This window comes from Podarcis melisellensis (assembly GCF_964234715.1).
Source record: "Podarcis melisellensis genome assembly, chromosome: 3".
Classification (NCBI taxonomy): domain Eukaryota; kingdom Metazoa; phylum Chordata; class Lepidosauria; order Squamata; family Lacertidae; genus Podarcis; species Podarcis melisellensis.
The window spans coordinates 6,502,704-7,038,850 of NC_138530.1; the positions used below are offsets into that span (position 1 = coordinate 6,502,704).

Here is a 536,147-nt window from a genome sequence, read left to right on the forward strand (position 1 = left end):
GATACAGATAGGTAGCCGTGTTGGTCTGCCATAGTCAAAACAAAACAAAATTCCTTCCAGTAGCACCTTAAAGACCAACTAAGTTAGTTCTTGGTATGAGCTTTCGTGTGAATTAAGAACCCTCTACAATCCACGTATCCCACTGAATATGCAAGAAAACTATGCAACACTTTCTCTGTGTATCTGAAGAAGTGTGCATGCACACGAAAGCTCATACCAAGAACTAACTTAGTTGGTCTTTAAGGTGCTACTGGAAGGAATTTTTTTTTTTTATAAATCAGAGTAGCTGATACTATTCTCAGGACATACTAACCCAATTCTTAGTAATACAAAGTATGATTCAAGCTGCAGTTCTAGGTTCTGCATCTAGTGACCAAACTGAGCCTTCTGATGTGTATTTTTCTCCATGAGGCTTAGTTATATCAGAATTGAGTACACACTTCCAGAGTTATAGCTAAATACATTAATTCTGGCAAATGACCCACCATAGTCACAAGAAAGCCATAAAAATTGGTGTCCTGGACTTTTTAAACTGGTCTACGCGAGCGGGTGGCACTGTGGTCTCAACCACAGAGCCTAGGGCTTGCCGATCGGAGGGTCGGCGGTTCGAATCCCTGCGACGGGGTGAGCTCCCGTTGCTCGGTCCCAGCTCCTGCCAACCTAGCAGTTCGAAGGCAATTCAAAGTGCAAGTAGATAAATAGGTATTGCTCTGGTGGAAAGGTATATACACACACACACATGCACGCGCACACACACACACACACTAAAACATTAAATATTATAAAAACTTCAGACAACTTGGGTGCTGGATAACTCCACACCCTCCAACATTTCTCCAATGAAAATAGGGACGTCCTAAGGAAAAGTGGGATATTCCAGGATCAAATCAGAAACTAGGACGGCTTCTTTAAATCAGGAATATCCTTGGAAAATAGGGACACTGGGGTAGGACTAGATGTTATTTCGAACCCTTCAAGCTCTACAATTCTACACATCTTCTGAAGGTGAGGAACCTGACTTTAGGGCCATCAATGATAGATTTCATTGTTTCTTTGTTGCAGACAAACCACCGACAACACCCCAGTGCAGTAGACTGGGAGGGTTCTGCCAAGTGGGACTCAATGAACCCTGTCCGTCTGGTAAAACTCTTCCGGTTAACTGTGGCATCAATGCAAAATGCTGTGCCCCCGAGTGACACCAGTGAGCAGCCCACGTCCGTGTGTGTGAACGTCCAATGGTTACGACAATTCTTCTGGATCTTTGCTTGTGGAAGTGGGCCTGATCAGTTCATTTGTGAAAGCAGGCAATGAAATAAATATCAGTCTGCTCAGATGAATAAACACAAAATAATTTCGCAAAGTTGAAACTGAAAGGTTTTTTTTTGTGTGTGATTTTTTTTAAAAGTCTACTGCGAAATATGATCCACCTCCAATGAAAGAACATCTTATCTGCTGAAAATCCCTCTTGACTGAAGTAGTCTCAGGAACAGAAAATTGTAGCCAGTGCTTTTCATGCACACAGGTTATGGGAACATGGGTGGGACAGGCTGAACTCAACCCAGACTGAAAGCATGACTGAATTGAAGCTGATTTTTAAGGAGCCATTGCCTTGTGGGTGGCCACAAATAATTGAGGGTGGCATTTAGTGCTATTGAAGTTAATGGACGTGGCTGCATTAGGTTTATTTCTTTCTTTCCATGGGTCTACTCTGAGTAGGACTCAGAATTTTTTTTTGAGGGGTGGGAATTTCTGTGAATGAGAGAAGGGACTCAGTGAGTGGAGGGGTGGGGAGGAACTGAAGAACCTGCCTAGTGATCAAGATCCCAGGTTCAATCATCATCTGGATCTTTCATTCTTTTAAACTTTCATTCATACACATTAATTCATAACTGTCAGGGACTGGGCAGAGGAGGAATGGTGGAGACGGCCTCCTCAGCTTGACCCTTCCAGGGAGGAGAAAGTGGAAGATAGTTTAGATTTACAACAGGGTCTTGAGGGATGTGCTGGTCCCGGGGGGAAGGTACCGTTATCGTAGTCCGAGTTCACAAGACGAGAGGCGAGGTCTGAAACAGGGTGCCGGGCGGGGAACAGGAACGCTGGAAGGTCAGAAGCAGGAGGCCGGGCAGGGAACAGGAACGCTGGAAGGTCAGAAGCAGGAGGCCGGGCAGGGAACAGGAACACTGGAAGGTCTGAGGCCAACAACGACGTTGCTTCCGCAACCTGGGACCGGGCTGACTGACCTTTATCTTCTTCTAAGGCCAGGGGCGGTCCCGGCCCCCAGGAGCCCCGCCTCCCCTGGCCTTAAGGCGAGCACTCCTCCTGGGAGCAACCAGTTCCCATCGCCTCTCTGCCCTAAGCCTCTGCAGTTCAGGAGAGGCCGAAGGGTTACTGGGCCCCGGAGGAGGCTCACCTGTAGACACTGAGTCCTCAAGCACCTCTGGGGCCAGAATGGTTTCACCTGGTGCCTGACACAGGTGCAGGCTCCTCAGAATCTAGGCCTTGCCCCAGTTCAGCCGGCCCTGGAGGCGGGGACTCCTGTGCAGGCTGGGATTCCTCTGGTTCAGCCTCTGAATCGGAATCCCAGGCCATCACAGGGAGGTCACAGCTCAGAGGCAGATGGGGGGGGGGGATTTGGAAATAATGGGAGATGAGGAGGAGGAAGCACTAGGAGGCGCAACAGCTGATGGACATAGTGTCTTTAGAAAGCATTCCAGACCTCCCCCTCCCAGAACCTGGCAAGCCTTGAAAGTAGGAGAGCAAAGAGCTCAAAGACAGATGGCGCTTAGCAGTGATGAATGAGGAAGTGGGAGAGACAGGGGAGGAGGGTGGAGATTCACTCGGGACAACACCATTATCCAAGATGCTGGGTTCTATAGTCTCTCTCTGTAATTACTGAATTATAAAAGGACAGTAAGAAACATTTCCTGGCAACCAGCTGGGAGTTGCTGGCAGCAGCCTGACAATAACAAGACAACGTATAATCACAGATGCCAATCAAAATAAAATACAAGTAGAAAAAATATCTAGTATGATGGCCTGGGATTTGGGCTCAGACGCTGAACCTGAGGGATCCCAGCCTGCACAGGATTCTCCGCCTCCAGAACCACCTGAGCCGGGGCTGGGGCATGATCCTGAAGGGTCCTCACCTGTGCTGGATCCTCAGGTGCAGGCACCAGCTGAGTCTGCTCTGGCCCCTGAGGTGATGGAGGACCCATTGCCTGCAGGTGCTCCACTCTCAGCCTCGTCAGAGGAAGCTGAGGCTGCCTCTGGGTCCGGTAACCCTCCAGCCTCTCCTGAGCTGCAGAGGCTCAGGGCAGAGAGACGGAGGGAACTAGGTTCCTGCAGTCACCAGAGGATCTGGGCCACCCTATGCCTCGGGGCAGATAAAAGCCAGCCAGCCCCAGTCCCAAGTTGTGGGAGCAACATTGTTGGTTCCTAGTTTCTGCCTGAACCCTGTCCTGCTTTCCTCCCTGAGCTCCTGAACAGCCCTGGCTCCCTGCTTGCAAGCCTGTTCCTGACTTCACCCAACTCCCTGCCCTGCACCCAGCTTCAGCTTCTACGGACTGCCTCCACATTGCACCTTTGACCACGACTGCTGGACTTGGACCTCACCTCTCGGGTAACCCATGGGACCAGCACATCTAGAATTAAACACTAGGACCACATTTCCATATGAATTCCAAACACAAATAATAATAATAATATCGAAAGGTTCCAAGTAACAAAAATGGCTTTATACTCTCCTAGGCCTTCTTACTTCAGTACCTTCTAAAAAGACTTCATTTCTTGGCAAAGGCATTTCCATGTCTGCCCTCTCTTCTCACCATGTACGGCCCAGATTTTAGTTATTCATTCCCTCATGGTTGTTGTTCTCGTTTCTTCCCTGGATTTTGGAAGAGGATTCTGGCAGCAGTTAAGAGGTGTTGATGCTTCAATATGTTTCTGTATATGCTGGTAGCCGCCCAGAGTGGCTGTGGCAACCCAGTAAGGTGAGTGGGGTCCAAATAACGAAATTATTATCATTATTATTTTTATCATTATGATGTAACGGAACAATGGAGCAAAACAGGTTTGCCTGTGTCCCAACTTCACTGAAATTCCTGCTATTGTGCTCAGGATTCAAGAAAATGTGTAATGGGAAATCAAGTTGGTGAAAGATGGAACCCTACAGTGCCATCTGGTGTCCCAGTGTTATATTGCATTTAGAACTAATGTAGCTGAGTCCAGAGGAAGTTTTAGGGCAGTGTGACTGGTTCCCACACACAGGTCGCCAAGCCAAGGGGCATCTTCCCACCTCCCATCCAAAGCCTTTCAGGGGGTTGGAGTAGATGACCGACTCTACAATGCTATGATTCTAAGTGCTTGCTTTGGGTAAGCAGGGCACCAGGCATTGGGAAGGAGGCGTGAGGGCTCTGGCAGGGTCCTATGGCTCTCCCATCTCCTTCCTACATCTGGGACAGTGTGAATAAGTCATATTTCTAAAAGTCACAACAGTCTCCGCCGGGTCGTCTACACTGAAAGGCAGCAGTTCTTCAGGGTTTCCATCCAGGGAAATAGCTGGGATTGAACCTGAGACCTTCTGCATTTGCAGCAGATGCTCCCCCACTGAGCTTGAACTGCTCTCTTACTTGCAACAACGGGGAAGAGGATGAAGATCAGAGCAAAGCTCAGGTAGAGGAACTTCAGGGCTGGAGTTTCCTCTGAGAGCTCTCCCAAAGGGAAGGTGCTCTAAGGCAGAAGGAAGTGGAGTTTGGATGGAAAAAGGAGGTTCTCTTTACTTATAGTGTTGTTGTGCCAAAATAAATTGCCTATGCAATTTATTCATCTTGGAGAGCTTCCTAAGTTTTACCTGAACAAGGCTTTCTCATGCTGTTTTCTTTCCATATCAATTAATAGATTTCCTGTCATCTCACAAAAGCTGCTGCCAAATTCACAGCACCTGGATAAAAAGGAAGTGGGATTTTGGGTAAGAGCTTGACTGTAATGCAGTTTGATGCAACCTCTTTTGGTTGGACTGTTCAGTTCAACTGCAATTGCAAAGACCAGAACAAAGTTCAGGTAAGGGAACCTCATGCCTAAAATTTTCTCCCAGATCTCTGCTGAAGGGAAAGTGTTCTAAGGCAGAAGTCTTCTTTGGATGAAACAAGAAGGTTATCTTTACTTTCAGTGTTGCAGAGCCAAAGAAATGTTGAAACATACAATTGACATCCTATCAGAAGGTGGGATAACTTCTGTAATTCTGGGTTGTCCAGGTTGAATCATGACTGCTGATGGGTATGCTGTCTCCCTGTGACCCTCTGATCATTGTTGGACTACAATTCCCATCATACATGAATTGCATTTCCTACAATCCCTGATTTATTCTGTGTGGGTGGAACCCAAGGAAGATGGTGATTAAATTATAAGGAGCATTGGGAGGAGGTGAGCCCACTCATGGGAGCCACTGACACTATCTCCCCATCACACACACACACACACACACACACACACACACACACACACACTTTCCTCAGTTCATTTCACCACCCCCAAAATGGCTTCCTACCATAGTTTCTCCTTCCCTCTGCTAATTTCTTTCTCAATGACCTATGGGCACCCACAAGGCAGTGGCTCCTTAATAATCAGCTCCATTTAGGTCAGGGCTCCAGTCTGGGTTGAGATCAGCCTATCCCACCCATGTTCACATAAGCAACTTGGCAACGAAACCCAAGCTCTGCCTGGGTGCATGAAAAGCAATGGCTGCAGTTATCTGCTCCTGGGACTCGGGGATGAGGACTCCTGTCAAGAGGGATCTTGGGCAGATATGATGCACCTCCACTGGAGTTGGGTCATATTAAGCCATAGATGCTTTTTTAAAAAATAAATAAATAAATACAATTTCTCAATTGAAGTTTAATATGTGTTTAATTAGATCAGTGTTTCCCAACCGGTGTTCCGCGGCACACTAGTGTGCCGCCAGGCGTTGCCTGGTGTGCCGTGGGAGGGAGGCGGGCGAGTCGGGCGGCGAGAGGCGGGGCGGCGGCGGCGAGGAGAGGCCGCCCAGCGCGGGGCTCTCGCCGTCTGCCTGCCTGGCTGCCTGCCTGACGCGCAAACCCCCGGCGCAGGCGCCCCGCTTGTTGACACGGGAGGGGAGGGGGGAGAGGAAACGCTGCTGGTGCCGCTGCTCCTCCTCAGCCCGCCCTGCCTATATTTGCACCAATCCCCGTCCACTAAAGCATTTGCGCCTCCCAATGGGAAGCCTTGCCGGGCGGCGGGCGCTGCTGCCTGAGAGTTCTGAAGCCACGCCCACTTTCCCAGAGACTGGCAGTTCTGAGGGATCCAGGGCAGGGCCGGTGCGCGCGCGCGCGCTTCTTGCTGCCCGGGCGCTTGCTCTAATCCCGCCTTCCCTGGGAGGGAGGTGTTGGTTTCTGCTTTCTTCTCTGTGCAGCGAAGTGCTTGTCACGAGACAGGTTGTTTACATTCCACAGAGTCTGTACTCTTGGAGGTTTTCCCACGGGAACGGGAGACTGGATATGACGTACACTGGTTTCCTGTTTTTCACTGTTCTTTGCAGTTTCAGTTTGAGATTCTCTCCGTGCCTTAGAGGAGAGATGACGCTTTCTCTGCTCCGGCAGAGGGAAAATGTTTTTCTGTAACTTACCAGCTTTGAACTGTAAATAAAGTAGTATAGAGCATGTTGGCTCATACTTCTCATCATTCCGCTGTGCACTGGATACTGCTTATCCCCAACAGGAGGGACGGCGGTGACAGCGAGCGTCCGGGGCGGGGCGCGCGCTGGCTCTCCCTAGCGGCCCCCGTGCCTGGTGTTCTATCAGTGCGCCTCCTCTCTCTTTCCCCACCCATCCTCCACGTGCTGCGCTCTAACCCGGAGTTAGAAGCGAATTAGAACACGCCCCCCGTGTGTGGTGTGTTTTTTTTGCTGCTCCTCTTTTTTTAGGGCTTTTTGGCGGCTTTTGGGACGGCGTCGAGGGGTGGCGCCCACGCTCCTTGTGCGCCCGCCCCGGAGGCTCGCACGCGCGGTAGTGCTAGAGTAGGAGAGAGGTGGGCATGGCGGCTGTTTTGGAGCTGTTGCTGCAGGACGAAGTGGCAGCCAGCGCTGTCGTGCGGTGGCTGAAGGCGAGCCAGAGCCCCTGCGCCATGGAGGTAAAACGCACAGCGCCGCCCTTGCTTCACCCAGCCCTCGGTTCGAGCGGGAAGTATCCGGGAAAACGGAGTTGATGCTGGCCTTCAAAACTCTGCGCTCCAAAAGGGAGGCGGGAGGGGAAAAAAACAGGTCGACCACTTGAGGTTTCCTCCTCTGGCGGGATGCTAAGTGGGAAGCTGCAGCCTTCAGGCCTGCGCTATGTGAACTCCTGAAGGGCTCTTGCGGTAGCTTTTCGGGAGCCCAGGTGTATATATGTGCCCCCCTGAGGGAGCCCTTCACTGAACCTGAGAACCCTGCTGTGGAGTTGGTGGGACTGAGTTGCTGTGCGCCCTTACGAATCCTTCCCAAATGCAGCTTTAATGATTCAGAAACAAGACCTACAGAATTCGTTGGAAGTTACTATTTTTTTATTTTTTTTTACATAAGTAAAAAGTGACCTTTCCCCATCTGGCATGGTGGTGTGCCTCGAGATTTTTTTCATGAAACTAGTGTGCCTTTGCCCAAAAAAGGTTGGGAAACACTGTCCTAAGGTACAATTTGCAGTTTGGAGGGTCTGACAAAATCCTGCCAATAATTGACAGAAAGAGGTCAACATCATCAATTTTACATAGAATGGTTGAGTTTGGAGGGACTTTACTTACTTACTTACTTATTTGTTTGCTTGCTGCATTTTTATCTCTTTGGCAAAAGCAAAACAAAAACAAATTTTCTGAGGCTTAAAGGTCACCTGCCTTGACTTCCGGTTGGTCGGCTGGTTATGGCAGTCAGGAGCTCTTTCGGCTGAAAGAGCTTCTGCGCTTTGAAGTTGGGGAGACGGCGAGAGCGTCCCCAGAAAAAACCTTAGATTGGGCATTCTGAGGACCTGGTGTTCTGGCGGGTGCCTTTCGCAACTCCCCTGCTCCCCGGTAAGCTCGTAAGAGCCCCGAGAGTCAGCGGGGTTGGAGGCGCGGCACAGTGGAACGGAACGGAAGTTTTTAAATCCTGCAAGCAATTCTGGTAGAAAAGGGGGTATTTGTTTATTTGTTATCACTTTGGGAAGCTAGGAAATACCATCTGGACCTCCCCATTTGGCAGCGGACCACCAGAGTGGGAGGACTAGTCCCCTTTGGGACGTCACAATGGAAGAGGAAACATTCAATCTCCGTTTCCTGTGCTGCCTGTCTACATTCTGAATTGGCTAAAAAGTGTTCCCCTTCCTCAGAATAAGGGGGAGAATTGGAAAATTTTCTGCTTGCCATTTTTTCTTTGGCATTCAGCTAGTTTGGAAGATTAAGGAAGCTGCCTCTGGGCTGGCTGTTGTGGGATTGGTGGAGGGAACTTGTATTTCTCCTTTATTGTGCCAGGTTGTGAGACTGACCTTGACATTCATAAGCTATTATGAGTTCAGAAAGGCTGAGATGTGGCTCCAAAGCTCCACAATTTGAGGAGTTGGTGAGGTCAATGTTAACTGACATTAAAGAAGGTTTAGATCACAATACAGCAAGCATAGACAATTTGGGGGAAAGATTGAACATTTTAGTACTGACTTGAAAGACATGGAAAAGGAAATAACCACACATGACACAAGGTTGGCACAGCTGGAGACTGTTAGAGTGCCAGACTTGGAATAGTTGCAGTATGAAAATGCTAATTCGATCACCTTCCTTCAGTTGAAAGAGAAAGAATCGTATTTGAGATTGAGGGGGGTCCCCTTTCTGGAAGAAGAAAAACTCAGAGAATCTCTGATAGGATTTTTTGTGGAATGTTGGGACTTGAAAAAATAGGAAGTGGAAACTTGGGTAGAGAAAGCGTACAGATTTGGGCCTAAAAAGGAGACTAAAATAACTTATGATTGCCTAGTGGTCTTTAAGACTAAGGAGCAAAGAGACATTATCTTGGGACATCACTATAAAAAAGGCCTCAAAATCCAGGATAGAGCGGTGGTGCTCTTTAAAGAGATCCCATGTCAACATGGAAGAATGCAAAAAATAAAGACTGTTGGAGAAAAGGACAGATTTCTGCAAAAGCACTCGGAAGAACTTGGACTACAAAGCTCACAGCTGCTGGGGGCAGAGGCAGCTTCCCCCTAATTAGACAGCATGGCATTGGGAATTTATTCATGGAATGTAAATGGTTTGAATTCACCCCCCAAAAGGAGACCAATTTATCTTATTTTGGAAAAACAGAATTTGGATATAATTTGTTTACAGGAAACTCACAATACAAGACTACATAGAAAAATACTGATAAATAAAAGATTGGGCCAAGAATTTATTTCTTCAGATAAAGTAAAAAAAAAAGAGGAGTGGTTTTCTATATTAAAGAAAAATGGAATCCAAAATTGGCATTTAAAGATGAGGAAGGAAGACACATAGCAGTTGAAATTACAGCACAAGGTGAAAAATATTTGTTATTAGGAATCTACGCACCTAATGATGGCAAAGTGGAATTCTTTAAGAACTTGGAAAAAAGTCTTTTGGAATATATGGATTACAAATTAATACTGATGGGGGACTTGAATGGAGTTGCATCTACTTTGATGGACAGGACTCAGAGATCAAAGGTATTGAATTCTGGCAGACTACCTAAGGCTTTCTTTGACCTAACTGACAGATTTGATTTGTCAGACATATGAAGAACCAGAAATCTAATGGAAAAAGTTTTCACTTTTTCCCCCAGATACAAACCAAGTATTTTCAATAATAGACTACATATGGATATCCAGAGACTTGGTTCCTAAACTAACAAAAACGGAAATTTGCCCTAAAACTTGCTTGGATCATAATGCAGTTTTTATGGACTTAAAAATGTTTGTACAGGGTTCCTTCAGATGGAGAATGAATGACGACTTGTTGAAGTACGTCAATTGTTCATAAGGCCCAAAAAACCCTAAAGGACTATTTTGAACTTAATATGATCCAAGGAACGGAAACACGGCTTATTTGGGAGGCCAGGAAAGCAGTAATGAGAGGGTTTCTGATACAACAAAATTCAACTAGGAGAAAGTCACAGAATGAGAGAAAAGATAAAATTATGAAACAACTAAAAGACAAAGAGAAGAAGCTCAGAGGAAACCCAAAGAATTTGCAGATTCAAAAAGAAATTAAGGTCTTGCAGGTTCAATATTCACAGTTAGTAAAGCAAAGTACTATCACAAATATTGTAACAGAAGAAAAATCTGTAGAGAACCCTGCAGACATAAGAAAATGTTTTTACAAATATAAACAACTGTATAAAAAGGACAAAGAGGATTTGGTAAAAATTCAGCAATTTATAAAGACTAATGGTTTGCAGCTGATTCTGGAAGATAAAAAAGATCCTACTAAAAGGTTTGATTACAAGACAGGAAGTGGAACAGGCAATAAACTCAATGCAACTTGGCAAGGCACCAGGACCTGATGGTCTATCAGCGAAATATTACAAGACACTGAAAGATTGGCTTATTCAACCCCTGGTAGAAGTATCTAATTTGATTTTACGAGGGGGCAAAGCTCCTGAAACCTGGAAGGAAGCTTATATCACTCTGATTCCTAAACAGGGTCAAGATAGATCCAATGTTAAAACCTATAGACCAATCTTCCTACTCAATGTGAATTATAAAATTTTGGCAAATATAATGACTAACAGGCTAAAGAAGCTTTTATCTAGGTATATCCACAAGGACAAGGCAGGATTTTTGCCTGGAAGACATATGAAAGACAATATTAGAAATGTGGTGGATATCCTGGAAAAGCTGCAAGCGAGAAATAATTGTAAAACAATGTTAATGGTTATTGATGCAGAGAAGGCCTTTGACAATGTATCTTGGAGTTTTATGTTATATAATTTTGAGAGTATGAGGGTGGGCCAAGATTTTTTAAATGGTATTAAAGCGATCTATCAGGAACAAAAAGCTAAAATTACTGAACCGAGGTGCAGGAAGAAAATTTGAATTTTACTTCATTATTTGTGGATTTTACCCTTCATTTGTGGATACCTCTTTACCTCTTTATTTGTGGATTTACAAAAATATTGAGAAATCCCGGTAATCGGGCTGCCAGACTACTAGAACTGCTAGGCTGTTTGAACTGTTACATTGGACTGTTACATTGAACTGTTACATTGAAACTCGCACTTCTTAGAGACATTGTAATTACTTAAGGATTGGCTCTGCAAAGATTAAAGGACTTAGAAGGTTTTTGGGAGTTTGATGCTGTTTGACACTGTTACCAACTTTTAAGGGACTTTGAGTAATTTGGAAAAAATTGCATGAACAGTAACTTTCTTTCTCTCAAGATATATCCAGTGTCCCTCTAGTGGAATATTGAAACTTTGCAACTACTGGGGGGTTTTTCCATCTATGGACTTGTGGATTCCCATGGGAATTGCTAACCGTGAGACTGACCTTGACGCATAGACAGTGGTGGGATGAGTGGGAAGACAAGATCAGCCAAAGCCAAAACACAACAATCTACTATAATTTCACAGCTGCGCAGATCATCTGTTCCTATTGTTTCTGTGGCACAAGAGGAAGACTTAGAGCAAGTTAGGCCTGAAGGAATGGCCACAGGAAGAGATACCTCAGTGCTAGATTAAATCCTCGGAAAATTGGATGACCTGTGTAAGCAAGTGACTGAACAATCATCTAAAATAGACCAAAACACAGCTAGTGTTAAAACCTTGACTCAACAAGTTAGTTTAAATGCACAAGCTATTGGGAAATTGTTGGAAGCTACTACAGAAAACCGTAAAATAGCTGAGGAAGCCAAACAGAAAGTAGAGGCCGTTCAAGAGGAAATAAAACCTATGCGCAAACAGATTGGTGAACATCAGGCATATCTGTCTATGGTAGAACTAAAAAGTAAGGAAAATAACTTGAGACTGAGGTCAGCTCCAGAACTTGAAAAGGGAGATTTAACTGAATACTTGACAAAGGAATTTGCAGAATTTTGGTCTTTGGAAGAAGATGAAGATTTTAAAATTGTAAGTGCATTCAGACTTGGAAAAGGAGGGAGGAAGGTTAAGTCTAGAGACTGCCTGATCTCCCTCAGAACGAAGGCAGAAAGAGATAAGATACTGAGTGCACATTTTCAAAAGACCCTGAAAATTCAGGATTATAAAGTGGAAATCTACAAGGACATTCCGAAATACTTATTGGAACTTAGATCTAACTACGGAGATTTGGTGACATTACTGAGAAGCAACAGAATCATCTTTAGATGGGAGTTTCCCCAGGGACTATCTTTTACGTTTAGGGGGAAGAAAGTTAAAATCAAAACAGCTGAAGATAAGGAAATTTTTTTGAGTCACTACGGAGAAGACCTTCAGAAAGGGGTTGAAGGTGAATTAGGAGCCTTAGGACCTGGACCACTAAGTTCTGTACCTACACCTTTGGGTTCTGATGAGCCTGAGAAAGTGATACCACCACCAAAGGGAGAACAGAATTATCTCAACATGTCTCTGCAACTACTAAGCTGGAACATCCATGGTTTTAATTCCCCGGAGAAATGGAGGAAGATTTTTCATTTATTAAAAAAGGAACAATTAGACTTAATTTGCCTACAAGAAAAACATGTGATTAGGCTTCATAGGAAAGTCTTAATCAATAAGAGACTGGGTCAAGAATTTATTTCATCTGACAGAGTGAAGAAGAGAGGAGTTGTTATCTACACAAAAGAAAGCCTATCACCAAAATTCCTTTTTAAAGATGAGCATGGAAGAATTTTGGCAATTGAAATTCAAGTACAAGGAGAAAATTTTTTGATTTTGGGAATTTACGCACCAAACGAGGGGAAGTCGGAATTTTACAAGAAGTTGCATGAGACAATGCTGTATCATATGGACTATAATAACATCATTATGATGGGGGACATGAATGGGGTGGTATCTACGAACATGGATAAAGCACAAAGTCAAAGCATAACAAAAGAAGGCAGGCTACCAAAAACCTTTTTTGAACTAACTGACAACATGGATCTGATTGACATCTGGAGAACAAAAAACCCCCTAGGAAGAGAAGGGACATTCTTCTCTGAAGCCAAAATGACATGGACAAGAATTGACCAAATATGGATAACTAGAGGACTGGCACCTAAGACTAGAAAGGTGGAAATCTGCCCAAAAACCTGCTCCGACCATAATGCTGTAAAGATGGAAATGAGATTAACCTCAACTGGTTCCTTCAGATGGAAGATGAATGACACCTTATTAAGAGATCAAGAGACTGTTAAGAAGGCCCAAAAAAACCCTGCGGGACTACTTTGAAGTAAATTTGAAAACACAGTGGAAAAAAGAATAATCTGGGACGCAAGTAAAGCAGTTATGAGGGGGTTTCTGATTCAGCAGAATGCAATAAAAAAGAGAACCCAAAATGAGAAAAAAGACAGAATTTTGGAAAAAATAAAAGAAGGAGAGAGAAAACTAAGATCGAAACCAAAGTCACAGGAGATTCTGAGAGAAATTATATCAAGTACAATATATGAAATTGGTAAATCAGGAAGTCGAATGGAAAATAAAACGAATGAGGCAAAAAACTTTTGAATCGGCTAATAAATGAGGAAAACTGCTGGCATGGCAGTTGAAAAAAAGACAGAAGTTCAATACGGTTACCAATCTTGAGATTGAAGGGAGAAACATCCAGAATCCTGTGGAGATTAGAAAATGCTTCCAGAGATACTTCAAACAACTTTATACCCAGGGGCCGCAGAAAGAGATTGATATAGACCAATTTTTAAGAACTAATGGATTACAAAAATTATCTCAAGAAAACAAGACAATATTGAACCATAAGATAACGGAACAGGAGATTGAAGGTGCCATTCAGAACATGCAATTGGGCAAGTCTCCAGGGCTGGACGGGTTAACCTCCAAGTATTACAAGACTTTGAAAGACTATTTAATTCAACCATTAAAGGAGGTGTGCAACAAGATTATGGAGGGGAAGAAAGCACCGGAGTCATGGAAAGAAGCTTTCATCACACTTATACCAAAATCTGACACAACTTAAGAACTACCGTCCCATTTCCCTTTTAAATGTGGATTACAAAATTTTTGAAGATATCTTAGCTAACAGATTAAAAAGAGTGTTAAATGAAGTGATACACAAAGATCAGACAGGCTTCCTCCCAGGTAGACACTTGTCTGACAATACAAGGAACATTATTGATATTTTGGAGTTACTGCAAATGAACACTAATACAAAAGCAGCTTTGATTTTTATTGATGCGGAGAAGGCCTTTGACAATATCTCTTGGAATTTTATGAAGAAAAATCTTAAGGGAATGGGAGTGGGACAGGGGTTTGAAAATGGCATAGATGCAATCTATTCAGAACAAAAGGCAAAACTGATAGTTAATAATGTGGTGTCAGAAGAGTTTAAAATTGAAAAAGGAACACGACAGGGTTGCCCTATCTCTCTATTGCTATTTATCTCGGTCCTGGAGGTGCTCTTGAACATGATTAGGAAGGACCAGTTGATCAAAGGAATTCAGGTCGGAGCTAAACAATATAAACTCAAGGCCTTTGCAGATAATCTGGTTTTGACATTACAGGAGCCAGAATCTAGTACGAAAAGAGTTTTAGAACTGATTCAGGAATTTGGTCAGGTGGCAGGATTTAAATTAAATAAGCAAAAAACTAAGGTTTTGGAGAAAAATTTGACAATAATGGAAAAAGAAAGGTTTCAGAAGGAGACAGATTTAAATGTGGTGAAGAAAGTGAAATACCTAGGGATAAATATGACAGCTAAAAATCTGAATTTATTTAAAGATAATTATGAAAAATGTTGGTCAGAGGTTAAAAAAGATTTAGAAATCTGGTCAAAATTGAAGCTCTCCTTGTTGGGTCGAATTGCTGCTATAAAGATGTATGTATTTCCAAAAATGTTGTTTTTGTTTCAAACTTTGCAGATTGTGGACAGGGTGGACTGTTTCAAGAGGTGGCAGAGAGACATTTCTAAGTTTGTCTGGCAGGGCAAAAAGCCCAGAATAAAATTTAAAATATTGACTGATGCTAAAGAAAGAGGGGGGTTTGCCCTGCCAGACATGAAACTATATTATGAATCAGCAGCATTCTGCTGGATGAAAGACTGGCTACTTCTTGAAAACACTGACATTTTGGATTTGGAAGGGTTTAACAATGTGTTTGGGTGGCATGCATATTTGTGGTACGACAAGGCTAAAGCTCACAAAGCATTCAAGAACCATATTGTCAGGAAAGCAGTATTTAATGTCTGGACAAGATACAAAGATTTATTAGAAAATAAGACCCCAAGGTGGTTGTCACCTATGGAAGCTAAGGCTCTGAAAAGACTCAATATGGAGGCCAAGTTGCCGAAATATTGGGAGATATTAGAACAAAACGGAGACACATGGAGATTGCAGAGTTTTGAGAAACTAAAAGATAAAGTGCAAGATTGGCTACATTATTATCAAATTTGAGAGGTTTTTAATATGGATAAAAAAATAGGTTTCCAGGTGGAAAAATCGAAATTAGAAACAGAATTGCTAGAACCTAAAACTAAGGTACTTTCAAGAATGTATAACCTGCTGTTAAAATGGAATACTCAGGATGAAACGGTCAAATCAGCTATGATTAAATGGGCGCAAGACATTGGTCATAATATTATGTTTGCTGACTGGGAATGGTTATGGACCACCGGTGTGAAATTCACGGCATGTAATGCCTTAAAAGAAAATATTATGAAAATGATATATAGGTGGTACATGACTCCAGTCAAGCTTGCAAAAGTATATCATTTGCCTGCTAATAAATGTTGGAAATGTAAGGAAACTGAGGGAACATTCTTTCACCTTTGGTGGACATGCCCAAAGGTCAAGGCTTTCTGGGAAATGATCTATAATGAATTGAAAATGTATTTAAATATACCTTCCCTAAGAAACCAGAGGCCTTCCTCCTGGGCATTGTCGGCCAAATGGTGCCAAAGAAGGATAGAACTTTCTTTATGTACGCAACAACAGCAGCAAGAATACTTATCGCAAAGTACTGGAAGACATAAGATTTGCCCACTCTGGAAGAATGGCAGATGCAAGTGATAGACTACATGTAACTGGCAGAAATGACTGGCAGAATCCGAGACCTGGGAGAAGAGCAATTGGAAGAGGATTGGAAGAAATTTAACGACTACCTGCAAAAACATTGCAAAATGTTTGAATATTAAAATGATGCAGGATATAAAGACAATATGGCATTAGTAGCATAGTTGAAAGGAATATGTAAAAATGTTTTATGAGAAATAAGGGTGGAAAAATTAGAATAACATTATGTCAAGCTTAAACAAAATGTTTTAAGGGGAAAAATTGGAGACATAATAGTTGAAAGGTATAATACAGAATAAGATTTGAAAAAGGGTAAGGCACTGCTGAATATGATTGTGTAAAAAGGGAACACAGAAAAGGGAGATGTGAGTAAGTCAGGAAGGAAGGATATGAAAATAATAAGTAAGAAATTGGATTTACAGGCTTTTGTTAGGTCTTTTTTCTCTTCTATTTTTTATGTTTCGTATTGCATTTTTCTGTTTTTATTTGATTGTGATAATGTTTTTTCCTTCCTTTCTTTCTTTTTTGGTTTTGATGGTGAAGTTTGTTCTATTGTTCAAAATTGCAATAAACATCTTTTTTTAAAAAAAGGAACAAAAAGCTAAAATTATTGTAAATAATGTGGTTTCAGAGGGAATTAGAATTGAGAAGGGAACCAGGCAAGGGTGCCCACTTTCCCCTCTGCTGTTTATTTCAGTTCTAGAGGTCTTGCTAAGTATGATTAGAAAGGATGAACCAATTAAAGGTATTACAGTAGGATCCAAACAATATAAATTAAAAGCCTTTGCGGATGATCCAGTATTGACATTACAAGACCCAGACTCCAGTGCAGTTAAAGCACTGGAGCTGATACAAGAGTTTGGACAGGTAGCAGAATTTAAACTAAACAAAAGCAAAACCAAAGTACAGTGGTACCTTGGGTTACAGACGCTTCAGGTTACATACGCTTCAGGTTACAGACTCCGCTAACCCGGAAATATTGCATCGGGTTAATAACTTTGCTTCAGGATAAGAACAGAAATCATGCTCTGGCGGCACGGCAGCAGCAGGAGGCCCCATTAGCTAAAGTGGTGCTTCAGGTTAAGAACAGTTTCAGGTTAAGAACAGTTAAGAACATATGAACATCCACGGTATTAAAATTCCCTGTGGACAGATGAAAACCTTGAGGCTCTAATGCTTAAAAGAAGATGCAGAACCTAGAAGTGCTGCATCAAAACTGAATCCAACCTTTTACTTAAAGAAATAGAGTTAATATTATATGAGTATATTATCAGCTACTCTGATCCATAAACTCATTGGTAACTATTTCCTTTAGCACATGCAAAGCCCTGCTTCTGCTTCCTCAAGTGAAGATATAGAGTATAGATCAGGAAATCAGGATTTTAAAGGAGCAAGCATTCACAAGTAAGAGGGAACACCAACTCAATGGATATGACTTACTTCCCCAGAGTCCTTCGAAGGATCTAAAGTCCAGAGGTTTGTCTGTGCAAAAGATAGAGAAGTAAATTGTCATTATTTGAGAGGACTTCCTGTGCAAAAAGAAACATTAATTTGATGTCTACTTTGTTTTGAGCATTGGAATGGCACTTTCAAGTATGAGAGCCTGAGGTCCTGGACTGGGAAATGGGAGACCAGCCTTCAAATCATCAGGAAGCTCCTTGGGTGGCCTTCGGCCAGTCACTCACTCTCAGCCTGGTCTACCTTGCAGGGCTGATGTGAGGATTAAATTAGAAGCCATCTTGAGCTCCATGGAGAAAAAGGTGGGATATATATGTCATTCATAAATAAATTTCCAAAGCCTTCTGTAACAGCAAGTCAGTATTATTATTTCCCATGATACTGATGGGGAGATCGAGGCTGAGAGTGAAAGCCTGGTTTACCCGAGGCCAGCTGGTGAGCTCATGGTGGAGTTTTACAGATCTGGATTGTCAGGCATGGGAAGTCCTGATCTGACTGATCAACATAATCAATTTTTCATATAATGGTTGATTTGAGAGGCATCTTGTTTTTTTATATATATATTTACTGCATTTTGATCTCTTTTGCAAAACAAAAGAACTCAATGGATATCACTTACGAATACAGCAGGGGTCACTGCTGCTACAGAAGCCCCATGGGATTATTCCATATGGACATTCCACAGATGCTGGGAATTGGCAATATCTGTCATATAAGTCACAGTCAAGTTGCAATGTGTAAAAGAGAAGGGAAATAAAAAAAAAAATTAATTGGGCAAAGGGGTTGCCAACTACTTTTTTCCCTAACCAGAACCCTGCATATTTAATGGGATGGCCTACTTTTACAGGCTTCTGCTGTCAGTATTTTCACTCTCCTGTTGCTGGATGTGTGATTGTTACATCACATGTCTGTGTTTACATTCCATGCTTGGAAAGTGTGGGAACGGATGCCAGACCTGTCTCTTCCGTGGGATTGTATTTTTGTATTTGCTCTCTCTCTCTTGGAGAAGGTGTGAGAGGACAGCATGATTGGTTTGTCCTGTATATATTGCTTAATAAATTACTTAGATGCCACACCTCACAGCCTCAGCTTCCAGCTATACTCTGCTGCTTGAGTGTGGACATATCTTTGGGTATGTGTCTCTGCTGCATACCGGGACTGATGAGTTATGACCGTTCCATGCTGCATTCTGGAGAGACGATGCCTGGAGAGGTTGCTCAGATCTGGGGGCTATGTGTGTCACCCCCCCTGGCGCTTCTGACAATGCTCATGGGCCCAGAGGCTCTGCGTATCAGAGGACTGTCTCATTGATTGATGAGGTATGTGGCTCTGAGTTCAGCAAGCTCTGTTTGCCAGAGTCTCATGGCAAGCCCTGCTTCCTCCAGTGAAGATGTAGAGTATAGATCAGGAAATCAGGAATATAAAGCACTCACAAGTAAGTGGGACCATCAACTCAATGGATATGACTTACTTCCCTAGAGTCCTTCTGCAGATTTGGATTGTCAGACATGGGAAGTCCTGATTTGACTGATCAACATAATCAATTTTTCATAGAACGGTTGATTTGAGAGGCATCTTGCTTATATATATATTTATTTACTGCAGTTTTATCTCTTTTGCAAAACAAAACAACTCAATGGATATCACTTACTACTACAGCAGATTCCATTGTCGCCACAGGAGCCCCATGGGATTTTCCCATAAATACAGTTTGTAGTTGCTGGGAATTGGCAAGATCCTCCAAACATTTCACAGAAAGTTGCCCTGTGTAAAAGAGAAGGGAAATAAATTCTTTAGAGGGGGCAAAGGGGTTTCCAACCACTTTTTCCCAGTCTAGAACCATGCGTATTTAATGGGATGACTAAGTTTTACAGGCTTCTGCTGCCTCACAATCAGCAAGGGTCAGATCAGTCCTCCTTCGCTAAAAAAACTCCAGCTGATTCCTGAACCTTGTAAGGGAGCAGACACTCAGCTGCACCCAGCCAATTGGGTGGCGTATAAATCATAAAATTATGATGATGGTTATTACTGCTCCTGGGATCTTTTCAGCATTGCTGACAAGCCTAAATCTTGCAGTTGCTAATGGAAGGGGAGAAAAATGAGCAGACCCACATAACTGGCCACTGAGTCAGCCTTCATTTCATTCTACTGAAGGTTCCCCTTTGCTTTTGACATCTGCTAATCAGAATTACAGCTGTTCTGAGCTTCAGAAATACCTTGCCATTTGTGCCCTCTCTGAGAATGGTATTTTCTGGAATCTCCCCAGTAGTGTTGCCAATGTGTCTTGCTCAGCTCACACCCAAATTTTCTGGCTATAGTCTTTCTCAGCTATCAGCCAGGTGAGGAGGGGGTAAGGCCCACTCATTCGGCCAGGGGAAACAATCTCTTCATTGGCTATGAAACTTGCTGGGTTAGGTCCATAATGGAATCCTTCATCAGATTTTTACTCTTCTTAGATCCAGGACCTCTGGAATTAGAAAGGACTTGGGGATCATGCACACTAACTCTTCTAAACTCACAGCAATATAAATGACCACCATGGAACCTGCCTTGTGGCTCAGTCAGTATCCTCAACATTTCTGCTTTTGCAAAAGCCATGTATTCAATTTCCATTTCAATAATAAATATATTGTTAAATACTTTCCTCCTCCACCACCCCTTTTTAAGCAGCCAGATAGGAGAGGGAGCAGCCAATTCATACTGTTGTTCCACCTACAGCAGTTTCTCAGGGTCTCCGGCAGGGGAAATACCTGGGACTGAACCTGAGACCTTCTGCATTTCCAGCTGATGCTCCCTTCCTGTGCCCTCTTACCTGCAACAACGTGGAAGAGGATGAAGACCAGAGCAAAGCTCAGGTAGAGGAACCTCATGGCTGCAGTTTCCTGTGAGATCTCTGCCAAAGGGAAGGCACTCTAAGGCAGAAGGCAGTGGAGTTTGGATGGAACAAGGAGGTTCTCTCTACTTATAGTGTTGCAGCACCATATCCTGTAACTGTCAGCATAGCATCTGAACCCTCCAGGCCCCTTTCTCTTAAATCATCCTAGGCCATTTATTTATCTTGCACATTATCCTAAGATTTACCCATACAATCACCTTTCTCATATATTGACAATCTGTCCTGTGCTCCAGGCTACAAACAGGTATTTCATGCAACTCTCAGCATCCAAACTCTTCTCTCTTAACTCATCCTATGCAATTTATTCATCTTGGAGAACTTCCTAATATTTACCTGCAGAACAGCCTTTCTCCTGCTGTTTTCTTTCCATATCAGTTAACAGATTTCAGTTACCACTGTACCTACAAAGAAAGAATCTTTTCCATTGGCTTTTCTTCTGGTCTGCAGTTTTGGATTCATTTTTGCTTAATATGCTTGTTTCTGTGAGGCTTGTAATTTTATGTGCTCCTCCACTAATTTGTGCACCGCCCAAAAAACCACACACACCATACAAATTAGTGGTTTTGTTCCATCATTCATAATAAAGAAACACAAACAAGAACAACAGATGTAAAATAAAAATACAGAAATGACAAAGGGGCCCAAGTAAGTACAGTGGTACCTGGGTTTACATACGCTTCAGGTTACATAAGCTTCAGGTTACAGACTCTGCTCACCCAGAAATAGTACCTCAGGTTAAGAACTTTGCTTCAGGATGAGAACAGAAATCGTGCTCCTGCGGCGCGGCAGCAGCAGGAGGCCCCATTAGCTAAAGTGGTGCTTCAGGTTAAGAACAGTTTCAGGTTAAGAATGGACCTCCGGAACGATTTAAGTACTTAACCCGAGGTACCACTGTATTCTCTTAGTTAGTCAACAAAATCAGAAGATATGACAAGACACCTGTTAGTAGAAACCTTATTTATTATTAAATTATTAAATGGTTTTTTTCATTTATACCCTGTTTTTCAGGGGGGAAAGGCTCACCAAGTGGCGTATGTGCAATCTCTTTTTTAAAAAATGGCGCACAAGGAGGAAAGAACAGGGAGGGAAGAGGGAAACAAAAGGCAACTCAGGCATTTTCAGTTGAATGTGGGGGAACCATTTGAAGCATCTGTTGTGTTGAGCTATTTCAATTGCTTTTGCTTGATTTGCACATTGCAAAAAGCTGAAAGTCATTAAATATTGAGAGTAAACCTGATTTGCAATGGGGTTTGAATAATGTCGACTGCAACAGTTTAATTAACACTAGAAGCATATATACTTGATGTACTTCCAGGCATTGTACATAAGCCACTCTGGACGTTTTTGGCTGAAAAGCAGAGTACAACTGATCAAACAAATTTAAACAATGTTTCTACTAACCAGTTTCTCCTCACATTTTTGGAGTGTTTTTTTAAAATAGAATTGTTGTTCTTGTTTATATCTTTGGGACGATGGGATGAAGTCATTAATTTATGTGGTTGTTTGGGGGAGAATGGAGTCATAAAATGTATATAAAACTACATGCAACACAAAAACAAGCATGTTAAGCAAAATGCTTCTTGTCTAGGAATTGGTAAGGAGATCTGGTTTTCATTTTCATCTTCCTTTCCTGTCCTTTTCCGCTTGTGTGCCATGTTTTGTTTTGGTTTTTAAATTGTATGTAAACTACTCTGGGGGCCTTTTGACTGAAAAGCAGAGTTGTTGTTGTTGTTTAGTCGTTTAGTCGTGTCCGACTCTTTGTGACCCCATGGACCAGAGCACGCCAGGCACTTCTGTCTTCCACTGCCTCCCGCAGTTTGGTCAAACTCATGCTGGTAGCTTTGAGAACACTATCCAACCATCTCGTCCTCTGTCGTCCCCTTCTCCTTGTACCCTCAATCTGTCCCAACATCAGGGTCTTTTCCAGGGAATCTTCTCTTCCCATGAGGTGGCCAAAGTACTGGAGCCTCAGCTTCAGGATCCGTCCTTCCAGTGAGCACTCCGGGCTGATTTCCTTAAGAATGGAGAGGTTTGATCTTCTTGCAGCCCATGGGACTCTCAAGAGTCTCCTCCAGCACCAGAATTCAAAAGCATCAATTCTTCAGCGATCGGCCTTCTTTATGGTCCAGCTTTCACTTCCATACATCACTACTGGGAAAACCATAGCTTTTACTATACGGACATTTGTTGTCAAGGTGATGTCTCTACTTTTTAAGATGCTGTTTAGGTTTGTTGTTGCTTTTCTCCCAAGAAGAAGGTGTCTTTTAATTCTGTGACTGCTGTCACCATCTGCAGTGATCATGGAGCCCAAGAAAGTAAAAGCTCTCACTGCCTCCATTTCTTCCCCTTCTATTTGCCAGGAGGTGATGGGACTAGTGGCCATGATCTTCGTTTTTTTGATGTTGAGCTTCAGACCATATTTTGCGCTCTCCTCTTTCACCCTAAATAAAAGGTTATTTAATTCCTCCTCACTTTCTGCCATCAAGGTTGTGTCATCTGCATATCTGAGGTTGTTGATATTTCTTCTGACAATCTTAATTCTGGCTATGGATTCATCTAGCCCAGCCTTCTGCATATAAGTTAAATAAGCAGGGAGACAATATACAGCCTTGTCGTGCTCCTTTCCCAATTTTGAACTAATCAGTTTTTCCATATCCAGTTCTAACTGTAGCTTCTTGTCCCACATAGAGGTTTCTCAGGAGACAGATGAGGTGATCAGGCACTCCCATTTCTTTAAGAACTTGCCATAGTTTGCTGTGGTCGACACAGTCAAAGGCTTTTGCATAGTCAATGAAGCAGAAGTAGATGTCTTTTTGGAACTCTCTAGCTTTCTCCATAATCCAGTGCATGTTTGCAATTTGGTCTCTGGTTACTCTGCCTCTTCTAAATCTAGCTTGCACTTCTGGGAGTTCTTGGTCCACATACTGCTTGAGCCTTCCTTGCAGAAATTTAAGCATAACATTGCTAGCGTGTGGAAAAGCAGAGTACAACTGATCAAAAGAATTTAAACAATGTTTCTACTAACAGGTTTCTCCTCTCATCTTCTGGGTGTTGTTCTTGTTTGCGCTTATAACTTATGAATGATGGGATAAAGTAATTAATTTATGTGGGTATGGGGGGAAGCATATAATGGGGGCAATGTACATAAAACTATATGCATCACAATAGCAAGCATGTTAAGCAAACTGCAACCAAAAAGGTACAGACCAGGAGAAAAGCACACTGAAAAGTTTATTTCTTGGTAGGTATGGCAACTGCAGTCAAACTGAACAGTCCAACCCAAAGAGGTTGCATCAAACTGCATTACAGCCGAGCTCTTACCCAAAATTCCACTTCCTTTCTATCCAGGCTCCGTGAAGCTGGCAACAGCTTTTGTGAGATGACAGGAAAACTGTTAACTGATATGGAAAGAAAACAGCAGGAGAAAGGCTGTTCTGCAGGTAAATATTAGGAAGTTCTCCAAGATGAATAAATTGCATAGGATGCATTAAGAGAGAAGAGTTTGGATGCTGAGAGTTGCACGAAATACTTGTTTGTAGCCTGGAGCACAGGACAGATTGTCAATATATGAGAAAGGTGATTGTGTGGGTAAATCATAGGATGATGTGCAAGATAAATAAACAGCATAGGATGATTTAAGAGAAAGGGGCCTGGAGGGTTCAGATGCTATGCTGACAGTTACCGAATTTGGTACTGCAACACTATAAGTAGAGAGAACCTCCTTGTTCCATCCAAACTCCACTTCCTTCTGCCTTAGAGTGCCTTCCCTTTGGCAGAGATCTCACAGGAAACTGCTGCCATGAGGTTCCTCTACCTGAGCTTTACTCTGGTCTTCATCCTCTTCCACGTTGTTGCAGGTAAGAGGGCACAGGAAGGGAGCATCTGCTGGAAATGCAGAAGGTCTCAGGTTCAGTCCCAGGTATTTCCCCTGCCGGAGACCCTGAGAAACTGCTGTAGGTGGAACAACAGTATGAATTGGCTGCTCCCTATCCTATCTGGCTGCTTAAAAAGGGGTGGAGGAGGACGAAAGTATTTAACAATATATTTAATATTGCAATTGAATACATGGCTTTTGCAAAAGCAGAAATGTTCAGGATACAGACTGAGCCACAAGGCAGGTTCCATGGTGGTCATTTATATTGCTGAGAGTTTAGAAGATTTAGTGTGCATGATCCCCAAGTCCTTTCTAATTCCAGAGGTCCTGGATCTATGAAGAGTAAAAATCTGATGAAGGATTCCATTGTGGACGTAGCCCAGCAACTTTCTTTGTTAAAGAATGCCCACAGTTGCCACCTCAGGACCCCATCAGTATACCCAATGAAGAGATTGTTTCCCCTGGCCAAATGGGTGGGCCTTACCCCCTCCTCACCTGGCTGGTAGCTGAGAATGACTATAGCCAGCACATTTGGGTGTGAGCTGAGCAAAACACATTGGCAACACTACTGGGAAGATTACAGAAAAAACCATTCTCAGAGAGGGCGCAAATGGCAAGGTATTTCTGAAGCTCAGAACATCAGTAATTCTGATTGGCAGATGTTGAAAGCAAAGGGGGAACCTTCAGTAGAATGGATTGATGGATGACTTACTGGCCGGTTATGTGGGTCTGTGGGTGCATTATTTGCTTCCCCCCCTCACCTTCCATTAGCAACCTGTAAAATTTAGGTTTGGCAGCCATGCTGAAAAGATCCCAGGAGCAATAATCATCATCATAATGTTATGATTTATACACCACCCAAGTGGCTGGGTGCAGCTGAATGCCAGCACCCTTACAAGGTTCAGGAATCAGCTGGAGTGTTTGCAGAGAAGGAGGACCGATATGACCCTTGCTAATGTTGGCCAATGAAAAAGTAGTTAGCAGGTTGAGAGGCAGCAGAAGCCTGTAAAAGTTGGTCATCCCATTAAATACGCAGGGTTCTAGTTTGGAAAAAAAGTAGTTGGCAACCCCTTTGCCCCCTTGAAACGAATTTATTTCCCTTCTCTTTTACACAGAGCAATTTATATGTGAACTAGCAGGAGGAACTTGCCATTATTCAGCAACTGCAAAATGTGCCAATGGAGAAATTAAGGGGGTCTCCTGTGGCAGCAACGGAATCTGCTGCAGGGGTAAGAGATATCCACTGAGTTGTTTTGTTTTTGCAAAAGAGATAAATATGTAGTAAAGAAATATATATAAAAGGGTAAAGGTAAAGGACCCCTGGCAGTTAAGTCTAGTCGCAAACAACTCTGGGGTTGGGTGCTCAGCTAGCTTTACTGACCGAGGGAGCCCTCGTCTGTCTGCAGACAATTTTTCCAGGTCATGTGGCCAGCATGACTAAATGGATTTGCCATTCTGGCAAAACCAGAGTAGCGCACAGAAACGCTGTTTACCTTTCTGCTGCAGTAGTAGTACCTATTTATCAACTTGCACTTTGACATGCTTTTGAACTGCTAGGTTGGCAGAAGCTGGGACCGAGCAAAGGGAGCTCACCCCATCATGGGGATTCGAACCGCGACCTTCCGATCGGCAAGCCCAAGAGGCTCAGTGGTTTACCCCTCAGCACCACCCGCAACCCCATATATAAAGAAGACCTCCCCCCAAATCAACCATTCTATGTAAAATTGATGATGTCAGTCAAATTAGGACTTCCCATGCCTGACAATCCAAATCTGTAAAACTCCACCATGAGCTCACCAGCTGGCCTCGGGTAAACCAGGCTTTCACTCTCAGCCTCGATCTCCCCATCGGAATTATGGGACATAATAATACTGACTTGCTGGTACAGAAGGCTTTGAATATTTATTTACTCATTGCATTTATATCCCACCCTTTTCTCCATGGAGCTCAAGGTGCCTTCCTAATTTAATCCTCACAACAACCCGGAGAGGCCCAAGGAGACACTGTGAGCCTCATGATGAGGCTGGATTCGAAGGCTGGTCTCCCATTTCCTGGTCCAGGACCTCAGGCTCTCATACTTGGAAGTGCTATTCCAATGCTCAAAACAAAACATCAGTCAAATGAATGTTTATGTTTTGCACAAGAAGTCCTTCCAAATAATGACAATTTAATTCCCTCTCTTTTGCACAGCTGAAATTCCATTTTGTACATTCTCGGGAGGATTTTGCCAGGCCCCATTCACTAAGAAATGTACCTTTGGAGAGATTACAAACATCCCCTGTGGTCCTAATGAACGCTGCTGCAGGAGTAAGTGATACCCATGAGTTGGTCCCACTCACGTGTGAATTTTTGCTCATTTTTAATCCCAATTTCCTGATCTACACTCTACATCTTCACTGGAGGAAGCAGAAGCAGGGCTTTGTTTGTGCTAAAGGGAATAGTGGTCAATCACTTTATAAATCAGGACATATTAACCCTATTTTTAGATGTCTAAATTTGGATTCAGTGCTGATGCAGCACTTCTAGGTTCTGCATCTTCTTTTAAGCTTTAGAGCCTCAAGCTTTTCCTCTGTGCAAAGGGAATTTTGATAGCACAGATGTTCGTATGGGTGCAAACTGTGCAGGCTGCACTTCCCATGGGCAGTAAAAACTGGTGGCTCTTATCTAACTTTCCAAAATCTTAAGAGAACCCTCAGTAAATGAGGATGAGCCAGCCGTCTGCTGGTGCTGAAAGAATGCATATGTGATTTGGCAACAAAGAGTCCCACTTCATTCTGCACTCACCAGACCTCAGCTGAAGTATCAAAATACATCACAATATCCAGCATTAGAACCGGAGCTAGAAACCTCATGGTCCCTAAGGACCTGAACCAGAAGGGGAATTCTTGAATGCCAACAATGGTGATAGTTACGGGTAGGTAGCTGTGTTGGTCTGCCGTAGTCAAAACAAAACGAAAAAATTCCTTCCAGTAGCACCTTAGAGACCAAGTAAGTTTGTTATTGGTATGAGCTTTCGTGTGCATGCACACTTCTTCAGATACACACAATGGTGATAGTTCATACTGCCTCTTAGAAATACTGGAGAAATTGAGAAGCAACTGCAATCTGAGGCTGGAGATGAGAAATAATTTAATAGATCTATGCTAGCCTGTGATGGAATCCTCAAAGTCAGTGGCTGCCAGTGGCCCATCCTGACATCCAGGATGGGCCAGGAGATGTCAGCATTGATCTTGCAAATTCCACTGAGAACTCTTCTGCGGCTGGGCCTGCATGTCCTCTTCCCTTCTGCTACAGAGTCCTGCATTGCAGGGTGGGCTTAAATGTTCCATTGAGTCCTTCCAACACTACAATTCTATGATGCTCCCTCATCTCCTGAAGGTGAGCAATCCGACTCCAGGCTCATGAAAGTGCCATCAATTACAGATTTCCTTCTTTCTTTTATTCAGGACAATAATCAACGCAAGAGGAAAAGGGGGGCTCTGCCAGGAGGAACTCACCAAACGCTGCCCATCTGGTCTAACTCTTCCTGCTTACTGTGGCTTCAATGCACAGTGCTGTGCCCTTGAGTGACATCAGTGAGCAGCCTACATCCATAGGTATGAAAGCCTGATTGCTACGCTGATTCTTCCGGATCTTTGCTTGTGGAAGTGGGCCTGATCAATCCATTTGTGAAAGCAGTTCAGATGATCATCTAATTAAACACATATTAACCTGCAAATCTAAAATTGTATTTTTTTCATTTTTAAAAAATGCATTTATCACTAAATATGACTCTCCTCCGGTGGAAGTGCATCATATCTGCCCAAGATCCCTCTTCACTGAAATTCTCATCCCCGAGTCCCAGGAGGAGATAACTGCAGCCAATGCTTTTCATGCATGCAGGCAGAGCTTGGGTTTCGCTGCCCAGTTGTTTATGTGAACCTGGGTGGGATAGGCTGAACTCAACCCAGACTGGAGCCATGACCTAACTGGAGCTGATTATTAAGGAGCCACTGCCTTGTGGGTGCCCATAGGTCACTGGGAGTGGTATTTAATCCTGCTGAATACACATCAGGTTTATTGATTTCTATGGGTGTACTCTTAGTGGGACATAGGAACACATACCCATGCCACTTTCAATTTGTATGTTTAGACATTTCTCTCCCAACTTTCCCCAAGGAACTCAAGGCGATGTACATTGTTTTCTCCCATGAGCCCATGTCTCCCAGGTCTTAGACCAATACCGCGCTGGTGACGTTGCCCTTAGTTCCTTAGTCACCACTACCTAAGAGGCCCTCTGTCTGCTTCCCTGTAACCTGGCCTCTTCCAATGAAGGAACCGCCAGAAGGTTATTGGAAAAACGCCAGCCCGGGAGCAGTGCCAGCATCCCAGGCACCCGGGGCCTTTCTCTGGAGGTCACTCTCTGGCTGGAATCCCCCTCAGTCCAGAGAAACCATTGATAAGCGACCCCTCCTTCCTGAGAGGAGCACGCTAGCAATCTTCTGGCAATCCAACACAGAAGAAAGAGGACAGTCCGTAGTCTAACTGCTACGACCTCTGTCCAGTATATCTGAAGGAACGTCTCCTCCCCCATCGTTCTGCCCGGACACTGAGGTCCAGCTCCGAGGGCCTTCTGGCGGTTCCCTCACTGCAAGAGGGCAAGTTACAGGGAACCAGGCAGAGGGCCTTCTCGGTAGTGGCGCCCGCCCTGTGGAACGCCCTCCCATCAGATGTCAAAGCGATAAACATCTACCTGACATTCAGAAGACATCTGAAGGGAGCCCTGTTCAGGGAAGTTTTTAATATGTGACATTTTAGTGTATCTTTCATCTTTGTTGGAAGCCACCCAGAGTGGCTGGGGAAACCCAGACAGATGGGCGGGGTACAAATAAATTATTATTATTATTATTATTATTATTATTATTATTATTATTATTATTACTACTACTTTATTAAGACTGTACAAAATCATCAAAGTCAGCAGTGGAAAGGAGGAAAATGTTAGGAAAAATGTTAGGTTGGGGCAGGGGGCTCTGAAATGGATTGAGGAAAGAGTATCTTTTGGGGAGGGGAAAGAGACAGACAGAAATATATTTACATACCTTTATTTCTGTCTTTGCAGCAGTACAGAGAAAACATGTCTGCACTCTCTAAACACCAACAAAGAGAGAGATTAAGACTCCACCCATGTACTTCCAGTACAGGTCGGATGACACACTGAGCTAACATCCGGTGCTCAGTACAGTGAATGGACTGCCCCCTTTTCCATGGTACAGCCACAAACATCAACATCCTGTTTGGCTTTCCAGCCACCTGCTGCTCGCTGCATTGCTCCTTTTTCGTAACAAGCTGATGGTGAGGCAGGTCAGGCTGCCCCCCCCGGACCCATTAGCCATGCTTCCTCTGCCTGATACTGCCCCCACTGGAGGAGGAGGAGACAATGACAGTGAGTTGGAGAGGGGAAGCCTGAGCTCATTTGCCCGGGAGTATGGCACTGAAAGACGCACGTCCCAAGTTTAATTGGCAGAATGTTGGAGGGTCTGAGATTTTGTTATCTAACAATCCATCCATGTTCCCTGTGCTCATGTTTGGTTGTCTGCCTGAAATTCCAGTAAAATGGGCAAGCCTCCACTGTGTCATAGCTTAGAAACACTGAACAGAACAGAAACCTGGATTCCAGAAACAACTGAGCTAACCGTTTGCCAAATTTTCTTCCGGATCTTCTGTTATGGCTGCTGGTGCACAGAGATATCGGAGGACAGCCAATGCTAGCCCTGCTCAATATATTCTATAAATTGGGCAAAGTCGGTATTGCTTCATATAAGTAACAGTGACTTTATTTAAAACAAAAAAAATCCTTCCAGTAGCACCTTAAAGACCAACTAAGTCAGTTCTTGGTATGAGCTTTCGTGTGCATGCACACTTCTTCGAAGAAGTATCTGAAGAAGTGTGCATGCACACGAAAGCTCATACCAAGAACTGACTTAGTTGGTCTTTAAGGTGCTACTGGAAGGAATTTTTTTGTTTTGACTATGGCAGACCAACACGGCTACCTATCTGTAACAGTGACTTTATTTATTCAGCTAAGAACTATCAGTTCCATATTTGCAGAGAGTCAATTAGATATTTAGGTATAATCATACCAATGGATATTACCGAATTAGTAGCATGTAATTTAAACAAAGTAATCGATGACAACACCATTATTGGCCCCAACAACATCACACATACCATCTCGGGACTATTTAATTGCTCATCGTCTAACATTGTGTATGCCATCAAATGCCAAAAGTGTCCTTCAGCTCTCTATATTGGACAAACAGGCCAGACCTTATGCCAAAGAATAAACGGACATAAATCAGACATCAGGAATCACAAGACAGAGAAACCAGTAGGAGAACACTTCAATCTCCCAGGACATTCTATACAAGATCTCAAAGTAGCTGTTTTACTACAAAGGAATTTCAGAAATAGACTGGAAAGAGAAGCTGCTGAATTGCAACTTATTACCAAACTTAAAACCATGGAGAGACCTGGTCTGAACAAAGACCTTGGATTCTTATCTCATTATACATGACAAAGCCATTTTTCACCTTCTCACCCCTGGCTTTTTCCTGTAAGACCTATTGCAGTCGTTAAGAGTCGTCAACAGGCTCATCACAGCTATCTGCCAATCACCCAATCACCCACTTCTGAGTAATACCCCTCCCCACCTTCTCACTATATAGAAGGGTCTGGAAACTTCTGTTTCAGTGTAACTGAAGAAGTGTGCATGCACACGAAAGCTCATACCAAGAACTAACTTAGTTGGTCTTTAAGGTGCTACTGGAAGGAATTTTTTTTGTTTTGACTATGGCAGACCAACACGGCTACCTATCTGTAACTTACTAAAAATGTAATTATGAATTAAAAAATGAGGATTTGGCATTCAAAAAGGATATTGACCAGAGGGACAGAGGAGGGCTGTCAGATGATCAAGGCTCTGGAGACCAAAAGTCGCTCCTGGTGACTCATTAGATGACCTTGTTGAGGACTGGAATAACTGGCTCTTGGCAGCCATCGATGAGATCACACCTAAGCGCCCTCTGCGACCCTGTCGAAACCAGGCCACTTGGTTTACTGAGCAGCTCCGGAAAATGAAGTGGGATCTAATCCGGCTAGAGCGAGCATGGCGATGGACTCGTGACAGAGCTTTAAGATCACCTTATAGGACGCTTATGAAAGCCTAGGAGATGGCTATGAAAGCTGCTAAGAAATCTTACTTTGCAGCTTCCATTGCATCCGCTAGCTCTCACCCGGCACAACTTTTTAGAATAATTGGGTCCATAACGTCCTTAGGAGGACAATCAAATTTAAGCACAAATTCGACCCACAGCTGTGAGGCATTCGCGAGCTTTTTTGCAGAGAAAGTCCTGTTGCTCCGCTGTGACCTCGCTGCCAATATAGATACAGTGACTGAACTGGAGGCCCCTTGACTGACTTCAGGTCCAGTGTTGGACCATTTCGATCGTATACTTCCTGCTGATGTGGATAGATTCCTCCAAGTTGGTAGGCCCACCACCTGCTTCCTTGATCCGTGCCCATCTTGGCTGATTAGGGCGCGTCTAGATGTCTCGCGGTCCCCCCGGTTGAAATTATCAATTTATCCCTTGCCACGGGGACATTCCCAGGGGAACAGAAGGAAGCAGTGGTGTGTCCGCTCTTAAAGAAAACTTCACTAGATCCTTTAGACCTATCCAATTACTGCCCAGTTTCAAACCTTCCATATCTGGGTAGGGTAATTGGGAGAGCGGTTGCTGAACAGCTTGGTAGGTTTCTGGAGGAAACATCGGCTTTAGATCCATTTCAGTCCGGTTTCCATCCTGGTTTTGGGACCAAGACAGCTCTGGTTGCCCTAACAGATGATCTCCGTAGACAACTGGATCGAGGCGGGTCAGGACTGCTGATCCTTTTAGATTTGCCAGCAGCCTTTGACATGGTTGATCATGATCTTCTGGACCACCGCGTCACCAACGTGGGGATACAGGGCATAGCCCGTAAATGGCTGTGCTCTTTTAACTCTGGTTGGGGACAGAGGGTGGCACTAGGGAGGGAAATGTAGTCATGCCACTCCTTGGTGTGTGGAGTGCCGCAGGGCGCAATCCTCTCCCCGATGCTTTTTAACATCTTTAGGCGCCCCCTTGCCCAGATTGTCTGGAACTTTGGGCTGGGCTGTCACCAATATGCTGATGACACTCAGCTCTATCTGCTGATGGATGGCCACACCGACTTGGCCCCAAACACACTGACCAGATGTTTGGAAACTGTGGCTGGATGGTTTCGTGGGAGCTCATTGAAACTAAATGCTTTGAAGACAGAGGTCCTATGGCTGGGTCGAGGTGGCATGGGGATGAGGGACCAACTCCCTTCTCTTGCGGAGGCCCAATTAGTGCCATTGCCTTCTGTTAAGAGTTTGGGTGTAATCCGTGACGCCTCCCTTTCCATGGAGGCGCAGGTTACAGCAACAGCCAAGGCGACATTTTTCCACCTTCGCCGCATCAAGCAGTTGGTGCCTTACCTTTCCCGCCCCACCCTGGCTGCAGTGATCCATGCAACGGTCACCTCCAGGCTTGACTACTGTAATTCGCTCTACACGGGGTTGCCCTTGAAGCTGTCCCAGACACTCCAGCGGGTGCAGAATGCTGCAGTGAGGCTCCTCATGGGGTCTCTGCCATGAGAGCATATTCACACAGTGCTTTTCCAGCAGCACTGGCTCCTGGTGGAGTACAGGGTCAGATTTAAGGTGCTGGTTTTGACCTTTAAAGCACTTCACAGCCTAGGACCCTCGTACCTACGGCACCGCCTCTCCTGGTATGCCCCACGGAGAGCCTCAAGGTCCATAAATAGCAACACCCTAGTGGTCCCGGGCCCTAAGGAAGTTAGATTAGCTTCAACCAGAGCCAGGGCCTTTTCAACTCTGGCTCCGGCCTCATGGAACACTCCGCCTCATGAGACCAGGGCCCTGCAGGATCTGTTTTCTTTCTGCAGGGCCTGTAAGACAGAGTTGTTCCGCCTGGCCTTTGGCTCGGAGCCAGTTTGATTCCCTCCCCCTCTTTCTTTTTTCTTTTCCTTTCTCCTCCTGTGATGAGGCTACATTTTAATATCTTAATGTTCCATTATTTTAATGTTGTATTTTAATTTTGTTTTTAAGTTGCATTCATTCAACTTGTTTTTATTATTGCTTGTTAGCCGCCCTGAGCCCGGCCTTGGCTGGGGAGGGCGGGGTATAAATAAAAATTATTATTATTATTATTATTATTTGGAAGACAGCTGAAGGAGTTGGGTATGTTGAGCCTGCAAATGAGGAGACTGAGAGGAGATATGATAGCCATCTCAAGGGCTGTCACATGGAAGAGGGAGCAAGCTTGTTTTCTCCTGCCTTGGAGGGTAGGACTCTAACCAATCGGTTCAAGATACAAGAAAAGGGATTCTAACTAGATATATGGGGGAAAATTAATGAAAGTAAGATCTTAACTCAAGGTACTATTTCTGGGTTAGCGGAGTCTATAACCTGAAGCGTATGTAACCTGAAGTGTATGTGACCCCAGGTACCACTGTAGATACTTGGGCTTCTTTCTCATTTCTGCATTTTTAATTTTATTTTACATCTGTTGTTCTTGTTTGTGTTTCTTTATTATGAATGATGGAACAAAACCACTAATTTGTATGGTGTGTGTTTTTTTGGGGGGTCATAAAATAGGGGAGGAGCACATAAAAATGCAAGCATCACAGAAACAAGCATATTAAGCAAAAATGAATCCAAAACTGCAGACCAGAAGGAAAGAAAATGGAAAAGTTTCTTTCTTTGTAGGTACAGTGGTACTTTGGTTCCAAAATACCTTTGTACTGAAACAACTTGGAACCCAAACGATGCAAACCTGGAAGTAAGTGTTCCGGATGGTGAACCTTTTTCAGAAGCCAAAGGTGCTCCGTTTTGAGTGTTATACTTCCGTTTTGACTGCAACACTTCCGTTTTGAGTCCAACACTTCTGTTTTAATGGTTATGCTTCCGATTTGAGTGCTGCACTTCTGTTTTGAGTGTTACGCTGAGGTCTGTCTGTTTTTGATATTTATTTTGTGTCTTTGTTTTTGCGGCTCTTTTTGTTTTGTTTTTGTGACTGTGTGTAACCCAGTTCAGCTATTGATTGTGTGACAGCAGTACAGTGTTTATTGCTTTCATTTTATGGATCAATGGTCTCGTTAGATAGTAAAATTCACGTTAAATTGCTGTTTTAGGGCTTGTTTTTAGAAGTTTGGAATGGATTAAACCATTACTTCCATTACTTGCATTACTTTCTATGGGAATGTGCTCCTTGGTTTTCGAATGCTTTGGTTTTGGAATGGACGTCTGGAACAAACTGAGTATGAGAACCAAAGTACCACTGTATTGCAATTGCGCTAAATTGCAAATCTCCTAAACAACATTCTGCTTCCTTTCCATCCAGGCGCCGTGAACGTGGCAGCTGATTCTATGAGATGACGGGAAATCTGTTAATTGATATGGAATGGGGAAAACCGCACCCGAAGTACAGCACACGTTGTGATTGTTTGAGAAAGGATGTTCTTCAGGTAAATCCTAGGAAGTTCTCCAAGATGAACAAATTGCCGATGATGAGTTAAGAAAAAAGAGGCCTGGATGGTTCAAATGCTGACAATTGCAGGAAATACCTGCTTGCAGCACTTCCCACTCAGATGCACAAATGTGTGTTTCAGCATCTTTTTGGAACGACAACACTATAAGTAAAGAGAACCTCCTTGTTCCATCCAAACTCCACTTCCTTCTGCCTTAGAGTGCCTTCCCTTTGGCAGAGATCTCAGAAGAAACTGCAGCCATGAGGTTCCTTTACCTGAGCTTTACTCTGGTCTTCATCATCTTCCACGTTGTTGCAGGTAAGAGGGCACAGGGAGGGAGCATCTGCTGAAAATGCAGAAGGTCTCAGGTTGAGTCCCAGGTATTTCCCCATCCAGAAACCCTGAAGAACTGTTGTGTGTCAGTGTAGACCATTCTCTCTTATGTGTAGTATAATTCTTTATTATTTTCCCCAAAACATATTCACAATGATATTCCTATCAAATAGTCACATTGTTTCATAAATTGACTTCCCACCCCCACAGAGAGCCCTGTGTAGTGTAGTGGATAAGAGCAGTGGACTCGTAATCTGGTGAACCGGGTTCGCTTCCCCACTCCTCCACATGCAGCTGCTGGGTGACATTGGGCTAGTCACACTTCTCTGAAATCTCTCAGCCCCACTCACCTCATAGAGTGTTTGTTGTGGGGGAGGAAGGGAAAGGAGAATGTTAGCCGCTTTGAGACACCTTCGGGTAGTGATAGAGCGGGTATGAAATCCAAACTCCTCCTCCTCCACTTCTTCAATGCTTCTACTCAAACATTTTCTACTGCATTATATCTTTATCTATTACAAAAAAAATCTGTACTAAAGTTATTTTATTATTTTTCCTCCACGGCTTTTATCCTGCCCACAATTTCATCTGACTACAATTTCTTTTTTAAGTCCACAAAAGGCCTCCATTCTTCCATTCATCACTGTGATCTCTTAATTTCTGTGCATATGATATTCTAGCTACTGTACATAAATAGTTTCAGGCTTTTGGGGAATAGCCCATTTCTACATTTTCTTCATTTCATTATATATTGTTTTCCCAAAACCTTTAGCTTTTTTGCATGTCCACCACATATAGAAGAATGAGCCATCTATTTGCTTACATTTCCAACATTTACTTCACACATTTTTATACATCTTGCCCAGTTTATTTGGCATTCAATAAGACCTGTACCTCATTTTAAAATGATTTTCTATAAGTGTATAAGGAGCAGTAAATTTCATTTCCTTTTCCCCATTACTTCTTTTCCAAGATTGATGCAGATGGTAGATCATTTTGGTCAAACTTCTTCATATTCTATAAATTGGGCAAAGTCAGAGTTACTTCCTGGAAGTAAAGGTGCCTTTATTGATTCAGCTAAGAATTATCAGTTCCATATTTGCAGAGAATCAATTAGATATTTAGGTATAATCATACCAAAGGATATTACCCAATTAGCAGTATGTAATATAAACAAAGTACCTCCACCTAAACATTAGGAAGAACTTCCTGACAGTAAGAGCTGTTCGACAGTGGAATTTGCTGCCAAGGAGTGTGGTGGATTCTCCTTCTTTGGAGGTCTTTAAGCAGAGGCTTGACAACCATATGTCAGGAGTGCTCTGATGGTGTTTCCTGCTTGGCAGGGGGTTGGACTCGATGGCCCTTGTGGTCTCTTCCAACTCTATGATTCTATGATTCATGTCAGCAGCACTGGGTGGCTTAGAAACAGTCCTAGGCTTAATGCCTGAAGCGTGACTCATCTCCTTCCTCTAAGGAATCTGTGTATGTGCAGAGGCAGGTATAAAGGCAAGGCTTCATTCAGCAGCATTCACAGGTATTCATCAGTGCTCTGATGGTGTTTCCTGCTTGGCAGGGAGTTGGACTCAATGGCCCTTGTGGTCTCTTCCAACTCTATGATTCTATGACCTAATGAGGTTTCTTTATATAGTGATAGAATTATAGAATCAGAGAATTGCAAGGGACCCTGAGGATCATCTACTCCAGCCCCCTGGAATGCAGGAATCTCAACTAAAGCACCCCTGACAGATGGCCACCCAACCTCTGCTTAATAACCTCCAAGGAAGGAGCGTCCACAACCTCCTGAGGGAGACCGTTCCACTGTTGAACAGATCTTACTTTCATTAATCCCCCCCCCCCCATATATCTAGTCAGAATCCCTTTTCTTGTATCTTGAACTGATTGGTTAGAGTCCTACCCTCCAAGGCAGGAGAAAACAAGCTTGCTCCCTCTTCCATGTGGCAGCCCTTGAGATGGCTATCATATCGCCTCTCAGTCTCCTCATTGGCAGGCTCAACATACCTAGCTCCTTCAGCCATCTTCCACATAAGGTTCGGTCTCCAGAGCCTTGACCATTGGACAGCCCTCCTCTGCTCTTCTGGTCAAATTGATAATTACATTTTTAGTAAGGATATTCTTGGAGTTGCATAACCCCTTAATTTCCTAATTAAGGAATTCCTTTTCTGGGAATATTTACTACATATATGAACTGGAATTCTACTCGCACTATAGATTATTCTGGGAATAATGTTCGTTTAAGAGTATTAACCCTTCTGCACAAGGGCAGGTTAAATGACTCCCATCTATTAATATATAAAGAAAACTCATTGATTACTTTGGTTAAATTACATGCTACTAATTCGGTGATATACATTGGTATGATTATACCTAAATATCTAATTGACTCTCTGCAAATATGGAACTGATAGTTCTTAGCTAAATAAATAAAGTCACTGTTACTTATATGAAGCGAAACAGACTTTGCCCAATTTATAGTATACCTTGAGCAGGGCTAGCATTGGCTGTCCTCCGATGTCTCTGTGCACCAGCAGCCATAACAAAAGATCCGGAAGTAAATTTGGCAAACAGCTAGTTCAGCTGTTTCTGGAATCCAGGTTTCTGTTCTGTTCAGTGTTTCTAAGCTAAGACACAGCAGAGGCTTGCCCATTTTACTGGAATTTCGGGCAGACAACCAAACATTAGCACAGGGAACATGGATGGATTGTTAGATAACAAAATCTCTGACCCTCCTACATTCTGCCAATTAAACTTGGGACTTGCGTCTTTCAGTGCCATACTCCCGGGTAAATGAGCTGGGGCTTCCCCTCTTCAGCCCCCTGTTGTTGTTGTCTCCTCCTCCTCCAGTGGGGGCAGCATTGGGCAGAGGAAGCATGGCTAATGGGTCCGGGGGGGGGGGGGACACAGCCTGACCTGCATCACCAGCAGCTCCCCTCCTCCTCTGCTTCCATGGAGTAAAGCGCAGCTGCCTTATTTTCCCCAAAGACATTTGTCTTTGGGTGCTGAGCTCTCACAAGAACCAGCTGACTGGCGAAGGAGCTCAGCATAAAAAACGGGACATACAATCAGAAACTGGCTTAGCTTCTGTAATTCCGGGATGTCCAGTTGAATCAGGGCTGTTGATGGATAAGCAATCTTGTCTTGAGATCAGGCATAGCAGACCTGTGACCCTCCGATTGTTGTTGGACTACACTTCCCATCATCCATAAACTGCAATTCCCACAAGCCCTGGTATATTCTGAGTGGGTTGAAGACAAAGGGAGAGGGGGAGGAAATTATAAGCAGCATGAGGATGAGCTGAGCCCACTCAAGGTAGCCACCGACACTACCTCCCTGCCCCCCCAAAGGTGTTACGATATGAAGGCAACGCAGCTGTAAACTGGTAGCTTGAAATCATCACATGATGTGGCTAGCTGTGGGAAAGAATCTTCCTGGACGTTCAAAGGCTTCAAGAGTTTGTGTTCTGAGTGTAATATGAGACCTTCCTGTTGTGTATGTGTGGGAAGTCTTTGTCACTTGCTTGCTGAAGTCTGAACTGATCGGACATGTTTTCTGTAGTGCTGCAAATTCAGAAATAAAGAGATGTAAAAGGATTTCTGACTATCTCCTTTCCCTGCTAGGGAAGCAAGGAGGGAGGGGGTGTGCATTTTCCACGCTGGGAAATGTCCTCTATTGAGATCTATCCTGGACTTGCAGGGATTGCAGCCAGGGCAGATCACCGGTAAGCAAGCCGGGAGTCTGGGAGAGTTGCCAGCCTCTCCCTAAGAGGCTTGTTTTCCAACAAAAGGCACCCTTTCCTCAGTCCATTTCAGTGCCCCCTGCCCCAACCTAGTTTCCTAACATTGTTTCTCCTTTCCACTGCTGTTTTCTTTCTTCTCCCTGGAGTCTTCCAAACCAGTCAATAATCCCATTGTGGAAATATACCTGAAGAAGCATCTCTACCCTCATCATTCAGCCCCGACACGGAGGTCCAGCCCCAAGGACCTTCTGGCAGTTCCTTCATTGGGAGAGGCGAGGTAACAGGGAAGCAGGCAGAGGGCCTTTTAGGTAGTGGTGACTAAGGAACTAAGGGCAACGGCACCAGCGTGGTATTGGTCTAAGACCTGAGAGACATGGGATCATGGGAGAAAATGATGTACATCGCCTTGAGTTCTTTGGGGAACGTTGGGAGAGAAATGTCTAAACAAACAAATTGAAAGTGGCATGGATCTGTGTTCCTATGTGTTGAACTTTAGATATCCTTTTCTGCTTGAATTTTATTTTAATTGGCATCTGCAATTACACTTGGCTATGTTATGAATTAATGTGTGTAAATTAAAGTTGAAAAGAAAGACCCAGATCAATGATTGAATCTGGGATCTTGATCACTAGGCAGCAATAGTCCTTCCCGACTCTTCAGTCCCACCTCCCCCTGGCACCTCCCTGAGTTCCTTCTTTCATTCTCTTTTATATATATATCTTTATGCGCCCCCTCGCGCAGCTTGTCCGGAGATTTGGGCTGGGTTGCCATCAGTATGCCGATGACACCCAACTCTATCTGTTGATGGACAGCCATCCTGACTCGGCCCCAGATACACTGACCAGATGTTTGGAAGCTGTGGCTGGATGGTTACGTGGGAGCCGGTTGAAGTTAAATCCCTCGAAGACAGAGGTCCTCTGGCTGGGACGGAGCGATATGGGATTGAGGGGGCAACTCCCATCTCTTGTGGGGGTGCAATTAGTGCCAGCACCGTCCGTTAAGAGTTTGGGTGTAATCTTCGATACCTTCCTCTCTATGGAGGCGCAGATTGCAGCTATAACAAAGGTGGCATTTTTTCATCTCTGCCAAGCTAAGCAGTTGGCTCCTTACCTCTCTCGCCCTGACCTAGCCACTGTGATCCACGCGACGGTCACCTCCAGACTGGATTATTGTAACTCGCTCTACGTGGGGCTGCCCTTGAGACTGACCCAGAAACTCCAGCGGGTGCAGAATGCCGCGGCGAGACTCCTTATGGGGTCTTCGCTGCGAGATCATATTCATCCAGTACTATACCAGCTGCACTGGCTCCCGGTGGAGTACAGGATCAGGTTTAAGGTGCTGGCTTTAACCTTTAAAGCCCTATACGGCCTGGGACCCTCGTACCTACAGGACCGCCTCTCATGGTATGTCCCACAGAGAAATTTACGGTCTGCAAATAAAAACATCCTAAAGATCCCAGGCCACAGAGAGGTTAGGCTGGCCTCAACTAGAGCCAGGGCTTTCTCGGCCGCGGCTCCAATCTGGTGGAACGCTCTGTCACAAGAGACTAGGGCCCTGCGGGACCTGACATCTTTCCGCAGGGCCTGCAAGACAGAGCTGTTCCACCAGGCCTTTGGTCAGGGTGCAGCCTGACCCCCTCCTCTGGCAACCTGCACAGAATTTTGCTTGATGGTTGCCATTAATTTGATTTTAATTTGATTTCAATTAATTTTATAATGAATGCTTTTAGAATGTTGAACTATTTTGATTGTTGTTAGCCGCCCTGAGCCCAGCTTCGGCTGGGGAGGGCGGGATATAAATAATTTTTTTTATTATTATTATGAATATATATATATATATATATATATATATATATATATATATATATATATATATATATTTGCTTTCGTAGATTTTCACGGGTACAGGAATGCAGGTTTTGGTGTCCTCGGGTGTCTTCCCGTGTAAAAGTTGGGGTGTCTAGGCACCCCAACTAGACACCCCAACTTTTACACGGGAAGACACCCGAGGACACCAAAACCTGCATATATATATATATATATATATATATATATATATATATATATATATATATATATATATTCTCTTTATTAGTTTCCATTAACCAAACAAACACAAACAACAGCTAAACAAAGACACACACAACAACAACAACAACAACAAAAGACATCATACAAATAGTTGACTTCCCTCCCCCTCTGCTTTGGATTATATAACAAAAGATTTTTTTCCGCAGTTTCAATTTACGACATCTACGCGTCGAAGGGTTATATTAAACCTACTGTGAATTTTAAATTTCTTACATCTGCTTCAATATATGTTATAAATTTGTTCCATTCCTTAATAAACTTTGTCTCTTTCTGGTCTCTAATTTTTTGTGTCATTTTTGCCAATTCTATGTATCCGAATAATTTACTTTGCCACTCTTTAACTGTTGGGCTATTTGTTGTCTTCCAATTTTGTGCTATCAGTATTCTAGGAGCTGCTGTTGCATATTGAAATAATATCTGATCCTCTTTCTTAATTTCTCCTCCAATCATCCCCAAAAGAAAAGCTTCTGGTTTTTTAACGAAGGTGTATTTAAATATTTTTTTTAGTTCATTATAGATAAGTTCCCAAAACTTTTTAATTTTTTCACAAGTCCACCACATATGGTAGAAATTGCCTTCCTTAATTTTGCATTTCCAGCATGCATGATCTCCAGTCTTATAGATTTTTTTCCTAATTTTACAGGTGTGATGTACCAACAGTCATATTCCAAATTATATCTCAAATCTATCGCCCATTTTATCATAACTTCTTTTATCTCCTCGTCTTTAGTATCCCATTCTAACAACTGATTATACACTTTAGATAAGAGTTTGGATTTCCCTTCTAATATTTCTACTTGAAATCTAGATTTTTTTTTCATTCATCCCTATCTTTTTATCTTCATTCCACAGAGCATTAATTTGATGAAATTGTAGCCAGCCTGTTAGTTTATTTCCTAAGTCTTCATATGTTTTGATTTTCCATCCTTTTTCTGTTCTAACCAGTAGATCTTCATATGTCCATCTTTCACCTTCGAAATTTATTTTTTTTAATTGTTAAAATATCGATTGGTGATAACCACCTTCAAGGAATCTCCTTCAAGGAATCTTTTGTTTCTCTCCCATACCTCAAGCAGTGGTCCTCTGATAATGTGGTTGGAGAATCCTCTATATACTCTTTCCTTATTGTGCCACAAGTATGCATGCCATCCGAATCTGATGTTAAAGCCCTCTAAATCCAATAAATCTGTGTTCTTTATAACAATCCACTCCTTAATCCAACAAAGGCACGAGGCTTCATAGTATAATTTCAGGTTTGGCATCACAAATCCTCCTCTATCTCTTCGCTCCGTGAGTAATTTAAATTTAATTCTTGGTCGTTTCCCCTGCCAAATAAATTTTGATAATTTTTTTTGCCAATCCTTAAATATTGTGGTTCCCCTAATCACCGGAATATTTTGAAATAAAAACAACAATTTTGGAAGTATGTTCATCTTAATTGCTGCCATTCTTCCTGACCATGATAATTTTATCCTGTTCCAGGTATCCAAGTCGTTTTTGATTTCTTTCCAGGTGTTTGTGCAATTATCCTCCATTAAATTTATATTTTTCGTAGTTAACCATATTCCCAAGTATTTTACCTTTTTTTACAACTTTAATTCTGCACTGTGATTCTAAATAGTTTTTTAAATCTTCCCCCATGTTCTTGGTCATCATTTTGGTTTTTATTCTGTTTAGCTTAAAGCCCGATACCTTTCCAAATTCTTCTAATAGTTCTATTACCCTACCAACACTTTTTTGTGGTTCTTCTACTGATAATATCAAATCATCGGCATACGCTTTCAGTTTATATTCTTTTGTCCCAATTTTAATTCCACATATCTCTGGTGTTAATCTTATCTTATTGGCAATTATTTCTAAGACCAATATGAACAAAATAGGTGACAGAGGGCAGCCTTGTCTCGTACCCTTCGAGATCTCAAATGATTCAGTTAAATCATTATTAATAATCAATTTAGCTCTTTGGCTCGAGTAGATCACTTTTATTCCCTCCAAAAATGTGCCCTCTATCCCTACTGTTTCCATACATTTTAATAAAAATTGCCAGGATACATTGTCAAAAGCTTTTCCGGCGTCAACAAAAATTAGTACCGCGGGGATTTCATTCTTGCATTCCAGATATTCAGTAATATTTATTATATGCCTTATGTTATCTTTTAATTTGCTTGTGGGGTAGAAATCCAACTTGCTCCATATGGATAAAATTTGTTAAGCATTTCTTGAGACGGTTCGCCATTACTTCTGCAAAGATTTTATAATTATTATTTAATAATTATATTGGTCTATAGTTTTTCATATTCAGTCTATCTGTATCTGGCTTAGATATCAATGTCATGTATGCTTCTTTCCAGGAGTCTGGTATCTTTCCTCCTCTTAAAATATTATTTGTTACTTCACACAACACCGGAGCTAAAAATTCCTCTAGGACTTTATAATACTTAGCGGATAATCCGTCAGGCCCTGGGGCTTTCCCCAATTTCATCTTCTTTATCGCCTCTTGGATATCATCTATTTTTATGAGTTTATTTAATTGGGTTTTCTCCTCTTCTGTTAAACATTTCATTCTGTTTTCTTCTAAGTATTTTCCTATTTCTATTATATCTTCTTCTTCTCTTTTATATATTTCTTCATAAAATTTAAGAAAACTTTTCTTTATTTCCTTGGGGTCTTCCAATAATTGCTCTTCTATTTTTATTTTGTTAATCACGTTTTGTTTTTTGTTTTTTTGTAATTGCCAATAATTTTCCCGTTTTATTTGCTGATTCAAATTTTTTTTTGCTTCAATGACTTGATTCTCCATTCTACTTCTAGGTTTATTAGGATTGAATATTGTGTTTGTAACATTTTATATGTTTGTTTAATCTGTTCCTCACTTAGGTTTATTATTAATTTTTTTTCACATTCTCTTAATTGGGTAAGTATTCCTTCTTTTTTTTGTTCTCTTAACTTTTTCCTATAGCTGTTCTGATTGATTAGGAAGCCTCTTAATACTGCCTTGCTGGCATCCCAAACTATGTCAATATTTGTTTCTTTGATTATGTTTAAGTACTTCCCAACTCTTCAGTCCCACCTTCTCCCTGGCACCTTCCTGAGTTCCTTCTTTCATTCTCAAAATTCCAGAAAACACCTACTCAGAGTACACCCATAGAAATCAATAAACCTGATGTGCATTCAGCAGCATTAAATACCACTCTCAGCGATCTATGGGAACCCACAAGGCAGTGGATCCTGAATAACCACCTCCAGATAGGTCATGGCTCCAGTCTGGGTTGAGTTCAGCCTATCCCACCAGTGTTCACATAACCAACTGGGCAGCAAAGCTCAAGTTCTGCCAGGGTGCATGAAAAGCATTGGCTGCACTTATCTCCTCCTGGGACCCGGGGATGAGAACTTCAGTCAAGAGGGCTCTTGGGCAGATATGATGCACTTCCACTGGAGGTGGGTCATATTTAGTCATAAATGCTTTTTTAAAAAAATGAAAAAAATACAATTTTATTTATTTTTTTATTTTAAAAGATATTTATTAAGATTTTATAAACAGGAAATTACAGAATAAAAAAGAGAAAAAATAAAAATAGAAAAAATACAAAAATACAAATGAAAAATACAAAATACATAAAAAATAAATGATAAGTAGAAAAACACAATTAAAAACAAATCAATCTTTTCATATCTCAAGGTTCATTTACTTATTTTCCTGACCTCCTCACGCCTCCCTTTTTTGTATTCCAGTTTACATGATAATTCAGCAAATCCTTACCCTCATTGTTTTTATCTTAATTTTATATCATAACATGTTGAACTTCATATTTCATCTAATTATCAATCCATTTTTACAAATTCTTTTAACTTTGTTTCTAAGGCCATCTCATTTCAATCCTTCATCATTTTAACATTCATAAATTTTACAGTGTTTCTGCAGATAGTCTTTAAATTTCTTTCAATCTTCTTCCACCAACTCTTCTCCCTGGTCTCGGATTCTGCCAGTCATTTCCGCCAATTCCATATAGTCTATCACTTTCATCTGCCATTCTTCCAAGGTGGGTAAATCTTGTGTCTTCCAATACTTTGCGATGAGTATTCTTGCTGCTGTTGTAGCATACATAAAGAAAGTTCTATCCTTCTTTGGCACCAATTGGCCGACCATGCCCAGGAGAAAGGCGTCTGGTTTCTTCAGAAAGGTATATTTAAATACCTTTTTCATTTCATTATATATCATTTCCCAGAAAGCCTTAATCTTTGGGCACGTCCACCAAAGGTGAAAGAATGTACCTTCATTTTCTTTACACTTCCAACACTTATTATCGGGCAAATGGTATATTTTTGCAAGCTTGACTGGTGTCATGTACCACCTGTATATCATTTTCATAATATTCTCTCTTTTAAGGCATTACATGCCGTGAATTTCATACCTGTTGTCCACAACTGTTCCCAGTCAGCAAACATTATATTATGTCCAACATCTTGTGCCCATTTAATCATAGCAGATTTGACCGTTTCATCCTGAGTATTCCATTTCAACAGCAAGTTATACATTCTTGATAATATCTTAGTTTTGGGATCTAACAGTTCTGTTTCCAATTTTGATTTTTCCACTTGGAAACCAATTTTTTTTGTCCAAGTTATAGGCCTCCCTTATTTGATAATAATGAAGACAATCTCGCACTTTATCTTTTAGTTTCTCAAAACTCTGCAGTTTCAGTTTGTCACCCTCCTGTTCCAAAATCTCCCAATATTTTGGCCATTTGGCCTCCATATCAAGCTTTTTCTGAGCCTTCGCTTCCATCGGTGATAACCACCTTGGGGTTTTATTTTTTTTTTAAAATAGTTTTTATTAATTTTCACACAAAAAAACAAAAAACAAACACAACTCAATAGACAAACACATACAAATAAAACATGACTTCCCCATACCTCCCCTTCACTGCATCCTTGTTTTGCAATTTTTTAGCAACCCTTCAGTCATTTTTCATATTTAATTTTCTTTAAAATTTCATAACTTAAACATTAACAGCTGTAATTCTCTGTTTCAAGTAAGTCTTTATATCTTATCCAGACATTAAACAGTGCCCTTCTGACAATATGGTTTTTAAATGCTTTATGAGCTTTAACCTTGTCATACCACAGATATGAATGTCACCCAAAAACGTTATTAAAACCTTCTAGGTCCAAAATGTCTGTGTTCTCAAGAAGCAAGAAGTCTGTGTTCTCAAGAAGAAGAAAAATACAATTTTAGATTTGCAGGTAAATATGTGTTTAATTAGATGATCATCAGAATAAACTGATCTTTGTTTCATTGTTTGCTTCACAAATGGATTGATCAGGACCATTTCCACAAGCAAAGATCCAGATGAATCAGCATTGTAATCAGGCTTTCATACCTATGGATGTGGGCTGCTCACTGATGTCACTCAAGGGCACAGCATTGTGCATTGAAGCCACAGTAAGCCGGAAGAGTTAGGCCAGATGGGCAGCGTTTGGTGATTCCCTTCTGGCAGAACCCTCCATTTCATCACTCACCGATGAATATCCTGAATAAAAGAAAGAAGGAAATCTGTAATCGATTGCACTTTCAGGAGCCTGAGTCAGATTGCTCACCTTCAGGAGATGAGAGAGGTTCATAGAATTGTAGTGTTGGAAGGACTCAATGGAACATTTAAGCCCACCCTGCAATTCAGGAATCTGTAGCAGAAGGGAAGAGGACATGCAGGCCCAGCCGCAGAAGAGCTCTCAGTGGAATTTGCAAGATCAATGCCGACATCTCCTGGCCCATCCTGGACGTCAGGATGGGCCACTGGCAGCCACTGACTTTGAGGACTCCATCACAGGCTAGCATAGATCTATTAAATTATTTCTCATCTCCAGCCTCCGATTGCAGTTGCTTTTCAATTCATTTCTCCAGTATTTCTAAGAGGCAGAATGAACGATCACTATTGTGTGCATCTGTAGAAGTGTGCATGCACACGAAAGCTCATACCAAGAACAAACTTACCGTAGTTGGTCTCTAAGGTGCTACTGGAAGGAATTTATTTATTTTGTTTTGACTATGGCAGACCAACCCAGCTACCTACCGGTAACTATCACCATTGCTGGCATTCAAGAACTCCTTCCCTGGTTCAGGTCTTTAGGGACCATGAGGTTTCTATCTCCGGTTCTACTGGATATTGTGATGTATTTTTTTACTTTAGGTGAGGTCTGGAAAGTGCAGAATAAAATGGGACTCTTTGTAGCCGAATCACATATGTGTTCTTGCTGCAGCAGCAGACTGCTGGCTCATCCTTATTTACTGAGGGTTGTCTTAACATTTTGGAAAGTTAGATCACAGCCGCCAGTTTTTACTGCCCATGGGAAGTGCAGCTTGCACAGTTTGGACCCATACGAACATCTGTGGTATTAAAATTCCCTGTGCACAGAGGAAAACCTTGAGGCTCTAATGCTTAAAAGAAGTTGCAGAACCTAGAAGTGCTGCATCAAAACTGAATCCAAATTTTTACTTCTAAAAATAGAATTAATTTGCGCTGAGCGTATTATCAGCTACTCTGATCCATATACTGATCAGTGATTATTTTCTTTAGCACAAGCAAAGCCCTACTTTCTCCCTTGAAGTTGTAGAGTGTAGATCAGGAAAACAGGATGAAAAATTAGCAAACATTTGAACAAGTGAGTCCACAAAGTCATGGGTATCACTTACTTATACAGCAGCGTGCATTAGGACCACAGGAGACATTTATAATCTCTTCAAAGGTACAGTTCGCAGTCCTTGGGCCTTGGCAAAATCCTCCAAGGAGTAAACACAGTGCAGGTTCATCTGTACAAATGAGAGGGAAGTAGATTTTCATCATTTGAGAGAACTCCTTGTGCAATACAGAAACGTTAATTTGACGGGCTATTTTTTTTTTTTTTTAGCATTGGAAGTATGAGAGCCTGAGGTCCTGGGCTAGAAAATGGGAGATCAGCCTTCAAATCCAGACTCATCATGAGACTCCCTGGGTGGCCTTGGGCCAGTCACTCACTCTTAGCTTAATCTGCCTTGCAGGGTTGTTGTGAGGATTAAATTAAGAAGAACCATAGAAGCCACTTTGAGCTCCATTGAGAAGAACCTGTGATATAAATACAATGAAAAAATATCCAAAGCCCTTCTGTAACAGCAAGTCAGTATTCTTATGTCCCATAATGCTGATGGGGAGATTGAGGCTGAGAGTGAAAGTGTGGTTATCCATAGGCCAGCTGATGAGCTCATGGTGGATTCTCACAGACTTGGACTGTCAGGCATGGGAAATCCTGATTTGACTGATGCCCCGGTCAACATTATTTTTGTACTTCAGGTGAGTTCTGGTGAGTGCAGAATGAAGTGGGAATCTTACTGCCAAATCATACTTTTGTTCCTTCAGCAGCAGCAGACTGCTGGCTCATCCTCACCTACTCAGCACTTTCTTAACATTTTGGAGAGTTAGATCAGAGCCGCCAGTTTTTACTGCCCATGGGAAGTGCAGCTTGCACAGTTTGCACCCATACGAACATCTGTGGCATCAAAATTCCCTGTGCACAGATGAAAACCTTGAGGCTCTAATGCTTAAAAGAAGATGCAGAACCTAGAAGGGCTGCATCAAAACTGAATGCATCTTTTTTACTTCTAAAAATAGAATTACTATGCCCTGAGCATATTATCAGCTGCTCTGATCCATACACTGATCAGTGATTATTTCCTTTAGCACAAGCAAAGCCCTGTTTCTCCAGTGAAAATATACAGTGTAGATCAGGAAAACAGGATTAAAAATTAGCAAACATTTGCACCACTGAGACCACCAAGTCATGGGTACTGTGATGGGACGATGAGCTGCTTGTGCGTAAAATGCAAGTCCCTCAGAGTTTGATCAGGTTTTCAAACCTCTGCCTGTGACGGAGCCCCTCCAGCATGGCTGCGTCAATCACTAGTAGAATCCGAAAGTGGCTGCTTTCGGAAACGTTTCCAACATAAAAGCTCCTTAACGGAAACACGTCGTCTGGCCTCTCGGCGTGACAGTTTCCGTCGAGGTGTGGGTGTCCCTATAGGAGGTCCTGAGACCTCCCCACTGGTTTCGCTTGAAGCGTCTCTGAGCCATCCCTCCGACTCACTTTCCCTTGGAGTTCTTGCTCGCCCTCTACTGGTTCCCTCTTCCGCTGCTACTGCTCTCTCAACCTCAGGGAGCCTTTGCACCTGCGGCGCTTTAGATGTCAGTTCCCTGACATCCACCTCCCCTCCAGGGCCCCCTTCACCCCCTCCCGTCTCCTCTCCTACTGGCGGTGAGGAGGTAAAACCCCTGAAAGAACCTCCCTCATCTTCCGACGTCGCGAACACTTCCTTCCACTTGTTGCTGTTCCTACTCTCTAGGTACTCTTCGTCATCAGAGTCCACTCCATCTTCCAACTCCGACTCCGCGAACCCTTCCATTTCCTCTTCCTCATCGGTGGTGCCGAAATACTCCCTCCTAAACCTTGCTATAGGCTGAGGTTTCCTCGGGAACCTTTGGTGGAACGTTTCTGTTAAAACCTCGTCATTGACTTCCTCTGCACTTACCCAGGTGTTTTCTGACTCCGGTTCCCCTTCCCACGCCACCAAATACTCCACCTGATTACCCTTCCACCTGGAATCGAGGATTTCCGCTACATGGTTGCGGTGTTCCCTCTCTTCCAAGGCTGGTCCCCTGACGTGCTCCCCTTCACGTCCCCCCCTGTATGGTGACAGTAACGACCTGTGGAACACTGGGTGCAATTTCATGTGGTTGGGTAATCGGAGTTTGAAAGCTACCGGGTTGACCTGCTGAATCACCTCAAAGGGTCCCAATCTTCTGGGCCTCAGTTTCTTACAACCCCCTTTGAACGGCAACCCTTGGGTTGACAACCACACTTGATCCCCCACCCTTATGGTTTCACCTTCCCTTCTGTTCTTGTCTGCCTGCTTCTTATATTGTGCCTTGGCCCTTTCTAAGTTGAGCTGGAGCTGCTGATGGATGGCTTCCATCTCTTCTACAAAATGTTCAGCCGCTGGAACGCTCCATCTCTCCCCTCCTTCCCCTGGAAATGCCCTGGGGTGACACCCGTAATTAGCCAAAAAGGGACTCATCCCTGTGGACACATTCTCCGCATTATTGTAGGCAAATTCTGCCAACGCCAACTTTTCGACCCAATCGTTCTCTCTGTCATTGACATAACACCTAAGATATTGTTGAAGAATGCCATTTGCCCTTTCCGCCTGCCCGTTGGTTTCAGGGTGCCGGGCAGTTGAAAAATTAACTTCCACGTGTAGCAAGCTCATGAGCTTCCTCCAGAACCTGGAAGTAAATTGTTTGCCTCGATCTGAGATCACCCTCGAGGGAGCCCCGTGCAACCTAAAGATATGTTCCACAAACAACTTCGCCGTTTCTTCCGCTGTGACTGCATGTGAGCATGCTACAAAATGGCACATCTTAGTTAACAGGTCTACTACTACCATGATGGCTGTTTTCCCCTTGGACCTTGGCAGATCCGTCATAAAATCTATTGATATCGCTTCCCAAGGCCGTTCTGGTGTGGGTAAAGGTTCTAATAACCCTGCCGGCGCCCTTCTTTCCCCTTTGGCTCGCTGACATTGGTCACACCCTCTTACATACTCCCTTACATCTTCCCTCACCTTAGGCCACCAAAATTCCCTGGTAACCAACCACATGGTTTTGTGTTGCCCAAAATGTCCCGCCGTGGGGCTATCATGCAACTGCTTGAGTACTCTCCCCCTCAATTCACCTTCGGGTATATACAGTGCCCCTTTGTAATACAATGCCCCATTTCTTTCCTCAAAACCTCCGGGGCTCTCGCCCTCCCCCCTGAGACCTCTGAGCTTATCCTGGGCATATTCATCATTTTCCGTTTCCTCCACCAGTTCCCGTTGCCCCACCAGCGCCGCCCCACACACCCAGCGGTCCTCCGGGATGACATGTCTCTCTTCGATCACCTCCTCCCCTTCCCAATATTCTGGTTTGCGTGAGAGCGCATCTGCCCTGACGTTTTCTGGGCCTGGCACATAACAAATCTCAAAGTTAAATTTGGAGAATTCCTGTGCCCATCTCACTTGTCGTTGGTTGAGCACTCGAGCTGTTCTCCAATACTCTAAATTTTTGTGGTCGGTGCACACTTGCACCTTGTGTTGTGCCCCAATTAATAAATGTCTCCACCTCCGGAATGCTTCGTGAATGGCAAGTCGTTCCCTGTCATACACCGTGTAATTCCTCTCGGACTTATTCAGTTTCCGCGAGAAGAATGCACACGGTCTCCACTCCGACGCACTCCTCCCCGGTTGAAGAAGGACCGCCCCTATAGCCCGGTCGGATGCATCTGTTTCCACTCTCATGGGTTTTTGTAAATCCACATGCAGAAGTTGTTCTTCCGAGGCGAAAGCCCTTTTCAGTTCTTCAAAGGCTCGATCCGCCTCCACCGTCCAAACAAATTTCTTCTTGCTGCTGAGGCAGTCGGTGATGGGCGCCGTCAAGTGGGCAAAGTTCTTGATGAACTTCCGATAAAAGTTCCCAAACCCCAAGAATCTTTGCACGTCCTTCTTGGTCTTCGGTGTCTTCCATTCCAGTACCGCTTGAACCTTGCCTGGATCCATGGCCAATCCCTTGTCTGACAAGCAGTACCCCAGGAATTCCACCTCCTTGGTATGAAACTGGCACTTCTCCAGTTTCACCCACAGCTGGTTGGCTTGCAGCCTGCCCAACACTTCTCGAACGTCCCTCACATGCTGTTCCTCATCTTCCGAATACACCAACACGTCGTCTAAAAAGGCCACACAGTTCTTGTAGAGCAAAGGTCCCAGAACGTGGTTTATAAAAGCTTGAAAACAGGCGGAGCCCCCTTGTAGACCGAAGGGCATAACGAGGTATTCAAAGGCTCCCAAAGGGGTAAACATGGTGGTCTTCCATTCATCTCCCTTCCTTATGCGTATCAGATTGTACGCCCCCCGCAGGTCCAGTTTTGTAAAAATCTTTCCCTTCCTTACTCTGGTCAAAATGTCGTCAATTCGGGGCATAGGGAAAGCCAGGGGCTCCGACACTGCATTGAGGGCCCTGAAGTCACACACCAGTCTCGGTTTGTCTGTGTTCTTTTTGTCCACAAAAAACACTGGGCTGCCCCCCACCGCTCGGGACTCTCTGATGAAACCTCGCTTCAAGTTTTTGTCAATGAACTCCCTCAGCTCCTGCATCTCCCTGTCTGACATGGCGTACAGCTTGCCTACTGGGAGTTGGGCCCCTGGGAGTAGGTTGATTTGACAGTCAAAGGGTCTATGCGGTGGCAGTTTGTCTGCTTCCCTTTCGCTGAATACGTTGCTCAGATCTGCGTATTGCGGGGGCACCTTCCCTTTGCCCATCACTTCCATCCCCGCTAGGGTGACTCTGTCTCCTCCCGAGACCTTCCCCTCCTTGCAGTGTTCTAGGCAATGCGCTGACCCAAAGGAGACCACCCTCTGATGCCAGCCCACTAGCGGATCGTGTAGCGCCAGCCAGCTCATCCCCAAAATGATGGGCGCTCCTCCCAGGATGGCCACATTAAACGCTATCTGTTCGGTGTGCCTTGCCACTCTCATTATCATCGGGACAGTCTGTTGGCTAACTTCTCCCCCCAACAGCTCTCTGCCGTCAATCGTAGTCACCTGCAAGGGGTTACTTAAAGGGATGGTCTGTATCTGGTGCTCAGCTGCAAACTCCTTACTCATGAAATTACAGGAGCTGCCTGAATCCAAAAGCGCCTTGACCTTTAGTGGGTGTCCGTTTGGCAGTTCTAGTAACACCTCTATCACTAAAGCAGGTCTGGGAGGTTCTGGCATGGGCACTTTCATTGCTCTTTGGCCTGGCTGCTGTGCCCCGACGGTGGCAGCCAGGCGTTGGCTTTTACTTGCTCCTTGCTTTCCTCTTCCTTTCCCCCAACAGCTCCTGCCATCCCTTGCCATTCCTTTCTTTGTGGGCAGACTCTGGCAAAGTGCCCTGGCTGTTGGCAGAGATAACATCTCTTGGCGCTCTTTCCCTCCTTCTTCCGCCCTTCACTGGGATTTGAAACTGCGCGCGCCCGCGCTGTTCCAACTTCCATCGGCTCTGCCGGCGGGAAAGATGGCTCTGGAATGTCTGGAATGCGGAACTCCCTCCAACGGTCTCCTTTCCCTTCCCGCCTTTCCAAAGCCCTCGCCTCCTGGCGCGCTCCTATGGCCAGCGCAGATTTGGTTAATTGGTCCATAGACTCCGCCCTGGGCCCCCGGGAAAGCTCATCTTTGACGGTTGAAGAAAGCCCCTCTTCGAAAAGCATTTGGATGGGCTCCGCCGATAGGTCCCACCCCAATTTATGAATCAGCATAGTAAATTCAGTCCAGTACTCACGGACAGATCTGCTTCCTTGCTGGCAAGCCATTAACTGCCTTCGCACCACCCCCTGCTCAATATCGCTGGAAAACATCAGGTCCATGGCACGAAAAAACTTCCTCGTGTCCTTTAAGATCTCATTATTCGCTGCCATCAGGGGTCTAACCCAATCTTTCGCCCCGGATTCGAGATGGCCAATCACATACGCCACTCGCGATTCCTCGTCGGGGAAGTCATCAAACTGCAAGTTTAGAGCGTATTGCATCTCTGTTCTAAAGGCATGATAGTTCCTGGGATCCCCCCCGAATTTCTGCACCAATCCTGGTACCTTTCTGGCGAGCGGGGTGGTTTTCTCCTTTCCCTTTTCTGCATCCTGAGCCCTCCTCTCCTCAAGCCTCGCCGTTTGCAGCGCCAACTGGATCTCCAACGCTCTGTACCTTTCTTCCAGGCTTGGACCCCCTCCAGCTGCTCCTGCACCCCCGGTTCCGGCTGGGTTGCTCATGATGCTTCTCTCTGCACAAGCTGGCTTTCGGTGTCTTTCGGATTGCTGTGATGGGACGATGAGCTGCTTGTGCGTAAAATGCAAGTCCCTCAGAGTTTGATCAGGTTTTCAAACCTCTGCCTGTGACGGAGCCCCTCCAGCATGGCTGCGTCAATCACTAGTAGAATCCGAAAGTGGCTGCTTTCGGAAACGTTTCCAACATAAAAGCTCCTTAACGGAAACACGTCGTCTGGCCTCTCGGCGTGACAGTTTCCGTCGAGGTGTGGGTGTCCCTATAGGAGGTCCTGAGACCTCCCCACTGGTTTCGCTTGAAGCGTCTCTGAGCCATCCCTCCGACTCACTTTCCCTTGGAGTTCTTGCTCGCCCTCTACTGGTTCCCTCTTCCGCTGCTACTGCTCTCTCAACCTCAGGGAGCCTTTGCACCTGCGGCGCTTTAGATGTCAGTTCCCTGACAGGTACCACTTACTTCTACAGCAGCGTGCATTAGGACCACAGGAGACGTTTGTAATCTCTCTGGCAAAATCCTCTCGAGAGTCTACAGAATGGAGTTTCATCTGTGCAAAAGAGAGGGAATTTAATTGTCATTATTTGTAAGGACTTCTTGTGCAAAACATAAACATTCATTTGACTGATGTTTTGTTTTGAGCATTGGAAGAGCACTTCCAAGTATGAGAGCCTGAGGTCCTGGACCAGGAAATGGGAGACCAGCCTTCAAATCCAGCCTCATCATGAGGCTCACAGAGTGGCCTTGGGCCTCTCAGCGTCGTCGTGAGGATTAAATTAGGAAGAACCACAGAAGGCACCTTGAGCTCCATGGATAAAAGGGTGGGATATAAATGCAATGAGTAAATAAATATTCAAAGCCTTCTGTACCAGCAAGTCAGTATTATTATGTCCCATAATTCCGATGGGGAGATCGAGGCTGAGAGTGAAAGCCTGGTTTACCCGAGGCCAGCTGGTGAGCTCATGGTGGAGTTTTACAGATTTGGATTGTCAGGCATGGGAAGTCCTGATTTGACTGACATCATCAATTTCACATAGAATGGTTGATTTGCGGGTGTGTGTGTGTGTCCTGTTTATATATGGGGATGCGGATCGTGCTGCAGTGTAAACCGCTGAGCCTCTTGGGCTTGCTGATCATGGTTTGAATCCCCACGATGGGGTGAGCTCCCTTTGCTCGGTCCCAGCTTCTGCCAACCTAGCAGTTCAAAAGCATGTCAAAGTGCAAGTTGATAAATAGGTACTGCTGCAGCGGGAAGGTAAGCAACGTTTCTGTGCACTACTCTGTTTTGCCAGAAGCGGCTTAGTTATGCTGACCACATGACCTGGAAAGACTGTCTGCAGACATACGGGGGCTCCCTCAGTCAGTAAAGTGAGAGGAGCGCAGCAACCCCAGAGTTGTTCTCGACTGGACTTAAATGTCAGGGGTCCTTTACCTTTACATTTTTATATATATTTATTTACTGCATATTTATCTGTTTTGCGAAAACAAAACAAGTCAATGGATATCACTTACCCCTGCAGCAGGTTCCGTTGCTGCCACAGGAAACCCCTGTAATTTCTCCATTGGCACAGTTTGTAGTTGCTGGGAATTGGCAAGTACCTCCAAATAGTAAACAGAAAACTTGGCCTGTTAAAAAGAGAAGACAAGTAAAAAAAAAATTTATGGGGCAAAGGGGTCAAAGGGTTTGCCAACTACTTTTTTTCCTAACCAGAACCCGGCGTATTTAATGGGATGACCAACTTTTACAGGCTTCTGCTGCCTCTCAACCTGCTAACTACTGTTTCATTGGCCAACATTAGCAAGGGTCAGATTGGTCCTCCTTCTCTGCAAACACTCCAGCTGATTCCTGAACCTTGTAAGGGTTCTGGCACTTAGCTGCACCCAACCACTTGGGTGGCACATAAATCATAACATTATGATGATGATTATTGCTCCTGGGATCTTTTCAGAACAGCTGCCAAACCTAAATTTTACAGGTTGCTAATGGAAGGGGAGAAAAATGAGCAAACAAAGCACCCACAGACCCACATAACTGGCGACTGAGTAAGCCTTCATTCCATTCTACTGAAGGTTCCCCTTTGCTTTCAACATCTGTGTTCAACAGGGCATATTAACTCTGCATTTCAACATTCCTTTCAACATCAAAATTACAGCTGTTCTAAGCTTCAGAAATACCTTGCCATTTGTTCCCTCACTGAGAATGATATTTTCTGTAATCTCCCCAGTAGTGTTGCCATTGTGTCTTCCTCAGCTCACACCCAACTGTGCTGCCTATAGAATTTCTCGGTTACCAGCCAGGTTTGAAGGGACTAGGGCCCACCCATTTGCCCAGGGGGCACAATCTCTTCATTGGCTGTACTAATGGGATCCTGAGGTGGCAACTGTGGGCATTCTTTAACAAAGAAACTTGCTGGGTTAGGTCTACAGTGGAATCCTTCATCAGATTATTACTCTTCCTATATCCAGGCCCTCTGGAATTACAAAGGACTTGGGGATCATGGACACTAACTTTTCCAAATTCACAGCAATATAAATGACCACCATGGAACCTGCCTTGTGGCTCAGTCAGCATCCTGAACATTTCTGCTTTTCCAAAAGTCATGTATTCAAATTCAACTTCATTATTAAATAGGTTTTTAAATACTTTCCTCCCCACCCCTTTTTAAGCAGCTGGATAGGATAGGAAGCTGCCAAGTCGGACTGTTGTTCCATCAAACTCATAGCTGTCTACACTGACAGGCAGCAGTTCTTTAGCGTTGCTGACCAGGAAAATACCTGGGACTCAACCTGAGACCTTCTGCGTTTGCAGCAGATGCTCCCCCACCTGAGCTTCAGCTGCTCTCTTACCTTCAACAACGTGGAAGAGGATGAAAACCAGAGCAAAGCTCAGGTAAAGGAACCTCATGGCTGCAGTTTCTTCTGAGATCTCTACCAAAGGGAAGGCACTCTAAGGCAGAAGGAAGAGGAGTTTGGATGGAACAAGGAGGTTCTCTCTACTTATAGTGTTGCTGTAATAATAATAATAATAATAATAATAATAATAATAATAATAATAATAATTTATTTATTATTTATACTCCGCCCATCTGGCTGGGCTTCCGCAGCCACTCTGGGTGGCTTCCAAGAAATATTAAAATATTGCAATGCATCAAACATTAAAAGCTTCCCTAAAAGCTGTGCCAAAAAGCTGCTGAAAAACACATTTGTGTGCCTGAGTGCGAGATGCTGCAAACTGGTATTTCCTGTACCTGTCAGCACCTGAACCCTCCAGGCCCCTTTTCTCTTAACCCATCATATGCAATTTATTCATCTTGCAGACCAGCCCACCCAAGATTTACCTGCAGAACAACCTTTCTCCTGCTTTTATCTTTCCATATCAATGAACAGATTTCCCATCATCTCACTAAAGCTGCTCCCAACTTCACGGCGCCTGAACAGAAAGGAAATGGAATTTTGGGTAACAGCTTGGCCCTAGTGCACGTTGATGCAACCTCTTTGGGTTGGACTGTTCATAGAATCATAGAATCATAGAGTTGGAAGAGACCACAAGGGCCATCGAGTCCAACCCCCTGCCATGCAGGAAACACCATCAGAGCACTCCTGACATATAGTTGTCAAGCCTCTGCTTAAAGACCTCCAAAGAAGGAGACTCCACCACACTCCTTGGCAGCAAATTCCACTGTCGAACAGCTCTTACTGTCAGGAAGTTCTTCCTAATGTTTAGGTGGAATCTTCTTTCTTGTAGTTTGGATCCATTGCTCCGTGTCCGCTTCTCTGGAGCAGCAGAAAACAACCTTTCTCCCTCCTCTATGTGACATCCTTTTATATATTTGAACATGGCTATCATACCACCCCTTAACCTCCTCTTCTCCAGGCTAAACATGCCCAGCTCCCTTAGCCGTCACTCATAAGGCATCATTTCCAGGCCTTTGACCATTTTGGTTGCCCTCCTCTGGACACGTTCTAGTTTGTCAGTGTCCTTCTTGAACTGTGGTGCCCAGAACTGGACACAGTACTCCAGGTGAGGTCTGACCAGAGCAGAATACAGTGGCACTATTACTTCCCTTGATGCTATACTCCTATTGATGCAGCCCAGAATTGCATTGGCTTTTTTAGCTGCCGCGTCACACTGTTGGCTCATGTCAAGTTTGTGGTCAACCAAGACTCCTAGATCCTTTTCACATGTACTGCTCTCAAGCCAGGTGTCACTCATCTTGTATTTGTGCCTCTCATTTTTTTTGCCCAAGTGCAATACTTTACATTTCTCCAGAGCCAGTGTGGTGTAGTGGTTAAGATAGGTAGTCTCGTAATCTGAGGAACCGGGTTCGCGCCTCCGCTCCTCCACATGCAGCTGCTGGGTGACCTTGGGCTGGTCACACTTCTTTGAAGTCTCTCAGCCCCACTCACCTCACAGAATGTTTGTTGTGGGGGAGGAAGGGAAAGGAGAATGTTAGCCGCTTTGAGACCCCTGAAGGGGAGTGAAGGGCGGGATATCAAATCCAAAGTCTTCTTCTTCTTCTTCTGTTAAAATTCATCTTGTTTGTTTTTGCCCAGTTCTCTAATCTGTCAAGGTCGTTTTGAAGTGTGATCCTGTCCTCTGGGGTGTTAGCCACCCCTCCCAATTTGGTGTCATTTGCAAATTTGATCAGGATGCCCTTGAGTCCATCATCCAAGTCGTTGATGAAGATGTCGAATAACACCGGGCCCAAGACAGAACCCTGTGGCACCCCACTAGTCACCCTTCTCCAGGATGAAGAGGAACCATTGATGAGCACCCTTTGGGTTCGGTCAGTCAGCCAGTTACAAATCCACTGAGTGGTAGCATAGTCAAGACCGCATTTTACCAGCTTCTTTACAAGAATATCATGGGGCACCTTGTCAAATGCCTTGCTGAAATCAAGGTAGGCTACATCCACTGCATTCCCTTCATCTACCAGGGTTGTAATTCTGTCAAAAAACGAGATCAGGTTAGTCTGACATGACTTATTTTTCAGAAATCCATGCTGACTATTGGTGATTTCAGCATTCCTTTCTAGGTGCTCACAGACTGTGTGCTTAATGATCTGCTCCAGAATCTTCCCTGGTATTGAAGTCAGACTGACTGGGCGGTAATTATTTGGGTCCTCTCTTTTCCCCTTTTTGAAAATAGGGACAACATTTGCCCTCCTCCAGTCTGCCGGGACTTCGCCTGTTCTCCAGGAATTCTCAAAGATGACTGCCAGTGGTTCTGAGATCGCATCTGCCAGTTCTTTTAATACTCAGTTCATCTGGCCCTGGAGACTTGAATACATCTAAACTAGCCAAGTATTCTTGTACTATCTCCTTAGTTATTCTGGGCTGTGTTTCTTCTGCTGAATCACTTGCTCCAAATTCTTCAGGTCGGGCATTGTTTTCTTTATCGGAGAAGACTGAGGCAAAGAAGGCATTGAGGAGTTTGATATCTGAGGAAAACAAAGAAAGCAATACAATAATTTGGAACTGTGCGTGAAAAAATAGTAGAAATAATAATACAATGAGTCTAATCGGAAGCCATTAATAAGCCTCCCTGCTTATTTAACTTATATGCAGAATTCATCATGCGAAAGGCTGGGCTAGATGAATCCCAAACTGGAATTAAATTTGCCGGAAGAAATATTAACAACCTCAGATATGCAGATGACGCAACCTTGATGGCAGAAAGTGAGGAGGAATTAAAGAACCTTTTAACGAGGGTGAAAGAGGAGAGCGCAAAATATGGTCTGAAGCTCAACATCAAAAAAACGAAGATCATGTTGGAATATATATCGATCCTCCCTGATCGATAGGGCCGCGATCTCAGACAGCTTTACGATCCCAATCAATCACTTACAGCGGTCCGGCACACTTCTTCAAAGCTGCGCCACTGTTGCTCCCTTCAGGTCACGGCTTAGCAGAGTTGAACAGCGGTGTAAAGCAGTCCTTTTCTCCATGCAAGCATACACAGACAGGTTCGTCTATTTACAGCTCTTTATTAAAACATTACAGCATCAAAGTCCGGGGCTTCTTTCAGCCATGTCTCTCTCACAGATACACAGAGAGAAGTGAAAGTACAGGGAAAAACTCCTCCTCCTTAGCTTCTAAAAGCTTCTGTCTCCTCCTTAGCTTCTAACAGCTGACGTCGGAATGTGACGCACACTCAGAACAACTTAACCAGTTAAGTTCTGAACACTCACAGATCATGGCCACTGGTCCCATCACCTCCTGGCAAATAGAAGGGGAAGAAATGGAGATAGTGAGAGATTTTACTTTCTTGGGCTCCATTATCACTGCAGATGGTGACAGCAGTCACAAAATTAAAAGACACCTGCTCCTTGGGAGAAAGGCGATGACAAACTTAGACAGTATCTTAAAAAGCAGAGATATCACCTTGCCAACAAAGGTCCGTATGGTTAAAGCCATGGTTTTCCCAGTAGTAATGTATGGAAGTGAGAGTTGGACCACAAAGAAGGCTGATCGCCGAATAATTGATGCTTTTGAATTCTGGTGCTGGAGGAGACTCTTGAGAGTCCCATGGACTGCAAGATCAAACCTCTCCATTCTGAACGAAATTAGCCCTGAGTGCTCACTGGAAGGACAGATCATGAAGCTGAGGCTCCAATACTTTGACCACCTAATGAGAAGAGAAGACTTCCTGGAAAAGACCCTGATGTTGGGAAAGATTGAGGGCGCAAGGAGAAGGGGACGACAGAGGACGAGATGGTTGGACAGTGTTCTCGAAGCTACAAACATGAGTCTGACCAAACTGCGGGAGACAGTGGAAGACAGAAGTGCCTGGCGTGCCCTGGTCCATGGGGTCACGAAGAGTCAGACACGACTAAACGACTAAACAACAACAATGAACTGATGTAGTAACTACTGTGGTAGTTTTTTTACTTTGTTATTGTTGAATTCTAAATAAAGTATTATTATTCTAAATAAAGTATTATTATTCTAAATAAAGTATTATTTTTTTAAAAGGAACCTGCTGTAGGAGTAAGTGGTTTCATTGAGTTGGTCTGACTCATGTGTGAATGTTTGTTTATTTTTAATCCTGATTGCCTGATCTACTCTCTGAATTTTCACTGAAGGAAGCAGAAGCAGGGCTTTGCTAGTGCTAAAGGATATACTGTGTGGCCAGACGGAGACTCTACAACCCCCGGTGACCCCCTGGAGGAATAATGAATCATGACAAGCTGTTATGGCATTAAAATTGGCCACAACTTTATTAAACTGTCGGATGTAGGGAGACCTTGGCTCAGGCATTGGGTGTTTATCCTTCCCACTCTGGAGTCCTTGGTGAGGTGGTTTGATGAAAGCTTCTTGAAAGTCGAAGTACACTATGTCAGCTGGGTCTGCATCTACACTAACCTGTTTAGCGTTATTCCCCCCTATTAGAATGATATCAGATATGTTCTAATAGGCAGTAATGGCACCCACCTGAGAGGTGCCAGAACTGAGCTCCGGTGAAGTGAAATAAAGCCCTGGGAGGGAGGTACCATTTTCTGGTTCGCCTTAGGCACCAAAATGTCTTGCAGACAGCAATCTGGATACGAGAAACCTTCTAGACAGTGCATGAGTTATGGTTCTGGTCAGGTACTTGACTGAGGAGGAATGGTGGAGACCACATCCAACCTTCTCCTGAACCTTCCCGAGAAGAGGAGGACATCATAGATTTACAGCATTGGTTTTGCAGAGGGTCCCAGCTCAGAGATAGAAGAGGGGCAAAGCTGGGAAATAATGAGAGAAGCAGAGCAGGAACAGCTGGCTGACCTGTTATCACTGGAAAGAATTCCAGATCCCATTCTCTCAGAACATGGCGAGCAATGAAAGTAGGAGAGCAGAGAATCCAGAGGCAATTGTCCCCAAGCAGACACCGTGAGGGAACTGAGGCTGTTGACGACTGAGAAGGGAAGGGGGGAGGAGATTACTTGGAGCAATGCCATTATCAAGGAGATGGCATTTCTATATCTATATTGAATAAAAGACCTTGGTAGGAGTTTCTTGTCTTTCCATTACTGGCAGCCTGCCGTGAGGGAGAGGGATCAGATTCCCTGAAGCCTGACGGTTCTTCACTTCTGTTCTCTGGATAGCTACAATGCCAGTATAGGGTTTTTCTAATGTTCATACATCATAGGGTTGCCATATGTTCTCTTGGGCGGGGGGCAACATGACCACCCCCTGGGGGAGAATTTATATTTTAAAGGAAATGTCCAGGTGTTTTTGTTCATTGGCTTTTGGGGGGTTTATTTTGGCTTGGGCTAGGCTTTGGGTGGCTTGGACTTGAGCAGCTTGGGCTCTGCAAGCCATGGCTGCTGCCAGCCCAAGTTGGGGGAAAGAGGCATGTGGGTAACCCTAATCCATGAAATACCCTGGATAGCTGAAAAACCAATGACAAACCCTTTTCTGCGTATCAGAGTTTTTCAGTCGAATGGCCCAAATGATATCCAAATGTCAATCTTGCTTGAGTGAAAATAAATAGCCATGTTTCATTTTGCAAACCTCTGGAATCATCAGTGTACAGTGGTACCTCTGGTTACGAACATAATTCGTTCCGGAGGTCCATTCTTAACCTGAAACCGTTCTTAAGCTGAGGTACCACGTTAGCTAATGGGGCCTTCTGCTGTTGCCACCAGCGCATGATTTCTGTTCTCATCCTGGGGCAAAATTCTTAACCCAAGGCACTACTTCCAGGTTAGCGGAGTCTGTAACCTGAAGTGTTTGTAATCCGAGGTGTTTGTAACCCGAGGTACCACTGTATAGTTCTGAGACACAATTGTTCTTATGCATCTTCTTTTAGGATGTACTCCAGACCACCTAGGAAGCCCATGATGGAGATGAGAAGTAAACTCTTGTGACGTAGGTAAGCTGCCACACGACACAATTCCTTGGGAAATCCTGCAAAAACCTCATTGCAAGGAATGGAAGGTCTTGGTTATTTTGCTGAGATTTGCTCAGAAAATGGTCAGGACTTCCTTTTCTCTCTGCAATTGCCTGTCATGGTATCCGGTTCCTGCTGCCTAAGATGGACAACTCACTTTGGAATCATAGAATTATAGACATGGAAGGGACCCCAATGGTCATCTAGTCCAACCCCCTGCAAAGCAGGAATCACAACTAAAGAATCCCGGAAGAATAAGAAATCAAGAAAACATTTTATATATATATAAAAGAATGGAAATGGTTTACTGAATGTTTACAGATAAATTATAAACAGATAAAAGCATTGGCAGGATTACTGTAAAAGCCTGCAGTTTTATAAGAGTATAAGGAGTGCTTTTTTTCTATAAAAAAATGTTTAGGGGTACTTTCATTTTCCTACTCATATTGAAATACTGCCCCTCAATGAGGCCAAACGTAGATTCACAAAATGTTTAGGTGTATGCATACGCCTGTGTACCGCCAGAAAAAAAGCACTGGGTATATATTTAAAGAAGATGAAATAAATGAACAAATTTAGTTAATTTGGATATGCAGAAGATATTTAAAATAATTTAAGGAACCGCAGAAAGATTGGCCTACAGGTAAATCCCGGAATTAGCCAATCATGTGGGACCCATGGTGTAAATAATGTATATAAAGCAGACATTCTGGGGGAACTTCCATTCCTCCTCACCAATATGAGCTGAATAAAGAGCATGAAATCCACTCTTGACTCCGAGTATATTTCATTAACCTCTTTTATGAAGAAAGGGTTAGACTGCGAGGATGTTCTTGGCTTAGGAGGAAAGGATGACCAGAATAAGGACTTGATCGAGCAGCCTTTGACAGCTTGGTGTCCCCCAGATGTTTTGTAAAGCAATGATTGTGGAGCATTAGGGATTTCCTTCCATTCAGAGCCTTGGAACTGAGGGTCAGATTTGGCAAGATTTCAGTGATGGTGAAATCTTCTTATGGATGATGGAATAAAATCACTATTTAGTTTTTCTTAAAAAAACTGCATAATGGAGAAGGTGTACATAAAACCTTGTGCATCACCAAAACAAGCATATTAAGCAAAATGCATCTAAAAATGTGCAGATCAGGAGAAAAGCACACTGAAAAGTTTCTTTCTTGGTAGGTATTGTGATTGCAGTCGAACTGAACAGTCCAAGCACAAGAGTTTGCGTCAAACTGCATTACAGCAAAGCTCTTAACTCACATTCCACTTTCCATTTACGTAGGTGCTGTGAAGATGTAATCATGAGATTACAGGAAATCTGTTAATTGTTATGGAAATAAAACAGCATGGCCTGGAGCGCAGGACAGATTGTGAACATATGAGAAAGGTGGTTCTGCGGGTAAATAAATATAAAGATAAATAAATGCTCTAGGATGAGTTAAGAGACAAGGCCTGGAGGGTTCAGATGCTGACAGTTGCTGGAAATACCTGTTTGCAGCTTTCCCCAAAGGTATGTTTCAACATCTCTTTGGCACGGCAGCACTATAAGTAGAGAGAACCTCCTTCTTCCATCCAAACTCCGCTTCCTTCTGCCTTAGAGTGCCTTCCCTTTGGCAGAGATCCCAGAGGAAACTGCAGCCATGAGATTCCTCTACCTGAGGAACTAACCACTTCATCAGCCTGGGTCTCATTCTTGAAAATGTTGTTCCAATGCTCAAAACAAAATGTTATCAGACCAATTAATGTCCTTTTTTTTCTTTTTTCTTTTTTGCACAAGAAGTCTTTTCAAATAATGACAATTTGAAGAAATGGGACAATATTGCCAGGTGCCACTAACTGTGAAATGTCCCTATGGATATATTCCAGCCAACTGTGGCTTGAATGGAAACTGCTGCAACAGTCAGTGAAGTCCAATGAGTTGGTCGTGCTAACGAGGGGGGATATTTAATCCTGCTTTTTCATCCTGATTTCCTGATCTACGTTCTAGATCTTCACCGGAGGAAGCAGTAGCAAGGGTTTGCTGTGCTAAAGGAAGCAGTGACCAATCAAAATAGCTGATATTCTCAGGGCATACTAACCCTATTCTTAGTAGTACAAAGTATGATTCAGTTCTCAAGCTGCACTTCTAGGTTCTGCATCTTGGGACCAAACTGAGCCTTCGGGTGTGTATTTTTCTCTAGGAGGCTTAGTTTTGTCAGAACAGAGTACAGTGGTACCTCGGGTTACAAACGCTTCAGGTTACGTGTTTTCAGGTTGGGGACCATGAGAAACCCAGAAGTACTGGAAAGGGTTATTTCCAGGTGTTGCTGCTCATGCAGAAGCACTAAATCATGCTTTGCACATGTGCAGAACCACCAAATTGCATCACGTGCATGTGCAGATGTGGCGCTGCAGGTTATGAACGCTGCGGGTTGTGGACGTGCCTCTGTCATGGATTACGTCCGCAACCTGAGGTTTCACTGTACATACTTCCAGGAGTGTGTCAGGAGCCAGGCCATGTGACTGGTAGGGTTTTGCAGGACTGGGGCTTTCCTAAGTTTGTTCTGGAGAGGCAAGGCGTGGCCGCACAGGTGAGGCCGATTGGTAACTCAAAGCACCTGGTGGCAAGAGCTGGGAAGGCATATAAGGTCAGCATTTCCCTTTAGCTCTTTGCCACAGCAATACGCTTCTTGCCTTTGACTTCTTGACTCCTTGCTTCCTGATCCTTGGCTTTTTGACTCTTTGCTTCCTGATCCTCGGACCCTCAGCTTCGTGACTCCTTGCTTCCTGATCCTCGGACCCTTGGCTCCTTAACTCCTGGTTTCCTGACCCTTGGACTCTTGGCTTCCTGACTCCTGGCTTCTGGACTCTCGCTCCTGCTCCCACCCTGCCATCTCACCCCAGTCCCGACACCCTCATCCTGGACTTCGACTGCCTGTAAACTGGCCCAAGACACCTGATGCTAAATACATTAATTCTGGTAAATGAGCTACCATAGCCACTAGAGGGTCATGAAAATTGGTGTCCTGGGCTTTTAAACTGGTCTACCCATGTACTATCTGAAACCAAAAGGGCACATTGCCTGCCAGAATTCTTTTCACCTCTACTACCCCAATAGAGAGGTCTTCTGGGACTAGGCCTGCACGCCTTCTTCCCTGTCTGCTACAGATTCTTGCATTTCAAGGTAGCATACCCTCCAACATTTCCCCAATGAAAATAGGGATGTCCCATTCCATCATGATAATTTAACTCTGTATACTCCACACATCTTATTGGGTAGCTTCCAAAATATATATAAACACATAATAAAACATTAAATATTATAAAAACTTCAGACAGCTCGGGTGTTGGAATAATTCCATACCTTCCAACATTTCTCCAATGAAAATAGAGACATCCTAAGGAAAAGTGGGATATTCTGGGATCAAATCAGAAACCAGGATGGCTTCTCTAAATCAGTGGTATCCCTGGAAAATAGAGACACTGGGGTGGACTAGATGTTATTTTGAGCCCTTCAAACTCTACAGTTCTATACATCTTCTGAAGGTGAGGAATCTGACTTTAGGGCCATCAATGATAGATCTCCTTGTTTCTTTGATGCAGATAAACCACCGACAATGCCCGAGTGTGATAAACTGGGAGGGTTCTGCCAAGAGGAACTCAGCAACCCTTGTCCGTCTGGTCGGAATCTTCCGAGTTACTGTGGCATCAATGCACAATGCTGTGCCCTTGAGGGATACCTGTGAGCAGCCCACCTCCATGTTGTGAATGTCTGATGATCTTTGCTTGTGAAAGTGGAGCAAATCTGCCCATGTGTCAAAGGAGACAATGAAATAAATATCAGTCTGGTCAGATGAATGAACACAAAATAATTTCGCAAAGTTGAAATTGAATGTGCAGTTTTTTTCTTTTCTTTTTAAAAAGCTCCTACTGCTAAATACTAGTGGGCTTGCTGATCAGAAGGTTGGCGGTTCGAATCCCCACAACGGGATGAGCTCCCGTTGCTTGGTCCCAGCTCCTGCCCACCTAGCAGTTTGAAAGCACGCAGTGCAAGTAGATAAATAGGTACCGCTCCGGTGGGAAGGTAAATGGCGTTTCCGTGCGCTGCTCTGGTTCACCAGAAGCGGCTTAGTAATGCTGGCCACATGACCTGGAAGCTGTATGCCAGCTCCCTCAGCCAGTAAAGCGAGATGAGCGCCACAACCCCACAGTCATCAACAACTGGACCTCATGTGGTCAGGGGTCCCTTTACCTTTACCTTACTGCTAAATATGACCCAACTCCAATGAAAAGAACATCTTATCTGCTGAAAATCCCTCATCAAGTAGTCTCAGGAGCAGATAATTGCAGCCAATGCTTTTCATGCACACAGGGACAGGCTGAACTCAACCCAGACTGAAAGCATGACTGAATTGAAGCTGATTTTTAAGGAGCCATTGCCTTGTGGGTGGCCACAAATAATTGAGGGTGGCATTTAGTGCTATTGAAGTTAATGGTCAGTGGTTGCATTAGGTTTATTTCTTTCCATGGGTCTACTCTGAGTAGGACTCAGAATTTTTTTTGAGGGGTGGGAATTACTGTGAATGAGAGAAGGAACTCAGAGAGGTTCCAGGGAGTGGGGGTTGGGAGGAACCGAAGAACCCGGAAGGGCTATAGCTGCTAGTGATCAAGATCCCAGTTCATGTTGGAATTCTGCCTGGGTCAGAGGAATGTGCCACAACGTAGGCACCGGCAGATATTCCTTGTCGACCTCCCCGCTGCTACTCCCGGCAGATAAGCAGGCGAGGTCTCGGCGATCCTTCCCAGATGTGTGAGAAGAACACACTGTTTCTTCTCTCTCCCCTTTGGTAACCCCAAGGGGGGGGGAAAGAAGCAGACAGAAATCTATTTACATTCTTTATTTCTGTCTCTTTCATCAGTACAGAGAAAACATGTCTGCACTCAACAGCAGTAAGAATAAACTCCACCCATGTACTTCCAGTACGGGTCACAAGACACACACACTGAGCTAACATCCGGTGCTCAGTACAGAATGGACTGCCCCTATGTTCCCATGGCAACAGTCACAAACGTCCTGTCTGGCTTTCCAGCCACAAGCAGCTGACTTAGCTGCTATAGCCTTTGCTTGCTGCTGCATTGGTGCTTTATGGTAACAGTTCAATCATCATCTGGATCCTTCATTCTTTTCAACTTTCTTTCAAATTAACGCATAACTGTCAGGGACTGGGCAGAGGAGGAGTGGTGGAGACGGCCTCCCCAGCTTGACCCTTCCAGGGAGGTGGAAGTGGAAGACAGTTTAGATTTACAACAGGGTCTTGAGGGAGGTCACAGCTCAGAGGCAGATGGGGGGGGGGATTGGGAAATAATGGGAGATGAGGAGGAGGAAGCACTGGGGGGGGCCTCAAAGACAGAGGGTGCGTAGCAGCCCCTGTAGAAGTGATGAATGAGGACATGGGAGAGACGGGGGTACAGGGTCGAGATTCACTCGGGACAACGCCATTATCTAAGAGGCTGGGTTCTGTAGCCTCTCTCTGTAATGACAGAATTATAAAAGGAAGGTAAGGAACATTTCCTTGTGTTTGTACGTTCCTGGCAACCGGCTGGGAGTTGCTGGCAGCAGCCTGACAATAACAAGACAAAGTATAATCACAGATGCCAATCAAAATAAAATACAAGTAGATAAATATATATAGTGTGATGGCCTGGGATTCGGACTTGGATGCTGAACCTGAGGGATCCCAGCCTGCACAGGATTCCCCGCCTCCAGAAGCAGCTGAGCCGAGGCTGGGGCATGAGCCTGAAGGGTCTTCACCTGTGCTGGATCCTTAGGTGCAGGCATCAGCTGAGTCTGCTCTGGCTCCTGAGGTGATGGAGGCCCCATTGCCTGCAGGTGCTCCACTCTCAGCCCCGTCAGAGGAAGCTGAGGCTGCCTCTGGGTCCGGTAACCCTCCAGCCTCCAGCTGCAGAGGCTCAGGGCAGAGAGACGGAGAGAACTAAGTTCCCGCAGGAGGAGTGCTCGTCTCCAGGCCAGAAGAGGTGAGTCACCAGAGGATCAGGGCCACCCTATGCCTCGGGGCAGATAAAAGTCAGCCAGCCCCAGTCCCAAGTTGCAGGAGCAACATTGTTGGTTCCTAGTTCCTGCCTGAACCCTGTCCTGCTTTCCTGCCTGAGCTCCTGACCAGCCCTGGCTCCCTGCTTGCAAGCCTGTTCCCGACTTCACCCAACTCCCTGCCCTGCACCTAGCTTCAGCTTCTACGGACTGCCTCCACATTGCACCTTTGGTTTTTTTAAAAAAGATATTTATTAAAGTTTTACAAAGAGAAAAAAGTTACAAGATAAAAACAAAGAGAAAAGAAGAATACAAAAAATACAAAAATACATAGGGGAAAAAAGCAAAATACAGAAAGAATAAATAAAAAACAGTTAAAAACAAATCAATCTTCTCATATCTTAAATTTCATTTACCTATTTCCCTGACCTCCTCACACCTCCCTTTTTTGTATTCCAGTTCACATGGTTAATTCAGCAAATCCTTGCCCTCTTTGTTTTTATCTTAATTTCTATCTCTTAACGTATTATAACTTTATATTTTCATCCGTTATCAATCCATTTTTACATATTCTTTTTAACCTTGTTGCTAAGGCCGCTTCATTTTAATCAGACATCATTTTAACATTCATTAATTTTACAATGTTTCTGCAAATAGTCTTTGAATTTCTTCCAGTCTTCTTCCACCGACTCTTCTCCCTGGTCTCGGATTCTACCAGTCATTTCCGCCAATTCCATATAGTCTATCACTTTCATCTGCCATTCTTCCAGGGTGGGTAGATCTTGTGTCTTCCAATACTTTGCGATGAGTATTCTTGCTGCTGTTGTGGCGTAAAGAAAGTTCTATCCTTCTTTGGCACCAATTGGCCGACCATGCCCAGGAGAAAGGCCTCTGGTTTCTTCAGGAAGGTATATTTAAATACCTTTTTCATTTCATTATAGATCATCTCCCAGAAAGCCTTAATCCTTGGGCACGTCCACCAAAGGTGAAAGAATGTACCTTCATGCTCTTTACATTTCCAGCACTTATTATCAGGCAAATGATAAATTTTTGCAAGCTTGACTGGTGTCATGTACCACCTGTAAATCATTTTCATAATATTCTCTCTTAAGGCATTACATGCCGTAAACTTCATACCTGTGGTCCACAACTGTTCCCAGTCAGCAAACATAATGTTATGACCAATATCTTGAGCCCACTTGATCATAGCTGATTTAACCGTTTCATCCTGAGTATTCCATTTCAACAGCAAGTTATACATCCTTGATAATATCTTAGTCTTGGGATCTAACAGTTCTGTTTCCAATTTTGATTTTTCCACCTGGAAGCCAATTTTTCTGTCCAAATTGTAAGCCTCCCTTATTTGATAATAATGAAGCCAGTCTCACACTTTATCTTTTAATTTCTCAAAACTCTGCAATTTCAATTTGTCCCCTTCCTGTTCTAGAATCTCCCAATATTTTGGCCATTTGGCCTCCATATTGAGCTTTTTCTGAGCCTTTGCTTCCATTGGTGATAACCACCTTGGGGTTTTGTTTTCAAGTAAGTCTTTATATCTTATCCAGACATTAAACAATGCTTTCCTGACAATATGATTTTTAAATGCTTTATGTGCTTTAACCTTGTCATACCACATATATGCATGCCACCCAAAGACGTTATTAAAACCTTCTAAATCCAAAATGTCTGTGTTCTCAAGAAGCAGCCATTCTTTCAGCCAGCAAAATGCTGCTGATTCATAATAGAGTTTAAGATCTGGCAGGGCAAATCCACCTCTTTCCTTTACATCAGTTAATATTTTAAATTTTATTCTGGGCTTCTTGCCCTGCCAGATAAATCTAGAAATATCTTTCTGCCACTTCTTGAAACAATCCATTTTGTCCAGAATTTGCAACGATTGAAACAAAAATAACATTCTTGGCAATACATTCATCTTTATAACAGCATTTTGACCAAGCAAGGAAAGCTTCAGGTTTGACCACACATTGCACCTTTGACCACGACTGGACTTGGACCTCACCTCTTGGGTAACCCATGGGACCAGCACATCTAGAATTAAACACTAGGACCACATTTCCATATGAATTCCAAACACAAATACCCTAGTAATAATAATAATAATAATAATAATAATAATAATGATGATGAAGAAGAAAGGTTCCAAGTAACAAAAATGGCTTTATACTCTCCTATGCCTTCTTACTTCAGTACCTTCTAAAAAGACTTCCTTTCTTGGCAAAGGCATTTCCTTGTTGTCTGCCCTCTCTAATTCTCACCATGTATGGCGCAGATTTTAGTTATTCATTCCCTCATGGTTGCTGTTCTCATTTCTTCCCTGGATTTTGGAAGAGGGTTCTGGCAGCAGTTAAGAGGTGTTGATGCTTCAATATGTTTCTGTATATGCTGGAAGCCGCCCAGAGTGGCTGTGGCAACCCAGTAAGGTGAGTGGGATCCAAATAACGAAATTATTATCATTATTATTTTTTGTTAGGATATTTCCGTTCCTCCTTAAAAAGGGAACAGGCTGTTGTGTGTCACATGCCTGTTTACTTCCTGCTCACTGGGAGTTTCCGTTTTGTACATAGCTTTTGTTCTGGCTGTTTTCTTCGACATGGATGCAAGGTAGTCATGTTTTTCCTTTGTTCTGACCAACGTTGAATATAGCTGTAAATATGCTCTCCTGGGTGAACCTTCCGTTGTGGAAACTCTGCGAAAAGGGCGTGCATGAGTCTTGGAATGCGTCTGAGGCTCATGTCGCTAATTTACTGATGCTGTTTCCACGGGAGACCGGAAGATTGTCTGGAGACGACGGGGAGTCCTGATGCCTCTGTCTCCCTGGCAGTATCCCAACATTTTAATCATTATGACGTAATGGAACAATAAAGCAAAACAGGTTTTTCTGTGTCCCAACTTCTCCGAAATTCCTGCTATTGTGCTCAGGTCCTTCTTGCAGGCAGAGGCTGGATCAAAGCACATCGAAAAAGGTTTCAGGAAAATTTGTTGTAAGCCGCATAATGAGGAATCAAGTTGGTGAAAGATGGAACCCTACAGCGCCATCTGGTGTCCCAGTGTTATATTGCATTTAAAACTAATGTAGCTGAGTCCAGAGGAAGATTTAGGGCAGTGTGACCTGTTCCCACACACAGGTCGCCAAGCCAAGGGGCATCTTCCCACCTCCTACCCAAAGCCTTTCAGGGGGTTGGAGTAGATGACCGACTCTACAATGCTATGATTCTAAGTGCTTGCTTTGGGTAAGCAGGGCACCAGGCATTGGGAAGGAGGCGTGAGGGCTCTGGCAGGGTCCTATGGCTCTCCCATGTTCTTCCTACATCTGGGACAGTGCTAACTAGGCTTTGGGAAGGAGGTGGGAAGACTCTAGGGGAGGCTCAGTTTGTAAATGTGTGAATAAGTCATATTTCTAAAAGTCACAACAGTCTCCACCGGGTCGTCTACACTGAAAGGCAGCAGTTGAATGGTTACTTTAAACGTAAAGGTTCATCATTGTTCCACCCAATGTGTATGTCTTTAAGGGGCAAGAGCAAGGGCCAGAGCAAGATAACGAAACCCAGCTTTACAGCTGTGAAACATAGCAGGTGCTGCTGAGTTGTATTGATTAAGGCGTGTCAGCATTTGGGTGTAGTATATAAGGAGCAGCACCAAGTTCTCCCATTACCCTGGGGGATGGGTTGGTGGTTGGGTCTGGTTTGTTGTTAATGTATTTATTGTATAAGGAGTTTTTTGTTTTTGTAATTAAAACCTTGTTTAAGTTATTTTTGAGTCCTTTTCTTTTTAATGCATGGTCTCCCCAGCAAGCTCTCTGCAGCGCTACCATACTGCAAAAAGCCAACATCTTTGGTTATGGGCCCAGCTGCTGAGTGGATGACTGCATATTTTTGGACTCTGACAAAGGTTTGAAAACTCCTTCTCCTGTTAGTGTAGTTTTGTGGGTCTGGAAGATTTCCAGAATGGTTGACCAGGTTCCTGAAGCTGAGAAGGCTCTGGTCTTCCCACAGCTAACAGATGAGAACTATAGTTTATGGTCTTTTTGGGTGGAGGCGCTTTTGACCTCTAGAGAAGTATGGACCTATGTAACTGATGACCCTCCTGACCCTGTTTGGTTGGATTGTTCAGTTCAACTGCAATTGCAAAGACCAGAACAAAGTTCAGGTAAGGGAACCTCATGCCTAAAATTTTCTCCGAGATCTCTGCTGAAGGGAAAGTGCACTAAGGCAGAAGTCTTCTTTGGATGAAACAATAAGGTTCTCTTTGCTTACAGTGCTGCGGAGCCAAAGAGATGTTGAAACATACATTTGACATCCAATCAGAAGGTGGGATAACTTCTGTAATTCTGGGATGTCCAGGTCAAATCACAACTGCTGGTGGATATGCAGTCTCCCTGTGACCCTCTGATCATTGTTGGACTATAATTCCCATCATACATGAATTGCAATTCCTACAATCCCTGATTTATTCTGTGTGGGTTGAACCCAAAGGAAGATGGTGATTAAATTATAAGCAGCATTGGGATGAGGTGAGCCCATTCATGGGAGCCACTGACACTATCTCGCTATCACACCCACACCCACAAACCCACACCCTTTCCTCAGTTCATTTCACTGTCCCCAAAATGGTTTCCTACCATAGTTTCTCCTTCCCACTGCTAATTTCTTTCTCAATGACCTATGGGCACCCACAAAGCAGTGGCTCCTTAATAATCAACTCCATTTAGGTCAGGGCTCCAGTCTGGGTTGAGTTCAGCCAATCCCACCCGTGTTCACATAACCAACTTGGCAACGAAACCCAAGTTCTGCCTGGGTGCATGGAAAGCAATGGCTGCAGTTATCTGCTCCTGGGACTCGGGGATGAGGACTCCTGTCAAGAGGGATCTTGGGCAGATATGATGCACTTCCACTGGAGTTGGGTCATATTAAGCCATAGATGCTTTTTTAAAAAAATAAATACAATTTCTCAATTGCAGTTTAATATGCGTTTAATTAGATGATCATATGAACAGACTGATCTTTATTTCATTGTCTGCTTTCACAAATCGATTGATCAGGCCCACTTCCACAAGCAAAGATCCAGAAGAATCAGCGTAGCAATTAGGCTTTCACACCTATGGATGTGGGCTGCTCACTGATGTCATTGAAGGGAACAGCATCGTGCACTGAAGACACAGTAAGCTGGAAGAGTTAGACCAGATGGGCAGCGTTTGGTGATTCCCTTCTGGCAGAACCCTCCATTTCACCACACACTGATGAATACCCTGAATGAAAGAAAGAAGGAAATCTGTAATCGATCGCACTTTCATGAGCTTGGAGTCAGATTGCTCACCTTCAGGAGATGACGGAGGATCGTAGGATTATTGTGTTAGAAAGACTCAAAGGAACATTTAAGGAATCCGTAGCAGAAAGGAAGAGGACATGCAGGCTCAGCCCCAGAAGAGCTCTCAGAGGAGCATCAGTGCTGACATCCTCTGACCCATCCTGGATGTCAGGATGGGACACTGGCAGCCGCTGACTTTGAGGACTCCACCACACAAAGACCCAGGGAAGAAGAAGAAGAGTTTGGATTTGATACCCCGCCTTTCACTCCCTTTAAGGAGTCTCAAAGTGGCTAACATTCTCCTTTCCCTTCCTCCCCCACAACAAACACTCTGTGAGGTGAGTGGGAGAGACTTCAAAGAAGTGTGACTAGCCCAAGGTCACCCAGCAGCTGCACGTGGAGGAGCGGAGACGCGAACCTGGTTCCCCAGATTACGAGACTACCGCTCTTAACCACTACACCACACTGGCTCTCTCAGGAGACATGAGGATCCCCTACTCCATTGCTGTAGGAGGTGATGGCAAAGGCTGGACCCTCAAAGTGACACAGCATCTTGCAGGAAAGGTGGTCTAACTATTATTTTATCTTTTATTCTGATATTTATATTGCACCTTCTCCTGGACAGAAAGATGGTCACTGATTTAGATGGACAGGCATGGAGAGGAAAGTTCTGATTTGACTGAAGTTCTGGTCAACATCATTTTTTGATAGAATGGTCACATTTAGAGGGACCTTATTTATTTATCTGCTGTATTTTTATCTCCCCCCCCAAATATATAGCATTTCACTGGGACTTACAGATAGCATTTTTTAAAAGAAGGGAAAACAGCCCCTGATCTTAGACTTATAATCAAAAAAGGCAAGAAACAAAAATCTCTTTTCAATTTTTCTCCTTATACTTCTGTGCTTTTATCTTCTGTGTTTATCTTTTGAACTACCCTGGGATATTTTGATAAAGAGTGGTATATAAGTCAAATAAATAATATAATTAAAATAGTTTTATATGAATAGTTTTATATGAAGTGATTAGAGATATTTGTGCCCCAGTCTCCTTTGGGAAGAAGAGCAGAATAAAGTTCAGTGAATGTACAGCTGGATGGAGAGCCAAAAGTGACCTGGAGATCAACTGGTCCCACCCTTGCTCAATGCAAGATCTTCAATGACAAGATCCCTCACAGATTGTCCCTCAAAACCTGCTTCTTTGTTACCCCCCCCTTTGTTTCCAGTCCTGCCCTCTGGAAAAATGTCCCATTGCAGCCTGGCAAATATTAACCTTCTCTTCTCCAGGTTGAACATGCTGAGCTCCTCCAATATTCCCCAAAAGTAACAGCTTTCAAATCTTGTACCCTTCTGGTCACCAACCTTGGAAAACACTTGAATCAGTCGTTTACCCTCTTAAAACCTGGGTTCAGAACCAGGCACAATCTAGAATAAATCTATTAAATTGTTTCTTGTCTCCAGCCTCAGATTGCAGTTGCTTTTCAATTCATTTCTCAAAAATTTCTAAAATGCAGCATTAAAAGGTAAAGGTAAAGGAAATCCAACAGTTAAGGCTCATCTCGCTTTACTGGCCGAGGGAACCGATGTTTGTCTGTAGACAGTTTTTCCGGGTCATGTACAGCATGAGTGAGCTGCTTCTGGCGAAACGAGAGCAGCGCACGGAAACAGCATTTACCTTCCTGCCGGAGTGGTATCTATTTATCTACTTGCACTCTGATGTCCTTTTGAAATGCTAGGTTGGCAAGAGCTGGGACGAGCAACGGAAGCTCACCCCATCGCAGGGATACGAACCTCCGACCTTCTGATCTGCAAGCCCTAGGCTCAGTGGTTTAGACCACAGCGCCACCTGCATCCCTAAAAGCCAGCATTAGCTACCAATTTTGTTGGTATTCTGTATTTTGTAGTTAGAGCCATCAGTTTTTACTGCCCATGGGAAGTGCAGCCTGCACAGTTTGCATCCATATGAACACCTGTGCACAGAGGCAAATCTTGAGGCTCTAATGCTTAAAAGAAGATGCAGAACCTAGAAGTGTTGCATCAGCACTGAATCCAAATTTAGACATCTAAAAATAGGGTTAATATGTCCTGATTTATAATGTGATTGACCACTATTCCCTTTAGCACAAACAAAGCCCTGCTTCTGCTTCCTGTAGATGTAGAGTGTAGATCAGGAAATCAGGATTAAAAATTTACACGTGAGTGTAACCACAAACTCATGGATATCTCTTACTCTTACAGTAGCATGCATCACTGTTACAGACCAGTGGAATCTCTAAGGTACAATTTGTAGTTTGGGGGGTCTGACAAAATCCTGCCAATAATTGACAGAAAGAGGTCAACATCATCAATTTTACATAGAATGGTTGAGTTTGGAGTTTGGAGGGACTTACTTACTTACTTATTTGTTTGCTTGCTGCATTTTTATCTCTTTGGCAAAAGCAAAACAAAAAACTTCGCAAGGCACCAGGACCTGATGGTCTATCAGCGAAATATTACAAGACACTGAAAGATTGGCTTATTCAACCCCTGGTAGAAGTATCTAATTTGATTTTATGAGGGGGCAAAGCCTTTGAAACCTGGAAGGAAGCTTATATCCGTCTGATTCCTAAACAGGGTCAAGATAGATCCAATGTTAAAACCTATAGACCAATCTCCCTACTCAATGTGGATTATAAAATTTTGGCAAATATAATGGTTAACAGGCTAAAGAATTACCAACGGCGGAAAATTGGCAGATGAAGATGATGGATTTTTCAGAGCTAGCCGACCTAACTAGAAGAGTCTGCGACCAGAAGGAGGAGGAGTATCAGGAAGAATGGACAAAATTTTGTGACTATTTAACTAAATTTGTTAAGTTAAATTAACAGGAAATAGCTTGCAGGTAACAGATTGGCTTAGGAATTAATATACTAAGTTAAGTGATGTTGAACGTGTTTAATTTCGAATTGAAAAGATATAAGGAGTTTAACAGACTAAGTCAAGTTAACAGACTAAGTCAAGGAAAGCCATTAAAAGGATATGCATGGAAATTCAACCAAGGGGAAGTGAGGAAGTCACTTAACAATGTTATTAAGTGTAATTTTAATAGGGTTATGATTTATGTTTGTTTGTTTGTTTGTCTGTTTATAATTTTATGAAAATTAATTTTTAAAAATTAAAAAAATAAAAATAAAATTCACCTGTCTTGGGAGACACTCAAGCCAATCGTTTGGCTTCTAAAAACCTGGGTTCAGAATTGGCCACAGACAAGAATGGATCTATTAAATTATTTCTCATCTGCAGCCTAGGATTGCAGTTGCTTTTTAAATAGCTATTCATTTCCCAAATATTTCTAAAATGTAGCAATAACTTTCACCATGTTTGGCTTTCTAGTATTCTCCATGATGATGGCACCCCTGGTTCAAGTCCTTGTGGACTATGCGGTTTCTAGCTCTGGTTATTATGATGTATTTTTGTACTTCAGGTGAGGTCTGAAAAGTGCAGATTGAAACTTTCCTTGTTGGGCCGAATCGCTGCTATAAAGATGAATGTACTGCCAAAGATGCTATTTCTGTTCCAGACTTTACAGATTGTGGATAAAGTGGAGTGTTTCGGGAGGTGGCAAAGAGATATCTCCAAATTTGTCTGGCAGGGCAAAAAGCCCAGAATTAAGTTTAAAATATTAACTGATGCTAAAGAAAGAGGGGGGTTTGCCCTGCCAGACTTAAGGTTGTATTATGAATCAGCAGCTTTCTGCTGGTTGAAAGATTGGCTGCTTCTTGAAAACACTGATGTTTTAGATTTGGAAGGATTTAACGATTTCGGATGGCATGCATATTTGTGGTACGACAAGGTTAAAATTCATAAGGCTTTCAAGAACCATATTGTTAGGAAAGCAGTGTTTAACGTCTGGACAAAATATAAAGACTTACTAGAAAACAAGACCCCAAGGTGGTTGTCACCTATGGAAGCTAAGGCTCTGAAAAGACCCAATATGGAGGCCAAATGGCCGAAATATTGGGAAATACTAGAAAAAGACGGAGATAATTGGAGGCTGCAGAGTTTGGAGAAACTAAAAGATAAAGTGCGAGATTGGCTACATTATGCTCAGATTAAAGAGGTTTTTAAATTGGATAAAAAGATAGGATTCCAGGTGGAAAAATCGAAGTTGGAAACAGAACTGTTAGAACCTAAGACTAAGGTACTCTCAAGAATGTACAACTTGCTGTTAAAATGGAATACACAAGATGAAACGGTTAAATCAGCTATGATAAAATGGGCACAGGACATTGGGTATAATATCATGTTTGCTGACTGGGAAAGGTTATGGACCACCGGTATGAAATTCACAGCATGTAATGCCTTGAAAGAAAATATTATGAAAATGATATATAGGTGGTACATGACCCCAGTCAAGCTTGCAAAAATATATCATCTGTCTGACAATAAATGTTGGAAATGTAAAGAAACTGAAGGAACGTTCTTTCACCTCTGGTGGACTTGCCCTAGGGTTAAGGCTTTCTGGGAAATGATATATAATGAGTTGAAAAAGGTATTTAAGTATACCTTCCCTAAGAAACCAGAGGCCTTCCTTCTGGGCATTGTTGGCCAGAGGGTGTTAAAGAAGGACCAAACATTCTTTATGTATGCAACAACAGCAGCAAGGATACTTGTCGCCAAACACTGGGAAACCCAAGATTTGCCCACGCTGGAAGAATGGCAGATGCAACTGATAGACTATATGGAACTAGCAGAAATGACTGGCAGAATCCGAGACCTGGGAGAGGAAGCAGTGGAAGAGGACTGGAAGAAATTTAAGGACTATTTACAAAAACATTGCAAATTGTATGAGTGTTAAGAAGGATGCGAGATTGAAAATAACATGGCACCATTAAGTTAGTTGAAAAGAATATGAGAACAAGTGAAATTTAAGAGAAAGATAAATTTTGGATAAATATTATGTCTAATTCAAGTACCTAAGAACTAGATAAAAGTATTTAAAGTTAGGGACACAATATTGGAAATTTACAAAATAAGAATTGAAACAAGGTGATAAATTGCTGGTTAAAGTTTTATAAATTAGGAACGCAGGAACGAGAGATGTGAGGAAGTCCAAAAAGCGAAGAAAATATGGTTACCATCTAGTTGACTTTGTTGTGGTATGCTTTTTGTATAAGATGAAAACTGTATTTCTTTTTCTTTTCTTGTTTTTTTCTGTTTTCTTTTTTATTGTATTAATAAAATCTTTAATAAATATTTGAAAAGTGCAGAATGAAATGGGACTCTTTGTTGCCAAGTGACATTTGCGTTCTTTCACCAGCAGCAGACGGCGGGCTAATCCTCACTTACGGAGTGTTGTCTTAAAATTTTGTACAGCTAGATCAGAGCCGCCAGTTTTTACTGCCCATGGGACGTGCAGCCTGCAGTTTGCATCCATATGAACATCCGCGGTCTCAAAATTCCCTGTGGACAGATGAAAGCCTTGAGGCTCTAATGCTTTTAAAAAATGCAGAACCTAGTAGTGCTGCATCAAGACTTCCGGGTTAGCGCCATCAGCAATGGCGGAGTTCCTCTGATTGAGAGGAACCCGCTCTGCGAAAATCGGGTCTTGCTGCTGCGGCAAAGGTGGAGACCCATTAAAAATCCCAGGCGGAGGAAGCCTGGGAACATGGGATTTGGCTGACACCAGGAGCGCCTCCCCTACTGGCAGGGAAACCCTTTTTCGGGGATCCGAAGCGACGTGAGGTGAGCGGCGCGGTGTTTTGAATCGACCACTACTTTTACGGAGTGAAGCCGCACAGCCGTTGCCGGAGAGCGCTGACCTTTTCCTGTGGACAATTGGACTCTAAACAAGTCCCCGTGAGTAGAACGGAAAATTGGATTAAGAAACATTTTAATTTGGCACTGAAGCGGGAAGGTTCTAAACAGGAAGTCCACCTTCCGCTTTTGTAAATAGACTGAAGCAAAATCGTGCAAGCTAAAGTCTGGAAAGTTGTATATAAAGGTCTAAATTTCCTTCAGTTTTAACCACCAAAACCCCTCTTGGAAGCAGGCTTGATTGTTCAAGCCTGCAGGAGAGAGAGTAAAGAAAGATAAATTTTCACTGTCTCAAACCTGGGAACGGGGTGTCAGAGATAGAAATTTCTAGGGAAGTTCATTGACTGTGAATGGAACGTCTTTTGACAGATAGTTAAAGAAGAGAAACAAATTGATTCCAATGTTGCCTTTTGCATTTAAAAGAAACAAAAAGTTTGAAAAATGAAAGTAATTTTCTTTTGTTGGACCTGCTCCTGTAGAGGGAGCTTGTTAAATTGTTGCTGGAGTCGATCTGGGTATTTCACAGCTGTGGAGATTAGGATAGTGGGACCAGACTCTGACCTTGAATAAAAATGTGTTCAGAAGAAGTTTTGGTGCTTGCTTTTTGCAAGACGAGCGCTTTGTTGGAACAGATGCATGAGAAGATGGATTTGATGACTGTTGCAGTTGAAAACTTTGCACAAACAGTGAATATTTACATAGAAACCACTCAGGAACCAAACCAGGAACCTGTTTTGACAGGGCAAGTGCAAATGAAGAAGACAATGGAGGAGGTTGCTGCTGAACCTCAAGTAACACAAATGGAGAGACCCGAGGTCCTGCAGGAGCATAAGTCGCTGTTTTTGAAGATTGAATCTGGAGTGGGCCAGGGGGGGTCTGGAGTTGTGGGGGCTCTTAATTTTGGAGGGACTTTGAAACATGCTTTTAAATATTTTCTGAACTACACTGCTGACTGTGGGGAATGGGACTGGGGAATGGGCTGATCTGTTGAGGGGAGATGGAGATATTTTTGGGTTGGAGTTTCCCCGAGACCTACTCCTCAATGAGAAAGGAAAGAAACTAAGAAAGAGATCAAGAAAAAACAAGACAAAGTGCAGTTATAAACAAGAAGAAGATCTGCAGAAGGGACATGGAAAAGACTTAAGAGCCTCGGACATAAGATTACCAGGTTGATGGACTAGATGGAATAGACAGTAAGGGCTGACATAACCCGAGACCAGGAAGATGAGACGTTGGATGAAGATTGGAAGAAAGCTTTTAAAAATTTATTTTGGGAATTAGGGTAAAATTAATGAGTATTAGGAAAAATGTTGGAATGAAACTATTTGGCTTTAGTAGAAATGATATAAGGAGTTATGTATAAACAAGTATTAAGTTTTAAGGTATTCTATGGTAAAATAAGGTTAAAATAAATTAAGGTAAATTGAACGACAGAATATAGTGAAAGAAGGAAAGGATTTGCTGAGTTAATTAATAGGTTAGACTGTTAAGATAAATTATCCAATAAAAATTGAGAAAGATGGAAAGAATTTGCTGAAACAAATAACTAAACTAGAATATAAAAAGGGAGGTGTGAGGAGGTCGATGAAACAGGTAAATGAAAGATAAAGATATGGAATATTGGATGTGTTTTTTATTGTTATTGTATTTTTATTTTCTTTTTTATCTACTTTTTATTTTTTATATTTTATTTTATATTTTATGTAATGTATGTTTTGTTAATCTTTTGTTGTTTTCTCCTTTTCTTCCTTCTGTAATTTTTAAACTTTTAATAAATATCATTTTAAAAAAATATAGTAGTGTTGCATCAAAACTGAATCCAACCTTTTACTTAAAGAAACAGAGTTAATATTATATGAGTATATTATCAGCTACTCTGATCCATAAACTCATTGGTAACTATTTTCTTTAGCACATGCAAAGCCCTGCTTCTGCTTCCTCCAGTGAAGATGTAGAGTGTAGATCAGGAAATCAGGATTTTAAAGGAGCAAGCATTCACAAGTAAGAGGGAAACCAACTCAATGGATATGACTTACTTCCTCAAGATTCTTTTGATGGGTGCATCGTCCAGATGGTTGTCTGTGCAAAAGATAGAGAAGTAAATTGTCATTATTTGAGAGGACTTCCTGTGCAAAAAGAAACATTAATTTGATGTCTGTTTTGTTTTGAGCATTGGAATGGCACTTTCAAGTATGAGAGCTGAGGTCCTGGACTGGGAAATGGGTGAAGAGCCTTCAAATCAGCAGGAAGCTCCTTGGGTGGCCTTGGTCCAGTCACTCACTCTCAGCCTGGTCTACCTTGCAGGGTTGATGTGAGGATTAAATTAGAAGCCATCTTGAGCTCCATGGAGAAAAAGGTGGGATATATATTCTATTCATAAATAAATTTCCAAAGCCTTCTGTAACAGCAAATCAGTATTATTATTTCCCATGATACCGATGGGGAGATCAAGGCTGAAAGTGAGAGTGTGGCTTACCCGAGGCCAGCTGGTGAGCTCGTGGTAGAGTTTTACAGATTTGGATTGTCAGGCATGGGAAATCCTGTTTTGACTGATGCTCTGGTCAACATAACCATTTTTTCATAGATTGGTTGATTTGGGAGAGATCTTGTTTATATATATATTTATTTACTGCAGTTTTATCTCTTTTGCAAAACAAAAGAACTCAATGGATATCACTTACCCCTGCAGCAGATTCCATTGTTGCCACAGGAGGCCCATGAGATTTTCCCATAAGTACAGTTTGTAGTTGCTGGGAATTGGCAAGATCCTCCAAATATTTCACAGAAAAGTTGCCCTGTGTGAAAGAGAAGGGAAATAAATTCTTTAAAGGGGGCAAAGGGGTTTCCAACCACTTTTTCCCAGTCTAGAACCATGCATATTTAATGGGATGACCAACTTTTACAGGCTTCTGCTGCCTCACAATCAGCAAGGGTCAGATCAGTCCTCCTTCGCTAAAAAAACTCCAGCTGATTCCTGAACCTTGTAAGGGTTCTGACACTGAACTGCACCCAGCCAATTGGGTGGCGTATACATCATAAAATTATGATGATGATTATTACTGCTCCTGGGATCTTTTCTGCACAGCCGACAAGCCTATATCTTGCAGGTTGTTAATGCAAGGAGTGGAAAATGAGCGGATAATGCACCCACAGAACCACATAACTGGCAACTATGTCAGACTTCATTTCATTATACTGAAGGTCCCCCTTTGCTTCCAACATCTGCTAATCAGAATTACAGCTGTTCTGAGCTTCAGAAATAGATTGTCATTTGTGCCCTCTCTGAGAATGGTATTTTCTGGAATTTCCCCAGTAGGGTTGCCAATGTCTCTTGCTCAGCTCACACCCAAATGTGCTGGCTATAGTCTTTCTCAGCTACCAGCCAGGTGAGGAGGGGGTAAGGCCCACCCATTTGGCCAGGGGAAACAATCTCTTCATTGGCTATGAAACTTGCTGGGTTAGGTCCATAATGGAATCCTTCATCAGATTTTTACTCTGTCTAGATCCAGGACCTCTGGAATTGGAAAGAACTTGGGGATCATGCACACTAACTCTTCTAAACTCACAGCAATATAAATGACCACCATGGAACCTGCCTTGTGGCTCAGTCAGTATCCTCAACATTTCTGCTTTTGCAAAAGCCATGTATTCAATTTCAATTTCAATATTAAATATATTGTTAAATACTTTCGTCCTCCACCACCCCTTTTTAAGCAGCCAGTTAGAATAGGGAGCAGCCAATTCATACTGTTGTTCCACCTACAGCAGTTTCTCAGGGTCTCCGGGAGGGGAAATACCTGGGACTGAACCTGAGACCTTCTGCATTTGAGCTTAGGGTGGAGTTTTACAGATTTGGATTGTCAGGCATGGGAAGTCCTGATTTGACTGATGCTCTGGTCAACATCATCAATGTTACATAGAATGGTTGATTTGGGGGGCATCTTACCAGTCGCCACGGGCTTGCCATCCGGAAGGTCGTCGTTCGAATCCCGATGGGTTGAGTTCCCGTGGCTCGGTCCCAGCTCCTGCCCACCTAGCAGTTTGAAAGCATGTCAAAGATCAAGTTTATAAATAGGTACTGCTGCAGCAGGAAGGTAAATGGCGTTTCCGTGCGCTGCTCTGGTTTTGCCAGAAGCAGCTTAGTCATGCTGGCCACACAGTGGCATAGCGTGGGTTGTCAGCACCCGGGGCAAGGCAAGTAATTTGCGCCCCCTAACCCGTGGATTTGCGCCCCCTAACCCGTGGATTTGCGCCCCCTAACCCGTGGATTTGCACCCCCTAACCCTAACCCCCAGATGTTGCGGCCGGCCCCCCCTGCACCCCCCACGCTACGCCACTGGTTGCATTCATGCCACCTTGAGATTTGTTTGATTATTGTTCTCATTTGACACCATTTATAACTTATTTTTGGCCCGTCTTACTGATATTTGGGTAGAATAATAAACTGTTTCATGTTTATGTCCCTGTGCATCTGATTAAGAATGAACACAAATGGCCTTGCAAAATGCAGGCTATAAGAACCAGAAGACAAGCTTTATTTCAGACAGCAAATATGACTCAGGCACCCAACAGACCCCTCCAGATCAGGAAAGCTGCATTTCGTGGAGTGGTGGTGATGTCGGGAGCAGAGGCATAGGGGGGGAGCAGAATCCTTTATTTGCTCACTATTTCCTTGTGGTGCTGTGGCTTAAACCACAGGGCCTAGGACTTGCCGATCAGAAGGTCAGTGGTTCGAATCCCCACAACAGGGTGAGCTCCCGTTGCTCGGTCCCTGCTCCTGCCAACCTAGCAGTTTGAAAGCACGTCAAGTGCAAGTAGATAAATAGGTAAATAGGCGGGAAGGTAAACGGCGTTTCCATGCGTTGCTCTTAGCAGCTTAGTCATGGCGGCCACATGACCCGGAAGCTGTACGCCGGCTCCCTCGGCCAATAAAGCGAGATGAGCGCCGCAACCCCAGAGTTGGCCACGACTGGACCTAATGGTCAGGGGTCCCTTTACCTTTTTATTTCCTTGCTGCAAATTGTTCCTGCTGGAATTGGCATTCTGATACACAGAGGTGTAAAATCCAAAATGGCAGGTCCCCAATTGACAGGAGACATGACTGACCAGAAAGTGAGCTGCTCTGCGACCCAAGAGGAAGCACAAGGAGATCCATTCATTTATAATTACAGAATTTATATTTATATCCTCCAATTGGACATGGGCTGTAGCTCAGTGCTAGTGCATCTAATGTACGCATTTTAGTGTCTTCCAAAACAGCTCCCACACAGAACACCTGAGGGTCATCCAGCCCTGATGGGGCCAGGCTCAGGTTCTTAGGCAAGGTCGCCCATCAGCATTTCCTTGGGTTTCGCCCCACCTCATTCATAGCCTTCATTGTTGTAAAGGCTTTTATTCTAATCCTCTCTTTACGCCTAAGGGAGACTCCTTGCCCTGCTTCCCTGGTTCTTATTGACTCTTGATTTGTTTCCTGAGGGTCGCGAGACTTGCGTCTGTCACTCTCCAGCCGGGACACTCCTCTGCAATTGTGGGATCACCTTGTGCCACTGACATATATTCTAGGATCGCAGTGTTGGCTATCCAGACAATCTGGAACCTCGTGGCTTTGTTTTAGCGAGAGGAGGAAGGCCGCCTTCTGCGAGGGACAACACCCCCCCCCTTTATAATCTAATTCAGTTAAAGCAGAAGGAGCCTTTGCCAGTTCTCCCATCGCGGGAGGGAGGCAGATTATCCCCCCCCCTTCTCAGGTGGGCTGTTGATTGATTGGAAATATTGCTCCCTCGCCCCCTTTGAGGGTTTCAAAGTCCATTAAAGGGCGGCTTACAGGCATCGGGCCATTAAAAACGGAGAGCGGAGGGTGGGCTAGGAGCCTTGGATTTTTATAGTACTAAAATCAGCCTCGCCCTTTGGGCATTGGGGAGGCTTCGCCTGCAGTCTCCAGATTCGGGCCCCTTTGAAGGAGCGGCCAAGCTCTTCGCTGCTATACCCGCCCTAGACATAGGTTTCAAAAATCGAATATTGGGAAGGGGACGAAGCCGGGAAGAGACTTTCTTTCTCCACTTTGCTTTGGGTTGGGCAAGCGCCATCTCCCCTCCAGAAGGAAGCGGGGAGCCCGGGCGACTCTTGCCCCACCCGGCTGCCCGTTGGCTCTCTCTCGCAGTCCCGGCGGGCAGGCGGGCGCTCTGCACATGCTCGCGGAGCCTCTTTCTCAGCTGCGTGGGGCTTCCTTCCCTGGATCTGGTTTTCATTGGAGGAGTGAGGCCGCGGCGCCCTCAAGCATGTGCAGAGGGCCGCGGAGAGCACGGGCGGCCTTTCCCCTGCGCGACTCCGCCTCCGCCCGGGGTGGCTCCCCGTCCTGGGTCCCTCCCCCGATGGCCGGGAGGAGGCGGGCAGGCGCGCTCGGCCGTGCCTGGCTCGGAGGACCAGCCTCCCTCGACGGGGCGCTCGCGGGGAGGAAGGAGCGCGGCGCCGGCGCTGTCGCCGAGTGGACTGCCGGCCGGGATCGCCCAGGGGGAATCGGCGCTCTGCACGTGCTCCGGGGCCGGCTGGCCGCTGCGGGGAAACTTCACGCACCGCTTTCTGAAGTACGGGCGACGCAGCCTCCGCGAAGGGCTCAGCGCCGTCGGAAGAGCCCTGCGTGGCCCGAAGCTTGCTGCACTGTCCCTCCCCCAGATAGTCCCTCCCTCGCGCTCTCTCCGCTCCTCACAGTGGGCGGCGACCTGGCAGCTCGGATTCGCACAGCCAGCACTGTGAGAGAGAGTGTGTGAACCAGGTAGGGGCAGAGAGCTGCGAGTGCGCCCCCCAAAATGTTGCGCCCGGTGCGGCTGGCACCCCCTGCACCCCCCACGCTACGCCACTGTGGCCACATGACCTGGAAAAACTGTCTGCAGACAGAAGAGGGCTCCCTCAGCCAGTAAAGCAAGCTGAACACCCAACCCCAGAGTTGTTCACGACTGGACCCACATAACTGGTGACTGAGTCAGCCTTCATTCCATTGTACTGAAGGTTCCCCCTTTGCTTTCAACATCTGCCAATCAGAATTACAGCTGTTCTGAACTTCAGAAATACCTTGCCATTTGTGAGAATTTCTGAGAATGGTTTTTTCTGGATTCTCCCCAGTAGTGTTGCCAATGTGTTTTGCTCAGCTCACACCCAAATGTGCTGGCTATAGTCATTCTCAGCTACCAGCCAGGTGAGAAGAGGGTAAGGCCCACCCATTTGCCCAGTGGGCACCATCTCTTCATTGGGTATACTGATGGGGTCCTGAGGTGGCAACTGTGGGCATTCTTTAACAAAGAAACTTGCTGGGCTAAGTCCACAATGGAATCCTTCATCAGATATTTACTCTTCATAGATCCAGGACCTCTGGAATTAGAAAGGACTTGGGGATCATGGACACTAAATCTTCTAAACTCTCAGCAATATAAATGACCACCATGGAACCTGCCTTCTTGCTCATTCTGCATCCTGAACATTGCTGCTTTGCAAAAGCCATGTATTCAATTTCAATTTCAATATTAAATATATTGTTAAATACTTTCCTCCTCCTCCACCCCTTTTTAAGCAGCCAGATAGGAGAGGGAGCAGCCAATTCATACTGTTGTTCCACCTACAGCAGTTTCTCAGGGTCTCCGGCAGGGGAAATACCTGGGACTGAACCTGAGACCTTCTGCATTTCCAGCAGATGCTCCCTCCCTGTGCCCTCTTACCTGCAACAACGTGGAAGAGGATGAAGACCAGAGCAAAGCTCAGGTAGAGGAACCTCATGGCAGCAGTTTCCTGTGAGATCTCTGCCAAAGGGAAGACACTCTAAGGCAGAAGGAAGTGGAGTTTGGATGGAACAAGGAGGTTCTCTCTACTTATAGTGTTGCACTGCCAAATCCGGTAACTGTCAGCATAGCATCTGAACCCTCCAGGCCCCTTTCTCTTAAATCATCCTAGGCCATTTATTTATCTTGCACATCATCCTAAGATTTACCCACACAATCACCTTTCTCATATATTGACAATCTGTCCTGTGCTCCAGGCTACAAACAGGTATTTCATGCAACTCTCAGCATCCAAACTCTTCTCTCTTAACTCATCCTATGCAATTTATTCATCTTGGAGAACTTCCTAATATTTACCTGCAGAACAGCCTTTCTCCTGCTGTTTTCTTTCCATATCAGTTAACAGATTTCCTGTCATCTCACAAAAGCTGTTGCCAGCTTCACGGAGCCTGGATAGAAAGGAAGTGGAATTTCGGGTAAGAGCTCGGCTGTAATGCAGTTTGATACAACTTCTTTGGGTTGGACTGTTCAGTTCGACTGCAGTTGCCATACCATTATAGGCTTCCCACACAAACACCCACAAAAATCAGTGACTTCATCCCATCATTCATAAGTTTATAAACACAAGCAAGAACAAGAAATATAAGAATTAACAAAAACAAAGAAACCACCAAGAAGATTAAGGAGATAACTGTTAGCAGAAACATTGTTTAAATTGTTTTGATCAGCTGTATTCTGCTTTTCAGTCAAAAGGTTCCCTGAGTGGCTTATGTACAATTTAAAAAACAAGAAGCCAAAAATGGCACACAAGCAGAAAAGGACAGGAAGGGAAGAGGAAAACAAAAACCTGAACTCCTTACCAATTTCTCGACAATCATGGCCAGCTGACCCAGTTCAGAGCCAGGAGGTGCCTCAGTTAGCTTGACCTTCAGAAAAAGCAGATGCCATGAGCTCTACTTACTATCTCTCCCCAAGAGGCAGTCTGGTGGAGTGGTCCGTTAGGAGGTCCATCTTTCCTGCACTGCTTGCATCTCTCCTGGGCGTCTGTGCACTTTCCTTCCTTGGAGGTTTATAAGCAGAGGTTGGATGGTCATCTGTCATGGATGCTTCAGCTGAAATTCCTGCATTGCAGAGGTTGGAGTAGATGAGCCTTCGAGTCTCTTCATGAGAAATGTGGCTTTTTCAGATGGTTTTTTCAGAATAAATAATGCTTTTAATTAGTGCTTTTTTCTTCATTCTGATTTTCTGATCTACACTCTACATCTTCACTGGAGTAAGCAGAAGAAGGGCTTTGCTCCTGCTAAAGGAAATAGCGATCAATCACTTTATATATCAGAGTGGCTGATAATACACTCAGAGCATATTTACCTGAGTTAAAGAGATCTGAATGTACCGTATTTTTCGCCCTATAGGACGCACTTTCCCCCCTCAATGAATGAAGGGGAAATCTGGGTGTGTCCTATGGGGCGAATGCAGGCTTTTGCTGAAGATTGGAGTGCAAGAGCGGTCGGTGCGCACTGACCCCTCTCGCTCTGCAGGCTTCAGGAAGACATCCGCAGCCTAGGCAGCCCTGCAGGAGTTCCCGCAGGGCTGTCTAGGCTGCGGATACCAGCGTGCTTCCCGGAGCGCTCTGCTTTCAGTGCGCCCGGCGCTTAGGGAACACAGCCGCAGCCTAGGCAACCCTGTGGGAGTTCCCGCAGGGCTGTCTAGGCTGCGCATAGCAGGCTGCTTCCAGCAGCGCCGGGCGCACTGAAGCAGAGTGCCCCTCGCGCCAGGCAGACATCCGCAGCGTAGGGAGCCCTGCAGGAGTTCCCCGCAGGGCTCCCCACGGTGCAGATAGCAGCCTGCCACCCGGCACGTAAGGCACCCTGAAGCAGAGCGCCCCGCGTGCCGGGCAGACATTGGCCAGCCCCACAAGCTTGGGGGACAGCAGGGAGGCACAGCGCCGCCATCCCGCTGTTCCTTGACCTGGTTCGGTTTCCCCAACCTGGTTTTTTTGGGGAAATAAAGGGGGGAAAATTCCCTTCAGCGCCCACTACCCAAGCCTGGTTTCCTAACATTGTTTCTCTTTTCCATTACTGATTTCTTTCTCCTCCCTGGAGTCTTCCTAAACAGTCAATGATCCCATTGTGGATGTATGCCTGAACGAGCATCTCTACCCCCCATCATTCAGCCCAGACATAGAGGTCCAGCTTCAAGGACCTTCTTGTGTTTCCTTCATCGGGAGAGGCAAGGTTACAGGGAAGCAGGCAGAGGGCCTTTTAGGTAGTGGTGACTAAGGAACAAAGGGCATCAGCGTGGTATTGGTGCCCTTCGTTCCTTAGTCACCATTGGGACACATGGGCTCATGAAAGAAATTGATGCACATCCTGTTGAGTACCTTGGAGGAAGGCTGAGAGAGAATTGTCTAAACAAATAAATAAAAGTGGCATGGATATGTGTTCCTATGTGTTGAACTTTAGATATCCTTTTCTGCTCGTATTTTATTTAACTTCACATCTGCAATTATACTTGGCTATGTTATGAATTAATATATGAAAAGAATGAAAGACCCACATCAAGATTGTACCTGAGATCTTGATCATTAGGCAACCATAGCCCTCCTGACTCTTCATTTTCTTCCCTACACCCCATCCCACACTCCCTGGTGAAGGAATGGGTTTCCCAAACCCCAAAACTGACTGTGCAGGCAGTTTTTAAACTGCACCAAAATCCCCATTTCTCCTTAGCTAAAATGCATAAACTTTAGCTGTTGAGCAAATGCAAAACAATAACACAGCTCTCTCCCTTATCAGTTTGACGGCAAGGCTGGCCTTGACTTTACCAGTAGAACAGACCACAAATGACGCAGAGACCCAAGTCTGGGACTAATGCCAGAGCATGTTCTCGGAAGTAGTGACCTCTTGCTCCAAGATAGGAGTAGGAACAGGAATATCCTTTTATGGTCAGAAGTACAGGAAGGAAGATCCCTTTATGGTTGAGAGTACCAGAGCAGGAACATATGTGATGTCAACCTGTGTACGTACGCTGACGTGGTTGGGCTCCTAGGGGAGGAGTGAGAGGGTGCCTGGAGGATATATAAACTGCATGAAACCTGTCATTTCTTTGTACTTGCTGTGGACTCACCACGCAGGTGCCTCTGCTATCCGGAGAGCAGAATAAACTCTTTCTTTGAACCAACCTCGGTGTCATTTTGACTTCCTTCCTCCTGTCCCGGAGCAACGCAGACCCAAACGGTGAACTCCAATAAGGCTACACTAGCACCTCCCTAAGTTCCTTCTCTAATTCAGAGATTCCTGAAACTCCCCCTTCAGAAAATTCTTAGTCCTTTTCAGAGTACACCCATGGAAACCAATAAACCTGATGTGCATTCAGCAGCATTAAATACCACTCTCAATGACCTATTGGCACCTACAAAGAAATAACTCCTTAAAAATCAGCTCCAGTTTGGTTATGGCTCCAGTCTTGGTTGAGTTCAGCCTATCCCACCCGTGTTCACATAACCAACTTGGCAGTGAAACCCAAGCTCTGCCTGGGTGCTTGAAAAGCAATGACTGCAGTTATCTGCTCCTGGGACCCGAGGATAAGAACTTCAGTCAAGAGGGATCTCGGGCAGATATGATACGCTTCCACTGGAGGTGGGTCATATTTAGTCAGAGATGCTTTTTTAAAAAATGAAAAAATACAATTTTGCAATTGCAGTTTAGTTTGCATTTAATTAGATGATCTTTATTTCATTGTCTGCTTTCACAAATTGATTGATCAGGCCCACTTCCACAAGCAAAGAACTATAAGAATCAGCGTAGCAATCAGGCTTTCACACCTATGGGTGTGGGTTGTTCACTGATGTCATTGAAGGGAACAGCATTGTGCGTTGAAGCCACAGTAAGCCGGAAGAGTTAGACCAGATGGGCAGCGTTTGGTGATTCCCTTCTGGCAGGACCCTCCATTTCATCACACACTGATGATTATACTGAATAAAAGAAAGAAGGAAATCTGTAATCGATCGCACTTTTATGAGCTTGGAGTCAGGTTGCTCACCTTCAGGAGATGAGGGAGGATAATAAAACTAGTGTTGGAAGGACTCAATGGAACATTTAAGGAATCTGTAGCAGAAAGGAAGAGGACATGCAGGCTCACCCCAGAAGAGCTCTCAGAGGAATTTGAAAGATCAATGCCAACATCCCCTGGCCCATCCTGGATGTCAGGATGGGCCACTGACAGTCACTGACTTTGAGGACTCCACCACACAAAGACCCAGGGAGACCTGAGGATCCCCCTACTCCGTTGCTGTAGGAGGTAATGGCAAAGGTTGGACCCTCAAAGTGACACAGCATCTTGCAGGAAAGATGGTCCTAACTATTATTTTATCTTTTATTCTGATATTTATATTGCACCTTCTCCTGGACAGGAAGATGGTCACTGATTTAGATGGACAGGCATGGAGAGGAAAGTTCTGATTTGACTGAAGTTCTAGTCAACATCATTTTTTGATAGAATGGTCACTTTTAGAGGGACCTTATTTATTTATCTGCTGTATTTTTATCTTTCCCCCCAAAAATATAGCATTTCACTGGGACTTACAGATAGCATTTTTTAAAAGAAGGGAAAACAGCCCCTGATCTTAGACTTATAATCAAAAAAGGCAAGAAACAAAAATCTCTTTTCAATTTTTCTCCTTATACTTCCCTGCTTTTATCTTCTGTGTTTATCTTTTGAACTACCCTGGGATATTTTGATAAAGAGTGGTATATAAGTCAAATAAATAATATAATTAAAATAGTTTTATATGAATAGTTTTATATGAAGTGATTAGAGATATTTGTGCCCCAGTCTCCTTTGGGAAGAAGAGCAGGATAAAGTTCAGTGAATGTACAGCTGGATGGAGAGCCAAAAGTGACCTGGAGATCAACTGGTCAGAGAGATGGCCACTGATTTAGATGGACAGGCATGGAGAGGAAAGTTCTGGTCAACATCATGTAATGGTCACATTTAGAGGGGCCTTATTTATTTATCTGCTGTATTTTTATCTCTTTTTCCAAACATAAAAGAAAAAAATAAAGTAATAGTTCACTGGGACTTACAGATTGCAGTTGCTTTTCATTTCATTTCTCAAAAAATTCTAAAAGGCAGCATTAAAAGGTAAAGGTAAGTTAAGTCCGGCAGTTAAGTCCAGTCGCGAAGAAATCTGAGGGTGCAGGGCTCATCTCCCTTTACTGGCCAAGGGAACCGACGTTTGTCCGTAAACAGTTTTTCTGGGTCATGCGGCCAGCATGACTAAGCTGCTTCTGGCAAAACGAGAGCAGTGCACGGAAACACCATTTACCTTCCTGCCGGAGTGGTACCTACTTATCTACTTGCACTCTGATGTGCTTTTGAAATGCTAGGTTGGCAAGAGCTGGGACTGAGCAACGGAAGCTCACCCCATCGCAGGGATTCAAACCTCCGACCTTCCAATCTGCATGCCCTAGGCTCAGTGGTTGAGACCACAGCGCCACCTGCGTCCCTAAAAGGCAGCATTAGCTACGAATTTTGTTGGTATTCTGTATTTTGTAGTTAGAGCTACCAGTTTTTATTGCCCATGGGAAGTGCAGCCTGCAAAGTTGGCATCCATATGAACACCTGTGGTATCAAAATTCCCTGTGGATAGATGAAAACCTTGAGGCTCTAATGCTTAAAAGAAGATGCAGAACCTAGAAGTGCTGCATCAGAACTGAATCCAACTTTGTTCTTCTAAATATAGAGTTAATATGCCCTGAGTGTATTAACAGCTATTTGGATTCATAAGCTGATCGGTGACAATTTCCATTAGCACAAGAAAAGCCCTGCTTCTGCTTCCTGTAGATGTAGAGTGTAGATCAGGAAATCAGGATAAAAAATTCACACCTGAGTGTAACCACAAACTCAGGGATATCTCTTACTCTTACAGCAGCATTCATCACTGTTACAGACCAGTGGAATCTCTCCTAAGGTACAATTTGTAGTTTGGGGGGTCTGACAAAATCCTGCCAATAATTGACAGATAGAGGTCAACATCATCAATTTTACATAGAATGGTTGAGTTTGGAGTTTGGAGGGACTTACTTACTTACTTACTTACTTATTTGTTTGCTTGCTGCATTTTTATCTCTTTGGCAAAAACAAAACAAAAAACTTGGCAAGACACCGGAACCTGATGGTCTATTAGCGAAATATTTCAAGACACTGAAAGATTGGCTTATTCAACCCCTGGTAGAAGTATCTAATTTGATTTTACGAGGGGGCAAAGCTCCTGAAACCTGGAAGGAAGCTTATATCCGTCTGATTCCTAAACAGGGTCAAGATAGATGCAATGTTAAAACCTATAGACCAATCTCCCTACTCAATGTGGATTATAAAATTTTGGCAAATATAATGGCTAACAGGCTAAAGAAGGTTTTATCTAGGTATATCCACAAGGACCAGGCAGGATTTCTGCCTGGAAGACATATGAAAGACAATATTAGAAATGTGGTGGATATCCTGGAAAAGCTGGAAGCAAGAAAGAGTTGTAAAGCAATGTTAATGGTTATTGATGCAGAGAAGGCCTTTGACAATGTATCTTGGAGTTTTCTGAGAGTATGAGAGTATGTGGGTGGGCCAAGATTTTTAAATGGTATTAAAGCGATTTTTAAAATGGTATCAGGAACAAAAAGCTAAAATTATTGTAAATAATGTGGTTTCGGAGGAAATTAGAATTGAGAAGGGAACCAAGCAAGGGTGCCCACTTTCCCCTCTGCTGTTTATTTCAGTTCTAGAGGTCTTGCTAAGTATTATTAGAAAGGATGAACAAATTAAAGGTATTACAGTAGGATCCAAACAATATAAATTAAAAGCCTTTGCGGAGGATCTAGTATTGACAATACAAGACCCAGACTCCAGTGCAGTTAAAGCACTGGAGCTGATACAAGAGTTTGGACAGGTAGAAGGATTTAAACTAAACAAAACCAAAACCAAAGTATTAGAGAAAAATCTGGATAATGATGAAAGAAAATCACTGCAAGAAAAGACTGGCCTAGATATTGTGAAAAAGGCTAAATACTTGGGGGTGAATCTTTCTGGGAAAAATCTGAATTTATATAAAGACAACTACGAGAAATTATGGAATGAAATTGAGAGAGATTTGGAGATATGGTCAAATTTAAAATTGTCACTAATAGGCCGGATTTCAGTGATTAAAATGAATGTGCTGCCAAAGATGCTTTTTTTGTTCCAAGCCCTCCCAGTTATAGACAATGTAAAATGTTTTAAAGAATGGCAGACAGCTTCATCTAGATTTATCTGGCAGGGGGAAAAAACCTAGAATTAAATTGTTTGTTTATAATTTTGTGGAAATTAATTTTAAAAAATGAAAATCATAAAAATAAAATTCACCTGTCTTGGGAGACACTCAAGCCAGTCGTTTGCCTTCTAAAAACCTGGGTTACAGAATTGGCCACAGCCAAGAATGGATCTATTAAATTATTTCGCATCTGCAGCCTAGGATTGCAGTTGCTTTTTAAATAGCTATTCATTTCCCAAATATTTCTAAAATGCAGCAATAACTTTCACCATGTTTGGCTTTCTATTATTCTCCATGATGATGGCACCCCTGGTTCAAGTCCTTGTGGACCATGCGGTTTCTAGCTCTGGTTTTGCTGGTTATTATGATGTACCGTATTTTTCGCTCTATAACACGCACCTGACCATAACACACACATCGTTTTTAGAGGAGGAAAACAAGGGGGGGGGAATTCTGAATGAAACAGTGGTTGTATCATTTTTGTGCCTCATGCTGTGGCCACAGACATGTGATCTGATGGTGAGTTTGGTGTAGCCCAATGCAAAAATCCTGAGAATCCCTGTGGATCTGTGCTTTGTAACCACGTTTTTGCACCATTGTGGCCCCAGGCAACAGTGGGTGCGTGATTTTTTTGGTGCAGGCTGTAGCCATGGACATGCTATGTGATCTGATGGTGAATTTCGGGTGACCCAATGCAAAGATCCTGAGAATCCATGTGGATCCATGCTTTGTAACCACGTTTTTGCATCATTGCAGCCCCAGGCAACAGTGGGTGCGTGATTTTTTTGGTGCAGGCTGTAGCCATGGACATGCTATGTGATCTGATGGTGAATTTCGGGTGACCCAATGCAAAGATCCTGAGGATCCATGTGGACCCGTGCTTTGTAACCACGTTTTAAGTGGGGAGGGAAGGAAAAACAAGGGACAAGGAGCACGAGAGGGGTGTGCAGAGAAGCAGCTGGCTAAGAATGCAGGAGAGGGGTTTAACAGGAGGGAGGGAAGGAAGGCAAAAGTTTTTCCCCACCCACCCACCCAAGCCAGCCCCCCCTCTATCTCTCCCACCTGCATGTTTTCCGGCTGCCTGCGAGTCCCTAAAATACTTCCCTGGATGCAGCAGCACCGGAGCACGGAGAGGAATTAGAAGGAAGGACGGGATCCTTTCCTTTCCCCTCTGCTTACCTGGAGGGGAGGGGATTTGCCTGCTCTTTGTTCCTTTTGAGCAAACAGCAACCGAAACAGAAGGGGGTGGGCAGTAAGACCCTGAGGCAGAATGCAGGAAAGCAACAGCTTCCTCTCTCACTGAGCTCCCTCCTCCTGACCTGCGATTGGATTTTTGCCTGATTTTTGCCTCTGCGCTCAGGCCAGTCGGCTCCAGGGACCACACTTTCGCTCAATAACACGCACAGAAATTTCCCCTTACTTTTTAGAAGAAAAAATCTGCATGTTATAGAGAGAAAAGTATGGTATTTTTGTACTTCAGGTGAGGCCTGAAAAGTGCAGAATGAAATGGGACTCTTTGTTGCCAAGTGCCAAGTGACATTTGCGTTCTTTCACCAGCAGAAGACGGCTGGCTAATCCCCACTTATGGAGGGTTGTCTTAAAATTTTGTACAGCTAGATCAGAGCCGCCAGTTTTTACTGCCCATGGGACGTGCAGCCTGCAGTTTGCATCCATATGAACATCCGCGGTCTCAAAATTCCCTGTGGACAGATGAAAACCTCGAGGCTCTAATGCTTAAAAGAAGATGCAGAACCTAGAAGTGCTGCATCAAAACTGAATCCAACCTTTTACTTAAAGAAATAGAGTTAATATTATATGAGTATATTATCAGCTACTCTGATCCATAAACTATTTTCTTTAGCACATGCAAAGCCCTACTTCTGCTTCCTCCAGTGAAGATGTAGAGTACAGATCAGGAAATCAGGATTTTAAAGGAGCAAGCATTCACAAGTAAGTGGGAACACCAACTCAATGGATATGACTTACTTCCCAAGACTACTCCCAACAATCCATACTCCGGAAGTTTGTCTGTGCAAAAGATAGAGAAGTAAATTGTCATTCTTTAAGAGGACTTCCTGTGCAAAAAAATGATATTAATTTGATGTCTGTTTTGTTTTGAGCATTGGAATGGCACTTTCAAGTATGAGAGCCTGAGGTCCTGGACTGGGAAATGGGTGAAGAGCCTTCAAATCATCAGGAAGCTCCTTGGGTGGCCTTGGTCCAGTCACTCACTCTCAGCCTGGTCTACCTTGCAGGATTGATGTGAGGATTAAATTAGAAGCCATCTTGAGCTCCATGGAGAAAAAGGTGGGATATATATGCCATTCATAAATAAATTTCCAAAGCCTTCTGTAACAGCAAATCAGTATTATTATTTCCCATGATACCGATGGGGAGATCAAGGCTGAAAGTGAGAGTGTGGCTTGCCTGAGGCCAGCTGGTGAGCTCGTGGTAGAGTTTTACAGATTTGGATTGCCAGGCATGGGAAATCCTGATATGACTGATGCTCTGGTCAACATAACCATTTTTTCATAGATTGGTTGATTTGGGAGAGATCTTGTTTATATATATATTTATTTACTGCATTTTTATCTCTTTTGCAAAACAAAACAACGTGGAAGAGGATGAAGACCAGAGCAAAGCTCAGGTAGAGGAACCTCATGGCTGCAGTTTCCTGTGAGATCTCTGCCAAAGGGAAGACACTCTGAGGCAGAAGGAAGTGGAGTTTGGATGGAACAAGGAGGTTCTCTCTACTTATAGTGTTGCAGTACCAAATCCGGTAACTGTCAGCATAGCATCTGAACCCTCCAGGCCCCTTTCTCTTAAATGATCCTAAGCCATTTATTTATCTTGCACATCATCCTAAGATTTACCCACACAATCACCTTTCTCATATATTGACAATCTGTCCTGTGCTCCAGGCTACAAACAAGTATTTCGTGCAACTCTCAGCATCCAAACTCTTCTCTCTTAACTCATCCTATGCAATTTATTCATCTTGGAGAACTTCCTAATATTTACCTGCAGAACAGCCTTTCTCCTGCTGTTTTCTTTCCATATCAGTTAACAGATTTCCTGTCATCCCACAAAAGCTGTTGCCAGCTTCACAGAGCCTGGATAGAAAGGAAGTGGAATTTTGGGTAAGAGCTTGGCTGTAATGCAGTTTGATGGAACCTCTTTGGGTTGGACTGTTTAGTTCGACTCCAGTTGCCATACCTACCAAGAAAGAAACTTTTCAGTGTGCTTTTCTCCTGGTCTGTACCTTTTTGGATGCGTTTTGCTTAACATGCTTGTTTTTGTGATTCATGTAATTTTATATCCATTGCCCCATTATAGGCCATGAGCCCTACTTCCTATCTCTTCCCAAGAGACAATCTCGTGGAGTGGTCCATAAGGAGGTCCATCTTTCCTGCACTGCTTGCATCTCCCCTGGGAGCCTGTGCACTTTCCTTCCTTGGAGGTTTATAAGGAGAGGTTGGATGCTCATCTGTCATGGATGCTTTAGCTGAGATTCCTGCATTGCAGGAAGTTTGACTAAATGAGCCTTGGAGTCTCTTTGTGAAAAATATATGTTGCTTTTTCAGATTGCTTTTCCAGAATAAATAATGCTTTTAATTATTGCTTTTTTTGTAAAGGTCATCAGGCCATAAGGATGCAACAATTAGGGATTTTTTTATCTAGGGACCTTTTAATATAGTTTGTATTTGGGGGTTATTTATAGGGTGCTTTTTCTTTAGCAGCTTCTGGCTTAAGAACTCTTTTTAAAAAAATAATATTTATTAACAATATAAACACTACAGAAGAAAAAGAAATTAAACAATACAATACAATACAAAAACAAAAACACTACATAACACTAAGACATTAAACTAACAAAACAAAAACAATTTAAAACACATCCAATAATTTCAATATCTTATCTTTCATTCACTTGTTTCAACAACCTCTTCACACCTCCCTTTTTGTGTTCCACTTCAGTTAACTGTTTCAGCAATTCCTTTCCATCTTCCTCTGTTTTCTGTCCTGTAATTATCTTAACATATTCTAACCTTATTTTTTCCCTTTAATACATTAATAATCGATTTGTACTTAGTTCCTTATAACGTTTCTACGAAAGCCATATAACTTCATTCCAACATTTTTCTAACATTCATTGATTTTACTGTATTTCTGTAAATAGTCTTTAAATTTTTTTCAGTCTTTTTCCACCGACTCTTCTCCCTGGTCTCAGATTCTGCCAGTCATTTCCGCCATTTCCATATAGTCCATCAACTTCATCTGCCATTCTTCCCGGGTGGGTAAATCTTGTGTCTTCCAATACTTCGCGATGAGTATTCTTGCTGCTGTTGTTGCATACATAAAAAAAGTTCTGTCCTTCTTTGGCACCAGTTGGCCGACCATACCCAGGAGAAAGGCCTTTGGTTTCTTCAGGAAGGTATATTTAAATATCTTTTTCATTTCATTATAGATCATCTCCCAGAATGTCTTAATCCTTGGGCATGTCCACCAAAGGTGAAAGAATGTACCTTCAGTCTCATTACATTTCCAACACTTATTATCGGGCAAATGGTATATTTTTGCAAGCTTGACTGGTGTCATGTACCACCTGTAAATCATTTTCCTTACATTCTTGACAAGTTCTTAATTTTTGAATCTAACAATTCTGTTTCCAATTTTTATTTTTCCACCTGGAAACCCACTTTTTTGTCCAAATTGTATGCCTCCATTATTTGGTAATAATGGAGCCAATCTCGCACCTTATTTTTCAATTTTTCAAAGCTCTGCAGTTTTATTCTGTCTCCATCTTGTTCCAGAATTTCCCAAGCTTCTGGCTTAAGAACTCTAGCAAGAAGAACAGATGTTTGCATGCTTCAATAAGTTTGTGCTTGGAACCTAGACATGAAACCTGCTTTCACCTGTGGATAAAAACAACTTGTGGTTAAAAGTGCTTGTGAGGGAGTCTGACAAACAGGGAAATTTTAGGATTGTAATCAGGCGGTCGTGAAATCTGTGACCTCTGCGCACAGAGGAGGGGCTTGCACTCGGACAAGGAATATATACATGTGTTCTGTTGAAATGAGGTGTGCCTGCTTTGGTCACCCATCTTGCAAGTATTTTTTTTTTTGTGATCACTAAAATAAATTTATGCTGCTTCATCGAGTTTGCTCAGAATTAATTTCAAGGGTCCCAACTGGGACCTGTGTTTTTATATCTCACCCCTTCCAACTCTGCAATTCTATCATTCTATGATTCTACGAAGATTTTTCCCAGGGGCAGTGCCCAATCTGTGATTAAATACATGTGAAAACAGTAGTGATGCCCTTAGGCTGAGGGAACTGCTCCTGTTGTTGAGGAGCAGGGGAAGAAGTTTCATTTTTCTGTCATTTATATCTCACCTTTTCCTCCATGGTGACTTTCTTACCTTCCTTATTCAATTTTCACAACAACCCTGTGAGGTAGGTAAGGCTGAGAGTGAGTGATTGGCCCAAGGTCACCCAGTAAGCTTCATGGCTAAGGTGGGAGTGGAAGGCTGGTCTCCCAAGTCCTAGTTGGACCCTCAAAGCACGACATCAGCCTGCCTCTCATACTTGAAAACGCTATTCCAATGCTCCAAATGAAACGTCCGTCAAATTCATGGTTTTGCTTTGCACAAGAGGCCATCTCAAATAATGGCAATTTACTCCCCTCTCTTTTGCACAGGGGATCGTCATTTCTGCGGGGAAAGTGGCAGGATTTTGCGAGTTCCCCTAAAGTGCAAGCTGTACCTATGGATATTTGCCATGGACCTCTGTTGTGGTAATAAATTCAGCTGTCCAGGTAAGTGATATCCATTGAGTTGGTGGTCCCACTAAGGTGGGAATGTTTGTTCATTCTTGATTCTGATTTCCTGATCTACACTCTGATCTTCACCGGAAGAAGCAGAAACAGGGTTTTGCTTGTGCTAAAGGAAATAGCGACCAATCACTTTATATATCAGATTAGCTGATAATACACTATGGGCATGTTAACTCTGTTTGTAGAAGTACAAAGTTGGATTCAGTTCCAATGCAGCATTTCTAGCTTCTGCATCTTCTTTTAAGCGTTAGAGCCTGAAGGTTTTCATCTGTCCACAGGGAATTGTTCATATGATGCGAACTGTGCAGACTGCACTTGCTATGGGGCAGTAAAAATTGGCGTCTCTGATCTAACTCTACAAAGAGATCAAAATATAGTAGTTAAATAAGGTGCCTCTAAACTTGACCAAAGCTTCAGTTAAATCGGGATTTCCCATGCCTATCCATCTAAATCAGTGTCTCCTGTGCTTTCAACTACAACAAGGTCCATCAAAACTGGGGGGCAAGGGAAGATGGGTGGCAGGTTGCACTCTGAGGAACACAACTCTACAGTTGCTCTGTCAAGGAACCGGCTGAACTGGAGGTTTTATACTGTAGCAGCAACAATCTAATAGGTGTCCATGTTTTTCAGAATGTTGAGAATGAAAGTAAGAATTCAGGGAAGCCCGGCTCCATCACGCACCTCCTGGCCCTAAACTGGGCCAGCTGGCCATGATTGTCTAGAAACTGGTAAGGAGTTCTGAAAAACGCCCCTATAGAAAATTATTAGTCCTTCTCAAAGTACACCCATGGAAATCAATAAACCAGATGTGCATTCAGCAGCATTAAATACCACTCTCAATGACCAATGGGCAACCACAAGGTAGTGGCTCCTGAATAATCATTTCCAGTAAGGTCATGGCTCCAGTCTGAGTTGAGTTCAGCCTATCCCACCCGTGTTCACAGCACCAACTTCACAGTGAAACCCAAGCTCTGCCTGGCTGCATGAAAAGCAATGACTGCAGTTATCTGCTCCTGGGACTCGGGGATGAGAACTTCAGTCAAGAGGGATCTTGGGCAGATATGATGTGCTTCCACTGGAGGAGGGCCATATTTAGTCATAGGTGCTTTTTTAAAAAATGAAAAAATACAATTTCGCAATTGCAGTTTGATTTGCTTTTAATTAGATGATCTTTATTTCATTGCCTGCTTTCACAAATGGATTGATCAGAACCACTTCCACAAGCAAAGATCCAGAAGAATCAGCGTAGCCATCAAGCGTTCACACTTTTGGATGTGGGCTGCTCACTGATGTCACTCAAGGGCACATCATTGTGCATTGAAGCCACAGTAAGCCGGAAGAGTTAGGCCAGATGGGCAGCATTTGGTGATTCCCTTCTGGCAGAACCCTCCATTTCATCACTCACCGATGTATCCTGAATAAAAGAAAGAAGGAAATCTGTAATCGGTTGCACTTTCATGAGCCTGGAGTCAGATTGCTCACCTTCAGGAGATAAGATTTATAGTGCTGGAAAGACTCAAAGGAACATTTAAGGCCACCCTGCAATGCTGGAATCTGTAGCAGAAAGGAAGAGGACATGCAGGCCCAGCCCCAGAAGAGCTCTCAGAGGAATTTGCAAGATCAGTGCCAACATCCCTTGGCCCATGATGGATGTCAGGATGGGCCACTGGGAACCGCTGACTCTGAGGACTCCACCACACAAAAACACAGGGAGACTTGCGGACCCCCCACTCCGTTGCTGTAGGAGGTGATGGCAAAGGCTGGACCCTTAAATGGATGTAGCATTTGGAGGTAAAAGGAACTAATCATACTAAAATGTGGGTTATTAGCAGAAAGTTCAGTGAATGAACAGCTGGATGGAGATCCCAATGTGATCTGGAGATAAACTAGTCCAACCCTTACTCAATGCAGGATCTTCAATGACAAGATCCCTGACAGATTGTTCCCTCAAACCTGCTTCTCCGTCATTTCCACCCCTTTGGTTCTAGTCCTGTCCTCTGAAAAAATGTCCCCATCTCAGCCTGGCAAATGTTTGGAAGCTGCAATCATGTCTCTCCTCCAAATTAACCTTCTCTTCTCCAGGCTAAACATGCTGAGCTCCTCCAATGTTCCACATAAGAAATAGCTTTCAAATCTTGTACCTTTCTGGTCACCAGCCTTGGAAGACACTCTAATTGGTCATTTTCCAGCCTCAGATTGCAGTTATTTTCCAACTCATTTCTCCAGTATTTCTAAAAGGCAGCATCACCATTGTTGGCATTCTAGATTTTGTTGGTATTCTAAATTTTTTAGAGTTTGATCAGAGCCGCCAGTTTTTACTGCCCATGGGAAGTGTAGCCTGCACAGTTTGCACCCATATGGACATCTGCGGTATCAAAATTCCCTGTGGACAGATGGAAACCTTGAGGCTCTAATGCTTAAAAGAAGATGCAGAACCTAGAAGTGCTGCATCAAAACTGAATCCAACTTTGTGCTTCTAAATATAGAGTTAATATGCCCTGTGCGTATTATCAGCTACTCTGATCCATAAACTGATCAGTGACTATTTCCTTTAGCACAAGCAAAGCCCTGCTTCCTCCAGTGAAGATGCAGAGTGTAGATCAGGAAATCGGGATTGAAAATGAGCGAACATTCACACATGAGTGGGACCAACTCATGGATATCACTTACTCCAACAGCAGCGTGCATTAGGGCCACAGGAGACCAATGAAATCTCTACAAAGGGACACTCCGAAGTGATTGGGAAGTGGCAAAATCCTCCCGTTTCTCTACACAATGGAGGTTCCTCTGAGCAAAGGAGAGGGAAGAAAATTGTCATTATTTCAGTGGACTTCCTGTGCAAAAAACATTAATTTATGAACGTTTTCTTTTGAGCATTTGAACAGCACTTTCACATTTGAGAGCCTGAGGTCCTGGACTAGGAAATGGGATACCAACCTCCAAATCCCCCCTCATTCTGAGGCTCCCTGGGTGGCCTTTGGCCAATCACTGACTCTCAGCCTAATCTGCCTCGCAGGGATGTTGTGAGGATTAAAATAGGATAAACTATAGAAGCCATGGAGGAAAAGGTGGGAAATAAATGCAATAAATATTCAAAGCAAAGCAAAGCATTCAAAATATTCAAAGCAAAGCAATAAATATTCAAAGCAAGTCAGTATTATTATGTCCCATAATACTGATGGAGAGATCGAGTCTGAGACTGAAAGCGTGGTTTGCCCAAGGCCAGCTGGGGAGCTCAAGGTGGAATCTCACTTGTTTACAATGTCAGGCATGGGAAGTCCTGATTTGACTGATGCTCCGGTCAAGATTATTAATTTTACACAAATTGGTCGAGTAATTAAGTAATTACTTACTTACTTATTTAATTAATTACTGCATTTTTATCTCTTTTACAAAAACAAATTTTCAGAGGCTTACATCTCACCTGCCTTGGGAGATACTCGGGCCTTTTATTTGCCTTCTTAAAACCTGCCTTCAAAATTGGCCACAGACAAGAACAGATTTCTTAAATTATTTCTCATCTGCAGCCTCAGATTTCAGTTGCTTTTTATTTACGGTAGCTCTTCCTTTCTCAAATATTTCTAAAATACGGCAATTACAGTCACCTTGTTTGCCCTCCTAGTATTACTCGGTGATGGTGGCACCCCTGTTTCAGGTCCTTTGGGACCTTGAGGTTTCTAGCTCCTGTTCTGCTGGATTTTATGGTGTATTTATTATTATTGTTATCAATTGAATTTATATACAGCGCTATACCCAGAGGACTCAGGGCGTTTATTGTACTTCAGGTGAGGTCTGGAAAGTGCAGAAAGAAGTGAGATTCCTTGTTGCCAAATCACATTTGCGTTCATTCAGCAGCAGCAGACTGCTGGCTCATCTTCACTTACTGAGCACTGTCTTAAAATGTGGTAGAGTTAGATCAGAACTGCCAGTTTTCATGCCCATGGGAAGTGCAGCCTGCACAGTTTGCATCCATATGAACAATTCCCTGTGGACGAATGAAAACCTTGAGGCTCTAATGCTTAAAAGAAGATTCAGAACCTAGAAGTGCTGCATCAGAATGGAATCTACCGTATTTTTCACTCTATAGGACGCACCAGATAATAAGCTGCACCTAGTTTGGGGGAGAGGAAACAAGGAGAATAAAAAATTCTGAATCCCAGAAGCCAGAACAGCAAGAGGGATCTGGCTTCTGGGATAGTCGCTTGCTGTTCTGGCTTCTGGGATAGCCGCTGAAGCCTTTCCTGGGCAGCGGGATGAAGGCTCCCCCTGCCCGGAAGAGGCTGCACGCAGGTAAGCTGCCCTCTGTACCTTCCCCCATCTCCCACAAGAACCGCACACTCCTTAAAGGGAGTGCGGTTCTTGGGGGCTTTCCTGGGAGGTGGGGGAAGGGACAGAGTTGCACGCTTTGTCCCTTCCCCCACTTCCCCCAGGAGCCGCGTGAAGCCTCCGCAGGACAGCGGTGAGCCTTCATCCCCGTGTCCTGCGGAGGCTTCTGGGACAGCCCACAAAGCCTCCGGAGGGCAGCAGGACGAAGGCACCCCCCTGCCTTGCGGAGGCTTTGCGCAAAAGCCAGAAGAGCGGATGCTTCGCGCAGAAGCCAGATCAGCGAGACGGAGCGCTGCGCAGCACTCCGTCTCACTGTTCTAGCTTCTGGGACAGCCCTTGAAGCCTCCAGAGGGCAGTGGTGTGCCTTCAACCCGCTGTCCTGTGGAGGCTTTGCACAGCTAAGCCAGAAGCTAGAACAGCGAGAGGGAGCGCTGCGCAGTCCTCCCTCTGCCTGTTCTGGCTTAGCTGCGCAGCCTGCATTCGCTCCATAAGACACACACACATTTTCCCTTACTTTTTAGGAGGGGAAAAGTGTGTCTTATAGTGAGAAAAATACGGTAACTTTTTACTTCTAAATATAGAGTTCATATGCCCTGAGTATATTATTGGTTACTCTGATCCGTGACTATTTCCTTTAGTACAAGCAAAGCCCTGCTTCTACTTCCTCCTGTGAAGATGTAGAGTGTAGATCAGGGAATCAGGATTGAAAATGAGTGAACATTCGCACGTGAGTGGGACCACTTACCACTGCAGCAGCGTGCATCATCACTACAGTAGCCATCTTGAATATCTCCAAAGGCACAGATCTCTGTTTTGGGGGTCTGGCAAAATCCTCCCGCCAGTCGACACGGCAAAGGAATCCCTGTGCGAAAGAGCGGGGAGTAAATTGCCATTATTTGAGAGGACTTCTTGTGCAAAACTGAAACATTAATTTGATGTCTGTTTTGTTTTGAACAGTTGAGTAGCACTTTCAAGTATGAGAGCCTGGGGTCCTAGACTAGGAAGTAGGAGACCAGCCATCAAATCCCCCCTCATCGTGAGGCTCACTGGGTGGCCTTTGGCGAGTCACTCACTCTTGGCTTAATAGGGTTAATATGTCCTGATTTGGGACGCAGGTGGCGCTGTGGGTTAAAGCCTCAGCGCCTAGGACTTGCCGATTGAAAGGTCGGCGGTTCGAATCCCTGCGGCGGGGTGCGCTCCCGCTGCTCGGTCCCAGCGCCTGCCAACCTAGCAGTTCGAAAGCACCTCCGGGTGCAAGTAGATAAATAGGGACCGCTTACCAGCGGGAAGGTAAACGGCGTTTCCGTGTGCGGCTCTGGCTCGCCAGAGCAGCGATGTCACGCTGGCCACGTGACCCGGAAGTGTCTCCGGACAGCGCTGGCCCCTGGCCTCTTAAGTGAGATGGGCGCACAACCCCAGAGTCTGTCAAGACTGGCCCGTACGGGCAGGGGTACCTTTACCTTTACCTTTATGTCCTGATTTATAAAGTGATTGACCACTATTTCCTTTAGCACAAACAAAGCCCTGCTTCTGTTTCCTCCAGTGAAGAATGCAGAGTGTAGATCAGGAAATCAGGATTAAAAATGAGCAAACTTTTGCACAAGTGGGATCACCAAGTCATGGGTATCACTTACTCCTACAGCAGCGCGCATTAGGGCCACAGGAGATGTTTGTAATCTCTCCAAAGGTACAGTCCTCAATCATCGGGGCCTGGCAAAATCCTCCCGAGAGTCTACACAATGGAGGTTCAGCTGTGCAAAAGAGAGGGAATTAAATTGTCATTATCTGAAAGGACTTCTTGTGCAAAACATAAACATTCATTTGACTGATGTTTTGTTTTGAGCATTGGAATAGCACTTCCAAGTATGAGAGCCTGAGGTCCTGGACCAGGAAATGGGAGACCAGCCTTCAAATCCAGCCTCATCATGAGGCTCACAGTGTCTCCTTGGGCCTCTCAGGATTGTCGTGAGGATTAAATTAGGAAGAACCACAGAAGGCATCTTGAGCTCCATGGAGAAAAAGGTGGGATATAAATGCAATGAATGAATGAATGAATGAATGAATGAATATCCAAAGCCTTCTGTAACAGCAAATAAGTATTGTTATGTCCCATAATGCCAATGGGGAGACCGAGGCTGAGAGTGAGAGTGTGCCTTGCTGGAGGCCAGCTGGTGAGCTCATGGTGGAGTTTCCGTCTCTTAGCTACTGTGCTTCAGCATCATATGTCTCTTCAGAGTTTGCTTAACAAGTTCTCACATGCAGAAGCACACACACAAGTGCGTGATAGAGAAGGAAAACTTCATCAGAGCCCCAATCTCTCTCTGCGCTCTGATTTTCACTGCCTTGATAATGTTTACATGTTAGCAATATTGACAAAAGCGGGTGAGAGGCTTGCAATCCATCAGCCTCACTGTTTCTAGATGAGGGTATTGCAGTTGCTTTTTTAAATAGTTATTCATTTCTCAAAGATTTCTAAAATGCAGCAATAACAATCAACATGTTTGCCTTCCTAGTATTCATTGGTGATGGTTGCACCCCTGGTTCAGGTCCTGGTTCTGATCCAGAAACTGATCCGTGACTATTTTCTTTAGTACAAGAAAAGCCCTGCTTCTGCTTCCTCCTGTGAAGATGTAGAGTGTAGATCAGGAAATCCGGATTAAAAATGAGCAAACATTTATATGTGAGTGGGACCAACTCAATGGATATCACTTACGCCTGCAGCAGGTTCCGTTGCTGCCACAGGGGACCCCTGTAAGTTCTCCATAGGTACAGTTTTCTGGTAATTGGCAAGTTCCTCCAAATCGTTCACACAGCAAATCTTGCCCTGTGTAAAAGAGAAGGGAAATAAATTCGTTTAAAGGGGGCAAAAGTGTTGCCAACTACTTTTTTTCCAAACTAGAACCCTGCGTATTTAATGGGATGACCAACTTTCACAGGCTTCTGCTGCCTCTCAACGTGCTAACTACTTTTTCATTGGCCAACATTAGCAAGGGTCAGATCGGTCCTCCTTCTCTGCAAACACTCCAGCTGATTCCTGAACCTTGTAAGGGTGCTGACACTGAACTGCACCCAGCCACTTGGGTGGTGTATAAATCATAAAATTATGGTGATTATTATTACTGCTCCTGGAATCTTTTCAGCACAGCTGCCACCAAAATTTTACAGTTTCCCCTTTGCTTTCAATATGTGCAAATCAGAATTACTGCTGTTCTGAGCTTCAGAAATAGATTGCCATTTGTGCCCTCTCTGAGAATGATATTTTCTGGAATCTCCCCAGTAGTGTTTCCAATGTGTCTTGCTCAGCTCACACCCAAATGTGCCGGCTATAGTCTTTCTCGGCTACCAGCAAGGTGAGGAGGGGGTATGGCCCACCCATTTGCCCAGTGGGCACCATCTCTTCATTGGCCATACACATGGTGTCCTGAGGTGGCAGCTGTGGGCATTCTTTAACAAAGAAACTTGCTGGGCTAAGTCCATAATGGAATCCTTCATCAGATTTTCACTCTTCATAGATCCAGGACCTCTGGAATTAGGAAGGACTTGGGGATTATGGACACTAACTTTCCAAACTTTTCCAAGCAATATAAATGACCACCATGGAACTTTCCTGGTTGCTAAGGCTGCATCCTGAACATTGCTGCTTTTCCAAAAGTCATGTATTCAAATTCAATTTCATTATTAAATAGGTTTTTAAATGCTTTCCTCCCCACCCCTTTTTAAGCAGCTGGATAGGATAGGAAGCTGCCAAGTCAGACTGTTGTTCCATCAAGCTCATAGCTGTCTACACTGACAGGCAGAAAGTCTTAAGTGTTTCCGACCAGGGAAATACCTGGGACTCAACTTGAGAACTTCTGTGTTTGCAGCAGATGCTCCCCCACCTGAGCTCCCACCTCCTCAACAACCCCTTTTTAAGCAGCCAGATGAGATAGTCTATAGTCAAATGAAATTGTGGTCAGGAAAAAAGCAAAGGTGGAAAAATGCTAAAATAAGTGTAATATAGAAACTTGTGTATATGTTTGAAAAAATAATAATAAAGAATTATACTACACAAAAGAGAGAATGGTCTACACTGACACACAACAGTTCTTCAGGGTTTCCATCCGGGGAAATACCTGGGATTGAACATGAGACCTTCTGTATTTGGAGCAGATGCTCCCCCATCTGAGCTTGAGCTGCTCTCTTACCTGTAACAACATGGAAGAGGATGAAGACCAGAGCAAAGCTGAAGTAAAGGAACCTCATGGCTGCAGTTTCCTCTGAGATCTCTACCAAAGGGAAGGCACTCTAAGGCAGAAGGAAGTCGAGTTTGGATGGAACAAGGTGGTTCTCTCTACTTATAGCGTTGCCGTGCCAAAAAAGATGCTGAAACACACATTTGTGCATCTGAGTGGGAAATGCTGCAAGCAGGTATTTCTTGCAGCTGTCAGCATCTGAACCATCCAGGCCATTTTTTCTTAACTCGTCCAAGGCAATTTATTCATCTTGCAGACCATCCCAAGATTTATCTGCAGAACAATCTTTCTCATCCTGTTCTCTTTCCGTATCAATTAACAGATTTCCCGTCATCTCACAAAAGCTGCTCCCAACTTCATAGCTTACATACAATTTAAAAAACAAAACAAAACATGGCACACAAGTGGAAAAGGACAAGAAAGGAAGGCAAAAACGAAAACCAGATCTCCTTACCAATTTCTAGACAATAAGCATTTTGCTTAGCATGCTTGTTTTTGTGTTGCATGTAGTTTTATGTACATTTTATGACCCCATTCTCCCCAAGCAACCACATAAATTAATGACTTGATCCCATCATTCCAAAAATATAAACAAGAAGAACAACAAATCTAAAAAAAACCCAGCACTCCAAAAATGTGTGGAGAAACCTGTTAGTAGAAACATTTTTAAAATTGTTTTGATCAGTTTTACTCTGCTTTTTAAGCCAAAAGGCTCCCAGACTGGCTTATGTACAAAAACCAAACATGGCACACAAGCGGAAAAGGACAGGAAGGGAAGAGAAGAGGAAAACAAAAACATTAACTCCTTACCAGTTTCTAGACAATCATGGCCCACTGGTCCAGTTCAGGGCCAGGAGGTGCCTGATTCAGCTTCGACTCCAGCAAAAGCAGATGCCTTGAGCCCTGCTTCCTATCTCTCCCCAAGAGGCAGTCTGCTGGAGCGGTCCATTAGGAGCTCCATCTTTCCTGCACTCCTTGCATCAAAGGATCATCTAGGATGGTTGCTGCAGAACTGCATGGCTCTTTTCTTTTGAATGGTGTGTGGAGCAGTGGGTTTTAGGGACTGGAAGATGTGGCAGGATTTCTCTCTTGCACTGGCTGTCTAGGGTTGTTGCAAATGGAGAGGCTGCAATACTCACCTAGAGCAGTGTTTCCCAAACTTTTTTGGGCAACGGCACACCTGTTTACTGAAAAAAAATCTCACGGCACACCACCATTAAAGCCCCGCCCCGTGACGTCAGCGCGCAGCGTCACGCCGGGAGGGACGCACGAAAGTGAAAGTTTTTTCCCTCCCCCTTGCCGGGGAACCTCCAAGCTTTGGGGGTGGGAGGAGGCAGCAGAGCGAGGGACTGAGGGACGGCGGCAACTGAGGCGGCGGCGGCTGTTGTGGTGGTGGCGGCGATAGCGGGCGGAGGAGGGGGCGGCGGCGGGGCTTGAGGAGCCGTCGCCGGGAGTTGCTGCTGCTGTTGTTGCTGCTGCTGCCCGGACATGCCGGCCTCCTCCTCCTCCGCTGTCTCGCGCTCCTCCCTTTTGCACGCGCTGCCCCGCCGCTCGGCACCACCACCGCGGAGCCGCCCCCGGCTCGACGCGGATCCTCGCCGCCGCCGCCTCTCACCGCCCGACTCGCCCGCCTCCCTCCCACGGCACACCAGCCAATGTCTGACGGCACAGTAGTGTGCCGCGGAACACCGGTTGGGAAACACTGACCTAGAGGACAGATTTAAGCACCTGGAGCAGTTTAATGACAAACCTGGATCTGGCTCAAGATCAGGGAGACCCACAAACCAATGACCAGGAGGGAGAAAGTTTCAAGGTTGACCCTTTCAAGCTGCCATGCTCTGTCAGTCCTGAAATGTGAAGATGCTTGAGGTTGGTTTCTGAGCTCCAAAGCAGGCTCTCTCTTCCCATCAGATACACTCACCTTTCCCCTGCCACCTTTCACTTGCAGTAGACCACAAGGTGAGCAACAGATTCTGCCCCCATTGCCCTTTACCCTCTACATCAGTGGTTCTCAAAGGATGTGTTGTGTCACACTGGTGTGTCAGGAAAGGATGGCATGTGTGGCCAGCAGATTCAAGGACAATCAAAGAAACATTTAGACATTTCAGTGTAGTATAGTATCAAAAAGGCTCCTTTGCAGGTTCGTATGCAGCTTCTTTGTTTCATATTTTTGGGGTGTTCCATGATCCTATTATAAAGTAGTTATGTTTTGTGTTATAAATCAAGCACTCCAAGGAGTCGTTTGCTTTCCTATGTATTTCTTATCAATAAAATAAATTCAGTGTGGCGTAAGCCAACTTTTATTCTGGAAATGGCCTGGAATAGAGGAGACTTAGAGGAGATGTGATAGCATTCTTCAAATATCTCAAGGGCTGTCACATGGAAGAGGGAAGAAGCTTGTTTTCTCCTGCCTTGGAGGTCAGGACTCTAACCAATTGATTCAAGTTACAAGAAAGGAGATTCTGGATAAACATATGGAAAAACCATCTGACAGGGCCAGGGCTGTCTATACCGGGGGGTGCAAGGGGTGCAGGGCTGAAGCCGCCTAAGCTCTTAACTATCTACCTGTTACAAAATAAGAAATAATTTTGATCAAGCTAGACAAACAAAATACATGTATACCTAGGTATTATCAAAATGTATACCTACTGTTTCACTAAAGTACTTTTGACTTTGTGCTCAAAGCCGCGTCGTGCCAACAGCAGCACTTGTCATTCACAATGGCGCGTTTTAATTTCATCACTTCCAGTTCAAATTTGTTTAGAGAAATCGTTTAAAAAATAATGTTTATTGTCGTTAATTGTCGGCATTTTCGTTGACTAACTACTTCGTACTGGCGTTTTCCAGCACGTGATTTTAATTTTCCATTTCCGCAAAAATGTGCCTAGAGCACATGCTATGAATTTCACAAGCTGCATCCCCCCAATTAACGGTGAATGTTAAGCAAGAAACACATTTTATGACAAATGCTAAGCGAGAAACGCTGGGCAAGTCCGTGGGCCAGGAGGTTGTAGGCAGGCAAAGGGCGGCGGCGGGGCGTGGTCGGCCTCATTCAATGCCGCAGAGGTTAATTTGGGGGCTAAACTAAATTTGGGGGTGCTGGGTGAATCTTTGCACCCCGGTGGCGCATATGCGAAAGATGGCTCTGGTAAGAGCTGTTCAACTGTAGACTTTTCGTCCTTGAAGATTTTGAAGCACAGTTTGGATGGCCATCTGTCATGGATGCTTTAGCTGAGATTCCTGCATTGCAGGGATTGGAGAAAGTGAACCATGAGGTCCCTTCCAACTCTATCATTCTATGATACTAAGACGACTTGTTCCCCCTGAATAATGTGATCTGCGATTAAATACATGTGGAAATATGAGTGCTGCTTTTCAGCTGAGGGACCTGATCCTGTTGTTGAGGAGCAGGGGAAGCAGTGCCATTTTTCTGGAAAGGAGCAGATGAGGTTCCTTCCTCCACCAGGAATAGCTCTTGCTGGGATACAGCAGATGACGTGGCTTTCCTGCTGGGAAGGTGCAGCCAAGATGTCCTTTTCTCAGGAACTCTTCCTGATTTTAAGCAAGAGGAGATGCCATTGCAATCTGTTTTAGCACCTGCTGTTCTTGTACTGAAAGAGTCACAAGGCCTGGAAGTACATCAAGTATATATGCTTCTAGTCTTAATTAAACTGTTGCAGTCGACATTATTCAAACCCCATTGCAAATCAGGTTTACTCTCAAGATTTAAGGACTTTCAGCTGTTTGCAATGTGCAAATCAAGCAAAAGCAATTGAAACAGCTCAACACAACAGATGCTTCAAATGGTTTCCCCCCATTCAACTGAAAATGCCTGAGTTGCCTTTTGTTTCCCTCTTCCCTCCCTGTTCTTTCCTCCTTGTGTGCCATTTCTTTAAAAAAAGAGATTACAAATACACCACTTGGTGAGCCTTTCCCCCTGAAAAACAGGGTATAAATTATATAAATAATTTAATAATAAATAAGGTTTCTACTAACAGGTGTCTTGTCGCATCTTTTGATTTTGCTGACTAACTAAGAGAATACAGTGGTATCTCAGGTTAAGTACTTAAATCGTTCCGGAGGTCCGTTCTTAACCTGAAACTCTTCTTAACCTGAAGCACCACTTTAGCTAATGGGGCCTCCTGCTGCCGCTGCGCCACCGGAGCACGATTTCTGTTCTTATCCTGAAGCAAAGTTCTTAACCTGAGGTACTATTTCTGGGTTTGCGGAGTCTGTAACCTGAAGCTTATGTAACCTGAAGTGTATGTAACCCCAGGTACCACTGTAGATACTTGGGCCCCTTTCTCATTTCTGCATTTTTATTTTTATTTTACATCTGTTGTTCTTGTTTGTGTTTCTTTATTGTGAATGATGGAACAAAACCATTAATTTAAATTTTTTGTGGGGGGAATCACAAAATACGGGAGGAGCACATAAAAATACAAGCATCACAGAAACAAGCATATTAAGCAAAAAGGAATCCAAAACTGCAGACCAGAAGAAAAGCAAATGGAAAAGTTTTTTTCTTTGTAGGTACAGTGGTACCTTGGTTCCAAAATGCCTTTGTACTCAAACAACTTGGAACCCAAGTGCCTTGGTTTTGGAACGCTTTGGTTTTGGAATGGACTTCCTGAACAAATTAAGTTTGAGAACCAAAGTACCACTGTACTGCAATTGTGGTTGCATCAGACTGCATTAAAGCAAATCTCCTAAACAACATTCTGCTTCCTTTCCATCCAGGCACCATGAATGTGGCAGCTGATTCTGTGAGATGACGGGAAATCTGTTAATTGATATGGAATGGGAAAAACCACACCCGAAGTACAGCACACGTTGTGATTGTTTGAGAAAGGATGTTCTTCAGGTAAATCCTAGGAAGTTCTCCAAGATGAATAAATTGCCAAGGATGAGTTAAGAAAAAATGGGCCTGGATAGTTCAAATACTGACAATTGCAGGAAATACCTGTTTGCAGCATTTCCCACTCAGATGCACATATGTGTGTTTCAGCATCTTTTTGGCACTTACTCTATAAGTAAAGAGAACCTCCTTGCTTCATCCAACTGTTGGGATACTGCCAGGGAGACAAAGGCCATCACTGCCTCCACGTCGACTCCGGATGTCCATTGATCTCCCGTAGATACAGTATCAATCAATTAGTGACATGAGCTCCAGATATAGCTTGCCACATTCCAGAGCTGATGCACACTTTATCAGCAGAGTTCGCACAGCAGGAGATGCACGCAGGAGAGCATATTCACAAGTTTATTCAGCGTTGGTCAGAACAAAGAAAAAAACACGACTGCCTGCTTCAATGTCTCTGGCACAGAGGCATCATGATTAATGAGCTGCCGAGATAAGAAGTCTTTGAAGGCATAAAGGCTCAAGGCTCAAGTCAATAGCTGAGATGGATCTTTTACAATCCTCAGACGCTGCTCCGTGTTCACCAAAGCTAAATGGCCACAACTATCAGACCTGGGCAAGGTACTGTGAGGGCCAGATGAGAAAGCTTGGAGTGTGGAATACCATTTCTGAGGACCCCCCAGCCCCTATGACAGATGAATGGAGGGCACAGGATTCAAGAGCCATGGTGATAATTTTGCTCTCAGTAGCTCCTGAAGAGTTAATCACCCTGGCTGGCAAGGCCAGTGCCCGTGAGATGTGGGACGGGCTTAGAGCCTGTAATCTCTGACAAGAAGCTGGGTCTGTGTTGCTTTATTTCAGAAAGCTGCACAGGAAGCGTTTGGAGCCAGGGGAAGACCTTAGAGCCCACATTTTACATTTGCAGCATCTCAGACAGGAATTGACTCAGAGAGGTTTCAATATGCCTGAGTCACTGTTTGCAATTCTCATCCTGGACTCCCTTGCCATGGCAAGTTCAGATGGCGACCCTCCCTGCACAGGACCTCACTGCTACAAAGGTCTTGGTGACTTTGCAAAATGAATATGATAGGAGAAATGCAGCTGAGTCGGCTTGTGCGTTTCAGGGGCAGCAATGTGGGACAGCATTCCAGCCTCCAGGGGGAGCCAAAGCGTTGGCAGCTGTGAAGTGCTGGAACTGTGGGACCCAAGGTCACACTCAGAAGTTTTGTCCAAAGACTCGAAATAAACAAAGGAATAAGCCAGCAGATGGCCAGAGGTGGGGGGGGGGTGGAAAGCCAAGGCTTTGTTTGCTGGCACTGCTTCTCCAAAAGCCGAAGGCAAGTTTGATGGCCAGGAGCAGGGGGGCAAGCAGCAAAAGCCCACGCCGGTGGAAAACAAGGTTTTGCTTGCTGGAAAAGCTGCTCCAAAGGCCAAGGCCAGATTTATTGTAGATTCTGGATGCACCCGCCATTTGGCAAAAGATAAGCATCTGTTTATCTCCTTCACACCTCAAGACGGAGAGATCCACCAGGCAGATGGAATGATGTTGCGAATCGCAGGAGAAGGGACTGTGAGAATGGCAAGTCTGCACACAACCATCAAAGATGTACTTTATGTTCCAGGTGCTGCAGACAATTTTCTCAGTGTCCCACAGCTGACTGGGCGTGGCTTTGAGATTTCCTTCAAGAGGAGCGTCTGTGTCATCAGGAAAGGCAAAGAGGACATTTTGCATGCAAAGTTTATGGGTGGCTTATTCTGTATAACTTATGATGACAATGGTGTTGCTGTGTCTAATGTTGATTCTTGTTGTGTTCCACAAACTAACAAAGTTCTTCATGCAGGATGCATTCATGAAGCACATCAAAGATTTTGTGACATGTCTTGGAAGGCGCTGGCCAAGATGCCTGAGTTGGTTCAGGGTTTGAACATCAAACCCTGTAAGTTTCACATGAAATGTGTATCTTGTGCAGAGAACAAGGTGAAGGTTGCTCCAAAAGGCAAGGAGTCCAGCAGGCAGGCTTCCAAACCCTACCAGCTAGTTCACTCAGACCTGGTTGGTCCACTTACGCCCTGTTTGGGTGGAGCAAGGTACTTCATGGTTCTAATTGATTCTTTTCCCTGGTACATTCATGTGTTTATGCTTGAGCAGAAATCGCAAGCATTTCCTAGATTCAAGGCATTCTGTGCTTGGCTGGAGAATGTTCACAGTAGATGTATTGGCTGTCTCTTTACCGATCGAGGCGGGGAATTCACTTCTCAGCAGTTTGAAGCTTTCCTGACTGAGAAGGGAATCCAGCATGACTTGTCAACGCCTAGATCGCCATGGATGAATGGACTTGCAGAGCGAGCAAATCAGACTTTGCTTCAAGGCCTGAAAACCTTGTTGCATGATGCCAATCTCCCTGAGAAGTTTTGGGGGGAGGCTCTGTCCACGTTTGTTTACACTTATAATCACAGATTGTCATCACATATTGGTTGTACTCCCTATGAGAAGATGTTTGGTAAGAAATCTTACGTCAAACACATGAGAATCTTTGGTTCTGACATGTGGGTACACACCCCACAAAGCAACAAGCTTGGGAAGCGTGGGCACATGGTTTGTTAATGGATTCTAAGTCCATTAAGTTCACAAAGAGTATTGAGTACAATCCTAAGTGGGGGGGAAATGTGGAAATTTTCCAAAGTTACCCAGAGGAGGATGTAGGTGATGTGAAAAAGCAGATGGTGTTGAGGCAGAAGAGGAAGCTGAGGATGAGGATGATGATGATGATCAGAGTTCGGATTCCAGTTCAGTGGGCGGCGCTGCTGCTGGTGTCAGTGACAGTGATGACACAGCAGACTACAAGAGCGCAAAGGCCTCAGTCAGACCATCTGATGCGTCTGACAATGAACTGGAAGAACCACTGTTCACCATTGGTCACTTTTCTCCTAAGAAGGAGGAGGTGAGTCCAGAAGACTTGCGTCTAGTACGCAGATCTGAAAGAGCGACGAAGGGCAAACCTCCAAAGAGATTTGCTGATGAGTTTGCTAAGACAGCAACTGCTGTTCTTAGTGGCTCAGAGAAGGTGTGGGAACCTTCAAGCTTCAAAGAGGTTCAGGAGTTAACCTCTAAAGATGCTGAGCCTTGGCTTAATGCCATGAAGGCTGAAGTTCATTCCTTGAATAGGAACCAAACTGCTGTTCTTAGTGGCTCAGAGAAGGTGTGGGAACCTTCAAGCTTCAAAGAGGTTCAGGAGTTAACCTCTAAAGATGCTGAGCCTTGGCTTAATGCCATGAAGGCTGAAGTTCATTCCTTGAATAGGAACCAGGAATGAGACTAGTTGGCAGCAAATGGGTCTTCAAGGCCAAGACAGACCAGAATGGCAAGGTTGTCAGACACAAAGCCAGATTGGTTGCCAGAGGTTTTTCACAGGTACCAGGACAGGATTACCACGAGACCTACTCACCCACCGTCAAATATGAGAGCATTCGGCTAATGCTCAAGATTGCTGCAGAGGAGAAACTGCATGTTTCCCATCATGACATTAATACAGCTTTTTTGTACTGGGTTTTGGGGGAGGAGCTGTTTATGCTTCCACCTGATGGAATGCAGATACAGAAGGGAATGGTCTGTAAACTGCAGAAATCCTTATATGGTCTCAAGCAGAGTGCAAGGTGTTGGAACAAAAAACTCACTGAGACATTGCTTTCTCTAGGTTTTCATCATGGCAAAGCTGATCCATGTGTGTTTGTCAAGGAGGAGGGGCAAAACAAACTGTATTGTTTATGTTTTGTTGATGATCTTCTGATGTTTTGGAAGAATCAGGCTTTGTACCAAAGCACCCTAGCTCAGCTGAAGGAGCACTTTGACATGAAGGATCTTGGTGAGGTATCCAACTATCTTTCTCTGCAGGTGGAGAGGGACCAAGCAGGTAATTTTCTGGTACACCAAGCACAGAAAATTGCTGATGTATTAACCAGGTTGAATTTGGTTGATGCAAACCCAGCAGACACACCGATGGTGACAGGTTATCAGGTAGATAGTACCGCTGAAGCGTTTTCTGACACTACGCTGAACAGCTGCATTCTAGGCAAGTTTAATTTCATTGCTAGATGCTCAAGACCTGACATAGCTGTATGCACTAACCTGCTTAGCAGACATGCTAACAATCCTACTGTTCAGGATTGGAAAGCTCTGAAGCGCATAGCCCGCTATTTGAAAGGGACTTTGCACTACAAGCTGAGGTTCACCAGTCAGAAGACTGGAGGTCTTGAAATCTTTGAGGGATGCTAGTTTTGGAAGTGACACCACAGATGTTACAAGCACTTCTGGAGTATGCCACATGTACAACCACTGTCTGTTTGACTGGTTGTGCAAGAAGCAGGTGACAGTAAGCCTAAGTTCCTGTGAAGCAGAACTCAATGCTCTGTCATTTTCACTCATGGATTGTGAATGGTTGATGCAACTGTTTAAGGACATCAGAGTTTCTGTGAAATGTCCTATACAAGTGTATCAAGACAATAGATCCTGTTTGGCTTTGCTGAACTCAGAGAGTTGCAAGCAAAGAACCAAGTACTTGCAGATTAAGCTACATCGTGCAAGAGAGTGTATTCAGAAAGGACTCATTCAGGTGTCCTACATGCCAGGAAATGAAATTCCTGCTGATCTGTTGTCTAAGGTTGTTAACAGAGAACAACTTAAGGTTTATGTACAGAGGTTGCAATTGGGTTGAACCACAGGTACTACAGGTTACACGGAAAGGGGGAGGATGTTAGGATATTTCCATTCCACCTTAAAAGGGAGCAGGATGTTTGTGGGTCACAGCCTGCGTATTTCCTGTTCACAGGATGTTTCTGTTGTGTCTTTGCTTTCATTTCTCTGTCTGTGCCTGAGACATTGAAGCAGGCAGTCATGTTTTCTTTGTTCTGACCAACGCTGAATAAAGTTGTAAATAATGCTCTCCTGCGAATTCTGCTGATAGAGCGTACATCAGCTCTGGAATGTGGCAAGCTATTTCCGACAGCTCGTGTCGCTAATTGAATGATACTGCGTGTCTACGGGAGATCGATGGATCGTCCGGAATCGACGTGGGGCCTTGATGGCCGAGGTCTCCCTGGCAGTATCCCAACACCAAATTCCTTCTGCCTTAGAGTGCCATCCCTTTGGCAGAGATCTCAGAAGAAACTGCAGCCATGAGGTTCCTTTACCTGAGCTTTGCTCTGGTCTTCATCCTCTTCCACGTTGTTGCAGGTAAGAGAGCAGCTCAAGCTCAGTGGGGGAGCATCTGCTGCTAATGCAGAAGGTCTCAGGTTGAGTCCCAGGTATTTCCCTGGTCGGAAACACTTAAGACCTTCTGCCTGTCAGTGTAGACAGCTATGAGTTTGATGGAGCAACAGTCCGACTTGGCAGCTTCCTATCCTATCCAGCTGCTTAAAAAGGGGTGGGGAGGAAAGTATTTAAAACCTATTTAATAATGAAATTGAATTTAAATACATGACTTTTGCAAAAAGCAGCAATGTTCAGGATGCAGCCTTAGCGGCCAGGAAAGTTCCATGATGGTCATTTATATTGCTTGGAAAAGTTTGGAAAGTTAGTTCCCATGATCCCCAAGTCCTTCCTAATTCCAGAGGTCCTGGATCTATGAAAAGTAAAAATCTGATGAAGGATTCCATTGTGGACCTAGCCCAGCAAGTTTCTTTGTTAAAGAATGCCCACAGTTGCCACCTCAGGACCCCATGAGTATAGCCAATGAAGAGATGGTGCCCACTGGGCAAATGGGTGCGCCTTACCCCCTCCTCATCTGGCTGGTAGTCAGGAAAGACAATAGCCAGCACAGTTGGGTGTGAGCTGAGCAAGACACATTGGCAACACTAGTGGGGAGATTCCAGAAAATACCATTCTCAGAGAGGGCGCAAATGGCAAGGGATTTCTGAAGCTCAGAGCAGCTGTATTTCTGATTAGCAGATGTTGAAAACAAAGGGGAAACTTCAGTAGAATGGAATCAAGTCTGACTCAGTCGCCAGTTATGTGGGTCTGTGGGTGCATTATCTGCTATTTTTTCTCGCCAGGGGGAGTTGTATGTGAACTATTAGGAGGAACTTGTCAATTCCCAGCAAATAAAAAATGTGCCATTGGAGAAATTCCTGAGGTCTTCTGTGGCAGGAACGAAACCTGCTGCTGGGGTAAGTGATATCCATTGAGTTGTTTTCTTTTCGTAAAAGAGATAAATATGCAGTAAATAAATATATATGAAAAGGTAAAGGTAAAGGACCACTGACAGTTAATTCCAGTCACGAACAACTCTGGGATTGGGCGCTCAGCTCACTTTACTGGTCGAGGGAGCACTCGTCTGTCTGCAGACAGTATTTCCAGGTCATGTGGCAAGCATGACTAAGCCGATTCTGGCAAAACCAGAGCAGTGCACAGAAACACTGTTTACCTTCCTGCTGCAGCAGTACCTATTTATCTACTTGCACTTTGACATGCTTTTGAACTGCTAGGTTGGCAGAAGCTGGGACCGAGCAAAGGGAGCTCACCCCATCATGGGGATTTGAACCGCGACCTTCCGATCAGCAAGCCCAAGAAGCTCATGGTTTACACCACAGCATGACCCGCATCCCCATATATAAACAAGATCCCTCCCAAATCAAGCATTCTATGTAAAATTGATGATGTCAGTCAAATCAGGAATTCCCATGCCTGACAAACCAAATCTGTAAAACTCCACCATGAGCTCTCCAGCTGGCCTCAGGTAAACCAGGCTTTCACACTCAGCCTCAATCTCCCCATCGGTATCATGGGATATACTAATACTGACTTGCTGTTACAGAAGGCTTTGAATATTTATTTACTCATTGGAGCTCAAGGTGCCTTCTGTGGTTTTTCCTAATGTAATCCTCATAACAACCCTGCGAGGCCTAAGGCCACTCTGTGAGCCTCATGATGAGGCTCGATTTGAAGGCTGGTCTCCCATTTCCTGGTCCAGGACCTCAGGCTCTTTGAAGTCCTTTCAAATAATGACAATTTAATTCCCTCTCTTTTGCACAGCTCCATTGTGTAGAGCCCGGCTAGGATTTTGCCAGTCCCCAATCACAGAGAACTGTACCTTTGGAGAGGTTCCAAACGTTTCCTGTGGTCCTAATGAACGCTGCTGTAATTGTAAGTGATACCCATGACTTGGTGGTCCCACTCGTGCAAATGTTTGCTCATTTTTAATCCTGTTTTCCTGATCTACACTCTACATCTTCACTGGAGAAATCAGGGCTTTGCTTGTGCTAAAGGAAAGAATCACTGATCAGTTTCTGTATCAGAGTAGCTGATAATAGGCTCAAGGCATATTAATTCTATTTTAGAATTAAAAAGTTGGATTCAGTTTTGATGCAGCACTTCTAGGTTCTGCATCTTCTTTTAAGCATTAGAGCCTCAAGGTTTTCATCTGTGCACAGGGAATTCTGATGCCACAGATGTTCATATGGGTGCAAACTGTGCAGGGTGCACTTCCCATGGGCAATAAAAACTGGTGGCTCTGATCTAACTTTCCAAAATGTTAAGACAACCCTCAGTAAATGAGGATGAGCCAGCAGTCTGCTGCTGCTGAAAGAACGCATATGTGATTTGGCAACAAAGAGTCCCACTTCATTCTGCACTCACCAGACCTCAGCTGAAGTACCAAAATACACCACAATTTCCAGTAGAACCAGAGCTAGAAACCTTCAGATCCACACAATGAAACCTTCAGATCCACACAATGGTGATACAGTGGAACCTCGGGTTAAGAACTGCAACCAGAGGCTGGAGATGAGAAATAATTTAATAGATCTATGCTAGCCTGTGATGAAGTCCTCAAAGTCAGTGGCTGCCAGTGGCCCATCCTGACATCCAGGATGGGCCAGGAGATGTCGGCATTGATCTTGCAAATTCCTCTGAGAGCTCTTCTGGGGCTGGGCCTGCATGTCCTCTTCCTTTCTGCTACAGATTCCTTAAATGTTCCATTGAGTCCTTCCAACACTACAATTCTATGATCCTCCCTCATCTCCTGAAGGTGAGCAATCTGACTCCAGGCTCCTGAAAATGCAATCGATTACAGATTTCCTTCTTTCTTTTATTCAGGACAAAAATCAATGTAAGAGGAAATAGGGGGTTCTGCCAGGAGGAACTCACCAAACACTGCCCATCTGGTCTAACTCTTCCTGCTTACTGTGGCTTCAATGTACAATGATGTGCCCTTGAGTGACATCAGTGAGCAGCCCACATCCATCAGTGTTAACGCCTGATGGCTACGCTGATTCTTCTGGATCTTTGCTTGTGGAAGTGGGTCTGATCAATCCATTTGTGAAAGCAGGCAATGAAATAAAGATCAGTCTGTTCAGATGATCATCTAATTAAACGCATATTAACCTGCAAATCTAAAATTGTATTTTTTCCCCCATTTTTAAAAAATGCATTTATCACTAAATATGACCCTCCTGCGGTGGAAGTGCATCATATCTGTCCAAGATCCCTCTTCACTGAATTTCTCATCCCCGAGTCCCAGGAGGAGATATCTACTTTGAATGCTTTTCATGCACCCAGGCAGAGCTTGGGTTTTGCTGCCCAGATGGTTATGTGAACATGGGTGGGATAGGCTGAACTCAACCCAGACTGGAGCCATGACCTAACTAGAGCTGATTATTAAGGAGCCACTGCCTTGTGGGTGCCCATAGGTCACTGAGAGTGGTATTTAATGCTGCTGAATACACATCCGGTTTATTGATTTCTATGGGTGTACTCTTAGCAGGACTCGGAATTTTCTGAAGGGGTGTTTTCTGGAATTTTGAGAATGAAAGAAGGAACTCAGGGAAGGTGCCAGGGAGGAGGTGGGACTGAAGAGTCGGGAAGAGCTATTGCTGCCTAGTGATCAAGATCCCAGATTCAATCATTGATCTATTTCTTTTCAACTTTAATTTACATACATTAATTCACAACATAGGTAAAGGTAAAGGTACCCCTGCCCGTACGGGCCAGTCTTGACAGACTCTGGGGTTGTGCGCCCATCTCACTTAAGAGGCCAGGGGCCAGCGCTGTCCGGAGACACTTCCGGGTCACATGGCCAGTGTGACATCGCTGCTCTGGCGAGCCAGAGCTGCACACGGAAACGCCGTTTACCTTCCCGCTGGTAAGCGGTCCCTATTTATCTACTTGCACCCGGAGGTGCTTTCGAACTGCTAGGTTGGCAGGCGCTGGGACCGAGCAGCAGGAGCGCACCCCGCAGCAGGGATTCGAACCACCGACCTTTCGATCAGCAAGTCCTAGGCGCTGAGGCTTTAACCCACAGCGCCACCTGTGTCCCCTGAATTCACAACATAGCCAAGTATATTTGCAGATGCCAATTAAAATAAAATACAAGCAGAAAAGGATATCTGAAGTTCAACACATAGGAACACATATCCATGCCACTTTCAATTTGTTTGTTTAGACATTTCTCTCCCAAGTCCTCAAGGAACTCAAGGCGATGTACATCATTTTCTCCCATGAGCCCATGTCTCCCAGGTCTTAGACGAATACCACGCTGGTGCCGTTGCCCTTAGTTCCTTAGTCACCACTACCTAAAAGGCCCTCTGCCTGCTTCCCTGTAACCTCGCCTCTCCCAATGAAGGAAATGCCAGAAGGTCCTTTGAGTTGGACCTCCGTTTCCAGGCCGAATGATGAGGGTAGATATGCTCCTTCAGGTATACTTCCACAATGGGATCATTGACTGGTTAGGAAGACTCCAGGAAGGAGATAGAAATCAGCAGTGGAAAGGAGAAACAATGTTAGGATGTAGCACCCTGCTTGTGGTTAACGCTTAGCTGGAATGAAATATTCAACGCAGCAACAGAGAAATTAAAATAATAATTTATTTGTCAGACAAATAAATGAGAGGCTCAGTGGTATATGGTTACCAAGCTCTGGCCTGCCTCCTGCCATTATGGCCAGCACTTATATTCCCTTAATCCAGCCCCCTTTGCTCCTCCTGGGGCTGCCTCTGTTCAATCAGCCTGGTTGGATTTCCTATTGGCTGATTGCTATAACTAATCACAAAAAGATACACCCATTTCCTTCTATCCTTATAAGGGAGACAAAGAGCTATATATTTGACATATAAGTAATAATATATCTTACATGGAATCTTAATTACCAGCTCACCTCTTGCCCTATTGCCTTCTAAAACAAATGGTTAATCTTACATTTTTATCTTCAAGGATCTTGAGTTAATCATCATTGAAAGATCTCCTTCATTTGAGGGTCTTTTAAACAAATGCCTGACAACTATATATCAGAAGTGTTCGATGGCGTCTCCTGTCTGGCAAGGGGGGCTAGGCTCATTTGCCCCTCTGGTCTCCTATTGCAATATGACTCTATGAATCTAGCATTTCTTAAATCCTTTGCATAATTACATTTAAGCCAATATATTTAAGCTATTATATTTCATACATTATCATAGGTAGCCTTTTAAAAGAATAAAGCTTCTCAAAGTAAAAAGGAAGGAACTCAGTAAAAAACAGCTTTTAAAAAGAAACCTCTTCTGTGTACACCCCTCCTTTCACCCCTCTTTCCAGCCTAAAAATAAAGTAAAAAGAAGCTTCTTCTCCAGCCAAGTCAGTTGTCTTTTTCACTGCTCTTGGCCTTTCAACCTTAGGAAGAAGATATGGCTCATTTTACTGGGAGGCACATTGGTATTATTTTACTATTTACCCATTCTTAATTGTGTTTTTTCAGCCTTGGGGCAGCATATGTAATTTCCCATCAATGGGGCCCTCTTGTCTTAGGAGAAAACCTCTTGCCAAGGTTTTTTCTGCCTGGCATGAAACCTTTGAAAATCTAAGCCCATTTAATTTAGGAACCTGATCAAGATATAAGCCAATATAAGTCTTGATTAAAAATGCAGTCTATATTCAGATGCCACATTCCCCCCTTTCAAGCTCAAGGACCTTGCTTACCAAGCGTCCTTGATAGCTTGATCTTCATCATATTCCTGAGGTAAAGCTCTGTATAGGGCCATGATATGAGGTAGAGTTTCATTCGAAATCATCTTGCTAATTGTACTTCTAAAACATGAGATGATACATGGCACCATACATAAAACCATTATTACTACCGTCAAGAAAAACAAGCAAGACAATAATATCCCTTTGAGTCCCGCAACATTAGGTAACCAATTGGTGAGCCATCCCATATCCCATCCTTCCCATGTTTATACTTGGACATGTGCTATATTCTCCATCTTTGTAGCCAACACACGGATTGCCTCACCATTATCAGAAATGTTAAAGCAACAGGCATTCCCTGTCAAGTTCAAGACTCCACATAGGCCTCCCTGCCTGGCAAGTACATAATCCATTCCCATTTTCAGCTGCATAATGGCGGCTCTACTTTCATCCAACTGTTGTGCAATAAGTCTCAAACTCTGGGCCGTTGCATTGGTTACAAGTTCCACTACTGCTTGCAATCGAATTATTCTGTTTAGTTTATAAATAGGATCCCGTGCCCCTTGTATGAGCTCACCAGGATTCCAGGAGGCAGGATCATAATAGGCTATAATGCGCTCTGGTGGCCAATCATCAGTACCGCTCCAACTTTGGGTACTTCCTCCTGCTATACGAGAAATATCAGCATTCCTTCGTGTTCGCTTAGCTGAACTAGTGGGCATAATCCACATTGGTGGTAATACCCATCCCAGGAAACAAGTCCCACTCCATTTGGAAGGGAGTTTCTTGTATGCCCATTCTCCACATATCCACCACAACCATCGGGTCTGAGGTTTTTGGTACGTGGAGTACAGAAGGCGAAAATATCAAAAGAGGTAGAGAGTTCACAGTGCAGTATGTTAGATTGCCTTTTTCTGTCACAGTTATGTTCCACACCACTTTCCATGCATAAATAAAAGGAGGTGCACAGGGCAAGGTATTCCGAGTTCGATACGTAGTACCGTTTGCCCAGGTTTGACTATTCTTAATATAATCCCAAGTATAGTGGCAATGAGAAGAGCCTATCATGGTAGGGTCAGCTGCATCTGATGATTTATGCACACAGATTTCCCCTTGCACAGGTATAACTCGTATTGGTTTAGTTGAGTTCCAACCGGGGAAATTCTGTACTTCTGTTTGGTGTGGCATTTCGCTTACCATACCAATGGCACTTAATGGTATTGGTAATAAGGGCATACCTCCCTCTGAATCATCTGGCCCAAGAGAGCAAACAAGGCAATTAGTCCTATTTGCAACATTGGCTATCATCTCAGCTAAGCCTACCCACATATTGTGGTCATGGCGGAATCCATATTTAGCAAATTTGGTCAGATTCATGGACCCTTCCCCTTCCCAAGGGATCAGGATTAATAATAAAATCATGTTGATGTCTAGCATATGCATTCCTTCCACAAAAGATTACCTTATTGTGATAGCAAATAATTATTAGTCCCAATATAATTCCCCCAGTGACAGAAATGGGGAACCACCAAGACCGAAACATATATCCCGAGGATCCCCAATGAGTAATATCACTTATAATTGTTCCACAAGGGGGCAGTCAATCAATTGTATAAGAGAATCTTCCCGTTCACAATTGCTGGTTTAGACGCTCCTCAAGCTTCAGGCGTGCGCAGGTCAGCCAGCTTCCAGGTTGTGGCTGCAGCAGGCCGGTCGTCAAATGTTGCCCGTGACCTAACCCGCTCCCGGTAGGGCTAGATACAGGGGTTTTTGGAGAGAGTCAGTTTTAAAGGATTAGAGGGGTCACCTTTGCATGTCCAACTGCCTTCAGACTTCTTTAAACGAGAGTGATGAATCCAGGGGGTCACCTCAGCTACCTTCACCGCTGTTAGAATAGAGAGCAGGACGGTGTAAGGTCCACGCCACTTAGGTGCAAGTGGATCACGTTTCCACTCTTTCACCCATATGCTATGCCAGTCTGGAGCTGATGAATCGGCTTGGCAATGCTGCACGGCGTGTGCTTGAGGGCCCACCTGTTAAGATAAAAAAAACAAACAAACACGGGAGAGAGACAAAAACACGGGAGAGATTGCACTTGTCCCTGTGTCACATGGTCTCCTATTTGTTTGAGGTCAGTTGGAATATCCTGAACAAAGGAGGGCGGCCTCCCATACAGGAGCTCAAAAGGTGACAACTTAAGTCTTTTTGTGGGTGCGCACCGAACACGAAACAGTGTTATGGGTCAGCAAGCACATGGGGATATTAAAGCAGCCTGTGCTTTTCCTTTGCAGGCTTGGCACAGCCCGGCCTGGTCCCTGGGGTGCAGGGCCGTAAGAGATGGAGGCAGGCTGGGCCCTCTCCCTCCTGGGTGAAGCACCTGCCGGAAGCCTCGTGGCAATCATCCCCCCCCCCGGGGGCACACGCAACAGACACTGGGGCCAACGGAGCGTGGTGGGTTAGGGTGGCAAATGCCTCTCTGAGCTCCGCAGAAAAGCTGAACTTGCACCAGAGCCGCCTCTGACCCACATAATGGGCTATTGCCAGCTTGTATTTTAGGGAGCTGGTTTCTTGTTTTCAGCCTTGCAGCAGCAGTACCCGACTGCACACACTTAATGTGATCTCACAACAATCCTAGGAGGTAGGCCATGGTTATTCCCATTGTAGAAGAGAGGAGAAACGGAGTGATATAATGCCAGCAGTAGTATAAATATGTCCCCATACATGCACCATACAAATAAAGAGTGGACACATAGTCCTACAGATACAACCGGCCCTTTGAGGGTGACCAAACTGTTGATGCGGCCCCCGATGAATTTGAGTTTGACACCCCTGCTTTAGACATATTAGTGGGCTTCTGGCATGCCCTGCAGATGCCTTGCACAAGCGTCTGGCGGTAGGTAGTAAGCCTGGCCAGGTGAATTGCATTGTTTGGATCCCAATTAGGATCTTCCAAGGGAAAGTTGTCCTGGAGATGATGGTCAATATTATAAATATTTCCCACTCTGGCCTGCTCACGCAAATATATCTGTGCCTTTTCAATTATGTCTCTCCTTTCCTCAGTGGTGAAAAGAGTATTCAGGAGCTGGCGACAATCTGTCCAAATAGGACTATTACTATTGAGGTCACCAAGTCCATCATAGCCTGAGGTTTTTCTGCGAAAGATGGGGTGTTTTCCAATTCATCAGATCTGTAGTTGTGAATGGAATACATTGCAGGGTCGAAGTTCGAGGTGGCCGTGGTCCAGGTTGCCCATTAACCAGCACAGGCTCCTCAAGTGCATCAAATACTCTTCTAAGAGGGGCTACTATGTGACCTTTTTCTTCACTTTGCTCTAGGGGCCTCAAATCATAGGGGATGGTATTTGTCCCAAGGCGTTCTTTTAGCAGCTTTATACGCCTGGCTGTATTGCTTGCTGACCGATTAAGGTCTCCCTGTAACTTCTGTAATAATTCTCTAGGACTTGGATGTACAGGGGTTTGGGGTAGGCAATCAGTTGTTCCACTAAAAGAGACTGTAGATGGAGTTCTACTGGGACTCACAGGTGGAATAACCACTTCTGCTTGGGCTTCATTATAGGACTCCAATGCCTCCTGAAGATATTTATCATAATCTATCAAGGAATCAAGCTCTGTGACTCCACCCCCATTATTCATTCCAGTTTCTTGCCTTGGGGTTACAACTGGTGGAGTGTTTGGATTAGGCTCCCTTCGTTGTGGAGCATAGGGTGGAGGTGGAAGCACCTCTTCCTCTGGTCCCTCAAAATGGGTTTGAGTTTATTTGGCAAGATTCCTTTCCTAGCTTCGGCTTTTACAGCCAATAATTTGCATCGTTGGACTTTGCATTCCCTTATCCATGGAGGATTTTTTTTTTTTTTTTTTAATGTGCTCAGCCAGGAATCTATATATGAAAATTGTTCTGGGCACCCTCCAGTTTCTTTGGTGATGTTAGACCAAAGTTTGCTTACTAAATTTATATCAAAGGTTCCCTGGGATGGCCATCCAGTACTTTGTTTTGGCTACCCTAATTCACATAACGTTCTCAAGCGCTCTGGCGTCATTTTGACTCCATATGCCCCTGAGAAGGCTTTCTTAAAATTATTTAACATACATTCAAGAGGTGTATTTCCCCCTTTGAACCCCCAACTCCCATTGTATGGCCCTGTGAAGTATCCACTCAGTCACTCACACACACGCCTTACTGGGAAACGAAGTAGTACTCACTCCACACTTAGGTCAGCTACACATTGTACTTTCTCACACATGCAATGCACTAGATACTTCAACCACACTCTACCTCCCAATCTTCCCTTTGCCCTACACCAGATCACCATCTGATGTACCCAGCCACCTAGCGTACTCAGTTCCCCTTTACTGAGACGCAGAAGTTTGATCAGGACTTCTCTTCCTCCCAATTAATTGGAGGGCCAAAACCCCTTAGTGCACTTACCCTTAGCTGGTTGCCTGTTTATTTCTCTGGTCCCCCCCGGTCCGTCGCCGTCAGTGGGCAGGGTATCAGACAGACGAGACTTCTGCGTTCCCCCTGGAAAAATTTACCAGTGCGCGCTGGGAAGCAGTTTAGAGATCCTCTCTCTTGTACCCTGTCCAATAGGGCGAAGGGGCTGCGTTCCAGCAGACCACTTATCCGAGTCGCAGGCACCATAAAATGTAGCACCCTGCTTGTGGTTAACGCTTAGCTGGAATGAAATATTCAACGCAGCAACAGAGAAATTAAAATAATAATTTATTTGTCAGACAAATAAATGAGAGGCTCAGTGGTATATGGTTACCAAGCTCTGGCCTGCCTCCTGCCATTATGGCCAGCACTTATATTCCCTTAATCCAGCCCCCTTTGCTCCTCCTGGGGCTGCCTCTGTTCAATCAGCCTGGTTGGATTTCCTATTGGCTGATTGCTATAACTAATCACAAAAAGATACACCCATTTCCTTCTATCCTTATAAGGGAGACAAAGAGCTATATATTTGACATATAAGTAATAATATATCTTACATGGAATCTTAATTACCAGCTCACCTCTTGCCCTATTGCCTTCTAAAACAAATGGTTAATCTTACATTTTTATCTTCAAGGATCTTGAGTTAATCATCATTGAAAGATCTCCTTCATTTGAGGGTCTTTTAAACAAATGCCTGACAACTATATATCAGAAGTGTTCGATGGCGTCTCCTGTCTGGCAAGGGGGGCTAGGCTCATTTGCCCCTCTGGTCTCCTATTGCAATATGACTCTATGAATCTAGCATTTCTTAAATCCTTTGCATAATTACATTTAAGCCAATATATTTAAGCTATTATATTTCATACATTATCATAGGTAGCCTTTTAAAAGAATAAAGCTTCTCAAAGTAAAAAGGAAGGAACTCAGTAAAAAACAGCTTTTAAAAAGAAACCTCTTCTGTGTACACCCCTCCTTTCACCCCTCTTTCCAGCCTAAAAATAAAGTAAAAAGAAGCTTCTTCTCCAGCCAAGTCAGTTGTCTTTTTCACTGCTCTTGGCCTTTCAACCTTAGGAAGAAGATATGGCTCATTTTACTGGGAGGCACATTGGTATTATTTTACTATTTACCCATTCTTAATTGTGTTTTTTCAGCCTTGGGGCAGCATATGTAATTTCCCATCAATGGGGCCCTCTTGTCTTAGGAGAAAACCTCTTGCCAAGGTTTTTTCTGCCTGGCATGAAACCTTTGAAAATCTAAGCCCATTTAATTTAGGAACCTGATCAAGATATAAGCCAATATAAGTCTTGATTAAAAATGCAGTCTATATTCAGATGCCACAAGGAAACCAGGTTGGGGCAGGGGGCGCTGAAATGGACTGAGGAAAGGGTCTTGGGGGGGGGGAGGTAGTGTCAGTGGCTACCATGAGTGGGCTCAGCTCATACTCATGCAGCTTATAATTTCCTCCCCCTTTCCCTTTGGCTTCAACCCATGCAGAATAAACCAGGGCTTGTGGGAATTGCAGTTCATGGATGATGGGAATTGTAGTCCAGCAACAATCGGAGGGTCACAAATCCACTATGCCTAATGTCAAGTCAAGATTGCTTATTCATCAACAGTCCTGATTCAACTGGGACATCCCGGAATTTCAGAAGCTATCCCAGTTTCTGATTGGATGTCCCAGTTTTTGTCCTGAGCTCCCTCGCCAGTCAGCTGGCTCTTGTGAGAGCTCAGCACCCAAATACAAATGTCTTTGGGGTGGGGGGGGGGAGGCAGCTGTGCTTTAGTCCATGGAAGAGGAGGAGGAGGGGAGCTGCTGGTGATGCAGGTCAGGCTGCCCCCCCCGGACCCAGTTGCCATGCTTCCTCTGCCCAATGCTCCCTCCACTGGAGGAAGAGGAGACAACAACAACAGGGGGCGGAAGAGGGGAAGCCCCAGCTCATTTGCCTGAGTATGGCACTGTAAGACGCACACCCCAAGTTTAATTGGCAGATTATCTAACAATCCATCCATGTTCCCTGTGCTAATGTTTGGTTGTCTGCCCAAAATTTCAGTAAAATGGGCAAGCCTCCAATGTGTCATAGCTTAGAAACACTGAACAGAACAGAAACCTGGATTCCAGAAACGACTGAAGCAACCGTTTGCCAAATTTACTTCCGGATCTTCTGTTATGGTTCCTGGTGCACAGAGATATCGGAGGACAGCCAATGCTAGCCCTGCTCAAGATATTCTATAAATTGGGCAAAGTTGGTATTGCTTCATATAAGTAACAGTGACTTTATTTATTCAGCTAAGAACTATCAGTTCCATATTTGCAGAGTGTCAATTAGATATTTAGGTATAATCATACCAATGGATATTACCAAATTAGTAGCATGTAATTTAAACAAAGTAATCAATGAGATTTCTTTATATATTAATAGATGAGAGTCATTTAACCTGCCCTTATGCGGAAGGGTTAATACTCTCAAAGGAACATTATTCCCAGAATAATCTATAGTGGGAGTAGAACTCCAGGTCATATATGTAGTAAATATATCCAGAAAAGGAATTCCTTAATTAGGAAATGTCTGTGGGGTTTTGAAACTCCAAGAATATTCTTACTAAAAATCAATTATTAATTAAAAAATTAGGATTTGACATTTAAGAAGAATATTGACCAGAGGAGCAGAGGAGGGCTGTCTAATGATCAAGGCTCTGAAAACCAAGCCTTATGTAGAAGACGGCTGAAGGAGTTGGGTATGTTGAGCCTGCAAATGAGGAGACTGAGAGGCGATATGATAGCCATCTCAAGGGCTGTCACATGGAAGAGCTAGCAAGCTTGTTTTCTCCTGCCTTGGAGGATAGGACTCTAACCAATTGGTTCAAGTTACAAGAAAAGGATTCTGACTAGATATATGTGTTAGACACAAAGTAAATATCAAAAACAGACAGACCTGAATGTGACACTCAAAATGGAACTGCAGCACTCAATTCAGAAGCATAACACTCAAAATGGAGACCTTTGGCTTCTGAAAAATGTTCACAAACTGGAACACTTACTTCTGGGTTTGCAGTGTTTGGGTTCCAAGTTGTCTGAGTACAAAGGTACCACTGTACCTACAAAGAAGTGAAGAGAAGAGAGCAGCTCAAGCTCAGGTAGGAGAGCATCTGCTGCAAATGCAGAAGTTCTCAGGTTGAGTCCCAGGTATTTCCCCATCCAGAAACCCTGTTGTGTGTCAGTGTAGACAATTCTCTCTTATGTGTAGTATAATTCTTTATTATTTCCCCCCAAACGTATTCACAATGATATTCCTATCAAATAGTCACACTGTTTCATAAATTGCTTTCCCACCCCCACTTCTGCAATGTTTCTACTCAAACGTTTTCTACTGCATTGTATCTTTATCTACTACAAAAAAAAAATATTTTATCATTTGTCCTCCATGGCTTTTATCCTGCCCACAATTTCATCTGACTACAGTTTCTTTTTTAAGTCCACAAAAGGCCTCCATTCTTCCATTCATCATTGTGATCTCTTAATTTCTGTGCTTATGGTATTCTAGCTAGTGTACATAAATAGTTTAGTCCTTGCCTTTGGAAGCTTTGTCCCTTAGATATTTAGGTATAATCTTACCAAAGGATATTACCCAATTAGCAGTATGTAATATCAACAAAGTACCTAATGAGGTTTCTTTTTTTTATAAAAAAAATTATTAAGATTTTTACATTACAAAATAGAAAAAGAAAAAAAAAGTACAAAATAAAAGTTGTTAAAAACAATCAATCTTTTCATCACATTATTTTTCATTTACTTGTTTCTTGGACCTCCTCGGACCTCCCTTTTTTGTATTCCAATTCAATTTATTAGCTCAGCAGTTCCTTTCCCTCTTTATTCTACCCAGATCTTTAATCTTAAATTATTATAACCTTGAATTTTTACTTATAAAAAACAATTTTTTCATATTCCTTTATACCATTACAGCTAGAAACCACTTAATTTCTATCCAACATCATTCTAAGATTCATTCATTTTACAATGTCTCTGTAGACAGTCTTTAAATTTCTTCCAGTCTTCTTCCACTGACTCTTCTCCCTGATCTCGGATCCTGCCAGTCATTTCCACCAATTCCATGTAATCCATCACCTTCATCTGCCATTCTTCCAGAATGGGTAAATCTTGTGTCTTCCAATATTTTGCAAAAAGTATTCTTGCTGCTGTTGTAGCGTACATAAAGAAAGTTCTATCCTTCTTTAACGCCGATTGGTCAACTATGCACAGGAGAAAGGCCTCTGGTTTCTTCAAGAAGGTATATTTAAATACCTTTTTCAATTCATTATATATAGTCTCCCAGAAAGCCTTAATCCTTGGGCACGTCCACCAAAAGTGAAAGAATGTACCTTCAGTTTCTTTACATTTCCAACATTTATTATCGGGCAAGTGGTAGATTTTTGCTAGCTTGACTGGGGTCATGTACCACCTATATATCATTTTCATTTAATGAGGTTTCTTTATATAGTGATAGAATTATAGAATCAGAGAATTGGAAGGGACCCCGAGGGTCATCTACTCCACCCCCTGCAATGCAGGAATCTCAGCTAAAGCATCCCTGACAGATGGCCACCCAACCTCTGCTTAATAACCTCCAGCGAAGGAGCGTCCACAACCTCCTGAGGGAGACCATTCCACTGTTGAGCAGATCTTACTTTCATTAATTCCCCCCTCCCCATATATCTAGTCAGAATCCCTTTTCTTGTGACTTGAACCGAATGGTTAGAGTCCTACCCTCCAAGGCAGGAGAAAACAAGCTTGCTCCCTCTTCCATGTCACAGCCCTTGAGATGGCGATCATATCGCTTCTCAGTCTCCTCATTAGCAGGCTCAACATATGTTGGGAAAGAAACATTCTGCACAGAAACAGTAAAGATGTTTGTACCTTTAAGAAGAGTTTCTGTAAGTCTGGGCTGATTGGATACAGCTGACCATGACTACAAAAGGAGAAAAGCTGCAGTTTGAACTCTGCCTGCAGATAAAAACACCCAGAAGCTTTGCTGTTTGTTGTTTTGAAAGAAAATCTTTATTTGGTTTGGTTTTACACCTGTCTCATGGAGTCAGTCTCTGTCATCTGCCCCCAGTGGAAAATCCCCCTCTAACAACATACCCAACTCCTTCAGCCGTCTTCCACATAAGGCCTGGTCTCCAGAGCCTTGATCATTTGACAGCCCTCCTCTGCTCCTCTGGTCAATATCCTTCTTGAATGCCAAATCCTCATTTTTTTTATTAATAATTGCATTTTTAGCAAGGATATTCTTGGAGTTGCAGAACCCCATAGACATTTCCTAATTAAGAAATTCCTTTTCTGGAAATATTTACCAGTTATATGACCTGGGATTCTACTCCCACTATAGATTATTCTGGGAATAATGTTCGTTTGAGAGTATTAACCCTTCTGCACAAGGGCAGGTTAAATGACTCCCCTCTATTAATATGAAAAGAAAACTCCTGGATTACTTTGTTTGAATTACATGCTACTAATTCGGTAATATCCATTGGTATGATTATACCTAAATATCTAATTGGCCCTGTGCAAATATGGATCTGATAGTTCTTAGCTGAATAAATAAAGTCACTGTTAATTATATGAAGCAATATCAACTTTACCCAATTTGTAGAATATCTTGAGTAGGGCTAGCATTGGCTGTCCTCCAATGTCTCTGTGCACCAGGAACCATAACAGAAGATCCGGAAATAAATTTGGCAAACGGTTGGTTCAGCCGTTTCTGGAATCCAGCTTTCTGTTCTGTTCAGTTGAAATCTACTCGGAGTCGAGTGTGGATTTCATGCTCTTTATTCAGCTCATAGTAGTGAGGAATGAAAGTTTCCCCAAAATCTCTGCTTTATGTACATTATTTAAACAATGGGCCACCCATGAATGGCTAATTCTGGGATTCTCCTGTAGGCCAATCAGGTTGTGGATTCACTTCCACCTGGAGCTGGATTGGGTGGCTTCTGTGGACCAATCATACTGCTGCATTGTTTTAGGACCAATCACACTGCTGCATTCTGAATCCTATTGTTCTAGGACCAATCAGACTGCTACCTTTTGGATCCTATTCAACTCAGTACATAACATCAGTGTTTCTAAACTATGACAAACCCGAGGCTTGCCCAGTTTACTGGAATTTCTACCAGACAACCAAGCCTTAGCACAGGGAACATGGATGGATTGTTAGATAACAAAATCTCAGACCCTCCAACATTCTGCTAGTTAAACTTGGGATGTGCTTCTTTGAGTGGCATACTCCCAGGGAAATGAGCTGGGGCTTCCCATCTTCAGCCCCCTGTTGTTGTGGTCTCCTCCTCCTCCAGTGGGGGCAGCATTGGGCAGAGGTAGCATGGCTAATGGGTCCAGTGGGGGCAGCCTGACCTGCATCACCAGAGGCTCCCCTCCTCCTCTGCTTCCACGGACTAGAGTGCAGCTGCCTTTTTTTTTTTTGCCAAAGACATTTGTCTTTGGGTGCTGAGTTCTCAGAAGAGCCAGCTGACTGGCGAGGGAGCTCAGCACAAAAACCGGGATGTCCAATCAGAAACATGGATAGCTTCTGTAATTCCAGGATGTCCCAGTTGAATCAGAACTGTTGATGGATAAGCAATCTTGACTTGACATTAGGCATAGTGGACCTGTGACCCTCCAATTGTTGCTGGACTACAATTCCCATCATACATGAACTGCAATTCCCTCAAGCCCTGGTTTATTCTGTGTGGGTTGAAGCCAAAGGGAGGGGGGGGGAATTATAAGCACATGAGGATGAGCTAAGTCCACTCAAGGTAGCCACTGACACTACCTCCCCGCCCCCCAAATACCCCCTCCTCAGTACATTTCAGCGCCCGCTGCCCCAACCTGGTTTCCTAACATAAACAGGAGAGGCGATGTTACAGGGAAGCAGGCAGAGGGCCTTTTAGGTAGTGGTGACTAAGGAACTAAGGGCACAAGCGTGGTATTGCTCAAAACCTGGGAGACATGGGCTCATGGGAGAAAATGATGTACATTGCCTTGAATTCTTTGGGGAAAGGTGGGATAGAAATGTCTAAACAAATAAATTGAAAGTGGCATGGATATGTGTTCCTATGTGTTGAACTTTAAATTTTCTTTTCTGCTTCTATTTTATTTTATACTTGGCTATGTTATGAATTAATGTATGTAAATTAAAGTTGAAAAGAAAGACCCAGATCAATGATTGAATCTGGGATCTTGATCACTAGGCAGCAATCGCCCTTCCCGACTCTTCAATCCCACCTCCTCCCTGGCACCTCCCTGAGTTCCTTTTTTCATTATCAAAATTCCAGAAAACACCCCTTCAGAAAATTCTGAGTCCCACTAATACACCCATAGAAATCAATAAACCTGATGTGCATTCAGCAGGATTAAATACCACTCTCAGTGACCTATGTGCACCCACAAGGCAGTGGATCCTGAATAATCAGCTCCATTTAGGTCATGGCTCCAGTCTGGGTTGAGTTCAGCCTATTCCACCCGTGTTCACAATAACCAACTGGATGAGAAACCCAAGCTCTGCCTGGGTGCATGAAAAGCAATGGCTGCAGTTGTCTCCTCCTGGGGCTCGGGGATGAGAGCTTCAGTCAAGAGGGCTCTTGGGCAGATATGATGCACTTCCACAGGAGGAGGGTCATATTTAGTCATAGATGCTTTTTTAAAAAATGAAAAAAAATACAATTTTGAATTTGCAGGTTAATATATGTTTAATTAGATGATATCTGAACAGACTGATCTTTGTTTCATTTCTTGCTTCACAAATGGATTGATCAGGCCCACTTCCACAAGCAAAGATCCAGAAGAATCGGCGTAGCCATCAGACATTCTCAACCATGGATGTGGACTGCTCACTGATGTCACTCAAGGGCACAGCACTGTGCATTGTAGCCACAGTAAGCAGGAAGAGTTAGACCAGGAGGGCAGCGTTTGGTGAGTTCCTCCTGGCAGAACCCCCCTTTTCCTCTTGCGTTGATTATTGTCCTGAATAAAAGAAAGAAGGAAATCTGTAATTGATTGCACTTTCAGGAGCCTGGAGTCAGATTGCTCACCTTCAGGAGATAAGATTTATAGTGCTGGAAAGACTCAAAGGAACATTTAAGGCCACCCTGCAATTCAGGAATATGTGGCAGAAAGGAAGAGGACATGCAGGCCCAGCCCCAGAAGAGCTCTCAGAGGAGCATCATTGCTGACATCCCCTGACCCATCCTGGATGTCAGGATGGACCACTGGCAGCCACTGACTCTGAGGACTCTACCACACAAAGACCCAGGAAGACCTGAGGATCCCACACTCCATTGATGTAGGAGGTGATGACAAAGGCTGAAACCTCAAATTGACACTGCATTTTGCAGGAAAGGTGGTGCTAACTATTATTTTATCTTTTAGTCTGATATTTATATTGCACCTTTCTTCCAAGGAGCTCCATGGCACATATAATTCTCTCAGCTCCATTTTATCTTCACAACCAGCCTGTTAAGTAGATTAGGTTGAGAAGCAGTGACTGGCCCAAGATGAGCTTCTTGGCCAAGTGGGGACTAGAACCCTGATCTGCCAGGTCCTCCTCCAGCACTCTAACTCCCACACCACATTGTTTTTCTATTCGGCTGCTGCTGCTACAACATAACCCCCCAATTCAGCTTGTTCCTTGATGGAGCAGCTTTAGAGCTGTATTCCTCAGAGGGCAGCCTGCACTTTGTCTCCTCTTGCCCCAATTTTGCCTAGCCTTGCCATAGCACAGAACCCAACAGACACCTTGTCATGGACAGAAATATGGTCAGTGATTTAGATGGACAGGCATGGAGAAGAAAGTCTTAATTTGACTGAAGCTCTGGTCAATTACATGATTTTTTGACAGAATGGGTGTATTTAGAGGGACCTTAAGCGGGTCCTTATTTATCTACTGTAAGAGGGACGTTATTTATCTATTGTATTTTGATCTCTTTTGCAAAAAATAAACAACAAAAACAAAGTAACAGTTCAGATAGCAATTTGTAAAAACGAAGAGAAAACAGCCCCTGATCTGAAATTTATAATCAGAAAAGGCATGCAACAAAAATTGCTTTTCATTTTTTTTCTCCTTATAGATCTGTGCTTTTATCTTTTGTGTTTATCTCGTGAATTACCCTGGGATTTTTTGATGAAGGGTGGTATATAAGTCAAATAAATAATATAATTAAAAATAGTTTAATATGAATATTTCTATATGAAGTGATTAGAGATATCTGTTCCCAAGTCTCCTTTGGGAAGAAGAGCAGGATAAAAATTGAAGTAATAAATAAACCTTCCTAAATGGAAATTAGTTTGTGTGTTTTTTTAGAAAAGAAAAGAAGATTTGGAGAAGAAACTAATCCTACTAAAATGTGATTTATTAGCAGAAAGTTCAGTGAGTGAACAGCTGGATGGAGAGCCAAAAATGACCTGGAGATCAGTTAGTCCAACCCTTGTTCATTGCAGGATCTTCAATAACAGGATCTCTCACAGATTGTCCCTCAAAACTTGCTTCTCTGTCATTTCCACCCCTTTGGTTATACTCCTGCCCTCTGGAACAACTTTTACATGGCAGCCGTGCAAATATTAGAGGCTGCAATCATGTCTCTCCCTCAAATTAACCTTCTCTTCTCCAGGCTAAACATGCTGAGCTCCTACAATGTTCTTCAAAACAAACAGCTTTCAAATCTTGTACCCTTCCAGTCACTTGACTTAGGAGACAGTCAAATCAGTCATTTTCCTTTTTAAAACATGGGTTCAGAACTGGCCACAGGCTAGAATAGATCTATTAAATTATTTCTCATCTCCAGCCTCAGATTGCAGTTGCTTTTCAATTCATTTCTCCAGTATTTCTAAAAGGCAGAATTAACAATTGTTTTGACTACGGCAGAGCAACACAGCTACCTACCTGTAACTATCACCATTGTTGGCATTCAAGAATTCCCCCCCTGGTTCAAGTCCTTGTGGACCATGCGGTTTCTAGCTCCGGTTCTACTGGATATTGTGATGTATTTTTGTACTTCAGGTGAGGTCTGGTGAGTGCAGAATGAAGTGGGACTCTTTGTTGTCAAATTACATATGTGTTCTTTCAGCAGCAGCAGATGGCCGGTTCATCCTCATTTACTGAGTGTTGTCTTAACATTTTGGAAACTTAGATAAGAGCTGCCATTTTGTACTGCCCATGGGAAGTGCAGCCTGCACAGTTTGCACCCATACGAACATCTGTGCTATCAAAATTCCCTGTGCACAGAGGAAAACCTTGAGGCTCTAATGCTTAAAAGAAGATGCAGAACCTAGAAGTGCTGCATCAGCACTGAATCCAAATTTAGACATCTAAAAATAGGGTTAATATGTCCTGATTTATAAAGTGATTGACCACTATTCCCTTTAGCACAAACAAAGCCCTGCTTCTGCTTCCGCCAGTGAAGATGCAGAGTGTAGATCGGGAAATCAGGATTGAAAATGAACGAACGTTCACAAGTGAGTGGGACCACTAACTCATGGGTATCACTTACTCCTACAGCAGCGTGCATTAGGGCCACAGGAGACCAATGTATTCTCTCCAAAGGGACAGTTCACAGTCCTTGGGGCCTGGCAAAATCCTCCCAACAGCATACACAGTGCAGGTTCATCTGGCAAACAAGAGGGAAGTAGATTTTCATCATTTGAGAGAACTCTTAGTGCAATACAGAAACGTTAATTTGACGGACGTTTTGTTTTGAGCCTTGGAATAGCACTTCAAAATAAATTGTCATTATTTGAAAGGACTTCTTGTGCAAAACATAAACATTCATTTGACTGATGTTATGTTTTGAGCATTGGAAGAGCACTTCCAAGTTTGAGAGCCTGAGGTCCTGGACCAGGAAATGGGAGACCAGCCTTCAAACCCAGCCTCATCATGAGGCTCACAGAGTGGCCTTGGGCCTCTCAGCGTCGTCGTGAGGATTAAATTAGGAAGAACCACAGAAGGCATCTTGAGCTCCATGGAGAAAAAGGTGGGATATAAATGCAATGAATGAATGAATGAATGAATGAACAGCAAATCAGTATTGTTATGTGCCATAATGTTGATGGGGAGATTGAGGCTGAGAGTGAAAGTGTGGTTATCCATAGGCCAGCTGGTGAGTTCATGGTGGAGTCTCACAGACTTGGATTGTCCAGCATGGGAAGTCCTGATTTGACTGATGCTCCAGTCAACATTATTTTTGTACTTCAGCTGAGGTCTGGTGAGTGCAGAATGAAGTGGGAATCTTTGTTGCCAAATCATATTTGTGTTCCTTCAGCAGTAGCAGACTGCTGGCTCATCCTCACTTACTCAGCACTGTCTTAACATTTTGGAGAGTTAGAAGAAGAAGAAGAGTTTGGATTTGATACCCCGCCTTTCACTCCCTTTTTAAAGAGTCTCAAAGCAGCTAACATTCTCCTTTCCCTTCCTCCGCCACAACAAACACTCAGTGAGGTGAGTGGGGCTGAGAAGTGTGACTAGCCCAAGGTACGGAGGAGCGGACCCAGTTCCCCAGATTAAGAGACTCTTAACCACTACACCACACTGGCTCTCAGATCAGACTTAGATCACTTAGATCAAAGCCGCCATTTTTTACTGCTCGTGGGAAGAGCAGCTTGCACAGTTTGCCCCCATATGAACATCTGCGGCATCAAAATTCCCTGTGCACAGATGAAAACCTTGAGGCTCTCATGTTTAAAAGAACTTGCAGAACCTAGAAGTGCTGCATCAAAACTGAATCCAACTTTTTACTTCTAAAAATAGAATTAATTTGCACTGAGCGTATTATCAGCTACTCTGATCCAGAAACAGTTCAGTGATTATTTCCTTTAGCACAAGCAAAGCCCTTCTTCTGTTTCCTCCATTGAAGAATGCAGAGTGTAGATCAGGAAATCAGGATTAAAAATGATCAAACGTTTGCACAAGTGGGACCACCAAGTCATGGATATAACTTACTCCTACAGCAGCGCGCATTAGGACCACAGGGGATGTTTGCAATCTCTCCAAAGGCACAGTTCGCAGTCCTTGGGGCCTGGCAAAATCCTCCCGAGAGTCTACACAGTGCAGGTTCATCTGTACAAAAGAGAGGGAAGTAGATTTTCATCATTTGAGAGAAGTCCTTGTGCAAAACAGAAACATTTTGTTTTGAGCATTGGAATAGCACTTTCAAGTATGAGAGCCTGAGGTCCTGGACTAGGAAATGGGAGACCAGCCTTCAAATCCAGCCTCATCATGAGGCTCACAGTGTCTCCTTGGGCCAGTCACTCACTTTTAACCTGATCTGCCTCGCAGGGTTATTGTGAGGATTAAATTAAGAAGAACCATAGAAGCCACTTTGAGCTTCATTGAGAAGAACCTGGGATATAAATGCAATGAAAAAATATTCAAAGCCCTTCTGTAACAGCAAGTCAGTATTCTTATGTCCCATAATGCTGATGGGGAGATTGAGGCTGAGAGTGAAAGTGTGGTTATCCATAGGCCAGCTGGTGAGCTCATGGTGGAGTCTCACAGACTTGGAATGTCCAGCATGGGAAGTCCTGATTTGACTGATGCCCCAGTCAACATTATTTTTGTACTTCAGGTGAGTTTTGTTGAGTGCAGAATGAAGTGGGAATCTTTGTTGCCAAATCATATTTCTGTTCCTTCAGCAGCAGCAGACTGCTGGCTCATCCTCACTTAATCAGCGCTGTCTTAAGATTTTGGAGAGTTGTGTGTCGAGGTCCCCAGGTCCACCCCAATAACTCACACATCACACAGAATTTTTGTTTAAGGTTTTTGGCAAAATTTTGGCCACAAATTTATTAAGTTGCAAATTTGTGAGTGGTTGCTTAGTCATTGGTTGCGACTATCTGCCCCCACCATGGGGGACAGACTGACATTCCGCACGATGCGAAAGTCAGAATGGGGGAATACACTTGGGTGTTACGCGGAGCAGGGAACCTGCCCTCACCCCAAATGCAACCAGGAGCTCATTGCTATGGCCCAAGCCCCCTTGACAGAGTGGACAAGCAATAGTTAGCCCCCAATTCCTTTAACGGAATCCCTTGCAGCAGCAGCATTAGAGGGGCAGGCACAGCCAATCCATGCCCCTCAACCAACCAAACCATAAACCAATGTCTAACCGCAACCTTACAAGTTGTGACGATTTGCTACGCAGTAGGCAAATACCAAATGGCCCCAGCCAATCAGCCAGATGGACAAAATTCCTACCAGGCCCCCGCTCCAAAGCAGAAGACCCCATGACAGGCATAGCAAGGTCAAAGCGAACAACCCTATTCTAGGGAGGGAGGGACGGGCAATCCGCTGCACGGGCGAAAAGAGGAAGCCCTAGCCCCGTGCAAGGAGTTTTAGCATTTCTGGCTGTCAATCAATAAATGGCAACATTAATTTCTTCCCAACAACAAGGGAAGCCCCAATCGCATCAGTGGCCAACGATCAGTTAGCCCGCCCCCAACTTTGGAGTGTCCTGGCGGCCCCCACCACAATACGTGCTCTCCATGAAGGAGAACACGCTTTAGAAGAAGAAGAAGAAGAAGAAGAAGAAGAAGAAGAAGAAGAAGAAGAAGAAGAAGAAGAAGAGGAGGAGGAGTTTGGATTTGATATCCCGCCTTTCACTCCCTTTTTAAGGAGTCTCAAAGCGGCTAACATTCTCCTTTCCCTTCCTCCCCCACAACAAACACTCTGTGAGGTGAGTGGGGCTGAGAGACTGCATGTGGAAGAGCGGAGACACCAACCCGGTTCCCCAGATTATGAGACTACCGCTCTTAACCACTACACCACACTGGCTCTCAGATCAGACACTTAGATCAGAGCCGCCATTTTTTACTGCCTGTGGGAAGAGCAGCCTGCACAGTTTACCCCCATATGAACATCTGTGATATCAAAATTCCCTGTGCACAGATGAAAACCTTGAGGCTCTAATGCTTAAAAGAAGTTGCAGAACCTAGAAGTGCTGCATCAAAACTGAATCCAAATTTTTACTTCTAAAAATAGAATTAATTTGCGCTGAGCGTATTATCAGCTACTCTGATCCAGAAACAGTTCAGTGATTATTTCCTTAAGCACAAGGAAAGCCCTGCTTTGTCCAGTGAAGATGCAGAGTGTAGATCAGGAAATCAGGATTAAAAATGAGCAAACGTTTACACAAGTAGGACCACCAAGTCATGGATATAACTTACTCCTACAGCAGCGTGCGTTAGGGCCACAGGAGATGTTTGCAATCTCTCCAAAGGTACAGTTCGCAGTGATTGGGCCCTGGCAAAATCCTCCCAGGAATCTACACAATGGAGGTTCATCTGTGCAAAAGAGAGGGAATTAAATTGTCATTATTAGAAAGGACTTCTTGTGCAAAACAGAAACATTCATTGGACGGACGTTTTGTTTTGAGCATTAGAAGAGGACTTCCAAGTATGAGAGCCTGAGGTCCTGGACCAGGAAATGGGGGGCCAGCCTTCAAATCCAGCCTCATCATGAGGCTCACAGAGTGGCCTTGGGCCAGTCACTCACTTTTAGCCTGATCTGCCTCGCAGGGTTGTAGTGAGGATTAAATTAGGAAGAACCACAGAAGGCACCTTGAGCTCCATTGGGGAAAAGGTGGGACATAAATGCAATGAATGAATGAATGAATGAATAATAAAAAATATATATTCAGAGCCTTCTGTAACAGCAAGTCAGTATTATTATGTCCCTTAATACTGTTGGGGAGATCAAGGCTGAGACTGAAAGCGTGGTTTACCCGAGGCCAGCTGGGGAGCTCATGGTGGAATCTCACTGGTCTACATTGTCAGGCATGGGAAGTCCTGATTTGATTTCAAAGTGCAAGTAGATAAATAGGTACCGCTCTGGCGGGAAGGTAAACGGCGTTTCCGTGCACTGCTCAGATTTCACCAGAAGCGGCTTAGTCTTCCTGGCCGCATGACCTGGAAAAACTGTCTGTGGACAAATGAGGGCTCCCTCGGCCAGTAAAGCGAGTTGAGCGCCGCAACCCCTGAGTCATTCACGACTGGACTTAAATGTCAGGGGTCCTTTACCTTTACCTTTTTCTTTATATAAATATTTATTTACTGCATTTTAATATATTTTGCAAAAAAAACAAAAACAAAAAAACACCACCACAACTCAGTGGATATCACTTACTCCTGCAGCAGGTTCCATTGTTGCGACAGGAGACCCCTGTAATTGCTCCATAGGTGCAGTTTGTAGTTCCTGGGAATTGGCAAGTTCCTCCTGACAGTTCACATCCAAGTTGCCCTGTGTAAAAGAGAAAGGAAATAAATTTGTTTAAAGGGGGCAAAGGTGTTACAACCACTTTTTTCCCCAAACCAGAACCCGGCGTATTTAATGGGATGACCAACTTTTACAGGCTTCTGCTGCCTCTCAACCTGCTAACTACTTTTTCATTGGCCAACATTAGCAAGGGTCAGATTGGTCCTCCTTCTCTGCAAACACTCCAGCTGATTCCTGAACTTTGTAAGGGGGCTGGCATTCAGCTGCACCCAGCCACTTGGGTGGTGTATAAATCATAAAATTATGATGATGATGCTGATTACTGCTCCTGGGATCTTTTCAGCACGGCTGCCAAACCTAAATTTTACAGGTTGCTAATGGAAGGCGAGATAATGCACCCACAGACCCACATAACTGGCCTCTAAGTCAGCCTTCCTTCCATTCTACTGAAGGTTCCCCTTTGCTTTCAACATCTGCCATTCAGAATTACTGCTGTTCTGAGCTTCAGAAATCCCTTGCCATTTGCACCCTCTCTGAGAATGGTATTTTCTGCAATCTCCCCACTAGTGTTGCTAATGTGTCTAACTCAGCTCACACCCAACGGTGCCGGCTATAGTCTTTCTCGGCTACCAGCAAGCTGAGGAGGGGGTAAGGCCCACGCATTTGCCCAGTGGGCACCATCTCTTCATTGGCTATACTCATGGGGTCCTGAGGTGGCAACTGTGGGCATTCTTTAACAAAGAAACTTGCTGGGTTAGGTCTACAATGGAATCCTTCATCAGATTTTTACTCTTCATAGATACAGGACCTCTGGAATTAGGAAGGACTTGGGGATCATGGACACTAACTTTCCAAACTTTTCCAAGCAATATAAATGACCACCATGGAACTTTCCTGGTTGCTAAGGCTGCATCCTGAACGTTGCTGCTTTTGCAAAAGTCATGTATTCAAATTCAATTTCATTATTAAATAGGTTTTTAAATACTTTCCTCCCCACCCCTTTTTAAGCAGCTGGATAGGATAGGAAGCTGCCAGGTCAGACTGTTGTTCCATCAAACTCATAGCTGTCTACACTGACAGGCAGAAGGTCTTAAGTGTTTCCGACCAGGGAAATACCTGGGACTCAACCTGAGAATTTCTGCATTTGCAGCAGATACTCCCTCCCTGTGCCCTCTTACCTGCAACAACGTGGAAGAAGATGAAGACCAGAGTAAAGCTCAGGTAGAGGAACCTCATGGCTGCAGTTTCTTCTGAGCTCTCTGCCAAAGGGAAGGCACTCTAAGGCAGAAGGAAGAGGAGTTTGGATGGAACAAGGAGGTTTTCTTTATTTATAGTGTTGTTGTTCCAAAAAGATGCTGAAACACACATTTGAGCATCTGAGTGGGAAATGCTGCAAGCAGGTATTTCCTGCAGCTGTCAGCATCTGAACCGTCATTCTAACTCATCCTAGGCAATTTATTCATCTTGCAGACCATCCCAAGATTTATCTGCAGAACAATCTTTCTCATCCTGTTCTCTTTCTGTATCAATTAACAGATTTCCCGTCATCTCACAAAAGCTGCTCCCAACTTCATGGCGCCTGGATAGAAAGGAAATGGCATTTCGGGTAACAGCTTGGCCATAGTGCGGGTTGATGCAACCTCTTTTGGTTGGACTGTTCAGTTCGACTGCAGTTGCCATACCTACCAAGAAAGAAACTTTGGCTTATGTACAATTTAAAAACCAAAACAACTTAAAAAACCAAACATAGCACACAAGTGGAAAAGGACAGGAAGGGAAGAGGAAAACAAAAACCAGAACTCCTTGCCAATTTCTAGACAATCACTGGAGCAGTTTAATGACAAGCCTGGATCTGGCTCAGGATCAGGGAGACCCACAAACCAATGACTGGAAGGGAGTAAGATTCAGGGTTGACCCTTTCAAGCGCTTGCACTCTGTCAGGCCTGAAATGTGAAGATCCTTGAGGTTGGTTTCTGAGCTCCAAAGCAGGTTATCTCTTCCCATCAGATACACTCACCTTTCCCCAGCCATCTTTCACTTGCAGTAGATCACAAGGTGAGCAACAGATTCTGCCCCCATTGCCCTTTACCCTCTACATCAGTGGTTTTCAAAGGATGTGTTGTGTCACACGGTGTGTCAGGAAAGGATGGCATGTGTGGCCGGCAGATTCAAGGATAATCAAAGAAACATTTAGACATTTCAGTGTAGTATAGTATCAAAAAAGACTCCTTCGCAGGTTCTTATGCAGCTTCTTTGTTTCATATTTTTGGGGTGTTCCATCATCCTATTATAAAGTAGTTGCGTGTTGAGTCCACCAGGCCACCCCCCCACCAATAATTGCACACATCACACATCAATTTTGTTTATGGTTTTTTGGCATCAATTTTGGCCACAACTTTATTTGAATACAATAATTGTGAGTGGTTGCTTAGGCATTGGTTATGACTATCTGTCCATGCCCAGGGACAGAGCTGACTTCCGGATTCCAGCGGAAGCCAGCATGGGAAACAAGTGTTGGGTGAGAGAGTGAGGCTGGGCCCCAAACCATCACTTCTCACCCTCATGTTCCGTTGGGGCTTGCACGGCCCAGGTCCGATTCCAGGGACAAGGACGAAAGAATGGCAAGCCCCTGGCTTCCTTTAACGGAATTCCCTTTTTCCACAGCACCATTGGAGGGGTAGGCACTTACCCCTCTTCCAACCAATTTTTAACCAATGCCTAACCGCCATGGAGCACCAAGCTCACCGCCAAACCACTCACAAACCCAGCCAAGACCTCAGCTTAGCCACCACCGCATCCAGCCAAGCCTTATTTCCTAAGGCTGAAAGGTGCACCCCATCCTCCCTAAAAAGGGGTTCATTCCGAAAAAGAATCTCAGGGTGGGAAATAACATCACCACCCAACTCCAAGATCTTCCTTGACACCGCTGCATTTATGCGCTTCCTGGCCCTTTCGGTGGCAGCCGGGCAACGACTTCCCCTCCAAACCCGTCGTTGCAAAAACCTTGACCAAAACAGCTTTGCTGTCGGCAGCAACGCCCGCAGCACCCCCAGGTCATTTAAAATTGCCTCACGTAACGACAGACAGTCCATGGAAACCAGCTCGTTCTCGCCCAATTGTACCACCACAGCCGTGGGCGGCCCCTCCAGGCACAGCTGCCTCCGGATCAGTGGCAGGAATTCTGACCAGCGCATACCCCGCCTGGACAGCCAGGACAAGTGGACATGTGGAGGGAGGCCGAGGCCCGCTCCCATTCCGGACTGTCGTGCGGCAATGCCAGCCCAGTGCACGATACTGTGTCCCACCATCCAGATGCGGACCGATGCTAAACCTGAGATAAATAAGCAAACAAAATGTCAGCATAACACGTCGCTAACGGACATAACCTTTAAACGCATCAGATTTCCAATGACCCATATCCTTGATTCTGCCAGCAGACAGACCCCAGTGTGCTGCAGTCGTGGCAGCCCCGATCCTGAAGGAGTGAGGGGCAAAACCATCGGCAGATTCCCCACAGGCCATGATCGCCTTACGCATCACCATTGCCAACTGGTGCCTCGATAAGGGCAACCCGTTTTCATGTTTCAACAAAGGGCCATCCCCAGCAGGGCGAACAGACAGGAACCTCCTAACGTCCTTTACTGGGCAAGGGCCTGCTTCCTTTGAGGCAGGGAGACGAATGAGTGCTCCCCTGCCTCTCTGATCCGTTTTTGAGTTCCTAATTGTGAGTCTCAGCTCCGTAGAGAATAGCTCTACATCCTGGAAGAGCAGGCCCCTAGATCTACCATCCTTGTGAACCTCGAGCACCAGTTCACCCACCCGTAAGGCACCAAAAAAGGCAATGGAGAAAGCCGCTGAAAAAAGGCGAGCCTCATATTTGGACCAACAAATATAACGCAGCACTTTGCGCATCCTGCTCAGTAGATCAAATGAGATGGGGCATCGGGACGCTGGACGGGGAGGACACATCTTACTCCAACCTTCCAGGGCCTTGCGCACGACGAATTTCGCGCAAGGATCCTTGTCAAAATACGATTTACAGAAAAAGGCAATAGCCGCTGCTTGCATCCTAATTGTCCTGGCTGCACGTCCCAACTGGAATAAGTGCGCCAAGTATTTCAACACCTGAGAGGTGGATGGTGTGCCCCTCCTTTCATTACTAGTTGGAAATTGTGAGAAGCTACAAAAATCAGCCCAGGCTTTAGAATAAGACCGGAGAGTAGAAGGGGAAATAGATGCAGCTACTCCCTGGAAAACTAATTGCTGCCAAGGTTCCAGAGATGATCCGGGAAATATTCCGGACGTTCCTGAGCCTCTGGAACTAGAAGTCTGAACCGCTCCATCTGAAAACGGGACAGAGCATCAGCAATTTCGTTAGACACCCCAGGGATGAAGCGCGCAGAAAACACTATATTAAAACGCAAACAGTGCAAAACAAAAACCCGCAAGAGGGCCGACACCCTGGGCGAGCGTGACGACAGCTTAGCCAACACGTTCACCACCGCCTGGTTGTCAGTCCAGAAGCAAACACGACGGTCTCTGAAATCATCGACCCACAAATGTACCGCTACTGCAATGGGAAAAAACTCAAGAAAAGTTAGATCCCGCGTAATGGCTTCTCCTTGCCAGGCAGGTGGCCAACGCTTGGCACACCATCTGCCATTCCAATACAGACCAAAGCCCAGGGAACCCGCAGCATCGGAGTGGACCTGAAATTTATTATGCAGATTCAATGTGTCTTGCCATAGGGATACACCATTGAAATCTTCCAGGAAGTCAAGCCAGATTAACATATCGGCCTTGACATCACTGGAGAGGCGAACCCGATGATGTGGGGCCTTTAGTCCCGCGGTGAGCCGAGCCAATCGCGAACAAAAGGGGCGCCCCGGTGCTACCACCCTGCAGGCAAAATTCAAGTGACCCAATAAAGACTGGAGTTGCCTTAGAGACACCTTCTTCAAAGGCAACAATTCCCCTATCACCTTCTTCAAAGCAACCAGCTTATCCTCTGGCAAGCTGGAAGTTTGAGAAACAGTATCCAACAGGATGCCCAGGTAAGTAAGTTGAGTAGAAGGACCTTCTGTTTTACCCACCGCGAGCGGCACGCCCAATTCCTGCGTGAGCTCAGCAAAGGCCTGCAACAACACCGCGCAGTTGCCGGTATCGTGCGCTGAGGCCAATAAAAAATCATCGAGATAATGAGTGACCCCACCCAATCCAGTCTTCTGTTTAAGGGCCCACTCCAAAAAGGTACTAAAAGCTTCAAAAGCGGCACACGCAATTGAACAACCCATAGGCATGGCTTTGTCAAAGTAATAGTTTCCTTCAAACTGGAAACCCAGGAGCCAGAAATCCTCCGGATGAATTGGCAGCAAGCGAAATGCCGGCTCAACATCGCATTTCGCCAATAAAGCAGCCTTGCCAAACTTCCGAATCATCTTGATCGCATGATCAAGAGACGCGTACCTTACAGAGCAAAGCTCCTGAGGAATAACGTCATTGACAGACGTGCCTACAGGATGTGACAAATTATGGATCAAGCGATATTCGCCAGGGGCCTTTTTTGGCACTATACCCAATGGAGATATGTGCAGATTAGGAAATGGGGGTGTACCAAAAGGACCAGCCATGCGATGCATGGCAACCTCCTTTTTGATCTTTTTCCTAGCAATTTCAGGGAGCTCATAAATTGACTTTTGATTGATAGGATTCCGTGCCACGGGAGGCATGGCTACCGGAATCCTAAAACCTGTAGAAAAACCATCAATAAGGTAACGTGCCGCAATCCTATCAGGGTAAGATTGCAGCCAAACTTGGAGGGCCGACGATCGTACAGGGGTGTGAGCCAAGGAGGTCAACACGTTATTTCCCTGTCCCAGAAGTTGAAGGAAGGGGAGCTGACTTGGGGGGTTGCTGAGCACCCCCCCTTGCCCCACGAAAGGGCCGCCTCCCACCAAAACAAGCGGAAGCCGCATGCGTACCACTGCATTTCTCGCACAAGTGGGCAAATCTGCACGTTGCACGCTGGCAGGAGCCCCTGTTAAAATCCCAGCATACAAAGCGCCGACCCGCGCCAAAAGCAGAATTCCTTGGCTTTTGCTGTTCCGTCACCTTTTTGTCAATTAGTGGAGCCACATAAGTGGTCCAGACATCAAGATCCTTGCGGTCCCAGCGAGCCGAAGGAATCTTGGCGGCGCGGCGCCTGAAATTCTCATCGTATTTGATCGCCGCTTTCCCACCAGCTTTGGTAAATGCAGAGCGAACGATAGAAAGATAAACGATCAAATGAAGGGATCTCCTTGGGTAAGCGGCAGAGACTATGCCAGCGAAGACTTGGAAGCAATCGAGCCAATGCTCGAACGTCCTATCCGCGTTGGAAGCCCCAGGTAGCTTTTTGAATGAAGAACCCACCTTCTCTTGCTCCTCCGAAGGTGGGAGCAACTTGAATATGTCTACAAAGCGACCATTTAGAATCCTGTTCCGTAATTTAGCTGACAAATGTGAGCCAGGGATGATGTCCCTGGCGGAGTTGGTTGAGACTTTAACGTCAGGAACCAGGACGCCATCTTTACAATCCTGCACTGCACCGTATTTTGCCCGATGCATGTTTGCCCTTCGCTCCCAAGCCCACCTGGGAAGACCCGAAGCCGATTCGCCAAAACCCCAATAGAGTTCCATAGCGTTACCCTCGCCATCGGAATCAGAGGATGACGTACCAGAGTAAGAGGAAGATGAGTCATCCTTCCTCCGCTTAGCATGCCTCCTGGAAGATCTCTTGTGGCGCCGCTTTCCCCCCGAGGACTTCCTGGCGGGCACTGGAAGGCTGTCTTCAATCGAAGACTCAGAATCAGGATTCAGCAGGGGTGTAGCTGGAATGGACTGCGAAGACACAACACGTGAGATATCGGAACCCGATGCCACCTCGGCAGGAAGCTGAGTAGTCGCTCGTCTGCGAGGTGGAGCCACCGAAGGGACACTTCGAACTGAAGCCCTCCTGGAGGAGCGGGCAGACCTGCGAGGCCGACCCCGTGCTGCAGGTAAACCAGAGGACTGGGCCTGCTGTGGGTCCAAAATCAAGCCCCCCAGAGGGGACCCTTCTCTCCCGCTTTCACTAGATGATGGAGAAACTGGAGGTGACGCCATCACGGGAGAAGGTCGCTTCCTAGAAGCAGACGGCTGCGTGGAACAATGTTGAAGGAAACCATCCATTTCAGTTGGGAAGCGAGACAGGGCGGCAGGGTCACCGGCCATACTTGCCACCAAGGATTGAACCCGCCCTACCGGCTGAACCGGCGTGGGTGAGCAGAGCGCCTGGGATGGACCTCTAATAGGTCGCTTCGAAGAAGTAGCTGCACCCGGGCGGGCGGCGGCTTTCTTTGGAGCCATACCTGCTAGTTGAAAAATAAAATAAAATTAATCAACTCCACCAAATCTGTGCAATGAAAACGGCCAACAATTAAATGAGTGTGGCACGTAGCCTTGCTTGTTCAAATTTAAAGGGAAGAAATCAAATTAAGGTAACTGAAAACAGAGGTATAGAATAAAATTAAATAAATAAGTAATTGATAAAAGGTTAAATCAAAATATAATCGAATATAAACAACAAATTTGTAATAGTAAAGAAAACGAATTAATAAACAAGAAAAGATGAACTAGCCCTAAGGTTGACCACTTTGAACAACAGTGCTGAATAGCATGCACCTACACAGGCCAGCCAGCAGGGGGCCTCTCAATTGAGCAGAATAATGGCAAGGAACCAACAATGAAGGAGGCGCAGTACCAGATTAGCCAGCGGGGGAGCCAAAGCGCCGCTCAGGCGCGATACCAATAATGACCACAAGAGGGAGCAATAGGCCACAATCAGGCCCTCCGGGCCTAATCTAAATTGGAAGCCTCCGCCTAGTACTCGGCACCACTTTTCCCCCACCACGTGGTACGGCTAGGCCGGGAGGCCGGAGGCCCGCGTAGGCCGCTGCGCGCTGCTCGGAGGCGCGCAGCAAAGATAAGCGGCAAGGCCCGCAGCAGCCAGGCAACGGGGGCAGCGCAGGCCGCGTCCACGCCAAAACTAGAGCCCCGAGCTCCGGAGGAAGGGACGGCGGCAGCTGCGCCCTCGCCAAGGCCGCGGCCCAGCGATCGCGCCAACGGCGCCCCTCGACGACGCCCCGGCTCGGCAGCCGCCCCCAGCACGTCCCCGCCGAGGCCGCGACCGGGCGGGCGCCCCAACGGCGGCCCCCACGCAGCCGCGATCCGGCGGCCCGCGCCGGGCACCAGCCGGGAGGGGGAAGGCCAGGTAGGCCAACGCGGGACGCCGGGCGAAAAGGAAGGGGGGCGGAGGCGGCGCGCGGCCGCGACGCTAAACTGGACCAGCGAGGCCTCGCCGCCGCCTGGAGGGGAAGGGCTGCGGACTGCTTGCCAGACAAATTAAAGCGAAAGGGCCAACCGGGTAAACCGGGGAGGTAGACACCTCCCGGGGCCGGGAGGGGGGAACCCCCCTCAGCCCAACCTTTCGCGCCCCAAAGAAAAGGAGGGTAAGGGAAATAAAGATAGGATCTTTTCTTTAATGAATGGTAATCAAAACCGGGGGAGAGCAGGCAAAAAAAAAGGAGAGGAGAGAAAGGAAGGTAAAATGAGGGGTAAAAGTCTACAAGGATATACAACCGTCTCAGATGCGACTGCTTCTTGATCCGGTAAGAAAGCCAAGAGGACGCTCCAGTAATGGCGACCTGTATTTAACGGCTCAAACCCCACCCCCAAATTGGCTACATCCAAAACTTCCCAGAAACACAATTAACCATTTAAAGCCTGGTCATCCAAATTGCACAGTCATACCAGGGTGGCCTGCATTCCCCAACCGCAACACGTGCTCTCAATTAGGGAGAACACGCTTTGTGCTTTGTGTTATAAATCAAGCGCTGTGAGGAGTTGTTTGCTTTCCAATGTATTTCTTATCAATAAAATAAATTCAGTGTGGCATGAGCAACTTTTATTCTGTTTGGCCTGGAATAGAGGAGACTGAGAGGAGATGTGATAGCCATCTTCAAATATCTCAAGGGCTGTCACATGGAAGAGGGAAGAAGCTTGTTTTCTCCTGCCTTGGAGGGCAGGACTCTAACCAATTGATTCAAGTTACAAGAAAGGAGATTCTGGATAAACATATGGAAAAACCATCTGACAGGGCCAGGGCTGTCTATACCGGGGGGTGCAAGGGGTACAGGGCTGAAGCCGCCTAAGCTCTTAACTATCTACCTGTTACAAAATAAGAAATAATTTTGATCAAGCTAGACAAACAAAATACATGTATACCTAGGTATTATCAAAATGTATACCTACTGTTTCACTAAAGTACTTTTGACTTTGTGCTCAAAGATGCAGCAGCACTTGTCATTCACAACGGCGCGTTTTAATTTCATCACTTCCAGTTCAAATTCGTTTACAGAAATTGTTTGAAAAGCAATGCTTATTTCCGCTAGTTGTCGGCATTTTCTTTAACTAATTTGTACTGGCATTTTCCAGCATGCGATTTAAATTTTCCATTTCTGCAAAAACGTGCCTAGAGCACATGCTATGAATTCCACGAGCTGCATTCTTCCCCATTTAACGATGAATGCTAAGCGAGAAGCACTGCGGGCGGGCACTGGGCGAGGAGGTTGTGGCAGGCAAAGGGCAGTGGCGGGGCGTGGTTGGCCTTGTTCAATGGCGCAGAGGTTAATTTGGGGGCTAAACTAAATTTGGGGGTGCTGGGTGGATCTTTGCACCCCGGTGGGACATATGCTAAAGACGGCCCTGGAAAGAGCTGTTCAAGAGCGGACTTTTCTTCCTTCTGTCATGGATGCTTTAGCTGAGATTCCTGCATTGCAGGGGTTGGTGAAGATTAACCATGAGGTCCCTTCCAGCTCTGCAATTCTATCATTCTATGATACTAAGACAACTTTTTCCCACTGAATAATGCAATCTGTAATTAAATGCATGTGGAAACTGCTGCTTTCAGCTGAGGGACCTGATCCTGTTGTTGAGGAGCAGGGGAAGCAGTACCATTTTTCTGGGAAGGAGCAGATGAGGTTCTTCCTCCACCAGGAATAGCTCTTGCTGGGATACAGCAGATGATGTGGCTTTCCTGGTGGGAAGGTGCAGCCAAGGTGTCCTTTTCCAGGAACCTTTTCCAGATGTTAAGCAGGGGGAGATGCCATTGTATCTGTTTTAGCACCTGCTGCTCTTGTAATGAAAGAGTCACAATGCCTGGAAGTACATCAAGTATATATGCTTCTAGTATTAATTAAACTGTTGCAGTCGACATTATTCAAACCCCATTGCAAATCAGGTTTACTCTCAAGATTTAAGGACTTTCAGCTGTTTGCAATGCGCAAATCAAGCAAAAGCAATTGAAATAGCTCAACACAACAGATGCTTCAAATGCTTCCCCCACATTCAACTGAAAACGCCTGAGTTGCCTTTTGTTTCCCTCTTCCCTCCCTGTTCTTTCCTCCTTGTGTGCCATTTTTTTTTAAAAAGAGATTGCGCATACACCACTTGGGAAGCCTTCCCCCCCTGAAAAACAGGGTATAAATGAAAAAAACTATTTAATAATAAATAAGGTTTCTACTAACAGGTGTCTTGTCGAATCTTCTGATTTTGTTGACTAACTAAGAAAATACAGTGGTACCTCAGGTTAAGTACTTAAATCGTTCCGGAGGTCCGTTCTTAACCTGAAACTGTTCTTAACCTGAAGCACCACTTTAGCTACTGGGGCCTCCTGCTGCCGCCGCGCCGCCAAAGCACAATTTCTGTTCTCATCCTGAAGCAAAGTTCTTAACCTGAGGTACTATTTCTGGGTTTGCGGAGTCTGTAACCTGAAGCTTATGTAACCTGAAGTGTATGTAACCCCAGGTACCACTGTAGATACTTGGGCCCCTTTCTCATTTCTGCATTTTTATTTTTATTTTACATGTGATGTTATTGTTTGTGTTTATTTATTGTGAATGATGGAACAAAACCACTAATTTGTATGGGGTTTTTTTTTGGGGGGGGAATCACAAAATAGGGGAGGAGCACATAAAAATACAAGCATCACAGAAGCAAGCATATTAAGCAAAAATGAATCCAAAACTGCAGACCAGAAGAAAAGCAAATGGCAAAGTTTCTTTCTTTGCAGGTACAGTGGTACCTTGGTTCCAAAATGCCTTTGTACTCAAACAACTTGGAACCCAAACGCTGCAAACCTGGAAGTAAGGGGTTCGGTTTGCGAACCTTTTTTCAGAAGCCAAAGGTGCTTCTTTTTGAGTGTTATACTTCCGTTTTGACTGCCACACTTCCGTTTTGAGTGCAACACTTCTGTTTTGATGGTTATGCTTCCGATTTGAGTGCCGCACTTCCGTTTGGAGTGTTACGCTGAGGTCTGGCTGTTTTTGCTATTTATTTTGTGTCTTAGTTTTTGCGGCTCTTTATGTTTTGTTTTTGTGACTGTGTGTAACCAAGTTCAGCTACTGATTGACTGATTGTGTGACTGCAGTAGATTGTTTATTGCTTTCATTTTATGGATCAACGGTCGCTTTAGATGGTAAAATTCACGTTAAATTGCTGTTTTAGGGGTTGTTTTTAGAAGTTTGGAATGGATTAAACCATTTTGCATTACTTTCTATGGAAAAGCGCGCCTTGGTTTTGTAATGGACTTCCGGAACGAATTAAGTTTGAGAACCAAAGTACCACTGTACTGCAATTGCGCTTGCATCAGACTTCATTAAAGCAAACCTCCTCAACAACACTCCGCTTCCTTTCCATCCAGGTGCCGTGAACGTGGCAGCTGATTCTGTGAGATGACAGGAAATCTGTTACTTGATATAGAATCGGAAAAACCACACCCAAAGTACAGCACACGTTGTGATTATTTGAGAAATGATGTTCTTCAGGTAAATCCTAGGAAGTTCTCCAAGATGAATAAATGCTGACAATTGCAGGAAATACCTGTTTGCAGCATTTCCCACTCAGATGCACATATGTGTTTTCAGCATATTTTTGGCACGGCAACAGTCTAAGGAAAGAGAACCTCCTTGCTTCATCAAACTTCCTTCTGCCTTAGAGTGCCTTCCCTTTGGCAGAGATCTCAGAGGAAACTCCAGCCATTAGGTTCCTTTACCTGAGCTTTGCTCTGGTTTTCATCCACTTTTACGTTGTTGCAGCTAAGAGAGCAGCTCCAGCTCAGATGGGGGAGCATCTGCTGCAAATGCAGAAGTTCTCAGGTTGAATGCCAGGTATTTCCCCATCCAGAAACCCTGAAGAACTGTTGTGTGTCCGTGTAGACCATTCTCTCTTATGTGTCTTTTAATTCTTTATTATTTCCCCCCAAACATTTTCACAATGATATTCCTATCAAATAGTTTCTACGCAAACCTTTTCTACTGCATTATATCTTTATCTATTACAAAAAGTTTCTGTACTAAAGTTATTTTATCATTTTTGCTCCACGGCTTTTATCCTGCCCACAATTTCATCAGACTACAGTTTCCTTTTTTAAATCCACAGGGGCCTCCATTCTTTAGAAACATTCATCATTGTGATCTCTCAATTTCTGTGCATATGATATTCTAGCTACTGTACATAAATACTTTCAGGCTTTTTGGGAATAGCCCATTTCAACATTTTCTTCATTTCATTATATATTGTTTCCCCAAAACCCATGGAAAGACAGCCTTATTGCATTAATTCCAAAACAGGGAACGGACAATCTACTTACTTAATTAATCTACTACTTACTTAAGTAAGGAGGACTTGACCTGGCATGTGTAACAGAGATTTGGTTGGATGAAGCAGATGGGCCTGTCCTTGCCGCTGCTTGTCCACCAGGTTTCTCTTACGCACAGCAACCCAGGTCATGTGGGCCCGGAGGGGGGGTTGCAGTGATTTTTAGGAAGTCATTAGTTTGCACCAGGCGTCCTATTGGGAAGACCCAGTTTTCCGAGTGCATGTTCTGAAGTTGGGCAATAGGGGCAGTACAGGATTCCTTTTGGTGTACCGACCTCCCCGCTGCACCAAGGATTCCCTGCCCGAGCTGCTTCAGGTCATGGTGGATGTTCTCCTGGAGACACCTAGCTTGGTCGTCCTAGGGGATTTTAACATCCATGCCGACATGACCTTACAAGGGGCCGCTCGGGACTTCGTGGAAAGCATGGCCTCCATGGGGCTGTCCCTGAATAAGTCTGGCCCAACCCATAGCCGCGGACATGCCTTGGACCTGGTGTTTACCTCTATGGATGTTGGTGATCTGACACTAAGTAAAAGCGAAACGAAAGAAGTGCCATGGTCAGATCACTTCCTGGTGCAACTGGACTTCTCTGTCACCCTTCCCCTCAGCAGGGAGGTGGGACCAATTCGGATGGTCCACCCCCGCCACTTAATGGATCCAAATGGTTTCCAGAGAGTGGTAGGGGATGCTTTATCCCATGTTGATGGCCTTTCAGCTGATTCCCTGGTGGCCCGCTGGAATGTGGAGTTAACCAGGGCTATTGACTGTTTGGCTCCGAAGCGCCCTCTCCGATTGCATGGAGCCCGAACAGCCCTGTGGTTTTCCATGGATGTGAGGGCAATGAAACAATCGTTGAGACGGCTAGAGCGCCGGTGGCGGATAACTCATTCCGAATCTGACCGGACACAGGTTAGAGCTCAACGTCGAGCCTACCAAGTGGCGATAGCGACGGTGAAGAAGAACTTCTTCACCGCCTCTATTGCATCTGCAGAAAACAGCAGCAGGAGACTTTTTAAGGTGGTTCACAATTTAGCGGAACCACCTGTAACATCGGGGCCCAGTACGGGCCACATGTTCTCCTGCAATGATTTTGCAAAGTTTTTTTGCAGATAAAATCGCTCAGATTCGGGAAGAAGTAGACTCCACCGTGGGAGAGTGCTAGAGTTTTGTCTAGTCAAGTTGAGTGGGATCAATTCCAATCTGTTACCTCCGAGGATGTGGACAGGCTGCTTGGACGAGTGAAACCAACCACCTGTCTCCTGGATCCTTGCCCATCCTGGCTTATAAAAGCTAGCTGGGAAGGACTGGGCGATGGACTTCGTGGGGTGGTGAATGCTTCCCTCCGTGAGGGAGCCTTCCCAGACCTGCTGAAAGAGGCGGTTATTAAACCGCTTCTTAAAAAACCATCTTTAGATGCGGCCACGATGGCCAACTATCGTCCAGTCTCAAATCTTCCATTCTTGGGCAAGGTGATTGAGCGAGCGGTTGCTGAACAACTCCAGGAACGCCTAGAAGAAGTGGACCATATGGATCCCTTCCAGTCGGGATTCAGGCCTCATCATGGGACTGAAACTGCCTTGGTCGCACTGGTTGATGATCTCCGGCGGGCTAGGGACAAAGGTGAGAGCTGTTTCCTAGTTCTCCTAGATCTCTCAGCGGCGTTTGATACCATCGACCATAACATCCTTCTGGACCGTCTTGAGGGGCTGGGAGCTGGGGGCACTGTCATACAGTGGTTCCGCTCCTTCCTCCTGGGCCGTGTTCAGAAAGTGGTGGTGTTCAGACCCCTGGGCTCTCACTTGTGGGGTGCCTCAGGGTTCTGTCCTCTCCCCCATGCTTTTCAACATTTACATGCAGCCACTGGGAGAGATCATCAGGAGGTTTGGGCTGGGTGTTCATCAGTAGGCGGATGATACCCAGCTCTACCTTTCTTTTAAATCAGAACCAGTGAAGGTGGTGAAGGTCCTGTGTGAGTGTCTGGAGGCGGTTGGAGAATGGATGGTGGCTAACAGATTGAGGTTGAATCCTGACAAGACAGAAGTACTGTTTTGGGGGGACAGGAGGCGGGCAGGTGTGGAGAATTCCCTGGTTCTGAATGGGGTAACTGTGCCCCTGAAGGACCAGGTGTGCAGCCGGGGAGTCATTTTGGACTCACAGCTGTCCATGGAGGCACAGGTCAAATCTGTGTCCAGGGCAGCTGTTTATCAGCTCCATCTGGTACGTAGGCTGAAACCCTATCTGCCTGCGGACTGTCTCGCCAGAGTGGTGCATGCTGTGGTTATCTCCCGCTTGGACTACTGCAATGCACTCTACGTGGGGCTACCTTTGAAGGTGACTCGGAACTACAACTAATCCAGAATGCGGCAGCTAGACTGGTGACTGGGGGCGGCCACCGAGACCATATAACACCGGTCTTGAAAGACCTACATTGGCTCCCAGTACGTTTCCGAGCACAAATCAAAGTGTTGGTGCTGACCTTTAAAGCCCTAAATTGCCTCGGTCCAGTATACATGAAGGAGCATCTCCAACCCCATCGTTCTCCCCGGACACTGAGGTCCAGGGCCGAGGGCCTTCTGGGGGTTCCCTCATTGCGAGAAGCAAAGCTACAGGGAACCAGGCAGAGGGCCTTCTCGGTAGTGGCGCCCGCCTTGTGGAACGCCCTTCCAGCAGATGTCAAAGCGATAAACATTCTGACATTCAGAAGACATCTTAAGGCAGCCCTGTTCAGGGAAGTTTTTAATATGTGATATTTTACTGTATTTTTGGTTTCTATGGAAGCCACACAGAGTGGCTGGGGAGTCCCAGCCAGATGGGCGGGGTATAAATAATAAATTATTATTATTATTATTACTACTTATTAACAACTATAGGCCTATCACACTCCTAAACATTGATTATAAATTATATGCAAATATTTTAGCCAAAAGATCAAAAAAAGTCTTCCAGATGATTATACACAATGACCAAGTTGGCTTTTTGCCCGGCAGGCACATTTATAGCAACACTAGAAACATTATAAACTTATGAGAGTATTTAGACTTAAGAATAGAAAAGAAGGCAGTTTTAATGGCCATAGATGCTGAATAAGCTTTCGATAGGGTCTCCTGGAAATTTATGAAAGGTCTATTATACCGTATTGATTTTGGTATGCAGTATATAAAAGGGTTCCTGCCAACCTAGCAGTTCGAAAGCACACAGTGCAAGTAGATAAATAGGTACCGCTCCAGCGGGAAGGTAAACGGCGTTTCCATGTGCTGCTCTGGTTCGCCAGAAGTGGCTTAGTCATACGGGCCACATGACCCAGAAGCTGTATGCCAGCTCCCTCGGCCAGTAAAGCGAGATAAGCGCCGCAATCCCAGAATCAGTCATGACTGGACCTAATGGTCAGGGGTCCCTTTATCTTAATATAAAAGCGATTGAAGCAATATATTCAAAACAAAAAGCTAAAATTAGAATAAATGGAAATTTATCACAGGAGTGTGAAATCAGTAAGGGGGTCAGACAAGGTTGCCCACTACCCCCTTAATTTTTATATTAACTTTGGAAGTTTTATGTAAACGAATTAGGGAGGAAAAAGAAATAAAAGGGATTGTGCTGGGAAATAGAAGTTACAAAATGAGGGCATTTCCTGACGATCTAATTATAACTACGGAGCAACCAAAACAGAGTTTAACAAAGGTGTTGGAAATAATATATGGCTACGGTAAAGTTGCAGGGTTCAAACTGAATTTAAGCAAAACAAAACTATTATTTAAAAATTTGTCACCAGATGAAAAAGCAGAATTAGAAAAAAATAATACAAATTAAAATCCACCCCAAAATCAAGTATTTAGGATCATGGATAACACCAAAGAATATTAACTTGTATGAAGATAATTGTATTAATTGTTGGAAAGATATCAAAAGACAGTTGGAGACATGGACAAGCTTAAATTTATCATTCCTGGGCTGTATTTCCGTAATTAAAATGATAGTCTTACCGAAGCTACTCTTTTTATTCCAGATGATTCCAATTATAGGAAAGACCAACAGTATTGACAAGTGGCAAAAAGAAATTTCCAAATTTTTGTGGAAGGGTAAAAGACCAAGAGTAAAGCATAAGATATTAATAGATACTGTAGAAAGAGGTGGCTTCGGGTTACCGGATTTGAAGCTATATTACGAAGCCTCATGTCTTCTCTGGTTGAAAGATTGGTGTTTACTGAAAAATTGGGATATTTTAGATCTAGAAGGCCACGACACCCGTTTTGGATAGCATGGCTATCTTAATTATGGGGAAATAAAGGTGCACCGGAGTTTTTCAAATCATATAATAAGAAATGCTTTATATAAGGTGTGGGAAAAATACAAAATATATTTGGAACAGAAAACCCCATCAGGCATCAGGCAGCCTCATCAGGCAGGCCTCCATCGTCGTCTCTGGACGATCTCCAGACTTCCATCGGAACAGCATCAGTCAATTAGCTACACGAGCCTCAGACACATTCCAGGACTTGTGCATGCCCTTTTCGCAGAGTTTCCACAACGGAAGATTCACCCAGGAAAGCATATTTACAGCTTTATTCAGCGTTGGTCAGAACAAAGGAAAAACATGACTGCTTCCTTCGATGTCAAGGAAACAGCCAGAAACAAAAGCTATATACAAAATGGAAACTCCCTGTGAGCAGGAAGTACGCAGGCATGTGACACACAACAGCCTGCTTCCTTTTTAAGGTGGAACGGAAATATCCTAACATCGAGGAATGAAAGTTCCCCCCAAATATCGTCTTTGGGTGCTGAGCTCTCACAAGAGCCAGATGACTGTCGAGGGAGCTCAGCACAAAAACCGGGACATCCAATCAGAAACTGGGATAGCTTCTGTAATTCCAGGATGTCCCAGTTGAATCAGAACTGTTGATGAATAAGCAATCTTGACTTGACATTAGGCATAGTGGATCTGTGATCCTCCGATTGTTGTTGGACTACAATTCCCATCATCCATGAACTGCTATTCCCTTAAGCCCTGATATATTCTGCATGGGTTGAAGCCAAAGGGAGAGGGGGAAGAAATTATAAGCTGCATGAGTATGAGCTGAGCCCACTCATGGTAGCCACCGACACTACCTCCCTGCCCCCCCCAAGCTACCCTTTCCTCAGTCCATTTCAGCGCCCCCTGCCCCAACCTGGTTTCCTAACATTGTTTCTCCTTTCCACTGCTGATTTCTTTCTCCTCCCTGGAGTCTTCCTAACCAGTCAATGATCCCATTGTGGAAGTATACCTGAAGGAGCATCTCTACCCTCCTCATCATTCAGCCCGGACACGGAGGTCCAGCTCCGAGGACCTTCTGGCATTTCCTTCATTGGGAGAGGAGAGGTTACAGGGAAGCAGGCAGAGGGCCTTTTAGGTAGTGGTGACTATGGAACTAAGGGCAACAGCACCAGCGTGGTATGGGTCTAAGACCTGGGAGACATGGGCTCATGGGAGAAAACGATGTACATCACCTTGAGTTCCTTGGGGAAAGTTTGGAGAGAAATGTCTAAACAAACAAACTGAAAGTGGCATGGATCTGTGTTCTTTGTGTTGAACTTTAGATATCCTTTTCTGCTTGTATTTTATTTTAATCGGCATCTGCAATTATACTTGGCTATGTTATGAATTAATGTATGAAAAGAAAGAGCCAGATCAATGACTGAATCTGGGATCTTGATCACTAGGCAGCAATAGCCTTTCCGACTCTTCAGTCCCACCTCCTCCCTGGCACCTCCCTGAGTTCCTTCTTTGATTCTCAAAATCCCAGAAAACACCCCTTCAGAAAATTCCGAGTCCTACTCAGCGTACACCCATAGAAATCAATAAACCTGATGTGCATTCAGCAGCATTAAATACTATTCTCAGTGACCTATGGGCACCCACAAGGCAGTGGCTCCTGAATAATCAGCTCCAGTTACGTCATGGCTCCAGTCTGGGTTGAGTTCAGCCTATCCTACCCGTGTTCACATAAACAACTGGGCAATGAAACCCAAGCTCTGCCTGGGTGCATGAAAAGCATTGGCTGCAGTTATCTCCTCCTGGGACTCAGGGATGAGAACTTCAGTCAAGAGGAATCTTGGGCAGATATGATGCGCTTCCTCTGGAGGTGGGTCATATTTAGTCATAAATGCTTTTTTAAAAAAATGAAAAAATACAATTTTAGATTTGCAGGTTAATATGCGTTTAATTAGATGATCATCTGAACAGACTGATCTTTATTTCATTGCCTCCTTTCACAAATGGATTGATCAGGACCACTTCCACAAGCAAAGATCCAGAAGAATCAGCGTAGCAATCAGACATTCTCAACCATGGATGTGGGCTGCTCACTGATGTCACTCAAGGGCACAGCACTGTGCATTGAAGCCACAGTAAGCAGGAAGAGTAAGACCAGATGGGCAGCGTTTGGTGAGTTCCTCCTGGCAGAACCCCCCTTTTCCTCTTACATTGATTATTGTCCTGAATAAAAGAAAGAAGGAAATCTCTATTCGATTGCACTTTCAGGAGCCTGGAGTCAGAGTGCTCACCTTCAGGAGATGAGGGGGGGGGGTCAAAGAATTATAGTGTTGGAAGGACTCAATGGAACATTCAAGCCCACCCTTCAATGCAGGAATCTGTAGCAGAAAGGAAGAGGACATGCAGGCCCAGCCCCAAAGGAGATGTCAGTGGAATTTGCAAGATCAATGCCGACATCCCATGGCCCATCCTGGATGTCAGGATGGGCTACTGGCAGCTGCTGTCTTTGAGGACTCCATCTCAGGCTAGCATAGATCTATTAAATTATTTCTCATCTCCAGCCTCAGATTGCAGTTGCTTTTCAATTCATTTCTCCAGTATTTCTAAGAGGCAGTATGAACTATCACCATTGTGTGTATCTGAAGAAGTGTGCATGCACATGAAAGCTCATGCCAATAACAAACTTAGTTGGTCTCTAAGGTGCTACTGAAAGGAATTTTTTCGTTTTGTTGTGACTACGGCAGAGCAACACAGCTACCTACCTGTAACTATCACCATTGTTGGCATTCAAGAATTCCTCCCCTGGTTCAGGTCCTTAGCGACCATGAGGTTCCTAGCTCTGGTTCTACTGGATATTGTGATGTATTTTGGTACTTCAGCTGAGGTCTGGTGAGTACAGAATGAAGTGGGACTCTTTGTTGCCAAATCACATATGTGTTCTTTCAGCAGCAGCAGATGGCCGGTTCATCCTCATTTACTGAGTGTTGTCTTAACATTTTGGAAACTTAGATAATAGCCGCCATTTTTTTACTGCCCATGGGAAGTGCACCCTGCACAGTTTGCACCCATACGAAATATCTGTGGTATCAAAATTCCCTGTGCACAGATGAAAACCTTGAGGCTCTAATGCTTAAAAGAAGATGCAGAACCTAGAAGTGCTGCATCAAAACTGAATCCAAATGTAGACATATAAAAATAGGGTTAATATGTCCTGATTTATAAAGTGATTGACCACTATTCCCTTTAGCACAAACAAAGCCCTGCTTCTGCTTCCTCCAGTGAAGATGCAGAGTGTAGATCAGGAAAACAGGATTAAAAATGAGCAAACATTCACATGTGAGTGGGACCAACTCATGGGTATCACTTACTCCTACAGCAGCGTGCATTAGGACCACAGGGGACCCTTGTAATCTCTCCAGAGGGACAGTTCACAGTCCTTGGGGCCTGGCAAAATCCTCCCATGAGTGTACACAATGGAGGTTCATCTGTGCAAAAGAGAGGGAAGTTGATCTTCATCATTTGAGAGAACATCTTGTGCAAAACAGAAACGTTAATTTGACGGGCGTTTTGTTTTGAGCATTGGAATAGCACTTTCAAGTATGAGAGCCTAAAGTCCTGGACCAGGAAATGGGAGACCAGCCTTCAAATCCAGCCTCATCATGAGACTCCCTGGGTGGCCTTGGGCCAGTCACTCACTTTTAGCCTGATCTGCCTAGCAGGGTTGTTGTGAGGATTAAATTAGGAAGAACCACATAAGGGACCTTGAGCTCCATGGGGGGAAAGGTGGGACATAAATGGAACAAACAAACAAATATTCAAAGCCCTTCTGTAACAGCAAGTCAGTATTACTATGTCCCGTAATTCCGATGGGGAGATCGAGGCTGAGAGTGAAAGTGTGGTTATCCATAGGCCAGCTGGTGAGCTCATGGTGGAGTCTCACAGACTTGGACTGTCAGGCATGGGAAATCCTGATTTAACTGATGCTCTGGTCAACATTATTTTGTATTTCAGGTGAGTTCTGGTGAGTGCAGAATGAAGTGGGAATCTTTGTTGCTTAAAAGAAGATGCAGAACCTAGAAGTGCTGCATCAAGACTGAATCCAACTTTTTACTTCTAAAAATAGAATTAATATGCCCTGAGCGTATTATCAGCTACTCTGATCCACAAACTGTTCAGTGATTATTTCCTTTAGCAAAAATATAGCCCTACTTCCTCCAGTGAAGATGTAGAGTGTAGATCAGGAAATCATAGAATAGAATCATAGAATCATAGAGTTGGAAGAGACCACAAGGGCCATCGAGTCCAACCCCCTGCCAAGCAGGAAATACCATCAGAGCACTCCTGACATATGGTTGTCAAGCCTCTGCTTAAAGACCTCCAAAGAAGGAGACTCCACCACACTCCTTGGCAGCAAATTCCACTGTTGAAATCAGGATTAAAAATGAGCAAACATTCACATGTGAGTGGGACCAATCATGGGTATCACTTACTCCTACAGCAGCGTGCATTAGGGCCACAGGAGACGTTTGTAATCTCTCCAAAAGTACACGTTGCAGTCCTTGAGGCCTGGCAAAATCCTCCCAAGAATGTACACAATGAAGGTTCATCTGTGCAAAAGAGAGGGAAGTGGATTTTCATTATTTGAGAGAACTCCTTGTGCAAAACATAAACATTCATTTGACTGATGTTTTGTTTTGAGCATTGGCAGAGCACTTCCAAGTATGAGAGCCTGAGGTCCTGGATTAGGAAATAGGAGACCAGCCTTCAAATCCAGCCTCATCATGAGGCTCACAGAGTGGCCTTGGGCCTCTCAGGGTCTTCGTGAGGATTAAATTAGGAAGAACCACAGAAGGCACCTTGAGCTCCATTGGAGAAAAAGGTGGGGTATAAATGCAATGAGTTAATAAATATTCAAAGCCTTCTGTAACAGCAAGTCAGATTATTATGTCCCATAATACTGATGGAGAGATCGAGGCTCAGAGTGAAAGCGTGGTTTGTTAAAAAGCCGGTCAACATCATCAATCTTACATAGTATGGTCGAGTTTGGAGTGACCTCTTTCATTCATTCATTCATTCATTCATTTCCTGCGTCTTTTTCTATGAAATGATTTCTCATCTCCATCCTCAGATTGCAGTTGCTGGAGATGAGAAAACTATTTATTTCTCAAAGATTTCTAAAATACAGCAATTTCTATCACCATCTTTGCCTTCCTAGTATTCCTTGGTGATGGATGCACCCCTGGTTCAGGTCCTTTGGGACTATAAGGTTTCTAGCTCCTATTCTACTGTATTTTATGGTGTATTCTTCCACTTCAGGTGAGGTCTGGTGAGGATTAAGCGGTACTCTTTGTGGCCAAATCACACTTGCGTTCTTTCAGCAGCAGCAGACAACTGACTCATCTTCACTTACTGAGCACTATCTTAAAATTTTGGAGAGTTAGATCAGAACTGCCAGTTTTCATGCCCATAGCAAGTGCAGCCTGCACAGTTTGCATCCATATGAACACTGGTGGTATCAAAATTCCCTGTGGAAAGATGAAAACCTTGAAGCCCTAATGCTTAAAAGAAGATGCAGAACCTAGAAGTGCTGCATCAAAACTGAATCCAAATTTAGACATCTAAAAATAGGGTTAATATGTCCTGATTTATAAAGTGATTGACCACTATTCCCTTTAGCACAAGAAAAGCCCTGCTTCTGCTTCCTCCAGTGAAGATGCAGAGTGTAGATTGGGAAATCAGGATTGAAAATGAACGAACGTTCACAAGTGAGTGGGACCACCAAGTCATGGGTATCACTTACTCCTACAGCAGCGTGCATTAGGGCCACAGAAGAGCATTGTATTCTCTCCAAAGGGACAGTTCGCAGTCCTTGGGGCCTGGCAATATCCTCCGAAGACTCTACAGAATGGAGGTAAATCTGTGCAAAAGAGAGGGGAGTAAATTGTCATTATTTGAGAGGACTTCTTGTACAAAACAGAAACATTAATTTCATGGACATTTTGTTTTGAGCATTGGAAGAGCACATTCAAGGTAGTAGCCTGAGTTCCTAGACTAGGAAATGGGAGACCAGCCTTCAAATCCAGCCTCATCATGTGGCTCCCAGGGTGGTCTTGGGCCAGTCACTCACTCTGAGCCTAATCTGCCTCGCAGGGATGTTGTGAGGATTAAATTAGGAAGAGCCATAGAAGCCACCTTGACCTCCGTGGATATAAATGCAATGAGTAAATAGAGTGGTGCCCCGCAAGACGAATGCCTCGCAAAACGAAAAACGTGCAAGACGGAAGAGTTTGTCGGGTTTTGCGTCGCTTCGCTAGACGAATTTCCCTATGGGCTTGCTTCGCAAGGCGAAACGTCTTGCGAGTTCTTGTGAGTTTTTTCCTTTTTCTTAAAGCCGCTAAGCCGCTAATAGCCGTGCTTCGCAAGACGAAAAAACCGCAAGACGAAGAGACTCGCGGAATGGATTAATTTCGTCTTGCGAGGCACCACTGTAAATAAATATTGAAAGCCTTCTGTAACAGCACGTCAGTATTATTATATCCCATAATACCGATGGGGAGATCGAGGCTGAGAGTGAAAGCCTGGTTAACCCAAGGCCAGCTGGTGAGCTTAGGGTGGAGTTTTACAGATTTGGATTGTCAGGCATGGGAAGTCCTGATTTGACTGATGCTCTGGTCAACATCATCAATGTTACATAGAATGGTTGATTTGGGGGGCATCTTACCGGACAACATGGGCTTGCCATCCGGAAGGTCATCGTTCGAATCCCCACGATGGGTTGAGTTCCCGTTGCTCGGTCCCAGCTCCTGCCCACCTAGCAGTTCGAAAGCATGTCAAAGTACAAGTTTATAAATAGGTACTGCTGCAGCAGGAAGGTAAATGGCGTTTCCGTGTGCTGCTCTGGTTTTGCCAGAAGCAGCTTAGTCATGCTGGCCACATGACCTGGGAAAACTGTCTGCAGACAGAAGAGGGCTCCCTCAGCCAGTAAAGCGAGCTGAACACACAACCCCAGAGTTGTTCACGACTGGACCCACATAACTGGTGACTGAGTCAGCCTTCATTCCATTCTACTGAAGGTTCCCCCTTTGCTTTCAACACCTGCCAATCAGAATTACAGCTGTTCTGAACTTCAGAAATACCTTGCCATTTGTGAGAATTTCTGAGAATGGTTTTTTCTGTAATCTCCCCAGTAGTGTTGCCAGTGTGTTTTTCTCAGCTACCAGCCAGGTGAGAAGAGGGTAAGGCCCACCCATTTGCCCAGTGGGCACCATCTCTTCATTGGCTATACTGATGGGGTCCTGAAGTGGCAACTGTGGGCATTCTTTAACAAAGAAACTTGCTGGGGTAGGTCCATAATGGAATCCTTCATCAGATATTTACTCTTCAGAGATCCAGGACCTCTGAAATTAGAAAGAACTTGGGGATCATGCACACTAAATCTTCTAAACTCTCAGCAATATAAATGACCACCATGGAACCTGCCTTGTGGCTCATTCAGCATCCTGAACGTTCGGCTTTTGCAAAAGCCATGTATTCAATTTCAATTTCAATATTAAATATATTGTTAAATACTTTCCTCCTCCACCACCCCTTTTTAAGCAGCCAGATAGGAGAGGGAGCAGCCAATTCATACTGTTGTTCCACCTACAGCAGTTTCTCAGGGTCTCCGGCAGGGGAAATACCTGGGACTGAACCTGAGACCTTCTGCATTTCCAGCAGATGCTCCCTTCCTGTGCCCTCTTACCTGCAACAACGTGGAAGAGGATGAAGACCAGAGTAAAGCTCAGGTAGAGGAACCTCATGGCTGCAGTTATTTCTGAGCTCTCTCCCAAAGGGAAGGCACTCTAAGGCAGAAGGAAGTGGAGTTTGGATGGAACAAGGAGGTTCTCTCTACTTATAGTGTTGCCGTGCCAAAAAGATGCTGAAACACACATTTGTGCATCTGAGTGGGAAATGCTGCAAGCAGGTATTTCCTGCAGCTGTCAGCATCTGAACCATTTTTTCTTAACTCATCCTAGGCAATTTATTCATCTTGCAGACCATTCCAAGATTTATCTGCAGAACAGTCTTTCTCATCCTGTTCTCTTTCCATATCAATTTAAAGATTTCCCTTCATCTCACAAAAGCTGCTCCCAACTTCATGGTGCCTGGATAGAAAGGAAGTGGAATTTTGGGTAACAGCTTGGGCATAGTGCAGTTTGATGCAACCTCTTTTGGTTGGGCTGTTCAGTTCAACTGCAGTTTCCATACCTTCCAAGAAAGAAACGTTTCAGTGTGCTTTCCTCCTCCTGTACACATTTAGATATTTCAGTGTAGTATAGCATCAAAATCAGAAAAGAGAAAGGCTCCTTTGCGTTGATGAGATGAGAGCTTGTTTGTCACAAATTGGACTTCATATAAGTGAGATTACCTAGCAAAAGCAAGCTCAGGCCTCTCATTGAGTTTCTATACATATTTAAGGTACATATGGTAAAGGCTCTTTCATAATTCTATGTTGGACCTAATTCAGGTTCTTATGCAGCTGCATTGTTTTATATTTTGGGGGGGTTCCATGATCATATTATAAAGTAGTTGTGTTCTCATGGCGGTGGCAGCAGGAGGCCCCATTAGCTAAATTGGTACCTCAGGTTAAGAACGGTTTCAGGTTAAGAACGGACCTCCGGAACAAATTAAGTATATAACCAGAGTTACCATTGTATCTCGAATGGCCTAGTAGCTGAACAAATTGGCTCCCGAAAACTGCAAACCTGGAATAATAATAATTTCCAATGTATTTCTGATCAATAAAATAAATTCAATGTGGCATGAGCAAATTTTTATTCTGTTCAGCTTGGAAAAGAGGGGAGTGAGAGGAGATAGCTCATTTTCTCCTGCTCTGGAACGTAGGACTCAAAGCAATTGATTCAAGTTACAAGGAAGGAGATTCCAACTAAAAATATGGAAAAACTATTTGACATTAAGAGCTGTTCAACTGTGGAACAATCTCCCTCAGCAGCCTGTTTACTGGCATTTTTATTTTTTAAAAACCCCACCATACAGTTTTTACATTTCTTATCATCACCTATATTTTGACTCTCTCAAGTCATTGAGTTCCCTCCATCCCTCCAACCTGACTTTCTAACTTCAGTTTGTAGTTTCACCCGCATTTCTAATTTCCCCTATCTACAGCAGTACCTCAGGCTACTGGTTACATACACTTCAGGTTACATACGCTTCAGGTTACAGACTCCGCTAACCCAGAAATAGTTCCTCAGGTTAAGAACTTTGCTTCAGGATGAGAACAGAAGTCATTAGTTTGCACCAGGCGTCCTATTGGGAAGGCCCAGTTTTCCGAGTGCATGTTCTGGAAGTTGGGCAATAGGAGCAGTACAGGATTCCTTTTGGTGTACCGACCTCCCCGCTGCACCAAGGATTCCCTTCCCGAGCTGCTTCAGGTCGTGGCGGATGTTCTCCTGGAGACACCTAGCTTGGTCATCCTAGGGGATTTTAACATCCATGCCGAAATGACCTTACAAGGGGCCGCTCGGGACTTCGTGGAAAGCATGGCCTCCATGGGGCTGTCCCTGAATAAGTATGGCCCAACCCATAGCCGTGGACATGCCTTGGACCTGGTGTTTACCTCTATGGATGTTGGTGATCTGACACTAAGTAAAAGCGAAACGAAAGAAGTGCCATGGTCAGATCACTTCCTGGTGCAACTGGACTTCTCTGCGACCCATCCCCACTGCAGGGAGATGGGACCAATTCGGATGGTCCACCCCCGCCACTTAATGGATCCAAATGGTTTCCAGAGAGAGGTAGGTGATGCTTTATCCCATGTTGATGGCCTTTCAGCGGATTCCCTGGTGGCCCGCTGGAATGTGGAGTTAATCAAGGCTATTGACTGTTTGGCTCCGAAGCGCCCTCTCCGATTGCATGGAGCCCGGACAGCCCCATGGTTTTCCACGGATCTGAGGGCAATGAAACAATCGTTGAGACGGCTAGAGCACCGGTGGCGGATAACTCCTTCCGAATCTGACCGGTCACAGGTTAGAGCCCAACGTCGAGCCTACCAAATGGTGATAGCGACGGCGAAGAAGAATTTCTTCACCGCCTCTATTGCATCTGCAGAAAACAGCAGCAGGAGACTTTTTCAGGTGGTTCACAATTTAGCGGAACCACCTGCAACATCGGGGCCCAGTACAGGCCACATGTTCTCCTGCAATGATTTTGCAAAGTTTTTTGCAGATAAAATCACTCAGATTCGGGAAGAAGTAGACTCCACCGTGGGAGCAGGGCCGGGGTGGGAGAGTGCTAGAGTTTTGTCTAGTCAAGTTGAGTGGGATCAATTCCAATCTGTTACCTCCGAGGATGTGGACAGGCTGCTTGGGCGAGTGAAACCAATCACCTGTCTCCTGGATCCTTGCCCATCCTGGCTTATAAAAGCTAGCCGGGAAGGACTGGGCGATGGGCTTCGTGGGGTGGTGAATGTTTCCCTCCGTGAGGGAACCTTCCCAGACCCGCTGAAAGAGGCGGTTATTAAATCGCTTCTTAAAAAACCATATTTAGATGCGGCCACGATGGCCAACTATCGTCCAGTATCAAATCTTCCATTCTTGGGCAAGGTGATTGAGCGAGTGGTTGCTGAACAACTCCAGGCACGCCTGGAAGAAGCGGACCATTTGGATCCCTTCCAGTCGGGATTCAGGCCTCATCATGGGACTGAAACTGCCTTGGTCGCACTGGTTGATGATCTCTGGCGGGCTAGGGACAAAGGTGAGAGCTGTTTCCTAGTTCTGCTGGTCTCTCAGCGGCGTTTGATACCATTGACCATAATATCCTTCTGGACCATCTTGAGGGGCTGGGAGCTGGGGGCACTGTCATACAGTGGCTCCGCTCCTTCCTCCTGGGCCGTGTTCAGAAAGTGGGGGGCGGGATGAGTGTTCAGACCCCTGGGCTCTCACTTGTGGGGTGCCTCAGGGTTCTGTCCTCTCCCTGATGCTTTTCAACATTTACATGCAGCCGCTGGGAGAGATCATCAGGAGGTTTGGGCTGGGTGTTCATCAGTATGCGGATGATACCCAGCTCTACCTTTCTTTTAAATCAGAACCAGTGAAGGCGGTGAAGGTACTGTGTGAGTGTCTGGAGGCGGTTGGAGGATGGATGGTGGCTAACAGATTGAGGTTGAATCCTGACAAGACAGAAGTACTGTTTTGGGGGGACAGGAGGCGGGCAGGTGTGGAGGATTCCGTGGTCCTGAATGGGGTAACTGTGCCCCTGAAGGACCAGGTGCGCAGCCTGGGAGTCATTTTGGACTCACAGCTATCCATGGAGGCACAGGTCAAATCTGTGTCTAGGGCAGCTGTTTAGCAGCTCCATCTGGTACGTAGGCTGAGACCCTATCTGCCTGCGGACTGTCTCGCCAGAGTGGTGCATGCTCTGGTTATCTCCCACTTGGACTACTGCAATGCACTCTACGTGGGGCTACCTTTGAAGGTGACTCGGAAACTACAACTAATCTAGAATGCGGCAGCTAGACTGGTGACTGGGGGCGGCCGCCGAGACCATATAACACCGGTCTTGAAAGACCTACATTGGCTCCCAGTACAATTCCGAGCACAAATCGAAGTGTTGGTGCTGACCTTTAAAGCCCTAAACGGCCTCGGTCCAGTATACCTGAAGGAGCGTCTCCACCCCCATCGTTCTGCCCGGACGCTGAGGTCCAGCGCCGAGGGCCTTCTGGGGGTTCCCTCATTGCGAGAAGCAAAGCTACAGGGAACCAGGCAGAGGGCCTTCTCGGTAGTGGTGCCCGCCCTGTGGAACACCCTTCCAGCAGATGTCAAAGCGATAAACAACTACCTGACATTCAGAAGACATCTTAAGGCAGCCCTGTTCAGGGAAGTTTTTAATGTGTGATATTTTACTGTATTTTTGGTTTCTATGGAAGCCGCCCAGAGTGGCTGGGGAGGCCCAGCCAGATGGGTGGGGTATAAATAAATTATTATTATTATTATTATTATTATTATTATTATTATTATTATTATTATCATTACTACTTATTAACAACTATAGGCCTATCACACTCCTAAATAATGATTATAAATTATATGCAAATATTTTTTTAAATAAAATAATTTTTATTAACTGGCCAATCACATCAAATTAAATCACATCACATAAATTCCAAATTACAAAGCCAACTTTTTAAATTTTGTTGGTGGAACCCATACTTCAAGATCCAAAGGGGGATTCAGATCATCTTCCTATTACTGCGTTAATGTCCAAATCAGTCCCAATCAGTCCAGACAAAGTTCATAATTCTATCCAGTCTTATCTTGGTGTTTCCACATCATATCTTGTTCATATAATTTCTCTTTTTCCTTTACGAACTCTTCTGTTAGTCTCCTTAAGCCGATAAGCAAGTATAATAATCCTGTGTGGATTTCCTGTTACTCCACTAAGTCCAGATGGTTTCCATATATCTCCTTCGTAGATAACATCGCTCTTTCCATCATAAATTTGGCATTTGTTGCTCTTAAGTCCCACCGAGGAGTTGATCCACGATATGTAAACAACTCTATTTCTCTCTTTCTCCTCCCAGACCCAAGAGCTCCAACAATGCCTCCCAAAATGGCGACGGCATTTTTAACTGCGTCATTCCAAAACTCTTAGCTTTCAAGCTTCATCTTGAAACATTGCTTTGGTTCGAAAGTTTATCTCCACACAGCCTTAAATCCACAGCTTAGGTCCTTAATTTCTGACTCATTAGGGGAGGGGATTCTTGTTAAATCACATAAAAAAAGGGAAGGCAGGTTTTTTCCCCCCTCCCCCCTCAATCATTTGTCGTACCGTATCTTGACGTATCTTCTCATATTTTATTCTTGTCTTGTTATCAGAGATCTCTTCTGTCAGCAGTCTTTACTCCCCCTTTTTCCTTAAAGCATGTGCAATTTATCTCGTCCAAATTGTTTCTTTTGAAGATTCTTGCGACTAGCGGCACGAATCAGGGACAGCGTCCAGGAGTGCCGGAATCCCACAGGAGTGCTTTGTGCCTAGTGTCCCCACCCCCACAAATTCGGGGGTGGTATAGGGCACAGCAGGCAAGGGCCGTCCCCCTGGGGGGGGTTAAGGAGGCTAATTACCCCCATCATAGCCTCCAAATTACCTCGTGTGGGTCGGAGAGATATTATTGTCAGCCATCTTCCGATGCGCCACCTAGTGGTATATGCAAATATTTTAGCCAAAAGATCAAAAAAAGTCTTCCAGATGATTATACACAATGACCAAGCTGGCTTTTTGCCCGGCAGGCACATTTATAGCAACACTAGAAACATTATAAACTTATTAGAGTATTTAGACTTAAGAATAGAAAAGAAGGCAGTCTTCATGGCCATAGATGCTGAAAAAGCTTTCGATAGGGTCTCCTGGAAATTTATGAAAGGTCTATTATACCATATGGATTTTGGCATGCAGTATATAAAAGGGCTCCTGCCAACCTAGCAGTTCGAAAGCACACAGTGCAAATAGATAAATAGATAAATAGATACCGCTCCAGCGGGAAGGTAAACAGCGTTTCCATGTGCTGCTCTGGTTCGCCAGAAGCGGCTTAGTCATGCTGGCCACATGACCCAGAAGCTGTACGCCGGCTCCCTCTGCCAGTAAAGCAAGATGAGCGCTGCAACCCTAGAGTCAGTCATGACTGGAGCTAATGGTCAGGGGTCCTTTTATCTTTATATAAAAGCGATTGAAGCAATATATTCAAAACAAAAAGCTAAAATTATAATAAATGGAAATTGATCACAGGAGTGTGAAATCAGTAAAGGGGTCAGACAAGGTTGCCCACTACCCCCCTTAATTTTTATATTAACTTTGGAAGTTTTATGCAAAGGAATTAGGGAGGAAAAAGAAATAAAAGGGATTGTGCTGGGAAACAGAAGTTACAAAATGAGGGCATTTGCTGACGATCTAATTATAAGTATGGAGCAACCAAAACAGAGTTTAACAAAGGCGTTGGAAATAATATATGGCTACGGTAAAGTTGCAGGGTTCAAACTGAATTTAAACAAAACAAAACTATTAGTTAAAAAATTTTCACCAGATGAAAAAGCAGAATTAGAATAAATAATACAAATTAAAATCCACCCCAAAATCAAGTATTTAGGATTATGGATAACACCAAAGAATATTAACTTGTATGAAGATAATTGTATTAATTGTTGGAAAGATATCAAAAGACAGTTGGAGACATGGACAAGCTTAAATTTATCATTCCTGGGCTGTATTTCCGTAATTAAAATGATAGTCTTACCGAAGCTACTCTTTTTATTCCAAATGATTCCAATTATAAGAAAGACCAACAGTATTGACAAGTGGCAAAAAGAAATTTCCAAATTTTTGTGGAAGGGTAAAAGACCAAGAGTAAAGCATAAGATATTAATAGATACTGTAGAAAGAGGTGGCTTCGGGTTACCGGATTTGAAGCTATATTACGAAGCCTCATGTCTTCTCTGGTTGAAAGATTGGTGTTTACTGAAAAATTGGGATATTTTAGATCTAGAAGGCCACGACACCCGTTTTGGATGGCATGGCTATCTTAATTATGGGAAAATAAAGGTGCACCGGAGTTTTTCAAATCATATAATAAGAAATGCTTTATATAAGGTGTGGGAAAAATACGAAAGATATTTGGAACAGAAAACCCCAAGATGGAACTCTCGATTAGAAGCAATCACTATTAACAAAAAAAAATATCAAAGAGAACTGGATAACGTATAACACAATATTAAGGGAGGAGGAGGGTCAATTAATATTGATAAGTTATGAGAAAATAAAAGATCACTTTTCTAGTTGGCTAGATTACTTCCAGGTGAATGAAATGTTCAGACAGGATAAGCAGAAAAGGTTTTGAAAAAGAGCCTTCAAATTTGAAAGAGAATTACTGAATAGTAAAACTAAAATAATCGCAAAAATGTATAGACTTCTTTTAGACTACAAAGTAATGGATGAGGAGGTTAAGGCTTCAATGATAAATTGGGCCCAAGATGTGGGCCGTCCAATTATGCTAAAAGATTGGGAAAACTTATGGAAGGTAAATTTGAAATTTACAGCCAGCTATAATATAAGAGAGAACATGATGAAAATGGCTGATAGGTGGTACCTCGCTCCTTCCAGATTATCAAGAATGTATAAAAATTTGGTGAATGCTTGTTGGAGATGTGGAGGAAATAACAGTGACATGATCCACATGTGGTGGACGTGTGAAAAGATCAATATTTTTTTTGGGGGGGGAAATATACGATGAATTAAAAAAGATGATGGGGATAACTTTTACTAAAAAAACTGGAGGCATTTCTATTAAGTATTATAGATAAAGAGATCCCAAAAAAAATCTAAGAGAGGTATTCTTGTATGCAACCACAGCGGCTTGTATACTTGTGGCCAAGGGATGGAAAGATCACGAGGCTCCAAAAATAACAGATTGGCAAATCAAATTACAGGAATTGGTGGAGATGGCTCAATTGACTAGTAAACTCAGAGGAAACTCAAAGCAAAAATTTGCAAAAAAAAATGGGATGGTTATAGAAGTTATGTTCAAAAATACAATAATAGTTTTGACTCCGTGCTAGCATTCGAGTGATAAAGGAACTAATAAGGAGGTGAATAACAATTAAGGATTTATTATGTTTTTAGAATGTATTAGAGAAATTATATAGAAAGGTTTATTGTTTTGTGTACATTCAAATGTAAGATAAAATATATGCAAAGGGACTTGACAGGAAGTCAAACTTGAAGAAAAGATTTTGGAAGATAAAAAGGGAAAAAATATTTACTTTCATTATTATCATTTTCTGTGCGGGTGTGGGTGTCTGCACATATGTGTGTTGTTGTATGCAATGTTTGGGAGGAAATAAGACGGTAAATAACAAATAACAAACTAAATATTGCTGTATGTAATTTTTATTTCTTAATTATATTTAGTGGTAGTATGGCTGTATTGTTTTTTTGTAACATAAAATCATTCAATAAAAATTATTTTTTAAAAAACAACCTTTAGCTTTTTTGCACGTCCACCACGTTAAGAAGAATGAGCCATCTATTTGCTTACATTTCCAGCATTTACTTGACACATTTTTATACATCTTGGCCAGTTTATTGGGCATTCAATACCACCTGCACCTCATTTTAAAATGATTTTCTATAAGTGTAAAAGGAGGAGTAAATTTCATTTCCTTTTCCCATGACTTCTTTTCCAAGATTGATGCAAGTGATAGATCACTTTGGACAAACTTCTTGATATTGTATAAATTGGGCAAAGTCGGAATTGCTTCCTGGAAGTAAAGGTAACTTTATTGATTCAGCTAAGAATTATCAGTTCCATATTTGCAGAGAATATGGAACTGATAGATATTTAGATATTTAGGTATAACCATACCAAAGGATATCACCCAACTAGCCGTATGTAATATAAACAAAGTACCTAATGAGGCTTCTTTATATAGTGATAGAATTATAGAATCAGAGAATTGCAAGGGACCCTGAGGGTCATCTACTCCATCCCCCTGCAATGTAGGAATCTCAGCTAAAGCATCCCTGACAGATGGCCACTCAACCTCTGCTTAATAACCTCCAGCGAAGGAGCGTCCACAACCTCCTGAGGGAGACCGTTCCACTGTTGAGCAGATCTAACTTTCATTAATTCCCGCCCCCCATATATCTAGTCAGAATCCCTTTTCTTGTATCTTGAACCGATTGGTTAGAGTCCTACCCTCCAAGGCAGGAGAAAACAAGCTTGCTCTCTCTTCCATGTGGCAGCCCTTGAGATGGCGATCATATCGCCTCTCAGTCTCCTCATTTGCAGGCTCAACATACGCAGCTCCTTCAGCCATCTTTCACATAAGGCTCGGTCTCCAGAGCCTTGATCATTTGTCAGCCCTTCTCTGCTCCTCTGGTCAATATCCTTCTTGAATGCCAAATCCCCAGTTTTTAATTGATAATTGCATTTTTAGTAAGGATATTCTAACAGAATATCTGGAAGTAAATTTGGCTGGTTGGTTCAGCTGTTTCTGGAATCCAGGTTTCTGTTCTGTTCAGTTGAAATATACTGAGAGTCGAGTGTGGATTTCATGCTCTTTATTCAGCTAGTAGTGAGTGTTGGGATACTGCCAGGGAGTCAGGGGCATCAGGCAGCCTCATCAGGCAGGCCTCCATCGTCGTCTCTGGACGATCTCCAGACTTCCATCGGAACAGCATCAGTCAATTAGCTACACGAGCCTCAGACACATTCCAGGACTTGTGCATGCCCTTTTCGCAGAGTTTTCACAACGGAAGATTCACCCAGGAAAGCATATTTACAGCTTTATTCAGCGTTGGTCAGAACAAAGGGAAAACATGACTGCTTGCTTCGATGTCGAGGAAACAGCCAGAAACAAAAGCTATATACAAAATGGAAACTCCCTGTGAGCAGGAAGTACGCAGGCATGTGACACACAACAGCCTGCTTCCTTTTTAAGGTGGAACGGAAATATCCTAACATCGAGGAATAAAAGTTCCCCCCAAATATCGTCTTTGGGTGCTGAGCTCTCACAAGAGCCAGATGACTGTCGAGGGAGCTCAGCACAAAAACCGGGACATCCAATCAGAAACTGGGATAGCTTCTGTAATTCTGGGATGTCCCAATTGAATCAGAACTGTTGATGAATAAGCAATCTTGACTTGACATTAGGCATAGTGGATCTGTGACCCTCCGATTGTTGTTGGACTACAATTCCCATCATCCATGAACTGCTATTCCCTTAAACCCTGGTATATTCTGCATGGGTTGAAGCCAAAGGGAGAGGGGGAAGAAATTATAAGCTGCATGAGTATGAGCTGAGCCCACTCATGGTAGCCACCGACACTACCTCCCTGCCCCCCCCCAAGCTACCCTTTCCTCAGTCCATTTCAGCGCCCCCTGCCCCAACCTGGTTTCCTAACATTGTTTCTCCTTTCCACTGCTGATTTCTTTCTCCTCCCTGGAGTCTTCCTAACCAGTCAATGATCCCATTGTGGAAGTATACCTGAAGGAGGATCTCTACCCTCCTCATCATTCAGCCCAGACACGGAGGTCCAGCTCCGAGGACCTTCTGGCGTTTCCTTCATTGGGAGAGGAGAGGTTACAGGGAAGCAGGCAGAGGGCCTTTTAGGTAGTGGTGACTATGGAACTAAGGGCAACGGCACCAGCGTGGTATTGGTCTAAGACCTGGGAGACATGGGCACATGGGAGAAAATGATGTACATCACCTTGAGTTCCTTGGGGAAAGTTGGGAGAGAAATGTCTACACAAACAAATTGAAAGTGGCATGGATCTGTGTTCCTATGTGTTGAACTTTAGATATCCTTTTCTGCTTGTATTTTATTTTACTTGGCATCTGCAATTATACTTGGCTATGTTATGAATTAATGTATGTAAATTAAAGTTGAAAAGAAAGACCCAGATCAATGATTGAATCTGGGATCTTGATCACTAGGCAGCAATAGCCCTTCCTGGTTCTTCAGTTCCTCCACACCCTGGAACCTCTCTGAGTCTTTTCTCTCATTCACAGAAATTCCCACCCCTCAAAAAAATTTCCTGAGTCCTACTCAGAGTAGACCCAATCTCACCTCCTCCCTGGCACCTCCCTGAGTTCCTTCTTTCATTCTCAAAATCCCAGAAAACACCCCTTCAGATAATTCCGAGTCTTACTCAGCTTACACCCATAGAAATCAATAAACCTGATGTGCATTCAGCAGCATTAAATACCACTCCCAGTGACTTATGGGCACCCACAAGGCAGTGGCTCCTTAATAATCAGCTCCATTTAGGTCATGGCTCTGCCTGAGTGCATGAAAAGCAATGGCTGTAGTTATCTCCTCCTGGGATTCGGGGATCAGAACTTCAGTCAAGAGAGATCTTGGGCAGATATGATGCGCTTCCACCAGAGGAGGGTCATATTTAGTGATAAATGCATTTTTTTAAAAATGAAAAAATACAATTTTAGATTTGCAGGTTAATATGCGTTTAATTAGATGATCATCTGAACAGACTGATTTTTATTTCATTGCCTGCTTTCACAAATGGATTGATCAGGCCCACTTCCACAAGCAAAGATCCAGAAGAATCAGCGTAGCCATCAGACGTTAACACTTTTGGATGTGGGCTGCTCACTGATGTCACTCAAGGGCACATCATTTTGCATTGAAGCCACAGTAAGCCGGAAGAGTTAGACTAGATGGGCAGCGTTTGGTGAGTTCCTCCTGGCAGAACCCCCCATTTCCTCTTACATTGATTATTGTCCTAAATAAAAGAAAGAAGGAAATCTCTAATTGATTGCACTTTCATGAGCCTGGAGTCGGATTGCTCACCTTCAGGAGATGAGGGAGGATCATAGAATTGTAGTGTTGGAAGGACTCAATGGAACATTTAAGGAATCTGTAGCAGAAAGGAAGAGGACATGCAGGCCCAGCCCCAGAAGAGCTCTCAGAGGAATTTGCAAGATCAATGCCAACATCCCCTGGCCCATCCTGGATGTCAGGATGCCACTGGCAGCCACTGACATTGAGGACTCCCTCACAGGCTAGCATAGATCTATTAAATTATTTCTCATCTCCAGCCTCAGATTGTAGTTGCTTCTCAATTAATTTCTCCAGTATGTCAAAGAGGCAGTATGAACTATCTCCATTGTGTGTATCTGAAGAAGTGTGCATGCACACGAAAGCTCATATCAATAACAAACTTAGTTGGTCTCTAAGGTGTTACTGAAAGGATTTTTTTCGTTTTGTTTTGACTACGGCAGAGCAACACAGCTACCTACCCGTAACTATCACCATTGTTGGCATTCAAGAATTCCTCCCCTGATTCAGGTAATAAGGGAGTATGAGGTTTCTAGCTCCGGTTCTACTGCTGGATATTATGATGTATTTTGGTACTTCAGCTGAGGTCTGGTGAGTGCAGAATGAAGTGGGACTCTTTGTTGCCAAATCACATATGTGTTCTTTCAGCAGCAACAGACGGCTGGTTCATCCTCATTTACTGAGTGTTGTCTTAACATTTTGGAAACTTAGATAATAGCCGCCATTTTTTTACTGCCCATGGGAAGTGCACCCTGCACAGTTTGCACCCATACGAAATATCTGTGGTATCAAAATTCCCTGTGGACAGATGAAAACCTTGAGGCTCTAATGCTTAAAAGAAGATTCAGAACCTAGAAGTGCTGCATCAAAACTGAATCCAAATTTAGACATATAAAAATAGGGTTAATATGTCCTGATTCATAAAGTGATTGACCACTATTCCCTTTAGCACAAACAAAGCCCTGCTTCTGCTTCCGCCAGTGAAGATGCAGAGTGTAGATCAGGAAATCGGGATTAAAAATGAGCAAACATTCACAGGTGAGTGGGACCAGCTCATGGGTATCACTTACTCCTACAGCAGCGTGCATTACGGCCACAGGGGACCAATGAAATCTCTCCAAAGGGACACTCTGCAGTGATTGGGCCCTGGCAAAATCCTCCCAAGTATCTACACAATGAAGGTTCATCTGTGGAAAAGAGAAGGAAGTAGATTTTCATCATTTGAGAGAACATCTTGTGCAAAACAGAAACGTTAATTTGACGGGCGTTTTGTTTTGAGCATTGGAATAGCACTTTCAAGTATGAAAGCCTGAGGTCCTGAAGATGCAGAACCTAGAAGTGCTGCATCAAGACTGAATCCAACTTTTTACTTCTAAAAATAAAAATATAGCCCTGCTTCCTCCAGTGAAGATGTAGAGTGTAGATCAGGAAATCAGGATGAAAAATGAGCAAACATTCACATGTGAGTGGGACCAGTCATGGGTATCACTTACTCCTACAGCAGCGTGCATTAGGGCCACAGGAGATGTTTGTAATCTCTCCAAAAGTACAGTTCGCAGTCCAGGAGGCCTGGCAAAATCCTTCCATGAATGTACACAATGTAGGTTCATCTGTGCAAAAGAGAGGGAAGTCGATTTTCATTATTTGAGAGAACTCCTTGTGCAAAACATAAACATTCATTTGACTGATGTTTTGTTTTGAGTATTGGAAGAGCACTTCCAAGTATGAGAGCCTGAGGTCCTGGACCAGGAAATGGGAGACCAGCCTTCAAGTCCAGCCTCATCATGAGGCTCACAGAGTGGCCTTTGGCCTCTCAGGGTTGTTGTGAGGATTAAATTAGGAAGAACCACAGAAGGCACCTTGAGCTCCATGGAGAAAAAGGTGGGATATAAATGCAATGACTTAATAAATATTCAAAGCCTTCTGTAACAGCAAGTCAGTATTATTATGTCCCATAATATTGATGGAGAGATCGAGGCTCAGAGTGAAAGTGTGGTTTGCTAAAAAGCCGGTCAACATCATCAATTTTACATAGTATGGTCGAGTTTGGAGGGACCTCATTCATTCATTCATTTCCTGCGTCTTTTTCTCTATTGTAAAAACATAACAAAAACAAGTTTTCAGAGGCTTAAATTTCAACTGCCTTGGGAGACACTCAAATCAGTAGTTTGCCTTCTTAAAATCTGGGTTCAGAACTGCCCACAGACAAGAATGGATCTATGAAATGATTTCTCATCTCCATCCTCAGATTGCAGTTGCTGGAGATGAGAAAACTATTTATTTCTCAAAGATTTCTAAAATACAGCAATTTCTATCACCATCTTTGCCTTCCTAGTATTCCTTGGTGATGGATGCACCCCTGGTTCAGGTCCTTTGGGACCATAAGGTTTCTAGCTCCTATTCTACTGTATTTTATGGTGTATTCTTCCACTTCAGGTGAGGTCTGGTGAGGATTAAGCAGTACTCTTTGTGGCCAAATCACACCTGTGTTCTTTCAGCAGCAGCAGACAACTGACTCATCTTCACTTACTGAGCACTATCTTAAAATTTTGGAGAGTTAGATCAGAACTGCCAGTTTTCATGCCCATAGCAAGTGCAGAATGCACAGTTTGCATCCATATGAACACTGGCGGTATCAAAATTCCCTGTGGACAGATGAAAACCTTGAAGCCCTAATGCTTAAAAGAAGATGCAGAACCTAGAAGTGCTGCATCAAAACTGAATCCAAATTTAGACATCTAAAAATAGGGTTAATATGTCCTGATTTATAAAGTGATTGACCACTATTCCCTTTAGCACAAGAAAAGCCCTGCTTCTGCTTCCTCCAGTGAAGATGCAGAGTGTAGATTGGGAAATCAGGATTGAAAATGAACGAACGTTCACAAGTGAGTGGGACCACCAACTCATGGGTATCACTTACTCCTACAGCAGCGTGCATTAGGGCCACAGGAGAGCAATGTATTCTCTCCAAAGGGACAGTTCACAGACCTTGGGGCCTGGCAATATCCTCCGAAGACTCTACAGAATGGAGGTAAATCTGTGCAAAAGAGAGGGGAGTAAATTGTCATTATTTGAGAGGACTTCTTGTACAAAACAGAAACATTAATTTCATGGACATTTTGTTTTGAGCATTGGAAGAGCACATTCAAGGTAGAAGCCTGAGTTCCTAGACTAGGAAATGGGAGACCAGCCTTCAAATCTAGCCTCATCATGTGGCTCCCAGGGTGGTCTTGGGCCAGTCACTCACTCTGAGCCTAATCTGCCTCGCAGGGATGTTGTGAGGATTAAATTAGGAAGAGCCATAGAAGCCAGCTTGACCTCCGTGGATATAAATGCAATGAGTAAATAAATAAATATTGAAAGCCTACTGTAACAGCAAGTCAGTATTATTATGTCCCATAATACTGATGGGGAGATCAAGGCTGAGAGTGAAAGCGTGCTTAACCCAAGGCCAGCTGGTGACCTCATGGTGTTTTACAGATTTGGATTGTCAGGCATGGGAAGTCCTGATTTAACTGATGCTCTGGTCAACATCATCAATGTTCCATAGAATTGTTGATTTGGGGGGCATCTTACCGGTCCTCATGGGCTTGCCGTCCGTAAGGTCGTCATGATGGGTTGAGTTCCCGTTGCTCGGTCCCAGCTCCTGCCCACCTAGCAGTTTGAGAGCATGTCAAAGTACAAGTTTATAAATAGGTACTGCTGCAGCAGGAAGGTAAATGGCATTTCCGTGCGCTGCTCTGGTTTTGCCAGAAGCAGCTTAGTCATGCTGGCCACATGACCTGGAAAAACTGTCTGCAGACAGAAGAGGGCAGATAATGAAAAAGAAAAAATAGCAGATAATGCGCCCACAGACCCACATAACTGGTGACTGAGTCAGCCTTCATTCCATTCTACTTCATTCCATTCTTTCCTTTCAACATCTGCCAATCAGAATTACAGCTGTTCTGAGCTTCAGAAATACCTTGCCATTTGTGCCCTCTCTGAGAATGGTATTATCTGCAATCTCTCCAGTAGTGTTGCCAATGTGTCTGCAAGCAGGTATTTCCTGCAGCTGTCAGCATCTGAACCATCCAGGCCATTTTTTCTTAACTCATCCTAGGCAATTTATTCATCTTGCAGACCATTCCAAGATTTATCTGCAGAACAATCTTTCTCATCCTGTTCTCTTTCCATATCAATTAACAGATTTCCCTTCATCTCACAAAAGCTGCTCCCAACTTCATGGTGCCTGGATAGAAAGGAAGTGGAATTTTGGGTAACAGCTTGGGCATAGTGCAGTTTGATGCAACCTCTTTTGGTTGGGCTGTTCAGTTCGACTGCAGTTTCCATACCTTCCAAGAAAGAAACCTTTCAGTGTTCTTTCCAACTCCTGTGCACCTTTTTGGATGCATTTTGCTTAACATGATTGTTTTTGTTATGTGTGTTGTTTTATATCCATTGCCCCCATTATATGCTTCTCCCCACTATGTTTTCTCCAGCCAAAAGGCTTCCAGAGTGGCTTATGCACAATTTAAAAACCAAGAAACTAAATATGGAACACAAGCAAAAAAGGACAGGAAGGGAAGAGGAAAACAAAAACCAGAACTCCTTACAGTTTTCCAAACAATCATGGCCCGCTGGCCCAGTTCAGGGCCAGGAGGTGCCTGATTCAGCTTGGACTCCAGCAAAAGCAGATGCATTGAACCCTACTTCCTGTCTCTCCCCAAGAGGCAGTCTGGTGGAGCGGTCCATTAGGAGCTCCATCTTTCCTGCACTGCTTGCATCAAAGGATCATCTAGGATGGTTGCTGCAGAACTGCATGGCTCTTTTCTTTTGAATGGTGTGTGGAGCAGTGGGTTTTAGGGACTGGAAGATGTGGCAGGATTTTTCTCTTGCACTGGCTGTCTAGGGTTGTTGCAAATGGAGAGGCTGCAATACTCACCTAGAGGACAGGTTTAAGCACCTGGAGCAGTTTAACGACAAGCCTGGATTCCTGTTTGATCTAGATCCTTGAGGGTGCGTTGGACCAATAATCTGGCTCTGGATCAGGGAGGCCCAAAAACCAATGACCAGGAGGGAGTAAGATTCAGGTTTGACCCTTTCAAGTTCTTGCACTCTGTAAGGCCTGAACTGTAGAAATGTGTGAGGCTGGTTTCTGAGCTCAAAAGCAGGCTCTCTCTTCCCATCAGATACACTCACCTTTCCCCTGCCACCTTTCACTTGCAGTAGATCACAAGGTGAGCAATAGATTCTGCCCCCCTTTGCCATTTAACATCTATATCAGTGGTTCTCAAAGGAATGGTGTGTCAGGAAAGAATGGGTTGTGTGGCTGTGAGATTCAAGTACAGGGAAAGAAACATTTAGATATTTCAGTGTAGTATAGCATCAAAATCAGAAAAGAGAAAGGCTCCTTTGCGTTGATGAGATGAGAGCTTGTTTGTCACAAATTGGACTTCATATAAGTGAGATTACCGAGCAAAAGCAAGCTCAGGCCTCTCATTGAGTTTCTATACATACTTAAGGTACATATGGTAAAGGCTCTTTAATAATTCTATGTTGGACCTGATTCAGGTTCTTATGCAGCTGCATTGTTTTATATTTTGAGGGGTTCCATGATCATATTATAAAGTAGTTGTCTTCTGTTATAAATCAAGCGCTGCGAGGAGTTGTTTGTTTGTGCAGGGCACTCTTTAGCGAAACAGCAGTGTTGAGATGATAGGAAATCTCTGGCAAAGGCATTGGAACCTAGGAAAATGCATCACAGGCTGAGACTGAGACTGAGGAGCCCATAGCGGTCAAGGGTTCGGAAGCTGAACGCCTGCAGTTCTTTGAAGAGGGCGATTGTGACGATGATGACACTAAGGATCTTGATGTTATAATGGTGAAAAGGTGGAATGTGTTCAGCTTGGAGCCACAGTGGTACCTCGGGTTACAAACACCTCACGTTACAAACGCTTCGGGTTACAGACTCTGCTAACCAGGAAATAGTACCTTGGGTTAAGAACTTTACCTCAGGATGAGAACAGAAATTTCATGGCGGTGGCAGCAGGAGGCCCCATTAGCTAAATTGGTACCTCAGGTTAAGAATGGTTTCAGGTTAAGAACGGACCTCCGGAACAAATTAAGTATATAACCAGAGGTACCACTTTATCTTGAATGGTCTAGTAGCCGAACAAATTGGCTCCCGAAAACTGCAAACCTGGAATAATAATAATTTCCAATGTATTTCTGATCAATAAAATAAATTCAATGTGGCATGAGCAAATTTTTATTCTGTTCAGCTTGGAAAAGAGGAGAGTGAGAGGAGATAGCTCATTTTCTCCTGCTCTGGAATGTAGGACTCAAAGCAATTGATTCAAGTTACAAGGAAGGAGATTCCAACTAAAAATATGGAAAAACTATTTGACATTAAGAGCTGTTCAACTGTGGAACAATCTCCCTCAGCAGCCTGTGGACTTGGAGGTTTTTATTTTTATGTATAATATTTACTGGCATTTTTATTTTTTAAAAACCCCACCATACAGTTTTTACATTTCTTATCATCACCTATATTTTGACTCTCTCAAGTCATTGAGTTCCCTCCATCCCTCCAACCTGACTTTCTAACTTCAGTTTGTAGTTTCACCCGCATTTCTCATTTCCCCTATCTACAGCAGCACCTCAGGCTACTGGTTACATACGCTTCAGGTTACATAGGCTTCAGGTTACAGACTCCGCTAACCCAGAAATAGTACCTCGGGTTAAGAACTTTGCTTCAGGATGAGAACAGAAATCATCCTCCGGCAGCACGGTGGCAGCGGGAGTCCCCATTAGCTAAAGTGCTTCAGGTTAAGAACAGTTTCAGGTTAAGTACGGACCTCTGGAACGAATTAAGTACTTAACCCGAGGTACCACTGTACCTTTCTTTTTATTTTCATAACCTTTTAATTCTAAATATTCTTTCCCTTTTGACTAGGTAAAGGTAAAGGTACCCCTGCCCGTACGGGCCAGTCTTGCCAGACTCTGGGGTTGTGCGCCCATCTCACTTAAGAGGCCAGGGGCCAGCGCTGTCCGAAGACACTTCCGGGTCACGTGGCCAGCGTGACATCGCTGCTCTGGCGAGCCAGAGCTGCACACGGAAACGCCGTTTACCTTCCCGCTAGAAAGCGGTCCCTATTTATCTACTTGCACCCGAGGGTGCTTTCGAACTGCTAGGTTGGCAGGCGCTGGGACCGAGCAACGGGAGCGCACCCCGCCACGGGGATTCGAACCGCCGACCTTTCAAACCTTTAAATCAGTCCTGTTAGTGTTGTTAAATGATTACAATGTTCTTTCAAATACATAATAAAATTGCTCCAGTCTTTTTCAAACTGTTGGTCTCGCTGGTCTCGAACCTTCCCTGAGAATTGACTTGGAGGTTTTTAAGCAGAGGTTGCATGTCCACCTATCATGGATGCTTTGGCCGAGATTCCTGCATTGCAGGGGCTGGTTTGGATGACTTGGGGTCCCTTCCAAATCTGCAATTCTATCATTCTATGATTCTAAGAAGACTTGTTCCCAGCATCTAACTGAATAATGTGATCTGTGATTCAATACATGTGAAAACAGTAGTGTTGCCCTTCAGCTGAGGGACCTGATCCTGTTGTTGAGGAGCAGGGGAAGCAGTGTCATTTTTCTGGGAAGGAGCAGATGAGGTTCCTTCCTTCACCAGGAATAGCTCTTGCTGGGAAGGAAGAGGTGTGGTGTGTTTCTGCTGAAGGACTTGTTATTGCTGGGATACAGTAGATGACGTGTCTTTCCACACAGGCACTTGTTGACTTGAAAAAGGTTATCCTGCAGGTAAATCTTGGGATGGTGTCCAAGACAAATAAATGGCCTAGGATGAGTTAAGAGAAAAGGAGCCTGGACGGTTCAGATGCTGACAGTTGCAGGAAATACCTGTTTGCAGCATTTCCCCCTCAGGCACGCAAATGTGTGTTTCAGCATCGTTTCGGCATGGCAACACTCTAAGTAAAGAGAACCTCCTACCTCTTTCCTTCATCCAACTTCGTTCTGCCTTAGAGTGCCTTCCCTTTGGCAAAGATCTCAGGAGAAACTGCAGCCATGAGGTTCCTTTTCCTGAGCTTTGCTCTGGTCTTCATCCTCTTCCACGTTGTTGCAGGTAAGAGGGAAGCTCAAACTTGGCGGGGGGACGGGACACCTGTAGTGCATGCAGAAGGTCTCAGGTTCAATCTCTCTGCCAGAAATCTGGGAAACTGCTTCACAGCTCAGACCAATCCATCTATTTTGGTTTCTCTCACTCCAGCATTGAGATCAATCCACCACATTCTGGCACCAGTTTGTGATATTTTTGGAGGGAAAGTCCTTGTGAATATCAGGGGAGGACACAAATGGAAAATTATTTCTGAGGTTTAGAACAGCTGTAATTCTGACTGACAGGTTTTGAAACCTTCAGAAAAATGGAATGAAGGCTGACATAGAGGCCAACTATCTGGGTCTTTGAGTACTTTATCTGCTAATTTTTCTCCCCTTCCATTAAAGGTAAAGGTGAGGTCTAGTCGCAGATGACTCTGGGGTTGCGGCACTCATCCTGCTTTACTGGCCGAGGGAGCCGGCGTACAGCTTCCGGGCCATGTTGCCAGCATGACTAAGCCACTTCTGGTGAACCAGAGCAGTGCACAGAAACACCATTTACCATATTTTTCGCACTATAGGATGCACCGGACCATAGTAGGGGGAGAACAGGAAAAACATAATTCTCCCTCTCTCTGTTTAGTGCCCCTTCAGCGAAGCTGCAGGAGGAATGGTGCCCCTTCCATTTCTCCTTCCGCTTTGCTGAAGTGCCAGTGCATAGCTCTCCCTCTCTGCTGAAGCCAGAAGAGTCTTGATCTCCCGGCTTCAGCAAAAGGAACCCGAAGCCTTTGGAGCGCATCACAAGGTCCCGCTGCACCCCAAAGGCTTCAGGGATAGCCACCTGCTGGGCTTGCATGTCCTATTCCTTTTTTGCTCCATTGTTCCATTACATCATAATGATAAAAAATAATAACAATAATAATTTCGTTATTTGGACCCCACTCACCTTACTGGGTTGCCACAGCCATTCTGGGTGGCTTCCAGCATATACAGAAACTTATTGAAGCAGCAACACCTCTTAACTGATGCCAGAACCCTCTTCCAAAATCCGGGGAAGAAATGAGAACAACAACCATGAGGGAATGAATAACTAAAATCTGGGCCATACATGGTGAGAATAAGAGAGGGCAGACAACAAGGAAATGCCTTTGCCAAGAAATGAAGTCTTCTTAGAAGTTACTGAAGTAAGAAGGCATAGGAGAGTATAAAGCTATTCTTGTTACTCAGAACCTTTCGATTTATTATTATTATTATTATTATTATTATTATTATTATTATTATTTGTGTTTGGAATTTGTATGGAAATGTGGTCCTAGTGTTTAATTCTAGATATCTTTTTCTACTTGTATTTTATTTTGATTGGCATCTGTGATTATACGTTGTTTTGTTATTGTCAGGCTGTTGCCAGCAACCCCCAGCCACTTGCCAGGAAATGTTTCTTACCGTCCTTTTATAATTCAGTCATTACAGAGAGAGACTATAGAACCCAGCCTCTTGGATAATGGCGTTGTCCCGAGTGAATCTTCACCCTCTACCCCTGTCTCTCCCATGTCCTCATTCATCACTTCTACAGGTGCTGCTACCTGCCCTCTGTCTTTGAGCTCTTTGCTCTCAGACTTTCAAGGCTCAACAGGTTCTGGGAAATGGAGGGTCTGGAATGCTTTCTAAAAACACTAGGTCCATCAGCTGTTGCCACCCCCCCCCAGTGCTTCCTCCTCCTCATCTCCCATAATTTCCCAATCCCCCCCATCTGCCTCTGAGCTGTGACCTCCCTCAAGCCCCTGTTGTAAATCTAAACAGTCTTTCACTTCCTCCTCCCTGGAAGGGTCAAGTTGGGGTGGCGAGCTCCACCATTCCTCCTCTGCCCAGTCCATGACAGTTATAAATTAATGTGTATGAATGAAAGTTGAAAAGAATGAAAGACCCAGATGATGATTGACCTGAGATCTTGATCACTAGGCAGCAATAGCCCTTCCTGGTTCTTCAGTTCCTCCACACCCTGGAACCTCTCTGAGTCTCTTCTCTCATTCACAGAAATTCCCACCCCTCAAAAAAATTTCCTGAGTCCTACTCAGAGTAGACCCATGGAAATAAATAAACCTAATGCAGCCATGTCCATTAACTTCAATAGGAAATCAAATCCATCTTTATTACGGTCCTGAGACCCAACAAATTGTTACAAAGCAATGCACAATTCATACAGCCTACCTCCAGGTCAAACAAGCATTTTGTTCAAAAGATAGGGATCATTGGTTCCTGCAACCACCAATAAAAACTTTGCCACTGCTAATGTTCTAGTGTTTGTCCGGTCTTCCAATAGAAACCTGACATAGTGAGCCTCTTGTTTTCCCGGGAAAGGTACCAACAAGGGTAGTATCAGTTCAGCCCTGGCTTGCTCATATTTTGCACAGTGCAACAAAATATGTTTTATGGAATCAATGTCTTAAGCACACGAGCAAAGTCTGTCCTGGTAGGGAACTCCTCTCAACCTGCCATCCAACACTGCAGAAGGAAAGACGTTTCATCTGGCTTTGGTGAAAGGCCTTCGATAATTTGCTACTGTCAAGTTTTTAATGTAAGATGTTAACTGAAAGACATGCTGTCAGGGGTTCAGGAGCAGAGGCACAGGGGAAAGAGAAAGCGGAGAGCGAAGGGGAACAATCCGAGGGCAGCGTAGGTGAGGATGACAGTGGGGCAAGAGATTCCATGAGCCTGTCCAGTGATTCGGAAGATTCCCAGAAGGGGGCACCGATACCCAGAGCAAGGGGGGTCCCGGGAGGGACGCACCAGAAGCAAGGGGCCAGCGGTGACTCCCAAAGCAGCAGCTGGAGATCGGGACCAGTTTCCCCACCAGAGCGTAGCAGGGGGGAAGAGTCCCATGTGTCAGGACCGGCTTCCCCTCCAGGGGAAAGAGAAGATGAGTCAGGGCTGACCACGCCCCTATCGCTGAGTGAGGGAATAGAGGGGAAGTCAGATCCAGCTAGCCCCCCCCGAAGGGGGAAGCAGTGACAGGAGCAGTGTAACGGTCAGGAGGAAGGTTGCCGGCTGGGCGCGCGCCAAGTTCAAATGCACAGGTGCGCGGGACAGCCGGGAGCACGGATTGGGAGCCAGGTCCTAAAGCACGCCAGAGGCAGGGGGAAGAATCCGGGGACTCTTCAGCATCAGAAGAGTCCAGAAAGGGCAACACCCCAGCGGGCAGACGGACCCAGAGGAGAAAGGAGCAAAGGAGGAGGTGGAGCAAGGCTAGGGTCTTGAACTGGTGTCTGGGGGGAGGAGATTCAGACGGAACTTCAGCGGTCTAGGGTTGAGACGTAGAGCTGCGCGCCGCGGCTTTGGAATCGAAACTGAACCTTAATAAAGACTTTTGTATATAACAAGAACTGGCGTTGGTCCTCTGTGAGCTGGGACCTTGGGCAGCTCTGACACATGCCCATATTGTACTCCTACTGCCAGCGGACTACAGACCGTGTGTGATCGAGATCTCAAGTCACTGTGTGCATTATCCCATAATCTTTGCTTTAACGTCTTTAGGGTGCCTTCATAACCCAGGAAATACAGTTGGGGGATGGGTGACAGACCAATAGAGGTGTCTTTTCTAGCCATGATCAATAGCACTAAATGCCACCCTCAATTATTTGTGGTCACCCACAAGGCAATGGCTCCTTAAAAATCAGCTTCAATTCTGTCATGCTTTCAGTCTGGGTTGAGTTCAGCCTGTCCCACCCATGTTCCAATAACCTGTGTGCATGAAAAGCACTGGCTACAATTTTCTGTTCCTGAGACTACTTCAGTAAAGAGGGATTTTCAGCAGATAAGATGTTCTTTCATTGGAGTTGGGTCATATTTAGCAGAAGGCGCTTTTGAAAAAGAAAAATACACATTCAATTTCAACATTGTGAAATTATTTTGTGTTTATTCATCTGAGCAAACTGATATTTATTTCATTGTCTGCTTTCACACATGGGCAGATTTGCATCACTTCCACAAGCAAAGATCCCGAAGAACTGGCATAGCCATCAGACGTTCACAACCATGGAGGTGGGCTGCTCACAGGTATCCCTCAAGGGCACAGCATTGTGTATTGACGCCACAATAACTCGGAAGATTCCGACCAGATGGACAGGGTTTGCTGAGATCCTCTTGGCAGAACCTTCCCTGTTTATCACACTCAGGCATTGTTGGTGGTTTATCCGCATCAAAGAAACAAGGAGATCTATCGTTGATGGCCCTAAAGTCAGGTTCCTCACCTTCAGAAGATGTGTAGAATTGTAGAGCTTGAAGGGCTCAAAATAACATCTAGTTCACCCCAGTGTCTCTATTTTCCAGGGATATCACTGATTTAGAGAAGCCATCCTGGTTTCTGATTTGATCCCAGAATATCCCACTTTTCCTTAGGATGTCTCTATTTTCATCGGAGAAATGTTGGGGGGTATGGAATTATTCCAACACCCAAGCTGTCTGAAGTTTTTATAATATTTAATGTTTTATAATGTATTTATACATATTTTGGAAGCTGCCAAGAGTGTTGGGCAACCCAATAAGATGTGTGGGGTATACATGGTTAAATTATCATTATGGAATGGGCCGTCCCTATTTTCATTGGAGAAATGTTGGAGGGTATGCTACCCTGAAATGCAGGAACCTGTAGCAGACAGGGAAGAAAATGAGCAGGCCTAGTCCCAGAAGTTCTCTCTAGTGGGGTAGCGGAGCTGAAAAGAATGCTGGCAGGCAATGTGACCTTTCGGTTTCAGATATTTTTCATAGCCGCCTAGTGGCTATGGTGGGTCATTTGCCAGAATTAATGTATTTAACATTAGCTCTGGAAGTGTGTTCAAATCCTCACTCCCAGGGTGGCCTTCGGCCAGTCACTCACTCTCAGCCTGATCTACCTGTTATGTACAGAATTGAATAGGATCCAAAATGCAGCAGTCTAATTAGTCCTAGAACAATAGGATTCAGAATACGGCTGTCTGATTGGTCTGCAGGAGCCACCCAATCCAGCTCCAGGTGGAAGTGAATCCACAACCTGATTGGCCTACAGGAGAATCCTGGAATTAGCCAATCACGTGGGGCCCATTGTGTAAATAATGTATATAAAGCAGACGTTTTTGGGGAACTTCCATTCCTCACTACTATGAGCTGAATAAAGAGCATGAAATCCACACTCAACTCCGAGTATATTTCACTAGCGACAAAGGTGGGATACCACTGAGCTGACCACCACACACAGCACAAAACTTTTTTTCCAGATTTGATAAATTGAACAAAGGTTATTGAGCTTTTTTTTACTCTGGAGTTGTTGAACTTTTTTTACTCCGGAGTTGTTGAACTTTTATTGGGGATGGAATAAATTGATCAGCTGGGTTAGGCCCCTGAAACGGACTTTGGACATGCCTGGGTTATACTCATTGGGTTTTAGGTGCCAAATATGGTGGCCATTTTCTCACAAAGAAGCTTGTCTGGCTAGTTCAACAGTGAAATCCTCCATTATATTTTTACCCTTGTTGAATCCAGGATTTAGAAGGGACTTGGGCATCATGCACACTAACCCCTCCAAACTCACAACAATATATCTGTATCTGAAGAAGTGTGCATGCACACAAAAGCTTATACCCAGAACAAACTTAGATGGTCTCTAAGGTGCTATTTCAACTGTGTCAGACCAACACGGCTACCTGCCTGAACAATATAAATGACCACGATGGAACCTGGAGTGTGCCTCAGTCTGTGGCCTGAACGTTGATGCTTTCGCAAAAGTCAATTATTCAAGTTCAGTTTTATTATGATACACTTTTCTTCTTCTCTATTTTGGCAGCCAGATAGGATACATAGCTCTGTTATACCCAGTCACAGTAGTTCAGAATTGTCTACACAGAGAGGCAGCAGATCTCCAGGGTTTCTGGCAGGGGGGAAACCCAGCACTTTGCAGAAACACCTGCAGTTGAACCTGAGACCTTCTGCATTTGCAGCAGATTCTCCCTCACCTGTGCTTGAACTGCTCTCTTACCTGCAAAAACGTGGAAGAGGATGAAGACCAGAGCAAAGCTCAGGTAAAGGAACCTCATGGCTAGATTTGTCTCTCAGATCTCTGCCCAAGGGAAGACGCTCCAAAGCAGAAGGACCTCAAGTTTGGATGGAACAAGGAGGTTCTCTTTACTTATATCATTCCTGTGCCAAAGAGATGTTGAAACAAACATTTGTCCTCTGGGTGGGGAAAGCTGCAAACAGGTTTTTCCAGTAACTCAGCATCTGAACCCTCCAGACCCTTTTCTCTTAACTCATCCTAAACTATTTATTTCTCTTCCTAAGATTTACCCGCAGAGCCACCTTTCTCATATGTTCACAATCTGTCCTGTGCTCCAGGCCCTGCTGTTTTATTTCCATAACAATTAGCAGATTTCCTGTAATCTCAACTTCACAACACCTAAATGGAAAGGAAGTGAAATAGTTTTGTGGTAATGCAGTTTGATGCAACCTCTTGTGGTTGGACTGCAATTGCAAGGAGAAGGGGACGACAGAGGACGAGATGGTGGGACAGTGTTCTCGAAGCTACCAGCATGAGTTTGATCAAACTGTGGGAGGCAGTGGAAGACAGGAGTGACTGGTGTGCTCTGGTCCATGGAGTCATGAAGAGGTGGACACAACTAAATGACTAAACGACAACAAACAAGGCTGGCAATGCTCAATGGCAAAGGTTTTCCTTTGCTTGTTCTGCAAAGGCTCTTCATCCCCTCCCTCTGTGAACTTAAGAGCATAGGAAGTGCTTTGCTGGATCAAGCCAAGGGCCCATCCAGCTGTATTGTTTTTAACACTTGATTGGAAGCCGCCCAGAGTGGCTGGGGAAACTCATCCAGATGGGCGGGGTATAAATAAATTATTCTTATTCTTATTCTTATTCTTATTCTTATTCTTATTCTTATTCTTATTCTTATTCTTATTCTTATTCTTATTCTTCTGTGCATTTGGCCAGCCAGACCCACAAGCAGGATACATGTACAGGAGCCCTCTCCCCTCCTGCAACTTCCAGTAATGGGGATTGAGAAGCATCGCTGTCTCCAGCTGTGAAGGCAGAGCAAAGCCATCGTGGCTGCTAGCCATTGGTAGTCCTCCTCCACCCTCTTTTAAAGCCATCCCAGCTGGTGGCCATCACTGGCAGGGAGTTCCACAGTTTAACCATGAGCTGTGGAGTATGTCTTTTCATTTCCCTGTCCTGAAATTTCCAGCATTCATTGGATGTCCACAAGTTCTAGCCTTATGAGCGAGATGGACTAACTTCCCTTTATCCACCTTCTCCACAGATAGAGGGTCCTCGTTGACCCACAAAGCAATCCCATCACAGCTCGTCCTGCCCCGTCCCAATTCTTCCCCTCATCTAGAGAACTACGACCCAGGACGCAAAGACACACTCACATGCTTTGATATCACACACCCACACAATTCCACTGCACTTTTCTGCTTGTGTGGTGGCACCTTGGTTAAAAATAGTGCCTGGTATGCTCTGGTCCATGGTGTCACAAAGAGTCGGACACGACTAAACAACTAAACAACAACAATGTACTAAGCTTGGATCCTAGAACAATAGGCAAGTAGGATCCTAGAATGCAACAACTGATTGGCTTGCAGCAGCAGCCCAATCAGACCCCAGGAGGACGTTAATCAGCCTATCAGGCTGGTAGGATCCTAGAATGCAACAACTGATTGGCCTGCAGTAGCAGCCCAATCAGGCTCCAGGAGGGAAGCAGAATCAGACAGGACTCATTGTGTAAATAATGTACAGTGGTACCTCAGGATGCGAATGGGATCCATTCCACAGCCCCGTTCGCATCCTGAACAGAATGTAAGATGCAACAGCGCGTCTGCGTGTGCACGGGTCGCATCTCGCCACTTCCACGCATGTGTGTGATGTCATTTTGGCCATCTGCGCATACGCAAGCAGCGAAACCCGTTACTTCCAGGTTGCCACAGGGCACAACCTGAAAGCGCTCAACCTGAAGCGTATTTATCCCGAGGTATGACTGTAGGTTATGCCGGAGGTTTTGGGGGAAATCCAATCACTGTTTTACAAGTTGCAATAAAGAGCATGAAATCACCGCAGGACTCTGAGTATATTTCAGTTTGCAGGTGTGAGGTGTGTCACTTCATGACTTCCCCTTGCTGTGAGTCTGGAAGATGACAGTTTATAGAGATAGAACAAACAAACACTTTTAGGTACTCTGTCAGGATTTCCCTCCTCCCGTTGCTGGTTATGTGTCTGTTATGTCACATGTCCATGTTTACTTTCCTAGGCTTGGAAAGTGTGGGAACGGAAGTTGGCCTTATCTCTTCTGCTCTGCTGCGTTTTGTTCTTTTTCTTGTTCTGTTCTCTCTCAGAGCTAGAGTGAGAGGACACCATGAACGTTTGTCCTGAAATTCTGCTTAGAATGAGCACACCAATCTCCACTTCGTTTCTGCTGATCTCTGCTGAGTGTGTGTGCACATAGGCATCTGCTATGTGTCCCTGGAGCGCTCCGGGACTGATGATTTGTGGACGTCCCAGAGCTGCGCAACACCAGGAAGATGCCCGGAGAGGTTTGTCTCATCCCAGGGGCTGCGGGGGCCCCCAGAGGCGTATTCTGACAGTCTGTACCTCATTTAAAGCCTTTAAAAACATATAATTCATAATGAGAGAAGATAGAAATTAATATATGTAGACTCAGCTACATTAGTTTTTGTGGGGTTTTTTAAAGTGTTTTAAATGCATTGTAACACTGTGACACCAGATGGCACTGTAGAGTTCCGTCTTTTGTCAATGTGATTTCTTCCTGGTGCTTCCTCCTTCTCCTCCTCTCCCATTATTTCCCAACTCCGCCCCCCCCCCCCCGCCTCTGAGTTGTGACCTCCCTCAAGACCCTGTTGTAAATCTAAACTGTCTTCCACTTCCTTCTCCCTGGAAGGGTCAAGCTGGGGTGGATGAATGTATTACCTAGAATGTTGTTTTTGTTTCAAACATTGCAAATTGTGGACAAGATGGACTGTTTCAAGAAGTGGCAGAAAGACATTTCCAAATTTGTCTGGCAGGGCAAGAAACCCAAAATAAAATTTAAGATTTTAACTGATGCAAAGGAAAGGGGGGGGGGGAATTTGCCCTGCCAGACTTTAAACTTTACTATGAATCAGGAGCTTTCGGCTGGTTGGAAGACGGACTGCTTCTTGAGAACACAGACATTTTGGACTTAGAAGGTTTTAACAATATTTTTGGGTGGCATGCATATTTGTGGTATGACAAGGTTAAAGCTCACAAAGTTTTTAAAAATCATATTGTCAGGAAAGCATTATATAATGTCTGGATTAAATATAAAGATTTGCTAGAAAATAAAACTCCAAGGTGGTTGTCGCCAATGGAGGCAAACACTGTGAAAAGGCTCAATATGGAGTCCAAATGGCCGAAATATTGGGAAATTTTGGAACAAGAAGGGGACAAACTGAAATTACAGAGTTTTGAGAAATTAAAAGATAAAGTGCGAGACTGGCTTCACTATTATCAAATAATGGAGGTTTACAAGTTGGATAGGAAAATTGGTTTCCAGGTGGAAAAATCAAAATTGGAAACAGAACTGTTAGAACCCAATACTAAGAATTTGTCAAAAATGTATAACTTGCTGTTGAAATGGAATACGCAGGATGAAACGGTGAAATCAGCCATGATTAAGTGGGCACAAGATATTGGTCATAACATTATGTTTGCTGACTGGGAAAAGTTGTGGACCACCGGTATAAAATTTACGACATGTAATGCCCTAAGAGATAATATTATGAAAATGATTTATAGGTGGTACATGACCCCAGTCAAGCTTGCAAAAATCTACCACTTACCTATAATAAGTGTTGGAAATGTAAAGAGACTGAAGGTACATTCTTTCACCTCTGGTGGACATGCCCAAAGATTAAGGCTTTCTGGGAAATGATATATAATAAAATGAAAAAGGTATTTAAATATACCTTCCTGAAGAAACCAGAGGCCTTTCTCCTGGGTATGGTCGGTCAATTGGTGCCAAAGAAGGATAGAACATTCTTTATGTATGCTACAACAGCAGCAAGAATACTCATCGCAAAGTATTGGAAGACACAAGATCTACCCACCTTAGAAGAATGGCAGATGAAGGTGATAGACTATATGGGACTGGCAGAAATGACTGGCAGAATCCGAGACCAGGGAAGAGAGACAGCAGAAGAAGATTGGAAGAAATTTAAGGACTATCTTAAGAAATATTGCAAAATTAATGAATGTTAGAATGACGTTGGTTTAGAAAGTATGTGGTTTTCAGCTATAATGAATATGTAATAAAGAAAAAGAGAGACTAAAAATGGAAAATAAGGGAAAGGATTTGCTGAATTAATACATTAGAAATTGGAATACAGAAAGGGGAGGTATGAGGAAGTCAGGGAAATAAGTTACAAGAAAATATGGGATTGAAATTATACCTTTTTTTGGTTGTTTGTATTATTGTGTTGTTTTGTCTTGTTATTATAAAATTTTTGAAACTTTAATAAAAATCTTTTTTTAAAAAAAGTAAGAAACATTCCTTTGGGGAAAGCTGCAAACAGGTATTTCCAGCAACTGTCAGCATCTGAATCCTCCAGGCCCTTGTCTCTTAACTCATTGTAGAACATTTATTTATCTTTATATTTATTTACCCGCAGAACCACCTTTCTCCTATATTCACAATCTGTCCTGTGCTCCAGGCTCTGCTGTTTTATTTCCATAACAATTAACATGAATTTATTTCCATAACAATTAACATGTAATCTCATGAAAGCTGCTGCCAACTTCACAGCACCTAAATGGAAAGGAAGTGGAATGTCCCTTAAGAGCTTTGCTGAAATGCAGTTTGAAGCAACCTCTTTTGTTTGTTTTTTAAAAAAATGATATTTATTAAGAGTTTAGAGATTACAGAAAGGAGAAAAAGAAAACAAACAGCAAAAAATTAACAACGTATACATTACAATATATAAGAAATAAATAGGGGGGGAAAGAAAAATAGAAAGAAAAATACAGCAATAACAATAAAAAAATAAAACACACATCCAATATTCCATCTCTTTAGCTTTCATTTACTTGTTTCATCGACCTCCTCACACCTTCCTTTTTGTTTTCTAGTTTAATTATTTGTTTCAGCAAATTCTTTCCATCTTTCTCAATTTTTATTGGAAAAACCCTCCTCCCACCGCAAGCCCCGGGAACAGAGGAGAAGCGCTGCGCACCTTCCCCTCTGTTCCCGGACCTGTCCTGAAGGCTTGCAGTGGGAGGAGGGCTTTCCTCCCCACCGCCAACATTCAGAATGCTGTTCTGAATGTTGGCGGTGGGGAGGAAAAACCCTCCTCCCACCGCAAGCCCCGGGAACAGAGGAGAAGCCCTTCGCGCCTTGTCCTCTGTTCCCGGACGTCCCACCAAGCCTTAGGACAGGTCCGGGAACAGAGGAGAAGGCGCGCTGCGCTTCCCCGCTGTCCCCGGAGATTTCCCTATGGGCTTTCGTCTTGCGAAGCAAGCCCATAGGGAAATTCGTCTTGCGAAGCCGCTAAAAAATCGGAAAACCCTTTCGTCTTGCGGGTTTTTCGTTTAGCGAGGCATTCGTCTTGCGGGGCACCACTGTATTCACTGTTTGTCCAAAATTTTGAACTGCAACAGTCATCAAATCCATCTTCTCATGCATCTGCTCCAACAAAGTGCTTGTCTTGCAAAAAGCAAGCACCAAAACTTCTTCTGAACACATTTTTATTCAAGGTCAGAGTCTGGTCCCACTATCCTAATCTCCACAGCTGTGAAATCCCCAGATCGACTCCAGCAACAATTTAACAAGCTCCCTCTAGAGGAGACAATTTCCATTTGTATCCATCTTTTGATAGCAGGTCCAACAAAAGAAAATTACTTTCATTTTTCAAACTTTTTGTTTCTTTTAAATGCAAAAGGCAACATTGGAATCAATTTGTTTCTCTTCTTTAACTATCTGTCAAAAGACGTTCCATTCACAGTCAATGAACTTCCCCAGAAATGTATTTTTTTTTAAAAAAATAGATATTTATTGAAGTTTCAAAAATTATATAAAAACAAAACAAAACAACAATACATACATACAAAAAAAAATTACAACAGCAGCAAGGATACTCATCACCAAATGCTGGAAAACTCAAGATTTGCCCACACTGGAAGAATGGCAGATGCAACTGATAGACTATATGGAACTGGCGGAGATGACTGGCAGAATCCGAGACCTGGGAGAAGAACTGGTGGAGGAGGACTGGAAGAAATTTAAGGACTATTTACAAAAATATTGTAAATTGTATGAATGTTAAGAAAGATGTAAGATTAGTAAAAGTATGGCTTCAACAAATTAGTTATAAAGAATACAAACTAAAATGTAATTGGAAGAAGAAAAGATAAATTTTGGATAAATAATATTTTATAATTAAGCTTCAATAAGAGTGATTTTAAATTCCAAAATTTGAGATATTAATATTGGAAAATTATATTATATGAATTGAACCAAGTTAATAATTTGCTGGTAAAATTTATGAGTTTAGAATGCAGGAACAAGAGTTGTGAGGAAGTCCAAGGATGAGAATGAAATGTGGATATTGGAAAATATTATGTTATTATGTATGTTTTTTATTGTTAAACAAAAACTTAATAATATTATTTTTAAAAAAATGAAGTTTCAAAAATTATATAAAAACAAAACAAAACAACAATACATACAAAACACACAAAAAACAAGTATAGTTTCAATCCCTTATTTTCTTATAACTTACTTCCCCGACTTCCTCATACCTCCCCTTTCTGTATTCCAATTTCTAATTGTTAATTCAGCAAATCCTCTCCCTTATTTTTCATTTAGTTTTTAACCTTTCTTTTCTTTTCACTCAACCATTACAGCTGGGAATCACAAAATTTTTAGTGGTGGAAATGACAGAGAAGCAGGTTTTGAGGGACTATCTATGAGGGATCTTGTCATTGAAGATCTTGCATTGAGCAAGGGTGGGACTAGTTGATCTCCAGGTCACTTTTGACTCTCCATCCAACTGTTCATTCACTGAACTTGATGCTAATAACTCACATTTTAGTATGATTATTTCCTTCTCCTCCAAATCTTATTCCCCCCCTATAAAACAAACTAAACAAATTTTTATTTACGAAGGTTTATTTATTACTTCAATTTTTATCCTGTTCTTCTTCCCAAAGGAAACTGGTGGATCACAAATATTACTTCATCTAAGCACTTCATATAGAACCATTCAAATTAAACTATTTTTAGTATGCTATTTATTTGAAAATAATTTTTTGTTCCATGCCTTTTTTGATTATAAGTCAGGCGCTGTTTCCTCTTCCTGTTTCAAAATTGCTATATGTAAGTCCTGGTGAACCATTACTTTGTTTTTCTTTTTTTTCTTTTTGGCAAAAGAAATAAAAAAACAGTAGATAAATAAATAACGTCTCTCTGAACATGACCATTCTATCAAAAATATGATGCTATTGACCAGAGCTTCAGTCAAATCAGGACTTTCCTCTCCATGCCTGTCCATCTAAATCAGTGACCATCTTTCTGTCCAGGAGAAGGTGTGTGGGGGGGGGGCTCTGTGCTATGGCAAGGCCAGGCAAAACTGGGGCAAAAGGAGACAGGGTGCAGGCTGCCCTCAGAACGGGCTGAAGTGGATGCTTTATTTTGTAGCAGCAGCAGCAGCAGCAGCAGCCTAATAGGAAACAGTGTGGTGTGGTGGTTAGAGTGCTGGAGGAGGACCTGGCAGATCAGGGTTCTAGCCCCCACTTGGCTGTGAAGCTCACCTTTGGCCAGTCACTGCCTCTCAGCCTAAACTATCTCACAGGGTGGGTGTAAAGATAAAATGGAGCCGAGAGAATTATCTCCGCCACATGGAGCTCCTTGGAAGAAAGGTGCAATATAAATATCAGCATAAAAGATAAAATAATAGTTAGCACCACCTTTCCTGCAAGATTCTGTGTCACTTTGAGGGTCCAGCCTTTTCCATCACCTCCTACATCAATGGAGTAGGGGATCCTCAGGTCTCCCTGGGTCTTTGTGCGGTGGAGTCCTCAGAGTCAGTGACTCTCATCCTGACATCCAGGATTGGCCAGGGGGTGTTGCCATTGATCTTGCAAATTCCTCTGAGAGGTCTTCTGGGGCTGGACCTGCATGTCCTCTTCCTTTCTGCTACAGATTCCTTAAATGTTCCATTGAGTCCTTCCAGCACTACAATTTTATGATCCTCCCTCATCTCCTGAAGGTGAGCAATCTGACTCCAGGCTCATGAAAGTGCAATCGATTACAGATTTCCTTCTTTCTTTTATTCAGGATAATCATCAGTGTGTGAGGAAATGGAGGGTTCTGCCAGAAGGGAATCACCAAATGCTGCCCGTCTGGTCTAAATCTTCCAGTTTACTGTGGCTTCAATGCGCAATGCTGTGCCCTTGAGTGACATCAGTGAGCAGCCCACATCCATAGGTGTGAAAGCCTGATTGCTACGCTGATTCTTCTGGATCTTTGCTTGTGGAAGTGGTCCTGATCAATCCATTTGTGAAAGCAGGCAATGAAATAAAGTTCATCTAATTAAACGCAAATTAAACTGCAATTGCGAAATTGTATTTTTTCATTTTTTAAAAAAGCATCTCTGACTAAATATGACCCACCTCCAGTGGAAGCGTATCATATCTGCCCAAGATCCCTCTTCACTGAAGTTCTTATCCTCGGGTCCCAGGAGCAGATAACTGCAGGCATTGCTTTTCATGCACCCAGGCAGAACTTGGGTTTCACTGCCAAGTTGGTGCTGTGAACACAGGTGGGATAGGCTGAACTCAACCAAGACTGGAGTCATGACCTAACTGGAGCTGATTTTTAAGGAGTTATTTCCTTGTAGGTGCCAATAGGTCATTGAGAGTGGTATTTAATGCTGCTGAATGCACCCCAGTTTCATTGATTTTCATGGGTGTACTCTGAGAAGGACTAAGAATTTTCTGAAGGGGGAGTTTCAGGAATCTCTGAATTAGAGAAGGAACTTAGGGAGGTGCCAGGGAGTGTGAGATGGGAGGTAGGGAAGAAAATGAAGAGTCAGGAGGGCTATGGTTGCCTAATGATCAAGATCTCAGGTTCAATCTTGATCTGGGTCTTTTGTTCTTTTCATCTTTAATTAACATACATAGCCAATTATAATTGCAGATGCGAAGTAATATAAAATATGAGCAGAAAAGGATATCTAAAGTTCAACACATAGGAACACATATCCAGACCACTTTTAATTTATTTGTTTAGACAATTCTCTCCCAATTTTCCCCCAAGGAACTCAACGGGATGTGTATCAATTTCTCTCATGAGCCTATGTGTCCCAATGGTGACTAAGGAACTAAGGGGCACCAATACCAGGCTGATGCCCTTCGTTCCTTAGTCACCACTACCTAAAAGGCCCTCTGCCTGCTTCCCTGTAACCTCCCCTCTCCCAATGAAGGAAATGCCAGAAGTTCCTTGGAGCTGGACCTCCGTGTCTGGGCTGAATGATGGGGGGGGGGGTAGAGATTCTTCTTCAGGTATACATCCAGGGAGGAGAAATAAATCAGAAGTGGAAAGGATGGTAGGAAAACCATGGTAGGAAACCAGGTTGGGGTAGCGGGCAGTGAAATGGACTGAGGAAATTAGTGTCCTTTTTCTAAGGCGGGAGGTAGTGTCAGTGGCTACCATGAGTGGGCTCAGCTCATCCTCATGCTGCTAATAATTACCTCTCCCTCTCTCTTTGGCTTCAACCCACACAGAATAAACCAGGGCATGTGGGAATGGCAGTTTATACTGCTGGGAATTGTAGTCCAACAACAATCGAAGGGTAAGTAGTCCGCTATGCCTGAGGTCAAAACGACTAGAAACGGAGATTGCGTATCCATCAACAGTCTTGATTCAATTGGGACATCCCAGGTTACAGAAGCTATCCTAGCTTCTGATTGGATGTCCCATTTTTGATGCTCAGCTCCTTTGAAAGTTCAGCACCCAGATGAATGTCTTTGGTTGAAAAAAGGTGGCTGTGCTGGAGCCCATGGAGATGGAGGAGGGGGAGCTGCTGGTGATGCAGGTCAGGTTGCCCCCACTGGACCCATTAGCCATGCTTCCTCTGCCCAATGCTGCCTCCACTGGAGGAGGAGGAGACAATGACAGTGAGTTGGAGAGGGGAAGCCTGAGCTCATTTGCCCGGGAGTATGGCACTGAAAGACGCACGTCCCAAGTTTAATTGGCCGAATGTTGGAGGGTCTGAGATTTTGTTATCTAACAATCCATCCATGTCCCCTGTGTTAATGTTTGGTTGTCTGAGGATATTCCTGCAAGAAATTACGGAAACTGGGCTTCCCCCCAGTTTTGCCTGGCCTTACCATAGCCCAGAGTTCAGGAGACACCTTCTCCTGGACAGCAACATGGTCACTGATTTTGATGGACAGGCATGGAAAGTCCTTATTTGACTGAAGCTGTGGTCAACATCATCATTTTGGGGTCAGGTTTAGAGGGACCTTCTTTATTTATCTATTACATTCAGATCTCCTTAATTCAGGTAAATATGCTCTGAGTGTATTATCAGCTACTCTGATATATAAAGTGATTGATCACTATTTCCTTTAGCAGGAGCAAAGTCCTTCTTCTGCTTACTCCAGTGAAGATGTACAGTGTAGATCAGGAAATCAGAATGAAGAAAAAAGCAATAATTAAAAGCATTATTTAGTCTGGGAAAGCAATCAGAAAATGCAACATTTCTCATGAAGAGACTCGAAGGCTCATCTACTGAAACCTCTGCAATCCAGGAATCTCAGCTAAAGCATCCATGACAGATGACCATCCAACCTCTGCTTATAAACCTCCAAGGAAGGTGAAATATACTCAGAGTCGCAAAGTGATTTCATGCTCGTTATTCAGCTCATAGTGGTGAGGAGGAATGAATGAAAGTCCCCTCAAAGTATCTGCTTTATATACATTATTTACACAATGGGCTGCACATGATTGGCTAATTCCGGAATTCTACTGTAAGCCAATCAGGTTGTGGATTCACTTCAATCTGCAGCATGATTGGGTGGTTCCTGCCAACCAATCATACTGCTGCATTGTTCTAGGACCAATCAGACTGCTGCCTTTTGGATCCTATTGTTCTAGGACCAATCAGAGTGCTGCAGTTTGGATCCTATTTGACTCAGTACATAACAGAAGGAGTCGGAAAGGGGAAGCCTGAGCTTCCCCAGGGGGGATGCAAGCAGTGCAGGAAAGATGGAGCTCCTAATGGACCACTCCACCAGACTGCCTCTTGGGGAGAGATAGGAAGTAGGGCTCATGGCATCTGCTTTTGCTGGAGGCCAACCTGAATTAGGCACCTCCTGGCCCGGAACTGGGTCAGCTGGCCATGATTGTCTACAAATTGGTAAGCAGTTCAGGTTTTAGTTTTCCTCTTCCCTTCCTGTGCCATGTTTGGTTTTTTGTTTTTTTAAATTGTACATAAGCCACTCTGGGAACCTTTTGGCTGAAAAGCAGAGTAGAACTGATCAAAACAATTTAAACAATTTTTCTGCTAACAGTTGTCTCCTTATATCTTCTTGGTGTTTTCTTTCTTTTTGTTAATTCTTACATTTCTTGTTCTTGCTTGTGTTTATAACTTATGAATGAGGGGATGAAGTCATTGATTTATGTGGGTGTTTGTGTGGGAAGCCTATAATGGCAGCAATGGACATAAAACTACACGAAACACAAAAACAAGCCTGTTAAGCAAAATGCATCCCAAAAGGTGCAGGCCAGGAGAAAAGCTCACTGAAAAGTTTCTTTCTTGGTAGGTATGGCTACTGCAGTCAAACTGAACAGTCCAACCCGAAGAGGTTGTATCAAACTGCATTACAGCCGAGCTTTTCCTGAAATTCCACTTCCTTTCTATCCAGGCTCCGTGAAGTTGGCAACAGCTCTTATGAGATGACAGGAAATCTCTTAACTGATATGGAAAGAAAGGAGGAGAAAGGCTGTTCTGCAGGTAAATATTAGGAAGTCCTCCAAGATGAATAAATTGCATAGGATGAGTTAAGAGAGAAGAGTTTGGATGCTGAGAGTTGCACGAAATTCCTGTTTGTAGCCTGGAGCACAGGACAGATTGTCAATATATGAGAAAGGTGATGGTGTGGGTAAATCTTAGGCTGATGTGCAAGATAAATAAATGGCTTAGGATGATTTAAGAGAAAGGGGCCTGGAGGGTTCAGGTGCTATGCTGACAGTTACCGGATTTGGTACTGCAACACTATAAGTAGAGAGAACCTCCTTGTTCCATCCAAACTCCACTTCCTTCTGCCTTAGAGTGCCTTCCCTTTGGCAGAGATCTCAGAAGAAACTGCTGTCATGAGATTCCTCTACCTGAGCTTTACTCTGGTCTTCATCCTCTTCCATGTTGTTGCAGGTAAGAGGGCACAGGAAGGGAGCATCTGCTGGAAATGCAGAAGGTCGCAGGTTCAGTCCCAGGTATTTCCCCTGCCGGAGACCCTGAGAAACTGCTGTAGGCGGAACAACAGTATGAATTGGCTGCTCCCTCTCCTATCTGGCTGCTTAAAAAGGGGTGGAGGAGGAGGAAAGTATTTAACAATATATTTAATATTGAAATTGAATACATGGCTTTTGCAAAAGCAGAAATGTTCAGGATACTGACTGAGCCACAAGGCAGGTTCCATGGTGGTCATTTATATTGCTGTGAGTTTAGAAGAGTTAGCGTGCATGATCCCCAAGTCCTTTCTAATTCCAGAGGTCCTGGATCTAGGAAGAGTAGAAATCTGATGAAGGATTCCATTATGGACCTAACCCAGCAAGTTTCATAGCCAATGAAGAGATTGTTTCCCCTGGCCAAATGGGTGGGCCTTACCCCCTCCTCACCTGGCTGATAGCTGAGAAAGACTATAGCCAGAAAATTTGGGTGTGAGCTGAGCAAGACACATTGGCAACACTACTGGGGAGATTCCAGAAAATACCATTCTCAGAGAGGGCACAAATGACAATCTATTTCTGAAGCTCAGAACAGCTGTAATTCTGATTAGCAGATGTTGAAAGCATAGGGGAACCTTCAGTAGAATGGAATGAAAACTGACATAGTTGCCAGTTATGTGTTTCTGTGGGTGCATTATCTGCTAATTCTTCTCTCCTTGCATTAACAACCTGCAAGATATAGGCTTTTCAGCTGTGCAGAAAAAATCCCAGGAGCAGTAATAATCATCATCATAATTTTATGATTTATACGCCTCCCAAGTGGCTGGGTGCAGCTGAGTGTCCGCACCCTTACAAGGTTCAGGAATCAGCTCGTTCATCTTTTGTATGCCACTCCAACAATAACTTATACATTTTCGATAAATTTTTGCCTTTATTATCAAACAACTCCATCTCCGACTTGGATTTTTCAGAAGCAAAACCATTTCTCTTATCGATTTTATACAATTCATTAATCTGGAGATAATGTAACCAATCTAACTTATCTTTAATTTGATCAAATGGTTTTAATTTATATCCTTCTTCATCTTCCAACAGTAAATCAGAATATCTCAACCATTTGGTGTCCATATTTAACTTTTTCTGGGCCTTTGCCTCCATTGGTGAAAGCCATCTGGGTGTCTTTCTTTCTAAAAGATCTTTATATTTTATCCAAACATTATACAATGATTTCCTAATTACCTAATTTTTGAAGGCACTATGGGCCTTTACCTTATCATACCCTAGATATGCATGCCAACCAAACACATTGTCAAAACCCTCCAAATCTAATAGATCTGTATCTTCCAGTTGCATCCACTCTTTAATCCAGCAGAATGCTGCTGCTTCAAAATAAATTTTTAAATCTGGCAGGGAAAATCCCCCTCTTTCTTTAGAGTCCGTAAGGAATTTATATTTAATTCTAGGTTTTCTTCCCCTGCCAGATATATCTAGATAAAGCTTTCTGCCATTCTTTAAAACATTTTACATTGTCTATAACTGGGAGGGCTTGGAACAAAAAAAGCATCTTTGGCAGCACATTCATCTTAATCACTGAAATCCGGCCCATTAGTGACAATTTTAAATTTGACCTTATCTCCAAATCTCTCTTAATTTCATTCCATAATTTCTCGTAGTTGTCTTTATTCAGATTTTCCCCAGACAGATTCACCCCCAAGTATTTAACTTTTTTCACAATATCTAGGCCCGTCTTTTCTTGTAGTGATTTTCTTTCATCATTATCCAGATTTTTCTCTAATGCTTTGGTTTTGCTTTTGTTTAGTTTAAATCCTGCTACCTGTCCAAACTCTTGTATCAGCTCCAGTGCTTTAACTGCACTGGAGTCTGGGTCTTGTAATGTCAATACTAGATCATCCACAAAGGCTTTTAATTTATATTGTTTGGATCCTACTGTAATACCTTTAATTTGTTCATCCTTTCTAATCATACTTAGCAAGACCTCTAGAACCGAAATAAACAGCAGAGGGGAAAGTGGGCACCCTTGCCTGGTTCCCTTCTCAATTCTAATTTCCTCTGAAACCACATTATTTACAATAATTTTAGCTTTTGTTCCTGATAGATTGCTTTAATTCCATTTAAAAAATCTTGGCCCACCCCCATACTCTCAAAATTATATAGCATAAAACTCCAAGATACATTGTCAAAGGCGTTCTCTGCATCAATAAACATTAACATTCCTTTACAACTCTTTCTTGCTTCCAGCTTTTCCAGGATATCCACCACATTTCTAATATTGTCTTTCATTTGTCTTCCAGGCAGAAATCCTGCCTGGTCCTTGTGGATATACTTAGATAAAACCTTCTTTAGCCTGTTAGCCATTATATTTGCCAAAATTTTATAATCCACATTGAGTAGGGAGATTGGTCTATAGGTTTTAACATTGGATCTATCTTGACCCTGTTTAGGAATCAGAGTGATATAAGTTTCCTTCCAGGTTTCAGGTGCTTTGCCCCCTCGTAAAATCAAATTAGATACTTCTACCAGGGGTTGAATAAGCCAATCTTTCAGTGTCTTGTAATATTTCACTGATTGACCATCAGGTCTTGCCAAGTTGCATTGAGTTTATTGCCTGTTCCATTTCCTGCCTTGTAACTGAACCTTTTAGTAGGATCTTTTTATCTTCCAGTATCTGCTGCAAACCATTAGTCTTTATAAATTGCTCAATTTTTACCAAAACAAAAAAAATTCCTTCCAGTAGCACCTTAAAGACCAACTAAGTTAGTTCTTGGTATGAGCTTTCGTGTGCATGCACACTTCTTCAGATACTGAAGAAGTGCACACGGATTATCAGTAGTTGCCTGAGTATTCTCTCTCTTTCTCTCTCTCTCTCTCTCTCTCTCTCTCTCTCTCTCTCTCTCTCTCTCTCTGATTTATTGCAATAATGTCCCTGAAAAAGAGGAGACTGAGATCTGATGCTAGTACAGGTAAAGGTAAAGGGACTCCTGACCATTAGGTCCAGTCGTGGCGGACTCTGGGGTTGCGGTGCTCATCTCCCTTTATTGGCCGAGGGAGCTGGCGTACAGCTTCCGGGTCATGTGGCCAGCATGACTAAGCCTCTTCTGGCGAACCAGAGCAGCGCACGGAAACGCCGTTTACCTTCCCACCGGAGAGGTACCTATTTATCTACTTGCACTTTGATGTGCTTTTGAACTGCTAGGTTGGCAGGAGAGATCTGATGCTAGCCACCTTCAAATATCTCAAAAGTTGTCACAGACAACAAGATGGAGCAAGTTTGTTTTCTGCTGCTCCAAAGGATAGCATCTGAACTAATGAATTCAAATAAGAAGAAAGGAGATAGTGCCAGTGCCTTCCATTAAGAGTTTGGGTGTAATCCTTGATGCCTCCCTTTCCATGCAGGCACAGGTTACAGCAACAGCCAAGGCAACATTTTTCCATCTTCACCGCATTAAGCAGGTGGTCCCTTACCTTTCCCACTCTGATCTGGCCATAGTGATCCATGCTACGGTCACCTCCAGGCTTGACTACTGAAATTTGCTCTAAGCGAGGCTGCCCTTGAAACTGTCCCACAAACTCCAGCGGGTGCAGAATGCTGCAGCGAGGCTCCTCACAGGGTCCCTGCCATGGGAGGATATTCACCCAGTGCTTTACCAGTTGCACTGGCTCCCAGTGGAGTATAGGGTCAAGTTCAAGGTGCTGGTCTTGACCTTTAAAGCCTTTTGTGGCTTTGGGCCCTCATTTTTACGGGACCGCCTCTCATGGTGAAGCCTTATTTACCTAGGGATCCATCAGCCACGCCATCCCCGGACCTTGGAGGGAACAAAAGTACCAGGAAAGCAAAATCTTCTTTGGAGAAAAAGTTTATTGAAATCTGTGCACAGAGACAGTCTGTGCGCAGAGACAGTCAGCAGGATAGTTCCTGTAAATAACTGGCTGTAAAAGCAATGTACTTCAGCAGACTTTTCTTATACTTTTCTGAACATTCTCCCCCTCCCATACCTTCCCCAGACTTCCCCAATCAGCTGGCAAATGTTCAACTTATTCCCTTATATGGCACATCTATTTTGCTTGCTAAACATACGTGTCTTTCTGCTGGCTAAGCACTCCCCCTCCCCTTCTGCTTGTACGTGTCTCTTTGCTAAAGCAGGAAATGCAAGGCAGGAAATGGGCTCTCTACCTGCCAGACGGACCTAGCCAACAGCCACTGACCACAAATGCAGAAGTAAGCTTGACGAAAAACTCACTATGTGCCGATAATATTGTGACCAACTCTTCTTAAGTATAGAGCTTAGGTGCAGATTTCTTAGATACAAGGTACAGAGAATATTGAGAGAAACCCTTCTCATCCCCTGCATGTATGCCTTGTATTTCTAAAACATTTCTAAAACAGGTAGCACAAAACAGGAAACAGCTCCCAGTCTGCAGAGCTGAAAACAGGAAGCAGCTTCTGGCCTACAGAGCTGATGCATTTGCGGTTTCCGCTAGCTGCCTAACCACAACTGCAGCTTTTTAGCTTCTTTGCCTTATAATATTCTATTTAACCCTTCCTTCTCCCTTCAATGGTATGCCCCACAGAGGACCTTAAGGTCCATGAATAATCATAGTTTAGAGGTCCTGGGCCCTAAGGAAGTCAGACTATCCTCCACCAGGGCCAGGGCCTTTTCAGTGATGGCCCAGCCTGGTGGAATGCTCTGTCCCATGAGACTAGGGCGCTTCAGGATTTAACTTCTTTCCGTCGGGCCTGTAAGACAGAGCTATTCCCCCTGGCCTATAATTTGAATTCAGCCTGATCTTTTATTTCCCTTCTCTTCCCTCCCTCTACCCTTTCATGAAGAATACATGCTCTGAGACCCCACAGCTAATTCTCCCCCTGGCTTTCTTGCTGGCCCAAGTAGGACTAACTCAGCCAGCTAGCCCTGGTGACTATCTAATGCTTATTAGAGGGATTTCCCCCAAATTGATTTCTGAATTTTGAATTTTATTTTTATTCAAGTTTTTATAATGTATTTTATGCTGCTTTTACAATTAAGTGTTTTAAATTTGTTGTTGTTATTATTATTATTATTATTATTATTTATTATTATTAACAACACCATTTTCTCTTTCCAGTTGATGGCTTCAGTGATTCGTCCCTGACAGCAGAAGACGAAGGGATGAAGGGGGCAAACAAGAGAGAAGGCGAAGGGACCAATGATTCTCTCAGGAGATTAGTGGAAAGCATCAATGCCATCATTCAAAGAAAAGGGCGAATAAATCACATTATCCGCAGCAGTGCTCCTCTCCACCAATTAATCCAAGAATCAAATGCTTCCCTGAAAAACAGGGGGAAAAGCAGGCCCCGTTCAACATAGAAGGCCTAGATGCTTCTCTCCACCAATTGATTAGTGCTGAGCTCCACCGAATAATCGATGCCCTCAATGCCCCCTAAAGAGAGAAGGCCAAATACGTGTTAATTTCCTGAAAATAGAAAACCAAAGCAATTGTGTTTCAACCGAGAGGTAATGAATAGATGATATAGAAAGAAAGTGGGATCGCATGTGTTCTTGTTGCAGGAAACCATGTTCCGGGAATTTGAAAGAAAATGGATCGTGTCTTCAGGCTTGTATTGCTGCAAAATATAACGAGATTTCTTTCTTCTCAAAATAAATCTAATTGGAAATGATACATGTATATTAAATGTCTATGTCTGATGTTTGGGTATTGACTCGTATACATACTCTGCAAATGTGCTCCTGAAATTGGCTTTAGAATGATTTGCATTCCCCCCCTTTTTTTTGCACTACTCTTCTAGGTGTTTGGATAAAATTCACAAGCTACATGAGAACCATACGTATATTTATGCACATGTAAGTTCCCCTGTATTGAAAGGGGTTTACTGCTTCTTAAATGCATTTTGGATAAAAATTGCTGCAACAAGACTTTCCCCCCACTTTGCATTTGATGGGGAACTTTGTCCAACCACTGAATTGGACATTTACTGTATCTCTTTTAATGCTTGTGTGCTATTTTTAAGAGATGGATGCAGCCATCCACACTGTAAGCCATCACACATAACAAAGATGTCAAGTGGTGGTCCCTGGGACTCTTAAATGTAATGCCACAGATTAAGCAGGCTTGAAGAAACCACCTGCTGCTAGGATGTGACGTCAAACCTGTTTTTTATAGAGATCTGCCTGCGGAGAAAAAATATATAAGGATTATCTTCCAATAGAAGCAGGTTGCATTTTAGGGGTCAGTATCTTTACTGACGTGGGATGCGGGTGGCGCTGTGGCTTAAACCACAGAGCCTAGGACTTGCCGATCGGAAGGTCAGTGGTTCGAATCCCCAAGATGGGGTGAGCTCCTGTTGCTCGGTCTCTGCTCCTGCCAACCTAGCAGTTGGAACGCATGTCAAAGTGCAAGTAGATCAATAGGTACCTCTCCAACCGGAAGGTAAACGGCATTTCCGTGCGCTGGTCTCGTTCGCCAGAAGCGGCTTAGTCATGCTGGCCACGTGACCTGGAAGCTGTACTCCAGCTCCCTTGGCCAATAAAGCGAAATGAGCACCGCAACCCCAGAGTCAGTCACAACTGGTCCTAATGGTCAGGGGTCCCCGTACCTTTATCTTTTCTCACAAGGTTGTTCAGAATGCTGCTCTTCCTCCTTTCTTGCTTGCTCTTCTGTCTTTAGCTACACTGCATTTTGCCTTCAGACCAAGGGGAACTGGGGCTCTTCGTTACACTGAGAGCTTAATCTTGCACTCATCAAAACATGTTTAAAATGGTTTGAATAGGGGGAATGTTCCTGAAAATGCCTTGCTCCCTTTGCCCCACTTCCATGCATTCAAATATGTGTCTGAGCCAGATTTTTTTCGTGTCAGGTATCCACACTGATGCTTGGGTTGGGGGGGGGGGACAGAAAGAAATGACACGTACCCTGAGGAATGGGTCATAAGAAGAGTCCCAAAGCCCTCCAAATTATGTAATGCCTATTGTGTAAAACTTGAAGGGGATAAATTAATCAACTCTTGTTTTCCAACATAAATGACACCTCAATTTTAATCAATTGCATCTCTCCAGTAGAGGCCATATTGATATCAACTCAAGGGCTAGGGATACAATCTCTGCAACCTGGGTGGAACGACTGACCTCACTGAATTGAATCAGTACCATAACTGCCTTTCAGTGTCCACATGTGTAAGCATGCCAAGGAGGCTCATAATCCATCACTAGTCAGTTTTAAGGAAGTGATGGAGTTAAGGAAGTGGTTAGGTCATCAGTTCCATTCCTTTTCAAGCAGGTTGGCTCAGCTGAATGCTCCCCACTGCAATGATTGCAATGACCCATTATCCCTATGTCTCAAATGCCTCATAAGCAACGGTCAACACAGAGAAGCTCAAACCAATCTCCCATCCAACAGGGAGGGCACTGGCATTCTCATCCTTATGCACCTGAGTCAAAAGGAGCATCCGGTCACAAGCTGGCAAATAAAGAAACTTTTGAATGTGAGCCAAGCTCTGCTCCCATTCATGGTGGCAGCTTCCTATTTTACGTGAAATTCATAAAATACAACATACACATTTTATTACCCAGTCACAGCCCCTATAACTATGAAGGTTACATTGCTCTACAATTAAATTATAGTCCTCTATCCAGCCTGGCTGGGGTGTGGCATGGTGGGGCCCCATCATCATCACCCAGTAGTATACAATCGAAGCTAATGGCCATCACCACATCTTCTAGTAATATTTGTATTTTAGTTATACGTCATATATGAAAATGTTGTCTTCTTACTTGCAGAAAACAAACAAACAAACAAAAAACTGTTACCTTTCCAAAGTAAATACAAAAACTAAGCTAGTGGTTTTGAGAGGCGAGAGGTTCCATAAGACTAACAGATGCTTCTTTCTCAGTCGTCAGAATTTTATTTGGGGTCTCTGCGGAGAATCAGAACTTACAGGGTTAAACAGTTCTGAGTGACGTCTCACATTCTGAGGCGTGGTTATGTTCACATACGGGAATTTTCCTTTGTGTGTGTTCTCTTTCGGTTTTGACTGAGAGGCGAAGAGTATGTCTGCTTGTTCGCCGGGCTAAATTTACGATGTTATTCTACGCAATAAAAGACTGTTGGAGATAAGCGAAAAGCTTGCAGTCTGATTTATTACCCACACACGGCAACAGTGTTTCACCGCTGCGTGAACTCTGCTGGGACTAAGCTAAGAGAGCTGAAGGTGTTTTCTATCGGCACAGAAGCACAATATTAAGGGGAAACGTGACAGACGCCATCTTAATTCCACAGGTTATGGAAGTCAGCCAAGCCTTTGAAGCTGTTGCTGCGTTGTGCCTGGGGGGGGGGGGAGCCAGCTGAGCTGAGCTGGAACCAGTTGGAGTTTTGCCTAACGTTTTGAGGCAGAGAGAAGCTCGCTGGGAGGATCTGATCTGCAGAACTGGGTGCCGGAGCAGCTGCTGTTACGTGAGTACGCTGAGCCCCGGGGGAGAAGATGGCAGACGGCCAGGAGTCATACTCCGTCCCTTTTGAAAAATTAAATGGCAAAAATTGGGAGGAGTGGAGCAGGAAGCTGAAGGCCTGGCTGGTAGCCAAGGGTCTGTGGGGGGCAGTCCAAGAGCTCCCACAGCAAGCTGCAGCCGGAGCAGCAGCACCATGCCTCACAGAGGAGGAACCAGAAAGCCCTGGGAGCTATAGTGCTCAGTTTGGAGGGTTCACAGCTGCCTTTGGTAGAGGGGCTGGAGCCTGCTCATGAGGCCTACCAGGCACAGAGAGAGTGCACCACAGGACCACAGCTGGGGCAAAAATCCACACTACCAGACGCTTGTTTGAGATAAAGCTGCGTCCTGGTGATAACATCAGACAGCATGTCACTGAGATGCTCTCTGTTTTCAACAAGCTGAGACTGTTGCAAGTCAACTTTTCTGAGGAACTGAAGGTTTATATTTTGCTCAGCTCTTTGGACAAAAGTTATGACAATTTGTGTCTAACTTTGGAATCGATGAATCCTGCAGATCTTACGCTCCAGTGTGTGACTGGACGCTTGTGTGACGAACAGGAACGCTGTCTCAGACATAAGGAGATAAGGACTGCTTGATCCAACGTCATATAACCTCCCAGCAAACTGGAGGCCCCTTGACTGTCCTCGGGTCCAGTATTGGACCACTTTGACCGGATATCCCCAGCCGATGTGGACAGACTCCTCCGAGCTGGAAAGCCCACCTCTCGACCCGTGCCCGTCCTGGCTGATTAGAGTGTGTCCAGGCGAGGTGCGGGCCCCCCTGGGGGATATCATCAATTTGTTCCTTGGCACTGGGACATTCCCAGGGGAACTGAAGGAGGCAGTGGTGCACCCGCTTTTAAAGAAAACATCATTAGATCCCTTAGATCTATCCAATTACCGCCCGGTTTCGAATCTTCCATTCCTGGGTAAGGTGATTGAGAGAGCGGTTGCTGAACAGCTTGGTAGGTTTCTGGATGAAACATCAGCTCTGGATCCATTCCAGTCCGGCTTCAGTGCTGGTCATGGGACCGAGACGACTCTGGTCGCCCTAGCAGATGATCTCCGCAGGCAGCTGGATCGAGGCGGGTCAGGGCTGCTGATTCTTCTAGACCTGTCAGCAGCCTTCGACATGGTCGATCACAAACTCCTGGACCACCGCCTTGCCGACGTGGGGATCCAGGGCACAGTCCTTCAATGGCTGTGCTCATTTCTCTCTGGTCGGGGACAGAGGGTGGCGCTTGGGGGAGAATTGTCATCCCGCCACTCCTTGGTGTGTGCAGTGCCCCAGGGTGCGATACTCTCCCCAATGCTTTTTAACATCTTTATGCGCCCCCTCGCCCAGCTTGTCCGGAGTTGTTCCCGGACCTGTCCTGAAGGCTTGCAGTGGGAGGAGGGCTTTCCTCCCCACCGCCAACATTCAGAATGCTGTTCTGAATGTTGGCGGTGGGGAGGAAAAACCCTCCTCCCACCGCAAGCCCCGGGAACAGAGGAGAAGCCCTTCGCGCCTTGTCCTCTGTTCCTGGACGTCCCACCAAGCCTTAGGACAGGTCCGGGAACAGAGGAGAAGGCGCGCTGCGCTTCCCCGCTGTCCCCGGAGATTTCCCTATGGGCTTTCGTCTTGCGAAGCAAGCCCATAGGGAAATTCGTCTTGCGAAGCCGCTAAAAAATCGGAAAACCCTTTCGTCTTGCGGGTTTTTCGTTTAGCGAGGCATTCGTCTTGCGGGGCACCACTGTATTCACTGTTTGTCCAAAATTTTGAACTGCAACAGTCATCAAATCCATCTTCTCATGCATCTGCTCCAACAAAGTGCTTGTCTTGCAAAAAGCAAGCACCAAAACTTCTTCTGAACACATTTTTATTCAAGGTCAGAGTCTGGTCCCACTATCCTAATCTCCACAGCTGTGAAATCCCCAGATCGACTCCAGCAACAATTTAACAAGCTCCCTCTAGAGGAGACAATTTCCATTTGTATCCATCTTTTGATAGCAGGTCCAACAAAAGAAAATTACTTTCATTTTTCAAACTTTTTGTTTCTTTTAAATGCAAAAGGCAACATTGGAATCAATTTGTTTCTCTTCTTTAACTATCTGTCAAAAGACGTTCCATTCACAGTCAATGAACTTCCCCAGAAATGTATTTTTTTTAAAAAAAATAGATATTTATTGAAGTTTCAAAAATTATATAAAAACAAAACAAAACAACAATACATACATACAAAAAAAAATTACAACAGCAGCAAGGATACTCATCACCAAATGCTGGAAAACTCAAGATTTGCCCACACTGGAAGAATGGCAGATGCAACTGATAGACTATATGGAACTGGCGGAGATGACTGGCAGAATCCGAGACCTGGGAGAAGAACTGGTGGAGGAGGACTGGAAGAAATTTAAGGACTATTTACAAAAATATTGTAAATTGTATGAATGTTAAGAAAGATGTAAGATTAGTAAAAGTATGGCTTCAACAAATTAGTTATAAAGAATACAAACTAAAATGTAATTGGAAGAAGAAAAGATAAATTTTGGATAAATAATATTTTATAATTAAGCTTCAATAAGAGTGATTTTAAATTCCAAAATTTGAGATATTAATATTGGAAAATTATATTATATGAATTGAACCAAGTTAATAATTTGCTGGTAAAATTTATGAGTTTAGAATGCAGGAACAAGAGTTGTGAGGAAGTCCAAGGATGAGAATGAAATGTGGATATTGGAAAATATTATGTTATTATGTATGTTTTTTATTGTTAAACAAAAACTTAATAATATTATTTTTAAAAAAATGAAGTTTCAAAAATTATATAAAAACAAAACAAAACAACAATACATACAAAACACACAAAAAACAAGTATAGTTTCAATCCCTTATTTTCTTATAACTTACTTCCCCGACTTCCTCATACCTCCCCTTTCTGTATTCCAATTTCTAATTGTTAATTCAGCAAATCCTCTCCCTTATTTTTCATTTAGTTTTTAACCTTTCTTTTCTTTTCACTCAACCATTACAGCTGGGAATCACAAAATTTTTAGTGGTGGAAATGACAGAGAAGCAGGTTTTGAGGGACTATCTATGAGGGATCTTGTCATTGAAGATCTTGCATTGAGCAAGGGTGGGACTAGTTGATCTCCAGGTCACTTTTGACTCTCCATCCAACTGTTCATTCACTGAACTTGATGCTAATAACTCACATTTTAGTATGATTATTTCCTTCTCCTCCAAATCTTATTCCCCCCCTATAAAACAAACTAAACAAATTTTTATTTACGAAGGTTTATTTATTACTTCAATTTTTATCCTGTTCTTCTTCCCAAAGGAAACTGGTGGATCACAAATATTACTTCATCTAAGCACTTCATATAGAACCATTCAAATTAAACTATTTTTAGTATGCTATTTATTTGAAAATAATTTTTTGTTCCATGCCTTTTTTGATTATAAGTCAGGCGCTGTTTCCTCTTCCTGTTTCAAAATTGCTATATGTAAGTCCTGGTGAACCATTACTTTGTTTTTCTTTTTTTTCTTTTTGGCAAAAGAAATAAAAAAACAGTAGATAAATAAATAACGTCTCTCTGAACATGACCATTCTATCAAAAATATGATGCTATTGACCAGAGCTTCAGTCAAATCAGGACTTTCCTCTCCATGCCTGTCCATCTAAATCAGTGACCATCTTTCTGTCCAGGAGAAGGTGTGGGGGGGGCTCTGTGCTATGGCAAGGCCAGGCAAAACTGGGGCAAAAGGAGACAGGGTGCAGGCTGCCCTCAGAACGGGCTGAAGTGGATGCTTTATTTTGTAGCAGCAGCAGCAGCAGCAGCAGCCTAATAGGAAACAGTGTGGTGTGGTGGTTAGAGTGCTGGAGGAGGACCTGGCAGATCAGGGTTCTAGCCCCCACTTGGCTGTGAAGCTCACCTTTGGCCAGTCACTGCCTCTCAGCCTAAACTATCTCACAGGGTGGGTGTAAAGATAAAATGGAGCCGAGAGAATTATCTCCGCCACATGGAGCTCCTTGGAAGAAAGGTGCAATATAAATATCAGCATAAAAGATAAAATAATAGTTAGCACCACCTTTCCTGCAAGATTCTGTGTCACTTTGAGGGTCCAGCCTTTTCCATCACCTCCTACATCAATGGAGTAGGGGATCCTCAGGTCTCCCTGGGTCTTTGTGCGGTGGAGTCCTCAGAGTCAGTGACTCTCATCCTGACATCCAGGATTGGCCAGGGGGTGTTGCCATTGATCTTGCAAATTCCTCTGAGAGGTCTTCTGGGGCTGGACCTGCATGTCCTCTTCCTTTCTGCTACAGATTCCTTAAATGTTCCATTGAGTCCTTCCAGCACTACAATTTTATGATCCTCCCTCATCTCCTGAAGGTGAGCAATCTGACTCCAGGCTCATGAAAGTGCAATCGATTACAGATTTCCTTCTTTCTTTTATTCAGGATAATCATCAGTGTGTGAGGAAATGGAGGGTTCTGCCAGAAGGGAATCACCAAATGCTGCCTGTCTGGTCTAAATCTTCCAGTTTACTGTGGCTTCAATGCGCAATGCTGTGCCCTTGAGTGACATCAGTGAGCAGCCCACATCCATAGGTGTGAAAGCCTGATTGCTACGCTGATTCTTCTGGATCTTTGCTTGTGGAAGTGGTCCTGATCAATCCATTTGTGAAAGCAGGCAATGAAATAAAGTTCATCTAATTAAACGCAAATTAAACTGCAATTGCGAAATTGTATTTTTTCATTTTTTAAAAAAGCATCTCTGACTAAATATGACCCACCTCCAGTGGAAGCGTATCATATCTGCCCAAGATCCCTCTTCACTGAAGTTCTTATCCTCGGGTCCCAGGAGCAGATAACTGCAGGCATTGCTTTTCATGCACCCAGGCAGAACTTGGGTTTCACTGCCAAGTTGGTGCTGTGAACACAGGTGGGATAGGCTGAACTCAACCAAGACTGGAGTCATGACCTAACTGGAGCTGATTTTTAAGGAGTTATTTCCTTGTAGGTGCCAATAGGTCATTGAGAGTGGTATTTAATGCTGCTGAATGCACCCCAGTTTCATTGATTTTCATGGGTGTACTCTGAGAAGGACTAAGAATTTTCTGAAGGGGGAGTTTCAGGAATCTCTGAATTAGAGAAGGAACTTAGGGAGGTGCCAGGGAGTGTGAGATGGGAGGTAGGGAAGAAAATGAAGAGTCAGGAGGGCTATGGTTGCCTAATGATCAAGATCTCAGGTTCAATCTTGATCTGGGTCTTTTGTTCTTTTCATCTTTAATTAACATACATAGCCAATTATAATTGCAGATGCGAAGTAATATAAAATATGAGCAGAAAAGGATATCTAAAGTTCAACACATAGGAACACATATCCAGACCACTTTTAATTTATTTGTTTAGACAATTCTCTCCCAATTTTCCCCCAAGGAACTCAACGGGATGTGTATCAATTTCTCTCATGAGCCTATGTGTCCCAATGGTGACTAAGGAACTAAGGGGCACCAATACCAGGCTGATGCCCTTCGTTCCTTAGTCACCACTACCTAAAAGGCCCTCTGCCTGCTTCCCTGTAACCTCCCCTCTCCCAATGAAGGAAATGCCAGAAGTTCCTTGGAGCTGGACCTCCGTGTCTGGGCTGAATGATGGGGGGGGGGGGTAGAGATTCTTCTTCAGGTATACATCCAGGGAGGAGAAATAAATCAGAAGTGGAAAGGATGGTAGGAAAACCATGGTAGGAAACCAGGTTGGGGTAGCGGGCAGTGAAATGGACTGAGGAAATTAGTGTCCTTTTTCTAAGGCGGGAGGTAGTGTCAGTGGCTACCATGAGTGGGCTCAGCTCATCCTCATGCTGCTAATAATTACCTCTCCCTCTCTCTTTGGCTTCAACCCACACAGAATAAACCAGGGCATGTGGGAATGGCAGTTTATACTGCTGGGAATTGTAGTCCAACAACAATCGAAGGGTAAGTAGTCCGCTATGCCTGAGGTCAAAACGACTAGAAACGGAGATTGCGTATCCATCAACAGTCTTGATTCAATTGGGACATCCCAGGTTACAGAAGCTATCCTAGCTTCTGATTGGATGTCCCATTTTTGATGCTCAGCTCCTTTGAAAGTTCAGCACCCAGATGAATGTCTTTGGTTGAAAAAAGGTGGCTGTGCTGGAGCCCATGGAGATGGAGGAGGGGGAGCTGCTGGTGATGCAGGTCAGGTTGCCCCCACTGGACCCATTAGCCATGCTTCCTCTGCCCAATGCTGCCTCCACTGGAGGAGGAGGAGACAATGACAGTGAGTTGGAGAGGGGAAGCCTGAGCTCATTTGCCCGGGAGTATGGCACTGAAAGACGCACGTCCCAAGTTTAATTGGCCGAATGTTGGAGGGTCTGAGATTTTGTTATCTAACAATCCATCCATGTCCCCTGTGTTAATGTTTGGTTGTCTGAGGATATTCCTGCAAGAAATTACGGAAACTGGGCTTCCCCCCAGTTTTGCCTGGCCTTACCATAGCCCAGAGTTCAGGAGACACCTTCTCCTGGACAGCAACATGGTCACTGATTTTGATGGACAGGCATGGAAAGTCCTTATTTGACTGAAGCTGTGGTCAACATCATCATTTTGGGGTCAGGTTTAGAGGGACCTTCTTTATTTATCTATTACATTCAGATCTCCTTAATTCAGGTAAATATGCTCTGAGTGTATTATCAGCTACTCTGATATATAAAGTGATTGATCACTATTTCCTTTAGCAGGAGCAAAGTCCTTCTTCTGCTTACTCCAGTGAAGATGTACAGTGTAGATCAGGAAATCAGAATGAAGAAAAAAGCAATAATTAAAAGCATTATTTAGTCTGGGAAAGCAATCAGAAAATGCAACATTTCTCATGAAGAGACTCGAAGGCTCATCTACTGAAACCTCTGCAATCCAGGAATCTCAGCTAAAGCATCCATGACAGATGACCATCCAACCTCTGCTTATAAACCTCCAAGGAAGGTGAAATATACTCAGAGTCGCAAAGTGATTTCATGCTCGTTATTCAGCTCATAGTGGTGAGGAGGAATGAATGAAAGTCCCCTCAAAGTATCTGCTTTATATACATTATTTACACAATGGGCTGCACATGATTGGCTAATTCCGGAATTCTACTGTAAGCCAATCAGGTTGTGGATTCACTTCAATCTGCAGCATGATTGGGTGGTTCCTGCCAACCAATCATACTGCTGCATTGTTCTAGGACCAATCAGACTGCTGCCTTTTGGATCCTATTGTTCTAGGACCAATCAGAGTGCTGCAGTTTGGATCCTATTTGACTCAGTACATAACAGAAGGAGTCGGAAAGGGGAAGCCTGAGCTTCCCCAGGGGGGATGCAAGCAGTGCAGGAAAGATGGAGCTCCTAATGGACGACTCCACCAGACTGCCTCTTGGGGAGAGATAGGAAGTAGGGCTCATGGCATCTGCTTTTGCTGGAGGCCAACCTGAATTAGGCACCTCCTGGCCCGGAACTGGGTCAGCTGGCCATGATTGTCTACAAATTGGTAAGCAGTTCAGGTTTTAGTTTTCCTCTTCCCTTCCTGTGCCATGTTTGGTTTTTTGTTTTTTTAAATTGTACATAAGCCACTCTGGGAACCTTTTGGCTGAAAAGCAGAGTAGAACTGATCAAAACAATTTAAACAATTTTTCTGCTAACAGTTGTCTCCTTATATCTTCTTGGTGTTTTCTTTCTTTTTGTTAATTCTTACATTTCTTGTTCTTGCTTGTGTTTATAACTTATGAATGAGGGGATGAAGTCATTGATTTATGTGGGTGTTTGTGTGGGAAGCCTATAATGGCAGCAATGGACATAAAACTACACGAAACACAAAAACAAGCCTGTTAAGCAAAATGCATCCCAAAAGGTGCAGGCCAGGAGAAAAGCTCACTGAAAAGTTTCTTTCTTGGTAGGTATGGCTACTGCAGTCAAACTGAACAGTCCAACCCGAAGAGGTTGTATCAAACTGCATTACAGCCGAGCTTTTCCTGAAATTCCACTTCCTTTCTATCCAGGCTCCGTGAAGTTGGCAACAGCTCTTATGAGATGACAGGAAATCTCTTAACTGATATGGAAAGAAAGGAGGAGAAAGGCTGTTCTGCAGGTAAATATTAGGAAGTCCTCCAAGATGAATAAATTGCATAGGATGAGTTAAGAGAGAAGAGTTTGGATGCTGAGAGTTGCACGAAATTCCTGTTTGTAGCCTGGAGCACAGGACAGATTGTCAATATATGAGAAAGGTGATGGTGTGGGTAAATCTTAGGCTGATGTGCAAGATAAATAAATGGCTTAGGATGATTTAAGAGAAAGGGGCCTGGAGGGTTCAGGTGCTATGCTGACAGTTACCGGATTTGGTACTGCAACACTATAAGTAGAGAGAACCTCCTTGTTCCATCCAAACTCCACTTCCTTCTGCCTTAGAGTGCCTTCCCTTTGGCAGAGATCTCAGAAGAAACTGCTGTCATGAGATTCCTCTACCTGAGCTTTACTCTGGTCTTCATCCTCTTCCATGTTGTTGCAGGTAAGAGGGCACAGGAAGGGAGCATCTGCTGGAAATGCAGAAGGTCGCAGGTTCAGTCCCAGGTATTTCCCCTGCCGGAGACCCTGAGAAACTGCTGTAGGTGGAACAACAGTATGAATTGGCTGCTCCCTCTCCTATCTGGCTGCTTAAAAAGGGGTGGAGGAGGAGGAAAGTATTTAACAATATATTTAATATTGAAATTGAATACATGGCTTTTGCAAAAGCAGAAATGTTCAGGATACTGACTGAGCCACAAGGCAGGTTCCATGGTGGTCATTTATATTGCTGTGAGTTTAGAAGAGTTAGCGTGCATGATCCCCAAGTCCTTTCTAATTCCAGAGGTCCTGGATCTAGGAAGAGTAGAAATCTGATGAAGGATTCCATTATGGACCTAACCCAGCAAGTTTCATAGCCAATGAAGAGATTGTTTCCCCTGGCCAAATGGGTGGGCCTTACCCCCTCCTCACCTGGCTGATAGCTGAGAAAGACTATAGCCAGAAAATTTGGGTGTGAGCTGAGCAAGACACATTGGCAACACTACTGGGGAGATTCCAGAAAATACCATTCTCAGAGAGGGCACAAATGACAATCTATTTCTGAAGCTCAGAACAGCTGTAATTCTGATTAGCAGATGTTGAAAGCATAGGGGAACCTTCAGTAGAATGGAATGAAAACTGACATAGTTGCCAGTTATGTGTTTCTGTGGGTGCATTATCTGCTAATTCTTCTCTCCTTGCATTAACAACCTGCAAGATATAGGCTTTTCAGCTGTGCAGAAAAAATCCCAGGAGCAGTAATAATCATCATCATAATTTTATGATTTATACGCCTCCCAAGTGGCTGGGTGCAGCTGAGTGTCCGCACCCTTACAAGGTTCAGGAATCAGCTCGTTCATCTTTTGTATGCCACTCCAACAATAACTTATACATTTTCGATAAATTTTTGCCTTTATTATCAAACAACTCCATCTCCGACTTGGATTTTTCAGAAGCAAAACCATTTCTCTTATCGATTTTATACAATTCATTAATCTGGAGATAATGTAACCAATCTAACTTATCTTTAATTTGATCAAATGGTTTTAATTTATATCCTTCTTCATCTTCCAACAGTAAATCAGAATATCTCAACCATTTGGTGTCCATATTTAACTTTTTCTGGGCCTTTGCCTCCATTGGTGAAAGCCATCTGGGTGTCTTTCTTTCTAAAAGATCTTTATATTTTATCCAAACATTATACAATGATTTCCTAATTACCTAATTTTTGAAGGCACTATGGGCCTTTACCTTATCATACCCTAGATATGCATGCCAACCAAACACATTGTCAAAACCCTCCAAATCTAATAGATCTGTATCTTCCAGTTGCATCCACTCTTTAATCCAGCAGAATGCTGCTGCTTCAAAATAAATTTTTAAATCTGGCAGGGAAAATCCCCCTCTTTCTTTAGAGTCCGTAAGGAATTTATATTTAATTCTAGGTTTTCTTCCCCTGCCAGATATATCTAGATAAAGCTTTCTGCCATTCTTTAAAACATTTTACATTGTCTATAACTGGGAGGGCTTGGAACAAAAAAAGCATCTTTGGCAGCACATTCATCTTAATCACTGAAATCCGGCCCATTAGTGACAATTTTAAATTTGACCTTATCTCCAAATCTCTCTTAATTTCATTCCATAATTTCTCGTAGTTGTCTTTATTCAGATTTTCCCCAGACAGATTCACCCCCAAGTATTTAACTTTTTTCACAATATCTAGGCCCGTCTTTTCTTGTAGTGATTTTCTTTCATCATTATCCAGATTTTTCTCTAATGCTTTGGTTTTGCTTTTGTTTAGTTTAAATCCTGCTACCTGTCCAAACTCTTGTATCAGCTCCAGTGCTTTAACTGCACTGGAGTCTGGGTCTTGTAATGTCAATACTAGATCATCCACAAAGGCTTTTAATTTATATTGTTTGGATCCTACTGTAATACCTTTAATTTGTTCATCCTTTCTAATCATACTTAGCAAGACCTCTAGAACCGAAATAAACAGCAGAGGGGAAAGTGGGCACCCTTGCCTGGTTCCCTTCTCAATTCTAATTTCCTCTGAAACCACATTATTTACAATAATTTTAGCTTTTGTTCCTGATAGATTGCTTTAATTCCATTTAAAAAATCTTGGCCCACCCCCATACTCTCAAAATTATATAGCATAAAACTCCAAGATACATTGTCAAAGGCGTTCTCTGCATCAATAAACATTAACATTCCTTTACAACTCTTTCTTGCTTCCAGCTTTTCCAGGATATCCACCACATTTCTAATATTGTCTTTCATTTGTCTTCCAGGCAGAAATCCTGCCTGGTCCTTGTGGATATACTTAGATAAAACCTTCTTTAGCCTGTTAGCCATTATATTTGCCAAAATTTTATAATCCACATTGAGTAGGGAGATTGGTCTATAGGTTTTAACATTGGATCTATCTTGACCCTGTTTAGGAATCAGAGTGATATAAGTTTCCTTCCAGGTTTCAGGTGCTTTGCCCCCTCGTAAAATCAAATTAGATACTTCTACCAGGGGTTGAATAAGCCAATCTTTCAGTGTCTTGTAATATTTCACTGATTGACCATCAGGTCTTGCCAAGTTGCATTGAGTTTATTGCCTGTTCCATTTCCTGCCTTGTAACTGAACCTTTTAGTAGGATCTTTTTATCTTCCAGTATCTGCTGCAAACCATTAGTCTTTATAAATTGCTCAATTTTTACCAAAACAAAAAAAATTCCTTCCAGTAGCACCTTAAAGACCAACTAAGTTAGTTCTTGGTATGAGCTTTCGTGTGCATGCACACCTCTTCAGATACTGAAGAAGTGCACACGGATTATCAGTAGTTGCCTGAGTATTCTCTCTCTTCTCTCTCTCTCTCTCTCTCTCTCTCTCTCTCTCTCTCTCTCTCTCTCTCTCTCTCTCTCTCTCTCTCTGATTTATTGCAATAATGTCCCTGAAAAAGAGGAGACTGAGATCTGATGCTAGTACAGGTAAAGGTAAAGGGACTCCTGACCATTAGGTCCAGTCGTGGCGGACTCTGGGGTTGCGGTGCTCATCTCCCTTTATTGGCCGAGGGAGCTGGCGTACAGCTTCCGGGTCATGTGGCCAGCATGACTAAGCCTCTTCTGGCGAACCAGAGCAGCGCACGGAAACGCCGTTTACCTTCCCACCGGAGAGGTACCTATTTATCTACTTGCACTTTGATGTGCTTTTGAACTGCTAGGTTGGCAGGAGAGATCTGATGCTAGCCACCTTCAAATATCTCAAAAGTTGTCACAGACAACAAGATGGAGCAAGTTTGTTTTCTGCTGCTCCAAAGGATAGCATCTGAACTAATGAATTCAAATAAGAAGAAAGGAGATAGTGCCAGTGCCTTCCATTAAGAGTTTGGGTGTAATCCTTGATGCCTCCCTTTCCATGCAGGCACAGGTTACAGCAACAGCCAAGGCAACATTTTTCCATCTTCACCGCATTAAGCAGGTGGTCCCTTACCTTTCCCGCTCTGATCTGGCCATAGTGATCCATGCTACGGTCACCTCCAGGCTTGACTACTGAAATTTGCTCTAAGCGAGGCTGCCCTTGAAACTGTCCCACAAACTCCAGCGGGTGCAGAATGCTGCAGCGAGGCTCCTCACAGGGTCCCTGCCATGGGAGGATATTCACCCAGTGCTTTACCAGTTGCACTGGCTCCCAGTGGAGTATAGGGTCAAGTTCAAGGTGCTGGTCTTGACCTTTAAAGCCTTTTGTGGCTTTGGGCCCTCATTTTTACGGGACCGCCTCTCATGGTGAAGCCTTATTTACCTAGGGATCCATCAGCCACGCCATCCCCGGACCTTGGAGGGAACAAAAGTACCAGGAAAGCAAAATCTTCTTTGGAGAAAAAGTTTATTGAAATCTGTGCACAGAGACAGTCTGTGCGCAGAGACAGTCAGCAGGATAGTTCCTGTAAATAACTGGCTGTAAAAGCAATGTACTTCAGCAGACTTTTCTTATACTTTTCTGAACATTCTCCCCCTCCCATACCTTCCCCAGACTTCCCCAATCAGCTGGCAAATGTTCAACTTATTCCCTTATATGGCACATCTATTTTGCTTGCTAAACATACGTGTCTTTCTGCTGGCTAAGCACTCCCCCTCCCCTTCTGCTTGTACGTGTCTCTTTGCTAAAGCAGGAAATGCAAGGCAGGAAATGGGCTCTCTACCTGCCAGACGGACCTAGCCAACAGCCACTGACCACAAATGCAGAAGTAAGCTTGACGAAAAACTCACTATGTGCCGATAATATTGTGACCAACTCTTCTTAAGTATAGAGCTTAGGTGCAGATTTCTTAGATACAAGGTACAGAGAATATTGAGAGAAACCCTTCTCATCCCCTGCATGTATGCCTTGTATTTCTAAAACATTTCTAAAACAGGTAGCACAAAACAGGAAACAGCTCCCAGTCTGCAGAGCTGAAAACAGGAAGCAGCTTCTGGCCTACAGAGCTGATGCATTTGCGGTTTCCGCTAGCTGCCTAACCACAACTGCAGCTTTTTAGCTTCTTTGCCTTATAATATTCTATTTAACCCTTCCTTCTCCCTTCAATGGTATGCCCCACAGAGGACCTTAAGGTCCATGAATAATCATAGTTTAGAGGTCCTGGGCCCTAAGGAAGTCAGACTATCCTCCACCAGGGCCAGGGCCTTTTCAGTGATGGCCCAGCCTGGTGGAATGCTCTGTCCCATGAGACTAGGGCGCTTCAGGATTTAACTTCTTTCCGTCGGGCCTGTAAGACAGAGCTATTCCCCCTGGCCTATAATTTGAATTCAGCCTGATCTTTTATTTCCCTTCTCTTCCCTCCCTCTACCCTTTCATGAAGAATACATGCTCTGAGACCCCACAGCTAATTCTCCCCCTGGCTTTCTTGCTGGCCCAAGTAGGACTAACTCAGCCAGCTAGCCCTGGTGACTATCTAATGCTTATTAGAGGGATTTCCCCCAAATTGATTTCTGAATTTTGAATTTTATTTTTATTCAAGTTTTTATAATGTATTTTATGCTGCTTTTACAATTAAGTGTTTTAAATTTGTTGTTGTTATTATTATTATTATTATTATTATTTATTATTATTAACAACACCATTTTCTCTTTCCAGTTGATGGCTTCAGTGATTCGTCCCTGACAGCAGAAGACGAAGGGATGAAGGGGGCAAACAAGAGAGAAGGCGAAGGGACCAATGATTCTCTCAGGAGATTAGTGGAAAGCATCAATGCCATCATTCAAAGAAAAGGGCGAATAAATCACATTATCCGCAGCAGTGCTCCTCTCCACCAATTAATCCAAGAATCAAATGCTTCCCTGAAAAACAGGGGGAAAAGCAGGCCCCGTTCAACATAGAAGGCCTAGATGCTTCTCTCCACCAATTGATTAGTGCTGAGCTCCACCGAATAATCGATGCCCTCAATGCCCCCTAAAGAGAGAAGGCCAAATACGTGTTAATTTCCTGAAAATAGAAAACCAAAGCAATTGTGTTTCAACCGAGAGGTAATGAATAGATGATATAGAAAGAAAGTGGGATCGCATGTGTTCTTGTTGCAGGAAACCATGTTCCGGGAATTTGAAAGAAAATGGATCGTGTCTTCAGGCTTGTATTGCTGCAAAATATAACGAGATTTCTTTCTTCTCAAAATAAATCTAATTGGAAATGATACATGTATATTAAATGTCTATGTCTGATGTTTGGGTATTGACTCGTATACATACTCTGCAAATGTGCTCCTGAAATTGGCTTTAGAATGATTTGCATTCCCCCCCTTTTTTTTGCACTACTCTTCTAGGTGTTTGGATAAAATTCACAAGCTACATGAGAACCATACGTATATTTATGCACATGTAAGTTCCCCTGTATTGAAAGGGGTTTACTGCTTCTTAAATGCATTTTGGATAAAAATTGCTGCAACAAGACTTTCCCCCCACTTTGCATTTGATGGGGAACTTTGTCCAACCACTGAATTGGACATTTACTGTATCTCTTTTAATGCTTGTGTGCTATTTTTAAGAGATGGATGCAGCCATCCACACTGTAAGCCATCACACATAACAAAGATGTCAAGTGGTGGTCCCTGGGACTCTTAAATGTAATGCCACAGATTAAGCAGGCTTGAAGAAACCACCTGCTGCTAGGATGTGACGTCAAACCTGTTTTTTATAGAGATCTGCCTGCGGAGAAAAAATATATAAGGATTATCTTCCAATAGAAGCAGGTTGCATTTTAGGGGTCAGTATCTTTACTGACGTGGGATGCGGGTGGCGCTGTGGCTTAAACCACAGAGCCTAGGACTTGCCGATCGGAAGGTCAGTGGTTCGAATCCCCAAGATGGGGTGAGCTCCTGTTGCTCGGTCTCTGCTCCTGCCAACCTAGCAGTTGGAACGCATGTCAAAGTGCAAGTAGATCAATAGGTACCTCTCCAACCGGAAGGTAAACGGCGTTTCCGTGCGCTGGTCTCGTTCGCCAGAAGCGGCTTAGTCATGCTGGCCACGTGACCTGGAAGCTGTACTCCAGCTCCCTTGGCCAATAAAGCGAAATGAGCACCGCAACCCCAGAGTCAGTCACAACTGGTCCTAATGGTCAGGGGTCCCCGTACCTTTATCTTTTCTCACAAGGTTGTTCAGAATGCTGCTCTTCCTCCTTTCTTGCTTGCTCTTCTGTCTTTAGCTACACTGCATTTTGCCTTCAGACCAAGGGGAACTGGGGCTCTTCGTTACACTGAGAGCTTAATCTTGCACTCATCAAAACATGTTTAAAATGGTTTGAATAGGGGGAATGTTCCTGAAAATGCCTTGCTCCCTTTGCCCCACTTCCATGCATTCAAATATGTGTCTGAGCCAGATTTTTTTCGTGTCAGGTATCCACACTGATGCTTGGGTTGGGGGGGGGGGACAGAAAGAAATGACACGTACCCTGAGGAATGGGTCATAAGAAGAGTCCCAAAGCCCTCCAAATTATGTAATGCCTATTGTGTAAAACTTGAAGGGGATAAATTAATCAACTCTTGTTTTCCAACATAAATGACACCTCAATTTTAATCAATTGCATCTCTCCAGTAGAGGCCATATTGATATCAACTCAAGGGCTAGGGATACAATCTCTGCAACCTGGGTGGAACGACTGACCTCACTGAATTGAATCAGTACCATAACTGCCTTTCAGTGTCCACATGTGTAAGCATGCCAAGGAGGCTCATAATCCATCACTAGTCAGTTTTAAGGAAGTGATGGAGTTAAGGAAGTGGTTAGGTCATCAGTTCCATTCCTTTTCAAGCAGGTTGGCTCAGCTGAATGCTCCCCACTGCAATGATTGCAATGACCCATTATCCCTATGTCTCAAATGTCTCATAAGCAACGGTCAACACAGAGAAGCTCAAACCAATCTCCCATCCAACAGGGAGGGCACTGGCATTCTCATCCTTATGCACCTGAGTCAAAAGGAGCATCCGGTCACAAGCTGGCAAATAAAGAAACTTTTGAATGTGAGCCAAGCTCTGCTCCCATTCATGGTGGCAGCTTCCTATTTTACGTGAAATTCATAAAATACAACATACACATTTTATTACCCAGTCACAGCCCCTATAACTATGAAGGTTACATTGCTCTACAATTAAATTATAGTCCTCTATCCAGCCTGGCTGGGGTGTGGCATGGTGGGGCCCCATCATCATCACCCAGTAGTATACAATCGAAGCTAATGGCCATCACCACATCTTCTAGTAATATTTGTATTTTAGTTATACGTCATATATGAAAATGTTGTCTTCTTACTTGCAGAAAACAAACAAACAAACAAAAAACTGTTACCTTTCCAAAGTAAATACAAAAACTAAGCTAGTGGTTTTGAGAGGCGAGAGGTTCCATAAGACTAACAGATGCTTCTTTCTCAGTCGTCAGAATTTTATTTGGGGTCTCTGCGGAGAATCAGAACTTACAGGGTTAAACAGTTCTGAGTGACGTCTCACATTCTGAGGCGTGGTTATGTTCACATACGGGAATTTTCCTTTGTGTGTGTTCTCTTTCGGTTTTGACTGAGAGGCGAAGAGTATGTCTGCTTGTTCGCCGGGCTAAATTTACGATGTTATTCTACGCAATAAAAGACTGTTGGAGATAAGCGAAAAGCTTGCAGTCTGATTTATTACCCACACACGGCAACAGTGTTTCACCGCTGCGTGAACTCTGCTGGGACTAAGCTAAGAGAGCTGAAGGTGTTTTCTATCGGCACAGAAGCACAATATTAAGGGGAAACGTGACAGACGCCATCTTAATTCCACAGGTTATGGAAGTCAGCCAAGCCTTTGAAGCTGTTGCTGCGTTGTGCCTGGGGGGGGGGGGAGCCAGCTGAGCTGAGCTGGAACCAGTTGGAGTTTTGCCTAACGTTTTGAGGCAGAGAGAAGCTCGCTGGGAGGATCTGATCTGCAGAACTGGGTGCCGGAGCAGCTGCTGTTACGTGAGTACGCTGAGCCCCGGGGGAGAAGATGGCAGACGGCCAGGAGTCATACTCCGTCCCTTTTGAAAAATTAAATGGCAAAAATTGGGAGGAGTGGAGCAGGAAGCTGAAGGCCTGGCTGGTAGCCAAGGGTCTGTGGGGGGCAGTCCAAGAGCTCCCACAGCAAGCTGCAGCCGGAGCAGCAGCACCATGCCTCACAGAGGAGGAACCAGAAAGCCCTGGGAGCTATAGTGCTCAGTTTGGAGGGCTCACAGCTGCCTTTGGTAGAGGGGCTGGAGCCTGCTCATGAGGCCTACCAGGCACAGAGAGAGTGCACCACAGGACCACAGCTGGGGCAAAAATCCACACTACCAGACGCTTGTTTGAGATAAAGCTGCGTCCTGGTGATAACATCAGACAGCATGTCACTGAGATGCTCTCTGTTTTCAACAAGCTGAGACTGTTGCAAGTCAACTTTTCTGAGGAACTGAAGGTTTATATTTTGCTCAGCTCTTTGGACAAAAGTTATGACAATTTGTGTCTAACTTTGGAATCGATGAATCCTGCAGATCTTACGCTCCAGTGTGTGACTGGACGCTTGTGTGACGAACAGGAACGCTGTCTCAGACATAAGGAGATAAGGACTGCTTGATCCAACGTCATATAACCTCCCAGCAAACTGGAGGCCCCTTGACTGTCCTCGGGTCCAGTATTGGACCACTTTGACCGGATATCCCCAGCCGATGTGGACAGACTCCTCCGAGCTGGAAAGCCCACCTCTCGACCCGTGCCCGTCCTGGCTGATTAGAGTGTGTCCAGGCGAGGTGCGGGCCCCCCTGGGGGATATCATCAATTTGTTCCTTGGCACTGGGACATTCCCAGGGGAACTGAAGGAGGCAGTGGTGCACCCGCTTTTAAAGAAAACATCATTAGATCCCTTAGATCTATCCAATTACCGCCCGGTTTCGAATCTTCCATTCCTGGGTAAGGTGATTGAGAGAGCGGTTGCTGAACAGCTTGGTAGGTTTCTGGATGAAACATCAGCTCTGGATCCATTCCAGTCCGGCTTCAGTGCTGGTCATGGGACCGAGACGACTCTGGTCGCCCTAGCAGATGATCTCCGCAGGCAGCTGGATCGAGGCGGGTCAGGGCTGCTGATTCTTCTAGACCTGTCAGCAGCCTTCGACATGGTCGATCACAAACTCCTGGACCACCGCCTTGCCGACGTGGGGATCCAGGGCACAGTCCTTCAATGGCTGTGCTCATTTCTCTCTGGTCGGGGACAGAGGGTGGCGCTTGGGGGAGAATTGTCATCCCGCCACTCCTTGGTGTGTGCAGTGCCCCAGGGTGCGATACTCTCCCCAATGCTTTTTAACATCTTTATGCGCCCCCTCGCCCAGCTTGTCCGGAGTTGTTCCCGGACCTGTCCTGAAGGCTTGCAGTGGGAGGAGGGCTTTCCTCCCCACCGCCAACATTCAGAATGCTGTTCTGAATGTTGGCGGTGGGGAGGAAAAACCCTCCTCCCACCGCAAGCCCCGGGAACAGAGGAGAAGCCCTTCGCGCCTTGTCCTCTGTTCCTGGACGTCCCACCAAGCCTTAGGACAGGTCCGGGAACAGAGGAGAAGGCGCGCTGCGCTTCCCCGCTGTCCCCGGAGATTTCCCTATGGGCTTTCGTCTTGCGAAGCAAGCCCATAGGGAAATTCGTCTTGCGAAGCCGCTAAAAAATCGGAAAACCCTTTCGTCTTGCGGGTTTTTCGTTTAGCGAGGCATTCGTCTTGCGGGGCACCACTGTATTCACTGTTTGTCCAAAATTTTGAACTGCAACAGTCATCAAATCCATCTTCTCATGCATCTGCTCCAACAAAGTGCTTGTCTTGCAAAAAGCAAGCACCAAAACTTCTTCTGAACACATTTTTATTCAAGGTCAGAGTCTGGTCCCACTATCCTAATCTCCACAGCTGTGAAATCCCCAGATCGACTCCAGCAACAATTTAACAAGCTCCCTCTAGAGGAGACAATTTCCATTTGTATCCATCTTTTGATAGCAGGTCCAACAAAAGAAAATTACTTTCATTTTTCAAACTTTTTGTTTCTTTTAAATGCAAAAGGCAACATTGGAATCAATTTGTTTCTCTTCTTTAACTATCTGTCAAAAGACGTTCCATTCACAGTCAATGAACTTCCCCAGAAATGTATTTTTTTTTAAAAAAATAGATATTTATTGAAGTTTCAAAAATTATATAAAAACAAAACAAAACAACAATACATACATACAAAAAAAAATTACAACAGCAGCAAGGATACTCATCACCAAATGCTGGAAAACTCAAGATTTGCCCACACTGGAAGAATGGCAGATGCAACTGATAGACTATATGGAACTGGCGGAGATGACTGGCAGAATCCGAGACCTGGGAGAAGAACTGGTGGAGGAGGACTGGAAGAAATTTAAGGACTATTTACAAAAATATTGTAAATTGTATGAATGTTAAGAAAGATGTAAGATTAGTAAAAGTATGGCTTCAACAAATTAGTTATAAAGAATACAAACTAAAATGTAATTGGAAGAAGAAAAGATAAATTTTGGATAAATAATATTTTATAATTAAGCTTCAATAAGAGTGATTTTAAATTCCAAAATTTGAGATATTAATATTGGAAAATTATATTATATGAATTGAACCAAGTTAATAATTTGCTGGTAAAATTTATGAGTTTAGAATGCAGGAACAAGAGTTGTGAGGAAGTCCAAGGATGAGAATGAAATGTGGATATTGGAAAATATTATGTTATTATGTATGTTTTTTATTGTTAAACAAAAACTTAATAATATTATTTTTAAAAAAATGAAGTTTCAAAAATTATATAAAAACAAAACAAAACAACAATACATACAAAACACACAAAAAACAAGTATAGTTTCAATCCCTTATTTTCTTATAACTTACTTCCCCGACTTCCTCATACCTCCCCTTTCTGTATTCCAATTTCTAATTGTTAATTCAGCAAATCCTCTCCCTTATTTTTCATTTAGTTTTTAACCTTTCTTTTCTTTTCACTCAACCATTACAGCTGGGAATCACAAAATTTTTAGTGGTGGAAATGACAGAGAAGCAGGTTTTGAGGGACTATCTATGAGGGATCTTGTCATTGAAGATCTTGCATTGAGCAAGGGTGGGACTAGTTGATCTCCAGGTCACTTTTGACTCTCCATCCAACTGTTCATTCACTGAACTTGATGCTAATAACTCACATTTTAGTATGATTATTTCCTTCTCCTCCAAATCTTATTCCCCCCCTATAAAACAAACTAAACAAATTTTTATTTACGAAGGTTTATTTATTACTTCAATTTTTATCCTGTTCTTCTTCCCAAAGGAAACTGGTGGATCACAAATATTACTTCATCTAAGCACTTCATATAGAACCATTCAAATTAAACTATTTTTAGTATGCTATTTATTTGAAAATAATTTTTTGTTCCATGCCTTTTTTGATTATAAGTCAGGCGCTGTTTCCTCTTCCTGTTTCAAAATTGCTATATGTAAGTCCTGGTGAACCATTACTTTGTTTTTCTTTTTTTTCTTTTTGGCAAAAGAAATAAAAAAACAGTAGATAAATAAATAACGTCTCTCTGAACATGACCATTCTATCAAAAATATGATGCTATTGACCAGAGCTTCAGTCAAATCAGGACTTTCCTCTCCATGCCTGTCCATCTAAATCAGTGACCATCTTTCTGTCCAGGAGAAGGTGTGGGGGGGGCTCTGTGCTATGGCAAGGCCAGGCAAAACTGGGGCAAAAGGAGACAGGGTGCAGGCTGCCCTCAGAACGGGCTGAAGTGGATGCTTTATTTTGTAGCAGCAGCAGCAGCAGCAGCAGCCTAATAGGAAACAGTGTGGTGTGGTGGTTAGAGTGCTGGAGGAGGACCTGGCAGATCAGGGTTCTAGCCCCCACTTGGCTGTGAAGCTCACCTTTGGCCAGTCACTGCCTCTCAGCCTAAACTATCTCACAGGGTGGGTGTAAAGATAAAATGGAGCCGAGAGAATTATCTCCGCCACATGGAGCTCCTTGGAAGAAAGGTGCAATATAAATATCAGCATAAAAGATAAAATAATAGTTAGCACCACCTTTCCTGCAAGATTCTGTGTCACTTTGAGGGTCCAGCCTTTTCCATCACCTCCTACATCAATGGAGTAGGGGATCCTCAGGTCTCCCTGGGTCTTTGTGCGGTGGAGTCCTCAGAGTCAGTGACTCTCATCCTGACATCCAGGATTGGCCAGGGGGTGTTGCCATTGATCTTGCAAATTCCTCTGAGAGGTCTTCTGGGGCTGGACCTGCATGTCCTCTTCCTTTCTGCTACAGATTCCTTAAATGTTCCATTGAGTCCTTCCAGCACTACAATTTTATGATCCTCCCTCATCTCCTGAAGGTGAGCAATCTGACTCCAGGCTCATGAAAGTGCAATCGATTACAGATTTCCTTCTTTCTTTTATTCAGGATAATCATCAGTGTGTGAGGAAATGGAGGGTTCTGCCAGAAGGGAATCACCAAATGCTGCCCGTCTGGTCTAAATCTTCCAGTTTACTGTGGCTTCAATGCGCAATGCTGTGCCCTTGAGTGACATCAGTGAGCAGCCCACATCCATAGGTGTGAAAGCCTGATTGCTACGCTGATTCTTCTGGATCTTTGCTTGTGGAAGTGGTCCTGATCAATCCATTTGTGAAAGCAGGCAATGAAATAAAGTTCATCTAATTAAACGCAAATTAAACTGCAATTGCGAAATTGTATTTTTTCATTTTTTAAAAAAGCATCTCTGACTAAATATGACCCACCTCCAGTGGAAGCGTATCATATCTGCCCAAGATCCCTCTTCACTGAAGTTCTTATCCTCGGGTCCCAGGAGCAGATAACTGCAGGCATTGCTTTTCATGCACCCAGGCAGAACTTGGGTTTCACTGCCAAGTTGGTGCTGTGAACACAGGTGGGATAGGCTGAACTCAACCAAGACTGGAGTCATGACCTAACTGGAGCTGATTTTTAAGGAGTTATTTCCTTGTAGGTGCCAATAGGTCATTGAGAGTGGTATTTAATGCTGCTGAATGCACCCCAGTTTCATTGATTTTCATGGGTGTACTCTGAGAAGGACTAAGAATTTTCTGAAGGGGGAGTTTCAGGAATCTCTGAATTAGAGAAGGAACTTAGGGAGGTGCCAGGGAGTGTGAGATGGGAGGTAGGGAAGAAAATGAAGAGTCAGGAGGGCTATGGTTGCCTAATGATCAAGATCTCAGGTTCAATCTTGATCTGGGTCTTTTGTTCTTTTCATCTTTAATTAACATACATAGCCAATTATAATTGCAGATGCGAAGTAATATAAAATATGAGCAGAAAAGGATATCTAAAGTTCAACACATAGGAACACATATCCAGACCACTTTTAATTTATTTGTTTAGACAATTCTCTCCCAATTTTCCCCCAAGGAACTCAACGGGATGTGTATCAATTTCTCTCATGAGCCTATGTGTCCCAATGGTGACTAAGGAACTAAGGGGCACCAATACCAGGCTGATGCCCTTCGTTCCTTAGTCACCACTACCTAAAAGGCCCTCTGCCTGCTTCCCTGTAACCTCCCCTCTCCCAATGAAGGAAATGCCAGAAGTTCCTTGGAGCTGGACCTCCGTGTCTGGGCTGAATGATGGGGGGGGGGGTAGAGATTCTTCTTCAGGTATACATCCAGGGAGGAGAAATAAATCAGAAGTGGAAAGGATGGTAGGAAAACCATGGTAGGAAACCAGGTTGGGGTAGCGGGCAGTGAAATGGACTGAGGAAATTAGTGTCCTTTTTCTAAGGCGGGAGGTAGTGTCAGTGGCTACCATGAGTGGGCTCAGCTCATCCTCATGCTGCTAATAATTACCTCTCCCTCTCTCTTTGGCTTCAACCCACACAGAATAAACCAGGGCATGTGGGAATGGCAGTTTATACTGCTGGGAATTGTAGTCCAACAACAATCGAAGGGTAAGTAGTCCGCTATGCCTGAGGTCAAAACGACTAGAAACGGAGATTGCGTATCCATCAACAGTCTTGATTCAATTGGGACATCCCAGGTTACAGAAGCTATCCTAGCTTCTGATTGGATGTCCCATTTTTGATGCTCAGCTCCTTTGAAAGTTCAGCACCCAGATGAATGTCTTTGGTTGAAAAAAGGTGGCTGTGCTGGAGCCCATGGAGATGGAGGAGGGGGAGCTGCTGGTGATGCAGGTCAGGTTGCCCCCACTGGACCCATTAGCCATGCTTCCTCTGCCCAATGCTGCCTCCACTGGAGGAGGAGGAGACAATGACAGTGAGTTGGAGAGGGGAAGCCTGAGCTCATTTGCCCGGGAGTATGGCACTGAAAGACGCACGTCCCAAGTTTAATTGGCCGAATGTTGGAGGGTCTGAGATTTTGTTATCTAACAATCCATCCATGTCCCCTGTGTTAATGTTTGGTTGTCTGAGGATATTCCTGCAAGAAATTACGGAAACTGGGCTTCCCCCCAGTTTTGCCTGGCCTTACCATAGCCCAGAGTTCAGGAGACACCTTCTCCTGGACAGCAACATGGTCACTGATTTTGATGGACAGGCATGGAAAGTCCTTATTTGACTGAAGCTGTGGTCAACATCATCATTTTGGGGTCAGGTTTAGAGGGACCTTCTTTATTTATCTATTACATTCAGATCTCCTTAATTCAGGTAAATATGCTCTGAGTGTATTATCAGCTACTCTGATATATAAAGTGATTGATCACTATTTCCTTTAGCAGGAGCAAAGTCCTTCTTCTGCTTACTCCAGTGAAGATGTACAGTGTAGATCAGGAAATCAGAATGAAGAAAAAAGCAATAATTAAAAGCATTATTTAGTCTGGGAAAGCAATCAGAAAATGCAACATTTCTCATGAAGAGACTCGAAGGCTCATCTACTGAAACCTCTGCAATCCAGGAATCTCAGCTAAAGCATCCATGACAGATGACCATCCAACCTCTGCTTATAAACCTCCAAGGAAGGTGAAATATACTCAGAGTCGCAAAGTGATTTCATGCTCGTTATTCAGCTCATAGTGGTGAGGAGGAATGAATGAAAGTCCCCTCAAAGTATCTGCTTTATATACATTATTTACACAATGGGCTGCACATGATTGGCTAATTCCGGAATTCTACTGTAAGCCAATCAGGTTGTGGATTCACTTCAATCTGCAGCATGATTGGGTGGTTCCTGCCAACCAATCATACTGCTGCATTGTTCTAGGACCAATCAGACTGCTGCCTTTTGGATCCTATTGTTCTAGGACCAATCAGAGTGCTGCAGTTTGGATCCTATTTGACTCAGTACATAACAGAAGGAGTCGGAAAGGGGAAGCCTGAGCTTCCCCAGGGGGGATGCAAGCAGTGCAGGAAAGATGGAGCTCCTAATGGACCACTCCACCAGACTGCCTCTTGGGGAGAGATAGGAAGTAGGGCTCATGGCATCTGCTTTTGCTGGAGGCCAACCTGAATTAGGCACCTCCTGGCCCGGAACTGGGTCAGCTGGCCATGATTGTCTACAAATTGGTAAGCAGTTCAGGTTTTAGTTTTCCTCTTCCCTTCCTGTGCCATGTTTGGTTTTTTGTTTTTTTAAATTGTACATAAGCCACTCTGGGAACCTTTTGGCTGAAAAGCAGAGTAGAACTGATCAAAACAATTTAAACAATTTTTCTGCTAACAGTTGTCTCCTTATATCTTCTTGGTGTTTTCTTTCTTTTTGTTAATTCTTACATTTCTTGTTCTTGCTTGTGTTTATAACTTATGAATGAGGGGATGAAGTCATTGATTTATGTGGGTGTTTGTGTGGGAAGCCTATAATGGCAGCAATGGACATAAAACTAGACGAAACACAAAAACAAGCCTGTTAAGCAAAATGCATCCCAAAAGGTGCAGGCCAGGAGAAAAGCTCACTGAAAAGTTTCTTTCTTGGTAGGTATGGCTACTGCAGTCAAACTGAACAGTCCAACCCGAAGAGGTTGTATCAAACTGCATTACAGCCGAGCTTTTCCTGAAATTCCACTTCCTTTCTATCCAGGCTCCGTGAAGTTGGCAACAGCTCTTATGAGATGACAGGAAATCTCTTAACTGATATGGAAAGAAAACAGGAGGAGAAAGGCTGTTCTGCAGGTAAATATTAGGAAGTCCTCCAAGATGAATAAATTGCATAGGATGAGTTAAGAGAGAAGAGTTTGGATGCTGAGAGTTGCACGAAATTCCTGTTTGTAGCCTGGAGCACAGGACAGATTGTCAATATATGAGAAAGGTGATGGTGTGGGTAAATCTTAGGCTGATGTGCAAGATAAATAAATGGCTTAGGATGATTTAAGAGAAAGGGGCCTGGAGGGTTCAGGTGCTATGCTGACAGTTACCGGATTTGGTACTGCAACACTATAAGTAGAGAGAACCTCCTTGTTCCATCCAAACTCCACTTCCTTCTGCCTTAGAGTGCCTTCCCTTTGGCAGAGATCTCAGAAGAAACTGCTGTCATGAGATTCCTCTACCTGAGCTTTACTCTGGTCTTCATCCTCTTCCATGTTGTTGCAGGTAAGAGGGCACAGGAAGGGAGCATCTGCTGGAAATGCAGAAGGTCGCAGGTTCAGTCCCAGGTATTTCCCCTGCCGGAGACCCTGAGAAACTGCTGTAGGTGGAACAACAGTATGAATTGGCTGCTCCCTCTCCTATCTGGCTGCTTAAAAAGGGGTGGAGGAGGAGGAAAGTATTTAACAATATATTTAATATTGAAATTGAAATTGAATACATGGCTTTTGCAAAAGCAGAAATGTTCAGGATACTGACTGAGCCACAAGGCAGGTTCCATGGTGGTCATTTATATTGCTGTGAGTTTAGAAGAGTTAGCGTGCATGATCCCCAAGTCCTTTCTAATTCCAGAGGTCCTGGATCTAGGAAGAGTAGAAATCTGATGAAGGATTCCATTATGGACCTAACCCAGCAAGTTTCATAGCCAATGAAGAGATTGTTTCCCCTGGCCAAATGGGTGGGCCTTACCCCCTCCTCACCTGGCTGATAGCTGAGAAAGACTATAGCCAGAAAATTTGGGTGTGAGCTGAGCAAGACACATTGGCAACACTACTGGGGAGATTCCAGAAAATACCATTCTCAGAGAGGGCACAAATGACAATCTATTTCTGAAGTTCAGAACAGCTGTAATTCTGATTAGCAGATGTTGAAAGCATAGGGGAACCTTCAGTAGAATGGAATGAAAACTGACATAGTTGCCAGTTATGTGTTTCTGTGGGTGCATTATCTGCTAATTCTTCTCTCCTTGCATTAACAACCTGCAAGATATAGGCTTTTCAGCTGTGCAGAAAAAATCCCAGGAGCAGTAATAATCATCATCATAATTTTATGATTTATACGCCTCCCAAGTGGCTGGGTGCAGCTGAGTGTCCGCACCCTTACAAGGTTCAGGAATCAGCTCGTTCATCTTTTGTGTGCCACTCCAACAATAACTTATACATTTTCGATAAATTTTTGCCTTTATTATCAAACAACTCCATCTCCGACTTGGATTTTTCAGAAGCAAAACCATTTCTCTTATCGATTTTATACAATTCATTAATCTGGAGATAATGTAACCAATCTAACTTATCTTTAATTTGATCAAATGGTTTTAATTTATATCCTTCTTCATCTTCCAACAGTAAATCAGAATATCTCAACCATTTGGTGTCCATATTTAACTTTTTCTGGGCCTTTGCCTCCATTGGTGAAAGCCATCTGGGTGTCTTTCTTTCTAAAAGATCTTTATATTTTATCCAAACATTATACAATGATTTCCTAATTACCTAATTTTTGAAGGCACTATGGGCCTTTACCTTATCATACCCTAGATATGCATGCCAACCAAACACATTGTCAAAACCCTCCAAATCTAATAGATCTGTATCTTCCAGTTGCATCCACTCTTTAATCCAGCAGAATGCTGCTGCTTCAAAATAAATTTTTAAATCTGGCAGGGGAAATCCCCCTCTTTCTTTAGAGTCCGTAAGGAATTTATATTTAATTCTAGGTTTTCTTCCCCTGCCAGATATATCTAGATAAAGCTTTCTGCCATTCTTTAAAACATTTTACATTGTCTATAACTGGGAGGGCTTGGAACAAAAAAAGCATCTTTGGCAGCACATTCATCTTAATCACTGAAATCCGGCCCATTAGTGACAATTTTAAATTTGACCTTATCTCCAAATCTCTCTTAATTTCATTCCATAATTTCTCGTAGTTGTCTTTATTCAGATTTTCCCCAGACAGATTCACCCCCAAGTATTTAACTTTTTTCACAATATCTAGGCCTGTCTTTTCTTGTAGTGATTTTCTTTCATCATTATCCAGATTTTTCTCTAATGCTTTGGTTTTGCTTTTGTTTAGTTTAAATCCTGCTACCTGTCCAAACTCTTGTATCAGCTCCAGTGCTTTAACTGCACTGGAGTCTGGGTCTTGTAATGTCAATACTAGATCATCCACAAAGGCTTTTAATTTATATTGTTTGGATCCTACTGTAATACCTTTAATTTGTTCATCCTTTCTAATCATACTTAGCAAGACCTCTAGAACTGAAATAAACAGCAGAGGGGAAAGTGGGCACCCTTGCCTGGTTCCCTTCTCAATTCTAATTTCCTCTGAAACCACATTATTTCCAATAATTTTAGCTTTTGTTCCTGATAGATTGCTTTAATTCCATTTAAAAAATCTTGGCCCACCCCCATACTCTCAAAATTATATAGCATAAAACTCCAAGATACATTGTCAAAGGCGTTCTCTGCATCAATAAACATTAACATTCCTTTACAACTCTTTCTTGCTTCCAGCTTTTCCAGGATATCCACCACATTTCTAATATTGTCTTTCATTTGTCTTCCAGGCAGAAATCCTGCCTGGTCCTTGTGGATATACTTAGATAAAACCTTCTTTAGCCTGTTAGCCATTATATTTGCCAAAATTTTATAATCCACATTGAGTAGGGAGATTGGTCTATAGGTTTTAACATTGGATCTATCTTGACCCTGTTTAGGAATCAGAGTGATATAAGTTTCCTTCCAGGTTTCAGGTGCTTTGCCCCCTCGTAAAATCAAATTAGATACTTCTACCGGGGGTTGAATAAGCCAATCTTTCAGTGTCTTGTAATATTTCACTGATTGACCATCAGGTCTTGCCAAGTTGCATTGAGTTTATTGCCTGTTCCATTTCCTGCCTTGTAACTGAACCTTTTAGTAGGATCTTTTTATCTTCCAGTATCTGCTGCAAACCATTAGTCTTTATAAATTGCTCAATTTTTACCAAAACAAAAAAAATTCCTTCCAGTAGCACCTTAAAGACCAACTAAGTTAGTTCTTGGTATGAGCTTTCGTGTGCATGCACACTTCTTCAGATACTGAAGAAGTGCACACGGATTATCAGTAGTTGCCTGAGTATTCTCTCTCTCTCTCTCTCTCTCTCTCTCTCTCTCTCTCTCTCTCTCTGATTTATTGCAATAATGTCCCTGAAAAAGAGGAGACTGAGATCTGATGCTAGTACAGGTAAAGGTAAAGGGACTCCTGACCATTAGGTCCAGTCGTGGCGGACTCTGGGGTTGCGGTGCTCATCTCCCTTTATTGGCCGAGGGAGCTGGCGTACAGCTTCCGGGTCATGTGGCCAGCATGACTAAGCCTCTTTTGGCGAACCAGAGCAGCGCACGGAAACGCCGTTTACCTTCCCACCGGAGAGGTACCTATTTATCTACTTGCACTTTGATGTGCTTTTGAACTGCTAGGTTGGCAGGAGAGATCTGATGCTAGCCACCTTCAAATATCTCAAAAGTTGTCACAGACAACAAGATGGAGCAAGTTTGTTTTCTGCTGCTCCAAAGGATAGCATCTGAACTAATGAATTCAAATAAGAAGAAAGGAGATAGTGCCAGTGCCTTCCATTAAGAGTTTGGGTGTAATCCTTGATGCCTCCCTTTCCATGCAGGCACAGGTTACAGCAACAGCCAAGGCAACATTTTTCCATCTTCACCGCATTAAGCAGGTGGTCCCTTACCTTTCCCACTCTGATCTGGCCATAGTGATCCATGCTACGGTCACCTCCAGGCTTGACTACTGAAATTTGCTCTAAGCGAGGCTGCCCTTGAAACTGTCCCACAAACTCCAGCGGGTGCAGAATGCTGCAGCGAGGCTCCTCACAGGGTCCCTGCCATGGGAGGATATTCACCCAGTGCTTTACCAGTTGCACTGGCTCCCAGTGGAGTATAGGGTCAAGTTCAAGGTGCTGGTCTTGACCTTTAAAGCCCTTTGTGGCTTTGGGCCCTCATTTTTACGGGACCGCCTCTCATGGTATGCCCCACAGAGGACCTTAAGGTCCATGAATAATCATAGTTTAGAGGTCCTGGGCCCTAAGGAAGTCAGACTATCCTCCACCAGGGCCAGGGCCTTTTCCGTGATGGCCCAGCCTGGTGGAATGCTCTGTCCCATGAGACTAGGGCGCTTCAGGATTTAACTTCTTTCCGTCGGGCCTGTAAGACAGAGCTATTCCCCCTGGCCTATAATTTGAATTCAGCCTGATCTTTTATTTCCCTTCTGTTCCCTCCCTCTACCCTTTCATGAAGAATACATGCTCTGAGACCCCACAGCTAATTCTCCCCCTGGCTTTCTTGCTGGCCCAAGTAGGACTAACTCAGCCAGCTAGCCCTGGTGACTATCTAATGCTTATTAGAGGGATTTCCCCCAAATTGATTTCTGAACTTTGAATTTTATTTTTATTCAAGTTTTTATAATGTATTTTATGCTGCTTTTACAATTAAGTGTTTTAAATTTGTTGTTATTATTATTATTATTATTATTATTATTATTTATTATTATTAACAACACCATTTTCTCTTTCCAGTTGATGGCTTCAGTGATTCGTCCCTGACAGCAGAAGACGAAGGGATGAAGGGGGCAAACAAGAGAGAAGGCGAAGGGACCAATGATTCTCTCAGGAGATTAGTGGAAAGCATCAATGCCATCATTCAAAGAAAAGGGCGAATAAATCACATTATCCGCAGCAGTGCTCCTCTCCACCAATTAATCCAAGAATCAAATGCTTCCCTGAAAAACAGGGGGAAAAGCAGGCCCCGTTCAACATAGAAGGCCTAGATGCTTCTCTCCACCAATTGATTAGTGCTGAGCTCCACCGAATAATCGATGCCCTCAATGCCCCCTAAAGAGAGAAGGCCAAATACGTGTTAATTTCCTGAAAATAGAAAACCAAAGCAATTGTGTTTCAACCGAGAGGTAATGAATAGATGATATAGAAAGAAAGTGGGATCGCATGTGTTCTTGTTGCAGGAAACCATGTTCCGGGAATTTGAAAGAAAATGGATCGTGTCTTCAGGCTTGTATTGCTGCAAAATATAACGAGATTTCTTTCTTCTCAAAATAAATCTAATTGGAAATGATACATGTATATTAAATGTCTATGTCTGATGTTTGGGTATTGACTCGTATACATACTCTGCAAATGTGCTCCTGAAATTGGCTTTAGAATGATTTGCATTCCCCCCCTTTTTTTTGCACTACTCTTCTAGGTGTTTGGATAAAATTCACAAGCTACATGAGAACCATACGTATATTTATGCACATGTAAGTTCCCCTGTATTGAAAGGGGTTTACTGCTTCTTAAATGCATTTTGGATAAAAATTGCTGCAACAAGACTTTCCCCCCACTTTGCATTTGATGGGGAACTTTGTCCAACCACTGAATTGGACATTTACTGTATCTCTTTTAATGCTTGTGTGCTATTTTTAAGAGATGGATGCAGCCATCCACACTGTAAGCCATCACACATAACAAAGATGTCAAGTGGTGGTCCCTGGGACTCTTAAATGTAATGCCACAGATTAAGCAGGCTTGAAGAAACCACCTGCTGCTAGGATGTGACGTCAAACCTGTTTTTTATAGAGATCTGCCTGCGGAGAAAAAATATATAAGGATTATCTTCCAATAGAAGCAGGTTGCATTTTAGGGGTCAGTATCTTTACTGACGTGGGATGCGGGTGGCGCTGTGGCTTAAACCACAGAGCCTAGGACTTGCCGATCGGAAGGTCAGTGGTTCGAATCCCCAAGATGGGGTGAGCTCCTGTTGCTCGGTCTCTGCTCCTGCCAACCTAGCAGTTGGAACGCATGTCAAAGTGCAAGTAGATCAATAGGTACCTCTCCAACCGGAAGGTAAACGGCGTTTCCGTGCGCTGGTCTCGTTCGCCAGAAGCGGCTTAGTCATGCTGGCCACGTGACCTGGAAGCTGTACTCCAGCTCCCTTGGCCAATAAAGCGAAATGAGCACCGCAACCCCAGAGTCAGTCACAACTGGTCCTAATGGTCAGGGGTCCCCGTACCTTTATCTTTTCTCACAAGGTTGTTCAGAATGCTGCTCTTCCTCCTTTCTTGCTTGCTCTTCTGTCTTTAGCTACACTGCATTTTGCCTTCAGACCAAGGGGAACTGGGGCTCTTCGTTACACTGAGAGCTTAATCTTGCACTCATCAAAACATGTTTAAAATGGTTTGAATAGGGGGAATGTTCCTGAAAATGCCTTGCTCCCTTTGCCCCACTTCCATGCATTCAAATATGTGTCTGAGCCAGATTTTTTTCGTGTCAGGTATCCACACTGATGCTTGGGTTGGGGGGGGGGGACAGAAAGAAATGACACGTACCCTGAGGAATGGGTCATAAGAAGAGTCCCAAAGCCCTCCAAATTATGTAATGCCTATTGTGTAAAACTTGAAGGGGATAAATTAATCAACTCTTGTTTTCCAACATAAATGACACCTCAATTTTAATCAATTGCATCTCTCCAGTAGAGGCCATATTGATATCAACTCAAGGGCTAGGGATACAATCTCTGCAACCTGGGTGGAACGACTGACCTCACTGAATTGAATCAGTACCATAACTGCCTTTCAGTGTCCACATGTGTAAGCATGCCAAGGAGGCTCATAATCCATCACTAGTCAGTTTTAAGGAAGTGATGGAGTTAAGGAAGTGGTTAGGTCATCAGTTCCATTCCTTTTCAAGCAGGTTGGCTCAGCTGAATGCTCCCCACTGCAATGATTGCAATGACCCATTATCCCTATGTCTCAAATGTCTCATAAGCAACGGTCAACACAGAGAAGCTCAAACCAATCTCCCATCCAACAGGGAGGGCACTGGCATTCTCATCCTTATGCACCTGAGTCAAAAGGAGCATCCGGTCACAAGCTGGCAAATAAAGAAACTTTTGAATGTGAGCCAAGCTCTGCTCCCATTCATGGTGGCAGCTTCCTATTTTACGTGAAATTCATAAAATACAACATACACATTTTATTACCCAGTCACAGCCCCTATAACTATGAAGGTTACATTGCTCTACAATTAAATTATAGTCCTCTATCCAGCCTGGCTGGGGTGTGGCATGGTGGGGCCCCATCATCATCACCCAGTAGTATACAATCGAAGCTAATGGCCATCACCACATCTTCTAGTAATATTTGTATTTTAGTTATACGTCATATATGAAAATGTTGTCTTCTTACTTGCAGAAAACAAACAAACAAACAAAAAACTGTTACCTTTCCAAAGTAAATACAAAAACTAAGCTAGTGGTTTTGAGAGGCGAGAGGTTCCATAAGACTAACAGATGCTTCTTTCTCAGTCGTCAGAATTTTATTTGGGGTCTCTGCGGAGAATCAGAACTTACAGGGTTAAACAGTTCTGAGTGACGTCTCACATTCTGAGGCGTGGTTATGTTCACATACGGGAATTTTCCTTTGTGTGTGTTCTCTTTCGGTTTTGACTGAGAGGCGAAGAGTATGTCTGCTTGTTCGCCGGGCTAAATTTACGATGTTATTCTACGCAATAAAAGACTGTTGGAGATAAGCGAAAAGCTTGCAGTCTGATTTATTACCCACACACGGCAACAGTGTTTCACCGCTGCGTGAACTCTGCTGGGACTAAGCTAAGAGAGCTGAAGGTGTTTTCTATCGGCACAGAAGCACAATATTAAGGGGAAACGTGACAGACGCCATCTTAATTCCACAGGTTATGGAAGTCAGCCAAGCCTTTGAAGCTGTTGCTGCGTTGTGCCTGGGGGGGGGGGGAGCCAGCTGAGCTGAGCTGGAACCAGTTGGAGTTTTGCCTAACGTTTTGAGGCAGAGAGAAGCTCGCTGGGAGGATCTGATCTGCAGAACTGGGTGCCGGAGCAGCTGCTGTTACGTGAGTACGCTGAGCCCCGGGGGAGAAGATGGCAGACGGCCAGGAGTCATACTCCGTCCCTTTTGAAAAATTAAATGGCAAAAATTGGGAGGAGTGGAGCAGGAAGCTGAAGGCCTGGCTGGTAGCCAAGGGTCTGTGGGGGGCAGTCCAAGAGCTCCCACAGCAAGCTGCAGCCGGAGCAGCAGCACCATGCCTCACAGAGGAGGAACCAGAAAGCCCTGGGAGCTATAGTGCTCAGTTTGGAGGGCTCACAGCTGCCTTTGGTAGAGGGGCTGGAGCCTGCTCATGAGGCCTACCAGGCACAGAGAGAGTGCACCACAGGACCACAGCTGGGGCAAAAATCCACACTACCAGACGCTTGTTTGAGATAAAGCTGCGTCCTGGTGATAACATCAGACAGCATGTCACTGAGATGCTCTCTGTTTTCAACAAGCTGAGACTGTTGCAAGTCAACTTTTCTGAGGAACTGAAGGTTTATATTTTGCTCAGCTCTTTGGACAAAAGTTATGACAATTTGTGTCTAACTTTGGAATCGATGAATCCTGCAGATCTTACGCTCCAGTGTGTGACTGGACGCTTGTGTGACGAACAGGAACGCTGTCTCAGACATAAGGAGATAAGGACTGCTTGATCCAACGTCATATAACCTCCCAGCAAACTGGAGGCCCCTTGACTGTCCTCGGGTCCAGTATTGGACCACTTTGACCGGATATCCCCAGCCGATGTGGACAGACTCCTCCGAGCTGGAAAGCCCACCTCTCGACCCGTGCCCGTCCTGGCTGATTAGAGTGTGTCCAGGCGAGGTGCGGGCCCCCCTGGGGGATATCATCAATTTGTTCCTTGGCACTGGGACATTCCCAGGGGAACTGAAGGAGGCAGTGGTGCACCCGCTTTTAAAGAAAACATCATTAGATCCCTTAGATCTATCCAATTACCGCCCGGTTTCGAATCTTCCATTCCTGGGTAAGGTGATTGAGAGAGCGGTTGCTGAACAGCTTGGTAGGTTTCTGGATGAAACATCAGCTCTGGATCCATTCCAGTCCGGCTTCAGTGCTGGTCATGGGACCGAGACGACTCTGGTCGCCCTAGCAGATGATCTCCGCAGGCAGCTGGATCGAGGCGGGTCAGGGCTGCTGATTCTTCTAGACCTGTCAGCAGCCTTCGACATGGTCGATCACAAACTCCTGGACCACCGCCTTGCCGACGTGGGGATCCAGGGCACAGTCCTTCAATGGCTGTGCTCATTTCTCTCTGGTCGGGGACAGAGGGTGGCGCTTGGGGGAGAATTGTCATCCCGCCACTCCTTGGTGTGTGCAGTGCCCCAGGGTGCGATACTCTCCCCAATGCTTTTTAACATCTTTATGCGCCCCCTCGCCCAGCTTGTCCGGAGTTGTTCCCGGACCTGTCCTGAAGGCTTGCAGTGGGAGGAGGGCTTTCCTCCCCACCGCCAACATTCAGAATGCTGTTCTGAATGTTGGCGGTGGGGAGGAAAAACCCTCCTCCCACCGCAAGCCCCGGGAACAGAGGAGAAGCCCTTCGCGCCTTGTCCTCTGTTCCTGGACGTCCCACCAAGCCTTAGGACAGGTCCGGGAACAGAGGAGAAGGCGCGCTGCGCTTCCCCGCTGTCCCCGGAGATTTCCCTATGGGCTTTCGTCTTGCGAAGCAAGCCCATAGGGAAATTCGTCTTGCGAAGCCGCTAAAAAATCGGAAAACCCTTTCGTCTTGCGGGTTTTTCGTTTAGCGAGGCATTCGTCTTGCGGGGCACCACTGTATTCACTGTTTGTCCAAAATTTTGAACTGCAACAGTCATCAAATCCATCTTCTCATGCATCTGCTCCAACAAAGTGCTTGTCTTGCAAAAAGCAAGCACCAAAACTTCTTCTGAACACATTTTTATTCAAGGTCAGAGTCTGGTCCCACTATCCTAATCTCCACAGCTGTGAAATCCCCAGATCGACTCCAGCAACAATTTAACAAGCTCCCTCTAGAGGAGACAATTTCCATTTGTATCCATCTTTTGATAGCAGGTCCAACAAAAGAAAATTACTTTCATTTTTCAAACTTTTTGTTTCTTTTAAATGCAAAAGGCAACATTGGAATCAATTTGTTTCTCTTCTTTAACTATCTGTCAAAAGACGTTCCATTCACAGTCAATGAACTTCCCCAGAAATGTATTTTTTTTTAAAAAAATAGATATTTATTGAAGTTTCAAAAATTATATAAAAACAAAACAAAACAACAATACATACATACAAAAAAAAATTACAACAGCAGCAAGGATACTCATCACCAAATGCTGGAAAACTCAAGATTTGCCCACACTGGAAGAATGGCAGATGCAACTGATAGACTATATGGAACTGGCGGAGATGACTGGCAGAATCCGAGACCTGGGAGAAGAACTGGTGGAGGAGGACTGGAAGAAATTTAAGGACTATTTACAAAAATATTGTAAATTGTATGAATGTTAAGAAAGATGTAAGATTAGTAAAAGTATGGCTTCAACAAATTAGTTATAAAGAATACAAACTAAAATGTAATTGGAAGAAGAAAAGATAAATTTTGGATAAATAATATTTTATAATTAAGCTTCAATAAGAGTGATTTTAAATTCCAAAATTTGAGATATTAATATTGGAAAATTATATTATATGAATTGAACCAAGTTAATAATTTGCTGGTAAAATTTATGAGTTTAGAATGCAGGAACAAGAGTTGTGAGGAAGTCCAAGGATGAGAATGAAATGTGGATATTGGAAAATATTATGTTATTATGTATGTTTTTTATTGTTAAACAAAAACTTAATAATATTATTTTTAAAAAAATGAAGTTTCAAAAATTATATAAAAACAAAACAAAACAACAATACATACAAAACACACAAAAAACAAGTATAGTTTCAATCCCTTATTTTCTTATAACTTACTTCCCCGACTTCCTCATACCTCCCCTTTCTGTATTCCAATTTCTAATTGTTAATTCAGCAAATCCTCTCCCTTATTTTTCATTTAGTTTTTAACCTTTCTTTTCTTTTCACTCAACCATTACAGCTGGGAATCACAAAATTTTTAGTGGTGGAAATGACAGAGAAGCAGGTTTTGAGGGACTATCTATGAGGGATCTTGTCATTGAAGATCTTGCATTGAGCAAGGGTGGGACTAGTTGATCTCCAGGTCACTTTTGACTCTCCATCCAACTGTTCATTCACTGAACTTGATGCTAATAACTCACATTTTAGTATGATTATTTCCTTCTCCTCCAAATCTTATTCCCCCCCTATAAAACAAACTAAACAAATTTTTATTTACGAAGGTTTATTTATTACTTCAATTTTTATCCTGTTCTTCTTCCCAAAGGAAACTGGTGGATCACAAATATTACTTCATCTAAGCACTTCATATAGAACCATTCAAATTAAACTATTTTTAGTATGCTATTTATTTGAAAATAATTTTTTGTTCCATGCCTTTTTTGATTATAAGTCAGGCGCTGTTTCCTCTTCCTGTTTCAAAATTGCTATATGTAAGTCCTGGTGAACCATTACTTTGTTTTTCTTTTTTTTCTTTTTGGCAAAAGAAATAAAAAAACAGTAGATAAATAAATAACGTCTCTCTGAACATGACCATTCTATCAAAAATATGATGCTATTGACCAGAGCTTCAGTCAAATCAGGACTTTCCTCTCCATGCCTGTCCATCTAAATCAGTGACCATCTTTCTGTCCAGGAGAAGGTGTGGGGGGGGCTCTGTGCTATGGCAAGGCCAGGCAAAACTGGGGCAAAAGGAGACAGGGTGCAGGCTGCCCTCAGAACGGGCTGAAGTGGATGCTTTATTTTGTAGCAGCAGCAGCAGCAGCAGCAGCCTAATAGGAAACAGTGTGGTGTGGTGGTTAGAGTGCTGGAGGAGGACCTGGCAGATCAGGGTTCTAGCCCCCACTTGGCTGTGAAGCTCACCTTTGGCCAGTCACTGCCTCTCAGCCTAAACTATCTCACAGGGTGGGTGTAAAGATAAAATGGAGCCGAGAGAATTATCTCCGCCACATGGAGCTCCTTGGAAGAAAGGTGCAATATAAATATCAGCATAAAAGATAAAATAATAGTTAGCACCACCTTTCCTGCAAGATTCTGTGTCACTTTGAGGGTCCAGCCTTTTCCATCACCTCCTACATCAATGGAGTAGGGGATCCTCAGGTCTCCCTGGGTCTTTGTGCGGTGGAGTCCTCAGAGTCAGTGACTCTCATCCTGACATCCAGGATTGGCCAGGGGGTGTTGCCATTGATCTTGCAAATTCCTCTGAGAGGTCTTCTGGGGCTGGACCTGCATGTCCTCTTCCTTTCTGCTACAGATTCCTTAAATGTTCCATTGAGTCCTTCCAGCACTACAATTTTATGATCCTCCCTCATCTCCTGAAGGTGAGCAATCTGACTCCAGGCTCATGAAAGTGCAATCGATTACAGATTTCCTTCTTTCTTTTATTCAGGATAATCATCAGTGTGTGAGGAAATGGAGGGTTCTGCCAGAAGGGAATCACCAAATGCTGCCCGTCTGGTCTAAATCTTCCAGTTTACTGTGGCTTCAATGCGCAATGCTGTGCCCTTGAGTGACATCAGTGAGCAGCCCACATCCATAGGTGTGAAAGCCTGATTGCTACGCTGATTCTTCTGGATCTTTGCTTGTGGAAGTGGTCCTGATCAATCCATTTGTGAAAGCAGGCAATGAAATAAAGTTCATCTAATTAAACGCAAATTAAACTGCAATTGCGAAATTGTATTTTTTCATTTTTTAAAAAAGCATCTCTGACTAAATATGACCCACCTCCAGTGGAAGCGTATCATATCTGCCCAAGATCCCTCTTCACTGAAGTTCTTATCCTCGGGTCCCAGGAGCAGATAACTGCAGGCATTGCTTTTCATGCACCCAGGCAGAACTTGGGTTTCACTGCCAAGTTGGTGCTGTGAACACAGGTGGGATAGGCTGAACTCAACCAAGACTGGAGTCATGACCTAACTGGAGCTGATTTTTAAGGAGTTATTTCCTTGTAGGTGCCAATAGGTCATTGAGAGTGGTATTTAATGCTGCTGAATGCACCCCAGTTTCATTGATTTTCATGGGTGTACTCTGAGAAGGACTAAGAATTTTCTGAAGGGGGAGTTTCAGGAATCTCTGAATTAGAGAAGGAACTTAGGGAGGTGCCAGGGAGTGTGAGATGGGAGGTAGGGAAGAAAATGAAGAGTCAGGAGGGCTATGGTTGCCTAATGATCAAGATCTCAGGTTCAATCTTGATCTGGGTCTTTTGTTCTTTTCATCTTTAATTAACATACATAGCCAATTATAATTGCAGATGCGAAGTAATATAAAATATGAGCAGAAAAGGATATCTAAAGTTCAACACATAGGAACACATATCCAGACCACTTTTAATTTATTTGTTTAGACAATTCTCTCCCAATTTTCCCCCAAGGAACTCAACGGGATGTGTATCAATTTCTCTCATGAGCCTATGTGTCCCAATGGTGACTAAGGAACTAAGGGGCACCAATACCAGGCTGATGCCCTTCGTTCCTTAGTCACCACTACCTAAAAGGCCCTCTGCCTGCTTCCCTGTAACCTCCCCTCTCCCAATGAAGGAAATGCCAGAAGTTCCTTGGAGCTGGACCTCCGTGTCTGGGCTGAATGATGGGGGGGGGGGTAGAGATTCTTCTTCAGGTATACATCCAGGGAGGAGAAATAAATCAGAAGTGGAAAGGATGGTAGGAAAACCATGGTAGGAAACCAGGTTGGGGTAGCGGGCAGTGAAATGGACTGAGGAAATTAGTGTCCTTTTTCTAAGGCGGGAGGTAGTGTCAGTGGCTACCATGAGTGGGCTCAGCTCATCCTCATGCTGCTAATAATTACCTCTCCCTCTCTCTTTGGCTTCAACCCACACAGAATAAACCAGGGCATGTGGGAATGGCAGTTTATACTGCTGGGAATTGTAGTCCAACAACAATCGAAGGGTAAGTAGTCCGCTATGCCTGAGGTCAAAACGACTAGAAACGGAGATTGCGTATCCATCAACAGTCTTGATTCAATTGGGACATCCCAGGTTACAGAAGCTATCCTAGCTTCTGATTGGATGTCCCATTTTTGATGCTCAGCTCCTTTGAAAGTTCAGCACCCAGATGAATGTCTTTGGTTGAAAAAAGGTGGCTGTGCTGGAGCCCATGGAGATGGAGGAGGGGGAGCTGCTGGTGATGCAGGTCAGGTTGCCCCCACTGGACCCATTAGCCATGCTTCCTCTGCCCAATGCTGCCTCCACTGGAGGAGGAGGAGACAATGACAGTGAGTTGGAGAGGGGAAGCCTGAGCTCATTTGCCCGGGAGTATGGCACTGAAAGACGCACGTCCCAAGTTTAATTGGCCGAATGTTGGAGGGTCTGAGATTTTGTTATCTAACAATCCATCCATGTCCCCTGTGTTAATGTTTGGTTGTCTGAGGATATTCCTGCAAGAAATTACGGAAACTGGGCTTCCCCCCAGTTTTGCCTGGCCTTACCATAGCCCAGAGTTCAGGAGACACCTTCTCCTGGACAGCAACATGGTCACTGATTTTGATGGACAGGCATGGAAAGTCCTTATTTGACTGAAGCTGTGGTCAACATCATCATTTTGGGGTCAGGTTTAGAGGGACCTTCTTTATTTATCTATTACATTCAGATCTCCTTAATTCAGGTAAATATGCTCTGAGTGTATTATCAGCTACTCTGATATATAAAGTGATTGATCACTATTTCCTTTAGCAGGAGCAAAGTCCTTCTTCTGCTTACTCCAGTGAAGATGTACAGTGTAGATCAGGAAATCAGAATGAAGAAAAAAGCAATAATTAAAAGCATTATTTAGTCTGGGAAAGCAATCAGAAAATGCAACATTTCTCATGAAGAGACTCGAAGGCTCATCTACTGAAACCTCTGCAATCCAGGAATCTCAGCTAAAGCATCCATGACAGATGACCATCCAACCTCTGCTTATAAACCTCCAAGGAAGGTGAAATATACTCAGAGTCGCAAAGTGATTTCATGCTCGTTATTCAGCTCATAGTGGTGAGGAGGAATGAATGAAAGTCCCCTCAAAGTATCTGCTTTATATACATTATTTACACAATGGGCTGCACATGATTGGCTAATTCCGGAATTCTACTGTAAGCCAATCAGGTTGTGGATTCACTTCAATCTGCAGCATGATTGGGTGGTTCCTGCCAACCAATCATACTGCTGCATTGTTCTAGGACCAATCAGACTGCTGCCTTTTGGATCCTATTGTTCTAGGACCAATCAGAGTGCTGCAGTTTGGATCCTATTTGACTCAGTACATAACAGAAGGAGTCGGAAAGGGGAAGCCTGAGCTTCCCCAGGGGGGATGCAAGCAGTGCAGGAAAGATGGAGCTCCTAATGGACCACTCCACCAGACTGCCTCTTGGGGAGAGATAGGAAGTAGGGCTCATGGCATCTGCTTTTGCTGGAGGCCAACCTGAATTAGGCACCTCCTGGCCCGGAACTGGGTCAGCTGGCCATGATTGTCTACAAATTGGTAAGCAGTTCAGGTTTTAGTTTTCCTCTTCCCTTCCTGTGCCATGTTTGGTTTTTTGTTTTTTTAAATTGTACATAAGCCACTCTGGGAACCTTTTGGCTGAAAAGCAGAGTAGAACTGATCAAAACAATTTAAACAATTTTTCTGCTAACAGTTGTCTCCTTATATCTTCTTGGTGTTTTCTTTCTTTTTGTTAATTCTTACATTTCTTGTTCTTGCTTGTGTTTATAACTTATGAATGAGGGGATGAAGTCATTGATTTATGTGGGTGTTTGTGTGGGAAGCCTATAATGGCAGCAATGGACATAAAACTACACGAAACACAAAAACAAGCCTGTTAAGCAAAATGCATCCCAAAAGGTGCAGGCCAGGAGAAAAGCTCACTGAAAAGTTTCTTTCTTGGTAGGTATGGCTACTGCAGTCAAACTGAACAGTCCAACCCGAAGAGGTTGTATCAAACTGCATTACAGCCGAGCTTTTCCTGAAATTCCACTTCCTTTCTATCCAGGCTCCGTGAAGTTGGCAACAGCTCTTATGAGATGACAGGAAATCTCTTAACTGATATGGAAAGAAAGGAGGAGAAAGGCTGTTCTGCAGGTAAATATTAGGAAGTCCTCCAAGATGAATAAATTGCATAGGATGAGTTAAGAGAGAAGAGTTTGGATGCTGAGAGTTGCACGAAATTCCTGTTTGTAGCCTGGAGCACAGGACAGATTGTCAATATATGAGAAAGGTGATGGTGTGGGTAAATCTTAGGCTGATGTGCAAGATAAATAAATGGCTTAGGATGATTTAAGAGAAAGGGGCCTGGAGGGTTCAGGTGCTATGCTGACAGTTACCGGATTTGGTACTGCAACACTATAAGTAGAGAGAACCTCCTTGTTCCATCCAAACTCCACTTCCTTCTGCCTTAGAGTGCCTTCCCTTTGGCAGAGATCTCAGAAGAAACTGCTGTCATGAGATTCCTCTACCTGAGCTTTACTCTGGTCTTCATCCTCTTCCATGTTGTTGCAGGTAAGAGGGCACAGGAAGGGAGCATCTGCTGGAAATGCAGAAGGTCGCAGGTTCAGTCCCAGGTATTTCCCCTGCCGGAGACCCTGAGAAACTGCTGTAGGTGGAACAACAGTATGAATTGGCTGCTCCCTCTCCTATCTGGCTGCTTAAAAAGGGGTGGAGGAGGAGGAAAGTATTTAACAATATATTTAATATTGAAATTGAATACATGGCTTTTGCAAAAGCAGAAATGTTCAGGATACTGACTGAGCCACAAGGCAGGTTCCATGGTGGTCATTTATATTGCTGTGAGTTTAGAAGAGTTAGCGTGCATGATCCCCAAGTCCTTTCTAATTCCAGAGGTCCTGGATCTAGGAAGAGTAGAAATCTGATGAAGGATTCCATTATGGACCTAACCCAGCAAGTTTCATAGCCAATGAAGAGATTGTTTCCCCTGGCCAAATGGGTGGGCCTTACCCCCTCCTCACCTGGCTGATAGCTGAGAAAGACTATAGCCAGAAAATTTGGGTGTGAGCTGAGCAAGACACATTGGCAACACTACTGGGGAGATTCCAGAAAATACCATTCTCAGAGAGGGCACAAATGACAATCTATTTCTGAAGCTCAGAACAGCTGTAATTCTGATTAGCAGATGTTGAAAGCATAGGGGAACCTTCAGTAGAATGGAATGAAAACTGACATAGTTGCCAGTTATGTGTTTCTGTGGGTGCATTATCTGCTAATTCTTCTCTCCTTGCATTAACAACCTGCAAGATATAGGCTTTTCAGCTGTGCAGAAAAAATCCCAGGAGCAGTAATAATCATCATCATAATTTTATGATTTATACGCCTCCCAAGTGGCTGGGTGCAGCTGAGTGTCCGCACCCTTACAAGGTTCAGGAATCAGCTCGTTCATCTTTTGTATGCCACTCCAACAATAACTTATACATTTTCGATAAATTTTTGCCTTTATTATCAAACAACTCCATCTCCGACTTGGATTTTTCAGAAGCAAAACCATTTCTCTTATCGATTTTATACAATTCATTAATCTGGAGATAATGTAACCAATCTAACTTATCTTTAATTTGATCAAATGGTTTTAATTTATATCCTTCTTCATCTTCCAACAGTAAATCAGAATATCTCAACCATTTGGTGTCCATATTTAACTTTTTCTGGGCCTTTGCCTCCATTGGTGAAAGCCATCTGGGTGTCTTTCTTTCTAAAAGATCTTTATATTTTATCCAAACATTATACAATGATTTCCTAATTACCTAATTTTTGAAGGCACTATGGGCCTTTACCTTATCATACCCTAGATATGCATGCCAACCAAACACATTGTCAAAACCCTCCAAATCTAATAGATCTGTATCTTCCAGTTGCATCCACTCTTTAATCCAGCAGAATGCTGCTGCTTCAAAATAAATTTTTAAATCTGGCAGGGAAAATCCCCCTCTTTCTTTAGAGTCCGTAAGGAATTTATATTTAATTCTAGGTTTTCTTCCCCTGCCAGATATATCTAGATAAAGCTTTCTGCCATTCTTTAAAACATTTTACATTGTCTATAACTGGGAGGGCTTGGAACAAAAAAAGCATCTTTGGCAGCACATTCATCTTAATCACTGAAATCCGGCCCATTAGTGACAATTTTAAATTTGACCTTATCTCCAAATCTCTCTTAATTTCATTCCATAATTTCTCGTAGTTGTCTTTATTCAGATTTTCCCCAGACAGATTCACCCCCAAGTATTTAACTTTTTTCACAATATCTAGGCCCGTCTTTTCTTGTAGTGATTTTCTTTCATCATTATCCAGATTTTTCTCTAATGCTTTGGTTTTGCTTTTGTTTAGTTTAAATCCTGCTACCTGTCCAAACTCTTGTATCAGCTCCAGTGCTTTAACTGCACTGGAGTCTGGGTCTTGTAATGTCAATACTAGATCATCCACAAAGGCTTTTAATTTATATTGTTTGGATCCTACTGTAATACCTTTAATTTGTTCATCCTTTCTAATCATACTTAGCAAGACCTCTAGAACCGAAATAAACAGCAGAGGGGAAAGTGGGCACCCTTGCCTGGTTCCCTTCTCAATTCTAATTTCCTCTGAAACCACATTATTTACAATAATTTTAGCTTTTGTTCCTGATAGATTGCTTTAATTCCATTTAAAAAATCTTGGCCCACCCCCATACTCTCAAAATTATATAGCATAAAACTCCAAGATACATTGTCAAAGGCGTTCTCTGCATCAATAAACATTAACATTCCTTTACAACTCTTTCTTGCTTCCAGCTTTTCCAGGATATCCACCACATTTCTAATATTGTCTTTCATTTGTCTTCCAGGCAGAAATCCTGCCTGGTCCTTGTGGATATACTTAGATAAAACCTTCTTTAGCCTGTTAGCCATTATATTTGCCAAAATTTTATAATCCACATTGAGTAGGGAGATTGGTCTATAGGTTTTAACATTGGATCTATCTTGACCCTGTTTAGGAATCAGAGTGATATAAGTTTCCTTCCAGGTTTCAGGTGCTTTGCCCCCTCGTAAAATCAAATTAGATACTTCTACCAGGGGTTGAATAATCCAATCTTTCAGTGTCTTGTAATATTTCACTGATTGACCATCAGGTCTTGCCAAGTTGCATTGAGTTTATTGCCTGTTCCATTTCCTGCCTTGTAACTGAACCTTTTAGTAGGATCTTTTTATCTTCCAGTATCTGCTGCAAACCATTAGTCTTTATAAATTGCTCAATTTTTACCAAAACAAAAAAAATTCCTTCCAGTAGCACCTTAAAGACCAACTAAGTTAGTTCTTGGTATGAGCTTTCGTGTGCATGCACACTTCTTCAGATACTGAAGAAGTGCACACGGATTATCAGTAGTTGCCTGAGTATTCTCTCTCTTTCTCTCTCTCTCTCTCTCTCTCTCTCTCTCTCTCTCTCTCTCTCTCTCTCTCTCTCTCTCTCTCTCTGATTTATTGCAATAATGTCCCTGAAAAAGAGGAGACTGAGATCTGATGCTAGTACAGGTAAAGGTAAAGGGACTCCTGACCATTAGGTCCAGTCGTGGCGGACTCTGGGGTTGCGGTGCTCATCTCCCTTTATTGGCCGAGGGAGCTGGCGTACAGCTTCCGGGTCATGTGGCCAGCATGACTAAGCCTCTTCTGGCGAACCAGAGCAGCGCACGGAAACGCCGTTTACCTTCCCACCGGAGAGGTACCTATTTATCTACTTGCACTTTGATGTGCTTTTGAACTGCTAGGTTGGCAGGAGAGATCTGATGCTAGCCACCTTCAAATATCTCAAAAGTTGTCACAGACAACAAGATGGAGCAAGTTTGTTTTCTGCTGCTCCAAAGGATAGCATCTGAACTAATGAATTCAAATAAGAAGAAAGGAGATAGTGCCAGTGCCTTCCATTAAGAGTTTGGGTGTAATCCTTGATGCCTCCCTTTCCATGCAGGCACAGGTTACAGCAACAGCCAAGGCAACATTTTTCCATCTTCACCGCATTAAGCAGGTGGTCCCTTACCTTTCCCACTCTGATCTGGCCATAGTGATCCATGCTACGGTCACCTCCAGGCTTGACTACTGAAATTTGCTCTAAGCGAGGCTGCCCTTGAAACTGTCCCACAAACTCCAGCGGGTGCAGAATGCTGCAGCGAGGCTCCTCACAGGGTCCCTGCCATGGGAGGATATTCACCCAGTGCTTTACCAGTTGCACTGGCTCCCAGTGGAGTATAGGGTCAAGTTCAAGGTGCTGGTCTTGACCTTTAAAGCCTTTTGTGGCTTTGGGCCCTCATTTTTACGGGACCGCCTCTCATGGTGAAGCCTTATTTACCTAGGGATCCATCAGCCACGCCATCCCCGGACCTTGGAGGGAACAAAAGTACCAGGAAAGCAAAATCTTCTTTGGAGAAAAAGTTTATTGAAATCTGTGCACAGAGACAGTCTGTGCGCAGAGACAGTCAGCAGGATAGTTCCTGTAAATAACTGGCTGTAAAAGCAATGTACTTCAGCAGACTTTTCTTATACTTTTCTGAACATTCTCCCCCTCCCATACCTTCCCCAGACTTCCCCAATCAGCTGGCAAATGTTCAACTTATTCCCTTATATGGCACATCTATTTTGCTTGCTAAACATACGTGCCTTTCTGCTGGCTAAGCACTCCCCCTCCCCTTCTGCTTGTACGTGTCTCTTTGCTAAAGCAGGAAATGCAAGGCAGGAAATGGGCTCTCTACCTGCCAGACGGACCTAGCCAACAGCCACTGACCACAAATGCAGAAGTAAGCTTGACGAAAAACTCACTATGTGCCGATAATATTGTGACCAACTCTTCTTAAGTATAGAGCTTAGGTGCAGATTTCTTAGATACAAGGTACAGAGAATATTGAGAGAAACCCTTCTCATCCCCTGCATGTATGCCTTGTATTTCTAAAACATTTCTAAAACAGGTAGCACAAAACAGGAAACAGCTCCCAGTCTGCAGAGCTGAAAACAGGAAGCAGCTTCTGGCCTACAGAGCTGATGCATTTGCGGTTTCCGCTAGCTGCCTAACCACAACTGCAGCTTTTTAGCTTCTTTGCCTTATAATATTCTATTTAACCCTTCCTTCTCCCTTCAATGGTATGCCCCACAGAGGACCTTAAGGTCCATGAATAATCATAGTTTAGAGGTCCTGGGCCCTAAGGAAGTCAGACTATCCTCCACCAGGGCCAGGGCCTTTTCAGTGATGGCCCAGCCTGGTGGAATGCTCTGTCCCATGAGACTAGGGCGCTTCAGGATTTAACTTCTTTCCGTCGGGCCTGTAAGACAGAGCTATTCCCCCTGGCCTATAATTTGAATTCAGCCTGATCTTTTATTTCCCTTCTCTTCCCTCCCTCTACCCTTTCATGAAGAATACATGCTCTGAGACCCCACAGCTAATTCTCCCCCTGGCTTTCTTGCTGGCCCAAGTAGGACTAACTCAGCCAGCTAGCCCTGGTGACTATCTAATGCTTATTAGAGGGATTTTCCCCAAATTGATTTCTGAATTTTGAATTTTATTTTTATTCAAGTTTTTATAATGTATTTTATGCTGCTTTTACAATTAAGTGTTTTAAATTTGTTGTTATTATTATTATTATTATTATTATTATTTATTATTATTAACAACACCATTTTCTCTTTCCAGTTGATGGCTTCAGTGATTCGTCCCTGACAGCAGAAGACGAAGGGATGAAGGGGGCAAACAAGAGAGAAGGCGAAGGGACCAATGATTCTCTCAGGAGATTAGTGGAAAGCATCAATGCCATCATTCAAAGAAAAGGGCGAATAAATCACATTATCCGCAGCAGTGCTCCTCTCCACCAATTAATCCAAGAATCAAATGCTTCCCTGAAAAACAGGGGGGAAAGCAGGCCCCGTTCAACATAGAAGGCCTAGATGCTTCTCTCCACCAATTGATTAGTGCTGAGCTCCACCGAATAATCGATGCCCTCAATGCCCCCTAAAGAGAGAAGGCCAAATACGTGTTAATTTCCTGAAAATAGAAAACCAAAGCAATTGTGTTTCAACCGAGAGGTAATGAATAGATGATATAGAAAGAAAGTGGGATCGCATGTGTTCTTGTTGCAGGAAACCATGTTCCGGGAATTTGAAAGAAAATGGATCGTGTCTTCAGGCTTGTATTGCTGCAAAATATAACGAGATTTCTTTCTTCTCAAAATAAATCTAATTGGAAATGATACATGTATATTAAATGTCTATGTCTGATGTTTGGGTATTGACTCGTATACATACTCTGCAAATGTGCTCCTGAAATTGGCTTTAGAATGATTTGCATTCCCCCCCTTTTTTTTGCACTACTCTTCTAGGTGTTTGGATAAAATTCACAAGCTACATGAGAACCATACGTATATTTATGCACATGTAAGTTCCCCTGTATTGAAAGGGGTTTACTGCTTCTTAAATGCATTTTGGATAAAAATTGCTGCAACAAGACTTTCCCCCCACTTTGCATTTGATGGGGAACTTTGTCCAACCACTGAATTGGACATTTACTGTATCTCTTTTAATGCTTGTGTGCTATTTTTAAGAGATGGATGCAGCCATCCACACTGTCAGCCATCACACATAACAAAGATGTCAAGTGGTGGTCCCTGGGACTCTTAAATGTAATGCCACAGATTAAGCAGGCTTGAAGAAACCACCTGCTGCTAGGATGTGACGTCAAACCTGTTTTTTATAGAGATCTGCCTGCGGAGAAAAAATATATAAGGATTATCTTCCAATAGAAGCAGGTTGCATTTTAGGGGTCAGTATCTTTACTGACGTGGGATGCGGGTGGCGCTGTGGCTTAAACCACAGAGCCTAGGACTTGCCGATCGGAAGGTCAGTGGTTCGAATCCCCAAGATGGGGTGAGCTCCTGTTGCTCGGTCTCTGCTCCTGCCAACCTAGCAGTTGGAACGCATGTCAAAGTGCAAGTAGATCAATAGGTACCTCTCCAACCGGAAGGTAAACGGCGTTTCCGTGCGCTGGTCTCGTTCGCCAGAAGCGGCTTAGTCATGCTGGCCACGTGACCTGGAAGCTGTACTCCAGCTCCCTTGGCCAATAAAGCGAAATGAGCACCGCAACCCCAGAGTCAGTCACAACTGGTCCTAATGGTCAGGGGTCCCCGTACCTTTATCTTTTCTCACAAGGTTGTTCAGAATGCTGCTCTTCCTCCTTTCTTGCTTGCTCTTCTGTCTTTAGCTACACTGCATTTTGCCTTCAGACCAAGGGGAACTGGGGCTCTTCGTTACACTGAGAGCTTAATCTTGCACTCATCAAAACATGTTTAAAATGGTTTGAATAGGGGGAATGTTCCTGAAAATGCCTTGCTCCCTTTGCCCCACTTCCATGCATTCAAATATGTGTCTGAGCCAGATTTTTTTCGTGTCAGGTATCCACACTGATGCTTGGGTTGGGGGGGGGGGACAGAAAGAAATGACACGTACCCTGAGGAATGGGTCATAAGAAGAGTCCCAAAGCCCTCCAAATTATGTAATGCCTATTGTGTAAAACTTGAAGGGGATAAATTAATCAACTCTTGTTTTCCAACATAAATGACACCTCAATTTTAATCAATTGCATCTCTCCAGTAGAGGCCATATTGATATCAACTCAAGGGCTAGGGATACAATCTCTGCAACCTGGGTGGAACGACTGACCTCACTGAATTGAATCAGTACCATAACTGCCTTTCAGTGTCCACATGTGTAAGCATGCCAAGGAGGCTCATAATCCATCACTAGTCAGTTTTAAGGAAGTGATGGAGTTAAGGAAGTGGTTAGGTCATCAGTTCCATTCCTTTTCAAGCAGGTTGGCTCAGCTGAATGCTCCCCACTGCAATGATTGCAATGACCCATTATCCCTATGTCTCAAATGTCTCATAAGCAACGGTCAACACAGAGAAGCTCAAACCAATCTCCCATCCAACAGGGAGGGCACTGGCATTCTCATCCTTATGCACCTGAGTCAAAAGGAGCATCCGGTCACAAGCTGGCAAATAAAGAAACTTTTGAATGTGAGCCAAGCTCTGCTCCCATTCATGGTGGCAGCTTCCTATTTTACGTGAAATTCATAAAATACAACATACACATTTTATTACCCAGTCACAGCCCCTATAACTATGAAGGTTACATTGCTCTACAATTAAATTATAGTCCTCTATCCAGCCTGGCTGGGGTGTGGCATGGTGGGGCCCCATCATCATCACCCAGTAGTATACAATCGAAGCTAATGGCCATCACCACATCTTCTAGTAATATTTGTATTTTAGTTATACGTCATATATGAAAATGTTGTCTTCTTACTTGCAGAAAACAAACAAACAAACAAAAAACTGTTACCTTTCCAAATAAATACAAAAACTAAGCTAGTGGTTTTGAGAGGCGAGAGGTTCCATAAGACTAACAGATGCTTCTTTCTCAGTCGTCAGAATTTTATTTGGGGTCTCTGCGGAGAATCAGAACTTACAGGGTTAAACAGTTCTGAGTGACGTCTCACATTCTGAGGCGTGGTTATGTTCACATACGGGAATTTTCCTTTGTGTGTGTTCTCTTTCGGTTTTGACTGAGAGGCGAAGAGTATGTCTGCTTGTTCGCCGGGCTAAATTTACGATGTTATTCTACGCAATAAAAGACTGTTGGAGATAAGCGAAAAGCTTGCAGTCTGATTTATTACCCACACACGGCAACAGTGTTTCACTGCTGCGTGAACTCTGCTGGGACTAAGCTAAGAGAGCTGAAGGTGTTTTCTATCGGCACAGAAGCACAATATTAAGGGGAAACGTGACAGACGCCATCTTAATTCCACAGGTTATGGAAGTCAGCCAAGCCTTTGAAGCTGTTGCTGCGTTGTGCCTGGGGGGGGGGGGGAGCCAGCTGAGCTGAGCTGGAACCAGTTGGAGTTTTGCCTAACGTTTTGAGGCAGAGAGAAGCTCGCTGGGAGGATCTGATCTGCAGAACTGGGTGCCGGAGCAGCTGCTGTTACGTGAGTACGCTGAGCCCCGGGGGAGAAGATGGCAGACGGCCAGGAGTCATACTCCGTCCCTTTTGAAAAATTAAATGGCAAAAATTGGGAGGAGTGGAGCAGGAAGCTGAAGGCCTGGCTGGTAGCCAAGGGTCTGTGGGGGGCAGTCCAAGAGCTCCCACAGCAAGCTGCAGCCGGAGCAGCAGCACCATGCCTCACAGAGGAGGAACCAGAAAGCCCTGGGAGCTATAGTGCTCAGTTTGGAGGGCTCACAGCTGCCTTTGGTAGAGGGGCTGGAGCCTGCTCATGAGGCCTACCAGGCACAGAGAGAGTGCACCACAGGACCACAGCTGGGGCAAAAATCCACACTACCAGACGCTTGTTTGAGATAAAGCTGCGTCCTGGTGATAACATCAGACAGCATGTCACTGAGATGCTCTCTGTTTTCAACAAGCTGAGACTGTTGCAAGTCAACTTTTCTGAGGAACTGAAGGTTTATATTTTGCTCAGCTCTTTGGACAAAAGTTATGACAATTTGTGTCTAACTTTGGAATCGATGAATCCTGCAGATCTTACGCTCCAGTGTGTGACTGGACGCTTGTGTGACGAACAGGAACGCTGTCTCAGACATAAGGAGATAAGGACTGCTTGATCCAACGTCATATAACCTCCCAGCAAACTGGAGGCCCCTTGACTGTCCTCGGGTCCAGTATTGGACCACTTTGACCGGATATCCCCAGCCGATGTGGACAGACTCCTCCGAGCTGGAAAGCCCACCTCTCGACCCGTGCCCGTCCTGGCTGATTAGAGTGTGTCCAGGCGAGGTGCGGGCCCCCCTGGGGGATATCATCAATTTGTTCCTTGGCACTGGGACATTCCCAGGGGAACTGAAGGAGGCAGTGGTGCACCCGCTTTTAAAGAAAACATCATTAGATCCCTTAGATCTATCCAATTACCGCCCGGTTTCGAATCTTCCATTCCTGGGTAAGGTGATTGAGAGAGCGGTTGCTGAACAGCTTGGTAGGTTTCTGGATGAAACATCAGCTCTGGATCCATTCCAGTCCGGCTTCAGTGCTGGTCATGGGACCGAGACGACTCTGGTCGCCCTAGCAGATGATCTCCGCAGGCAGCTGGATCGAGGCGGGTCAGGGCTGCTGATTCTTCTAGACCTGTCAGCAGCCTTCGACATGGTCGATCACAAACTCCTGGACCACCGCCTTGCCGACGTGGGGATCCAGGGCACAGTCCTTCAATGGCTGTGCTCATTTCTCTCTGGTCGGGGACAGAGGGTGGCGCTTGGGGGAGAATTGTCATCCCGCCACTCCTTGGTGTGTGCAGTGCCCCAGGGTGCGATACTCTCCCCAATGCTTTTTAACATCTTTATGCGCCCCCTCGCCCAGCTTGTCCGGAGTTGTTCCCGGACCTGTCCTGAAGGCTTGCAGTGGGAGGAGGGCTTTCCTCCCCACCGCCAACATTCAGAATGCTGTTCTGAATGTTGGCGGTGGGGAGGAAAAACCCTCCTCCCACCGCAAGCCCCGGGAACAGAGGAGAAGCCCTTCGCGCCTTGTCCTCTGTTCCCGGACGTCCCACCAAGCCTTAGGACAGGTCCGGGAACAGAGGAGAAGGCGCGCTGCGCTTCCCCGCTGTCCCCGGAGATTTCCCTATGGGCTTTCGTCTTGCGAAGCAAGCCCATAGGGAAATTCGTCTTGCGAAGCCGCTAAAAAATCGGAAAACCCTTTCGTCTTGCGGGTTTTTCGTTTAGCGAGGCATTCGTCTTGCGGGGCACCACTGTATTCACTGTTTGTCCAAAATTTTGAACTGCAACAGTCATCAAATCCATCTTCTCATGCATCTGCTCCAACAAAGTGCTTGTCTTGCAAAAAGCAAGCACCAAAACTTCTTCTGAACACATTTTTATTCAAGGTCAGAGTCTGGTCCCACTATCCTAATCTCCACAGCTGTGAAATCCCCAGATCGACTCCAGCAACAATTTAACAAGCTCCCTCTAGAGGAGACAATTTCCATTTGTATCCATCTTTTGATAGCAGGTCCAACAAAAGAAAATTACTTTCATTTTTCAAACTTTTTGTTTCTTTTAAATGCAAAAGGCAACATTGGAATCAATTTGTTTCTCTTCTTTAACTATCTGTCAAAAGACGTTCCATTCACAGTCAATGAACTTCCCCAGAAATGTATTTTTTTTAAAAAAAATAGATATTTATTGAAGTTTCAAAAATTATATAAAAACAAAACAAAACAACAATACATACATACAAAAAAAAATTACAACAGCAGCAAGGATACTCATCACCAAATGCTGGAAAACTCAAGATTTGCCCACACTGGAAGAATGGCAGATGCAACTGATAGACTATATGGAACTGGCGGAGATGACTGGCAGAATCCGAGACCTGGGAGAAGAACTGGTGGAGGAGGACTGGAAGAAATTTAAGGACTATTTACAAAAATATTGTAAATTGTATGAATGTTAAGAAAGATGTAAGATTAGTAAAAGTATGGCTTCAACAAATTAGTTATAAAGAATACAAACTAAAATGTAATTGGAAGAAGAAAAGATAAATTTTGGATAAATAATATTTTATAATTAAGCTTCAATAAGAGTGATTTTAAATTCCAAAATTTGAGATATTAATATTGGAAAATTATATTATATGAATTGAACCAAGTTAATAATTTGCTGGTAAAATTTATGAGTTTAGAATGCAGGAACAAGAGTTGTGAGGAAGTCCAAGGATGAGAATGAAATGTGGATATTGGAAAATATTATGTTATTATGTATGTTTTTTATTGTTAAACAAAAACTTAATAATATTATTTTTAAAAAAATGAAGTTTCAAAAATTATATAAAAACAAAACAAAACAACAATACATACAAAACACACAAAAAACAAGTATAGTTTCAATCCCTTATTTTCTTATAACTTACTTCCCCGACTTCCTCATACCTCCCCTTTCTGTATTCCAATTTCTAATTGTTAATTCAGCAAATCCTCTCCCTTATTTTTCATTTAGTTTTTAACCTTTCTTTTCTTTTCACTCAACCATTACAGCTGGGAATCACAAAATTTTTAGTGGTGGAAATGACAGAGAAGCAGGTTTTGAGGGACTATCTATGAGGGATCTTGTCATTGAAGATCTTGCATTGAGCAAGGGTGGGACTAGTTGATCTCCAGGTCACTTTTGACTCTCCATCCAACTGTTCATTCACTGAACTTGATGCTAATAACTCACATTTTAGTATGATTATTTCCTTCTCCTCCAAATCTTATTCCCCCCCTATAAAACAAACTAAACAAATTTTTATTTACGAAGGTTTATTTATTACTTCAATTTTTATCCTGTTCTTCTTCCCAAAGGAAACTGGTGGATCACAAATATTACTTCATCTAAGCACTTCATATAGAACCATTCAAATTAAACTATTTTTAGTATGCTATTTATTTGAAAATAATTTTTTGTTCCATGCCTTTTTTGATTATAAGTCAGGCGCTGTTTCCTCTTCCTGTTTCAAAATTGCTATATGTAAGTCCTGGTGAACCATTACTTTGTTTTTCTTTTTTTTCTTTTTGGCAAAAGAAATAAAAAAACAGTAGATAAATAAATAACGTCTCTCTGAACATGACCATTCTATCAAAAATATGATGCTATTGACCAGAGCTTCAGTCAAATCAGGACTTTCCTCTCCATGCCTGTCCATCTAAATCAGTGACCATCTTTCTGTCCAGGAGAAGGTGTGGGGGGGGGCTCTGTGCTATGGCAAGGCCAGGCAAAACTGGGGCAAAAGGAGACAGGGTGCAGGCTGCCCTCAGAACGGGCTGAAGTGGATGCTTTATTTTGTAGCAGCAGCAGCAGCAGCAGCAGCCTAATAGGAAACAGTGTGGTGTGGTGGTTAGAGTGCTGGAGGAGGACCTGGCAGATCAGGGTTCTAGCCCCCACTTGGCTGTGAAGCTCACCTTTGGCCAGTCACTGCCTCTCAGCCTAAACTATCTCACAGGGTGGGTGTAAAGATAAAATGGAGCCGAGAGAATTATCTCCGCCACATGGAGCTCCTTGGAAGAAAGGTGCAATATAAATATCAGCATAAAAGATAAAATAATAGTTAGCACCACCTTTCCTGCAAGATTCTGTGTCACTTTGAGGGTCCAGCCTTTTCCATCACCTCCTACATCAATGGAGTAGGGGATCCTCAGGTCTCCCTGGGTCTTTGTGCGGTGGAGTCCTCAGAGTCAGTGACTCTCATCCTGACATCCAGGATTGGCCAGGGGGTGTTGCCATTGATCTTGCAAATTCCTCTGAGAGGTCTTCTGGGGCTGGACCTGCATGTCCTCTTCCTTTCTGCTACAGATTCCTTAAATGTTCCATTGAGTCCTTCCAGCACTACAATTTTATGATCCTCCCTCATCTCCTGAAGGTGAGCAATCTGACTCCAGGCTCATGAAAGTGCAATCGATTACAGATTTCCTTCTTTCTTTTATTCAGGATAATCATCAGTGTGTGAGGAAATGGAGGGTTCTGCCAGAAGGGAATCACCAAATGCTGCCCGTCTGGTCTAAATCTTCCAGTTTACTGTGGCTTCAATGCGCAATGCTGTGCCCTTGAGTGACATCAGTGAGCAGCCCACATCCATAGGTGTGAAAGCCTGATTGCTACGCTGATTCTTCTGGATCTTTGCTTGTGGAAGTGGTCCTGATCAATCCATTTGTGAAAGCAGGCAATGAAATAAAGTTCATCTAATTAAACGCAAATTAAACTGCAATTGCGAAATTGTATTTTTTCATTTTTTAAAAAAGCATCTCTGACTAAATATGACCCACCTCCAGTGGAAGCGTATCATATCTGCCCAAGATCCCTCTTCACTGAAGTTCTTATCCTCGGGTCCCAGGAGCAGATAACTGCAGGCATTGCTTTTCATGCACCCAGGCAGAACTTGGGTTTCACTGCCAAGTTGGTGCTGTGAACACAGGTGGGATAGGCTGAACTCAACCAAGACTGGAGTCATGACCTAACTGGAGCTGATTTTTAAGGAGTTATTTCCTTGTAGGTGCCAATAGGTCATTGAGAGTGGTATTTAATGCTGCTGAATGCACCCCAGTTTCATTGATTTTCATGGGTGTACTCTGAGAAGGACTAAGAATTTTCTGAAGGGGGAGTTTCAGGAATCTCTGAATTAGAGAAGGAACTTAGGGAGGTGCCAGGGAGTGTGAGATGGGAGGTAGGGAAGAAAATGAAGAGTCAGGAGGGCTATGGTTGCCTAATGATCAAGATCTCAGGTTCAATCTTGATCTGGGTCTTTTGTTCTTTTCATCTTTAATTAACATACATAGCCAATTATAATTGCAGATGCGAAGTAATATAAAATATGAGCAGAAAAGGATATCTAAAGTTCAACACATAGGAACACATATCCAGACCACTTTTAATTTATTTGTTTAGACAATTCTCTCCCAATTTTCCCCCAAGGAACTCAACGGGATGTGTATCAATTTCTCTCATGAGCCTATGTGTCCCAATGGTGACTAAGGAACTAAGGGGCACCAATACCAGGCTGATGCCCTTCGTTCCTTAGTCACCACTACCTAAAAGGCCCTCTGCCTGCTTCCCTGTAACCTCCCCTCTCCCAATGAAGGAAATGCCAGAAGTTCCTTGGAGCTGGACCTCCGTGTCTGGGCTGAATGATGGGGGGGGGGGTAGAGATTCTTCTTCAGGTATACATCCAGGGAGGAGAAATAAATCAGAAGTGGAAAGGATGGTAGGAAAACCATGGTAGGAAACCAGGTTGGGGTAGCGGGCAGTGAAATGGACTGAGGAAATTAGTGTCCTTTTTCTAAGGCGGGAGGTAGTGTCAGTGGCTACCATGAGTGGGCTCAGCTCATCCTCATGCTGCTAATAATTACCTCTCCCTCTCTCTTTGGCTTCAACCCACACAGAATAAACCAGGGCATGTGGGAATGGCAGTTTATACTGCTGGGAATTGTAGTCCAACAACAATCGAAGGGTAAGTAGTCCGCTATGCCTGAGGTCAAAACGACTAGAAACGGAGATTGCGTATCCATCAACAGTCTTGATTCAATTGGGACATCCCAGGTTACAGAAGCTATCCTAGCTTCTGATTGGATGTCCCATTTTTGATGCTCAGCTCCTTTGAAAGTTCAGCACCCAGATGAATGTCTTTGGTTGAAAAAAGGTGGCTGTGCTGGAGCCCATGGAGATGGAGGAGGGGGAGCTGCTGGTGATGCAGGTCAGGTTGCCCCCACTGGACCCATTAGCCATGCTTCCTCTGCCCAATGCTGCCTCCACTGGAGGAGGAGGAGACAATGACAGTGAGTTGGAGAGGGGAAGCCTGAGCTCATTTGCCCGGGAGTATGGCACTGAAAGACGCACGTCCCAAGTTTAATTGGCCGAATGTTGGAGGGTCTGAGATTTTGTTATCTAACAATCCATCCATGTCCCCTGTGTTAATGTTTGGTTGTCTGAGGATATTCCTGCAAGAAATTACGGAAACTGGGCTTCCCCCCAGTTTTGCCTGGCCTTACCATAGCCCAGAGTTCAGGAGACACCTTCTCCTGGACAGCAACATGGTCACTGATTTTGATGGACAGGCATGGAAAGTCCTTATTTGACTGAAGCTGTGGTCAACATCATCATTTTGGGGTCAGGTTTAGAGGGACCTTCTTTATTTATCTATTACATTCAGATCTCCTTAATTCAGGTAAATATGCTCTGAGTGTATTATCAGCTACTCTGATATATAAAGTGATTGATCACTATTTCCTTTAGCAGGAGCAAAGTCCTTCTTCTGCTTACTCCAGTGAAGATGTACAGTGTAGATCAGGAAATCAGAATGAAGAAAAAAGCAATAATTAAAAGCATTATTTAGTCTGGGAAAGCAATCAGAAAATGCAACATTTCTCATGAAGAGACTCGAAGGCTCATCTACTGAAACCTCTGCAATCCAGGAATCTCAGCTAAAGCATCCATGACAGATGACCATCCAACCTCTGCTTATAAACCTCCAAGGAAGGTGAAATATACTCAGAGTCGCAAAGTGATTTCATGCTCGTTATTCAGCTCATAGTGGTGAGGAGGAATGAATGAAAGTCCCCTCAAAGTATCTGCTTTATATACATTATTTACACAATGGGCTGCACATGATTGGCTAATTCCGGAATTCTACTGTAAGCCAATCAGGTTGTGGATTCACTTCAATCTGCAGCATGATTGGGTGGTTCCTGCCAACCAATCATACTGCTGCATTGTTCTAGGACCAATCAGACTGCTGCCTTTTGGATCCTATTGTTCTAGGACCAATCAGAGTGCTGCAGTTTGGATCCTATTTGACTCAGTACATAACAGAAGGAGTCGGAAAGGGGAAGCCTGAGCTTCCCCAGGGGGGATGCAAGCAGTGCAGGAAAGATGGAGCTCCTAATGGACCACTCCACCAGACTGCCTCTTGGGGAGAGATAGGAAGTAGGGCTCATGGCATCTGCTTTTGCTGGAGGCCAACCTGAATTAGGCACCTCCTGGCCCGGAACTGGGTCAGCTGGCCATGATTGTCTACAAATTGGTAAGCAGTTCAGGTTTTAGTTTTCCTCTTCCCTTCCTGTGCCATGTTTGGTTTTTTGTTTTTTTAAATTGTACATAAGCCACTCTGGGAACCTTTTGGCTGAAAAGCAGAGTAGAACTGATCAAAACAATTTAAACAATTTTTCTGCTAACAGTTGTCTCCTTATATCTTCTTGGTGTTTTCTTTCTTTTTGTTAATTCTTACATTTCTTGTTCTTGCTTGTGTTTATAACTTATGAATGAGGGGATGAAGTCATTGATTTATGTGGGTGTTTGTGTGGGAAGCCTATAATGGCAGCAATGGACATAAAACTACACGAAACACAAAAACAAGCCTGTTAAGCAAAATGCATCCCAAAAGGTGCAGGCCAGGAGAAAAGCTCACTGAAAAGTTTCTTTCTTGGTAGGTATGGCTACTGCAGTCAAACTGAACAGTCCAACCCGAAGAGGTTGTATCAAACTGCATTACAGCCGAGCTTTTCCTGAAATTCCACTTCCTTTCTATCCAGGCTCCGTGAAGTTGGCAACAGCTCTTATGAGATGACAGGAAATCTCTTAACTGATATGGAAAGAAAACAGGAGGAGAAAGGCTGTTCTGCAGGTAAATATTAGGAAGTCCTCCAAGATGAATAAATTGCATAGGATGAGTTAAGAGAGAAGAGTTTGGATGCTGAGAGTTGCACGAAATTCCTGTTTGTAGCCTGGAGCACAGGACAGATTGTCAATATATGAGAAAGGTGATGGTGTGGGTAAATCTTAGGCTGATGTGCAAGATAAATAAATGGCTTAGGATGATTTAAGAGAAAGGGGCCTGGAGGGTTCAGGTGCTATGCTGACAGTTACCGGATTTGGTACTGCAACACTATAAGTAGAGAGAACCTCCTTGTTCCATCCAAACTCCACTTCCTTCTGCCTTAGAGTGCCTTCCCTTTGGCAGAGATCTCAGAAGAAACTGCTGTCATGAGATTCCTCTACCTGAGCTTTACTCTGGTCTTCATCCTCTTCCATGTTGTTGCAGGTAAGAGGGCACAGGAAGGGAGCATCTGCTGGAAATGCAGAAGGTCGCAGGTTCAGTCCCAGGTATTTCCCCTGCCGGAGACCCTGAGAAACTGCTGTAGGTGGAACAACAGTATGAATTGGCTGCTCCCTCTCCTATCTGGCTGCTTAAAAAGGGGTGGAGGAGGAGGAAAGTATTTAACAATATATTTAATATTGAAATTGAATACATGGCTTTTGCAAAAGCAGAAATGTTCAGGATACTGACTGAGCCACAAGGCAGGTTCCATGGTGGTCATTTATATTGCTGTGAGTTTAGAAGAGTTAGCGTGCATGATCCCCAAGTCCTTTCTAATTCCAGAGGTCCTGGATCTAGGAAGAGTAGAAATCTGATGAAGGATTCCATTATGGACCTAACCCAGCAAGTTTCATAGCCAATGAAGAGATTGTTTCCCCTGGCCAAATGGGTGGGCCTTACCCCCTCCTCACCTGGCTGATAGCTGAGAAAGACTATAGCCAGAAAATTTGGGTGTGAGCTGAGCAAGACACATTGGCAACACTACTGGGGAGATTCCAGAAAATACCATTCTCAGAGAGGGCACAAATGACAATCTATTTCTGAAGCTCAGAACAGCTGTAATTCTGATTAGCAGATGTTGAAAGCATAGGGGAACCTTCAGTAGAATGGAATGAAAACTGACATAGTTGCCAGTTATGTGTTTCTGTGGGTGCATTATCTGCTAATTCTTCTCTCCTTGCATTAACAACCTGCAAGATATAGGCTTTTCAGCTGTGCAGAAAAAATCCCAGGAGCAGTAATAATCATCATCATAATTTTATGATTTATACGCCTCCCAAGTGGCTGGGTGCAGCTGAGTGTCCGCACCCTTACAAGGTTCAGGAATCAGCTCGTTCATCTTTTGTATGCCACTCCAACAATAACTTATACATTTTCGATAAATTTTTGCCTTTATTATCAAACAACTCCATCTCCGACTTGGATTTTTCAGAAGCAAAACCATTTCTCTTATCGATTTTATACAATTCATTAATCTGGAGATAATGTAACCAATCTAACTTATCTTTAATTTGATCAAATGGTTTTAATTTATATCCTTCTTCATCTTCCAACAGTAAATCAGAATATCTCAACCATTTGGTGTCCATATTTAACTTTTTCTGGGCCTTTGCCTCCATTGGTGAAAGCCATCTGGGTGTCTTTCTTTCTAAAAGATCTTTATATTTTATCCAAACATTATACAATGATTTCCTAATTACCTAATTTTTGAAGGCACTATGGGCCTTTACCTTATCATACCCTAGATATGCATGCCAACCAAACACATTGTCAAAACCCTCCAAATCTAATAGATCTGTATCTTCCAGTTGCATCCACTCTTTAATCCAGCAGAATGCTGCTGCTTCAAAATAAATTTTTAAATCTGGCAGGGAAAATCCCCCTCTTTCTTTAGAGTCCGTAAGGAATTTATATTTAATTCTAGGTTTTCTTCCCCTGCCAGATATATCTAGATAAAGCTTTCTGCCATTCTTTAAAACATTTTACATTGTCTATAACTGGGAGGGCTTGGAACAAAAAAAGCATCTTTGGCAGCACATTCATCTTAATCACTGAAATCCGGCCCATTAGTGACAATTTTAAATTTGACCTTATCTCCAAATCTCTCTTAATTTCATTCCATAATTTCTCGTAGTTGTCTTTATTCAGATTTTCCCCAGACAGATTCACCCCCAAGTATTTAACTTTTTTCACAATATCTAGGCCCGTCTTTTCTTGTAGTGATTTTCTTTCATCATTATCCAGATTTTTCTCTAATGCTTTGGTTTTGCTTTTGTTTAGTTTAAATCCTGCTACCTGTCCAAACTCTTGTATCAGCTCCAGTGCTTTAACTGCACTGGAGTCTGGGTCTTGTAATGTCAATACTAGATCATCCACAAAGGCTTTTAATTTATATTGTTTGGATCCTACTGTAATACCTTTAATTTGTTCATCCTTTCTAATCATACTTAGCAAGACCTCTAGAACCGAAATAAACAGCAGAGGGGAAAGTGGGCACCCTTGCCTGGTTCCCTTCTCAATTCTAATTTCCTCTGAAACCACATTATTTACAATAATTTTAGCTTTTGTTCCTGATAGATTGCTTTAATTCCATTTAAAAAATCTTGGCCCACCCCCATACTCTCAAAATTATATAGCATAAAACTCCAAGATACATTGTCAAAGGCGTTCTCTGCATCAATAAACATTAACATTCCTTTACAACTCTTTCTTGCTTCCAGCTTTTCCAGGATATCCACCACATTTCTAATATTGTCTTTCATTTGTCTTCCAGGCAGAAATCCTGCCTGGTCCTTGTGGATATACTTAGATAAAACCTTCTTTAGCCTGTTAGCCATTATATTTGCCAAAATTTTATAATCCACATTGAGTAGGGAGATTGGTCTATAGGTTTTAACATTGGATCTATCTTGACCCTGTTTAGGAATCAGAGTGATATAAGTTTCCTTCCAGGTTTCAGGTGCTTTGCCCCCTCGTAAAATCAAATTAGATACTTCTACCAGGGGTTGAATAAGCCAATCTTTCAGTGTCTTGTAATATTTCACTGATTGACCATCAGGTCTTGCCAAGTTGCATTGAGTTTATTGCCTGTTCCATTTCCTGCCTTGTAACTGAACCTTTTAGTAGGATCTTTTTATCTTCCAGTATCTGCTGCAAACCATTAGTCTTTATAAATTGCTCAATTTTTACCAAAACAAAAAAAATTCCTTCCAGTAGCACCTTAAAGACCAACTAAGTTAGTTCTTGGTATGAGCTTTCGTGTGCATGCACACCTCTTCAGATACTGAAGAAGTGCACACGGATTATCAGTAGTTGCCTGAGTATTCTCTCTCTTCTCTCTCTCTCTCTCTCTCTCTCTCTCTCTCTCTCTCTCTCTCTCTCTCTCTCTCTCTGATTTATTGCAATAATGTCCCTGAAAAAGAGGAGACTGAGATCTGATGCTAGTACAGGTAAAGGTAAAGGGACTCCTGACCATTAGGTCCAGTCGTGGCGGACTCTGGGGTTGCGGTGCTCATCTCCCTTTATTGGCCGAGGGAGCTGGCGTACAGCTTCCGGGTCATGTGGCCAGCATGACTAAGCCTCTTCTGGCGAACCAGAGCAGCGCACGGAAACGCCGTTTACCTTCCCACCGGAGAGGTACCTATTTATCTACTTGCACTTTGATGTGCTTTTGAACTGCTAGGTTGGCAGGAGAGATCTGATGCTAGCCACCTTCAAATATCTCAAAAGTTGTCACAGACAACAAGATGGAGCAAGTTTGTTTTCTGCTGCTCCAAAGGATAGCATCTGAACTAATGAATTCAAATAAGAAGAAAGGAGATAGTGCCAGTGCCTTCCATTAAGAGTTTGGGTGTAATCCTTGATGCCTCCCTTTCCATGCAGGCACAGGTTACAGCAACAGCCAAGGCAACATTTTTCCATCTTCACCGCATTAAGCAGGTGGTCCCTTACCTTTCCCACTCTGATCTGGCCATAGTGATCCATGCTACGGTCACCTCCAGGCTTGACTACTGAAATTTGCTCTAAGCGAGGCTGCCCTTGAAACTGTCCCACAAACTCCAGCGGGTGCAGAATGCTGCAGCGAGGCTCCTCACAGGGTCCCTGCCATGGGAGGATATTCACCCAGTGCTTTACCAGTTGCACTGGCTCCCAGTGGAGTATAGGGTCAAGTTCAAGGTGCTGGTCTTGACCTTTAAAGCCTTTTGTGGCTTTGGGCCCTCATTTTTACGGGACCGCCTCTCATGGTGAAGCCTTATTTACCTAGGGATCCATCAGCCACGCCATCCCCGGACCTTGGAGGGAACAAAAGTACCAGGAAAGCAAAATCTTCTTTGGAGAAAAAGTTTATTGAAATCTGTGCACAGAGACAGTCTGTGCGCAGAGACAGTCAGCAGGATAGTTCCTGTAAATAACTGGCTGTAAAAGCAATGTACTTCAGCAGACTTTTCTTATACTTTTCTGAACATTCTCCCCCTCCCATACCTTCCCCAGACTTCCCCAATCAGCTGGCAAATGTTCAACTTATTCCCTTATATGGCACATCTATTTTGCTTGCTAAACATACGTGTCTTTCTGCTGGCTAAGCACTCCCCCTCCCCTTCTGCTTGTACGTGTCTCTTTGCTAAAGCAGGAAATGCAAGGCAGGAAATGGGCTCTCTACCTGCCAGACGGACCTAGCCAACAGCCACTGACCACAAATGCAGAAGTAAGCTTGACGAAAAACTCACTATGTGCCGATAATATTGTGACCAACTCTTCTTAAGTATAGAGCTTAGGTGCAGATTTCTTAGATACAAGGTACAGAGAATATTGAGAGAAACCCTTCTCATCCCCTGCATGTATGCCTTGTATTTCTAAAACATTTCTAAAACAGGTAGCACAAAACAGGAAACAGCTCCCAGTCTGCAGAGCTGAAAACAGGAAGCAGCTTCTGGCCTACAGAGCTGATGCATTTGCGGTTTCCGCTAGCTGCCTAACCACAACTGCAGCTTTTTAGCTTCTTTGCCTTATAATATTCTATTTAACCCTTCCTTCTCCCTTCAATGGTATGCCCCACAGAGGACCTTAAGGTCCATGAATAATCATAGTTTAGAGGTCCTGGGCCCTAAGGAAGTCAGACTATCCTCCACCAGGGCCAGGGCCTTTTCAGTGATGGCCCAGCCTGGTGGAATGCTCTGTCCCATGAGACTAGGGCGCTTCAGGATTTAACTTCTTTCCGTCGGGCCTGTAAGACAGAGCTATTCCCCCTGGCCTATAATTTGAATTCAGCCTGATCTTTTATTTCCCTTCTCTTCCCTCCCTCTAACCTTTCATGAAGAATACATGCTCTGAGACCCCACAGCTAATTCTCCCCCTGGCTTTCTTGCTGGCCCAAGTAGGACTAACTCAGCCAGCTAGCCCTGGTGACTATCTAATGCTTATTAGAGGGATTTTCCCCAAATTGATTTCTGAATTTTGAATTTTATTTTTATTCAAGTTTTTATAATGTATTTTATGCTGCTTTTACAATTAAGTGTTTTAAATTTGTTGTTATTATTATTATTATTATTTATTATTATTAACAACACCATTTTCTCTTTCCAGTTGATGGCTTCAGTGATTCGTCCCTGACAGCAGAAGACGAAGGGATGAAGGGGGCAAACAAGAGAGAAGGCGAAGGGACCAATGATTCTCTCAGGAGATTAGTGGAAAGCATCAATGCCATCATTCAAAGAAAAGGGCGAATAAATCACATTATCCGCAGCAGTGCTCCTCTCCACCAATTAATCCAAGAATCAAATGCTTCCCTGAAAAACAGGGGGAAAAGCAGGCCCCGTTCAACATAGAAGGCCTAGATGCTTCTCTCCACCAATTGATTAGTGCTGAGCTCCACCGAATAATCGATGCCCTCAATGCCCCCTAAAGAGAGAAGGCCAAATACGTGTTAATTTCCTGAAAATAGAAAACCAAAGCAATTGTGTTTCAACCGAGAGGTAATGAATAGATGATATAGAAAGAAAGTGGGATCGCATGTGTTCTTGTTGCAGGAAACCATGTTCCGGGAATTTGAAAGAAAATGGATCGTGTCTTCAGGCTTGTATTGCTGCAAAATATAACGAGATTTCTTTCTTCTCAAAATAAATCTAATTGGAAATGATACATGTATATTAAATGTCTATGTCTGATGTTTGGGTATTGACTCGTATACATACTCTGCAAATGTGCTCCTGAAATTGGCTTTAGAATGATTTGCATTCCCCCCCTTTTTTTTGCACTACTCTTCTAGGTGTTTGGATAAAATTCACAAGCTACATGAGAACCATACGTATATTTATGCACATGTAAGTTCCCCTGTATTGAAAGGGGTTTACTGCTTCTTAAATGCATTTTGGATAAAAATTGCTGCAACAAGACTTTCCCCCCACTTTGCATTTGATGGGGAACTTTGTCCAACCACTGAATTGGACATTTACTGTATCTCTTTTAATGCTTGTGTGCTATTTTTAAGAGATGGATGCAGCCATCCACACTGTAAGCCATCACACATAACAAAGATGTCAAGTGGTGGTCCCTGGGACTCTTAAATGTAATGCCACAGATTAAGCAGGCTTGAAGAAACCACCTGCTGCTAGGATGTGACGTCAAACCTGTTTTTTATAGAGATCTGCCTGCGGAGAAAAAATATATAAGGATTATCTTCCAATAGAAGCAGGTTGCATTTTAGGGGTCAGTATCTTTACTGACGTGGGATGCGGGTGGCGCTGTGGCTTAAACCACAGAGCCTAGGACTTGCCGATCGGAAGGTCAGTGGTTCGAATCCCCAAGATGGGGTGAGCTCCTGTTGCTCGGTCTCTGCTCCTGCCAACCTAGCAGTTGGAACGCATGTCAAAGTGCAAGTAGATCAATAGGTACCTCTCCAACCGGAAGGTAAACGGCGTTTCCGTGCGCTGGTCTCGTTCGCCAGAAGCGGCTTAGTCATGCTGGCCACGTGACCTGGAAGCTGTACTCCAGCTCCCTTGGCCAATAAAGCGAAATGAGCACCGCAACCCCAGAGTCAGTCACAACTGGTCCTAATGGTCAGGGGTCCCCGTACCTTTATCTTTTCTCACAAGGTTGTTCAGAATGCTGCTCTTCCTCCTTTCTTGCTTGCTCTTCTGTCTTTAGCTACACTGCATTTTGCCTTCAGACCAAGGGGAACTGGGGCTCTTCGTTACACTGAGAGCTTAATCTTGCACTCATCAAAACATGTTTAAAATGGTTTGAATAGGGGGAATGTTCCTGAAAATGCCTTGCTCCCTTTGCCCCACTTCCATGCATTCAAATATGTGTCTGAGCCAGATTTTTTTCGTGTCAGGTATCCACACTGATGCTTGGGTTGGGGGGGGGGGACAGAAAGAAACGACACGTATCCTGAGGAATGGGTCATAAGAAGAGTCCCAAAGCCCTCCAAATTATGTAATGCCTATTGTGTAAAACTTGAAGGGGATAAATTAATCAACTCTTGTTTTCCAACATAAATGACACCTCAATTTTAATCAATTGCATCTCTCCAGTAGAGGCCATCTTGATATCAACTCAAGGGCTAGGGATACAATCTCTGCAACCTGGGTGGAACGACTGACCTCACTGAATTGAATCAGTACCATAACTGCCTTTCAGTGTCCACATGTGTAAGCATGCCAAGGAGGCTCATAATCCATCACTAGTCAGTTTTAAGGAAGTGATGGAGTTAAGGAAGTGGTTAGGTCATCAGTTCCATTCCTTTTCAAGCAGGTTGGCTCAGCTGAATGCTCCCCACTGCAATGATTGCAATGACCCATTATCCCTATGTCTCAAATGTCTCATAAGCAACGGTCAACACAGAGAAGCTCAAACCAATCTCCCATCCAACAGGGAGGGCACTGGCATTCTCATCCTTATGCACCTGAGTCAAAAGGAGCATCCGGTCACAAGCTGGCAAATAAAGAAACTTTTGAATGTGAGCCAAGCTCTGCTCCCATTCATGGTGGCAGCTTCCTATTTTACGTGAAATTCATAAAATACAACATACACATTTTATTACCCAGTCACAGCCCCTATAACTATGAAGGTTACATTGCTCTACAATTAAATTATAGTCCTCTATCCAGCCTGGCTGGGGTGTGGCATGGTGGGGCCCCATCATCATCACCCAGTAGTATACAATCGAAGCTAATGGCCATCACCACATCTTCTAGTAATATTTGTATTTTAGTTATACGTCATATATGAAAATGTTGTCTTCTTACTTGCAGAAAACAAACAAACAAACAAAAAACTGTTACCTTTCCAAAGTAAATACAAAAACTAAGCTAGTGGTTTTGAGAGGCGAGAGGTTCCATAAGACTAACAGATGCTTCTTTCTCAGTCGTCAGAATTTTATTTGGGGTCTCTGCGGAGAATCAGAACTTACAGGGTTAAACAGTTCTGAGTGACGTCTCACATTCTGAGGCGTGGTTATGTTCACATACGGGAATTTTCCTTTGTGTGTGTTCTCTTTCGGTTTTGACTGAGAGGCGAAGAGTATGTCTGCTTGTTCGCCGGGCTAAATTTACGATGTTATTCTACGCAATAAAAGACTGTTGGAGATAAGCGAAAAGCTTGCAGTCTGATTTATTACCCACACACGGCAACAGTGTTTCACCGCTGCGTGAACTCTGCTGGGACTAAGCTAAGAGAGCTGAAGGTGTTTTCTATCGGCACAGAAGCACAATATTAAGGGGAAACGTGACAGAAGCCATCTTAATTCCACAGGTTATGGAAGTCAGCCAAGCCTTTGAAGCTGTTGCTGCGTTGTGCCTGGGGGGGGGGGGGAGCCAGCTGAGCTGAGCTGGAACCAGTTGGAGTTTTGCCTAACGTTTTGAGGCAGAGAGAAGCTCGCTGGGAGGATCTGATCTGCAGAACTGGGTGCCGGAGCAGCTGCTGTTACGTGAGTACGCTGAGCCCCGGGGGAGAAGATGGCAGACGGCCAGGAGTCATACTCCGTCCCTTTTGAAAAATTAAATGGCAAAAATTGGGAGGAGTGGAGCAGGAAGCTGAAGGCCTGGCTGGTAGCCAAGGGTCTGTGGGGGGCAGTCCAAGAGCTCCCACAGCAAGCTGCAGCCGGAGCAGCAGCACCATGCCTCACAGAGGAGGAACCAGAAAGCCCTGGGAGCTATAGTGCTCAGTTTGGAGGGCTCACAGCTGCCTTTGGTAGAGGGGCTGGAGCCTGCTCATGAGGCCTACCAGGCACAGAGAGAGTGCACCACAGGACCACAGCTGGGGCAAAAATCCACACTACCAGACGCTTGTTTGAGATAAAGCTGCGTCCTGGTGATAACATCAGACAGCATGTCACTGAGATGCTCTCTGTTTTCAACAAGCTGAGACTGTTGCAAGTCAACTTTTCTGAGGAACTGAAGGTTTATATTTTGCTCAGCTCTTTGGACAAAAGTTATGACAATTTGTGTCTAACTTTGGAATCGATGAATCCTGCAGATCTTACGCTCCAGTGTGTGACTGGACGCTTGTGTGACGAACAGGAACGCTGTCTCAGACATAAGGAGATAAGGACTGCTTGATCCAACGTCATATAACCTCCCAGCAAACTGGAGGCCCCTTGACTGTCCTCGGGTCCAGTATTGGACCACTTTGACCGGATATCCCCAGCCGATGTGGACAGACTCCTCCGAGCTGGAAAGCCCACCTCTCGACCCGTGCCCGTCCTGGCTGATTAGAGTGTGTCCAGGCGAGGTGCGGGCCCCCCTGGGGGATATCATCAATTTGTTCCTTGGCACTGGGACATTCCCAGGGGAACTGAAGGAGGCAGTGGTGCACCCGCTTTTAAAGAAAACATCATTAGATCCCTTAGATCTATCCAATTACCGCCCGGTTTCGAATCTTCCATTCCTGGGTAAGGTGATTGAGAGAGCGGTTGCTGAACAGCTTGGTAGGTTTCTGGATGAAACATCAGCTCTGGATCCATTCCAGTCCGGCTTCAGTGCTGGTCATGGGACCGAGACGACTCTGGTCGCCCTAGCAGATGATCTCCGCAGGCAGCTGGATCGAGGCGGGTCAGGGCTGCTGATTCTTCTAGACCTGTCAGCAGCCTTCGACATGGTCGATCACAAACTCCTGGACCACCGCCTTGCCGACGTGGGGATCCAGGGCACAGTCCTTCAATGGCTGTGCTCATTTCTCTCTGGTCGGGGACAGAGGGTGGCGCTTGGGGGAGAATTGTCATCCCGCCACTCCTTGGTGTGTGCAGTGCCCCAGGGTGCGATACTCTCCCCAATGCTTTTTAACATCTTTATGCGCCCCCTCGCCCAGCTTGTCCGGAGTTGTTCCCGGACCTGTCCTGAAGGCTTGCAGTGGGAGGAGGGCTTTCCTCCCCACCGCCAACATTCAGAATGCTGTTCTGAATGTTGGCGGTGGGGAGGAAAAACCCTCCTCCCACCGCAAGCCCCGGGAACAGAGGAGAAGCCCTTCGCGCCTTGTCCTCTGTTCCTGGACGTCCCACCAAGCCTTAGGACAGGTCCGGGAACAGAGGAGAAGGCGCGCTGCGCTTCCCCGCTGTCCCCGGAGATTTCCCTATGGGCTTTCGTCTTGCGAAGCAAGCCCATAGGGAAATTCGTCTTGCGAAGCCGCTAAAAAATCGGAAAACCCTTTCGTCTTGCGGGTTTTTCGTTTAGCGAGGCATTCGTCTTGCGGGGCACCACTGTATTCACTGTTTGTCCAAAATTTTGAACTGCAACAGTCATCAAATCCATCTTCTCATGCATCTGCTCCAACAAAGTGCTTGTCTTGCAAAAAGCAAGCACCAAAACTTCTTCTGAACACATTTTTATTCAAGGTCAGAGTCTGGTCCCACTATCCTAATCTCCACAGCTGTGAAATCCCCAGATCGACTCCAGCAACAATTTAACAAGCTCCCTCTAGAGGAGACAATTTCCATTTGTATCCATCTTTTGATAGCAGGTCCAACAAAAGAAAATTACTTTCATTTTTCAAACTTTTTGTTTCTTTTAAATGCAAAAGGCAACATTGGAATCAATTTGTTTCTCTTCTTTAACTATCTGTCAAAAGACGTTCCATTCACAGTCAATGAACTTCCCCAGAAATGTATTTTTTTTTAAAAAAATAGATATTTATTGAAGTTTCAAAAATTATATAAAAACAAAACAAAACAACAATACATACATACAAAAAAAAATTACAACAGCAGCAAGGATACTCATCACCAAATGCTGGAAAACTCAAGATTTGCCCACACTGGAAGAATGGCAGATGCAACTGATAGACTATATGGAACTGGCGGAGATGACTGGCAGAATCCGAGACCTGGGAGAAGAACTGGTGGAGGAGGACTGGAAGAAATTTAAGGACTATTTACAAAAATATTGTAAATTGTATGAATGTTAAGAAAGATGTAAGATTAGTAAAAGTATGGCTTCAACAAATTAGTTATAAAGAATACAAACTAAAATGTAATTGGAAGAAGAAAAGATAAATTTTGGATAAATAATATTTTATAATTAAGCTTCAATAAGAGTGATTTTAAATTCCAAAATTTGAGATATTAATATTGGAAAATTATATTATATGAATTGAACCAAGTTAATAATTTGCTGGTAAAATTTATGAGTTTAGAATGCAGGAACAAGAGTTGTGAGGAAGTCCAAGGATGAGAATGAAATGTGGATATTGGAAAATATTATGTTATTATGTATGTTTTTTATTGTTAAACAAAAACTTAATAATATTATTTTTAAAAAAATGAAGTTTCAAAAATTATATAAAAACAAAACAAAACAACAATACATACAAAACACACAAAAAACAAGTATAGTTTCAATCCCTTATTTTCTTATAACTTACTTCCCCGACTTCCTCATACCTCCCCTTTCTGTATTCCAATTTCTAATTGTTAATTCAGCAAATCCTCTCCCTTATTTTTCATTTAGTTTTTAACCTTTCTTTTCTTTTCACTCAACCATTACAGCTGGGAATCACAAAATTTTTAGTGGTGGAAATGACAGAGAAGCAGGTTTTGAGGGACTATCTATGAGGGATCTTGTCATTGAAGATCTTGCATTGAGCAAGGGTGGGACTAGTTGATCTCCAGGTCACTTTTGACTCTCCATCCAACTGTTCATTCACTGAACTTGATGCTAATAACTCACATTTTAGTATGATTATTTCCTTCTCCTCCAAATCTTATTCCCCCCCTATAAAACAAACTAAACAAATTTTTATTTACGAAGGTTTATTTATTACTTCAATTTTTATCCTGTTCTTCTTCCCAAAGGAAACTGGTGGATCACAAATATTACTTCATCTAAGCACTTCATATAGAACCATTCAAATTAAACTATTTTTAGTATGCTATTTATTTGAAAATAATTTTTTGTTCCATGCCTTTTTTGATTATAAGTCAGGCGCTGTTTCCTCTTCCTGTTTCAAAATTGCTATATGTAAGTCCTGGTGAACCATTACTTTGTTTTTCTTTTTTTTCTTTTTGGCAAAAGAAATAAAAAAACAGTAGATAAATAAATAACGTCTCTCTGAACATGACCATTCTATCAAAAATATGATGCTATTGACCAGAGCTTCAGTCAAATCAGGACTTTCCTCTCCATGCCTGTCCATCTAAATCAGTGACCATCTTTCTGTCCAGGAGAAGGTGTGGGGGGGGCTCTGTGCTATGGCAAGGCCAGGCAAAACTGGGGCAAAAGGAGACAGGGTGCAGGCTGCCCTCAGAACGGGCTGAAGTGGATGCTTTATTTTGTAGCAGCAGCAGCAGCAGCAGCAGCCTAATAGGAAACAGTGTGGTGTGGTGGTTAGAGTGCTGGAGGAGGACCTGGCAGATCAGGGTTCTAGCCCCCACTTGGCTGTGAAGCTCACCTTTGGCCAGTCACTGCCTCTCAGCCTAAACTATCTCACAGGGTGGGTGTAAAGATAAAATGGAGCCGAGAGAATTATCTCCGCCACATGGAGCTCCTTGGAAGAAAGGTGCAATATAAATATCAGCATAAAAGATAAAATAATAGTTAGCACCACCTTTCCTGCAAGATTCTGTGTCACTTTGAGGGTCCAGCCTTTTCCATCACCTCCTACATCAATGGAGTAGGGGATCCTCAGGTCTCCCTGGGTCTTTGTGCGGTGGAGTCCTCAGAGTCAGTGACTCTCATCCTGACATCCAGGATTGGCCAGGGGGTGTTGCCATTGATCTTGCAAATTCCTCTGAGAGGTCTTCTGGGGCTGGACCTGCATGTCCTCTTCCTTTCTGCTACAGATTCCTTAAATGTTCCATTGAGTCCTTCCAGCACTACAATTTTATGATCCTCCCTCATCTCCTGAAGGTGAGCAATCTGACTCCAGGCTCATGAAAGTGCAATCGATTACAGATTTCCTTCTTTCTTTTATTCAGGATAATCATCAGTGTGTGAGGAAATGGAGGGTTCTGCCAGAAGGGAATCACCAAATGCTGCCCGTCTGGTCTAAATCTTCCAGTTTACTGTGGCTTCAATGCGCAATGCTGTGCCCTTGAGTGACATCAGTGAGCAGCCCACATCCATAGGTGTGAAAGCCTGATTGCTACGCTGATTCTTCTGGATCTTTGCTTGTGGAAGTGGTCCTGATCAATCCATTTGTGAAAGCAGGCAATGAAATAAAGTTCATCTAATTAAACGCAAATTAAACTGCAATTGCGAAATTGTATTTTTTCATTTTTTAAAAAAGCATCTCTGACTAAATATGACCCACCTCCAGTGGAAGCGTATCATATCTGCCCAAGATCCCTCTTCACTGAAGTTCTTATCCTCGGGTCCCAGGAGCAGATAACTGCAGGCATTGCTTTTCATGCACCCAGGCAGAACTTGGGTTTCACTGCCAAGTTGGTGCTGTGAACACAGGTGGGATAGGCTGAACTCAACCAAGACTGGAGTCATGACCTAACTGGAGCTGATTTTTAAGGAGTTATTTCCTTGTAGGTGCCAATAGGTCATTGAGAGTGGTATTTAATGCTGCTGAATGCACCCCAGTTTCATTGATTTTCATGGGTGTACTCTGAGAAGGACTAAGAATTTTCTGAAGGGGGAGTTTCAGGAATCTCTGAATTAGAGAAGGAACTTAGGGAGGTGCCAGGGAGTGTGAGATGGGAGGTAGGGAAGAAAATGAAGAGTCAGGAGGGCTATGGTTGCCTAATGATCAAGATCTCAGGTTCAATCTTGATCTGGGTCTTTTGTTCTTTTCATCTTTAATTAACATACATAGCCAATTATAATTGCAGATGCGAAGTAATATAAAATATGAGCAGAAAAGGATATCTAAAGTTCAACACATAGGAACACATATCCAGACCACTTTTAATTTATTTGTTTAGACAATTCTCTCCCAATTTTCCCCCAAGGAACTCAACGGGATGTGTATCAATTTCTCTCATGAGCCTATGTGTCCCAATGGTGACTAAGGAACTAAGGGGCACCAATACCAGGCTGATGCCCTTCGTTCCTTAGTCACCACTACCTAAAAGGCCCTCTGCCTGCTTCCCTGTAACCTCCCCTCTCCCAATGAAGGAAATGCCAGAAGTTCCTTGGAGCTGGACCTCCGTGTCTGGGCTGAATGATGGGGGGGGGGGTAGAGATTCTTCTTCAGGTATACATCCAGGGAGGAGAAATAAATCAGAAGTGGAAAGGATGGTAGGAAAACCATGGTAGGAAACCAGGTTGGGGTAGCGGGCAGTGAAATGGACTGAGGAAATTAGTGTCCTTTTTCTAAGGCGGGAGGTAGTGTCAGTGGCTACCATGAGTGGGCTCAGCTCATCCTCATGCTGCTAATAATTACCTCTCCCTCTCTCTTTGGCTTCAACCCACACAGAATAAACCAGGGCATGTGGGAATGGCAGTTTATACTGCTGGGAATTGTAGTCCAACAACAATCGAAGGGTAAGTAGTCCGCTATGCCTGAGGTCAAAACGACTAGAAACGGAGATTGCGTATCCATCAACAGTCTTGATTCAATTGGGACATCCCAGGTTACAGAAGCTATCCTAGCTTCTGATTGGATGTCCCATTTTTGATGCTCAGCTCCTTTGAAAGTTCAGCACCCAGATGAATGTCTTTGGTTGAAAAAAGGTGGCTGTGCTGGAGCCCATGGAGATGGAGGAGGGGGAGCTGCTGGTGATGCAGGTCAGGTTGCCCCCACTGGACCCATTAGCCATGCTTCCTCTGCCCAATGCTGCCTCCACTGGAGGAGGAGGAGACAATGACAGTGAGTTGGAGAGGGGAAGCCTGAGCTCATTTGCCCGGGAGTATGGCACTGAAAGACGCACGTCCCAAGTTTAATTGGCCGAATGTTGGAGGGTCTGAGATTTTGTTATCTAACAATCCATCCATGTCCCCTGTGTTAATGTTTGGTTGTCTGAGGATATTCCTGCAAGAAATTACGGAAACTGGGCTTCCCCCCAGTTTTGCCTGGCCTTACCATAGCCCAGAGTTCAGGAGACACCTTCTCCTGGACAGCAACATGGTCACTGATTTTGATGGACAGGCATGGAAAGTCCTTATTTGACTGAAGCTGTGGTCAACATCATCATTTTGGGGTCAGGTTTAGAGGGACCTTCTTTATTTATCTATTACATTCAGATCTCCTTAATTCAGGTAAATATGCTCTGAGTGTATTATCAGCTACTCTGATATATAAAGTGATTGATCACTATTTCCTTTAGCAGGAGCAAAGTCCTTCTTCTGCTTACTCCAGTGAAGATGTACAGTGTAGATCAGGAAATCAGAATGAAGAAAAAAGCAATAATTAAAAGCATTATTTAGTCTGGGAAAGCAATCAGAAAATGCAACATTTCTCATGAAGAGACTCGAAGGCTCATCTACTGAAACCTCTGCAATCCAGGAATCTCAGCTAAAGCATCCATGACAGATGACCATCCAACCTCTGCTTATAAACCTCCAAGGAAGGTGAAATATACTCAGAGTCGCAAAGTGATTTCATGCTCGTTATTCAGCTCATAGTGGTGAGGAGGAATGAATGAAAGTCCCCTCAAAGTATCTGCTTTATATACATTATTTACACAATGGGCTGCACATGATTGGCTAATTCCGGAATTCTACTGTAAGCCAATCAGGTTGTGGATTCACTTCAATCTGCAGCATGATTGGGTGGTTCCTGCCAACCAATCATACTGCTGCATTGTTCTAGGACCAATCAGACTGCTGCCTTTTGGATCCTATTGTTCTAGGACCAATCAGAGTGCTGCAGTTTGGATCCTATTTGACTCAGTACATAACAGAAGGAGTCGGAAAGGGGAAGCCTGAGCTTCCCCAGGGGGGATGCAAGCAGTGCAGGAAAGATGGAGCTCCTAATGGACCACTCCACCAGACTGCCTCTTGGGGAGAGATAGGAAGTAGGGCTCATGGCATCTGCTTTTGCTGGAGGCCAACCTGAATTAGGCACCTCCTGGCCCGGAACTGGGTCAGCTGGCCATGATTGTCTACAAATTGGTAAGCAGTTCAGGTTTTAGTTTTCCTCTTCCCTTCCTGTGCCATGTTTGGTTTTTTGTTTTTTTAAATTGTACATAAGCCACTCTGGGAACCTTTTGGCTGAAAAGCAGAGTAGAACTGATCAAAACAATTTAAACAATTTTTCTGCTAACAGTTGTCTCCTTATATCTTCTTGGTGTTTTCTTTCTTTTTGTTAATTCTTACATTTCTTGTTCTTGCTTGTGTTTATAACTTATGAATGAGGGGATGAAGTCATTGATTTATGTGGGTGTTTGTGTGGGAAGCCTATAATGGCAGCAATGGACATAAAACTACACGAAACACAAAAACAAGCCTGTTAAGCAAAATGCATCCCAAAAGGTGCAGGCCAGGAGAAAAGCTCACTGAAAAGTTTCTTTCTTGGTAGGTATGGCTACTGCAGTCAAACTGAACAGTCCAACCCGAAGAGGTTGTATCAAACTGCATTACAGCCGAGCTTTTCCTGAAATTCCACTTCCTTTCTATCCAGGCTCCGTGAAGTTGGCAACAGCTCTTATGAGATGACAGGAAATCTCTTAACTGATATGGAAAGAAAGGAGGAGAAAGGCTGTTCTGCAGGTAAATATTAGGAAGTCCTCCAAGATGAATAAATTGCATAGGATGAGTTAAGAGAGAAGAGTTTGGATGCTGAGAGTTGCACGAAATTCCTGTTTGTAGCCTGGAGCACAGGACAGATTGTCAATATATGAGAAAGGTGATGGTGTGGGTAAATCTTAGGCTGATGTGCAAGATAAATAAATGGCTTAGGATGATTTAAGAGAAAGGGGCCTGGAGGGTTCAGGTGCTATGCTGACAGTTACCGGATTTGGTACTGCAACACTATAAGTAGAGAGAACCTCCTTGTTCCATCCAAACTCCACTTCCTTCTGCCTTAGAGTGCCTTCCCTTTGGCAGAGATCTCAGAAGAAACTGCTGTCATGAGATTCCTCTACCTGAGCTTTACTCTGGTCTTCATCCTCTTCCATGTTGTTGCAGGTAAGAGGGCACAGGAAGGGAGCATCTGCTGGAAATGCAGAAGGTCGCAGGTTCAGTCCCAGGTATTTCCCCTGCCGGAGACCCTGAGAAACTGCTGTAGGTGGAACAACAGTATGAATTGGCTGCTCCCTCTCCTATCTGGCTGCTTAAAAAGGGGTGGAGGAGGAGGAAAGTATTTAACAATATATTTAATATTGAAATTGAATACATGGCTTTTGCAAAAGCAGAAATGTTCAGGATACTGACTGAGCCACAAGGCAGGTTCCATGGTGGTCATTTATATTGCTGTGAGTTTAGAAGAGTTAGCGTGCATGATCCCCAAGTCCTTTCTAATTCCAGAGGTCCTGGATCTAGGAAGAGTAGAAATCTGATGAAGGATTCCATTATGGACCTAACCCAGCAAGTTTCATAGCCAATGAAGAGATTGTTTCCCCTGGCCAAATGGGTGGGCCTTACCCCCTCCTCACCTGGCTGATAGCTGAGAAAGACTATAGCCAGAAAATTTGGGTGTGAGCTGAGCAAGACACATTGGCAACACTACTGGGGAGATTCCAGAAAATACCATTCTCAGAGAGGGCACAAATGACAATCTATTTCTGAAGCTCAGAACAGCTGTAATTCTGATTAGCAGATGTTGAAAGCATAGGGGAACCTTCAGTAGAATGGAATGAAAACTGACATAGTTGCCAGTTATGTGTTTCTGTGGGTGCATTATCTGCTAATTCTTCTCTCCTTGCATTAACAACCTGCAAGATATAGGCTTTTCAGCTGTGCAGAAAAAATCCCAGGAGCAGTAATAATCATCATCATAATTTTATGATTTATACGCCTCCCAAGTGGCTGGGTGCAGCTGAGTGTCCGCACCCTTACAAGGTTCAGGAATCAGCTCGTTCATCTTTTGTATGCCACTCCAACAATAACTTATACATTTTCGATAAATTTTTGCCTTTATTATCAAACAACTCCATCTCCGACTTGGATTTTTCAGAAGCAAAACCATTTCTCTTATCGATTTTATACAATTCATTAATCTGGAGATAATGTAACCAATCTAACTTATCTTTAATTTGATCAAATGGTTTTAATTTATATCCTTCTTCATCTTCCAACAGTAAATCAGAATATCTCAACCATTTGGTGTCCATATTTAACTTTTTCTGGGCCTTTGCCTCCATTGGTGAAAGCCATCTGGGTGTCTTTCTTTCTAAAAGATCTTTATATTTTATCCAAACATTATACAATGATTTCCTAATTACCTAATTTTTGAAGGCACTATGGGCCTTTACCTTATCATACCCTAGATATGCATGCCAACCAAACACATTGTCAAAACCCTCCAAATCTAATAGATCTGTATCTTCCAGTTGCATCCACTCTTTAATCCAGCAGAATGCTGCTGCTTCAAAATAAATTTTTAAATCTGGCAGGGAAAATCCCCCTCTTTCTTTAGAGTCCGTAAGGAATTTATATTTAATTCTAGGTTTTCTTCCCCTGCCAGATATATCTAGATAAAGCTTTCTGCCATTCTTTAAAACATTTTACATTGTCTATAACTGGGAGGGCTTGGAACAAAAAAAGCATCTTTGGCAGCACATTCATCTTAATCACTGAAATCCGGCCCATTAGTGACAATTTTAAATTTGACCTTATCTCCAAATCTCTCTTAATTTCATTCCATAATTTCTCGTAGTTGTCTTTATTCAGATTTTCCCCAGACAGATTCACCCCCAAGTATTTAACTTTTTTCACAATATCTAGGCCCGTCTTTTCTTGTAGTGATTTTCTTTCATCATTATCCAGATTTTTCTCTAATGCTTTGGTTTTGCTTTTGTTTAGTTTAAATCCTGCTACCTGTCCAAACTCTTGTATCAGCTCCAGTGCTTTAACTGCACTGGAGTCTGGGTCTTGTAATGTCAATACTAGATCATCCACAAAGGCTTTTAATTTATATTGTTTGGATCCTACTGTAATACCTTTAATTTGTTCATCCTTTCTAATCATACTTAGCAAGACCTCTAGAACCGAAATAAACAGCAGAGGGGAAAGTGGGCACCCTTGCCTGGTTCCCTTCTCAATTCTAATTTCCTCTGAAACCACATTATTTACAATAATTTTAGCTTTTGTTCCTGATAGATTGCTTTAATTCCATTTAAAAAATCTTGGCCCACCCCCATACTCTCAAAATTATATAGCATAAAACTCCAAGATACATTGTCAAAGGCGTTCTCTGCATCAATAAACATTAACATTCCTTTACAACTCTTTCTTGCTTCCAGCTTTTCCAGGATATCCACCACATTTCTAATATTGTCTTTCATTTGTCTTCCAGGCAGAAATCCTGCCTGGTCCTTGTGGATATACTTAGATAAAACCTTCTTTAGCCTGTTAGCCATTATATTTGCCAAAATTTTATAATCCACATTGAGTAGGGAGATTGGTCTATAGGTTTTAACATTGGATCTATCTTGACCCTGTTTAGGAATCAGAGTGATATAAGTTTCCTTCCAGGTTTCAGGTGCTTTGCCCCCTCGTAAAATCAAATTAGATACTTCTACCAGGGGTTGAATAAGCCAATCTTTCAGTGTCTTGTAATATTTCACTGATTGACCATCAGGTCTTGCCAAGTTGCATTGAGTTTATTGCCTGTTCCATTTCCTGCCTTGTAACTGAACCTTTTAGTAGGATCTTTTTATCTTCCAGTATCTGCTGCAAACCATTAGTCTTTATAAATTGCTCAATTTTTACCAAAACAAAAAAAATTCCTTCCAGTAGCACCTTAAAGACCAACTAAGTTAGTTCTTGGTATGAGCTTTCGTGTGCATGCACACTTCTTCAGATACTGAAGAAGTGCACACGGATTATCAGTAGTTGCCTGAGTATTCTCTCTCTTTCTCTCTCTCTCTCTCTCTCTCTCTCTCTCTCTCTCTCTCTCTCTCTCTCTCTCTCTCTGATTTATTGCAATAATGTCCCTGAAAAAGAGGAGACTGAGATCTGATGCTAGTACAGGTAAAGGTAAAGGGACTCCTGACCATTAGGTCCAGTCGTGGCGGACTCTGGGGTTGCGGTGCTCATCTCCCTTTATTGGCCGAGGGAGCTGGCGTACAGCTTCCGGGTCATGTGGCCAGCATGACTAAGCCTCTTCTGGCGAACCAGAGCAGCGCACGGAAACGCCGTTTACCTTCCCACCGGAGAGGTACCTATTTATCTACTTGCACTTTGATGTGCTTTTGAACTGCTAGGTTGGCAGGAGAGATCTGATGCTAGCCACCTTCAAATATCTCAAAAGTTGTCACAGACAACAAGATGGAGCAAGTTTGTTTTCTGCTGCTCCAAAGGATAGCATCTGAACTAATGAATTCAAATAAGAAGAAAGGAGATAGTGCCAGTGCCTTCCATTAAGAGTTTGGGTGTAATCCTTGATGCCTCCCTTTCCATGCAGGCACAGGTTACAGCAACAGCCAAGGCAACATTTTTCCATCTTCACCGCATTAAGCAGGTGGTCCCTTACCTTTCCCACTCTGATCTGGCCATAGTGATCCATGCTACGGTCACCTCCAGGCTTGACTACTGAAATTTGCTCTAAGCGAGGCTGCCCTTGAAACTGTCCCACAAACTCCAGCGGGTGCAGAATGCTGCAGCGAGGCTCCTCACAGGGTCCCTGCCATGGGAGGATATTCACCCAGTGCTTTACCAGTTGCACTGGCTCCCAGTGGAGTATAGGGTCAAGTTCAAGGTGCTGGTCTTGACCTTTAAAGCCTTTTGTGGCTTTGGGCCCTCATTTTTACGGGACCGCCTCTCATGGTGAAGCCTTATTTACCTAGGGATCCATCAGCCACGCCATCCCCGGACCTTGGAGGGAACAAAAGTACCAGGAAAGCAAAATCTTCTTTGGAGAAAAAGTTTATTGAAATCTGTGCACAGAGACAGTCTGTGCGCAGAGACAGTCAGCAGGATAGTTCCTGTAAATAACTGGCTGTAAAAGCAATGTACTTCAGCAGACTTTTCTTATACTTTTCTGAACATTCTCCCCCTCCCATACCTTCCCCAGACTTCCCCAATCAGCTGGCAAATGTTCAACTTATTCCCTTATATGGCACATCTATTTTGCTTGCTAAACATACGTGTCTTTCTGCTGGCTAAGCACTCCCCCTCCCCTTCTGCTTGTACGTGTCTCTTTGCTAAAGCAGGAAATGCAAGGCAGGAAATGGGCTCTCTACCTGCCAGACGGACCTAGCCAACAGCCACTGACCACAAATGCAGAAGTAAGCTTGACGAAAAACTCACTATGTGCCGATAATATTGTGACCAACTCTTCTTAAGTATAGAGCTTAGGTGCAGATTTCTTAGATACAAGGTACAGAGAATATTGAGAGAAACCCTTCTCATCCCCTGCATGTATGCCTTGTATTTCTAAAACATTTCTAAAACAGGTAGCACAAAACAGGAAACAGCTCCCAGTCTGCAGAGCTGAAAACAGGAAGCAGCTTCTGGCCTACAGAGCTGATGCATTTGCGGTTTCCGCTAGCTGCCTAACCACAACTGCAGCTTTTTAGCTTCTTTGCCTTATAATATTCTATTTAACCCTTCCTTCTCCCTTCAATGGTATGCCCCACAGAGGACCTTAAGGTCCATGAATAATCATAGTTTAGAGGTCCTGGGCCCTAAGGAAGTCAGACTATCCTCCACCAGGGCCAGGGCCTTTTCAGTGATGGCCCAGCCTGGTGGAATGCTCTGTCCCATGAGACTAGGGCGCTTCAGGATTTAACTTCTTTCCGTCGGGCCTGTAAGACAGAGCTATTCCCCCTGGCCTATAATTTGAATTCAGCCTGATCTTTTATTTCCCTTCTCTTCCCTCCCTCTAACCTTTCATGAAGAATACATGCTCTGAGACCCCACAGCTAATTCTCCCCCTTGGCTTTCTTGCTGGCCCAAGTAGGACTAACTCAGCCAGCTAGCCCTGGTGACTATCTAATGCTTATTAGAGGGATTTTCCCCAAATTGATTTCTGAACTTTGAATTTTATTTTTATTCAAGTTTTTATAATGTATTTTATGCTGCTTTTACAATTAAGTGTTTTAAATTTGTTGTTATTATTATTATTATTATTTATTATTATTAACAACACCATTTTCTCTTTCCAGTTGATGGCTTCAGTGATTCGTCCCTGACAGCAGAAGACGAAGGGATGAAGGGGGCAAACAAGAGAGAAGGCGAAGGGACCAATGATTCTCTCAGGAGATTAGTGGAAAGCATCAATGCCATCATTCAAAGAAAAGGGCGAATAAATCACATTATCCGCAGCAGTGCTCCTCTCCACCAATTAATCCAAGAATCAAATGCTTCCCTGAAAAACAGGGGGAAAAGCAGGCCCCGTTCAACATAGAAGGCCTAGATGCTTCTCTCCACCAATTGATTAGTGCTGAGCTCCACCGAATAATCGATGCCCTCAATGCCCCCTAAAGAGAGAAGGCCAAATACGTGTTAATTTCCTGAAAATAGAAAACCAAAGCAATTGTGTTTCAACCGAGAGGTAATGAATAGATGATATAGAAAGAAAGTGGGATCGCATGTGTTCTTGTTGCAGGAAACCATGTTCCGGGAATTTGAAAGAAAATGGATCGTGTCTTCAGGCTTGTATTGCTGCAAAATATAACGAGATTTCTTTCTTCTCAAAATAAATCTAATTGGAAATGATACATGTATATTAAATGTCTATGTCTGATGTTTGGGTATTGACTCGTATACATACTCTGCAAATGTGCTCCTGAAATTGGCTTTAGAATGATTTGCATTCCCCCCCTTTTTTTTGCACTACTCTTCTAGGTGTTTGGATAAAATTCACAAGCTACATGAGAACCATACGTATATTTATGCACATGTAAGTTCCCCTGTATTGAAAGGGGTTTACTGCTTCTTAAATGCATTTTGGATAAAAATTGCTGCAACAAGACTTTCCCCCCACTTTGCATTTGATGGGGAACTTTGTCCAACCACTGAATTGGACATTTACTGTATCTCTTTTAATGCTTGTGTGCTATTTTTAAGAGATGGATGCAGCCATCCACACTGTAAGCCATCACACATAACAAAGATGTCAAGTGGTGGTCCCTGGGACTCTTAAATGTAATGCCACAGATTAAGCAGGCTTGAAGAAACCACCTGCTGCTAGGATGTGACGTCAAACCTGTTTTTTATAGAGATCTGCCTGCGGAGAAAAAATATATAAGGATTATCTTCCAATAGAAGCAGGTTGCATTTTAGGGGTCAGTATCTTTACTGACGTGGGATGCGGGTGGCGCTGTGGCTTAAACCACAGAGCCTAGGACTTGCCGATCGGAAGGTCAGTGGTTCGAATCCCCAAGATGGGGTGAGCTCCTGTTGCTCGGTCTCTGCTCCTGCCAACCTAGCAGTTGGAACGCATGTCAAAGTGCAAGTAGATCAATAGGTACCTCTCCAACCGGAAGGTAAACGGCGTTTCCGTGCGCTGGTCTCGTTCGCCAGAAGCGGCTTAGTCATGCTGGCCACGTGACCTGGAAGCTGTACTCCAGCTCCCTTGGCCAATAAAGCGAAATGAGCACCGCAACCCCAGAGTCAGTCACAACTGGTCCTAATGGTCAGGGGTCCCCGTACCTTTATCTTTTCTCACAAGGTTGTTCAGAATGCTGCTCTTCCTCCTTTCTTGCTTGCTCTTCTGTCTTTAGCTACACTGCATTTTGCCTTCAGACCAAGGGGAACTGGGGCTCTTCGTTACACTGAGAGCTTAATCTTGCACTCATCAAAACATGTTTAAAATGGTTTGAATAGGGGGAATGTTCCTGAAAATGCCTTGCTCCCTTTGCCCCACTTCCATGCATTCAAATATGTGTCTGAGCCAGATTTTTTTCGTGTCAGGTATCCACACTGATGCTTGGGTTGGGGGGGGGGGACAGAAAGAAACGACACGTATCCTGAGGAATGGGTCATAAGAAGAGTCCCAAAGCCCTCCAAATTATGTAATGCCTATTGTGTAAAACTTGAAGGGGATAAATTAATCAACTCTTGTTTTCCAACATAAATGACACCTCAATTTTAATCAATTGCATCTCTCCAGTAGAGGCCATATTGATATCAACTCAAGGGCTAGGGATACAATCTCTGCAACCTGGGTGGAACGACTGACCTCACTGAATTGAATCAGTACCATAACTGCCTTTCAGTGTCCACATGTGTAAGCATGCCAAGGAGGCTCATAATCCATCACTAGTCAGTTTTAAGGAAGTGATGGAGTTAAGGAAGTGGTTAGGTCATCAGTTCCATTCCTTTTCAAGCAGGTTGGCTCAGCTGAATGCTCCCCACTGCAATGATTGCAATGACCCATTATCCCTATGTCTCAAATGTCTCATAAGCAACGGTCAACACAGAGAAGCTCAAACCAATCTCCCATCCAACAGGGAGGGCACTGGCATTCTCATCCTTATGCACCTGAGTCAAAAGGAGCATCCGGTCACAAGCTGGCAAATAAAGAAACTTTTGAATGTGAGCCAAGCTCTGCTCCCATTCATGGTGGCAGCTTCCTATTTTACGTGAAATTCATAAAATACAACATACACATTTTATTACCCAGTCACAGCCCCTATAACTATGAAGGTTACATTGCTCTACAATTAAATTATAGTCCTCTATCCAGCCTGGCTGGGGTGTGGCATGGTGGGGCCCCATCATCATCACCCAGTAGTATACAATCGAAGCTAATGGCCATCACCACATCTTCTAGTAATATTTGTATTTTAGTTATACGTCATATATGAAAATGTTGTCTTCTTACTTGCAGAAAACAAACAAACAAACAAAAAACTGTTACCTTTCCAAAGTAAATACAAAAACTAAGCTAGTGGTTTTGAGAGGCGAGAGGTTCCATAAGACTAACAGATGCTTCTTTCTCAGTCGTCAGAATTTTATTTGGGGTCTCTGCGGAGAATCAGAACTTACAGGGTTAAACAGTTCTGAGTGACGTCTCACATTCTGAGGCGTGGTTATGTTCACATACGGGAATTTTCCTTTGTGTGTGTTCTCTTTCGGTTTTGACTGAGAGGCGAAGAGTATGTCTGCTTGTTCGCCGGGCTAAATTTACGATGTTATTCTACACAATAAAAGACTGTTGGAGATAAGCGAAAAGCTTGCAGTCTGATTTATTACCCACACACGGCAACAGTGTTTCACCGCTGCGTGAACTCTGCTGGGACTAAGCTAAGAGAGCTGAAGGTGTTTTCTATCGGCACAGAAGCACAATATTAAGGGGAAACGTGACAGACGCCATCTTAATTCCACAGGTTATGGAAGTCAGCCAAGCCTTTGAAGCTGTTGCTGCGTTGTGCCTGGGGGGGGGGGGAGCCAGCTGAGCTGAGCTGGAACCAGTTGGAGTTTTGCCTAACGTTTTGAGGCAGAGAGAAGCTCGCTGGGAGGATCTGATCTGCAGAACTGGGTGCCGGAGCAGCTGCTGTTACGTGAGTACGCTGAGCCCCGGGGGAGAAGATGGCAGACGGCCAGGAGTCATACTCCGTCCCTTTTGAAAAATTAAATGGCAAAAATTGGGAGGAGTGGAGCAGGAAGCTGAAGGCCTGGCTGGTAGCCAAGGGTCTGTGGGGGGCAGTCCAAGAGCTCCCACAGCAAGCTGCAGCCGGAGCAGCAGCACCATGCCTCACAGAGGAGGAACCAGAAAGCCCTGGGAGCTATAGTGCTCAGTTTGGAGGGCTCACAGCTGCCTTTGGTAGAGGGGCTGGAGCCTGCTCATGAGGCCTACCAGGCACAGAGAGAGTGCACCACAGGACCACAGCTGGGGCAAAAATCCACACTACCAGACGCTTGTTTGAGATAAAGCTGCGTCCTGGTGATAACATCAGACAGCATGTCACTGAGATGCTCTCTGTTTTCAACAAGCTGAGACTGTTGCAAGTCAACTTTTCTGAGGAACTGAAGGTTTATATTTTGCTCAGCTCTTTGGACAAAAGTTATGACAATTTGTGTCTAACTTTGGAATCGATGAATCCTGCAGATCTTACGCTCCAGTGTGTGACTGGACGCTTGTGTGACGAACAGGAACGCTGTCTCAGACATAAGGAGATAAGGACTGCTTGATCCAACGTCATATAACCTCCCAGCAAACTGGAGGCCCCTTGACTGTCCTCGGGTCCAGCATTGGACCACTTTGACCGGATATCCCCAGCCGATGTGGACAGACTCCTCCGAGCTGGAAAGCCCACCTCTCGACCCGTGCCCGTCCTGGCTGATTAGAGTGTGTCCAGGCGAGGTGCGGGCCCCCCTGGGGGATATCATCAATTTGTTCCTTGGCACTGGGACATTCCCAGGGGAACTGAAGGAGGCAGTGGTGCACCCGCTTTTAAAGAAAACATCATTAGATCCCTTAGATCTATCCAATTACCGCCCGGTTTCGAATCTTCCATTCCTGGGTAAGGTGATTGAGAGAGCGGTTGCTGAACAGCTTGGTAGGTTTCTGGATGAAACATCAGCTCTGGATCCATTCCAGTCCGGCTTCAGTGCTGGTCATGGGACCGAGACGACTCTGGTCGCCCTAGCAGATGATCTCCGCAGGCAGCTGGATCGAGGCGGGTCAGGGCTGCTGATTCTTCTAGACCTGTCAGCAGCCTTCGACATGGTCGATCACAAACTCCTGGACCACCGCCTTGCCGACGTGGGGATCCAGGGCACAGTCCTTCAATGGCTGTGCTCATTTCTCTCTGGTCGGGGACAGAGGGTGGCGCTTGGGGGAGAATTGTCATCCCGCCACTCCTTGGTGTGTGCAGTGCCCCAGGGTGCGATACTCTCCCCAATGCTTTTTAACATCTTTATGCGCCCCCTCGCCCAGCTTGTCCGGAGTTGTTCCCGGACCTGTCCTGAAGGCTTGCAGTGGGAGGAGGGCTTTCCTCCCCACCGCCAACATTCAGAATGCTGTTCTGAATGTTGGCGGTGGGGAGGAAAAACCCTCCTCCCACCGCAAGCCCCGGGAACAGAGGAGAAGCCCTTCGCGCCTTGTCCTCTGTTCCTGGACGTCCCACCAAGCCTTAGGACAGGTCCAGGAACAGAGGAGAAGGCGCGCTGCGCTTCCCCGCTGTCCCCGGAGATTTCCCTATGGGCTTTCGTCTTGCGAAGCAAGCCCATAGGGAAATTCGTCTTGCGAAGCCGCTAAAAAATCGGAAAACCCTTTCGTCTTGCGGGTTTTTCGTTTAGCGAGGCATTCGTCTTGCGGGGCACCACTGTATTCACTGTTTGTCCAAAATTTTGAACTGCAACAGTCATCAAATCCATCTTCTCATGCATCTGCTCCAACAAAGTGCTTGTCTTGCAAAAAGCAAGCACCAAAACTTCTTCTGAACACATTTTTATTCAAGGTCAGAGTCTGGTCCCACTATCCTAATCTCCACAGCTGTGAAATCCCCAGATCGACTCCAGCAACAATTTAACAAGCTCCCTCTAGAGGAGACAATTTCCATTTGTATCCATCTTTTGATAGCAGGTCCAACAAAAGAAAATTACTTTCATTTTTCAAACTTTTTGTTTCTTTTAAATGCAAAAGGCAACATTGGAATCAATTTGTTTCTCTTCTTTAACTATCTGTCAAAAGACGTTCCATTCACAGTCAATGAACTTCCCCAGAAATGTATTTTTTTAAAAAAAAATAGATATTTATTGAAGTTTCAAAAATTATATAAAAACAAAACAAAACAACAATACATACATACAAAAAAAAATTACAACAGCAGCAAGGATACTCATCACCAAATGCTGGAAAACTCAAGATTTGCCCACACTGGAAGAATGGCAGATGCAACTGATAGACTATATGGAACTGGCGGAGATGACTGGCAGAATCCGAGACCTGGGAGAAGAACTGGTGGAGGAGGACTGGAAGAAATTTAAGGACTATTTACAAAAATATTGTAAATTGTATGAATGTTAAGAAAGATGTAAGATTAGTAAAAGTATGGCTTCAACAAATTAGTTATAAAGAATACAAACTAAAATGTAATTGGAAGAAGAAAAGATAAATTTTGGATAAATAATATTTTATAATTAAGCTTCAATAAGAGTGATTTTAAATTCCAAAATTTGAGATATTAATATTGGAAAATTATATTATATGAATTGAACCAAGTTAATAATTTGCTGGTAAAATTTATGAGTTTAGAATGCAGGAACAAGAGTTGTGAGGAAGTCCAAGGATGAGAATGAAATGTGGATATTGGAAAATATTATGTTATTATGTATGTTTTTTATTGTTAAACAAAAACTTAATAATATTATTTTTAAAAAAATGAAGTTTCAAAAATTATATAAAAACAAAACAAAACAACAATACATACAAAACACACAAAAAACAAGTATAGTTTCAATCCCTTATTTTCTTATAACTTACTTCCCCGACTTCCTCATACCTCCCCTTTCTGTATTCCAATTTCTAATTGTTAATTCAGCAAATCCTCTCCCTTATTTTTCATTTAGTTTTTAACCTTTCTTTTCTTTTCACTCAACCATTACAGCTGGGAATCACAAAATTTTTAGTGGTGGAAATGACAGAGAAGCAGGTTTTGAGGGACTATCTATGAGGGATCTTGTCATTGAAGATCTTGCATTGAGCAAGGGTGGGACTAGTTGATCTCCAGGTCACTTTTGACTCTCCATCCAACTGTTCATTCACTGAACTTGATGCTAATAACTCACATTTTAGTATGATTATTTCCTTCTCCTCCAAATCTTATTCCCCCCCTATAAAACAAACTAAACAAATTTTTATTTACGAAGGTTTATTTATTACTTCAATTTTTATCCTGTTCTTCTTCCCAAAGGAAACTGGTGGATCACAAATATTACTTCATCTAAGCACTTCATATAGAACCATTCAAATTAAACTATTTTTAGTATGCTATTTATTTGAAAATAATTTTTTGTTCCATGCCTTTTTTGATTATAAGTCAGGCGCTGTTTCCTCTTCCTGTTTCAAAATTGCTATATGTAAGTCCTGGTGAACCATTACTTTGTTTTTCTTTTTTTTCTTTTTGGCAAAAGAAATAAAAAAACAGTAGATAAATAAATAACGTCTCTCTGAACATGACCATTCTATCAAAAATATGATGCTATTGACCAGAGCTTCAGTCAAATCAGGACTTTCCTCTCCATGCCTGTCCATCTAAATCAGTGACCATCTTTCTGTCCAGGAGAAGGTGTGGGGGGGGCTCTGTGCTATGGCAAGGCCAGGCAAAACTGGGGCAAAAGGAGACAGGGTGCAGGCTGCCCTCAGAACGGGCTGAAGTGGATGCTTTATTTTGTAGCAGCAGCAGCAGCAGCAGCAGCCTAATAGGAAACAGTGTGGTGTGGTGGTTAGAGTGCTGGAGGAGGACCTGGCAGATCAGGGTTCTAGCCCCCACTTGGCTGTGAAGCTCACCTTTGGCCAGTCACTGCCTCTCAGCCTAAACTATCTCACAGGGTGGGTGTAAAGATAAAATGGAGCCGAGAGAATTATCTCCGCCACATGGAGCTCCTTGGAAGAAAGGTGCAATATAAATATCAGCATAAAAGATAAAATAATAGTTAGCACCACCTTTCCTGCAAGATTCTGTGTCACTTTGAGGGTCCAGCCTTTTCCATCACCTCCTACATCAATGGAGTAGGGGATCCTCAGGTCTCCCTGGGTCTTTGTGCGGTGGAGTCCTCAGAGTCAGTGACTCTCATCCTGACATCCAGGATTGGCCAGGGGGTGTTGCCATTGATCTTGCAAATTCCTCTGAGAGGTCTTCTGGGGCTGGACCTGCATGTCCTCTTCCTTTCTGCTACAGATTCCTTAAATGTTCCATTGAGTCCTTCCAGCACTACAATTTTATGATCCTCCCTCATCTCCTGAAGGTGAGCAATCTGACTCCAGGCTCATGAAAGTGCAATCGATTACAGATTTCCTTCTTTCTTTTATTCAGGATAATCATCAGTGTGTGAGGAAATGGAGGGTTCTGCCAGAAGGGAATCACCAAATGCTGCCCGTCTGGTCTAAATCTTCCAGTTTACTGTGGCTTCAATGCGCAATGCTGTGCCCTTGAGTGACATCAGTGAGCAGCCCACATCCATAGGTGTGAAAGCCTGATTGCTACGCTGATTCTTCTGGATCTTTGCTTGTGGAAGTGGTCCTGATCAATCCATTTGTGAAAGCAGGCAATGAAATAAAGTTCATCTAATTAAACGCAAATTAAACTGCAATTGCGAAATTGTATTTTTTCATTTTTTAAAAAAGCATCTCTGACTAAATATGACCCACCTCCAGTGGAAGCGTATCATATCTGCCCAAGATCCCTCTTCACTGAAGTTCTTATCCTCGGGTCCCAGGAGCAGATAACTGCAGGCATTGCTTTTCATGCACCCAGGCAGAACTTGGGTTTCACTGCCAAGTTGGTGCTGTGAACACAGGTGGGATAGGCTGAACTCAACCAAGACTGGAGTCATGACCTAACTGGAGCTGATTTTTAAGGAGTTATTTCCTTGTAGGTGCCAATAGGTCATTGAGAGTGGTATTTAATGCTGCTGAATGCACCCCAGTTTCATTGATTTTCATGGGTGTACTCTGAGAAGGACTAAGAATTTTCTGAAGGGGGAGTTTCAGGAATCTCTGAATTAGAGAAGGAACTTAGGGAGGTGCCAGGGAGTGTGAGATGGGAGGTAGGGAAGAAAATGAAGAGTCAGGAGGGCTATGGTTGCCTAATGATCAAGATCTCAGGTTCAATCTTGATCTGGGTCTTTTGTTCTTTTCATCTTTAATTAACATACATAGCCAATTATAATTGCAGATGCGAAGTAATATAAAATATGAGCAGAAAAGGATATCTAAAGTTCAACACATAGGAACACATATCCAGACCACTTTTAATTTATTTGTTTAGACAATTCTCTCCCAATTTTCCCCCAAGGAACTCAACGGGATGTGTATCAATTTCTCTCATGAGCCTATGTGTCCCAATGGTGACTAAGGAACTAAGGGGCACCAATACCAGGCTGATGCCCTTCGTTCCTTAGTCACCACTACCTAAAAGGCCCTCTGCCTGCTTCCCTGTAACCTCCCCTCTCCCAATGAAGGAAATGCCAGAAGTTCCTTGGAGCTGGACCTCCGTGTCTGGGCTGAATGATGGGGGGGGGGGTAGAGATTCTTCTTCAGGTATACATCCAGGGAGGAGAAATAAATCAGAAGTGGAAAGGATGGTAGGAAAACCATGGTAGGAAACCAGGTTGGGGTAGCGGGCAGTGAAATGGACTGAGGAAATTAGTGTCCTTTTTCTAAGGCGGGAGGTAGTGTCAGTGGCTACCATGAGTGGGCTCAGCTCATCCTCATGCTGCTAATAATTACCTCTCCCTCTCTCTTTGGCTTCAACCCACACAGAATAAACCAGGGCATGTGGGAATGGCAGTTTATACTGCTGGGAATTGTAGTCCAACAACAATCGAAGGGTAAGTAGTCCGCTATGCCTGAGGTCAAAACGACTAGAAACGGAGATTGCGTATCCATCAACAGTCTTGATTCAATTGGGACATCCCAGGTTACAGAAGCTATCCTAGCTTCTGATTGGATGTCCCATTTTTGATGCTCAGCTCCTTTGAAAGTTCAGCACCCAGATGAATGTCTTTGGTTGAAAAAAGGTGGCTGTGCTGGAGCCCATGGAGATGGAGGAGGGGGAGCTGCTGGTGATGCAGGTCAGGTTGCCCCCACTGGACCCATTAGCCATGCTTCCTCTGCCCAATGCTGCCTCCACTGGAGGAGGAGGAGACAATGACAGTGAGTTGGAGAGGGGAAGCCTGAGCTCATTTGCCCGGGAGTATGGCACTGAAAGACGCACGTCCCAAGTTTAATTGGCCGAATGTTGGAGGGTCTGAGATTTTGTTATCTAACAATCCATCCATGTCCCCTGTGTTAATGTTTGGTTGTCTGAGGATATTCCTGCAAGAAATTACGGAAACTGGGCTTCCCCCCAGTTTTGCCTGGCCTTACCATAGCCCAGAGTTCAGGAGACACCTTCTCCTGGACAGCAACATGGTCACTGATTTTGATGGACAGGCATGGAAAGTCCTTATTTGACTGAAGCTGTGGTCAACATCATCATTTTGGGGTCAGGTTTAGAGGGACCTTCTTTATTTATCTATTACATTCAGATCTCCTTAATTCAGGTAAATATGCTCTGAGTGTATTATCAGCTACTCTGATATATAAAGTGATTGATCACTATTTCCTTTAGCAGGAGCAAAGTCCTTCTTCTGCTTACTCCAGTGAAGATGTACAGTGTAGATCAGGAAATCAGAATGAAGAAAAAAGCAATAATTAAAAGCATTATTTAGTCTGGGAAAGCAATCAGAAAATGCAACATTTCTCATGAAGAGACTCGAAGGCTCATCTACTGAAACCTCTGCAATCCAGGAATCTCAGCTAAAGATCCATGACAGATGACCATCCAACCTCTGCTTATAAACCTCCAAGGAAGGTGAAATATACTCAGAGTCGCAAAGTGATTTCATGCTCGTTATTCAGCTCATAGTGGTGAGGAGGAATGAATGAAAGTCCCCTCAAAGTATCTGCTTTATATACATTATTTACACAATGGGCTGCACATGATTGGCTAATTCCGGAATTCTACTGTAAGCCAATCAGGTTGTGGATTCACTTCAATCTGCAGCATGATTGGGTGGTTCCTGCCAACCAATCATACTGCTGCATTGTTCTAGGACCAATCAGACTGCTGCCTTTTGGATCCTATTGTTCTAGGACCAATCAGAGTGCTGCAGTTTGGATCCTATTTGACTCAGTACATAACAGAAGGAGTCGGAAAGGGGAAGCCTGAGCTTCCCCAGGGGGGATGCAAGCAGTGCAGGAAAGATGGAGCTCCTAATGGACCACTCCACCAGACTGCCTCTTGGGGAGAGATAGGAAGTAGGGCTCATGGCATCTGCTTTTGCTGGAGGCCAACCTGAATTAGGCACCTCCTGGCCCGGAACTGGGTCAGCTGGCCATGATTGTCTACAAATTGGTAAGCAGTTCAGGTTTTAGTTTTCCTCTTCCCTTCCTGTGCCATGTTTGGTTTTTTGTTTTTTTAAATTGTACATAAGCCACTCTGGGAACCTTTTGGCTGAAAAGCAGAGTAGAACTGATCAAAACAATTTAAACAATTTTTCTGCTAACAGTTGTCTCCTTATATCTTCTTGGTGTTTTCTTTCTTTTTGTTAATTCTTACATTTCTTGTTCTTGCTTGTGTTTATAACTTATGAATGAGGGGATGAAGTCATTGATTTATGTGGGTGTTTGTGTGGGAAGCCTATAATGGCAGCAATGGACATAAAACTACACGAAACACAAAAACAAGCCTGTTAAGCAAAATGCATCCCAAAAGGTGCAGGCCAGGAGAAAAGCTCACTGAAAAGTTTCTTTCTTGGTAGGTATGGCTACTGCAGTCAAACTGAACAGTCCAACCCGAAGAGGTTGTATCAAACTGCATTACAGCCGAGCTTTTCCTGAAATTCCACTTCCTTTCTATCCAGGCTCCGTGAAGTTGGCAACAGCTCTTATGAGATGACAGGAAATCTCTTAACTGATATGGAAAGAAAACAGGAGGAGAAAGGCTGTTCTGCAGGTAAATATTAGGAAGTCCTCCAAGATGAATAAATTGCATAGGATGAGTTAAGAGAGAAGAGTTTGGATGCTGAGAGTTGCACGAAATTCCTGTTTGTAGCCTGGAGCACAGGACAGATTGTCAATATATGAGAAAGGTGATGGTGTGGGTAAATCTTAGGCTGATGTGCAAGATAAATAAATGGCTTAGGATGATTTAAGAGAAAGGGGCCTGGAGGGTTCAGGTGCTATGCTGACAGTTACCGGATTTGGTACTGCAACACTATAAGTAGAGAGAACCTCCTTGTTCCATCCAAACTCCACTTCCTTCTGCCTTAGAGTGCCTTCCCTTTGGCAGAGATCTCAGAAGAAACTGCTGTCATGAGATTCCTCTACCTGAGCTTTACTCTGGTCTTCATCCTCTTCCATGTTGTTGCAGGTAAGAGGGCACAGGAAGGGAGCATCTGCTGGAAATGCAGAAGGTCGCAGGTTCAGTCCCAGGTATTTCCCCTGCCGGAGACCCTGAGAAACTGCTGTAGGTGGAACAACAGTATGAATTGGCTGCTCCCTCTCCTATCTGGCTGCTTAAAAAGGGGTGGAGGAGGAGGAAAGTATTTAACAATATATTTAATATTGAAATTGAATACATGGCTTTTGCAAAAGCAGAAATGTTCAGGATACTGACTGAGCCACAAGGCAGGTTCCATGGTGGTCATTTATATTGCTGTGAGTTTAGAAGAGTTAGCGTGCATGATCCCCAAGTCCTTTCTAATTCCAGAGGTCCTGGATCTAGGAAGAGTAGAAATCTGATGAAGGATTCCATTATGGACCTAACCCAGCAAGTTTCATAGCCAATGAAGAGATTGTTTCCCCTGGCCAAATGGGTGGGCCTTACCCCCTCCTCACCTGGCTGATAGCTGAGAAAGACTATAGCCAGAAAATTTGGGTGTGAGCTGAGCAAGACACATTGGCAACACTACTGGGGAGATTCCAGAAAATACCATTCTCAGAGAGGGCACAAATGACAATCTATTTCTGAAGCTCAGAACAGCTGTAATTCTGATTAGCAGATGTTGAAAGCATAGGGGAACCTTCAGTAGAATGGAATGAAAACTGACATAGTTGCCAGTTATGTGTTTCTGTGGGTGCATTATCTGCTAATTCTTCTCTCCTTGCATTAACAACCTGCAAGATATAGGCTTTTCAGCTGTGCAGAAAAAATCCCAGGAGCAGTAATAATCATCATCATAATTTTATGATTTATACGCCTCCCAAGTGGCTGGGTGCAGCTGAGTGTCCGCACCCTTACAAGGTTCAGGAATCAGCTCGTTCATCTTTTGTATGCCACTCCAACAATAACTTATACATTTTCGATAAATTTTTGCCTTTATTATCAAACAACTCCATCTCCGACTTGGATTTTTCAGAAGCAAAACCATTTCTCTTATCGATTTTATACAATTCATTAATCTGGAGATAATGTAACCAATCTAACTTATCTTTAATTTGATCAAATGGTTTTAATTTATATCCTTCTTCATCTTCCAACAGTAAATCAGAATATCTCAACCATTTGGTGTCCATATTTAACTTTTTCTGGGCCTTTGCCTCCATTGGTGAAAGCCATCTGGGTGTCTTTCTTTCTAAAAGATCTTTATATTTTATCCAAACATTATACAATGATTTCCTAATTACCTAATTTTTGAAGGCACTATGGGCCTTTACCTTATCATACCCTAGATATGCATGCCAACCAAACACATTGTCAAAACCCTCCAAATCTAATAGATCTGTATCTTCCAGTTGCATCCACTCTTTAATCCAGCAGAATGCTGCTGCTTCAAAATAAATTTTTAAATCTGGCAGGGAAAATCCCCCTCTTTCTTTAGAGTCCGTAAGGAATTTATATTTAATTCTAGGTTTTCTTCCCCTGCCAGATATATCTAGATAAAGCTTTCTGCCATTCTTTAAAACATTTTACATTGTCTATAACTGGGAGGGCTTGGAACAAAAAAAGCATCTTTGGCAGCACATTCATCTTAATCACTGAAATCCGGCCCATTAGTGACAATTTTAAATTTGACCTTATCTCCAAATCTCTCTTAATTTCATTCCATAATTTCTCGTAGTTGTCTTTATTCAGATTTTCCCCAGACAGATTCACCCCCAAGTATTTAACTTTTTTCACAATATCTAGGCCCGTCTTTTCTTGTAGTGATTTTCTTTCATCATTATCCAGATTTTTCTCTAATGCTTTGGTTTTGCTTTTGTTTAGTTTAAATCCTGCTACCTGTCCAAACTCTTGTATCAGCTCCAGTGCTTTAACTGCACTGGAGTCTGGGTCTTGTAATGTCAATACTAGATCATCCACAAAGGCTTTTAATTTATATTGTTTGGATCCTACTGTAATACCTTTAATTTGTTCATCCTTTCTAATCATACTTAGCAAGACCTCTAGAACCGAAATAAACAGCAGAGGGGAAAGTGGGCACCCTTGCCTGGTTCCCTTCTCAATTCTAATTTCCTCTGAAACCACATTATTTACAATAATTTTAGCTTTTGTTCCTGATAGATTGCTTTAATTCCATTTAAAAAATCTTGGCCCACCCCCATACTCTCAAAATTATATAGCATAAAACTCCAAGATACATTGTCAAAGGCGTTCTCTGCATCAATAAACATTAACATTCCTTTACAACTCTTTCTTGCTTCCAGCTTTTCCAGGATATCCACCACATTTCTAATATTGTCTTTCATTTGTCTTCCAGGCAGAAATCCTGCCTGGTCCTTGTGGATATACTTAGATAAAACCTTCTTTAGCCTGTTAGCCATTATATTTGCCAAAATTTTATAATCCACATTGAGTAGGGAGATTGGTCTATAGGTTTTAACATTGGATCTATCTTGACCCTGTTTAGGAATCAGAGTGATATAAGTTTCCTTCCAGGTTTCAGGTGCTTTGCCCCCTCGTAAAATCAAATTAGATACTTCTACCAGGGGTTGAATAAGCCAATCTTTCAGTGTCTTGTAATATTTCACTGATTGACCATCAGGTCTTGCCAAGTTGCATTGAGTTTATTGCCTGTTCCATTTCCTGCCTTGTAACTGAACCTTTTAGTAGGATCTTTTTATCTTCCAGTATCTGCTGCAAACCATTAGTCTTTATAAATTGCTCAATTTTTACCAAAACAAAAAAAATTCCTTCCAGTAGCACCTTAAAGACCAACTAAGTTAGTTCTTGGTATGAGCTTTCGTGTGCATGCACACCTCTTCAGATACTGAAGAAGTGCACACGGATTATCAGTAGTTGCCTGAGTATTCTCTCTCTTCTCTCTCTCTCTCTCTCTCTCTCTCTCTCTCTCTCTCTCTCTCTCTCTCTCTCTCTCTCTGATTTATTGCAATAATGTCCCTGAAAAAGAGGAGACTGAGATCTGATGCTAGTACAGGTAAAGGTAAAGGGACTCCTGACCATTAGGTCCAGTCGTGGCGGACTCTGGGGTTGCGGTGCTCATCTCCCTTTATTGGCCGAGGGAGCTGGCGTACAGCTTCCGGGTCATGTGGCCAGCATGACTAAGCCTCTTCTGGCGAACCAGAGCAGCGCACGGAAACGCCGTTTACCTTCCCACCGGAGAGGTACCTATTTATCTACTTGCACTTTGATGTGCTTTTGAACTGCTAGGTTGGCAGGAGAGATCTGATGCTAGCCACCTTCAAATATCTCAAAAGTTGTCACAGACAACAAGATGGAGCAAGTTTGTTTTCTGCTGCTCCAAAGGATAGCATCTGAACTAATGAATTCAAATAAGAAGAAAGGAGATAGTGCCAGTGCCTTCCATTAAGAGTTTGGGTGTAATCCTTGATGCCTCCCTTTCCATGCAGGCACAGGTTACAGCAACAGCCAAGGCAACATTTTTCCATCTTCACCGCATTAAGCAGGTGGTCCCTTACCTTTCCCACTCTGATCTGGCCATAGTGATCCATGCTACGGTCACCTCCAGGCTTGACTACTGAAATTTGCTCTAAGCGAGGCTGCCCTTGAAACTGTCCCACAAACTCCAGCGGGTGCAGAATGCTGCAGCGAGGCTCCTCACAGGGTCCCTGCCATGGGAGGATATTCACCCAGTGCTTTACCAGTTGCACTGGCTCCCAGTGGAGTATAGGGTCAAGTTCAAGGTGCTGGTCTTGACCTTTAAAGCCTTTTGTGGCTTTGGGCCCTCATTTTTACGGGACCGCCTCTCATGGTGAAGCCTTATTTACCTAGGGATCCATCAGCCACGCCATCCCCGGACCTTGGAGGGAACAAAAGTACCAGGAAAGCAAAATCTTCTTTGGAGAAAAAGTTTATTGAAATCTGTGCACAGAGACAGTCTGTGCGCAGAGACAGTCAGCAGGATAGTTCCTGTAAATAACTGGCTGTAAAAGCAATGTACTTCAGCAGACTTTTCTTATACTTTTCTGAACATTCTCCCCCTCCCATACCTTCCCCAGACTTCCCCAATCAGCTGGCAAATGTTCAACTTATTCCCTTATATGGCACATCTATTTTGCTTGCTAAACATACGTGTCTTTCTGCTGGCTAAGCACTCCCCCTCCCCTTCTGCTTGTACGTGTCTCTTTGCTAAAGCAGGAAATGCAAGGCAGGAAATGGGCTCTCTACCTGCCAGACGGACCTAGCCAACAGCCACTGACCACAAATGCAGAAGTAAGCTTGACGAAAAACTCACTATGTGCCGATAATATTGTGACCAACTCTTCTTAAGTATAGAGCTTAGGTGCAGATTTCTTAGATACAAGGTACAGAGAATATTGAGAGAAACCCTTCTCATCCCCTGCATGTATGCCTTGTATTTCTAAAACATTTCTAAAACAGGTAGCACAAAACAGGAAACAGCTCCCAGTCTGCAGAGCTGAAAACAGGAAGCAGCTTCTGGCCTACAGAGCTGATGCATTTGCGGTTTCCGCTAGCTGCCTAACCACAACTGCAGCTTTTTAGCTTCTTTGCCTTATAATATTCTATTTAACCCTTCCTTCTCCCTTCAATGGTATGCCCCACAGAGGACCTTAAGGTCCATGAATAATCATAGTTTAGAGGTCCTGGGCCCTAAGGAAGTCAGACTATCCTCCACCAGGGCCAGGGCCTTTTCAGTGATGGCCCAGCCTGGTGGAATGCTCTGTCCCATGAGACTAGGGCGCTTCAGGATTTAACTTCTTTCCGTCGGGCCTGTAAGACAGAGCTATTCCCCCTGGCCTATAATTTGAATTCAGCCTGATCTTTTATTTCCCTTCTCTTCCCTCCCTCTACCCTTTCATGAAGAATACATGCTCTGAGACCCCACAGCTAATTCTCCCCCTTGGCTTTCTTGCTGGCCCAAGTAGGACTAACTCAGCCAGCTAGCCCTGGTGACTATCTAATGCTTATTAGAGGGATTTTCCCCAAATTGATTTCTGAATTTTGAATTTTATTTTTATTCAAGTTTTTATAATGTATTTTATGCTGCTTTTACAATTAAGTGTTTTAAATTTGTTGTTATTATTATTATTATTATTATTTATTATTATTAACAACAACACCATTTTCTCTTTCCAGTTGATGGCTTCAGTGATTCGTCCCTGACAGCAGAAGACGAAGGGATGAAGGGGGCAAACAAGAGAGAAGGCGAAGGGACCAATGATTCTCTCAGGAGATTAGTGGAAAGCATCAATGCCATCATTCAAAGAAAAGGGCGAATAAATCACATTATCCGCAGCAGTGCTCCTCTCCACCAATTAATCCAAGAATCAAATGCTTCCCTGAAAAACAGGGGGAAAAGCAGGCCCCGTTCAACATAGAAGGCCTAGATGCTTCTCTCCACCAATTGATTAGTGCTGAGCTCCACCGAATAATCGATGCCCTCAATGCCCCCTAAAGAGAGAAGGCCAAATACGTGTTAATTTCCTGAAAATAGAAAACCAAAGCAATTGTGTTTCAACCGAGAGGTAATGAATAGATGATATAGAAAGAAAGTGGGATCGCATGTGTTCTTGTTGCAGGAAACCATGTTCCGGGAATTTGAAAGAAAATGGATCGTGTCTTCAGGCTTGTATTGCTGCAAAATATAACGAGATTTCTTTCTTCTCAAAATAAATCTAATTGGAAATGATACATGTATATTAAATGTCTATGTCTGATGTTTGGGTATTGACTCGTATACATACTCTGCAAATGTGCTCCTGAAATTGGCTTTAGAATGATTTGCATTCCCCCCCTTTTTTTTGCACTACTCTTCTAGGTGTTTGGATAAAATTCACAAGCTACATGAGAACCATACTGTCAGGGTTTCTGGGAGAGAGGAGGAGATGACAGAGGAGACGGAGAGCGAGTGGGAGGAGGGGCAGAAGGATGAGGAAGAAGATGACGGAATTCTGAGGGAATCCACGAGTCTGAGCAGCGAGTCAGAGGATTCTCAAAAGGGGGTTACCTTAATCAAGCAAAGGGGAGGAGAAGGGAGAAGCGGAGAGGAGCCCAGTGGAAGACAGAGGAAGCAAGAGACGTCTCAGCCGGAACGGAGTAAAGGGGGTGGAGTCGTCAGCCTCTCGGAGGGAGCAGGATTAGGAGAGAACAGAGAGAGGGGGTTGGAGCAGGGTGTTCAGCCGGAAAGGGTGGAGAGCAGAACAGGGGGTGGTGTAGCGGTCGAAAGAAAGGTCAGCAGCAACGTACGCGCGCCAAGTTCAAACGTAGAGGCGCGCGGAAGTGGAGAGAGCTCAGGGGAGGAGCCCGGCCCTAAAGCCAGAAAGAGGGGGGAAGAGGCGGCAGAGGATTCAGCCTCAGGCGAGTCACGGAGAGAGGGAACCCAGGGGAGCAGGAAGACCCTGCGGAAAAGAAAGGAGAGGAAGAGGTGGTCTAGAGCCAGGCTATTAAGTTGGTGCGGAAGAGGGGAGGAGTCAGAGGGGACTTCAGCGGTCTAACGTGGCAGACGTACGGCCACAATGCTGAACTGTATGAGAAGCAGAAATCTACAATAAACTTTTCCTGTAAATAAGCTGCAACGGAGTGAGGTCTCTTGTGAGCTGGGACCCATCCTGGGTGGCCGTGACAGTAAGTCCCCTCTGCCAAAGCAAAAATTTTTTTTTGCGAAGCTCACGAACGGGAGCAGCCATGAGCGCTGAGGAGCAGCTGGTTGCATTGCGGAATCAGGTTACCGCTCTCACATCGGCAGTCATTGCTTCGCAGAAGAAGAATGACGACTTGGAGAAGACGTGCCAGGATTTGCAGGCAAGATGGGAGCGCGCGGACAAGGCGGGGGCCCCAGGATCCAGAGCGGAGGGCATTGCGCTTGGACGGAGGGGGGGTGCCCTAGTTCCGCATTTTAATGGCAACTTGCAAGACTATCCCAATTTCAGAGCGGACGTTGTATATGCACTGCACTTACTCCGTCACGATTTTAAAGATGAGGAGGAGAAAGTGGGGTTCATTGTTTCGCACCTGCATGGGGAGGCCAGGGCTTGGCTCCGCAATTTGTGGCGCGAAGATGGACCAGCCCGTCGCGATTCAACTGCGTTCATCAAAGCGATGGATTCTTGTTTTCAATCCTCTGTGGATGTGGACATTGCGCGCCGTCAAATGCACGGGCTGAGGCAGGGGAAAGCGACTGTGCGCCAATACCACTCTAAATTTTTTGCGTTGCTCACCGCCTTAGATTGGCCAAAGGACAGTAAACCGGTCAGAGATCTTTTTTGGGAGGGATTGAGCCCCCCCATCAAGGATGAGATCGCTAGGGGGGACAGACCCCAGACCCTAGAAGACGTGGTGCACCGGGCTTTAGCTATTGGAATTCGACATGAGGGGCGTCCGTGGCACGAGGAGGACGGGCCCCAAGCGCGTGCGCAAGCAAGGACTCTCCCTTTTGTGCACAGGGACTTCAGCCGTGCGCACCCCTCGCCAATGGGGAAGGACAGCGAGGAGCCAATGGAGATTGGTGGTGCTAGGGCTCAGAAGCCATCCCAGAGCCCTGTCCCTGGTGCAGCCAAAGCGAAGCCTCCTAGAGGAACCAGGAAGTGTTACATCTGTGACAGTGCGCACCATATGGCGAAAGAGTGCCCCCAGAGGCTCCAGAAGCACACTGCAGCGCTGGCAACTGTAACAGCAGAGGTGCAACCAGGGGAGCAGCTTCAGGGAAACGACAGTGCCTGGCTGGAAGCAGAGCTACTGGGGCTCAGCCAGGCGGATCTGTAGACAAGCCCCCAGCATCACTGCAGAGCGTGGACCCTTTGCCTCCCAAACCGGCAGTTCTGCTCACAGCGACACTCCAGTTGCCTGATGGGAGACTCCTCGAGGTTCCAATAACGATCGATTCGGGAAGCAACGCCGACTTCATGGGACTGCAGTTCGTTAAGCAGCACAACATGGCGCTCCTGCCTGCAACGACGCCTCTGAACGTGGTCACGGTGGACGGCAGGAGGTTGCTGGGGGGGCAAGTGGTGCAGCAAACCCCTCCCATGATGATGCAGATTGGCAACCATCGAGAGCTTATTAGTTTCAATGTCACCCACTTATCGGACACACCCATCGTGTTAGGCATGAGTTGGCTGGAGAGGCACAGTCCCGCGGTTGCGTGGTACCAGAGGCAGATCAACTTTTGTTCGTCGTATTGTGCTCAGCATTGCTTTCAGACCGATCAGGGAGGAGAAGCTGAGCAGCCGTTGCATCTGGGTATGGTGCAAACAGTGCCTCACAAGTACCAGGAATTCTTGGAGGTTTTCTGTGAGAAGGAAGCTGACAAGTTGCCGCCTCACAGACCTTACGACTGCGCGATTGATTTAGTGCCAGGGGCGCAACTGCCTGCTGCCAAGCTGTACTCCATGTCGGAGGACGAAATGCAAGAGCTTCGGGAGTTCATAGACCATAACCTCAAGCGGGGTTTCATCCAGGAATCTAAAGCAGCGGGAGGCAGCCCTGTTTTCTTTGTGAAGAAGAAAGACACGCCCCAAAAAAGGCTTATAGTGGATTACAGGTTCATCAACAGCTTGACTAAGCCCAAAGCTTTCCCCATGCCCAAGATTGACGACCTTTTAGCGACCGTCAGGAGGGGCAAGATTTTCACCAAGCTGGACCTACGTGGAGCTTACAATCTCATCCGCATCCGGAAAGGAGATGAGTGGAAGACCGCCATGTTCACCCCTCTGGGCACATACGAATACAGAGTCATGCCTTTCGGCCTCCAAAATGGCAGCCACGTTTTTCAAGCATTTATGCACCACGTGCTAGCAGGTCTCCTCTACAAGAAGTGTGTCTGCTTTCTCGACGATATCCTGATTTTCTCGGAATCGCCGGAGGATCACGATAAGGACGTGAGAGAGGTCCTGCAGAGGCTGAAGGAACACAGGCTGTACGCCAAGTTGGAAAAGTGCCAGTTTGATGTCAGAGAGGTTGATTTCCTTGGCTACAAGTTGTCCGACGAGGGACTGGCCATGGACAGGGCTAAGGTTCAAGCGCTGTTGGACTGGAAAAGCCCTCGAAATCGGAAAGAGGTCCAGAGGTTCATCGGCTTTGCCAATTTTTACCGCAAGTTTATTAAAGGTTTTGCAAACGCGACGGCGGCGATCACTGACACCCTCAGTTCCAAGAAGAAGAAGTTCGTCTGGACCGAACAAGCGGAGCGGTCCTTCCGGACGCTTAAGGGTCTTTTCGCCTCCGAAGAGCAGCTGCTCCACGTGAATCCCGGCAAACCCATGCGGGTAGAGACCGATGCGTCAGATAGAGCGGTTGGGGCCGTTCTTTTGCAAGAGGATTCACAAGGCAACTGGCGACCGGGTGCGTTCTACTCCCGGAAGCTCAGCAAGACGGAGCGCAATTATACCATATGGGACAGGGAGTTGTTGGCCATTCATGCAGCTTTCAAAGCGTGGCGACACTTCTTAATAGGAGCCAAGCACACGGTGCAGGTCCGCACGGATCACAAGAACTTAGAGTATTGGCGGACGGCTAAGTTGCAGACCCAGCGACACATGCGCTGGGCGGAGTTCTTTGCGGACTTCGACTTCAAAATAGAATACATCCCAGGAGACTCCAATGTTATTGCAGACGCGCTGTCCCGAAAGCCGCAATACTTGGAGGAAGCAGCTCCAATCGCAGCAAAGCACATTTTCGCACCGCAGGCGTGGACGTGCGCTACCATCGCAGTCGACCTGGACGCGGTGCGACGCGCGTTGCAAAGGGATCAGTTTGCACAGTCTAAGATGGAGGAGCTACGCGGAGGGTCGCGACGCAACGATGAGTTTCAATTGCATGATGGACTTTTGACTCGTAAGGGTGCCCTTTACGTGCCCACCGACGATCTTCGAGCCAAGGTTCTGCAACAGTTGCATGACGCCCCTAGTGCAGGCCATTTCGGCAAAGAGAAGACGATGGAGTTGGTGGCTAGAGACTTTTGGTGGCCCCAGATGAGAGGAGAGGTGGCGGACTACGTCGCCAGGTGTGATATCTGCCAGAGGTCCAAACCAGTGCACCAGAAGCAGGCGGGATTGCTAGAACCGCTGGAGACACCGCAGCAACCGTGGGAGAGGGTAGCGTTGGACTTTGTTACAGACCTGCCCAGCTCCAGAGGTAAGACGGCGGTGTTAGTGGTGGTGGACTTGTTCACCAAGATGGCGCACTTCATCCCTTGTGCCAAGGTGGCGACGGCAGAACAGACCGCAAAGCTCTTCATCGATCACGTCTTCAGAGTGCATGGACTTCCGCAGTCCGTCTTGTCCGACAGGGGGCGCCAGTTTGTTTCCACTTTCTGGCGAAAGCTTCTGGGCATCTTGCACGTCAAAATCAACCTGACATCGGCGAGGCATCCACAAACCAACGGTCAAGCGGAGAGGGTCAACGCGATCATGCAGCAGTACCTGCGGTGCTACGCCAACCAGCGACCTGCGGCGTGGGTGGACTATCTACCGATGGCTGAATTCGCCTACAACAACACGAAACACGCATCCACCGGGGTGACGCCTTTCTTCGCGAACAATGGCCGTCATCCCAGAACCTTCCCGAGATTTGCGGCACCAGGAGGGGGGGGGCCTCAAGATGCCGACCAGTTTGCAGCGGAGTTGCAAGAGGTACACGAGGAGCTGCGGAGACATTTGGAGCTGGCAAAACAGGCGTATAAGGTGCAGGCCGATAAGCACAGGAGGGCGGGAGAGGACATCCAGGTTGGGGACTGGGTGTGGTTAGCAGCCCACGCGATGCCGGCCAGGTCATTGGCCAAGAAGAAGTTAGGACACAGGCAGCTAGGGCCATATCAAGTTGAGGCTAAGATCAATCCGGTGGCTTTTCGTCTAGCCCTTCCGGAAGGTTCCAGGGTGCACCCGGTCTTTCATAGGTCGGTGCTCACTCCCTACAAAACCCCACACAGGTTTCAAGAGTCAGGAGCACCCCCAGAGCCACGTAGGAGGGCGCCTGAGAGGGGGGAATCGCCAAGACCAGAACCTCTTAACGAGGTCACAGAGATACTGGACTCGAGATGGGGGGAGGAGGGAGTTGAATATTTTCTCGCCAGGGAGGGCACACCAGCCGCTGCTAATAGTTGGGTGCCAGGCTACGAGTTAGACGAACCCCTTTTGAAAGACGAGTTCCATGCACTTTTCCCACATAGACCCATGCCAGCTGAGTACTTTGATGACTGGCTTTTCACCCCCACATTGTCAGATAGCACGTTCAGGGGTTTCTCTTCCCCCGAGGAAAGAACACCAGAATCAAGCCCGCCCAGGGGATCGTGCTCGGGGGTGGACACGGAAACCCCTTATTGGTGGGAGGAGCAGCCAGAGGAGGAATGGCGTAAGAGGTGGCTGATAGGTCCTTGGCGGGCAGCACCGGAGGAAGTAGCGATGGAAGCAGAGACTGAGAAGCATTTGGGGGAAGAACCCGACTTCGAATACACATACACAGAACTGCCAGCAGAGAACATTGACGTAGACGACCTGTATCCTGAGCCTACCCCCGAAGAGCCGCAGTTTCCACAACCGGTCCCCGGCGAGCGGGAGGGGGGAAGGGGGGGCTTCGAGGGGGGGATGGATGTCAGGGTTTCTGGGAGAGAGGAGGAGATGACAGAGGAGACGGAGAGCGAGTGGGAGGAGGGGCAGAAGGATGAGGAAGAAGATGACGGAATTCTGAGGGAATCCACGAGTCTGAGCAGCGAGTCAGAGGATTCTCAAAAGGGGGTTACCTTAATCAAGCAAAGGGGAGGAGAAGGGAGAAGCGGAGAGGAGCCCAGTGGAAGACAGAGGAAGCAAGAGACGTCTCAGCCGGAACGGAGTAAAGGGGGTGGAGTCGTCAGCCTCTCGGAGGGAGCAGGATTAGGAGAGAACAGAGAGAGGGGGTTGGAGCAGGGTGTTCAGCCGGAAAGGGTGGAGAGCAGAACAGGGGGTGGTGTAGCGGTCGAAAGAAAGGTCAGCAGCAACGTACGCGCGCCAAGTTCAAACGTAGAGGCGCGCGGAAGTGGAGAGAGCTCAGGGGAGGAGCCCGGCCCTAAAGCCAGAAAGAGGGGGGAAGAGGCGGCAGAGGATTCAGCCTCAGGCGAGTCACGGAGAGAGGGAACCCAGGGGAGCAGGAAGACCCTGCGGAAAAGAAAGGAGAGGAAGAGGTGGTCTAGAGCCAGGCTATTAAGTTGGTGCGGAAGAGGGGAGGAGTCAGAGGGGACTTCAGCGGTCTAACGTGGCAGACGTACGGCCACAATGCTGAACTGTATGAGAAGCAGAAATCTACAATAAACTTTTCCTGTAAATAAGCTGCAACGGAGTGAGGTCTCTTGTGAGCTGGGACCCATCCTGGGTGGCCGTGACACATACGTATATTTATGCACATGTAAGTTCCCCTGTATTGAAAGGGGTTTACTGCTTCTTAAATGCATTTTGGATAAAAATTGCTGCAACAAGACTTTCCCCCCACTTTGCATTTGATGGGGAACTTTGTCCAACCACTGAATTGGACATTTACTGTATCTCTTTTAATGCTTGTGTGCTATTTTTAAGAGATGGATGCAGCCATCCACACTGTAAGCCATCACACATAACAAAGATGTCAAGTGGTGGTCCCTGGGACTCTTAAATGTAATGCCACAGATTAAGCAGGCTTGAAGAAACCACCTGCTGCTAGGATGTGACGTCAAACCTGTTTTTTATAGAGATCTGCCTGCGGAGAAAAAATATATAAGGATTATCTTCCAATAGAAGCAGGTTGCATTTTAGGGGTCAGTATCTTTACTGACGTGGGATGCGGGTGGCGCTGTGGCTTAAACCACAGAGCCTAGGACTTGCCGATCGGAAGGTCAGTGGTTCGAATCCCCAAGATGGGGTGAGCTCCTGTTGCTCGGTCTCTGCTCCTGCCAACCTAGCAGTTGGAACGCATGTCAAAGTGCAAGTAGATCAATAGGTACCTCTCCAACCGGAAGGTAAACGGCGTTTCCGTGCGCTGGTCTCGTTCGCCAGAAGCGGCTTAGTCATGCTGGCCACGTGACCTGGAAGCTGTACTCCAGCTCCCTTGGCCAATAAAGCGAAATGAGCACCGCAACCCCAGAGTCAGTCACAACTGGTCCTAATGGTCAGGGGTCCCCGTACCTTTATCTTTTCTCACAAGGTTGTTCAGAATGCTGCTCTTCCTCCTTTCTTGCTTGCTCTTCTGTCTTTAGCTACACTGCATTTTGCCTTCAGACCAAGGGGAACTGGGGCTCTTCGTTACACTGAGAGCTTAATCTTGCACTCATCAAAACATGTTTAAAATGGTTTGAATAGGGGGAATGTTCCTGAAAATGCCTTGCTCCCTTTGCCCCACTTCCATGCATTCAAATATGTGTCTGAGCCAGATTTTTTTCGTGTCAGGTATCCACACTGATGCTTGGGTTGGGGGGGGGACAGAAAGAAATGACACGTACCCTGAGGAATGGGTCATAAGAAGAGTCCCAAAGCCCTCCAAATTATGTAATGCCTATTGTGTAAAACTTGAAGGGGATAAATTAATCAACTCTTGTTTTCCAACATAAATGACACCTCAATTTTAATCAATTGCATCTCTCCAGTAGAGGCCATATTGATATCAACTCAAGGGCTAGGGATACAATCTCTGCAACCTGGGTGGAACGACTGACCTCACTGAATTGAATCAGTACCATAACTGCCTTTCAGTGTCCACATGTGTAAGCATGCCAAGGAGGCTCATAATCCATCACTAGTCAGTTTTAAGGAAGTGATGGAGTTAAGGAAGTGGTTAGGTCATCAGTTCCATTCCTTTTCAAGCAGGTTGGCTCAGCTGAATGCTCCCCACTGCAATGATTGCAATGACCCATTATCCCTATGTCTCAAATGTCTCATAAGCAACGGTCAACACAGAGAAGCTCAAACCAATCTCCCATCCAACAGGGAGGGCACTGGCATTCTCATCCTTATGCACCTGAGTCAAAAGGAGCATCCGGTCACAAGCTGGCAAATAAAGAAACTTTTGAATGTGAGCCAAGCTCTGCTCCCATTCATGGTGGCAGCTTCCTATTTTACGTGAAATTCATAAAATACAACATACACATTTTATTACCCAGTCACAGCCCCTATAACTATGAAGGTTACATTGCTCTACAATTAAATTATAGTCCTCTATCCAGCCTGGCTGGGGTGTGGCATGGTGGGGCCCCATCATCATCACCCAGTAGTATACAATCGAAGCTAATGGCCATCACCACATCTTCTAGTAATATTTGTATTTTAGTTATACGTCATATATGAAAATGTTGTCTTCTTACTTGCAGAAAACAAACAAACAAACAAAAAACTGTTACCTTTCCAAAGTAAATACAAAAACTAAGCTAGTGGTTTTGAGAGGCGAGAGGTTCCATAAGACTAACAGATGCTTCTTTCTCAGTCGTCAGAATTTTATTTGGGGTCTCTGCGGAGAATCAGAACTTACAGGGTTAAACAGTTCTGAGTGACGTCTCACATTCTGAGGCGTGGTTATGTTCACATACGGGAATTTTCCTTTGTGTGTGTTCTCTTTCGGTTTTGACTGAGAGGCGAAGAGTATGTCTGCTTGTTCGCCGGGCTAAATTTACGATGTTATTCTACACAATAAAAGACTGTTGGAGATAAGCGAAAAGCTTGCAGTCTGATTTATTACCCACACACGGCAACAGTGTTTCACCGCTGCGTGAACTCTGCTGGGACTAAGCTAAGAGAGCTGAAGGTGTTTTCTATCGGCACAGAAGCACAATATTAAGGGGAAACGTGACAGACGCCATCTTAATTCCACAGGTTATGGAAGTCAGCCAAGCCTTTGAAGCTGTTGCTGCGTTGTGCCTGGGGGGGGGGGGAGCCAGCTGAGCTGAGCTGGAACCAGTTGGAGTTTTGCCTAACGTTTTGAGGCAGAGAGAAGCTCGCTGGGAGGATCTGATCTGCAGAACTGGGTGCCGGAGCAGCTGCTGTTACGTGAGTACGCTGAGCCCCGGGGGAGAAGATGGCAGACGGCCAGGAGTCATACTCCGTCCCTTTTGAAAAATTAAATGGCAAAAATTGGGAGGAGTGGAGCAGGAAGCTGAAGGCCTGGCTGGTAGCCAAGGGTCTGTGGGGGGCAGTCCAAGAGCTCCCACAGCAAGCTGCAGCCGGAGCAGCAGCACCATGCCTCACAGAGGAGGAACCAGAAAGCCCTGGGAGCTATAGTGCTCAGTTTGGAGGGCTCACAGCTGCCTTTGGTAGAGGGGCTGGAGCCTGCTCATGAGGCCTACCAGGCACAGAGAGAGTGCACCACAGGACCACAGCTGGGGCAAAAATCCACACTACCAGACGATTGTTTGAGATAAAGCTGCGTCCTGGTGATAACATCAGACAGCATGTCACTGAGATGCTCTCTGTTTTCAACAAGCTGAGACTGTTGCAAGTCAACTTTTCTGAGGAACTGAAGGTTTATATTTTGCTCAGCTCTTTGGACAAAAGTTATGACAATTTGTGTCTAACTTTGGAATCGATGAATCCTGCAGATCTTACGCTCCAGTGTGTGACTGGACGCTTGTGTGACGAACAGGAACGCTGTCTCAGACATAAGGAGATAAGGACTGCTTGATCCAACGTCATATAACCTCCCAGCAAACTGGAGGCCCCTTGACTGTCCTCGGGTCCAGTATTGGACCACTTTGACCGGATATCCCCAGCCGATGTGGACAGACTCCTCCGAGCTGGAAAGCCCACCTCTCGACCCGTGCCCGTCCTGGCTGATTAGAGTGTGTCCAGGCGAGGTGCGGGCCCCCCTGGGGGATATCATCAATTTGTTCCTTGGCACTGGGACATTCCCAGGGGAACTGAAGGAGGCAGTGGTGCACCCGCTTTTAAAGAAAACATCATTAGATCCCTTAGATCTATCCAATTACCGCCCGGTTTCGAATCTTCCATTCCTGGGTAAGGTGATTGAGAGAGCGGTTGCTGAACAGCTTGGTAGGTTTCTGGATGAAACATCAGCTCTGGATCCATTCCAGTCCGGCTTCAGTGCTGGTCATGGGACCGAGACGACTCTGGTCGCCCTAGCAGATGATCTCCGCAGGCAGCTGGATCGAGGCGGGTCAGGGCTGCTGATTCTTCTAGACCTGTCAGCAGCCTTCGACATGGTCGATCACAAACTCCTGGACCACCGCCTTGCCGACGTGGGGATCCAGGGCACAGTCCTTCAATGGCTGTGCTCATTTCTCTCTGGTCGGGGACAGAGGGTGGCGCTTGGGGGAGAATTGTCATCCCGCCACTCCTTGGTGTGTGCAGTGCCCCAGGGTGCGATACTCTCCCCAATGCTTTTTAACATCTTTATGCGCCCCCTCGCCCAGCTTGTCCGGAGTTGTTCCCGGACCTGTCCTGAAGGCTTGCAGTGGGAGGAGGGCTTTCCTCCCCACCGCCAACATTCAGAATGCTGTTCTGAATGTTGGCGGTGGGGAGGAAAAACCCTCCTCCCACCGCAAGCCCCGGGAACAGAGGAGAAGCCCTTCGCGCCTTGTCCTCTGTTCCTGGACGTCCCACCAAGCCTTAGGACAGGTCCGGGAACAGAGGAGAAGGCGCGCTGCGCTTCCCCGCTGTCCCCGGAGATTTCCCTATGGGCTTTCGTCTTGCGAAGCAAGCCCATAGGGAAATTCGTCTTGCGAAGCCGCTAAAAAATCGGAAAACCCTTTCGTCTTGCGGGTTTTTCGTTTAGCGAGGCATTCGTCTTGCGGGGCACCACTGTATTCACTGTTTGTCCAAAATTTTGAACTGCAACAGTCATCAAATCCATCTTCTCATGCATCTGCTCCAACAAAGTGCTTGTCTTGCAAAAAGCAAGCACCAAAACTTCTTCTGAACACATTTTTATTCAAGGTCAGAGTCTGGTCCCACTATCCTAATCTCCACAGCTGTGAAATCCCCAGATCGACTCCAGCAACAATTTAACAAGCTCCCTCTAGAGGAGACAATTTCCATTTGTATCCATCTTTTGATAGCAGGTCCAACAAAAGAAAATTACTTTCATTTTTCAAACTTTTTGTTTCTTTTAAATGCAAAAGGCAACATTGGAATCAATTTGTTTCTCTTCTTTAACTATCTGTCAAAAGACGTTCCATTCACAGTCAATGAACTTCCCCAGAAATGTATTTTTTTTTAAAAAAATAGATATTTATTGAAGTTTCAAAAATTATATAAAAACAAAACAAAACAACAATACATACATACAAAAAAAAATTACAACAGCAGCAAGGATACTCATCACCAAATGCTGGAAAACTCAAGATTTGCCCACACTGGAAGAATGGCAGATGCAACTGATAGACTATATGGAACTGGCGGAGATGACTGGCAGAATCCGAGACCTGGGAGAAGAACTGGTGGAGGAGGACTGGAAGAAATTTAAGGACTATTTACAAAAATATTGTAAATTGTATGAATGTTAAGAAAGATGTAAGATTAGTAAAAGTATGGCTTCAACAAATTAGTTATAAAGAATACAAACTAAAATGTAATTGGAAGAAGAAAAGATAAATTTTGGATAAATAATATTTTATAATTAAGCTTCAATAAGAGTGATTTTAAATTCCAAAATTTGAGATATTAATATTGGAAAATTATATTATATGAATTGAACCAAGTTAATAATTTGCTGGTAAAATTTATGAGTTTAGAATGCAGGAACAAGAGTTGTGAGGAAGTCCAAGGATGAGAATGAAATGTGGATATTGGAAAATATTATGTTATTATGTATGTTTTTTATTGTTAAACAAAAACTTAATAATATTATTTTTAAAAAAATGAAGTTTCAAAAATTATATAAAAACAAAACAAAACAACAATACATACAAAACACACAAAAAACAAGTATAGTTTCAATCCCTTATTTTCTTATAACTTACTTCCCCGACTTCCTCATACCTCCCCTTTCTGTATTCCAATTTCTAATTGTTAATTCAGCAAATCCTCTCCCTTATTTTTCATTTAGTTTTTAACCTTTCTTTTCTTTTCACTCAACCATTACAGCTGGGAATCACAAAATTTTTAGTGGTGGAAATGACAGAGAAGCAGGTTTTGAGGGACTATCTATGAGGGATCTTGTCATTGAAGATCTTGCATTGAGCAAGGGTGGGACTAGTTGATCTCCAGGTCACTTTTGACTCTCCATCCAACTGTTCATTCACTGAACTTGATGCTAATAACTCACATTTTAGTATGATTATTTCCTTCTCCTCCAAATCTTATTCCCCCCCTATAAAACAAACTAAACAAATTTTTATTTACGAAGGTTTATTTATTACTTCAATTTTTATCCTGTTCTTCTTCCCAAAGGAAACTGGTGGATCACAAATATTACTTCATCTAAGCACTTCATATAGAACCATTCAAATTAAACTATTTTTAGTATGCTATTTATTTGAAAATAATTTTTTGTTCCATGCCTTTTTTGATTATAAGTCAGGCGCTGTTTCCTCTTCCTGTTTCAAAATTGCTATATGTAAGTCCTGGTGAACCATTACTTTGTTTTTCTTTTTTTTCTTTTTGGCAAAAGAAATAAAAAAACAGTAGATAAATAAATAACGTCTCTCTGAACATGACCATTCTATCAAAAATATGATGCTATTGACCAGAGCTTCAGTCAAATCAGGACTTTCCTCTCCATGCCTGTCCATCTAAATCAGTGACCATCTTTCTGTCCAGGAGAAGGTGTGGGGGGGGCTCTGTGCTATGGCAAGGCCAGGCAAAACTGGGGCAAAAGGAGACAGGGTGCAGGCTGCCCTCAGAACGGGCTGAAGTGGATGCTTTATTTTGTAGCAGCAGCAGCAGCAGCAGCAGCCTAATAGGAAACAGTGTGGTGTGGTGGTTAGAGTGCTGGAGGAGGACCTGGCAGATCAGGGTTCTAGCCCCCACTTGGCTGTGAAGCTCACCTTTGGCCAGTCACTGCCTCTCAGCCTAAACTATCTCACAGGGTGGGTGTAAAGATAAAATGGAGCCGAGAGAATTATCTCCGCCACATGGAGCTCCTTGGAAGAAAGGTGCAATATAAATATCAGCATAAAAGATAAAATAATAGTTAGCACCACCTTTCCTGCAAGATTCTGTGTCACTTTGAGGGTCCAGCCTTTTCCATCACCTCCTACATCAATGGAGTAGGGGATCCTCAGGTCTCCCTGGGTCTTTGTGCGGTGGAGTCCTCAGAGTCAGTGACTCTCATCCTGACATCCAGGATTGGCCAGGGGGTGTTGCCATTGATCTTGCAAATTCCTCTGAGAGGTCTTCTGGGGCTGGACCTGCATGTCCTCTTCCTTTCTGCTACAGATTCCTTAAATGTTCCATTGAGTCCTTCCAGCACTACAATTTTATGATCCTCCCTCATCTCCTGAAGGTGAGCAATCTGACTCCAGGCTCATGAAAGTGCAATCGATTACAGATTTCCTTCTTTCTTTTATTCAGGATAATCATCAGTGTGTGAGGAAATGGAGGGTTCTGCCAGAAGGGAATCACCAAATGCTGCCCGTCTGGTCTAAATCTTCCAGTTTACTGTGGCTTCAATGCGCAATGCTGTGCCCTTGAGTGACATCAGTGAGCAGCCCACATCCATAGGTGTGAAAGCCTGATTGCTACGCTGATTCTTCTGGATCTTTGCTTGTGGAAGTGGTCCTGATCAATCCATTTGTGAAAGCAGGCAATGAAATAAAGTTCATCTAATTAAACGCAAATTAAACTGCAATTGCGAAATTGTATTTTTTCATTTTTTAAAAAAGCATCTCTGACTAAATATGACCCACCTCCAGTGGAAGCGTATCATATCTGCCCAAGATCCCTCTTCACTGAAGTTCTTATCCTCGGGTCCCAGGAGCAGATAACTGCAGGCATTGCTTTTCATGCACCCAGGCAGAACTTGGGTTTCACTGCCAAGTTGGTGCTGTGAACACAGGTGGGATAGGCTGAACTCAACCAAGACTGGAGTCATGACCTAACTGGAGCTGATTTTTAAGGAGTTATTTCCTTGTAGGTGCCAATAGGTCATTGAGAGTGGTATTTAATGCTGCTGAATGCACCCCAGTTTCATTGATTTTCATGGGTGTACTCTGAGAAGGACTAAGAATTTTCTGAAGGGGGAGTTTCAGGAATCTCTGAATTAGAGAAGGAACTTAGGGAGGTGCCAGGGAGTGTGAGATGGGAGGTAGGGAAGAAAATGAAGAGTCAGGAGGGCTATGGTTGCCTAATGATCAAGATCTCAGGTTCAATCTTGATCTGGGTCTTTTGTTCTTTTCATCTTTAATTAACATACATAGCCAATTATAATTGCAGATGCGAAGTAATATAAAATATGAGCAGAAAAGGATATCTAAAGTTCAACACATAGGAACACATATCCAGACCACTTTTAATTTATTTGTTTAGACAATTCTCTCCCAATTTTCCCCCAAGGAACTCAACGGGATGTGTATCAATTTCTCTCATGAGCCTATGTGTCCCAATGGTGACTAAGGAACTAAGGGGCACCAATACCAGGCTGATGCCCTTCGTTCCTTAGTCACCACTACCTAAAAGGCCCTCTGCCTGCTTCCCTGTAACCTCCCCTCTCCCAATGAAGGAAATGCCAGAAGTTCCTTGGAGCTGGACCTCCGTGTCTGGGCTGAATGATGGGGGGGGGGGTAGAGATTCTTCTTCAGGTATACATCCAGGGAGGAGAAATAAATCAGAAGTGGAAAGGATGGTAGGAAAACCATGGTAGGAAACCAGGTTGGGGTAGCGGGCAGTGAAATGGACTGAGGAAATTAGTGTCCTTTTTCTAAGGCGGGAGGTAGTGTCAGTGGCTACCATGAGTGGGCTCAGCTCATCCTCATGCTGCTAATAATTACCTCTCCCTCTCTCTTTGGCTTCAACCCACACAGAATAAACCAGGGCATGTGGGAATGGCAGTTTATACTGCTGGGAATTGTAGTCCAACAACAATCGAAGGGTAAGTAGTCCGCTATGCCTGAGGTCAAAACGACTAGAAACGGAGATTGCGTATCCATCAACAGTCTTGATTCAATTGGGACATCCCAGGTTACAGAAGCTATCCTAGCTTCTGATTGGATGTCCCATTTTTGATGCTCAGCTCCTTTGAAAGTTCAGCACCCAGATGAATGTCTTTGGTTGAAAAAAGGTGGCTGTGCTGGAGCCCATGGAGATGGAGGAGGGGGAGCTGCTGGTGATGCAGGTCAGGTTGCCCCCACTGGACCCATTAGCCATGCTTCCTCTGCCCAATGCTGCCTCCACTGGAGGAGGAGGAGACAATGACAGTGAGTTGGAGAGGGGAAGCCTGAGCTCATTTGCCCGGGAGTATGGCACTGAAAGACGCACGTCCCAAGTTTAATTGGCCGAATGTTGGAGGGTCTGAGATTTTGTTATCTAACAATCCATCCATGTCCCCTGTGTTAATGTTTGGTTGTCTGAGGATATTCCTGCAAGAAATTACGGAAACTGGGCTTCCCCCCAGTTTTGCCTGGCCTTACCATAGCCCAGAGTTCAGGAGACACCTTCTCCTGGACAGCAACATGGTCACTGATTTTGATGGACAGGCATGGAAAGTCCTTATTTGACTGAAGCTGTGGTCAACATCATCATTTTGGGGTCAGGTTTAGAGGGACCTTCTTTATTTATCTATTACATTCAGATCTCCTTAATTCAGGTAAATATGCTCTGAGTGTATTATCAGCTACTCTGATATATAAAGTGATTGATCACTATTTCCTTTAGCAGGAGCAAAGTCCTTCTTCTGCTTACTCCAGTGAAGATGTACAGTGTAGATCAGGAAATCAGAATGAAGAAAAAAGCAATAATTAAAAGCATTATTTAGTCTGGGAAAGCAATCAGAAAATGCAACATTTCTCATGAAGAGACTCGAAGGCTCATCTACTGAAACCTCTGCAATCCAGGAATCTCAGCTAAAGCATCCATGACAGATGACCATCCAACCTCTGCTTATAAACCTCCAAGGAAGGTGAAATATACTCAGAGTCGCAAAGTGATTTCATGCTCGTTATTCAGCTCATAGTGGTGAGGAGGAATGAATGAAAGTCCCCTCAAAGTATCTGCTTTATATACATTATTTACACAATGGGCTGCACATGATTGGCTAATTCCGGAATTCTACTGTAAGCCAATCAGGTTGTGGATTCACTTCAATCTGCAGCATGATTGGGTGGTTCCTGCCAACCAATCATACTGCTGCATTGTTCTAGGACCAATCAGACTGCTGCCTTTTGGATCCTATTGTTCTAGGACCAATCAGAGTGCTGCAGTTTGGATCCTATTTGACTCAGTACATAACAGAAGGAGTCGGAAAGGGGAAGCCTGAGCTTCCCCAGGGGGGATGCAAGCAGTGCAGGAAAGATGGAGCTCCTAATGGACCACTCCACCAGACTGCCTCTTGGGGAGAGATAGGAAGTAGGGCTCATGGCATCTGCTTTTGCTGGAGGCCAACCTGAATTAGGCACCTCCTGGCCCGGAACTGGGTCAGCTGGCCATGATTGTCTACAAATTGGTAAGCAGTTCAGGTTTTAGTTTTCCTCTTCCCTTCCTGTGCCATGTTTGGTTTTTTGTTTTTTTAAATTGTACATAAGCCACTCTGGGAACCTTTTGGCTGAAAAGCAGAGTAGAACTGATCAAAACAATTTAAACAATTTTTCTGCTAACAGTTGTCTCCTTATATCTTCTTGGTGTTTTCTTTCTTTTTGTTAATTCTTACATTTCTTGTTCTTGCTTGTGTTTATAACTTATGAATGAGGGGATGAAGTCATTGATTTATGTGGGTGTTTGTGTGGGAAGCCTATAATGGCAGCAATGGACATAAAACTACACGAAACACAAAAACAAGCCTGTTAAGCAAAATGCATCCCAAAAGGTGCAGGCCAGGAGAAAAGCTCACTGAAAAGTTTCTTTCTTGGTAGGTATGGCTACTGCAGTCAAACTGAACAGTCCAACCCGAAGAGGTTGTATCAAACTGCATTACAGCCGAGCTTTTCCTGAAATTCCACTTCCTTTCTATCCAGGCTCCGTGAAGTTGGCAACAGCTCTTATGAGATGACAGGAAATCTCTTAACTGATATGGAAAGAAAGGAGGAGAAAGGCTGTTCTGCAGGTAAATATTAGGAAGTCCTCCAAGATGAATAAATTGCATAGGATGAGTTAAGAGAGAAGAGTTTGGATGCTGAGAGTTGCACGAAATTCCTGTTTGTAGCCTGGAGCACAGGACAGATTGTCAATATATGAGAAAGGTGATGGTGTGGGTAAATCTTAGGCTGATGTGCAAGATAAATAAATGGCTTAGGATGATTTAAGAGAAAGGGGCCTGGAGGGTTCAGGTGCTATGCTGACAGTTACCGGATTTGGTACTGCAACACTATAAGTAGAGAGAACCTCCTTGTTCCATCCAAACTCCACTTCCTTCTGCCTTAGAGTGCCTTCCCTTTGGCAGAGATCTCAGAAGAAACTGCTGTCATGAGATTCCTCTACCTGAGCTTTACTCTGGTCTTCATCCTCTTCCATGTTGTTGCAGGTAAGAGGGCACAGGAAGGGAGCATCTGCTGGAAATGCAGAAGGTCGCAGGTTCAGTCCCAGGTATTTCCCCTGCCGGAGACCCTGAGAAACTGCTGTAGGTGGAACAACAGTATGAATTGGCTGCTCCCTCTCCTATCTGGCTGCTTAAAAAGGGGTGGAGGAGGAGGAAAGTATTTAACAATATATTTAATATTGAAATTGAATACATGGCTTTTGCAAAAGCAGAAATGTTCAGGATACTGACTGAGCCACAAGGCAGGTTCCATGGTGGTCATTTATATTGCTGTGAGTTTAGAAGAGTTAGCGTGCATGATCCCCAAGTCCTTTCTAATTCCAGAGGTCCTGGATCTAGGAAGAGTAGAAATCTGATGAAGGATTCCATTATGGACCTAACCCAGCAAGTTTCATAGCCAATGAAGAGATTGTTTCCCCTGGCCAAATGGGTGGGCCTTACCCCCTCCTCACCTGGCTGATAGCTGAGAAAGACTATAGCCAGAAAATTTGGGTGTGAGCTGAGCAAGACACATTGGCAACACTACTGGGGAGATTCCAGAAAATACCATTCTCAGAGAGGGCACAAATGACAATCTATTTCTGAAGCTCAGAACAGCTGTAATTCTGATTAGCAGATGTTGAAAGCATAGGGGAACCTTCAGTAGAATGGAATGAAAACTGACATAGTTGCCAGTTATGTGTTTCTGTGGGTGCATTATCTGCTAATTCTTCTCTCCTTGCATTAACAACCTGCAAGATATAGGCTTTTCAGCTGTGCAGAAAAAATCCCAGGAGCAGTAATAATCATCATCATAATTTTATGATTTATACGCCTCCCAAGTGGCTGGGTGCAGCTGAGTGTCCGCACCCTTACAAGGTTCAGGAATCAGCTCGTTCATCTTTTGTATGCCACTCCAACAATAACTTATACATTTTCGATAAATTTTTGCCTTTATTATCAAACAACTCCATCTCCGACTTGGATTTTTCAGAAGCAAAACCATTTCTCTTATCGATTTTATACAATTCATTAATCTGGAGATAATGTAACCAATCTAACTTATCTTTAATTTGATCAAATGGTTTTAATTTATATCCTTCTTCATCTTCCAACAGTAAATCAGAATATCTCAACCATTTGGTGTCCATATTTAACTTTTTCTGGGCCTTTGCCTCCATTGGTGAAAGCCATCTGGGTGTCTTTCTTTCTAAAAGATCTTTATATTTTATCCAAACATTATACAATGATTTCCTAATTACCTAATTTTTGAAGGCACTATGGGCCTTTACCTTATCATACCCTAGATATGCATGCCAACCAAACACATTGTCAAAACCCTCCAAATCTAATAGATCTGTATCTTCCAGTTGCATCCACTCTTTAATCCAGCAGAATGCTGCTGCTTCAAAATAAATTTTTAAATCTGGCAGGGAAAATCCCCCTCTTTCTTTAGAGTCCGTAAGGAATTTATATTTAATTCTAGGTTTTCTTCCCCTGCCAGATATATCTAGATAAAGCTTTCTGCCATTCTTTAAAACATTTTACATTGTCTATAACTGGGAGGGCTTGGAACAAAAAAAGCATCTTTGGCAGCACATTCATCTTAATCACTGAAATCCGGCCCATTAGTGACAATTTTAAATTTGACCTTATCTCCAAATCTCTCTTAATTTCATTCCATAATTTCTCGTAGTTGTCTTTATTCAGATTTTCCCCAGACAGATTCACCCCCAAGTATTTAACTTTTTTCACAATATCTAGGCCCGTCTTTTCTTGTAGTGATTTTCTTTCATCATTATCCAGATTTTTCTCTAATGCTTTGGTTTTGCTTTTGTTTAGTTTAAATCCTGCTACCTGTCCAAACTCTTGTATCAGCTCCAGTGCTTTAACTGCACTGGAGTCTGGGTCTTGTAATGTCAATACTAGATCATCCACAAAGGCTTTTAATTTATATTGTTTGGATCCTACTGTAATACCTTTAATTTGTTCATCCTTTCTAATCATACTTAGCAAGACCTCTAGAACCGAAATAAACAGCAGAGGGGAAAGTGGGCACCCTTGCCTGGTTCCCTTCTCAATTCTAATTTCCTCTGAAACCACATTATTTACAATAATTTTAGCTTTTGTTCCTGATAGATTGCTTTAATTCCATTTAAAAAATCTTGGCCCACCCCCATACTCTCAAAATTATATAGCATAAAACTCCAAGATACATTGTCAAAGGCGTTCTCTGCATCAATAAACATTAACATTCCTTTACAACTCTTTCTTGCTTCCAGCTTTTCCAGGATATCCACCACATTTCTAATATTGTCTTTCATTTGTCTTCCAGGCAGAAATCCTGCCTGGTCCTTGTGGATATACTTAGATAAAACCTTCTTTAGCCTGTTAGCCATTATATTTGCCAAAATTTTATAATCCACATTGAGTAGGGAGATTGGTCTATAGGTTTTAACATTGGATCTATCTTGACCCTGTTTAGGAATCAGAGTGATATAAGTTTCCTTCCAGGTTTCAGGTGCTTTGCCCCCTCGTAAAATCAAATTAGATACTTCTACCAGGGGTTGAATAAGCCAATCTTTCAGTGTCTTGTAATATTTCACTGATTGACCATCAGGTCTTGCCAAGTTGCATTGAGTTTATTGCCTGTTCCATTTCCTGCCTTGTAACTGAACCTTTTAGTAGGATCTTTTTATCTTCCAGTATCTGCTGCAAACCATTAGTCTTTATAAATTGCTCAATTTTTACCAAAACAAAAAAAATTCCTTCCAGTAGCACCTTAAAGACCAACTAAGTTAGTTCTTGGTATGAGCTTTCGTGTGCATGCACACTTCTTCAGATACTGAAGAAGTGCACACGGATTATCAGTAGTTGCCTGAGTATTCTCTCTCTTTCTCTCTCTCTCTCTCTCTCTCTCTCTCTCTCTCTCTCTCTCTCTCTCTCTCTCTCTGATTTATTGCAATAATGTCCCTGAAAAAGAGGAGACTGAGATCTGATGCTAGTACAGGTAAAGGTAAAGGGACTCCTGACCATTAGGTCCAGTCGTGGCGGACTCTGGGGTTGCGGTGCTCATCTCCCTTTATTGGCCGAGGGAGCTGGCGTACAGCTTCCGGGTCATGTGGCCAGCATGACTAAGCCTCTTCTGGCGAACCAGAGCAGCGCACGGAAACGCCGTTTACCTTCCCACCGGAGAGGTACCTATTTATCTACTTGCACTTTGATGTGCTTTTGAACTGCTAGGTTGGCAGGAGAGATCTGATGCTAGCCACCTTCAAATATCTCAAAAGTTGTCACAGACAACAAGATGGAGCAAGTTTGTTTTCTGCTGCTCCAAAGGATAGCATCTGAACTAATGAATTCAAATAAGAAGAAAGGAGATAGTGCCAGTGCCTTCCATTAAGAGTTTGGGTGTAATCCTTGATGCCTCCCTTTCCATGCAGGCACAGGTTACAGCAACAGCCAAGGCAACATTTTTCCATCTTCACCGCATTAAGCAGGTGGTCCCTTACCTTTCCCGCTCTGATCTGGCCATAGTGATCCATGCTACGGTCACCTCCAGGCTTGACTACTGAAATTTGCTCTAAGCGAGGCTGCCCTTGAAACTGTCCCACAAACTCCAGCGGGTGCAGAATGCTGCAGCGAGGCTCCTCACAGGGTCCCTGCCATGGGAGGATATTCACCCAGTGCTTTACCAGTTGCACTGGCTCCCAGTGGAGTATAGGGTCAAGTTCAAGGTGCTGGTCTTGACCTTTAAAGCCTTTTGTGGCTTTGGGCCCTCATTTTTACGGGACCGCCTCTCATGGTGAAGCCTTATTTACCTAGGGATCCATCAGCCACGCCATCCCCGGACCTTGGAGGGAACAAAAGTACCAGGAAAGCAAAATCTTCTTTGGAGAAAAAGTTTATTGAAATCTGTGCACAGAGACAGTCTGTGCGCAGAGACAGTCAGCAGGATAGTTCCTGTAAATAACTGGCTGTAAAAGCAATGTACTTCAGCAGACTTTTCTTATACTTTTCTGAACATTCTCCCCCTCCCATACCTTCCCCAGACTTCCCCAATCAGCTGGCAAATGTTCAACTTATTCCCTTATATGGCACATCTATTTTGCTTGCTAAACATACGTGTCTTTCTGCTGGCTAAGCACTCCCCCTCCCCTTCTGCTTGTACGTGTCTCTTTGCTAAAGCAGGAAATGCAAGGCAGGAAATGGGCTCTCTACCTGCCAGACGGACCTAGCCAACAGCCACTGACCACAAATGCAGAAGTAAGCTTGACGAAAAACTCACTATGTGCCGATAATATTGTGACCAACTCTTCTTAAGTATAGAGCTTAGGTGCAGATTTCTTAGATACAAGGTACAGAGAATATTGAGAGAAACCCTTCTCATCCCCTGCATGTATGCCTTGTATTTCTAAAACATTTCTAAAACAGGTAGCACAAAACAGGAAACAGCTCCCAGTCTGCAGAGCTGAAAACAGGAAGCAGCTTCTGGCCTACAGAGCTGATGCATTTGCGGTTTCCGCTAGCTGCCTAACCACAACTGCAGCTTTTTAGCTTCTTTGCCTTATAATATTCTATTTAACCCTTCCTTCTCCCTTCAATGGTATGCCCCACAGAGGACCTTAAGGTCCATGAATAATCATAGTTTAGAGGTCCTGGGCCCTAAGGAAGTCAGACTATCCTCCACCAGGGCCAGGGCCTTTTCAGTGATGGCCCAGCCTGGTGGAATGCTCTGTCCCATGAGACTAGGGCGCTTCAGGATTTAACTTCTTTCCGTCGGGCCTGTAAGACAGAGCTATTCCCCCTGGCCTATAATTTGAATTCAGCCTGATCTTTTATTTCCCTTCTCTTCCCTCCCTCTAACCTTTCATGAAGAATACATGCTCTGAGACCCCACAGCTAATTCTCCCCCTTGGCTTTCTTGCTGGCCCAAGTAGGACTAACTCAGCCAGCTAGCCCTGGTGACTATCTAATGCTTATTAGAGGGATTTCCCCCAAATTGATTTCTGAATTTTGAATTTTATTTTTATTCAAGTTTTTATAATGTATTTTATGCTGCTTTTACCATTAAGTGTTTTAAATTTGTTGTGGAGCAGGAAGCTGAAGGCCTGGCTGGTAGCCAAGGGTCTGTGGGGGGCAGTCCAAGAGCTCCCACAGCAAGCTGCAGCCGGAGCAGCAGCACCATGCCTCACAGAGGAGGAACCAGAAAGCCCTGGGAGCTATAGTGCTCAGTTTGGAGGGCTCACAGCTGCCTTTGGTAGAGGGGCTGGAGCCTGCTCATGAGGCCTACCAGGCACAGAGAGAGTGCACCACAGGACCACAGCTGGGGCAAAAATCCACACTACCAGACGCTTGTTTGAGATAAAGCTGCGTCCTGGTGATAACATCAGACAGCATGTCACTGAGATGCTCTCTGTTTTCAACAAGCTGAGACTGTTGCAAGTCAACTTTTCTGAGGAACTGAAGGTTTATATTTTGCTCAGCTCTTTGGACAAAAGTTATGACAATTTGTGTCTAACTTTGGAATCGATGAATCCTGCAGATCTTACGCTCCAGTGTGTGACTGGACGCTTGTGTGACGAACAGGAACGCTGTCTCAGACATAAGGAGATAAGGACTGCTTGATCCAACGTCATATAACCTCCCAGCAAACTGGAGGCCCCTTGACTGTCCTCGGGTCCAGTATTGGACCACTTTGACCGGATATCCCCAGCCGATGTGGACAGACTCCTCCGAGCTGGAAAGCCCACCTCTCGACCCGTGCCCGTCCTGGCTGATTAGAGTGTGTCCAGGCGAGGTGTGGGCCCCCCTGGGGGATATCATCAATTTGTTCCTTGGCACTGGGACATTCCCAGGGGAACTGAAGGAGGCAGTGGTGCACCCGCTTTTAAAGAAAACATCATTAGATCCCTTAGATCTATCCAATTACCGCCCGGTTTCGAATCTTCCATTCCTGGGTAAGGTGATTGAGAGAGCGGTTGCTGAACAGCTTGGTAGGTTTCTGGATGAAACATCAGCTCTGGATCCATTCCAGTCCGGCTTCAGTGCTGGTCATGGGACCGAGACGACTCTGGTCGCCCTAGCAGATGATCTCCGCAGGCAGCTGGATCGAGGCGGGTCAGGGCTGCTGATTCTTCTAGACCTGTCAGCAGCCTTCGACATGGTCGATCACAAACTCCTGGACCACCGCCTTGCCGACGTGGGGATCCAGGGCACAGTCCTTCAATGGCTGTGCTCATTTCTCTCTGGTCGGGGACAGAGGGTGGCGCTTGGGGGAGAATTGTCATCCCGCCACTCCTTGGTGTGTGCAGTGCCCCAGGGTGCGATACTCTCCCCAATGCTTTTTAACATCTTTATGCGCCCCCTCGCCCAGCTTGTCCGGAGTTGTTCCCGGACCTGTCCTGAAGGCTTGCAGTGGGAGGAGGGCTTTCCTCCCCACCGCCAACATTCAGAATGCTGTTCTGAATGTTGGCGGTGGGGAGGAAAAACCCTCCTCCCACCGCAAGCCCCGGGAACAGAGGAGAAGCCCTTCGCGCCTTGTCCTCTGTTCCTGGACGTCCCACCAAGCCTTAGGACAGGTCCAGGAACAGAGGAGAAGGCGCGCTGCGCTTCCCCGCTGTCCCCGGAGATTTCCCTATGGGCTTTCGTCTTGCGAAGCAAGCCCATAGGGAAATTCGTCTTGCGAAGCCGCTAAAAAATCGGAAAACCCTTTCGTCTTGCGGGTTTTTCGTTTAGCGAGGCATTCGTCTTGCGGGGCACCACTGTATTCACTGTTTGTCCAAAATTTTGAACTGCAACAGTCATCAAATCCATCTTCTCATGCATCTGCTCCAACAAAGTGCTTGTCTTGCAAAAAGCAAGCACCAAAACTTCTTCTGAACACATTTTTATTCAAGGTCAGAGTCTGGTCCCACTATCCTAATCTCCACAGCTGTGAAATCCCCAGATCGACTCCAGCAACAATTTAACAAGCTCCCTCTAGAGGAGACAATTTCCATTTGTATCCATCTTTTGATAGCAGGTCCAACAAAAGAAAATTACTTTCATTTTTCAAACTTTTTGTTTCTTTTAAATGCAAAAGGCAACATTGGAATCAATTTGTTTCTCTTCTTTAACTATCTGTCAAAAGACGTTCCATTCACAGTCAATGAACTTCCCCAGAAATGTATTTTTTTTTAAAAAAATAGATATTTATTGAAGTTTCAAAAATTATATAAAAACAAAACAAAACAACAATACATACATACAAAAAAAAATTACAACAGCAGCAAGGATACTCATCACCAAATGCTGGAAAACTCAAGATTTGCCCACACTGGAAGAATGGCAGATGCAACTGATAGACTATATGGAACTGGCGGAGATGACTGGCAGAATCCGAGACCTGGGAGAAGAACTGGTGGAGGAGGACTGGAAGAAATTTAAGGACTATTTACAAAAATATTGTAAATTGTATGAATGTTAAGAAAGATGTAAGATTAGTAAAAGTATGGCTTCAACAAATTAGTTATAAAGAATACAAACTAAAATGTAATTGGAAGAAGAAAAGATAAATTTTGGATAAATAATATTTTATAATTAAGCTTCAATAAGAGTGATTTTAAATTCCAAAATTTGAGATATTAATATTGGAAAATTATATTATATGAATTGAACCAAGTTAATAATTTGCTGGTAAAATTTATGAGTTTAGAATGCAGGAACAAGAGTTGTGAGGAAGTCCAAGGATGAGAATGAAATGTGGATATTGGAAAATATTATGTTATTATGTATGTTTTTTATTGTTAAACAAAAACTTAATAATATTATTTTTAAAAAAATGAAGTTTCAAAAATTATATAAAAACAAAACAAAACAACAATACATACAAAACACACAAAAAACAAGTATAGTTTCAATCCCTTATTTTCTTATAACTTACTTCCCCGACTTCCTCATACCTCCCCTTTCTGTATTCCAATTTCTAATTGTTAATTCAGCAAATCCTCTCCCTTATTTTTCATTTAGTTTTTAACCTTTCTTTTCTTTTCACTCAACCATTACAGCTGGGAATCACAAAATTTTTAGTGGTGGAAATGACAGAGAAGCAGGTTTTGAGGGACTATCTATGAGGGATCTTGTCATTGAAGATCTTGCATTGAGCAAGGGTGGGACTAGTTGATCTCCAGGTCACTTTTGACTCTCCATCCAACTGTTCATTCACTGAACTTGATGCTAATAACTCACATTTTAGTATGATTATTTCCTTCTCCTCCAAATCTTATTCCCCCCCTATAAAACAAACTAAACAAATTTTTATTTACGAAGGTTTATTTATTACTTCAATTTTTATCCTGTTCTTCTTCCCAAAGGAAACTGGTGGATCACAAATATTACTTCATCTAAGCACTTCATATAGAACCATTCAAATTAAACTATTTTTAGTATGCTATTTATTTGAAAATAATTTTTTGTTCCATGCCTTTTTTGATTATAAGTCAGGCGCTGTTTCCTCTTCCTGTTTCAAAATTGCTATATGTAAGTCCTGGTGAACCATTACTTTGTTTTTCTTTTTTTTCTTTTTGGCAAAAGAAATAAAAAAACAGTAGATAAATAAATAACGTCTCTCTGAACATGACCATTCTATCAAAAATATGATGCTATTGACCAGAGCTTCAGTCAAATCAGGACTTTCCTCTCCATGCCTGTCCATCTAAATCAGTGACCATCTTTCTGTCCAGGAGAAGGTGTGGGGGGGGGCTCTGTGCTATGGCAAGGCCAGGCAAAACTGGGGCAAAAGGAGACAGGGTGCAGGCTGCCCTCAGAACGGGCTGAAGTGGATGCTTTATTTTGTAGCAGCAGCAGCAGCAGCAGCAGCCTAATAGGAAACAGTGTGGTGTGGTGGTTAGAGTGCTGGAGGAGGACCTGGCAGATCAGGGTTCTAGCCCCCACTTGGCTGTGAAGCTCACCTTTGGCCAGTCACTGCCTCTCAGCCTAAACTATCTCACAGGGTGGGTGTAAAGATAAAATGGAGCCGAGAGAATTATCTCCGCCACATGGAGCTCCTTGGAAGAAAGGTGCAATATAAATATCAGCATAAAAGATAAAATAATAGTTAGCACCACCTTTCCTGCAAGATTCTGTGTCACTTTGAGGGTCCAGCCTTTTCCATCACCTCCTACATCAATGGAGTAGGGGATCCTCAGGTCTCCCTGGGTCTTTGTGCGGTGGAGTCCTCAGAGTCAGTGACTCTCATCCTGACATCCAGGATTGGCCAGGGGGTGTTGCCATTGATCTTGCAAATTCCTCTGAGAGGTCTTCTGGGGCTGGACCTGCATGTCCTCTTCCTTTCTGCTACAGATTCCTTAAATGTTCCATTGAGTCCTTCCAGCACTACAATTTTATGATCCTCCCTCATCTCCTGAAGGTGAGCAATCTGACTCCAGGCTCATGAAAGTGCAATCGATTACAGATTTCCTTCTTTCTTTTATTCAGGATAATCATCAGTGTGTGAGGAAATGGAGGGTTCTGCCAGAAGGGAATCACCAAATGCTGCCCGTCTGGTCTAAATCTTCCAGTTTACTGTGGCTTCAATGCGCAATGCTGTGCCCTTGAGTGACATCAGTGAGCAGCCCACATCCATAGGTGTGAAAGCCTGATTGCTACGCTGATTCTTCTGGATCTTTGCTTGTGGAAGTGGTCCTGATCAATCCATTTGTGAAAGCAGGCAATGAAATAAAGTTCATCTAATTAAACGCAAATTAAACTGCAATTGCGAAATTGTATTTTTTCATTTTTTAAAAAAGCATCTCTGACTAAATATGACCCACCTCCAGTGGAAGCGTATCATATCTGCCCAAGATCCCTCTTCACTGAAGTTCTTATCCTCGGGTCCCAGGAGCAGATAACTGCAGGCATTGCTTTTCATGCACCCAGGCAGAACTTGGGTTTCACTGCCAAGTTGGTGCTGTGAACACAGGTGGGATAGGCTGAACTCAACCAAGACTGGAGTCATGACCTAACTGGAGCTGATTTTTAAGGAGTTATTTCCTTGTAGGTGCCAATAGGTCATTGAGAGTGGTATTTAATGCTGCTGAATGCACCCCAGTTTCATTGATTTTCATGGGTGTACTCTGAGAAGGACTAAGAATTTTCTGAAGGGGGAGTTTCAGGAATCTCTGAATTAGAGAAGGAACTTAGGGAGGTGCCAGGGAGTGTGAGATGGGAGGTAGGGAAGAAAATGAAGAGTCAGGAGGGCTATGGTTGCCTAATGATCAAGATCTCAGGTTCAATCTTGATCTGGGTCTTTTGTTCTTTTCATCTTTAATTAACATACATAGCCAATTATAATTGCAGATGCGAAGTAATATAAAATATGAGCAGAAAAGGATATCTAAAGTTCAACACATAGGAACACATATCCAGACCACTTTTAATTTATTTGTTTAGACAATTCTCTCCCAATTTTCCCCCAAGGAACTCAACGGGATGTGTATCAATTTCTCTCATGAGCCTATGTGTCCCAATGGTGACTAAGGAACTAAGGGGCACCAATACCAGGCTGATGCCCTTCGTTCCTTAGTCACCACTACCTAAAAGGCCCTCTGCCTGCTTCCCTGTAACCTCCCCTCTCCCAATGAAGGAAATGCCAGAAGTTCCTTGGAGCTGGACCTCCGTGTCTGGGCTGAATGATGGGGGGGGGGGTAGAGATTCTTCTTCAGGTATACATCCAGGGAGGAGAAATAAATCAGAAGTGGAAAGGATGGTAGGAAAACCATGGTAGGAAACCAGGTTGGGGTAGCGGGCAGTGAAATGGACTGAGGAAATTAGTGTCCTTTTTCTAAGGCGGGAGGTAGTGTCAGTGGCTACCATGAGTGGGCTCAGCTCATCCTCATGCTGCTAATAATTACCTCTCCCTCTCTCTTTGGCTTCAACCCACACAGAATAAACCAGGGCATGTGGGAATGGCAGTTTATACTGCTGGGAATTGTAGTCCAACAACAATCGAAGGGTAAGTAGTCCGCTATGCCTGAGGTCAAAACGACTAGAAACGGAGATTGCGTATCCATCAACAGTCTTGATTCAATTGGGACATCCCAGGTTACAGAAGCTATCCTAGCTTCTGATTGGATGTCCCATTTTTGATGCTCAGCTCCTTTGAAAGTTCAGCACCCAGATGAATGTCTTTGGTTGAAAAAAGGTGGCTGTGCTGGAGCCCATGGAGATGGAGGAGGGGGAGCTGCTGGTGATGCAGGTCAGGTTGCCCCCACTGGACCCATTAGCCATGCTTCCTCTGCCCAATGCTGCCTCCACTGGAGGAGGAGGAGACAATGACAGTGAGTTGGAGAGGGGAAGCCTGAGCTCATTTGCCCGGGAGTATGGCACTGAAAGACGCACGTCCCAAGTTTAATTGGCCGAATGTTGGAGGGTCTGAGATTTTGTTATCTAACAATCCATCCATGTCCCCTGTGTTAATGTTTGGTTGTCTGAGGATATTCCTGCAAGAAATTACGGAAACTGGGCTTCCCCCCAGTTTTGCCTGGCCTTACCATAGCCCAGAGTTCAGGAGACACCTTCTCCTGGACAGCAACATGGTCACTGATTTTGATGGACAGGCATGGAAAGTCCTTATTTGACTGAAGCTGTGGTCAACATCATCATTTTGGGGTCAGGTTTAGAGGGACCTTCTTTATTTATCTATTACATTCAGATCTCCTTAATTCAGGTAAATATGCTCTGAGTGTATTATCAGCTACTCTGATATATAAAGTGATTGATCACTATTTCCTTTAGCAGGAGCAAAGTCCTTCTTCTGCTTACTCCAGTGAAGATGTACAGTGTAGATCAGGAAATCAGAATGAAGAAAAAAGCAATAATTAAAAGCATTATTTAGTCTGGGAAAGCAATCAGAAAATGCAACATTTCTCATGAAGAGACTCGAAGGCTCATCTACTGAAACCTCTGCAATCCAGGAATCTCAGCTAAAGCATCCATGACAGATGACCATCCAACCTCTGCTTATAAACCTCCAAGGAAGGTGAAATATACTCAGAGTCGCAAAGTGATTTCATGCTCGTTATTCAGCTCATAGTGGTGAGGAGGAATGAATGAAAGTCCCCTCAAAGTATCTGCTTTATATACATTATTTACACAATGGGCTGCACATGATTGGCTAATTCCGGAATTCTACTGTAAGCCAATCAGGTTGTGGATTCACTTCAATCTGCAGCATGATTGGGTGGTTCCTGCCAACCAATCATACTGCTGCATTGTTCTAGGACCAATCAGACTGCTGCCTTTTGGATCCTATTGTTCTAGGACCAATCAGAGTGCTGCAGTTTGGATCCTATTTGACTCAGTACATAACAGAAGGAGTCGGAAAGGGGAAGCCTGAGCTTCCCCAGGGGGGATGCAAGCAGTGCAGGAAAGATGGAGCTCCTAATGGACCACTCCACCAGACTGCCTCTTGGGGAGAGATAGGAAGTAGGGCTCATGGCATCTGCTTTTGCTGGAGGCCAACCTGAATTAGGCACCTCCTGGCCCGGAACTGGGTCAGCTGGCCATGATTGTCTACAAATTGGTAAGCAGTTCAGGTTTTAGTTTTCCTCTTCCCTTCCTGTGCCATGTTTGGTTTTTTGTTTTTTTAAATTGTACATAAGCCACTCTGGGAACCTTTTGGCTGAAAAGCAGAGTAGAACTGATCAAAACAATTTAAACAATTTTTCTGCTAACAGTTGTCTCCTTATATCTTCTTGGTGTTTTCTTTCTTTTTGTTAATTCTTACATTTCTTGTTCTTGCTTGTGTTTATAACTTATGAATGAGGGGATGAAGTCATTGATTTATGTGGGTGTTTGTGTGGGAAGCCTATAATGGCAGCAATGGACATAAAACTACACGAAACACAAAAACAAGCCTGTTAAGCAAAATGCATCCCAAAAGGTGCAGGCCAGGAGAAAAGCTCACTGAAAAGTTTCTTTCTTGGTAGGTATGGCTACTGCAGTCAAACTGAACAGTCCAACCCGAAGAGGTTGTATCAAACTGCATTACAGCCGAGCTTTTCCTGAAATTCCACTTCCTTTCTATCCAGGCTCCGTGAAGTTGGCAACAGCTCTTATGAGATGACAGGAAATCTCTTAACTGATATGGAAAGAAAACAGGAGGAGAAAGGCTGTTCTGCAGGTAAATATTAGGAAGTCCTCCAAGATGAATAAATTGCATAGGATGAGTTAAGAGAGAAGAGTTTGGATGCTGAGAGTTGCACGAAATTCCTGTTTGTAGCCTGGAGCACAGGACAGATTGTCAATATATGAGAAAGGTGATGGTGTGGGTAAATCTTAGGCTGATGTGCAAGATAAATAAATGGCTTAGGATGATTTAAGAGAAAGGGGCCTGGAGGGTTCAGGTGCTATGCTGACAGTTACCGGATTTGGTACTGCAACACTATAAGTAGAGAGAACCTCCTTGTTCCATCCAAACTCCACTTCCTTCTGCCTTAGAGTGCCTTCCCTTTGGCAGAGATCTCAGAAGAAACTGCTGTCATGAGATTCCTCTACCTGAGCTTTACTCTGGTCTTCATCCTCTTCCATGTTGTTGCAGGTAAGAGGGCACAGGAAGGGAGCATCTGCTGGAAATGCAGAAGGTCGCAGGTTCAGTCCCAGGTATTTCCCCTGCCGGAGACCCTGAGAAACTGCTGTAGGTGGAACAACAGTATGAATTGGCTGCTCCCTCTCCTATCTGGCTGCTTAAAAAGGGGTGGAGGAGGAGGAAAGTATTTAACAATATATTTAATATTGAAATTGAATACATGGCTTTTGCAAAAGCAGAAATGTTCAGGATACTGACTGAGCCACAAGGCAGGTTCCATGGTGGTCATTTATATTGCTGTGAGTTTAGAAGAGTTAGCGTGCATGATCCCCAAGTCCTTTCTAATTCCAGAGGTCCTGGATCTAGGAAGAGTAGAAATCTGATGAAGGATTCCATTATGGACCTAACCCAGCAAGTTTCATAGCCAATGAAGAGATTGTTTCCCCTGGCCAAATGGGTGGGCCTTACCCCCTCCTCACCTGGCTGATAGCTGAGAAAGACTATAGCCAGAAAATTTGGGTGTGAGCTGAGCAAGACACATTGGCAACACTACTGGGGAGATTCCAGAAAATACCATTCTCAGAGAGGGCACAAATGACAATCTATTTCTGAAGCTCAGAACAGCTGTAATTCTGATTAGCAGATGTTGAAAGCATAGGGGAACCTTCAGTAGAATGGAATGAAAACTGACATAGTTGCCAGTTATGTGTTTCTGTGGGTGCATTATCTGCTAATTCTTCTCTCCTTGCATTAACAACCTGCAAGATATAGGCTTTTCAGCTGTGCAGAAAAAATCCCAGGAGCAGTAATAATCATCATCATAATTTTATGATTTATACGCCTCCCAAGTGGCTGGGTGCAGCTGAGTGTCCGCACCCTTACAAGGTTCAGGAATCAGCTCGTTCATCTTTTGTATGCCACTCCAACAATAACTTATACATTTTCGATAAATTTTTGCCTTTATTATCAAACAACTCCATCTCCGACTTGGATTTTTCAGAAGCAAAACCATTTCTCTTATCGATTTTATACAATTCATTAATCTGGAGATAATGTAACCAATCTAACTTATCTTTAATTTGATCAAATGGTTTTAATTTATATCCTTCTTCATCTTCCAACAGTAAATCAGAATATCTCAACCATTTGGTGTCCATATTTAACTTTTTCTGGGCCTTTGCCTCCATTGGTGAAAGCCATCTGGGTGTCTTTCTTTCTAAAAGATCTTTATATTTTATCCAAACATTATACAATGATTTCCTAATTACCTAATTTTTGAAGGCACTATGGGCCTTTACCTTATCATACCCTAGATATGCATGCCAACCAAACACATTGTCAAAACCCTCCAAATCTAATAGATCTGTATCTTCCAGTTGCATCCACTCTTTAATCCAGCAGAATGCTGCTGCTTCAAAATAAATTTTTAAATCTGGCAGGGAAAATCCCCCTCTTTCTTTAGAGTCCGTAAGGAATTTATATTTAATTCTAGGTTTTCTTCCCCTGCCAGATATATCTAGATAAAGCTTTCTGCCATTCTTTAAAACATTTTACATTGTCTATAACTGGGAGGGCTTGGAACAAAAAAAGCATCTTTGGCAGCACATTCATCTTAATCACTGAAATCCGGCCCATTAGTGACAATTTTAAATTTGACCTTATCTCCAAATCTCTCTTAATTTCATTCCATAATTTCTCGTAGTTGTCTTTATTCAGATTTTCCCCAGACAGATTCACCCCCAAGTATTTAACTTTTTTCACAATATCTAGGCCCGTCTTTTCTTGTAGTGATTTTCTTTCATCATTATCCAGATTTTTCTCTAATGCTTTGGTTTTGCTTTTGTTTAGTTTAAATCCTGCTACCTGTCCAAACTCTTGTATCAGCTCCAGTGCTTTAACTGCACTGGAGTCTGGGTCTTGTAATGTCAATACTAGATCATCCACAAAGGCTTTTAATTTATATTGTTTGGATCCTACTGTAATACCTTTAATTTGTTCATCCTTTCTAATCATACTTAGCAAGACCTCTAGAACCGAAATAAACAGCAGAGGGGAAAGTGGGCACCCTTGCCTGGTTCCCTTCTCAATTCTAATTTCCTCTGAAACCACATTATTTACAATAATTTTAGCTTTTGTTCCTGATAGATTGCTTTAATTCCATTTAAAAAATCTTGGCCCACCCCCATACTCTCAAAATTATATAGCATAAAACTCCAAGATACATTGTCAAAGGCGTTCTCTGCATCAATAAACATTAACATTCCTTTACAACTCTTTCTTGCTTCCAGCTTTTCCAGGATATCCACCACATTTCTAATATTGTCTTTCATTTGTCTTCCAGGCAGAAATCCTGCCTGGTCCTTGTGGATATACTTAGATAAAACCTTCTTTAGCCTGTTAGCCATTATATTTGCCAAAATTTTATAATCCACATTGAGTAGGGAGATTGGTCTATAGGTTTTAACATTGGATCTATCTTGACCCTGTTTAGGAATCAGAGTGATATAAGTTTCCTTCCAGGTTTCAGGTGCTTTGCCCCCTCGTAAAATCAAATTAGATACTTCTACCAGGGGTTGAATAAGCCAATCTTTCAGTGTCTTGTAATATTTCACTGATTGACCATCAGGTCTTGCCAAGTTGCATTGAGTTTATTGCCTGTTCCATTTCCTGCCTTGTAACTGAACCTTTTAGTAGGATCTTTTTATCTTCCAGTATCTGCTGCAAACCATTAGTCTTTATAAATTGCTCAATTTTTACCAAAACAAAAAAAATTCCTTCCAGTAGCACCTTAAAGACCAACTAAGTTAGTTCTTGGTATGAGCTTTCGTGTGCATGCACACCTCTTCAGATACTGAAGAAGTGCACACGGATTATCAGTAGTTGCCTGAGTATTCTCTCTCTTTCTCTCTCTCTCTCTCTCTCTCTCTCTCTCTCTCTCTCTCTCTCTCTCTCTCTCTGATTTATTGCAATAATGTCCCTGAAAAAGAGGAGACTGAGATCTGATGCTAGTACAGGTAAAGGTAAAGGGACTCCTGACCATTAGGTCCAGTCGTGGCGGACTCTGGGGTTGCGGTGCTCATCTCCCTTTATTGGCCGAGGGAGCTGGCGTACAGCTTCCGGGTCATGTGGCCAGCATGACTAAGCCTCTTCTGGCGAACCAGAGCAGCGCACGGAAACGCCGTTTACCTTCCCACCGGAGAGGTACCTATTTATCTACTTGCACTTTGATGTGCTTTTGAACTGCTAGGTTGGCAGGAGAGATCTGATGCTAGCCACCTTCAAATATCTCAAAAGTTGTCACAGACAACAAGATGGAGCAAGTTTGTTTTCTGCTGCTCCAAAGGATAGCATCTGAACTAATGAATTCAAATAAGAAGAAAGGAGATAGTGCCAGTGCCTTCCATTAAGAGTTTGGGTGTAATCCTTGATGCCTCCCTTTCCATGCAGGCACAGGTTACAGCAACAGCCAAGGCAACATTTTTCCATCTTCACCGCATTAAGCAGGTGGTCCCTTACCTTTCCCACTCTGATCTGGCCATAGTGATCCATGCTACGGTCACCTCCAGGCTTGACTACTGAAATTTGCTCTAAGCGAGGCTGCCCTTGAAACTGTCCCACAAACTCCAGCGGGTGCAGAATGCTGCAGCGAGGCTCCTCACAGGGTCCCTGCCATGGGAGGATATTCACCCAGTGCTTTACCAGTTGCACTGGCTCCCAGTGGAGTATAGGGTCAAGTTCAAGGTGCTGGTCTTGACCTTTAAAGCCTTTTGTGGCTTTGGGCCCTCATTTTTACGGGACCGCCTCTCATGGTGAAGCCTTATTTACCTAGGGATCCATCAGCCACGCCATCCCCGGACCTTGGAGGGAACAAAAGTACCAGGAAAGCAAAATCTTCTTTGGAGAAAAAGTTTATTGAAATCTGTGCACAGAGACAGTCTGTGCGCAGAGACAGTCAGCAGGATAGTTCCTGTAAATAACTGGCTGTAAAAGCAATGTACTTCAGCAGACTTTTCTTATACTTTTCTGAACATTCTCCCCCTCCCATACCTTCCCCAGACTTCCCCAATCAGCTGGCAAATGTTCAACTTATTCCCTTATATGGCACATCTATTTTGCTTGCTAAACATACGTGTCTTTCTGCTGGCTAAGCACTCCCCCTCCCCTTCTGCTTGTACGTGTCTCTTTGCTAAAGCAGGAAATGCAAGGCAGGAAATGGGCTCTCTACCTGCCAGACGGACCTAGCCAACAGCCACTGACCACAAATGCAGAAGTAAGCTTGACGAAAAACTCACTATGTGCCGATAATATTGTGACCAACTCTTCTTAAGTATAGAGCTTAGGTGCAGATTTCTTAGATACAAGGTACAGAGAATATTGAGAGAAACCCTTCTCATCCCCTGCATGTATGCCTTGTATTTCTAAAACATTTCTAAAACAGGTAGCACAAAACAGGAAACAGCTCCCAGTCTGCAGAGCTGAAAACAGGAAGCAGCTTCTGGCCTACAGAGCTGATGCATTTGCGGTTTCCGCTAGCTGCCTAACCACAACTGCAGCTTTTTAGCTTCTTTGCCTTATAATATTCTATTTAACCCTTCCTTCTCCCTTCAATGGTATGCCCCACAGAGGACCTTAAGGTCCATGAATAATCATAGTTTAGAGGTCCTGGGCCCTAAGGAAGTCAGACTATCCTCCACCAGGGCCAGGGCCTTTTCAGTGATGGCCCAGCCTGGTGGAATGCTCTGTCCCATGAGACTAGGGCGCTTCAGGATTTAACTTCTTTCCGTCGGGCCTGTAAGACAGAGCTATTCCCCCTGGCCTATAATTTGAATTCAGCCTGATCTTTTATTTCCCTTCTCTTCCCTCCCTCTAACCTTTCATGAAGAATACATGCTCTGAGACCCCACAGCTAATTCTCCCCCTGGCTTTCTTGCTGGCCCAAGTAGGACTAACTCAGCCAGCTAGCCCTGGTGACTATCTAATGCTTATTAGAGGGATTTTCCCCAAATTGATTTCTGAATTTTGAATTTTATTTTTATTCAAGTTTTTATAATGTATTTTATGCTGCTTTTACAATTAAGTGTTTTAAATTTGTTGTTATTATTATTATTATTATTATTATTATTATTATTTATTATTATTAACAACACCATTTTCTCTTTCCAGTTGATGGCTTCAGTGATTCGTCCCTGACAGCAGAAGACGAAGGGATGAAGGGGGCAAACAAGAGAGAAGGCGAAGGGACCAATGATTCTCTCAGGAGATTAGTGGAAAGCATCAATGCCATCATTCAAAGAAAAGGGCGAATAAATCACATTATCCGCAGCAGTGCTCCTCTCCACCAATTAATCCAAGAATCAAATGCTTCCCTGAAAAACAGGGGGAAAAGCAGGCCCCGTTCAACATAGAAGGCCTAGATGCTTCTCTCCACCAATTGATTAGTGCTGAGCTCCACCGAATAATCGATGCCCTCAATGCCCCCTAAAGAGAGAAGGCCAAATACGTGTTAATTTCCTGAAAATAGAAAACCAAAGCAATTGTGTTTCAACCGAGAGGTAATGAATAGATGATATAGAAAGAAAGTGGGATCGCATGTGTTCTTGTTGCAGGAAACCATGTTCCGGGAATTTGAAAGAAAATGGATCGTGTCTTCAGGCTTGTATTGCTGCAAAATATAACGAGATTTCTTTCTTCTCAAAATAAATCTAATTGGAAATGATACATGTATATTAAATGTCTATGTCTGATGTTTGGGTATTGACTCGTATACATACTCTGCAAATGTGCTCCTGAAATTGGCTTTAGAATGATTTGCATTCCCCCCCTTTTTTTTGCACTACTCTTCTAGGTGTTTGGATAAAATTCACAAGCTACATGAGAACCATACGTATATTTATGCACATGTAAGTTCCCCTGTATTGAAAGGGGTTTACTGCTTCTTAAATGCATTTTGGATAAAAATTGCTGCAACAAGACTTTCCCCCCACTTTGCATTTGATGGGGAACTTTGTCCAACCACTGAATTGGACATTTACTGTATCTCTTTTAATGCTTGTGTGCTATTTTTAAGAGATGGATGCAGCCATCCACACTGTAAGCCATCACACATAACAAAGATGTCAAGTGGTGGTCCCTGGGACTCTTAAATGTAATGCCACAGATTAAGCAGGCTTGAAGAAACCACCTGCTGCTAGGATGTGACGTCAAACCTGTTTTTTATAGAGATCTGCCTGCGGAGAAAAAATATATAAGGATTATCTTCCAATAGAAGCAGGTTGCATTTTAGGGGTCAGTATCTTTACTGACGTGGGATGCGGGTGGCGCTGTGGCTTAAACCACAGAGCCTAGGACTTGCCGATCGGAAGGTCAGTGGTTCGAATCCCCAAGATGGGGTGAGCTCCTGTTGCTCGGTCTCTGCTCCTGCCAACCTAGCAGTTGGAACGCATGTCAAAGTGCAAGTAGATCAATAGGTACCTCTCCAACCGGAAGGTAAACGGCGTTTCCGTGCGCTGGTCTCGTTCGCCAGAAGCGGCTTAGTCATGCTGGCCACGTGACCTGGAAGCTGTACTCCAGCTCCCTTGGCCAATAAAGCGAAATGAGCACCGCAACCCCAGAGTCAGTCACAACTGGTCCTAATGGTCAGGGGTCCCCGTACCTTTATCTTTTCTCACAAGGTTGTTCAGAATGCTGCTCTTCCTCCTTTCTTGCTTGCTCTTCTGTCTTTAGCTACACTGCATTTTGCCTTCAGACCAAGGGGAACTGGGGCTCTTCGTTACACTGAGAGCTTAATCTTGCACTCATCAAAACATGTTTAAAATGGTTTGAATAGGGGGAATGTTCCTGAAAATGCCTTGCTCCCTTTGCCCCACTTCCATGCATTCAAATATGTGTCTGAGCCAGATTTTTTTCGTGTCAGGTATCCACACTGATGCTTGGGTTGGGGGGGGGGGACAGAAAGAAATGACACGTACCCTGAGGAATGGGTCATAAGAAGAGTCCCAAAGCCCTCCAAATTATGTAATGCCTATTGTGTAAAACTTGAAGGGGATAAATTAATCAACTCTTGTTTTCCAACATAAATGACACCTCAATTTTAATCAATTGCATCTCTCCAGTAGAGGCCATATTGATATCAACTCAAGGGCTAGGGATACAATCTCTGCAACCTGGGTGGAACGACTGACCTCACTGAATTGAATCAGTACCATAACTGCCTTTCAGTGTCCACATGTGTAAGCATGCCAAGGAGGCTCATAATCCATCACTAGTCAGTTTTAAGGAAGTGATGGAGTTAAGGAAGTGGTTAGGTCATCAGTTCCATTCCTTTTCAAGCAGGTTGGCTCAGCTGAATGCTCCCCACTGCAATGATTGCAATGACCCATTATCCCTATGTCTCAAATGTCTCATAAGCAACGGTCAACACAGAGAAGCTCAAACCAATCTCCCATCCAACAGGGAGGGCACTGGCATTCTCATCCTTATGCACCTGAGTCAAAAGGAGCATCCGGTCACAAGCTGGCAAATAAAGAAACTTTTGAATGTGAGCCAAGCTCTGCTCCCATTCATGGTGGCAGCTTCCTATTTTACGTGAAATTCATAAAATACAACATACACATTTTATTACCCAGTCACAGCCCCTATAACTATGAAGGTTACATTGCTCTACAATTAAATTATAGTCCTCTATCCAGCCTGGCTGGGGTGTGGCATGGTGGGGCCCCATCATCATCACCCAGTAGTATACAATCGAAGCTAATGGCCATCACCACATCTTCTAGTAATATTTGTATTTTAGTTATACGTCATATATGAAAATGTTGTCTTCTTACTTGCAGAAAACAAACAAACAAACAAAAAACTGTTACCTTTCCAAAGTAAATACAAAAACTAAGCTAGTGGTTTTGAGAGGCGAGAGGTTCCATAAGACTAACAGATGCTTCTTTCTCAGTCGTCAGAATTTTATTTGGGGTCTCTGCGGAGAATCAGAACTTACAGGGTTAAACAGTTCTGAGTGACGTCTCACATTCTGAGGCGTGGTTATGTTCACATACGGGAATTTTCCTTTGTGTGTGTTCTCTTTCGGTTTTGACTGAGAGGCGAAGAGTATGTCTGCTTGTTCGCCGGGCTAAATTTACGATGTTATTCTACGCAATAAAAGACTGTTGGAGATAAGCGAAAAGCTTGCAGTCTGATTTATTACCCACACACGGCAACAGTGTTTCACCGCTGCGTGAACTCTGCTGGGACTAAGCTAAGAGAGCTGAAGGTGTTTTCTATCGGCACAGAAGCACAATATTAAGGGGAAACGTGACAGACGCCATCTTAATTCCACAGGTTATGGAAGTCAGCCAAGCCTTTGAAGCTGTTGCTGCGTTGTGCCTGGGGGGGGGGGGAGCCAGCTGAGCTGAGCTGGAACCAGTTGGAGTTTTGCCTAACGTTTTGAGGCAGAGAGAAGCTCGCTGGGAGGATCTGATCTGCAGAACTGGGTGCCGGAGCAGCTGCTGTTACGTGAGTACGCTGAGCCCCGGGGGAGAAGATGGCAGACGGCCAGGAGTCATACTCCGTCCCTTTTGAAAAATTAAATGGCAAAAATTGGGAGGAGTGGAGCAGGAAGCTGAAGGCCTGGCTGGTAGCCAAGGGTCTGTGGGGGGCAGTCCAAGAGCTCCCACAGCAAGCTGCAGCCGGAGCAGCAGCACCATGCCTCACAGAGGAGGAACCAGAAAGCCCTGGGAGCTATAGTGCTCAGTTTGGAGGGCTCACAGCTGCCTTTGGTAGAGGGGCTGGAGCCTGCTCATGAGGCCTACCAGGCACAGAGAGAGTGCACCACAGGACCACAGCTGGGGCAAAAATCCACACTACCAGACGCTTGTTTGAGATAAAGCTGCGTCCTGGTGATAACATCAGACAGCATGTCACTGAGATGCTCTCTGTTTTCAACAAGCTGAGACTGTTGCAAGTCAACTTTTCTGAGGAACTGAAGGTTTATATTTTGCTCAGCTCTTTGGACAAAAGTTATGACAATTTGTGTCTAACTTTGGAATCGATGAATCCTGCAGATCTTACGCTCCAGTGTGTGACTGGACGCTTGTGTGACGAACAGGAACGCTGTCTCAGACATAAGGAGATAAGGACTGCTTGATCCAACGTCATATAACCTCCCAGCAAACTGGAGGCCCCTTGACTGTCCTCGGGTCCAGTATTGGACCACTTTGACCGGATATCCCCAGCCGATGTGGACAGACTCCTCCGAGCTGGAAAGCCCACCTCTCGACCCGTGCCCGTCCTGGCTGATTAGAGTGTGTCCAGGCGAGGTGCGGGCCCCCCTGGGGGATATCATCAATTTGTTCCTTGGCACTGGGACATTCCCAGGGGAACTGAAGGAGGCAGTGGTGCACCCGCTTTTAAAGAAAACATCATTAGATCCCTTAGATCTATCCAATTACCGCCCGGTTTCGAATCTTCCATTCCTGGGTAAGGTGATTGAGAGAGCGGTTGCTGAACAGCTTGGTAGGTTTCTGGATGAAACATCAGCTCTGGATCCATTCCAGTCCGGCTTCAGTGCTGGTCATGGGACCGAGACGACTCTGGTCGCCCTAGCAGATGATCTCCGCAGGCAGCTGGATCGAGGCGGGTCAGGGCTGCTGATTCTTCTAGACCTGTCAGCAGCCTTCGACATGGTCGATCACAAACTCCTGGACCACCGCCTTGCCGACGTGGGGATCCAGGGCACAGTCCTTCAATGGCTGTGCTCATTTCTCTCTGGTCGGGGACAGAGGGTGGCGCTTGGGGGAGAATTGTCATCCCGCCACTCCTTGGTGTGTGCAGTGCCCCAGGGTGCGATACTCTCCCCAATGCTTTTTAACATCTTTATGCGCCCCCTCGCCCAGCTTGTCCGGAGTTGTTCCCGGACCTGTCCTGAAGGCTTGCAGTGGGAGGAGGGCTTTCCTCCCCACCGCCAACATTCAGAATGCTGTTCTGAATGTTGGCGGTGGGGAGGAAAAACCCTCCTCCCACCGCAAGCCCCGGGAACAGAGGAGAAGCCCTTCGCGCCTTGTCCTCTGTTCCCGGACGTCCCACCAAGCCTTAGGACAGGTCCGGGAACAGAGGAGAAGGCGCGCTGCGCTTCCCCGCTGTCCCCGGAGATTTCCCTATGGGCTTTCGTCTTGCGAAGCAAGCCCATAGGGAAATTCGTCTTGCGAAGCCGCTAAAAAATCGGAAAACCCTTTCGTCTTGCGGGTTTTTCGTTTAGCGAGGCATTCGTCTTGCGGGGCACCACTGTATTCACTGTTTGTCCAAAATTTTGAACTGCAACAGTCATCAAATCCATCTTCTCATGCATCTGCTCCAACAAAGTGCTTGTCTTGCAAAAAGCAAGCACCAAAACTTCTTCTGAACACATTTTTATTCAAGGTCAGAGTCTGGTCCCACTATCCTAATCTCCACAGCTGTGAAATCCCCAGATCGACTCCAGCAACAATTTAACAAGCTCCCTCTAGAGGAGACAATTTCCATTTGTATCCATCTTTTGATAGCAGGTCCAACAAAAGAAAATTACTTTCATTTTTCAAACTTTTTGTTTCTTTTAAATGCAAAAGGCAACATTGGAATCAATTTGTTTCTCTTCTTTAACTATCTGTCAAAAGACGTTCCATTCACAGTCAATGAACTTCCCCAGAAATGTATTTTTTTTAAAAAAAATAGATATTTATTGAAGTTTCAAAAATTATATAAAAACAAAACAAAACAACAATACATACATACAAAAAAAAATTACAACAGCAGCAAGGATACTCATCACCAAATGCTGGAAAACTCAAGATTTGCCCACACTGGAAGAATGGCAGATGCAACTGATAGACTATATGGAACTGGCGGAGATGACTGGCAGAATCCGAGACCTGGGAGAAGAACTGGTGGAGGAGGACTGGAAGAAATTTAAGGACTATTTACAAAAATATTGTAAATTGTATGAATGTTAAGAAAGATGTAAGATTAGTAAAAGTATGGCTTCAACAAATTAGTTATAAAGAATACAAACTAAAATGTAATTGGAAGAAGAAAAGATAAATTTTGGATAAATAATATTTTATAATTAAGCTTCAATAAGAGTGATTTTAAATTCCAAAATTTGAGATATTAATATTGGAAAATTATATTATATGAATTGAACCAAGTTAATAATTTGCTGGTAAAATTTATGAGTTTAGAATGCAGGAACAAGAGTTGTGAGGAAGTCCAAGGATGAGAATGAAATGTGGATATTGGAAAATATTATGTTATTATGTATGTTTTTTATTGTTAAACAAAAACTTAATAATATTATTTTTAAAAAAATGAAGTTTCAAAAATTATATAAAAACAAAACAAAACAACAATACATACAAAACACACAAAAAACAAGTATAGTTTCAATCCCTTATTTTCTTATAACTTACTTCCCCGACTTCCTCATACCTCCCCTTTCTGTATTCCAATTTCTAATTGTTAATTCAGCAAATCCTCTCCCTTATTTTTCATTTAGTTTTTAACCTTTCTTTTCTTTTCACTCAACCATTACAGCTGGGAATCACAAAATTTTTAGTGGTGGAAATGACAGAGAAGCAGGTTTTGAGGGACTATCTATGAGGGATCTTGTCATTGAAGATCTTGCATTGAGCAAGGGTGGGACTAGTTGATCTCCAGGTCACTTTTGACTCTCCATCCAACTGTTCATTCACTGAACTTGATGCTAATAACTCACATTTTAGTATGATTATTTCCTTCTCCTCCAAATCTTATTCCCCCCCTATAAAACAAACTAAACAAATTTTTATTTACGAAGGTTTATTTATTACTTCAATTTTTATCCTGTTCTTCTTCCCAAAGGAAACTGGTGGATCACAAATATTACTTCATCTAAGCACTTCATATAGAACCATTCAAATTAAACTATTTTTAGTATGCTATTTATTTGAAAATAATTTTTTGTTCCATGCCTTTTTTGATTATAAGTCAGGCGCTGTTTCCTCTTCCTGTTTCAAAATTGCTATATGTAAGTCCTGGTGAACCATTACTTTGTTTTTCTTTTTTTTCTTTTTGGCAAAAGAAATAAAAAAACAGTAGATAAATAAATAACGTCTCTCTGAACATGACCATTCTATCAAAAATATGATGCTATTGACCAGAGCTTCAGTCAAATCAGGACTTTCCTCTCCATGCCTGTCCATCTAAATCAGTGACCATCTTTCTGTCCAGGAGAAGGTGTGGGGGGGGCTCTGTGCTATGGCAAGGCCAGGCAAAACTGGGGCAAAAGGAGACAGGGTGCAGGCTGCCCTCAGAACGGGCTGAAGTGGATGCTTTATTTTGTAGCAGCAGCAGCAGCAGCAGCAGCCTAATAGGAAACAGTGTGGTGTGGTGGTTAGAGTGCTGGAGGAGGACCTGGCAGATCAGGGTTCTAGCCCCCACTTGGCTGTGAAGCTCACCTTTGGCCAGTCACTGCCTCTCAGCCTAAACTATCTCACAGGGTGGGTGTAAAGATAAAATGGAGCCGAGAGAATTATCTCCGCCACATGGAGCTCCTTGGAAGAAAGGTGCAATATAAATATCAGCATAAAAGATAAAATAATAGTTAGCACCACCTTTCCTGCAAGATTCTGTGTCACTTTGAGGGCCCAGCCTTTTCCATCACCTCCTACATCAATGGAGTAGGGGATCCTCAGGTCTCCCTGGGTCTTTGTGCGGTGGAGTCCTCAGAGTCAGTGACTCTCATCCTGACATCCAGGATTGGCCAGGGGGTGTTGCCATTGATCTTGCAAATTCCTCTGAGAGGTCTTCTGGGGCTGGACCTGCATGTCCTCTTCCTTTCTGCTACAGATTCCTTAAATGTTCCATTGAGTCCTTCCAGCACTACAATTTTATGATCCTCCCTCATCTCCTGAAGGTGAGCAATCTGACTCCAGGCTCATGAAAGTGCAATCGATTACAGATTTCCTTCTTTCTTTTATTCAGGATAATCATCAGTGTGTGAGGAAATGGAGGGTTCTGCCAGAAGGGAATCACCAAATGCTGCCCGTCTGGTCTAAATCTTCCAGTTTACTGTGGCTTCAATGCGCAATGCTGTGCCCTTGAGTGACATCAGTGAGCAGCCCACATCCATAGGTGTGAAAGCCTGATTGCTACGCTGATTCTTCTGGATCTTTGCTTGTGGAAGTGGTCCTGATCAATCCATTTGTGAAAGCAGGCAATGAAATAAAGTTCATCTAATTAAACGCAAATTAAACTGCAATTGCGAAATTGTATTTTTTCATTTTTTAAAAAAGCATCTCTGACTAAATATGACCCACCTCCAGTGGAAGCGTATCATATCTGCCCAAGATCCCTCTTCACTGAAGTTCTTATCCTCGGGTCCCAGGAGCAGATAACTGCAGGCATTGCTTTTCATGCACCCAGGCAGAACTTGGGTTTCACTGCCAAGTTGGTGCTGTGAACACAGGTGGGATAGGCTGAACTCAACCAAGACTGGAGTCATGACCTAACTGGAGCTGATTTTTAAGGAGTTATTTCCTTGTAGGTGCCAATAGGTCATTGAGAGTGGTATTTAATGCTGCTGAATGCACCCCAGTTTCATTGATTTTCATGGGTGTACTCTGAGAAGGACTAAGAATTTTCTGAAGGGGGAGTTTCAGGAATCTCTGAATTAGAGAAGGAACTTAGGGAGGTGCCAGGGAGTGTGAGATGGGAGGTAGGGAAGAAAATGAAGAGTCAGGAGGGCTATGGTTGCCTAATGATCAAGATCTCAGGTTCAATCTTGATCTGGGTCTTTTGTTCTTTTCATCTTTAATTAACATACATAGCCAATTATAATTGCAGATGCGAAGTAATATAAAATATGAGCAGAAAAGGATATCTAAAGTTCAACACATAGGAACACATATCCAGACCACTTTTAATTTATTTGTTTAGACAATTCTCTCCCAATTTTCCCCCAAGGAACTCAACGGGATGTGTATCAATTTCTCTCATGAGCCTATGTGTCCCAATGGTGACTAAGGAACTAAGGGGCACCAATACCAGGCTGATGCCCTTCGTTCCTTAGTCACCACTACCTAAAAGGCCCTCTGCCTGCTTCCCTGTAACCTCCCCTCTCCCAATGAAGGAAATGCCAGAAGTTCCTTGGAGCTGGACCTCCGTGTCTGGGCTGAATGATGGGGGGGGGGGTAGAGATTCTTCTTCAGGTATACATCCAGGGAGGAGAAATAAATCAGAAGTGGAAAGGATGGTAGGAAAACCATGGTAGGAAACCAGGTTGGGGTAGCGGGCAGTGAAATGGACTGAGGAAATTAGTGTCCTTTTTCTAAGGCGGGAGGTAGTGTCAGTGGCTACCATGAGTGGGCTCAGCTCATCCTCATGCTGCTAATAATTACCTCTCCCTCTCTCTTTGGCTTCAACCCACACAGAATAAACCAGGGCATGTGGGAATGGCAGTTTATACTGCTGGGAATTGTAGTCCAACAACAATCGAAGGGTAAGTAGTCCGCTATGCCTGAGGTCAAAACGACTAGAAACGGAGATTGCGTATCCATCAACAGTCTTGATTCAATTGGGACATCCCAGGTTACAGAAGCTATCCTAGCTTCTGATTGGATGTCCCATTTTTGATGCTCAGCTCCTTTGAAAGTTCAGCACCCAGATGAATGTCTTTGGTTGAAAAAAGGTGGCTGTGCTGGAGCCCATGGAGATGGAGGAGGGGGAGCTGCTGGTGATGCAGGTCAGGTTGCCCCCACTGGACCCATTAGCCATGCTTCCTCTGCCCAATGCTGCCTCCACTGGAGGAGGAGGAGACAATGACAGTGAGTTGGAGAGGGGAAGCCTGAGCTCATTTGCCCGGGAGTATGGCACTGAAAGACGCACGTCCCAAGTTTAATTGGCCGAATGTTGGAGGGTCTGAGATTTTGTTATCTAACAATCCATCCATGTCCCCTGTGTTAATGTTTGGTTGTCTGAGGATATTCCTGCAAGAAATTACGGAAACTGGGCTTCCCCCCAGTTTTGCCTGGCCTTACCATAGCCCAGAGTTCAGGAGACACCTTCTCCTGGACAGCAACATGGTCACTGATTTTGATGGACAGGCATGGAAAGTCCTTATTTGACTGAAGCTGTGGTCAACATCATCATTTTGGGGTCAGGTTTAGAGGGACCTTCTTTATTTATCTATTACATTCAGATCTCCTTAATTCAGGTAAATATGCTCTGAGTGTATTATCAGCTACTCTGATATATAAAGTGATTGATCACTATTTCCTTTAGCAGGAGCAAAGTCCTTCTTCTGCTTACTCCAGTGAAGATGTACAGTGTAGATCAGGAAATCAGAATGAAGAAAAAAGCAATAATTAAAAGCATTATTTAGTCTGGGAAAGCAATCAGAAAATGCAACATTTCTCATGAAGAGACTCGAAGGCTCATCTACTGAAACCTCTGCAATCCAGGAATCTCAGCTAAAGCATCCATGACAGATGACCATCCAACCTCTGCTTATAAACCTCCAAGGAAGGTGAAATATACTCAGAGTCGCAAAGTGATTTCATGCTCGTTATTCAGCTCATAGTGGTGAGGAGGAATGAATGAAAGTCCCCTCAAAGTATCTGCTTTATATACATTATTTACACAATGGGCTGCACATGATTGGCTAATTCCGGAATTCTACTGTAAGCCAATCAGGTTGTGGATTCACTTCAATCTGCAGCATGATTGGGTGGTTCCTGCCAACCAATCATACTGCTGCATTGTTCTAGGACCAATCAGACTGCTGCCTTTTGGATCCTATTGTTCTAGGACCAATCAGAGTGCTGCAGTTTGGATCCTATTTGACTCAGTACATAACAGAAGGAGTCGGAAAGGGGAAGCCTGAGCTTCCCCAGGGGGGATGCAAGCAGTGCAGGAAAGATGGAGCTCCTAATGGACCACTCCACCAGACTGCCTCTTGGGGAGAGATAGGAAGTAGGGCTCATGGCATCTGCTTTTGCTGGAGGCCAACCTGAATTAGGCACCTCCTGGCCCGGAACTGGGTCAGCTGGCCATGATTGTCTACAAATTGGTAAGCAGTTCAGGTTTTAGTTTTCCTCTTCCCTTCCTGTGCCATGTTTGGTTTTTTGTTTTTTTAAATTGTACATAAGCCACTCTGGGAACCTTTTGGCTGAAAAGCAGAGTAGAACTGATCAAAACAATTTAAACAATTTTTCTGCTAACAGTTGTCTCCTTATATCTTCTTGGTGTTTTCTTTCTTTTTGTTAATTCTTACATTTCTTGTTCTTGCTTGTGTTTATAACTTATGAATGAGGGGATGAAGTCATTGATTTATGTGGGTGTTTGTGTGGGAAGCCTATAATGGCAGCAATGGACATAAAACTACACGAAACACAAAAACAAGCCTGTTAAGCAAAATGCATCCCAAAAGGTGCAGGCCAGGAGAAAAGCTCACTGAAAAGTTTCTTTCTTGGTAGGTATGGCTACTGCAGTCAAACTGAACAGTCCAACCCGAAGAGGTTGTATCAAACTGCATTACAGCCGAGCTTTTCCTGAAATTCCACTTCCTTTCTATCCAGGCTCCGTGAAGTTGGCAACAGCTCTTATGAGATGACAGGAAATCTCTTAACTGATATGGAAAGAAAACAGGAGGAGAAAGGCTGTTCTGCAGGTAAATATTAGGAAGTCCTCCAAGATGAATAAATTGCATAGGATGAGTTAAGAGAGAAGAGTTTGGATGCTGAGAGTTGCACGAAATTCCTGTTTGTAGCCTGGAGCACAGGACAGATTGTCAATATATGAGAAAGGTGATGGTGTGGGTAAATCTTAGGCTGATGTGCAAGATAAATAAATGGCTTAGGATGATTTAAGAGAAAGGGGCCTGGAGGGTTCAGGTGCTATGCTGACAGTTACCGGATTTGGTACTGCAACACTATAAGTAGAGAGAACCTCCTTGTTCCATCCAAACTCCACTTCCTTCTGCCTTAGAGTGCCTTCCCTTTGGCAGAGATCTCAGAAGAAACTGCTGTCATGAGATTCCTCTACCTGAGCTTTACTCTGGTCTTCATCCTCTTCCATGTTGTTGCAGGTAAGAGGGCACAGGAAGGGAGCATCTGCTGGAAATGCAGAAGGTCGCAGGTTCAGTCCCAGGTATTTCCCCTGCCGGAGACCCTGAGAAACTGCTGTAGGTGGAACAACAGTATGAATTGGCTGCTCCCTCTCCTATCTGGCTGCTTAAAAAGGGGTGGAGGAGGAGGAAAGTATTTAACAATATATTTAATATTGAAATTGAATACATGGCTTTTGCAAAAGCAGAAATGTTCAGGATACTGACTGAGCCACAAGGCAGGTTCCATGGTGGTCATTTATATTGCTGTGAGTTTAGAAGAGTTAGCGTGCATGATCCCCAAGTCCTTTCTAATTCCAGAGGTCCTGGATCTAGGAAGAGTAGAAATCTGATGAAGGATTCCATTATGGACCTAACCCAGCAAGTTTCATAGCCAATGAAGAGATTGTTTCCCCTGGCCAAATGGGTGGGCCTTACCCCCTCCTCACCTGGCTGATAGCTGAGAAAGACTATAGCCAGAAAATTTGGGTGTGAGCTGAGCAAGACACATTGGCAACACTACTGGGGAGATTCCAGAAAATACCATTCTCAGAGAGGGCACAAATGACAATCTATTTCTGAAGCTCAGAACAGCTGTAATTCTGATTAGCAGATGTTGAAAGCATAGGGGAACCTTCAGTAGAATGGAATGAAAACTGACATAGTTGCCAGTTATGTGTTTCTGTGGGTGCATTATCTGCTAATTCTTCTCTCCTTGCATTAACAACCTGCAAGATATAGGCTTTTCAGCTGTGCAGAAAAAATCCCAGGAGCAGTAATAATCATCATCATAATTTTATGATTTATACGCCTCCCAAGTGGCTGGGTGCAGCTGAGTGTCCGCACCCTTACAAGGTTCAGGAATCAGCTCGTTCATCTTTTGTATGCCACTCCAACAATAACTTATACATTTTCGATAAATTTTTGCCTTTATTATCAAACAACTCCATCTCCGACTTGGATTTTTCAGAAGCAAAACCATTTCTCTTATCGATTTTATACAATTCATTAATCTGGAGATAATGTAACCAATCTAACTTATCTTTAATTTGATCAAATGGTTTTAATTTATATCCTTCTTCATCTTCCAACAGTAAATCAGAATATCTCAACCATTTGGTGTCCATATTTAACTTTTTCTGGGCCTTTGCCTCCATTGGTGAAAGCCATCTGGGTGTCTTTCTTTCTAAAAGATCTTTATATTTTATCCAAACATTATACAATGATTTCCTAATTACCTAATTTTTGAAGGCACTATGGGCCTTTACCTTATCATACCCTAGATATGCATGCCAACCAAACACATTGTCAAAACCCTCCAAATCTAATAGATCTGTATCTTCCAGTTGCATCCACTCTTTAATCCAGCAGAATGCTGCTGCTTCAAAATAAATTTTTAAATCTGGCAGGGAAAATCCCCCTCTTTCTTTAGAGTCCGTAAGGAATTTATATTTAATTCTAGGTTTTCTTCCCCTGCCAGATATATCTAGATAAAGCTTTCTGCCATTCTTTAAAACATTTTACATTGTCTATAACTGGGAGGGCTTGGAACAAAAAAAGCATCTTTGGCAGCACATTCATCTTAATCACTGAAATCCGGCCCATTAGTGACAATTTTAAATTTGACCTTATCTCCAAATCTCTCTTAATTTCATTCCATAATTTCTCGTAGTTGTCTTTATTCAGATTTTCCCCAGACAGATTCACCCCCAAGTATTTAACTTTTTTCACAATATCTAGGCCCGTCTTTTCTTGTAGTGATTTTCTTTCATCATTATCCAGATTTTTCTCTAATGCTTTGGTTTTGCTTTTGTTTAGTTTAAATCCTGCTACCTGTCCAAACTCTTGTATCAGCTCCAGTGCTTTAACTGCACTGGAGTCTGGGTCTTGTAATGTCAATACTAGATCATCCACAAAGGCTTTTAATTTATATTGTTTGGATCCTACTGTAATACCTTTAATTTGTTCATCCTTTCTAATCATACTTAGCAAGACCTCTAGAACCGAAATAAACAGCAGAGGGGAAAGTGGGCACCCTTGCCTGGTTCCCTTCTCAATTCTAATTTCCTCTGAAACCACATTATTTACAATAATTTTAGCTTTTGTTCCTGATAGATTGCTTTAATTCCATTTAAAAAATCTTGGCCCACCCCCATACTCTCAAAATTATATAGCATAAAACTCCAAGATACATTGTCAAAGGCGTTCTCTGCATCAATAAACATTAACATTCCTTTACAACTCTTTCTTGCTTCCAGCTTTTCCAGGATATCCACCACATTTCTAATATTGTCTTTCATTTGTCTTCCAGGCAGAAATCCTGCCTGGTCCTTGTGGATATACTTAGATAAAACCTTCTTTAGCCTGTTAGCCATTATATTTGCCAAAATTTTATAATCCACATTGAGTAGGGAGATTGGTCTATAGGTTTTAACATTGGATCTATCTTGACCCTGTTTAGGAATCAGAGTGATATAAGTTTCCTTCCAGGTTTCAGGTGCTTTGCCCCCTCGTAAAATCAAATTAGATACTTCTACCAGGGGTTGAATAAGCCAATCTTTCAGTGTCTTGTAATATTTCACTGATTGACCATCAGGTCTTGCCAAGTTGCATTGAGTTTATTGCCTGTTCCATTTCCTGCCTTGTAACTGAACCTTTTAGTAGGATCTTTTTATCTTCCAGTATCTGCTGCAAACCATTAGTCTTTATAAATTGCTCAATTTTTACCAAAACAAAAAAAATTCCTTCCAGTAGCACCTTAAAGACCAACTAAGTTAGTTCTTGGTATGAGCTTTCGTGTGCATGCACACTTCTTCAGATACTGAAGAAGTGCACACGGATTATCAGTAGTTGCCTGAGTATTCTCTCTCTTCTCTCTCTCTCTCTCTCTCTCTCTCTCTCTCTCTCTCTCTCTCTCTCTCTCTCTGATTTATTGCAATAATGTCCCTGAAAAAGAGGAGACTGAGATCTGATGCTAGTACAGGTAAAGGTAAAGGGACTCCTGACCATTAGGTCCAGTCGTGGCGGACTCTGGGGTTGCGGTGCTCATCTCCCTTTATTGGCCGAGGGAGCTGGCGTACAGCTTCCGGGTCATGTGGCCAGCATGACTAAGCCTCTTCTGGCGAACCAGAGCAGCGCACGGAAACGCCGTTTACCTTCCCACCGGAGAGGTACCTATTTATCTACTTGCACTTTGATGTGCTTTTGAACTGCTAGGTTGGCAGGAGAGATCTGATGCTAGCCACCTTCAAATATCTCAAAAGTTGTCACAGACAACAAGATGGAGCAAGTTTGTTTTCTGCTGCTCCAAAGGATAGCATCTGAACTAATGAATTCAAATAAGAAGAAAGGAGATAGTGCCAGTGCCTTCCATTAAGAGTTTGGGTGTAATCCTTGATGCCTCCCTTTCCATGCAGGCACAGGTTACAGCAACAGCCAAGGCAACATTTTTCCATCTTCACCGCATTAAGCAGGTGGTCCCTTACCTTTCCCACTCTGATCTGGCCATAGTGATCCATGCTACGGTCACCTCCAGGCTTGACTACTGAAATTTGCTCTAAGCGAGGCTGCCCTTGAAACTGTCCCACAAACTCCAGCGGGTGCAGAATGCTGCAGCGAGGCTCCTCACAGGGTCCCTGCCATGGGAGGATATTCACCCAGTGCTTTACCAGTTGCACTGGCTCCCAGTGGAGTATAGGGTCAAGTTCAAGGTGCTGGTCTTGACCTTTAAAGCCTTTTGTGGCTTTGGGCCCTCATTTTTACGGGACCGCCTCTCATGGTGAAGCCTTATTTACCTAGGGATCCATCAGCCACGCCATCCCCGGACCTTGGAGGGAACAAAAGTACCAGGAAAGCAAAATCTTCTTTGGAGAAAAAGTTTATTGAAATCTGTGCACAGAGACAGTCTGTGCGCAGAGACAGTCAGCAGGATAGTTCCTGTAAATAACTGGCTGTAAAAGCAATGTACTTCAGCAGACTTTTCTTATACTTTTCTGAACATTCTCCCCCTCCCATACCTTCCCCAGACTTCCCCAATCAGCTGGCAAATGTTCAACTTATTCCCTTATATGGCACATCTATTTTGCTTGCTAAACATACGTGTCTTTCTGCTGGCTAAGCACTCCCCCTCCCCTTCTGCTTGTACGTGTCTCTTTGCTAAAGCAGGAAATGCAAGGCAGGAAATGGGCTCTCTACCTGCCAGACGGACCTAGCCAACAGCCACTGACCACAAATGCAGAAGTAAGCTTGACGAAAAACTCACTATGTGCCGATAATATTGTGACCAACTCTTCTTAAGTATAGAGCTTAGGTGCAGATTTCTTAGATACAAGGTACAGAGAATATTGAGAGAAACCCTTCTCATCCCCTGCATGTATGCCTTGTATTTCTAAAACATTTCTAAAACAGGTAGCACAAAACAGGAAACAGCTCCCAGTCTGCAGAGCTGAAAACAGGAAGCAGCTTCTGGCCTACAGAGCTGATGCATTTGCGGTTTCCGCTAGCTGCCTAACCACAACTGCAGCTTTTTAGCTTCTTTGCCTTATAATATTCTATTTAACCCTTCCTTCTCCCTTCAATGGTATGCCCCACAGAGGACCTTAAGGTCCATGAATAATCATAGTTTAGAGGTCCTGGGCCCTAAGGAAGTCAGACTATCCTCCACCAGGGCCAGGGCCTTTTCAGTGATGGCCCAGCCTGGTGGAATGCTCTGTCCCATGAGACTAGGGCGCTTCAGGATTTAACTTCTTTCCGTCGGGCCTGTAAGACAGAGCTATTCCCCCTGGCCTATAATTTGAATTCAGCCTGATCTTTTATTTCCCTTCTCTTCCCTCCCTCTAACCTTTCATGAAGAATACATGCTCTGAGACCCCACAGCTAATTCTCCCCCTGGCTTTCTTGCTGGCCCAAGTAGGACTAACTCAGCCAGCTAGCCCTGGTGACTCTCTAATGCTTATTAGAGGGATTTCCCCCAAATTGATTTCTGAATTTTGAATTTTATTTTTATTCAAGTTTTTATAATGTATTTTATGCTGCTTTTACCATTAAGTGTTTTAAATTTGTTGTTAGCCGCCCTGAGCCCGGTTTTCTGAACTGGGAAGGGCGGGATATACATAAATTATTATTATTATTATTATTATTATTATTATTATTATTATTATTTATTATTATTAACAACACCATTTTCTCTTTCCAGTTGATGGCTTCAGTGATTCGTCCCTGACAGCAGAAGACGAAGGGATGAAGGGGGCAAACAAGAGAGAAGGCGAAGGGACCAATGATTCTCTCAGGAGATTAGTGGAAAGCATCAATGCCATCATTCAAAGAAAAGGGCGAATAAATCACATTATCCGCAGCAGTGCTCCTCTCCACCAATTAATCCAAGAATCAAATGCTTCCCTGAAAAACAGGGGGAAAAGCAGGCCCCGTTCAACATAGAAGGCCTAGATGCTTCTCTCCACCAATTGATTAGTGCTGAGCTCCACCGAATAATCGATGCCCTCAATGCCCCCTAAAGAGAGAAGGCCAAATACGTGTTAATTTCCTGAAAATAGAAAACCAAAGCAATTGTGTTTCAACCGAGAGGTAATGAATAGATGATATAGAAAGAAAGTGGGATCGCATGTGTTCTTGTTGCAGGAAACCATGTTCCGGGAATTTGAAAGAAAATGGATCGTGTCTTCAGGCTTGTATTGCTGCAAAATATAACGAGATTTCTTTCTTCTCAAAATAAATCTAATTGGAAATGATACATGTATATTAAATGTCTATGTCTGATGTTTGGGTATTGACTCGTATACATACTCTGCAAATGTGCTCCTGAAATTGGCTTTAGAATGATTTGCATTCCCCCCCTTTTTTTTGCACTACTCTTCTAGGTGTTTGGATAAAATTCACAAGCTACATGAGAACCATACGTATATTTATGCACATGTAAGTTCCCCTGTATTGAAAGGGGTTTACTGCTTCTTAAATGCATTTTGGATAAAAATTGCTGCAACAAGACTTTCCCCCCACTTTGCATTTGATGGGGAACTTTGTCCAACCACTGAATTGGACATTTACTGTATCTCTTTTAATGCTTGTGTGCTATTTTTAAGAGATGGATGCAGCCATCCACACTGTAAGCCATCACACATAACAAAGATGTCAAGTGGTGGTCCCTGGGACTCTTAAATGTAATGCCACAGATTAAGCAGGCTTGAAGAAACCACCTGCTGCTAGGATGTGACGTCAAACCTGTTTTTTATAGAGATCTGCCTGCGGAGAAAAAATATATAAGGATTATCTTCCAATAGAAGCAGGTTGCATTTTAGGGGTCAGTATCTTTACTGACGTGGGATGCGGGTGGCGCTGTGGCTTAAACCACAGAGCCTAGGACTTGCCGATCGGAAGGTCAGTGGTTCGAATCCCCAAGATGGGGTGAGCTCCTGTTGCTCGGTCTCTGCTCCTGCCAACCTAGCAGTTGGAACGCATGTCAAAGTGCAAGTAGATCAATAGGTACCTCTCCAACCGGAAGGTAAACGGCGTTTCCGTGCGCTGGTCTCGTTCGCCAGAAGCGGCTTAGTCATGCTGGCCACGTGACCTGGAAGCTGTACTCCAGCTCCCTTGGCCAATAAAGCGAAATGAGCACCGCAACCCCAGAGTCAGTCACAACTGGTCCTAATGGTCAGGGGTCCCCGTACCTTTATCTTTTCTCACAAGGTTGTTCAGAATGCTGCTCTTCCTCCTTTCTTGCTTGCTCTTCTGTCTTTAGCTACACTGCATTTTGCCTTCAGACCAAGGGGAACTGGGGCTCTTCGTTACACTGAGAGCTTAATCTTGCACTCATCAAAACATGTTTAAAATGGTTTGAATAGGGGGAATGTTCCTGAAAATGCCTTGCTCCCTTTGCCCCACTTCCATGCATTCAAATATGTGTCTGAGCCAGATTTTTTTCGTGTCAGGTATCCACACTGATGCTTGGGTTGGGGGGGGGGACAGAAAGAAATGACACGTACCCTGAGGAATGGGTCATAAGAAGAGTCCCAAAGCCCTCCAAATTATGTAATGCCTATTGTGTAAAACTTGAAGGGGATAAATTAATCAACTCTTGTTTTCCAACATAAATGACACCTCAATTTTAATCAATTGCATCTCTCCAGTAGAGGCCATATTGATATCAACTCAAGGGCTAGGGATACAATCTCTGCAACCTGGGTGGAACGACTGACCTCACTGAATTGAATCAGTACCATAACTGCCTTTCAGTGTCCACATGTGTAAGCATGCCAAGGAGGCTCATAATCCATCACTAGTCAGTTTTAAGGAAGTGATGGAGTTAAGGAAGTGGTTAGGTCATCAGTTCCATTCCTTTTCAAGCAGGTTGGCTCAGCTGAATGCTCCCCACTGCAATGATTGCAATGACCCATTATCCCTATGTCTCAAATGTCTCATAAGCAACGGTCAACACAGAGAAGCTCAAACCAATCTCCCATCCAACAGGGAGGGCACTGGCATTCTCATCCTTATGCACCTGAGTCAAAAGGAGCATCCGGTCACAAGCTGGCAAATAAAGAAACTTTTGAATGTGAGCCAAGCTCTGCTCCCATTCATGGTGGCAGCTTCCTATTTTACGTGAAATTCATAAAATACAACATACACATTTTATTACCCAGTCACAGCCCCTATAACTATGAAGGTTACATTGCTCTACAATTAAATTATAGTCCTCTATCCAGCCTGGCTGGGGTGTGGCATGGTGGGGCCCCATCATCATCACCCAGTAGTATACAATCGAAGCTAATGGCCATCACCACATCTTCTAGTAATATTTGTATTTTAGTTATACGTCATATATGAAAATGTTGTCTTCTTACTTGCAGAAAACAAACAAACAAACAAAAAACTGTTACCTTTCCAAAGTAAATACAAAAACTAAGCTAGTGGTTTTGAGAGGCGAGAGGTTCCATAAGACTAACAGATGCTTCTTTCTCAGTCGTCAGAATTTTATTTGGGGTCTCTGCGGAGAATCAGAACTTACAGGGTTAAACAGTTCTGAGTGACGTCTCACATTCTGAGGCGTGGTTATGTTCACATACGGGAATTTTCCTTTGTGTGTGTTCTCTTTCGGTTTTGACTGAGAGGCGAAGAGTATGTCTGCTTGTTCGCCGGGCTAAATTTACGATGTTATTCTACGCAATAAAAGACTGTTGGAGATAAGCGAAAAGCTTGCAGTCTGATTTATTACCCACACACGGCAACAGTGTTTCACCGCTGCGTGAACTCTGCTGGGACTAAGCTAAGAGAGCTGAAGGTGTTTTCTATCGGCACAGAAGCACAATATTAAGGGGAAACGTGACAGACGCCATCTTAATTCCACAGGTTATGGAAGTCAGCCAAGCCTTTGAAGCTGTTGCTGCGTTGTGCCTGGGGGGGGGGGGAGCCAGCTGAGCTGAGCTGGAACCAGTTGGAGTTTTGCCTAACGTTTTGAGGCAGAGAGAAGCTCGCTGGGAGGATCTGATCTGCAGAACTGGGTGCCGGAGCAGCTGCTGTTACGTGAGTACGCTGAGCCCCGGGGGAGAAGATGGCAGACGGCCAGGAGTCATACTCCGTCCCTTTTGAAAAATTAAATGGCAAAAATTGGGAGGAGTGGAGCAGGAAGCTGAAGGCCTGGCTGGTAGCCAAGGGTCTGTGGGGGGCAGTCCAAGAGCTCCCACAGCAAGCTGCAGCCGGAGCAGCAGCACCATGCCTCACAGAGGAGGAACCAGAAAGCCCTGGGAGCTATAGTGCTCAGTTTGGAGGGCTCACAGCTGCCTTTGGTAGAGGGGCTGGAGCCTGCTCATGAGGCCTACCAGGCACAGAGAGAGTGCACCACAGGACCACAGCTGGGGCAAAAATCCACACTACCAGACGCTTGTTTGAGATAAAGCTGCGTCCTGGTGATAACATCAGACAGCATGTCACTGAGATGCTCTCTGTTTTCAACAAGCTGAGACTGTTGCAAGTCAACTTTTCTGAGGAACTGAAGGTTTATATTTTGCTCAGCTCTTTGGACAAAAGTTATGACAATTTGTGTCTAACTTTGGAATCGATGAATCCTGCAGATCTTACGCTCCAGTGTGTGACTGGACGCTTGTGTGACGAACAGGAACGCTGTCTCAGACATAAGGAGATAAGGACTGCTTGATCCAACGTCATATAACCTCCCAGCAAACTGGAGGCCCCTTGACTGTCCTCGGGTCCAGTATTGGACCACTTTGACCGGATATCCCCAGCCGATGTGGACAGACTCCTCCGAGCTGGAAAGCCCACCTCTCGACCCGTGCCCGTCCTGGCTGATTAGAGTGTGTCCAGGCGAGGTGCGGGCCCCCCTGGGGGATATCATCAATTTGTTCCTTGGCACTGGGACATTCCCAGGGGAACTGAAGGAGGCAGTGGTGCACCCGCTTTTAAAGAAAACATCATTAGATCCCTTAGATCTATCCAATTACCGCCCGGTTTCGAATCTTCCATTCCTGGGTAAGGTGATTGAGAGAGCGGTTGCTGAACAGCTTGGTAGGTTTCTGGATGAAACATCAGCTCTGGATCCATTCCAGTCCGGCTTCAGTGCTGGTCATGGGACCGAGACGACTCTGGTCGCCCTAGCAGATGATCTCCGCAGGCAGCTGGATCGAGGCGGGTCAGGGCTGCTGATTCTTCTAGACCTGTCAGCAGCCTTCGACATGGTCGATCACAAACTCCTGGACCACCGCCTTGCCGACGTGGGGATCCAGGGCACAGTCCTTCAATGGCTGTGCTCATTTCTCTCTGGTCGGGGACAGAGGGTGGCGCTTGGGGGAGAATTGTCATCCCGCCACTCCTTGGTGTGTGCAGTGCCCCAGGGTGCGATACTCTCCCCAATGCTTTTTAACATCTTTATGCGCCCCCTCGCCCAGCTTGTCCGGAGTTGTTCCCGGACCTGTCCTGAAGGCTTGCAGTGGGAGGAGGGCTTTCCTCCCCACCGCCAACATTCAGAATGCTGTTCTGAATGTTGGCGGTGGGGAGGAAAAACCCTCCTCCCACCGCAAGCCCCGGGAACAGAGGAGAAGCCCTTCGCGCCTTGTCCTCTGTTCCCGGACGTCCCACCAAGCCTTAGGACAGGTCCGGGAACAGAGGAGAAGGCGCGCTGCGCTTCCCCGCTGTCCCCGGAGATTTCCCTATGGGCTTTCGTCTTGCGAAGCAAGCCCATAGGGAAATTCGTCTTGCGAAGCCGCTAAAAAATCGGAAAACCCTTTCGTCTTGCGGGTTTTTCGTTTAGCGAGGCATTCGTCTTGCGGGGCACCACTGTATTCACTGTTTGTCCAAAATTTTGAACTGCAACAGTCATCAAATCCATCTTCTCATGCATCTGCTCCAACAAAGTGCTTGTCTTGCAAAAAGCAAGCACCAAAACTTCTTCTGAACACATTTTTATTCAAGGTCAGAGTCTGGTCCCACTATCCTAATCTCCACAGCTGTGAAATCCCCAGATCGACTCCAGCAACAATTTAACAAGCTCCCTCTAGAGGAGACAATTTCCATTTGTATCCATCTTTTGATAGCAGGTCCAACAAAAGAAAATTACTTTCATTTTTCAAACTTTTTGTTTCTTTTAAATGCAAAAGGCAACATTGGAATCAATTTGTTTCTCTTCTTTAACTATCTGTCAAAAGACGTTCCATTCACAGTCAATGAACTTCCCCAGAAATGTATTTTTTTTTAAAAAAATAGATATTTATTGAAGTTTCAAAAATTATATAAAAACAAAACAAAACAACAATACATACATACAAAAAAAAATTACAACAGCAGCAAGGATACTCATCACCAAATGCTGGAAAACTCAAGATTTGCCCACACTGGAAGAATGGCAGATGCAACTGATAGACTATATGGAACTGGCGGAGATGACTGGCAGAATCCGAGACCTGGGAGAAGAACTGGTGGAGGAGGACTGGAAGAAATTTAAGGACTATTTACAAAAATATTGTAAATTGTATGAATGTTAAGAAAGATGTAAGATTAGTAAAAGTATGGCTTCAACAAATTAGTTATAAAGAATACAAACTAAAATGTAATTGGAAGAAGAAAAGATAAATTTTGGATAAATAATATTTTATAATTAAGCTTCAATAAGAGTGATTTTAAATTCCAAAATTTGAGATATTAATATTGGAAAATTATATTATATGAATTGAACCAAGTTAATAATTTGCTGGTAAAATTTATGAGTTTAGAATGCAGGAACAAGAGTTGTGAGGAAGTCCAAGGATGAGAATGAAATGTGGATATTGGAAAATATTATGTTATTATGTATGTTTTTTATTGTTAAACAAAAACTTAATAATATTATTTTTAAAAAAATGAAGTTTCAAAAATTATATAAAAACAAAACAAAACAACAATACATACAAAACACACAAAAAACAAGTATAGTTTCAATCCCTTATTTTCTTATAACTTACTTCCCCGACTTCCTCATACCTCCCCTTTCTGTATTCCAATTTCTAATTGTTAATTCAGCAAATCCTCTCCCTTATTTTTCATTTAGTTTTTAACCTTTCTTTTCTTTTCACTCAACCATTACAGCTGGGAATCACAAAATTTTTAGTGGTGGAAATGACAGAGAAGCAGGTTTTGAGGGACTATCTATGAGGGATCTTGTCATTGAAGATCTTGCATTGAGCAAGGGTGGGACTAGTTGATCTCCAGGTCACTTTTGACTCTCCATCCAACTGTTCATTCACTGAACTTGATGCTAATAACTCACATTTTAGTATGATTATTTCCTTCTCCTCCAAATCTTATTCCCCCCCTATAAAACAAACTAAACAAATTTTTATTTACGAAGGTTTATTTATTACTTCAATTTTTATCCTGTTCTTCTTCCCAAAGGAAACTGGTGGATCACAAATATTACTTCATCTAAGCACTTCATATAGAACCATTCAAATTAAACTATTTTTAGTATGCTATTTATTTGAAAATAATTTTTTGTTCCATGCCTTTTTTGATTATAAGTCAGGCGCTGTTTCCTCTTCCTGTTTCAAAATTGCTATATGTAAGTCCTGGTGAACCATTACTTTGTTTTTCTTTTTTTTCTTTTTGGCAAAAGAAATAAAAAAACAGTAGATAAATAAATAACGTCTCTCTGAACATGACCATTCTATCAAAAATATGATGCTATTGACCAGAGCTTCAGTCAAATCAGGACTTTCCTCTCCATGCCTGTCCATCTAAATCAGTGACCATCTTTCTGTCCAGGAGAAGGTGTGGGGGGGGCTCTGTGCTATGGCAAGGCCAGGCAAAACTGGGGCAAAAGGAGACAGGGTGCAGGCTGCCCTCAGAACGGGCTGAAGTGGATGCTTTATTTTGTAGCAGCAGCAGCAGCAGCAGCAGCCTAATAGGAAACAGTGTGGTGTGGTGGTTAGAGTGCTGGAGGAGGACCTGGCAGATCAGGGTTCTAGCCCCCACTTGGCTGTGAAGCTCACCTTTGGCCAGTCACTGCCTCTCAGCCTAAACTATCTCACAGGGTGGGTGTAAAGATAAAATGGAGCCGAGAGAATTATCTCCGCCACATGGAGCTCCTTGGAAGAAAGGTGCAATATAAATATCAGCATAAAAGATAAAATAATAGTTAGCACCACCTTTCCTGCAAGATTCTGTGTCACTTTGAGGGCCCAGCCTTTTCCATCACCTCCTACATCAATGGAGTAGGGGATCCTCAGGTCTCCCTGGGTCTTTGTGCGGTGGAGTCCTCAGAGTCAGTGACTCTCATCCTGACATCCAGGATTGGCCAGGGGGTGTTGCCATTGATCTTGCAAATTCCTCTGAGAGGTCTTCTGGGGCTGGACCTGCATGTCCTCTTCCTTTCTGCTACAGATTCCTTAAATGTTCCATTGAGTCCTTCCAGCACTACAATTTTATGATCCTCCCTCATCTCCTGAAGGTGAGCAATCTGACTCCAGGCTCATGAAAGTGCAATCGATTACAGATTTCCTTCTTTCTTTTATTCAGGATAATCATCAGTGTGTGAGGAAATGGAGGGTTCTGCCAGAAGGGAATCACCAAATGCTGCCCGTCTGGTCTAAATCTTCCAGTTTACTGTGGCTTCAATGCGCAATGCTGTGCCCTTGAGTGACATCAGTGAGCAGCCCACATCCATAGGTGTGAAAGCCTGATTGCTACGCTGATTCTTCTGGATCTTTGCTTGTGGAAGTGGTCCTGATCAATCCATTTGTGAAAGCAGGCAATGAAATAAAGTTCATCTAATTAAACGCAAATTAAACTGCAATTGCGAAATTGTATTTTTTCATTTTTTAAAAAAGCATCTCTGACTAAATATGACCCACCTCCAGTGGAAGCGTATCATATCTGCCCAAGATCCCTCTTCACTGAAGTTCTTATCCTCGGGTCCCAGGAGCAGATAACTGCAGGCATTGCTTTTCATGCACCCAGGCAGAACTTGGGTTTCACTGCCAAGTTGGTGCTGTGAACACAGGTGGGATAGGCTGAACTCAACCAAGACTGGAGTCATGACCTAACTGGAGCTGATTTTTAAGGAGTTATTTCCTTGTAGGTGCCAATAGGTCATTGAGAGTGGTATTTAATGCTGCTGAATGCACCCCAGTTTCATTGATTTTCATGGGTGTACTCTGAGAAGGACTAAGAATTTTCTGAAGGGGGAGTTTCAGGAATCTCTGAATTAGAGAAGGAACTTAGGGAGGTGCCAGGGAGTGTGAGATGGGAGGTAGGGAAGAAAATGAAGAGTCAGGAGGGCTATGGTTGCCTAATGATCAAGATCTCAGGTTCAATCTTGATCTGGGTCTTTTGTTCTTTTCATCTTTAATTAACATACATAGCCAATTATAATTGCAGATGCGAAGTAATATAAAATATGAGCAGAAAAGGATATCTAAAGTTCAACACATAGGAACACATATCCAGACCACTTTTAATTTATTTGTTTAGACAATTCTCTCCCAATTTTCCCCCAAGGAACTCAACGGGATGTGTATCAATTTCTCTCATGAGCCTATGTGTCCCAATGGTGACTAAGGAACTAAGGGGCACCAATACCAGGCTGATGCCCTTCGTTCCTTAGTCACCACTACCTAAAAGGCCCTCTGCCTGCTTCCCTGTAACCTCCCCTCTCCCAATGAAGGAAATGCCAGAAGTTCCTTGGAGCTGGACCTCCGTGTCTGGGCTGAATGATGGGGGGGGGGGGTAGAGATTCTTCTTCAGGTATACATCCAGGGAGGAGAAATAAATCAGAAGTGGAAAGGATGGTAGGAAAACCATGGTAGGAAACCAGGTTGGGGTAGCGGGCAGTGAAATGGACTGAGGAAATTAGTGTCCTTTTTCTAAGGCGGGAGGTAGTGTCAGTGGCTACCATGAGTGGGCTCAGCTCATCCTCATGCTGCTAATAATTACCTCTCCCTCTCTCTTTGGCTTCAACCCACACAGAATAAACCAGGGCATGTGGGAATGGCAGTTTATACTGCTGGGAATTGTAGTCCAACAACAATCGAAGGGTAAGTAGTCCGCTATGCCTGAGGTCAAAACGACTAGAAACGGAGATTGCGTATCCATCAACAGTCTTGATTCAATTGGGACATCCCAGGTTACAGAAGCTATCCTAGCTTCTGATTGGATGTCCCATTTTTGATGCTCAGCTCCTTTGAAAGTTCAGCACCCAGATGAATGTCTTTGGTTGAAAAAAGGTGGCTGTGCTGGAGCCCATGGAGATGGAGGAGGGGGAGCTGCTGGTGATGCAGGTCAGGTTGCCCCCACTGGACCCATTAGCCATGCTTCCTCTGCCCAATGCTGCCTCCACTGGAGGAGGAGGAGACAATGACAGTGAGTTGGAGAGGGGAAGCCTGAGCTCATTTGCCCGGGAGTATGGCACTGAAAGACGCACGTCCCAAGTTTAATTGGCCGAATGTTGGAGGGTCTGAGATTTTGTTATCTAACAATCCATCCATGTCCCCTGTGTTAATGTTTGGTTGTCTGAGGATATTCCTGCAAGAAATTACGGAAACTGGGCTTCCCCCCAGTTTTGCCTGGCCTTACCATAGCCCAGAGTTCAGGAGACACCTTCTCCTGGACAGCAACATGGTCACTGATTTTGATGGACAGGCATGGAAAGTCCTTATTTGACTGAAGCTGTGGTCAACATCATCATTTTGGGGTCAGGTTTAGAGGGACCTTCTTTATTTATCTATTACATTCAGATCTCCTTAATTCAGGTAAATATGCTCTGAGTGTATTATCAGCTACTCTGATATATAAAGTGATTGATCACTATTTCCTTTAGCAGGAGCAAAGTCCTTCTTCTGCTTACTCCAGTGAAGATGTACAGTGTAGATCAGGAAATCAGAATGAAGAAAAAAGCAATAATTAAAAGCATTATTTAGTCTGGGAAAGCAATCAGAAAATGCAACATTTCTCATGAAGAGACTCGAAGGCTCATCTACTGAAACCTCTGCAATCCAGGAATCTCAGCTAAAGCATCCATGACAGATGACCATCCAACCTCTGCTTATAAACCTCCAAGGAAGGTGAAATATACTCAGAGTCGCAAAGTGATTTCATGCTCGTTATTCAGCTCATAGTGGTGAGGAGGAATGAATGAAAGTCCCCTCAAAGTATCTGCTTTATATACATTATTTACACAATGGGCTGCACATGATTGGCTAATTCCGGAATTCTACTGTAAGCCAATCAGGTTGTGGATTCACTTCAATCTGCAGCATGATTGGGTGGTTCCTGCCAACCAATCATACTGCTGCATTGTTCTAGGACCAATCAGACTGCTGCCTTTTGGATCCTATTGTTCTAGGACCAATCAGAGTGCTGCAGTTTGGATCCTATTTGACTCAGTACATAACAGAAGGAGTCGGAAAGGGGAAGCCTGAGCTTCCCCAGGGGGGATGCAAGCAGTGCAGGAAAGATGGAGCTCCTAATGGACCACTCCACCAGACTGCCTCTTGGGGAGAGATAGGAAGTAGGGCTCATGGCATCTGCTTTTGCTGGAGGCCAACCTGAATTAGGCACCTCCTGGCCCGGAACTGGGTCAGCTGGCCATGATTGTCTACAAATTGGTAAGCAGTTCAGGTTTTAGTTTTCCTCTTCCCTTCCTGTGCCATGTTTGGTTTTTTGTTTTTTTAAATTGTACATAAGCCACTCTGGGAACCTTTTGGCTGAAAAGCAGAGTAGAACTGATCAAAACAATTTAAACAATTTTTCTGCTAACAGTTGTCTCCTTATATCTTCTTGGTGTTTTCTTTCTTTTTGTTAATTCTTACATTTCTTGTTCTTGCTTGTGTTTATAACTTATGAATGAGGGGATGAAGTCATTGATTTATGTGGGTGTTTGTGTGGGAAGCCTATAATGGCAGCAATGGACATAAAACTACACGAAACACAAAAACAAGCCTGTTAAGCAAAATGCATCCCAAAAGGTGCAGGCCAGGAGAAAAGCTCACTGAAAAGTTTCTTTCTTGGTAGGTATGGCTACTGCAGTCAAACTGAACAGTCCAACCCGAAGAGGTTGTATCAAACTGCATTACAGCCGAGCTTTTCCTGAAATTCCACTTCCTTTCTATCCAGGCTCCGTGAAGTTGGCAACAGCTCTTATGAGATGACAGGAAATCTCTTAACTGATATGGAAAGAAAACAGGAGGAGAAAGGCTGTTCTGCAGGTAAATATTAGGAAGTCCTCCAAGATGAATAAATTGCATAGGATGAGTTAAGAGAGAAGAGTTTGGATGCTGAGAGTTGCACGAAATTCCTGTTTGTAGCCTGGAGCACAGGACAGATTGTCAATATATGAGAAAGGTGATGGTGTGGGTAAATCTTAGGCTGATGTGCAAGATAAATAAATGGCTTAGGATGATTTAAGAGAAAGGGGCCTGGAGGGTTCAGGTGCTATGCTGACAGTTACCGGATTTGGTACTGCAACACTATAAGTAGAGAGAACCTCCTTGTTCCATCCAAACTCCACTTCCTTCTGCCTTAGAGTGCCTTCCCTTTGGCAGAGATCTCAGAAGAAACTGCTGTCATGAGATTCCTCTACCTGAGCTTTACTCTGGTCTTCATCCTCTTCCATGTTGTTGCAGGTAAGAGGGCACAGGAAGGGAGCATCTGCTGGAAATGCAGAAGGTCGCAGGTTCAGTCCCAGGTATTTCCCCTGCCGGAGACCCTGAGAAACTGCTGTAGGTGGAACAACAGTATGAATTGGCTGCTCCCTCTCCTATCTGGCTGCTTAAAAAGGGGTGGAGGAGGAGGAAAGTATTTAACAATATATTTAATATTGAAATTGAATACATGGCTTTTGCAAAAGCAGAAATGTTCAGGATACTGACTGAGCCACAAGGCAGGTTCCATGGTGGTCATTTATATTGCTGTGAGTTTAGAAGAGTTAGCGTGCATGATCCCCAAGTCCTTTCTAATTCCAGAGGTCCTGGATCTAGGAAGAGTAGAAATCTGATGAAGGATTCCATTATGGACCTAACCCAGCAAGTTTCATAGCCAATGAAGAGATTGTTTCCCCTGGCCAAATGGGTGGGCCTTACCCCCTCCTCACCTGGCTGATAGCTGAGAAAGACTATAGCCAGAAAATTTGGGTGTGAGCTGAGCAAGACACATTGGCAACACTACTGGGGAGATTCCAGAAAATACCATTCTCAGAGAGGGCACAAATGACAATCTATTTCTGAAGCTCAGAACAGCTGTAATTCTGATTAGCAGATGTTGAAAGCATAGGGGAACCTTCAGTAGAATGGAATGAAAACTGACATAGTTGCCAGTTATGTGTTTCTGTGGGTGCATTATCTGCTAATTCTTCTCTCCTTGCATTAACAACCTGCAAGATATAGGCTTTTCAGCTGTGCAGAAAAAATCCCAGGAGCAGTAATAATCATCATCATAATTTTATGATTTATACGCCTCCCAAGTGGCTGGGTGCAGCTGAGTGTCCGCACCCTTACAAGGTTCAGGAATCAGCTCGTTCATCTTTTGTATGCCACTCCAACAATAACTTATACATTTTCGATAAATTTTTGCCTTTATTATCAAACAACTCCATCTCCGACTTGGATTTTTCAGAAGCAAAACCATTTCTCTTATCGATTTTATACAATTCATTAATCTGGAGATAATGTAACCAATCTAACTTATCTTTAATTTGATCAAATGGTTTTAATTTATATCCTTCTTCATCTTCCAACAGTAAATCAGAATATCTCAACCATTTGGTGTCCATATTTAACTTTTTCTGGGCCTTTGCCTCCATTGGTGAAAGCCATCTGGGTGTCTTTCTTTCTAAAAGATCTTTATATTTTATCCAAACATTATACAATGATTTCCTAATTACCTAATTTTTGAAGGCACTATGGGCCTTTACCTTATCATACCCTAGATATGCATGCCAACCAAACACATTGTCAAAACCCTCCAAATCTAATAGATCTGTATCTTCCAGTTGCATCCACTCTTTAATCCAGCAGAATGCTGCTGCTTCAAAATAAATTTTTAAATCTGGCAGGGAAAATCCCCCTCTTTCTTTAGAGTCCGTAAGGAATTTATATTTAATTCTAGGTTTTCTTCCCCTGCCAGATATATCTAGATAAAGCTTTCTGCCATTCTTTAAAACATTTTACATTGTCTATAACTGGGAGGGCTTGGAACAAAAAAAGCATCTTTGGCAGCACATTCATCTTAATCACTGAAATCCGGCCCATTAGTGACAATTTTAAATTTGACCTTATCTCCAAATCTCTCTTAATTTCATTCCATAATTTCTCGTAGTTGTCTTTATTCAGATTTTCCCCAGACAGATTCACCCCCAAGTATTTAACTTTTTTCACAATATCTAGGCCCGTCTTTTCTTGTAGTGATTTTCTTTCATCATTATCCAGATTTTTCTCTAATGCTTTGGTTTTGCTTTTGTTTAGTTTAAATCCTGCTACCTGTCCAAACTCTTGTATCAGCTCCAGTGCTTTAACTGCACTGGAGTCTGGGTCTTGTAATGTCAATACTAGATCATCCACAAAGGCTTTTAATTTATATTGTTTGGATCCTACTGTAATACCTTTAATTTGTTCATCCTTTCTAATCATACTTAGCAAGACCTCTAGAACCGAAATAAACAGCAGAGGGGAAAGTGGGCACCCTTGCCTGGTTCCCTTCTCAATTCTAATTTCCTCTGAAACCACATTATTTACAATAATTTTAGCTTTTGTTCCTGATAGATTGCTTTAATTCCATTTAAAAAATCTTGGCCCACCCCCATACTCTCAAAATTATATAGCATAAAACTCCAAGATACATTGTCAAAGGCGTTCTCTGCATCAATAAACATTAACATTCCTTTACAACTCTTTCTTGCTTCCAGCTTTTCCAGGATATCCACCACATTTCTAATATTGTCTTTCATTTGTCTTCCAGGCAGAAATCCTGCCTGGTCCTTGTGGATATACTTAGATAAAACCTTCTTTAGCCTGTTAGCCATTATATTTGCCAAAATTTTATAATCCACATTGAGTAGGGAGATTGGTCTATAGGTTTTAACATTGGATCTATCTTGACCCTGTTTAGGAATCAGAGTGATATAAGTTTCCTTCCAGGTTTCAGGTGCTTTGCCCCCTCGTAAAATCAAATTAGATACTTCTACCAGGGGTTGAATAAGCCAATCTTTCAGTGTCTTGTAATATTTCACTGATTGACCATCAGGTCTTGCCAAGTTGCATTGAGTTTATTGCCTGTTCCATTTCCTGCCTTGTAACTGAACCTTTTAGTAGGATCTTTTTATCTTCCAGTATCTGCTGCAAACCATTAGTCTTTATAAATTGCTCAATTTTTACCAAAACAAAAAAAATTCCTTCCAGTAGCACCTTAAAGACCAACTAAGTTAGTTCTTGGTATGAGCTTTCGTGTGCATGCACACCTCTTCAGATACTGAAGAAGTGCACACGGATTATCAGTAGTTGCCTGAGTATTCTCTCTCTTTCTCTCTCTCTCTCTCTCTCTCTCTCTCTCTCTCTCTCTCTCTCTCTCTCTCTCTCTCTGATTTATTGCAATAATGTCCCTGAAAAAGAGGAGACTGAGATCTGATGCTAGTACAGGTAAAGGTAAAGGGACTCCTGACCATTAGGTCCAGTCGTGGCGGACTCTGGGGTTGCGGTGCTCATCTCCCTTTATTGGCCGAGGGAGCTGGCGTACAGCTTCCGGGTCATGTGGCCAGCATGACTAAGCCTCTTCTGGCGAACCAGAGCAGCGCACGGAAACGCCGTTTACCTTCCCACCGGAGAGGTACCTATTTATCTACTTGCACTTTGATGTGCTTTTGAACTGCTAGGTTGGCAGGAGAGATCTGATGCTAGCCACCTTCAAATATCTCAAAAGTTGTCACAGACAACAAGATGGAGCAAGTTTGTTTTCTGCTGCTCCAAAGGATAGCATCTGAACTAATGAATTCAAATAAGAAGAAAGGAGATAGTGCCAGTGCCTTCCATTAAGAGTTTGGGTGTAATCCTTGATGCCTCCCTTTCCATGCAGGCACAGGTTACAGCAACAGCCAAGGCAACATTTTTCCATCTTCACCGCATTAAGCAGGTGGTCCCTTACCTTTCCCACTCTGATCTGGCCATAGTGATCCATGCTACGGTCACCTCCAGGCTTGACTACTGAAATTTGCTCTAAGCGAGGCTGCCCTTGAAACTGTCCCACAAACTCCAGCGGGTGCAGAATGCTGCAGCGAGGCTCCTCACAGGGTCCCTGCCATGGGAGGATATTCACCCAGTGCTTTACCAGTTGCACTGGCTCCCAGTGGAGTATAGGGTCAAGTTCAAGGTGCTGGTCTTGACCTTTAAAGCCTTTTGTGGCTTTGGGCCCTCATTTTTACGGGACCGCCTCTCATGGTGAAGCCTTATTTACCTAGGGATCCATCAGCCACGCCATCCCCGGACCTTGGAGGGAACAAAAGTACCAGGAAAGCAAAATCTTCTTTGGAGAAAAAGTTTATTGAAATCTGTGCACAGAGACAGTCTGTGCGCAGAGACAGTCAGCAGGATAGTTCCTGTAAATAACTGGCTGTAAAAGCAATGTACTTCAGCAGACTTTTCTTATACTTTTCTGAACATTCTCCCCCTCCCATACCTTCCCCAGACTTCCCCAATCAGCTGGCAAATGTTCAACTTATTCCCTTATATGGCACATCTATTTTGCTTGCTAAACATACGTGTCTTTCTGCTGGCTAAGCACTCCCCCTCCCCTTCTGCTTGTACGTGTCTCTTTGCTAAAGCAGGAAATGCAAGGCAGGAAATGGGCTCTCTACCTGCCAGACGGACCTAGCCAACAGCCACTGACCACAAATGCAGAAGTAAGCTTGACGAAAAACTCACTATGTGCCGATAATATTGTGACCAACTCTTCTTAAGTATAGAGCTTAGGTGCAGATTTCTTAGATACAAGGTACAGAGAATATTGAGAGAAACCCTTCTCATCCCCTGCATGTATGCCTTGTATTTCTAAAACATTTCTAAAACAGGTAGCACAAAACAGGAAACAGCTCCCAGTCTGCAGAGCTGAAAACAGGAAGCAGCTTCTGGCCTACAGAGCTGATGCATTTGCGGTTTCCGCTAGCTGCCTAACCACAACTGCAGCTTTTTAGCTTCTTTGCCTTATAATATTCTATTTAACCCTTCCTTCTCCCTTCAATGGTATGCCCCACAGAGGACCTTAAGGTCCATGAATAATCATAGTTTAGAGGTCCTGGGCCCTAAGGAAGTCAGACTATCCTCCACCAGGGCCAGGGCCTTTTCAGTGATGGCCCAGCCTGGTGGAATGCTCTGTCCCATGAGACTAGGGCGCTTCAGGATTTAACTTCTTTCCGTCGGGCCTGTAAGACAGAGCTATTCCCCCTGGCCTATAATTTGAATTCAGCCTGATCTTTTATTTCCCTTCTCTTCCCTCCCTCTAACCTTTCATGAAGAATACATGCTCTGAGACCCCACAGCTAATTCTCCCCCTGGCTTTCTTGCTGGCCCAAGTAGGACTAACTCAGCCAGCTAGCCCTGGTGACTCTCTAATGCTTATTAGAGGGATTTCCCCCAAATTGATTTCTGAATTTTGAATTTTATTTTTATTCAAGTTTTTATAATGTATTTTATGCTGCTTTTACCATTAAGTGTTTTAAATTTGTTGTTAGCCGCCCTGAGCCCGGTTTTCTGAACTGGGAAGGGCGGGATATACATAAATTATTATTATTATTATTATTATTATTATTATTATTATTATTATTTATTATTATTAACAACACCATTTTCTCTTTCCAGTTGATGGCTTCAGTGATTCGTCCCTGACAGCAGAAGACGAAGGGATGAAGGGGGCAAACAAGAGAGAAGGCGAAGGGACCAATGATTCTCTCAGGAGATTAGTGGAAAGCATCAATGCCATCATTCAAAGAAAAGGGCGAATAAATCACATTATCCGCAGCAGTGCTCCTCTCCACCAATTAATCCAAGAATCAAATGCTTCCCTGAAAAACAGGGGGAAAAGCAGGCCCCGTTCAACATAGAAGGCCTAGATGCTTCTCTCCACCAATTGATTAGTGCTGAGCTCCACCGAATAATCGATGCCCTCAATGCCCCCTAAAGAGAGAAGGCCAAATACGTGTTAATTTCCTGAAAATAGAAAACCAAAGCAATTGTGTTTCAACCGAGAGGTAATGAATAGATGATATAGAAAGAAAGTGGGATCGCATGTGTTCTTGTTGCAGGAAACCATGTTCCGGGAATTTGAAAGAAAATGGATCGTGTCTTCAGGCTTGTATTGCTGCAAAATATAACGAGATTTCTTTCTTCTCAAAATAAATCTAATTGGAAATGATACATGTATATTAAATGTCTATGTCTGATGTTTGGGTATTGACTCGTATACATACTCTGCAAATGTGCTCCTGAAATTGGCTTTAGAATGATTTGCATTCCCCCCCTTTTTTTTGCACTACTCTTCTAGGTGTTTGGATAAAATTCACAAGCTACATGAGAACCATACGTATATTTATGCACATGTAAGTTCCCCTGTATTGAAAGGGGTTTACTGCTTCTTAAATGCATTTTGGATAAAAATTGCTGCAACAAGACTTTCCCCCCACTTTGCATTTGATGGGGAACTTTGTCCAACCACTGAATTGGACATTTACTGTATCTCTTTTAATGCTTGTGTGCTATTTTTAAGAGATGGATGCAGCCATCCACACTGTAAGCCATCACACATAACAAAGATGTCAAGTGGTGGTCCCTGGGACTCTTAAATGTAATGCCACAGATTAAGCAGGCTTGAAGAAACCACCTGCTGCTAGGATGTGACGTCAAACCTGTTTTTTATAGAGATCTGCCTGCGGAGAAAAAATATATAAGGATTATCTTCCAATAGAAGCAGGTTGCATTTTAGGGGTCAGTATCTTTACTGACGTGGGATGCGGGTGGCGCTGTGGCTTAAACCACAGAGCCTAGGACTTGCCGATCGGAAGGTCAGTGGTTCGAATCCCCAAGATGGGGTGAGCTCCTGTTGCTCGGTCTCTGCTCCTGCCAACCTAGCAGTTGGAACGCATGTCAAAGTGCAAGTAGATCAATAGGTACCTCTCCAACCGGAAGGTAAACGGCGTTTCCGTGCGCTGGTCTCGTTCGCCAGAAGCGGCTTAGTCATGCTGGCCACGTGACCTGGAAGCTGTACTCCAGCTCCCTTGGCCAATAAAGCGAAATGAGCACCGCAACCCCAGAGTCAGTCACAACTGGTCCTAATGGTCAGGGGTCCCCGTACCTTTATCTTTTCTCACAAGGTTGTTCAGAATGCTGCTCTTCCTCCTTTCTTGCTTGCTCTTCTGTCTTTAGCTACACTGCATTTTGCCTTCAGACCAAGGGGAACTGGGGCTCTTCGTTACACTGAGAGCTTAATCTTGCACTCATCAAAACATGTTTAAAATGGTTTGAATAGGGGGAATGTTCCTGAAAATGCCTTGCTCCCTTTGCCCCACTTCCATGCATTCAAATATGTGTCTGAGCCAGATTTTTTTCGTGTCAGGTATCCACACTGATGCTTGGGTTGGGGGGGGGGGACAGAAAGAAACGACACGTATCCTGAGGAATGGGTCATAAGAAGAGTCCCAAAGCCCTCCAAATTATGTAATGCCTATTGTGTAAAACTTGAAGGGGATAAATTAATCAACTCTTGTTTTCCAACATAAATGACACCTCAATTTTAATCAATTGCATCTCTCCAGTAGAGGCCATCTTGATATCAACTCAAGGGCTAGGGATACAATCTCTGCAACCTGGGTGGAACGACTGACCTCACTGAATTGAATCAGTACCATAACTGCCTTTCAGTGTCCACATGTGTAAGCATGCCAAGGAGGCTCATAATCCATCACTAGTCAGTTTTAAGGAAGTGATGGAGTTAAGGAAGTGGTTAGGTCATCAGTTCCATTCCTTTTCAAGCAGGTTGGCTCAGCTGAATGCTCCCCACTGCAATGATTGCAATGACCCATTATCCCTATGTCTCAAATGTCTCATAAGCAACGGTCAACACAGAGAAGCTCAAACCAATCTCCCATCCAACAGGGAGGGCACTGGCATTCTCATCCTTATGCACCTGAGTCAAAAGGAGCATCCGGTCACAAGCTGGCAAATAAAGAAACTTTTGAATGTGAGCCAAGCTCTGCTCCCATTCATGGTGGCAGCTTCCTATTTTACGTGAAATTCATAAAATACAACATACACATTTTATTACCCAGTCACAGCCCCTATAACTATGAAGGTTACATTGCTCTACAATTAAATTATAGTCCTCTATCCAGCCTGGCTGGGGTGTGGCATGGTGGGGCCCCATCATCATCACCCAGTAGTATACAATCGAAGCTAATGGCCATCACCACATCTTCTAGTAATATTTGTATTTTAGTTATACGTCATATATGAAAATGTTGTCTTCTTACTTGCAGAAAACAAACAAACAAACAAAAAACTGTTACCTTTCCAAAGTAAATACAAAAACTAAGCTAGTGGTTTTGAGAGGCGAGAGGTTCCATAAGACTAACAGATGCTTCTTTCTCAGTCGTCAGAATTTTATTTGGGGTCTCTGCGGAGAATCAGAACTTACAGGGTTAAACAGTTCTGAGTGACGTCTCACATTCTGAGGCGTGGTTATGTTCACATACGGGAATTTTCCTTTGTGTGTGTTCTCTTTCGGTTTTGACTGAGAGGCGAAGAGTATGTCTGCTTGTTCGCCGGGCTAAATTTACGATGTTATTCTACGCAATAAAAGACTGTTGGAGATAAGCGAAAAGCTTGCAGTCTGATTTATTACCCACACACGGCAACAGTGTTTCACCGCTGCGTGAACTCTGCTGGGACTAAGCTAAGAGAGCTGAAGGTGTTTTCTATCGGCACAGAAGCACAATATTAAGGGGAAACGTGACAGACGCCATCTTAATTCCACAGGTTATGGAAGTCAGCCAAGCCTTTGAAGCTGTTGCTGCGTTGTGCCTGGGGGGGGGGGGGGAGCCAGCTGAGCTGAGCTGGAACCAGTTGGAGTTTTGCCTAACGTTTTGAGGCAGAGAGAAGCTCGCTGGGAGGATCTGATCTGCAGAACTGGGTGCCGGAGCAGCTGCTGTTACGTGAGTACGCTGAGCCCCGGGGGAGAAGATGGCAGACGGCCAGGAGTCATACTCCGTCCCTTTTGAAAAATTAAATGGCAAAAATTGGGAGGAGTGGAGCAGGAAGCTGAAGGCCTGGCTGGTAGCCAAGGGTCTGTGGGGGGCAGTCCAAGAGCTCCCACAGCAAGCTGCAGCCGGAGCAGCAGCACCATGCCTCACAGAGGAGGAACCAGAAAGCCCTGGGAGCTATAGTGCTCAGTTTGGAGGGCTCACAGCTGCCTTTGGTAGAGGGGCTGGAGCCTGCTCATGAGGCCTACCAGGCACAGAGAGAGTGCACCACAGGACCACAGCTGGGGCAAAAATCCACACTACCAGACGCTTGTTTGAGATAAAGCTGCGTCCTGGTGATAACATCAGACAGCATGTCACTGAGATGCTCTCTGTTTTCAACAAGCTGAGACTGTTGCAAGTCAACTTTTCTGAGGAACTGAAGGTTTATATTTTGCTCAGCTCTTTGGACAAAAGTTATGACAATTTGTGTCTAACTTTGGAATCGATGAATCCTGCAGATCTTACGCTCCAGTGTGTGACTGGACGCTTGTGTGACGAACAGGAACGCTGTCTCAGACATAAGGAGATAAGGACTGCTTGATCCAACGTCATATAACCTCCCAGCAAACTGGAGGCCCCTTGACTGTCCTCGGGTCCAGTATTGGACCACTTTGACCGGATATCCCCAGCCGATGTGGACAGACTCCTCCGAGCTGGAAAGCCCACCTCTCGACCCGTGCCCGTCCTGGCTGATTAGAGTGTGTCCAGGCGAGGTGCGGGCCCCCCTGGGGGATATCATCAATTTGTTCCTTGGCACTGGGACATTCCCAGGGGAACTGAAGGAGGCAGTGGTGCACCCGCTTTTAAAGAAAACATCATTAGATCCCTTAGATCTATCCAATTACCGCCCGGTTTCGAATCTTCCATTCCTGGGTAAGGTGATTGAGAGAGCGGTTGCTGAACAGCTTGGTAGGTTTCTGGATGAAACATCAGCTCTGGATCCATTCCAGTCCGGCTTCAGTGCTGGTCATGGGACCGAGACGACTCTGGTCGCCCTAGCAGATGATCTCCGCAGGCAGCTGGATCGAGGCGGGTCAGGGCTGCTGATTCTTCTAGACCTGTCAGCAGCCTTCGACATGGTCGATCACAAACTCCTGGACCACCGCCTTGCCGACGTGGGGATCCAGGGCACAGTCCTTCAATGGCTGTGCTCATTTCTCTCTGGTCGGGGACAGAGGGTGGCGCTTGGGGGAGAATTGTCATCCCGCCACTCCTTGGTGTGTGCAGTGCCCCAGGGTGCGATACTCTCCCCAATGCTTTTTAACATCTTTATGCGCCCCCTCGCCCAGCTTGTCCGGAGTTGTTCCCGGACCTGTCCTGAAGGCTTGCAGTGGGAGGAGGGCTTTCCTCCCCACCGCCAACATTCAGAATGCTGTTCTGAATGTTGGCGGTGGGGAGGAAAAACCCTCCTCCCACCGCAAGCCCCGGGAACAGAGGAGAAGCCCTTCGCGCCTTGTCCTCTGTTCCTGGACGTCCCACCAAGCCTTAGGACAGGTCCGGGAACAGAGGAGAAGGCGCGCTGCGCTTCCCCGCTGTCCCCGGAGATTTCCCTATGGGCTTTCGTCTTGCGAAGCAAGCCCATAGGGAAATTCGTCTTGCGAAGCCGCTAAAAAATCGGAAAACCCTTTCGTCTTGCGGGTTTTTCGTTTAGCGAGGCATTCGTCTTGCGGGGCACCACTGTATTCACTGTTTGTCCAAAATTTTGAACTGCAACAGTCATCAAATCCATCTTCTCATGCATCTGCTCCAACAAAGTGCTTGTCTTGCAAAAAGCAAGCACCAAAACTTCTTCTGAACACATTTTTATTCAAGGTCAGAGTCTGGTCCCACTATCCTAATCTCCACAGCTGTGAAATCCCCAGATCGACTCCAGCAACAATTTAACAAGCTCCCTCTAGAGGAGACAATTTCCATTTGTATCCATCTTTTGATAGCAGGTCCAACAAAAGAAAATTACTTTCATTTTTCAAACTTTTTGTTTCTTTTAAATGCAAAAGGCAACATTGGAATCAATTTGTTTCTCTTCTTTAACTATCTGTCAAAAGACGTTCCATTCACAGTCAATGAACTTCCCCAGAAATGTATTTTTTTTTAAAAAAATAGATATTTATTGAAGTTTCAAAAATTATATAAAAACAAAACAAAACAACAATACATACATACAAAAAAAAATTACAACAGCAGCAAGGATACTCATCACCAAATGCTGGAAAACTCAAGATTTGCCCACACTGGAAGAATGGCAGATGCAACTGATAGACTATATGGAACTGGCGGAGATGACTGGCAGAATCCGAGACCTGGGAGAAGAACTGGTGGAGGAGGACTGGAAGAAATTTAAGGACTATTTACAAAAATATTGTAAATTGTATGAATGTTAAGAAAGATGTAAGATTAGTAAAAGTATGGCTTCAACAAATTAGTTATAAAGAATACAAACTAAAATGTAATTGGAAGAAGAAAAGATAAATTTTGGATAAATAATATTTTATAATTAAGCTTCAATAAGAGTGATTTTAAATTCCAAAATTTGAGATATTAATATTGGAAAATTATATTATATGAATTGAACCAAGTTAATAATTTGCTGGTAAAATTTATGAGTTTAGAATGCAGGAACAAGAGTTGTGAGGAAGTCCAAGGATGAGAATGAAATGTGGATATTGGAAAATATTATGTTATTATGTATGTTTTTTATTGTTAAACAAAAACTTAATAATATTATTTTTAAAAAAATGAAGTTTCAAAAATTATATAAAAACAAAACAAAACAACAATACATACAAAACACACAAAAAACAAGTATAGTTTCAATCCCTTATTTTCTTATAACTTACTTCCCCGACTTCCTCATACCTCCCCTTTCTGTATTCCAATTTCTAATTGTTAATTCAGCAAATCCTCTCCCTTATTTTTCATTTAGTTTTTAACCTTTCTTTTCTTTTCACTCAACCATTACAGCTGGGAATCACAAAATTTTTAGTGGTGGAAATGACAGAGAAGCAGGTTTTGAGGGACTATCTATGAGGGATCTTGTCATTGAAGATCTTGCATTGAGCAAGGGTGGGACTAGTTGATCTCCAGGTCACTTTTGACTCTCCATCCAACTGTTCATTCACTGAACTTGATGCTAATAACTCACATTTTAGTATGATTATTTCCTTCTCCTCCAAATCTTATTCCCCCCCTATAAAACAAACTAAACAAATTTTTATTTACGAAGGTTTATTTATTACTTCAATTTTTATCCTGTTCTTCTTCCCAAAGGAAACTGGTGGATCACAAATATTACTTCATCTAAGCACTTCATATAGAACCATTCAAATTAAACTATTTTTAGTATGCTATTTATTTGAAAATAATTTTTTGTTCCATGCCTTTTTTGATTATAAGTCAGGCGCTGTTTCCTCTTCCTGTTTCAAAATTGCTATATGTAAGTCCTGGTGAACCATTACTTTGTTTTTCTTTTTTTTCTTTTTGGCAAAAGAAATAAAAAAACAGTAGATAAATAAATAACGTCTCTCTGAACATGACCATTCTATCAAAAATATGATGCTATTGACCAGAGCTTCAGTCAAATCAGGACTTTCCTCTCCATGCCTGTCCATCTAAATCAGTGACCATCTTTCTGTCCAGGAGAAGGTGTGGGGGGGGCTCTGTGCTATGGCAAGGCCAGGCAAAACTGGGGCAAAAGGAGACAGGGTGCAGGCTGCCCTCAGAACGGGCTGAAGTGGATGCTTTATTTTGTAGCAGCAGCAGCAGCAGCAGCAGCCTAATAGGAAACAGTGTGGTGTGGTGGTTAGAGTGCTGGAGGAGGACCTGGCAGATCAGGGTTCTAGCCCCCACTTGGCTGTGAAGCTCACCTTTGGCCAGTCACTGCCTCTCAGCCTAAACTATCTCACAGGGTGGGTGTAAAGATAAAATGGAGCCGAGAGAATTATCTCCGCCACATGGAGCTCCTTGGAAGAAAGGTGCAATATAAATATCAGCATAAAAGATAAAATAATAGTTAGCACCACCTTTCCTGCAAGATTCTGTGTCACTTTGAGGGTCCAGCCTTTTCCATCACCTCCTACATCAATGGAGTAGGGGATCCTCAGGTCTCCCTGGGTCTTTGTGCGGTGGAGTCCTCAGAGTCAGTGACTCTCATCCTGACATCCAGGATTGGCCAGGGGGTGTTGCCATTGATCTTGCAAATTCCTCTGAGAGGTCTTCTGGGGCTGGACCTGCATGTCCTCTTCCTTTCTGCTACAGATTCCTTAAATGTTCCATTGAGTCCTTCCAGCACTACAATTTTATGATCCTCCCTCATCTCCTGAAGGTGAGCAATCTGACTCCAGGCTCATGAAAGTGCAATCGATTACAGATTTCCTTCTTTCTTTTATTCAGGATAATCATCAGTGTGTGAGGAAATGGAGGGTTCTGCCAGAAGGGAATCACCAAATGCTGCCCGTCTGGTCTAAATCTTCCAGTTTACTGTGGCTTCAATGCGCAATGCTGTGCCCTTGAGTGACATCAGTGAGCAGCCCACATCCATAGGTGTGAAAGCCTGATTGCTACGCTGATTCTTCTGGATCTTTGCTTGTGGAAGTGGTCCTGATCAATCCATTTGTGAAAGCAGGCAATGAAATAAAGTTCATCTAATTAAACGCAAATTAAACTGCAATTGCGAAATTGTATTTTTTCATTTTTTAAAAAAGCATCTCTGACTAAATATGACCCACCTCCAGTGGAAGCGTATCATATCTGCCCAAGATCCCTCTTCACTGAAGTTCTTATCCTCGGGTCCCAGGAGCAGATAACTGCAGGCATTGCTTTTCATGCACCCAGGCAGAACTTGGGTTTCACTGCCAAGTTGGTGCTGTGAACACAGGTGGGATAGGCTGAACTCAACCAAGACTGGAGTCATGACCTAACTGGAGCTGATTTTTAAGGAGTTATTTCCTTGTAGGTGCCAATAGGTCATTGAGAGTGGTATTTAATGCTGCTGAATGCACCCCAGTTTCATTGATTTTCATGGGTGTACTCTGAGAAGGACTAAGAATTTTCTGAAGGGGGAGTTTCAGGAATCTCTGAATTAGAGAAGGAACTTAGGGAGGTGCCAGGGAGTGTGAGATGGGAGGTAGGGAAGAAAATGAAGAGTCAGGAGGGCTATGGTTGCCTAATGATCAAGATCTCAGGTTCAATCTTGATCTGGGTCTTTTGTTCTTTTCATCTTTAATTAACATACATAGCCAATTATAATTGCAGATGCGAAGTAATATAAAATATGAGCAGAAAAGGATATCTAAAGTTCAACACATAGGAACACATATCCAGACCACTTTTAATTTATTTGTTTAGACAATTCTCTCCCAATTTTCCCCCAAGGAACTCAACGGGATGTGTATCAATTTCTCTCATGAGCCTATGTGTCCCAATGGTGACTAAGGAACTAAGGGGCACCAATACCAGGCTGATGCCCTTCGTTCCTTAGTCACCACTACCTAAAAGGCCCTCTGCCTGCTTCCCTGTAACCTCCCCTCTCCCAATGAAGGAAATGCCAGAAGTTCCTTGGAGCTGGACCTCCGTGTCTGGGCTGAATGATGGGGGGGGGGTAGAGATTCTTCTTCAGGTATACATCCAGGGAGGAGAAATAAATCAGAAGTGGAAAGGATGGTAGGAAAACCATGGTAGGAAACCAGGTTGGGGTAGCGGGCAGTGAAATGGACTGAGGAAATTAGTGTCCTTTTTCTAAGGCGGGAGGTAGTGTCAGTGGCTACCATGAGTGGGCTCAGCTCATCCTCATGCTGCTAATAATTACCTCTCTCTCTCTCTTTGGCTTCAACCCACACAGAATAAACCAGGGCATGTGGGAATGGCAGTTTATACTGCTGGGAATTGTAGTCCAACAACAATCGAAGGGTAAGTAGTCCGCTATGCCTGAGGTCAAAACGACTAGAAACGGAGATTGCGTATCCATCAACAGTCTTGATTCAATTGGGACATCCCAGGTTACAGAAGCTATCCTAGCTTCTGATTGGATGTCCCATTTTTGATGCTCAGCTCCTTTGAAAGTTCAGCACCCAGATGAATGTCTTTGGTTGAAAAAAGGTGGCTGTGCTGGAGCCCATGGAGATGGAGGAGGGGGAGCTGCTGGTGATGCAGGTCAGGTTGCCCCCACTGGACCCATTAGCCATGCTTCCTCTGCCCAATGCTGCCTCCACTGGAGGAGGAGGAGACAATGACAGTGAGTTGGAGAGGGGAAGCCTGAGCTCATTTGCCCGGGAGTATGGCACTGAAAGACGCACGTCCCAAGTTTAATTGGCCGAATGTTGGAGGGTCTGAGATTTTGTTATCTAACAATCCATCCATGTCCCCTGTGTTAATGTTTGGTTGTCTGAGGATATTCCTGCAAGAAATTACGGAAACTGGGCTTCCCCCCAGTTTTGCCTGGCCTTACCATAGCCCAGAGTTCAGGAGACACCTTCTCCTGGACAGCAACATGGTCACTGATTTTGATGGACAGGCATGGAAAGTCCTTATTTGACTGAAGCTGTGGTCAACATCATCATTTTGGGGTCAGGTTTAGAGGGACCTTCTTTATTTATCTATTACATTCAGATCTCCTTAATTCAGGTAAATATGCTCTGAGTGTATTATCAGCTACTCTGATATATAAAGTGATTGATCACTATTTCCTTTAGCAGGAGCAAAGTCCTTCTTCTGCTTACTCCAGTGAAGATGTACAGTGTAGATCAGGAAATCAGAATGAAGAAAAAAGCAATAATTAAAAGCATTATTTAGTCTGGGAAAGCAATCAGAAAATGCAACATTTCTCATGAAGAGACTCGAAGGCTCATCTACTGAAACCTCTGCAATCCAGGAATCTCAGCTAAAGCATCCATGACAGATGACCATCCAACCTCTGCTTATAAACCTCCAAGGAAGGTGAAATATACTCAGAGTCGCAAAGTGATTTCATGCTCTTTATTCAGCTCATAGTGGTGAGGAGGAATGAATGAAAGTCCCCTCAAAGTATCTGCTTTATATACATTATTTACACAATGGGCTGCACATGATTGGCTAATTCCGGAATTCTACTGTAAGCCAATCAGGTTGTGGATTCACTTCAATCTGCAGCATGATTGGGTGGTTCCTGCCAACCAATCATACTGCTGCATTGTTCTAGGACCAATCAGACTGCTGCCTTTTGGATCCTATTGTTCTAGGACCAATCAGAGTGCTGCAGTTTGGATCCTATTTGACTCAGTACATAACAGAAGGAGTCGGAAAGGGGAAGCCTGAGCTTCCCCAGGGGGGATGCAAGCAGTGCAGGAAAGATGGAGCTCCTAATGGACCACTCCACCAGACTGCCTCTTGGGGAGAGATAGGAAGTAGGGCTCATGGCATCTGCTTTTGCTGGAGGCCAACCTGAATTAGGCACCTCCTGGCCCGGAACTGGGTCAGCTGGCCATGATTGTCTACAAATTGGTAAGCAGTTCAGGTTTTAGTTTTCCTCTTCCCTTCCTGTGCCATGTTTGGTTTTTTGTTTTTTTAAATTGTACATAAGCCACTCTGGGAACCTTTTGGCTGAAAAGCAGAGTAGAACTGATCAAAACAATTTAAACAATTTTTCTGCTAACAGTTGTCTCCTTATATCTTCTTGGTGTTTTCTTTCTTTTTGTTAATTCTTACATTTCTTGTTCTTGCTTGTGTTTATAACTTATGAATGAGGGGATGAAGTCATTGATTTATGTGGGTGTTTGTGTGGGAAGCCTATAATGGCAGCAATGGACATAAAACTAGACGAAACACAAAAACAAGCCTGTTAAGCAAAATGCATCCCAAAAGGTGCAGGCCAGGAGAAAAGCTCACTGAAAAGTTTCTTTCTTGGTAGGTATGGCTACTGCAGTCAAACTGAACAGTCCAACCCGAAGAGGTTGTATCAAACTGCATTACAGCCGAGCTTTTCCTGAAATTCCACTTCCTTTCTATCCAGGCTCCGTGAAGTTGGCAACAGCTCTTATGAGATGACAGGAAATCTCTTAACTGATATGGAAAGAAAACAGGAGGAGAAAGGCTGTTCTGCAGGTAAATATTAGGAAGTCCTCCAAGATGAATAAATTGCATAGGATGAGTTAAGAGAGAAGAGTTTGGATGCTGAGAGTTGCACGAAATTCCTGTTTGTAGCCTGGAGCACAGGACAGATTGTCAATATATGAGAAAGGTGATGGTGTGGGTAAATCTTAGGCTGATGTGCAAGATAAATAAATGGCTTAGGATGATTTAAGAGAAAGGGGCCTGGAGGGTTCAGGTGCTATGCTGACAGTTACCGGATTTGGTACTGCAACACTATAAGTAGAGAGAACCTCCTTGTTCCATCCAAACTCCACTTCCTTCTGCCTTAGAGTGCCTTCCCTTTGGCAGAGATCTCAGAAGAAACTGCTGTCATGAGATTCCTCTACCTGAGCTTTACTCTGGTCTTCATCCTCTTCCATGTTGTTGCAGGTAAGAGGGCACAGGAAGGGAGCATCTGCTGGAAATGCAGAAGGTCGCAGGTTCAGTCCCAGGTATTTCCCCTGCCGGAGACCCTGAGAAACTGCTGTAGGTGGAACAACAGTATGAATTGGCTGCTCCCTCTCCTATCTGGCTGCTTAAAAAGGGGTGGAGGAGGAGGAAAGTATTTAACAATATATTTAATATTGAAATTGAAATTGAATACATGGCTTTTGCAAAAGCAGAAATGTTCAGGATACTGACTGAGCCACAAGGCAGGTTCCATGGTGGTCATTTATATTGCTGTGAGTTTAGAAGAGTTAGCGTGCATGATCCCCAAGTCCTTTCTAATTCCAGAGGTCCTGGATCTAGGAAGAGTAGAAATCTGATGAAGGATTCCATTATGGACCTAACCCAGCAAGTTTCATAGCCAATGAAGAGATTGTTTCCCCTGGCCAAATGGGTGGGCCTTACCCCCTCCTCACCTGGCTGATAGCTGAGAAAGACTATAGCCAGAAAATTTGGGTGTGAGCTGAGCAAGACACATTGGCAACACTACTGGGGAGATTCCAGAAAATACCATTCTCAGAGAGGGCACAAATGACAATCTATTTCTGAAGTTCAGAACAGCTGTAATTCTGATTAGCAGATGTTGAAAGCATAGGGGAACCTTCAGTAGAATGGAATGAAAACTGACATAGTTGCCAGTTATGTGTTTCTGTGGGTGCATTATCTGCTAATTCTTCTCTCCTTGCATTAACAACCTGCAAGATATAGGCTTTTCAGCTGTGCAGAAAAAATCCCAGGAGCAGTAATAATCATCATCATAATTTTATGATTTATACGCCTCCCAAGTGGCTGGGTGCAGCTGAGTGTCCGCACCCTTACAAGGTTCAGGAATCAGCTCGTTCATCTTTTGTGTGCCACTCCAACAATAACTTATACATTTTCGATAAATTTTTGCCTTTATTATCAAACAACTCCATCTCCGACTTGGATTTTTCAGAAGCAAAACCATTTCTCTTATCGATTTTATACAATTCATTAATCTGGAGATAATGTAACCAATCTAACTTATCTTTAATTTGATCAAATGGTTTTAATTTATATCCTTCTTCATCTTCCAACAGTAAATCAGAATATCTCAACCATTTGGTGTCCATATTTAACTTTTTCTGGGCCTTTGCCTCCATTGGTGAAAGCCATCTGGGTGTCTTTCTTTCTAAAAGATCTTTATATTTTATCCAAACATTATACAATGATTTCCTAATTACCTAATTTTTGAAGGCACTATGGGCCTTTACCTTATCATACCCTAGATATGCATGCCAACCAAACACATTGTCAAAACCCTCCAAATCTAATAGATCTGTATCTTCCAGTTGCATCCACTCTTTAATCCAGCAGAATGCTGCTGCTTCAAAATAAATTTTTAAATCTGGCAGGGGAAATCCCCCTCTTTCTTTAGAGTCCGTAAGGAATTTATATTTAATTCTAGGTTTTCTTCCCCTGCCAGATATATCTAGATAAAGCTTTCTGCCATTCTTTAAAACATTTTACATTGTCTATAACTGGGAGGGCTTGGAACAAAAAAAGCATCTTTGGCAGCACATTCATCTTAATCACTGAAATCCGGCCCATTAGTGACAATTTTAAATTTGACCTTATCTCCAAATCTCTCTTAATTTCATTCCATAATTTCTCGTAGTTGTCTTTATTCAGATTTTCCCCAGACAGATTCACCCCCAAGTATTTAACTTTTTTCACAATATCTAGGCCTGTCTTTTCTTGTAGTGATTTTCTTTCATCATTATCCAGATTTTTCTCTAATGCTTTGGTTTTGCTTTTGTTTAGTTTAAATCCTGCTACCTGTCCAAACTCTTGTATCAGCTCCAGTGCTTTAACTGCACTGGAGTCTGGGTCTTGTAATGTCAATACTAGATCATCCACAAAGGCTTTTAATTTATATTGTTTGGATCCTACTGTAATACCTTTAATTTGTTCATCCTTTCTAATCATACTTAGCAAGACCTCTAGAACTGAAATAAACAGCAGAGGGGAAAGTGGGCACCCTTGCCTGGTTCCCTTCTCAATTCTAATTTCCTCTGAAACCACATTATTTCCAATAATTTTAGCTTTTGTTCCTGATAGATTGCTTTAATTCCATTTAAAAAATCTTGGCCCACCCCCATACTCTCAAAATTATATAGCATAAAACTCCAAGATACATTGTCAAAGGCGTTCTCTGCATCAATAAACATTAACATTCCTTTACAACTCTTTCTTGCTTCCAGCTTTTCCAGGATATCCACCACATTTCTAATATTGTCTTTCATTTGTCTTCCAGGCAGAAATCCTGCCTGGTCCTTGTGGATATACTTAGATAAAACCTTCTTTAGCCTGTTAGCCATTATATTTGCCAAAATTTTATAATCCACATTGAGTAGGGAGATTGGTCTATAGGTTTTAACATTGGATCTATCTTGACCCTGTTTAGGAATCAGAGTGATATAAGTTTCCTTCCAGGTTTCAGGTGCTTTGCCCCCTCGTAAAATCAAATTAGATACTTCTACCAGGGGTTGAATAAGCCAATCTTTCAGTGTCTTGTAATATTTCACTGATTGACCATCAGGTCTTGCCAAGTTGCATTGAGTTTATTGCCTGTTCCATTTCCTGCCTTGTAACTGAACCTTTTAGTAGGATCTTTTTATCTTCCAGTATCTGCTGCAAACCATTAGTCTTTATAAATTGCTCAATTTTTACCAAAACAAAAAAAATTCCTTCCAGTAGCACCTTAAAGACCAACTAAGTTAGTTCTTGGTATGAGCTTTCGTGTGCATGCACACTTCTTCAGATACTGAAGAAGTGCACACGGATTATCAGTAGTTGCCTGAGTATTCTCTCTCTCTCTCTCTCTCTCTCTCTCTCTCTCTCTCTCTGATTTATTGCAATAATGTCCCTGAAAAAGAGGAGACTGAGATCTGATGCTAGTACAGGTAAAGGTAAAGGGACTCCTGACCATTAGGTCCAGTCGTGGCGGACTCTGGGGTTGCGGTGCTCATCTCCCTTTATTGGCCGAGGGAGCTGGCGTACAGCTTCCGGGTCATGTGGCCAGCATGACTAAGCCTCTTTTGGCGAACCAGAGCAGCGCACGGAAACGCCGTTTACCTTCCCACCGGAGAGGTACCTATTTATCTACTTGCACTTTGATGTGCTTTTGAACTGCTAGGTTGGCAGGAGAGATCTGATGCTAGCCACCTTCAAATATCTCAAAAGTTGTCACAGACAACAAGATGGAGCAAGTTTGTTTTCTGCTGCTCCAAAGGATAGCATCTGAACTAATGAATTCAAATAAGAAGAAAGGAGATAGTGCCAGTGCCTTCCATTAAGAGTTTGGGTGTAATCCTTGATGCCTCCCTTTCCATGCAGGCACAGGTTACAGCAACAGCCAAGGCAACATTTTTCCATCTTCACCGCATTAAGCAGGTGGTCCCTTACCTTTCCCACTCTGATCTGGCCATAGTGATCCATGCTACGGTCACCTCCAGGCTTGACTACTGAAATTTGCTCTAAGCGAGGCTGCCCTTGAAACTGTCCCACAAACTCCAGCGGGTGCAGAATGCTGCAGCGAGGCTCCTCACAGGGTCCCTGCCATGGGAGGATATTCACCCAGTGCTTTACCAGTTGCACTGGCTCCCAGTGGAGTATAGGGTCAAGTTCAAGGTGCTGGTCTTGACCTTTAAAGCCCTTTGTGGCTTTGGGCCCTCATTTTTACGGGACCGCCTCTCATGGTATGCCCCACAGAGGACCTTAAGGTCCATGAATAATCATAGTTTAGAGGTCCTGGGCCCTAAGGAAGTCAGACTATCCTCCACCAGGGCCAGGGCCTTTTCCGTGATGGCCCAGCCTGGTGGAATGCTCTGTCCCATGAGACTAGGGCGCTTCAGGATTTAACTTCTTTCCGTCGGGCCTGTAAGACAGAGCTATTCCCCCTGGCCTATAATTTGAATTCAGCCTGATCTTTTATTTCCCTTCTGTTCCCTCCCTCTACCCTTTCATGAAGAATACATGCTCTGAGACCCCACAGCTAATTCTCCCCCTGGCTTTCTTGCTGGCCCAAGTAGGACTAACTCAGCCAGCTAGCCCTGGTGACTATCTAATGCTTATTAGAGGGATTTCCCCCAAATTGATTTCTGAACTTTGAATTTTATTTTTATTCAAGTTTTTATAATGTATTTTATGCTGCTTTTACAATTAAGTGTTTTAAATTTGTTGTTATTATTATTATTATTATTATTATTATTATTTATTATTATTAACAACAACACCATTTTCTCTTTCCAGTTGATGGCTTCAGTGATTCGTCCCTGACAGCAGAAGACGAAGGGATGAAGGGGGCAAACAAGAGAGAAGGCGAAGGGACCAATGATTCTCTCAGGAGATTAGTGGAAAGCATCAATGCCATCATTCAAAGAAAAGGGCGAATAAATCACATTATCCGCAGCAGTGCTCCTCTCCACCAATTAATCCAAGAATCAAATGCTTCCCTGAAAAACAGGGGGAAAAGCAGGCCCCGTTCAACATAGAAGGCCTAGATGCTTCTCTCCACCAATTGATTAGTGCTGAGCTCCACCGAATAATCGATGCCCTCAATGCCCCCTAAAGAGAGAGGGCCAAATACGTGTTAATTTCCTGAAAATAGAAAACCAAAGCAATTGTGTTTCAACCGAGAGGTAATGAATAGATGATATAGAAAGAAAGTGGGATCGCATGTGTTCTTGTTGCAGGAAACCATGTTCCGGGAATTTGAAAGAAAATGGATCGTGTCTTCAGGCTTGTATTGCTGCAAAATATAACGAGATTTCTTTCTTCTCAAAATAAATCTAATTGGAAATGATACATGTATATTAAATGTCTATGTCTGATGTTTGGGTATTGACTCGTATACATACTCTGCAAATGTGCTCCTGAAATTGGCTTTAGAATGATTTGCATTCCCCCCCTTTTTTTTGCACTACTCTTCTAGGTGTTTGGATAAAATTCACAAGCTACATGAGAACCATACGTATATTTATGCACATGTAAGTTCCCCTGTATTGAAAGGGGTTTACTGCTTCTTAAATGCATTTTGGATAAAAATTGCTGCAACAAGACTTTCCCCCCACTTTGCATTTGATGGGGAACTTTGTCCAACCACTGAATTGGACATTTACTGTATCTCTTTTAATGCTTGTGTGCTATTTTTAAGAGATGGATGCAGCCATCCACACTGTAAGCCATCACACATAACAAAGATGTCAAGTGGTGGTCCCTGGGACTCTTAAATGTAATGCCACAGATTAAGCAGGCTTGAAGAAACCACCTGCTGCTAGGATGTGACGTCAAACCTGTTTTTTATAGAGATCTGCCTGCGGAGAAAAAATATATAAGGATTATCTTCCAATAGAAGCAGGTTGCATTTTAGGGGTCAGTATCTTTACTGACGTGGGATGCGGGTGGCGCTGTGGCTTAAACCACAGAGCCTAGGACTTGCCGATCGGAAGGTCAGTGGTTCGAATCCCCAAGATGGGGTGAGCTCCTGTTGCTCGGTCTCTGCTCCTGCCAACCTAGCAGTTGGAACGCATGTCAAAGTGCAAGTAGATCAATAGGTACCTCTCCAACCGGAAGGTAAACGGCGTTTCCGTGCGCTGGTCTCGTTCGCCAGAAGCGGCTTAGTCATGCTGGCCACGTGACCTGGAAGCTGTACTCCAGCTCCCTTGGCCAATAAAGCGAAATGAGCACCGCAACCCCAGAGTCAGTCACAACTGGTCCTAATGGTCAGGGGTCCCCGTACCTTTATCTTTTCTCACAAGGTTGTTCAGAATGCTGCTCTTCCTCCTTTCTTGCTTGCTCTTCTGTCTTTAGCTACACTGCATTTTGCCTTCAGACCAAGGGGAACTGGGGCTCTTCGTTACACTGAGAGCTTAATCTTGCACTCATCAAAACATGTTTAAAATGGTTTGAATAGGGGGAATGTTCCTGAAAATGCCTTGCTCCCTTTGCCCCACTTCCATGCATTCAAATATGTGTCTGAGCCAGATTTTTTTCGTGTCAGGTATCCACACTGATGCTTGGGTTGGGGGGGGGGGGGACAGAAAGAAATGACACGTACCCTGAGGAATGGGTCATAAGAAGAGTCCCAAAGCCCTCCAAATTATGTAATGCCTATTGTGTAAAACTTGAAGGGGATAAATTAATCAACTCTTGTTTTCCAACATAAATGACACCTCAATTTTAATCAATTGCATCTCTCCAGTAGAGGCCATATTGATATCAACTCAAGGGCTAGGGATACAATCTCTGCAACCTGGGTGGAACGACTGACCTCACTGAATTGAATCAGTACCATAACTGCCTTTCAGTGTCCACATGTGTAAGCATGCCAAGGAGGCTCATAATCCATCACTAGTCAGTTTTAAGGAAGTGATGGAGTTAAGGAAGTGGTTAGGTCATCAGTTCCATTCCTTTTCAAGCAGGTTGGCTCAGCTGAATGCTCCCCACTGCAATGATTGCAATGACCCATTATCCCTATGTCTCAAATGTCTCATAAGCAACGGTCAACACAGAGAAGCTCAAACCAATCTCCCATCCAACAGGGAGGGCACTGGCATTCTCATCCTTATGCACCTGAGTCAAAAGGAGCATCCGGTCACAAGCTGGCAAATAAAGAAACTTTTGAATGTGAGCCAAGCTCTGCTCCCATTCATGGTGGCAGCTTCCTATTTTACGTGAAATTCATAAAATACAACATACACATTTTATTACCCAGTCACAGCCCCTATAACTATGAAGGTTACATTGCTCTACAATTAAATTATAGTCCTCTATCCAGCCTGGCTGGGGTGTGGCATGGTGGGGCCCCATCATCATCACCCAGTAGTATACAATCGAAGCTAATGGCCATCACCACATCTTCTAGTAATATTTGTATTTTAGTTATACGTCATATATGAAAATGTTGTCTTCTTACTTGCAGAAAACAAACAAACAAACAAAAAACTGTTACCTTTCCAAAGTAAATACAAAAACTAAGCTAGTGGTTTTGAGAGGCGAGAGGTTCCATAAGACTAACAGATGCTTCTTTCTCAGTCGTCAGAATTTTATTTGGGGTCTCTGCGGAGAATCAGAACTTACAGGGTTAAACAGTTCTGAGTGACGTCTCACATTCTGAGGCGTGGTTATGTTCACATACGGGAATTTTCCTTTGTGTGTGTTCTCTTTCGGTTTTGACTGAGAGGCGAAGAGTATGTCTGCTTGTTCGCCGGGCTAAATTTACGATGTTATTCTACGCAATAAAAGACTGTTGGAGATAAGCGAAAAGCTTGCAGTCTGATTTATTACCCACACACGGCAACAGTGTTTCACCGCTGCGTGAACTCTGCTGGGACTAAGCTAAGAGAGCTGAAGGTGTTTTCTATCGGCACAGAAGCACAATATTAAGGGGAAACGTGACAGACGCCATCTTAATTCCACAGGTTATGGAAGTCAGCCAAGCCTTTGAAGCTGTTGCTGCGTTGTGCCTGGGGGGGGGGGGAGCCAGCTGAGCTGAGCTGGAACCAGTTGGAGTTTTGCCTAACGTTTTGAGGCAGAGAGAAGCTCGCTGGGAGGATCTGATCTGCAGAACTGGGTGCCGGAGCAGCTGCTGTTACGTGAGTACGCTGAGCCCCGGGGGAGAAGATGGCAGACGGCCAGGAGTCATACTCCGTCCCTTTTGAAAAATTAAATGGCAAAAATTGGGAGGAGTGGAGCAGGAAGCTGAAGGCCTGGCTGGTAGCCAAGGGTCTGTGGGGGGCAGTCCAAGAGCTCCCACAGCAAGCTGCAGCCGGAGCAGCAGCACCATGCCTCACAGAGGAGGAACCAGAAAGCCCTGGGAGCTATAGTGCTCAGTTTGGAGGGCTCACAGCTGCCTTTGGTAGAGGGGCTGGAGCCTGCTCATGAGGCCTACCAGGCACAGAGAGAGTGCACCACAGGACCACAGCTGGGGCAAAAATCCACACTACCAGACGCTTGTTTGAGATAAAGCTGCGTCCTGGTGATAACATCAGACAGCATGTCACTGAGATGCTCTCTGTTTTCAACAAGCTGAGACTGTTGCAAGTCAACTTTTCTGAGGAACTGAAGGTTTATATTTTGCTCAGCTCTTTGGACAAAAGTTATGACAATTTGTGTCTAACTTTGGAATCGATGAATCCTGCAGATCTTACGCTCCAGTGTGTGACTGGACGCTTGTGTGACGAACAGGAACGCTGTCTCAGACATAAGGAGATAAGGACTGCTTGATCCAACGTCATATAACCTCCCAGCAAACTGGAGGCCCCTTGACTGTCCTCGGGTCCAGTATTGGACCACTTTGACCGGATATCCCCAGCCGATGTGGACAGACTCCTCCGAGCTGGAAAGCCCACCTCTCGACCCGTGCCCGTCCTGGCTGATTAGAGTGTGTCCAGGCGAGGTGCGGGCCCCCCTGGGGGATATCATCAATTTGTTCCTTGGCACTGGGACATTCCCAGGGGAACTGAAGGAGGCAGTGGTGCACCCGCTTTTAAAGAAAACATCATTAGATCCCTTAGATCTATCCAATTACCGCCCGGTTTCGAATCTTCCATTCCTGGGTAAGGTGATTGAGAGAGCGGTTGCTGAACAGCTTGGTAGGTTTCTGGATGAAACATCAGCTCTGGATCCATTCCAGTCCGGCTTCAGTGCTGGTCATGGGACCGAGACGACTCTGGTCGCCCTAGCAGATGATCTCCGCAGGCAGCTGGATCGAGGCGGGTCAGGGCTGCTGATTCTTCTAGACCTGTCAGCAGCCTTCGACATGGTCGATCACAAACTCCTGGACCACCGCCTTGCCGACGTGGGGATCCAGGGCACAGTCCTTCAATGGCTGTGCTCATTTCTCTCTGGTCGGGGACAGAGGGTGGCGCTTGGGGGAGAATTGTCATCCCGCCACTCCTTGGTGTGTGCAGTGCCCCAGGGTGCGATACTCTCCCCAATGCTTTTTAACATCTTTATGCGCCCCCTCGCCCAGCTTGTCCGGAGTTGTTCCCGGACCTGTCCTGAAGGCTTGCAGTGGGAGGAGGGCTTTCCTCCCCACCGCCAACATTCAGAATGCTGTTCTGAATGTTGGCGGTGGGGAGGAAAAACCCTCCTCCCACCGCAAGCCCCGGGAACAGAGGAGAAGCCCTTCGCGCCTTGTCCTCTGTTCCTGGACGTCCCACCAAGCCTTAGGACAGGTCCGGGAACAGAGGAGAAGGCGCGCTGCGCTTCCCCGCTGTCCCCGGAGATTTCCCTATGGGCTTTCGTCTTGCGAAGCAAGCCCATAGGGAAATTCGTCTTGCGAAGCCGCTAAAAAATCGGAAAACCCTTTCGTCTTGCGGGTTTTTCGTTTAGCGAGGCATTCGTCTTGCGGGGCACCACTGTATTCACTGTTTGTCCAAAATTTTGAACTGCAACAGTCATCAAATCCATCTTCTCATGCATCTGCTCCAACAAAGTGCTTGTCTTGCAAAAAGCAAGCACCAAAACTTCTTCTGAACACATTTTTATTCAAGGTCAGAGTCTGGTCCCACTATCCTAATCTCCACAGCTGTGAAATCCCCAGATCGACTCCAGCAACAATTTAACAAGCTCCCTCTAGAGGAGACAATTTCCATTTGTATCCATCTTTTGATAGCAGGTCCAACAAAAGAAAATTACTTTCATTTTTCAAACTTTTTGTTTCTTTTAAATGCAAAAGGCAACATTGGAATCAATTTGTTTCTCTTCTTTAACTATCTGTCAAAAGACGTTCCATTCACAGTCAATGAACTTCCCCAGAAATGTATTTTTTTTAAAAAAAATAGATATTTATTGAAGTTTCAAAAATTATATAAAAACAAAACAAAACAACAATACATACATACAAAAAAAAATTACAACAGCAGCAAGGATACTCATCACCAAATGCTGGAAAACTCAAGATTTGCCCACACTGGAAGAATGGCAGGTGCAACTGATAGACTATATGGAACTGGCGGAGATGACTGGCAGAATCCGAGACCTGGGAGAAGAACTGGTGGAGGAGGACTGGAAGAAATTTAAGGACTATTTACAAAAATATTGTAAATTGTATGAATGTTAAGAAAGATGTAAGATTAGTAAAAGTATGGCTTCAACAAATTAGTTATAAAGAATACAAACTAAAATGTAATTGGAAGAAGAAAAGATAAATTTTGGATAAATAATATTTTATAATTAAGCTTCAATAAGAGTGATTTTAAATTCCAAAATTTGAGATATTAATATTGGAAAATTATATTATATGAATTGAACCAAGTTAATAATTTGCTGGTAAAATTTATGAGTTTAGAATGCAGGAACAAGAGTTGTGAGGAAGTCCAAGGATGAGAATGAAATGTGGATATTGGAAAATATTATGTTATTATGTATGTTTTTTATTGTTAAACAAAAACTTAATAATATTATTTTTAAAAAAATGAAGTTTCAAAAATTATATAAAAACAAAACAAAACAACAATACATACAAAACACACAAAAAACAAGTATAGTTTCAATCCCTTATTTTCTTATAACTTACTTCCCCGACTTCCTCATACCTCCCCTTTCTGTATTCCAATTTCTAATTGTTAATTCAGCAAATCCTCTCCCTTATTTTTCATTTAGTTTTTAACCTTTCTTTTCTTTTCACTCAACCATTACAGCTGGGAATCACAAAATTTTTAGTGGTGGAAATGACAGAGAAGCAGGTTTTGAGGGACTATCTATGAGGGATCTTGTCATTGAAGATCTTGCATTGAGCAAGGGTGGGACTAGTTGATCTCCAGGTCACTTTTGACTCTCCATCCAACTGTTCATTCACTGAACTTGATGCTAATAACTCACATTTTAGTATGATTATTTCCTTCTCCTCCAAATCTTATTCCCCCCCTATAAAACAAACTAAACAAATTTTTATTTACGAAGGTTTATTTATTACTTCAATTTTTATCCTGTTCTTCTTCCCAAAGGAAACTGGTGGATCACAAATATTACTTCATCTAAGCACTTCATATAGAACCATTCAAATTAAACTATTTTTAGTATGCTATTTATTTGAAAATAATTTTTTGTTCCATGCCTTTTTTGATTATAAGTCAGGCGCTGTTTCCTCTTCCTGTTTCAAAATTGCTATATGTAAGTCCTGGTGAACCATTACTTTGTTTTTCTTTTTTTTCTTTTTGGCAAAAGAAATAAAAAAACAGTAGATAAATAAATAACGTCTCTCTGAACATGACCATTCTATCAAAAATATGATGCTATTGACCAGAGCTTCAGTCAAATCAGGACTTTCCTCTCCATGCCTGTCCATCTAAATCAGTGACCATCTTTCTGTCCAGGAGAAGGTGTGGGGGGGGGCTCTGTGCTATGGCAAGGCCAGGCAAAACTGGGGCAAAAGGAGACAGGGTGCAGGCTGCCCTCAGAACGGGCTGAAGTGGATGCTTTATTTTGTAGCAGCAGCAGCAGCAGCAGCAGCCTAATAGGAAACAGTGTGGTGTGGTGGTTAGAGTGCTGGAGGAGGACCTGGCAGATCAGGGTTCTAGCCCCCACTTGGCTGTGAAGCTCACCTTTGGCCAGTCACTGCCTCTCAGCCTAAACTATCTCACAGGGTGGGTGTAAAGATAAAATGGAGCCGAGAGAATTATCTCCGCCACATGGAGCTCCTTGGAAGAAAGGTGCAATATAAATATCAGCATAAAAGATAAAATAATAGTTAGCACCACCTTTCCTGCAAGATTCTGTGTCACTTTGAGGGTCCAGCCTTTTCCATCACCTCCTACATCAATGGAGTAGGGGATCCTCAGGTCTCCCTGGGTCTTTGTGCGGTGGAGTCCTCAGAGTCAGTGACTCTCATCCTGACATCCAGGATTGGCCAGGGGGTGTTGCCATTGATCTTGCAAATTCCTCTGAGAGGTCTTCTGGGGCTGGACCTGCATGTCCTCTTCCTTTCTGCTACAGATTCCTTAAATGTTCCATTGAGTCCTTCCAGCACTACAATTTTATGATCCTCCCTCATCTCCTGAAGGTGAGCAATCTGACTCCAGGCTCATGAAAGTGCAATCGATTACAGATTTCCTTCTTTCTTTTATTCAGGATAATCATCAGTGTGTGAGGAAATGGAGGGTTCTGCCAGAAGGGAATCACCAAATGCTGCCCGTCTGGTCTAAATCTTCCAGTTTACTGTGGCTTCAATGCGCAATGCTGTGCCCTTGAGTGACATCAGTGAGCAGCCCACATCCATAGGTGTGAAAGCCTGATTGCTACGCTGATTCTTCTGGATCTTTGCTTGTGGAAGTGGTCCTGATCAATCCATTTGTGAAAGCAGGCAATGAAATAAAGTTCATCTAATTAAACGCAAATTAAACTGCAATTGCGAAATTGTATTTTTTCATTTTTTAAAAAAGCATCTCTGACTAAATATGACCCACCTCCAGTGGAAGCGTATCATATCTGCCCAAGATCCCTCTTCACTGAAGTTCTTATCCTCGGGTCCCAGGAGCAGATAACTGCAGGCATTGCTTTTCATGCACCCAGGCAGAACTTGGGTTTCACTGCCAAGTTGGTGCTGTGAACACAGGTGGGATAGGCTGAACTCAACCAAGACTGGAGTCATGACCTAACTGGAGCTGATTTTTAAGGAGTTATTTCCTTGTAGGTGCCAATAGGTCATTGAGAGTGGTATTTAATGCTGCTGAATGCACCCCAGTTTCATTGATTTTCATGGGTGTACTCTGAGAAGGACTAAGAATTTTCTGAAGGGGGAGTTTCAGGAATCTCTGAATTAGAGAAGGAACTTAGGGAGGTGCCAGGGAGTGTGAGATGGGAGGTAGGGAAGAAAATGAAGAGTCAGGAGGGCTATGGTTGCCTAATGATCAAGATCTCAGGTTCAATCTTGATCTGGGTCTTTTGTTCTTTTCATCTTTAATTAACATACATAGCCAATTATAATTGCAGATGCGAAGTAATATAAAATATGAGCAGAAAAGGATATCTAAAGTTCAACACATAGGAACACATATCCAGACCACTTTTAATTTATTTGTTTAGACAATTCTCTCCCAATTTTCCCCCAAGGAACTCAACGGGATGTGTATCAATTTCTCTCATGAGCCTATGTGTCCCAATGGTGACTAAGGAACTAAGGGGCACCAATACCAGGCTGATGCCCTTCGTTCCTTAGTCACCACTACCTAAAAGGCCCTCTGCCTGCTTCCCTGTAACCTCCCCTCTCCCAATGAAGGAAATGCCAGAAGTTCCTTGGAGCTGGACCTCCGTGTCTGGGCTGAATGATGGGGGGGGGGGTAGAGATTCTTCTTCAGGTATACATCCAGGGAGGAGAAATAAATCAGAAGTGGAAAGGATGGTAGGAAAACCATGGTAGGAAACCAGGTTGGGGTAGCGGGCAGTGAAATGGACTGAGGAAATTAGTGTCCTTTTTCTAAGGCGGGAGGTAGTGTCAGTGGCTACCATGAGTGGGCTCAGCTCATCCTCATGCTGCTAATAATTACCTCTCCCTCTCTCTTTGGCTTCAACCCACACAGAATAAACCAGGGCATGTGGGAATGGCAGTTTATACTGCTGGGAATTGTAGTCCAACAACAATCGAAGGGTAAGTAGTCCGCTATGCCTGAGGTCAAAACGACTAGAAACGGAGATTGCGTATCCATCAACAGTCTTGATTCAATTGGGACATCCCAGGTTACAGAAGCTATCCTAGCTTCTGATTGGATGTCCCATTTTTGATGCTCAGCTCCTTTGAAAGTTCAGCACCCAGATGAATGTCTTTGGTTGAAAAAAGGTGGCTGTGCTGGAGCCCATGGAGATGGAGGAGGGGGAGCTGCTGGTGATGCAGGTCAGGTTGCCCCCACTGGACCCATTAGCCATGCTTCCTCTGCCCAATGCTGCCTCCACTGGAGGAGGAGGAGACAATGACAGTGAGTTGGAGAGGGGAAGCCTGAGCTCATTTGCCCGGGAGTATGGCACTGAAAGACGCACGTCCCAAGTTTAATTGGCCGAATGTTGGAGGGTCTGAGATTTTGTTATCTAACAATCCATCCATGTCCCCTGTGTTAATGTTTGGTTGTCTGAGGATATTCCTGCAAGAAATTACGGAAACTGGGCTTCCCCCCAGTTTTGCCTGGCCTTACCATAGCCCAGAGTTCAGGAGACACCTTCTCCTGGACAGCAACATGGTCACTGATTTTGATGGACAGGCATGGAAAGTCCTTATTTGACTGAAGCTGTGGTCAACATCATCATTTTGGGGTCAGGTTTAGAGGGACCTTCTTTATTTATCTATTACATTCAGATCTCCTTAATTCAGGTAAATATGCTCTGAGTGTATTATCAGCTACTCTGATATATAAAGTGATTGATCACTATTTCCTTTAGCAGGAGCAAAGTCCTTCTTCTGCTTACTCCAGTGAAGATGTACAGTGTAGATCAGGAAATCAGAATGAAGAAAAAAGCAATAATTAAAAGCATTATTTAGTCTGGGAAAGCAATCAGAAAATGCAACATTTCTCATGAAGAGACTCGAAGGCTCATCTACTGAAACCTCTGCAATCCAGGAATCTCAGCTAAAGCATCCATGACAGATGACCATCCAACCTCTGCTTATAAACCTCCAAGGAAGGTGAAATATACTCAGAGTCGCAAAGTGATTTCATGCTCGTTATTCAGCTCATAGTGGTGAGGAGGAATGAATGAAAGTCCCCTCAAAGTATCTGCTTTATATACATTATTTACACAATGGGCTGCACATGATTGGCTAATTCCGGAATTCTACTGTAAGCCAATCAGGTTGTGGATTCACTTCAATCTGCAGCATGATTGGGTGGTTCCTGCCAACCAATCATACTGCTGCATTGTTCTAGGACCAATCAGACTGCTGCCTTTTGGATCCTATTGTTCTAGGACCAATCAGAGTGCTGCAGTTTGGATCCTATTTGACTCAGTACATAACAGAAGGAGTCGGAAAGGGGAAGCCTGAGCTTCCCCAGGGGGGATGCAAGCAGTGCAGGAAAGATGGAGCTCCTAATGGACCACTCCACCAGACTGCCTCTTGGGGAGAGATAGGAAGTAGGGCTCATGGCATCTGCTTTTGCTGGAGGCCAACCTGAATTAGGCACCTCCTGGCCCGGAACTGGGTCAGCTGGCCATGATTGTCTACAAATTGGTAAGCAGTTCAGGTTTTAGTTTTCCTCTTCCCTTCCTGTGCCATGTTTGGTTTTTTGTTTTTTTAAATTGTACATAAGCCACTCTGGGAACCTTTTGGCTGAAAAGCAGAGTAGAACTGATCAAAACAATTTAAACAATTTTTCTGCTAACAGTTGTCTCCTTATATCTTCTTGGTGTTTTCTTTCTTTTTGTTAATTCTTACATTTCTTGTTCTTGCTTGTGTTTATAACTTATGAATGAGGGGATGAAGTCATTGATTTATGTGGGTGTTTGTGTGGGAAGCCTATAATGGCAGCAATGGACATAAAACTAGACGAAACACAAAAACAAGCCTGTTAAGCAAAATGCATCCCAAAAGGTGCAGGCCAGGAGAAAAGCTCACTGAAAAGTTTCTTTCTTGGTAGGTATGGCTACTGCAGTCAAACTGAACAGTCCAACCCAAAGAGGTTGTATCAAACTGCATTACAGCCGAGCTTTTCCTGAAATTCCACTTCCTTTCTATCCAGGCTCCGTGAAGTTGGCAACAGCTCTTATGAGATGACAGGAAATCTCTTAACTGATATGGAAAGAAAGGAGGAGAAAGGCTGTTCTGCAGGTAAATATTAGGAAGTCCTCCAAGATGAATAAATTGCATAGGATGAGTTAAGAGAGAAGAGTTTGGATGCTGAGAGTTGCACGAAATTCCTGTTTGTAGCCTGGAGCACAGGACAGATTGTCAATATATGAGAAAGGTGATGGTGTGGGTAAATCTTAGGCTGATGTGCAAGATAAATAAATGGCTTAGGATGATTTAAGAGAAAGGGGCCTGGAGGGTTCAGGTGCTATGCTGACAGTTACCGGATTTGGTACTGCAACACTATAAGTAGAGAGAACCTCCTTGTTCCATCCAAACTCCACTTCCTTCTGCCTTAGAGTGCCTTCCCTTTGGCAGAGATCTCAGAAGAAACTGCTGTCATGAGATTCCTCTACCTGAGCTTTACTCTGGTCTTCATCCTCTTCCATGTTGTTGCAGGTAAGAGGGCACAGGAAGGGAGCATCTGCTGGAAATGCAGAAGGTCGCAGGTTCAGTCCCAGGTATTTCCCCTGCCGGAGACCCTGAGAAACTGCTGTAGGTGGAACAACAGTATGAATTGGCTGCTCCCTCTCCTATCTGGCTGCTTAAAAAGGGGTGGAGGAGGAGGAAAGTATTTAACAATATATTTAATATTGAAATTGAATACATGGCTTTTGCAAAAGCAGAAATGTTCAGGATACTGACTGAGCCACAAGGCAGGTTCCATGGTGGTCATTTATATTGCTGTGAGTTTAGAAGAGTTAGCGTGCATGATCCCCAAGTCCTTTCTAATTCCAGAGGTCCTGGATCTAGGAAGAGTAGAAATCTGATGAAGGATTCCATTATGGACCTAACCCAGCAAGTTTCATAGCCAATGAAGAGATTGTTTCCCCTGGCCAAATGGGTGGGCCTTACCCCCTCCTCACCTGGCTGATAGCTGAGAAAGACTATAGCCAGAAAATTTGGGTGTGAGCTGAGCAAGACACATTGGCAACACTACTGGGGAGATTCCAGAAAATACCATTCTCAGAGAGGGCACAAATGACAATCTATTTCTGAAGCTCAGAACAGCTGTAATTCTGATTAGCAGATGTTGAAAGCATAGGGGAACCTTCAGTAGAATGGAATGAAAACTGACATAGTTGCCAGTTATGTGTTTCTGTGGGTGCATTATCTGCTAATTCTTCTCTCCTTGCATTAACAACCTGCAAGATATAGGCTTTTCAGCTGTGCAGAAAAAATCCCAGGAGCAGTAATAATCATCATCATAATTTTATGATTTATACGCCTCCCAAGTGGCTGGGTGCAGCTGAGTGTCCGCACCCTTACAAGGTTCAGGAATCAGCTCGTTCATCTTTTGTATGCCACTCCAACAATAACTTATACATTTTCGATAAATTTTTGCCTTTATTATCAAACAACTCCATCTCCGACTTGGATTTTTCAGAAGCAAAACCATTTCTCTTATCGATTTTATACAATTCATTAATCTGGAGATAATGTAACCAATCTAACTTATCTTTAATTTGATCAAATGGTTTTAATTTATATCCTTCTTCATCTTCCAACAGTAAATCAGAATATCTCAACCATTTGGTGTCCATATTTAACTTTTTCTGGGCCTTTGCCTCCATTGGTGAAAGCCATCTGGGTGTCTTTCTTTCTAAAAGATCTTTATATTTTATCCAAACATTATACAATGATTTCCTAATTACCTAATTTTTGAAGGCACTATGGGCCTTTACCTTATCATACCCTAGATATGCATGCCAACCAAACACATTGTCAAAACCCTCCAAATCTAATAGATCTGTATCTTCCAGTTGCATCCACTCTTTAATCCAGCAGAATGCTGCTGCTTCAAAATAAATTTTTAAATCTGGCAGGGAAAATCCCCCTCTTTCTTTAGAGTCCGTAAGGAATTTCTATTTAATTCTAGGTTTTCTTCCCCTGCCAGATATATCTAGATAAAGCTTTCTGCCATTCTTTAAAACATTTTACATTGTCTATAACTGGGAGGGCTTGGAACAAAAAAAGCATCTTTGGCAGCACATTCATCTTAATCACTGAAATCCGGCCCATTAGTGACAATTTTAAATTTGACCTTATCTCCAAATCTCTCTTAATTTCATTCCATAATTTCTCGTAGTTGTCTTTATTCAGATTTTCCCCAGACAGATTCACCCCCAAGTATTTAACTTTTTTCACAATATCTAGGCCCGTCTTTTCTTGTAGTGATTTTCTTTCATCATTATCCAGATTTTTCTCTAATGCTTTGGTTTTGCTTTTGTTTAGTTTAAATCCTGCTACCTGTCCAAACTCTTGTATCAGCTCCAGTGCTTTAACTGCACTGGAGTCTGGGTCTTGTAATGTCAATACTAGATCATCCACAAAGGCTTTTAATTTATATTGTTTGGATCCTACTGTAATACCTTTAATTTGTTCATCCTTTCTAATCATACTTAGCAAGACCTCTAGAACCGAAATAAACAGCAGAGGGGAAAGTGGGCACCCTTGCCTGGTTCCCTTCTCAATTCTAATTTCCTCTGAAACCACATTATTTACAATAATTTTAGCTTTTGTTCCTGATAGATTGCTTTAATTCCATTTAAAAAATCTTGGCCCACCCCCATACTCTCAAAATTATATAGCATAAAACTCCAAGATACATTGTCAAAGGCGTTCTCTGCATCAATAAACATTAACATTCCTTTACAACTCTTTCTTGCTTCCAGCTTTTCCAGGATATCCACCACATTTCTAATATTGTCTTTCATTTGTCTTCCAGGCAGAAATCCTGCCTGGTCCTTGTGGATATACTTAGATAAAACCTTCTTTAGCCTGTTAGCCATTATATTTGCCAAAATTTTATAATCCACATTGAGTAGGGAGATTGGTCTATAGGTTTTAACATTGGATCTATCTTGACCCTGTTTAGGAATCAGAGTGATATAAGTTTCCTTCCAGGTTTCAGGTGCTTTGCCCCCTCGTAAAATCAAATTAGATACTTCTACCAGGGGTTGAATAAGCCAATCTTTCAGTGTCTTGTAATATTTCACTGATTGACCATCAGGTCTTGCCAAGTTGCATTGAGTTTATTGCCTGTTCCATTTCCTGCCTTGTAACTGAACCTTTTAGTAGGATCTTTTTATCTTCCAGTATCTGCTGCAAACCATTAGTCTTTATAAATTGCTCAATTTTTACCAAAACAAAAAAAATTCCTTCCAGTAGCACCTTAAAGACCAACTAAGTTAGTTCTTGGTATGAGCTTTCGTGTGCATGCACACTTCTTCAGATACTGAAGAAGTGCACACGGATTATCAGTAGTTGCCTGAGTATTCTCTCTCTTTCTCTCTCTCTCTCTCTCTCTCTCTCTCTCTCTCTCTCTCTCTCTCTCTCTCTCTGATTTATTGCAATAATGTCCCTGAAAAAGAGGAGACTGAGATCTGATGCTAGTACAGGTAAAGGTAAAGGGACTCCTGACCATTAGGTCCAGTCGTGGCGGACTCTGGGGTTGCGGTGCTCATCTCCCTTTATTGGCCGAGGGAGCTGGTGTACAGCTTCCGGGTCATGTGGCCAGCATGACTAAGCCTCTTCTGGCGAACCAGAGCAGCGCACGGAAACGCCGTTTACCTTCCCACCGGAGAGGTACCTATTTATCTACTTGCACTTTGATGTGCTTTTGAACTGCTAGGTTGGCAGGAGAGATCTGATGCTAGCCACCTTCAAATATCTCAAAAGTTGTCACAGACAACAAGATGGAGCAAGTTTGTTTTCTGCTGCTCCAAAGGATAGCATCTGAACTAATGAATTCAAATAAGAAGAAAGGAGATAGTGCCAGTGCCTTCCATTAAGAGTTTGGGTGTAATCCTTGATGCCTCCCTTTCCATGCAGGCACAGGTTACAGCAACAGCCAAGGCAACATTTTTCCATCTTCACCGCATTAAGCAGGTGGTCCCTTACCTTTCCCACTCTGATCTGGCCATAGTGATCCATGCTACGGTCACCTCCAGGCTTGACTACTGAAATTTGCTCTAAGCGAGGCTGCCCTTGAAACTGTCCCACAAACTCCAGCGGGTGCAGAATGCTGCAGCGAGGCTCCTCACAGGGTCCCTGCCATGGGAGGATATTCACCCAGTGCTTTACCAGTTGCACTGGCTCCCAGTGGAGTATAGGGTCAAGTTCAAGGTGCTGGTCTTGACCTTTAAAGCCTTTTGTGGCTTTGGGCCCTCATTTTTACGGGACCGCCTCTCATGGTGAAGCCTTATTTACCTAGGGATCCATCAGCCACGCCATCCCCGGACCTTGGAGGGAACAAAAGTACCAGGAAAGCAAAATCTTCTTTGGAGAAAAAGTTTATTGAAATCTGTGCACAGAGACAGTCTGTGCGCAGAGACAGTCAGCAGGATAGTTCCTGTAAATAACTGGCTGTAAAAGCAATGTACTTCAGCAGACTTTTCTTATACTTTTCTGAACATTCTCCCCCTCCCATACCTTCCCCAGACTTCCCCAATCAGCTGGCAAATGTTCAACTTATTCCCTTATATGGCACATCTATTTTGCTTGCTAAACATACGTGTCTTTCTGCTGGCTAAGCACTCCCCCTCCCCTTCTGCTTGTACGTGTCTCTTTGCTAAAGCAGGAAATGCAAGGCAGGAAATGGGCTCTCTACCTGCCAGACGGACCTAGCCAACAGCCACTGACCACAAATGCAGAAGTAAGCTTGACGAAAAACTCACTATGTGCCGATAATATTGTGACCAACTCTTCTTAAGTATAGAGCTTAGGTGCAGATTTCTTAGATACAAGGTACAGAGAATATTGAGAGAAACCCTTCTCATCCCCTGCATGTATGCCTTGTATTTCTAAAACATTTCTAAAACAGGTAGCACAAAACAGGAAACAGCTCCCAGTCTGCAGAGCTGAAAACAGGAAGCAGCTTCTGGCCTACAGAGCTGATGCATTTGCGGTTTCCGCTAGCTGCCTAACCACAACTGCAGCTTTTTAGCTTCTTTGCCTTATAATATTCTATTTAACCCTTCCTTCTCCCTTCAATGGTATGCCCCACAGAGGACCTTAAGGTCCATGAATAATCATAGTTTAGAGGTCCTGGGCCCTAAGGAAGTCAGACTATCCTCCACCAGGGCCAGGGCCTTTTCAGTGATGGCCCAGCCTGGTGGAATGCTCTGTCCCATGAGACTAGGGCGCTTCAGGATTTAACTTCTTTCCGTCGGGCCTGTAAGACAGAGCTATTCCCCCTGGCCTATAATTTGAATTCAGCCTGATCTTTTATTTCCCTTCTCTTCCCTCCCTCTACCCTTTCATGAAGAATACATGCTCTGAGACCCCACAGCTAATTCTCCCCCTGGCTTTCTTGCTGGCCCAAGTAGGACTAACTCAGCCAGCTAGCCCTGGTGACTATCTAATGCTTATTAGAGGGATTTCCCCCAAATTGATTTCTGAATTTTGAATTTTATTTTTATTCAAGTTTTTATAATGTATTTTATGCTGCTTTTACCATTAAGTGTTTTAAATTTGTTGTTAGCCGCCCTGAGCCCGGTTTTCTGAACTGGGAAGGGCGGGATATACATAAATTATTATTATTATTATTATTATTATTATTATTATTATTATTATTATTTATTATTATTAACAACACCATTTTCTCTTTCCAGTTGATGGCTTCAGTGATTCGTCCCTGACAGCAGAAGACGAAGGGATGAAGGGGGCAAACAAGAGAGAAGGCGAAGGGACCAATGATTCTCTCAGGAGATTAGTGGAAAGCATCAATGCCATCATTCAAAGAAAAGGGCGAATAAATCACATTATCCGCAGCAGTGCTCCTCTCCACCAATTAATCCAAGAATCAAATGCTTCCCTGAAAAACAGGGGGAAAAGCAGGCCCCGTTCAACATAGAAGGCCTAGATGCTTCTCTCCACCAATTGATTAGTGCTGAGCTCCACCGAATAATCGATGCCCTCAATGCCCCCTAAAGAGAGAAGGCCAAATACGTGTTAATTTCCTGAAAATAGAAAACCAAAGCAATTGTGTTTCAACCGAGAGGTAATGAATAGATGATATAGAAAGAAAGTGGGATCGCATGTGTTCTTGTTGCAGGAAACCATGTTCCGGGAATTTGAAAGAAAATGGATCGTGTCTTCAGGCTTGTATTGCTGCAAAATATAACGAGATTTCTTTCTTCTCAAAATAAATCTAATTGGAAATGATACATGTATATTAAATGTCTATGTCTGATGTTTGGGTATTGACTCGTATACATACTCTGCAAATGTGCTCCTGAAATTGGCTTTAGAATGATTTGCATTCCCCCCCTTTTTTTTGCACTACTCTTCTAGGTGTTTGGATAAAATTCACAAGCTACATGAGAACCATACGTATATTTATGCACATGTAAGTTCCCCTGTATTGAAAGGGGTTTACTGCTTCTTAAATGCATTTTGGATAAAAATTGCTGCAACAAGACTTTCCCCCCACTTTGCATTTGATGGGGAACTTTGTCCAACCACTGAATTGGACATTTACTGTATCTCTTTTAATGCTTGTGTGCTATTTTTAAGAGATGGATGCAGCCATCCACACTGTAAGCCATCACACATAACAAAGATGTCAAGTGGTGGTCCCTGGGACTCTTAAATGTAATGCCACAGATTAAGCAGGCTTGAAGAAACCACCTGCTGCTAGGATGTGACGTCAAACCTGTTTTTTATAGAGATCTGCCTGCGGAGAAAAAATATATAAGGATTATCTTCCAATAGAAGCAGGTTGCATTTTAGGGGTCAGTATCTTTACTGACGTGGGATGCGGGTGGCGCTGTGGCTTAAACCACAGAGCCTAGGACTTGCCGATCGGAAGGTCAGTGGTTCGAATCCCCAAGATGGGGTGAGCTCCTGTTGCTCGGTCTCTGCTCCTGCCAACCTAGCAGTTGGAACGCATGTCAAAGTGCAAGTAGATCAATAGGTACCTCTCCAACCGGAAGGTAAACGGCGTTTCCGTGCGCTGGTCTCGTTCGCCAGAAGCGGCTTAGTCATGCTGGCCACGTGACCTGGAAGCTGTACTCCAGCTCCCTTGGCCAATAAAGCGAAATGAGCACCGCAACCCCAGAGTCAGTCACAACTGGTCCTAATGGTCAGGGGTCCCCGTACCTTTATCTTTTCTCACAAGGTTGTTCAGAATGCTGCTCTTCCTCCTTTCTTGCTTGCTCTTCTGTCTTTAGCTACACTGCATTTTGCCTTCAGACCAAGGGGAACTGGGGCTCTTCGTTACACTGAGAGCTTAATCTTGCACTCATCAAAACATGTTTAAAATGGTTTGAATAGGGGGAATGTTCCTGAAAATGCCTTGCTCCCTTTGCCCCACTTCCATGCATTCAAATATGTGTCTGAGCCAGATTTTTTTCGTGTCAGGTATCCACACTGATGCTTGGGTTGGGGGGGGGGGACAGAAAGAAATGACACGTACCCTGAGGAATGGGTCATAAGAAGAGTCCCAAAGCCCTCCAAATTATGTAATGCCTATTGTGTAAAACTTGAAGGGGATAAATTAATCAACTCTTGTTTTCCAACATAAATGACACCTCAATTTTAATCAATTGCATCTCTCCAGTAGAGGCCATATTGATATCAACTCAAGGGCTAGGGATACAATCTCTGCAACCTGGGTGGAACGACTGACCTCACTGAATTGAATCAGTACCATAACTGCCTTTCAGTGTCCACATGTGTAAGCATGCCAAGGAGGCTCATAATCCATCACTAGTCAGTTTTAAGGAAGTGATGGAGTTAAGGAAGTGGTTAGGTCATCAGTTCCATTCCTTTTCAAGCAGGTTGGCTCAGCTGAATGCTCCCCACTGCAATGATTGCAATGACCCATTATCCCTATGTCTCAAATGTCTCATAAGCAACGGTCAACACAGAGAAGCTCAAACCAATCTCCCATCCAACAGGGAGGGCACTGGCATTCTCATCCTTATGCACCTGAGTCAAAAGGAGCATCCGGTCACAAGCTGGCAAATAAAGAAACTTTTGAATGTGAGCCAAGCTCTGCTCCCATTCATGGTGGCAGCTTCCTATTTTACGTGAAATTCATAAAATACAACATACACATTTTATTACCCAGTCACAGCCCCTATAACTATGAAGGTTACATTGCTCTACAATTAAATTATAGTCCTCTATCCAGCCTGGCTGGGGTGTGGCATGGTGGGGCCCCATCATCATCACCCAGTAGTATACAATCGAAGCTAATGGCCATCACCACATCTTCTAGTAATATTTGTATTTTAGTTATACGTCATATATGAAAATGTTGTCTTCTTACTTGCAGAAAACAAACAAACAAACAAAAAACTGTTACCTTTCCAAAGTAAATACAAAAACTAAGCTAGTGGTTTTGAGAGGCGAGAGGTTCCATAAGACTAACAGATGCTTCTTTCTCAGTCGTCAGAATTTTATTTGGGGTCTCTGCGGAGAATCAGAACTTACAGGGTTAAACAGTTCTGAGTGACGTCTCACATTCTGAGGCGTGGTTATGTTCACATACGGGAATTTTCCTTTGTGTGTGTTCTCTTTCGGTTTTGACTGAGAGGCGAAGAGTATGTCTGCTTGTTCGCCGGGCTAAATTTACGATGTTATTCTACGCAATAAAAGACTGTTGGAGATAAGCGAAAAGCTTGCAGTCTGATTTATTACCCACACACGGCAACAGTGTTTCACCGCTGCGTGAACTCTGCTGGGACTAAGCTAAGAGAGCTGAAGGTGTTTTCTATCGGCACAGAAGCACAATATTAAGGGGAAACGTGACAGACGCCATCTTAATTCCACAGGTTATGGAAGTCAGCCAAGCCTTTGAAGCTGTTGCTGCGTTGTGCCTGGGGGGGGGGGGAGCCAGCTGAGCTGAGCTGGAACCAGTTGGAGTTTTGCCTAACGTTTTGAGGCAGAGAGAAGCTCGCTGGGAGGATCTGATCTGCAGAACTGGGTGCCGGAGCAGCTGCTGTTACGTGAGTACGCTGAGCCCCGGGGGAGAAGATGGCAGACGGCCAGGAGTCATACTCCGTCCCTTTTGAAAAATTAAATGGCAAAAATTGGGAGGAGTGGAGCAGGAAGCTGAAGGCCTGGCTGGTAGCCAAGGGTCTGTGGGGGGCAGTCCAAGAGCTCCCACAGCAAGCTGCAGCCGGAGCAGCAGCACCATGCCTCACAGAGGAGGAACCAGAAAGCCCTGGGAGCTATAGTGCTCAGTTTGGAGGGCTCACAGCTGCCTTTGGTAGAGGGGCTGGAGCCTGCTCATGAGGCCTACCAGGCACAGAGAGAGTGCACCACAGGACCACAGCTGGGGCAAAAATCCACACTACCAGACGCTTGTTTGAGATAAAGCTGCGTCCTGGTGATAACATCAGACAGCATGTCACTGAGATGCTCTCTGTTTTCAACAAGCTGAGACTGTTGCAAGTCAACTTTTCTGAGGAACTGAAGGTTTATATTTTGCTCAGCTCTTTGGACAAAAGTTATGACAATTTGTGTCTAACTTTGGAATCGATGAATCCTGCAGATCTTACGCTCCAGTGTGTGACTGGACGCTTGTGTGACGAACAGGAACGCTGTCTCAGACATAAGGAGATAAGGACTGCTTGATCCAACGTCATATAACCTCCCAGCAAACTGGAGGCCCCTTGACTGTCCTCGGGTCCAGTATTGGACCACTTTGACCGGATATCCCCAGCCGATGTGGACAGACTCCTCCGAGCTGGAAAGCCCACCTCTCGACCCGTGCCCGTCCTGGCTGATTAGAGTGTGTCCAGGCGAGGTGCGGGCCCCCCTGGGGGATATCATCAATTTGTTCCTTGGCACTGGGACATTCCCAGGGGAACTGAAGGAGGCAGTGGTGCACCCGCTTTTAAAGAAAACATCATTAGATCCCTTAGATCTATCCAATTACCGCCCGGTTTCGAATCTTCCATTCCTGGGTAAGGTGATTGAGAGAGCGGTTGCTGAACAGCTTGGTAGGTTTCTGGATGAAACATCAGCTCTGGATCCATTCCAGTCCGGCTTCAGTGCTGGTCATGGGACCGAGACGACTCTGGTCGCCCTAGCAGATGATCTCCGCAGGCAGCTGGATCGAGGCGGGTCAGGGCTGCTGATTCTTCTAGACCTGTCAGCAGCCTTCGACATGGTCGATCACAAACTCCTGGACCACCGCCTTGCCGACGTGGGGATCCAGGGCACAGTCCTTCAATGGCTGTGCTCATTTCTCTCTGGTCGGGGACAGAGGGTGGCGCTTGGGGGAGAATTGTCATCCCGCCACTCCTTGGTGTGTGCAGTGCCCCAGGGTGCGATACTCTCCCCAATGCTTTTTAACATCTTTATGCGCCCCCTCGCCCAGCTTGTCCGGAGTTGTTCCCGGACCTGTCCTGAAGGCTTGCAGTGGGAGGAGGGCTTTCCTCCCCACCGCCAACATTCAGAATGCTGTTCTGAATGTTGGCGGTGGGGAGGAAAAACCCTCCTCCCACCGCAAGCCCCGGGAACAGAGGAGAAGCCCTTCGCGCCTTGTCCTCTGTTCCTGGACGTCCCACCAAGCCTTAGGACAGGTCCGGGAACAGAGGAGAAGGCGCGCTGCGCTTCCCCGCTGTCCCCGGAGATTTCCCTATGGGCTTTCGTCTTGCGAAGCAAGCCCATAGGGAAATTCGTCTTGCGAAGCCGCTAAAAAATCGGAAAACCCTTTCGTCTTGCGGGTTTTTCGTTTAGCGAGGCATTCGTCTTGCGGGGCACCACTGTATTCACTGTTTGTCCAAAATTTTGAACTGCAACAGTCATCAAATCCATCTTCTCATGCATCTGCTCCAACAAAGTGCTTGTCTTGCAAAAAGCAAGCACCAAAACTTCTTCTGAACACATTTTTATTCAAGGTCAGAGTCTGGTCCCACTATCCTAATCTCCACAGCTGTGAAATCCCCAGATCGACTCCAGCAACAATTTAACAAGCTCCCTCTAGAGGAGACAATTTCCATTTGTATCCATCTTTTGATAGCAGGTCCAACAAAAGAAAATTACTTTCATTTTTCAAACTTTTTGTTTCTTTTAAATGCAAAAGGCAACATTGGAATCAATTTGTTTCTCTTCTTTAACTATCTGTCAAAAGACGTTCCATTCACAGTCAATGAACTTCCCCAGAAATGTATTTTTTTTTAAAAAAATAGATATTTATTGAAGTTTCAAAAATTATATAAAAACAAAACAAAACAACAATACATACATACAAAAAAAAATTACAACAGCAGCAAGGATACTCATCACCAAATGCTGGAAAACTCAAGATTTGCCCACACTGGAAGAATGGCAGATGCAACTGATAGACTATATGGAACTGGCGGAGATGACTGGCAGAATCCGAGACCTGGGAGAAGAACTGGTGGAGGAGGACTGGAAGAAATTTAAGGACTATTTACAAAAATATTGTAAATTGTATGAATGTTAAGAAAGATGTAAGATTAGTAAAAGTATGGCTTCAACAAATTAGTTATAAAGAATACAAACTAAAATGTAATTGGAAGAAGAAAAGATAAATTTTGGATAAATAATATTTTATAATTAAGCTTCAATAAGAGTGATTTTAAATTCCAAAATTTGAGATATTAATATTGGAAAATTATATTATATGAATTGAACCAAGTTAATAATTTGCTGGTAAAATTTATGAGTTTAGAATGCAGGAACAAGAGTTGTGAGGAAGTCCAAGGATGAGAATGAAATGTGGATATTGGAAAATATTATGTTATTATGTATGTTTTTTATTGTTAAACAAAAACTTAATAATATTATTTTTAAAAAAATGAAGTTTCAAAAATTATATAAAAACAAAACAAAACAACAATACATACAAAACACACAAAAAACAAGTATAGTTTCAATCCCTTATTTTCTTATAACTTACTTCCCCGACTTCCTCATACCTCCCCTTTCTGTATTCCAATTTCTAATTGTTAATTCAGCAAATCCTCTCCCTTATTTTTCATTTAGTTTTTAACCTTTCTTTTCTTTTCACTCAACCATTACAGCTGGGAATCACAAAATTTTTAGTGGTGGAAATGACAGAGAAGCAGGTTTTGAGGGACTATCTATGAGGGATCTTGTCATTGAAGATCTTGCATTGAGCAAGGGTGGGACTAGTTGATCTCCAGGTCACTTTTGACTCTCCATCCAACTGTTCATTCACTGAACTTGATGCTAATAACTCACATTTTAGTATGATTATTTCCTTCTCCTCCAAATCTTATTCCCCCCCTATAAAACAAACTAAACAAATTTTTATTTACGAAGGTTTATTTATTACTTCAATTTTTATCCTGTTCTTCTTCCCAAAGGAAACTGGTGGATCACAAATATTACTTCATCTAAGCACTTCATATAGAACCATTCAAATTAAACTATTTTTAGTATGCTATTTATTTGAAAATAATTTTTTGTTCCATGCCTTTTTTGATTATAAGTCAGGCGCTGTTTCCTCTTCCTGTTTCAAAATTGCTATATGTAAGTCCTGGTGAACCATTACTTTGTTTTTCTTTTTTTTCTTTTTGGCAAAAGAAATAAAAAAACAGTAGATAAATAAATAACGTCTCTCTGAACATGACCATTCTATCAAAAATATGATGCTATTGACCAGAGCTTCAGTCAAATCAGGACTTTCCTCTCCATGCCTGTCCATCTAAATCAGTGACCATCTTTCTGTCCAGGAGAAGGTGTGGGGGGGGCTCTGTGCTATGGCAAGGCCAGGCAAAACTGGGGCAAAAGGAGACAGGGTGCAGGCTGCCCTCAGAACGGGCTGAAGTGGATGCTTTATTTTGTAGCAGCAGCAGCAGCAGCAGCAGCCTAATAGGAAACAGTGTGGTGTGGTGGTTAGAGTGCTGGAGGAGGACCTGGCAGATCAGGGTTCTAGCCCCCACTTGGCTGTGAAGCTCACCTTTGGCCAGTCACTGCCTCTCAGCCTAAACTATCTCACAGGGTGGGTGTAAAGATAAAATGGAGCCGAGAGAATTATCTCCGCCACATGGAGCTCCTTGGAAGAAAGGTGCAATATAAATATCAGCATAAAAGATAAAATAATAGTTAGCACCACCTTTCCTGCAAGATTCTGTGTCACTTTGAGGGTCCAGCCTTTTCCATCACCTCCTACATCAATGGAGTAGGGGATCCTCAGGTCTCCCTGGGTCTTTGTGCGGTGGAGTCCTCAGAGTCAGTGACTCTCATCCTGACATCCAGGATTGGCCAGGGGGTGTTGCCATTGATCTTGCAAATTCCTCTGAGAGGTCTTCTGGGGCTGGACCTGCATGTCCTCTTCCTTTCTGCTACAGATTCCTTAAATGTTCCATTGAGTCCTTCCAGCACTACAATTTTATGATCCTCCCTCATCTCCTGAAGGTGAGCAATCTGACTCCAGGCTCATGAAAGTGCAATCGATTACAGATTTCCTTCTTTCTTTTATTCAGGATAATCATCAGTGTGTGAGGAAATGGAGGGTTCTGCCAGAAGGGAATCACCAAATGCTGCCCGTCTGGTCTAAATCTTCCAGTTTACTGTGGCTTCAATGCGCAATGCTGTGCCCTTGAGTGACATCAGTGAGCAGCCCACATCCATAGGTGTGAAAGCCTGATTGCTACGCTGATTCTTCTGGATCTTTGCTTGTGGAAGTGGTCCTGATCAATCCATTTGTGAAAGCAGGCAATGAAATAAAGTTCATCTAATTAAACGCAAATTAAACTGCAATTGCGAAATTGTATTTTTTCATTTTTTAAAAAAGCATCTCTGACTAAATATGACCCACCTCCAGTGGAAGCGTATCATATCTGCCCAAGATCCCTCTTCACTGAAGTTCTTATCCTCGGGTCCCAGGAGCAGATAACTGCAGGCATTGCTTTTCATGCACCCAGGCAGAACTTGGGTTTCACTGCCAAGTTGGTGCTGTGAACACAGGTGGGATAGGCTGAACTCAACCAAGACTGGAGTCATGACCTAACTGGAGCTGATTTTTAAGGAGTTATTTCCTTGTAGGTGCCAATAGGTCATTGAGAGTGGTATTTAATGCTGCTGAATGCACCCCAGTTTCATTGATTTTCATGGGTGTACTCTGAGAAGGACTAAGAATTTTCTGAAGGGGGAGTTTCAGGAATCTCTGAATTAGAGAAGGAACTTAGGGAGGTGCCAGGGAGTGTGAGATGGGAGGTAGGGAAGAAAATGAAGAGTCAGGAGGGCTATGGTTGCCTAATGATCAAGATCTCAGGTTCAATCTTGATCTGGGTCTTTTGTTCTTTTCATCTTTAATTAACATACATAGCCAATTATAATTGCAGATGCGAAGTAATATAAAATATGAGCAGAAAAGGATATCTAAAGTTCAACACATAGGAACACATATCCAGACCACTTTTAATTTATTTGTTTAGACAATTCTCTCCCAATTTTCCCCCAAGGAACTCAACGGGATGTGTATCAATTTCTCTCATGAGCCTATGTGTCCCAATGGTGACTAAGGAACTAAGGGGCACCAATACCAGGCTGATGCCCTTCGTTCCTTAGTCACCACTACCTAAAAGGCCCTCTGCCTGCTTCCCTGTAACCTCCCCTCTCCCAATGAAGGAAATGCCAGAAGTTCCTTGGAGCTGGACCTCCGTGTCTGGGCTGAATGATGGGGGGGGGGGTAGAGATTCTTCTTCAGGTATACATCCAGGGAGGAGAAATAAATCAGAAGTGGAAAGGATGGTAGGAAAACCATGGTAGGAAACCAGGTTGGGGTAGCGGGCAGTGAAATGGACTGAGGAAATTAGTGTCCTTTTTCTAAGGCGGGAGGTAGTGTCAGTGGCTACCATGAGTGGGCTCAGCTCATCCTCATGCTGCTAATAATTACCTCTCCCTCTCTCTTTGGCTTCAACCCACACAGAATAAACCAGGGCATGTGGGAATGGCAGTTTATACTGCTGGGAATTGTAGTCCAACAACAATCGAAGGGTAAGTAGTCCGCTATGCCTGAGGTCAAAACGACTAGAAACGGAGATTGCGTATCCATCAACAGTCTTGATTCAATTGGGACATCCCAGGTTACAGAAGCTATCCTAGCTTCTGATTGGATGTCCCATTTTTGATGCTCAGCTCCTTTGAAAGTTCAGCACCCAGATGAATGTCTTTGGTTGAAAAAAGGTGGCTGTGCTGGAGCCCATGGAGATGGAGGAGGGGGAGCTGCTGGTGATGCAGGTCAGGTTGCCCCCACTGGACCCATTAGCCATGCTTCCTCTGCCCAATGCTGCCTCCACTGGAGGAGGAGGAGACAATGACAGTGAGTTGGAGAGGGGAAGCCTGAGCTCATTTGCCCGGGAGTATGGCACTGAAAGACGCACGTCCCAAGTTTAATTGGCCGAATGTTGGAGGGTCTGAGATTTTGTTATCTAACAATCCATCCATGTCCCCTGTGTTAATGTTTGGTTGTCTGAGGATATTCCTGCAAGAAATTACGGAAACTGGGCTTCCCCCCAGTTTTGCCTGGCCTTACCATAGCCCAGAGTTCAGGAGACACCTTCTCCTGGACAGCAACATGGTCACTGATTTTGATGGACAGGCATGGAAAGTCCTTATTTGACTGAAGCTGTGGTCAACATCATCATTTTGGGGTCAGGTTTAGAGGGACCTTCTTTATTTATCTATTACATTCAGATCTCCTTAATTCAGGTAAATATGCTCTGAGTGTATTATCAGCTACTCTGATATATAAAGTGATTGATCACTATTTCCTTTAGCAGGAGCAAAGTCCTTCTTCTGCTTACTCCAGTGAAGATGTACAGTGTAGATCAGGAAATCAGAATGAAGAAAAAAGCAATAATTAAAAGCATTATTTAGTCTGGGAAAGCAATCAGAAAATGCAACATTTCTCATGAAGAGACTCGAAGGCTCATCTACTGAAACCTCTGCAATCCAGGAATCTCAGCTAAAGCATCCATGACAGATGACCATCCAACCTCTGCTTATAAACCTCCAAGGAAGGTGAAATATACTCAGAGTCGCAAAGTGATTTCATGCTCGTTATTCAGCTCATAGTGGTGAGGAGGAATGAATGAAAGTCCCCTCAAAGTATCTGCTTTATATACATTATTTACACAATGGGCTGCACATGATTGGCTAATTCCGGAATTCTACTGTAAGCCAATCAGGTTGTGGATTCACTTCAATCTGCAGCATGATTGGGTGGTTCCTGCCAACCAATCATACTGCTGCATTGTTCTAGGACCAATCAGACTGCTGCCTTTTGGATCCTATTGTTCTAGGACCAATCAGAGTGCTGCAGTTTGGATCCTATTTGACTCAGTACATAACAGAAGGAGTCGGAAAGGGGAAGCCTGAGCTTCCCCAGGGGGGATGCAAGCAGTGCAGGAAAGATGGAGCTCCTAATGGACCACTCCACCAGACTGCCTCTTGGGGAGAGATAGGAAGTAGGGCTCATGGCATCTGCTTTTGCTGGAGGCCAACCTGAATTAGGCACCTCCTGGCCCGGAACTGGGTCAGCTGGCCATGATTGTCTACAAATTGGTAAGCAGTTCAGGTTTTAGTTTTCCTCTTCCCTTCCTGTGCCATGTTTGGTTTTTTGTTTTTTTAAATTGTACATAAGCCACTCTGGGAACCTTTTGGCTGAAAAGCAGAGTAGAACTGATCAAAACAATTTAAACAATTTTTCTGCTAACAGTTGTCTCCTTATATCTTCTTGGTGTTTTCTTTCTTTTTGTTAATTCTTACATTTCTTGTTCTTGCTTGTGTTTATAACTTATGAATGAGGGGATGAAGTCATTGATTTATGTGGGTGTTTGTGTGGGAAGCCTATAATGGCAGCAATGGACATAAAACTACACGAAACACAAAAACAAGCCTGTTAAGCAAAATGCATCCCAAAAGGTGCAGGCCAGGAGAAAAGCTCACTGAAAAGTTTCTTTCTTGGTAGGTATGGCTACTGCAGTCAAACTGAACAGTCCAACCCGAAGAGGTTGTATCAAACTGCATTACAGCCGAGCTTTTCCTGAAATTCCACTTCCTTTCTATCCAGGCTCCGTGAAGTTGGCAACAGCTCTTATGAGATGACAGGAAATCTCTTAACTGATATGGAAAGAAAACAGGAGGAGAAAGGCTGTTCTGCAGGTAAATATTAGGAAGTCCTCCAAGATGAATAAATTGCATAGGATGAGTTAAGAGAGAAGAGTTTGGATGCTGAGAGTTGCACGAAATTCCTGTTTGTAGCCTGGAGCACAGGACAGATTGTCAATATATGAGAAAGGTGATGGTGTGGGTAAATCTTAGGCTGATGTGCAAGATAAATAAATGGCTTAGGATGATTTAAGAGAAAGGGGCCTGGAGGGTTCAGGTGCTATGCTGACAGTTACCGGATTTGGTACTGCAACACTATAAGTAGAGAGAACCTCCTTGTTCCATCCAAACTCCACTTCCTTCTGCCTTAGAGTGCCTTCCCTTTGGCAGAGATCTCAGAAGAAACTGCTGTCATGAGATTCCTCTACCTGAGCTTTACTCTGGTCTTCATCCTCTTCCATGTTGTTGCAGGTAAGAGGGCACAGGAAGGGAGCATCTGCTGGAAATGCAGAAGGTCGCAGGTTCAGTCCCAGGTATTTCCCCTGCCGGAGACCCTGAGAAACTGCTGTAGGTGGAACAACAGTATGAATTGGCTGCTCCCTCTCCTATCTGGCTGCTTAAAAAGGGGTGGAGGAGGAGGAAAGTATTTAACAATATATTTAATATTGAAATTGAATACATGGCTTTTGCAAAAGCAGAAATGTTCAGGATACTGACTGAGCCACAAGGCAGGTTCCATGGTGGTCATTTATATTGCTGTGAGTTTAGAAGAGTTAGCGTGCATGATCCCCAAGTCCTTTCTAATTCCAGAGGTCCTGGATCTAGGAAGAGTAGAAATCTGATGAAGGATTCCATTATGGACCTAACCCAGCAAGTTTCATAGCCAATGAAGAGATTGTTTCCCCTGGCCAAATGGGTGGGCCTTACCCCCTCCTCACCTGGCTGATAGCTGAGAAAGACTATAGCCAGAAAATTTGGGTGTGAGCTGAGCAAGACACATTGGCAACACTACTGGGGAGATTCCAGAAAATACCATTCTCAGAGAGGGCACAAATGACAATCTATTTCTGAAGCTCAGAACAGCTGTAATTCTGATTAGCAGATGTTGAAAGCATAGGGGAACCTTCAGTAGAATGGAATGAAAACTGACATAGTTGCCAGTTATGTGTTTCTGTGGGTGCATTATCTGCTAATTCTTCTCTCCTTGCATTAACAACCTGCAAGATATAGGCTTTTCAGCTGTGCAGAAAAAATCCCAGGAGCAGTAATAATCATCATCATAATTTTATGATTTATACGCCTCCCAAGTGCCTGGGTGCAGCTGAGTGTCCGCACCCTTACAAGGTTCAGGAATCAGCTCGTTCATCTTTTGTATGCCACTCCAACAATAACTTATACATTTTCGATAAATTTTTGCCTTTATTATCAAACAACTCCATCTCCGACTTGGATTTTTCAGAAGCAAAACCATTTCTCTTATCGATTTTATACAATTCATTAATCTGGAGATAATGTAACCAATCTAACTTATCTTTAATTTGATCAAATGGTTTTAATTTATATCCTTCTTCATCTTCCAACAGTAAATCAGAATATCTCAACCATTTGGTGTCCATATTTAACTTTTTCTGGGCCTTTGCCTCCATTGGTGAAAGCCATCTGGGTGTCTTTCTTTCTAAAAGATCTTTATATTTTATCCAAACATTATACAATGATTTCCTAATTACCTAATTTTTGAAGGCACTATGGGCCTTTACCTTATCATACCCTAGATATGCATGCCAACCAAACACATTGTCAAAACCCTCCAAATCTAATAGATCTGTATCTTCCAGTTGCATCCACTCTTTAATCCAGCAGAATGCTGCTGCTTCAAAATAAATTTTTAAATCTGGCAGGGAAAATCCCCCTCTTTCTTTAGAGTCCGTAAGGAATTTCTATTTAATTCTAGGTTTTCTTCCCCTGCCAGATATATCTAGATAAAGCTTTCTGCCATTCTTTAAAACATTTTACATTGTCTATAACTGGGAGGGCTTGGAACAAAAAAAGCATCTTTGGCAGCACATTCATCTTAATCACTGAAATCCGGCCCATTAGTGACAATTTTAAATTTGACCTTATCTCCAAATCTCTCTTAATTTCATTCCATAATTTCTCGTAGTTGTCTTTATTCAGATTTTCCCCAGACAGATTCACCCCCAAGTATTTAACTTTTTTCACAATATCTAGGCCCGTCTTTTCTTGTAGTGATTTTCTTTCATCATTATCCAGATTTTTCTCTAATGCTTTGGTTTTGCTTTTGTTTAGTTTAAATCCTGCTACCTGTCCAAACTCTTGTATCAGCTCCAGTGCTTTAACTGCACTGGAGTCTGGGTCTTGTAATGTCAATACTAGATCATCCACAAAGGCTTTTAATTTATATTGTTTGGATCCTACTGTAATACCTTTAATTTGTTCATCCTTTCTAATCATACTTAGCAAGACCTCTAGAACCGAAATAAACAGCAGAGGGGAAAGTGGGCACCCTTGCCTGGTTCCCTTCTCAATTCTAATTTCCTCTGAAACCACATTATTTACAATAATTTTAGCTTTTGTTCCTGATAGATTGCTTTAATTCCATTTAAAAAATCTTGGCCCACCCCCATACTCTCAAAATTATATAGCATAAAACTCCAAGATACATTGTCAAAGGCGTTCTCTGCATCAATAAACATTAACATTCCTTTACAACTCTTTCTTGCTTCCAGCTTTTCCAGGATATCCACCACATTTCTAATATTGTCTTTCATTTGTCTTCCAGGCAGAAATCCTGCCTGGTCCTTGTGGATATACTTAGATAAATTCTTCTTTAGCCTGTTAGCCATTATATTTGCCAAAATTTTATAATCCACATTGAGTAGGGAGATTGGTCTATAGGTTTTAACATTGGATCTATCTTGACCCTGTTTAGGAATCAGAGTGATATAAGTTTCCTTCCAGGTTTCAGGTGCTTTGCCCCCTCGTAAAATCAAATTAGATACTTCTACCAGGGGTTGAATAAGCCAATCTTTCAGTGTCTTGTAATATTTCACTGATTGACCATCAGGTCTTGCCAAGTTGCATTGAGTTTATTGCCTGTTCCATTTCCTGCCTTGTAACTGAACCTTTTAGTAGGATCTTTTTATCTTCCAGTATCTGCTGCAAACCATTAGTCTTTATAAATTGCTCAATTTTTACCAAAACAAAAAAAATTCCTTCCAGTAGCACCTTAAAGACCAACTAAGTTAGTTCTTGGTATGAGCTTTCGTGTGCATGCACACTTCTTCAGATACTGAAGAAGTGCACACGGATTATCAGTAGTTGCCTGAGTATTCTCTCTCTTTCTCTCTCTCTCTCTCTCTCTCTCTCTCTCTCTCTCTCTCTCTCTCTCTCTCTCTCTCTCTCTCTCTCTGATTTATTGCAATAATGTCCCTGAAAAAGAGGAGACTGAGATCTGATGCTAGTACAGGTAAAGGTAAAGGGACTCCTGACCATTAGGTCCAGTCGTGGCGGACTCTGGGGTTGCGGTGCTCATCTCCCTTTATTGGCCGAGGGAGCTGGCGTACAGCTTCCGGGTCATGTGGCCAGCATGACTAAGCCTCTTCTGGCGAACCAGAGCAGCGCACGGAAACGCCGTTTACCTTCCCACCGGAGAGGTACCTATTTATCTACTTGCACTTTGATGTGCTTTTGAACTGCTAGGTTGGCAGGAGAGATCTGATGCTAGCCACCTTCAAATATCTCAAAAGTTGTCACAGACAACAAGATGGAGCAAGTTTGTTTTCTGCTGCTCCAAAGGATAGCATCTGAACTAATGAATTCAAATAAGAAGAAAGGAGATAGTGCCAGTGCCTTCCATTAAGAGTTTGGGTGTAATCCTTGATGCCTCCCTTTCCATGCAGGCACAGGTTACAGCAACAGCCAAGGCAACATTTTTCCATCTTCACCGCATTAAGCAGGTGGTCCCTTACCTTTCCCACTCTGATCTGGCCATAGTGATCCATGCTACGGTCACCTCCAGGCTTGACTACTGAAATTTGCTCTAAGCGAGGCTGCCCTTGAAACTGTCCCACAAACTCCAGCGGGTGCAGAATGCTGCAGCGAGGCTCCTCACAGGGTCCCTGCCATGGGAGGATATTCACCCAGTGCTTTACCAGTTGCACTGGCTCCCAGTGGAGTATAGGGTCAAGTTCAAGGTGCTGGTCTTGACCTTTAAAGCCTTTTGTGGCTTTGGGCCCTCATTTTTACGGGACCGCCTCTCATGGTGAAGCCTTATTTACCTAGGGATCCATCAGCCACGCCATCCCCGGACCTTGGAGGGAACAAAAGTACCAGGAAAGCAAAATCTTCTTTGGAGAAAAAGTTTATTGAAATCTGTGCACAGAGACAGTCTGTGCGCAGAGACAGTCAGCAGGATAGTTCCTGTAAATAACTGGCTGTAAAAGCAATGTACTTCAGCAGACTTTTCTTATACTTTTCTGAACATTCTCCCCCTCCCATACCTTCCCCAGACTTCCCCAATCAGCTGGCAAATGTTCAACTTATTCCCTTATATGGCACATCTATTTTGCTTGCTAAACATACGTGTCTTTCTGCTGGCTAAGCACTCCCCCTCCCCTTCTGCTTGTACGTGTCTCTTTGCTAAAGCAGGAAATGCAAGGCAGGAAATGGGCTCTCTACCTGCCAGACGGACCTAGCCAACAGCCACTGACCACAAATGCAGAAGTAAGCTTGACGAAAAACTCACTATGTGCCGATAATATTGTGACCAACTCTTCTTAAGTATAGAGCTTAGGTGCAGATTTCTTAGATACAAGGTACAGAGAATATTGAGAGAAACCCTTCTCATCCCCTGCATGTATGCCTTGTATTTCTAAAACATTTCTAAAACAGGTAGCACAAAACAGGAAACAGCTCCCAGTCTGCAGAGCTGAAAACAGGAAGCAGCTTCTGGCCTACAGAGCTGATGCATTTGCGGTTTCCGCTAGCTGCCTAACCACAACTGCAGCTTTTTAGCTTCTTTGCCTTATAATATTCTATTTAACCCTTCCTTCTCCCTTCAATGGTATGCCCCACAGAGGACCTTAAGGTCCATGAATAATCATAGTTTAGAGGTCCTGGGCCCTAAGGAAGTCAGACTATCCTCCACCAGGGCCAGGGCCTTTTCAGTGATGGCCCAGCCTGGTGGAATGCTCTGTCCCATGAGACTAGGGCGCTTCAGGATTTAACTTCTTTCCGTCGGGCCTGTAAGACAGAGCTATTCCCCCTGGCCTATAATTTGAATTCAGCCTGATCTTTTATTTCCCTTCTCTTCCCTCCCTCTAACCTTTCATGAAGAATACATGCTCTGAGACCCCACAGCTAATTCTCCCCCTTGGCTTTCTTGCTGGCCCAAGTAGGACTAACTCAGCCAGCTAGCCCTGGTGACTATCTAATGCTTATTAGAGGGATTTTCCCCAAATTGATTTCTGAATTTTGAATTTTATTTTTATTCAAGTTTTTATAATGTATTTTATGCTGCTTTTACAATTAAGTGTTTTAAATTTGTTGTTATTATTATTATTATTATTATTATTTATTATTATTAACAACACCATTTTCTCTTTCCAGTTGATGGCTTCAGTGATTCGTCCCTGACAGCAGAAGACGAAGGGATGAAGGGGGCAAACAAGAGAGAAGGCGAAGGGACCAATGATTCTCTCAGGAGATTAGTGGAAAGCATCAATGCCATCATTCAAAGAAAAGGGCGAATAAATCACATTATCCGCAGCAGTGCTCCTCTCCACCAATTAATCCAAGAATCAAATGCTTCCCTGAAAAACAGGGGGAAAAGCAGGCCCCGTTCAACATAGAAGGCCTAGATGCTTCTCTCCACCAATTGATTAGTGCTGAGCTCCACCGAATAATCGATGCCCTCAATGCCCCCTAAAGAGAGAAGGCCAAATACGTGTTAATTTCCTGAAAATAGAAAACCAAAGCAATTGTGTTTCAACCGAGAGGTAATGAATAGATGATATAGAAAGAAAGTGGGATCGCATGTGTTCTTGTTGCAGGAAACCATGTTCCGGGAATTTGAAAGAAAATGGATCGTGTCTTCAGGCTTGTATTGCTGCAAAATATAACGAGATTTCTTTCTTCTCAAAATAAATCTAATTGGAAATGATACATGTATATTAAATGTCTATGTCTGATGTTTGGGTATTGACTCGTATACATACTCTGCAAATGTGCTCCTGAAATTGGCTTTAGAATGATTTGCATTCCCCCCCTTTTTTTTGCACTACTCTTCTAGGTGTTTGGATAAAATTCACAAGCTACATGAGAACCATACGTATATTTATGCACATGTAAGTTCCCCTGTATTGAAAGGGGTTTACTGCTTCTTAAATGCATTTTGGATAAAAATTGCTGCAACAAGACTTTCCCCCCACTTTGCATTTGATGGGGAACTTTGTCCAACCACTGAATTGGACATTTACTGTATCTCTTTTAATGCTTGTGTGCTATTTTTAAGAGATGGATGCAGCCATCCACACTGTAAGCCATCACACATAACAAAGATGTCAAGTGGTGGTCCCTGGGACTCTTAAATGTAATGCCACAGATTAAGCAGGCTTGAAGAAACCACCTGCTGCTAGGATGTGACGTCAAACCTGTTTTTTATAGAGATCTGCCTGCGGAGAAAAAATATATAAGGATTATCTTCCAATAGAAGCAGGTTGCATTTTAGGGGTCAGTATCTTTACTGACGTGGGATGCGGGTGGCGCTGTGGCTTAAACCACAGAGCCTAGGACTTGCCGATCGGAAGGTCAGTGGTTCGAATCCCCAAGATGGGGTGAGCTCCTGTTGCTCGGTCTCTGCTCCTGCCAACCTAGCAGTTGGAACGCATGTCAAAGTGCAAGTAGATCAATAGGTACCTCTCCAACCGGAAGGTAAACGGCGTTTCCGTGCGCTGGTCTCGTTCGCCAGAAGCGGCTTAGTCATGCTGGCCACGTGACCTGGAAGCTGTACTCCAGCTCCCTTGGCCAATAAAGCGAAATGAGCACCGCAACCCCAGAGTCAGTCACAACTGGTCCTAATGGTCAGGGGTCCCCGTACCTTTATCTTTTCTCACAAGGTTGTTCAGAATGCTGCTCTTCCTCCTTTCTTGCTTGCTCTTCTGTCTTTAGCTACACTGCATTTTGCCTTCAGACCAAGGGGAACTGGGGCTCTTCGTTACACTGAGAGCTTAATCTTGCACTCATCAAAACATGTTTAAAATGGTTTGAATAGGGGGAATGTTCCTGAAAATGCCTTGCTCCCTTTGCCCCACTTCCATGCATTCAAATATGTGTCTGAGCCAGATTTTTTTCGTGTCAGGTATCCACACTGATGCTTGGGTTGGGGGGGGGGGACAGAAAGAAATGACACGTACCCTGAGGAATGGGTCATAAGAAGAGTCCCAAAGCCCTCCAAATTATGTAATGCCTATTGTGTAAAACTTGAAGGGGATAAATTAATCAACTCTTGTTTTCCAACATAAATGACACCTCAATTTTAATCAATTACATCTCTCCAGTAGAGGCCATATTGATATCAACTCAAGGGCTAGGGATACAATCTCTGCAACCTGGGTGGAACGACTGACCTCACTGAATTGAATCAGTACCATAACTGCCTTTCAGTGTCCACATGTGTAAGCATGCCAAGGAGGCTCATAATCCATCACTAGTCAGTTTTAAGGAAGTGATGGAGTTAAGGAAGTGGTTAGGTCATCAGTTCCATTCCTTTTCAAGCAGGTTGGCTCAGCTGAATGCTCCCCACTGCAATGATTGCAATGACCCATTATCCCTATGTCTCAAATGTCTCATAAGCAACGGTCAACACAGAGAAGCTCAAACCAATCTCCCATCCAACAGGGAGGGCACTGGCATTCTCATCCTTATGCACCTGAGTCAAAAGGAGCATCCGGTCACAAGCTGGCAAATAAAGAAACTTTTGAATGTGAGCCAAGCTCTGCTCCCATTCATGGTGGCAGCTTCCTATTTTACGTGAAATTCATAAAATACAACATACACATTTTATTACCCAGTCACAGCCCCTATAACTATGAAGGTTACATTGCTCTACAATTAAATTATAGTCCTCTATCCAGCCTGGCTGGGGTGTGGCATGGTGGGGCCCCATCATCATCACCCAGTAGTATACAATCGAAGCTAATGGCCATCACCACATCTTCTAGTAATATTTGTATTTTAGTTATACGTCATATATGAAAATGTTGTCTTCTTACTTGCAGAAAACAAACAAACAAACAAAAAACTGTTACCTTTCCAAAGTAAATACAAAAACTAAGCTAGTGGTTTTGAGAGGCGAGAGGTTCCATAAGACTAACAGATGCTTCTTTCTCAGTCGTCAGAATTTTATTTGGGGTCTCTGCGGAGAATCAGAACTTACAGGGTTAAACAGTTCTGAGTGACGTCTCACATTCTGAGGCGTGGTTATGTTCACATACGGGAATTTTCCTTTGTGTGTGTTCTCTTTCGGTTTTGACTGAGAGGCGAAGAGTATGTCTGCTTGTTCGCCGGGCTAAATTTACGATGTTATTCTACGCAATAAAAGACTGTTGGAGATAAGCGAAAAGCTTGCAGTCTGATTTATTACCCACACACGGCAACAGTGTTTCACCGCTGCGTGAACTCTGCTGGGACTAAGCTAAGAGAGCTGAAGGTGTTTTCTATCGGCACAGAAGCACAATATTAAGGGGAAACGTGACAGACGCCATCTTAATTCCACAGGTTATGGAAGTCAGCCAAGCCTTTGAAGCTGTTGCTGCGTTGTGCCTGGGGGGGGGGGGGAGCCAGCTGAGCTGAGCTGGAACCAGTTGGAGTTTTGCCTAACGTTTTGAGGCAGAGAGAAGCTCGCTGGGAGGATCTGATCTGCAGAACTGGGTGCCGGAGCAGCTGCTGTTACGTGAGTACGCTGAGCCCCGGGGGAGAAGATGGCAGACGGCCAGGAGTCATACTCCGTCCCTTTTGAAAAATTAAATGGCAAAAATTGGGAGGAGTGGAGCAGGAAGCTGAAGGCCTGGCTGGTAGCCAAGGGTCTGTGGGGGGCAGTCCAAGAGCTCCCACAGCAAGCTGCAGCCGGAGCAGCAGCACCATGCCTCACAGAGGAGGAACCAGAAAGCCCTGGGAGCTATAGTGCTCAGTTTGGAGGGCTCACAGCTGCCTTTGGTAGAGGGGCTGGAGCCTGCTCATGAGGCCTACCAGGCACAGAGAGAGTGCACCACAGGACCACAGCTGGGGCAAAAATCCACACTACCAGACGCTTGTTTGAGATAAAGCTGCGTCCTGGTGATAACATCAGACAGCATGTCACTGAGATGCTCTCTGTTTTCAACAAGCTGAGACTGTTGCAAGTCAACTTTTCTGAGGAACTGAAGGTTTATATTTTGCTCAGCTCTTTGGACAAAAGTTATGACAATTTGTGTCTAACTTTGGAATCGATGAATCCTGCAGATCTTACGCTCCAGTGTGTGACTGGACGCTTGTGTGACGAACAGGAACGCTGTCTCAGACATAAGGAGATAAGGACTGCTTGATCCAACGTCATATAACCTCCCAGCAAACTGGAGGCCCCTTGACTGTCCTCGGGTCCAGTATTGGACCACTTTGACCGGATATCCCCAGCCGATGTGGACAGACTCCTCCGAGCTGGAAAGCCCACCTCTCGACCCGTGCCCGTCCTGGCTGATTAGAGTGTGTCCAGGCGAGGTGCGGGCCCCCCTGGGGGATATCATCAATTTGTTCCTTGGCACTGGGACATTCCCAGGGGAACTGAAGGAGGCAGTGGTGCACCCGCTTTTAAAGAAAACATCATTAGATCCCTTAGATCTATCCAATTACCGCCCGGTTTCGAATCTTCCATTCCTGGGTAAGGTGATTGAGAGAGCGGTTGCTGAACAGCTTGGTAGGTTTCTGGATGAAACATCAGCTCTGGATCCATTCCAGTCCGGCTTCCGTGCTGGTCATGGGACCGAGACGACTCTGGTCGCCCTAGCAGATGATCTCCGCAGGCAGCTGGATCGAGGCGGGTCAGGGCTGCTGATTCTTCTAGACCTGTCAGCAGCCTTCGACATGGTCGATCACAAACTCCTGGACCACCGCCTTGCCGACGTGGGGATCCAGGGCACAGTCCTTCAATGGCTGTGCTCATTTCTCTCTGGTCGGGGACAGAGGGTGGCGCTTGGGGGAGAATTGTCATCCCGCCACTCCTTGGTGTGTGCAGTGCCCCAGGGTGCGATACTCTCCCCAATGCTTTTTAACATCTTTATGCGCCCCCTCGCCCAGCTTGTCCGGAGTTTTGGGCTGGGCTGCCATCAGTATGCTGATGACACCCAACTCTATCTGTTGATGGGTGGCCATCCTGACTCGGCCCCAGACACACTGATCAGATGCTTGGAAGCTGTGGCTGAATGGTTACGTGGGAGCCGGTTGAAGTTAAATCCTTCGAAGACAGAGGTCCTCTGGCTGGGACAGGACGATATGGGATTGAGGGGGCAACTCCCATCTCTTGCGGGGGTGCAATTAGTGCCAGCACCGCCCGTTAAGAGTTTGGGTGTAATCTTCGATACCTCCCTCTCCATGGAGGCGCAGATTGCAGCTATAACAAAGGTGGCATTTTTTCATCTCTGCCAAGCTAAGCAGTTGGCTCCTTACCTCTCTCGCCCTGACCTAGCCACTGTGATCCACATGACGGTCACCTCCAGACTGGATTATTGTAACTCGCTCTATGTGGGGCTGCCCTTGAGACTGACCCAGAAACTCCAGCGGGTGCAGAATGCTGCAGCGAGACTCCTTACGGGGTCTTCCCTGCGAGATCACATTCATCCGGTGCTATACCAGCTGCACCGTTTCCCGGTAGAGTACAGGATCAGGTTTAAGGTACTGGTTTTAACCTTCAAAGCCCTAGATGGCCTAGGACCCTCGTACCTACGGGACCACCTCTCCTGGTATGCCCCACAGAGGAACTTACGGTCTTCAAATAAAAACATCTTGAAGGTTCCAGGCCACAGAGAGGTTAGGCTGGCCTCAACTAGAGCCAGGGCTTTTTCGGCTGCGGCTCCAACCTGTGGAACGCTCTGTCACAAGAGACAAGGGCCCTGCAGGACTTGACATCTTTCCACAGGGCCTGCAAGACAGAGCTGTTCCACCAGGCCTTTGGTCAGGGCGCAGCCTGACTCCCTCCTTTGGCAATCTTTACAAAACTTTAGTTTATGGTTCCCATCAATTTTGATTTTAATTAATTTTTATAATGTTTTTATAATGTTGCACTGTTTTAGTGTTGTTAGCCGCCCTGAGCCCGGCTTCGCCTGGGGAGGGCGGGATATAAATAAAATTTATTATTATTATTATTATTATTATTATTATTATTATTATTATTAGAATCATAGAGTTGGAAGAGACCACAAGGGCCATCGCATCTAACCCCCTGCCAAGCAGGAAACACCATCAGAGCACTCCTGACATATGGTTGTCAAGCCTCTGCTTGAGCAATGGTTCCAAACTACAAGAAAGAAGATTCCACCTAAACATTAGGAAGAACTTCCTGACAGTAAGAGCTATTCGACAGTGGAATTTGCTGCCAAGGAGTGTGGTGGAGTCTCCTTCTTTGGAGGTCTTTAAGCAGAGGCCTGACAACCATATGTCAGGAGTGCTCTGATGGTGTTTCCTGCTTGGCAGGGGGTTGGACTCGATGGCCCTTGTGGTCTCTTCCAACTCTATGATTCTATGATTCTGTGGTTCTTCCTAATTTAATCCTCACAACAACCCTGAGAGGCCCAAGGCCACTTTGTGAGCCTCATGATGAGGCTCTATTTGAAGGCTGGTCTCCCATTTCCTGGTCCAGGACCTCAGGCTCTCATACTTGGAAGTGCTATTCCAATGCTCAAAACAAAACATCAGTCAAATGAATGTTTATGTTTTGCACAAGAAGTCCTTTCAAATAATGACAATTTAATTCCCTCTCTTTTGCACAGATGAAGCTCCATTCTGTGTACTCTCGGGAGGATTTTGCCAGGGCCCAAGGACTGCAGAGTGTGCCTTAGGAGAGATTACAAACGTCTCCTGTGGTCCTAATGCACGCTGCTGTTTAGGTAACTGATACCCATGACTTGGTGGTCCCACTCGTGCAAATGTTTGCTAATTTTTAATCCTGTTTTCCTGATCTGCACTCTGCAATTTCACTGGAGAAAACAGGGCTTTGCTTGTGCTAAAGGAAATAATCACTGATCAGTGTATGGATCAGAGCAGCTGATAATATGCTCAGGGCATATTAATTCTATTTTTAGAAGTAAAAAAGATGCATTCAGTTTTGATGAAGCACTTCTAGGTTCTGCATCTTCTTTTAAGCATTAGAGCCTCAAGGTTTTCATCTGTGCACAGGGAATTTTGATGCCACAGATGTTGATATGGGTGCAAACTGTGCAAGCTGCACTTCCCATGGGCAGTAAAAAATGGCGGCTCGGATCTAACTCTCCAAAATGTTAAGACAGCGCTGAGTAAGTGAGGATGAGCCAGCAGTCTGCTGCTGCTGAAGGAACACAAATATGATTTGGCAATAAAGATTCCCACTTCATTCTGCACTCACCAGAACTCACCTGAAGTACAAAAATAATGTTGACTGGAGCATCAGTCAAATCAGGATTTCCCATGCCTGACAATCCAAGTCTGTGAGACTCCACCATGAGCTCACCAGCTGGCCTATGGATAACCACACTTTCACTCTCAGCCTCAATCTCCCCATCGGCATTATGGGACATAATAATACTGATGTGCTGTTACAGAAGGGCGTTGAATATTTTTTTCATTGCATTTATATCCCAGGTTCTTCTCAATGAAGCTCCAAGTGGCTCCTTTGGTTCTTCTTAATTTAATCCTCACAACAACCCTGCGAGGCAGATCAGGCCAAAAGTGAGTGACTGGCCCAAGGCCACTCTGTGAGCCTCATGATGAGGCTGTATTTGAAGGCTGGTCTCCCATTTCCTAGTCCAGGACCTCAGGCTCTCATCCTTGAAAGTGCTCTTCCAATGCTCAAAACAAAACACCTGTCAAATTAACGTTTCTGTATTGCACAAGGAGTTCTCTCAAATAATGAAAATCTACTTCCCTCTCTTTTGTACAGATGAACCTCCACTATGTAGACTCTTGGGAGGTTTTTGCCAGGCCCCAAGGACTGCGAACTGTCCCTTTGGAGAGATTACAAACGTCTCCTGTGGTCCTAATGCACGCTGCTGCAGGAGCAAGTGATACCCATGAGCTGGTCCCACTCACATGTGAATTTTTGCTCATTTTTAATCCTGATTTCCTGATCTACACTCTGCATCTTCACAGGAGGAAGCAGAAGCAGGGCTTTGTTTGTGCTAAAGGGAATAGGGGTCAATCACTTTATAAATCAGGACATATTAACCCTATTTTTAGATGTCTAAATTTGGATTCAGTTTTGATGCAGCACTTCTATGTTCTGCATCTTCTTTTAAGCATTAGAGCCTCAAGGTTTTCCTCTGTGCACAGGGAATTTTGATACCACAGATATTTCGTATGGGTGCAAACTGTGCAGGGTTCACTTCCCATGGGCAGTCCAAAATGGCAGCTCTGATCTAACTTTCCAAAATGTTAAGACAACCCTCAGTAAATGAGGATGAGCCATCAGTCTGCTGCTGCTGCAAGAACGCATATGCAATTTTGCAACAAAGAGTCCCACTTCATTCTGCACTTTCCAGACCTCACCTGATTTACAAAAATACATCACAATATCCAGTAGAACGTGTCAGGGATGTTTGGTGGGTGCTAGAAGAGATAACAGCCTAGGACACCAGCCATCTTTACAGGATTTATTAAGTCCATTATACTATTTACAATACAGAGCTCTTCAAAAACATGTCCTACTCATTCGGTGTCAGTTGCCTCCCCTTTGTCTTCTCCAGCATAACAACTTCCTGAACTCTCCCCTTTGACTTCCTCCTTTACGTAACGAGCAAAGCCCCGGAAGTTGCTCCCCCCTCCCTGACTCATTGCTTCCTGACAACCCTTCGTCATCCTCCCTCTCTGACGAGGTGCAGCTGCTCACCATCGGAGGCTGCTCTCTGTATTTCCCTAGTGTGTCCCCCTTCTCAGCCCCCAGTTCCCTGACAAGAACCGGAGCTAGAAACCTCATGGTCCCTAAGGACCTGAACCAGGGGAGGAATCCTTGAATGCCAACAATGGTGATAGTTACGGGTAGGTAGCTGTGTTGGTCTGCTGTAGTCAAAACAAAACGAAAAAAATCCTTCCAGTAGCAGCTTAGAGACCAACTAAGTTTGTTATTGGTATGAGCTTTTGTGTGCATGCACACTTCTTCAGATACACACAATAGTGATAGTTCATACAGCCTCTTAGAAATACTGGAGAAATTAATTGAGAAGCAACTGCAATCGGAGGCTGGAGATGAGAAATAATTTAATAGATCTATGCTAGCCTGTGATGGAGTCCTCAAAGTCAGTGGCTGCCAGTGGCCCATCCTGACATCCAGGATGGGCCAGGGGATGTCGGCATTGATCTTGCAAATTCCACTGACATCTCTTTTGGGGCTGGGCCTGCATGTCCTCTTCCTTTCTGCTACAGATTCCTGAATTGCAGGGTGGGCTTAAATGTTCCATTGAGTCCTTCCAACACTACAATTCTATGATCCTCCCTCATCTCCTGAAGGTGAGCAATCCGACTCCAGGCTCCTGAAAGTGCCATCAATTACAGATTTCCTTCTTTCTTTTATTCAGGAGGATAATCATCAGTGTGTGATGAAATGGAGGATTCTGCCAGAAGGGAATCACCAAACGCTGCCCGTCTGGCCTAACTCTTCCAGCTTACTGTGTCTTCAGTGCACAATGCTGTGCCCTTGAGTGACATCAGTGAGCAGCCCACATCCATAGGTATGAAAGCCTGATTGCTACGCTGATTCTTCTGGATCTTTGCTTGTGGAAGTGGGCCTGATCAATCGATTTGTGAAAGCAGGCAATGAAATAAAGATCAGTCTGTTCAGATGATCATCTAATTAAACACATATTAACCTGCAAATCTAAAATTGTATTTTTTCATTTTTTAAAAAAAGCATCTATGACTAAATATGACCCACCTCCAGAGGAAGCTCATCATATCTGCCCAAGATTCCTCTTGACTGAAGTCCTCATTCCTGAGTCCCAGGAGGAGATATCTGCAGCCATTGCTTTTCATGCACTCAGGCAGAGCTTGGGTTTTGCTGCCCAGTTGGTTATTGTGAACATGGGTGGGATAGGCTGAACTCAACCCAGACTGGAGCCATGATCTAAATGGAGCTGATTATTGAGGAGCCACTGCCTTGTGGGTGCCCATAGGTCACTGAGAGTGGTATTTAATGCTGCTGAATGCACATGAGGCTTGTTTAGTTCTATGGGTGTGAGTAGGACTCAGATTTTTCTGAAGGGTTGTTTTCTGGAATTTTGAGAATGAATGAAGGAACTCAGGGAGGTGCCAGGGAGGAGGTGGGACTGAAGAGTTGGAAAGGACTATTGCTGCCTAGTGATCAAGATCCCAGATTCAATCATTGATCTGGGTCTTTCTTTTCAACTTTAATTTACATACATTAATTCATAACATAGCCAAGTATGATTGCAGATGCCAACGAAAATAAAATACATGAAGAAAAGGATATCTAAAGTTCAACACATAGGAATACATATCCATACCACTTTCAATTTGTTTGTTTAGACATTTCTCTCCCAACTTTCCCCAAGGAACTCAAGGAGATGTACATCGTTTTCTCCCATGAGCCCATGTCTCCCAGGTCCTAGACTAATACCACGCTGGTGCCGTTGCCCTTAGTTCCTTAGTCACCACTACCTAAAAGGCCCTCTGCCTGCTTCCCTGTTACCTCGCCTCTCCCAATGAAGGAACCGCCAGAAGGTCCTTGGGGCTGGACCTCCGTGTCCGGGCTGAATTATGAAGGTAGATATGCTCCTTCAGGTATACTTCCACAATGGGATTATTGACTGGTTAGGAAGACTCCAAGGAGGAGAAAGAAATCAGCAGTGGAAAGGAGAAACAATGTTAGGAAACCAGGTTGGGGCAGGCGGCACTGAAATGGACTGAGGAAAGTGTATCTTTTGGGGGTGTGGGGAGGTAGTGTCGGTGTCTACCTTGAGTTGGCTCAGCTCATCCTCATGCCTCTTATAATTTCCTCCCCGTCCCCCTTTGGCTTTAACCCACGCACAATAAACCAGGGCTTGTGGGCTTGCAGTTCATGGATGATGGGAATTGTAGTTCAACAACAATCGGAGGGTCACAAGTCCACTATGCCTGATGTCAAGACAAGATTGCTTATCCATCAACAGTCCTGATTCAACTGGGACATCCCGGAATTACAGAAGCTATCCCAGTTTCTGATTGGATGTCCCGGTGTCAGGGGCTCAGGAGCAGAGGCACAGGAGAGGGAGGAAATGGAGAGCGAGGGGGAGGAACCCGAGGGGAGTGTAGGCGGTGACAGTGGTCCGAGGGATTCCATGAGCCTCTCCAGTGAATCGGAAGATTCACTGAAGGGAGCGCCGATGGCCAGGGCAAGGGGGGTGCCAAGGGGGATACCCCAGAAGGAAGGGGCCAGCGGGGACTCCCCGAGCAGCAGTTGGAAATCAGGACCAGCTTCCCCACCAGAGCGCAGTGGGGGGGGAGAAGTCCCAGGTATCGGGACCAGTGTACTCACCACCAGCGAGAGGAGATGAGTCAGGATTGACCACGCCTCCATCGGAGAGCGGGGAAACGGTCAAGAGGAAAGTTACCGGCTGGGCGCACGCGCCAAGTTCAAATGTACAGGCGAGCGGCACAGCAGGTAGCCCGGATAGGGAACCAGGTCCTAATGCCCGCCGGAAGGAGGGACAAGAATCAGGGGGGTCAGTGTCAGAAGAGTCCAGAAAGGATGAAACCCCAGGGGGCAGACGGACCCAGAGGAGGAAAGAACAACGGAAGAGGTGGAGTAAGGCTAGAGTCTTAAACTGGTGTCTAGGGGGCGGAGACTCAGATGGAGCTTCGCCGGTCTAGGTTCTAAGACGTAGAGCTGCACGCTGCGGCTTGGAAATGGAAACTGATCTTCAATAAAGACTTTTGTACATTATTACTGACTAGCATTGGTCCTCTGTGAGCTGGGACCTAGAGGCAGCTCTGACAGCTGGTTTTTGTGTTGAGCTCCCTCGCCAGTCAGCTGGCTCTTATGAGAGCTCAGCACCCAAAGACAAATGTCTTTGGTGAAAATAAGACAGCTGCGCTTTAGTCCGTGGAAGCAGAGGAGGAGGGGAGCTGCTGGTGATGCAGGTCAGGCTGCCCCGACTGGACCCATTAGCCATACTTCCTTTGCCCAATGATGCCCCCACTGGAGGAAGAGGAGACAACAACAACCGGGGGCTGAAGAGGGGAAGCCCCAGCTCATTTACCCGGGAGTATGGCACTGAAAGACGCAAGTCCCAAGTTTAATTGGCAGAATGTTGGAGGGTCTGAGATTTTGTTATCTAACAATCCATCCATTTTCCCTGTGCTCATGTTTGGTTGTCTGCCCGAAATTCCAGTAAAATGGGCAAGCCTCCGCTGTGTCTTAGCTTAGAAACACTGAACAGAAACCTGGATTCCAGAAACAACTGAGCTAACCGTTTGCCAAATTTTCTTCCGGATCTTCTGTTATGGAGACATTGGAGGACAGCCAATGCTAGCCCTGCTCAAGATATTCTATAAATTGTGCAAAGTCAGTATCACTACATATAAGTAACAGTGACTTTATTTATTCAGCTAAGAACTATCAGTTCCATATTTGCAGAGAGTCAATTAGGTATTTAGGTATAATCATACCAATGGATATCACCGAATTAGTAGCATGTGAGTCAAACAAAGTAATCCAGGAGTTTTCTTTTCATATTTTATCTCAAGGGTTGTCACATGGAAGAGGGAGCATGCTTATTTTCTCCTGCCTTGGAGGGTAGGACTCTAACCAATCGGTTCAAGTTACAAGAAAAGGGATTCTAACTAGATATATGGGGGGGGGGAATTAATGAAAGTTAGATCTGTTCAACAGTGGAACGGTCTCCCTCAGGAGGTTGTGGACGCTCCTTCCTTGGAGGTTATTAAGCAGAGGTTGGGTGGCCATCTGTCAGGGATGCTTTAGCTGAGATTCCTACATTGCAGGGGGATGGAGTAGATGATCCTCAGGGTCCCTTGCAATTCTCTGATTCTATAATTCTATCAATATATAAAGAAACCACATTGGGTACTTTGTTTATATTCCATACTACCTAATTGGGTGATATCCTTTGGTATGGTTATACCTAAATATCTAATTGATTGTGTTGAATGGTTTCTTTAAATGTAAAGGTTCATCATTGTTCCACCCAATGTGTATGTCTTTAAGGGGCCAGAGCAAGGGCCAGAGCAAGCTAACGAGACCCAGCTCTACAGCTGTGAAACATAGCAGGTGCTGCTGAGTTGTGTTTGATTAAGGTGTGTCAGCATTTGGGTGTAGTATATAAGGAGCAGCACCTAGCTCTCCCATTACCCTGGGGGATGGGTTGGTGGTTGGGTCTGGTTTGGTTGTTAATGTATTTAGTGTAAATGGAGTTTTTGTTTTTCTTATTAAAACCTTGTTTAAGTTATTTTTGAGTCCCTTTTTAATGCATGGTCTCCCCAGCAAGCTCTCTGCAGCGCTGCCATACTGCAAATAGCCAACAGTCTGCAAATATGGAACTGATAATTCTTAGCTCAATCAACAAAGTCACCTTTACTTCCAGGAAGCAATTCCGACTTTGCCCAATTTATAGAATATGAAGAAGTTTGACCAAAATGATCTATCACTTGCAGCAATCTTGGAAAAGAAGTCATGGAAAAAGGAAATGAAATTTACTGCTCCTTATACACTTATAGAAAATCATTTTAAAATGAGGTGCAGGTGGTATTCAATGCCAAATAAACTGGCCAAGGTGTATAAAAATGTGGCAAGTAAATGTTGGAAATGTAAGCAAATAGATGGCTCATTCTTCTATATGTGGTAGACATGCAGAAAAGCTAAAGGTTTTTTGGGGAAACCAATGGTTCAGGACCTGCTCTCAGACAGGAATGATCAAATTATTTTAATAGTGGCTGAATTTTTGAGTGATGTCCATGTAGAAAAACTGGGCCATTATAAAGGGATTTAGTGGTTATTAATTAATTGGTGATGTGCTAGTGTTGTGTTGTATTATTTATGCAAATTGATTTTCCCTGGAGTTAAAGATCTGACTGGGACAAACTTTGTTATGTTGAGCTCATATTTTGCACAATTTGTATCTGGTGTCTGATAATGTGTGGTTAGCTAGGCCTAATAAAGGATGTGTATATAAGGTTTTTGGGAAACAATATATAATGAAATGAAGAAAATGTTGAAATAGGCTATCTCCCAAAAGCCTGAAACTTTTCTTACAGGCATAAGAGGGACAAAGGTTCCAAAGGCGAGGACTAAACGATTTATGTACAGTAGCTAGAAAATCATATGCACAGAAATTAAGAGATCACAATGATGAATGTTTCTCGAAGAATGGAGGCCTTTTGTAGACTTAAAACAACCTGTAGTCAGATGAAATTGTGGGCAGGATAAAAGCAGCGGAGGAAAAATGCTAAAATAACTGCAGTACAGTAAAGGGAAGTTTTCCTTCTGCACATATGTTTTCCCTCTGCACATAACTGTTGCATTATAGGGAAGCATTGCTTCTTTTCTCTTGCATTCTGGGAACTCTCGCTTATAATCTTTCCTCTGTTTCTGCACACACTGTACGAACCTGTTCCAAACACCAAGACATTCCCTCCTTGCCCAGTTCATCTTAAGATCATGATGACCTGTTCTCAATGCATAGCTGACCACATCTACGGAACTCGATTGTTATATGTTATGATCAATCATTAGTAATTGTTTTATGCTATATTAATCTTTAGTTACAAATTAGGAGGCTTCATGCCTGTCTAGTCCCAACCTCGTTTCCCAGCCTTTAATCCACCGGTGATTAATGTTCACATGTAATTCCCACCCCTCACATGTAATTCCCGCCTTGTATGTATGTTAACCAATCAGCATTAAGTTTCTTTGTGTTTGTATCAACCAATCAGCGACAAGCACACCTGTGGCAATGTTTGTAATATTCAATAAAAGAGAGTTCCCGGGGCTTTCCCGGCAGACGCCTCTCGTGACACCTACTACTCGTCTCCCGTGATTTTCATTCCTACATCTGGTGACCCCGACGTGCCAGATCCCTTATGCAGCCTAGCCCCTGTACTTCACTCGACTGGAAAAGTCTCAGCGCGCTTACTTCGTGAGTATGGGGGGCGATTTGACAAAATTGCAGAGAGAACATGCCAGGGAATTGTTTTCTCTAGTTAGACAGCGGGTTGTGGGTGTTCATGTTTCCTTAAAAGAAATTGAACAACTGCTTTGTGAGATCGCTTGCCAGTATCCCTCCTACCCCGAAAGGGGGTCTCTTGAGGTGGGGACTTGGCAAAAGATCGGGAAGACCCTCTTTGCAGAACCGAGGGCTCCAATTCATTGTCTGCTCACCTGGCAGAAATGTGCAGAGGCCGTTGCAAAGTTTGGACCCCAGGTCCCACAAGCGTCTCCTTCGGCCCCTGCTCTCCTGCCTGCAGCAGACAATCCCCCCCTTATCCCCCTTATCCACAGCTTCTGCCTCCTTCTCCTTCGCAGCCCGGCCAACCCCCCCCCCCTGTTTCTCACTCATCTCAACCTGCTTCTACCCCCCCATCCCCTTCCCCCCTCCTCCTTTGCCTGCTCCTACTGGAGCCGTGCGTGCCGCACTTTCTCAGGCAAGACAGAAAGGGCTTTTGTCCTTGGAGGAAGAATCTGCGTGGGCGGGGGAATTGCCATCTGCTTTCCCAATTTCTTATACTGATCCAGGAGGCTTCGTGCCTGTCTAGTCCCAACCTTGTTTCCCAGCCTTTAATCCACCGGTGATTAATGTTCACATGTAATTCCCAACCCTCACATGTAATTCCCGCCTTGTATGTATGTTAACCAATCAGCATTAAGTTTCTTTGTGTTTGTATCAACCAATCAGCGACAAGCACACCTGTGGCAATGTTTGTAATATTCAATAAAAGAGAATTCCCAGGGCTTTCCCGGCAGACGCCTCTCACATGACACCTACTACTCGTCTCCCGTGATTTTCATTTCTACATCTGGTGACCCCGACGTGTTTCGCCCGATGTAGTCATAATGACAGATTCTGTCCAACCCTTTGCAGCCATTATTCAGTTAGGCCCATCAAAAGTTCATATAATTGAATGGCTGTATTTACATCATACCCCAAAGAACACGGTAACTCCTTTAGTGGATCTCCTTGCTCAGCTCATTAGCAAGGGACGCCGTCGCTGCAAAAGCCTCTTTGGCGTTGATTGCAACCAAATAATTGCGCCCATGCCCCTAGAACAATGGGAAACTGCTCTCTCCAATAGTATGGATTTGCAGTGTGCTTTAGCCGAGTTTGTCGGCCAAGTGGGTTGCCATATCCCAGCCGACCCTCGCCTGCAAATGAGCAAACAAATTTCCCTGTCCTTTTCTTCTATATTATCTCCTGTCCCTTTGGATGCCCCTACTGTCTTCACTGACGGAGCCCCCTCCAGGGGGGTAGTTGCGTGGCAACAGAATGGGGAATGGCACAGCCTTTACACCCTTCCACAAACGTCTGCCCAGCATTCTGAGTTAGCAGCTGCTGTCAAAGCTTTGCACCACTTCTCCAAACAACCATTTAATTTGATTGTGGACAGTCTTTATGTCGCGAACGTCATAACCCGCCTACAAGGCAGTTATGTAAGTCCCTTTATTGGATGACAACCTATTGAGCCTTTTTTTGTCTTTGCAATTGCTTCTTTCCCATCGATCCCATCCACTTTTTGTGGTACATATTCGCTCTCACCAACCTTTCCCAGGTATCCTCACTGACGGTAATGCAAAAGCAGACTCTTTGCTCAGGGTTCTGCCTGTCTCCCCCATTGAAAGTCATGCTTTCCATCATCAAAATGCGAAAGCTTTGAGCCGCCAATTCCAAATTCCGTTGGAAGCGGCTCGCGCAATTATCCAACAATGTCCTCAATGTTCTAATCAGATTGGCCACCCCAGCCCTGGTGTCAATCCCCGTGGGCTGGAGGCCAACCAGCTGTGGCAAATGGATGTAACTCACTTTGCCCCCTTTTCACCTTGGAAGTTTTTACATGTCTGCATTGACACATTCTCAGGCTATATTTGGGCTACCCCTCAAAGGGGTGAGCAAGTTAAGCATGTTTGCAATCATCTTGTACGTACTATGTCAGTCATGGGCAAGCCCCATTCTTTAAAAACTGACAATGCCCCAGCGTATTGTGCAAAAAGCTTTGCACAATTTTGTGAGACTTGGAATATTCAACATTTCTTTGGCATCCCTTATAATTCTCAAGGCCAGGCCATTGTTGAACGTGCTAACCGCACTTTAAAAACTGCTTTAATCCGGCAGGAAAAGAAAGCCGGAGTCCCAGCCTCGCTTTCCGAAAAAGAAGCCTGGTTGGCCAGCGTTCTTTTTACTCTCAACCACTTGAATCTTTCCATACAGGATCATCAATCTTACATTCGCCTCCAGAAGCATTTTCAGCAGACAGAGATACTCCCAGCCCCACTGGTCCGCTATAAAATATTACCCTCCAATGAATGGAGTGAACCAGTGAAATTGATTACGTGGGGAAAGGGTTATGCTGCAGTTCCTACTCCACAGGGTGCTCGCTGGGTTCCCGCTCGCTGCGTCCGCCTCCATCATGGCTTGGCAACAGGCTCTACAGAATCCAATACCGCAGTTCGACGGTCAGCTGCAGATCACCCAGGATGCGACGCCCGGTCCCCCCAGGATTCGCAAGCGGGGAAATCGTAATGGACCAGTGACGTGGGGCCACATAAAGTCACTCTCACTTCAAGCTGAACAGTTCCGAAGGGAACAGCAGTTGGAAGCAAACCCTGCTAATTTGCTCTTGTGCCTCATATCATGTCTTAACATGAATTCCATGATATTGCTCATTTTCAGTGTTTTGTTTTTGCCCCTCTCTGCCTCCGCTCCTAACAGCGGTGATCCCACACCGATAAATGTGTGGGAATCTTTTGCAAAAACCCTTAATGTTTCTTCCTTTTGCCTCACCCAGCAGGTATCCATCGGTGAAATCCTTGGTTCTTGCCTTATCCCTGTTTGCCACAATCCCCTTGATATACAAAATGATACCTGGTGGTTCTCATCCCTACCTCAAAATGATTCTCTCCGCACCCTTGGTTATGACGGTTACCAACTCTGGGGTAACCAAGTGCGCCGACGCCCATCTTTGGCCATTGATTTATCAACCCCATACGTGGCATCTTATAATATTACTTGTGCCCGTATGGTGAACTGTACAGAAGCCAACTGTGTGCAAATGGGCGAGGCTAATTTCAATTGCTCTGATTATGTAAATATTTCATATATATATAAATACACAGAGCTGCCTGACGGCTGGTTTTGGTCGTGTCCAGGCTTCACGTTTAATTACATTCCTGCAAACATCAGCCATGGCACGCCCTGCTGCTTAAGCCGTATGTCTATTATTTTACCCAAGAAGCATCATTTATCCCGCTCTCGATATCGACGCGCTATAGAATTGAATAATGATTGCGATGATTTTGTCTCTCTCCCTAGCAGATCTGAATATATTTCTCTAGCTGTATCTCTTCTAGGAGTCCCTGGACAGGCTGTCCAGAATAGCAGGAATATTAACTCTTTAGCTTGCTCCGCAGCAAAGGCTCTGAACTTTACATCACAAGCCCTTCATCTTTTGAATAAAGAGCAGAGTGAACTCCAGCATGGCGTCCTGCAGAACCGCGCTGCTATCGATTATCTATTGATGCTCCATCATTATGGATGTGAACAAGTGGAAAACATGTTCTGCTTTAATATCACTGACAATTCTAAGGCTATTCAAAAACAAATCTCTCATTTGCAAAATCTCACACATCACATCAAACAGGATGTTGGTTTTCCTGCTTTCTGGGATTCTTTCACCCAGTGGCTTACCGCTTGGCTGCCAAACCTTACTTGGCTTCGTAATCTCTTTCAATATGCTATTGTCATAATTTGCATGTTGATCTTACTATGCTGCTTCCTCCAATGCATTCCTGGCCTCATAAGTCTTTTCTCCCGGTTTCTCTCTCCCCCTCAGCCACCCAATAAAATCCTTGCTGCTTATTTTGCAAAATGGCAACACCAACAGTAAACCAAAGGGGAGATATGGGCAGATTTATTTCGAGCATGCGTTGGCAAACCACGTATCTCGTAGTATTTTTTGTCCCATCCTCCCTGGCGAATTTATTTTGGGCATTCGCTGGCACACCACTAATCCCGAAATATTTTTGCCTTATTTACCCAGAACGCCTCGCAAAAAAGAAAAGAAAGGGGGAGATAAAGGGAAGTTTTCCTTCTGCACATATGTTTTCCCTCTGCACATAACTGTTGCATTATAGGGAAGCATTGCTTCTTTTCTCTTGCATTCTGGGAACTCTCGCTTATAATCTTTCCTCTGTTTCTGCACACACTGTACGAACCTGTTCCAAACACCAAGACATTCCCTCCTTGCCCAGTTCATCTTAAGATCATGATGACCTGTTCTCAATGCATAGCTGACCACATCTACGGAACTCGATTGTTATATGTTATGATCAATCATTAGTAATTGTTTTATGCTATATTAATCTTTAGTTACAAATTAATTAGGAGGCTTCATGCCTGTCTAGTCCCAACCTCGTTTCCCAGCCTTTAATCCACCGGTGATTAATGTTCACATGTAATTCCCACCCCTCACATGTAATTCCCTTGTATGTATGTTAACCAATCAGCATTAAGTTTCTTTGTGTTTGTATCAACCAATCAGCGACAAGCACACCTGTGGCAATGTTTGTAATATTCAATAAAAGAGAGTTCCCGGGGCTTTCCCGGCAGACGCCTCTCTCATGACACCTACTACTCGTCTCCCGTGATTTTCATTCCTACAGTACAGAAACTATTTGTAACAGATAAATATATAATACAGTAGAAAAGGTCTAAGTAAAAATATTACGGAAGTGGGGGCGAAAAGTCAATTTATGAAACAATGTGACTATTTGATAGGATTATCATTGTGAATATGTCTGGGGGGAAATTATAAAGAATTATACTACACAAAAGAGAGAATGGTCTACACTGACACACAACAGTTCTTCAGGGTTGCTGATCGGGGAAATACCTGGGACTCAACCTGAGACCTTCTGCATTTGTAGCAGATGCTCCCTCCCTCCCCCCCACAAGATTGAGCTGCCCTCTTACCTGCAACAACGTGGAAGAGGATGAAGACCAGAACAATGCTCAGGTAAAGGACCCTCATGGCTACAGTTTCCTCTGAGCTCTCTGCCAAAGGGAAGGCACTCTAAGGCAGAAGTTCTTAAGCCAGAAGCTCCTAAAGATATAGCTCCTTATAAATAACCCCCAAATGCAAATTATGTTAAGAGGCCCCCAGATAAAAAATCCCTAATTGTTGCATCCTTATAGCCTTATGACCTTTACAAAAAAGCAATAATTAAAAGCATTGTTTATTCTGAAAAAGCAACATATATTTCTCATGAAGGGACTCCAAGGCTCATCTACTCCAACCTCTGCAATGCAGGAATATCAGCTAAAGCATCCATGACAGATGACCAAGCAGTGCAGGAAAGATGGACCTCCTAATGGACCGCTCCACCAGACTGCCTCTTGGGAAGTGATAGGAAGTAGGGCTCATGGCATCTGCTTTTGCTGGAGGTCAAGCTAATTCAGGCACCTCCTAGCCCTGAACTGTGTCAACTGGCTATTAATATCTAGAAATTGGTAAGGCATTCAGGTTTTTGTTTCCCTTTTCCCTTGCTGTACCATGTTGTTGTTGTTTTTTTAAAAAATTGTACATAAGCCACTCTGGGAGCCTTTTGACTGAAAAGCAGAGTTGCTGTTGTTTAGTCGTTTAGTCCTGTCCGACTCTTCGTGACCCCATGGACCAGAGCACGCCAGGCACGCCTGTCTTCCGCTGCCTCCCACAGTTTGGTCAAATTTCTGATAGTATTCTGCTGTATAAAAATCCCTCGCATTACTGCTTTGCTAGCATCCCACACTACACACATTTTTGCTCCTTTGTTACAATTATTCACAAAATAATCAGTTAAGTTTTTCTGCACTTTCTCATTTATTTTTTGATCATCCAATAAGTTCTCATTTAGCCTCCATCGAAAGGTTTTTTCCTCCATTTCTTTTATTTCACATTTTATTGCATTATGATCCAAAATTATTTTTGGTTGTATTTCTATTTTTGTCACTCTTGGTGTTAACTTGCTGGATATCCAAACATAATCTGTTCTTGACATTGATTGATTTGGTTCTGAAAAATAAGTAAATTGTTTTTCTAATGGGTGTCTTAATCTCCAAACATCTACCAAATTAAAGTTATCAATCATAGAAAAAATAGTCTTAGGTAGTTTTCCTTCCTTCGATTTTTCTCTTGGCCTCAGCCTATCCATTTCCATTGAAACTACTCCATTCATATCACCCATTATTATAAATTTCTGATCCACAAATTCAAATAGTTTTTCTTCTAAATCTTTATAATATTCAGTTTTACTTCCATTTGGTGCATACACTCCGACTATTATCAGTTTTTCACCTTGCCATGTGACTTGTACCACACTTATCCTACCTTCTTCATCTTTAAATATCTGCCGAGCCTCAAATTTATTTTTTATATACAAAACCACTCCTCTCTTCCTGCTTCTGTCTGATGAAACAAATTCATTTCCCATTTTTTTATTAATCAATACTCTTCTATGCTTTCTCGCCACATGAGTTTCTTGTAGACAAATAATATCCAAATTCCTTTTTTAAGGAAATGTTCAATTTTATTTCTTTTCTTTTTATCATTAATTCCATTAAAATTCCATGTCCATAATTTCAGTGCCGTTTTGTGTTCCCTTTACCAGCAAAAGTATAAAAGTCTTAAACCTGTCCTTCTTCCTCTTCCTCTTCTTCTTTTTCTTCTTCTTCTTTACTATCCTTTTCATCTTCTTCCAATCCTGCTGGACCTGTGAATTTAATCTTTTTCCCTTTATGGTAAAAGGAGATCCCTTCTGGAAATTCCCACTTAAATTCAATTTCATTCTTCCTTAATGTCTGTGTCAATGGTTTGTAATGATCACGTTTTTTCAGCAAATGAAGTGGGACGTCTTTAAAGATGATTATGGGGAAGGATATCCTTGATAAAAATGTCAATTCTGCCAAAAATGCTCTTTCTTTTCCAGACAATCCCAATAATTATCGGGACAAAATATTTTAAAGGTTGGCAAAGGGATCTTTCTAATTTTATCTCGCAAGGTAAGAAGCCAAGAGTAAGGTTCAAAGTACTGATGGAGCCTAGAGAAAGGGGCGGGTTCACAGTCCCAAACCTCAAGCTGTATTTTGAGGCTGAATGCATGACACGGCTGAAAGATTGGATGTTACTGACACACACCGAAATCTTAGACCTGGAGGGCTGGGACAAAGTTTTTGGGTGGCATGGCTATCTGGGTCACGATAAAATAAAAGCACATAGAGGATTCACTAATCATTTGGTGAGAAAGGCCCTATTTGAAGTCTGGGAAAGAAATAAAACAATAGTAACAGCCAAAACTCCCTGGTAGCTATCACCTATAGAGTCATCAGCCTTGCATAGAAGCAATATGAAAGATAGCTGGCTAACATATAGGGAACTTGTAGAAGAGATAAAAGATTGCCCAACACTAAAGAAATTTGAAGAATTAAAAGAGAGGGGGGTGACTTGGTTGGAATATATTCAATTAAAAACAATATTTGAGAAGGATAGTAAGCTTAAGGGGTTTGATAAAAAAATCTCGGTATGGGAAAAAGAAATTTTATATAACAACCAACAGACTCTCTCAAAAGTATATAAACCGTTACAAAATGGGAAAGTAGAAAAGGAGGTGCTATTAAAAAATGGGAACTAGATCTGGGCCACCTAATTGAATATAATGAATGGGAAAGACTATGGACAAAAAATATAAATTTTACCGCATGTTACCTAATAAGAGAGAACAATATGAAAATGTATCACAGGTGGTACCTGGCACCAGAAAGGCTTGCAAAAATGAATACAACATATAATAATAAGTGCTGGAGATGCAAGATACAAAAAGAACCTTCTACCATATGTGGTGGACATGCCCTGAAATTGGGAAATTTTGGAGCATGATCCACGAAGAAAGAAAATATTAAGAATATCATATAGTAAAAGGCCAGAGGCATTCCTTTGAGGAATTTTAAATGACGATATTCCAAAAGACAAAAATAATTTTTTCTTATACGCAACGTCTGCAGCAAGAATCCTGGTGGCTAAGTACTGAAAAGGGAATCAGTTACCCACTAGGGGAGAGTGGCTATGTAAGCTCTCAGAATACTTAGAATTAGCCAAATTGACAGATATAATAAGACAAAAACCAAAAAATGAAGTTAAAAAAGAATGGGAGTTCCTAAATGAATACCTCAAAAGTCAAGGTTTGAGGGCAGAAATCTGCCTGAGTCTGGAATAACCTTGTGAAGTGAAAGGATATGAAAGAAGGATTTTTATCTAGATGTTAGGATAGAGAGTATAAAGAAAACAGGAAAACAGGAAGACAGAATGAGAGATAAAGGAGGTGCTGTGGGATTGGTGGAAGTCAATGTTTTGTTGTTGTTGTTTTAGTGTTTATAATATTAACTTGTAAGATATGGATTTGTTTCTTTCTTTGTTTGTTTTTGTTTTTTTAAGTTTTCGAATGCTGATTTTTGTGTGTTGTGTATTGATATCTTTCGTGTTGTTGTTGTGTGAGCCAGATCAGTCCATTCCTGAAAGTGAGCCAGAGCAGTCCATTCCTGAAAGCAGGCAATGAAGTGAATATCAGTCTGCTCAGATGATCATCTAATTAAACACATATTAATCAGCAAATTCAAAATTGAATTTTTTACATTTTTGAAAAAAAACCATCCACGGCTTAATATGACGCACCTCCAGTGGAAGCGCATCATATACCGATATTTCCAAGATCCCTCTTGACTGAAGCCCTCTTCACCGATTCCCAGGAGCAGATAACTGCAGCCAATGCTTTTCATGCACCCAGGCAGAGCTTGGGTTTTGCTTGGTTTATGTGAACACTGAACTCAACCTGGACTGGACCCATGACCTAACTGGCACTGATTATTAAGGAGCCACTTGGCGCTGTGGGTTAAACCACAGAGCCTAGGGCTTGGTGATCAGAAGGTCGGAGGTTCGAATCCCCGCGACGGGGTGAGTTCCCGTTGCTCGGTCCCAGTTCCTGCCAACCTAGCAGTTCGGAAGCATGAAGTGCAAGTAGATAAATAGGTACCACTCCAGCGGGAAGGTAAACGGTGTTTCCGTGTACTGCTCTGGTTCGCCAGAAGCGGCTTAGTCATGCTGGCCACATGACCCGGAAGCTGTACACCAGCTCCCTCGGCCAGTAAAGCTAGATGAGTGTAGCAACCCCAGAGTCGGCCACGACTGGACCTAAGGGTCAGGGGTTCCTTTACCTTTACCTTGTGGTTGTCCATAGGTCATTGAGAGTGGTATTTAATGCTACTGAAGGCACATTAGGGTTATTTCCATGGGTGTACTCTGAGTAGGACTATTGCTGCCTAGTGATCAAGATCCCAAGTTCAGTCATGATCTGGGTCTTTCTTTCTTTTAAACTTTAATTTACATATATTTATTCATAACTTAACAAAGTTAATAACAACAACAACAATTTATTATTTATGCCTCACCCATCTGGCTGAGTTTCCCCAGCCACTCTGGGCGGCTTCCAATCAAGTGTTAAAAACAATACAGCATTAAATATTAAAAACTTCCCAAAACAGGGCTGCCTTCAGATGTCTTTTAAAGAGAAGATAGCTGCTTATTTCCCACACATCTGGTGGGAGGGCGTTCCACAGGGCGGGCGCAACTACCAACAAGGCCCTCTGCCTGGTTCCCTGTAACTTGGCTTCTCGCAGTGAGGAAACCACCAGAAGGCCCTCGGCTCTGGACTGGGCTGAATGATGGGGGTGGAGACGCTCCTTCAGGTATACAGGACCGAGGTCGTTTAGAGCTGTATGCTTACAGATGTCAATTAAAATAAAATACAAGCAGAGGAGGATTTCTAGAATTAAATGCATAGGAACAAATTTCCATATGAATTCCAGACACAAACAAATAATATTGAAAGGTTCCAAGTAACAAAAATGGCTTTACATTCTCTTATGTCTTCTTACTCCAGTACATTATAAAAAGACTTCATTTCTTGGTCAATACAGTATCTTGTTGTCTGCCCTCTCTTGTTCTCATCATATACAGAAGCTGTGCAAACCATGTCCCAGATTTTAATTATTCATTAGCTCATGACTGGTGTTCTCATCCCCTCCCCACACCAAATTTTGAAATTCTGGCAGCAGCACACCCTCTGACATTCCTCAGATGAAATTAGGGACCTTTTTCAGTCCCACCCGGACTCTTCTCGATCTTCGCCTCCCATTCTCCCCATGCAGAACATTTCCTATCAGAAGAACAATGGGACACAGCACACATGCCCTCTACCATCCTGAAAAACAAGAAGCCCTTAATCATGACTTTATTCTATTTTATTCTTTGGTAGATTTCCAAACAGAAAAACACACAGCAATAGATAAATTTTAGAAAGGGGCGTGATTAGATGCAGATGCACAAAGTGTCCTGTCCCCTCAGAAAATAAAAATAAATCCGGTCTCCTTGTGCTCCACTCTGCTCCCCCTGTCTTCCTACCCAGGCAAGAATTTTGCTGGATATCACCCACGGTCCTTCCTTCTCTTTTTCAAACAGCTGGAGGATGAACGGCAATTCTGAAAGGTTATAGAAGAGATAATGATAGGACAAGTTAGTACAGATAGTTCGAGGTGTACCAGGCAACTCCTACGAGGAATATTCAGCACAATTAACTAGGTTAATTTAGGGGGGAAGGTTGGGCAGAAGATTGATGCTGGGGATGTTCTAAAGGATAGTGATTGCCTACGCCTTGCAGGTGCCTCACTGCAAAGCAGAGACCTTTATTTTATTATTATCACACACTTGTATAAATAACTGGAACTTCTCAGCTTGATTCATCACTGATCAGCGTCCTTTCTGCAGCAGCCTTGAGTTATCAAAGGGAGCTTCAACCATGAGATTCCTCTCCCTTTTTCTTCTTCCTTTGCTGTTGCTGGCCCTGGCCAGCCAGGCTGAACAAGGTAAAAAGAAAAAGAAGAAAAAAGAGACTCCGATTTTTAAAAAAGTCTTTCACATATGGTAGACTTGTAAAGGGGTAAAAGAGTATTGGGAAATGATCCATAATGAATTGAATTTTTTTTTCTTAAAGTACTTTCCCCCCAAAAGCCCTTTCTGTTGGGGATAATTCAGACTGGTTCCCAGGTTTCAAAAAAAGGTTATTTACTGTGGCCCATGTTTTCCTAGCCCCCAAATGGAAAACAAGTGACGTCCCAACCAAAGAAGAATGGCAGCTTAAGTTGATGGAACATGCACAGCTTGCAGATCCAACTTATAGAGTAAGAGAACAAGAAGAACATTCGTTTAAAGAAGATTGGAAAAAGTTTATTGAATATACAGTATGGGGGGAAATTGTGTAATATTTGAAAACGTTGGCCGCATTAACATAAATTCAACAGTGTAAATAAGTTATGATGGATGTACTGAATGGTATAGTTTATGCAAAATATGCAGTGATTTATGATATGTAAAATTAACCATGTAAAGAGAAGAAGGGAAGTCATTCATATCTCAAGAAGGTAAAAATGAGTATTTTACATTGTAAAACAGAAAAATTATATATATATATATATATAAAAGAAGGAAAGTTGCTTATATTGATTAAGTGCAAAGGGATGTTGAAGTGAGTGATCGATAACTCTCTTTTAAATATATATATTTTATATATATATATATATAATGTGATTATAGATATAATAACATTGTATCGAAATAAGCCATACTCAGGGTTGACTCACTGGAATCTATGAGCTTATGTCATACCCACCAACATTTATCTGATGAAAATAGGGATGTTGCAAGGAAAAGCGGGACATTCTGGGATCAAACCAGAACAACTTCCATTTGTTAACATTCAATGAGTATATCTTGGTTAGATATACAATCCATATATATGCAATGTTCAGGGGAATATGAATTGAGTGGTTAATTTGGACAATAACCAGCCATTGTGCACAGTCACCATGTCTCGTGGACAATGTACATGTACTTTTTCTGTGAAGAGGGAATTGTGCACAATTCCTGGTCAATATATACAACCCCCCTGCAGGCCTCATAATGACTGAATTTTGTACATTCTTTGGTCATTATGCATAATCCTCAACAGGCCTTATGTTGCCAGTCTTGCCCATCTGACGTTCCTGCCACTATACCCAAACCCCACTGAGCTCCACATGCCTTACCCCACATGCAACTTGAAAAGGAGCAGCAATGCTTGGGCATTGGGAAACCAGGTGTGCAAGCTCATCCCACCAGGATCACCCCAGGATCAACTGCTGCTGAGCAATATTTCATTGGTGGGGTTGGGGGCAGAGATGGCAGTGGGTGGGATCAAAGGCCTGGGCGATGTATGGATACCAAAATTGGTTTGAAGTCCAGACTGTGACAGCGGTTTCATAATTTTTGACCAGGCAATCTATTGCGAATTCCCACTCACCAGGGGTGCAGGCAGTTTCTGAAGTCCTTGCCACTGAGGGCGCTGAAGAAATGAACGAGAAATGCCCCACTTTACTCCAAAGCAAATGGCTGCTTCCTGCCTGCCCAATTTGCAAGGCATGAGCCTGTGCTGCCTGTCAGCTGGTCTTTCAGAGCGGCCAAAGACAAATGGACTTCATGTTAGGCAGAGATTTAGCAGGAGGGAAACTATGAGCCAGGTCGAACAGAAAGGCAGGTGCCCTGCATTTCTGAAGGGGGAGGGAACATTTTTTTTCCTGTGGGTGTCTGGCCCCCACCCCTGCTGCTGCCGCCTGGCACTCTGACTCTGGTCTTAGCTAGCAAAAGCAGGAGCCAAGTCACATGGATCTTGTTGCCTAATCGCAAAAAGAAACATCTCACTTTGCTGCTCGGGAATCTGCTCGGGAAGCTTAGCTGATTAGCCCTAGGCTTAATCATATGAGCATGGTGCTTTTTCTTTTAACCTTCCACGCGGAGGCCCCTCTAACCATTTTGTTCTCTATTTCTTCCAGCGGGCAAGGTTTGTGAGAGGATGAGAGGCTTTTGCGTCCATAAGAGTTCACACTGCCCCAGCAACAAAGTACTTCCGTTTGAATGTGGCGAGAAGAGAAAGTGCTGCAAAAAGTTAGACTCAGATGCGTAACTGTGGATAAGAGAAACCGAACTTCACACGGGGGGGGGGGGAGTGCTCAATATATGCTAAGGCAGAAATTGTTAAAAGCATTGCATCCCACTCATTAAATGCATGTCAGAAATAAGCAGCTGAAGCGTTCAATGCAAGATACGATTCGGTCCAAGGAGACTGTTGGATGTTCCTGGTGCTCCCTGCTCAGTTTTGAAGTTTCTCAAGCTCCTGGTGGCTTTTGCTATGCTTATAAAGTTCGCAGCTGCATGTCTGATCAGCTGACATTTCAGTCTTCAAACAGTCTTCAAAGGCAGCCCATGTATAACACACAGCAGTAGTCTGACCAGGAGATACCTTGAGTGTGCGTAATCATAGCCAGGCTAGCTCCTCAAAAAAGGACCAGAGCTGGTACAGTACAACACCCTCAGCTTGTGCCTCCAGTGACTGAGCTGGATCCAAAATGATCCCCGGGGTGTGCACCTGATCCTTTAGAGACGGATCAAATCTATCCAGAAAAGGTTGAACTCCACTGTCTTGGCTAGATAAACCACCTATTTACAGCAGGGGCTGGGAGACTTCAGGCTTTGGGGAACTTGGTGGTTTTTGGTTTTTACAATTGTTGTTGTTGTTTAGTTATGTCTGATTCTTCGTGACCCTATGGACCAGAGCATGCAAGGCACTCCTGCCTTCCACTGCCTCCGGCAGTTTGATCAAACTCATGCTGGTAGCTTCAAGAACACTGTCCAACCATCTTGTCCTCTGTTGTTCCCTTCTCCTTGTGCCCTCCATCTTCCCAACATCAGGGTCTTTTCCAGGGAGTCTTCTCTCCTCATGAGGTGGCCAAAGTATTTGAGCCTCAGCTTCAGGATCTGTACTTCCAGTGAGCACTCAGGGCTGATTTCCTTAAGAATGGAGAGGTTTGATCTTCTTGCAGTCCATGGGACTCTCAAGAGTCTCCTCCAGCAGCATAATTCAAAAGCATCAATTCTTCAGTGATCAGCCTTCTTTATGGTCCAGCTCTCACTTCCATACATCACTACTGGGAAAACTATAGCTTTAACTATACGGTTTTTATAATAGCCTGGTGGAAAAGACATACACTCAAAATTAAAGCATCCTGAGTCCCAAAACTGAATGGATCCCATAGTCCTCCTCCTACACACACACACACACACACACACACACACACACACACACACACTATCACTCCTGTTTACCTACCCACTCTGCTTTCTTAATCCAAGCAGTATAACTTAGGAGAGGAGAGTCATTTTGTTGCTCCTCTTGCTAAAATGTTAGGAATCTGAAACCTTACTGCAAACCATCCAGAGATCTACCAGATCGGCTTCATTTTGCCTAGTGGTATGCCCTGCCCTGGATGCTGAAATCTGTGTGAGATGGCATCTTGCAGCACCCTGCAGCGTAAATGCCACAGGGTCAGCCAGGAGCTCCAACACCACTTCCTGGTCTCTCAGGTAGGAATTGAATTATTGAGAACCCACTCAGAGGCAATGGCAATATAGGTTTTTTTTTCAACCAAGTCCTAATCAGAGCAGACCCATGTAAGTTAATGAGCCATGTAAGTTAGTCATACCTTTCAGCTTCAATGGGTCTACTCTGAGTAGTACTAGCATTGAATACCACATAGGGTGCACAGTGTCAAAAGCCAATGAAAGGTCCAAGAGAAAGAGCAGGCTAGCATTCCATTAATTTCTCTTCCAACAGGACCACAGCTTAGTGGTAGAGACCTTAAAACATAGAATCATAGCATCTTCGAGTTGGAAGGGGCCCAAGGGTCATCTAGTCCAACCCCTTGCAATGCAGGAATCTCAGCTAAAGCATCCATGACAGATGGCCATCCAACCTTTGTTTAAAAGACTCCACCAAGGGAGACTGTTCCACAGTTGAACAGCTCTTAATGTCAAATAGTTTTTCCTTATGTTTAATCAGAACCTCATTTCCTGCAACTTGAAACCATTGATTCAAGTCCTGCCTTTCAGAGCAGGGGAAAACAAGCTTTCTCCATCCACCATGTGACAGCCCTTCAAATATTTGAAGATGGCTATCATAACTCCTCTCAGTCTTCTTTTTCCAGGCTAAACATTTCCAGTTCCTTCAAGAGTTCGTCATAAGACTTGACTTCTAGACCCTTGATCATTCTACAGTGGTACCTCGGGATGCAAACGGGATCCAGAACCCCGTTCGCATCCTGAATGGAAAGTAATAATAATAATAATAATAATAATAATAATAATAATAATATTTATTTATACCCTGCCCTCCCCAGCCAAGGGGGACGCAGGTGGCGCTGTGGGTTAAAGCCTCAGCGCCTAGGACTTGCCGATCGAAAGGTCAGCGGTTCGAATCCCTGCGGCGGGGTGCGCTCCCGCTGCTCGGTCCCAGCGCCTGCCAACCTAGCAGTTCGAATGCACCTCCGGGTGCAAGTAGATAAATAGGGACCGCTTACCAGCGGGAAGGTAAACGGCGTTTCCGTGTGCGGCTCTGGCTCGCCAGAGCAGCGATGTCACGCTGGCCACGTGACCCGGAAGTGTCTCCGGACAGCACTGGCCCCTGGCCTCTTAAGTGAGATGGGCGCACAACCCCAGAGTCTGTCAAGACTGGCCCTTACGGGCAGGGGTACCTTTACCTTTACCTCCCCAGCCAAGACCGGGCTTACAAGCAATAATAAAAACAAGTTGAATGATTACAACTTAAAAACAAAATTGAAATACAACATTAAAATATTGAAACATTAAAATGTAGCCTCATCGCAGGAGGAGAACGAAAAGAAAAAAGAAAGAGAGGGAGGGAATCAAATTGGCTCCAAGCCAAAGGCCAGGCAGAACAACTCTGTCTTACATGCCCTGCAGAAAGAAATCAGATCCTGCAGGGCCCTGGTCTCATGAGACAGAGCGTTCCACCAGGCCGGAGCCAGAGTTGAAAAGGCCCTGGCTCTGGTTGAAGCTAATCTAACTTCCTTAGGGCACGGGATCACTAGGGTGTTGCTATTTATGGACCTTGAGGCTCTCTGTGGGGAATACCAGGAGAGGCGGTCCCATAGGTACGAGGGTCCTAGGCCGTGAAGGGCTTTAAAGGTCAAAAGCAGCACCTTAAATCTGACCCTGTACTCCACCAGGAGCCAGTGCAGCTGGAAAAGCACTGGGTGAATATGCTCTCATGGCAGAGACCCTGTGAGGAGCCTCACTGCAGCATTCTGCACCCGCTAGAGTTTCTGGGACAGCTTCAAGGGCAGCCCTGCGTAGAGCGAATTACAGTAGTCAAGCCTGGAGGTGACTGTTGCATGGATCACTGTGGCCAGGTCGGGGCGGGAAAGATGTGTGCGCGGGTTGCGTTTCGCCGCTTCCCTGCATGTGCGTCTTCCGTGCATTTGAGCATCTGTGCATGTGCGAGCAGTGAAACCCAGAAGTAACGCACTCCGTTACTTCCAGGTTGCCGCAGAGTGCAACCCGAAAGTGCTCAACCTGAAGCACATTCAACTCGAGGCATGACTGTAGTTGCCCTCCTCTGCACACATTCCAGCTTATCAACATCCTTCTTAAATTGTGGTGCCCAGAACTGGACACAATATTCCAGATGTCTTGTGGAGTTCTTGACATCACTCATCTTGAAGGGCTGAGACCTCTGAATTACCCTAATGCGCCTCATTATTCAGCCCCCACATAGAGCCTATGTGACCCCAATAAATAGTTCAGCAGTATCTTCAAGACACAAAGTTTCCCTACCTGTGAGCTGCCCCATAGTGTCAGAAGCTGGAGCCCATCTACTGTCTTTCAAACCAGTGGATTTTTACTGCATTGGTGGCAGATGTTTCCTTCCTTTCTCATAAGAAAATTTGTAGACCCGCCAACATTTTGTGGCTGAATGGACATTCCCGCACACTTGCAAGACTCTTCTTGCACCACAGATCACACTCTGCCTACATGGCTGGCATGTTACCTGACCAGTCTTTAAAATGATGGCCATAAAACTCCACCTTGACCCTTGCTGCAAGCTGGGCCAACTAAAGGGGTTATCATTAAATCACCCAATGCATCCGGAGGTTGATGGATCCATCTGTTCACACCAGCAGGTGAAAGGTGCAGTGTACTGAGCTTCAAAATACAGCAATCCTGATTTTTCAGGCCAACCAGGGCAGTTGCAGCAATGCCCTTTCCTCTTCTTCTCAGGTTGTGTGGGGCATGGAAGCTGCCTTATTTTTAGAATATAAAAGCTCAGTACAGTCATACTTTGGTTTTGGAACAGGTTAGTTCCCAAACAGTTTGGCTTCCAAACACCGCAAACCCGGAAGTGTCAGGAATGTGCCCCCCCCCCAAGTGCAGCGGAAGAGTCGGCCTCAGAAATTGAGCAAGGAGCCAACTCTTCAGCTGAGAACTGTCTGAGTTCAGAGAAGACAGCCCAGGCTGCCTCCTTCCCAGGCAAGACACTGTTAGCTCTCAAGGAGAGGAAGAGATGGAAGTCGGCCAAAGTGTTGCTAGGCAACCAGCAGATAAGCAAGTATCGGAGGCTGAGTCTTCTGGGGAAGAGCTAGGCAAGCCTTGCAGTCCTCGAACGAGGAGATTGGAGAAGTTCAAAGAGCAACGGAAGGGAAGGAGACGAAAGGCAGGATTTTGGCGTTCTTCCTGTTGGGGGAGGGATAATGAGTCAGACTGAGCAACTAAGATTAATGAGAGCAGGCAGAACGCCATGCTCTGGATATGTTTTTTCTTTTAAATAAACTTAACTAAAACTGATGAAGAGTCTTTGCTGCTTATCAGGCTGCTTGCCTGCCAAAGATCATTGTAGGAATTTACTGTTCCAGTTTGCGAACTATTTTTGGAAGCTGCAAGTCCAACGGGGCTTCCGATTGGCTGCAGGAGGTTCCTTAAGCCAATCAGAAGCCACACTTTGGTTTTTGAACGTTTTGGAAGTCAAAGAGACTTCTGGAATGGATTCTGTTTGACTTCCATGGTACGACTGCATTGCCAACAATCTCCTTCAGTGGCTCTCAAGGGTTCCCAGTGGGGGTCTTTCCCACCCTTACCTGAACATATTAGGGATTGGACTGAGGACCTTTTGCATGCAATGGATGTGTTCTACCATTGAGCTATGTTCTTCCCCATATGTCAGGAAAGAGATCTGACGCGGCAACCATGGGCACCCCAGGGAAGTTTGGCAAAGGGGCGGAAGCGTGTGGTGCATACTCTGAGGTTCTGTGGTTGCCTTCACACCGAATGGCAAATCATTATAAAATACTCCTAATGGAGGGGAGCCCAAAACATCCCAGCAGGTAACATGCATGCTCAATGGCCATGGTGGCTGGCTAAGTCAAACACAGAAACTGGGGGTGACTGGTTGGGAATGGGGGGTGGAATCAGAGAAATGGCCAAGACTGGCTGACTGGCTGGTACAGTGAACAAGTGCACTTCATAGAGCAACATGGTGCAGGCTGCACTATAATATATTTATTTTCCATTCTCTTGGCTTTACATTCCATACCGTGAATGAAATCACAGCCCTCTAATCTGTTTCAGCTATTTATAGAAAAGTAAAATATGAGCCTGCTGGATCTGACCCATGGCCCATCTAGTCCAGCATCCTGTTCTCACAGCAGCCAACCAAATGCCTGGGGGAAAACTGCAAATAGGATTTGAGCACAAGAACACACCCTGCTTTTTTGGTTTTTCAGCAACTGGTAATTCATGAGCTGTGAAATAATGATTTTTAGGAGTTATGTAGGAGTTTGTACTGAGCCCCATAGGGACGCGGGTGGCGCTGTGGTCTAAACCACTGAGCCTCTTGGGCTTGGTGATCAGAAGGTCAGTGGTTCAAATCCCCATGACAGGGTGAGCTCCCGTTGCTCTGTCCCAGCTCCTGCCAACCTAACAATTCGAAAGCACATCAAAGTGCAAGTAGATAAATAGGTATCACTGTGGCGGGAAGGTAAACGGCATTTCCGTGTGCTGCTCTGGTTTCTGCCACTGTGTTCTGTTGTGCCAAAAGCGGTTTAGACATGAGGGCCACATGACCTGGAAAGCTGTCTATGGACAAACACTGGCTTCCTCGGCCCATAGTCGCTTTTGACTGGACTTAACCTTCCAGGGGTCCTTTACCTTTACCTGTACTGAGCCCCACTTGATGGAAACCACAGGAAGGGAGAGTGGAGTCTAGTGATGTTCCAGTACTGTTCTGACACCTTCACCTTCCCTCAAGGTGATCTGAGAGATAAGATGAAATGTCATCTCCCTCAATTATCTAAGTAATTTGTCTACCTCAGGCTGGACAAGTTGCAATCTTTCTATCAAAACAGGGCCAGTTCTTGCTCTCTCTCAGTGTGGAGTCCATGCTGATAATGAATTGTGCAAGCTCAGCATGGCAAACAGCCTTGAGTGCCCTCATTTCAACATTCCTTTGTCTCTAAATTACTATACCTGTATATAGAGGGGATCTTCAATTTGTATCCAGATCCACTGTCACTTTCTCTTGAAGCTGCTTCTCGCTAGATGTCTTGAGATCTCAGAGAAAACTTTGGCCATGAAGTTCTTCCACATTTTCTTTGCTATGGTTGTTCTGCTCTTCCAAGTTTTCACAGGTAAGAGGGCAGCTCAGACTGGGGAGTTAAGGGGTGCAGATTAGTTGTTTAATGGAAGGGGGTTTGGCCAAATAGAAAGCACTTTTTTGTTTAATGCTATGCCAGTGCTGCAATGCATTAAGATTCTTTGGTCCTAAGCACACATGGTTTGAAGCAGGTGCCACGGAAATCAATCTCATTTATTTCTGACTAAATCGTAACTCAGCCTCCTTCAGGACAGTGTAACATCCGAAGGGCCACTGGTTCTGCAGACAGAATCAGCAAAATTGTAGCTGTTTAAGACCACAGGGATTCCCATTGCCTGGTGTCCAAACTACTCACGGCTCTGAATTCATACCCTAGATAAAAACACTGAAATGATATGTTTATTTTCTGCAGGGGTGCACCTTATCCCTTGTGATGAGATGGGGGGTTACTGTGTGATAAAACCTGCTCTATGCCCCGAGGGGCAAATACGTGGCTATTGTGGTCCAAATCGCAAATGCTGCAAGGCTTGATGTTGCTGCTGAAGAGCTCGGATCTGCAAGGACAAACGTTCACCCGATTTCCTGATGAAAACTAAGACAGATCTTCACTTGGAGAAGCAAGTCAAGGCTGCACTTGTACTAGACATCTCAGCGATCTCAGTGAGCCGAACTCATCAGCTCATCAAATAAACGTTCAAAATGTGGGTTTGACAATGTGTTTTTAATGTGTTCACCAACAACTTAGCTATAACATGAAGTAGGGATGCGCAGAAGCTCTCTACCGCTGTGCCTGCATGCGCAGAAGCAGTCCCTCCGGTTGTGGAAACCTCGGGATCCAACTGGAGCTCCGGAATGGATCCTGTCCACAACCGAACGTACCACTGTAGTTCGAAAGCATGCCAGTGCAAGTAGATAAATAAGTACCACTGTGGTGGGAAGGTAAACAGTGTTTCAGTGCTCCCTGGCACTCGTCATGGTGCTCCATGCACCAGTAGCTGCTTAGTCATGCTGGCCACATGACCCAGAAAGCTGTCTGTGGACAAACATCGGCTCCCTCGGCCTGTAAAGTGAGATGAACACCGCAACCCCATAGTCGCCTTTGACTGGACTTAACCATCCAGGGGTCCTTTACCTTACCTTTTTTTTTACCTAAATTCATATGCATAGGAGCTTATTTCCTATAGGGGGGTTATTGGGTTACTGCTTTTGGTTTGGTTTGATATGTTGTGGTCTTGTTGTGAACCGCCCTGAGACCTCCAGGTATAGTTGAATAAACAACAACAACAAATAATAATCCAGAGTAGAATAAGCCTGGCGAATTGTAGGCAGATACATCAAGAGGTTTTCACTCAGGATTGGACCCCAACCAGCATGTCTGATGCCATTTGTTCACTGCCAGAAACCTACAACCTGGATTTACCAAGGTGGGATCTTCATAAACCAGTATCTCAAGCAAAGGAGTGTTCAGACCGTGTTCAACTCAGTGAATGCAAGTTTTAAAAAGTGTAGCTTTTAAATCCGGTTCGTAACACAGCAGCTCAAAAACATGGCAATTCAGTTTTGAGGCTATGGTGGTATGTTCTTGATAGATTTCCTGTGACCTAAGCCGGTTATAGACACATTTTTTTTTACATTGGCCCAGGATGAATTTTGGCTGAGACATTGCAGTCAAAGGCGATCCTGTGTCTGCCAGGTGTACACGCTGAACCTTTTTGTTTGTACAGTAGCGGCACAATGCATTTTGAGCTTTTGTTTTCTCCTTGTCTGTCTTGATCAAAGGCAAACAGGTCACCTTATCTGGGCTCTGACCCCAGATCCAACAGGGTGTGACACTTGGAACTTCCATAACCACATGTTTATTCATCAGTCCCTGCCCCTTAAATTCTGTATCTGTGACCCCACTCCCAAAAAAAGCTGAACAAGGAACAGATACCTACCAGTCTGTTTTGTTAGTGTTACGTCCTAAACTGAGACCAGAGATCCTAAGTTGTGGATTGATTCCTCTGAGTACCAGATAAGAAGACCCTGTTAGATCAGAACAATGCCCATCCGGTCTAGAATCCTGCTTTCCCAGTGGCCAACCAGGTGCCAATATGAAAACTGTATGCAGGATCTGAGAATAAGAGAACTTTCCTCTCCTGTAATTTCCAACAAATGGAAACCAGAAGCTTGACTACATCTGACCACAGAGAAAGAGCCTAGCCACTGTGGCTGGCTTTTGTTTTTGTTTTTAAATATCAATGTATCAAACAGGGACCAATTTTCTGGGTCTAGGAATGCCTGAGCAAAACATAATAAATCACCTGTTATTCAATATGCAAGCAGTCCAGTTTTCTCTTTGGTGCCATTAGATAGATCTCATCCCCACTTCAACCTCACAACAATCCTGTGAGGTAAGTTAGGCTGAGAGAGAGTGACTGACTGACCTGAGGTCACCCTGTGAGTTTCATGGCTGTGTGAGGATTTGAACCCTGCTGTTGCAGAATCTAGTTGAACACTCTAGTCCCCATTTTGTTTGTTAGGACATATACTAGTGTGGTTTGTTTTTTTAGATATACAGTGGTTACGTACTTAATTGGTTACGTACTTAATTTGTTCCAGAGGTCCTTAGGTCCTTTCTTAACCTGAAACTGTTCTTAATCTGAAGCACCACTTTAGCTAATGGGGCCTCCTGCTGCCGCTGCGCTGCCAGAGCACAATTTCTGTTCTCATCCTGAAGCAAAGTTCTTAACCCGAGGTACTATTTCTGGGATAGCAGAGTCTGTAACCTTAAGCGTATGTAACCTGAAGCGTATGTAATCCAAGGTACCACTGTACAGTGGTACCTCTGGTTACAAACTTAATCTGTTCCGGAGGTCCATTCTTAACCTGAAACCGTTCTTAACCTGAGGTACCACTTTAGCTAATGGGGTCTCCCGCTGCTGCCACACCACTGCCACATGATTTTTGTTCTCATCCTGAAGCAAAGTCCCAAAACATCTGGAGGGCTGAGTTTGACTATGCCTGTTCTAGATAATAAACTAAAACATCCCAAACACTGAAACTTTTCTTCATAGGGACATTGTTCCATTCCCTTGACCTGGAGGGTGCCAGGCTGGAAAAGGCTGTCCTCAAAATTTAAATAAATGGGAAATCTCAATGGAGGCATTCTCTTAGCGATACCAATGAGGTTCCTTCAGCCAAACATCCACTGGACTTGAAAATTTCTGCAGACAAAGAAGTTTCTCCTCTATCACAGAAAGACCACCTCTTCCCAAGGGGACTTCAGGCACCCTCTCACCTCTCTGTCTTTTCTTCTCCAGGCTGAACATACCCATTTCAACCATTCCTCGTACCTTAGATCTTGAACTTAATCTGTTTCAGGAGCCCGTTTGACTCCAGGAACCATTCAAAAACCAAGGCACGGCCTCCGATTGGCTGCAGGACCTTCCTACATGTAATTGGAAGCCGCGGAAGCTGTGCCAGAAGTTCAGCGTCCAAAAAACGTTCGCAAACTGGAACACCTGCTTCCAGGTTTGCAGCATTCAGGAGCTGATTTGTTTGGCTACTAGGCCATTCAAGATACAGTGGTACCTCAAGTTATGTACTTAGTTTGTTCCGGAGATCCGTTCTTAACCTGAACCCATTCTTAATCTGAGGTACCACTTTAGCTAATGGGGCCTCCCACTGCCACCGTGCCGCCGGCACATGATTTCTGTTCTCATCCTGAGGTAAAGTTCTTAACCCAAGGTACTACTTCCGGGTCAGCTGAGTCTGTAACCTGAAGTGTTTGTAACGCAAGGTGTTTGTAACTCGAGGTACCATTGTATTGTGGCCCTGCCATGGGGGTGGAGAATTTCAATTCAAAATTTATAAGGAAACTTCTCTAATTCATACTTTCTAAAACTACAAAGGAAGCAAATCACAGCCGTCCTTTGAAATTTGCACTTCTCTGAATTTTCAATGCAATTTCCCAGCCAAGTAATGTGTGCCAAATGCGAAACAAACCAAATATCTTTCCCAGCTCTACTTCTGAGTCAAGCTACACTGCACAGCACTATCCATGCTTGCTTTGATTTGCACCCATCTTAACAGATTTTTTTGTGGGTTATCATCATTATTTTTTGCCTTAGTTCTTCCAGATATAGATCATTACTAGTTAACTGCCAAACTGACTCAGGTCCTTTCTGATTGTCTAATGACACAATATAAATGGCTGGCTACACAATTTGCATGTGCACCACAGCCATGTGGGTGTGTTAGAGAGAGAGAGAGAGAGAACACTCAATTGTCTCCACATCCATATAAATAGTGGGAAACATCCTGATCCTATCCAGATTTTGATCTGGGTCGGCTGTGGAGAGGCTTCCTTCCAGCAACCTTGAGTGTTCAGAGAAAACTTCAGCCATGGGACTTCCTTACCTGCTCTTTGCTTTGGTTGCTCTCCTCTTTCACACATCTGCTGGTAAGAGGAAAGCTCAGGTGGAGGGATAAGGAGGGAGGCGAGTCCAAATGGAGGGAACTGAATTTCTCATCTCTTAACAGCAACCTGGGAATGTATCACCAAATCCTGGAAGAACTTAAATCTCAATAATTTGGATGGCTGGTATTCCAGGGTTGGGCAAACTGCAATTCTTAAAAAAATATCTCATAAAAGTATTGAAAGGGCAGAGCTCGAATGACCTTTTGATTGATTGATTGATTGATTGATTGATTGATTGATTAGACTTATATGCCACCCTTCATCCAAAGATCTCATGGCAGTTCATGGTACATGGCATGATTTCATTTCTTACACAAATTTTGGGGCAAATGGTTGCTCATTGCTACCAGTATATGCAAACATCTGGCTCATTTAAGCCTTCATTCTCAACAGCTGTGGGGCACACAGGTGGGGAATAATAATAATAATATTCAGTGCTTTTTCCCCTAAAGAAATGTTTAGGGGTACTCTCATTTTGACTCAAGAAAATCATCTTTTTATAGTTCAAATTGGGAAAAATAAATGCAGTAAATGGAGGGAAGTACAAAGATTCACAAAATGTTTAGGGGTATGTGTACCCCTGCATCCCCCCCGAAAAAAGCACTGATAATATTTATAATTTGTAAAGGGAATATTTGCATGATGTAATACTTCACTATTCCTTTTGAGTTGCACTGCATCATTCTACACCTTCCAGGCTGTGACTCCTTGTGGTTTAGATTTTTGATCTTTTGTTCTTTTCTTTTCTTTTCTTTTCTTTTCTTTTCTTTTCTTTTCTTTGCTATGCTTGCACTTTTGTTTAACTAATCAAGGAAATTAAAAGCAACAATTGCCAAAAAGTAATTAGGGACAAAAAGCAGCTGCTTTTTCATGCAGAAAGTCCCAGGTTTGATAATTAGCATCTCCTAGTAGGTTTAGGGAAAAACTCCATTTGAAACCCTGGGAGTTGCTGCCAGTCACTGTAGACAATATTAAGTTAGGCGGACCAGTGGTCTCACTCAGCATTAGCCAACTTGCCATGTTTCCTATGTTCCTGAAGCTGTGGTCCTAGGCTCCAGGATCAGCCCAAAGCATCTTGCTTCATGAGGCAAAATACAAGGTGATGCCTGTTGCCCCCTGTCCTCTGTGGAACCAGAGCTGCATAGTCAATTACTGCAGGGAGTTTCAACATTATGAAAAAAAACACAAACCCCCCGTTAAAGGTAAAGGGACCCCTGACCATTAGGTCCAGTCGTGACCAACTGGGGTTGCAGCACTCATCTTGCTTTATTGGCCAAGGGAGCTGGTGTACAGCTTCTGGGTCATGTGGCCAGCATGACTAAGCCGCTTCTGGTGAACCAGAGCAGTGCACGGAAACACCGTTTACCTTCCCACCGGAGCGGTACCTATTTATCTACTTGCACTTTGGCATGCTCTCGAACTGCTAGGTTGGCAGGAGCTGGGACCGAGCAATGGGAGCTCACCCCATCGCGGGGATTCGAACTGCCAACCTTCTGATCGGCAAGTCCTAGGCTCTGTGGTTTAATTCACAGTGCCACCCGCGTCCCTTAGCTTGCCATTATTCTAGGTACTCTGAACAACAACAAGCAACACGTCGGCTAATAATACAGTGGTACCTCATGTTACGTAACCTCCAGGTTACGGAATCTCCGGGTTACAGCCACGGCAAACTCGGAAGTGTATACTTCCATGTTTTGATGTACACGCATGTGCAGAAGTGCTCTGTACATCTTGTGCAAGCACAGAAGGGCGCCTCCAGTTACAAAGTTTTCAGGATACGGCCAGGCCTCCGGAACGGATCCCGTTCGTAACCGGAGGTACCACTGTATACTGGAATTATTTTTCTAACACTGTACTGTTTCAAAATTCATAGACAGAAGACATATAACATGTGCATGGAGTCACAAAATAATACGAATCAAATAAATGTTCCATGAACAGGAATGGTAGGAGTGGCAAGTCACTGTCAAAGATAACTGAAATGGAGGCAGAATGACTTTCCACAGTCAATATCCTACAAACATGAGAGGATGGGTCTCCAAAGGTCAAAATAGGGTGCTCCGAGCACAGAAGTAGACAGTACAGTTCTTCCAGGATACTACACTTTTTAGTGATAGCTGATCCATGGCGTTTTGATTTACCTTTGATTACTCTTAATTTGCTGATGAAGATTTATCATTGAAACAGTTCATTATCCTAGAAGAACTGTTCATGGAACATTTATTTGATCTTATTAGTTTGTGACTGCATGCACATATTATATGTCTTCTGTTTATGAATTTTGAAACAATTGCTGTTGTTTAGTTGTTTAGTTGTGTCCGACTCTTTGAGACCCCATGGACCAGAGCATGCCAGACACTCCTGTCTTCCACTGCCTCCCGCAGCTTGGTCAAACTCATGTTGGTAGCTTAGAGAACACTGTCCAACCATCTCGTCCTCTGTCGTCCCCTTCTCTTTGTGCCCTCCATCTTTCCCAATATCAGGGTCTTTTCCAGGGAGTCTTCTCTCTCATGAGGTGACCAAAGTATTGAAGTCTCAGCTTCAGGATGTGTCCTTCCAGATTTGAAACAGTATAGTGTTATAAAAAACACTATTAGCCGATGTGTTGCTTGTTGTTGTTCAAAGTGTTCTGTTTTGCAGCACAGGGGACTTTCTTTGTGCATTATTCTAGTTAGGCATGATGCTGGAACAGGGGTAGGGAATGTTTTTGGTTCTGTGGGCCAGATCCTGTTGAGTTTTGGCCTCACGGGCCAAATTTGGCAGATGTGTTGAGCTGAAGTCAGGACTTCATAGAGATAGGAGGGACCCAGAGGTTCATCTAGTCCAAGCCCTGTGCAATGCAGGGATATGCAGCTGTCCCTTACGGGGATCGAACCACCAGCCTTGGCGTTATCAGCACCATGCTGTAGCCGACTGAGCTATCCAGCTGTTGCTTGCAGGTAGCAAGGCTTCCCCACAACAGAAAGCAGGCTTGCTTCTTCAGGCCATCAGCTGATGGGTGGGAGAGCTTAATATGGTTCTCTAATAGGATATACAGTGGTACCTCGGGTTACATATGCTTCAGGTTACATATGCTTCAGGTTACACACTCCGCTAACCCAGAAATAGTGCTTCCGGTTAAGAACTTTGCTTCACGATAAGAACAGAAATCGGGCTCCGGCGGTGCGGCAGCAGTAGGAGGCCTCATTAGCTAAAGTGGTGCTTCAGGTTAAGAACAGTTTCAGGTTAAGAACGGACCTCCAGAACGAATTAAGTACTTAACCTGAGGTACTACTGTAAGTGGGCACTCACCTTCCTGCAAGGGTGGGGGGGAGAGCAATTTCCATTGAAGCCATTGGTATGATGGAGACCCCCCCCCCCGAATTTCAACTTTCTCAGATTTATCAAATTTCTTTTCCTGCTCAGCTGCAAAGACTTTTGTTTCCTCTATAAGGGTTTTTTTGTTCAGCAACAATGACTTTAGTCAAGTCCCTTCCAGTTTCAGTAGAATTATTTACTGTTTCATTCAGTGTAATTACCCTCGTAGCCAAAATATCACTCTGTTCTTGAAGCTTTCCCAGGAGATAAAAAGTCCTGTTCAGCTCAATGAGTATTTTTCCACTTGCAGCCATTCTTGCAGTGTCCCAGAACCCCCTCTAGAGGGATTATGGTTACTTACTATCCTTCTAATTCCAGTCCCAAAGTCAAAATAACTTGTTTCACTTTATTTTCAACAGTTTATAACCAAATTGTAGCAAATCCAACTGGCAAAGGCAGCAGAAACAATCTTTCTTTTTATTCCCCAACTTTGACAGCTAATTTTGACAGCTGTCAAAGTCCTCTGTATCTTTTCAACATGCTCTCTCGCGGATCACTCCCGGGTCCCGGGGGGGTTACACTTCAACTCTCAAAATCAACTCTTATCCTCCAGCAAAATTACTTTTACTGTCCAATCGTGAAATTAATTACTTTTATCCAGTAAAGGAGAAGATATTCTCTCAACCTTAATTAATTAGTCCTTGCTTTAAGTTGTTTACAAGGCGGGGAGATGGACTTCCTTTTTGCATCTTCCCCGATCGTGCCAAATTCAAAAAGAAGATTTCTCTTTTAAGTCCAAATTCTGTATTACTCATGGGTTGTTGCTTTTAATCCAGATGTTCAAAGGAAAAAGTCAGCGCTCTCCGTCCATGGCATGCGGCTTCACTCAGCAGGGGATTCAGAGGACTCTCAGCACCACGCCGCTCCCCGTCCCCCGTTCCGCAGCCTTTAAAAAGGCTCCTTCGTGGGTCGGGGAGGGCGCAAATGGTGCCCACCGAGTCACCAAGTCCACAGGCTTCTGCGCCTGTGGTTTTTTAGGGTCCCCGCGTTGCCGCCGCGGCAGAACCCGACCCCTGCTGAACAGATTCCCTCCGGAGATCAGAGGGAATCCGCCATTAGGCGATGGCGCTAACCCGGAAGTTCCACATTGCCCATCATTTGATGGCCAGCAAGAATTGAGATCCCTGCTATAAAATGGAGAGGGAAATTTCATTTTAATGCAAACACGCTCCTGATCAGGAAAGGCTTTGCACTGAAAGTGCAAGTAGGATGGAACTTGCAGCTCAGAGTTGTGGCAAAAGGTTGCTTCAAAAGGTTAACCCTCCTGGTCCCTTCCAGCTGTATGATTCTTTGATTCTATTCTACTATCAGTAGATGAGCTGATCCTTCCTTCTCCAGAGATGGGCAACTGCTTATATAAGACGTCATATGTGGGGAAGGTGGGCGTGGTGTTGCAAAAATGGCCCCATGAGCCAAATGGGAGACCTGGGAGACCAGATTTGGCCTGGGCGGGGGGCAGAAGTCCCCCTCCCCTGTGCTGGAATCTAAGGAATACAGGTATAATGGAGCCATCAAGCCAGCTTAATTGAAAATCAGGATGTTCCCCTTGACAGGGGTGCCAACTTGAATAAAATATTGGTAAGCCCTGCGATCAGGGATGCGGGTGGCGCTGTGGGTAAAACCTCAGCGCCTAGGACTTGCTGATCACATGGTCGGTGGTTCGAATCCCCGCGGCGGGGTGCGCTCCCGTCGTTCGGTCCCAGCACCTGCCAACCTAGCAGTTCGAAAGCACCCCCGGGTGCAAGTAAATAAATAGGGACCACTTACCAGCAGGAAGGTAAACGGCGTTCCGTGTGCTGTGCTAGCTCGCCAGATGCAGCTTGTCACGCTGGCCACGTGACCCGGAAGTGTCTGCGGACAGCGCTGGCTCCAGGCCTATAGAGTGAGATAAGCGCACAACCCTAGAGTATGTCAAGACTGGCCCGTACGGGCAGGGGTATCTTTACCTTTACCTTAAGCCCTGCGATCACATGATGCAATGCACGCACACCATTTGGATGGGAATGCCCATCAACTTTCTGGAGGCCTGGCCCCCTCAAATGTGTTATTGTGGGGACCGAAGCCCCCACAGCCCCTAGGAGTTGGCTCCTATGATCCTTGATGTACGTGGAGCTACCTTTTGGGGGGGGGGTAAGGGCTAGGCCAAGTTGTCTCCCAACTAGTGGAAGTCTTATTTGTTCCCCCCTTTTTGTACAGTGCCGCCTGAGGAGAAGTGTGAAGACCGGAAGGGCTACTGCCAACCTTCATCAGACAATGACTGTGATGACGATGACACCCTTCCATTACCATGCTCTCACGCTAATGAGACATGCTGCAGATGTAAGTCATGTTCTGAAATATGGGTGTTTGGTTGTTATTCTATATATATATATATATTTCTTTTTTGCGATTTAAAGTACTCATTTTTACATCCTTAAGATATCAGTGACTTCCCTTCTTCTCTTTCCATGGTTCATTTTACATATCATAAGTCCCTGCATATTTTACAGAAACTAAACCATTCAGCATTCCATTATTACATCCATCAAAACCTATATACACTGTTGAATTTATCTTAATGCTGCCAGCGTTTTCAGCTGCACACAGTTATTTTCTATATACAGTGGTATATAATAACAACAACAGCAGCAGCAGCAACAACAACAACAACATCAATTTATTTATACCCCGCCCATCTGGCTGAGTTTCCCCAGCCACTCTGGGCGGCTCCGAATTGAGTGTTGAAAGCAATACAGCATTAAACATTAAAAACTTCCTTAAACAGGGCTGCCTTCAGATGTCTTCTAAAAATAGGATAGCTGCTTATTTCCTTGACATCTGATGGGAAGGCATTCCACAGAGCGGACACCACCACTGCCTGGTTCCCTGTAACCTCACTTCTCGCAGGGAGGGAACCGCCAGAAGACCCTCGGAGCTGGACCTCAGTGTCCGGGCTGAACAATGGGGGTGGAGCCACTCCTTCAGGTATACTGGGCCAAGGCTGTTTAGGGCTTTAAAGGTCAGCACCAACACTTTGAACTGTGCTCGGAAACATACTGGGAGCCAATGGTACCTTGGTTTATGAACATAATCCATTCCAGACGTCCGTTCTTAAACCAAAACCATTCTTAAACCGAGGTGCACTTTCCCTATAATGAGGCCTCCCACCGCCGGTGCCCTTCCACCGTTTGGCTTCCATTCGTAGTACTCGGTCTATGAATGGAAGCCGAATGGTGGAAGCTGAAGTACGTATTCGTAAACCGAGGTACCACTGTACTCAACAATCACTTTCCAATCTTCTTTAAACGTAAGTTCTTCTTGTTTTCTTATTCTATATGTTAAGTATGCATATTGTGCATATTCATCTTAGCAACCCTTTGATTTTGTTGTTATTCCTAAGTGCCTGACTAAACAAGTTGTTGCTGTTGTTGTTGCTGCTGCAGGCAACTCTTCACTTACACGGGGGTTACGTTCTGCCCCTGCATGCATAAGTGAAATTGCATAAAGTGAGGAAAACCCTCTAAACACTCTTTATGCATCCCCATACCACTCTCTCCCCAATCCATACCATAAATATTGTATCCAAAAATATCCCCAACTAGGATTAAAGCTCTGGGGGCCTCACTGACATCCCTTTCGGGCTCCTCATGAGCTACAAGTGCTCTCCTGATCTCTCCGGCCATTTCTGGGTTTGAATTTCATTCCTGAATTGAAACACACCTAGGTTCTTCATGGTAGTCACACCTGCCCTGTGGAACACCCTCCTGTCAGATGTAAAGGAAATAGACAACTGACTTATGGACAACATCTGGAAGCAGCCCTGTATAGGGAAGTTTTCAATGTTTGATGTTTTAATTTGCTGTAAGCCACCCAGAGTAGCTGGGGCAAACCCAGTCAGATAGGTGGCATATCAATAAAATATTATTATTATTATTATTATTATTATTATTATTAATTTCCCGGTGCCATGTGTATACGCGGTCGCACACAAGTTGAATGCATGTGAGGGGGGAATTGTCTGTATTATTAATCCTGTACTCACTGCAAGCGATCAGGAGTCTCAGGCGAGGGAAATATCAAGGCTGCATATGGAGCCCAGCATGCATTATCAAGCTATATTCAGAATCTTAGAGTCGGGAGACACCTCAGACCTCATCTATTCCACCCCCGAAGCTCTTTACAGAATGAGTGCATGCTGGCTATAGGACAATTGTCTTCAGTCCAAAGTGAGTTATGAGCAGGCTCAGAGTCTACCTGAATGCACTTGGTGTCCTCCTTATTCACTCTTTGGTAATAATAATAATAATAATAATAATAATAATAATAATAATAATGCTATTTGTTTCTTTTCTGCAGTACCACCACTGTTAAAATGTGAAGTGCTGGGGGGCATCTGCATGAATCCACCTGATGACACCTGCCTTTCTGTTATATCAGGAAAATGTCAAGGGGATGACATGAAATGTTGCAAAAAACATTGAAGCTGAAGTGACAGTATCAAGTGTCAATGTCCCCTCCTCCTTTATCTCTGATTTTTTTAAAAATTGCCAGTGAAGAATGTCTGCTTGCGATACACAAGGATAAATCAGCATGACTAACAGATCAGCTCTAATGCCAATTAAAACACAGATTAGAAATCCTACTTTAAAATAAAAACAAAGATGAAGGCTTATTATTTCATACTGAATACAAATTCAGGCATAAGAAAGGCACAGAATCACAGAAATGAAGAGTTGCAAGGGATCCCAGACATCATCTATCCCACCCCTTGCAATGCAGGAATCTCGGCTAAAGCATCCATGACAGATGACCATTCAACTCCTGCTTAAATACCTCCAAGGAAGGAGAGTCCACTATCTCCTGAGGGAGACCATTCCATGGTTGAACAGCTCTTATTGTCAGAAAGTTCTTCCTGATGATTAGTTGGAACCCCCCTTTTTGTGGTTTGAATACATTGGTTTGGGTCCTGTTCTCTTGAGCAAGATTAAACAAGCTTGCTCCCTCTTCCATGTGGCAACCCTTTAGATATTTCATAAAATCATAGAGTTGGAAGGGACCCTTAGAGTCATCTAGTCAGACCCAATGCAGGAATCTCAACTAAAGCATTCATGACAGATGGCCACCCAACCTCTGCTTTAGAGAGAGCCAGTATGGTGTAGTGGTTAAGAGTAGTAGACTCGTAATCTGGTGAACTGGGTTTGCTTCCCCGCTCCTCCACATGCAGCTGCTGGGTGACCTTGGGGTAGTCACACTTCTCCGAAGTCTCTCAGCCCTACTCACCTCATAGGGTGTTTGTTGTCGGGGAGGAAGGGAAAGGAGAATGTTAGCTGCTTTGAGACTCCTTCGGGTAGTGATAAAGCGGGATATCAAATCCAAACTCCTCCTCCTCCTCCTCCTCCTCCTCCTCCTCCTCTTCTTCTTCTTTTTCTTTGCCACTGTGACAAGCAGTACATTTGACTTCAGGAGTCAAATTAATAAAAGGAGATATTAAACAACTCTCCCAACTACTGTGTGTTTTCCCTTGCTTGCGATTACAGTGTTACCTCAGGTTAAGTACTTAATTTGTTCCAGAGGTCTGTTCTTAACCTGAAACTGTTCTTAACCTGAAGCACCACTTTAGCTAATGGGGCCTCCTGCTGCTGCCGCACTGCCGGAGCACGATTTCTGTTCTCATCCTGAAGCAAAGTTCTTAACCCGAGGTACTATTTCTGGGTTAGCGGAGTCTGTATCCTGAAGCATATGCAACCTGAAGCATATGTAACCTGAGGTACCACTGTAATTTGTTAATGTAGCCATGCCCGAAAAATCTCTTACTTCTTCAAATCCATTCTTCTGTAGCAAAGCTATCAGAATCTCGAGGGATGCCTATATTGTCACGTATGTTGTAAAGAACTCATTAGCTAATGAGAGGGGAGGGCTCAGAACTGACCAATAGCAGAAGACTAAGCAAACAGCATTTTCAAAGACAGTGTCTTCTTCTGTTTAAATGACAGGCTTCAGATATCCAAGATTAGTCTGAGTAAATCTCATGAAGTCACTTTTTTGTGCTTCTTTGGCACACATTTCCTTTCGCAGAAAACCGAATGTAAAGCTTAGATCCCTGAAAGGTCGGAATATGTGCATTTGCTTCTTTCAAATTGGTTATTTTGAGCTCCTGCAGCCAGTGCGTGCGATCAGAGACAGCTTTAGGGAGAGCCGTCTCCCACGAGGGCTATGTGCCTAGTGCCCTCACCCCCTTCTTTCGAATCTGGGGGTGATTTATGGCAACCGCAGGCAAGGCAGTGTTCCCCATTCCCTTGGGGTAACAAGGCAGGCTGCATACTCCCATATCAGCCTCTTAATTACCTCGTGTGAGACGGAGAGCTGGTATTGTCGGCAATCTTCCAATGCGCTCCTAGCGGCCCCCCAGACCCCTGCTTCATCTAGTTCAGTATTGCCCACTGACCGGCAACCGTTTTCAAAGGTGCTTCAGATAGGGCCCTCTCTCAGCTCCACTGGGAGATTCAGGAGATCAGACCTCAAGCTTCCCACATACATGTTGGCAGAGTAGCTCAATTGCAGCTAGGAAGCCAAATCATGTGCAGTACTGACTCTTGATATTCAAAAAGCTTTTACTTGTAGAACATATAGCCACAGAAAAATACATACAAAGTATTTACACTTACACATCCAAGCACGACCTTAGTTTTAATTAGTTGATGATTGCAGCTTCTTCCTCAAACATTCAGACAAACCGTGTATTTCTATTCCTGCATATTCCTTCCTAAGCAGCTTATGTTTTAGAGCTACAGTGATGCTCTAGGAATGTGCGAGACTACTGGAATCTCCAGCCTGACGCAATTGCTTCACCTTCTTTCCTCCTTGCACACTTCCTGGGGCATCTCATTGACCTCTGCAAAAACAGGGGGGTGGAGTAGATGGGCCTTTCACCTGATCCAGCAGAGCTTAAGTTTTATATATATAATTATTATTAAATTTTCTGTTTTACAATTCAGAATACTCATTTAAACATCCTTAAAATATCAATGACTTCCCTTCTTCTTTCCATGGTTCATTTTGCATGCCATAAACCCCTGCATATTTTACAGAAACTAAACCATTCAATATTCCATTATTACATCCACCAAAACTTATTTACACTGTTGAATTTATCTTAATGCTGCCAACGTTTTCAAGTGTACACAATTTCCCCCCATATATTCAATAAACATTTTCCAATCTTCTCTAAACGTATGTTCTTCTTGTTCTCTTATTCTATATGTTAAGTCCACAAGCTGTGCATATTCCATGAGCTTAAGTTGCCATTCTTCTTTGGTTGGGACCTCGTTTTCCATTTTGGGGCTAACGAAACATGGGCTGCAGTAGTGGCATACATAAATAACCTTTTTTGGAACCTGGGATTTTCCATCTGAATTATCCCCAACAAAAAGGACTCTGTTTTTTTTTTGGGGGGGGAAGTATGGTGCTGGAGGAGACTCTTGAGAGTCCCATGGACTGCAAGCAAACCAAACCTATCCATTCTTAAGGAAATCAGCCCTGAGTGCTCACTGGAAGGACAGATCCTGAAGCCAAGACTCCAATACTTTGGCCACTTCATGAGAAGAGAAGACTCCCTAGAAAGGACCCTGATGTTGGGAAAGATGGAGGGCACAAGGAGAAGGGGACGACAGAGGACAAGATGGTTGGATAGTGTTCTTGAAACTACCAGCATGAGTTTGACTAAACTGCAGGAGGCAGTGGAAGACAGAAGTGCCTGGTGTGCTCTGGTCCATGGGGTCACGAAGATTCGGACATGACTAAACGACTAAACAACAACAACAACAACTTTGAAACATTTTTTTCAATTCATTATGGATTATTTCCCAATACTCTTTTACCCCTTTACAGGTGTACCACATATGAAATAAGTTCCCTCAACCTCATTGCATCTCCAGCACTTATCTGATCCAGTCTTATACATCTTAGCAAGCCTACTCGGAGTTAGATACTGCCTGTACATCATTTTGAAGTAGTTCTTCAAAGAATAACATGCTGTAAACTTCAAATCACTTTTCCAAAATTATTATTTCTTCTCATGCCCAGCTTAGATGATGTACTGGAGATCAGTAACAGGTTTTTCTGTTTCTTTAAATTTCTCTCAAATTATCCATTGGGGAGAACCGGACAATGTGGGAATTGAGCCAGCAGGACTCTGCAAAGGTATGCCCTTAACTTCCAGCCCATTAATGGAAACGTTATTCCCTTCCCTGCAGATCCAGTTTGTCCGGTAGAGAGGAGAATGTCACTGTTTTATAGATGTCCTGACAGCAAAAAATGTTGCATGCTTTGTACATAGGCCAAGATAGAAAGTGTGTAAAACATTTTACGTGTTTTCTGATTCAAAACCTGTGTTCATATATGTTGAAAGAGATGAGAATGGCATTTCTACATCTGGAGAATAGCAGACGCCAGCCGGCAAAAAATTCCAATCCAGGTTTAAGTTGATTTTTGTTTGCGCGTGCATATGAGGGTGGGGGCTGAGAACTTTTAAGATGGAATGGTTACTGTTATGTGTGCCGGCATGGTTGCTCAACAGCAAACAGGCAAGACCCCTACTGGTCTTTTCAAGGTTTTATTATCAGTGCAAAAACATTCACAGTGCAGAACATCTCCATTCCGTGTCTGCTCAGTCACTAGGAGAATCTGGGAGTGGGTGGTCCTTAAACTTTCCCCAGCAGAGCAGTCTTTTGACCCCCATCCTACACCTCCCCTCTCTGCGTGTAAACCGACTGCAAAGAGAGGGTGTGGGCAAAGGGGGACAGCCTCCCCCCAATTTGCTCAGGCTTGGTGTTGCAGCTCTCTCTAGCATCCTCCGAACCCTGCATCCCTTCCCCACTGGAGGCGTGGCTTCCCTCCTCCGCGGAGGAAGAGCTGCTTCTTACGATCTTCGATCTTCGGAGGCTCCCTGTAACCCAACTGCCCTTCCACCTCTCGCCTCTGAGCTGATGGCAGTTCCCTGACAGTTACTTATCATTATTACTCATTAAATTTGCATATCACAGTTCATCTGTCAATCTCAGGGCAGTTAATAGCATAAAAATACAAGACAAAAACGCAAATGCGTAATAAAAGCAAAAGCAAGAACAAACAAAACCAATAATCTCTCATCCCAGCCCTTCCCACAAACACATTTTAAAGGATATAGGTTGTTAGTCAGCCCAAAACCTGGTTGAAGAGGAATGTTTCTGCCTGGCACCTAAAGATATATAAGGAAAGTGCTGGCCAAACCTCCATGGGGAGAGCATTCCACAAATGGGGAACCGCTGCAGAAAAGACTGTTCCTGTGTTGCTGGACCTCTCATGGAGGAAGCGCACAAAGAAGGGCCTCAGATGATGATCACAGAGTCCAAGTAGGTTCACATGGGGAGAAGCGGTCCTTGCAGTATTGCAATCCTGAGCCTAATATTATTAATAATAATAATAATAATAATAATAATAATAATAATAATAATAATAATAATAATAATATTTGTACCCCGCCCATCTGGCTGGGTTTGCCCAGCCACTCTGGGCGGCTTCCAACAAAGATTAAAAATACATAGAATGTCACACAATAAAAACTTCCCTGAACTTCAGATGCCTTCAGGTGTCTTCTAAATGTCAGGTAGTTGTTTATCTCTTTGACATCTGATGGGAGGGCGTTCCACAGGGCGGGCGCCACTACCGAGAAGGCCCTCTGCCTGGTTCCCTGTAACTTTGCTTCTCACAGTGAGAGAACTGCCAGAAGGCCCTTGGTGCTGGACCTCAGCATCTGGGCAGAACGATAGGGGTGGAGATGCTCCTTCAGGTATACAGGGCTGAGGCCATTTAGGGCTTTAAAGGTCAACACCAACACTTTGAATTGTGCTTTGTAGGTCTGAACCACCACTTTGCATCGGGCCTATAAACTAACTGGCAGCCAGTACAGTCAGACCGGGATTGGTGTAACATGCCCAAACTGTCTTGCCCCTGAATATTCAGCACCAGCTGAAGTTTCCGAACCATCTTCAGAAACAGCCCTATGTATAATGCACTTATCTAACCTAGAGGTTATCAGAGCATAGAAAATGGTAGTTGGGCTATCTCTGTCCAAGCAGGGACACAGCTGGGCCACCAGCCAAAGCTGATGGAAGGCACTCTGCACCACTGAGGCCACCTGAACATCAAGAGATAGCAAATGATATAGGAGTGCCCCAAGCTACATACCTGCTTCTAAAGAGGAAGTGTAACTCCATCAAGAACAGGCAACCTCTCATCAATCCAGTCTATGGAACAGTGTCTCAGTCTTATCTGAATTGAGCTTCAGTTTGTTGGCTCTTATCCAGACCATTACCGAGGCAAGACAATGGCCCAGCACATCCACTGCAACACCTGCAGAATCCACCCAATTTGAATTCTTAAAGCATCCTTAGGACTTCTTTCTCCACATCCCAAGCCAAAGCAGATGAGCACTACTGCAGCTCCTACTTCCATGATGTGCACAGCTGCATGGATGGGGTTATCATATTGTACCCTCACAGCAACCCTGTGAAGTGGGCTGATCCTCCATTAAAAGAAGTGGCTTGCCCAAAATCAACTTAAAGAGGGGTTTTAGTGTAGGGTTTTCTGTGACCCTCCAGATATTGTTGACCTTCAGTTCCAAGCAGCATCTGCAGCCAGTATGACCAAATGTCAGAGTTGATGGGAATTTTATTTAGGGTTGCTAGTTCAGGAGCAACCCACACCCTGAGAGTTCAGGACACAAACCTAAGACTTTGGGGTATCCTTGTGATGTCTGGAGACAGAGGTTAATTGGGAGAGAGGTGTCTTTGTGATGTTATAAGGGCAGGCCCTGGAGACAGAGGTTAATTGGAAGAGAGGAACAGAGGACAACAGGACAGGGTGGCTATGCTATAATTTGCAGCCAGCTCCTGACAGGCTGAAACTTGCAAACTTCACACATGGTCACATGTATATATTTAAAGACATTCTCATCCTCCTGGAGATTCAAGCCCTCCACCTGCTATGATGGGTTGGGTGTTTTTTTTTTGCTGTGTTTTGCCAGTGTAGGGATGATTGAATACATCACTGAAATCACAGAATCATAGAGATGGAAGGGACCCCAAGAAAGATTGGGCAACACATGCAAGCATCTCCTGCAACAAGACAAGAGACGTACCGGAAGAGTTTGGCTAAATTACCTGCGTCAGTGAAATCCAGAGAAATGGCCTAACACTTCAACTGCGTGAAAACTGGTGCTTATCAGAAATGACAACCTGCCACTTGCGCACAAACCCCTATGAAACACAGACCCACCTTGCAACATTCCTCTATCCCTATAACTTCTTAAATAGTTGGAATCAGATGGATTTACTAAACCCACTTTACTAAGCTGGATGTGCTAAACCCACCTTCTGCTTGAGGGACTATCTCCTGAGAAGCATTCAGCCATGAGGTTGCATCTTCTCTTTGCTCTTCTTGTCCTACCTGCCACAGGTAAGAAGCTATCACAGACTGGTTATACAATTCTCTCTCTCTCTGTCTGTCTGTTTTTCTGTGTCTCTGTTTCTCTCTTGTTTTTTTAAAATAAAAATATATAAAGTAAGAAACTTTTTAAATGTATTTGCAAGATTTTGTCAAATCCTAATTTAAAGCTGTTACTAAATTCAGAGCCAGTGTGGTGTAGTGGTTAGAGTCTCAGACTAGGACCTGGGAGATCAGAGCTCGAATCCCCACTCAGTCATGAAGCTCACTTTGACCAACATACCTCACAGAGCAAGTCGCTAACATGGCCAGCAACATGCTGCACTATTCCATTAACAGGACTTCTAGGTTTCCTTTGGTGTAATCTGACCGCCTTATCCTTTACTTCAACATGTGATGTTGGATAGAAATTAAGTGGTTTCCAGCTGTAATGCTAAGAGAATATGGGGAAAAAAAAGGTTTAGAAACAGGTTAAAATCTATTGATAAGGATTTGTTGAACTAACAATTTGAACTGGAATACAAAAAAGGGAGGTATGAGGAGGTCTGGGAAATAAGTTACTGAAAATAAGCATTTGAAACCTTATGTGTTTTTTAAAAATATTTTTATTTTTGTATTTTTGTTATTTTTTATGTTTTCTTTTTCTTTTTTCTTTTTATTGTATTATTACTGTAAACTTTAATAAACATTCTTTTAAAAAAAATATCCTTTACTTCAGCATGAACATCATTTTGTTAATTTGTTTATTGATGGATACTTGGGAGGGGGAAAAATACAATTTTACATAAAAAAGAGAGATAACAGTGAAGGCATCTCTGAATGCAGCCTAGAATAGCATTAGCCTTTTTTTTCTGCTGCTGCTGCTGCATCACACTACTGACTTATGTTAAGCTTGTGGTCTACTAAGATCCCTAGATCCTTTCTGCATGTATTACTGGCAAGCCAAGTGTCCCCCATCTTACATGGGTGCAGCTTCCTGGTTTCAGCACAGTAATCATGGCTTATCCCTTGGGGAGATATCCCTCTGAGGAAAACTGCATTACCCTAGGAGGCGCCACTATGGGGGGAAAGCACCTCAAGATCTTGAATACTCCCATAAGCAGAAGCAAAAAAAGTCTGCTTACTGATAATGGAATTGCACTGACTGGCAAAATGTCCTGATCAGAATCAAATAAAAGTCATGTCAGATGTGCCAAGAGTAACTCAGGAAGCACAGCTACTAACCTACTTGGTACCCCTTGAAACAGAAAATAGAGATTATGAATGTTACCACATTGAGGGGTGCCTGAGAGGAGAGGAGTGGCAACTAGAATGGCCAATGTATGGTAGAGTATCAGGAGACTAGGAGAAGATGGAAGTAGAGAATAAATGGGGCCAATGCTCTATGACTAGGATGTAAGTATCTATGGCTTTCTGTCTTCGAAAGAAGTCTTGTCAAGTAGTTGATATACACAGCAACCTGAAATCAACAAGAAAAGCCTATATAAGCAATTCCATAATTTATTTTCAGGGAGTGTGATTCTTCCATTGCAAGAAGAGGAAGAGCTAAGAAAGACTGAAATGGCATCTACTCCTCAACAACAGGAAGAGGGGCATGAGCAGAAGGCCCCCTCATCTGCACCTTCCCAGCAGGAGGAACAAGTTCCTGAGGAGAAGGCCCCCTCATCTGCACCTTCCCAGCAGGAGGAACAAGTTCCTGAGGAGAAGGCCCCCTCATCTGCACCTTCCCAGCAGGAGCAACAAGTCTCTGAGGAGAAGGCCCCCTCATCTGCACCTTCCCAGCCAGAGCAGCAATTCCCTGAGCAGAAGGCCCCCTCATCTGCACCTCCCCAGCAGGAAGAAGTCTCTGAGGAGAAGGCCCCCTCATCTGCACCTTCCCAACAGGAGGAGAAAGTCCCTGAGCAGAAGGCCACCTCATCTGCACCTTCCCAACAGGAGCAACAAGTCGCTGAGGAGAAGGCCCCCTCATCTGCCCCTTCCCAGCAGAAGCAGCAAGTCCCCGAGGAGAAGGCCCCCACATCTGCACCTTCCCAGCAGGAGCAGCAAGTCCCTGACCAGAAGGCCCCCTCATCTGCACCTTCCCAACAGGAGCAACAAGTCCATGAACAGAAGGTCCCATCATCTGCACCTCCCCAGCAGGAGGACGTCCCTGAGGAGAAGGCCCCTTCATCTGCACCTTCCCAACAGGAGCAGCAAGTCCCTGACCAGAAGGCCCCCTCATCTGCACCTTCCCAGCAGGAGCAGCAAGTCCCTGAGGAGAAGGCCCCCTCATCTGCACCTTCCCAGCAGGAGGAACAAGTTCCTGAGGAGAAGGCCCCCTCATCTGCACCTTCCCAGCAGGAGGAACAAGTTCCTGAGGAGAAGGCCCCCTCATCTGCACCTTCCCAGCAGGAGCAACAAGTCTCTGAGGAGAAGGCCCCCTCATCTGCACCTTCCCAGCCAGAGCAGCAATTCCCTGAGCAGAAGGCCCCCTCATCTGCACCTCCCCAGCAGGAAGAAGTCTCTGAGGAGAAGGCCCCCTCATCTGCACCTTCCCAACAGGAGGAGAAAGTCCCTGAGCAGAAGGCCACCTCATCTGCACCTTCCCAACAGGAGCAACAAGTCGCTGAGGAGAAGGCCCCCTCATCTGCCCCTTCCCAGCAGAAGCAGCAAGTCCCCGAGGAGAAGGCCCCCTCATCTGCACCCTCCCAGCAGGAGGAGCAAGACTCTGAGCAGAAGGCCCCCTCATCTGCACCTTCCCAGCAGGAGCAACAAATCCCCGAGGAGAAGGCCCCCTCATCTTCACCTTCCCAACAGGAGCAACAAGTCCCTGAGGAGAAGGCCCCCTCATCTGCACCTTCCCAACAGGAGCAACAAGTCCCTGAGGAGAAGGCCCCTTCATCTGCACCTTCCCAGCAGGAGCAACAAGTCCCTGAGGAGAAGGCCCCCTCATCTGCACCTTCCCAGCAGGAGCAGCAAGTCCCTGAGGAGAAGGCCCCCTCATCTGCACCTTCCCAGCAGGAGCAACAAGTCCCTGAGGAGAAGGCCCCTTCATCTGCACCTTCCCAGCAGGAGCAGCAAGTCCCTGACCAGAAGGCCCCCTCATCTGCACCTTCCCAACAGGAGCAACAAGTCCCTGAGGAGAAGGCCCCCTCATCTGCACCTTCCCAGCAGGAGCAACAAGTCCCTGAGGAGAAGGCCCCCTCATCTGCACCTTCCCAGCAGGAGGACGTCCCTGAGGAGAAGGCCCCCTCATCTGCACCTTCCCAGCAGGAGCAGCAAGTCCCTGAGGAGAAGGCCCCCTCATCTGCACCTTCCCAGCAGGAGGAACAAGTTCCTGAGGAGAAGGCCCCCTCATCTGCACCTTCCCAGCCAGAGCAGCAATTCCCTGAGCAGAAGGCCCCCTCATCTGCACCTTCCCAGCAGGAGCAGCAAGTCCCTGAGGAGAAGGCCCCCTCATCTGCACCTTCCCAGCAGGAGGACGTCCCTGAGGAGAAGGCCCCCTCATCTGCACCTTCCCAGCAGGAGCAGCAAGTCCCTGAGGAGAAGGCCCCCTCATCTGCACCTTCCCAGCAGGAGGAACAAGTTCCTGAGGAGAAGGCCCCCTCATCTGCACCTTCCCAGCCAGAGCAGCAATTCCCTGAGCAGAAGGCCCCCTCATCTGCACCTTCCCAGCAGGAGCAGCAAGTCGCTGAGGAGAAGGCCCCCTCATCTGCCCCTTCCCAGCAGAAGCAGCAAGTCCCCGAGGAGAAGGCCCCCACATCTGCACCTTCCCAGCAGGAGCAGCAAGTCCCTGACCAGAAGGCCCCCTCATCTGCACCTTCCCAACAGGAGCAACAAGTCCATGAACAGAAGGTCCCATCATCTGCACCTCCCCAGCAGGAGGACGTCCCTGAGGAGAAGGCCCCTTCATCTGCACCTTCCCAACAGGAGCAGCAAGTCCCTGACCAGAAGGCCCCCTCATCTGCACCTTCCCAGCAGGAGCAGCAAGTCCCTGAGGAGAAGGCCCCCTCATCTGCACCTTCCCAGCAGGAGGAACAAGTTCCTGAGGAGAAGGCCCCCTCATCTGCACCTTCCCAGCAGGAGGAACAAGTTCCTGAGGAGAAGGCCCCCTCATCTGCACCTTCCCAGCAGGAGCAACAAGTCTCTGAGGAGAAGGCCCCCTCATCTGCACCTTCCCAGCCAGAGCAGCAATTCCCTGAGCAGAAGGCCCCCTCATCTGCACCTCCCCAGCAGGAAGAAGTCTCTGAGGAGAAGGCCCCCTCATCTGCACCTTCCCAACAGGAGGAGAAAGTCCCTGAGCAGAAGGCCACCTCATCTGCACCTTCCCAACAGGAGCAACAAGTCGCTGAGGAGAAGGCCCCCTCATCTGCCCCTTCCCAGCAGAAGCAGCAAGTCCCCGAGGAGAAGGCCCCCTCATCTGCACCCTCCCAGCAGGAGGAGCAAGACTCTGAGCAGAAGGCCCCCTCATCTGCACCTTCCCAGCAGGAGCAACAAATCCCCGAGGAGAAGGCCCCCTCATCTTCACCTTCCCAACAGGAGCAACAAGTCCCTGAGGAGAAGGCCCCCTCATCTGCACCTTCCCAACAGGAGCAACAAGTCCCTGAGGAGAAGGCCCCTTCATCTGCACCTTCCCAGCAGGAGCAACAAGTCCCTGAGGAGAAGGCCCCCTCATCTGCACCTTCCCAGCAGGAGCAGCAAGTCCCTGAGGAGAAGGCCCCCTCATCTGCACCTTCCCAGCAGGAGCAACAAGTCCCTGAGGAGAAGGCCCCTTCATCTGCACCTTCCCAGCAGGAGCAGCAAGTCCCTGACCAGAAGGCCCCCTCATCTGCACCTTCCCAACAGGAGCAACAAGTCCCTGAGGAGAAGGCCCCCTCATCTGCACCTTCCCAGCAGGAGCAACAAGTCCCTGAGGAGAAGGCCCCCTCATCTGCACCTTCCCAGCAGGAGGACGTCCCTGAGGAGAAGGCCCCCTCATCTGCACCTTCCCAGCAGGAGCAGCAAGTCCCTGAGGAGAAGGCCCCCTCATCTGCACCTTCCCAGCAGGAGGAACAAGTTCCTGAGGAGAAGGCCCCCTCATCTGCACCTTCCCAGCCAGAGCAGCAATTCCCTGAGCAGAAGGCCCCCTCATCTGCACCTTCCCAGCAGGAGCAGCAAGTCCCTGAGGAGAAGGCCCCCTCATCAGCACCTTCCCAGCAGGAGGACGTCCCTGAGGAGAAGGCCCCCTCATCTGCACCTTCCCAGCAGGAGCAGCAAGTCCCTGAGGAGAAGGCCCCCTCATCTGCACCTTCCCAGCAGGAGGAACAAGTTCCTGAGGAGAAGGCCCCCTCATCTGCACCTTCCCAGCCAGAGCAGCAATTCCCTGAGCAGAAGGCCCCCTCATCTGCACCTTCCCAGCAGGAGCAGCAAGTCCCTGAGGAGAAGGCCCCCTCATCTGCACCTCCCCAGCAGGAGGACGTCCCTGAGGAGAAGGCCCCCTCATCTGCACCTTCCCAGCAGCAGCAGCAAGTCCCTGAGGAGAAGGCCCCCTCATCTGCACCTCCCCAGCAGGAGGACGTCCCTGAGGATAAGGCCCCCTCATCTGCACCTTCCCAGCAGGAGCAGCAAGTCCCTGAGGAGAAGGCCCCCTCATCTGCACCTTCCCAGCAGGAGCAACAAGTCCCTGAGGAGAAGGCCCCTTCATCTGCACCTTCCCAGCAGGAGCAACAAGTCCCTGAGGAGAAGGCCCCCTCATCTGCACCTTCCCAGCAGGAGCAGCAAGTCCCTGAGGAGAAGGCCCCCTCATCTGCACCTTCCCAGCAGGAGCAACAAGTCCCTGAGGAGAAGGCCCCTTCATCTGCACCTTCCCAGCAGGAGCAGCAAGTCCCTGACCAGAAGGCCCCCTCATCTGCACCTTCCCAACAGGAGCAACAAGTCCCTGAGGAGAAGGCCCCCTCATCTGCACCTTCCCAGCAGGAGCAACAAGTCCCTGAGGAGAAGGCCCCCTCATCTGCACTGTCACAGCAGGAGGACGTCCCTGAGGAGAAGGCCCCCTCATCTGCACCTTCCCAGCAGGAGCAGCAAGTCCCTGAGGAGAAGGCCCCCTCATCTGCACCTTCCCAGCAGGAGGAACAAGTTCCTGAGGAGAAGGCCCCCTCATCTGCACCTTCCCAGCCAGAGCAGCAATTCCCTGAGCAGAAGGCCCCCTCATCTGCACCTTCCCAGCAGGAGCAGCAAGTCCCTGAGGAGAAGGCCCCCTCATCTGCACCTTCCCAGCAGGAGGACGTCCCTGAGGAGAAGGCCCCCTCATCTGCACCTTCCCAGCAGGAGCAGCAAGTCCCTGAGGAGAAGGCCCCCTCATCTGCACCTTCCCAGCAGGAGGAACAAGTTCCTGAGGAGAAGGCCCCCTCATCTGCACCTTCCCAGCCAGAGCAGCAATTCCCTGAGCAGAAGGCCCCCTCATCTGCACCTTCCCAGCAGGAGCAGCAAGTCCCTGAGGAGAAGGCCCCCTCATCTGCACCTCCCCAGCAGGAGGACGTCCCTGAGGAGAAGGCCCCCTCATCTGCACCTTCCCAGCAGTAGCAGCAAGTCCCTGAGGAGAAGGCCCCCTCATCTGCACCTTCCCAGCAGGAGGACGTCCCTGAGGAGAAGGCCCCCTCATCTGCACCTTCCCAGCAGGAGCAGCAAGTCCCTGAGGAGAAGGCCCCCTCATCTGCACCTTCCCAGCAGGAGGAACAAGTTCCTGAGGAGAAGGCCCCCTCATCTGCACCTTCCCAGCCAGAGCAGCAATTCCCTGAGCAGAAGGCCCCCTCATCTGCACCTTCCCAGCAGGAGCAGCAAGTCCCTGAGGAGAAGGCCCCCTCATCTGCACCTTCCCAGCAGGAGCAACAAGTTCCTGAGGAGAAGGCACCCTCGTCTGCACCTTCCCAGCAGGAGCAGCAAATCCCTGACCAGAAGGCCCCCTCATCTGCACCTTCCCAGCAGGAGCAGCAAGTCCCTGACCAGAAGGCCACCTCATCTGCACCTTCCCAGCAGGAGCAACAAGTCCCTGAGGAGAAGGCCCCCTCATCTGCACCTCCCCAGCAGGAGGACGTCCCTGAGGATAAGGCCCCCTCATCTGCACCTTCCCAGCAGGAGCAGCAAGTCCCTGAGGAGAAGGCCCCCTCATCTGCACCTTCCCAGCAGGAGCAACAAGTCCCTGAGGAGAAGGCCCCCTCATCTGCACCTTCCCAGCAGGAGCAACAAGTCCCTGAGGAGAATGCCCCCTCATCTGCACCTCCCCAGCAGGAGGACGTCCCTGAGGAGAAGGCCCCGTCATGTGCACCTTCCCAGCAGGAGCAACAAGTTCCTGAGGAGAAGGCCCCTTCATCTGCACCTTCCCAGCAGGAGCAGCAAGTCCCTGTGGAGAAAGCCCCCTCATCTGCACCTTCCCAGCAGGAGCAGCAAGTCCCTGGGCACAAAGTCACCTCAACTGATGACCCATTTGATGAAATTGATTTTCCTTCAGAAGGTGATCCTGATTCTGAGGAGGAATCCGATTACGATCTCCTTGATCACATCCTTCCTTTCCGTATCCTAAGACAGTTCTTTTCTGGTCTCAGAGGTGGGTATCTATTTTCCCCTTGATATTGGGATTATGCAGGCATTCTTACATTCTACCTCCAATGTCAGACACATTATTCCTTTGAATACCCGTTGCTCTTAGCTGGAGGAGGGGAGATTAGTGACGTCTAATATCCTTAGCCACTGTGAGAACATGATCCTGAACTATAAGAGCCATTGGCCTGATTTGGGCTTTTCTATTTATTTATTTATTTATTTATTTAGTTAGTTAGTTAGTTAGTTAGTTAGTTAGTTAGTTAGTTTCTTCTGTTTTAATGGGTTCATCCATTTTCAGCCACATAGGTCCATATTTGTAGACTGCCCTGATGTCTGCAGCTCCTCCAGAGCCATATTGCTGTTTTGGCTCTTTGGCTCAAACATCAATTTCAAATCCTGCAATGAAGTTTTCAATTGACATGGGCAGTTTTCTTTGATCCGCTGTGGCCTGTGAGCAGACTGGAATCATTTCCAGTCCTCGCTAGGAGACGCCAGGGATTGGATATGCCATCATCTGCATGCAAATAATGTCTTCCAATCTCCCATCATAGAATTGTAGAGTTGGAAGGGACTCTCTAGTCCAACCCTCTGTAATGCAGGAATCCCAGCTAAAGCATCCATGACAGATGGCCATTCAACCTCTGCTTGAAAACCTCCAAGAAGTGTCCACAACTTCCCAAAGGAGACCATTTCACTCTTGAACAGTTCTTACTGTCAGAAAATTTCCCTGATGTTTATTTGGAATCTCCTTCCTTTTAACTTGAAGCCATTTGTTTTAATCATAACACCCACCCACCCACCCACCCACACCCCAGAGCAGGAGAAAACAAACGCTCCTTCTTCCATGTGACATATTTGAAGGTGGTTATCATATCTCCTCTCAGTCCCCTCTTTTCCAGGTTAAACATCTGTAGCTCGTTCAACCACTCCTCATAAGGCTTGGTTTCCAGACCCTAGATCATCTTGGTTGCCCTCTTCTGCACATGTTCCAGCTTGTCAACATCCTTCTTAAATTGAGGTGCCTGGCATTGGACATGGTATTCCAGGTGTGGTCTGACCAAGGCAGACTAGAGCGGTACTATTACTTCCCTTGATCTGGGCACTATACAGTGGTACCTTGGGTTAAGAACTTAATTCATTCCGGAGGTCCATTCTTAACTTGAAACTGTTCTTAACCTGAGGTAACACTTTAGCTAATGGGGCCTCCCCACCATGCAATTTCTGTTCTCATCCTGAAGCAAAATTCTTAACCCGAGTTACCATTTCTGGGTTAGCGGAGTCTGTAATCTGAAGCGTATGTAACCTGAAGCATCTGTAACCCGAGGTACCACTGTACTTCTGTTGATACAGCCTAGAATAGCATTAGCTCTTTTTTTGCTGCTCCAAAAAATGTGAAGACCCCTAGATCCTTTGCACATGTACTGCTAGTAAGCCAGGTGTCCCCCATCTTATATTTGTACTTCTTCTTCCTCTTCTTCTTCTTCCTCGTCCTCGTCCTCGACCTCCTCCCAGGCTAAGTTGCCAAACATGACAGAGTTATGTGTCTCTTTCATTCAGGGGCCCTGCACTGCCAAAAGCTGGGAGGCGTCTGTCGACCAAAAAGAGCAAAATGCAGGAAGACTCTACAGATCCAGATCCCGTGTGGTCCTGGCAGGAAGTGTTGCTCCCTTTGCTGAACTGACAAGTAGCACAAATTTACAAAAGTCAACATGGCAGTGTTGAAACTAAGCCGTGCAATGACTGTCCAAGTCAGAAAAGTGAATGCCAACGGGACTTGGTAAACACAACAAATATGGTATAAATCTGTAACTGTGTGCTCAGCATCTTTTTACAAAATAAAATCAATAAAGGAGCAACTTCCATTTTGTGATCCTCAATCAACCTGATATTTATGGTTGTGTGTGATGTGAGAAATTGTTGTACTGTGTGAGATCACATAGGGCATGCACACACTATTTGAGTGGCAATGCCCATCAACTTGGGGGGGATTTTATTGGGGGGTGACAGGACTTTGGCCCCTAGAAGTTGGCTCCTATGGATCAGAGTATGTGCATTGGCTAAGGCGTGGAAAAGGTAAAGCAGCAGAGCTCAGTATGTTCCTTGAATCCAGCTCTCATCAGCTCCAGTCAGAAGGAACAGGGTTGATGGGAGTTGTAGTCCAACAACATCTGGAGAGACCAAATGTACTCTTCCCAGGCTCATCCCTCGTCCTTTACAGTTGAAGGCTCCCAGGTAGCAATTAAAAAGATGTGTGTCTGACTTTTTAGGGTACCTCTACCTATCATAATCCAAATGTATTCTCCTTTCTTTGAATTGATCATATGGTCTTAATTTGAATTCTTCTTTATCTTCCAACAATCTGAATATCTCAACCATTTAGTCTCCAAATTTAACTTTTTCTTGGCCTTTGCCTCCATTGGTGAGAGCCACCTGGGTGTTTTCCTTTCTAAGAGATCTTTATATTTTATCCAGACATTATATAGTGATTTTCTAATTACATGATTTTTAAAGCCATTATGGGCCTTTATCTTGTCATACCATAAATAAGCATGCCAGCTAAACACATTGTCAAATCCCTCCAAGTCAAGAACATCCGCATTATCTAGCTGTATCCATTCCTTTACCCAGCAAATAGCTGCGGCTTCAAAATATATCTTCACATCTGGCAGGGAAAATCCCCCTCTTTCTTTTGAATCTGTTAGTAAGTTATATTTAATTCTGGGTTTTTTCCCCCTGCCAGATAAATCTAGATAAAGCTTTCTGCCATTCTTTAAGGCATTTCACATTATCAATGATTGGGAGAGCTTGAAACAAAAACAACATCTTTGGCAATACATTCATCTTAACCACAGATATCTGGCCCATTAATGACAATTTTAAATTTGACCAACTCTCTAGATCTATTTCCACTTTTACCTTCTCCTGCATCTTTGCTTTCGTTTTTTTTCAAGCAGAGAAGCAGCACTCCAATACTCTATTCATCTCAGCAGTGTTCACAGTGGATTCTGAAACACAGTCATCGTGCTTCACATAAATTGAGTCTCTCCTTCGCAGGATACCCCCATGTGACCATTGTTAGCCAATCACATAAGAACTGCTAGCGAATTCTTTAGTTACCAACCAATCAGTTACCAATCAATCTAATTTAAACACATAGTAATGCATACAAGCATTTACCATTTGAATGAATCTAATTGCTATACTTAACACCTCCTTGGTTCCAAAAATAATCTCCTAATTTACCCAATAAAAAGCATCATTCAGATTTGCAGTTTGCATGACTCACTAAGGATGATCAGAGCACAATAAAAGTCAAAACAGTAACAATTTTACGCATTAATTCAAATCCCATTTAGTATAATTAATTCAACAAAACTGATGAACTTGATCCAGTGTTATCACATACCCTCCAACATTTCTCCAATGAAAATAATGATTATTTTACTATTTACACCCCACACATCTTATTGGGTTGCCCCAGCTACTCTGGGCAGCTTCCAACATACAGTCGTACCTTGGTTCTCAAACGGAATCAGTTCCAGAAGTCCGTTCAACTTCTGAAAACATTTGAAAACCAAGGTGCAGCTTCTGATTGGCTGCAGGAACTTCCCGCACTCAATCAGAAGCTGTGTAAGCCATGTTGGACATTTGGATTCCAAAGACTGTTCGCCAACAAGAACACTCACTTCTGGGTTTGCGGGGTTTGGGAGCCAAAACATTTGAGTCGCAAGGCATTTGACAACCAAGGTACAACTGTATATAAAAATAAAACATTAAACACTGAAAAAACTTCGCTATACAGGATTACCTTCAGACCGCTCGGGAGTCAAATAATGCCATACCCTCCAAAATTTCTCCAATGAAAATAGGGACATCCTAAGGAAAAGGGGGATACAGGTGGCACTGTGGGTTAAACCACAGAGCCTAGAACTTGCTGATCAGAAGGTGAGCGGTTCAAATCCTCGTGACGGGGTGAGCTCCCGTTGCTCAGTCCCTGCTCCTGCCAGCCTAGCAGTTCGAAAGCACATCAAAGTGCAAGTAGATAAATAGGTACCACTCTGGCGGGAAGGTAAACGGTGTTCCCATGCGCTGCTCTGGTTTGCCAGAAGCGGCTTAGTCATGCTGGCCACATGACGCAGAAGCTGTACACTAGCTCCCTCGGCCAGTAAAGCTAGATGAGTGTAGCAACCCCAGAGTCGGCCACGACTGGACCTAAGGGTCAAGGGTTCCTTTACCTTTACCTTTTAAAGGAAAAGTGGGACATTACGGGATCAAATCAGAAACTGGGATGGCTTCTCTAAATCAGGGCCATCCCTGGAAAATAGGGACACTTGGAGGGTCTGCTACCAGCTTTTCAAAGTCTGATAGTCATTTGAACCTCCTGTGCTCCCCTGCTAAGTAACAAGAGCAAGAGCAACAGCAACAACTTATTTATACCCCACCCATCTGGCTGGGTTTCCCCTGCATTAGCTGGTACCTGATTAGATGTGTCAATATTACAAGGGCAAGACACCTCTATGACTAGTTCAGGGGCAAAATTGGGTTTGATGAGGCCCTAAGCTACTGAAGGTAATGGGGCCCTTTATCTGTCCAGCTGTCCTTTGTCAACAATAAATTGTCACTGTTTTTTGTGCTGAATATATGCCATATGGTAGTTTATGGACCTAATAGGAATTATTTGCACAGAACAAAATATGTATTTTATCAATGTAATTGTTGAACTGAAATACAGTACAATTAAGAAGAAGTATATTAACAGTGAAATAATGATTCAGCTCTAACTTTTGGGGGTCCTCAAGAGAGTAGGGCCCTAAGCTATAGCTTGTTTAGTAAATCCAACACTGGACAGGTTTGGCAGGTGACATTCCCATTTTTTTAATAGGATCTTTAAACTATTTTGAAATGGTCAAACAGGACAAATATGTCAATGGACAGGTAGCCGTCCTGATTTTCCAGGCCAGCCAGTTCAAGATCCCTTACCAAGCCTGAGTAGGACAAGCCATGAAACAAGTTGAAGCAATTGCATCAGTCTGCAGATTCCAGAAGTCTAACACATTCCTGTCTACTATTTGTGCATCACTATAGCTCTGTGTAGGGAAGCGGGTGGCGCTGTGAGTTAAACCTCAGAGCCTAGGACTTGCCAATCAGAAGGTTGGTGGTTTGAATCCCCGCGACGGGGTGAGCTCCCGTTGCTCAGTCCCTGTTCCTGCCAACCTAGCAGTTCGAAAGCACATCAAAGTGCAAGTAGATAAATAGGTACCACTCCGGCGGGAAGGTAAACAGCATTTCTGTGCGCTGCTCTAGTAGCCAGACGAGGCTTAGTCATGCTGGCCACATGACCCAGAAGCTGTACACCAGCTCCCTCGGCCAATAAAGCGAGATGAGCACCGCAACCCCAGAGTAGGTCACGACTGAACCTAATGGTCAGGGGTCACTTTCCCTTTACTATAGCTCTGTGTGGTGCTGTGGTCTAAACCACTGAGCCTCTTGGGCTGGCCGATCAGAAGGTCAGCGGTTTGAATCCCCACAATGGGGTGAGCTCCCGTTGCTCGGTCCCTGCTCCTGCCAACCTAGCAGTTCAAAAGCACTTCAGTGCAAGTAGATAAATAGGTACCACTCCAGCGGGAAAGTAAACGGCGTTTCCATGTGCTGCTCAGGTTTCGGTGTTCCGTTGTACCAGAAGTGGCTTAGTCATGCTAGCCATATGACCCAGAAAAAACTGCCTGCAGACAAACGCCGTCTTCCTCAGCCTGTAAAGCAAAATGAGCACTTAACAGTCAGGGGTCCTTTACCTTTACCTTTTTATAGCTCTGTCTACATCATATTGATGTGGTTGCATCCAAGGCTACCTAATTTGGCCTTCACATGTCAAACCCCCGGGTCCCAATTTTAGAGAAGCAATGCAAAATCTAAAAAGGAAGCATTTTGCTCCAGTGATGTAAACATGGTATCATACAGCCTTGGGGCGGGGGCTTATTTGAGTTACACAGTTTGAAACATACAGTGGTGCCTTGCAAGACAAAATTAATCCGTTCCGTGAGGCTCTTCGTAGAGCGTTTTTTGCGAAGGAAGCCCATTGACAGTTTAGCGGATTAGTGCTATTAGCGGTTTAGCGGCTTTTAGCGATCAGCTGTTAAGCGGCTTATCAGCGGATCAGCTGATAAGCGGCTTAGCTGCTTAGGAAAAGGGGGGGAAGGGGGGGAAAACCACAGGAACTCGCAAGACATTTTCGTCTTGCGAAGCAAGCCCATAAAGAAATTCGTTTTGCGAAGCGCCTCCAAAACGGAAAACCCTTTCGTCTAGCGGGTTTTCCGTCTTGCAAGGCGTTCGTCTTGCGGGGCACCACTGTAATGCTCTTTCATAATGCTATGGGCACTTGGAATAGAAGCTTTGCAGAGATAATGGCAATACAGTAGACATTCATTTCCATGAGCATCACATACTTAAGGGTGATCAAACAGGTTTTGTGGGGGGCTTTCTGGAGCACCACAAAAGCCTGTTGCACCTAAGAGGAGCTCTACTGGATGAGGCCGATGGTCCATCAAGTCCAGCATCCTGTTCTCACAGTGGCCAACCAGATGCCTGGGGGAAGTAGGATTTGAACATGAGAGTGCTCTCCCCCTTTGTGGTTTCCAGCAGCTGGTATTCAGAAGTGTTGCTGCCTCAAACTGTGGAGGGCAGAGCAAAGCCATCTAGGTTGGTTGCCTTCACTGACTCCAGTGTAAGGGAGTTCCACAGTTTAACTATGCACTGCACGAAGTACACACCCTACAGGCTTTCTGCAGCAAGAGGAGAAGAGTTTTGTCTCCGGCCTCTGAAATGGCTGCCTTGGACACCTTCCACTCTGCTATACTATCTTGAAGTGAGAAAGTATTTCCTGGACCCAAGCTTAGCATGAATTTTGTATAGCAGCTAGGGATGGAGGGATCAGTTTATTTTGGTTCTCTCGGTTTCCAAACTTAAATTCACTTCTCTACATTTTGCAGCAATTAGTTTTTTTTTGTTTTTTTGTCTGAACAGAAACCTCATTAAAATTCACCATCCTTTTAGTCTGAACTTCTTCTAATAACAATATTTTTATAAACTCTTTTGACTAACTTGCACATTTTTTTTTTTGCAAGCGATCACTCTGAATATAGATGCATTTTTGTATGTTATAGGAACAAATATCTTCATTTTTATGCATGCTGTTTCCTAAAATATGCATTCTTGCGAACACTGGTTGGAGAATAAGATCCTACATTGCAGTGGCTAGGAGATGTCCTTCAAGGACCCAATCCTCCTATGATTCCTTGTCCCAAAATTCATATAAGTATGAATTCCAAAGAATCAATGTTTTGGTTGGCAAATTTTTTTTTTTGGGGGGGAGGAAGAAGTGATATAAATATCCCTTTACATGCACACCAAAGCAATTTCCCCCGAATCCCAATAGCAACAAGCCTGCTGTGAGCCATAGACAGGGTTTTAGGCAACAATTTCTCCTAATTCTACTTTGAGATGCCAGGGAAGAAACCCGGAACCCTTGGCATTCAAGCTGAGGGGAATTGCATGGTTCATAGGAGCCAAATCCTAGGGGCTGGGCGGCTTCAGGCCCCCCTCCAACAAAATATTTGAGGCGGCTGGGCCACCCCAAAGTTGATGGGCATTGCCATTCAAATGGTGTGTATGTACTGTGTCATGTGATCAGTTATGCAGGGTGGGGCTTACCTGCCCTCCCCCAATATTTTATTCAAGTTAGCATCCCTGGCATGGTTTGAATCCTACCCTCCAGAGCCGGAAAAAAACAGCTTGCTCCATCTTCCATGTGACAGCCCTTTATGTATTTGAATATGGCTAACTTGTCACCTGTCAGTCTCCTCTTATCCCTCAACCGTTCCTCATAAGGCTTAGTTTCCAGACTCTTGATCATCTTCGCCACCCTCCTCTGCAAATGTTCCAGCGTGTCAATTTATTTTCACTTTTAGGAGAACACTTCAATCTCCCAGGACATTCTATACAAGATCTGAAAGTAGCTGTCTTATTACAAAAGGATTTCAGAAATAGACTGGAAAGAGAAGTTGCTGAACTGCAACTTATTACCAAACCTAAAACCATGGAGAGACCTGGTCTGAATATTTTTTTTATATATATATAATTTTTATTAGGTTTATAATATACAAAATTCAAATTCCAAATACATGTTTCCATAAATCTAGTGGACTCCCCCCATCTTCCGGACACTGCATTCTCTGTAAAACCAAAACCTCAGCAATTTGTTGACTTATTTTAAACATAATAATATATCTTCCATTTTATCGTGATATCTGGTCTCTAAACATTTCAATCCGAATCCATTAATTTTTAGTTTCAACACAATAAAATTATTTCATTACACCACTTCTGTCTTGTTGTGCCTTATTTACCAATTCAAAAATTTACCGATACTGAAGCTATAATTTCCTAGAGAGAAGCATTTTTTAACATTCATACAACTTATAATACTTTTTCAAATAGTCCTTAAATTTTTCCCAAACTTCCTCCGTTTCTTCTTCTCCCGAGTCTCGAATTCTGCCAGTCATTTCAGCCAGTTCCATATAATCCATCAGCTGCGTCTGCCATTCTTCCAGTGTGGGTAGATTTTGTGTCTTCCAGTGCTTTGCCATCAAGATCCTTGCTGCTGTAGTAGCGTACATAAAGAAAGTTCTATCTTTCTTAGCCACCCTCTGGTCTACCATGCCCAGGAGGAAAGCCTCCGGTTTCTTGGGTAAGGTGAGTCTAAGCACCTTTTTTAGTTCATTATGTATCATCTCCCAGAAGGCCTTCACCTTCGGGCAGGTCCACCAGAGGTGTAGAAATGTCCCTTCCTCCTCTTTACATTTCCAACATTTATTATCAGACAGGTGATATATCTTTGCAAGCTTGACTGGGGTCATGTACCACCGGTATGTCATTTTCATAATATTTTCCTTCAAGGCACTACATGCCGTGAATTTCATTCCGGTGTTCCATAACCTTTCCCAGTCTTCAAACATAATGTTGTGCCCCAAGTCCTGCGCCCACTTTATCATGGAGGATTTAACAATCTCATCCTGTGTATTCCATTTAAGCAGCAAGTTGTACATTCTCGAAATTAACTTAGATTTTGGCTCAAGCAACTCTGTCTCTAGTTTCGATTTTTCCTCCTGGAAACCCACTTTTTTGTCCGCTTTAAAAACTTCCTGGATTTGAGCATAATGCAACCAATCTCGCACCTTGTTTTTTAACTTTTCCATACTCTGCAACCTCCATTTATCTCCAATTTTTTCAATTATTTCCCAATATTTAGGCCAATGGGCCTCCATATTGAGTCTTTTACGTGCTTTGGCCTCCATCGGTGAGAGCCACCTCGGAGTTTTACTCTCCAATAAGTCTTTATATTTTGACCAGACCATAAAAATTGCCCTTCTGACAATATGGTTTTTGAACGATTTATGAACTTTAACCTTGTCGTACCACAAATATGCATGCCACCCAAAAGCATTATCAAATCCCTCCAGGTCGAGGACATCGGTGTTCTCCAACAAAATCCAATCCTTCAACCAGCAGAGGGCTGCAGATTCATAATATAACTTCAAGTCCGGCAGGGCAAACCCCCCTCTTTCTTTCGCATCTGTTAGTATTTTAAACTTTATTCGGGGCTTTTTGCCCTGCCAGACAAATTTAGATATATCCCTCTGCCATTTTCCAAAACATTCCACCTTATCCACGATCTGGAGGGCCTGAAACAAAAATAGCATTTTCGGCAAAACATTCATCTTTATAGCAGCTATTCTGCCCAACAAGGAAAGTTTCAGTCTTGACCATGTTTCCAAGTCTCTTTTGATCTCTGACCAACATTTCTCATAATTGTCCTTAAACAAATTCAAATTTTTGGAGGTCAGGTGCACCCCTAAGTACTTTACTTTTTTAACCACATTTAGTTCTGTTTCTTTTCTGAACTCCTCTATTTCAGTAGTTGTCAAGTTTTTTGCTAAAACTTTAGTTTTTTGTTTATTCAGCTTGAATCCCGCCACCCGACCAAAGTCAGAAATTAATTCTAACGCTCTTTTAGTACTAGAGGCTGGCTCCTGTAATGTTAATACCAAGTCATCTGCAAAAGCTTTCAGTTTATATTGTTTCTCTCCGACCACAATTCCCTGTGTCAACCGGTCATTTCTAATCATGTTCAATAGCACCTCCAGGACTGAAATAAACAACAGAGGAGATAGAGGGCACCCCTGTCGTGTCCCTTTTTCAATTTTGAACTCCTCTGTCACCACGTTGTTTACTATCAATTTAGCTTTTTGTTCTGAATAAATTGCTTCTATTCCGTTTTCAAACCCCCGCCCTACTCCCATCCTTTCCAAATTTTTCTTCATAAACATCCAAGAGATGTTGTCAAAGGCTTTCTCCGCATCAATAAAAATCAACACCGCTCTTGTATTTGAGTTAATCTGTAAAAATTCCAAAATGTCAATGATGTTTCTTGTGTTGTCAAATAAATGTCTGCCAGGGAGAAAGCCTGCTTGGTCCTTATGAATCACTTCATTTAATACTTTCTTGAACCTGCTTGCCAGAATGTCTGCAAAGATTTTGTAATCCACATTTAGGAGTGAGATAGGACGGTAGTTTTTAAGTTGAGTTTTTTCAGTTTCTGATTTTGGTATCAACGTGATGAAAGCTTCTTTCCACGTTTCCGGTGCCTTCCTCCCCTCCATAATCTGGTTACAAACTTCCAACAATGGTTGTATCAATGAATCCTTCAATGCCTTATAATATTTGGAAGTAAGTCCATCAGGTCCCGGAGACTTGCCCAGTTGGAGGTTCTGAATGGCGCATTCAATTTCTTGGATTGTAATATTACAGTTCAGGGTTGCTCTCATTTCCTGGGGTATTTTTTGTAATCCATTAGTTGTGACAAATTGGTCCACCTCCGAGCCTTTTTGTGGCCTTTGTGAATAAAGTTCTTTGAAATATCTCTGGAAACACTTTCTAATTTCCTCGGGTTTCTGAACCATTCTCCCTTCAATCTCTAGATTTGTAACTGTATTAAGCTTTTGTCTCTTTTTCAACTGCCAAGCCAACAACTTCCCGCACTTATTAGCAGATTCAAAGGATCTTTGTTTCATTTGTTTAATTTTCCATTCCACCTCTTGATTTATCAGTTTCGAATATTGTGCCTGGAAAAACTTCACTTCTCTCAATACTTCCTTTGATTTAGGCCTGGATCTCAGTTTTTTCTCTCCTTCTCTTATTTTCTCCAAAATCTTCTCCTTCTTTTCATTCCAGAGCCTTTTTTTAATCGTGTTCTGCTGTATTAGAAACCCTCTCATAACTGCTTTACTTGCGTCCCAGATTGTTCTTTTTTCCACATTTGTCTTTAAGTTTATTTCAAAATAGTCCTTTAAAACTTTTTGGGCCTTCTTAACAATCTCCTGATCTCTTAACAAAGCGTCATTCATTCTCCATCTGAAAGATCCGGTTGTATTTAATCTCAATTCCATTCTCAAAGCATTGTGGTCGGAGCAGGTTTTTGGGCAGATTTCCACTTTTCTGGTCTTAGGTGCCAGCCCTCTAGTTATCCATATTTGGTCGATTCGCGTCCATGTCATGTGGGCCTCAGAAAAGAAAGTTCCTTCCTTCCCTAGAGGGTTCTTGATCCTCCATATGTCAATCAAATCCAAATTGTCAGTCATTTCGAAAAAGGTTTTTGGTAGTCTGCCGTCTTTCGTTATATTAGCACTTTGCGACTTATCCATATTCACTGAGGCGACTCCGTTCATATCTCCCAACATGATAATGTTGTTGTAATCCAAATAGTCCAGCATAGTCTCATGCAGCTTCTTGAAAAATTCCGATTTTCCATCATTTGGGGCGTATATTCCTAGAATTAAAAACTTTTCTCCTTGTGTCTGAATTTCAATTGCCAAAATTCTACCCTGTTCATCTTTAAATACAAATTTTGGTGACAAGTTCTCCTTTGCATATATCACCACTCCTCTTTTCTTAACTTTGTCCGATGAGATAAATTCTTGGCCTAGCCTTTTGTTAATTAACACTTTTCTGTGGAGTCTTGTCACATGTGTTTCTTGCAGGCAAATAATGTCCAATTGTTCTTTTTTCAAAATATGAAATACTTTTCTCCGTTTTTCTGGAGAATTCCCGCCATTTATGTTCCAACTAAGAAGCTGTAGAGACATCCTGGTCTACTTCTTAAGTATCACAGTTGGGTATCTAATTTGTCCTCCGTTCCCGAAGGCTGTGGTGCCGGTCCGCCTCCAGATGGTACGGGTCTTGGTGGTGATCCCGGTGGTGGAGGCCAAGAATCTACAGCTCTCTTTTGGAGGTCCTCCTCGTTGTCGTGTAGGAACTTCTGGTGGTCCTCTGGTGTTTTAATTCTTACCTTCTTTCCTTTATAGGTGAATGATAAACCTTGAGGAAATTCCCACCTGTAAGGGATTGCGTTGTACCTTAACAATTTAGCCAAGTCTGTATATGAAGCTCTAAGGTCCAACAGATATTTAGGAATGTCTCTATAAATTTCTGCCCTTTTGCCTTCAACTTCCAGAGATTTTTTAAAATGTTGGCCTAGTATCTTGTCTCTTTCCTCTCTTGTTCTCAAACAAACCAAACAGTCTCTGGACTTGTCTTTCTTAACCGATCTTCCCAATCTGAAGGCCGTCACAATTTTGAAGTCTTTATCTTCCTCAACCCCCCAAAATTTAGAAAACAACTGTGTCAAAAATTCCTCTAGGTTGCCCTGCTCCAGCTCTGGGACGGCCCTCAGCCTAAGATTACATTCCTTACTTTTCAGTTCCACCATTGACAGGTAGGCTTGCTGTTCTCCTACCTGTCTTTTCAGAGGTCTTACTTCCCCTTTGATCTCCTCCACCTTTTTGCACGCTTGCTCAGCTTTTTGATTGGCTTCCGCAGCTAATTTGTAGTTCTCCGCCGTAGCTCCTTGCAATTTCTCAATAGCCTGAGTATGCTGGGAAACCTGATCTGTTAACTTACTGATAGTAGATGTAGCTCTGTCAATTTTAGATGACTGATCGTCCACCTTCTTATTCAAAAGTGCCAGTTGTTCCAAAATTTGTTTCAAGACTGGATCAGTTCCTCCAGTTGCCATATCTTCTGTTGCAAGCGTTTCAACTTCTTCCTCCTGCGCCGTCAGCACAGTTGGAGATTGAAGTGTTCTCCTACTGGTTTCTCTGTCTTGTGGTTCCTGATTTCAGATTTATGTCCGTTTATTCTTTGGCGTAAGGTTTGGCCTGTTTGTCCAATATAGAGAGCTGAAGGACACTGTTGGCATTTGATGGCATACACAATGTTAGACGATGAGCAATTAAATAGTCCCGAGATGGTATGTGTGATGTTGTTGGGGCCAGTAATGGTGTTGTCCGGGTGTATGTGGCAGCAAAGTTGGCATCTGGGTTTATTGCAGGCTCTGGTGCCTGCAATATCAGGAATCACAAGACAGAGAAACCAGTAGGAGAACACTTCAACCTCCCAGGACATTCTATACAAGATCTCAAAGTAGCTGTTTTACTACAAAGGAATTTCAGAAATAGACTGGAAAGAGAAGCTGCTGAATTGCAACTTATTACCAAACTTAAAACCATGGAGAGACCTGGTCTGAACAAAGACATTGGATTCTTATCTCATTATACATGACAAAGCCATTTTTCACCTTCTCACCCCTTGCTTTTTCCTGTAAGACCTATTGCAGTCGTTAAGAGTCGTCAACAGGCTCATCATAGCCAATCACCCATTCCCACCACCCTTCTGAGTAATACCCCTCCCCACCTTCTCACTATATAGAAGGGTCTGGTGACTTCTGTTTCAGTGTATCTGAAGAAGTGTGCATGCACACGAAAGCTCATACCAAGAACTAACTTAGTTGGTCTTTAAGGTGCTACTGGAAGGAATTTTGTTTTGTTTTGACTATGGCAGACCAACACGACTACCTATCTGTAACTGGTCTGAATAGAGACACTAGATTCTTATCTCATTATACATGATAAAGCTATTTTTAGCCATCTCATCCCTTGCTTTTTCCTGTAAGACTAATTGCAGTCATTAACAGTTGTCAACAGGTTTACCATACCTTTCAGCCAATCACCCATTCCCAACACCCTTCTGAGTAATACCCTTCCCCAACCTCTCACTATATATAAGGGTCTGGTGACTTCTGTTTCAGTGTATCTGAAGAAGTGTGTATGCACACGAAAGCTCATACCAGGAACAAACTTAGCTGGTCTCTAAGGTACTACTGGAAGGAATCCCCCCTCCCCCCGACTACGGCAGACCAACATGGCTACCTACCTGTAACTAAATCTTTTTACTTCTACAGTAGTACCTTGGGTTAAGAACTTAATTCATTCTGGAGGTGCATTCTTAACCTGAAACTGTTCTTAACCTGAGGTACCACTTTAGCTAGTGGGGCCTCCCGCTGCCACCACACCGCCGACACATGATTTCTGTTCTCATCCTGAAGCAGAGTTCTTAACCCAAACTACTATCTCTGGGTTAGCGGAGTCTGTAACCTGAAGCGTTTGTAACCTGAAGCGTCTGTAACCCGAGGTACCACTGTATTACTATTACTTCGCTGGAGCTGTACTCTATTGTTGATGCATCCTAGAACTGCATTGGTTTTATTTAGTTTTATTTTTGCTGCTGCATCACACTGTTGACTCATGCCAAACTTGTGGTCCACTAAAAACTCCATATCCGTTTCACATGGTGTGCTGTCAAGCCAGGTATCCCCTATCCTATATTTGCACATATATGTAACAGTCACAATAGACCTCTCTCCATTTGCAGTTCCCAGAAACAGATACCCAGAGGCATATTGCAGAATGTTGCTTTCTTTGGCATTCAAATCAGGAAGTTGAGAAAACTACAGTCCCCATGAGCCTGGCAGGAAACTACACCTCTGAGCTTCCGTATGGCAGTCATTTTCAGCTCAGAGTCAGATAGGCAGAGAGGCTCTCTGCAAGATCTCCCTGCAACCAATATCCCTCTTCCCCGTCACAAAGGTAAAAGGGTTTTTTCTTTCATTTTCCTGTCAAGGTATGTTTTTCTCTGTGTGCGTATTGTGGAGGAACTGGCCGGGCACAAGAGTCTCGGGGGGGGGGGAGCAATTGGATAGTTCTAGATTTCCTTTTATTTACAAAGGCTAAACTCAAAAAGACCACGCAGCTGCAGAGAGTGCTGCGTCAGGGTATGCGTATTGTTGCATGTGACTGCTATTTTGGAATCCATGTGAACAATGTGAAAATTACGAGTGTAATGAAAAGAATCATCGGATGCTGAGGCCAATATCTGATGCATGTGTAAGTGTGAGCCAGCCCATAAATCATAGAATCATAGAGTTGGAAGAGACCACAAGGGCCATCGAGTCCAACCCCTTGCCAAGCAGGAAACACCATCAGAGCACTCCTGACATATGGTTGTCAAGCCTCTGCTTAAAGACCTCCAAAGAAGGAGACTCCACCACACTCCTTGGCAGCAAATTCCACTGTCAAACAGCTCTTACTGTCAGGAAGTTCTTCCTAATGTTTAGGTGGAATCTTCTTTCTTGTAGTTTGGATCCATTGCTCCGTGTCCGCTTCTCTGGAGCAGCAGAAAACAACCTTTCTCCCTCCTCTGTGAACACTTGGCACGTGATACATTATTGCATATGAATGACTTTTGTTGAGACATGAACTTCATTCACTTAAGAGAGAGAGAGATCATTATTGTAGCCTTTTTAATCCATGGGTAGGAATAATTGTTTCACCCAAGTAGAGACAAAAGGAGCCAAACGACACCAAGGGGTTAATCCAGAGAAAGAGCGTTTTATTTTGCCATGGGGGGGGGGCAGAGGCACCTGTGTAATTCAGTTCACAAAAGGCAGGCCACACCGAAAACATTTTACAAGCAGGTTTTATCCTTTTTTCAGACCCCTTTTTTCCTCTCCCCCTTCACAGATTCTTACATAGAAATGTTGCTTTTCGTTCTCTGTCTCTGTTCCGGGAAGTATGTTGCAAATCAATGTACCAGGGCAAGGTTATCTTGGATATGGGAAGCGAAAAGCTTTACTGTTCTAAGCTCTGGGTTTGTTACAGCGTTTTTGTTACAGAGAGGACTGCTTAGCTCGTGCTTTTTGTCTTAGTGGAAAATGCAGTTTTTAAAATGCGTACGCCGAGGCCTGGCTGGGGGGGGGGGATTCACAAACAGATTTTTAGGGCTTTCTGGGGTAACCCTAACTGCACCCCTTCATTATGAATGCAATTCTATACACATTGACCTGGGAGTAAGACCCACTGAGCCCAATGATATTTATTTCTGAGGAGGCAGATGTGTGTTTGTGTGTGTGTGTGATACTTATTCATAGATATACAGAAATACATACCCATTACAAAGCACTCGTCACGGTCCTTAGTGCACCAGTAGCAGTTTAGTCATGCTGGCCACATAACCTGGAAAACTGTCTGTAGACAAACGCCGGCTCCCTCAGCCTGAAAGCGAGATGAGCGTCGCAACCCCATAGTTGCCTTGGACTGGACTTAACCGTCCACGGGTCCTTTACCTTTTTACCTTTACCTTAAAATAACATACTAAGGTAATACAGCTACTTAGTCTAAAAAAAAAAGGACCAAGTCAGAATGAAGAACAAGAAAGAAGACCAGAAAAGGAGAGAGACCTAAGAAAAAGAGAAATGGAGAGAAAAGGGAAAGACAGGAAGAGCTACCAAAATAAAGAAAAAAGTAAAGGGACTTCTGGCTCTCTGTCCTGCAGCTACATATAATATACATATAATATTACAAGTCTATTTTGTCTTTCACGCACAACGTCCATAAGAAATTTCCCATCCTTAGCAAATGTCAGCAATTATTTTTCCGTCGTTAGACATGTTAACTTCACCATCTCAGCCAGATCCAGTGACTTTATCAGTCATTCTTCTATAGTGGGTAGGGCTGTATCTTTCCATCTTTTATGCATATAGCAGTCTCTCTGAGGAGGCAGATATAGAATTGCACTGTGTAACACACACACACACACACACACACACACACACACACAGGTCTTCCTCTTTCAGGCCCCTGTAACTGCCTTCATACCAACTGACAAACCTGTTCCTCCTTGGAATTCTGAGCAAGCTCCAGTATTTACAGTGCTACTGTCATCACAAAAGGATCCATGGATGAGGCGCAGTGTGGTGAGCTGGTTAGAATAGGAGAGGGGTCAAGCAAACCTTTTGGGCACATTTGCCATGGGCGCCAGCCACAAAATGGCTGCCATGGGGGCGTGGCATAAAGCTTGCCACATCTCCCTCCCTATCTGCCAGTCCATCCATGGCAGAAAGAGTACTTTGATTATCCTTCTGCTTTGGCGATCACTCGTAGCCGAGTAAGATTGCCTTCCATGAACTCAGTCTTAACTGTGTAGGCCATGGGTAGGCAAACTAAGGCCCAGGGCCCGGATCCGGCTCAATTGCCTTCTCAAACCGGCCCATGGATGATCCAGGAATCAGTGTGTTTTTACATGAATAGAATGTGTCCTTTTATTTAAAATGCATCTCTGGGTTATTTGTGGGGCATAGGATTCATTCATTTTTTTCCCTTCAAAATATAGTCCGGCCCCCACAAGGTCTGAGAGACGGTGGACCGGCCCCCTGCTGAAAAAGTTTGCTGACCCCTGGTGTAGTCTAATTCTGGATCCACACACCCTTCCACAGTGGGGGCATAGGTTTCTGGGCAGGAGTTGATCATGGGGAGGGTTTGCCAAACGTGCCTTCCTCTTAGCATGTTTCTCCCTTTTGACCTGAGTTCGAGTTTCATCAAAGTCCTTTGGTAAAGGCTGTTCTCCAATTGGAGTGCTCGCAATTGTTGGTGTTTATACTTCATTATCCATCACTGAGTTGGCTCGCAGAGAGAAGCTCTTCTCCTGTCTGTCCAGAACTGATGGGAGGGTGGGTGTCCAGTCCTGGCATTCAGTAAAATACAGGCATCTTTAAGGGGGTGTATTCAACGTAGGAGGGTCTAAGCCAGCACAGACAGAGACTGGACAGTAAGAGCATCTTGTTTTTTGGGGATTGGTGAGGAGATATTTACTGAGTGCCTTTGTGGGCACCATAGGAGGTATCGAGGCACACCAGTGCCCATGGACACTACACTGGCAACCCCTGGCTTAATAAGTGCACAAATTTCTTATCTAGTCAGCTTTCATCTCAGTGTGTCTTCTTTCTAAGGTTACTGAGACTCCAGCTGAACTTCAGTCATGAAGATCCTTCATTGCCTCTCTGCTGCCATCTTACTATTACTATGGACTGTTCAAGGTGAGCGATGACAGAACATGCGCCACCCCTACCCCACCCCCACCCCATGTTCATGTTCTGATTTGGCTTGGGATCTGGATCCAGCTGGATCTGGAGCACAGCTCTAATATTTGTTTTTATTCCATCCTCTAACCCTGTTCCCAGGGATGATTGTATCAACAATTAAAGCATACAGTGGTACCTCTAGTTACAGACTCTATGGGTTCCGGGGTACCGTTTGCACCCCAAAAAGTCCGTAACTAGAGCGCTGCTTCTGTGCACATGCACGATACGATAGAGCACTTCTGTGTGTGTGCGAAGCATGCAGAACGCTTCTGCACACACACATGTGGCAAAACCCAGAAGTATGCACTTCTGGGTTTGCCGCGTTTGCAAGCTGAAAAGAAGCAACATGAACCTAATGCAACACGAAATATGGCTGTACATGCAAAAATGAAATATAATAAACAGGGAAAGCTACAAAATTACAATAGCACAGAACAGTTGGGTTGGAATTGTGTTAAAAAGTTTCAGGGGAATAAATCATTTATTTGTTCTTATATACTGAGCTAAATATAAAGGTTCATTTTTGCTGTTCTAAAACACATACTTGTGGATTCTTAGTATATGTTTCTAAGTCCCCCATGACCACCACAGAAGGTAAGGCTTGCCGTATGTGTTACTGGAAAATTTCCAAGAAAGATTAAAAAGAATAATAGCAAAAATGATGAAATAATTGGCCACAGTCTCTGTGTGTTTTACAGATAGATTGCCAAGGAAGGTGGAAGTTGTAGTCATTGCCTAGACTTGACCTCCATTGCTTTCTCCACCCCTGATCTGACTGTCTCCGTATCGCTCTACAGAAGACTATTTACAGATGTTCTCCTTTTCAAATTGCAGTTTGGTACCAATTTCACCGGCAGTCACTTTCCTTATTTCCTTACTTCAGGTGTGCCCTTCTAGCAGATTTGGACACTTCCCTGCTCCCCTGCTTCTGGTCAAATTATGCTTCCAGAGATACCCCAGTATCCGCCAGTATCAATCACTGTTAGTGGACCAGACCGAGTTAGGCAAAAGGAAAACACTAACACTGATCTTCTGAGGCAGATGGTTTAAGTCTAAAACAAAGTGGGATTTCAAGGTTGCTGCAGCCTCACCCAAGGTCGGTGGTTGCCATCCAAAAAATATAGAGGGCATCAGGTTGGGGAAAACTACTCCACATGTTAGAATCTAAACCAAAGGGTGGTTCAAATGGCAAAAAAGGAAAGCAGATTAACTACAGTGGTACCTCGGGTTAAGTACTTAATTCATTCTGGAGGTCTGTTCTTAACCTGAAACTGTTCTTAACCTGAAGCACCACTTTAGCTAATGGGGCCTCCTGCTGCTGCCATGCCACTGGAGCACGATTTCTCTTCTCATCCAGAAGCAAAGTTCTTAACCCAAGATACTTTTTCTGGGTTAGTGGAGTCTGTAACCTGAAGCGTCTGTAACCTGAAGCGTATGTAACCCAAGGCACCACTGTACAAGGAAGAAGTTTCTGATGGTACAAGCTGTTGAATGGTGGGACAGAGGGCCTCAGAAGGTTGCTCACTCTCCTTTTTTTTAGCAGAAGCTGGACTTTATCAAGGGTGATTCATTTTTGGATGTCCTCCAAAAATCAGATCAGCCTTTGCCCATTTCGTGTCCTTTTAGTGTTTTGGACTCCAGCTACAATTGGCTCCGTCCAGGGGGTTGGCTAGGGATGATGGGAGTTGCAAATACATGGAAGACACCAGGTTGATGAAGACTGAACTAGGTGGTCCAGCTCTGTGATTCTAAACCTTCTCTTGTTGTTTCTACAGAAGACAGCCTTGCAGACGCCGCACTTCTTACTTGCTCCTCCATGGGAGGGTACTGCATTCAGCCAGTCAATCAGACCTGCCCTTCGGGTCTATTCCTGGATGTGCCCTGCCATTTCAAAAGAGTCTGCTGCTCAAAGATGGGTGATTAGCCTTCATGTGCATCCTCACCCATCTCACCTGTTCTTCAAGTTGGCTGCTGGAAGCTCAGCTGCAATGACTTCTGTCAGCAAGGCCTTCCTCGCCATTCTGAAACAACACTTGGGAACAACCAGCATTGATTGTCCAGGAATCCTCATTGATTGTTCAGACCTCATCTAAGATTTTATTTCAGCCATATTTTCATGTATCTATGCTTGGCAAATAAAGTTCCCCTGTGGAAGGAGGGGCAAATTTGTTGGGATGCTGAATGCTTAAAGGTAAAGGACCCCTGGACAGTTAAGTCCAGGCAAAGGCAACTATGGGATTGCGGCGCTCATCTCACTTTTAGGTCGAGGGAGCTGGCGTTTGTCCACAGACAGCTTTTCGGGTCCTGTGGCCAGCATTACTAAACTGCTTCTGGCACAACTGAACACTGTGATGGAAACCAGAGCACACGGAAACGCCATTTACCTTCCTGTCACAGTGGTACCTATTTATCTACTTGCACTGGCATGCTTTCGAAATGCTAGGTTGGCAGGAGCTGGGACAGAGTAACAGGAGCTCACTCCATCGCTGGGATTCAAACTGCTGACCTTCCAATTGGCAAGCCCAAGAGGCTCAGTGGTTTAGACTACAGCGCCACCCGTGTCCCTGCTGAATGCTTAGTTCAGTACGTCTTGGTACAGACCTCCAAGAACTCTCTCTGGAACCATCCCAAGGCTGTCAGTGTCCTTTGCAGACCAGGATGCTTTGTTGCATGAGGATGTAAACCTAAATGACACAGGCTGATTCCAGTAATTCACATGGGGCTTAATTTACTGGGAAGTTCTTCTGCACCAGTCTGGGTAAAAAGGAAAGTAGATGATCTTCCTTTCCATCTCCTGGTTTCCCACTCTGCTGCTATGAATGCCACCCAGTGCCAACTGCAGATTTTGGAGAGTCCTTGGGAAAGGTACCCTCATGGTCCCCTCTTTCCATGGAAGAAGGGCATCTGCTTTGTAGCAGGTTCAATCTCCAGCATTTCTAGGTAGGGTTGGGGAAAGACTGTTGAAAACTACTGAGCTAGATGGATCTGTGCTCTTATTTAGTGTCAGGGAACTTCTGATGTCCCTCCCAGTGTGGTGTAGTGGTTAAGAGTGGTAGACTCGTAATCTGGTGAACCAGATGCGCGTCTCCGCTCCTCCACGTGCAGCTGCTGCGTGACCTTGGGCTAGTCACACTTCTCTGAAGTCTCTCAGCCTCACTCACCTCACAGAGTGTTTGTTGTGGGGGAGGAAGGGAAAGGAGAATGTTAGCCACTTTGAGACTCCTTCAGGTAGTGATAAAGCGGGATATCAAATCCAAACTCTTCTTCTTCTCCCTCTGTGTGTTTAGCTCCTTAGCACCATACTCCCCCTCCTCTTTTTCATCAGTGCTTGCATTCCAAGCAGAGAGATGGCGAGCAAGCAAGAACTCACACCTACTTCGCTGCCTTCTCACCATCAAAGTTGCCCTGGGCAGGGGGAGAAAAAGGTGAACCAGCCAACTGCAATGGCAAAGAGGAGAGTTTGTCAGGCCTGGTCGTTGTCCTCTTCAGATCACCACACGAACGCTTCTTGTTCTTTTATAACTTTTTATTGCTTATTAACAAAACAATATTATAAACGGTTCTTAAATATTATTCCTCAGAGTCACTTCTTTCAGATACCTTCTGAGCTCTGCTTCTCTTTGACCAGCCACTCTCAAAATGGTGAAGGCGCCCTTCCCTTCGCTTTCCCGCTCTTTCTTCTAACCTCCTGGCTAGAGCTGGCTTGTATCTCCCCTCCTTCGAATCTGAGCTAGAACTTAACCCTTGCCTTTCCTGTGAACAGCCAGTGCCTCCCTGTTGTTCCTCTTGCTCTCTTCTATTAGATTCACTGCTCTCCTTCCCCCCTTGGGGAATGCTTTCTGCCTCTGGTAAACTGGAAACTTCTAACTCTTCCCTGACAGGAGAGTTGGTCAGGAAAAGCTTTGTTTCATTGAGCACCCTTGGCAGAGGGCTTGTAGCACTGGTGGTGCCCTATATCTGCAGCCTAAGGTATAGCACTTTCACTACATAGTAGGGCAGCTCACGTTTTTTCCAGCCCCTTTTCCAGCACCCTAGCCCACCCTTCTTTTTAAAGATAGAATCATAGAGTTGTAGAGTTGAAAGGGACCCGATCTGGTCCAACCCCCTGCAATGCAGGAAAATGCAGTTGTCCCCTATGGGGATTGAACCTGCAACCTTGCCATTAACAGCACCACGCTCTAACCAACTGAGCTATCCAGGCTGGTCACATAATTCACTTGGATGGATCCTGTCTCTTAATGAGACGATAAAGAGAAAGGTGGAGGAGCTTGACGATGGGAGGTGGAACAAAGCTAAATCTCAGAGGAGAAAAGTTAGGAAAACCAATCTTTAGAAACTAAAAACGTTGGACTCTGGGGAATAAAAAAATTAAATATCTCAGAAAAGGGCAAACAATGATCAAGGGGATGGAGCAACTGTGAGGAAAGGGATGTTTTAGTTTAAATAAAAAGCAAATAAGAGAAAATTATAGAAGTTGGTAAAATTATGCATGGGATGGAGAAAGTGGATAGAGAAGAGGTTTTTCTCCCTCTCTTATAACTCGTGGACATCCAGTGTAGCTGAATGTTGGACGTTCCAGGACAGATAAAGAAAAATGCTTCTTCCTGCAGTGCACAGTTAAACTGTGGCCTCCAACTTAAAGGTAAAGGGACCAAGGACCATTAGGTCCAGTCGTGTCCGACTCTGGGGTTGCGGTGCTCATCTCGCTTTATTGGCCGAGGGAGCCAGTGTACAGTTTCCGAGTCATGTGGCCAGCATGACTAAGCCGCTTCTGGCAAACCAGAGCAGTGCACAGAAACGCCTTTTACCTTCCTGCCGGAGCGTTACCTATTTATCTACTTGCACTTTGACATGCTTTCAAACTGCTAGGTTGGCAGGAGCAGGAACCGAGCAACGGGAGCTCAACCCATCACGGGGATTCGAACCTCCAACCTTCTGATCGGCAAGTCCTAGGCTCTGTGGTTTAACCCACAGCACCACCCACATTCCTAGCAGTCCCTATAGAGGGGGTTAAGTTTGCCAGATTTATGATGGGTAGCTCTAGGGGTTTTCATCCCAACCGCCGATCTTCTGATTGGCAAGTCCTAGGCTCTGTGGTTTAACCCACAGTACCACCCGCGTCCCTTGGATGGCTTTAAAAGGGAATTGAACAAATTCATGGTGGATGAGGCCTTTGGCCTGATCCAGTTGGATCTTCTTTTGATCCTATAAATATTGAAGACCACACTGTTCTAGAGACACAGCACTGCTCTCTCTTGGGGAATGCCTGTGTTTACAAATCCCAATTGCTTTGATAGCATCTCTTGCAAGGTCATGACATGTACTTCTCCCATAAGGCTGCACCTTCTGTCCTGGAATCAGGAAAGAACCAGAACTACACAGAGTCTGCAGATGGTTTTCTGATGCAATTCTTTTGAGGCCGAGGTACATGTTGACATTGAGGCCATCAGCAGGCATCTAAGCTGTAAATCTTAACTAGGTTTCAGCTGGAATTGTTTCATGAAAGAATAGCAATTCCCACAGGGTGCTGAGAGTTCTCTCTCAACTTCGTTCAGCAGGACTACAATTCTTGCGATTTCAACAAGAACCGACATGGAAACATGGATGGGACCAATCCAGTTTAGGTCTAGGAAGCAGACATGTTATAAGAGACTGATGAGTTTATTTATATATTTGGCAAATTCCTCACTATTTCCTTTTCCATGGAGCAGATACATAGCTTGAGGCCACTCTTAGAATCATAGAATTGTAGGATTGGGAGGGATTCCAAGGGTCATCTAGTCCAACCCTCTTCAATACAAGAATCACAACTAAAGCATCCCTGACAGATGACCACCACCTTGGGCCCTTCACTGATGCTGGAGGCACAAGTGGGCTCCCAAACACTGCGTGCCAGCTGTGACTCTAATCTGGATGGTTCAGAGGTCTATAGGGTGGTATATAAATTCTAATCATCATCATCTAGGTTGGATTACTTCAATGTGTTGCAAGGTGGTTCAGAAACTACAGCTAATGCAGAATGTGATGTCTAAGACCAGACAGTCTGAACACATAACTCCAGTTCTGCCCTATCTACGAGTTGCTCTCTTTAGGCAGTCAGGATGGCAAGGCAAGGCAGGATCAGAACATGGGGGAGGAACAAAGGAGAGGTATTTCAGGACCATGGTTAGCAATCCTGAAGCTGAGACTGGACATACAAATTGACTCAGTGGTGCCATGGAGCAACTGATCATCTGATTGTTGGTGATATGCAAGCCCCGATGACCAGCTGATTGCCAGCCCTTGCATAGGACTTTGCGGGTGCCACCAATCAACTGATCAGTGCTGCCTGCAAACTTCCTTTTTTACCCAGCTGCATCTTTACCTGCCCCACATCTGGTGCCATATATGATATCAGCTTTAGGCATAGCTTGACGGAAACAGCCTCCTAGGCCAAATAGGAAGACCCAAAATACCTGCAGGCTGTGGGTTCCCCACTACTGATCTAGATGCTGGAGTTCCATGCTGTGAGGCTATCTTCCCATGTCTCTCCTGATCCTCCAAGAAGTCTGTGGGACATCCATGGATCACTGTAGTTTGGAGGTAGATGCCTCTCTTCAGGGTTCAAAGGAGAAGATGAGGTCTCTGTTTACTGTGGCACCCCGTGGGCTCAACCAGGGAATGGGCCCATTTGCTCTCCAGAGTCCTTCACTAGAGGACTCTGCCTCTGGGGATTCCTGCTCTGAGGCCATGGCATCCCATTGTTTGTGGGAAGAAGTCAACAAACGAGCTTATTCATTTCAGCAGCAAGGTTGTGCACAGAACAAGGGTTTTTTATTTCACAGTGGCTTTTGGAAGTGTATCACATTGACACACACTGTGACAGCAAGGACCATAGAGCCAAGTTATATGTTATATCAGTGGTTCTCAGTTAAGGGTCTGGGGATCCCTGGGGGATCTGCGGAACACTTTCTGGGAGTCCATGGCACCATTCCCTGCCAGGGATTCACTTATCTTGTTATTTGCACAGTGCTTGGTGGCAGGGGAAAAACCTGTAAAAGAGTTTCTGGATAGCAAGTGAGCTGGGATTGGGCACAAACCTCTGACGCAGTTTCCTAGGGCTCTTGCAATTGGAGGTGTGAGAGAGAGACTTGCTACACAGGGTTGATTCACATGCTTATGAAAAAGAAATGTAATGGATCCCTTCCCTTCACTCTGTACTTTTTAATTGACTAGAACTTTAAAAGATTAGAACTTCTAATTGCTTTCAAGGACTGTCAAGTTTAGAGGACTCTCCCACTGCTTGTAGGTAGGGTTTTCGGTGAACCTTGCTTTATGAGTTTGGGATTCATGTCTCATCTTGGAAGTCCAACAGGGGAAATAGCTAAGTAAATTGCCGCTATGATTAGCTCATCCTCTGATGATTTAGTTTAGTGCTAGGGCTGGGAGATACTTTGTTTTCAACATTGTGATATATTATCAGCTAAATACTGGTGGGACATGGGTGGTGCTGTGGGTTAAACCACAGAGCCTAGGCCTCGTTGATCAGAAGGTCGGTGGTTCAAATCCCCGTGACAGCGTGAGCTCCCGTTGCTCAGCCCCTGCTCCTGCTAACCTAACAGTTCAAAAGCACGTCAAAGTGCAAGTAGATAAATAGGTATTGCTCCGGCGGGAAGGTAAACGGCATTTCCGTGCACTGCTCTGGTTCGCCAGAAGCGGCTTAGTCATGCTGGCCACATGACTGGTTTACTGGTTTACTGAGGAGCTCCGGAAAATGAAGCGGGATCTCAGACGGCAAGAGTGAGTATGGCGACGGACTCATGACGGAGCCTCAAGAACATCTTATAGGACGCTTATGAAAACCTATGAGATGGCTATGAAAGCTGCTAAGAAATCTTACTTTGCAGCTTCCATTGTATCCGCTAGCTCTCGCCCGGCACAACTTTTTAGAATAATTAGGTCAATAATGTCCTTAGGAGGACAACCAAATTTAAGCACAAATTCGACCCACAGCTGTGAGGCATTCGCGAGCTTTTTTGCGGAGAAAGTCCTGTTGCTCCGCCGTGACCTCCCTGCCAATTTAGATACAGTGATTGAACTGGAGGCCCCTCGACTGACTTCAGATCCAGTCAGTGTTGGACCATTTCGATTGGATACTCCCTACTGATGTGGATAGATTCCTCCAAGTTGGTAGGCCCACCACCTGCCTCCTTGATCCGTGCCCGTCTTGGCTGATTAGGGAGTGTCCAGATGTTGCGCGGACCCCTCTGGTTGAAATTATCAATTTGTCCCTTGACACGGGGACATTTCCAGGGGAACTGAAGGAAGCAGTGTTGTGTCCACTCTTAAAGAAAACTTCATTAGATCCAATTACCGCCCAGTTTCAAATCTTCCATACCTGGGTAAGGTAATTGAGAGAGTGGTTGCTGAACAGCTTGGTAGGTTTCTGGAGGAAACATCGTCATTAGATCCATTTCAGTCCGGTTTCCGTCCTGGTTTTGGGACGGAGACGGCTCTGGTTGCCCTAACAGATGATCTCTGTAGACAACTGGATCAAGGCGGGTCAGGACTGCTGATCCTTTTAGATTTATCAGCAGCCTTTGACATGGTCGATCATGATCTTCTGGACCACCGCCTCGCAGACGTGGGGATACAGGGCATAGCCCGTAAGTGGTTGTGCTCTTTTATCTCTGGTCGGGGACAGAGGGTGGCACCAGGGAGGGAAATGTCGTTGCACCACTCCTTGGTGTGTGGAGTGCCGCAGGGCGCAATTCTCTCCCCGATGCTTTTTAACATCTTTATGCGCCCCCTTGCCCAGATTATCCGGAGCTTTGGGCTGGGCTGTCACCAATATGCTGATGACACTCAGCTCTATCTGCTGATGGATGGCCACACCGACTCGGCCCCGAACACACTGACCAGATGCTTGGAAGCTGTGGCTGGATGGTTTCGTGGGAGCCGATTGAAACTAAATGCTTTGAAGACAGAGGTCCTATGGCTAGGTCGGGATGGCATGGGGATGAGGGACCAACTCCCTTCTCTTGTGGGGGCCCAATTAGTGTCATTGCCTTCTGTTAAGAGTTTGGGTGTAATCCTTGACGCCTCCCTTTCCATGGAGGCGCAAGTTACAGCAACAGCCAAGGCGACATTTTTCCACCTTCGCCGCATCAAGCAGTTGGTCCCTTACCTTTCCCACCCCGACCTGGCCACAGTGATCCATGCGACGGTCATCTCCAGGCTTGACTACTGTAATTCGCTCTACACGGGGCTGCCCTTGAAGCTGTCCCAGAAACTCCACCGGGTACAGAATACTGCAGTGAGGCTCCTCATGGGGTCTCTGCCATGAGAGCATATTCACCCTGTGCTTTTCAAGCTGCACTGGCTCCCGGTGGAGTACAGGGACAGATTTAAGGTGCTGCTTTTGACCTTTAAAGCCCTTCATGGCCTAGGACCCTCGTACCTACGGGACCGCCTCTCCTGGTATGCCCCATGGAGAGCCTCAAGGTCCATAAATAACAACACCCTAGTGGTCCCGGGCCCTAACGAAGTCAGATTAGCCTCAACCAGAGACAGGGCCTTTTCAACTCTGGCTCCGGTATGGTGTTCTGCCTCATGAGACCAGGGCCCTGCAGGATCTGATTTCTTTCCGCAGGGCCTGTAAGACAGAGTTGTTCCGCCTGGCCTTTGACTCAGAGCCAATTTGATTCCCTCCCTCCCTCTCTTTCTTTTTTCTTTTCCTTCTCCTCCTGCGATGAGGCTACATTTTAATATTTTAATGTTCCATTATTTTAATGTTGTATTTTATTTTTATTTTTAAGTTGTAACCATTCATCTTGTTTTTATTATTGCTTGTAAGCCACTCTGAGCCCGGCCTTGGCTGGGGAGGGCGGGGTATAAATAAAATATTATTATTATTATTATTATTATTATTACCCAGAAGCTGTATGCTGGCTCCCTCGGCCTATAGAGTGAGATGAGCGCCGCAACCCCAGAGTCGGCCATGACTGGACCTAATGGTCAGGTGTCCCTTTACCTTTTAAATACTGGTGTATGCTGTTATATCAAAATGATATCTTGGCTGCTTCTTCCAAGATACATGGCCCAGCTCTCCACGGTGAACAAGTGCCAATGTCTCTCAGGCTCAAGTGTAAGCTGAGGAGCATGGGGGCTTCGCTGAACTGCTCAGCTGGGGTGTGTGTAAGAGGACCCCCACTCCCCAGCTGAACAGCTCCGAAGCCTCAGAAGGCATTCTGCCCTCCAGGTGAGGGAGCCCCGATGTTTCTCCTTTCCTTTCTATCCAACACCAGAAGTTGAAATCTATTTTTTAAGCTCGTGATTCATCCAAAATTTTCATCTTACTGCCTTTCTTGGTTTGAGAACAGCTGCTGAGTATGTAATGGAAACCTTTCGTGTTTTTGTACTGTATTTCTGTGTCTCTACCATACACCACTTGGATAATTATTTTAATAGAAAATGGGGGTGTTAAAAGAACTGAATCAAACTATGTGCCAAATGTGCTGGCTACATGACAGATTCGTGCAGGCGGAGGACATCCATGGCTGCTAAACATGATGGCTATGTTTCGTCTTCAACAGTGCAGACAGAATGCCTTTAAATACCAGCTGCTGAGAATGTGGAACTCAGACTAATTTCAAAGGCCTTTTGCAAGAGTGCGAGGCAAGGCAGTGTCAAAGAATGAGCGATAAAGAAGACTGAGTGGCAGAAATCATAGAATCATAGAATAATAGAATTGTAGAGTTGGAAGGGACACTAAGAGTCATCTATTAAAAATCTTCAGAGAAGGAGACTCTAGCACTTTCCAAGGGAATCTGTTCCATTGTCAAACAGCTCTCACCATCAGGAACTTCTTAGAATAGAATCATAGAATCATAGAGTTGGAAGAGACCACAAGGGCCATCGAGTCCAATCCCCTGCCAAGCAGGAAACACCATCAGAGCACTCCTGACATATGGTTGTTAAGCCTCTGCTTAAAGACCTCCAAAGAAGGAGACTCCACCACACTCCTTGGCAGCAAATTCCACTGTCGAACAGCTCTTACTGTCAGGAAGTTCTTCCTAATGTTTAGGTGGAATCTTCTTTTTTGTAGTTTGGATCCATTGCTCCGTGTCCGCTTCTCTGGAGCAGCAGAAAACAACCTTTCTCCCTCCTCTATGTGACATCCTTTTATATATTTGAATATGGCTATCATATCACCCCTTAACCTCCTCTTCTTCCTAATGTTTAGCTGGAATCTCCTCAGTCTTCACTTTTCCAGGAGAAACATACCCAGCTCCCTCAACTGTTCCTCATAAGGCTTGGTTTCCAGACTATTTTTCATCTTGGTTGCCCTCCTCTGCCCACATTTCAGCTTTTCATAGACTCATAGACTCATAGAAGTGTAGAGTTGGAAAGGACCTTGAGCATTATCTAGTTCAACCCCCTGTGACGCAGGAATCTCAGCTAAAGCATCCATGACAGATGGCCATGCAACCTCTGCTTAAAACCCTCCAAGGAAGGAGAGTCCACCATTTCCCAAGAGAATCCATTCCACCATCAAACAGCTCTTACTGTCAGAAAGTTCTGATGTTTAGCTGGAATCTCCTTTCTTGTAACTTGAAGTCGTTGGTTCAGGTCTTACCTGCCGGAGCAGGAGAAAACAAGCTTGCTCCAACTTCCATGTGACAACCCTTGATATATTTGAAGATGGCTATCATATCTCCGCTCAGTCTCAGGTAAATGTGTGCTGTCCATCCCTTTTCTGATCTGGCTCCACTCACTGCTTGTTTAAGTTCCTAGATTCCCTGAACTCAATTACCCCCAAAGGCAGAGGTTGGACAACCTCAAGCCAAGGGCCAAATTCAACCTTCTCTATCTGGTCTTCAATCCTACACCACACCCCTTTGGCCTACCTGGAGTGTTGTCATGAACTCTGATAATATCTCTTGCTTGAATGGGTGGAGATTAGAGAGGGGTTTACATGTGTGTAAACTAGCCTACTGTACAAAGCTAACATTTACATCAACTGCTTTCTTAGCTGATGCTTCTGATCCCATCCAGTATTGCCATGTGGCCCCCAAGAGGTTGCCCAGAAAGAAATACAGCTCTCAGACTACAAAAAGTTCCCCACCCATGCCTTAGAGACTGTGGTCCTAAAAAAAACAAGGAAAAGGTTTGCCACCCCCTGGCTTATACTGAGAGGATGAGTTTTCAATGGGTTGGCACCGAGCTGGTTAGAGTAAGTAACACTGAGGTCCCCTTGAAATCAATCCCGAAAAAACCTTGGTAAAGTTATAGCTAGGCAGTGAGCTTCTGTTATGACAGAGACTTCCTCAATGCAAGCAAAAAAGAAGGGAAAGCAACACCACTTATCTGCAAGGTTTAGGGGGAAAGGCTTGAATCCCAGGAACAACAGAATGGAAAGCAAAGATCTATCAATTCGCAGTGATGCCTATGAAGGCTTAAGATGCTTAAGACATTCATCCAGACTTGGAATATATTTATTTATTTATTGCTGGTGAGGTGGAACACATTTCTTTGCAAAGTACAATATTTATTTGGCCCCTGCAAAGTGAGCATAAACAGCATGCAAGAATATAGCTTTAATTACTGTTCTTGAATATTTTCCTACTCTTTTGTTCTCAGCTTATTACTATTGAATAGCATATTTAAAGGGATACAAAGCATATTCCAACATTTTCATCTCCCAAACTGGGACATCAATTTTGTGCCAGTGCCCTGGTGCTTATCAGCAGGGTTGTGTCAGAGCGCAGGGCCTTTGGCATTTTGGCACGAAGCTGCTGACAAGCACCAGGGTGTTGGACGAAAAGAATCGGACATTCTGGGATGCAAACAGAAGCTGGGATTGGCTTCTGTGATTCTGGGACATCCCACTTAAAACGGAACACTTAGGGGGCATGTATAAAGAGGATACTTAAATCACGAGTAACTTAAGGACATTCTTTCCAATGGGACATTGGTGAAATGAACATGCTCTGAAGTCAATGCACGGTAAGAAATCAGATCTAGAACAAATCTAAGACTTAAATATATATAAAAAAGATTATTTCCAATAAGGAAAAATATAAAAAGGGCATCTTCTTCATAAGATTTGAGGGGTGGGGTGGGGTGGCGGCGACTGGACTTCAGATTAAAATGTGGTCTGCGCTTAATGAACTGTATCACAATGCATTGATCACTGTCTGCTTTTGGAGAGGAACAGTCCAATTTATTTCCTGAGAGAGAAATTCATATTTGAATTAACAACCAAAACGTACACTTAGGGATCAGAGTTGCTTGTTGTCATTACTGGAGGCTGGAGTATGTTATGTGGAAAACTCAGTTTGGTAGGAGGTAGTTCACCAGTGAACATTTTCACATCCCATGGAATCAGTCAGAGGTCTCTGAACTGTCAATCATGCTGCTCTGCAAAACAACAACAACAGATAATTTTGTCATGGTTTTGGAAAGATCTTTTCCTGCAGGAAGGACACTACCATTTCCCAACTCTATCCCCAATTTCCTCAGCTCTGTCTAGGCTTACTCCTAGACCTGCCAAACATCTCCCCCTGAACTCATGGTGACATAAGGTGAGTCCTGCTGGATCGGACTAATGGTCCATCATTTCCAGCATCCTAGTCTCACAATGACCAACCAGATGCCATTAATGGGAAGCCCACAAGCAAGACCTGAGGGAAACAGCACTCTCTCCACCTGCAGTTCCCAGTAGGAAAAACACAGCCATTGCAGCTAGTAGTCACTAAAAGCCTTATTCTTCATGAATTTGTCCAATCCTCTTTTTATAGCCATCCCAGTTGATGGTCATCACTACGTCTTGTAGGAGTGAAAGTCCATGGTTTAACCATAGCTATCAACTTACAGATTTGAAAATAAGAGACCAGCAGCCTCGAAAATAAGGGATCAGCAGCCAAAATAAGGGATTTCCTGATGTATCCATCAGATTCTGAGCACAGGTATGTTCAACTTCTGAGCCCCTCCGAGCCAAAGGCAGAAAGCCCAGCCAGCAGGCAAACGAAGCCTCAAGAGGTGGTTCACACAGCGCAGCAACCCGGCAAAGGGGATGCAGCAAGGAAAACCACTGTCACCTCTCTGCTGGGAAGCGCTGAGCAAAGGCGAGTCCCCAGGCAACGTGGCCGATTTGATCGGCACAAGGCATGCAAGCTCCACCCCCAGTCTTTCTTAGACTCCTTATTGGGTGAGCAACGCAGCCAAGCAACACAGTTGGAGCCTCCCTCCTCCCTGGCCAGCAGGGAGGAAGGGAGAGGAGCTGCTTCCTTTGAAACCCGGGAAATTAATGGGATATCACCAATCCGGGACAGCAGCGGGACACAGCGCTGGGATAAGGGAGTTTCCCACCAAGTAAGGGACGGTTGACAGCTATGGGTTTAACTATGCATGATGTGAAGAAGTACTTTCTTCTGTTTGTCCTGAATCTTCCAGGATTCAACTCTATCGAATGATTTGAAGTTCTAGTATTATGAGAGAGTGGTTAAGCTCTCTCTCCTTGCTAACCCAAGTTTACAGTGAGGAGAGAACTTAATGATGAATCCTGGTTCAGAAGACACACTAAACTAAACCCATTACTGCCTGCACGCTTGTCCAGACTCACTAAACCAAGGTTTTCCTTACTGTGTCATGCAATGTATCACAACCAGCTAAATTAAGGCACACGGTTGCAGCAGAAGCTGCTGCACATGGTCTCTCCAAGATAATTTTGTTCCAGAAATGACATCCCATATTGTTTAAATAACTATGGGCTTTTCTTTATGTCCCTTAGATGCTGAAACTTTTAAATGATCATCATCCTCATGTGGCATTTCAATTCTGTTATTATTATTATTATATTTTTAAAGACAGTCTTTTTTCATCCCAACTGAAAAAAGCTGGTCTCAAGGAGCCTTGCCATTCACTGTATTCTGAATACTCAGGTGTACTACAACATGACAATATTTTAATAACCTGTGATTTTTGACCGGTGAAGGCATTTCAATTAACAAATGAAACCTGATTACATTCCCTTGATTGTTCTACTTGAGCATCCTGTTTTAATTGAAATGTTGTTTTAATGTGATGCTTTTTATTGCATATTTTAATTAGGGATGTTTATGTTTATTACCGTGTATTCTAAATATGCCTACATTTTACTGTTTGCCATTGGTTTTTACGCTTTTGCACGAGCCACTTATAAACCTATTTTGGCATTGAGCAGTATGCAAGTGAATAAATTTGCAATGTAATGCTAAATTCATCAGACTTTTATTTTGTAACTGTATGACTTTATTTGAAATAGTCATGAGATTTTTAAACATTGAATTGTCCCAGAATTAATCAAATTATTACCTCTATGTGAATATTGTAACTATTGTCAGAAGACATACTTTTTAGCACCCTTGTAAAACCAGAATTGCTCGGGAGACAATTCCAGTTTAAAATTAGTCAAGGGTTTGTAAGTGTTTTTTGGTCACCTAATGATTAACATGTCAATGTGCACCTGAAGAACAAAAGAACAACTTCAGAGGGCAAACAAATTCTGATGAATGCTTATAGTGAGATAGCGTGTCCTGCCCTACCAGGCTGACTGATGTTTACTTTTATTTTTTAATTAAAAGAATGGATATTGAGGAACAGCAAGGTTCTCCGCATGATTGTCTTCTGGAATACTCAACTTCTGCAGCATCTAAAGCCTGACTTTCCATATGCTGGCAGGCTCCTGGTTCTTCTCAGGCGAGATTTCATTTTACTTCTGGTATGAAGATTCTACATTTTCTCCCATTGATGCTTTCCTAGGCTACCCCAGCAAAGATCAGAAGAACTTGCCTTATACTGAGTTAGAGTCTACACTGATTGGTAGCAGTTCTCCAGGGTTTCAGTCAGAGAGCCAGTGTGGTGTAGTGGTTAAGAGCGGTAGTCTCGTAATCTGGGGAACCGGGTTCGAGTCTCCACTCCTCCACCTGCAGCTGCTGGGTGAGCTTGGGCTAGTCACACTTCTTTGAAGTCTCTCAGCCCCACTCACCTCACAGAGTGTTTGTTGTGGGGGAGGAAGGGAAAGGAGAATGTTAGCCGCTTTGAGACTCCTGAAGGGGAGTGAAAGGCGGGATATCAAATCCAAACTCTTCTTCTTCAGGGTGTCTCTCCCAGACCTGCCTGGAGATGCTGCGAATGGAACCCAGGGCATATAAAGTAGATGCTCTACCATTGAACTACAGTGTAGGTGCCCATAACATCCCCATCCACAGTCTTCGATTTAAAAAAGAACAAGCATTTCACCTACTGAAGAGCTCTCCAAGATATCAAGCAGGGGACCTTTAATCCTCTTGATCAGTCCTTTAATAGAAGACATCAGGGATCATGCTATTATAACTTCCATGCGCAAAAGATGTTTGACCACTGAGCAACAGATTCCCCTTGTGGCCTCTTGACCTGTTCCGATCTCAGTTGGATCTTTCCTTCCCACATGTCTTCTAAAATCCACAAGTGATGGTTGGACTCCCCCATTCAGTGCAACAGGTTTTCCACCTTTCTTGCAACTGTGCCTTGTTGCTGACTGAGAACCACCAGGGGCTTCTTGCTTGGGGAGAATTCTGAGGGCCACTTAGAGGGCTCTAGAGGTCTGAGAGTCCCCCACCCCTAGACTACCAGCTGCAAGCAAAATGGAATCCAACTCATTGTGCATCAGAGACGGCATTTAAAAACAGAATGAAAAACCCATGTTTCCAGCCGGCGCTGAAGGCACTGATTGATCAATTCCTCTGCTTTATCAATGACCATAAATTATCACAGTCTGCTTTTGTGTAGTGTGGCACTCATCTCCACTTTCAGGCTGAGGGAGCTGGCGATTGTCCACAGACAGCTTTCTGGGTCATGTAGCCAGCATGACGAAACTGCTTCTGGCACACGGGACACTGTGACATGTGCCAGAGTGCAGGGAAATCCTGTTGACCTTCCTGCCACAGTAGTACCTATTTATCTACTTGCACTGGTGTGCTTTCGAACTGCTAGGTTGGCAGGAGCTGGGACAGAGCAATGGGAGCTTGCCCTGTCATAGGGAATTGAACCGCCAACCTTCTGATTGGTAAGCGCAAGACGCTCAGTGGTTTAGACCACTGCACCACCCGCTCCCTCCACTTGCATCACTTACCTTTGCAGCAGGATAAGTTAATGCCACAGTCAACAGGAACAATTTCTCCAGAGTCAAGGCAATCATCTCCTGAAGGGACGCAGACACCCCCGTATTGAAAACAGGTGTAAGATTGTGCTGCAGAAAATAAATTGAATATTCCTGTTATTTGGGAAGAAAACTGTTCTGCAAAAGAACAGGGGGAAAGAAAAGGGGAAGGGCAACTGTTTTTAAGGAATGGGCTGGTGTTGTGATGTTTTTTATTGTAATTATCTGTATGTCTTAAAAGATCTTTTATAAATGCATTGTATTGATTCTAATTAGTGTTGAATTGCCATTTAATTATTCTTTTTGCCTTGTGTTTTTAGCTGTTTCTATTTTACCTCTAAGCAGCTTTGAGTCCCTGTTTGGGAAAATTGAAGGGTATAATGATAAGAACGATAATAATGATGGTGATAGTTATCATTAATATTAATATTTCCAATCTCCGACTATAGTGAATATTATTACTATTAAGTAATAGTTTCATTAATGCTATCATACCAGCCAGCCCCATCCTTAGGAATTTCTTGCAAATTCCAATTGCAAATTTTAAAGGTGGCTGGGATGAAAACCCCTAGAGCTACCCATCATAAATCTGGCAAACTTAACCCCCTCTATAGGGACTGCTAGGAATGTGGGTGGTGCTGTGGGTTAAACCACAGAGCCTAGGACTTGCCGATCAGAAGGTTGGAGGTTCGAATCCCCATGATGGGGTGAGCTCCCGTTGCTCGGTCCCAGCTCCTGCCAACCTAGCAGTTTGAAAGCACGTCAAAGTGCAGGTAGATAAATAGGTACCACTCCGGCGGGAAGGTAAACAGCGTTTCTGTGCACTGCTCTGGTTTGCCAGAAGCGGCTTAGTCATGCTGGCCACATGACTCGGAAGCTGTACGCCGGCTCCCTCGGCCAATAAAGCGAGATGAGCGCCGCAACCCCAGAGTCGGCCACGACTGGACCTAATGGTTAGGGGTCCCTTTACCTTTATAGGGACTGCTATGTCCCCAGTTTTCATGTCCTTATGTAAAAACAACAACAAGAAGAAATGTATGGCTGCCTTGGTTCTGGAATGGGATTTCTGGAGATCTGTAATTTCCAGATCTGGATCTGCATTCAGCGAGGGTCAGAACGGGCCCAGATTGGTCTGGACTGGAATTACAATTTGGTGGTCACAAATCGGATAGGGGGCAGTCTGCGCACACCTTTGCTTCAGAAGCAGAAGAAAAGACACTGTTTTTTTGTGACCTGAAAAGAGTTCAGATATGTGTCTGATTTATAGTCCTGTATTTGAAGTCAAGTTTAGAAGAGTCGCATACGCATAGAGACTTTGCGCCTGCCCATTAGGGGAAATAGGAAGCCCCAAACATATATATTTGTAGATGTCCTTTGTACGCTGAGATTCGCAGAGACACCATTGATCCTCTGAAGAGGCTCGCTGATCTTTCAGACAAGTCTAAACTTAATTCTCTCCTCTTAGGCAAAGATCACAAGAAAACCTGGCTGGTAGCCAGATTCTGCACCCAGATTTGTAGGCACAAATCATCCTCTAGAATAAAATAGCTTACTAGGGAAAAGCTGAAGTCGCCCTTTGGGGAACCTCAGGGTCAATTTTTACGGTAGCCCAAATCTCAGTTGTAGTGTATGTATATAACTCAGTTTTAACTCATGAGCTATTGCTGCAATCTGCTCTAATTGTATATTTTATCTTTATGAACACTGTTTTTATTGTGTTATGCAAGCTGGTCTTTGACCGTAATAAATTATCTATCTAAGGGAAGAAGAGAGAGCAAAGACGTCATTGTCACTCATCAGTAGGCACCCTGGGCAACTGTCCACGTTCTTTCCCACTACGGTGAAATGAACTGTGTTTCTATTTAAATAAGAGTTATTATTCCTAGATATCCATCTTTACATATAAATAGGAGCATAAGAAATGCTGGATGAGGCCATCTTCTCCAGCATCCTGGACCACAAGCAGAACCTGAGCTCAACAACACCCCACTTGTGATCAGGGCCAGATTTAGGTTTGATGAGGCCCTAAGCTACTGAAGGTAATGAGGCCCTTTATATGTCCATCTGACAAACAACAAATTATCGCTGGTTTTTGTGTTGAATATATGCTATATGTTAAGTTATGGACCTAATAGGGACGCGGTGGTGCTGTGGTCTAAACCACTGAGCCTCTTGCACTTGCCAATCAGAAGGTTGGCAGTTTCGAATCCGCACAACGGGGTGAGGTCCCATTGCTCTGTGCCAGCTCCTGCCAACCTAGCAGTTCGAAAGCACGCCAGTACAAGTAGATAAATAGGTACCGCTGCAGCAGGAAGGTAAACGGTGTTTCTGTGCGCTCTGGTTTCCATCACAGTGTTCCGTTGTGCCAGAAGTGGTTTAGTCATGCTGGCCACATGACTCAGAAAGCTGTCTGTGCTCAAACGCCAGCTCTCTAAGCCTGAAAGCGAGATGAACGCCGCAACCCTGGACTGGACTTAAACATCCAGGCATCCTTTACCTTTACCTAATAAGTATCTAAAGCCATTTGCACATAACAAAATATGTATTTTATAAAAGAAATTGTTCAACTTATATTTTGGAAATGCACATCCATTTTTTTTCTTTTATTTTTTGGGGGGCCCCCAAGAGAGTGGGGCCCAAACTATAGTTTGTTTAGCTTATACGTAAATCCAGTACTACTTGTGATCCTCAACATCTCATATGCAGGGGCTCCCTGCCTCGAACAGTGGACACAGAACATCATAGCTAATAGCATAGCATATATAAATAGGGAAGGCTCATAGCTCAGTGGCAGAGAATCTGCTGCTCATGCAAAAAGAATATGGAAAGCCCCATATGAAAATCTGGAG

At 44.1% G+C, this 536,147-nt stretch overlaps 2 protein-coding genes and 7 long non-coding RNA genes across 9 annotated transcripts in view; 5 read left to right on the forward strand and 4 right to left on the reverse strand.

Annotated features, from left to right (window-relative positions):
* Window positions 1-1,373, forward strand: part of LOC309365937 (uncharacterized protein) — a 4,228-nt gene extending 2,855 nt beyond the window's left edge. Inside the window, exon 3 of the mRNA XM_081904567.1 lies at window positions 1,063-1,373. Within this exon, the coding sequence (XP_081760693.1) occupies window positions 1,063-1,196 (134 nt within the window). The 3' untranslated portion in view covers window positions 1,197-1,373. The remainder of the gene's footprint in view (window positions 1-1,062) is intronic.
* A 15,458-nt stretch (window positions 1,374-16,831) lies between these two features.
* LOC309366016 lies at window positions 16,832-19,639 on the reverse strand. The gene is made up of 3 exons (XR_014166400.1): window positions 19,268-19,639; window positions 18,236-18,304; window positions 16,832-17,640 (listed from the first exon to the last, which is right to left on the reverse strand). It is a non-coding gene; the product is annotated as an uncharacterized lncRNA (long non-coding RNA).
* A 5,563-nt stretch (window positions 19,640-25,202) lies between these two features.
* Window positions 25,203-444,240, forward strand: LOC309366097. Its single transcript, XR_014166500.1, has 3 exons — window positions 25,203-25,615; window positions 26,577-26,693; window positions 444,049-444,240. It is a non-coding gene; the product is annotated as an uncharacterized lncRNA (long non-coding RNA).
* Window positions 46,407-184,355, reverse strand: LOC309365822 (uncharacterized protein). Its single transcript, XM_081904328.1, has 10 exons — window positions 184,238-184,355; window positions 182,811-182,927; window positions 182,388-182,504; window positions 167,774-167,890; window positions 166,464-166,580; window positions 165,342-165,458; window positions 143,944-144,060; window positions 141,722-141,838; window positions 140,277-140,393; window positions 46,407-46,681 (listed from the first exon to the last, which is right to left on the reverse strand). Exons 2-10 carry the CDS (start codon window positions 182,902-182,904, stop codon window positions 46,608-46,610), a joined length of 987 nt encoding a protein of 328 aa, XP_081760454.1. The 5' UTR covers window positions 182,905-182,927; window positions 184,238-184,355; the 3' UTR covers window positions 46,407-46,607.
* LOC309365943 lies at window positions 47,302-109,637 on the reverse strand. The gene is made up of 5 exons (XR_014166312.1): window positions 109,457-109,637; window positions 107,986-108,096; window positions 106,907-107,023; window positions 77,691-77,716; window positions 47,302-47,327 (listed from the first exon to the last, which is right to left on the reverse strand). It is a non-coding gene; the product is annotated as an uncharacterized lncRNA (long non-coding RNA).
* LOC309366013 lies at window positions 82,702-89,121 on the reverse strand. Its single transcript, XR_014166397.1, has 3 exons — window positions 88,773-89,121; window positions 87,752-87,851; window positions 82,702-82,837 (listed from the first exon to the last, which is right to left on the reverse strand). It is a non-coding gene; the product is annotated as an uncharacterized lncRNA (long non-coding RNA).
* Window positions 444,241-462,055: 17,815 nt separating the features above from the next.
* Window positions 462,056-464,515, forward strand: LOC309366251. Its single transcript, XR_014166612.1, has 2 exons — window positions 462,056-462,268; window positions 464,270-464,515. It is a non-coding gene; the product is annotated as an uncharacterized lncRNA (long non-coding RNA).
* A 10,693-nt stretch (window positions 464,516-475,208) lies between these two features.
* Window positions 475,209-483,964, forward strand: LOC309365981. The gene is made up of 3 exons (XR_014166346.1): window positions 475,209-475,381; window positions 480,953-481,075; window positions 483,092-483,964. It is a non-coding gene; the product is annotated as an uncharacterized lncRNA (long non-coding RNA).
* Window positions 483,965-512,607: 28,643 nt separating this feature from the next.
* On the forward strand, window positions 512,608-518,302 carry LOC309365968. Its single transcript, XR_014166331.1, has 3 exons — window positions 512,608-512,808; window positions 516,006-516,092; window positions 517,913-518,302. It is a non-coding gene; the product is annotated as an uncharacterized lncRNA (long non-coding RNA).
* Window positions 518,303-536,147: the final 17,845 nt, after the last annotated feature.

What these genes read in the sequence shown, in the direction of transcription:
- LOC309365822 (XM_081904328.1), bottom strand. Translation starts at nt 182,904, where the DNA reads ATGGAAGGATTTTGCCAGGCCTCCTGGACTGCGAACTGTACTTTTGGA. An exon ending in TAATGCACGCTGCTGTAGGA is followed by an intron (nt 166,581 to 167,773) that starts GTAAGTGATACC and finishes TCTTTTGCACAG; the next exon opens with ATGAACCTTCATTGTGTACA. An exon ending in TAACGCACGCTGCTGTAGGA is followed by an intron (nt 141,839 to 143,943) that starts GTAAGTTATATC and finishes TCTTTTGTACAG; the next exon opens with ATGAACCTGCACTGTGTAGA.